A 548,652-nucleotide genomic window follows, 5' to 3' on the forward strand; every position below is an offset into this window, starting at 1 on the left:
CCCTGTTTTGCTAAATCTCTACACCAGAGATGGTATCCAGCAGGTTCTGACCAGTTCTGGAGAACCGGTAGCAGAAATTTTGAGTAGTTCGGAGAACCGGCAAATACCCCCTCTGAGTGGTCCCGCCCCCATCTCTTCTCTGTCTCCCAAGTCCCAGCTGATTGGCTGGGTCTCCTTTTGTTGCCCTGCACTGGAGAACGGAGCTGGAAAGCAGGTTACTGGGGTGGGGAAGGAATGGGGATTTTGCAGTGACCTTCCCCTGCCACGCCCACCAAGCCACAACCATAGAACAGATAGTAAAAATTTTTGAATCCCACCAATACAGATATACATTACTGTAGATATCTTTTATCTGAAACACCAAAAATTCAATGGTCAAAAATGAGATGAAAGGCAGGTAAAGGTAGAGAATGGGGGAGAGGTGAACCATAAGCAGGAATTATATCTATTTATCCATCCATCCTTCCATCCATCCATCCATCCATCTATCTTATCTATCTTATCTATCTATCTATCATCTATCTATCTATCTATCTATCTATCTATCTATCTGTCTGTCTGTCTATCTCTGTCTATCTATCTAATCTATCTATCATCTATCTATCTATCTATCTATCTATCTATCTATCTATCTATCTATCTATCTATCTATCTATCTATCTATCTATCTATCATCTATCTCCATCCATCCAAAGGACACAGAACTTTCTAGAGTCACAGAAAGCAACACTGTTGAGTACAGCCCTGGACCAGAAGTGGTATTCAGCAGGTTCTGACCAGTTCTGGAGAACCGGTAGTGGAAATTTTGAGTAGTTAGGGGAACCGACAAATACCACCCCTGACTGGAGATTTTACAGTATCCTTCCCCTGCCACGCCCACCAAGCCATGCCTACAGAACCGGTAGTAAAAAAAAATTTGAATCCTGCCACTGCTCTATTGCCTATCAGCAGCTGCATCCAGTGACAATGGTAATGATGTGAGAATCTAGTTGGATCCATTTCTCCAGAGCCAGGAGAAAGGGTGGGTGGGTGGGTGGGTGGAAGCGAGATTTAAATGGCTTCTAAGTCATCTTCAAAGAGAACCCCAATCTGCAATGTAATTGACACTTGAGTCATTACTTTCAACATTACCAAAAGGTTTGAGTCACTGCCTTCATACATTACCAAATCAGGAAAGGGCATAATGGATAGACCTTTTGAAGCTGGCCAAAGGCACCTTTGGATACCATTTCTATCCACCATCCCACAGGTTTTGCAAACCTCAGAATTCCCAGATTCATTTTTTTTTTAAAAAGACACTAATGAAGAGTCTTCCCACTTACAAGATTCTATATTAACCCCCAGATCATGTTTATAGACATCTCACTACAATTCTTGATTCCTGATCTTACCCAACTGCGTAGGATTTGACAGTTCCATATTAAACTGTGTTCTCATATAGGCTGCACACACCTGCACTTTAATAATTGTCTGTTTCCACAATCGCATCTGCAGGATGCTCCTGGCAGCCCCCATCTATGGCAGCCTCAAGAATTGTTGCGCTGTCTTCAAAGCCTTAAGAATTGGGGCAGATAGCAGCCTACATATTATCTCAACTCTATTACATTTCTTTCTTCCCCTCTGTCCTGTTGGAATTTCCCATCTCTCAACTACCCTGGATGACGGCTGTTTAAACTTCCCTCTCAGAGTCTTTATTTTTAATTTGACCCCAACGGGAGAGGAAAGTTAAGTCTCATCATAGGTTCTCCTTTCCCTAATTGCCAGTTCATTTATCTAGAACAAGAGCGACAAGTTTCCTGAGGGAGTTCCTCGAAGTCAAAGAGCCAGAAAAGCTGGAAAACTTGTTAGAGGAGTGCAGGGAGTGGGGAGGGGGGAGAAAGGAAGAGAGGGAGGGGGAGAGAGGGAGAGAAACTGGCTGGCTGGTGGGGAAGGAAAGGCAGAAAACCCGAGAAGGGACCAAGGCATGCAAGCAATAAAAATAAAGAGAGGGAGGGAGGAGAGGAGGGAGAGGTGAGAAAGAGAGAGAGAGAGACGGCATGCAAGCAATAAAAATGAGGGAGAGGGAGAGGGGGAGAGATGGAGAGGGAGGGGAGAGGGAGGGGAGAGAGAGACTGGAGAAGGGACCAAGATAAAAATAAAGAGGGAGAGAGAGAGAAAGAGAGAGAGAGGGAGGGGGCAGAGGGAGAGGAGAGAGAGTGGAGAAGGGACCAAGGTAAAAATAAAGAGAGAGGGAAAGAGAGGGAGGAGGGAGGGGGGAGAGAGGGGAGAGAGAGAGGGAGGGGAAGGGAAGAGAGGGAGGGGAGAGAGAGTGGAGAAGGGACCAAGGTAAAAATAAAGAGAGAGGGGAGAGAGAGGGAGAGTGCATGCAAGCAATAAAAATAGAGGGAGAGGGAGGGGGAGAGAGACTGGAGAAGGGACCAAGATAAAAATAAAGAGAGGAGAGAGAGAGAAAGAGAGAGAGAAGGGGAGAGGGAGGGGAGAGAGAGACTGGAGAAGGGACCAAGATAAAAATAAAGAGAGGGAGAGAGAGAGAAAGAGGAAGGGGGAGAGGGAGGGGAGAGAGAGACTGGAGAAGGGACCAAGATAAAAATAAAGAGAGAGGGAGAGAGAGAGGGAGAGTGCATGCAAGCAATAAAAATAGAGGGAGAGGGAGGGGGGGAGAGAGACTGGAAAAGGGACCAAGATAAAAATAAAGAGAGAGGGGAGAGAGAGAGGAGAGTGCATGCAAGCAATAAAAATAGAGGGAGAGGGAGGGGAGAGAGAGACTGGAGAAGGGACCAAGATAAAAATAAAGAGAGGAGAGAGAGAGAGAAAGAGAGAAAGAGGAAGGGGAGAGGGAGGGAGAGAGAGACTGGAGAAGGGACCAAGATAAAAATAAAGAGAGGGAGAGAGAGAAAGAGGAAGGGGGAGAGGGAGGGGAGAGAGAGACTGGAGAAGGGACCAAGATAAAAATAAAGAGAGAGGGGAGAGAGAGAGGGAGAGTGCATGCAAGCAATAAAAATAGAGGGAGAGGGAGGGGGAGAGAGACTGGAAAAGGGACCAAGATAAAAATAAAGAGGGAGAGAGAGAGAAGAGAGAAAGAGGAAGGGGAGAGGGAGGGAGAGAGAGACTGGAGAAGGGACCAAGATAAAAATAAAGAGAGAGGAGAGAGAGAGAAAGAGAGAGGGAGGAGGGGGCAGAGGAGGGAGAGAGAGACTGGAGAAGGGACCAAGATAAAAATAAAGAGAGGGAGAGAGAGAAGAGAGAGAGAGGAGGGCAGAGGGAGGAGAGAGAGACTGGAGAAGGGACCAAGATAAAAATAAAGAGAGAGAGGGAGAGAGGAGAGAGAGAGGGAGAGGGCATGCAAGCAATAAAAATAGAGGGAGAGAGAGACGGAGAGGAAGGGGAGAGAGAGACTGGAGAAGGGACCAAGGTAAAAAAAAAGAGAGGGGAGAGAGGAGATAAAACACCGAAAAGGGACCAAGGCATGCAAGCCATTAAAAAAAAAGACAGACGCTGAGATGCCAAACAGGACGCGCCCGCTCTCTTCTTGCGCGGGACTAAACGCCGCGAACAATGCAACGAAGGGACGGCGCAAGGGCCCGGGGGGCGGGGCGGGGGGCGGGCGGGGCGGTGGAGCTAGCTGCAGCTGGCGACTCCGGGCTCTCTCAGGCTGCTGGGCGAAAAGGCTCCGCGCCCGCAACGCCGAGAGCTGCTGCAGACAAGAGCTCGCCCGCGTTTCCTCGCGGCGCCTTCCAACTTGAGCGCCCGCAGCAGAGGCAGCGCCGCCCTGCAACGTCTCCTGGCGGCTTCTCCCCAAAGTTGCTCCAGCCCCGCGCCTTTGGGGAAAGCTGTGCTAACGCTGCCTGCGAGCGGGACCCGGTCGCGGGGGCGGCTGGATTGCCTTCCGCTACTCCGAGGGTAAGACGACCGGGTAGAAGCGGGTGGGTGGGTGGGTGGGGGACATCTTCTCTCTCCTCATACTTTGCCCCTCGCCGAAACCGCTTCTCGCCACCCGCCCTGGCGAACGCTGCCCTCAGCGCAGCGCTCCGACTACTTGCCCGGGAGCTGCTTCCAGCGGACGCGCCCTGGAGTTCTCACATGCCCCAGAGGTCGCTGGGTTTCGGATCAGTTTTTGCTCCCCCCGTCCCCGGAATGCGAATAAGATTAGCGTCACCCTTGAGGGAGCCGAGGCTTCTCCATGTCTTCTGAACAAGCCCATATTGATAGGGTTGAGCCCTATCAAGCAGTAAAACCTCCCAGGTGCTTTACGAGAGACCCGGCTCTTCGCTACTCAGCGGCTCCCTTCAAGGCGCCACGCAATCCTCACCCTGTCTCTAGACGAGGGGCTCCCTCCTCCCCTCCCCTCCGCCTCCCTTTACTAAGTTCCTTTCCCACTCCCCCATCAGGTCCACCCACGGTCTTTTCCACCCTCTCTATTTTTAACCTCGCGTCTTATGGTCGGACTTTAAGGGGGACTGCCCCAGATGTGAAGTTTGGTGTTGACTTTCCCACGACGCTCCCGTCGGCTCTCTTCTACCTTCTTCGTCCTGAAGTTTACAAATCTATCCCGAATTCCTTCTGATGATGTTCCTTTTGTAAAAGGAAAAGGTAAATGACAGCCTTCCGCCTTTCTTTCTGCCTGCGTCCTGTCGTTTTTTGTTTTTTTCAGAGTCAACTGAGGCTGGTTTAAGTAATGATAGGGTGTGATCCATCTTCCACCCTCAGAAGGTTGGGGGCATTTTGCAGTCCAGGAAATGGCAGCAAAGAGAAATGGGTTATTGCTTCGGTTTTGTGGTTTTGTTGTCTTGAAGGCTCCTCAAGTTAGTTAAGGGATGCAGGGCTTCTTCCATCCTTTCCCCCCTTTCATACTTGATGCACATGATTTGCTTTCAGTTGTGCTTAGATTTGATAATAGAACAGAAGTGCTTAGAGATTCTGGATTGTGAAAACCAAAATTAAATATTCCTTAAATACTATAGTTTTAGGGGATGTCCTCCCTTTCTGTTAGAGTTCGTTTTCATATTCAATTTCCTACCATTATTCAACAAAACCTGCCTTTTAGATTCAAAAGCTAATTTAGTAAGCTGTTGCTCTTATCTAACTATTATTTCTTACAAACGGTAATGGTGAAAATTTTTCTTCAAATAATTACTTTCCTCCCCCCTCCCCCCCAATATTCCTATTCTTATTTTATCTATTCTGTAGTATGGATCTCAACATTGCTAATAAGCAACACATTAACAGTTGCTAAAGTTCAAGAAATAACTCTAGCAATCATTCATAATATCTTCATATTTCCCTCTTGCCCTGCAAAGAGCTAGCAAGCAAGCGGAGTAGAAAATGTGGTGGATAACATTTGCCTATAACAATTCATTTGTGAGAAGTTGACAATTATATTGTTTGTGGTTCTCAATCTTTCTTCCTGCTTTTAACATATGTTTGTACAGTTCAAACTTCCTAAAACCTTGAGTTTTGGAGTAGCTTTTCCCAGCTTGCTGTCCTCCAAACATTATTGGAGTATAATTCCCAGCACTCTAGCCAATTGCTGTTGGAGGCACCAGAAGGGGAAAGGGTACACTTATCTTTGCATTTGTCAGAGTTAGTAGAATTGTAGTTCTGAACAATATTGTGATTGGTTATTTCTACAAATGAGTTTAGGAGAAAAGGCAAAGGTTACACATCTGGAAAATTCTTTATGAGATTAGCTGGACAGTGGAACAATTTATCCTTAAATTTCCACCTCTTCTCCTTGGGGCTGTATAGATATACCGTACTTAACACACTGTTTTTTAGGCATGAAGTATATAGGCTGGGCTGCACCATCCCTCAGGGGATTAATTTCTCTCTCGACCAGAATGTGTGCTCATAGAGAGAAGTTCCTTGAGGATGGGCTTCAGCAGGAGTTCAAAAGCTCGAAAGACTAAACCTCTGGTCCTGGTGACCGACCCAGATTGGATCCTGCAACATTATCCTGGGACACGTATATTTGCTTTCTTTTGGTGGAGATACTGTTTGGCAATGTGGTGGCTTCAGGGATGGGATGCTACCGGTTCTGCCCGGCTCTATAGAACCGGTAGGTCTGAAGAGCAGCAGACACCCAACCGGTTCTGTGTTTGCTGCTGTTTTGGCCCACTGCCCGCCTGGGCTCTTACCTGTCCTTTATTTCTTGCTTTTTCAACCTCAGCTACTTTGTGCAGCACAGCTGAGGTTGAAAAAGCAGGGAAAAAGAGGCTTTTCAAACGCTGTGCACCTGCGCCCTGCACTTTTCAGTTCTCCGGGTGGCACAGCTTAAGGTCTTTTTACACACATTTACAGCTTGCATCTGGCACACATGTACGCGAAGTATGCATGTGCGCGCAAAACGTCACTGAACTGGTTGTAACAGCGGTTGAATCCCACCCCTGGGTGGCTTCTTATGTATGAAGAATTGGAGGTGGCGTTTGTGTGGGCAAATATATATACTTGTCTAAAATAATTTAAACTTGATAGGGCAACGCTATCATGTTTCTTGTTATAGATGGTTTTTCTGGTCTGGGACCCCAGCAGATAGCAGCATGCAGATGACCTTTGCTGATACAGAAAGAACTAAGTAGGGTTAGATCTTAAGACATCAGGACATCCAGGACTTGTAGAATGGACTGGTAAGAATTTGGAAAAGATATATAGTAGTTGGGCATAAATGATTAGAAATAGATGGTTCTGTAAATAAGCAAGCCTTATGGTATGAAGGGCACTATAGATGATGACCAGCACTTTGACTTGCGCCTGGTCATTGACTAGTACAGCCAGTGCACTCATATAAGACATGGGCATAAGAAATGCTTGTTATTACTTGCTGTATTTTGGACCAGATATAATTTCCAAATAATTTTCAAGAGTAGTGCCATAGAGTAGAATACACAAGCACAACAATGGGGCAAAACTGAGCAATGGCAAACCACCCTGCCTTTCTGAGATGCAACATTATTTCAAACTGTCAAGTGAATGCTGTGGTTGAAGAACAAACCGTTGTTTGCTAAGGGATGTTTTTGTCGAATACCATAAACGCTAAAAACTTCATAAAACATGGTCATGTGACTGTGATGATGATGGCTGTAAATCCAGGTCGGTTGCTGACCACCTGACTTGTGGTCACATGACCCATTGGAGAGCAACCGTTGGAATTTTGGAACTAATAAGTTTGTGGAGGGTCCATCATAAGTTGAGGACTTCCTGTAAACATGAAAAAAAATTGAAAACACAGATTGTGGCTGAGGTGGAAGAATTATAAAGATTGATCATCTCTTTCAGGTACAGATGCAAAAGCAGCAAGCAACCTTTTGGTCCCTGAGAATCACATATGGCAATCAGTGGTGGGATTCAAATATTTTTACTACCGGTTCTGTGGGTGTGGCTTGGTGGGCATGGCAGGGGAAGGATGCTGTAAAATCTCCAGTCAGAGGTGGTATTTGCTGGTTCTCCGAACTACTCAAAATTTCCGCTACCGGTTCTCCAGAACTGGTCAGAACCTGCTGAATGCCACCTATGATGGCAATGGATGGTGAATTTATATCACAGAAATCTGCTAATTGATGAATGCTCTCATGAGCATACATAGCTGCCTCCTCTATCTGTACATATAGGTAGTTCTCCTTTAATGACTGCCTCTGGAAGCAATCGTTTGCAGTTGCAGTAGTGATGAAAAAGTAACTTGCAACCAGTGCCATTTATAACCTTTGTAGCATCTCCCTCAGTCACACAACCATTTCAGTTTCTGTGGATTGTTTTGTGCCTTACTCATTCCACCCTCTTCCCAAGAGTAGAGATTGCTTAAACAAGCTCTCTCTTCCTGAGTTGCTGTTCCTCAGTTGCAGAGCTCCCTAAAAATGCTAACTGCGAATTAAAAAGCTCTCTGTGACTTAAATCAGTGGATTAGAATCCTCTGCCTTCTTGCAGCTCTACCTGAAACTGACAAGACCCTAATCAGTTTCATATTAAAGGACTTCTTTTACCTTCTAGAATCTAAGCAACAGGCAGGGAGGGTGTTAGGCAAACAGCCAGTGCTAGCATATTCCTTTCAATATGTATTCCTGTTGTGTGTCTGTTTATTCTCTTGTAATCCCTTTCTCTACAATGAATGCAAATGCAAACATTAATTCTGTTCTTGCTAATTATCTCAGCATTGAGGTGAACATTCCAAAGATTTGGGAAGTAAGGAAAAATGCTATAAGATTTATCCAGTTTCTTTGTGAACTGAGTTCTGGAAGCTTGTGCTGCCATTTGAGCTCAACTGGCTGGGGTGATATCCTTCTGACACTAAAGCAAAGAAGAGTTGAAGTAAATTGTATGGACAGTCACATGATTTTTTTACTTAGTAATTGCTTCACTTAATGGCCAAGTTGTTGGTTCCAATTGTGGTTGTTAAATAAGTAGATAATTAAAATACCAATAATGTCACCCTCTACTGCTTTATGCCTGTTTTCTCCTACTGTATCTTAGGAATATGGAGAAGTCTACAGTTCATATAAAGCCTTGTGCAGCTTGGGATTTGGTTTTCTGAAGAAATTTCTTTTTTGCCTGGCCAGCAGTCAAGATTGAATGGAGATGGATTATCAGATGTTTGCTACGCAGAAAATTGAGATAGCTTTCTTGAGACAGATGCCCCAATAATGGATTTTTCTTTTTGTCTAGGGTTGGCATTGACTCTAGTTTTTTTGGCATTAATTATAAATATAATTGTTCATCCAGACTTTTTGATTGACTATCTTCTGTTCTGTGTGTGTCAGCCTTTCATATTATGATGCTAATCTATTTATTTATTTGGTAATTTATTTATTTTGGTAATGTTTGTATTCTGGTAGCTCACTCTGGAATTACTTTCTGTAGAACACTCTTTCCCTAGAGATCTGCCAGACCCCCCACTCTTCTGGAAGGCCTTGAAGAGCTGGCTGTTTCCACAAATGTTGGAGTGGGATGAGTCTGAAGCAAAGGTACAGTGTGGATTTGTGGGAGAGTTCTGCCCTGTGTGCCATGAGTTTTGAACAGATTTTTATTATATTTTTATTCTGATGGTTTGCGGGTTTCTGTTGTTTTTAGTGTTTGTATGCTGCGCAGGATTGTTGTTTCAATATAGGTAGGTATATAAGTCTTAATAAATCAAATTAACTAGCTAATTACTGATAGTTGATGTTTTGATCTAGAGCTGGGGTGTCAAACTCACGTCACAGCATCGTCACATGACGTATTGGGACTTTCCCCTCCCTTTGCTAAACCAGACATTGGTGTGGCCAACATGTGATGCATCCAGCCTGCGGGCCAGGAGTTTGAGAACCCTGATCTACAGTTATCTGAATGAATGCATGAATGCACAAATGGCTTGGCAATGGAAGGAAAGCCTGTAGTGGAAAGTTGAGTCAATTGGCATATATCTTCTCCCATCACCCATCTGCCAATCATTTTGTTTGGGACAAGTGTAGACAATTTCCACAAATCATCTTTGCCAATATATTGCAGTAAAAGCAGGAACATGAGAGAGGAGGTACTATTCTGGAGGGAGCAGAATAACAGGTGGGTGCTATTCCCAGTGTAGCAGATACATTGTGATTTTTAGGAGACTTTCAAGGATTGTGAGCATCTCCTGGTTACCTGTATGTAATTTATACAATTAGCATAAAGTCCACACTTCAAATAGATGAATTCACCATGTTGCTGAACATCAGATGAAGAATGCAGATCCAGTCTCAAAATGAAACTATTCTATGTTGCTGAGACCCTTTGGAACAAGAGCACTTCATGAAAATTAAATATTTCAGAAGAGCTTGCTTTTGGGCAGAAAAACCATTTCAGACAATGAAAATCTAATTAAATTAAATTTACAAGACTCCCATCCCTCACTTTTCAAATCCTGTTGTGTTTTAACAGTCAAATGTAACTTTGTTACTTCACAGAAATATTGGTTGTGAAAGTAGGGCGGGCCCATTTTCTCTATCTCTAGTACAGTACAACATCTTTATCCCAATATGATGTCATGTTTGGCTTATTGTTTAGTGTTACAGTTTTTGGTATGAAGTGAAGGAAAGAAAAAAATGAATGAAGTGTATGTTTATGAAACAGCTGACCAGTTCTAGCTTCCTGCCAAGTTCTATATGTGTGTATGTGTTTAGTCACTTCACTGCATTTTATCTTTAAATGGAAGTAGAAAAATGAGTGGTGCAAGTTAAAAATGAAAACAAAGACCATAATTTTAGTTCATTTGTTTTATTTTGGGTCACTTCAGTTAGACAGTCTGGTTCTTATTTTTGACACTGTATGCAAAATCTGCTTTGCCTTCCATGCTGAATTATAGCTTCATTCGATCCCTGCATTTATTTTCTTATTCAACTCTTATGAGGTCAGTAAATCACAAAGAAGGATTTAGTAGTGCCTTCTGGTATAGTATGGGCTTGAATAAATAGACGATGATAGTTGGTTTTGTATTTTGCTAGCTTACTTCTGTCACTGAGGCTTGCCAAATCGATGTTCTTCCAGCTTAAAAAAGAAGCTGGCATTCTGGTTTTGTGATGGCTATCCTTCCATGGGCTTCTGGGCTTTTTATCCTGCCAGTTAATATGATTCAAGTGGGCTCTCAAGGACAGTGTTTTTCAGAATGTGGACAGGAATTATACTAAGTGAAACCATACTGTACTTCGATGCACTTCAGCTGACAATAGCTGTAAATTACTCATTCCTTGCTGACTTCACTGTACTGTCAGTGATCAAATTAGTTGCAATTAGTTGCATGTACTGCCACTAAATACTGAACATTTGGATTTGCTGCACAGACCCTTTATGATAAGATTATGGAACTCAAAAATTCATACTTCATTGGATACAAATGTAGCAGCATGTGCAATCTTTGTGTTGGCACATTTGCATATTATTTCATTATACAGAATAAGAAGTTGCATATATTTATATACGTATGCTCAATTTCATGGAGCAAGAGAATGAACAATTGCAAAAAGGGAAGACTTTCGTGTGGTGTTTTGGTTTGTAGACATTTATCTTTCATCATTGCTACAGTATGATGAATGAGCTTCTTAGGATAAAATAGTATCAGTTATATTATGATAGTACTTAATTTGAAGCTATTATAAAATGAAACATCTTCTACCCTGTTCTAATTTTTTGCTCTTGGAGAGATTAATTTTGCTAGGAAGTATTAAACACACACACACACACACACACACACACACACACACACACAGAGTTTGAAGACTGTACGGATGAAGAATTTAAGCTGATAAATAATAGAAATGATCCAAATATAATTCTTTGTATGAAAAAAATCCATTTACTTCCAAATAAATTATCAGATTGTATGTTTAATTATGCCCGTCCTGCCACTTGTCAACTTGAAGGAAAGTGGGCAGAGCCACATTTTTGGACTGAACATACTTAAAAAAGGTTTACTGAGTCTCTTCTATAGCTAATAGTGCAGGGATCTACATATGGTTGATGAATGCAGTTTCTCAAAACAGAGGTGGAAGGAAGGCTGAGGGAACAGATTTGACATGAAACTCTGGGCCAGCAAGTAGGCTGTAGTTGGCTGCTATCTGAAGAAGAGTAATTATTTGAGAGCTAACTACTTCTTAAATACCTTCTCTTTTAAAAGATGTACATATTTTAAACTAGAATTCTAAACAAAGAGGTTTTCAGATTTAAATAAATATGTAAATAGACTCCTTTGGCTTGAAGTTGCACTACTGAGTACTTATTTATGTTATATATTTTGCAGAGAGAAACCAAAACCAAGACACCCATGGAATATTCATCTGCCTTGCATAAGCAATTAACTTGAGTAGAAATGCTCAGTCTCTTTTAGATGAACTGTTTTTCTGAGGCAGAAAGACTATGCAATCTTAATTATAAAACTTTGACTTCCAAATGTGTACTTTTAAAATAATTATTTAGCACAGATTGCCTGATCTGTTTTATTTATGACTAGCATTGTTATATTTTAGTTTATATATGGCCTAATTTGTGCATACTGCTAACCATAATGGATGTTTTCACAAACTGCACTAAAACTACTCTGCTATGATGATTATATGGTTGTTAATCAATTTCTACTTGAAATGCTTCCTAATTACATCTAAAAGTGTGTTTTCTACTTTGTGACCACATATTATTAACCATTCTTGAGCGAGTGATCCTGTTCCATTACTTACCATTTTCTGCAGCTACATTTGTTTGGGTTCCTTTTTCGTGACCTTACATTTCTTCCTATTAAAATTAATTTCCTTTTGATAACGCATTTCATTACGTTTTGCCATATATTTGCATAACTTTTCATTGCTTGCTTTCTAAAGTGTACCTTTCAGATTTGACCCATATTATTCTAGGTACCATGAGAGTACAGTTAGACATGAACCAGTTGCAAGGATGGTTGTGGATGATAGCAATTGCTTTAATGTTTTCTCCTAAAGATGATTTGTGAATTTGGAATATTTCCCCTGAATTACTTTTTTTCCTAACTAAATCTTATGGAATGATCTATTATGCATGTATCCTGTCTAGTTGCTGTTTTGATTCCTAAACTTTTAATATTAACCCTCCACATACCTTTGAAAAAAATGGATGGCGAATTCTATTTGTTGACATTGGAGGAAATCCGTTCTCCAGATCATCTGAAATATTTGTTGATGGATGGGGCAGTTATCTGAATTAGGCAATAACCAAGTCTCATGATAGCTTCAGTTGAGGAAACATCTCATAAGAGGAAGGAAGTTGCATTCCATTTTAGTTTTTTGTTCTGTAGCGGAGATTTGGATGTTTGATTTGGAAGGAATCAGTAGGATAGAGGCCAATGGCATTTTCTTTAATTATTATTATTACATTGCTGATACTAACAATGCCATCTTTATCATGCTTTTAATTTAGTGCTGATATTATCAATCGAAACAGTTGGACCCATTCGAGCCATTGATACCATCGGGTATGTCCTGCCAATTAGTAGTCATTGAAAATTCTAATTTAATTTACAACTTGATTAGGTGTTTGATATCTTATTTATTATTTATTAATTTTTAAATAAAAATTATTTGCCACCCATCTCCTATCCAATGATTGTGGGTGGCTTAAAACATCCCAGAGCTTACAACATCTTACAAGATCCTTGCTAGGGTATTATTGTTAATTGGGTCAACTGAAAAAAATGTTCTCTTTAAACAAATTAAAACTGACCAAGTTTAATGTGTTGTTTAAATGCAGGAAATGACTTGAGTCTTATATTTAACTAATTCTGCCCTCTCATCAAGCAGACAGAGGAAATGGGAAAATAAATTCTTGAAAAAAAGATAATTGATCTAAGTTATTTTATTTAGCCCTGTCCAAAGACGTGTCAAATCCTGTCAGCAGCTGAGTCTAAGTTAGATATCTTTTTTTCTGATTGGTTATCTGTTTCATTTCCCCACAACAATGGCTCCGCTTGCAAATCCATGTACAAAGCATGGGATTGGAGTGACTAGAAATTGGATTGGGTTGGTTAAATATCTATGGAGATTCTCAGTCATCCAGGTCATGGTTATTCCAAAGGTGCTTTTTCAAAAGGCAGCTGGACCTTTTTTTTTTTTTTTTTTAAAAGACATTTCACTTCTCATCCAAGAAGCTTCTTCAGAAAGTTCTTGGATGAGAAATGAAATGTCTTCAAAGAAAAAACGGAAAGTCCAGTTGCCTCTTGAAAAAGCACCTTTGGGATTGGGTTGGTTAGTGGCCCACGTTGCCTTTCTTGGAGAAGTGAATTTGTACTTACTGAGACAGTAAGTGTATGAACCTATCTTTGTTTTTAACCACACCATCTGCTGCTTTTGAAAAGAACAGGGAGGAAATAAGCTGTGTTAGATCCAGGCTAATGTAGATGACTTCCCAAGATTTGAATCCTTTTGGAGGAAATGAGCAGCTTTGGATCCAGTTTATCTTCAACCCGGATCTCATTATCCTTCTGTGCAAGGTCTTATTATTGATAAGCAGGATAATGTAGTAATGCATGCCTGAGCTCTTAGCAATTTGGCAAGGGATTCTGTGAAGAATTCACTTCATACTATGGATTCACTTAATGACGGCAATAATTCACTTAATGGCTGCTGCAAAAAGCCAAGTCTGGTCACATGGGTGCCTCAATTTATGGCAGAATGACTTGCCACTGCATATGCAGTTCCAATTGTCATTGTAAATCGAGGACTATATGTACAGATAATATTCAATTTACAACCACAATTGAGCCTAACATTTCTGTGGCTAAGTGAAACATTTGTTAAATGAGTTTTGCCTCATTTTACAACCTTTCTTGCTGCAGTTGTTAAATGCATCTGGCTTCCCCATTGACTTTGTCAGAAGGTCACAAAAGGTGATCACATGACACCAGGATATAGCAAATGTCATAACTATGAGTCAGCTGCCAAATGTTTGAATTTTGATCATGTGATGATGGGGATGTTGCAACTGTTGTAAGTGTGAAGTACAGTCATAAGATACTTTTTTTCAGTGCCGTTAACTTCAAATGGTCACTAAATGTACTGTTGTGAGTCAAGGACTATTTCTCAGTTTTTCTCTAACAGTGATTTGTGAATATATTTAATCTGATACCTCCATCAAATCTTGTATCTGTTTAAAAGTAATAAATTAGAGGAAAAGGAGTATTTCTAGGCAGTTTTGATTTTATAAAAAGATGTTTCTTTTGATACTACTTGCATCCTTGTGTCACCAACTCTGATGCCAAACTGTTCAGCTTGGTCTACTTGAATTCAGTTGGGGATATGAACACAAAGAAGAGCTAATCTAGATTAAGGTCCATTTTAGTCCAGCCCCTTGCTTCTCACAGTGGCCAGCCATATGCTTCTGGGTGTTCACCACCAGAAAATGGAAACATAGCCCTTTCCCCACTCTTGTTCCCCTGCAATTGACATATGGAAATATAGTGGTTTCATCTAGAAGACGCAAAGTTTCTACTTATTGGTAGTGATTATTAATACTATCCTGTGAAAATCTGTTCCGAAGACCTCAACTATTGGAAGTGTTTAGAAGTGAATATGCTTATATGTATCTAGGTAAAACAAGTATGTATGTATGTATGTATGTATGTATGTATGTATGTATGTAACAAACTATTCTAAAAATACAAGTTCCAGGTATACTTGTAAAAGAATGTATATGCATATACATATCACACATACATATATAGGCTAAGGAAGCAACAGCACACTTCATTTCTGTTCTCTGCTGCAGAGCAATATGTGTTAAAGTTTAAGCTGAGATGCCCTGGAGAGCCACATGTCAAGAATTGGCATGCTGCCATTCTGTGCATTCAGGGTATTTTCAACAAATAATATAATGTAGATACATTAACCAACAGAGTGTGAGCTGTAACACAACATTTGAACTTTTTTTGATACTAAACTGCCAACATCAACATGTTTTTTTAGAAATTTTTGTCCCACCCTTATTATTTTTATAACTTAATGGGGTGAACTTACAGAATTGAATAAAGAATGCTTAACATTCCTTTTTCCTCCATTTCCCCCCACAAACCCTTGTGAGGTGGGTTGGAGTGAAGGAAATGACTGGCCCAAAGTTGCCCAAATGGCTTTCAGGGTTAAGACAGGACTAGAACTCACAAACTTCTGCTTTCTAGGCCAGCACCATTAACCAAACAAATATAGAAACTATTTTTATAATTTTAAAGAGGCGTCACAGGATCAGAAAACATATATCCATAGGCATCAACATGTTATATCTAACAAAACTTAAAACGGAGTATTGTTCTGTCTTTGTAATCAAAATATCAAGATTACACATAAAAGCTTGCAGAAGTAATTTAGGGGAGTGGGGAGAACTCTAAAGAAAATGCCAAGGAAAATCACAATGAGGATTAAGAATGTCTTAGTAGCCATACTGACTTTGGAGATGACAACATAACTGGTGTAGATAAATTTGGCATAATATATATTTTTTTGCAATTTGTGTGGTCACCCAGATTTGTGGCTTTTGATGGCCAGTGTCAGGTTTAAAGTACAGAACTAAAATAACCAATAAACTTAAAATGTATATTAGAATACAACTGAGATTAAAGTCATTTCAATTTCCCCAAACCATTACTATAGACTGAGTCATTCAGTTCCCCAATCCATCACCTGGGGAGGAAACCATTATCATATGGAAATAATTTTATGGAAGATCCAAGAGTTACAGAACGCATGGACTGTGACAGGTTTGTGTAGATGTGTAGAGTGAATTCTGAACAAATGGCGTGCTTTGAAAGATTTCATGTGTATACTCTTTAGGCCATAAATAATGCACTGTTGAAATAGTTAAAGCCCTGATTTCATACTGTTCTGATTTCTTCTAGCCAGCAAATCATTATTACATCATGTCTTGTCATTTTTAGACAATATATATTGCAAAATGAATCTATTGTCTTCATATTGACTCAGAGAGTGTAGTACAAAACTTATAACAGAGTTGGTACCAGATGACTTGATGTATATCTGTCTCTTTTGCCTCTTTCCTTATAATTGACACAGCTTATTTAAAATTATCTGGAAAATTATTTTAAGTTATTCATTTGTTTAAAGAACATACCAAACTTGCAGTACAGGTAGTTTTTGAGTTATTTTGTTATATTCTCAAATTTCAAAATACTAAACCTTATTTGTGAGATAGACAACCATATAAACTGCTTAATTAAATAAGACTTCTTTTGATGGCCACGTATTGCAGGCCCAAATGAATCAAAATATTTGACTACTTAAAAATCTGATTTCAATTTGAGGGGACAGTTCAATTGATAATGTTTCTGATATATTTTACAAATACATGAATCTGTTGGGGAAAGGTTTTATCAGTAATCGTATTTCAATTGTGGAAAAGGTCTGCTTTTAAACACTTTGTATCATCTCTTAGGAACTGATAAAACATTTTCATTCAGCAGGAACTGGGGAATTTAGGCTCTTAAATTGCCTAAATGGTTGGTTGGTTTCTTTGTTATTTTATGTCTACATGGAGAAAACTGATGTATACATATTGTAATCAAAATTTCACACAATTACACTGTAACATATAATAACATATAATAACACAATAACTGTGATGCAAGGCAATGGTTTTGAGGGGTCTTTGAACACTGTGGAAAGTTTCCTTGAATTAAATGATTACCTTACGCATCTTTGAATTTAAGAATGTTCTTTTTCCCCTTAGAGCTTGTCAGCATAAGAAACATGCATTAACTTGTTAAATCAATTTCTAAACTAAGACAGCTGGGATGACTTTTTATTGAAAATGTCATTTTTCTATTTAAATCAAATTGATCTGTATTTAAGTAGATTCCTTATCTCAAATTGTATTAGATAGTTCCCATTACCAAACAAAATAGGCATCTGTTATGTTTTAAGCTGCAGGTGGATGATAGTTTTTATGAAAGTGGATACAGAGAATTAATTGTCCTTTTCTAAGGACATGCATATCACATGGAGTCTCTGGCTCAGGCCTTGGCATCTCCAAATAAGGCTGAGAAGGGCTCTTGTCTGAAACCCTGATGAATTACTGCTGCTCAGTGTGTATACAATATTGAGCTAGGGCCAAAGAGTTCCAGAAGCTACAGTTCTTTGCATTTCTTATCCTATTGACTCCTAGAAATCCTAAGGGTAGTGAAAGTGTACCATGGGCCTGGTCTACCCATTCTTTTTCACTGCTTTGCCTTGAAGGAAAGACTGCTTCTTATAGAAAAAAATGTTCACCCTTCTCTTTCTCCAAGCATGACTGTAGAAAGTTCAAACATACAAGAATTCTATCAAAGCATGTAACTTAATAATTATAACTTGTTGTTTGGATTTAAACATCTATCGCTTGGTACTCCTAATGATTAGTTCTGTGCTCTATATACATTCTGCCAAATGCATGTGAGGAAATTGATACTGTGTTTATCAAAAGTTTGAGCAACCAAAGTTTTGATCAAATAGCATATGCTTCATTCTGGGACATGTGGCCAAGAGGGAGAAGGCATAAAAAGAAACAACCTGAAATTTCCTGAGCTGATGTTTATCTCTACCACTCCTGGCTAGTTGAGCCCATTTTCAAACTTTCTTTTGCCAGATTGTTTTCCATTCTGTTCTGTTTTAGAGACTTAAGAGTCATTACATATTTTGCCCATGCTTCATAACTAAGATCCTTAGCTTTGCAGCACTTATTCCCCATAAAAGTATATTTTAAAATGGCTTGTTCTTAAAGTATTGTAGTGATTTGAGAAAAACTGATCCCAGAGTGCCTGTCTCAAATTAGGATAATTTGTTCACTTATGCTTCCCAAGGAAGATTTCTCCATTCTCTTTAATTTCCCCACACAGAATTGCAAGTTCCACCTTTTATGCATAATTCTGGTTTGAGTATCTGTTTATTTTACTAAGTCTCTAGTTTGACTATCCAATATATACTAGAGGCTTAGTGTACATTTAAAAGTAGGAAACAAATATGCTTAAACACATTCTCAAACTAGGATATATGTATGGTCCTCTATCCATACATCCTCCTCTATGCTGCATCGAGAACCCAGGATGGGTTGACTCCTTCCTATGATGTCATTTAGCTGAGTCTGTACTAAGATATAAAAGCCAGCCCCCGGGAGAGGCCCCAGCTTTTGACTCAGCTCCTTTCAGTCAGTAGCTGTGTCTCTGAAAGCGTTCTGTTAGATAGCACTCACCAGCGATCTTCAGTACTTTTTTTTTCCTCGCTTCAAGCAGCTCCCAGGGCAGCTGCTCTTCCGGGAGAGCAGGGCTCTCTCTCCTGCAATGTTGGGAACAGCGTTACAGAGCTCTGTGCAGGCAAGCTGGGCAGTGTCTATAGACCTCCCCCATGCCTGTGGTTTGGAGCGATCGTAAAAACAATCGGCAAACTGATAAGAGCACAAGCCAGCTGATTGTGTGGCTGGTTGCTGCATTTTTCCCTTGCTGACTTTGCTCAGGGCTCTGTATAGCTTAAGGAGCAATTCTTCGATCTTGGAGCCTGTTTCCTCTAGTCAGGGGCCATCTTGGATTGAAGCCTTCCACCATGAGGTGAGTGGCCATTTTGCAATCCCGGAGGCCATTTATACCCTAAGAGGCTTAATAGAAAAATGTCTAAACAGCTTCTTTCCAACGCAAGAGCCTTTATTCTACAAATGGAGCAAGATAAGGCTCAGGCAGAGCTCCCCCCCCCCAGTCTCTTAAGCCCAATAAGAGAATAAGACGTAGGCAACACACCCAATCAGTCCAGAGGGAGGTGGCTGCTAAAATCAAAGCTAAGGCTCTAGCTCCTAAGAAGGCAACTCAGGCTGAACTGAGGGCAGAGAAGAGCAGACATGCAGCTCTAGAGATGCAGTTCAACAGAACTATTCAACAGAAGGGAGTGCAACTACAGCATGTTTCAGGTGATACTCGTGGGCCCCAACAAAGCACTCCCAGGGGAGGAGAAGTTATCTATGAGCCTTGCCATCCTCCATCCTGGTCTCCTGAGGCTCTTGCAGTACAATCAGATCCTCAGGATCTAAGCAGATGTGGGCCTTATTTCCAACAGGCTTCTGTGCCCTATGCTCCTCCCCCTCCCTCTAGGCCTCAAACCTTTCCTCAATCTAGGCCTGAAGCCACCTTCACTCCCACAGCAGTGGCCCTTCGGCCTTCGGCCTTCAGCCTCTACCTTTGAGCATAGACCAGGGGATATCCAAGATGTTGTCTCATTAGCCATTAGGCAGGGATTGAGTGAAGGCTTCAAGCAAATTCTTCAACCTCTGGAAAGGGTTCAGGCCCTTGTCCCTTCTCAATCTATAAGTTCCTTGCCTCATCATCCTGATTTACACAGGCCTCAGGACCTCAGGGTCCTTTCTTCTCTATCAGAATGGGAGGAGGTTGATGAGGAAGGAAGGCCTTCACCATCTGAACACAGTTACTCTTCTCATTCAGAGTGTGAAGAGGGCAAGATTTTTGACCAAAATCTTTCAGAGGAAGAGGATTCTTGCCCAGAGCAGACATCCTCTGCATTGGTTTTCAAACCTATTCTCTTCAGGCCATTACTCAGCAAGGACTTGGTCACTGCCAGGCTGTCGCCAGAGGAAGTGGCTCGCGAGCCACAAGGAAATCCCTCTAGCCAAGGGGATTTGCTCTTCTCCAAGCCTGTAGTGCATGCAGAGATTTTACCTTCTCCCATTTTGTTCCTGGACATGGTCAAGGAACAGTGCGCTTCTCCTTCGGCAGGTCCTCACCCATATTCTCTGGATAAGCGTTTCTAAAATGTCAGCGCAGTTCTGGACAATGCCCTGGCAGTGCCTTCTGTTGACATTCCAGTTCTGGCCTCGTTCTCATCTTCTGGCACTCCCACAGAACCAGAAGATATCCTGAAACCGGATGATAAACGCTCCGAACAGACCCTCAAGTGCAATCACCAGGCTGCTGCTTCGGCTGTTCGGGCTTCAACAGCGGCATCCTTTTTCACGAGGGCATCCATATGGTGGCTGCACCAACTCCAGAATAGATTGCCTGCTTCTGACCTTCGGTCTCACCAAGACCTTAATAAGATTATTGCAGCAGCAGAATTCACTGCGGATGCAACTCTCAATTCCGCCAAATTTGCATCCAAGGCCATGGCATATTCTGTAGCAGCAAGAAGACTTTTATGGCTCTGAAATTGGCAGGCGAAGTCACGCCGAAAATGGAAGCTGGCTTCAGTTCCATTCGCAGGCGATAAGCTTTTTGACGATGCTCTGGAACCTTATCTCATCGAAACCAGAGATAAACGTAAAATTCTCTTTTCCTCTGGGAAGAAAGCTGACTATCACCCTGCTCCTTATCGCCCTCCTGCCTTCTGAGCGCAGACCTCATCTCGCTTCCCCCACTCTCACAGGCCGTACTCCCAACACCAAGACCAACGGGCGGAAGCATCTGGCAGGCAACAACCTTCTACTGGTAAACGGCCCTTTCACGGGGGAGGGGCCATTCCTTCCATCACTCTAATCCCTCGTTCTCCCCACCCATCGGAGGTTGCCTAGCCTTCTTTGCCTCCAAATGGGAGGAGTCAATGACAGACGCCTGGGTGCTCAGCACTATTAGGTCAGGGTTACAATTGGACTTCCTAACGCCACCCCCCAAATTTGTTTTGATCTGTCCTGTCTCTCAGGACATTTCCAGGAAAGCCCTCATGAATCAGGACATTCAGCACCTTCTTGAAATCAGGGCTATTCAACCTGTTCCCCCTTCTCAATGGGGACGTTGGCTTTACTCTCTCCTTTTCATCATTCCCAAAGCCTCAGGGGAGGTGGGGGGTGGCGAGCCATCTTTGATCTAAAATTTCTCAACCAATTTGTAAAATATAGGTGATTTAAAATGCAGACTCTGCATTCTATTTTAGAGAGCGTTCGGGAGGGCGACCTCCTCTCTTCCATTGATCTCACTGAGGCTTACCTCCACAACCCAATTTAGCCTCATCATCGCCAGTTTCTCCGTTTCTGTTATCAGAATACCCATTACCAGTATCGAGCACTTCCCTTCGGCCTCTCATCGGCTCCAAGGGTCTTCACAAAGGTTCTGGCAGCATTGATGGCATCTCTGCGTTCTATTCCAGTGAGGATCCAATGCTACTTGGATGACATTTTGATTCTATCCTCTTCCATCCATGCGGCCCATCGGGATCTGCAAATTACCCTGCATGTCTCCAGAGCCACGGATTTTCCATCAACACCAAAAAGAGCCAGCTCTCTCCCACAACCAAATTGCAGCACTTGGGAGCAGTCATCGATACCATGTCGTGCCAGGTTTTCCTGTCCCCAGCTCATGAAAAGAGCCTGGCAGAGATCATCAGCCAGATCCAGCACCATCAAATTGTCCCCCTGTTGCTGCTGTCCAAACTTCTGGGGAAGATGATCTCCTGTATTGGCATCGTCCCGTGGGCTTGGCTCCACTCCCGACCCCTCCAATGGTTCCTGCTTCCCTATCAACGAGCAGGAACCAACCATTCATCCATCAAGGTCCCACTCCCACCACAAATCCGGGGATCTCTCAAATGGTGGCATTCCCCATCAGTCTGGAGGGTACTCCTGTTTAGGGACAGGCTAGTGATCACCACCTATGCCAGCCTCTTGGGTTGGGGTTCCCATATGCAGGGCCAGATAGCTCAGGGCGTTTGGTCCAGATCAGAGCAGACCCTTCCCATAAATTGGCTAGAGCTCAGAGCCATTTTTCTGGCTCTCAAGTATTTCAGGCAATCAGTGACCGGCTCTCATGTTCTAGTCCTTACGGACAACATGGCCGCAAAGGCTCATGTCAACCGGCAAGGGGGGACAAGGTCCAAAGCCCTCATGAGAGAGGCTCTACGGTTGGGGTTATGGGCAGAGAAACACCTGTTGTTGATCTCAGCGGACCACATCTCTGGGGTCGACAACTCCCAGGCTGACTGGCTCAGCAGGAGCCTAGCTGACCAGGCAGAATGGTCCATTCCTCCGTCTCTATTCAGTGATCTTTCCCTCAGATTCCACTCCTTAAAACGCCCAGGTCACCAGATTCTTCACCAGGTTTCCTTGTCAGGGAGTGGAGGGGACCAATGCTCTTCAGTGCAGATGGCCCAAGGGTCTCCTCTACACCTTTCCCCCACTTCCCATCATTCCGGCAGTAATTCGGAAGATGTTGGAGGAACGTGCGGAGCTCCTCCTCCTGGCACCCTATTGGCCAAGGAGGTCCTGGTTTGTGGACCTGGTCAACCTATCGGTGGCTTCTCCTTGGAGGATCCCAGCCCATCTAATCTCCCTTCACCAGGGGGCCCTGCTCCACCCAGAGACCCAGTGGTTCAAGCTGACCGTGTGGCACTTGAGCGGCAGCGGCTAGAGGAGGCTGATCTTCCAGAAAGGGTTATCCTCACTATCCTGGCATCTCGCAAACCTTCTACAAGGCGCATCTATGATGCCACCTGGAAGGCTTTTTCCCGGTGGTGCCTCAGGGAGGGTTTTTCTCCTTCTTCAGCCCAGTTGGGAGAAGTTCTTAGCTTCCTTCAGCATGGGCTGGAGAAAGGTTTGGCACCCAACACCTTATGCAGGCAGGTTGCGGCCCTCTCCTCAGTCCTTTCATGGGGTTCACTTCCTTCCTTATCCCATCACACTTCAGTCAGGAGGTTTTTGAAAGGGGCTTCCAACCTGCACCCTCCGGTGGTTCACAGGTATCCTTCTTGGGACCTTCATATGGGCCTTAATGCCCTTACAAAGCCCCCCTTTGAACCCCTTAGAACAGTGTCTCTCCGTTTATTGACTCTGAAGGTAGTGTTCCTTGTTGCCATCACTTCTGCCAGGAGGGTTTCCGAGCTTGCTGCGCTTTCCATCAGACAGGACCTTTGTTCCTTTCATGATGATAGGGTTGTTCTTCATCTGGACCCTTCATTTATTCCAAAGGTTAACACCTGGTTTCACAGGTCCCAGGACATTGTTTTGCCTGACTTCTGTCCTCTCCCGCACCATGACTTAGAGCGGCAGTGGCACATGCTAGACGTAAGAAGGGCTCTTAGAATATACATTAAGTGCACTTCCTCCTTCAGGAAGTCAGAAGCCATGTTTGTTTCCTTTTTCTCTTCTCACTTGGGTCATAAGGCCTCTTCTCCTACTATTAGCAGGTGGGTCAGGTCTTGCATTGAGCAGGCCTACAAAGCTGCGGCCCTTCCGGTTCCCCGAGGTCTGACGGCGCACTCTACTAGAAGCGTGGCCACTTCTGCTGCCTGGGTGACCCAAGTATCCTTGGAGGAGATTTGTCGTGCGGTCACGTGGACATCCCTGTCTCCTTTCATCAGACACTACCATCTGGATGCTTTTGCCTTGGCAACTGCAGCCTTCGGCAGACGGGTGCTTCAACAAGTGGTTCCCTAGTTGGTGTGATGAGCCGGACGAGGACCTACCCGTGGACATGCAAGCTTTGGTATGTCCCATCATGGGCTCTCGATGCAGCATGGAGGAGAATGGGCGTTGGTAAAAGTTACCGTGAACGCCCTTTCTATCTATGCTGCGAGAGAGTCCAGCCCCTCCCTTGATTCGTCCGGAGAGGGTAAGACATATTTCTGTATTTAGTTTGGGCTTTCAGAGACACCTTTCAGTCTGTCAGGTATCTTCGCCAAAGCTGGGGCCTCTCCCGGGGGCTGGCTTTTATATTTTAGTACAGACTCAGCTAAATGACGTCATAGGAAGGAGTCAACCCATCCTGGGCTCTCTCGCAGCATAGATAGAAAGGGCATTCACGGTAAGTTCTACCAATGCTCATTTTGCATTCAGGATACAGAAGCCTCTTTTTTATTTATCACAAGTTATTAATATATGTCATCTACCTGTTTTAAGTGGTTTGAACAGGAAAGCTGTTATCACTCATTGGCAAGCCATGTTTCTCCACTAAATAAAAGTCAAATGCATAATAAATCTATAAAAGTGTTTTGAACATCTAGTTCACATGGACTTAGCTAAAAACTAAACAGAATAACGGAGTTGGAAGGGACCTTGGAGGTCTTCTAGTCCAACCCTCTGCTCAGGCAGGGAACTCTATACCATTTCAGACAAATGTTTGTCCAATCTCTTCTTAAAAACTTCCAGTGTTGGGGCATTTACAACTTCTGGAGGCAAGTTGTTCCACTGATTAATTGTTCAAACTGTTAGGAAATTTCTCCTTAATTCTATGTTGTTGATTAGTTTGAATTCTTGTTGATTAGTTTCCATCCATTGCTTCTTGTCCTGCCCTCTGGTGCTTTGGAGAATACCTTGACTCCCTCTTCTCTGTGGCAATCCCTGAAGTATTGGAACACTGCTATCATGTCACCCCCTAGTCCTTCTTTTAATTAAACTAGACCTATACTGAATTCCAGCAATCGTTCTTTATATATTTTAGCCTCCACTCCCCTAATTATCTTCACTGTTCTTCTCTGCATTCTTTCTTAGAATCTTAACATCTTTTTTACATCATGCTGAAGAGAGATAAAAAATTAGTCCTTATGTTACATTGAGCAGCGTTCCAAAATGTTAACCTGAGCCAACAACTCCTGTTTGATCTCAATTGTATGGTCTTCATATTAAAAATATACCGGTACAATGGAAATTGAATTATATGGATCTTCTGCATCACTGTCTCCCATCATAAATGTGCAGTGTTACTACAATTAAATATAAGCAGTTTGTGTTCAGAATCCATAAAGTGAATAAAGCACTGTAAACATACCGTATTTGCCGGCGTATAAGACGACTTTTTTGCCCTGAAAAACATGCCTCAAGTGGGGGGTCGTCTTATACGCCGGGAGGACTCCGACTCCCACTTCGAGCTTGAGTTGCAGCCGGGAGGGAGGCTGGGGGGCGGGGTGTGTGTGTGTGTGTGTGTGTGGCGGGTGTCACTGCGCCACGCGCTGCGCAACCTTTCCCCCTCTTCCTTCCTTAGCGGTGTGGGGAGGAGAGGATTCGAAGATCCTCACGTGCGGCGTACTTTTTCTTTTTTCTTTTTGCACACAGGTTTTGCATGCGGGCGGCTGTAGGTTAAGGATGGGGGAGCCCTCGGGTGGGTTATCAGGTTTTACGGTGCTTCCAACATGTGCGAACGGTGGGAGAGCGGAGAAGAGAGCGAGCGAGCGCCCGCTGTGTGAAATCCTGCCGTCAAAGCAACACTGGGGAGGCAGGGTATAAATTTACCAGGTTAATGTAGCAATGGTGATTAATGCCCAGAACATTGTTTGCGGGTATTGGGGTGTGTGTGTGTGTGTGGTGGTGGTGAGGAGAGGTTGTCCTTTGAATGCGGAAAAGTAGGTGTGACCTTGTGTAGGAAAATAAAGAGATCCTTTTTAGCGTGTTTGGCTTCTTTGCCTCCCCTCGTTCGTTTTGACGTGGAGATAATGGCCTTCGGGCGGGAGGGGAAGAAAACGGTAGCTGGATCATTTCAAATTTCACTTACTCTCCTGCCTCACTTCAATATGTCTGAGCGACTCCAGATACTGGAAGACTTTTTGAATGAAAGTGTTACCTCCATATTTTTTTTTAAAGAGGGCCACTTGGGGAAAAAAAAAGATTCTAAGGAATTCCTTGTTTCTTGATTAAAGAGAAGGCATTGAATATACTGTTCCTTGGCAGCCTTTTCAGTGTCCGGGTTTTTGGTGTGTGTGTGTGTGAGAGAGAGAGAGAGAGAGATCAGCTGTATTGAGAAGAGAATGTGTCCTGTGTTCTCATTTTATTTACAACATATTTTACGCTTAATGGTAAGCAATGAAAAATATTTTAAAACTCATTTCTAAACTCCATAGCTATTTGCATATTCTTGGTTCAAAATTGGATTAGCTCATTTCAAAATTGTCCAAAGCAGAAAAGTGCGTCAAAAAAAAAAAAAAAAAGTGCAAAAGTGGAAGGTGTGTGGAAGAGGGGTAGTCTTATACGGCGAGTATATAACAAACTCTATATTTTGAGTGGAAATGTTGGGGGTCGTCTTATACGCCCAGTCGTCTTATACGCCGGCAAATACGGTATTTTGCCTATTTCCTCTGTGCCTCATTGTTCTTTTTTATGTAGCCTACGTTTCAGAGAACACTGCTCTACTATTCTTGTGTACAGGTAAAAGAAAGCTCTCAGTTTTGTTAAATGCCTATTGATTTTTTACCAATATTCTCAACAGGGATCTCTAGTTTATTTCTGGTCTTAGATCTAAGGTTATGTTTGGCAGTTTGCCCCCCATGCTATTTTCGAAGACATGCAGCGTTGTCTAATAGAGGAAGATTGGAGGGAAAAGTTTTGGCTTTAGGTCATACCTATTGAGGCAGCTGCAGAAGAAATCCGGTGGGGATGAGAAGTAGGACGTATGTGGCAATCTTCATTCTCTGCAAGAAGAATAGAATAGAATATAATTCTTTATTGGCCAAGTGTGATTGGACACACAAGGAATTTGTCTTGGTGCAAATGCTCTCAGTATACATAAAAGAAAAGATACATTCCTCAAGAGTCAAGAATCATCAGGTACAACACTTAATAATAGTCATAGGGTACAATAAGCAATCAAATCATACTAGGAAACAATCAATATAAATCGTAAGGATACAAGCGAAGGTTCTGGCTATGGACTTCCCATTTACCCAGTATTGTCTCCTATATGAAGAAGTGGAGAGAGTGTTTTCAGTGTTCTGTTCCAGAATAATGGATGGAAACTTGCCAAACTAGGATAATTATCACCCAAGTTTGTAGCTTCCACATGGAAAGAGGTTTTGCCCTTCCCATTCCCCAGTGGCTGTTAGTATAGTCACTGTTGTAAGTAAAGTAATTGAACCCTTAATTGAAACTTTGATTTGCTTATCTATTTCAAGGATAATTAGAGATTGAAATGAGTTTGTCTTACTCTCCGATAAGCTGTTTCTCTGTGTGATGGAACTTTATCTAATCCCCTCCTGTGCTAGCTAATTTCTTTTAACTCTATAGACTAGATCTATAATTTCCAAAGGCAAGTTCTAGATTTGAAGATTTAAGAAGTCAGGATTGCCACGTTTAGTTTCTCTGCATAGCAACTGAATTTATAGAGATCCCTGGGTGGCTATAGTAACTGGCAACCTAGAAAAAGAACTCATTGCATATTAGATATCACGCATGAGAAACAAAACAGCAAGAGTACAGTCAGTTTATTCTCCCCCTCCAGCCTAACTCTTCTTGACTGGTCTGTAATGTAAAAATTAAATTGTTTTTAAATGGTTAATATGGATCAAATACAGATGTAGGAAAACAGGTCTTTTGAACAGTGACTATGAGACCAAATCCCTTCTGCCTAGCCTGAAAAGTGGCACCATTCCCAATTTAGATGTGCAAGCTTGAAATATATGCATTTAATATCTGAAATAATTCTGCTGGTAAATGTATCAGTTTCAGATGGGGTGAAGGGATATTATATTAAAAATACTTTTAATATATTAACTGTGACTTTCAGCAAAATGCTGGATAGTAGAATATTTTATTGGTCAAGTGTGATTGGACACACTAGGAATTTGTCTCCATGCATAAACTCTTAGTGTACATATAAACAACAAAGTAATATAATCATAATATTGATACCAATAAGAAAAGGTAGTAGAAAAAGATGAAAAGGATGATAGTAATATAGCATACTACATGGGTAAATATCTATAGACATAAGGCATTGCTTAAATATCCATAAACATAAGACAGTATTTAAGACTGATGAGCTTTAACAACCAAAGGACACATTCACATTCAAAGGACTCAGTTTTTAGGATTCCACTCAGTTAAATGCATTATGAAATGGTAATAAATAATGTTATTTCTCTCATTTTCTCAATACTCATCCAAATATTTTTTTCTACTACTTGTGACTGCTTCCTGTTGCAATATTTTGTACCACACATCCAGCTTGATAAACTCTCGTGAATGGCTATAGTGCTCTGTAGCTTAGTTAACTAGTGGCTACAGATCTGTGGGTTGTGGGCATCCCATGTTTCATTACCCTAATTGTTTCTCCCTCTTCAGCTGAATCTCAGAGAATGATGTCAGGAAGAAATTCTTGTTATATAGCATTTTTTTTTAAAATCTGGAAGAAGTGGTAGCCAGGAAACTGCAATGATAACATTTTGGCTATTTTATAACCCCCACCCCCAAATGAAGCTCAAAATTCATCCAAAGAAATGAGATAAAGCAACACATTTTTTTTTCAATTTTCAAAGGAAGAATACATGGGGAATTAGGGGGAAAAAATCAAACTAATTATATTACAATTGTTAGCCATGCTGTAGGCAAGTTTTCTACTTTTCCTCCCTATGCTTGATTTATTTCACTTGAGCTAATGCAGCCTCTTATTGCCAAGATTTTTTTTTTCAAGATCTGGAAAAGAATTATGTTGTATTATTGATGTCAGGCTGAATAAGACACTGTTGAAGAGTTCCTGTGAACAGCTCTGAGCTTCTGGAATGAAAACATGGGGTACAAATGTACTGAATGAATATATCTGTTTCTTGGCTTTTTAGAAGGACATGCTTCTTTTATATTGGTATCTGTATTCCTGGCTCCATGCTTTTTTTTAAAAACAATTGAGTTAAAATAATGAAAGTAGAATCTGTCTAGACTCTGCATTGCTTAACAGAAGGGAGGTGAAACAGACTCATCTATCATAAACATGATGATCAGTGATTTGATGGTTCTTCCAATAACTCTCTAAATGCATTTCAAATGGCATTCAATTTATTGGTGGCATTTGTCACTTGGTATTAACTCCAGGATATGAATTCAAAACATTTTTGATAATAATGAAATGACAGTTTGGTTAAGGAAACAAACAGAGTCAGAATTGAGCATGATCGTATCCTATTGTTAGTAGAGTAACTCATCATTGGAAGCAGTGTATCTGAAGACCAAACACAATTGACAGTGTCACTGCCATGCCTTAAAACATCAAGGATATCTCTTGATTTGGAAATGATCCAGCCTGATGTCCAATTTTATGCATTGCTGAAGATGCTTCAGAAATATTGATTGTAGTCACTCACTAAATGGGAAGCTTGGCCTGTGATGGAGCACTCTGATGACGACTTCATCACTTTCAGCTTTAGCTTGTGCCAAGGAAAAGAGTAATCATGCCTGGAAGATGATTGATGATCCAAAGAGGATCCAAAAAGTGATTGCATTGAGTAGCTCTCTATTAGATTTTTGGGTTGCCCCCAAATAACTTTATTAAATACTTTTATTAAAAGATTTTAAAAAGTAGTGAATTCCCTGTACTTGAATACCATGGATGGGCCTAGGCGCTGTTCCTGAAACACAGGGCAATTAAGTGCCTTATTAAAGTCTCTTTCCTGGATGCTGCATTGACTGGCTGTATGAGTCCAACTCTTGTATTAGCCTAGGTGAATGTCAGCCCCAAAGAAGTTGCAGCTGTTTTAATCCCACTGAAAAAAAAAGAGGATTAATGATAAAGGTTCACTTGGAAGTCAGCCAGGCTGAAGATCTTGGAACCTCCTTCCCACCTCCTTTTTTTTGAGGGAGGGGGGGGGGTGCATTGGGTAATACCACTGTCATCTGTAGTCAATGATCAATAAGAGAAGGTGGAGATTAAGTGGGTGGAAGAAGACATCTTAATTCTATATTTTCTTTCTAAAAAGGATTGCATTTTAGAAATGCAATGTTAAGAGTTTGGGGGAAGTAATTATTCACTGCTTTCTAATATTGGCTTTTGGTCATTATATGATAACTATATCTTATCAATAACATGTAGCAAATTCCTGAAAAATATCAGCACTAAAATAATTTCTACTCCTCAAATGGCAAAAATGTACTTAATCCAAGCTCAGCAATCACTACAAAAAAAGGGATAATATTACAATAAAGTTTCAAATTACAAAACAAGCTCCTCAAGGCTGTTTCAGCATAAGGAAGAGGGTGATAACAAAACCTAATTTGTTCTCTTAAGCTATAGCATATCTTGCCTAGCTCCCTTTTAGCTTATAAGATCAATCATTTCCCAACCTTATTGGCCTTAAAAATGTAAATATCTGGTTAACTATCCATCTTTATGTTACAGAACTTAATCTCAAAGTTAAATCACCCCTAAAAAGTTTTCCTAGGATGTCCAGTATTCCATTATGTTTTCCACAAAGACTTAGGAAAATCATCACATACACCAGTGGGGGATTCATTTTTTTTAAACTACCAGTTCTGTGGGTGTGGCTTGGTGGGCGAGGCAGGGGAAGGATACTGTAAAATCTCCAATCAGAGGTGGTATTTGCCAGTTCTCCAAACTACTCAAAATTTCCGCTACCGGTTCTCCAGAACTAGTCAGAACCTGCTGAACACCACCTCTGCCATACACCTAGCCATGTTCCAAACCAGGCATTCTGGTGATAAAATATTTTCTCCCTTTCAGGTCTGTCCAAAAGAATCCTCAAAGTAATCAAATTTATTAGGCATTGTCATTATTTTATGGTGCTGCTATGCTTTCTCACTCACTCTCATACAGACATAATGGTGTTTTAGTGGGTTTATTAATATTCCCCAGTAATTTCCTTCATCAAAAGCCCAGAACTGTCCCAATTAAGTCCAGCCAAAAACAAACCAATGCTGGTCTGCAAAACAATGGCCAATGAGTGCCTTGGAAAGTTTCCCAATCAAGATAAACCCACCAGAGAATGAATTAAATCCACAATACAAGAGGGTTCACAAGGCACAATCCAAATCAAGGCATGGTGTCATCTATCCAAAGCAAGGCAGGTATCACAGCAACCAGGAAACACACAGTAGGAAATGAACATGTTCCCAGCACATTGCCTCTGTATATCTGCTGTGCTAAATAGCCAGATTCTGGTGCAGCCCATCAAGAAGAGTGAGATTGTCTCCTTGTGAGTGATGAGGTTGCCTCCTTGTGAGTGATCAGGCTGATATTCACTGCTGCTGCCTTTTCTCTGCCCTACATATTTTTGGAACAGTGCAGTTGGCAGTTCCTCTTCCTCATTACTGATCAGCTGCAACTGCATACTTGTCCCACCTGAAGTCTTAGGGCTGTTCTGCTGCTGCTGTGTTTCAGCCAAATCTCTCTCAAGTGGCTGCTTGGAGCCATTGACCAACTGCCCTCCAGAGGTGCCGGAACTGGTTCATTCTCTGAGTTGACATCTGGAGAGGTATCTGGAGAGGCATCACAACTACAAGCAATAATGGTAGGATAGTGATTGGTAAGAGTGTAGGAAGTTATATGCCAGTTTTCTGCCAATTCAAAGATGAGTGGTTAGCATTTGGGAGGCCTTTAGTAAGGTCAAAAAGTTTGGGCAACTTTGCAGTTCAATGTTTTGGGAAATTGGTGATCCCTCCAAAGACCAGTGTGATAAATGATTAAAGGTAAACTTCAACTCTACAGTACTTGTGGAAATCTATGACCAAGTAAATTTTCTTCTCATAGGCACTTTTATACAAAGATATTGGGGCTGAATTGTGTACAGCATTGTTCTTTTTAGCCTTTCAAGGACCTGCAAGAACTATGATTGTGGATATTTTGGGATGTAAATCCAGATTCTTAGGTTCAACTTGTTGGATTTCCTTAGTCATCATCATTGTCCAGAAAGAAAACAAAGCATCAATCAGATTATGCTCCTTTCATGTGCCAGCTATGGAATTAATCGCTGCCATATATTTGGAGAAAGTGCGAGGGGGGACGATGTTTATTGAGTAGCTCTTAGTAGACAAAATATATTATTTTGATAGTTCAAGGTTACAGAGAATGGCGCAGAAAGAATTAGAACTTACTTTGGGATTGGTTCATGTGATGTGGTGATGAGGGAAAAGGGGGTGGTTTGTAGGTTGGGACTTTTTGAAGAAGCCAGGAAGATTCAGTTCCAGGTTTCTACAGTAAGTGCCAGATGCTATTCTAATAAAAGTACTTTGAGATGACGTGTGTCTTGGAGTCACGGACAGGAATGGATTTTCCCTGGAACGCTGACATCATGATTACAAAGCTGACAGTTTTCCTAGGATGTCCAGATAGTGTCAAGTCAATCACTTAAGGCTTCAGTTGTGCCTCCTTGGTTAATTCTTCCTTTGAGAAAAGGTAAGTACCTTCTAATTCAGGAGAGCCAGAGTTTTGCTAAGATTCCAGTCTGCTAGAGGATATTTTACTGATCCGTCACTGAAAGTTGCTATGCTGTAATTCTGAGAGTATGATGATTTGTCTATGGAGATTCTCAGTTATCCAGGTCATGGTTGTCCCAAAAGTACTTTTTCAAAAGATAACTGGACTTTGTTTTTCCTCTCATCCAAAAAGCGTCTTCGGTTCTGGGAAAAAAACAAAACAGATGATGATTCCTTCTTTCTCTCTCTTACTCCTAAATCTTAATGATTACTGTCATCAAAGGTGTCTAGTCTGAGCATATACTTAGTGCAGAAAAAATAGTCGAAAACAAAGTTATTTAGACTAAAGTGGCAGATTAAATATAGCAAGTACTTGAGAAGAATTCCATAAAACACTTGCAACTGACTTCAGATGGGATTCTAAGAGCCCAGGTTATAAAACTTTCCAGTTGGGTTTTGCTCTTAAACAGTGTTAGAAGTCACTTGGCTACCAGTCTAGTTCTGAATTCCTTAAGTATGCTTAATTCATTGTCAGTTTTGTCAACTGGCAATGAATTATGTATTTGTCAGTTTTTTCAACTTTCCTTTATTTTGTCCAATCTCATAAATTAGTGATTTGGTAGATTTGATTTTGGCCCTACTTTCCACTATTCATGAAGCAGATTTTATATGTCTGTGAAGAAATAGAATAGGTTCAATCTCAGATGGGTTCGAAAAAGGTACCTAACTAAACACAGGTATCAAATTCAAGGCCCGCAGGCTGGATCCGGCCTGGGGGTGCTTAAATCTGGCCCACAGGGCCAGCCTGGAAATAGCAAAGGACTGGCCTGCAGTACCTCTGACAGCCAAAATGAGGTGCAGGGAGCATGCGCTCCCCCCATGGGGCCTGTGTTTGGTCTGGCCGACCTTTTGCGGGATTTTGCCAGCCACATGCATCCCATTTTTGGCCTGAATGGTATCCTGCAACACTTTGCTGGTCAAAACGTGCCCCATTTTGGCCAGTCAAATGTTACAGGATGACATCCAGGCCAAAAATGGACTGCACCCCATTTGGCCAGCATAGTGCTGCTGGAGGCATCTGTCCCATCTGTCCATCTGCCCTTTGGCCGGCCCATGGAGGAGAACTACAGTGCTGATCCAGCCCTTGAAGATTTGTTTGTTTGTTTGTTTGTTTGTTTATTTAGCAAGCATATGGCACACCAAGGTGGCTGGCTGCTTCTGTGAAATGATTTTTTTCAGGGGGCATTTGGGGGAGGCTCCTTTCTTGTCCCTGCACAATTTATTCGCTCACAGGAATCAAACACCGAGCTGCTGACCTAAGCAGTGCAAAAAGCCAGTGTCTTACCACATGAGTTATTGCGGCCCTTGAAGAAATCCAGTTTGACACCCCTGATCTAAACAGTAAGTATCATAGTCAACCTCAGGGATTTTGATAGGCTTTGCTATATTTTTCACTGTTGCTATACTCACCCCTCACCCCAAAAAGAAGGAAAAATGAAGTGAATACATTTGCAGACGGGATGCTAAAAATCAATGTTGTCCATCAACTAGAGAAACTTCTTGGTATTAGTGTCAATCTATGCATTTCCTTCATTTTTCTCAGGCAGGCAACTTACTTCTATAATCTGGCCAGGTGTTGTCTCCAGATATGTTCATGATAGCAGCTCTCATTGGCTTTGTTGTGCTCTCCAATTTCTTCTACATGTTCCACTAGAAAACTGTTTTAAACATGGCTGCAATGTGCCTTTGCTTAGGACAGTGACAGGAATATACAACCTGAAAGGTATGTAGTTTAAAAGTGGCTTTTCTTATTGAAGTGACAGGACTCTACAGCATCCTTTATCAGCTGTTTTCCATCTACTCAACCAAGCAACAAAGAGCAAATCCATGGGAGGGAATATCTAAATTTTTCACCTCTAGGGCATCCTGTAAGGCATTTGGTTACATAGGAAATGGCATCCATCTTCAAGTTCTGGTAATAAAGGCAAGCCAATGTTAAGCTTATTTGATCTGAACATTCTCAAGAGGTATGAGTTGCCTAGGGACAAATCAAACATAGAAGACTGTTAAGGTGGAAGTCCTTCACAATTAAAATGTCAGAATTGAATGTGTGGTGTGTGTTTGTGTGTATATAATGTGTTAATATATTTTTTCTTTTTGTAGTGGCTTTAGTTGATAAAATTATTTTTATGTTTATTGAGACATTCTTGTCAGTTGATTGACCTTACAACTGAGTTCTCCAAGCTCTACTATTAAGAGAAAGCATTTATAGCCTGTGATGAGTTCAGTCCAATACTGCAGTGATACAGCAGCTAAAAGTTTACCTTCCATCTTTTCTCAAGCTGCTTCAGTTACCTTTTCACTTTTCTTAGTGAATTAGCTAGGCAGAGTAATGAATAATACTTCAATTTTATTTTCAAATCGGTTAGGGACAGGGTGGAAGGGGTTGGATTCTGCATTTCTGATTCACCCAGTTTCTCTTCAGAGCATTTGCAACATCAGCCTTTTAATTTTTTTAAATGTCAACTTGCTTGTGATGAGCATATACAGTATGTTCTATCTAGCAGAAGGTACTTTGAAGATAGACCCCACCTCAGCTTCGGTGGTGAACATACTGGACTTTCTCCAAGAGTGATTGGACAAGGGGCTCTCTCCAAATACTTTCTAAACTGGGGCTTGACTACTGAGTGAGTTGAAACTTCCTGTCTTTGCATCCATCCCTACAGGACAGTTTAAGAAGTTTTATAGAACTGTAAGCTAGCTTGAGAGCTGCCTCAAGCTGGGAAGGAAATGCTGTAAGAGAAAGATTAATCTTAAGGCAATGAATTTTAAAGACTTGCTTCTTTTATGTGTTCTGGAAACCTATCAAAATGCTAATGGTTTTGCTGCCTTAACCTTCAACATGTTCAGTGTTTTGTAAACATTTCATTTAATGGTATAGCATCTTAAAGATAATAAGGGAGTTGTAGAAGTCATGCAGTTGGTGATATTTGGCAGGCTGCGCTCACAATTTCCATGTGGTGCAAAAGTAATGCACAGGCTGGGTCCCTACCCTTGATTTTTAGGGAGCAAATTCACCAACCTGTCATATGGTTGCCATTCTGTCTGTTGTAGCACTATCTCTTGTGCATGTGATAAATCTCCATCACTGCCTCTGTCTGTCGAATGAATGATTGGAGAGGAAATTTTTCAAAAGCTTGGTCAAGCATTGTGCTTATTTATTTATGTGGTTTATCCCTGCCTCCCTAGAGAGATTCTAGGTGGTTTATAAATACAGTAGTAACAAATAGAATAAGATGACAATTATTTGATTACAATAATATAAGAGCCAATAATTCTTCCAAATATTTGGGATTTAAAAACTATGTTAAAGAAAAAAAAACATTCATTTCCATCTGGTCCTTAGACTTCTAGCAGAATAATGTTGTCAGAAGTGTTGTTTGTTTGACTGATATCCTACTTTTCCTGCAGGAACTCAGAGCAGCTGCTTATGTAAGCAGAATAGAAAGGACTGAGAGATGACGGATAGTTCAAAAGTCAACTCAGTCAGCTTTCATAATTGAGGCTGGTTTAATCCTGGGTCTCTCCAATCCCTATTGTAACTAGTATATCACACAGAAAGCTATATTTTCTATGATGGAACCAAGGCAGAACAATGTTTTATCTCAGATTACAAACATGAAAGAGTTATCTGAAGAATTGGTGGCAAGAATTGCACTATTATTTATGAGTGAATTGGGAATGTGATGGCTCAGCAATTAAGAAACTGAGCTTGTCAGCTGAAAAGCTAACAGCCCCGGTTCAATAGTCTGGTGCTGTGTGACCGGGCTCCTGTTCTTGCCTCAGCCCACCTAGCAGTTTGAAAGTATGAAAATGGGAGTAGATAAATAGGTATTACTTTAGTGAGAAGGTAAAAACATTCTGTGTTTTGCTGCATTTGTATGCTGTGGTGTGATGGCATGCTGGCCACATGAACATGGAAACATCTTCAGACAACGCTGACTCCCTTGGCTAAGAAACAGTGATCAGCACTACCTCTAGAATTGGACACAATTTGATAGGGAAAACCTTTACCTTTACCTTTTTATGAGTTAATAAGAGAATAAGGAGCATCCTAGAGCCAGTAGAGTGGACATATAATTTGGTTATTTCCTGATTAAACCTTCTGATTCACTATGATATTGGCATGATGTCTACATTTCTCACAGATTCATACCCTCTAATGATAATAAGAAATTGAAAATAAATAAGCAATAGAAGTATACCACTTACTCTTTAGTATTCCTGATATTGCCAGTAGAACATCATCATATTAATCCCTTTTTATAGAAACTAGGATGGTGAGATTTTGCTGCCAATATCTCTCTTCACTTTGCATAATTGTAGCAGCCATTGTCAGAATATCTGTCTCATGCATACCAAAGTTTCACAGTGTATTTATTGTTTGGATGACTGCATACAGCAGAATATGGATAAGGAAGAAATTCATATGTGCTTTTCCCTGAATAATGTAGATTTGATTTAGTTGGAATTAGTATTAAAATGGTGGATTTATTTCTTGTTGGTAATAACCTAATCTTCTTAAGGATGGTAGGCAGAAAATATTCCCTTAAATGCAGTTAGAAATTTTAAAGCCTATAAAGAATTAAAATTTGATATTCAGGAGCTTCAACTCAGTTACATTGAAAATGTAATATTTCAAGAAACCTCTTACATTTGTTTAATGTATGAGATATGCTTAATGCTTGGGTTTCTTTTTAGATTGGTTTGGTATAACGCCCATGCTGTTGTTGTTTTTCTTAAAAAGACACACATTATTACATCTTGCAAATCGATGAAACAAAACCTTCAGATCGACACAAATGCTTGTATCAGGGCAATGCTTGGTTCACAAAGACTTTTCTGTAATCTCAGTAATTTAGAGGTAAATAAAATAAATAGCAATAGCAATAACACTTCAACTTATATACCACTTCATAGTGCTAAGCAGTTTACAGAGTCAGCATATTGCCCCCAACAATGTGGCTCCTCATTTTACCCACCTCGGAAGAATGGGAGGCTGAGTCAACCTTGAGTCCTATCAGGATCGAGTGAGCAGTATGTTAGCCTGCAGTACTGCTTTCTAACCACTGCACCACCATGTCTCTTATCAGAAATGGGAATTGAATACAGCCTTTTCAGGTAGTTCATCAGTTTGGTGTTATTTCAACTGGCACTGGCTTTGGAATGGCAGGAAGTTTTCAGGATAAAAAAAAAAAAGAATATTCTCAGCTGAATTTGATATGATCCTCCCCATAAGTCTTAGAATGGTACTTTGCTTATTTTTCAAGGACATTAACATTCTGATTAGTTTGTGCGCAAATAAGAGAAATGCTGTTGCTGCTATTACTACTATTACTACTACTGCTGCTGGTGCCTTCTCATCCTGACTGTTATCAGTAATCCATGCTTTCAAAGAACAGTTGTGACAAATGCTTACTCCAAGAGCTAATAGAAAAAAACTAATGTAGCTTATTGTTTAGCACTCAGGATGCTGGCATGTTTTATTGAAGAGCATGCATTTGAAATGCAAGAGGTCCTTTTCCAATGTCTGTAGGTAGGGTTGAAGAACTCCTGAAAACCTGGATTGTTGTCCTGGATATTACTGGGTTATCTGGACCCAGTCAAACTGTATATAAGGAAGTTTCTTAAGTCCTTGTGTGGATTATGTTTTACAAACAATTGAAGTATGGCAGGAAATCAAAATGAGTTCAAAATGAGTAAATCATGGCTAACTAGATATGTGGGCCAGGTCTAAAAAGAGTTGCAATTAAAATAGACAAAGGAGGAATGGCAACAAAGGAGGACTAGTATGGGTGGGCAGGAAAAATTATGTAGTTATTCCAGCCTTTACACTAAGAATCATATACATTAAGTTTCTGTCTTGCTTGAAGTATTAAGAAAAGAAAGAAGCATAGTTTTGTTTTACTTTTATCTTGATGGAGGTAAAGCAATTTCAGAGGAATTTCAGAGTAAGATGGAAAAGATACAGGTAAAATAGAGAGGTACCTAACTTTTGAAATAGATATTTTCTTCAGTATCAGGACTTCATGTATTCAATTGATAAATTAAAAAAAAACATAGTCCTAAATATTACTGCAATGTGCTCTACATGGGGCTGCCCTTGAAGAACACTTGAAATTTCAACTGGTGCAGTATGTGACTGCATGGACAGTAAATGGTATTGGATACATGGCATTAGTAGCACCACTATTACATTAGCTGTGTTGGCCACCAGTGGGATTAGGTGCAATTATCACCTTTAAAGCCCTATATGGGTTGGTTACCTGGATGACTGCCTTTTTCCAAGAGTCTCGACTCATCCAATTTGGTCCAACAGACTGAGCATGTTGGAAATCCCACTAATCAATCAGAACAGAGCTGGAAGGGACTTTGGAAATCATCTAGTCCAATCCCCTGCTCAAGCAGGAGACCCTACACAATTTCAGACAAGTAGCTGTCCAGTCTCTTCTTTAAAACCCTCAGTGTTAAAGCACCCACAACTTCTGAAGGCAAGCTGTTCCACTGGTTAATTGTTCTCACTTATTTCTTGTCCTTCTTGCCTTCTGGTGCTTTGGAAAATAAGTTGACCCCCTCTTCTTTGTTTGGCATTAGTCAAACAGTGTCACAGCACTGATAAGCCTTTGCAGCTGTAGCCCCTGACCTATGGAATATTTTGCTCTTGGAGATTAGAATGGCCCCAATCCTGTTGGCCTTTCATAATGCTTTAAAAACTTGACTGTAGCCAGGCCTGGGGTCTCAAATGTATTAAGGGCTCCATTTCTTGGTTCTACTGTTAATTCATTAGTTATCACGGCTACTAAAACAATTTGGTGTGTGTATGTTTTTTTTTTTTCTTTATTGAATTGTTTTATTAAAGTATTTTATTGTTTTAGATCTGTAAGTGACCAAAGTCACTTGGTTCAGATGAATGACTATATAAATTAAATAAAGACTTTTATATTGAACAAAATTAAAATTCCAGTACAGCCTTATATATTTTGTTTTGGTTTTTTTGGAAAACAAAAAGTACAGATCAAAAGAGTGTACAAGAAGGTTGCAGTTTAGCCAAATATGATGCATTGTTAAAGTAATAGAATCTAAAAAAGTGGGTTGGTAGGAAGGACCATTGTTTATTATCTTTATAGTAAGTGAATGAAATTGTTAAGGTTTAAAAGGCAATAATGCCTATACAATGGAGTGTGTGGATTGTACCAGGTATATTCATTTACTGATAGTTTATGCCACTTTATTGACACAAGGTTTGAGTGGTACTTAAAAAAAAGCTTTGAAACAGTCTAAGTTCCAACTGTAAAAGAGAAGGGAAGCGGTTAATAGAACCATCCACCAGAGTCAGAGCAGATCTTCAAGTCCCCCAAATGTTCTGACAGAGTAATATTTTAACAACCCTGACAAAAACTTGCAGGGAGGGGGGGGTTCCAAAGCTGTTTTGCAGATGGGGAGTTTAGCAAAGTAACTGTCTACTGTAAGGCTTTCCAAAAGATATTGTGATTGAAGTTCACAGTGACAAGAAAATGTCCATTTGGAGCAGTTGAATAAAGCTTTGGAATTTATTTATTCACTTATCTTTCCTTTTTTTCTCCCTCTAGTGCACAAACAGAACAAGAATATAAGAAGGAGATAGAGAAGTTTGAAAATTTCTTCTCCCAAGTAAGAAGAAAGGAAAGAGTCGAGTTATCATCAAGAAACAGGAGGTTTGTTTGGCTAAATGAAAGAGGCATTCTTCTTTGTCTAAGCCTTTCTGAGTCCTCAGCAGAAATGATATAGTTTAATCTTTGTTATCAGACCACTTTGTAGCTACAGGATGCCTTTTACACAAGTCAGTCTCATCTGACTAGAATCATTTTTCAGTGGTGAATATTTTGAGAGATGTAACTTCGATTGCATGATAGCAAACTTTCAGAGATAGAGCATGACTCAGTATGTATGTTTTTGTAGGGGAATTGCAGAGCATTTACTCTTGCTTTTAGAAACTTAATAGTTTTAGGAGTGGTCACTGTTCAAAAGCTAATCAATGTTCTAATCAGGTTAGATTAGAACATGACGCAAGAGTACAAAAATGAGATAAACCAGGATTTATATTGCTGAATGAGTCAATTCTATTGAAGTATTAATATTAAACTAAAGTAATTAGGCCAGTACAAAGAAATAATCCATTCTCTGTTTACTGATATCGAAAGCAAATTGTCATGGATAATCTAACCTATTTATGTGGTTGCTAAGAGTTGACAATGACTTGGTGGCCCACAATCAATCAAAAAGCAAACTGAATTGTTTGGCCATGAGAAAAAAAAATCCCAAATCCTCATAATGTAATATGAACTATAAATATTACAAAATATCAAACAAGCTTTTAAGTTCTCCAGAACTCTTTCTTATTGTTGTTTGCTCAACCTAAAAAAATATAAGGGTTGGCTTTTCTGTTATGCAGGTAATCTTCGACTTACGACTGTGCCTCAAATTTTCATTGCTAATCTAAGCAGTTGCTAAGTGAGTCCTGTTCCATTTTATGATGTTTGTAGCCACAGTTGTTAAGGGAATCACTGCAATTGTTAAGTGAATCATATGGTTGTTAAGTGAATTTGGCTTCCTCTATTGAGTTTACTTGTCAGAAACTGGCTGGGAAGGTTGCAGATGGCAACCATGTGACTCTGAGACAAGACAACTATCATAAATTCATGCCTGTTGCCAAGTGCCTGAATTTTGATGACGTGACCATAGTCAATGCGGCAAAAGTTGCAAGTGTGAAAACCAGTCATAAGTAGCTTTTTTTCAGTTCCATTGTAACTTTGAACGGTCACTAAAAATTGGTTATAAGTCAAGGATGACCTGTACGACCATAAAATCTGTCATGAGTTAAGCCTTTAATGTAGAGGAGAGGTAATTTGTTAGACTGGGTTCTTTACAGGTTTTAGATAATGTCGCAGAATGCTGGAAGAAACCACCTATTCACAGGTTACTCATACCTGTTAATTGGAATTCAGTTCATGTATAGCTTATGTCCATTGTAGTTGGGCAAGTAATGAATTTAAATAATAGTAATTCACATTTCTTAGAAAATTTGTTGATGGGAGGGAACCAATTTAAGAGCATTTAGATGTACTTCATAATATTATGTTTGCAGTCCAAGAACTGCCCAGATTTTCATGGAGGCATTGCTATAATACATTAACAATAATATCTTCATCACAAGCATGTGGATTGTTGTTTTATCATGGTATTTTTAATTACACTTAAGAAAGCTAGATAGATTTCAGTAATAATTTTCTCTTCTTGTTTATTTTTTTCAAAATTGACTTTCAGAATATATGTATGTAATATATGTATGTATGTATGTATGTATGTATGTATGTATGTTGATGTGTATATGTGTGTCCATGTGTGCAGATATAAATACGATACAGCCCCTGAAATACAAAAAGAAAACATTTTATTAGGAAGATTAAAGCATGTATATTATAGTCAACATTAACAATAACGCTTAATTGGGTTTCCGGTTTGCTAGCCTTCAGCGGCGGCAGGGATTTGCAACCGCGCGATCCCTGCTGCGTTCGCCTCCAAGGTTCCCCCAATCCATTTGGATCTGGGGGATATAGCTGCCCCGTAGAGGCAGCTGAAGATAGGGGGATCCGGCAAGGGGTTTGGGGGTGCCGCAAACCCCCTCCCTAGCCGGCTAAACTCCCTTTTCCCGAGGCGGAGGAACGGCGGTCAGTAATGGCCGCCACGAAGAAAGCTGCAGCCGGGTAAGCAAGTGCAGGAGGGAGAAAGCTGGAGAAAGTGAAAGGTGCTTTTAACCAGGACAAGACGGGAGAAAGTGATTTGGAACCTTGAAAGCTGTTAAGGATATATTGTTCCTTGTGAGAGCCACAAGCTGCGAATACCCTAAAGGGGAAAGTTTTTTTTTTCTTTGTTCTACTCTCCTTCCTAAAGTGACAGCGGGGAAAAAAAATCTTTTTGGCTGTGAGTGGGAAGGGAGAGTGAAAAAAAAATCAGAGCAAAATTTGAAAATAAGGAGAAGATTGCCTAGAATTGCAAAGAGTTTAAAAACTTCCAAAAAATATATTTGAAAAGGATTTGTGATTACTTTAACCTCAGAAAGAAAAAGTGAAGAAGAAGAAGGTATTTAAAAGAAACAGTCTGTTTGGATTGTTTGGTGATTTTGGAACCTTTGGAAATTATTTCTGATTAAATCATCTGGGTGGTTGTTTGGAAAAACTTTTTCTCTACACAATGGCATCATCTGTGGATGGATTGGAACTTATATATCAAAAATATGAAAGAGAAAAACAAGGAAGGGAAGATGGACTTGGCACTATTTTTCAATACTTAGAAATGGCGGTTTATATTTATGCGAAGCAGAATGAGGATGATGGGGACAAAGAAGAAGAAGAAGCCATCTTTGATGAAAAAAGGACTTTGATTGGAGACGGGAAAAAGCAAGAGAAAAAGGAAAAGAGGTCTTTAAGATCTGAAAAAACAGCCCAAAAAGAGAAGAATAAGGTGAAAAAGGGACATTATGTTAAGAAACAACAGAAAGGGGGAAAGCAGAATAAAAGGGAGGTGGAGAGACAAGGGGTTAAAGAGGACAAGGAGGAGAAGAAGCAAGGGAGAAAGGAAGGGATGAGAAGCTCTAATGGTGGGGAGCAAGATATTAAGAAGCAAAAGTTTTTCAGAGATAATGGATAGATCTTATTGTTAATGGGATTCTAGAAAGGTACATAAGATTGCATTTTTATATCTGTATTTAGAAGTAATTATAGAAAATTAGAAATAATATGTAGCTTAAAATGTGATAAAATATCTAACATAAATAAGTGAAATTTTTGTTAAGAAAAAGAGAGTACTGTAATGAAATATGATTCAAGATTGTGATGTGGGGGGTAATAATCGTGGAAAGCATAAGTGTTCCCACAAAGGCATGATATTCAATTGAAATGGATAAAATGTTTAAGATATAAATGATTGTTAAAATTAATGATTAGAACATGGTATACTAGCAAAATCTTTTGTGAAATGAGATTTGAAGTAGAAGAAGGAGGAACATTTCAACGAAATATTGAGCTATAATATGTGATGTGGGGGGGGGATAATTATGGAAAATAGGGCTCTCATAAAAGCATGTGATTTAATTGAAAAGTAATGAGTTAAATGTTTAAGATATGAATGAATATCAATACTAATGAATAGATTTGTATTATTTTTTATAATATAGTATAATTTTAGAATGTACCAGACAGAATCCCAATGTATGTTATGTATTTTATATTAAGTACTATAAATATAAGGGAAAAAGATAAAGGCATCATACTCCATATAGTCTACAGGAGAAGTATTTCTTCTTTTTTTTAAAGAAGAAAAATAAATGATTGGCTGGAATAGAACAGACAAAGAATAATAAATATTAGGATATGAATTGAGAGGAGGAAAAAAAACTGAGAAAATTTAAAGGAGAGAAGTTATATAGAAAATTGAAAATGTTAATAAGATATGAAATGGTATGTAAAATGAATATGAAACTGAACTTGTGTCTGTACCAAGAGTTTTAACCCGGGACTAAGCAACTTTCAGAAAAGAGATTTTTTATGCTTTTATGTTTTGTGTTTATGTGTATTTATGTATTGTTTGTCTTGAAAATAAAACTTGTTTAAAAAAACAAAAAACAATAACGCTTAATTGAAATGGCTGATTTTAGATGAATTATTTTTTAGTTTTGAAGGGAAGTATTCAAATAAGATTGTTGCATGACAGCAAAATGGGTGGTTGATAAATTAAATAAAATGATTGACAGGTCTTGACTGGGCAATTTTTCAGAATCACATTAATGCCTCTGAAACTTTTCTTTAATTGTCTGGCAACTTCACGTGAGAGGAAGCGGTCCATAAAGTAAGCTTAGTGGAGGAAGCAAAATCTTTATAGCAATGTCTGGAGGTATTGATTAAAAAATGAGTCCTGTTTCATAATTCAGATAGAAGTAGGGGCTGGCCTCATCTTCTGAATTCAATCAACAGATAAATGTGAATGCCTCAACATTGGGAGTTGCTTTAGATTAGAAATAGAGAACTAAACCGGGGGCTATACAGCTGATCACCAATTGTAGCATCAAACATGGTTTATTTTTAAGCATGATTAATGCAACTTTTGTCAGTGTACTACATTATAGAAGCATAATCCAGAACAATTAGGTTTGGGAATTAAAAAATATAGCTCCCACATTATGTATCTTTAAGATATATTTTTTTGCTAATATTTTTGACAAACATGTATGTGATCTAAAAGACAGAGATTTACAAAACAAGGGCAAAAAAGACTCCTGTTTCAGAATTAGTTTCAGAAATACTTCTTTGCTAGTACAATTGTCTCTTTCAGTATAAACACACATTTTAATTGTAATCCTAATCTTGTTTGTCAGGAAACATTACTTTTAGCCACTATTAAGGAAACTTCATTGTTCACTTACTCAGAGAAAAGAACCAGAGGCAAAAGAGAGACAAAATTTAATTTTTTAAATTTTCTTTGTACAACAGATTTTTAGTGATGCAGTGTAAATGGGGAAAATTTCTAATAGTAGTAAATCAAATGTTGGAACAAGCTGAACAAACCAGGCAGCAAGGGTATCTTTGCAAATTTCTGGTACAAAATGTTAGCTTATGTGGGATAATTAAATATTTTTAAGCAGCAATACAATATTAGATCCCCTTTTCCTTACTTTTTTTTTAATTCTCAGCCTCTCAACCATAGAGTAGTGCTTTGTAATGCACTACTTGCTTTCAATTAATAAACATTTGCTCTCATGATTTTCCTTCTGTCCTAATCCCCAAATTCCTAGTCATATCCATTCTGACTGGGAATTAAGGGAGGTGTAGTCAAATATCTAAGGATCATGCTGTGTTGGAGAAGAATGCTGTTGAGAGATTATTAGAAGAAAAAGTAGGTTACTTGAGTTCTCTAATACAAGCATTAGATTGTGGAATTAACATTGAGAGAGTTGGAATAAGAAAAACTTGTGGGAAGAGTTTCATTCATCAAAATTCTTCCTTCTATTTTGATAGTGCAGGTTTCTTTTTTTTTTTAATCTGTTATCTGCTATCCCTGAAAATGTTAAAAATCATCTTTTAGCAGGAACAGATTGCTTTTATGACACTGTGTTGATGATGATAGAAAGGTAGAGATAAGAAAGGAAATCCTTTAATTCTAAACCAGGACAGTAGTTCCAATCCTGTTAACCATTTCTTCTTCTGTTGTCGCTTGGAATTTTGTGAGCTTAAATGTCACATAGAATGGCAAGGGAGAATTTAGACCAAAATCATATAAATAGGCAAGTTAAAAAGTTGTCAGTCTGAATGAATGAACGAATAACTGTTTTCTGGTAAAAATGCCTAGTTTTTCCTGTCTGTAATGCTATGTGAAGACTAAACAGACCCACATAATGGGGTTTGGACTGGGTTGAGATGAAACTGAACTAATGATGATTGATGCATACTGGTTTGGTGAGGTGGAACATAGTCAATGGTACATAAAGCCAAATGATTACTCTAGCAAAGTCCTAGGAAGATATCTTTTTTCCTAGTTCTTCTGTTGGCAGATCATTCCTTTACTAGATCTTCCAAATGCTCTTGTTGGTTGATGAGTTGACCCAACAGATATGACAAATACCTAAATTTCATAGCTCCTAGCTGACTTATTTTTTATGATTATCTCTCTAATTTTAAATTTTTATGGAACGGGCCGTGTTTTCGGAGAAATAATAATATGCTTATCAAACTCCCAATACCTCCATATGCAGACTGTAGATGAGTTTAAAAGTAACTCTGTATCTCTGTGATCCTACAATGTCAGTAGACTCTCATTTATTTTCACCTCAGGTATAATAATACACATAAAATGACAGTGGATGTAATATTTCCTTTTGCAATACTTGAAGTGCTGAACTTGTTTCTCCATTGGCAGGATCTATTACCTTGCCTTACTTCCTGAATGCAAGGCAAGTAATAAATACAATATTTTATATTAGTTAGCTGGCGGGAGCTCTGATTGATCCATGTTATTGTCTGCCACTTCTTAATACATGGAGGTAAGCAGGAACGAATATATGTATAGGCTAGTCTCATATTGGTTTTGAGGACTTGGACAATAGAAATTGACAGTAGAATAAGGTCATGTGAAAGGGCAACATTTTGTAATTATTTCAACTGAAATAATGTGGTACCGTTACAAGGATGTCCCAAAGTACAGCATCTTGGCAAGCTCTTTTTGTTTCCCCAAAATGTTTTGCTTCAACAAAATATGTATTCTGTACAGAAGATGGTAGAAAATTGATAAAGTGAATGCTTTAATGCAGTACAGTGAAAGTGATACAGTGCAACAAAGAATGCTCAGTTAAAGATGAAATTAAAGCGAAGTATTTTATTTATTTTAGAAAATTTATTCTTTCTAGATATCACTCAGTCCCAGTACTGAGAGTGCTAAAAATGGGAAGATCGTGAGTTCTATTCCTGCTTAGGCACAAAGCCAGGTGGGTGACCTTGGGTTAGTCACTTTCTCTCAGCCCTAGGAAGTAGGCAATGGCAAACCATTTCTGAAAAACCTTATGAAAAAAATTTGCAGGCACTTGTCAAAGTAGTCTCCAAGAATCAGATACCATTGAACAGAAGGAAAAAATATATATTAAAGGATCTTGATTGTTCAAACAGGACTACAGTTGATATTTTGTAGTTCAGATAACAACTGTGAGAAGGGACATAAGACTTTTAAAATATCTCTCTGACATGTGCTAATGGTAAGAAAAGCTCATCTTCATATGTGGATATTTCAGTGGTAAAAGCAGACTTTATTTGGCATTTTGCATTTGACTTATTTAAGCAATTTATGTCACCAGGATGTACCAAACTTTGTAGTGAATTAATCTCACAGTTTGAAAGCATTTGCTCCCCAGATTAACTATTAGCAAGAATAAGCTTCCAAATAAATAAGATTAGCACACTTACTCCAAGTCTGCTAAGCTCTTTAAGCTTTCATGTGTACCAATTTTTACTTTAGGCATCAGGTAGTCCATATAAAGCTTGATGATGATTTTGAATCGAAAATGCTGGAGATGTCCAAAGGATTCCAGAAAGACACTTATCTAAATAAACAAACCCCTACATATTAAAGTGTTAAATAAATGGCTGTTCTTTTTGTTTGGACAAATGAAGCTGAAGCCGGTGGCTGATTTGGCTGGTTATCATTTTGTTTTCATTTTAGTTCTTTAAATATATTTTTAATAAGAATATCTTTCATATACAAAATACAAATATAAAGCACATGATAAATATTTGCTATAGTCAGATTACTATAAGATATAAATCTCTATTTCAAGGTCCTGGATGTGTGAATTTTATATGTTACATTTGTTTGTAAAGTTTTGTACTTTATTATAAATTCATGTTGTTCTTACCTCTAAGTTTTGAGATTAATTTCTCAATGGTAAAGGATTAGGCTAACATTTCCTGGAACATTGATACTTTTCATTTAGAGGATTTGCTTTTATTAAGTCTGTCTCAGTGTCTGCAGACATTGTTTTTGAATTGCCTCTGAACTTCATGGTTGCAAGGATGCATCATATGAGTATCACTTATGTACATGTTGAATTAGAAACAGATGCTGCTTGTTTCATCATGGAAGACAGTCAAGTATGCTTGATGCAGTTTGCCAAATCTGGGTTTAGCTAGATGTAATAATGTGAAAAGAGAGGAGAGAACTACTGAGCTTTTTCTGTGGGATTGCCGTTATTCCCCAGTAGCCCCCTGCAACTTTCCGTTTAGACAAAGGAAAAAGCATTTGTGAAGAATATAGTGGGGGGCCAGGAATGTGAGGAATATGGTGGGGGATAGGAATGAAAGGCAGAAAATGACTCAATTCTACTTTAAAAAAAAATTACTTCATGCTAAAATTGCCATCCAACTAAATGAGATCTGCTTGGCTAGGTTTATTACAATTGTGCCCTCCAGAATACTGAAAGCAGCCTGATCCAGTTCAGGTTTTTGAAGTCAGTGATTCCAACATGTGAAGTGCTAGAAGAAGAGGCATAAGCTCAGGAATAGAGCTAATTGTGCAGTAATTCACCCTTGTCTAAAGATACTTCCTTCTCAAGGTTTGAAAATGTTTCGAAAGTGTTCTATCACCAGAACAAAGATAGACTCGAGACCGGAGTTGAGTTCAGCTCTTTATTAACTGTCAGTAATTTCAACTAAACTCGAGCCACGGCAGCCTCTTTTATAGCGGCTGCTCGCGGCTCGCAACCAATGGCATCATTTGAAACCTCCTGCCGTTTAGGCGGCCAATCATAACATGTTGTTAACCACCAATCGCTAGGCGGCAGTGGTCGTCCAATCGGAACGTAGTATTATGAGTATGCAAATGTCTATATACAACAGAAAGAATGTTTATTTGCAGATTTGGAGAGTGATGGAATTAAATTGTTCAGTAGCCAAGGGATGGTTGGAACTGAATATTGTGTTTAATTTCTGTGTAACAAATTCTGCTTCTTATTATCAAAGCAGATTCCTAGATGGCCTTGGTAGATCCCAAAACCCTTTGCAAAATTGGTTCTGAATGTCCTTAGAAGGGAAGATCGTTAGGATTTATCGGGACCACATGCTAGAATGGAAAGAAAACAATGACAAACTGCTACAGTATTGACAAAAACAAAACAAAGTGGCCATATCTGTGCAGTTATTAGATCTACTTCACTTACATCCAACCACAATCTGACTTAAATAGCACTTTCTAATTAGTTCTTTATCAAATATTGTGCCTTTTTATGTAGAGCAAAGGAATAATAGCATTTTCCCCCAAAGGTGTTTTTCAAGAGGTAACTGGACCTTCTGGTTTTTCTTTGAAGACATTTTGCTTCTCATCCAAGAAGCTTCTTCAGCTCTGGCCAGATGGTGAGGAAATGAAAGGATTTATACTCCTTGTAGACAGATGGTCATTTGCATTCTTTTTGCATTCTCCAGCCAGAGCTGAAGAAGCTTCTTGGATGAGAAGTGAAACATCTTCAAAGAAAAACCAGAAAGTCCAGCTGCTTCTTGAAAAAGCATCTTCAATTATGACCTGAATTAGTGAGAATCTCCATAGACAAATAGCATTTCTCATTTATTTACTGCCTAATTTGTGATTCAAGTTTTTATGCATTAAAAAATAAAACATCAGTTACAGGAGTTAATTTCAAAAGTAGCTCAGATCCACTATTGTCTCCTCCCCTCAAGAATTAAATTATTTCCATTGCTATATGGAATGCAAACAAGACAGGAATTGGAGAACCAATTTTTTTGCCTACCTGGATAAATGCATCTGTATGCATTGCAGGTCAATCTGGGGAAATCATGTGATTGATGTTTGATCAGTTCATTATTAAAGTCTCTCATCTTTTTTCATGATATTTGTTCAATGTATCTGAAAGCACAAGAAGTGAGAAAAAATACTTATAAATTATATAAGTAGCTGAAGATCAGTACTATCTCAGTGCTGATATTTTTCATATATTTTTCTTGCAACGATATGCTGCAATATTAATACTTTTTGATGTTGTATTGCGTAGCTTTCATTTATATTAGTAGTTTTATGACTTTGCCTTTATAAAAAGAAAGTTTGGCAGTGGTAGAAGCTATTAAATATTCTTCTTTATATTGTTCTATTATAAATTCATGTGTATTAAAATCACAACATTTCCAATTAAAAGTTTAGTAATATTCTTTCTGTGAACTAACATATATCAAGGTCTGTCTCTTCTTTCTCTTGATGACTTCATCTATTTTCTGTGGGTTCTGACAAGATATTAGATGTATATTAGTTGTTCCCAAAGTGGGCGGTACCACCCTGGGGGACGGTGGGATGCCTTAGGGCAGTGGTCCCCAACCTTTTTTGTACCAGGGACCAGTTTCACGCAAAAACACTTTTTCAAGGTCCGGGAGTCGAGTTTGGTGGTTTGCTTGCAGACGTTTCATTACTTGACTAGGTAACATCTGATGTTGTTACCTAGTCGGGTAATAAAACGTCTGCCAGCAAACCACCAAGTTCAGGGAGCGCCAATGCCTCCTCATTGCAACCCTGAGTGACAGATATTCTCTTCTATTGGGACATTTAAAACAGAGGGTTTCAGCTGTAGATTCAGCAACTGCGCCGGGCTGAGGAGCGCCTTCAAAACTGAGCACTGGGTGGTGGCGGCCCACGGCTGTCTCCGCAGTTCAGGACAAGTCCCTGCAGGACGGCTGAGAAGCCCGCCTCTCGGCCTGCCTCCCTCAGCCTCATCCCTCAGGTGTCTCCCTCACTCCCTCAGCCTCATCCCTCAGGTGTCTGCCTCGTTCCTCTCTCAGTCGCTCTCTCACTCCTCCACCAGCCCAGGAAGAAACTGCTTCAAAGAAGCCGGCAGGGTGGCTTTTCCTGTTGGCGCAGCTCCTCCGAAGCGCCCGTTCACCCCCACCCCGCCGCCCGCGGTTCAATCCAGTGCTCCGTTCTGCCTGCCTGCCTTTGTTTCTGGTGGTTTCGGAGCGCAGCTCCTCCAGCGCCCGCTCACCCCCACCCCGCCGCCCGCGTTCAATCCAGCGCTCCGTTCTGCCTGCCTGCCTTTGTTTCTGGTGGTTTGGAGCAGCTTCGGCTGAGAATAATAACTATTCGCCTCTTTTTCTCAGCGAAGCTGCTCCGAAACCACCAGAAACGAAGGCAGGCAGGCAGAACGGAGCACTGGATTGAACCACGCGGTGGCGTGGGGGTGAACGGGCGCTTCGGAGGAGCTGCGCCGACAGGAAAAGCCACCCTGCCGGCTTCTTTGAAGCAGTTTCTTCCTGGGCTGGTGGAGGAGCGAGAGAGCGACTGAGAGAGGAACGAAGCGGGAGGAAACCGAAGCCACTGAGCCAGAGAGTAGGACAGGCTTTGGTTGCTTCCTCCCTACCCTTCTTTCATTTGTGTCCTTGATCCCTGATCCCAGCAGCATTCACCGAAGGCGAAGAAAGCTGCCATTTCTTTTTATTATTATTTTTTTGCGGCCCAGTACAAAATGATCCACGGACCGGTACCGGTCCGCGGCCCGGTGGTTGGGGACCCCTGCCTTATAGGGGGGAGCTAAGAGGCAGCAGGGGGGCATTCGATGCACCGGCCCTGACTGTAGCTCCGCTCCAGAGCTGGTGCCTCCAATGCAGAAGAGGTGGCACATTACGTTTGACACGCTGCCCTCCTGCCGCCTCTTAGCGCCCTTTTGCCAGCCCCCTTGGGGATGCTAAGAGGCGGCAGGGGGCGTTCGAGGTGCCAGCTGGCTGTGCAGGTTCACCCATTGACTAGCACTGCTCCGGAGCCGGAGCCTCCAATGCGGAAGCGGTGGACTTTACGTGCTGCCGTGGCCGTGTTTGACATGCTGCCCCCCTGCTGCCTCTTAGCACCCCTCTGCTGTCTCCCTTGGGGATGCTAAGAGGCAGCAGGGGGGCGTTCGAGGTGCCGGCCCTGCAGGTTCACCCATTGACTATAGCATCGCTCTGGAGCCTCAATGGGTGAAACTGCAGGGCCGGCTGCTGCCTTGAACACTCCCCTGCCACCTCTTAGCGTCCCTCTGCCTGCCCCCTTGGGGATGCTAAGAGGTGGCAGGGGGGCGGTGCATCAAACGCGGCAGCACATAATTGCCACCGATTCTGCAATGGAGGCACCTGGCTCTGGAGCGTTACTACAGTCAGTTGGTGAACCTGCAGGGCCGGCACCTCGAACGCCCCCTGCTGCCTCTTAACATCCCCAAGGGGGCCAGCAGAGGGATGCTAAGAGGCAGCAGGGGGATGGCGCGTCAAATGTGGCTGTGGCGGTACATAACGTGCCACCACTTCCACATTGGAGGTGCTGGCTCTGGAGTGGTGCTAGTCAATGGGTGAAACTGCAGGGCCGGCCGGCACCTCGAACACCCCCCTGCCACCTTTTAGCACCCCTCTGCCAGTCCCCTTGGGGATGCTAAGAGGCAGCAGGGGGGCGTCTGAGGCACCAGCCCTGCAGGCTCACTCCATTGATTGTTGTCCACACAGGAACCAGCACCTCGAATGCAGAAGCACGTTGGGAAAAGCCGCCGCCACCCCTTTCCCAAAGTGCTGCCACTGTCGCATTCTGTCTGTCCGTCCATCCATCCATCCATCCATCCATCCATCCATCCATCCAAAAGTCTGTCTTTCTGTCTACCTACCTACCTATCTACCAATATAGATCTATCTATCTATCTATCTATCTATCTATCTATCTATCTATCTATCTATCTATCTATCTATCTATCTATCTATCTACCCATCCATCCATCCATCCATATATCTGTCTGTCTGCCTGCCTGCCTGCCTGCCTCTCTCTCTCTCTCCCTCCCTCCATCCATGTTTAGCGGGGTGTTACCCTGAAAAGCGCAAACCAAAACACAGTAGCTCTGGGAGGCCGTCAAAGAACGCTAAACAACGCCATAAGGGACCACTTGTTTGGTTTGCAGCCCGGCCCCCAACACCACAAAAACACAAATACACCCTGGGTGCCGGAAGCCCAGCCTATGGGACTGTACTTTCAATGGAACTTGATGATATTCCATTGTCACTGAGCAGTGTTAATAATCACTGACTTGCCATTTTTTAAAATGTTTTCTAGAAAATTCTCTGTTAAGTTTCATCTTACAGAATTCTCACTCTAACATGTATTTTGTGAAGCTACTAAAATAATTGTGATCCTTATCAGAAGCCCGAAGCATTTATTTACTGTCGTATCATTAATTCTGTTTTGGGAGAAAAAGAAACAAAACTCATAGCTGTAATGTGATTTTCTACAAAATTTTGTTGGCATAACCTTGGAGAACTTGTGTGTCACTAGTGTTATATTATGAACTGTTGCTTGTTCAACATATTGTGGTTAAAAGGGGGGGAAATGGCTCAATGGCATGTTTTGATTCATGATCTCAAGCTCTGAATTCCAGTTTCCAGGCTTTGCCTTGCAAATATTGAAGCCAAAGGGACTTTATACTAGAAGACTTGATTTAAATTTTTGATGTCATCCTTAACAAATAAAGCAATCCACAGAAACTTCTTTCATGCTGTTTTATAAACATACATACCCTGCATACCATACTCTCATCTTCTTACTGGGCTAAGCACTATTATGCAAAGGCCTGAAGCAAGTAAGAAATAGTAAACCAAATAAATTAAAGGCATGCTATATAAAAAGATCATATAGCTATATACATATCAATATCCATCACAGTTCTCTGTATCTTTATATCTTCTCTGACTTTCTGATCAATATTTAGCTATTCATGAAGATTCTGTTTATTGTGACACATACTTCATTTCCATCATACATTGCTCTTATTGCATTCAATAACTTTTAACTTCATATTTGAATAAGCCTTTCTGTAATTCAAAGCTATTCATGTACCATATTCAATCTTTTAACCAGTAAACAATACAATTTCTTTCTTCTACTACATTCATCTGCTTCACAAGAATCAGCCCTCCCCTACCATCAGAAAACCGAACTGCGCTTCTCAAATTTTTCTCACTGTCTCTTCTAGTAGTCTTTTAATGAGAATTCTATCCAACACTTTTCCAGCATACTGAACAAGTTAATCCCATTGTACTTGTAGCTTTCACTCTTGTATTTTGTTTTGTACATAGAACAATAATGACATTCTAATAATCAGGTGCAGATATGGGTTTCACACACGTTAAACAAATTGCACAGTGACTTCATGAGCAAATCAGTTTTTTTTTTACCATTTTTATAGTTATACCTTTTTCTCCTGCAGTTGTATCATGCTTTAACTTATTGCATTTATTACTTCCCATTATTGTTTTTCTTTTCTTCTGTGTCCATGTTTTTTTCTTTCCAAGAACCACTGTTGACACTACCTTCTGCCCCCCCACTCCCCAAAAGGCATTTTATTGAATATTATGACAGATGTAAAGCATTTTATTGGACGGCTCCAGCTCCAAAATTGCTAGATTTTTTTTCTGGTTTCAACAATAGGTATTGATCCATAATATTCCTGTTTAGGTTTTAGGGCATCACTACATCCTCATCTTCAGTGGAAAGGCTTCTGGTGGATTAACATCACCAACTGAGAAACAAATAACCTTCTTGATAGTGATGTCCTAGTTATAGAATGCTTTCTTTACGAAGTTTGCCTAGACTTCATTTTGCCTAGACAGTAAGTAGATCTTTTTGGGAAACTTCACTAAGCCTCAGCTTCAAACTTCTCTGATATAGCTGGTTGTTTGCAACAAAATGTTTAACCCTACAACTGCATATTACGTATACAAGTGTTGGTAATCACCTTTAAAGTCCTTTATGATATGGACCAAGGCTACTTGAGGGACCATCCCACTGGAACTGGCCCGCCACATCTGTGTCAGCAGAGGAAGTGGGCCCTGTCAGCCAACTATTCCAGCTGGTGAGAAGGGCCTTCTCTGTCATTGCATCTGTCTTGTGGAACATCTTCCCCTGGATGTGAGGTTGGCTCCAAGCCTTCTGACCTTCCAGAAGAGCCTAAAGATCTGGCTCTGCCAATTAGCTTAGGGCTCCAATGGGGGAGTATCACCGTAGAGATGGTTGATAGAACAGATCTCACCTCCCTCCTCTTCTCTGGTCCTGCCCTCTCCACCTTTTATTTGGCCCACAGTGTTTTGGATTTTGTATTAACTTACAGTACTTATTATTTTAATGTATATAATTTTATTTTTTATTATGATAAGCTGCCCAAAATTACCTTGAGATAACCTTGAGGTAAGATAGGCAGCCTATAAATGTTACAAATAGATAAATTTATTTTTTCTTCTGATGTATGAAAACTTGCAGTATGAAAATTAAGCAAAATTAGAACAACTGTAATGTAGTTGCTTCAAAAACTCTAGCTTGTTTGTAACGCCTTGTTTATCATCTGAAGTGTTTATTTCTCTAAATATCTACCCTGACTGATTTCTTGTAATAAAGAGATCAATTGAAGTTGTTTAGTTGTCATATTTGTCAATTTCAGGGGACAAATAATTCAAATTATTTTATTAAAGCGTATAGGATTTTCCTCCTGTTACTTAATATTTCAGGATGGTCTAGCATTGTAGCCCTAAGATAGCTATTAATACTATTAGGTCAAATCTGCAATTTACTGGGCAACACTTAGATTCTAGATTTGTATTTGTGCCTGTTGGACCTCAGGCTAGATTGCTGTTGTTGTTCTTAGACTACTTGTTCTACCTACCTTCCTATATTGATGCTCTTCACCATTGACTAGCTTCTGCTTAACAGACCCGTAGAATTGTTTTCAATACGTTGGTTTGAATGATCTCTTTAGTTATCTCTTCACATAGGACAGTTGTGACTTTTGCAGATTTGGTGTGCTGCTTCAAAAGTTTTGCCTGACTTTCTTCACATGGAAGGGCAACTTTCAGAATAACTGTATGAGTCTAAAATTGTTGAACAGCAGTATTTCATTTACACTTACAAATAAAACATTCAAAGCATTTCTTTTTGAATGTTTCACTAATAGCTCCCTCATTAGCCTCAGCATAAATTTGGGATTCCCAAATAACCTATTGGACATTTCCTTCATGCTAGCTCATCAGTGCGTGCTATTTTTTTTATGCTTTAAAGTTATCTACCCCTGAGATATTTTTATGCATAATGTATACTATTGGTTTCAATTTTGTAGTCACTTGCTGGTGAAATGGGCAGCTATATAAGTTAGATAAATAAACTTAACTAGATAAATAAATAAATATGGTCTGCCCCAGTGGTTTTTATATAGTGTAATGTATGTTTTGTCAGAGCATCTCCAATTCATTTTCAGTGAAATTTTATGTTGTGCTTTGGGGGCACAAATCTGTTTTTTTAAAAAATTGCAAAGTACATGTAGCAGATGTTTCAGTTATGGCTTCTGTAATGGGCTTGAATTATAGCCATTGTATTTCTGGGAGATGACCTAACATATAATTCAGAAGATTAGTTCTTTTATGTTCATACATGTTTGTGGTACGCTAGAGACTGACACACACACAAAAATCCAGTGCTATCTATTGTAGACAGAAATATCCCTTCCATCAAATATCTATGGAAGAATATAACTCTTAATAAAGGAAAATATTTGTAGCTCAGTGTTGACATGACGGGTCCTTAGTTCCCTCTGATCTTGCTTGGTTTCTTGCAGATGTTTCATAACTCAAACTAGTCCAGCACTGATGATGTTATGTAGTTTGGGTAATGAAATGCCTGCAAGAAAAGAAGCAAGCTCAGAGAACATCAAGGACTCCTCAGAATGTAACTCCACATGCATAGCTTGATATGAAGAAAAAGTATGAAGCTGCTTTGTAGTCTGTCAGATGGGTAGGCTTTCCCAAGTATATTTCTTGGCAAAGTGCATGCTTTCCAAGCAACAAGGACTTTATTATATGGCAGTAACTGATAATCATCTGTTAACATATGAGCTGAGACATGCCTTCAAATGTGTTCCTCTTCAAAATGTTGCCCAGCTGCAGTGATGTTTTGCCATAAATGTTTAAAGCTAATTGCCTTGTGCATTTAATTGATAACTAACACGTTCTGTCATTCCAGGAATCTAGAGAACTTCCATCTGGATCCATAAGTGATTAAAACCTGGAAGCCCAACTCCTAATTAAGAAGTAGACTTTTGGAAACCTATTTCTTTTCTGATTAATTATGGCTACATATTGGTTTCTCTTCCCTCTTTTCTTCATTCACACAAGGCTGAGAAATTTGAACTCTCTCAGCAGGATGGTATGAAATGAAATATCATATTATCGAGGCATAGAATATGCTTGTCAATTTCCTTCCTCTCACGAGAGCAACCGTAACTTCACTGTCTTGAGTGGAAAATACTGAGTAAGAAAAGCAGTATTTGCTTTCCTCAAAGAATATGGTGTCTGGATTTTTCTACACCCATCCTTTCCTTTCTATTCATCAGCTTCCACTTTATCCCACATGTCTTTTTGCAGGCTGAACCTTAGGCTGAGGCAGATCATCAAATCTCAGAAAAAAAGGAGCCTGTGTCTTTAAACCACACAATGCTGAAATGTTATGACAGAGCATCTTACTGGGGGATATGGTTTCTATGACAACCCCACACTAAGATAAGCTTGTTGTGTTATTTATTTATTTATTTATTTATTTATTTATTTATTTATTTATTGAAAGATCCTGAGCAAAGAAAAAAAGGAGGTGAACTTGTCAGCGGGAGAGACATGAAAAGAGAAAGCCATGCCAGCAAAGGCATTGGATGCAGCTCCTTTGTCTTTTTAATTAGAGGATGCTATTAAAGCTTACAGGGGGGGAAATGGTCTGCTTTGGTCTTCTTTTTCAGTTTTCTGTTAAAAGACCTGGAAAAAAACCCTGCTTTATAGAATAATTGAGCATGATTAGCAGCAAGATAAATACTGATTCTTGGCCCCAAACATATGTATCCCAGCTTGGGAACAGGGAAATGTTTCAGTAATGAAAGGCAATAACATAATAAATGCAATTCTACATAGACATTAATGTAAGTATTACTCTTAAGTGTTGGCTGTCTTCCCAATTCACATCTTCTGTTTGTGTTGGTCTAGAGTTCTCATCATGGATCATGATTATTATTAGGTAAAGAGATGGCATTAATAATCCTATGTAACACTCAGCCAACCTGTTGGAGAAGGCTGAGAAACTTTACAGGCTTCTGTAACATTCCTTGGTTGCATCTTAAAATGATTTTAGAAACCTATGCCATCCTGGCAATTGATAAGTTTTGTTTATATCGGTGAAATATACAGATAATTTCTCTGGTCATTAAAAAATAATCCAATATACCTTCCTGGGTGCGAGCCCCATTGAAACACTGGTCTGGGAACTAAATGACAGTTGAGAGTTCAGATTGTCATTTGCTGATGGTAAAGAAACTCTCTAATTAGAAAAATACATTATCTTCATGTTTATTCCTTTTGCAAAGGTAGCAGATGGTTGGATGTAAAGAAGTCTGGTAGATACAGGGAAGAGGATCCTGTGGTGAGTTATGGATTTAAAAAAGATTCCTTTTTTAATACATTTTTAAAAATGTATTAAACATGCAGAAAAATCTACCAGTAGCAGATAATATGTCAGTGTTGGAAATAAAACTGTTGCTAGTATCTTATAAATACTCCCACTGTGTGAGGGTTCCATTACACATAATGTTTTGACAAGATCTGCTTCTGTCAAGCATATTGCAAAGCACTATGAAGGAAAACAGTATATTGTTGCTAACAAGCCTTTTATTTATTTCTTGTACATTATAATAGCCTTGAGGAGCTCACCATGATTCTTGAGCGCAAAATGCGTAATCTATAGATTACCTATCTAAAGGAATTTGAATACAAGGTGTTAATGGATTGTTTTTCAGAAATATTATTTTGACTAATATGTTGTGCTAAGTGTTTCTACACATTAAACATATGGTATCAACACATATATTGTTATTTTAAAAATTAAATGTGGGGTAGAGAATGCATAAGCTATTATAACAGCATCAGAGGCAGTCATCTCTGTGCTGAGATTTTTGAAGCCTCCCACTCACCTGATGTATCCCCCATCTCATTTTCAAATTAAACTACATAAAGAGAGTATATCACATATGAGTCAGGCATTTTTCCCTATGTGATTTTTTTACATAATCCAAAGAAATGTAGCTTTGGATCAGTTTGCACACTGCTTATATGTTTAATTTCTATTAAATAAAATTACTAATTTTATGGTGGTAATTTCTGAGTCTCAGGTTAAGCACAATCTTCAAGGTGTATTGCCACAATGCAGTTTTGGAATGGGTGGTATAAAGATTACTGGAAAAACTGTGTGACTCAAATTTCACTTGGACTAGAGGTCTCCACGATTACAAATAAGGTTGATGTTAAATAAAGTTTTATTTAAGTAGCCAGCAGATACCTTTCAAATTAATCCTTTTTGATTGGCAATAGATATATTATTGTTACTATTTTTTCAACTTTGTCCCATCTTGCATTCATTTATTAGAGCTTCACATTCTTTCAAGGCATCATGAAAACACGATAATCTGGTTCTGACAGGATCTTTCTAAATGAAAATTTATGTCTCTGGTCAATGAAAAGAGTCTCTGTTAGGATTTCATTTGTACAAAGCATCAGTTGTTAGGGAGATGATTCTAGCAGACATTTGTCTGTCTTCTGGAATAGTAAATTGCATCTCAGTAATAGCAGATATTGAATTGTGATCTCTGACTTGTGTAATTTAAGATAATTTAGCAGAAGCTTTTGAGACATTTTAAAAAGTATTATGTAAATTTTTAAAAGTAGTTTGAATTTTAAAAAAACAAACTGAAGGAATAGTTTCTGATCTTAAGTATTGGCTTTGGAAGTTCCCACATTTAACACAGAGACAAACTTTTTCATCAGATGCAGAAGAAGCAGGTGGTTTTTGCATTTGGTCATTGTTTCTTTTAAGTGCTTTCTGTTCAGGGTAAAATAAACAAACACATTTTACTTCTATTTAGAAGATGGTAAGATGTTCTGGGCTCCTGGCAGAAGTACAGTGCCGCTAGAAAAATTAAACCCCAAGGCCTAACTAAATGTACCATTAGTTTAACTTACATAAGTATCTCTTCTTTTCCTGGGCAGCTTCACATTTTATTTTTCATTGGATGAAAATTATTCTTCCACTCAAAGAAAGCATTGTGGTTTGGAAGGGAAAATTAATGATAAGTCAGAGCAGTTTTTTCTTCTACTTCTCATGTACCCTCAGCTTCAGAGGAGACTTCCCAGTTTTCACTAGGATAACTCATATTTTATTCATGCCACATAGGTCAGCACTTCTTAAAACCCAAAACTATGATCAATCCTGATTTGCAAGTCTTTTTGTGGGAAATACATAAGCAATACTTTCTCATTCCAGATATGGAACATCCATTAGTTCAAAATTGGGTATCACCATAGCAGCAAGTTGCTATAAATTCACAGTTGGTGCTCACTGAAAACCACCATGCCCTGTAGGATTTTTTTTATATTATAAACTATTCATTGAAAAGGTGTAGCCATTGCAGGTTTTCTCATCTTAAAGCTAAAATGAACTTAACATAAATATGGATTCATTTTGTGTGTGCCCACTGAATTAGATGGGAAACATAAAATAGCATGAGATGGGCAGCCATATAAATTTGATTAATAAGTAAATAAATTCTAGTACTTTATGTGCCTCAGACAATAACTATAATATAATCTGGATAAACCTACAGGCTAAATTACATTAATTGCATTTGTGAGTAAAAAGGAAACAAACAAAATATCTTGCCTATTTCTAGTTAAATGGCACATTTAACTTGAAAAAGCAAATTTTTCTGTTATAAAAATATCTAAGAAAAGGAACCTTCAGCCTCTGCTGTACAGAAAACATGACACAATAGAATGAGTCAGTTATTAAACTGTCACTTTAAGTGCCTCGTACTTTCTTGCCTTTTGTTTTCTTTCTGTTACAGTTTGAACTGGTTGTTTAATCAGTTGATGAACGAACTAGAATATAAACTAAGGAAAAAAAGATTGATTATGAGCAGGCCCTTAATATTGATTCTAGTTAAACTGTTTACCCATCTTCCCCCTCCCCAATTCAATGGAAGGGAAAGGGAATTCTTAACTTTTGGTTGGGAATAAAGGTTGCTTAGAAAAGATGGTATAAAAATGCAGGTGATCCTTTTATGACACCCATATAAGTTTCTGTCTGTTTATTTCCTTGTTGTTACCTTTTTTTCTCTGCTTACATTTAATCCTTCACTTTTTTCCTTTCCATTCTATTTTTTTTTCTTTTCGTTTTTTGCTAGTTCTGCTAGACAGGAGGGAATTCATGCAGGTGTAGCATTTATTAAGGCAATAATTAGCATATATTGATTGGGACTCAGTTAATTTTAGATAGAGGCTACAAGCACATATGCACACACATATATGCATCTGTCATATTTAATTAATGCATGTTTGTTGAGAATCTCTGGGGTTAGCTTCTGCTGGGTTTCACAAGATAGGGAAACAATACTGAACAGATTTTTAAAAAAGTTTTTAATCTATTTTTTCCTATTTACTCTTCCTTTGGGGTGGATACTCTTAAATTCAGGGTCCTTTTAAATAAATGTGTTGGTTTAACACCTTAGACCCATGATGGTGAACCTATGGCATGCGTGCTGGAAGTGGCATGCAGAGTCATTTTTGCTGGCACGCGAGCCATCGCCCGGAACAGATCCACTGCGCATGCACACATGCCTCCCACCAGCCAGCTGATTGCCAGGTATCTGCCTACATGCGCAGGGGGCAGGGCGCATGCGTGCAGGGGGTCACGCACTCATGCAGAGGCGCGCGGTGCATACAGGGTGTCATGCACGCATGCGCAGGGGGCGGGGGGGTCAAGCACGCATTGTATTATGGGTGCAGGCACACATGTGCGCGTGTGTGCACCTTTGGCATGCAGCGATGAAAAGGTTAACCATCACTGCCTTAGATTATTCCTTTTGGGTAGTGTGTGCAAACATTAGCTGGAAAAAAATGGCACAGAACTTGTCTCTGCCAATTAGGATCTGGGGTGTTTAGAGCTTTTGTTCATAACATGTAATGGGGACATAGTGCTAGAAAGCATTATTGTGGAATCTTCTCTCATTATCACTCAAGCTGTTTCAAAATCCTATCCCTATTTTTGTATTGATCCTTGCTGGGAAATCATCGCCATAATCAACTGGGGTCTTTGTTTTCTGCTTTACTCCCTTCCTTCCTTTCTGCTGTAGGGGGGTAATGAATTATTTGTGAATTCTGACTGCTTCTCCCTAGGTAAGTCGTATTACCTGCATTTAGTTGTTATTGCTGCTATATCCCATATGTCTGTCATTCTGTTCCTTGTTTTCAGTATGACCTAATTTATTGTAAATAAAGATGGGAAACATTCTATCCCATGTTAAAAGAGACCAGAAAAAAAGTAGGCTGTTAGTTTTATATCTATCTCATATCATAAATTGATTTAAACAAAACCCTTCCAGAAAAGTCTGAATAAAACAGATAAATATACAGCATGTAGTCCTGTATGTCTCCTTTAGATTTCTCTACTAATTCTATTTTTTTTTCATCTGTTTGCCATAGACTGGAGTATATTCGGCAAAATAACCTCAATAAATTGTGCCTATCATAATACAATAATGATGGGTTTAGACTTGTAATCTCTTTTGAAGGAGTAGTTGTCTTCTGTTTACCAAATGCTTTTCAATAGAAATTTTTTATTGTAATGATTCATCAGCTGGATGCTCAGACTGGATTTGGTATTTTTATCTACCTATTGATTTCTTTCCAAGGACCTGGGATCAGGGGTGGGATTCAAATTTTTTAACAACCGGTTCTGTGGGCGTGGCTTAGTTGGTGGGCATGGCTTGGTGGTCATGTTATTGGCTGGGCATGGCCAACTCAATATCACTCACATCAAGGCACGCGTCTCCTCGCCTGGCCTCTCATGACTGTGGAGATGCTGCAACAGTTGTGTGAAAAATGGTCATAAGTCACTTTTTTCAGTGCCATTGTAACTTTGAATGGTCACTCCACACAAGCAAAGTACCAGCAAAGGAGGGGGGAAAAATTCCAGAGACATTCCTGAGACAGGAAGTCTAGTTCTGCCAAGAATGTAATAAGGGTTAACGGAGAGGCAGTTTCTGTAAGCAACACCAGAATGTTTCCTTCCTGCCTTCCTTGCAGGATTAGGCCAATAATTTCTTCTAACAACCAGTTCTCCGAACTGCTTAGAATGTTAAAAACCGGTTCTAGCGAATAGGTACGAACTGGTAGAATCCCACCCCTGCCTGGGATAGGCAGATGTGGATGTTTGATTAGTATTGTTTGGCATAGGAAAAGTATTGCTTTACATAGCAATGTATTGGAGACAAACAACAGATGGTGGATGAAGTAGCTGTTAATCCAGAAGCATACTGCTGCAGGTCAGCATAGTACCAAACCTGACTCTTGATGGGGTTATGTATTCCAAAAAAAAAAAAAAAAGCAAGCTTAACTTCTGGGGATTACCCTGGCTTGACAGCCTCTACTGAAAGTTGGAAGCCTTTGTCCACCTTTGCCTGGAATACCAGCTGTAGAGTTATTAAGAACAGGATAAGAAGAGTCACCCATGCTTTTACCATTTCTTAGTTAATTTATTGTAATTCATTAGGCATGGGGGCTGTTCTTGGAGTCCATTTGGAAAGTCAATGCAGAATGGAGTGATCTGTGTGTTTAACGGCCTGTCATGCATGTATTACTGCCCTGACACTATTTATGTAGGATATACAATGGCTACCATCATCTTTCCGAGTGAGTGTAACAAAAGATGTTGGTTGATACTTTTAGAGGCATGGGTCTGTATGGCATGGGAGTGGGGCTTTGTGAAATGGACTCTCTTAGATAGATTCTGCTAATCTATCAGAACCAGTTAAAGAGCACCTGCAAAGGATCCCTACACAGCATGAGGTGTATCCAGGTAGATGTTTTGGCAGGTGTTTTTGGTGGGTCTCTCTTGCTGTGGAACAGCCTGCCCAAGTGAAGCATGATAAGGCTGTCTCCCAATCACATGGCCTTCTACAAGTAGTTAAAAACCTGGCTCTACCGGGATCCTTTGGGCTATTGATTGTGAGGTTTTTGGTGCCAGTATTAATTTAGCCATTATGATTACTATATTATATTATCTGTTACCAGCTAGAGTCTGTTTGGATTGAAGCACTTAATAAATTCCATAAACATCTATCAGTGTGACAGAAAAGACATTATTTATTTGTATCATCAGTGCCATCTCTAGAAAATGAACAGTCATTAACCATTTCTAAATATTGCATAGTTAGCAAATATTTAAATTGTAAACCTAGTTGGTCATTTTGGTCCAGATATATTTTTGGAAATGTTTCTGTTTCCAGGTTGTAAATAGAGGCAATTAATTACATAAGCTATTATATTTGTATTTTTCCCAGATCTGAGTGCACAATTGGTAGTTAATGCATAATGTAGTAGTACCCTGTAGTACCCTGTTTTAGTGTCCTTGGCTTTTACTAGAGCTGGAAAATACACAACGTTAATCAAATGAATAATGCTTTTAAATTTAAAAGATGGTTTGATTAAATATCAGTATAGTAGATTTAGGAAATTGACTATTTGTTGTGAGGTGTATGAAAACCATTGAGGCATTGACTCAATCCAGACCACTGCATGATCCCAATTTTAGGCAGGGCCTTGGCTTGAAAAATTGAGTCATTGTGCCTTGACACCTCAAAGCAGCAAATGCGATCTTATCATAGCCCTCATAGCCCAAATCAAAGCAACAAGACAGTTTCATCTGCATCTTTGAAGGGGTATATCAGCATAACACCTCAATTCAACTGAATGTCTTTCAGACTGGACCCTTCCTCAACATTCTGCACAGCCCTAACCTTTGTATTCCCTTGCTATTCTGTACATTTAGATTTTAAATTAATTCAATTTTCAGTATACTGATTTTCAGTGTAGCCAGACTAAAACTGAAATGATTTAGACAGAATCTTTCATAGCAGTTTCTGTCTTAGGATTTAAGCCTCAATTTAAAAATTAAGTGTAGGTATTTATCCATAGATAATGCAAAACGTTAAATTCAATGAAAATAAACGGTAGACTTATTTTTAATCTATGCATTGCTTAGATGAAATGGAAAAAGTACATTAAATGGAAAAAGTTCAAGTATTAAATATTATTTTATAATAATATTTATTTTATAAATATTATAAATATTCTTTTATGTAATAGGGAAAATAATATCCAGGTAATTCTGTGTAAGACTCTGAGCATGTGTTAATATTTTGCTATTTCACACACTGTTACATAGAAGGCATTTCACCAATAAACGGAAATCATTAAATCCTTTATGTATGTTTGTATAACGTATTGTCAAATTACGGTCCTTGAACAAGAACTCATGTTTATCATAATTTCTCATATAACTTGCTTACAGATTGTGATCAAGTCTTGTTATATTTGAAAATGTTTTCATTTGGTCCATTTTAATTTGCTTGATGACATCATCCTTTATTTATTTTTGTAGTTATCATTTGCAAGCAGTAACAAAAGCAGCTTCAGAAAGATCCGGAATACAAAGGGAACTATATCTCTTCACAAGTTTTGTCCCTCTTTCTTTATCTCTCGGCCACCCAGAACGTTTGGTTTGGCTTAAATCTTGGGTCAGCAGGGACACACATACATAGATAACAGAAGCCTGTAGGTGCTGATTTTTTTGTATTCTGAACAGCTTTAGAATATTTCAAGGAACATAGAGTATATCAAAGGATCTTTTCTGGAGTTTTTTCAACAGTGAAATTATAAATGGGGAGACAGCAGTCCTGAAGGATCTTTGTTATGTAGCATATCCAATGCTTATTATTATTATTTCACTGAGAGAGATAAGCTTTTTTCCCCTTCCAGACATTTCTTGCATTGCACACCTTTTTGATGTCTAGTGCTTACTCTACATGGCAAAAATGAATTTTTTGGTGTGAGTTGTCTTTAGTATTTGTATATTTATATTTTTTTAATGTCTATTACTTTAAGGATTTTTGAAATCCATCCACAGAAATAGTCATCTGGGAATATACAAAAAGGGGTGTTCCAGACTTGTTTTTACTTCCAGAAGAAAATGGGATTTATCAAGAACCTTTCTCATTTTCACCCTGATCTTATTGTTTGCATCTCAATTTTCTTGCGCACAGTGTTAAAAGCAAACTTTTTTTGTGAGGAGGATCACTTGACTTCCTTCTGCCTTGGTGCTCTTTATCAGCTGGCAATTATGTTTTAATTTTGCTGAATGTGGAGAATGGGAGTCCTTTCAAAACTCACAGCCCAACCTTTCTAGAACAGCATGACTCCCTGTGCACACATTATCCGTTAATGGCTCTTTCTTGCCAATCCTTTGTCAGGATTGAGCTCAACTTCCCTCCAGAGATTTATATTTTTAGACATATATTCTGAAAGAATGTGTGTGTGCTCCGTTGTTAGATCACTGTGGGATTTTCCAGAATAAATTCGGGTTTTTTCTTGTTATGTATAACTGTTGAAAAGGAGTTCTGCCTTATGAAAGGGAGTAGGATAAAGAGATAAGGAATAATGAGTTTTATTATTAAAACCATATACAGCACATGTAAACCCTGCCAAAAGAGGAATATGGCCTGTTATAATTTATTTACATTTGATACTTTTACCATTGCATCTGGTATCAAGTAGAGCTTACAATATTTTTCCCAAGTCTCAAACTTTGGGAATGCTGATAAAAATATACACTTTTGTGAAAGTAGAGCCTCTGATACTATTGTAGGATGAAGAGAAGTGGTGAACAAGAAAACTTACTAAAAAGCATTGAAAACTAAAAATAGAAAAATATTTTTAAGTGACTATATATAAGTCTAACAAATAAATATGAGAATGAGAGATGAGCATAAGTGGGACTTTCAGCAAAATTATAGCTTCTCTTAACTGTAGGGATAAGGCCTGCAAGTTTGTGTGTGTGTGTGTGTGTGTGAGAGAGAGAGAGGGAGAGGGAGAGAGAGGGAGAGAGGGAGAGAAGTATCAAAAACTGGAAAACATTAAATTAAATGCCTACTGGTAATCGGAGAATGGCTGTTCTTCTGAGAGAGATGTTAATTAATGTGATGTTTGTATCTTTCTAGTATGAAATTATTACAACACAGTGGCATTAATGTCAGATTGTACTGAATCTTACCTCCATTGGGATTGTAGGAGGTTCAATAAGTTCTTTCCTTGTTTATTAATTCATTAAGTCTTCACATATCTTTTCCTTATATAGTTAATTGCTAATTGTGAATTATCTTCCTTGTGGCCAATATAATTGTTCTAGACGGGAAGCCAGCCTTGTTATCAAACATTCACACTACATCAATTCTGTTGTTGTTTTTTAATTAAAAATGTCAATATATGTTGCATAAAGGATAATATTTCCTGTCAAGGCTTGTATGAATCATGGTTAAAAATACCAGAAAGAGACAGTTCAATCAATTCATTTAATTTTGTCTTGCTTAGTGACAGAACTGTATTGTTTTTCAATTCCACAGGAAACAAAACTGCTATTAAAGGTTAGTAACCTGGGAAAGATTAAATAACTCCAGAACATATTAAATTTTCTATGCTAGGCTTCAAGCCATCTAGTGATTTATTTGAGACTCTTCTCTATTAACCAGTAAAACAGCTTGTGGCATTTTTTAATTATTTCATAAACAGTTGATAGAAGTAGAGTGAACTTGTATTAAGCCTATCAAACAAACTCTAAAGCCTTTCAAATGTTGTGCCTGCACCATTCTAGTGAAAACTAGGAATAGAAGACAAAGCACTTAATTTGCATAACAGCAAGGTTGTCACTGGTATCTTTGTGATTTTGTCCTACCTGACAAGCCTTGTATTCCTCAATTTTACTTTTTAAAAGATTGTATACATTGAAGATCTTAATTTGCTTGTGTGCACACTGAGAAATACTGACATGCTTCCTGCTGCCTCTCTTTCATCAGAATCTGCTGTTTATTTTATGTGACATCTATGGTGATCTTTATATTTTGCTACCTGAAAGTGGAAATATGAAAAAGAAAAACTATGATACCAGATCATCCTAGAGGAGAGGTCCCCAAACTTGGCAACTTTAAGACTTGTGGACTTCAACTCCCAGAATTCTCCAGCCAGCTGGCTGGAGAATTCTGGGAGTTGAAGTCCACAAGTCTTAAAGTTGCCAAGTTTGGGGACCTCTGTCCTAGAGTATTTATCTCCTGCCTACCTGTTGCAGATTCAGAGTTAAAATGAGACTATTTCCTGTTTCCCCGGTTTTGACTCTGCCTTACTCCATACAAACCTGTTGGCTTTACCTCTCTCAGCCTAGAAATCTCTTATTGGGTTAGGAATTCCTTATCAGTGAAGAAAACATGGACTAGAACTGAGAATGTTCCTATACAGTGAGTATGATAAAGTGAAGGAGAAAAAGGAAGAGGAAGGCCAGTTGTCTTTGAATGGGATTACTGGCCAATATTAAGGCTTTTATTCTCGGTGAGTTTTCATTTGTCTCTTGTTTTCCCTAAAATCTTGCAGAACATGAATGTAAACACAAACTATATGTAGTGTATTCAAATATAATACTACATTCCTATTGGTTAGTTAACTCAGCTAACGATTGGTTAAGAAGGGCAGTTTCCGATTGGCCGCATAAGCGGCGGGAAGTTTAAATGCATGCCATTGGTTACGAGCCACGAGCAGCCGCTATAAAAAGGGCTGCTGTGGCTCGACTTTAGTTGAAGTTACTGGCTGCTAATAAAGAGCTGTTTTCAACTCCGGTATCCAAGTCTGCTTTGTCCTGGCGACAGAACACTATATGTGAATTATTTTTTTAACAAATGAGATGTTCAAAAAGTCAACATGAATTAAAACACTTGTCTAATTTGTAGCTCATCTATAAATCACAGGCCAAATGGCTTTTATTCGGTTTTAAAGAGTACATTAGCTAGTCTTTTTAAAACTGCAGGTTTAAAAAATGGAGCAGAAATTGAGATGGATTTCGTTTTTTTATGAAAACTCATCTGGAGGAAGCGATAAAAAATATATATCTGAAGCTGGAAGGTGGGGTGTTGGTGCCTGACAAATCCTCCTGTCCTCTGTGCTGTGTTTAAGAGATAACCTCTGACCTGGACTTTTGAATGGTTAAAAGCTCTGCTCCTCTACTAGCATTTATCAGCAGAATATGTAGATACTTGTTTTTTTGTTGTTGTTGTGTGGAAAAAGCAGCAGTTCCTAGTGAAACAGAGAACAAACGGAGGAGCATTTAACACGTTGGAACACCCAAGGTTTATTCTTGGAACAAATGTGGGAATTTTTATATCCAAAGTGTACATTTTCCTGCTGTTTTCTTGTTGATAGCATTAACATGTTTACCACGTGAGATAACTTTAAGCCCTGCTTTTCACAGCGTATCCTGCTTTACAAACAAAAACAGAAATGCCAAAAAAAAAGAGACCCCACCCCAGCCCACATACCTCTCTGATATAATAGAACAATACAGTATGTGAAAATCTTTCTTTTTAAGAAGAAAGAACCTTTTTACTGCTGCACCAGAGAGAGCATAGCTTCAAAGGATCAGGATTTATTTTGGCCATTGCAGCTAGTTGCTGAAATGATGGGCAAACTCTGATATGATTGTAGCTGTGAATCAGGGCAAACCTGAGAGTGCTATAGCTTTCATTGGTATATTGCACTGAGAGATGGAATAGTAGTAAAGGAGTATATATTAGAGCAGGGATCCCCAACCACCGGGCCCCGGACCGGGACCGGTCCGTGGAACATTTTCTACCGGGCCGCCGGTTTGCTGGGCGCTGCCATCTTGTTTTGATGAGAAAGTGCTTCCGGTGAGCTTTTCCGGTTGGAAAGCGGCGTTTGGGTCCTGAAGGAATCCTCGCGCCTTAGTTTCATCAAAGGGGGGCGGCGGCTTCGAACAAAACTAAGGTGCGAGGATTCTTTCAGCACCCAAGGCAAGGCGAGCCGAGTGATCGTCCTGAAGCCGTCCCGAAGCCCATTGACAAAGGTACAAAGGAGGAGTTGAAGGTGGCGGGGAGAAGCAGGGGACGGTTGGCTGGCCGGTCGCTCGGCTCGCCTTGCCATGCGTGCTGATGCCAGTACCAGGCCTCGGATCATTTTGTGATGCCGGTACCAGGCCGTGGCACAAAAAAGGTTGGGGGCCACTGTATTAGAGAACTGAACCTAGGATAATGAACAAACAGTAGCAATGACCATGCTACTTCAGTAGTGGGATACACAGAAAATGGACTGGGAATGCAAATGCAGTTATAGTTTGGTCATTTCATTGGAGCATTTCTTAGAGAAAGTAACATCAGCTGCTCCTGCTTTTCATCCCCATTATAGCTTCTAGTTGACTTCTCCTTTGTCTAATTTAAAAAAAAAACACCTTGTGCTTATACCAGGAAACCACAAATGTTTGATTTAGCACAATTATTTCAAAAGGTGCTATTGAGGTATTTAAGAAGTGGTGTTTCTGTGCACAGGGCAGGTGGCAGGTGTTTTGTACTTACGCTGGGCCTACCATGCTCACATATGTTCATGATTAAAAACAGACTTGCAGAAGCTATTTGTATTCTTGTTATGCCAAAGGAGTCCAGGACTCCAGGCCTAGATCCTTTAGTCTATTTTCCCTTTCAACTATAAATTCGTTTTGCCCTGTAGGGGCTGTAAGTAGAAGGGTCTCAGCCAAACATAAATGTCCTTTGTAGAACATGTTCACCAATAAGGAGCAGAAAAAAGCACAGAACCCACTGGTGCTTTATTATTTCTACTTTTATCTTATTCATCTATTATCTCGACAGTACCCATTGTGATTTTGCTATTAAAACTGTAAATCTGGGAATCTGTTTTATATCAAGTAAGATTATTGGTTCATTTAGTTCCGAATATCTGCACCACACTGCCTATCAGGCATCCTCCGGGCTTCCCTAACCATAATGGAGGTACTGCAGATAAAAAGCAAATGCTCATTGCATCCAAAATATATGTTTTCCACTAAACTTAAGTGTTTTGCAGATTTCAATTTCTACACCTTCACAGCATTTACTTAACTGCAAGTTCCACCGAAGGTTAGTGATACTTTGTGTAAAAGGTTGCTCTTAGTGTTGAAATGAGCCTTTGTCCCAGCAATTGTAGGAAGGAAGTTCATTTTGATGAACAACAGAAGTCCAAATCATGATAATATTTCTGCATTTCGCCTAAAGCAGACTAGTTACAACCCCTTCATATGCATGGATACACAAATTTAAATTTCTCTGATAGAATTAGTAGCAGGGTATCTCCAAAACTATACCATTGTCATTTTGATTTTAACTGCTCCTTTCTCGTATACCTTTAAAAGAATACTTTTTTCAAATTTAAAAACATCCTCGATTTCTGAGGAGGTGATATATGTGACTCACTGCAAAGAGAGACTTGTTGCTTGAGCCACTTTGCATATCTTTCAAGATTAAATTGCTTGGAGGATGTGGTATACAACAACACAGATGGGTTTATTAATAAAAGGGGGATATATCAAATGCACGACAAAGACATGACCCAGAAGCTCTTTGCAAATGCCATATGTAGAATTAATCAATAAGGGTGATATTGATGAATGGCTGACATATGCATGAATAAACACATCCCAGCCTGTATGCAATACATGATGTCCATGGATATTTCAGTGATTTTAAGAGCAAGATTTAGAGGGAAGGACAGCTTGCAGGGAAGGGAGAAATAACTCCAACCTTTTGGGAAGTTGTGCTAATTTGGTTTAGGACTGCAGAAAAAACAATTACTACCAACCTGCCTTCAGTCGAGGACCTGTATACTGCATGAGTCAAAAAAGAGAGCTATGAAAATATTTACAGACCCCTCACACCCAGGACATAAACTGTTTCAACTCCTTCCCTCAAAAACGACGCTATAGGGCACTGCACACCAGAACAACTAGACACAAGAACAGTTTTCCCCCAAATGCCATCACTCTGATAAATAATTCCCTCAACACTATTTACAAAGTCTGCATTACTATTACTATTAACCATCTCATCACTCCTTTTCACCCATCCCCTCCCACTTGTGACCGTAGACTGTAACTTTGTCGCCTGTATCCTTATGGTTTATATGGACTGTTTCCTAGTATGATTTGATTGCTTATTGTACCCTATGACTATTATGAAGTGTTGTACCTTATGTTTCTTGACTCTTGATGAATATATCTTTTCTTTTATGTATACAGAGAGCATTTGCACCAAGACAAATTCCTTGTGTGTCCAATCACACTTGGCCAATAAAAAGAATTCTAATAATTCTAATTCATCATCCAATAGCAGTAGGAGATTGAATTAATCCAATAGAGAAAAACTCAAAGGAAAAATAATACTTGCATGAAGCTATTAACCTACCAGTAAAAAAACCCACTGGGAAAGTCAGTGCAGTGTGGAAGCAATTATCGTATTTGGAAAAGAACTGTATGATAGTGACCATGAGCTAATAAAACATTAGATGCCTCTTCATATCTGGGAAGAGGTGTGGATGATAAATCATTCTGTACCAGGGAGGGGCCAGGGGGCTCATTTTTTTATGTTTAGATGCTAGGGAGGAAGTGAGAGTGCAGAGTCACTAATGAAAGGAGCCTTTTTATTTGCATTATTTATTTTGTGTTCTTAGAGAGCTGATGAGCATTTGACTAACAGAAAGAAACTTCTTAGTATCTCCAAAGTTCCCATTATACAGAATAATTTTCAGAAATCCTTTTTAAATATGCTAATTTATCTACAACATCTTAAAAAATAATGCTGTTCTGTTTCTTAGTAGCCTAGAGATTATCCTCCCAGTATTCCAAATACAAGGAAAATTCCAGTCTCGGATTAGTGGCATCCTTGATGTCTCTGTGATGCTATGCAGGTTGTGGTCACCTTTAAAAGCTGAACTGATTAACTCAGCAAGTTAAACGCCTTGATTCCTGCTCCAAAGCAATGCTCCCACAATAGTTTTGCAAGTTTTTGGTCAAGTTAGGTGTAGTTTAGCTGTCCTAACTAGACAGCAGCTTAACTAATTGTTTTAGAGTATATCATGGCAATAATGCAAATGTAGTCATAGTGTATGCTGTTTTAGGATCTTTATCCAATAAGAGATATTAAACATAACATTCATTAGAATGCCCAAGATTTTAGAGAGTTCCTCTGTAATAATGGCAAAATAACTGGGCATGAGACAGACATAAAGATTAACATACATTGGTCCTGTTGCAGGGCCAGAAATGCTGATTTTTGTCTTCAGTTTTTTTATCTTTAGGAGAATGAAAATTGTTCAATATAAGCAAAGCTAAATTATGTTGGGAAATATTACCTTTAGGTAATGTCTAAAGATATTTACCTATAACCTGGTGTAAGTAGTCCTACTTCTTTCCAGAATGCTACAATTGACAGTGGGGCACCTGAAATAGTTTCCTTTGAAAAGTAGACAAGTGGTCTCTAATTCAGATGGGTTAATATCATCTAATCAACAGCTTTCTAAGAAGCTGTGCTAATACCTTGGCCTCAAATATTTTTTAATGCTGCTGGCATATGCTGTATCCTGCTCTTCTGACATACAAAAAAAAGAGAAAATTAGCCACTGCTGAAGGTCATTCAAATTGGATAAAGCAACAAAGGCACTTTATATTCCTGAGGATTTAAGTACAAAGCCCAGGTACTTAAAGCAGTTTGCTTGCTGTCTGGGTCAACTTTTGGAGGCCTTTCATGAAATGCACATCTCGGGGAAAAACATTTTTAACCACAATTGATTTGTAGTTAATGGATTTTTATAGTTTTATAGAGTTCAGTGCGTCATATCTCTCATTAGGCTTATTGAAATAAAACAAAGTTATTACATAGCTTGTATAAAGCAGGGATATTATTGATCTTTTGGGGGAGTGATATTTCTCCATATTGAAGCCTCATTATTATTTATTAATATGTCTATAATTTTCAATTTGATGCTATAACATTGAACCCTGGTTTAAAGTAGTACAACTTATTCTGAAATTTGCCTACAGGAGCTAAACAATCCTGTTCTTACAGAGGTTCTGCAAGTTTTCCATATAAGTGTCTGCTGTAGATTTTGCTGATTGTATTAAGAAGCTTACTAGGCAGTAATTGGCTGGATCTTCTTTCTAAAAATAGAAATAATTATAGCCATACCCAACACAATGAGAACATGAGTTGATCTATCAATAAAAGGAAAAAAGAAGCTAGAGTCCACCAATCAGAACAGATAATTCTCTTTAGCAATCAGAATTGGGATTAACTCAATTGTTAAACGAAGTGATCATTGAATAAAAATGTGACTGTCATTATTACTGGAATAGAATAGAATAGGAATTGGAATAGAATGGAAAACAGAATTGGAAGGGACCTTGGAGGTCTTCTAGTCCAACCCCCTGCTTAGGCAGAAAACCCTACACCATTTAGACTAATTATCTAATCTCTTCTTAAAAACATACAGTGTTGGGGCATTTACAACTTCTGGAGCAAGTTGTTCCACTGATTAATTGTTCTAACTGTCAGGAAATTTCTCCTTAGTTCTAAGTTGCTTCTCTCCTTGATTAGTTTCCACCTATTGCTTCTTGTTCTACCCTCAGGTGCTTTGGAGAATAGTTTGCCTCCCTCTTCTTTGCGGTAGGCCCTGAGATATTGGAATACTGCTATCATATCTCCCCTAGTCCTTCTTTTCTTTGCTTTAGACCTGTGATGGTTGTAAATGTGAAGATTGGTGATAAAGTTCCTTTTTCATTACTATTATAACTGAAAAAGGCAGCTTTCTGAAGCTGTTGCAAAACAAGGATTACCCGTAGTTACGTATACATTCAGGAAGGATTACGGTATAGTGGTGCTGTAAAAATGCCTCTTGAGAGAGAGGGGGGGGGGGGATAGATCAGCCCTGAATGTATCTAAGAACAGTGTAAGTGGGAAACAATTTTTGTTTCAGGGCAAGATTGAAATGTTTTTTCTGGCAGTCCTCTTAGGTGGCCTATGGGAAGCTTTGAATAGAAATTCTGTGGACATTTAGAGCTGAATGCAAATTCAGAGTCAAGGAAATGAATAAGAAAGGCTAAAGAATGAAACACATATATCAGGCTGTAATGGGAAAACAACTTAATGTCAGGTTTCAGTCCTAGCAAAAGCAGAATTATGTCTGCTTGAGTCTTTTAATCATGTCCCCAAAAGTTTAAGTAATCATCTAGACATCAATAAAAGATGACATCCCTTGTTTTGACCAACATATCTATTTAAGTACAACTTCAAAGGAGACAGCCTGTGACTGGGTCACCTTTGATTGGTGACCCTAACAGGAAGAGAGAGAAATATCCTAAATGTGCAACTATGCACGCTGTGTAAAATGATTATGCTTACATAGCATGGCCAAGTTAGAGCTTGGTTGGACTTTTCATTCACAGTATAGTATGTATTTTTCTATATGCAAGACCTCCTTGGACATTTCCAATAATTTTTCTCTTTCTCTTATCTAGTAATCCTGTTTGCACATTTATTTATTCTAGTGTTACAAAATCTAACTTTTCTCAATATAATTTTAGTTTTTGTGGTCACTACAGAGAAGCATGGGAAGGGGGATTATCAAGCAATTAGTAACCAACAGTATGTTTTCCTGTCAAATTACTTCCTAGAGAAAGTTTATAAACAAAGATCTGGTTAGGTCTGTGCAAAAAGTATAGATCCAGGAGTGCAGTGTTCTGGAAAACTCTTGAGATTTGCCCAATACTCCTCTGGTCAATGTTTAATTTAATGTATTCAATTTAGGCAGCATCCAACTCCATACTAGATGTACAATTTTATTTTTATGGTAAGTCAAAGTAAAAATAAAATACACTAATTATGAAAAATAAAAAATAAACAAGAACCAATGGTAGATCTGGCTGATCATGGCAAAGAGGGCATACTTTTGGGATTCTGCTAGATGACATTGTTTAATTAAAGGGACTGGGATTGTGTCAACTATGCCAGATTGAATAGGGCATGTGGATAGGAGAATTGGGTGGACTCACAATTGATCATGTTTATACCATGTAAGGCTCTACAGGTTATAACCATTGTTTTGAATCATATAAATAAGTGCATTCCTTGAAATTGAGGTGACATATGTGCGTACACATGGGCATATTAAGGTATGCCATCACTGCCTTCATCCCTCCATTATGGACCACTTGAAATTTCTTAGTGGTCTTCAAGGAAGCCCCATGTAAAATGCATTGCAATTGTTGAGCTGTGAAGTGAGTAGGGCATGAGTGATTGTCTAAAATGCCTCCCAGTCTGGGAAAGAAGTAACTGGCACACCAGATGAAACTGTGCAAAAGTCCTGGCATTAGCTGCCATCTGTTCATCAAAGTAAGGATTATGAGTTCAGGAAAACTCCCAGACTGTATACTTCCCTTAAATGAAGAAGTGTAGCCCTATCCCAAACAGAGTAAAAGAGTTGGAAGGGACTTTGGAGGTCTTCTAGTCCAACCACCTGCTGAAGCAGGAAACTGTATACCATTTCAGATAAATAGTTGTCCAAACTCTTCTTAAAACCTCCAGTGTTGGAGCATTCACAACTTCTGGAGGCAAGTTGTTCCATTGATTAATTGTTCTAACTGTCAGGAAATTTCTCCTTAGTTCTAAATTGCTTATCTCTTTGATTAGTTTCCACTTATTGCTTCTTCTCCTGCTCTCAGGTACTTTGGAGAATAGTTTGACTTTCTCTTCTTTGTGGCAGCCTCTGAGATATCGGAACACTGCTATCATGTCACCCATAGTCATCCTTTTCATTAAACTAGACATACTCAATTTCTGCAACCGTTCTTCATATGTTTTAGCCTTACTCCCCTTATCATTTTTGTTGCTTTTTTGTGCACTCTTTCTGGAGTCCCAACATCTTTTTATATAGTGGTGAGCAAAAGTGAATGCAATATTCCAAGAGTGGCCTTAGCAAGGCACTATAAGGTGGTGCTTACACTTCATGTGATCTTCATCCAAGGTTAAAAAAGGAACATTACCCAAAACTAATTGCCCCTAATGCTTGGTCTTGGTAATTTTTAGTCTGAGATAGATACATTAGAAGTCATCTAGTCCAACCTCTTGCTCAGTGAAAGTTTCACTACTACAGCATTTTTAACAGATCTAGCCTCTGTTTAAAGACTTCTAGGTCTTTACTGCACTAGTTTACACAGAAGCAAAGTCTGGTAGTGAACAGTACGAATGCAAATTTTCCCTTCTGAAAATCCATAGTACTCTTGACATGATCAGGATAAGAAATTGAATGTTCTATTGTTTTCCAGGAATATTTTATTCCTGGAATGTTAGGTTTTATACATACAATGAAAAGCATGTACAAACAGTAAGGTTACTACTTAATTTTGCTTTCATTAATTCATGACATTTTATATTCATGAGTTATAATGTCTGAGGTTCTTGTGTCTTAGTAAATTCTGTTATTGAGCATTTCTAGTACAAAAGATGGCATTATGTACAGACTGAATTGAAACAGAAAATGGGCAAGAAAGGACTTTTTCCAGCTGTTTGATTTTTGCTAATGAAGGTGTAGTAGTTATATCTTAAATGGAAGCAGCCTAGCATGTTTTCTTCCAGGATTTTTTTTCCTCATAAATTAAGTCAGTGTTGTTTACTTAGCAGATCTGAGTGTTTTTCACTCCCACCCCACCCCCTACTCACCAACAAAGCTGTAATTTCAGTCAAGTCAGGGAATATAAAGCTTTCAGAATAAAAATAAAGCTCAGGAATCGCTTGCAGGGCTAGGACTTTAAGAAAACAATAGAGTTCATGAACCAACAAAGGGAGGCCAGCGAGGTTACACTCTCCCTTGAAGTTTCTTCCATTTCTGTTTTGAGAAATCAAAAACAGTCTGTTGCAAGAAAAGTCAGGAGATTCATATTTGGAGAAGGGGGGGAGGTTAAGGATGTCTAGAGGCAGGATATTTCTAATGTAAGGAGAAGTAATTGTGTTTTGAAGGCATTTTCTAATGATGTGCTTACATGATTCTCATATTTAGGATCCAGTTCCTAAATTAAATGCTGTTAGTTCCATTAATAGCCATGTTTGACATGGATTATAGAAGATAAAGAATTGGAGAAGATCACAAAATATCAAGATCTGAAAATAGAAATTGAAAGACTATGACATAAATGGGCCTTAGTCCCAGTAGTTATTGGTGTGTTGGGTGCCACACTAAAACATCTTGGATGGCACTTGGAATTTTTTTTTTTTCAAATTTTGAAAATTTTCTATATCTCAATTACAAAAGGCTACACTGCTTGGATCTCCATCTATATTATGCTGATATACTATAGTATCCCAGGTTCTTAGGACGAACTGGATGTGTATGAAGGCCAACACCAGGGAAAGAACTGGCAGTTGTGATTTCACATTGTTATCAGTGGCGGGACTCAAATATTGTTGCCACCGGTTCGGTGGGCGTGGCTTGGTGGGCGCGCTTTGCGCACGTGCACACACTTTGCGTGCACGCGCATGCCAAATGCGCACTTTGTGCAGGCACAGAGACGTTCTAACTTGCCTCCTGCAAGCCTGCACGATCCTGGTCGCTTCAGCAGCTGCCGCTCAGCACTATTCTGTGCCGTGCAAAGCAGCTGCGCTTCAAATTCAGCAGATAAAAGTGAGTATGGGAGCCTGGGAGGACAGGTGGGCCCAACAGCAGAGTCGTGGAGAGAACCAGTACGGTCTCCGCTCCTCATCGTTGCTACCGGCTCGCCAGAACCGGGATGAACCAGTTGCATACCACCACTGATTGTTATGTATATAATAATACTATTTTACATTTATATATCACTGAATCTCAGAGATTCTTTGTGGTTGCTTAAGCTGTGTGCCTTATGCAATACAGCAGGTCACCATTATTTTTATAAGATAATTGGATTTTGTCTGCTTTTACTTAGTTGTTCAACTCAAAATCTAACACCTTTTTTTGTCACACACATATGACCTTTAATTTTATGTGTGGAGGAGCTTAATTTCAGTCATCTTCTGACTTATCCATTTTAAATGAATTAAATTATTCCTTGTTGCATATGTCATTGCCATTAAAAAAAGCTTTATGATTATTTTAGAGGAAGACATTCAAAAAATTCCTCTGTAGAATAGGCAATATTCCTGAGAGCAATGACTTTCAGATGTTTTTAAGCATATGCTGTAGCCAGATAAAGCAAAACAAAAGACTTGTGTTGATTTTTCATATTTTTTATTTATTTTCTTATCCAACATAACTTGAAAAGGAATTTCTTGAAAGACTCACACGGAACATCTTTCTATTATATAACTTCTAGAAATGGTTGATGCAATCAATGGGCCCAGAACCCATTTAATATAACTCTAATCCTTTTTTCCCCGCATGCTCACCTCAACTTCCCCAAGGCTTATGCTTGTAAAAGTATTTATTTAGTTTGCTTTTATGTCATTTCCATGTAATCATTCTAGATATAGTGCTTGGGATTTTCAGTTTGAAGCTTATAAACATCTATGTGCTTCATATCAGTTACATTCAGAGACATAAATATATAAAGGTCTTTGAGACATCACATTGCCTGCTAATGGCACAATCTGTTTGCCTGTGAAAAGAACACACATACATTCTAATATCCCTGATCACAGAATAGAGATGAAAGGAAAGCTAACCTAAATAATCTTACTTTTTACTATCAGTGATTGTCAATACAGTTTGGAAATTATCACAGTGAATAGTTAATGCATCAAAGCAATAATTTTATCTGTATGTATATAGTATAATGTAATTGTTTACTTACACTATCCCCTTCAGCATTGATAGATAACATTTCCAATTTTTGTTGAAGAATAAGTTGAATAATTTTGATCTCAGCATAGGTGTTATTTATATAAGTTGAATGTATTTTCAATTATATAATTGAATTTTCTGGTTTTAAGTGCCATTTTGGAATTAGTTTATTCATCCCTCATTGATTAGCAATGTCTAATTTTTGTAGTAAATTATGAAAAGGTATTTGAAAATATTGTGAAAAGATATCAGCTGTTTAGGATGTGTTAGCTATGACTCCTGTAATATGTTTGAGATTATTTCACTATGCTATTTTATTTGATTCCTCTGTCAGATTGTCTGCTTTAATAAATCATAGACTAGTAGATCCATTAACCTTTAAATCCAACTCCTCTTCTCAGTTCAAGATCCAAATTAAATCCCTGGCAGATTGCCTCTGCCTGAACACACGCAATGAAAAGTTTTTCACCACTTTTTGGATAATTGATTTCACTATCAATCTGCTGATATTGTTACAAAGTTTTTTTTTCTGGCATTCATACTGTATGAAATATTTCTTTTTGCTTAGAATTGTTATTCAAATTATAAATTTTTGTTACCTGTTAGTACTTCACCTTCTTCATTAAACAGTTGCTATAGAGATTGTGTTCCTTTCCTTTGGAACATATTTAAAGAAAGCCTTTATGTTATTCTTAACATCTTTCACTAACTTCAACTTATTGTATTATAAACTTTTGCTCTTCTGCAGTTTTATATTACCTATTCTTCTTTTGTGACCTGCTCCTCTTTTCATTTCGTACATATTATCTTTTTCATAAGAGAGCAATGGATAAAATAGCTCCATTGCAATTCCTGATGCATCAGTACAGACCTGTTACCACTGTACATCTTTTGAATTATGTTTGGATTTTTTTAACATTGGCCATTTGAGCTTATAATAGGAATGCAGCATCCAAATATGATATTTTTCAGCAATCAACATTTTACCATGTATAAAAGATAGTAAAGTTATACAGAATATAAATGTTGTTATACAGAAAATGAAGTTGTGGAGGAACTGTTCGGCCTATTTTAACCATGAGACAGATGCCCTAGAAATAGCTAAATTTGGTACAAGGATAGCCAGTTCATGGTTTGGGAAAACAAAGCTGTTGCTTACAAAATGTGCCTTCTAATATGAATTAATAAGTCCTGTACTCTTAAGTGCACATAAGATAATTTCCTTCATTCATAGGTACAGTACATATTCAAAAGAATAATTGCTAAAGTGTTCCCTTTATTAATGATAGTTTCTTCTGTGCTTTGATTTTGAAACAAGTAGCAGCCCAAAAGTGATATATCACAACATTTTGATTTTCATAGCCTGCATAAAAGTAGATAAGCATCATAATGTGTCAACTGAATTGCCATGTCCATGATTATTAAACAATAATATTTTATATTGAATCATCTGTTATACCAACATTTGATGTTGATTTATAATTCTAATTTTGGTAGGATCATCATGTTGCCAGAATCTTTGTAATTTCTTTGTAATCTTTGTAAATTCATATTTTCTGTTAATGCAATTTAATCTGTTTTTGTTCAGTGAGTTGTCATTACATTAGGACAGCTCTCCATTCCTATTACAATGCTCTGTAAAGATTTTCTTCTAGCATATAGTAAATTTTCCTATCCCATTTCCATGCATCAACTTGAGTTGATTCCCAAACAGCAGCAACTGCATGGGAAACCAGCTTTCAAAATAGTGGTTATGAACATGTCAATTAGCCTTCATTAAGATGCTTTCAAAAATCCAGATCACTTTTCTTAGCATAGAAATTGGGAATAGTATACAGCTGAAAAGTAAGGGGGAAACAATCAACAAAAGGCAGCTGCATAGATTGGTGGTTTCATTATTACTTTGGAGAAGGAATTTTTTTATTGAAGGAAAGAAGATAATAACAGAGATCCTAATACTCAATTACATAAGGCATAAAAGCTCAAAATGTATAAAAGATGGAAAATGCAGTGATATCAAGAAAGAAGGTTATATCTACATCTGATTTTTAAAAGAAACTGTAATTTGTGTGAACAGAGGATGCCAAGGTTCAAACCAGCATCTAATTAAGAAAACTGACTTCAATTATTTAATGTCCTAGTTGAAATATTAAAAAAATGCCAATGGGCAGTAAGACAGAATGCAGGTACAAACCCTATCAATAAATCAATATGTGTTGTGGTTAGCCGGCAGCAGGTGCAGATGGCTGAGGAGAGCGAGGACTCTGATGAAAGCCAGGACCATCAGGGAGTGGACTGCTGCCTTCAGAGATTGTGGGAGCTGGCAGCAGTGATGAGGAGGTTCCCGAGAAGCCTGTACCAGGTGCACATGCACGAAGGATTGCTCAGAAGAAAGAACAATTATAGCAGCACAGGCAACTCGGGAGTAAGGCTGCAAGGTAATGGCCCCTCCCTCAAGAGGATAAAAGCCAGGTTTGGAAAAGCATTCTTTGCAGACAGCAAAGAAGCTCTGAAACTCAACTGGTGGACATTTTCTTTCATGTTTGGAGAATTCTATAAATTAGTTCTTACCTCTGGGTTTTTGGCAGCCTTGACAAACAACTTGGCAAGGCTCTTTCTTGTCGGAGCTAATTGTTGGAAAGCAGCCTTTTATCTGTAAAGGAACAGAACTGTGATTAAACCTTGAAAGGTGGGAGCTGCTGCCTTTGTATGTGTTTGCTCTCTGGGAACCCAGTTGGGTCAGAACAATATGCTCATGTAGCTTTTCCATGGTCATTATCTATTGGCAGTGTGTATGGTTCAAGTTTGTTGACTGTGGTCCTGACCACAGATGTCCTTTGCTGGCTACTGTGGTTGGCATTTTCAGAGGGAAGATCGTCTGCTCTGCAGACCACAGGCAACAGAACAAGATCTACCTGGGTTCCTATCTTTGTAGAAAGCCAGCTCTTTAGCCTAAAAGAGTGATTTGTGGATTTGAGAGTTGCTAAATTTGTGGCAAGTTGGCTGCCAGTAATCCCAGCCTTATAGCAAATAGGCCTATTCTAGTCTAGTCACAATATGTTATTGTGAGTTCTGCTTCATCCATAGAGGAGGACTCTCAGGGGGAAGGTGCGATATATAGGCACTATCTGATTAAGGACTGAATGCTATTCAAGTACTATATTCATGTACATTAAAAATGTATACAGAAAAAAAGAACTCTGCATCACCAGCTGAGTATTTTATATACCCTGAACTACACTGATGGTGACTAGGGTTCATTAAGTATAAGCATTTATTTATTTATATTCCACCTTTATTATTGTTACAAATAACTCAAGGTAGCAAACATATCCAATACACGTTCCTCCTATTTTCCCATTTAGCTCACAATAACAGGCAAGCAAATAATTAGCAGCAGAATGTGAGTGGGTAAAGGGCTAAAAAAATATGACTGTTTAAACAACTAAGTTGCTGAGTTAATGAAATGGAAGGGGAACAAGAAAGAGAATGGAAATATTAGTAGCTGAAGTAAGAAGAATGGAAGAATGAGGATTGATAGGAAGGATAAGAAAAGACAAGTATGGAAGTCAAGCTCTTGCCTCACTCTGTAAAAAAACTCAACATTTGTGCTTACATGGCACAGAACAAACTGGCAATATAAATTAAAGTTTATTTGAACCACCCAAAGTCTGTGTTTAGCTAATAAAGTTTCCAAACACTTTACATATGAAACTGTGAAAGCAAAGTTGACTTTATCATTTTTATTTTGTCGAACATGGCCTGTCTGCACAAGTTTTCAAACTGAGTTTATTATCTCACAAGAAATGCTACAGCTTATTTTCACATCCTCAATTGCAATATTTTACTATTAAGGGAAATGGAAGCTTTGGTGTATTCACTATAAGAAATTAATACTACTAAAACCAAACAAAAATCCAGAGAAATGATTGCAAATAAAATGCAACTGATGGCAGTAAACATTGTTCTCATAAATGGCAGTATTGGCTTAACGAAGTCTTAGACTGAGTATATAATATTTTAAAATAATTTCTAGCTGCTTTGGGAAAGTTAGACTTAGACTCAAATTAGAAGCACAGATTTATTCCACCTGACTTAAAATGGCCTTACAAAAATTTATACCAGGCCATTGAACAATTAAAAACAAGTTTTTTTAGTGAAGTTTTCTTTATTAGCAATAAAAGTACATGCACAGATACAAAGGAGAAAATAAGGTCTTTTTCAGTTCAAGAAAAGATCTTCTGGTTTGGAAATGACTGAAAAGTCATAGGATAAGGGTTAAGACATTAAAAATTAAGAAGAATGATTGCATTGAGGTTTGCTAGTTGGAAAAACAGTGATTTATTTAATGCAATATTTTAGGAACTGATTTCCCTTTCCACTTGATATACTTATTTCATGTACTGACCACAAAATTCATTAGTCTGAATCTTTGGTGGTGGCAGGGAGCCAAGCCCTAGATATTTGGGAGTGGATGAAAATGCCAAGATATACAATATGCAATTGCTGTGTTTAGTGTGGTCATGAGAATGCAGATTGTGTCCATGGGGCTGGAGGGGAATTTCCCAACTCTGACTCTTCATTTCTGGAGGATAAAAAGAAAGCTTGTCTTTATCCCATTTTTATAACTGCTTGGGGATGTCTTTTCAGCTCACTTATGATTAGCTTTTCTTCAAATATCATTGCTAAATCCTTCAAATGTATGTGGGTTCCCTCTCCCCCATTTTAGAGGAAAATGCATTCTAGGGAAACTTTTTGTACCGTAGAGGCCAGAAACTTCTAGAGAAAGAGATTATCTGGGAAATAAAACTCCAACATATCAATTTTTTGAATACTATATTCCAAAAATGGTCAGGGAAAATGAATAGTTAAAAAGCCTGCCTCTTCATATACAGAATTAGTCCATTGTTTTTATCTCTGCTTTATCGGCAACTGAAACAGCAAAGTTCAAGTGGGAGATAATTCTGTTAATTCACTGAAACTTAGTTCAGCAAAAGGTGAGGATTTAAAGTTCCACCAAAATAAACTCTCCTTTTTTGTCATCTGGAAAATATCCAGATAACCACATAGCTAACTGTATAAATGTGAGCAATCTTAGAAGCTCCATTCCAAGTATAGCATCATGTGGTGTGGAAACTTTGGAGGGAGGCATGTAGGGCACTTACCTAATACTGTGGGCAATTCCTTAAAACTGTCTCAATCTTGGCAACAAAGTCACCTTGAACTGTGGGGTGGATGGCATGCCAAATAAATATGATAACAACTTAGGCACCTTAGGTGCAATCCAAAACAACTGAAGCATCACTTGAACACCATCTGCATTGATGAAATAATCAGTCAATTACAAAAGGCAGTTTTATTTGCAACAGCTTACATCCTGTACCTTTAACACCATCTGCCTTTCCTAGGTCTTTGGCAAAGACTCGATAGGTAGATAAAGATACCAAATCTAGTATGAACATTTGACTGACTGTGATGAACTTCAATTTGTGGACTTTAATTCCCAGAATGCTCTTGGCAGCATGCTGGTGAGAAGCACCGTCTTAAAACAACTATGACCTCTCCTTGGTTTGTGTGATACTTTCTGCAACTGCCCTGTAATCTTATGAAAAGACCCATTTACAAAGCAGCTGAAAGGTGTTGTGTGTTTGTGTATGTTCACTGTGAAGCACCATTACAATTCAAATCTAAAAGTCTGCACAACTCCAATAATAACACCAAGAAACTGAGCTTATTCCTGTTTTGTTTTTTTTTATATAAATTTTATTTGGGTTTTCACAAAAACATAATACAAATAAAACATCTTTTTTTGAGAATAGCATGATCCCGGGTTATCACTTCTTCCTACAGACACAAACTCATTTCATATTCATCTTTGTGTTCTATTCCATATCTTATTACTATTTTAACATGTTCTCCATAATTTTTCCTCTCCCTTGGTTTTCTCAACTTTATTTTTAATTATCTCATATCTAAATTCAATTATATATCTTTTTCTAAGTTTCAATGTCTTTTCAATTATTATATTTATACTTTTGTCTGTCCTGTTTCAATTTCATATTATCTTTTCTCATTAAACAAGTTTTCCCCTGTAGTTACTAATTGGAGTATGACACCTTTATAACTTTTAATGCTTTTTCCTGTGGTTTTAAGATGTCTTTTAAATGTGTGAATTTCTCTGTTCATGTTTGGATGTTCTAATTCTCCAAATAAACTCCAAACATCATGTCTGTTACTCAAGATGTAGGCTAAAAAGCACAAGGGCAAAGATAGAAATCATTGTTTACTAATTGTGGAATTTAGCTGTTGAATTATTGACAATGAATTATTAACAAATAAGCACAATTTCTATTTAGGAGCATAATTTTTGAGAGGAGTGGTATTCAGAGAAGAAAAGACAATTGAAGAGCTGCTTTGGGGGGAAAGAAATCCAGTTTTTTCTTTCTCATTCTAGGGATCACCACAAAAGAGCTTTAAAAGATTTGTACCAAGCCAAATGTTCAGGAAGTAGTTTTTACCAGAAAGTCCCTACTAATTGTGCAATGAGGCCAAAAGCAAAAGAGCATCAAGTGTAAAAGAAAAACCAAGGAAACTGGACAGTATTTTCAATGAGGGATTGCTGGTGTTACATGGAGAAAGTTGATACAGAATCTTTAGGAAGTTGCCATTAATAACAGAAAAACCAAATTCTTCTCTTGATAGAATTGTGCCATTCTTCTGAAAGTGTTGTCAGTTTCTTTTCCTTGGCCACTTTTGGGGCCAGGAAGGTGTTTGATTTAATGAGAGGGAGCAATTGAGCAAAATATCCCATTATTCCTACCCTTTGCCAAGCCTGGATAATTAGTAGAACCTTTTGCAAGAAATATCATTTGTTCCATGTAATTGCAAAATAATTAGCTCATAAAGGTAGACGTATTAACTGTGTTGATAGATACCATGCAGGTAATAGTTGAAACATCTGCTTCAGAAAGACATGTGCCACAACACAATTTTAATTGGCCAGGTCATTGTTAATGACCTGCAATTAAGTCTATCAAACACTGTATTGAATATGGTAACTGCCTGCATACCATGTCTTGCTGAAGTGAAATGAGAAAAAATGGATTCTCGGGGGAGATTTCTTCCTGAAAGATGGCAAGATGGCTTCTTTTAAATCTGCCCTTTTCAGAGAGGTTGAGATTGGACTTTTGAGCCTTTCTAATTAATTATATAGCTATGATGCATATTTAATACAAATTCTGAAGAAATTAGAGGGTGAAAGGAAGGAGGAGGAGAATAAGGGAACAGCTCTTTATTGAGGAATTTCTCAACATAGTCTCTGTTCTGTCTTATCTTTAAAGAATGAATTATTTGTTTTGGTGCAGTAGAAGACATTTTAGACATGCTAAAACATGTTTACTCTAAATCCTAGAGTAACACTGGATGTAAATACTATCTCATCCTTTTATCTTCCTTACAACATGAAATAATATGACCTTAGGTTAAAATATAAATTCATTTGTAACTACTGCAAAGAAGATTGGAAACTGTTTCTTTATATCTTTTTTCTTTCCTTTCTTTCCTATTTGCTTATCACTTTTACTTTATATTGTTTTTATGTTGTAAAAAAATCTCTAAATTGTTAAAAGTTAATTAAGACAGTTAATTCATTGTAACATTTATATCCTGCATCTTCAGCAAAGAGCTGAAAATTTCATACCTCCTCATTTCATTCTTGCAATAATCCTGTAATCAGGGTTAGGATAATATTTCACATTAGCACATTAAACCATGTTAACTCTGCCATTTTGGAATCCTCAGCTTGTGTAATTGTACTACAGCACTATTGTATATTCATAGAGGAATCTTGCATTGTAGAATTCCAACTGTATAATTAAAAAATGGGTCTGTGTTTCAGGAACATATGGATCTACTTAATTTCTAGGGTATGGAAGCATATTTCATCTGTTGTGCATTATTTTCATAAACGCCCTTAATACCATAAGAAAATGGTATTTTCTCAACCACAACATTGCCACTTGGAAAAGAACAAACACTAGGCTGTATTCTGAAAACCTCGCAACATCTATAAGAAATTAAATTTTCAGAAAAAAAAACCATGGGTCATGAAGAAATGTAGATTGGCTACTGCAGTTTCTTTTAATGAATTTTGTTAATTTCCTCCATGAAGTTGTTCGCAGTTATGTCAATTCTGATTGAGTGGGATCTTGAGACATTTAGGGTTGAGTCTAGATGACTTGACTCTATATATAAATCATGGTTTTTATGCTGCTGTTACGACAGCAGCAAGTTATGCAAAACTAGAATTCCAGTGAGGTTGCTAGAAGTAATGAAATGCCTGTGTTGGGCTTTTGTTTGTTTGTTTGTTTAGTATCTCTTGATGGGTGGGTAAAGTCTTGTTCTTGAAGTCTGTGGGCTTTCAGCTTCTTGTTTCTTTCTCTCAAAGGCTTCTCTTTTTTGGTAAAGGATTGTTGACTTCTGTTCAAGACATTTGAGTTTTCTTTATTTAGGATGTGGGGTCATGCTTGGAAATATCATTTTTTTGTTCAGACAAAGTGCAAGGTGAGACTATATGAGAATCTGGATGGTCATTTGTGGTTAAGGAGAAAAAAATATTGGCTCCTCTTAATGATGTCATTGGACCTCAACAAAAATTGGTTGGGAGTGAAGAGTTGGATACCACTTAATGATTGAACAACAAAGATTCAACAACAACAAATATGCCACTTGTGATTGAAGAACAAATATTGTCTGATAGCATAGTCTAGTCCACGGGTGTCAACTCCCTGTGTCACGTTCCCTTCATGGAGCTGGGACAGGCATGGCTTGTGTGTGACACATCCAGCCTGTGGGCCACCAGTTTGACACCTCTGGTCTTGTCTATAAGTGAAAAAAAATGCTTTCAGCTGAATCTTTCCAATCAGCCGTTGACATAATCGTCCTTCCTACTCAAAACAACAAAAATAAAATGTCCATATATTGAGGAGTATACATTTAGAACAGCCTGATTTTTTTCCTTAGTGAATGCCTGGCCGATGCCACTTAAGCACCCATCTTTTTCTTTGCCTACCTTTGTAAACACAATTTTCACATTCCATTCTAAAGGGATTTGAGAGACAGATGCACTGCATCTGAGCAGTACAATCCTAATTTTCTTTATTAATTCCCACCAGCTCAATGGGGCTTACTCCTAAGAAGTGCACAGGATGCCACCTTAATAATTAAGCAGGCCTCTTGAAAATACATACATACACACAGAGAGACACACGTATGGTTGCAATACAAAAGGGAAGAGGGAGAGTAAGGGAGTGCAATTAGTCTTTGCTGTTAATCAAGTTAGAAAATTCCAACAGATTTCTAGTGCTCTCTGCTTCCAGCTCTCTTTTAACTGTGTTTGAACTTTATTTGGAAAATTTTGCCTCTACATATAAGTAGAACATAAAAGTTAATACGGCTATGCAGAGATACATGGTAGATGTATTATGAATACATATGGTCCAGATCTGCCTTCCTTCTTTAAATGTAAATCACTAAACAGCTTTGAAAAAGACTTTTTACTGGGTTCCCATTTGCTCTTGTTAAATATGATCCAGGAAATTAAGGAGAAAATGCCACATGTAGTGATAGCAGAAATAGTATATACACACTCTTTTCACATTTTTGGCAGCTAAATCCTGACACAAATTCTTTGTTCAATAATATGAAATAAGGATATCTAGCTTATAAATTAACACAGTCACCTGGCACAACTAGCTCATGTTAATATTGTTACAATCTATAAACAAAGGATGGGATATATATCTAATAGTTTTCATGGGCCAGTAGAGATCCAGTGTACATTCTAAAAGTACTATACAGCGTACTGTACTGTACATCACAAATCCTGAAAGTTAAAATGATAGTTTTGTGATATTTTTTTTTTTGCCTCTGCCTTCAAAGTAAGATCATGTCTGGTGCTTCCTTTTAGCTGACATTTACCTCATGGTTGCTATAAAAATAAATGAATTCCTTGTTGATTTGCTTTTACAGTAATTTGATTGTTGTTTACAAGTTGCCCTTGCTTTGCCTCATCACGTTCACTTAGAACATTCTGATTCAGAATCAATCTCTTCCACTCTTTTATTCTTCTGTCCCATGTTGACTTGGTTCATATGATTGTCATACCATAAGAAATAAGAGCTACATGATAAGTGGGCATACTGCTCGGTAAGCATTCAACAATGAGAAATTATCCTTTGGAATCCTACATGCTGAGTTGAAGAATACATAACAAGAGCAGAGTAAGGAAAAATCCTTTAATCTTGTATGATTTAGTAAATTGCCTTCAAAATTGGGAGAGATGGTGCTTCCTTTTCCCATGAAATTGTCTATGGGCACAATTATTCTTTATGATGGTTGTTCATTTGCTAAACGATATAAGAAACAATTCATATTTGCAATAGCAAATATTGGGAGGGGACATCCGTGGCCCATTTCTATTTTTATTTATTTAAAGTGTTGGTTTCTGGTTTGTATTAAATGTACTGCGAGTACATATTCACACACTTGGTTTCTAGTTTCTGTTTTTTTCTTTTGGACGTGACTTGTAGCCATGGTTAGGTTAAGCTACTTTCTTTCATACAAAAGGTCGCAACATGTAAAATTTACATTGTAAATCAACAATGGATCCTTTTCCTTTCCTCCTACTCTCTTTGGGACTCAAGTTAGTATAGAAAATTCCCATCTAACAAAACCTGAAGGACAATTTCCTTCCTTTAGATCAAGGATGAGAATCCTCCAACTCTCAATTGCTGAGAAGCTATAGATCCTAGCAACATCAACTGTCTTGATGAAATCTGCAGTTCACTACTATTTGAAGGAAAAATCTGTTTGGGGCAATGATTTAAGGCACCATGCTAGAAACCAGAAAATCATGAATTATAGTTCCACTTTGGGTACAAAGCTAGCTGGGTGACCTTAAGCCAATTATTCTCTCTAGGAGGCAGGCAATGGCAAACCATTTGCAAAATTTTGCCAAAAAACCTGTAGGAAATTGGTCAGGCAGTCACCAGGGTTGGATAAGTGAGTGAGTAAGTAAGTAAATAACTAAGTAAGAAAGAAAGACAGGGTCATAGGATCTCTACTCCTGCCTTAGAAGTACCCAATGCCTTCCATGGGTCAAGGACAACTTGCCATGGCCAGCTTGCCACAGCCTACTCACCACTACCAATTCGCCACTACTAACTCATCTCTGCCAACCTATTGCTAAGTCGCTGCAGGATAACTCCACATGGCTAACTCACTGCTGGCACAACTGCAGAAGGAAGAAGAGCCCGGTAGATGAGTGAGCAGGTGGGCAGAGCGCAGAGGGTGATGGGAGGTAGCAGTGGCCAAGGCCTTAACAATTTAATGTCCCTATCACCACCACATACCAAGAAATATTTAGGTATTATCACTGTGAGTCATGATATTATGCCTCTAGTTCCATAAACATTTGTTATTATTGTTGGTCACACACTCAGCTAGATGTTTAGAGTAGATTTAGCATTGAATAGTTGAACAGTTCTCAAAGCCTGGAATAGGCAGATGTTGTATGTATCATCAGAATTTGTAATCTGTTCCAAGTAAAACGCCTGTTGCAATTGATTGATGATGATTTTGTCAATGCTGGAGGTGTTCAAGTGGTGTTCCAGTTGTTTTGTGGTTGCACCCAAGATGCCTGTTACTTGTTGGTACTATCTTTGATTTCTTTTGTCATTCTGTTTCTATTTGCATTTTGCTATTTTCTCCAGTTCTTCCTCTTCTATTCTATAGTCTCTATGTATTATTCTTATAGACAATTAAGTCTGTGCCTGGGGTGATATGTGACAGATGCTTCCCTGTTTGAATTCTAAAGTTAACGTCTTCATTTTCTGATGACTTGGTCTATTTTATGGTGCCACCCATTTTTGCTTGCAGGCAAGTGATATTGTGTGCAGATATTCCAGTGCCTCCTTGTTATTCCTTTGTCATTGCTTGTAATCAATCTGTGCAATCTTCTACGTAGATCCGTGATGACGAACCTATGGCACGCGTGCCGGAAGTGGCACAGAGAGCCATCTCTCTGGGCATGCCAGCTGTTGCCCATTGTTCTTCCAGGTTCCAGCATGCACATGCGTGCTGGCCAGCTGGTCTTTGCGTTCATGGAAGCACTGGCCAGTTGGTCTTCGCATGCGCATGCATGCCAGAAACTGGAAGCTCAGCTTCCCAGTGTGCGCATGCTCTCTGGGGAGTTGCTCTTCTGGTTTATGGTGCATATGTATGCGCGAAGACCAGATGGTATGCGCCCTGGAAGCTTAGTGTGCTCCCGTTTTGGTACTTGGTGCCGAAAAGGTTCGCCAACACTGACCTAGATGGTCCATTATTTCTTCAGTTTCTTTGAGGAGGTGCATTTGCTGTCTGTTGCTATTATTATTTTCAAGTTTGTTATTTAAAATAAAAGCCCAAGGTAAAGATGTTGGAAATGATATATTAGTCAGCTTTTATATTGTAAAAGCTACTTTTTTGAAATACAACTATTATGCTTGCTATTAATAAAAAGTACATGCCTTATTTTTTTTGCCCCCACCCCTACTTTGCTGCTCAGAAAGCTCCATTAGTGACCCTTACTACAAAGCAGCATGAATTAAAAGTCCAAGATGTATGGATAGTATTATGTAAAAATCTTTGTCCTTCTTCATGGAGAACAAAAAATATCTACAGTTAATAATGGCATGTGCAAACATAAGCTAAATCTGTGTCTCTCCATTTTTCCTGTTCTACCTGCTTCCAAATGGATAGAGTAGATTGTATGCTCTTGTGTCTTGAGCTGTGATGGGAACATGTGCTTTCACAAATACACTTTCCTCCCTAACTACTACAGAAGAACTATTCTGTGCATACTTTGCAAGTGTCTAGATTATATCTTTGTGTCCTAGTACTTCGTTTGTGTGGGAGGGAAAGGGTGATTTTATATTAAACATGGTTTAGTCAGATGTTTGCCTCATTTTTTTTTTTTTTTTTGCCAAGAATGCTTCTTGATCTCGACATGGAGGAGAATTTCCTTTATAGAAAGGAAAAATGGATCACATATCATGAGTACCAATGAAGATAAAGTATGGTCCATGTGGGCTGAGGAACTCCTAGAAGAACTCTGCAGGGCAGATGTTTTCAAAGGAGAGATTACACATGGGAACAATGTCAGATTGCATCCACGATTGCAAAGAAATCATGTACCATCCTGGAGTCTTATTTGATGTATGATATGTGTGTGAGATAGAATATATTAAATAGCTAATTTTATTGCAAGTTGTTATTCAGACATTTTCAGTAATGGAAATACTAGTAGTAAGAAAAATAAGAAAGGAAAATCAAACAATTTCTTTGATACCTGAGAGAAAAGAAGCAATCTTAGGAGAGTACTAAGATCAGTGGTACTATTGTCAAGAAGAATCAGCTCAATTGTACTTCTTTTTGTTTCCCACAGGAACGGACTGAAATAATAGGTGTCTTGCCTTTTTTAAAAGAAGAGTTATTTGTAACTGGTTAGTAGTTGACACAATCCCCTGGATTCTTGCAGAGATTTTTCAGGAATGTGTATAACACCACTTCCTTTAAAAATAGAAATGCCATTCTATAACTTAGTGCATATAAATTTTCTGGTCTGCCACTATTAATTGGACAATTGCAATGTTGTCTGTATGGTGCTGCCCTTGAAGATGTTTGGAAGCTATATAGTAGCTGGTCAAGAATGTGGCAGTGCAAGAAGCTATGGATGCACATTGGTATGTCCATTAACACCATTACTGTAGAAGCTGCACTATCATTAATCTTCTAGATACAGTTGGAGATGCTACTATAAAATACTATATGGTCCAGCTTCCAAGGATCTCTGTCTGTGCAGCAAGAGTAAAGTTGTCTAGTATGCTCCATGTCCCATCTATTAAATGATATAATTTTATGAAACCCAGGAAGGATGTATTTTTGCTGTGCCTTGTCTCTGAGCCATTTATATGTGATACGCGATCTATTGTCTCCAGCTATGTATGTATGTATGTATGTATGTATGTATGTATGTATGTATGTATGTATGTATGTATGTATGTATGCATGTATCTATCTATCTATCTATCTATCTATCTATCTATCTATCTATCTATCTATCTATCTATATCTATATCTATCTATATATGTAGGTCTAGGTGTGTTTGGGTCTTTTCCCGTGTAAGATTAAGAGTATCTTGGCGACGTTTCAGTGAGGTCCCACTCGCCATCCTCAGGCTGGTGCTTTCGGCTTCATGCCAGTGCAAGCAGTGTGTGATCGGAGCTGCCGTCTCTCTATAAATACTGGTGGTGGGGGCTGGTTGGCTGCCCTGCTGCCTCTTGATTGGTTGATGGAGTTGATATTGGTATAATGGGCTGTGTGATGGCCTTGTGAGTTTTGTTGTGGAGATATCCTGGATCTTGTGCTGTAATCTCCTGGGTCGTTTGTTTTGTAGTGATCTTTTTTCCATTAGCTTCTCGTGTTTTAACGGCTTGGGTAATGGGTTGTCTGATGGGCTTGCAAGTTCTTTTGTTGTGGTATCCTGGGTCCTGTGTTGTAATCTCCTGGGTCGTTTGTGTTTTGATCTCTTTTCCACTAGCCTCCTGTGTAGTAACGGCTTGGGTAATGGGTTGTGTGATGACCTTGTGAGACTTATTGCTGTGATATCCTTGGTCTTGTGCTCTGATATCCTGGGTCATTTGCTGTGTTGCAACTTCTTGAGTTCTTGTGGTGTAATTTCCTGAGTTTTCTGATGTGATATCCTGAGCAGGTGGCTGTGATGTAGCATTCTGGGTTTTAGTCTGGCTTCGAGTTTGGGGTCTGGGTCTGTGTTCTAGCTGACACACGCAAAGTATGTATGTATGTATGTATATATGTATGTATGTATATGTATATGTGTGTGTGTGTGTGTGTGTGTGTATGTATATATATATGTATATATATATATATATATACACACACATATACACACACACACACACACACACACACACACACACATATACATATACATATACACATACACACATACATACATACATACATACATACATACATACATATATATATATATATGTATAATATTTTTGTTAGCTGCCTAGAGTTGCTTGGCAAGTATATGGCAAGTCCATAGACATTGAATACATAAATTTTTCTCAGTAGTTCACTAATAGCTTTTTGGCAAGAGGCAGGGAAATGCAGCACAATAAATACAGAGAACAATGCTTTCATCATCCATCCATCAGCTAATGTCGGAGCATCCAAGCTGAACTCCACAGGAATTGCTCATCCTTAGTATAAATAATGCTGAAAACTTTTTGGGGCTTGTCTAAGATTAGTTCCAGGAATATGGATAAAATCATTTCATCTACTCGGTAGTAATTCCCTTTTTATTGTCAGGTAGAATATTATAAATGTTAATAGAGTTGACAAGTATGTTTGTCAAGCTGGCTTATTCTGTACTTTCCTGCTTGCACATTTTGAAGTGTCACACACTGGGAATAGAGGAGGGCTCACTTTGTTTATGTAGGAAAACAATTATTATAACTAGTTACTATGACATGGATGTAAAGTAATACATTCTGTCATCACATTAAACACAGGCCATCTTTCTCCAGTGCCAAGGATATTGTCTTTAGGGTGGTCAGTGTAATAAATGCTGCACAACACTGAGTAACAGCATAGTTATTGCTTCTCCTGATACTTAATGGCATAAATGAAATATTGGAATAATAGGCATTTAGAATAGTCTCCAACCAGTTTTGTTATTCCCTGCCAAAAAAGTATGGCATCAACATACTCAAGAGAAGCTGAGGGTTTGCAAAAAAAAACATTAAAAATAATCTGAGTAATGAATTGCATCTTCTCATATCCTGTGGGAATCAAGCTGCATTCTCTTTATATCTTTCATAGTTTTTTTCTGTGCTTCAGGAAATCATGTGCAGAAAGCAACATTAGCTATTTCAAGTAAATGAAAAGCATCTACAAGAAGTGGATTCAGTCCCTCTCTTATAGCATAGCAGTTCTACCTGTTACACATACTGGTTGGTTCAAAATGAAACAAAACTCAATATAATCAGTTACTGTACAACTTGATAATTATTTACAGCAGCCTTTCACAAACTGGTACCTTCAAATATTCTCCTTTAGTTCCTGTAATCCTTAGATATCATGGACAATGGCGATGGTGTTAATGGATCTTGGTGTTTAAAGACCAACATGTTCCATTTATCATTTGTTCTTATAGTTACATACCTGAACTGAATAGAACAAAGAATAGGAATACAGTGTGATTTTGGAAAATAACTGAGTCAGGATTTTTCAGAATAAAGGTAATTCATTAGAAGTAATATTTTGTATCTAGTAAGCCTCTGAAAGCATCTTCAAAATTGATTGGACATCTATTTTGTGTTTGTGCATGTTGATGTGTTGGTATTATAAGACATTTGAGCACTCTTTAACTCATATGATTTAGTCTAATCCAGTTATAAATCCATTTTAGTTTCAAATGAATTGCATTAGCCTACATTAATACAAAGTCGAAATAAATATAATAGTAAAGTATGGAAGTATGATATTAAATTACATTTCCCCAATATGGAATGCATTATGAAAAGCTTTTATTTACTTATTAATCATGTTTTGATAAAAACACTTAGTATAAACTGCCTTACATAAAACAAATATAAGTTAAAATATCCCCAATGAGAATAAAATAGCCATTGCAACCACACAGAAAGAAAAACTGTACAATTCTGTTTGGCGCTTGGAGCATCACAGGGGCGAACTAGCTTACCCCAGTTGAGTAGCAGTGCTTGGGTTGCTGGCTCTTCCAGGCTCCTCCATCAGTCTCATTCTACGTCATTTCAGGTTGCCTTTGCCTCACTTCTGGCCAGGTCTAGCACTGGCTTCTGCTCTCTGTGCATACACAAACGCAGCTAGCTTTTTCCACCAAAGGGTATCCATTTATCAACTTGGAGTATTGCTTGCTGAAAGTTAGGGAATGAGCAACAGGAGCCAGGCTCAAACTTCTGGAGTCTAGATCATTTCTGGCTGGCAGTTCCAGTGTCATTAAGCCAATCAATCAGAATAGAGCCGGAAACAACCTTGTAGTTTTCTAGTCCAGCTTCCTTCTCCAGCAGGAAACACTGGCCTATATCATTTCAGACAAATGACTGTCCAGTCTCTTCTTAAAAACCTCCAGTGATGAAGCACCCAAAATGTCTGAAGGCCAGCTGTTCCATTGGTTAATTGCCCTCAATGTTAGGAAGGTTCTTCTTAATTCCAGATTGCTTTTCTTCATGATTAGTTTCCATCCATTGTTTCTGTCCTGCCCTTCAGTGCTTTGGAAGATAAATTGAAATTGATCCCCAAACAGAATGAACTAGCAATTAAGGTTGTCAGAACTGCATTGTGTTGATCCTGTGTAGATTTCCCTGACATTGTATGCTAAATAAATAATAAACAAACAAATGTTTTTATTGAACCTGGGACTCAGAAAATAATTATGTACGTGGAAAGAAATTTGTGTTAAGGGGATACTGTCTCAGTAAACTTTTCTAAATGAAAGGATGAATCTAGAGTTAAATAGACTAAGGATTGAGTTAATCCCTTATTAAAAATGGATGTTATCCTATTCATTTGATTGAAACTTACAGGCTTGGCATGCTCCAGGTTCTTTCGATTAAACAATGCTACCTATCAGGAGCGCAGAAGCACCATTTTTTGGGGGTAACAGTGCTCTTCCTCCTGGAATGAGCTCCTTCTGAGATTGTGTATTGTTTATTGTTTTATGATTTTGTTATTACTCTACTTTATTTATTTTATACTTCTTATTGTGTTCTCATGTTTTAGTTGTTGTCAGTCTCTCAGAGTCTTTGAGAACTGGGCATTATGCAGATTAGTTACCTACAAAAGCACGCTCTTTTGAATTAATTCTTTTGCTGTCTATTTCCAATAACTGTAATGAATAGAACATAGACATACACATAGCATACCTTTTTTGTCACTTTAAATGCACTACATAAACGTGACAAAATCAATCAATCAATAAATAAATAAATACAAAATTATGTATATACCCACATATATTATATGACACAGAGAAACAACACAGTCTAGGTCAGATGAATACATGGCGAGAAAAACTAATTTTGTGAGTTTACTGGACAGATGGCACAGGGAACAAAGCTGTTGCAGAATCTGGCAGTCCTGCTAGAAATGCTCCGAAACCTCCTCCCAGAGGGGAGCAACAAACACAGACCATAAAGTAGGTGTGTGGAGTCTCTAACAATGCTTTGAGCTCTAAGCATTTAGCACTTATAAGCAGTGTCCTGAATAACAGGAAGTGAGCTTCCTATAATCTTCTCGGCTGCCCTTACCACTCTCCATATGGATCTTCTATCTGAGGCACTGCTGCTACCAAACCAAACAGTCATTATTATTACTACTGTATATTTTTATTGTGGATGCTGTTTATATTTCAATATATTAATTAAATCAGCTTATTGTTGTTTATGTTCCATTTTTAAAAAATAAATCATGATATAATAATAGGAAAAGCCAACTTTCAGCTTTCCCATGATATCTTTAGAGACAGATTTTTTTAAAAAATCTTTTTCTTTAGTTACATCTTCTTCCCTGTCTGTTTTTTTTTAAACTCACTTTCTTTTGAATCAATGCTTTTTAAACAGAAAAATCTGTTGGGAAAGTAGTTGGAAAAGAAAGGTGGTAATAAAATCTTTCAGTTTTTATACTGATACCAAGATTGGAAAGTTTATAGTATAATAGCCCATGAGATTGAAGGCACTAAAACAGTGGAATCCCAATTTTGTGGCAGTGCTTTGACATTTTTTTATCCAGCTTTATTACTTTTATATATAACTAAAGGTTGTGAACATACCTAATATTCCTTCATCTTCCTATTCTCCTCATAACAATAGGTGTTGGGTTTAGAGAGAATGACTGACTGAAAATCAGCCAAATAGCTTTTGCATGCCTAAGGCAGGATTAGAACTCACAGTCTCCTGGTTTCTATGTAGCACCTTAAACAATATATCTTCTTTTTTCTTCCCACTTATTCCCAACAGGGCGATGCACTATTGCTTATGCTTGCTGATGTAGAGCCTTCCTGTTCAATCCATGTTTTTATCAGTTGGATTTGAAGAAAAGAATAAATATTTAACTTGAAAGTCAAAATTATCTCCAAGATCATAAGGTAAGAGGTGGCAATCAACTTTTGCTCTTAAACTTTTAAAGATTGTCTTGTTTATGCTGATGTATCTTCATCACGTAGAATGCATCTGCTTGTAAACCTTTTAGGTCTATATCCAGCCAGACAAAAAGGGACAAGTACAGATATGTGTTTATGAAAATACATCAGTGTTTGTTTATGTAAACAGTAACTTTTCAATAAAAGGTAAACTAAAGGTTTCTCTATCCAGGCGTATTTGATTCTAGGGTGCAGTGCTCTGTTTCTTGGCTGAGGGAGCCACTGTTGGCTAAATACATTTTCCATGGTCATGTAGCCAACATGGCTATATGCCAAAGGTGCATGGAACACTGTTACCTTCCCATTGAAGTGGTACCTGTTTATCTACTCACATTTGCATGCTTTCAAACTGTTAGGTGGGCAGGAGCTGGGGCAGGAATGGGTGCTCACCTTGTTCTGCGGTGCTTGGGTTTCCACCTAACAAGCTTAGCAACTTTAATCACCAATTAAAAAGTGCTACATTTTGCTTACTTAACTTCAGACTGATCTGATGGGTTTTGTACAGGAATAATTTATTGAGAATTGTGTGATGTTTGAAAATAGAGGAAGCCATGGATAATCACAACCTTTTTTTTTTTTCCTTTTTGCCAGAAAGAGACAGACAGATCTTGGTAGATATCTGAACATACCTAACACATTTTAAATGTGACCAAAAATCACATGAAGTTAGATCTAGGGTCACATGTGGCTTAGCAGATACAAATAGTTCTCTGGAATACTTCTTATGAGAGTATCTTTAAACATACAGTCATTTTAACTCTGTGGAAAACTCAAGGGGAACCAATGAAATTCCATTCACCTGTGCTAGATTTCTTATTCTTTTGTTCCTTCGTTTCATTTTGTAATTATCTATTATGAAATCCATTGCTTAACCACAGCAAAAATGTTTTCTATATTATTTCCTCTTGGTTTTTCCTGGGATTCTCCCTTGGGAATTTTCTCTGTAGATAAACATGATATTTTCTGTCAGTGTAGAAGCATTAATGCTGTTTTCAACAAAGGGAAACAGTAGGAGTTTGCAATCTAATAGTTACACGTATAGATTTTTTAGCATTTTTAAGGTCAAAATTGTAGTACCGCTTAAGATGCTTAAAGGCTAGACATTAATCAAAACGGCATTTTCTAGTTTTCTCTCAACAGTGATTCAGTGACAGGTTACCTCTAGAAGCAGAGGAGGCAAACTTTGACTTTTATCAAACGCATATTTGGTACTGGTGTCTTCATATTTGTTTTCAGGTTGCTGAAAATGTATTCTGTTAATATATGTCTTGTCTTAAAAGAATATTGTGAACCACAAAAGGTATTTGGGGAAAAGAGGTAGTTGAATAAGAGATCAATTTTACCAATCTTATTGGGGTTCTCGACCATTCCCAACAGGGAAAGCATCCAGCACATTTTCTTTCTTTCAGCTGGTCCATGTGCAAATTGTGGGTTGTATGTGTCTGTATGTGTGTGTGTGGGGGGAAATCAGCCCCCCCAAAGCAGGAAAAATAGGACAGGTGAATGGTACAAATTGGCACTGAGAGGCTTAGAGGCAAAAAGCCGCTTCATTTCTAAAAGCTACAGATCAATTGATCATGTGGCTGTTTGTGATGCACTATTCCAACCTCACAGCAGGTTCCAAGAGAATGCTGTGGCCTTCTTCTCAGCAAGATGAATGGTTTTCTTTCTTTCTTTCTTTCTTTCTTTCTTTCTTTCTTTCTTTCTTTCTTTCTTTCTTTCTTTCTTTCTTTCCTTCCTTCTTCCTTCCTTCCTTCCTTCCTTCCTTCCTTCCTTCCTTCCTTCCTTCCTTCCTTCCTTCCTTCCTTCCTTCCTTCTTTCTTTCTTTCTTTCTTTCTTTCTTTCTTTCTTTCTTTCTTTCTTTCTTTCTTTCTTTCTTTCTTTGTTAGGGCTCTTAAAATAATCAGCAATTTCAGAGATATTTAAAAAGGATCCATGAATCCCTTTCCACTAAAGCAAGCCATGAAAATTTAAAGAATCTAAGTGAAGGCATGTTTTAAATAAGGATAAAGGCTAAAAGGAAAAGTAACATTTAAAAAATAATAATTGAAATGTATCATGCCCAAAAAAATTCTACTACCTGAGAATGAGCCTGGAATGACAGTAATTTGAATAATTTTAATATTATGAAAATGCATTTGTGATTGAGCAGTATAGAAATATCTCAGTAAATCAATTGATATTGTCAAAATATACTTTGTAAACTAAAATCAGTTCCAAATCAAACACTTTTGCTTTCGGTGGGTGTAAAGGGTAGCCATATAAAGCTCTCCCATTAAAGCAAATTAAATTTTATAATATTAACTTTTGAGTGGGCTCATGCTGATAGTTTGATGCAATTTGAAGCCAACTAATGCTAAAGCTATGAACTATAGGCAGGCTTTGTTAGGGAAGTTGAAATGGAGATGCATCACTTCAGTACTTGGCTTATCCAATCTAGATACAAATACTGGATATTCTAAAATACAGGTAGTCCTTGATTTACAGCCAACAATTGGGATCAGAACTTCCATTGCTAAGCAATACATTTGTTAAGCGAGTTATCATGTGAGTGTGCCCAATTTTACTGCCTTTTTTGGTGTGTTTGTCAGCAAATCACAAAGCTGTTAAGCAAATCACAAAATTGTTAAGGAAACCCAGCTTCCTCACTGATTTAGCTTGTTGGAAACCTGCTGGGAAGGTCACAAATGGTGACCACATAACCCAGGCATGCTTCAGCCATCATAAATACATGCCGATTGCCAAGCACCTGAATCATAATTGCATGACTGTGGGGATGCTGTGACTGTCATAAATGTGACGGCCAATCATTTTTTACAGTATTACCATAATTTCAAATGGTCGCTAAGCAAAATGATCATAACTTGAGAACTGTTGTAGGTTTCCCTAACTTTTTCTCCATAGAGATTGGAACTATAATTTGTAGAATTTGGACTTAATCAAAGCCTGTTGTTCACTTTCTGGAATTGCAAGGTTAGTGCACTTAGAAGCCACCAGTTTGGGGAAGGCCAATCAAAACCCATAGCTACTGCACTTCCTAAGTCAGTGAATGTTTCTGGAGTCTGTACTTAAACAGAGAAGCATATAGATCAGGGGTCGCCAACCTTTTGGACCTCAGGGACCACCAAACTCATAATTTTAGATCCCAGGGACCACTAACTGGTTCTGTGGGCACGGTCTAATTTGTGGGTGTGGCTTGGTGTCATGTGACTGGCTGGGCATGGCTTGTATGTAAATATTATAAATATTTATATAAATATTGATTTTTTTTATAAAAAAAGAGCAACTTTTACCCAAAATCAGGCAAAGCAGGCAGACAGATTGAGTTGCTCACAGAATCACAGATTCATTAAGAAATCTATCTATCTGCCATTGGCTAGCTCAGTCTGTCACATAAAATTTGCTTGCAAGCAAACTCATAAAATTTGCTAGCAAGCAAACTCACAAAATTAACTTACAACACACCATGTATGTAAATATTGAATTTTTTATAAAAAAGCAACTTTTATCCGAAATCAGGCAAAGCAGGCAGATTGAGTTGCTCACAGAATCATTCAGTGATTTATCTATCTGCCATCGGCTTGCTCAGTCTCTCAAATTTGCCTGCCGTGAGTCTGCACTGAATTTGCTTGCAGGCAAACCTTCAATCCTAAGGGAGGTTCGGCTGTGCTTAGTTAGAAAGCAAGAAATCCAACCATTTCCTGCTTCCTAGCTAATCTAAATCTCCTGGCACAGCAGAACAGCTGATGGTCGGAAAAAGGAAAAATAGCAATTTAGCAGGCAAGTTTGCTTGGTAAGGAGTGAGTGGGCGGGGAGGGTTCCCGCGGGCCATGTGGGCTGAGCAGCTTTGTGTTTCTGCACAGCCTGGATTAATTGTTTTGTGGGGATGCTCTGGGGTGAGATTTCTCTGTGGCCCACCAAAATTTTCTCACGGCCCACCCGTGGTTGGCGACCGCTGATCTAGATAAAATTATCTTGAGATAATATCCATTAAGTGCTATAATCCAATCATTCTATTCAATCTTGAACAATAATGATTTACCTCCTTTAACTTTACAGTGTATTATTAGTATTCAACATCAGGCTCATATATCTTGTAGAATCGAAAGTAGTTTGATGTTTGCTTCAATTCTGTGCCCTTGTATTCAATTTAAAAAGATCATTTCTAATAAAGCATGTATAGCAGCCTTATGATTATGGAGCTCCTGTAATACAGAAACATTCTTTTTGTTCTGGAACTTTCCATTTTCTTCGCTGGATCATGCTTATCCATCTGTTCTGGGAGTGGCTAGTGGTTTTTACAAAATAGATTCTTTGAATTAGAAATAGATCATGGCCTCGCCCTGAAATTATCTGATTTCATTCAGAACACCTTGTCTGGAAGACCACAAACGTTTCCTGATTTAGTGCCAAAGAATTGTCAGATCATCCTAAAGAGGGATGGGATGTACTTGCATGGTCCAGAGAAAAAAATAGGTATTCTAGATTACCCCAGAATATTCATTTCCCAGAATTATAGATTTGTACATATATTTGGTAGGTAGAGAAAAGATGGATCAAGGAAGGTATTATGATTTGCTTTAGGAAAATGAAGAGGCCACCTGATTTGCCTCAGTGAAAGAACTGGACTGGCTTCAAACAATTTTTATTATAAGATTATACTAATACAAGGGCGTCAAACTGGCGGCCCATGGGCTGGATGGGTCATGTGCAGGCCACATCCACCCCAGCTCTGCAAAAGCAAAAACCATCACGCCATGTTGCGATATGTCATGTGACCAGTGATGGGATTCAAAAATTTTAACTACCAGTTCTGTGAGCGTGGCTAGGTGGGCATGGCCAGATGGTCATGTGACTGGGTGGGTGTGGCTATGTGTGGCTGTGTGGGTGTGGCTATGTATTTTTCCCTGCAGCTCCACCACCCCCGCGTACCCCATTTTTTTTTTTTGCCTACTGAGTCTCAGGGAAGCTTCCTGGAAGCTGAAAAAAGAAGCATTTTGAAGCCTTCCGAGGTAAGTACAACAGCGAGAGGGTATCAGCTGTGCTGTGTGATTTAGATTAGCTAGAAAGCAAGAAATCCAATGATTTCATGCTTTCTAGCTAATCTAAATCGCTTGGCACAGTTGATCATTGCCTAGCTGATCGTCGGAATTTTTTTTTTTTTTACTACTGATTCAGATGAACCAGTAATATTTTTTACTACCGGTTCGTCTGAACCGGGCCGAATTGGTAGAATGCCACCACTGCACGTGATGTGATTGAGTTTGACACCTGTGTAGTAATAGAATCTTGAAAGTTTAAAAGCACATATATACACACAGAGATACTTGTACTTTCCAGAGAACACCCATCTCTTCTGAGTGCTTTCTCTACTTCCATTCTTTCTGTGGGCCAAGATAACTCTTCTCCGATCATTGTCCTGGTTGTGTTTCTTGCTCCTATTCCTAAAGTTATTCATACAGACTATTAAACTGTCCAACCTGAATAATTTTTGGTATGCAACAGAGAAATCCAGGCTGTGTGGCTTCAGTAATTGGTGCATGATTTTGCTGAGTTCCTCACAAGCAGGTTAATTTTGGTATGCATTCAGCCTGCAGTATGTGTCAAAGCCACCCTACAGAGCTTTCAGCTATTGCTATGGGAAAAGGTTCCTCTCAGTCTTTTTCAAGTGCACGATTGTACAAGAGAAGGTTGTAAGTGGCTATAAAGAAGACTGAGATAAAACAGCACTGCCTTGCTTTGCCCTAGGAAGTGAGAAAACCACATTTCTTCTGGAAACAACTTCAAGCAGCTGCTCTATTGACAGTACTCTATCTGCTTCATTTAACAGATTCATCCAAGTTTACTCTAAAATTTGCTTAGACATAGGGCAAGTTCCATCAAATGAAATGGAAAATTTCAAATGGATGTGTTTGTGATCAACCTACAGTTGGGAATGCTTAAAGAATTTTTCTTTTGTGCCATCTAAACACATACACTTACAAAGTGAGGTGGATTACAGAACAGATTAGCATATGTGCTGAGTTAAATTATCAGCTTTTAATAACAGTAATCTTCTGAGGACTTGTTGTTGTTGTTAGTTGCGAAGTCGTGTCCAACCCATTGCAACCTCATGGAGAAAATTCCCCCAGGCCTTCCTGTCCTCTACCATCTTCTGGAGTCCATTTAGGCTCACGCCTACTGCTTCAGTGACTCCATCCAGCCACCTCATTCTTTGTTGTCCCATTCTTCTATTGCCCTCAATCTTGCTTGGATAAGAAAGTAATATAAAGTGTTATGATATGACTGATTTGTATAGAGTAATGCTTTTATCTTCAAAGGATCAATCTCAACATTTATGTTTGTGTTCAGATTATCAAAAATTTAAGTATGAATGAGCAAAATAAACCAGTGTATTTTTTTAAAATACCCTTCCCATGTACACGGAATTGATCATCATTTTCTGCTGAAGTAGGTGTTGCCTATTACAACAGAGTCACCAATGTGCTGAGCAGAATGAAGAGGACTGAAACAGTGTGAAATCATTAGGGAATGATTTCTAGTAGGCTTTTCAGAAATCCCTTGCAATTTAAAATGGAATGATTGCTTCATAATAGCAAGATGAGTCAGGTGCCTGCTTCCAGCTATAGTAAATTATAAAATCTGAGCCATTCAGAATAGTTGATTTCTTTGTCTACTGCAGAAAACCTACAGTGACAGGGCAAGGAACTGGAACAAAATAAAGGTTAATCTATAGTTGCCTGTGCCTAATATGGAAGGGGTAGGTTATGGGCTAAAAATGTATAAATGTCTTATGATAGTATATTTTTTTTCCTGGATGTTGTGAGGTTGTATTAGTTGCAGGTCATGGTTCCACCTTCATAATTTTGCTGAAATACCACTCTCTCCATTGAGTATGAGAGGTATAGACCAGGAACATCTGGAAGCTGCCAGCCCATACTGTATGTTGTTCTGGATTATCATACTTTCAGATAATGGTAGTCTGCAGTAGAATTCCCATGGCTCATTAAAATAAATGAGAATATTATATAAAAAAATCTGAATATTATTCTTTATATCCCACTTTCTTTTTTTCATATTTTGCCATTTGGAAGTAGAACTCTTAAAATGGTGTGATTTGATGGCTGTCTAATTGTCTGAATGCTCTTGACTCTGAAGGATTTTGCTCTCGAAGTGTGAAATCAGCCCCTCCCATTTGAGTCTGCCACTTTTCGGCCCTTCAAAGGTAGGCTGCTACAGTGCTTGAACAGCTAGCTGAAGTCATTACATTCACTGACATTTTAACTGTGGTTACTTGTCTAGACTGAAGTACTGCAAGTGATTTGAAAGGATGAGAAGACCTAGGGGGTCAGAAAAAGAAACTGATAAATCAATTGAGGCTGAGGATTTGTACATTCCAAACTGTAGTAATTGAGGGATAGGAGACTGGGCTACTGTGAGCATAGGAGGTGCATTTCATACACAGGCATTCAGTTTACCCTCAAGAATTTATTTATGTGCTTAAAATGTATTTAGTATTTATGTAAAACTAAAATATATAACATAGAGATCAAGGCTGTTCATACAAAATGCCAAAATAGAATTTAGGCTACTAGAAATAGAAACACTTCATCATTTGTTTCTCATACAACATGAAAAATTTTGCTTTTTGTTTTCAAGTAAGCGTAGTTTTATGTTTTATGTTTATTCCCAAAATGCTAGCATAAGCACAGAATTGCATATTTGAAAAATCACCATTTTGTACATTCATTATTAGATATTACATGTTTCAGTTTTCTTGAATTTCCTCTTTTTGGCAACCAAGAATTTCTAAGCTAAAGCTAATTGTTTCATGGAAGTAGAGGGCTGTAAAGCAGTGTGAAGCAGTATATAAGTCTAAGTGCTATTGCTGTTGTAGTGGGGATAAAATAAAATGTGACTTTCATCTTGCTCCTGTTTTCAGTTTCCATAGCTGAATGGGAGACTCGGCACTAACGATGTCTCAAGATGATGTAGCAGCCCTTCCCTCCATTCCTTCTTTTACATCACTCCTTCCTTGTAGATTATTGGGGTCATAAGAGTCATAACGCAAGAGGAGAAAAGAGATAGCCTGGCCCCATACCTCAGAGTCCCAAGACACTTATATCTTCTTTTGGTACACCAGTAGCCACAAGTTGACAGTTTTACAGTGTGATTTTTGTTTGTCTTGTTGTTTTGTTATTATTTTCAAAGCAGAATTAAATCCCCATTGGTAGAGGCAATATTTATATTGTCTTTGCAGATGGAGAATCAATGTTGTAGCTATGAATGGAAACAATTAGTCCTGGCACATCCCCATAGATTTAGTATCTTGAACAAGTTATCATGTGTCTACTAGTATTTCCTTTTTTAAAAAAACCACTAATTTGCTGAGTAGTGAAATGGTAGTTTAAAGAATTGCAGCTGCACTCTGAAAATCTTCAATACCTCAGTGTTCATCAGAAGAAGATTGGTAATCTTAGACACAATGAGCTAAGATTGAAGTTGTATCCATATATAAATAATTTACTGATAATAATAAAGTCAGTGAAATATTTTTAGACAGTATATTCTGTCAAATATTTTTCTTTTTTTGTGTGTGTAAATTTTATTTGAGTTTTCACAAAAAGAAAAAAAATACAAATAAAACATCTTTTTTAAAAGTAGCGTAATCCTGGGTTACATTTCTTTGTACAGCCACAAATTCAAGTTCATGCTCATTTTTATATTCTATTCCATATCTTATTACTATTTTACATTTTCTGTATAGCTTCTCCCCTCTTTTAATTTTCTCAATTTTATTTTGATTATCTCATCTCAATTCAAATCATTGTATTTATATTTTTTGTCTGTCCTGTTTCAATTATCTATTATCTTTTCTCATTAAACAAAATTTCTCCTGTAGTTACTGATTGGAGTATGATGCCTTTATATCTTTTAAGTTTATCCATTTAACTCTTATTTAGGCTTCAATATATACCCTAAAGTTATAACATTCAATATAATACATAACTTCCATTCGGATTCTGCTTGGTACATTCTTAAAATACACACTATATTCTTTAAAAAAGGAAAAATTATAAATGTATGTAATTAAAACAGCACATTCCAATTCAATTCTATCATTAATATTAATATTCATTAAAGTCTTAACTTCTTTAACATTACTTTTCAATTAAATATCATACTTTTATGGGAACAATTATAAGCTTTCCATAATTAATTCCCCCCCTCTTCACTTATATTTTATAAAACATTAACTAATTAAAATGTTCCCGTTCCTTCCTAATTCATTTTTCTCATTTATTTTATTTCACTTATTTTATTAACAAACATTTCACTAAATTACACTAACTATTTTATCCCTCCTTTTAATCATACATTGTTTCCAATTTTCTAAAGTTATTTCTATTACTAATATAACAATACAATCTTATGTACCTTTACAGAATCGCTTTTTCAGTTAGATTTTCACCCATTATCTCTAAATAGGTCCTGTTTCTCTATATATTGCTCTGGTCCTTTGTAACTTCTTTTCCTTTCCTTCTTCCCTCTCATCTTCTCTCTCCCCTTTTTACCCCCTTGTCTCTGTATCTCTATTTCTCTCTTCTGTATTCCCCTTTTCTGTTGCTTTCCAGTATTATACTTATTTTTCGAATTATTTTTCTTTTCTTTGGTTGTTTTTTTAAATCTTAAATTCTCCATTCTCTTTCCCCCCTTTCCTTTTTCTTCCCCACATAAAATTACTTGTTCATTAAAGATGGCTTCTTCTTTGTCCCAGTCTTCTTGTTTTGCAGACGTTTCTTGTTATTTCTCATAGTTCCAAATCTCCATTTCTAAGAATTGAAAAATGAAGCCAAAAGAACCCTTCCCTTCTTGTGCATCTTCTTTGTACTTTTTAAGTTCCATTTTCAATTCATCCAGAAGTGGTGCCATTGTATAAATTTTTAAACAACCACCCGATTAATTTTAGTCATTCAAATGTAATAACCAAGAATCCAAAGATCACCAAATAATCCAAATACACGCAAGCTGTTTCTTTTTGCTCTTTTTTTCACTTTCTCTTCTTGGGGTTACTGTTTAGTTACAAAGTTTCAGTTGAAATGTATCTTTTAGAAGTCTTGTTTACTGTAGATTCTTTTTAATTCCAGGCAGTCTCCTCCCTCTTCCAGATCCTGCCCTAATTTTTTTCTCTCCCTCCCTGCTTATGAAAAAAAAAATTTAGTGTCCAGAAATCTTTATTATCCCTTTAGCATTTTTTTTTATTTTCAGCTTAATTGCCTATTGATGTCAAAGCAGATTTTTCCGGTTTCTTATTTAAGTCTTTTAGTTGTCAGTATAGGGAAGGAGAGAGAAGGGGGAAAAAAAGCCAAACCTTTCCCTTTTCACTTTCCTTCACTGCTTCCGACTCTTATTTGGGAGCGATGTTATTTTTTTGTAAGTTTAAATTCCAGGGTACCTTAGTTGTTGCTTTTACAGTTTAACCTGGTCAGCCAAAACTTTCACTTCTTATCTTCCTCCTCTTTTCCGGTTGAGTTCTTCTTTGTGGTGGCCATTTCTGACCAACGCTGCAACTGCCTTCAGGAAAGGGAGTAATGGCCAGCTGAGGAGGGGAGATGCGACTCTCCTCAACCCTGCTGGCGGTCTCCCCCCTCTTCACCACCTCTATGGGGTGGCTTAGCCCCGAAACCAGCCGGCTCAGGGCGCTCCAACGGTGAGCCCAGACGGAAACCACGCACGATCACGAATTTCTGTCGCCGAAGCAAAATATTTTTTCATGGGGTACATTTTATGGGGTAAGGAGATTTTAAAAGTAGACTAATGTTTAAAATGAAATAAAGTCATTTAATTCATACTGAAGTGATCAGTGATATATGATCAGCAAAAATTAAACCCCAAAGAATAATGGAAGATTGGCAGCTGTTCCATCTCTGAAGATTTTACTAAACTCCCAAGTGAATTAAGAGTTGTCATGAATTATTGGCATTATTATTGGTAGTACTGATAATGACTCCAAAATCAGATAGGTCACACTAAAATAACTTTATCATAACTATCTTTTTGCTTTGGAATATATTTTTTTCATGTTCTACATGAATTTTTTTTCGTGAGTTATGAAATTCAAATACTGATTGGTATAAGAGTCTTAACTTTTATAGAATGAATTAGGATTATGGCCTATTTTTAATGCCAAAGTAGAATAATGGTCTTGCTTATTTTTAAATTGTGGTCATTCTTCATAGAAAATATAAGGACAATCTGAAATAATTCTATAATTAGAATTCATTGGATTTAATATGTTTATGTCTGTCTGCAAATAAGATGATAATATGTATCTGCAACTACATTAGCTTGTTGACTTTAAAATGTCTAATATCTTTTAAATGAACTAAACACAAAGAGCAAAACTACTCATATTTTGAAATTACCAGTATTGTAAAATTGGCCTATGTGATCCTTGTATGTACCAAATATTTTATAACCTGGATCTAGTTAGGATAAGCAGCTTGAAATAAGGTAATGCTATTTGTGGATGAAAACACTTTAGATTAAGTGCAAATTAGTAAAGTCTATATACAGACTTTACTAACAAACTATTGAGTTGCAAACTTTTGCTAATATGAACAAAGCTATCCATATCTGGAAGTCTGAAGAAGGCAGGAAAGGTTGATTTCCAGCATGTTACATACATATGCAGCATGTTGGAAACCCTTTCCCGCTTTCTCCCAACTCCCCGGACATTATAGGTTGGAGTTGCTGACAGAAGCAGTTCAGTTTTTACCTTACTCATACAGTAGCAGCATGATAAAACCTGTTTAATGTAAAGTAAGGTCTGTACTGCATGTGTTTTTTATATTAGTTGATCTTGCAAACAAAATGGACTTACAAAGAGTGTCTTGGGACATAACTTGTTCACATAACTTGTGTGTAACTGAATGTCTTCCCAAACAAAAACAACTGGTAAGAAAACAACTCCAAACTGTTACTTCCCAGACTGTAGTACGTTAATAGTAGAGTGCTAGGCACAAGAAATTCTGAGAAATACAATTTCTTATCAGGGATCACTAGGTTGCATTAAAATGTTATCTCTGAAGATTCCTAGTTTACTTCTGTATGCTGTTAATCACAGTTTACTTTCCTAGCTAGACAAGAATTTATGAAATGCGAATTAGTGCATTGAGGTAGTAAGTGTTACAATCTAGACAAGTGTATTACAAATCAGGTTAATTTGAACTTTGGTATTGTTTATTTGATTTAGAAACAAGATATTATTAAACTGATAGGATTTATTTTAATAAGGAGGAAGCCAAATTTGCTAAACAACCATTATTCACTTAACAACAGTGCTGATTTGCTTAACAACTGCAGTAGAAATGGGTCATAAAATTGTGCATGACTCACTTAACCATGTCGCTTTGTGATGAAAGATCCTATTCCAATTGTGGTCATAAGTTGAGGGTCAATTAGTCCTCTTAAATGCATAGAGAACTTCAAACTGGGTAGAAAAAGGCTGTACAAATATCCTTTAGACATTACAAATATCCTTTAGACATTACTAGAACAACTCTCCCTGTGATTGATACTTCCACAACAAAGTTCCATCTCATGCAGATTGCTGTTCTTAGGTTGATGTAAAATATGATTTCACGTTTGCTGGATTGACCTGTGTTTGGAGTGGGGATTTTATATTTTTATATACCTTTATTTATTGAGTGAAACTATCATGACAACACCAACATATTTTTTTTCTCTCAAGTTAGCTTCTCCTACCAAAGTACAGTAGTTATACTTTCACTGGTTCTGCTCTAGTAAGGGAAAGGATCAGAAAAAATTTTCATCTTAGAAACCTTTTAAAAATTAATAATTTATTCCTTGGAAAGGGTTACAGCAGAGTTATAAAAGTTATGGTCTTTGCTTAGAGGGCAATTTATCAGACAGTTGTGAAGCAGAAGCTTCCAAGTGCCTTGAATCACACAACTAGAAACTGAATCTTTATTGAAATACAGGAATGATAGGACACCTGTCAGTCAGATATAAACAGTTTAATGCCAATACAGAGTGTATATCCCTGATTTACTGCTTGCTTTCCCTCTGTCCTTCGTCTAACATTGTTTATCCAAAAATAATAGAGTTATGGGTCTGTATAGAGGTAAGCAATCTGCTTCCTTGCTGTTAACTATCTTCCTCCTGTTGCTCTTAGTAATCAGAAACTCAATTCCCACTTTCAGTATTAAACCTTAAGGGCTTTAAAAGTTGTATTCATTTTATTATTTTCCCCTCTCCTTCACTTTAATGGTCTTGTTTTCCTGGGGAAAGGACTGCATGATTGTCTTTCCAGATCAGATAAAGTAACAGCCTGGAAGATTTTAGAAGGTCCTGTTTTTAAGGGTTCGCTTAATGATATAACTCATTAACTTACTACTGTTGTCTTTATCCTTAATCTAATGCATTTTCTCATAGACACAATCCATAATGAAGTCTTGGTGATGACACCACATGAGCAATGTTGGCTAGATACCAGGGGTGGGATTCTACCAGTTCGCACCTATTCGCTAGAACCAGTTGTTAACATTCTAAGCAGTTCGGAGAACCGGTTGTTAGAAGAAATTACTGCCCTAATCCAGTAAGGGAGGCAGGAAGGAAACATTCTGGTGTTGCTTACAGAAAATGTCTCTCCATTAACCTTTATTACATTCTTGGCAGGACTAGAATTCCTGTCTCAGGAACTTCTCTGGAGTTTTCCCCCCCTCTCTTTGCTGGTACTTTGCTTGTGTGGAGTGACCATTCAAAGTTACAATGGCACTGAAAAAAGTGACTTATGACCATTTTTCACACAACTGTTGCAGCATCCCCACAGTCATGAGAGGCCAGGCAATGAGATGCATGCTTCGATGTGAGTGATGTTGAGTTGGCCACACCCAGCCAATAACATGACCATCAAGCCATGTCCACCTAGTCACATGACCACCAAGCCATGCCCACCACCTAAGCCATGCCACAGAACTGGTTGTTAAAGATGTGAATCCCACCCCTACTAGATACTATTTATGCAGTGGTAGATATATTTGTTGAGATCTTTTTTACTACCATTTGAGCAAATTGTATTGTCATACCTTAAAGCAGGGGTCCCCAACCACCGGTCCGTGGACCGGTACCGATCCGTAGAACAAGTCCTACCGGGCCGCTGGTTTGCTGGGCCCCGCCATCTTTTTTTGATGAAAAAGTGCTTCCGCTGAGCTTTTCCTGGTAGAAAGCTCACCGGAAGCACTTTTTCATCAAAAAAAGATGGCGGGGCCAGCGCTTCCGGTGAGCTTTTCCGGGTAGAAAGCCATTTCTACCCGGAAAAGCTCACCGGAAGCGCTGGCGCTGCCATCTTTTTTTGATGAAAAAGTGCTTCCGGTGAGGTCACCGGAAGCACTTTTTCATCAAAAAAAGATGGCGGCGCCCAGCTGATGCCGGTACCAGGCCGCAGCATAAAAAAGGTTGGGGATAACTGCCTTAAAGGAAGATGAAGTAAGGAAACAAATTTTGCTTCAAGGAGTAGTTTGGAGAGTTCATTTAAAACTTGATTAAATCATAACACTTTTTAAAAACTTTTCAAGGATCTAGAATTCAAAATTCCTTTTGTTTTGATGAAAGAGTAACCAAGAAGCTTTCTTATAACAGGTGGAATTGTTTTTCTTAGCGATTTCTTCTAACCGGCTAAACCCATTTGCTTGTTCAAATCTAATTTATGAATTAGAAATCATCTTTCCTTTCTATTTTGCAGTTCCCTAAACTAAAAATTAAAGCCCTAAAGCAGGGCCGTCAAACTCTCGGCCCATGCGTCATCGGGCCACACCCATGCCCGATTTAGCAAAGAACAAAAAAGTCCCAATATATCATGTGATACAACCGTGACAACATGAGTTTGATACCCCTACCCTAAGGTATGTGTTTATGTGTATGTAAGAGGTAGGCAGACTAATTAGGAATATTAACATATTGATGAATAAATGAACTTAGATTGGTTTACATTAAAATGTACTTATATACCCATCCCTTGAAGCTTCTTTGTGGTCTGGTTCTTTTTTCCACTGTATCACTCAAAATTCTTTAATGAAGCCAGTTTGGTTAAGGTGCCTAGAAACCAGGAGACTGTGAAATGTAGTCCCTCCTTAGCCAGCTGGGTGACTTGGGATCACTTACTTTCTCTTTCTTTCCAGAGTGGCTGGGGGAAGCAGGAGAAAGAATGTATTGTGTATGTTCTCTGCCTCGAGTTACTTAAAAAATTTGGTGGGATAAAAAATCTAAAAAATGGTGCTTCAGTTCCAAAACTGACAAATGGATGTGAGCATATGTGGCTTACCCATTGAGCCTTCCTTAAAGAAGGCTGTATCTTTTTCTGGGCTTGGACAGTAATCATGGAATCCCAGAAATACATGCCTGAAACAAAGAGATGTCAACTGGATGCAGCAAAGTGCTTCAAGAAAAGGTGCATCTTCTTTGAGGAGGTACCAGCCTGTATTTGCATAAACGCTCTGAAGTAGCTTTTCAATTTCTGAAACAAAAAACAACCCAGCTGTCTTTTAATATTCATAAAAATTCTCTTCAGTACTGGATCCACTGCATGACAGTAATGAACATGAAACAACATTTAAAGAGGACATGATCAAACACATGAAATCTCAAGAGAAGTAAACGATCAGAAAAATGTCGTTAAAATTGGGACAGCTTATACTCATCCTTTGATGCAAATAAAACTTGTTGAAATAATGTTTAATCCATTTGTTTTATTTATTAGGAATTATTATGAAAATAATATTTATTCCCATAAATATTTACAACGGGGAAAGTCAGGCACATTCTGACTTAGGTCTGAAAGAACTTTGCATCATTAAAGGAGACAGAATCATGTGAAATAGTTTAGTTCTTTTATTTGTTATTGTACCAACACAGAAGTAATGTGTCTTTTAATTAGGAAATGAAAATTATTTCCTGAAATGTAATTTGTTTTCAAATGTGGGTTTGAACTCAACATTTTGGAGGGATGTAAGTTAGAAGGAAGAAAAGGAAATTATAGTTTTTCTAATAATTGGTTTATACCTTTTTAGGATTCTGCTTTTCAGATCATTTGGCACCTGGATCCCTTTTTTAAAATAAAAATTAATTTTTATTTCATTTTATAACCATGACCATTTTATTGTATTTTCTATAATCTGAGGATGAAGGAACTCTAATTTATTAGAAAAGGACTAGATGGCTGACTGCTTCTATGTACTATGTACTATACTTCTTGGATATGAGGGAATCCTTAGCATAACTGTTGCCCAAATATCTTAAGGCTACCCATCTCCATTCTCATTCCTGACATAATGTATTCAAGAACTGTTTTTGGCTGGTCTTAATGAAGGCTATCCTGGGCACAAATTACACCTAATGTTTTTTATAAGACATTCCTTTTATTAAACTGTTTTGAACTTCTACTTCTCTTCTGGGTCTCACACAAGCAAGCCTCCATGACACACTGTACTATATTTGAAAGATTCCCTTGAAATGAAACATATCCTTCTTCCCAGACATCAGTCTTATCTTTACATTAAGGGACTTCCCGCCTCCCACATATACTATTGTTTTTGAGGTCCCTGTTATAGACAGTAGGCAGCCTAATGGCTGAATCAAGTTTGCTTGTAGATGCGGCTTATCTAGCACCAAGATACACTCTGAGAATCACATTCAACCCAATGTGAAAATTTGTCAGAAAAATTGCAAGGAAGAAGATGTTAAATATATTGTGTGTGATATTGCATACTTAGGGAGAGAGTAAGAGTATGCAAATAGAGTTGGGAAAAATAACTTTCCACTCCACAGGACCACAATGACCGGGGTATAAAATACCTCAATTTTTTTAGGGGGGGGCATTGATTTCACTGATCCCGAAGGAGGATTCGGATCCCCGATATATACATAATTATAGGCCGATTTTACTGTTAAATACTGATTACAAAATATTCACTTCTATTATAGCAAGTAGACTAAAAAGAATGTTAAATGAGCATATATATGAAGATCAAAATGGATTTCTCCCGACCAGACAAATCAGGAACAACTTAAGAATAGTACTAGATGTCTTAGAATTTTATGAAGCCTACCCCAAAAAACAAATTGCACTTATGTTTTTAGATGCAGAGAAGGCCTTCGAAAATTTAAATTGGCAATTTTTAATCCAAAAAAATTATAATATGAATTTAGGCACCAAATTTGAAAATATTATAACAACCATTTATGATACACAACAGGCTAATATTATAATAAACGGGGAATATACCCGCCCAATAAAAATAGAAAAAGGAGTCAGACAGGGCTGCCCACTCTCACCCCTGCTCTTCATATTATCATTAGAAGCATTGCTAATGAGAATTAGACAGAACCCAGACATAAAAGTATTAAAGGTTAAGAAAGAAGAATATAAGTTTCAAGCATTTGCGGATGATATGATTTTTTTCATTGAGGAATCAATAGAAAGAGGACAAAAATTGATGAATGAATTAGAACAATTTGGAGCAGTAGCAGGACTTAAAATTAATAGGAAGAAAACAAAATTAATGACTAAAAATTTAACAGAAAAACAGAAAATAGAACTAGAAGAAGTTATGGGAATACAAGTGATAAAGAAAGTTAAATACTTAGGACAGCACATTGACAGCACATTGGTTGACAGCACATTGTAAGACACTTAAGGAAAATAATTATGATAAATTGATGCAACAGGTAAATAAGGATTTAGAAACATGGGGCAAGCTGCAACTTTCATTATTAGGCAGGATTGCTGCTATTAAAATGAATATTCTTCCAAAATTCCTATATATATATTTCAGATGATCCCAATCAAAGTACACATTTTTTTTTGAAGAACTTAATAAAATAACTCTAAAATTTATCTGGCAAGGGAAAAAACCTAGAATAAATTTAAAGGCAATGCAGGATATGAAGAGCAGGGGAGGGCTGGCACTTCCAAATTGGGAGTTGTATTATAGTGCAGCCTCTTTAGTATGGGTGGAGGAATGGGTGAATTTAATCAATAAGAGAATATTATTCTTAGAAGGCCATGACTTGCAGAGGGGGTGGCATGCTTTTTTATGGGATGTAGGCAAAACTAGAAATATTTTCACAGACACCTAATCAGAGACTCATTATTAACTAATTGAAAGAAAATATGGAAAAAACACTATTTAAAAATATCAATTTGGATTTCAACAATGGAGGCGATGATTCACCCAAATAATCTGGATATCACTAAAATGATTAAATATAAGGACCTATTGGATACACAAGGAAATTTGAAATCGTGGCAAGAACTTCAAGAGCGGGGACTAAAAATTGATCAGTGGGCATATCTTCAAATTCAAAGTAGATATAAACAGGACAAGAAAGAATTTGGAATTAACATTAAACTTCAGCAATTAGATAAAATTTTATTAGGATCAGGCAAAAAACAACAACAAAATTTTATAATTATTTATTAGAAGTAGAATTAGAAGAAGAAATTGTAAAAGGGAACATGATAGCCTGGAGTAGGAATATAGGACATAGCATTACCATAACAGAATGGGAAAATGTCTGGGGTAGAAATAATAAAATTACAAAATCGTTAGCATACAAAGAAAACGCCTATAAAATGTTTTATAGATGGCACTTCCTCCTTCGAGATTAGTGAAGATACATCCCAATATGAGTCCGAATTGCTGGAAATGCAAAAAAAAAAAAAAGAGGGAACTTTTTTCCATATGTGGTGGTCCTGTACAGAAGCTCAAAAATATTGGAAGAAAATTAGAAATTGGCTGGAAGAAATGACAAGAGAACAGATCGAATTCAAACCAGAGTCCTTTCTGTTAGGGATCTTTGATAAACAAATATCAAAAAAAGTGAAATATATAATAATATACATTTTGACAGCGGCCAGATTGGCTTTTGCACAATGTTGGAAGCAGCCTCATGTTCCATCAGAGGAGATGATCATTCAAAAAATTTCAAGTTGTGCAGAAATGGACAAATTAACTTTGGCATTAAAAAATAAAGACACTTCAATATACTACAACAGCTGGAACTGCTGGTACAAATGGATAGACCAAAGATAGACTTCACACTAAAAGGCAAAAGAGGATAGGATAAATCCATAGTAGTGATACACAGATATATGTAAGGATTAGGTGTGTGTATGTGGCATAAAATAAGGATAAAAAAGAGGTCTTTTTTAAAGAGGTCAACAAACTGTTGAAGATGAGAATGTTTTTAATTGTTTTCTATTTTTTTCTTTCTATTTTCTTCTCCCTTTCTTCTTTTTTCTCTTTCATTTATGTACGTATTGTTGGTTTGTTTTAATTGTAAAATCAATAAAATTTATTTTAAAAAAATACCTCAAATTTTTAAATGATAAACATTTGGCCCTGAATTCCTCAGTTGCTTTTAATATACTCATTAATCTAAACTCAGATTTAAATTAAAGAGGACCATGCTAGCAATGGCTATTAACACTGAATTGTGCAAGGATGACCTAATACTTAAAAAGGTAAAAGAGGAATTCAAACTATAGTCATTACAAGAAACCTCAATGAACAGAGATGAATAAATTGAAGGTGCTATATAATAAAAACAATAAAAAATATTGCTTTAAATTGAAGTCCATGTGAAGGAAATAATTCTTTTTAGCTGCTCTATATTCATCCCTTTGCCACATCTGGCACAATGGAAGCAATTGTCATTACAGAGGTATAGGAAGAATTAGTCAACTATTGTTTTAGCACACTGAATCATGTTGGGTCCCGTCCCCCCCGTCCCCCCCCCCAAAGTCAGAAAAGGCTTATGTCACAACATTCCTCTGAAATAAATGTTTCGGCGTCTTAAACCACCATATCTGTTGTGTCCTACAAGTAGGCACTCTGAGGACTGGTATCTCTCATGACCTGATCTAACACAATGTTTCTCAATGTTTCTGCATTTCCACCCACCCCCAACTTTTCTTGTTGTGAATTTAGAGATTTTACAGAAAGAACAGCAAAATATGCCCCAGTTATAAATGGAACTATTCCCAATTTCACTCTATATGAAATGTTTAGGTCAGCAGTGTCAAACTCGTGGCATCACGGTGGCGTCATGTGACATATCGGGACTTTTTTTTTCCTTCACTAAACTGGGAGGGAGAGGAGCCAGCACATGATACATCCAGCCCGTGGGCCACAAGTTTGATACCCCTGGTTTAGATGAACTTTGGCTTTAAGATGTACTAAATTAAGACACCTATGCTAGATGCCCTTAAATGTTCATTGCTCATTTTTTTTTCCACAAGCAGTAGCAATAAACTGGTTTCTATTTGAGAAATGATGGGAAGCCCCTTTTTATGGGTCTTATTGCTGGAATTTTGGCAGTGATCCAACTGGAGGAGCTTATCACAAGCAAAAAATGTGCCAAGAGTGACCCTGTCATTGGACAAAAGGAGATAGCTTTCTCATACTTCGTTTGTGAAAGAAAACCACACTGTTCTTAGATATTCTGATATTTTATTCTATAAAAAAATGAAAAGAAAGACATTGTCATGCCCCTGTCGGAATTTGATTTGGAGTGGGAGGCTGAGCACCTGACAGGGAGTGGGAGTGTGGCTCCATTGGCTGTGGAAGAAACTGGGGAAGGGCACAGTCCGGCTGGGCAGAGCAGGGGACAGGTAGAGCAAGGGAGTGGGAATTCAGAGGAAGATCCAGGCCAACCCCCTCTTCATCCTAGGGCATGCAGAGAGGAATGGAGAAGGGAGCAATGTGACTTGCCTCGCTTACGGGGGAGGAAAGGGCCCTGATTCCCTTCATTAGCTGCAGCTGGGAACACAGTGTTTAAAAAGGGAAGCTGTGCACAGCAGCTTGTTGGGAGCAAATTGTGAATTATCTGGTATCCTCGAGGCTTATTTGTGTTCCTGGCGTCTTTCCAACTGTGTTTGCTTTCAAGTCTGCAATTCCTTCTCCTGCCCTATCAAGTTAATTACCGCAGTGTGGTTTGTGTGGATTTTTAGTTACAGTTTGTATGTACTTTGTTTTTGGACTGAATTTCCTCCATTTAAAGACTGTTCCTGGGAGAGTTTTTCTCCACTGAAGGTAACCTGGACATTGGGGGCAAAGTTGGAGATAATAAAGGGACTCTTCTTGCTTATTTGACTATGTTGCCTTTGTGCCACGCCCCGGGTCATCACAGATATGTAGAAATTTCTGTGTCAGATATCAAAATAATGTGCTTCCCTGTGAATCCTGTGCACTGGGATTGAATGAATTGCTTGTGTGACTATATGTGTGTGAAGTACAAGAACTGAATATTCAGAGGGAATGCTGTTGTCTACATACTATGATGAATGCCTGTTGTCAGACAGTGCCACTGATTGACCAAGTGTTCTTCTGTTCTTGTCTGGGTTGTCTCTCTTCTGCTGTCATGTGCTTTCAGTCTAGGAATTATCTGCAAATACCATCTATGTCACTGGGCTGGATTTATGTTTGGGTTTATTTTTTCCTCTAGCAACTCTCTAGCAATGAATTGGGCAGAGGGACGAGTTGCTTAATTGAATAGCATTCATGCTGTGAAGGGTAATGGCTATGATAAAGTTAATTGGCTTCTTTGGATTGGTTGTTTTCCTCCATTTGGTGGGTCAATCCAGTTCTTTTGTGCAATAATTGTGGCACCCTGTTGGTGACAAAGTTCTGTGGGGTAAGCTTTATGATCTAAGCAGGCAAAAAAAAAAATCAACCACCTTTTTCAAGCAGTGAACCCATATGAAAGATCGGGAATAAAAGTAGACTTTTATTCTTCCAGTCAAGTTTCTTACCCAAATTTCAATTCTTAGAGCCTCTTCACAGACCTTCAAAAATCTGATCCAGAGCCTGGGGATACGCCTGAGAAAATACTTGCTTGGGAGAGAAGAAATGATCTCCTATTGCACTAATAAGCGATCGCTGATTCTAAATATATAATTTTTATAGGGATTTAGTCTGTAATTTAATACAATATCTTGTTACTGTTTTGTGATGCTTTCATAACTAGTTTTTCCCCTTTAAGGATGTGGATGTGTGTGTGTGTATGTGTGTGTATATATATATATTTCTTATGGCTTGTAAAGATATGAATTATCTTAAGACAGCTAGAAATTAACTCCAAAATCTTTTGCCTGTTTCTTCACAAAAAACAGTCTAATTAATCAGGAATGTGTTTGATCATGTTCTTTGCTGGAGTATAATTGTGTAGCTAGGATAAATGTTAATGCATCAGTGCTGAAGAATGATGAATCCATGTTTGTGGAAATGCTGTATGCGCTTTTAAGGAAAAAAAATCTAAGGTTTTCAGAAAAAAGATAGGAATAAATTACAAACAGAAAACCCCAACGAACAGAAAACAAAATCGGGAAAGATTTGTGATTAAATATGTGCTTCTACACTGTCATCTTAAAATAAAAATAATGTATATAAAGTTGAGAAAGATGGTAAAAATTCCATTGTTCCCAGCCTATCCCTTTTTAAATCAACAAACTGGAAAGTACTATGCATGAGCCATGAAAATAATTAGTTCTTCCATTTTAAAAACTTCCATTTTAAAGAAAAGTTTCTAGTGGGTTAAAAAAAAATGTTCTTCTTGGTTGTCTGTAACAAAATTATTTTATGATATCTTACAGCCAGTTGCAGTTTTTTAAAAACTTGATGTTTTTAGCTGGGGGAAAAGATTGTAATGATTCTGAGTTGAAACATTTTTTTTGTGTGTGTATTTAGTTTCATACCAAGTGAGCTCTGTTAATTTTACATTAAAAAATTATATTTAGCATATAGTGAAAAATACTGATTTGGCATTTAGCAACTTCAAAAGCAAATCCCTTTAAGCTTGAGGTGAATCTATTATTTTAGAATTGAGTGGTGTTTATGCTGAAAAGGGACTAGAATTAGAAAGAAATGTTTACTAAAGGTAGCCTAGAAGAAGGCACACTATAATAATTTTATTTGCAACCCCCATGTGAAGAAAACTGAGCGGTGTTTACAAGGTCTGTATTTACTGTATATATGTATTTTTGAACATATACTTCATCTTTCAGCAAAATACACTTCAATCTTACCCTCTCAATGCATAAGAATAGGTTTTTTAAAAATCTTGAGTTGAGTCTGAATTAAATATTTTGTGGCGTGTACATATTTAATTCAGTCTACCCTTTGAAACACCCATACTGCCATAATTTAGATGAAATTTGAAGTGGGGAAACAATGGTAATCTAATCACTTCCAGCCATACACGTTTAACTTTTAGGTAATGAGTAGCTTTTAGGTAATGAGTACCTTGGACTTTACTTACCACAGCAGTAGCATTCTTGTTTCTGATTATGTCTTGCAATCCAAGAACTGGTTATACAGAAATTAGGATTGTGCAGTACTTCAGTTTCAAAGGCAAAGGTGCTTTGGAGTATGTGGTGGTGCTCACAAAACACACTTTTCACCTACTTGAAACCTAGTTGTATCTTTTGCTGGAATTGTGTGGCTACCTTCTGCAGCTGCTACACAATCCCAGCAAAAGATGTCCCTGCTTTGAGTAATTGTCAGACAAGAACTATGGAAGCAAATCTGCTTGCTTTGAAACCGCTTTTTACTTTCTATTTAAAAGGCTGAATAGTCCTAATAATAATATTTGTTGGAAAATGTTACTTCTATGTGCATGTTTACATAATAAATTTGCTAGTAGGTTTGTTCTTGCTTGGGCTAGATGAATCTTATAGATCTAATCTCCAGCTAAATGCAGCCATTCCAGAACTTGGGTAAGTCCATTAGAGTTCTATTCTTCTATTCATTCCTACACATTCTTCTTAGTGGAGGACAGATGTTATAATGGGCTTGTATCATGTGAGTTTTCTTCCTATAATACTGCAGATGGCAAGATCAAGGGGACCAAGTTCACCTATATTGTTGGGTTTCATTAGCAGAGGAGATTAATAGTTCTGCAAAAGCTATGAAGGAGAATCCTATGCTGATCTGGCCCTATGGGCATTTTGTGTAATTGAGGGATATAATTAAATAATGCAAGGGGTGCAAATTGCTTTGATAGGCAAATCTAGTTTCAGGCTCTGTTTCCTTTGCTACTTACAATCTTCAGCAGTCAGAGAGACAGCAGAATCCTAAATAGTCTGCTCTGGATTATGTTTGACCAATATTTTTTTAAGCATCATAACATTTCCCGCAAATAATACCTATGTTTCATTTACAGTATGAGCCATTGCAAATAGTTTCTCAATTTTAACTATTTCATTAGCCCAAGAATTAAGCATTATATGGAAGATTCCAGTTTGTATTGGAATAAAAAAGCCTAGCAACAGTGAAGTGTGTGTGTGTGTAGAGAAACAATGATACAGGCTTTGTGCTAATGTGACCTCTGGCTAGAGATGGTCACTTAATCCTCTTAAATGATCAATTGCTGTAGAACTCAAGGCTGAAGTCAGGCGCCTAATAAAAAGTAACATAATTAGTATTGTTCAGAAAAATGAGATTATTTTGTGGCTCTAATTTAAAGATGTAATCATTTGTTAATATAAACTGAATTGGGAATTTAAGACTGCATCAGCCAAAGGGATTGTGTAATAGCATTAAAATTACTGCCTTAATGTTGTTCTTTTCCTAGTATATTAATAGAAAAATAACTTCCATTTTTTACTGTATGTTATGCCAATGTGTACAACAAATGATTGCACACGTGAACAGAAACATACACATATACATCCTTGGATAAATCAATTCAGCTGCGGAGATCTGGGTCAATGTGATAGATACACCTGTATGGTATGGTCTTTGCTAGCCTTAAATAATTTGTTTAAGGGTTGAACCACAGCAATTTTTATAATAAAGTACATTTTAGGTTAAAATTTAGAGTAAGAAGAAAAGCATTTTTAAATGCCAGACATTTCAATAAGATAATTACAAGTGCTGTAAAACCTATACAGAGATTTTTAAAACTCTGGCTATTTCACTTTGAGGTTGCAAACGTATCATTTTTAATTCCTTTGATATCCAGACATAATGGCCACTGACATTAATTACAGATAGTTTTGTTTGTAGCTCTTAACCCTAATTAGGAAAGATGCAGTAGATGTTAATAGAACAAAAGGCAGTCAAGTTTTCACTTTCAAGTTCAAATTCTTGATAGATTTCCTTAGCTCTGACACCCTATAATCACATCATCACCCGCTGTACATGCAGCTTGACTCCAGTCTTTTCTGATTTACATGTATGATGAGTTATTTGGGAAGAAAAATCAAGAAAGAACTGAAGTGTTCTCTTGCATTCTCAGTTTCCCTTCTTCATGGTGTCATTATGTCTCCTAGCTAGCTTACAGATGATACACTTACGCTGTGGAGTAAAGCATTGTACTACTTGTGGGCCACTAATCACTAGCAATCAAAAATCATACTTGAAATGGTATCTGATGAGGTCACCAAAATGCTACATATATTAAATGAACTCTACCCCTTACAAGAACACACAAAATCTTACAAGATCATTGGCAAGGGAGTCAGTGTTTCAAAAGAATTGCCAATTTGCTCAAGAGGAATCACATGGTACCAAATGCAAGTAAATGAGTAAATAAATGTATTTGCTAGAATCTTGAGCCTTTGTAGCTAGAATGTACTGTAGTAACTTAGCATTGTTATCTGAAATTTCCTTTGGCCTGTGGTTTCAGTGAAGTGTATTGGATGCTATGTGCCTCCCACTGCCCATCTTGTCTCTTTCAGAGTGTATAGAGTGTCAGTGCCATCATGTGGGAAATGTTAACATCTTCCACTTTGAAGAAGACTGTGATACATCTGTCAGTTTGAGATGCAAAGTCATCTGAATCTGTACATCATTCCCTCAAGTCAAATTTGTGATTCTGTATATATATTTTCTAAGTACATGGAAGCTGTGTCTATATGGATGGGACCCAAGAAGCTGAATCTGAATCTAAATGAGATGGATTTACTGTTGGACTACGGTGACTTTCAGTCTCTTGAGAAAGAAGGCTACTGTCTCTGAGAGAGCATGTCCATCTGAGCTCAAACCCATTGCTCAGTGGGGCAAGTGGAGGCTATAGCTAGAAGGTACTTTGCCCAATTCTGATTTGTATGCCTGTTGTGGCATGTGATCCCAATAGAGTAACACATACTGTCACCACTACCTGTCTAGGCTGCTACAGTGCACTCTACATGTAGTTACTAGATTCTGGGACACACATGCACAAACATACATATAATGGAAAGGATCACAGCAAAAATCGGAACTGAAGGTTAAAATTTTAACAATTTGAGATCAGCTTAAAAAAGAAGTGGAGTTAAATATAAATGAAAAAAGTAATACACCTAGCCTAGAGGTTGTTACCTTGAGGTCAATAATAGATAAAGATGAACAGTGTGCAGGAGAAGTAAAAATCAGTTTGATTTTAGTAGGAAGACAATGACAACCTATACATCACTAAAGGCAAGAATAGTTACACCAATGGTTTTTCAAGAAGTAATATATGGCTGGACCCTAAGAAAGTGTAGTAGAAAGAAATAGAAATCTTCAAATTATGGATTTTCATATGAGTTCAATAGAATAGAATAGAATAGAATAGAATAGAATAGAATAGAATAGAATAGAATAGAATAGAATAGAATACTTTATTGGCCAAGTGTGATTGGACACACAAGGAATTTGTCTTGGTATAAATACTCTCAGTATACATAAAGAAAAGATACATTCCTTAAGAATCAAGAATCATAACGTACAACACTTAATGATAGTCATAGGGTACAATCAACAATCAAATCATACTAGGAAATAGTCAATATAAATCGTAAGGATACAAGCAACAAAGTTACAGTCATACAATCACAAGTGGGAGGGGATGGGTGATAAGGAGTGGTGAGAAGATTAACAGTAATAGTAGTGCATACATTGTAAATAGTTGGACAGTCTTGAGGGAATTATTTGTTTAGCAGAGTGATGGCTTTCAGGAAAAAACTGTTCTTGTGTCTAGTTGTTCTGGTGTGCAATACTCTATAGTGTTGTTTTGATGGAAGGAGTTGAAACAGTTTATGTCTGGGATGTGAGGGGTCTGTAAATATTTTCACAGCCCTCTTTTTGACTTGTGCAGTATACAGGTCCTCGACTGAAGGCAGGTGGGTAGTAATTGTTTTTCTGCAGTCCTAATTATCATCTGAAGTCTGTGTCTGTCCTGTTGGGTTGCAGAACCAAACCAGACAGTTATAGAGGTGCAGATGACAGACTCAATAATTCCTCTGTAGAACTGTATTAGCAGTTCCTTGGGCAGTTTGAGCTTTCTGAGTTGGCACAGAAAGAACATTCTTTGTTGTGCTTTTTCGATGATGTTTTTGATGTTACGTGTCCATTTTAGGTCACGTGATATAGTAAACCTAGAAATTTAAAAATGGTAGTTTGGGAGGGTTTCTTCTAAAGTCTACCACCATTTCTATGGTTTTGAGTGTGTTCAGTTCCAGATTGTTCTGGTTACACCACGAGGCAAGTTGTATAACCTCCTGTCTGTATGCAGATTCATCGTTGTCTCGAATGAGACCAATCACTGTTGTGTCATCAGCAAACTCAAAAATCAAAGGGTTCTTTTGGCTACAAGAAGAATCAATCAATTCATTTTGTAATTTAAGGTGATAATAAGCAGAAACTCACGTATTTTTGATTTGCGTTATGAGTGGATGATAGAAAAAACTACTGTTGATATGATTGAAAAAAGTAGAAAGGAAAGACAACAGATAAATTAAATTCTGTGGATCATAGAGATTACTAGAAAATTGTTGGAAGAGCACAGTTTATTCCCAGAGACAGGTAGAGAAAGTGTGCATTTGTGCATGGTTACCAGGACTGGTTGAATGTCATAAAACCCACTGAAAAATTAGACACATAAATAATTGTACAACAGTATATAAATACATTCTTTTCATTATTCTTCTGTGATTCAGTCTGGCTGTGTTATGAGTCGGGCAGTTTGTATCAGACATAACAGCTTTCCCTTCAGACTTCAGCAACAGATGGTTAGGCTGATAGTTGCTATAGTTAAATATCTAGCAATATCTAGCTTCCCCTTTTTAATCTGACCTTTGCATACAATGTGAGGTTTATTTTACGTCAGCTTATTTCTATATGCTTTCATTTTATTACATAGCTTGTCTTGCTCTTTCAGTTCGTTTACTGAGAAAGTAATGGATTTTTGTGTTTTTAATATGAGTGATTTGCTCTTTCATAGTTAAAAACTGTTTAATAAAAATGAAAAGGCACATTGATTTAAAATTCTGTATTTGTTTACTGAGAACTGTGATGTCAGGTGTATTTTTTGTGGCTAAGGCATCAAATTAGAAACCGGGTGACTGAATCAGCAATAATTTAAATGTTTTTGAGAACCAAAGCTCTGAACTTGAAAGAAACACACACACCAAAGTCCTCACCCAGCTTCTGTAATCAAGAAAAGCTTCAGCCAAGAGTGTGTGTCCTTTGCTAGTTGTCTTGCTTCCTTTAGAAACAACATGCCCTTCATTCTTCAGTGCACACAGAGCTCATCAGCCTGACAGAGGGAAATTGACTTTGTCACCTACACATGTTCAACTGCAATGAGCAGAAGCTCATATCTGAAATAGATAAAATACAGCCTGCAGGTGACATGCAGCCCAGTTTTTCAATACATCCCAGGATTGCAGTCCCCAAATCTGATCAATTCTTAGTTGCGTTATTAGGCCCTGTGTGTGTGTGGGGGAGGGGGGGGAGATCGAATTCAGTAGCTGTGGCTCGTTAAAAGCATCTGTAACATGCAAGGTTTCATTTAGACCTAGATTTTCCTTCAGAAGCACTTGAATCTCGCATTGTCTATTACTCTCTAAGAAACAAGAAGGTAATTAATGTCTGCAAAAAGAAAACATCCTTTACTTGAGAAGCATAAAGATTAATTGACTTGTGGCATTTGCCTTTTGCCTCTGAAGATAAGCCTGCCTGGTTGCTTATTTCTTCATTCACAATTAAAATGAGCTTCTAATATTTGGTCCGCATGGATCATTCTTTGAATATTGCTTAATTTTTCTTGTTTGGATGCATCCAGCCATTGGCTTCTAAGAACAGAGGCAAGGGCAGTATGTAGTCATGCTAGTTAATTACTTCCATCTGTTAGGGTTCGTGTTGTTGTTGTTTGGTGGGATGTTTCTTCTCTATTGTGAGAAATGCTTCCAACCTGTATCTACATGTCCTTTAATCCCCACCCCCAAATATGGCTCTTATTTGAATGGCTAGTATTGATTCTTCATGATTCTGCTATAGGTTACTTGTTATGGAAAGTAATTATTAGTTTTATCTTGTACTTCTGATGCAGTTCATAATGAGCAGAGTAAAGTATCGCCTTGTCCATTTATAGTAGCCACATCCATAGTTTAATTCAGGAATAAGCAACTTTTTTTCAGATGTAGACTACTGCATCATCTTTTGTAATGTGTAGCAAAAAATAATTTCAAAAAATTAAATGTTAAAACATGAATAAGATTGAAAATCCTCTTAAAATTTTGGCAATTTATCTACAATCATATGAAATGGCTGGACAAGTACAGTACTACTTAATATAAACATTAAAATATATAGTCTGTTAAAGTCGGGTAGAAATTTCTAAAACAAAATCTGAAGTACTTTTTTTTTGTTTGTTTTCAGTGACTTTAATGCTAAATGTTCTAAGATGTTTTAGCTATTTCCAAAAAGCTCTGGGATAATAAAATAAGAATGAAGCCAGGGCCTTCCAAAATTAGAAGTATTGTTGCATTTAATATGATTGAGAATCTTTCTGTCTCAAAGCCAAAACTACCATCTCCCTCAAAGTGAAAAAGAAATATTAAACAACAGGCCATTACAAATATTTCTTTTTCTTTCAGCTGTAGCACACATCTTTTTTGCTAGCATCATATGATCATCAATGTGAAACAAAAGCTTGAAGACATTTTTTTTTAAATGCACAATTTGCAAAGTATTGCCATGCTGATGCAGGAACAATGTATTATCAAGATCAAATAAAACAGATGGTACTTTGAGTTCTGAGGCTTCGACTTTCTGGGGCAAAACAAAGGAAGCTCTTTGCTCACTGTGACATTTGCCATAGATGTATTGAGCTGTAGCATACAGTGTATCATTCCATTCACAAATGGGGTCAGAAATCTTGTAGGAATAGACTACAGTAATTGGTTTCCCTTTTGTTTTTTAATTCCTGAAATACAGATGTATATTGATGCTTGATGCTTAAAAAAAATCCTAATGATTTTATTTATTTTTTTGACACCAAAAGTATAGTGAAATGTGATATCATAAGGCCTTCAAACTCCATGTTCCCTATCAACTGAAATGAGATTCTGGCAACATCCTAATTGCAATTGTGCATCATCAAAATAAAAATCATATACTTTTCCACAAGGACAATAATCAACAGGAGCATCTCTTGATTTTAAATATGCACTGAGCAAGTTAATTTGTAAACTCATTATCACTTCCATGAGACAAATCATTAAATGGATATGGAATAGGAAATGAAGGCACATTTGAAAATATTACATTTTTTTTAAAAAAGTTTGTATTTTAGAAGCTTTTTTTAAAAAAAAAATCAGTGATACTTTATTGTATCACACTTTATATGGATAAAAATAGAAAAGAATCAAATGCAAAGTATGAAGAAAGTATTTCAGAATTAGGCAAGGCAGGAAGTACAGAAAATGGTATGTTCTAAAAAAAAGCTATAGCTGAAATTATTTTTGAACAGAGAGCCAGTTTGACATAGTGGTTAAAGCACTAGGCTAGAAACTGGAAGACATGACTTCTAGTCCCACATTAGGTATAAAACTAGCTGGATGGCTTAAACCAGACAATTTCTTCCAGCTCTTCTGAAATGGGTCTATAGGTCTATGACAATTCACTACAACCAACTCACCATGGGACAACTCACTGTGGAACAAGAGTTACACTAATATCAAAGAAATGGTGGACTAGAATCATTAAAGGAGGGATGGAATAAAATGTGAATGACAAAAATAAAAATTATTTTAAATAATTAAATTGAATTGTTAAATTCGAGTTGTCCCACAGCAAGTTGGCCATGGTGAGTTGGCTGTGGTGGGTTGTCCTATTCTGTTCTGAAATACCTTGCCAAGAAAACTGCAGGGATTTGTCTAGGTAGTCTCTGACAATCAGACACGATTGAACAGAAGGGAAAAAAAACAAAAACCCTGAACAAATGTCAACTGCTATTATTAGTGGGCATTTAAAGGCATGTTGGAAGTCGTGATTGCTATGTTACAATTTTTTCTTACAGACAAAAAGCTTGCATGTAGAATTAATGTTGAGATTCATCTCGTTGCCAAAATATGTTCCCCCATTGGCTAGAATTAAGAATATCTGCTACAAATGCCATCCTAATACACAATCTTTCCAAATTCACACCAAGAGACCGAAATCAATTTCCCACTTACTTTAGAGCTACATGCCTTGGAGAGAAGGTTAAGTATCTTACATTAACCTCTGATTGCTGAGATGAATTGTGCTTTGCATTTAATTGAGCTATGATTGATTATCTTCCATATTTTTTTTATTTTACACTTATGATTACGCTTATGCAGTTTCTGTGTAAAGCTGCCCTGTTTCTATATAACTTATAAATTTAATCCAAATAGGAAGTTGTTCACAATAAATTCATTTCTGTCTTTAGTTACTTTCAGTCTTAAATACCATATTTCTCTATGCATGAATTCTTTAGTTTTGGGGATTCAAGGCAATTAAATGCAGATTTGCAGCCTTGCAGCATAAACTTATTCTGAAATAAGCTATAGTGTTATTATCATAATTTCCAGTGTAATGTCTGGCATCACAGGAATGAAAGAATGCAATAATTGGAAAAGGAAACATGGATAGTTTTCACCAGTGATTGCCTTTGTACACCTATCTTTATCATTCAGCAGTTTAATGTATAAGCCTACCTTCCCATGACAGAGTATATCTATCGTTTGTGTGAAAATGTAACATTGTTAATAATGATTTGGATAGCTTCTAAATTGGAAGAAGAATCTTTCACCATGTTGCTCACCATGCTAGGTTCAGATCACAGTTTTTAATTCCAATGAATGATGGAGAACGGCAGTGATGTTAATGTTATAAGTGACAAACCTGACAGGGAAAGATAATGTAACAGCTGTCTAGCACTGAAGGTGTTATGAAACTGTTTCCAGAATAATAAAGAATTAACTATCATATTGAATTGTCAGTTTTAACTTCAAGTCTTTCCATTAATGGAAAAAATGTCATATACTAAAATATTTCAATAACAGTTTGAAGCTGGATGGTAAAATAAAATTTCTAGTCAACAGGGAGCATCTTCTGCTTCGATATATAGAAGATATTTGTTCTCTTGGTGACAACAAAAGCCAAGCCACTGATGTTGGTTATCCAGGCAAGAGCATACTTTTCATCTTTGCAATTAATTTGACTTTCAACACATGAACTGCTATCAATAATTATATGCAGGAAAAAATGAGCATCTTGCTATTAGAAGGAAATGCTCCGTAGCACATTTGAAAGGCAAAACTTCATAATTGTTAACTTTCAGACATTTTGTTTGCAGATCTTATGGATTTGCTTTTCATGATGCTGTTTTACAGCCTCATGAATGACTCCAAGGAATGTTTAGCATATTAAGGGCAGATCTCATCAGTTATGGGTTAGTGATGTGAGCAAATTCCCCATGGAGTGATGTTGTCAAGGCAGCAAAACATATGACGATAATTGTGCATTGATTGTTTTGGTAATATTAACATTTATGCCCTCTCATTTTAACTATAGAATCATAGTTATAGTTTTTTTCTCCCATTTTGAGAGAACAGAAAGTCCCTCAAGTTTTTATAGTATTTCTTCCGCATAGGGATTCTTTTTCTCATTTGGTTTCTACTTTATACCAATTTACATGAATATATGAAAATCAATCCAACTGTTGGATTCTAATGGCAATCCTATGCCTTAGCATACCACTAAACAGAAGGCTTCAGAGAAAATATTTAGGTCAATAAGTCAATACAGATGACCAACTGACCCTGGAGGAGCTGATCTCAAAACCACCAGACAGAGTGAGAAAGTCCAAGAGAACGAGTCCACAGTGCAACCCTAAATTACATATTTTCTCATTAAAAAAAAAGTTCTGGTAAATAATTGGATGAAGAAAAAAAACACTGTGAGGTCCTGGGCTGTACACTAATTTTAAACAATCAAGGCAGTGGCAAGCCACTTTCATAACATTGTCAATAAAACTATTTGGAGATCTCCATATAATTACCATGAATCAATATTGATTTGAATAAGTCTTTACTTATGTATGAAAAATGTAATAAGTGCTTAGAGGATCAAAACATGCTACAGCAGTCATTCAGCTGTAAACCTGGGGAGAGTGTTGCATGCTTTTAAAATCATTACTAGCAAATTAGGCGTGCATGTATGCATGAATTTAAATACTCAGTGGGTTGGAAGAAGAATCAGCTAATCCTGATGGAGAATGACTTTGTAAAAGAAAAAGAAATGGAAATCATTTATTTCTTCAAAACTAAACACGCTAAGTATATTATTAGAATTGTCAGCTATTAATAATTCAGGTCATGGAGCATCACGATCTGAAAATCAGAATTGAAAGATGATGGGGAAAAATGATTGTGGTGGTCTCAGTGGTAATTGGCCCACTTGGTCAAAAATCTTGGACAACACTTAGAAAATCTGCACATTGACAACATTTCCATTTGTCCATTACAAAAGACCGCACTGCTGAAATCCCATATACCATGCTCATACATTATGACAGCTTAGGTTCCTGAGAAGAACTCAGTGTGTCTGAACGCCAACATCAGCTAAAGAATCGGGAGCTGTGATTTCATATTTTTGTGTATATAATAATAATTAAAATGCAGGTAGTCCTTGACTTATGATCACAACTGAGCCCAAAATTTCTGTTCCTAAGTGAGACATTTGTTAAGTGAGTTTGGCCCCATTTTACGACCTTTCTTGTCATAGTTGTTTAAGTGAATAACGACAGTTGTTAATTTGGTAACACTGTTGTTACATGAATCTGGCTTCCCCAGTGACTTTGCTTGTCAGCAGTTGTCAGTAGTTGTGAAAAGTGATCTCCTCCCCCAGCACATTGCAATTATCATAACTGTGAGTCAGTTGCCAAGAGCCTGAATTTGGATCATGCAACCATGGGGATGTCACAACAATTATAAGTGTGAAAAATGGTCATCAGTCACATTTTTTCAGGACTGTTGTAACTTTGAACGGTCACTAAACTAACTGTTGTAAGTCAAGGACTACCTATAATGGAAATAAATAACTGCATAGCAACAAAGGAATGTTTTTCCCCCCTAATTTTTTATTTTTTAACAACAAACATAAACACAAAACATAAAACCATCTTTCCGTTATACATTGTGTTGGTTGGTACATATTTTTTGTGCACAATATCAACAGTCTTTCTCTTCTAGATGCATTGTTAAAAACCATATTATATAAATATGCATATTATATTATTATTAATTCCTTATTAGACTTTAGTTGTAAATTACATCATTCTTTTCGAGCACATCTCAATTTTTATCCCAGTTCATAATATTCATTTCATTGTAATCAGTTATAGCATATTACATTGTCTTATCTTTACTATATTATTATATTTATATTGTATTATATTTTATTTCCCTATTTTCTTATCCAGCCATTGATAAAATAAACCCCAGATTTTATAATACTCTTTGTCTTCTTGCTCTCTAATTGCGAATGTCAATTTACTCATTTCAGCAATAAAGGAATGTTTTTGTTTATGGCCTGGGGTCCGAGGTAATGAGGAAGGCAAGAAGCAGCAGTGATGGAAGGGAGATCAGAAGAAATAAATTTAGTTGGAAAAGGGTTACATTTCTAATGGCCCAGTCCATATTAAGATTTATCCTGGTTTCATAACCTCTGGCTCACTAAAGGTCCTCTCGGAACTATTTCTTTCACTTAGTCTATTCTTGCTCGGATTGCCTTTATGGCACTTTTTATTGCTTATTACTGAACATGAAGACTATTACTTCCATGTGCTATCAGGTTGTGTGTACTCCATTCTAGTAGTGTTATTTTTAATGGTAAATGTAGGTTTAAAACTACAGAACCAGTTACTCCTTTATCATCAAACAAAGATGAGGAAATCTAAAGTATAGTGAAAGAATAATCATACAATAGAATAGAATAGAATACCTTTATTGTCATTGCATTCTACAAATACAATGAAATTTGAAAGCTACTCCAGCACAGTGCCCCAAACACCTCATCACAATCACACTAGAGTATTTAAAAATAATAATAATAACAACAACAACAACAACAACAACAACAACAACTAGTCTAAAACCTATCTAAAACATATAGTAAGTTAGATAGTTTAAAAATGCCACTATAGGGCTAAATCACATATGCATTGTTTGATTCAAGACAATTATTGCCTTGGAAAAGAAACTGTTTCTCAGTCTATTAGTCCTCATTTTAAGACACCTATAGCGTCTCCAGGATGGTAACAGTTCGAAATATGAATGACCAGGATGAGAATGGTCTGGGAGATTTTTAGTGCTCTAGAGAGGAGTCTGGTCTTCACAATCTCTTCCAAAGAAGAAAGAGAGCAACAGATGATTTTTTTGTGCTGTTATATTATTATACTATTTATACTATTATACTAACTTAAGAAAATAAATATTATACTAACTGCATATACTTCATATATATCTCTGCTATGTGAGAGCTATAATGTTGTAATGGATTGGCATTGGGGAAAACTCAAATCTACTCTAGTTTACTGCTTGACTTTCTCTCAAACCAACCTCCTTCACAGATACTTTGCTTTGGAGAACAGAGCACGAAGCTGAGGAAGGAAAGAAAGAATATAAATACAAGCACTTTCCCTCTATATCCATCTAGAAAGGGATAAAACAAGAGTGTATTTTTATATACATGGCTTAAAGCAAGTCCAACCAAGATCAGAGTTTTATCCCTCTGTGTGGGCTGGCAAATCTGGTTTTTTTTTTTTTGGAATGCATGGAAATGATGCAACTCTATCTACATCTCAAATGTGCTGAGGCAATGTCTCAGGGTGCTTGATCTTTACTGCATAGAGAGTTACCTTGTCATCACTCATAATAAAACTGAAGTATTTGTATTCTCCAGAAGGCTTGTAGTAGTAGGCCGCCGTTCCTGGAAAATTGACAGGACAAGCATTAATCAAACTGAGTCATCAAAATATCTCAGAATCCCTTTAATTGCCTGAAAAATTTGAAAAACAGGCAATGATCAAATCTTGTCAAGCTCTGAGCTTCACAATCATTGTTTTGTGCTTTGCTCCATAATGGTAAAAAGCATGTTCTCATGGTTATTACACATTATGAAGCAAAGGCCATGAGATTTTTGCTCTATGCAACAGACATTTATAAATATCACAGCAGTGTGGCCCCTTTCGAAGCTACTCAGTCAACATTCTAAAAAGGACTTTGCTACATGCATACTTGTATTGCCACATGAATATTTGTGCATCCAATCACTTCCTAGAAATGGAATTTGTCCTGATCTCAGTGGTGGTTTGAATGCACCTTTGCTCCTTAAAATACTAGCTTACTTCATTCTGAGAACTAGCAGGGTCTAATTCAGGGGTGTCAAATTGGATTTCTTTGAGGGCTGGATCAACATCCCCCCCCGCGCAGCCTGTTTTTGGCCTGGAAGGCCTCTTGTAGCACTTTGCTGGCCAAAATGTTTTTTGTGCCCCCTGTGCCCTGTTTTGGCTGCCAGAAGCATCACAGGCCAGTCCTTTGTTATTTCCAAGCTGGCCCCCATAAGCCAGATTTAGGCACCTCGTGGGATGGATCTGGCCTGTGGGCCTTGAGTTTGACACCCCTGGTCTAGTGGTTAAGGCACCAAATTAGAAAGTAGGAAACCGTGAGTTCAAGTCCCAACTTAGCCATGAATGCCAGCTGGGTGACTTTGGACTAGTCACACACTTTCAGCCCAACTCAACCCACATGCTGGTGGTTGTGGGGAAAATAGGAGGAAGAATACATGTTGGATATGTTCACCATCAAGGTGATGAGCATATAATAATAAAAGTGGGAAACAAACAAACAAATCCCATGACCTTTTGGGATAATTTCATTCTCAAACAATAAATGGGTAAATTTACATATAAAGTCTTGTGACTTTGTTGTAAAGTGTATGCTGGTAAATTCAGTTGGCCTTGAGAATCTGATATTGTGGGTTTCCAATGGAAGGAAATATCTGTAGTTCAGGATTGAACTGTGCAATCTTCAGTGCTTCTGAATTTGATTGTTTGCTTGCAGATGTTTTGTTACTCGCTGTTGTTATCTAGTTTGGTAATAAAACATCTGAAAGCGAACAACAAAGCTCAGCAAGCACCCAAGCCTCCACTGTCTATGGCAGTGGTGGCTAACCTTTTTGGGCTCCTGTGCCAGAAATTGTGTGGGCATTATCGCGCGTGCACTCATGTGTCAGCACCCAGAATGCAATGCGCATCTCCCCATGCCCCCTGCGTGCAATCCCCCCCCTTATCTGCATTGCGCCTCGCAGCTTGTTTGAGGCCTTTTTCAGCCTCCCAGAGGATTGGAAAAAGCCTCTGCAAGGCTTTTCAGGTCCAATAATATGCCCGTTTCATCACTTCCGGTATTACAGGAAGTGATGAAATGGGCCTATTCGATCTGAAAAGCCTTGCAGAGGCTTTTTCCAAGCCTCTGGGAGGCTGAAAAAGGCCTGAAACCAGCAGAAAAATCAGCTGTGAGGCGCATGCATGCGCAGTGAGGTAAGTTTGCCTGCGGCTTGTGTGCCAGCACAAATGGCTGTGCGTGCCACTTGTGGCACGCGTGCCATAGGTTCGCCATCACGGGTCTATGGCATTCTCAGTCATCCAGGTCATGGTTGTCCCAAAGGTGCTGTTCAAAAGGCAACTAGGTTTTATGGACTTTTTTCTCCTTGAAGATGCTTCACTTCTCATCCAAGAAGCTTTTTCAGTTCTGAGAACTTCGTGAATTGAAGAAGCCTCTTGAATGAAAAGCGAAATGTTTTCAAGAGAAAAAAAAAAGAAAACCCAAGAAAGTCCAGTTGCCTTTTGAACAGCACCTTTGGGCCAAGCCTCCACTGTGTGTTTTCTACAAAGACTTTAGCAAAATCTATGCTCTAGTTTCAAATTAGCTAATTCAGGTTTATTGGGGAGATCTTTTTCACTAGCTTCCTACATCCATTACTCAGTAAATTGAGAACCTCCACTGTAGTTATATGTCATGGTGGCCTCATCGTTAATATAATGGAGATTTAATTGTATCTCATTGAAGAATGACTCTGCCCCCTCTGTTGGGGGAAAGGAAATTAACTTCATGTTTTCCCCTGTTGCTCTTTTGATTCAATCTATTACAAGAACTTTATTACGCTTCTTTGAATTAACAGTCATGAGCATTTAGAAGGGGACTTCATTTACCTAATTTAAGTCAATGACGGCCTCTAGGAAGGTCACGAACATTTGCTGAATTACCACGGCAATTCAACACAGAATTGTGTGGTTTTAATATATAAACCAATGTGGTCATTATTCCCTAAAACTGCAATTTTGTTATTTCAAGGTTCAGATTTTAAATGAAATACCTGTCAACCCCAAACTGTTCATACCTCTACTGCTTTGTTCTGTTTTGTTTTTGTAATAAAAGAATGTGGGGGAAAACGGGTTGAAATGGTAACCTAAAGGTAAAACTCAAAAAATTAGAATATTGTGCAAAAGTTCATTTATTTCAGTAATGCAACTTAAAAGGTGAACCTAACATATGAGATAGACTCATTACATGCAAAGCAAGATAGCTCAAGCTGTGATGTGTCATAATTGAGATGATTATGGCTTACAGATCATGAAAACCCCAAATCCACAATCTCAGAAAATTAGAATATTGTGAAAAAGTTCAATATTCTAGGCCCAAAGTGTCCCACTCTAATCAGCTAATTAAGCCATAACACCTGCAAAGGGTTCCTGAGCGGTTAAATGTTTTCTCAGTCTGGTTCAGTAGGAATCACAATCATGGGAAAGACTGATGACCTGACAGTTGTGCAGAAAACCATCATTGACACCCTCCATAAGGAGGGAAAGCCTCAAAAGGTAATTGCAAAAGAAGTTGGATGTTCCCAAAGTGCTGTATCAAAGCACATTAATAGAAAGTTATGTGGAAGGGAAAAGTGTGGAAGAAAAAGGTGCACAAGCAGCAGGGATGACCGCAGCCTGGAGAGGATTGTCAGGAAAAGGCCATTCAAAAGTGTTGGGGACTTTCACAAGGAGTGGACTGAGGCTGGAGTCAGTGCATCAAGAGCCACCACACACAGACGGATCCTGGACATGGGCTTCAAATGTCGTATTCCTCTTGTCAAGCCGCTCCTGAACAACAAACAACGTCAGAAGCGTCTTACCTGGGCTAAAGAAAAATAGACCTGGTCTGTTGCTCAGTGGTCCAAAGCCCTCTTTTCTGATGAGAGCAACTTTTGCATCTCATTTGGAAACCAGGGACCCAGAATCTGGAGGAAGAATGGAGAGGCACACCACTATAAGATGCTTGAAGTCCAGTGTGAAGTTTCCACAGTCTGTGTTGATTTGGGGAGCCATGTCATTTGCTGGTGTTGGTCCACTGTCCTTCATTAAGTCCAGGGTCAACACAGCCATCTCCCAGGAGATTTTGGAGCACTTCATGCTTCCTTCCGCAGACGAGCTTTATGGGGATGCTGACTTCATTTTCCAGCAGGACTTGGCACCTGCCCACACTGCCAAAAGCACCAAAACCTGGTTCAATGACCATGGGATTACTGTGCTTGATTGGCCAGCAAACTCGCCTGACCTGAACCCCATAGAGAATCTATGGCGCATTGCCAAGAAAAAGATGAGAGTCATGAGACCAAACAATGCAGAAGAGCTGAAGGCCGCTATTGAAGCATCCTGGTCTTCCATAACACCTCAGAAGTGCCACAGGCTGATAGCTTCCATGCCACACCGCATTGAGGCAGTAATTGCTGCAAAAGGGGCCCAGACCAAGAACTGAGTACATATGCATGCTTATACTTTTCAGAGGTCCGATATTGTTCTATGTACAATCCTTGTTTTATTGATTGCATGTAATATTCTAATTTTCTGAGATTGTAGATTGTGGATTTGGGGTTTTCATGATCTGTAAGCCATAATCATCTCAATTATGACAAATCATGGCTTGAACTATCTTGCTTTGCATGTAATGAGTCTATCTCATATATTAGTTTCACCTTTTAAGTTGCATTACTGAAATAAATGAACTTTTGCACGATATTCTAATTTTTCGAGTTTCACCTGTAGGCTTCTGGTCCTGTGGTTGTGATGGTACATTGTTGCTTGTGGCATATCCTTTTGCTCTGAATACACATGGTACAATTATGGTAACTTTTTCAAACTGTCTGCAACAATTACAACCAGCATGCATTTGATGGCATTATTGACCCAGTGGAAAATGTGTTATTTTTGTTCAGGAATGCCTACAGAGCAAAGCAGTGGCATAGCAATGCCTCAGTAACTAGAGGAAAAGCTTTATAATGTTTCTCCTTACCTATGCCAAATAAATAAATAGGAAATTAAGGGGGAAATGAGTACATTGTTATTAAAATTTGCACGGCAATTGTATTTAAATGGATGGCTTACATGAGAGAATATCTAAAACTATTTCTTTTGAAAGCAGATTTGATTGCTCTTTGGAGTTGTGTTTACATTCTGAATTAATCACAAGGAGATTAGAAATTCTCATCCTTCAAATCTGTTTAGTCTAAATTTTATAGAATTTGACATTCTATAGTAATAAATGCATAATAGTAAATGCAATCAGAACTCAACAATTGAGGTTTTAAACTAATAAGAGATAGTTTTGTGCTATGTGGTGGCTGATCGTACTCAAACCATTCACTTTTGAAACTAATTAAATTTAGATGCAGTAAAGTAGTCTTTCCATGGTGGTGACATCTTGATCTAAGCAGCATAAAAATTCATGCTTAATGGGCTGTTTTATAACCAAGCTTCAGTTAACACAAGTTATTTATTTAAAGTGTTAGCCACCTTAGAGGGCAAATTACGTAAAAATAGATGTTTAAGTCTATTATTTAAATGTTATATTTAGAGGCTAGCATTTAAATAATACTAATACAGGTTGTGGTTAAGGCACAAGGCTGGAAACCAGGAGACTGTGAGGCACGAAGCCAGCTGGGTGACTTTCAAGCAGTCACTCTTTCAATCCTAAGAAGCAGACAGTGGCAAGCCACTTCTGAATTCTTGCCAAGAAAACTGAGGGACTAGACCTGCCTCAGTCGTCAAGAATCAAAAACTGACACAAAAGCACATAATAAAATATATTAAAATGAAATGAAATATAAAATAAAGTAAAACATAAAAATATTGAGTTTATGATAAAATGAACTGAAGTTCCCAACAATGGAAACCAATATAAAATAGTATAAAACAAATAAATTTCTCTAATATAGTGAATACATTTGGAAATTAGAGAAAAAATTATTGGCACTAGGGCTAGCAAGGAGGCAGGAATTTTACTCATTGGCAAAGTGGGTATTTAGTGGTTCAGTGGATTGCATCCAATGTTTTGAGTGTAATGTGCAAGGGCTGCCCATTATTTCCAATTTTGCCTCTTTGAGTTCCCTACCTCCTTGCTTGCACTTCTAAATACTGTACAGCTCCCATTGCATGTTTATGATCCTAGAAGCCTAGTGACCAGTAAGCTGGATTTTCAGTAGCACAACTGTTAGGAAGAGGTTGAAGGAGAAGAATAATTTATAAACATTCTTTTCACTAAGATTGTTCGGGAAATATTGGCTCACTTAGGTTGCTGGGTTGATAATCAGCAAACCTGCATTCAAGAGCGAGTGCTGTTGCATGACTGAATAAGCTCCTGTCATTCGCTCCAGCTTCTGCCAACTTTTAGTTTGAAAGTGAGTAATCATGAGTAGATAGATAGGTACCATTTTGATGAACAAATTAACAGAGACATGAAAGGAGCTCCCAACCAGGCATGCCCCGGGCAATGGTGGTGTCACCAGCTAATCTTTTTCAACTTGGAAGCACCTCAGTATTTGCAACATGAAAGCGAGCAAACATGATTAAGATTGTGGGGATCAAAGAAATTAAAGTCTCTCTTTTTCCTCCATCAACATTCTGTAAGCCTGTTTTTTTTCTTTCTGCTAAGAACAGGCAAACAGTGATGTGCCATATATCTTAATTGTTGCTACATCTAGCAGAGCAACATTTCAGGAGAGAGAAACTGAACTTTGCCTGCTCTTGTTTCTTTCAGTGAATATTTCTGTATCAGGGTTAGTTACAGCATACAAAGTTAAATCTTCTTCCAGAACAAAACCTGTTTTTGTTCATATTTCTGTGCCGCTGCTCTGACTGCCAGCTTTGCCTACTTTGCCCACAGTTCTCAGAGCGTTATATGGGACCAACGCAATCACCAGTCCCTCTCCATAGTTTTTCACCTGTTAAAAGAACTCTTTCTCCCACTATTCTGACTTGGTTCAAAACAACCCGTCTTCCATATTCTCCTTCCACCAGAGTTCGATAATATAACATGCCACAGCTTAAGCGGAAATTATTGTTATCAATAAAATAGTGCCTCCTAATTCAACTTGGTATTCATACTATACTATTCAACTGGGAAAAATGATAAACTGACAAAATAGACTTGGGCCCACAACTTATTCAGCCACAAAGAAAATAATCATGCTTAGCATTTTATATTAAGGGCTGTTCCACGTTCAACTTCATCCTAGGCTGAAACAGTATGAAAATTAAGTTGATTTATGACATTTTACAGATGTTAATAATTCTTCAGCTTTGTAATGATACTAGCCAAAAATTCCATCCAGATAGTGGTTACCATACCCCACAATTGGTGGATTTCTCTGTTTCCTACCAATGCTGGGAAAGCATCCAGAATTTGCCTTTTTTTTTGCCCTTGGATTTTTAGTATTTGAAGACTTTGAAGGTCTCCATCAATAAATTCCCTGTTCTAATTGACATCCTTCTGCCAGGCATGTTGATTGGCAGGAGAAAAAGAGAGGACACTATAATTTTACATTATTATTTTTTTGCATCTTTTGTCCCTAAAGGAAAAATCATAGATAACTCTTCGTCAGTTTCATATCATTAAAAAAGGAAAAGCAAGAAGCTCCAGGTTTCACTGCTCTGTCTCAGAACAAAACAACAGTCCAAATTTTCTGTGGTCCACTACTGAACTTGTTGTTGTTGTTTTGTTTTTAAAAGATAAAACATTTCACTGGTCTCTGGTAGAAAAAGTTCCTTCAGCTTGATAGCCCAGAATAAAATGGATGTGGAAGGCAGCAAAACCAATAAACACCTTCACTGAGCACACAATAGCTATTTGGAGTGGAGGCATTTCTTCTTCTTTTTCTTATGCCATATCCATCATTGGACATTGGCGATCATGTTGGCAATCCTATTTTTATCAACAGCTGCATGAAAAAGTGCTGCTGAGTTTTCTCCAAACCAGTTATGGAGGCATTTGCCTACTAGAATTGAAAGGCAGCTGACAAACCCCAGACCGCTGTGGTGGCAGAGATCAGAAAACATTTCTTCTGACATGGAGCAACAGGTGGAGGTCATCTTCATGGTGGGCTGAAGTGGGTTGTAATCTGGTCAAGAACATGTAGCGAGTAATCTTCATGCTGGAGTAAGAACATGTGAATGAGTCTTTAATGTTATCTGGTTAAGTGTACTGTGTGAAGCTAGCATAAAAGTCATTTTGAAGAGATATACAGAAGGGATATTTTCTTCCTCCAAAAGATCTTGTCAACCTGTCTGGGTTGCATTTCATTCCTAAAATTCAGCAAGAATTGGTTGCTTCATAGGTTTGGATATTTTATGTTTGTTGTAACAGATATAAGAGGAGTTGGGAATAAGCATGGACTGATAATAATTTTTTTGGATGTGAAAAGTCTTTCATCATCCAGTTCTTGAGTTCTTTTCATCAAAACTTGACCTGCATCCAACTAATATTTTTTTCTCAACGATCAATTATGATGGTTTTGGTCATCTAGAAAGAATTCTAGATTTTCTGATGAATAAGATAAAATATGATTTAAAGCTGGATTAGAAACATGGACTGAAGGGGAATGTCATTGAAACTTCAGTATTAACCATTTATTATGTTGTCTAATCACTGCTGTGGGAATAAATAACAAATAAAGACAGGTTTTTGATTGCCTCAGCAATGTAAGGGAAGGCTTATAAATTGCTGAGGAACAAAATGTTTAGTGAGACATACTTCACAGTCTATGTCAATTCAAATTAAATTGGCAGTTCCATAACTGCCAAGACTAAGCATCACTTGGGAACACTTTTATTTATTTGTTTATTTTAAATGACTTCACCTCTGTTGACTATAATTCAAAGAACTAATAATAGTTTTGACAAAAATATCCACATTTTGATAGGGCAATCAAGAAAGGCTAACAGTTTTGATAATTTTTGAAAGGCATTCAGTAAATAGATTTTGGTAAGAAAATTACATCTGTTTTCAATCCTATAGTTTGCATCATCACAGAATTTGGTGGTACTTTAATGTAGGATTCAAGGAGAAGCTGAATAAACAAAAGCAGGTCAAATGATGTTTAAGAAGACAAGATGCTGATGAGATTAATTGTTTCAGAAGTCTGGCCCTGAGCTTAGATCTTGGATTTCTACTTGGAAAAATAAGTTGTAATTAAGCACAGTTGTTTGTTACTGGTAGTTTTAAAATTCTTTTGAATTGCTTAATACCAGTTGTTATAAAAATCGGCTGAAGGGACACTTACCTTCAACTTTAGGCACCAAAGCGTGACAATTCCAAAGTGTGGCAGCCATTTCAATGGACAAGCTGGAGCAGCCACTTCAGGCAGTCTTTGCATCCATTTAGCTGATTGTTCTTTTTAACTGATTGAATGATAAAGATGTAGGTTTGTCCTGCATCCTTCAAATGTGAAATGTGGAAGAGGCCTTGCCTCAGCCCTGGAGAAAGTTTTAGTTAACAGTACAGTGAATTTTGTAGAATGGGAGGAGTGCCACATTGCATTGTACAGGTAATCCTTAACCTATGACCACAATTGAGACCAACATTTATGTTGTTAAGTGAGAAGGTTGTAAAGTGAGTTTTGCCCCATTTTATAACTATTTAAGTGAATCTGAAGTTGTTAAATTAGTAACATGGATATTAAGTGAATCTGGCTCCCCCATTGTGTTTCTTTGTCTGAAAGTCGCAAAAGATGATCATCTGATCCCAGACACTGCAATTATCATAAATATGAACCAGCTGCCAAGCATCCAAATGTAAATCATATGTTCATGGGGATGTTGCAACAGTCATAACCATGAAAAATGGTCTTAAGTCACTATTTTTTTTTTTTTAATAAATTTTATTAAATTTACAATTAAAAACATATCGACATTACATACACAAAAGGAAAAAAACAAAAAAAGAACACTCGGTCTTACAAACTGGAAAGAAAAGAGAAGAGGAGATGTAAAAGAAAGAAAGAAACAAAGGAAGAGAAAGAGAAAAAAAAAAAAAAAGATGCGTTTAAAAAACAGACAATATCCTTTTTGACAGTCTGCAAGATCCAATTCTCCTACCTTAATTTGAATACACACATCTTATCGATATCTATGCTTAAATTGCCCATTGTCCATTAAGCAGTTTATCTCTGGACTAACCAATTATACCAAGAGTTCCAATTATCGTAAAATGTTGAAGCCTCTTTGTTTTTAAGTGCTATAGTTAATTTATCCATTTCTGCACAATCACATATTTTCTGGATGACCATTTGTTCTGTAGGTGCATAGGGTGATTTCCAACACTGGGCAAACGCTAATCTGGCTGCAGTTAGGATATGAATTGTTACATATTTCATCTTTTTGGGTAAATGTTTATCAGAGATCCCTAGTAGGAAGAACTCTGGTTTGTATTCGATTTGTTCTTTGGTTATCTCCTCCAACCATTTTCTGATTTTTTGCCAATATTTCTGGGTTTCTTTGCAAGACCACCACATATGAAAGTAGGTTCCTTCTATGCTTTTACATTTCCAGCATTTTGGACTCGTGTTTGGGTTCATTTTCGCCAACCTCGAGGGGGCAAGTGCCATCTATAAAACATTTTGTATGTATTTTCTTTATATGCTGCCGATTTTGTAATCTTAATATTTCTGTTCCAAATCTTTTCCCATTCTGATAATGTAATACTTCTTCCGACATTCCTGCTCCAGGCTATCATGTTCCCTTTGACTATCTCTTGTTCTAATTCTACTTCCAGTAAGTATTTATAGAATTTGGATATGTTCTTTTTGTTTGATCCTAGTAAAATTTTATCTAAATACTGCAGTTTGTTATAAATTCCAAAGTCTTTTATATCTTGTTTGTATCTGCTATGGATTTGTATATATAACCACTGATCAATTTTAAATCCCTGTTCCTGTAGTTCTTGTCGAGTTTTTAATTTCCCTTGCGGATCTAATAAATCTTTATATTTAATCATTTTTGTTATGTCCAAATTATTGGGATGTACCATTGCCTCCATTGTTGATAGCCAGATCGGAATTTTTAGATAGTGTTTTTTGCATATTTTTTCCAATTAATTAATAATGAGTCCCTAATGAGGTGTCTATGAAAGTAAGACTGCTTGGGTTTCCCCACTTCCCATAAGAAGGCATGCCACCCTCTCTGGAGGTCATGCCCTTCTAATGCTAAAATTCTTTTGTTAAGTAAGTTCACCCAGTCTTTTATCCATAATAAGATAGCTGCCGAATAATATAATTCCCAATTTGGAAGGGCTAGACCCCCTCTACTTTTCGCATCTTGTAAGGCCTTTACATTGATCCTGGGTTTTTTCCCCTGCCAAATAAATTTAAGTGTGATCTTATTTAATTCTTCAAAAAATTTTTTGACAACTTAATTGGGATTGTCTGGAATAAATAAAGAAATTTTGGTAATATATTCATTTTAATCGAGGCAATCCTGCCCAATAAGGAAAGCTGCAACTTATTCCAGGATTCTAAATCTTTCTTTGTTTGTTGAAGTAGTTTATCATAATTGTTCTCTTTGAGTGATTTACCTTGTGGTGTTAACCATATTCCTAAATATTTGACCCTTTTTGTTACCTGTATCCCCATCATTGTTTCTAATTCTTCCTTCTGGTTTTCTGTTAAATTTTTGGTCATTAATTTCGTCTTTTTTCTATTAATTTTTAATCCTGCCACTGTGCCAAATTGTTCTAATTCTTTTATTAGATTATAACCTTTTTCCATGGGTTCCTCCAAAAAGAAAACCATATCGTCAGCAAACGCTTGTAGTTTATATTCTTCTGATTTGACCCTCACTCCTCTAATTTCAGAGTTTTGTCTAACCCGTGTTAAGAGTGATTCTAGGGCAAAAATGAAAAGAAGAGGTGAGAGAGGGCAGCCCTGTCTGACGCCTTTTTCTATATTTATTGGATCTGTTTGTTCGCCATTGATTAGTATATTAGCCTGTTGTGTGTTGTAAATAGTTGTTATAATGTTTTCAAATTTGGTGCCAAGACTCATATTGTAAATTTTTGAATTAAAAAGTGCCAATTTAAGTTATCAAATGCTTTCTCAGCATCTAAAAACATGAGTGCGGATTGTTTCTCCGGGTGGGCTTCATAATATTCTAGGACATCGATAACGGTTCTTAAATTGTTCTTTATTTGTCGGGACGGAAGAAATCCATTTTGATCTTCGTGTATATGTGGATTTAAAGCTTGTTTTACTCTATTAGCTATGATAGAAGTAAACAATTTATAATCGGCATTTAAAAGTGAAATCGGTCTATAGTTGTTGATGTATCTATGATCTGCATCCTCCTTCGGGATTAGCGAAATCAGCGCCCCTCCACGAGTCCGGCATCTTGGCTGCCAGAAGTACCTCATTAAACACTTCCAGCATCAGTGGTCCTACTAGTTCCAATATTGCTTTATATAGTTCTGCCGAATCCCATCTGGTCCTGGAGATTTGTTATTACTTTGATTCTCCATTGCTGACTTCAATTCAGACCATGTAATATCTTTATTCAATAACTCTATCCATTCCTCTCCAATTACCTTGTCATTCGTCTCCTCTAAGTAAGTTCTTATTTTATCTTCATTAACTTCCTCCTTTTTATATAATCTTTGAAAATAGTTGTAAATGATATCTTTTTCTTCTCTATCTCATGTTGTAAGACATCTTTCTCATCCATTAGTTGGTGTATCAATCTCTTTTCTTTCACTTTTTTAAGTTTATGGGATAGCCATCTTCCTGGTTTATTTGCATGCTCAAAATAATTTTGTTTGGACCTTTTCAAGTTAATTTCTATTTTATCTTGTTCAAGTAAGTTCAATTTATGTTTAATTGTTATTAACTGATTTTGTGTTCTCTGGTTTTTAGGGATTTTTGAAGTTGTATTTCTAATTCTTTAATTTGTTGTTGGAATTTATTTTGTTGGGCATGTATTCTTTTATTTCTCATGGCATTATAGGAGATTGTTGTTCCTCTTATAATTGCCTTCATTGTATCCCAAATATTTTGTTTCGTGGTTGCTTCATTATTATTTTCTTTTAGAAAATAATTTAATTCCTCTTTCAGCTTCTTAATGTACTCTTCTTCGTTTATTAACTGAGTATTTAGTGTCCATCTTTTCTTTGTTTTTCTCCTATCTCTCCAAATTAGTTGTATTGGGTTGTGGTCGGCCCATTCATTTGGTAGGATTTTAATTTCTTTTATTTCATTGGCCAATTCCCCATCCATCCAGGCCATATCTATTCTGGTCCAGATTTTGTGTGGATTTGAATAATATGTGAACTGTTTCTCTTCTGGGTTTAGTTTTCTCCATAAGTCTATTAAGTTTAATTCTTTCATCATGTCCTTACAGGGCATAGAAAATTCTCTTTTCCCTTTCTTGTTCTTATTCCCATTTTGTAGAATGGGAGGAGTGCCACATTGCATTGTACAGGTAATCCTTAACCTATGACCACAATTGAGACCAACATTTATGTTGTTAAGTGAGAAGGTTGTAAAGTGAGTTTTGCCCCATTTTATAACTATTTAAGTGAATCTGAAGTTGTTAAATTAGTAACATGGATATTAAGTGAATCTGGCTCCCCCATTGTGTTTCTTTGTCTGAAAGTCGCAAAAGATGATCATCTGATCCCAGACACTGCAATTATCATAAATATGAACCAGCTGCCAAGCATCCAAATGTAAATCATATGTTCATGGGGATGTTGCAACAGTCATAACCATGAAAAATGGTCTTAAGTCACTATTTTCAGTGCCATTGTAACTTTGAATGGTCACTGAACTAACTGTTGTAAGTCAAGGATCACCTTTACTGTACCAATCCTACCCAGTGTCATCAAATGATCTTTACAATATAATTTTTTTCTAATTGTACACTACTTCCTACTTCTAGGTAACCTCTCAAAGTTTCTTCTCTCTCCAAAGCAGAGTGAATATTTCAAAATGTGGTGAATTGCAAAAAAAAGCAAACTTTCTTTTCCCTTTACATAAGCCTCTGAGAAGTAGTAGCAATATAATTACATGCACTTGCAGGCCATTGCACAGCAGGGGCAGAATGCTCTCAGATTTTATTTCCCTAATGATAGGTTTATGTAAAGGCCTTACATCTTTGCAGAAAAATGTAAACTTTAAAGTGGCAGCTACTTCTGTGCTTGCGGTGCAAGACATTTGCAGTAAGTGAAAGCAGATTAATAGCTCAAGTTTAGAAATAAACCATGTTGGGTTTTTCTGGTTAGAATACATTGGATTGCAGCCTAAATCAATTAAATGTAACATAGTGGCTGAAATTCTGTAAAAGAAAGGCAAGAGAAGTGCATCAGGCAGGTTAAAAAAAAAATGGAAGAAGATACAGGATGAGCAAAAAACAACAACACCCTACATACAAATCGCATATGTGCATATTTCCTTTAAAAGTCCTTTCACCTTCAACAAAGGTACAAGACTAAAGCCAAAGCATTTTTCACTCTTTCTCTCTCCTCTCTACATGCCATTTTATTTATAAAGAGTGTCTTCAGTGTTGTAACACACATAGCTTGTATGAACATCTAACTCTCATATAACCTAATTAAGAAACTTTTTGTTAGCTTCCATGTTAAACTTAGTGCATCACTAAATGATCCAAAATCCATTGTAGGGCAATATTTTCAATATGACAAGCTAACCATCATTACCTCTGTTGGCGCTTTTATTTTAAGAAGTAGGAATATTTGCAATGGTTACATCATGATCTATATCCTGACTGTTCTGTTTGCCACTTCTCCACTAGCAGATGTTTCCATTTTTTATTTTACTATATTATGGGTGTTTTTTTTAAAAAAAAAATCTGATCATGCAGCTGTGCAGTTGCCCCAGCTATTTCTTTCTTTCCATTAGTGGCATTTGTTTCCAGCTTTACATATGCACAAATTTACTACTTCAGTAAGCTTGCATCCTCACTACTTTTGGGTGTTTAAAAATAGTTTTAAAATAGAGCTTACTTGAAAGCAAAATAATTTAAGAATAAGCCAGTTTCAAAAGGGTCAGGACAATCTTTGTCCAGTGTTTTGTGGATAGCCCAAGTCCTTTGTGATATTCAAATGCAGTGAGATTCATTTCCAATTGTTGTTCTTCTACAGCTGGTATTTAGGGGCAGACTTCTCCCAGTCAGAGAGAACTTCACATACACATCCATATAATGTTCTCCCACACTTACTTTTTTACCAAATCAGTCAGAGGGAACAACTTGACACACATAAATATATAAATGTAAATGTTCTCCCTCACTTACTTTTTTACCAACCTACAGGCTCCCAAATGTAATAGCATTTTTTCATATGAAGGTGCTTGAACCCCATTGATTATAGTAGTTATTTTTTCAAACTTTATTATATCTTTCTAAGTGTGGCATCAGAACTATGTACAATATTCCAGATGCAGACACATTCTATATTTGTATTACAATTTTCTAAGATGCCCTACCATAAATTTTCCTTTTTGGAGCTATATGATGTCTTTATTGTGCTATCCACTAAGACCCTGACCATTTTTTCTGGTTAATTAGAGACATTTCATATCCAAACAGAATATATGTGAAGATGATAATGTTTGCCACAATGTGGATTCACTTCGAGCTTACTTATTTGGTTGATTGTTCACTCAGTTTTAAAAGATTCTTCTAGAGTTCTTCAGAGTCAATTTTGTTTAGTTCTGCTTTTAACCACTATGAATAGATTGAAATAATCCACAAATCCAGATATTCAGTGTTTAATTAAGTTGGGTGATTAATGAACATGTTAAAAGCAAAATTCCAAACTCCATTCCTGGAGGATTTCATTACTTACATCCTGTCATTGAGAAAATTGCTCAAGTATTTCAAGAAAGTTTAGAACCTTAAACTCAATAACATTTTCAGTCACTTAGGGAGAGAAGAATGTCAAAGCTTATATGTTCAAAAATCTTGAACATAAACACTTGGATGTTTACGCCATAGTGAGATAGGATTACAAACTGCCTTAATAGTTTGCTTATTGCCAGTTTTATAAATATATAATTATTGAATTCTAGTAACCATGGAAGCAGTATGGTAAATTAGGTAGGATAAAGGTGAAAATATAATAACAAAGCACATATAGTTACGTACTATGCAGCACGATCATTTCTGACTATGACATTTTATATTGTTTGCTATTTATGTTGAAGATGTTGAATATCTGATGATTCACATGATAGAATGTATTTGTATTATTCATTTAAATGAATGTATTTTCAAGGAGTTAAGTAATTCACATAACAGATTTTCTGAAAGATTTACCATTATTATGGTATTATGGCGGTATTATGAGACTTATGACCACAATTGAACCTGAAATTTACATTGCTAAGTGAGACATTTGTTAAGTGAATTTTCCTTTGTTATGACCTTTCTTGCCACTGTTGTTAAGTGAATCATTGCAGCTGGTAAGTTAGCAACATGGTTTTTATGAATCTGGCTTCCCCATTGACTGCTTGTCAGAAAGTCGCAAAAGGGGATCACATGGCCCTGGGACACTGTAATCATCATAAATGCGAGGCAGCATCCAAATTTTGATCACATGACCAAAGGGATGTTGCAATGGTTATAAGAGTAAAAAATGGTCATAAGTCACTTTTGTCAGTGCCATTGTAACTTTGAACGGTCTCTAAATGAACTGCTGTAAGTCAAGGGCTACCTTTATTGCAGACTAACTCTATCCACAGCCATGAGTTCAATGCTGACTGGCTCAAAGTTGACTCAGCCTTCCTACTCCTCCTAATGAAATATGATGACATTGTAAACTGCCCGGAGAGTTCTGTATAGCACTATTGAACGGTATATAAGTCTTAAATTCTATTGCTATTAGCTTCTCTCACAGCTATTCTGAAGGAAGTAGCTTACTTCAAATCTATACCAAAGGAATTGAGTTGAAAAACAGTAACTCACCCAAAGCTGCTGAAAGATTCTATAGTTGACTAGAATTGATGTCAACAGCTGACCCTTTATTTACTTTCCAGAAAACTATTTGAATTGATGAACTAACTTAACATTTAATCTTTGTTATCAGTTTAGGGTAGGGTAGGGTAGAGTAGGGTAGGGTTGAGTAGAAAAGAGTAGAGTAGAACAGAACAGAACAGAACAGAACAGAATAGAATTCTTTATTGGCCAAGTGTGATTTGCAAATGCTTGTGTACCAAGAGTCAAGAATCATCAGGTACAACACTTAATAACATAGGATACAATAAGAAATTCAGTCATTGGATGCAAATGCATAAGTCTGAGGAGATGGGTGAAAGGAAGGATACGATTAATAGTAATAGTAATAGTAATAGTAATACTTACTAATAGTAATAGTAATGCAGACTTAGTAAATAGTTTGACAGTATTGAGGGAATTATCAGAGTGATCTCAGGGAAAATGTCTTTATTTATTTATTTATTTATTTGATTTGCCAATTGTTTACAAGATAATAAGTATAAGTGTATACATAGTTGTGAATAGTCATGAAATAGGATACAATAAGCAATCAAATCATAAAAACAGAAACAACTAGGAAACAGTCAGTAAAGACCATTAGGATGCAAGCAACAAGGTTACAGTCATAAGTGTGAGGAGATGGGTGAAAGGAAGGATGGGAGGATTAATAGTAATAGTAATAGTAATAGTAATGCAGACTTAGTAAATAGTTTGACAGTATTGAGGGAATTATTTGTTTAGCAGAGTGATGTATGCGTTCAGGGAAAATGTTCTTGTCTCTGGTTGTTCTGGTGTGCAGTACACTATAGCGTCGTTTTGAGGGTAGGAGTTGAAACAGTTTATGGCCACGATCTGTAAATATTTTCACAGGCCTCTTTTCGATTCATGCAGTATACAGGTCCTCAATGGAAGGCAGGTTGGTAGTAATTGATTTTTCTGCAGTCCTAATTATCCTCTGAAGTCTGTGTCCAACCAAACCAGACAGTTATAGAGATGCAGATGGTAGATTCAGTAATTCCTCTGTGGAACTGCATCAGCAGTTCCTTGGGCAGTTTGAGCTTTTTGAGTTGGCACAGAAAGAACATTCTTTGTTGTGCTTTTTTGATGATGATTTTGATGTTAGGTGTCCATTTTAGGTCTTGTGGGATGATAGAACCTAGAAATTTAAAGGTCTCTACTGTTGATACTGTGTTGTCTAGTATTGTAAGAGGTGGTAGTATGAGAGGGTTTCTTCTAAAGTCTACCACCATTTCTACGGTTTTGAGTGTGTTCAGTTCCAGATTGTTCCAGTCACACCACGAGGCAAGTTGTACAACCTCCCATCTGTATGCGGATTCATCATTGCTATGAATGAAACTAATCACTGTTATATGATCTGCAAACTTCAGTATTTTAACAGATGGATCATTTGAGATGCAGTCATTGGTATATAGGGAGAAGAGAAGTGGAGAAAGCACACAGCCTTGAGGGCCCCTGTGCTAATTGTACAGGTATCAGAGGTGATTCTGCCTAGCTTCACCTGCTGCTTCCTGTCTGTTAGGAAGCTTATGATCCACTTACAAGTGTGTTCAGGTACCGCTAGCTGGTTTAATTTAATTAGAAGAATGTCTGGAATAATGGTATTGAATGTTGAACTAAAATCTACAAAGAGGACCCTTGTGTAGGTATTTGGAGATTCAAGGTGTTGTAGGATGTAGCACAGAGCCGTATTAACTACATCATCTGTTGATCTGTTTGCTCGGTATGCAAATTGCATGGGATCTAACAGTGGATCCGTGATGGTTTTATGATAAAGTTTGAGATACATGGTTTGTGAATCACTTCAAAGGTTGATGAGCCAGGTTATAAGGGATTGGATGTTTTGATGGGCGGTAAAAGCTTTTCATTACTGCTAATGTACATCAAATTATGCAATTAGACTGAGTATATTCATTTGGTTTATCTAATAAGGGTTATCTAATAAGATTGTGTTTTACTAACTTGTATCTTAATTGAACATTATCTTTTTCTTATAGGATAAGCGTGGCCAGTAAAAGGTACATGGGACATATATACTATTAGAGATTTATCATAGACATTCCAAGAGCTGCATAAGTGAGTGTTTAAAATTATTTTTTTCTCTGCATTTTAAAGAAAAACATTTTTTATTATTTTTGTTCCTGAAATTTGTAAGTAGGCAAATATTGACAAAATGTATGATCCTGTGGAAGCATGATGTTAAGGCTGTGCATATATGCAATATTTTAACAAGCATAGAATCTATAAGAAGTGTAAAAGCTGCCATTTAGGACATCAAGTCAAACCCATTGATCAGTGCAGGGATTCAACCCTGCAAAAGGCTACTCCGTCTGTCTAAAGACATTTGTTGAAATGGAAGTTCATTACCTCTCTTGATAATTGGTTCACTGTTATAATCTTTTTTTTTTACAAATATAAACTTTTAATAGCATTAAAAAGGAATTAATGGAATTAATAAATGGAATTTGCCTTCCTCTAGCTTAAGACCATTATCCTATAACTTTGAGTTTGGGACAACAGAGGGGCACTTTTGATATTCTGAGTGATACCCTCCAGAAAAGTGCTATCATATCTTCCTCTGTTCTTTATTCTCAATAATAATCATACCCTCATTGGCTTCTTATAACTTTGCAGTGTTCTGCCCATCCTCAGTGTCAGTTTTACCTATTCCAGTTTCTCATAATCTATGCTTAGCAATATGGTTCCTAGACTTAATGTTTGTGCTGCCTTCCAAACAACCTTGACTTTTTAATAAGGTAGAGACTATTTTTCCATAGATGCAACATGCAGCTTAAAATTGCAGCTTTTAGCAACTTTTTTAGCAGCTGCTAATAATACTCACTCAACTCACATTTATTTTTAATGAACTACAAGTCCAAGAAGCTTTTCTCACAAGTCATCCAAGTCAGGTGTTCCACAAGCTCTCCTTTGTATTTGATTCTTCATCTCTAAGTAAAGAATTTATCTCCATTAAATTTCACTCAGTTTCAGTCTAACTTTTCAATTCAGTTTTGAATTTGCTTTGTGTTTTTGAATGTATTAACTCTCTATAGCTCTTCATTTAAACATTAATGAAAATATTAAAGAGTACAAGCTCATTACCAAAGTCTGTAGCACCCTATCTGTTACATCACTCCAGTTTTATAAGGAACTACTATGAATATTATATATGGTTTCCAAGCCAGGAATGTCATAAGATACCTTATTAAATGTTTTGCTGAGCTCAGGTTATATTTTGTCCATAGTCTTTACAATATACTTTAATATATAAAAGGAAGCTATTGATTAAAAATACTGGCAAGATGTTTTATAAATCCATACTAACTTCTGATAATCACTATATTCTTTTTTAAAATGCTTATGGGTCAATCTTTGTGTGTATGCTTGATTATTATCAATAAAGAGACTGTATTGCTGAGTTGTGTCTTTAGAGAATATGATGGGTAGGCAAAAAAAAATAAAAATCCTGAAGTAAATTATGAAAAAAATCAATCCACAATTCTCACTTGAAATACAAAGAACCAGGCTCAAATCACCATATGCACCATATGCAGAGACACAGATCACTTGAGAAAACCATAATGCTGAGAAACATGGAAAGAACGAAGAAGAGAATTGTTTGATAATGGGCAGCATATAAATTTAATAAATAAATTGAGTGGCCAGCAACAAAGTGAATAAACTAGATTACGGAGATGGTATGTCATTGGATGACCTGAATATTGGGGACAAATTATGCTGAAGAAGCTTTAGCTATGTGATTGCTAAGAATTGACACCAACTTGAATACATGATCAGTCAATTAATGTGATTAAAAAAAATACAGTAAAGTATGGTGTAGATTAATGGAAAAAAATGCACTGTATCTCACAGACATAAATGAAAATATATTCTAATAAGCTCTATAGGAAGAATTTGTTTTGGGACCTAGGGAGAATGCCTTGCTGTGAAAAAAAATCAGTATAGCTCCCAGGCTGGTGGTCAAAATGGCATTGAAAACATGGCTGCTCCCTTGGTCCTTGGGAAGGGTGATGCTAAGCCCATATACAATTTTATTTGATTAAAGAAAACATTCCTGCAGGCACAAATGATCTTTATTTTATCGTTTGCTTGTTTTTAACACTTTAAACCAGAAACGCCTGTGGAGTTGAGTGTCCTCTAAATTGAATGAACAGAATGACTGAACAAGAAAAGCCTCCAATTAAAAATATTTTTATTTACTTACAATCAAATTTATATGGCTGCCCATCTCACTGAAGGTGACTCTGATAGCACACGAGAGCTAAAAGAGCCAATATAAAAACAAAAATTAAAATCTAAAACATCACACTAATAATTATTATAAAAATACTAACCATATGTGAAGGAAGGATTATAATGCTTCCCTCAATAATGAACCCACTGAGACAAGTTTCTGGGTTCTTTGTTAGTTCCAGGCCTGACAGCATAATCAGGTCTTGAGGGTCTTTTAAAATATCAAAAGGAATTTTTAATGAAAAAAAAAATGCAGCCAGCCCAGTTTCACAGCTGGCATTTCACCACATTTATAAAAGAAAATATTATCCGCTTAAAGAAAAGATTGAGGTTTTAACTGTAAATATGTTTTACACTCATTATTGTTAAAAATGCTCACTACTCCTTGAGAACTTATCACCTGAGAGCGCAAACCTCCCTTTTAAAACCTGTGAGTGTAAAAGAATTTAGTGACATCTGTCTCCATCCTATTCTTTTCTTCCTTTAACAATGATCGCATATATAAAGAAGAATTTTTTCTGGCACCCTCTGACTTCCATAAAAATGACCTTTTGAATATTTACCATGGTTTTTTTTTTCCCCTTCATTCCCACTTGGGGAAGATTTTCGTACAGCACCTCTGAATACAGTATGAAAATTCTCTGAGGCAGAGGAGAGATAATCAGCTCTGTTTCTTTGCTTTGTGCAGAGAGTAACCAAACATTGTAGAATCAGCTTGATTTGGACTCCCTGCTGTTTTCCTTCCCATTTTCTGGACATTCAATTGACCTGCTCACTGTCTTTTTCATACGGGCAGACAGTGTGATTGGTGGAACTGGGTCACGTATCTGCCTCTGGCTATCACCATCATACCTTTTCTTTCAGAGGGAGCATTTTGGCTTGCTTAGGGACTCACGAAAAGCTTAAGTACAGTAGATCAGTTTCCATGGTCACACCAGAAAGAGCTATGGTATTAGAATACAGCAATTCCAAATTCTTTTGAATAGGAAAAAACAATGATAGCAGTGGAGAAGGATTTATTTCCCGGTATCTGCAATCCCACAGATAATTTCTATGTTTATGGTTTAAAACATCCAAATGTCTTTTTAAAGCAGAATTCTGGCATTAGAAGGAAGGTGGTAAGCCACTCTTCAGTGCAGTGAGCATTTTTTAAAATCAAACACACAATATTTGGGATTATAGGTTATTGTATTTAACATGTGCTGGTTAACATCCCAGCTTTCTAATGCTTCCTGCCTCAATCATATTTTTTGTTCTTTCTCTGTTAGGGAATATCACAATGGAAATGTATATTTGTATGTCTGTACTTCTTTACGCAAGAATCTTCAATCATGATTCCTATAGCTTTGTATGATATAATTATAGGAATAGAGAGAGTCAGGTAGTTGTTGTATTTAAGGACCAGAATAAAACCAATTTAAGGATCAGGGGAGACTGTGAATTCTTGTTCTAGCTTAAATGCAGAGCCAGCTGGGTACATTCTCAGCCACAAGAAGAAGGCAATGGCGAACACTTCCAAAATTTTGCTAAGAAAACCAAAGAGACTTCTCCAGCTAGTCACCAGAAATCAGTACTGACTTGAATGCATCCACCATCCCAAAGAAAGCAAGGAGGGGTATAGTTGGGAAAATATCCTCAAAGTCCCACTTGTAGGCATCAAGAGTCTAGGCATCAATTGTTCTTTTGTCTTATGTCCAAGCTACCTTTTTTTCATCTTAAGTTTAGAAGAAGAGTTTAGAAGAAATGAACTTTTGGAAACCTGCCTTTTACACTTGGTCATTGCATCTGATTGGTTTTTTTTTTTAATCTATACCTAACTTTTGGACCATTAATTGTAGCTGTAACATTTCAATGAGGAGAATTTATAAAGACTACTGGCAGTGCCTTAGATTCACTTGCCTATCTTATTTGAACAATTCCAGGTCTTTTTCTAAAATTATATATACACTAGATGTGTTCCTTATACATACACTAGGGTGCTCATTTATTATGTATACATTAGAGTGTTGAGATCTGTAGAGTGAGGTCACAAGGCTAATTCACAAAAGAAGGCAACTTTGGTTGTTATGTTTTAAACAAGATGGTAAATTGCACTTTCTCATTAAGTTTTCCTTCCAATCCTGTTGCATCAGGGAGAATACAGGTTGGGAACTGTAGATGTTCATTATTACCTATTAACCTGCTATATTCTACCTCATTCAAATGTGAACCATTCTCTTTATATAATGAATTCCACAGGGCTTTAAGGAGTAGACGGGAACTGCATCTGTGAAATGAAAGAGTTATAAAGAGCTGTCCTTGTTTTTCAGAATCAATTGGATTGTGTAGCCTGAACAATCATGGAGGGGGATTGTTTGAGCTGTATGAAATATCTGATGTTTGTCTTCAATTTCTTCATATTTGTAAGTTTTCTTTGATTTGTCACGTGATCTTTTTCGTATGTCTCCTTAGGAGTTGGTTATACTTTGGTAGATGTACTACGGTGCCCCCTTAAATTTCATGGGTAGCAACATTTGAAACAAGCAATTTGCTTTTTATCAGAAGCAGCCAGAACATTTTACAACACTTTGAAGTTTGAGATTACTGATGAGGCAGAAGCTGCCCTTGAGTGGGTGGGTGGTTCATGAGGCCCATGGATGGACTGTAGCTCTGAGATACTGCAATTTTAGAACTGGTGTTAACTGCATCCAGTCACTTGGGTATCTTGGCAACTTACAATTTTATGAAGGCAGGGAACATGGTTGGATAATTTCTTAGTGTCTTTTTTGCTCAACTTCCATTACTGAGCCTCATAAAAAACATTAAAACTTGACATTTTAAGAGAGCTCTGGGAGTGAGACTGATATGAGTGGGAAGCCTCCATTTATAGATTGTATTCTGGGGTGTCAGGGTTCTCTGGATGCTAGAACATTTTCATTATTTTGTTTCTAATTGGTAATGCTTATCTTGCTATACCATTTTTTCTTTTGTCTTATAAACTTGAAAGTGGGAAACATAAGCCACTTTGGATTTTAAGCCTGGGTAGGTAGGTGGGTAGGTAGGTAGGCAAAGAGCCAGTTTAGTATGTTGATTAAGACAACTGGCTAGAAACCAGGAGACTAGGAGTTTTAGTCCTGCACCAGGGACAAAACCAGATGAGCTACCTTCAGCGAACAAGTTAATGTTTGCTGATTTCTTATATCTATATTTTATAATAAACTATGTAAACCAACTGTGACAGGCAGTACAAACCTAAATTGGCATGTTCATTAACATGTTGTTCAAGAACAACGGCCTTCACTTTTCACCAGAACTCTTGGCATGAAATACAGTAGCTCTTGAGTTCAGCTTCTTCTGGCAGTACCTTTGTTCCCGAAAAAGCCAGCTGAAGATAATATATATCACCTGTGTATGCAGATAATTCATTGTAGCTGAAGTATTTAGGAAAAATGATCCCACTGAAATCTGTGGAAGTTTAATATAAGCGGGATTCATACATCATTGCATCATCAATGCAACTTGTTTGATTCTCTTAGCTGCTCTAGTGAATCCAGCAATGACTGCTTGTAAGCATGACTTAATGTTTTCCATCCGTTTTGTGATTTATTGAACAAACCATAGTTAAATAAAATGATAGCTTATTTTAATGTTTAAACCTGGCCATAGAATAAGGAACAACTATACAATTAAGAGACATCTAGCAGTCCTACCAAGTTTTCTTTTTTAATTCTCCAATGAAAAGTTTTGCAAAGATGAGGAATGAACATATTAAGATTATGATACTAATTCCTTTCTTGAATGTTTGCATGTATTTCCTTTCCTTTGAAATGATAGTGTCAGATTAAAGAAACTATGAAATAAGATTTTGTAATAAATAAGTATAATGAATAACTGGAATTCTTAAAAGGGGGGCTGCTTTCAGTTGTAAATAATCACAATTTAAATCAATCAATTTAAAAATGAAATGTATTCTTGAAATTTTTGGAAAATGCCTTTTCAGATAAGTTTGGGTCTACCAAAAATGGATGGCCATTACATGTTAACAAATTAGATGTTAACCATTAGATGTTAATGAAGTAATCCAGAAAAAACCTTGCTATCTTTCAGTCATCCAGATTTTAGCAGCTGAGATGTGGGGAATTTATTATGTTCTATTCTGTGAACAAAATAAATTGTACCATAAGGATCTGGCCTGCATTGCAACAATTACAATTAAACTTTTAAGTTGAATTATGCTGTCTACAGAACTTGTCCAAGAAAATAGGTTTAATCTGAATCTTCCCTTTTTATGACAGCTGGGTGGTACCTGTCTCCTGGGAGTTGGAATCTGGGTCATAGTTGATCCCACAGGATTTCGAGAGATCGTGGCTACTAACCCTTTGCTCTTTACTGGAGCATATATCATGGTGGCTATGGGAGCTATGCTCTTCTTGCTGGGATTCCTTGGTTGCTGTGGAGCCATCCGTGAGAACAAATGTCTTCTTCTTTTCGTAAGTACAACTCAGTGGATTACTTTTCCCAGTGTACCTACTTGTATTATTTTAACCTAAGTCCAGAAAATAAAGTTATAAATCACTACAATTTATTTTATTTTAAATTTCACATTTTTTAACCACGCATCTCCCTCAGAGAAGGACTCTTTTTTTTGTTACTCCCATTACACCATTTAACTTTAAGGCTTTTTCACCCCAAAGGAAAATAATATAGATTACCTATGCAAAAAGGAATATAAACTGAAAAGTATATGTTGCCATGTGGAATATTTCTGAAACTTGGTTCAGAATAAATCAGGATTGTTAAGTCACAATTTAAACAGTTGTCTTCTCCTTGAGTGCCCATATAGTGAAAACTATGGTTTATATATAATTATTTTAATATCATGCATTTTAATTATTTAATACCATGCATTATATTTTAAATTCATGGAATAATCAAAATTCTTTGAATAATTTGTAGAGTTACTTAAAATATTTAAAACAGTTAAAAGAACAGTTAAACATGGAAAACAAGTAAGTGTATTTATTATCAGCTGCCTAAATGGAAGGGAAAGGAGTGGAAGATTATTCACAAAACACGAGTCGGTAGTTTCCTGTAACACCTGAACAAGAACTTTCACAAAAGCCCGGGACACAACATCTTATCTATATATAGCCTATTTCAGAGGTGTTAAACTGGTGGCCCAAGAGCCAGATGCATCACACACAGGCCACGGCAACCCCAGCTCCACAAATGGGGAAAACATGGCAAAATGTCACGTGATGGCAATGTGATGTGGCGACTTTGACACCCATGGCCTATTGTATTCTCATTTCCACCTTTATTCACTCATCCTAATTTGGAACCTGACATCAGTATTACTTTTCTTGGAATAAAACTTGTGTTTTATCATCAGCTCTGTAGCTAAAGAATAAAGAGAAGCTTTGCCAACTTAGAGTTTTGAGGAAGAAAAACTCCCAAAAGGCCATAATTATGCCCCAGACTTCCAGTGTGGCTTAACTCACAAAGGGTCTCTATAGATTCAATCTTTATGAGGGGTTGGACGCATCCACATGTCAACCAACTTGATCAAGAAGATCTGAGCTTCACAATCATAGTTAATAAGTAGAGCCTTGACATGTTTCAAGAAAATCCAAGAAGAAAAAAAGTGTCAAATTGTGCTACATCTATTCAAACATAAAGATGTATCGTTTTTTGTCTTTATTTTAATTTTGATTTGCTCACTTCCTGCAGAGACAAAACTGTTGGAGCATTAGATAGCATTCACAAAGAATGCCAGCATTTCACTAGTTTCCATATTTTGTTTTATTTTGGCTCAGACTGAAAGTGGTTCAGATTTGGCAACTGGTTCATATTTATGATGGTTTTGGGTCTCAAGGTCATGTGATCACCTTTTTGTGACCTGCTGACAAGCAAAGTCAATGGGGAAGGCCGATTCACTTAACAACGGATTACTAACTTATCACCTGCAATGATTCACTTAACAACTGTGGCAAGAAAGGTCATAAAATGGGACAAAACTCACTTAACAAGGTGGACCTACGACACATCATGGCAGGCCTGTTGAAACTAATTGTCTGGGCTAAGCATGTTAGCTCCATTGCTTGGTTTATGTAGTTAACTTGTCTCTCAGTGTCTCTGTATTTGTTGTGTCAACAAAATACAAACACAGAAGTAAATTCACACAAACACACACACACACACACACACCAACCAACAATTTGGCAAAAACAAGATACTGTGATATTTTATACTACATGCTCCACCACCCAAAAAGTTGAGTATTCCTGCAAAAACTGAATTTTTCATTCATTTGGCTATTCATGACTAATTTCATCTTAAATATGCAGGGTGGGAAAAGTGCTATATATCAGTGTTTGTCAAGAGCGTGCAAAATAGCATTTTCTTCTTGTGGGGTGGAATTGTATTGTAACAAAGAACTGATGTTGGGAAATGATTAAGGGTGGGGGCCATGAAAAAAAATTGACTTGGCAGAGAGTGTAGATTCAGTGGTTGTTATCTATATCTTAATTAGGGGAAAGGTATTATTTTCAAGGACTAATTAAAATCCATGTCCTCCTACAAAGTTTTCAAATATAGATGAATCAGAGGCTTCCCAGGAGAGATTTCTCAGTGATACATAATAAATGCCTGAAGCTTTCAAGTCAAGTATAAATTCAAGGAAAGTGTACAGCATAGCTAAGAGATGAGAGAAACATGCATCCCCAGGGAAGTTCTTAGATTTCTTTTTCTGTAGAGATTATTTCTCATGTTTTGTTTTTATAAAAAAAATGTTGCAAAATGTTCCGTTGAATGAAATATAACTTGTATTTCATAGCCCCTAAAGCTTACTAGCAGTTGGACTTGTTTAAAAATAAACAAATTGCAAGGATTCCTTAGAAAAAAATAGTTCGCTCATGGAATAACCTAATGATATTTTAAACCCTTTGATAATGCAATGCTGTATCTATGAATTTTGCAAATCTACAAAATAATTTTATCAGTAAGAAGATGCCAATCTAGTGTGCTCTTTAAAAACAAATCCAATTTATTCTATATGCAACAGTAAGAAATAAATAAAAAGCAACTAATGCTATTTGCTCCACCTCATATTTAAGGCAGTTTTACTTTTCATATACAAGTGTTAACATGCATCTAAAAAATTATATAAATAACTAGACAAAAAAATAGGTGTCAGAAAATATGCATATCAAAAGTTGGATGACAGAACATCCACAATTAACCATAAAAATGTGACAGCAATTTCTTGAACATGCAACGGATCAGAAGGTGACAGATACCCTGTCCACAATTCTTATCTTGGATTCCAGATCAGCAATTTGATTTATTGATTGATCGGTTAAATAAATAAATGCATGCATACATACATACATACATACATACATACATACATACCCACCCAATCAGAGGACTTTGAAGCCTGTTTAATTCCTCTGAGGGTTAATCCAAATATTCAGATTCTGATTGATGATCATGGCAAATTCCCAGTCTTAATTTTTGAACAAAGTTAAAGGCATGTTATTATATGAGGACCTTTAAAAATTAGTTAACTGGTTTTGGTATGTAAGGAAAGTTCCTGTAATCCTTTTTTTCTAACCTTCCATGGGGAATGAAGCCTGTTGTGTATTTCAGACAAATACATTCAGCAGAGGTCCCCAAACTCGGCAACTTTAAGACTTGTGAACTTCAACTCCCAGAATTCCTCAGCCAGCTGACTGAGGAATTCTGGGAATTGAAGTCCACAAATCTTAAAGTTGCCAAGTTTGGGGACCTCTGACGTATCTGCAAGAGCTGAAGCTTTCACCAAAACAACAAAAGAACTATTGTGCCATTGTACCTCACTTTTTATCCTTTTTGGATGTTTGTCTGTTTGCTTGTTCCATTTATGTAGCTGCCTGTCTCATACATGTGATTCTCAGTGGTTCACAGACTTAGAAACAAAAACAAAGAGTAGTTATAAATAAACAACCAAAATGGAAAAACTATTTTTTTAAAAAACAAAACCATTAAAATTTAAATCTGTGGGAGTGTACAATCCATAAAGTGACAATACAACCAGCTAACAAGCTCCGTACCATCATTACATCCTCAGACAAGGTCTTGTCTTCAGATCCTTCAGAAAGGCCAGTAAGGTCACAAGCATTTTAACCTTGGGGCGAATGATGTTCCAAAGGGAAGATGCTGTGGCAGAAAAGGCTTTTCTCCTGAATGCTATCAGATGACATTTCTTAGTAGAAGGCCTCATAACATGCTCTCCTGCCAGTCCTGATGATACAGGTAGATGAAACCAAGGAGAAGTGGTTCCCCGAAATAACCTGTCCCCATGCCATCTACAGCTTTATAGGAAATTACCAGCACTTGAACTTTGCAAAACCACCAAGCGTTATAAATTTATTTAATATGACTCCTCCAATTGACACCTCTGATTTCTATAACCCCCCCTCTCTCATCTGTCATGCAGAAATTAAACAAAGGTACCACCTAAAAAGATGCTTACCATTTCTTACCTAAGCCATTTTGAAGCCTTTTGTGAGGTGGGAGATGTTCCCCTTCCATGCCACGTACAAAATAGAGTGGCCTGGTATTTAATTTTAATTTTAGTTCTAGCAGCAACAAGAATGCCCATGAGTGGCACACAGCAACTTAAATTTTAGCATATCTTTTGTAGATTTTTTTTCACAGTGTTCTTGGAAAAGGAGCCCATTTCTGATAGACTTTGGACCATAGAAAAATTTGTACTTGGTACTTGGGATTCCCTTCTCAGTTTCTTTTACCATTTCAATGCCAGTTCTCTTTTTTATATTTATTTTTCCCAGGTTTCTTTCTGAGCCTGAAAAAAGTGATATTGCTGCTGTAATGAGTCGAACCATTAAAGCCTCATATCTTTAATATGACTCTTAAAGCAGTGGAGATACAGTACTTGACTCTGAAAGCTGTATTGGCTGCAGAATTTTGGGTGTTGCAATCCCAGCAAGCATTAGATACTTATAAAAGGCTGGCACATGTTTATCAAATACAGGTAGTCCTTGACTTATGACCACAATTGAGCCCAAATTTTATATTGTTAAGTGAGGCATTTGTTCAGTGAGTTTTGCCCCATATCACAACCTTTCTGGCCACTGTTGTTAAGTCAATCACTGCAGTGGATAAATTACTAATCCGGTTGTTAAGTGAACCTGGTTTCTCCACTGACTTTGCTTGTCAGAAGGTCGCAAAAGGTGGTTACATGACCTTGGGACATAGCAATGGTCAGTATGTACCAGTTGTCAAGCATCTGAAATTTGATCACATGATTGTGGAGATGCTGCAAAGGTAACTGTGAAAAATGGACATAAGTCATTTTTTTTCATTGTTGTAACTTTGAATGGTCACTAAATGAACTGTTGTAAGTTGAGGACTACCTGTAATGGTATGTGATGCAGAATAAGTGAAGAGTTGTCAGATGACCTAGAAGTATTGTTGTGTATGAACTTCATAAATCCAAGTGATTGGTCATAATGGTAGTGGAATAATCAGTTATTAACAATGAAATATACATGCCAAGTAAAAAATAGCATATATCCCAGATATTCAACAGCTTTAATAGTGCATCCAACAATCCCCTAATTTGGGGGATTTGACATTTTCCAGTTATTGTCTTAAGCTAAATATTTGGCAACTGTGTTCCACTCTAGCTGTCAATTTCTAAACATGCTTTAGTGAGTTAGTTTGACCTATTCTTACTATTACTTTATTAAATGTTGAGGCAGATGTTCACTCTAGATAAACGGTAATGTACATTTCTTTTTCTTTTTTTCCTCTTTCAGTTCTTCATGTTTATTTTGCTAATCTTCCTGGCAGAACTCTCGGCTGCAATCTTGGCATTTATCTTTAGAGAAAATGTGAGTATGACGATGATGGAATGTCCTTTAGGAATCTGCAGAATTATATTCAGTTGGACTTCTGCTTTATAAATTTGCCAAGTAGTCCTTTGTTCAAGATACTAAAGCATTTCCCCTTAATCTAAGCAATTTGAAACCACCCATTGAAAGTAAACAAGCACAGCTTGGGTCATGCCTAGATGCTTTATGGATAGAAGACAAAGCTTGCTTTTCAGGAAAAGGTCATCTTTAAAATTGAATTAGCTTTATTTTGAGAATTCAGGGATTAAACTAGTGGTTGGAGAGTTTAAGGGTGCAAATCTGTGATCTCTGGGAAAGCATTCCAAGGGGCATATGGTAAGTTGGACTTTCCCGATAAAGACAAAGAGATCCAATCTTGGAAGTAGAAATTAGGGTCCTTAGATGGTCTCTCTGTAGATCTAGGAGTACTGCTGAGATTGTGGCTTCTCTAGCAGGGATGTGAGATTGATAAGAGTCTAAATTTCCAGATACTTTCCAGACATTAGTTTAAAAAATGAACAGCACCTGACTCCTGAAGCTAGTGGGCACAGTCTCATTGAGAGAGATTTTATATCTGCCTAAGATATTAGTAATAATGAAAAAAGGCATCTATTTGAAAAATATAAATGAATGAATACAATGCAATCCTTTCCTCCTGTCATTACAAATCTAGCAGAGCTTTATATTTGATGATTCCACTGCCTGGGCTCATTTCATCATTGTATTTGCTCTAAGAAATAATTTGATACAGGAAAAAAAATTACATGTTTATCCTACCCACTCGAAAATTCTTTTGATAACGTATGACAGATCAAATACATTTAATCAACTTAATTTGCTCTGTAATGTTTATCTGTGTGCAAAATGTTGGAGAGAAAAAAAATTAAGATTACTAGGTTTTTCTTGTCAGAGAGGGATGGAGAGAGAGAAAGAGAGAGAGAGAGAGAGAGATGAAATAGTCTTTCTTTTCTTTATCATCATTGTTCAAAATACTATATACTCTTACGAAATACAAGGAAACAATTAATTCAGCCTGCTATTTCTGTGGTTTCCCCTTTTTCCATTTCTCACAGTTCCCCAGATTACTTTGTGGTGTTAAATAAACACAAAAAAGGTAACTTGCACAATAGAATATTTGATGGGATTTTAAAAAATGAGACGGTGAGTGTGAAAGAAAAGTGGAAAAGAAAACAACTAAGAGTTATTGGCCCCCCCCAAAATCTGTGGCTTTCTTCTCAAGAGTAAAACAATGGTGGATATTCATTTAAACTATATTCTCAAGTGATGCCTGGTTGGCTTTTAGCTACTTGTCCTGAAGGACCTAATGGGAAAAAGGTCCCAGCTGAATATTTGTTTTAGTTTTTTTCTGTGTTGCAAAACCACTTTATGAGACCTGTGTCTGACCTGATGCTTTTATTGTTTTTCTTCCTCTATTATGGCAGTAGAATTCACAGCAACATATTTATCCAAGTTTCTATTAAGTATTGTATTGATTTTGATTGTTCCTGGGACAAATATACTATAGAATTGTTTATTAGTTGGGTGATTGACTGTGTGTTTTTTAAAAAGTCCACTGCATTTAAATGACTAAACATTTGCAAATAGCAGGAAAAAATAAAGTAGGCAAGATTCTCATCCTCTATCTCTATGTCTTGCCTGCCCTGTACCCTGTTTTGCTATAGTTGATGTTTATTATGGTCACCAAAGTATTAATTGCTAACTGGATTGTCATACGTGCTGGTCAGATCTGGCTGCAGGAATTGACCGGAAATGTGCTGGATGCAAAAATAAAACTGGAAATTGCTCATATTCCTGCAGAAGAATTTCACATAGATTATATTGTCCCAATGAAACCCTATTTCCAAATTTTAATAGAGATCTTGAAGAAAGATGTGAGAAGTACAGAACTAATATCAAAACACCCATATCTTTCCAAAGATTAAAAACACAGAAGGCCTTTTGTTGGTCCCACAGTTGAAAAGAAGGAAAAGACCAATGCTTTTTAAACAATTTAAATGTTTTTTTTCCTTTCTGAACAATGGAGATGAGGAGAGACACAAGACTGCAGCGAGAGTGACTGTTCTATAAATAGCGATCACTTCCTGAGCAAATTTGTTATGGTCTGGTCAATACGGTCTCTATTTTCTGAATTAGTGACATTCCTTCAGGAGATGCAAATGGAAGACCTCACAGCAAGAGAAAGCCACACATGTAATCTAACAAATTATATCTTTGAGTATGACCAAACCAGATACATGCACAGATCGCCACACATGCGCACAAATCAGTGGAGAGAGGCAGAGTTAAGGGATTGCATTCCTGTGGTAACAGGAATTGGTAGCAGTCAAATTCAGAGAAAGCAGTTCTGAATTTGTTGCAATATATGGATAGGAGCACCAACCAGACGAATAAATAACAAAATCAAGATCACCTTTAATGGTAGCAAATAGATCTGTTCTTTATTACAGGATAAATATAGGAGGTTATATGCATGGATTGGGCACAGAATCTGGTTCAAGGATCCCAGCAGCCACATATTGCATTTCAAAGGAAGATCTAGTTGGTTTGAATACTTTAACAACACAACAACACATCAGTGGGTTAGCCAGGGAAATATTTTCAAATGCTTTGTAGACTTGACATTAAGAGACATTAAGAAAATACAAAGAACATAAGAGGATATTAAAACGATTGCAGAGTGAATCCTCTGGGGAATGATTCTTCAAAGCAGCAGAGCTGCTTGACAACTAAGATTATTTTCATTCCATTGATGGGAGAATTTGATGAAGGGGATTTGAAAATAGTTATATCACTTGGTAAGTTTGTATGGAAGCAGATCTTTCTCTACCACTTACAATCCACTTTGTACAGAGTTGAATAGGAATTTTAATTTATCAGATTATCATAATGGTGTGATACAGTTTTCCCAATCTGATACTATTTTATTTATTTATTTAGTTTAGTTTGTCAAGCATGTATGAGAAAAACAAGTATAAGTATGAACATAACATAAACATATAAGTATAAACAGATATAAATATATACCTAATAAATGAATATGAATAAATGGGAACAGTAGGACAGGGACGGTAGGCACGCTGGTGCACTTATTACTTCAAATGGGAAATTTTAAGAGTGATACGCCAACATAAAGTATTCTTCAGGATGAAAAAAAGTTGCTGTTATTGTAAGTTTATGCATTTATTGTAATTACATATAATTGAACAAATTAAATTGCTGTAACACTCCTCATTAATGTATCTTTAAAAGCAACCCACTTAAAAGCAATTGAGACTGACTGCTGGTGACTTTTCCAGGCAACCATATAAAAGTGGTTTGTCCTTGCCTTTTTCTGGCATGTCCGGATAAAGGTCAACTGGTGTCTTAAGCACATCCCAAAAATGGTGCCCCTCAGCGGAAATGAAAGTACTACTTCACTAGAAACAAACAAATGCGGTGTCTGATGATATCTTCAAACCAAATATTTAAAGTTTAGTGATTCACCATGCCAAGGGGGGAGAAAAACTTTTTTAACAATGCAGGTTAAAGTTGAACGTGGCAGATAAGGACAATTATTTAAAAAAAGGGGCGGGGGAACCCTCAAGCGTGACAGCAAAAGAGTTAAGGGCATGATAGCTTGGGAGAAAACCTCTGTGCTGTTCTTCTTCCCTTGGTGTTCTAAACAGATGCTTATTATACTTAACGGTTAATCCAGCTTTAGATTAACTGAATGTATGAAGGTATACCTGAAATTTTTAAACCCAGATCTGGAATTTAATAGATATGTGATTTTCTATCTAGCCCAAATACTAGATGAGATTACCTTTCATATTCATTTGGAATGGCTGACTTCAGTTTTTAACCAACCATTATGCTTAATTTCTTTTTAAATAAAAAGTTATTTCAAAATAACCAAAAATAAATAGCAGTCTAATGCATGTTTACAAACTCATTTATGGTAATTAGCAACTCTTTAGCTTTATACATAAAAGATGGGTAAATTAAAGCTGGAGCTTATATTCATGCAAAGAAGGAGGTTTCTGAGTCTTCACTGGCTTTTTCTAATCCTCGTGTCCCCTTTGCATTGTTTGTTCAGTTCAGAAAAATGCACAACAGTGAGTATGAATATATTGCAGACCTGTGTCAGAGCACTTACTCACCGAATCTGGAACAAGAAAGAATGGTAACTACAGTGATAATATTGTGCAGCACAATGCCTGATTAAATTGAATGGAGATGAGATGATTGGAGTGATCAGCTCCTAATTAGCACTTCAGTATCCTGTATCCCATAAGCCATTTCCTTGGATTATAGTCAAAAATAGCATCTTCTGTTATTGTAAAGGATGATAGGTATGATGTCTATACCACAGTTGGGTACCTCCCAATGTTCAGTTAGTTAGAATTGAATAATTAATAGCAGAGAGGAAAGAAGAGATTTAAGAACCCAAATGGAGATGGAAAGCGATGTGCTCTGCTGAGATTTCAAATGAGACAGTCAGCAGAGCAGGCAAGCAGAGACTCTGTTTCAAATAACTGAATTAGTGGAGTATAGGATCACAGTGGGAAAGCAAAACAAAATGGAAAATTCCAAATTGGAGCAAGGCTAAGAAGAATGGGATTCAACAACTGGAAAGAGAAGAGCTACATTGGAATTTCTTCCTTGTGCAGAACCCTGCCCTGGTGATCATTTTTCAAAATCCAATTGCTACTCTGTAGGCACAGGAGAAACAATGACAATATTATACTTAGAAAATGAGCACAAGCCAACTTGGATGCTTGAGTGCTATGGTACTATTGGTGATCTACTGGTTGTGACCACTGCAGTTTTATATTCCTCGGAGCTGCGTATATTCTTTTTCAACACAAAACAAAAGAAAACTAATTTTGCATTTTCAAACCTTCTCCGGTTGAAGCACCTTATTTTCATTCTTATATTGTATGCTTGCAGGGGGAAAATGAAACACTGTTGGTCCTTTGTCTCCTCTGCAGTCCTTTATGTCAGGCATCTTATCGGTGAACCAGATCTTAATCCCTTCTAGCCAACTTCACATTGCTTAATAGAAAAACCATCAGCAAAACTATCTCAGGCCAATCAAATTCTTAAAATGAAGCTAACAGGAAGATGACAAATTGAAATTTCATGCCAACAGGCTGTAGTGTATATTCTTTCAAGGATTTAACATTTAACTCTGCTTTCCTCAGCTTCTGATTTCCAAATAACTTACAACTCATAAACTTTTTGACCACTCTTCCTAAGATCAGGGTAGCTTGGCATTCTGTAAGTTTTCTCTGGATGACATCAAATTGGGGAAAGGTTTTGTTTTTAGTGTAAGAGGGCAATGTCACCACATCAAAAACTGGGATATGAAATAGATTCCCGGGCTCAAAGCCAGTTTTATTTATTTCTGCTAGGCTACATGTAGGATGTACCAAAAATCAGACCCCATAGGGAAGAAAATGGCAATCAGTTTAAACATTTAATGAAATTTAAAGAAGAGATTTACACAGCGATGCAGAAAAAGAATGATAGGAATTCCAATAAGGGGTGTCTAGCATATATCACCCTATCGTTAAGAAGAATAGCATATTAAAATAAATGGAATTTCTGATACAAAAATGTTGACTGATCCATTTCTACCAAGTCTAGATCACACTGGATACTCCTGGGGGGAGGTGAAGTATTTCCCAAAGTGACCAAGTCTTTGAGAGTTGCAAAATCCTTCTCCCTATTATACAAAAACTTGCAATAATTGCTTAGAAGAGAAAGGGTTGATTCTTCCAACTTAGTGCTGCCTTCATGGGGAAATAATATCTATCGGACTATACTTGAATATAAATTCTTTTTTTTCCTAGATCAACCAAGTAATTTAAAGCTGTAATCTCTGCTCTGAGCTTTTCCTGTAATATCTTCAGTTGGTCCTCTTTACTTTAGCTAAAGGCCAAGCAGATATTTCAATTCTCTTTTAAAAGAATCCTGTCACTGTCATTAAAAATTGTGTGGAAATAAAAAGCAGAACATTGGTGTGAACCGAATAATCTGGATCGCCTTTCAACGTTATGTTCGCCAATAATTTTTTTCTGCTACACAGTCCCCACCTGACTTGCCATGTTCCAGATTATTTAGAGATAGGGCTGAGCTTTGGCATTAGCAGATTTGGGCAGAGGAATCTTTCTCAAGTTATTTCCTCTGTTTTTCCTCTTTCCATAGTAGCACTACAAATAAAAAGGAGATGAAGAAAATAAAATGAGAAAATTTGTAAGGGTATCCAGGTATCCTTTTCTACTACTACAGCACTTGTTAAAGGCAACTGATTAATTGTGAGTGGTGTTCTTTAATCGGTGTTCTCCAACTCTAATGAAATGTATCATCAGATTTGTGTGGCAAATGGACACACATAAATATACAATAGAGGACATATTTATTTCCCTCTTGGGATCTTTGCTCTTGATGCCACAAGTTTGTGGCAACACTACAACAATTGTGTAAGTTTTTAAATCAAAGCTTGAATACAGTTGTCCCTTGAACACTATACATTTCTGAGCTCTAGCATAACTAATTAGAGGCACATATCACTAATTGACACAGGTTTCCCCATTAATGCAAATAGGTTATTTAAATTAGTAATCAGTTACCAAAACTTATTTTGTAGCTCTTTGATTCCAGATACATTTCCCAATGTGGAAAAAATAGGGAGAGAAGTAGCAAGGAAAAAGTAGAAAACAAACTAGCAAACTATAGAATGAAGAAGGTATACACTATATACATATATGTATGTTCTTACACACTTCTCCCACCATGCACACAGGGCTTCTCTTTGCCTGTATATCCTAAAACTGTCGGACTCTGTCCAGATGGATTTCATTAATCTTTTCATGGAATACTGTCACAATTTTAAAAGACAATTTTGGTAGGAATCTGGCTCTTGAACAGTTTTTGATCACAGAAGTTAAGGTCCTGATTCTTGGTACCTTTATCCATCAATTGCACTTCGATCTTCATCTGATCTTTGGCGCATCATTGTGTTACTTCACCCTAGGATCTTATTACACTTCCATGCAATTTTGTATTCATTGTCTGTAGTAGACTTGTGTAATTATGAAATAGTTTATTAACATCATTATTCATCATGGTCACTAGAAGATTACATTCTATTCAAACATGGATTCTTTATGGTTCAGCTGGCCCTTCACTTCTACATATCCTTATAGTCTTCCAAAATAGATAGAAGATAGAATAGATAGAATTCTTTATTGGCCAAGTGTGATTGGACACACAAGGAATTTGTCTTGATGCAAATACTCTCAGTATACATAAAAGAAAAGATACATTCATCAAGAGTCAAGAATCATAAGGTACAACACATAATGATAGTCATAGGGTACAGTAAGCAATCAAATCATACTAAAAAACAGTCAATATAAATCATAAGGATACAAGCGACAAGGTTTCAGTTATACAGTCACAACTGGGAAGGGATGGGTGATGAGAAGATTAACAGTAATAGTAGTGCAGACTTTGTAATAGTTGAACAGTGTTGGGATTATTTGTTTAGCAGAGTGATGGCTTTCGGAAAAAAACTTTTTTAAAAAAAATATTCAGAAATCCTTATTATCCCTTTAGCATTTAATTACCTATTAGTGCCAATATGGGTTTTTCCGATTTCTCATGCATTTCTGTTTGCTGTCAACGTTAGGAAGGAGAGTGAAAAAAAACAAAAACCCTTTCCCTTTTAACTTCCATTCGCCGCTTATAAATCTCTGGAAACGATGTATCTTTCGCAAACTTTAGGTTCCAGGGTACTTTCGTTGTTTCTTTGTCCCGGTCAGCAAAAATACTTTCACTTCTTCTCAACTCCTCCTGCACTTTCTTTTCTGGCTGACTGCTTCTATGTGGCGGCCATTTCTGACCGCCGCTCAACTGCCTTCGGAAAAGGGGGTTTAGCTGGCTAGAGAAGAGAGGTGCAATATCTCTTGACCCTGCCAGATCCCCCCTATCTTCACCACCTTCTGCGGAGGCAAGCGCAGGCAGAAACCGTGCACAGTCGCGGATTCCTGCCTGCCCCAAAGCGCTGCAGACCGGAACTCCTCTATTTCACATTTTTATATTTTATCAAGGTAGTGTGGTCTACTTGATCAAATGCCTTACTGAAATCCAAATATACTATATTCACAAAATTTTGCTGATCCACTAATTTAGTCACTTTATCAAAGAAGGCTTGTCTGGCATGATCTGTTTTTAACAAACCCATGCTGGCTTCTAGTAATCACCTTGTTCATTTCTAGGTATTCACAACTCCTCTGCTTGATTATCTTTCCTCAGGTATTGATATCAAGCTATTTCTTAACTTAAATGTTTCTTAAATGTATTGCATATTTTTAATAAAGAAGTTTACAGTAAAAAAAAACAAAGCAAACATAACACTAGCATACGTTAACATCATTATGTGATCCTTTTGTTAGAATAGGTCTTTTAGTAGCCTCCTAAAAGTAAGAAATGTTCTTAAATTTTGTACCTAATTTATCTGCATCAGGCAGAGTGGTCAAAATCAAACTGTAATGTGTAGTCTCATATGCTTGGTTATGCTAACTATTTTGCTCAAATTGCACCTGGATATAGATACAGTCAAGATGTCCCAATAGATTGCCAGCAAATCATTGATCTATGGCTTCAGTGGAAGAAATTTTTGCTGCTTAATAAATCTCTAGTGACAATTATATGGGTGCGGAAGTTTGTTCCCTGCATCAATACAATATAAAAATCAGATTTGCTTTTTGTTTCTTTTACCTCTGCTTGATTGGAATCATGCTATTTTCCCCCTATTGCTGCTCTAACTCTGTTATTTCATTATTCCGAACACCTTGGAGGAAGAGAATGTGTTCTGCTTTCTAGCCAGAAGTCACAGGAATCTACACCTCTAGGAAAAGATGATGCTGATAAATTATTCTGTACACTATCCAGCTAATTTTCTAATCACTTTCATTATTACCAAAAGCTTAATAAAATCACCCGTGAATCCAAATGCTTTGTGCATTGACAATACTATGAACAGAAACCTTCCTAGTCTAACTCTAGCTTCTAAAAAGAAGAAAAACAATTGTTAATCAGTATTACAGATTTTTACTTCTTTATTTTTATTGAGCCTTCTGAAATGGCTATTAACTCTATTACCCTTCTTTGTAAAATATGTGGAGCAAATCTAAATGTTCTACTAGTCAAAAAGAATGGAATATTTTTCTGGCATTAGAGTTCCAGCACTGGGCTTTGTTTTAGATCAAATCTCATAAAAATCATACATGCAATCCTCCAACTTTTCCATTGGGATCCTGCCTGTCGAAACAAAGGTTTCACTTTATATTCAGATAGCTCTTTTGTTTAGAATTGGTCAAAGGACGCCAACTGGGACTCTTACCAACTGTAATATTAATTTCAAAGTCTGCATTTAGGAAAGAGACAAACATCAATAAAATATCTGGGTGGCTGCCTCCACAGGATGGGAGACCAGGCTTTGTAAATTATGCAAAAGAAGGAAAGGAAAACACAATGCTTGAGTGTGTGTATGGCCACCTCCTAACCCCAAGGTGCCTGATAGAGCTGGCTTATTTCCCTAGAGAATATTCTTGTCTAATCTGACTAATAAGCACTTTCCTTTAGATTGATAGAATTGCTCTTGTTGAAGTTGTTTAAGATATTACTTTCATATGTTCTCAGCAAATCCTATGAGGTCTGCAGAAGGGGCCATTAGTTTTAGTAATAATGTGTTTGAGGCAAACAATATAAAAAATTAAAACTGACACCCAGTGTGATTCAAAAAACAACAACAACACAAGAGCAAATGTTACACTAGAGACAACTTGTTAACTCTGAACTATTAGTGTACATTCCCTTTATTGCTGTGTATATAGAAATACTTTGCCAGGTTGTTAAGATGTGTTATATTTTTGTTGGATTAAGAGAGGTCTTAGCACTTAGCTACCCTGGGTTGATCTGGAAAAAGCTAAATAAAGAAGAGAGTGATTAATACTTGCATGAGAAATCACAGGACTGTAGAATAGAAAGAAAAAAGAAAAAACAACCCTACATCTGAGAAGAAAGCCATGGCAAACCATCTCTATTATTTCTAAAATATCTACATGAACTTGTCCATGTAGTTACCACACCAGAATTCAATTCTCCACTCATGGGTGACATTCTTTATAGATCCTGAAGATGGAATTAATTAATCAAATGTTAGCACTGCAATTTCATATTTTACCTGGGTATTTACAATGGACTTCATAACTGTAGAGGGAATTATATGGCAATTAAAATAATCAATCGTTATTTGGGCAGATCAATCATAAATTCTTTACTTCCAGCTTTGTTTCTATAAGCAATATTGAAGAAAGTCCACTCCAATAGTAGAATTTCCTCTTCCTTTCCTCCTATTTGCAATGTTGTCCTCCACTTTGCTTGGCTGTGCTCCCAGTTCTTATGAAGATGTTACAAAGGCACATAACAGAGCCACAGAAGAAAAACATGGTCAGTTATGCTGAATAAAATGCCTGTGTCTCGCAAAAAGTATGATTTTGAAAAATTGTATGAAAATTGCAATTTACAAAATGTCTCTATTCTACAAAAAATAAAAAGGTCAACATGCTTTACTGATTATATTCTTAATTTTGTGTTATGGCTTATGTTCATAATCACAGCAAAAATAGAGATTAAGGCAAAAAAAAGGGGGAGAGATTGCCTCACACATTTAAAATAAACTATGTTTTGGATGCTGGTTAATGAAAATGCATCAAGTTTTTAAATAAAATTTTAAAAGGTCACATCCAATTAAGGTCACATCCAACAAGGAGTAGAAAATTTCATGGAATATGAGAAACAGCCTCAAGATTGGGCCATTGCATTCAGTACTGACTTACTACTGAATCTCCAAGGTAGGAATCTACCTGGAGGATGCCAGCACCTGAAGTTGTGAAATGGTGTTTTAATAAGTTCCTTCATTGGATGGATCACCTACCCATGTAGGCTTAATCCATCACATGCTCATAGCTGAGTTATAAATCTTGCTTTCAAGTCCTATTTCCATGAGTAGAAATTCAGGCCTGCTTTGAAGTTCTGGCATGGATTCATTCATTCCGTCTTTTGTGCATGGTTATTGTTGCAGCTGACCAGAGAGTTTTTTACCAAGGAACTGAAAAAGCATTATCAGGGGTACAATGAATCAGATGTCTTTTCTTCCACCTGGAACTCAGTCATGATTACAGTAAGTACTTGATTGTTTAATGCATCCTGATATGGATTTTTAAAAATCTTAATTACTGAGCAGAGTCAGGACTGGCTCATGCTTGCTTGGTACCAGGAAATCCAGGATTGTAGACTAGACTATATTGGGAAATCCTTCCCACCAATAATAATAATAATAATAAAGTGGCAAGCAACTTAGGAAATTTTGCCAAGAAAACCGTAGACATGAGAGTACTAGGAGCTGAACTTGATTCAAAGGTAAACAAAATTGACATTCATTATATAAAAAACCGTGGCTGACAGTTGCACAAAAGAATGAAAACATATTTTCATTCTTAATTTTGATAGAATAGGAAAGAAAAACAAATGAGAGGAAAATCACCATCCTAGCAGTGTAAATGCTTCTATTCAGGTTCAATAGGATTTTCACTCTGGGAATGTATTTAAGATTATAGAGCCGTGGTGATGCAGTGATTAGAATGCAGTGGTGCAGGCTAACTCTGCCGACGCCAGAAGTTTGATTCTCATTGGCACAAGGTTAACTCAGCCTTCCATTCTTCCGAGGTTGGTAAAATGAGGACCCAGATTGTTGGGGCTAATATGCTGACTCTGTAAACCACTTAGAGAGGGCTGTAAAGCACTGTGAAGCACTATATAAGTCTAAGTGTTATTGCTATTACAGCACCAGAACATAATTTTGCATCTCTTTATTCAGAAATAATTTCTATTAAGTGGTGAGACTTTCTTCCAAATAGGTATAGTAGCCCAAAGAGAAACCTAATATAGCCAAGTGCTCTAACCATAAGAGAATGGCAGAAAAGTTGATCTGGTGACAATTGCAAATTTCTACCCTTGACACCATTTATAGGATTGGCTTTCAAACAACCAGCTTGTTGTCTTTATGCATTGGCTGGTCTGCATTCCTCTAGGTTGGGAATCTGCAAGGTGTGAGTTTGAAGCACCTCTTGCTTCTTAACAATGGAAGCCTTTTTCAACAGAAGTAAAGCAAAAACTGTAAGCAAGTCTGCCAGATATTGAAGGAATGAAATAAATCTCTGTGGGATATGTGTGTGAAAGACTGGCAACAGCGGTTTTTCCCAAGTAGCTTTCCTAATGCCCATTTTGTTCTCTGTTGATTGCAAAACCAAACCAAACAAAATGAATTGTGCTAGGCTGTTTAAATTCTGATATTTAAGTTGTTCTATATGCTCCTGATTTAATTAATTTTCAGACAGATATCACCATTAAGGAACTAGTGCCTTATTTTATGGAAATGATCTCATTTGGCACTACCAGAGGATCAAAGGCAGCAATTTGAAAATGTTTTCATTAAGTTCTAATGAAGGTTGTTATTGCTGTTGCTTTAATTGTGTCACTCCTCTGGGAAATTGCTGGGTCTTAACATATGCAAGTCCATATGTAATGCTATGTTGGGATTTTTATATTACATTTTCTCGAACTAGCACAGAAACCTGATTCATGGATGGGTTTGTGTAATGACAAAAATAAACAAACCATATTATAACTAGTGCAAAAGAGATTATGATATTGAAAATATAATTTTTGATATTTTAGCATTAGGCAAGCTGAACACTTGTTTATTTTACACAATTTTCCATTTCATAAACACAGAAAATAGCAGACAATTCTATAGGAAGCTAATCTAAAATCCTAGGCTTTTCACACACTCTTGATTTGTTTATTTATAACTGAAGATTTCAACATACGTTGAAGCCGGGGTCATATCCATGTTGACTAGAAACATACTTGCTTTATTTTAATTTTTTTTAAAGAAAATTGTAACATTTAGGAAGGAATAAAAACCTACATCATGTATCAAATTACATCCTTAGTTTATACATTCAGAAATCCTATTTGGGTGGGCTGCTTATTATATGTCTTCAGATTTCCTAGAAAGCAGTCTAATTCTGCCACAAATATTAACCCTTTGATCACCTTTCACACGTGCTAGTTTGGGTGCTGTGGTGTCAATGGTCCAGAAGATTTTGAGGCAACCTCTCTTCCCATTCTTCCGGATTCCTATCCTGCTGTTCCTGAAGCTTGTTGTAAACGGGAGCTCCAATCTCGTGATGCAGCATTCATCAATAAAGAAGAATGTTTGAAAGGAAAGGTAGTCTATCAGAACCCACAGGTAAAGAGATGACCGAAATACTTATAAAAGTGCAAAAAGTTCTTGCCTTGATATGATTCTTTAGCTGAATGAATTGAAGACTGTATTCTTTCTTTGGGTAAACTTCTTTTATGTGTGTGTACAAGATAGAGTAAGACTAATATGAAGAGAAACCAGGACTGGCTCTTTTAACTTTTGCTCAGTTCAAGTACTTAGGGATCAGAATAGAGCTGGAAAGGACCTTGGAGGTCTTCTAGTCCAACCCCCTGCTCAAGCAGGAGATCCCATTTCAGACAAGTGACTGTCTAGTCTCTTTAAAACCTCCAATGATAAAGCATCGATGATGTCTGAAGGCAAACTGTTCTATTGGTTAATTGTCCTCACTGTTAGGAAGTTCCTCCTCAATTCCCAGTTGCTTCTCTTCTTAATTAGTTTCCATCCATTGTTTCTTGTCCTGCCCTCCGGTGCTTTGGAAAATAAGTTGACCCTCTCTTCTTTGTGGCAGACCCTCAAATACTGGAATACTGCTATCATGTCTCCCCTGGTCCTTCTTTTCTCTAGACTAAACCCAAATCCTGCAACCATTCTTCATATGGTTTAGTCTCCAGGCCTTTAATCATCTTAGTTGCTCTTCTTTGCCCTTTTTCCAAAGTCTCAACATCTTTTTTGTAATGTGGTGACCAAAACTGGAAGCTTTATAAAGCGGCACTAACATTTAATAATTGTATAAAGCTCCTTTGACATTTACATTTTCAAGAAACATCATCTAGTATGAACATATTTATTTATTCAATTTGTATAGCCCACTGTCTCAGTCAATGACTTTGAGCAGCTTACAATTCAAAAATAATATGTCTATTCTGCAAAATTGAGTTGGACAGGTAGAGACTGTTGGGAAAAGGTGATCTCTCAGGTAACGCATCCCAAGACATGTAGGGCTTTAAATATGTCTTTTTAATGTTATAAAATATGATTATGATGAATAAAATTGGACTTTATATTTTTATATTGGCTGTTTTTATTAATTGTGATACACTGCCCAGGCTCACATTTTGTTAAGATGGGCAGCTGCACATGTTCGATTAAAGAATGAAGAATAAATAAATCATTTGTAATGTTACCTGTTATTAATAATTATTCTGTTATTAAAATGTATTCTTTTGTCATAATTGCTTTTTATTTTAATCCTTTTTTACTGAAAGAAAAGAATAGAAGTTGATCAGTGTCCCCTTAATCTGGAGTGTTATATAATTTAGTAATTTATTAATTGGATGCACTCACTTTGCATAGACATTTATTTCAAGATAGATTTCTTTCTTTATTCCCAGGGTTGCTACACTGTGATCCTGAATTCCCTTGAAACCTATGTGTATCTTGCAGGAGCTCTTGCCATTGGTGTTTTAGCCATCGAGGTACAGTACAAATTGGGATCCTCCTGGCTACAGTAATGTCAATAGATTCCTCCCTTTCCTTTTGTTCCCACCACAACCCCCTTATCTGCATTTTTCCTTTCTAGTCAAAAAATTGCTCATAGTATTGTGTTAAAAAAGCAATTTAGCTCAGTATATCTCAAACTTGGTAATCGTAAGATGTGTAGTGTTCAACTCCCAGAATTCCCCTGGCTGGAGAATCATCAGACAATTGCCAAGTTTGAGAAAAACTAATTCAGCGGAAGTGCCTTGGGCTTTATGTGAACACAGCACTTCACTAGCATTTCTTAAAGTAGCTGGTGGTTGAGAAATCAACTGATTAACGTTAGGTATGACTCTCAAAACAGGTAAGCCACTCTTCTTATTGGTTTGGAAGCTGGTTTGGAAGTCTGAAGTTTGAATAGGCATTGAAAATCCTATACAATTCTAGTTGCTAACTTGAAGCATTTATACGTGCTGGGAAACAGTTATCCTGTACTGCCCTCTTGTGTTATGCCTAGCATACTCACTCATTCCAAATGCATATGTTTGAGATGAGGTCAATTTCACTTAATAAAAATGCATGGAAACAAAGCAATTATTTCCTTTTCTAATTTAGCATTCATTGGAAAATTATCCCTGTATTCACTTATGGGTCAGTTTAGTAGTTTTTTAGGTTTTTGTGCAGATTATCAAGATTCGATAGGGTCGCTTAACTCTCCAGGAATGAACCATCCTGGCTTGGGGTGGGGGGGTGGGGGGCTGAGCATCCTTCAGATGTTGGTGATTCTATAGTTAAATGTATGTCACAGCATGATTTCATGTCTCATTAGATTATCCTAACCAAAGAAAAGGAGATGGAAGAAACTATTGAAATTAGTCAACTAAAAAAGTCATCTTAAAGAGCAGAAACTTCAAATTGATCATTGCCTCACAGAGGCCATAGAAACAATTAGAGAAAGGAGTGATATTACCTCAGCAGGAATAAGTTGCTATTTGGTGATTTTTCAGCAGACAAATTTAGAAGCAAATTTGTTCAACTGGCCCCAAAATTCTTGGGGGCTAAGGAAGAACAGAATTCCCCACCTTTAAAAAAAAAAAAAAGCATACAAATTTGAATCAGAAGAAAAGTATTAATCATTTCTATACAGAATTCTTATTCTGAATAAAACTGATAGGTCTTTGAATCCTGGACCTATTCTTCCAATGGTTGTCCCTTTTTTTTCTTTAGCTAAGTATAGCTAAACATTTCTGTTATAATTAGATTCAGTGGGGACTTACTTTGCCATAATAGATGTAAATGTAGTCTCTGAGATAGCATATAGATGCATACTCCCTAATATCCTTCTAATGATTTAGATTTTCATAGAGATAGGCAAACAGACTTTATGTTCATATTTTATATGGCTCTAATACAGAACTCCTTTTAAATTTATAATTTTATATCTTTTATGCCTTCTATGACAACTTTATATGGCTCTTACATTCAAGTTTTTACCTATTACATTTTAAAGTTTTTTCACGATGACTATTTGTATCTCGCCCCCACTTTGAAGGTCTATGATTGTAATAAAATATATTTCGTTTGGTCTGTAATAACCAGGACCCTCCTTTTTGTTTTATATCTTTCACAGCTGTTTGCTATGATCTTTGCTATGTGCCTGTTTCGGGGGATCCAGTAGAAAGTGTTTCATGAGCCACAAATGATTTTTCAAGGACTTGCTTTGAAGAAGGAAAAGAAAAATAAACTTTATTTTTTGGTTAGCAAACTAAAAAAGGAGGGAAAGGACTGTAATATATTAATGATCAAAAGGATTGTACTTCAGGGGCTGGAACTTTGAGGTGCTGTCTAGTTCCTTGCCATCTCCAAGAGGAGTCATTCATCTAAAGCCACTCAAATGGATTGCACTAAAAGCCTGCAAGTCAGGATGGGAAATGAACTCTAATAATACCCAGGATGTTGTCTGGAACACACATCTCTCGTACAATAATGATTCATTAATTGAAGAAGATAAAGAAGACTACCTACTTTAAACGAGATCTTCATTTAAAATACTAAAACTGTCATCTAAAGCATTGAGATGTATACAAATTGCTTCAGTTTTAAGCTAAGAGGGGGAAATGCATTGGCACTTGACTTGCAAGCATTCTACCAAGACGAATAGTTTTCCATCTCGTGTGATCCAGAAGATTCAAACATTCAAGAATGCTTGGAATGGAGAATGCCTTCTCCAAGAATCTTGAGGATGGGGTTGTGTGTATCAGATCTAATGATGAAAAGTAGAGTAAGCTGAAATCAGTGCATACCATTTTAGTGCATACCATTTATCACAATGAATTTTCTGATCAGTGTTATGTGACAACAAAGACTAAAGCAGTTCAGCTGCTGGTTCCCTCACCTTAAAGGGAAAAAAAAGTATGTTCTTGTCTAGAATTGTTGGTGCTGCCTCCCCTAAGGAGATGTGTCTGTTTTGGGTTTTTTAGGCTTTTGAATGTCTTGTCACCATTATGCTCTGTGGAAAATACATTGCCAAGTTTGGCCTTCATATAGCAGTTGATTTAGCTTGGTGTCTTGTCCCCATGTGCCTTTCAACTGTGTTAAAAATCCCCAACAAGCACGGAAAGCAGTGAGGCACTTTTTCAGTTGCCTTTTGCAAAATTTAATTTGTAAGTTTTATGATGTTGCTTCTGACCTAGGCATTCTTCACTTTTTTAAAAAAACAACAACATACTCTTGATTTATTTTTCTTTTCATTCATAATTGTTGCCAAGTTCTAGCTTCAGTAGTCTTTTATCCGCTCGGCAAACACAGTCAATAAGCCCAAGAGGCAGTACTGAAGTTCCAACACAAACAAGTAGCGATGTGTAAAACATTTGAAGTACAAAGAATTTTGAACTTGAATTTTGAACTTTCCATTTCAAGTTTTAAACAGTTCCTTCAAGTTTGAAATGATTTTCCCTGACCATTCCAGAAGAGTCAAACTGCCCCAAAACACTTGCTTCAAACTGGGAATATTTTGTTCAGCCTTAAATCCAAGCTGTATTTGTTGTCTAGGATTCTGATGAATACGTAAATTAGAGTGAAATCGCATTATTTACTGAATGGTGGACAAAGGTGGAAATTGGCAAACTAATGTGATATGACACTTTTAAAAGAGACGGTAAACTACTATTACAAATATGAATAGGATTTAGTGACATTGGATACCAAAGACGAGATACTGAGAATCCCTGTTGAAAGCAACACTAACAGGGTGTTCATTTATAAGTAATATTTCCCAAAATTATAGGTTGGGGCGGGGGGGGAAACCCAGCAATTATTATTTGGTATGAGATGAAAACATGCTAGAACATCATAGTTATGATGACTGTTTGGTTAATTAACATATGATACGTTAAATCTCAATGTAGTCTTTGACAATCTCTCAAACATGGTTTCAGTGTTATTTTGTTAAGTTCTGTGCATTTAGAATTCACTATGGCTTCCAAACATGAGAAAGCCAGGTTTGCAGGATCTGAAGAAGAACTCTGTTAGTCCCATCTAGAGATAATGGCCTACATCTTTCACAATACACGAAAGGCATTTTTATTAGTGGGGAGGACAGAATTCTATTTGAACAAGAATGCTAGGCAGAGAGACATAACAAAGGGTGTGGGGAGGTGCTGACCTGTGTTTTGGTAGCCTATTACTGGCTGCTGCGATGGGACAGATCCAGTCAATGAGCTGCAGGTGATTGGTGGTTGTTTAATTCCAACTACACTTAGCCTAAGTCAACAGGAAGCACACTGAGTGTGCTATTAATTTTTATTCAGAAATCTCTGAAGGTCAATACCTATTTCAAGGAGTTGGGCCTGAGATATGTTCTCTGTCTTCCTCCACTTCCTCCAAAAGATACTCATATTCTGAAAAATGAAACTATATTAAGTGACAGATGGGGCAGGTGATAGTAGAACTAAGAGAAATCTAATATTCTCTCTCTGTTTCAAAATCTCAGTGCCTATGTGTTCTTTACTCTAGCTTACCTGGTGGCTTTCCAGTTTCTGACTCATTCTGCTATCTCCAGTTTGCTCTCCAAATTGAACATTTTTCAATTTGGTTTAATCTCCCCTTTCCTTTCATCACTTCAGCATAGGCACTTATGATAATCCCAAAGAAAACCCTAAAGAATGACACAAAGTATGGGTAATCAAGTCTATCCTACTGTTTAGTAACGTAAACTAGCTTCTGCTTAAGCAATCACGATGAAAAGGAGGCCACCACTTCCTTGGCAGAGAAAAGGGAGTCAATTGTTTTACAAAATAATGGGAATTAACTTGCTGGCTTCAAACCTGTCAAAGACATCTGACACTCACTGTAAAACCACACTAATGGAGAGAATGAAATGTCTGAGAGAAGAAAGAAATGTATTTATATAAGAGAATTATTGAAAGTAACACTGTCAGGTTTGACCAAGCATGCAGTCAGAAAACTTAATTAGGATTTTTGTGCTGTCAGATTTGCAAAATTCATTATAGAATAGTTAAGGATTGCAAGATTGATTTCCTGTTCTCTGTTTAGTTGGAGTTAGGCTGCAGCCTTTAGGTCCCAAATATCATTTGTTTGGTTTAGGTTTAGCAGATCAGATTAAAGTGAGTCATTTTGGTTCATAAACCTTGGTGTATTATGGGAATGCAAGGAAATACAGATTTGTGCTTCAACAATCCGTAACTTGGCATGATACATGAACCAACCCTTCCAGCAAATTCCAAATTGCATCATCTCTCTTTCTGATCTGGAAATAGATTAAAGGGCAATTTCTGTTCCAAATGAACTTGTGCCTGAGCTAATCATCCCTTTGTCACAATTTTTTTTAGGAAGAAGGGATGACCCATAACATGTTCTTCTACACAAGCTTAAGTGAAATGGATATATGTGGCTAAAGCCCTGCACAGATTGTATGCTTCAAATGGAGTTTGTCCAGAAGAACTTGGATCAGGGCTGTCTCCTTCTTATGTTTGTGTTTGTGACTCTAGATCCACTCAAGTATTTCTCACTCTCTGTGGTTGTCACTGTTGCAAGTGCCTGGGAAGCAGGTCACTTATAAAGTAAATGTTGAGATCTATTTTAAGTGTTCCTTTTATTAGAAGGTTAGAGCTAATTTAACTTGTATTCCTTATTGTAATGCTTTTTATATTGAAAGGGATTTTTTGTAACATAAAAATAGGATGCTATTCTGAAGCATTTGCACAGTTTCTGTGTGCATTTCTTAAAAAATGAAAAGACAAAAATAAAGACACTGTGACAACAAAGCTTTACTTTCCACAATTCATGGCTTCTGTGTTTTTCTTTTTGAAATTGAAGTGTAATAGCCCTTTTCCTGAGGGAAAAAAATAGGGTCAAAATCCAAATGGTAGAACTTATTATTTTGAGTTGAAAATAGGGAACAATTAGACCATGTCCTGTTCCAAATTATGAAAGCTGATATAATCACCAAGTTTTTGAGTTAAGATTGGGTTGGCACTTACTTTTCAGAGATCACACAAAATGTTTTAACTTTTTGAAAGCATTTGCACACTCACCTTTAAAAGCCTGCAGGAAGCCAGTATGTATAAGGTACATTGAAAACATTGTTGAATACACAATTGTTTTTAGGTTGTCAAGGTCATTTGAATAAAGTTGGCACAGAATGGAGTTTATCTTAAAGGCCCAAAGGGACATATTCTCCAAGCACAATTGACCTTTTTATATATTTATGCTTAAAGTGAGCACATTAAATAATGATCTCTTAGGATTATGTATGAAAGTATCAATAAACAAAGGTTATGTGCCTAAACCTATTTTATTAAAAAATGGCTTCATAATGCAATAATTTACTTAAACATACAGTAGAAACCAGTAAAGAAATGAATATAGGCATATTCAGCAGAACATTCTATTTCAGGGCAGCTAACAGTAGGTAAAGTACAGAAAAGGAGTAAGAAATGCTATGTTTCCCTGAAAATACAACCTATTCTGAAAGTAAGTCCTAGCTTGATTTTTACACATGCACCCAATATAAGCCCTACCCCCCCCCCCAAATAAGCCCTAATTAAGACCCTGCCCACTCCAAGGTGCACAGGTAAAAATTAAAATAAGGTGAGATGTGGGCTGGAGCTGCCTTAGTACTTACCTTTGGACAGTTGCAACCAGGCCTCACACACCCCGACACCTGCCTTGCTGGCCCATTTCTTCTGCAGCAGACAAGGCTTTCCTGAAGGCCCCTGCAGCCAATAACAGAGGTCCGGATCGATCTGCAGAGGATTTCAGGAAAACCTTGCGGGCTGAATATGTTGCTGAAGGCTTCTGACAGTAAAAAAGGAGGCCAGGGATGATGCACGCAAGGGAACATCCCCCCCACTGAAAATAAGATCTGGTGCCTTTTTTGTGGCAAAAAAATATAAGACAGGGTCTTATTTTTTGGAAAACACGAGTAGAAGTGAAAAGATGAAAGAAAAAAAGGAATATAGCCAGATTTATACCAACACTATTCAATATTCCTCTACATTTTTTGCTTTGCAAACCATATTTACTTTGTTTTGCATTTAGTTTATTTATATTTGCACTATACCAATTCACATTTTGTCTTTTGCTCCTCAAACTTATCACCTTTCTATTTGTCAGGAATTCAGTTTTCTCCAATAATGTATTTCTTGGTCTTCCCCTTCCTTCTGTTTGGGGTCTTGGCCAACTGTGCACAAAAGACTATGCACATTTATCTCCTAAATGAACACACAGATCTGATATCGCATTTATGCATAATACATTAAAGAAGGGACAGCATAGTCTTAGAACTTACTCTTCGATTAATGTTGAACCCTTCACTGGTGTTTCATTTAATTTATACTTGCTTTTCTTGCATCATAGAGAGCTCCTCTCACTTTCAGGAAGCAACCGTCAACTTTGTACTTTTTCCATAATTAAGCCTCTTCCCTGCATCAGGGAATTTGAGATATTGGGGATGCTTTCTGTAAATCATCAACTATGCAATAAATTCATTTTCGCACATTGATACTTTTCCCAATGAATAATAAAACAGGTCTGTTTATTTCCTGCATGGTATGTAGTTGTATTATGCTTCCCAAATTTTATTCAATGTCACCTCATTTCAGTCAGAATTCTGCCTCTTTTCTTGGCATACTTAATAAACAAATGCCCCTGGAGGTTTTTTTTTTTTTTATATTCCTCTTTGTTATCTGTCTTTTAGCATAGGAGAAAAATTCTTGCAATTGCCAAGAATAGATGCAGACTCTGCCCAAGGCCTAAGGCACAGCCTTGCACAGCTGTGTTCCACAAGAAAACCACATCCATATTTTAATAGTTTTCTAGTTGCAGATAGGGAGATTTTTCTCACTTTAGAATAGGCACACCTTAGAAAAGAATAGAATTTTTTTTCAACATTCTCATGTTTAGAACTTCCTTTTCACCAATATTTTCTTGAACACTAATACTGTATTTATAGCTCTTCATTGTGAATATATCTACATCGTCTGCATTAAGGTAATTTTGTTTATTTTAAGCATGATACTCCATTTTGGGGTTGATTGGCCAAAGCCATAGTAAGAAATTAATTTACATAGCACATTTTTCAATCCTATTCTTGAATCAGGACATGTTCCCATGCAAATCCCTGAAATCCTTTTTCAGTATTCCCTCATTCCTATTTCATTCCAAAACCCAATTCACTTTTGTTTTTAATTCTATTCACTCTACTCTTTGATTAGTTTTCCTCACCCACTTCCAAAACAACGTTTTATTTCTATCCAAATGTTTTTGCATTTTGTCTGCCTTTAATCACAACTGTTGTTTGCTATATTCTTTGCAATATATTTTCTGGGCATGCATGTCATGCAGTGGTTTTTTTTCCTCATCCTTATTTTTTGGCAACATTTTTGTACTTCCCATTAGTTTAACTTCTGAGTCACAAATTATTTTCAGTGTTCCAAGCAGTTTTCACATTTTTTTCCCTTACATTCTCTCTTCAATCATCATGATTGTAATTCAGTCTTGCTTTTTCATATACTTGTGCTTTATCTGCCTACAGTCATCTACTTTCCCTGTAGCTTCTTCATTCCTTTTCTGGACCTCTCATGTCACTAATATTACTATCATGCTGTAAATCACAACTTCTGGGAGTTAACAGCCATATTTGGTATCCTGGAAAAATACCTAGAGCATCTCGTCAAATGATTCTCAAAGTTTTTCCATGGAAAAAATAGCTGCCGCCATATATGTGGCAAGTAAGATACGCCCATTTTCTCAGAAGACAAATACATGGTACTTCAAAGAAAAGTAATTTGCTTCTACACCAAAGTACAAGACGGAAATCATGCTTAATTTGTAAAACACAATTAACTATCTTAAACTGACAACTTTTCAACAATTATTTCACAAAATGAAATAATTCCTAATAATTGACCAATGAGGGTCAAAAACAAGTAATTTGATCATTTAAAAATCTAATAAAGCCCTTAGATGAATAGGCAAATATTACACAAACATGAAACTGGAATGCACAGAGAAAGAAGTCTGCATTGGTGCACTCCATATTGAGAAGTCCAAATGTTAGTCTTGTTGGCTCCATGACTGCATTTTGTCTTTGAATGGTAGGTAAAAGATAACACTATTAAAAGTGGGAAGGACTCTAATATAGTGTCCATGACAAAGACACAAATATTTAAATATAATGGTACATGTGAAATAGGTGAAATGTAATTACTCTTCTGTGTAATTAGTAATTTTTCCTTTCTGTTTTAAAAATATGACAAATGTACCAACTTTTGGAGGAGTTCTGGGGATCAATCAAGCCATGTAATGCTATAGGAACTGCTGAAGTACTGTAGCTTAATATCCAGCCTGTATTAAGCAGCTCCTGAAAGCATTGTGTAACTTCAGTGGTTCATCAGCTCAAGGAAGGACAATTCTGTCCGCCATTTTTAACAGAGTTGGAAAGTTCCTTGGGGTTGGTCTTCTAGTCCAACCCCTGCTCAAGCAGGAAACCCTGTACCATTTCAGACATATGGTTGTCCAATCTCTTCTTAAAAACATCCAGTGCTGGAGCATCACAACTTCTGGAGGCAAGTTGTTGTACTGCCTAATTGCTCCTACTGTCAGGAAATTTCTCCTTAGTTCTAGGTTGGTTCTCTCCTTGATCAGTTTCCATCCATTGGTTTTGTCCTGCCTTCAGATGTGACGCGTGAGAAAATTGTTGGTTTTCTCAAGCATGAAGAGGTTGATCCTCCTCTTCTTTGTGGCAGCCCCTTAGATATTGGAACACTGCTTTTATGTCACCCCAATCCTTCTTTTTTTATCAAACCAGACATAGCCAATTCCTGTAACATTCCTTCATATGTTTTAACTTTGTCCTAAACATCTTTGTTATTCTTTTAGTAATAGGCAGTATGTTTGAAAGAATGAGTTCTAACTTATATGTAAATTTGAAAGAGAGAGTTAAGAACAGAACTCATTTTTAACCTGGGAAATGTCTGATTGATTTATTATTGGACACCCATTCAAATCTTGTGTTGATTTGAATAGATAAAAAACAGGCACAAAACTTCTTTGTGATAAAACATTCATTGCTGTGATTTCCTCTTTGAACACTTTGAGCTGAGCATGAAGCTATAAATCCTAGTTGTAATCAACATGAATCACAGCATACCCCAGGTGGTCCTTAGCCTGGAAATATTGATAGTATATAATTAAATTGTTTTAATAGTTAAAAGTTTAAGCCATATTTAAGATCCCGTCTAAGTATCACCAATTTCAATTGGTGAATTGTTACAGTGTAAAGCATTGAATATAATCTGAGATATTAAGCAGATACAAAGGTAAAACTTCATACAAAGTATATATTTTTTTCTCTTCCCCATATTTACCAAAGTTTGAAAAAATAGCATTCACAGAGGCAGGCAGCCACCTTGGTGATCCCTGGCTAACACATACCATATGCTAAAAAACAAACAAAACAAAAGTTCAATAAAATTAAGATTTTGTAATTGGAAAGGACCATTCTTTCTTATTTACAGTATATCATTAAGATAATCTTTATAAGTTAGTTGATAGACAATTGGTAAATTGTACTTAGATGGGAATGCTTTGTTAGTCAGATTGGATTAGTGTTTCTCAACCTTGGGAACTTTAAGAAGTGTGGACATCAACTTCCAGAATTCTCCAGCCAACATGGATTCAGAGACTACATTTAACTATAGCACTGTTTCTCAACCTTGGTAACTTATAACAGGGATCCCCAACCATTGACAAGCACTGGTCCATGGCATGCCAGCAACCGGACCCCACAAACAAGTGAAATCCCATCTGTGGGATGCGGGCAGCATACAAAGCCACACCCCCTAAAGTCCGCAGAAAAAAACTTTCTCCATGTAACTGGTCGCTGTTGCCCAAAGGTTGAGGGCCACTGACTTATAAGATGTGTGGACTTCAACTCCCCAGGAGGTTGGCTGGAAAATTCTGGAAGTTGAAATCACACATTTTATATAGTTGCTAAGACTGAGAAACACTGCTACATCAGATGAAGACCCAGTATATGCAGTCAGATGATATGCTAAGCTTGATATTTTTCTCCTAGAGTTTAGCATTTGTATGAAGCCAACCTACTTGGTGGGGGAACAATCAATATGAGAAAATAATTCTCCTCCCATAAATCTAGTTAATCCGGACTGGGTTGCTTTGTGTGAAGGATGCCTAATATCATCCTTCCAGATAATCACCCTTAATTCTTTTATGACCTTGGTACATCCATGATTCCAAAAAGATGAAGGACCATTTATTCCTCTTCCTGAAATTCCCTAAGTTCATAGGTGCTAGGGATATGGCAGTCCATTGTGGTTTCTCCTGTTCAAATATTTTTGAAACAGCACAAAAATTGTAACAGCAAACAATAACAGCAAAAATTTGTAGGGTGAAAGTGTTCAAGCTAAGGGATTTGCCAGCTGATGGGACTTGAGGGAGTAAATTGAGGGAACTGAGAGCAGGATGGAGCCCATTAAATGGCTTGTGTGATGTTTTGTTGCAGGGATGGGGAGAGAGGGAGGCTATTTTATTAATTTATTATTTGATTATTTTCTTCTATTCATTTTATTTTTTAAATATGATGTTTTTATATTCAGGTAAACCGCCTTGAGTCACCATGCACGAATAAATTCTCTAAAATAAATAAATAAAAATAAATACATTTCTATTGCTGTTCCTATTCTTTAGAATGTCCTACTTGCACTTCAAAGTGCTTCATACCTCTTGTTCTTTAGGAAACTTGCAAAAAATCTTCCTCTTCCAATTGTCACAAGCTGGGGGGACAACACATATTTATGTTGTGCCGGTGGCACATATTTTTTAGGGATCTTGACTTTGTTCTTTTTGCATTGTTCATGTTTAGCTGCCTATAGCCTCAGGGAATGGTTGTCCTATAAGTATAGTAAAATGAACAAGCAACCAAAACTGCTGAAACACATCATAAGACAAAAGGGGGAGGAAAGGAATGATGGAAGGAAGCTTGGCAGTTTACTATCCATCTTTTAGCCACAAATCCAGAGTATACACCTAATCCTATCGGTGTCTTTAGTTTTGCAGCAACAACATCCTTTCTACTTGCCGTTTTGCTGCCGTTTTGCTTCTATATCTGAAAAAATGTAAGATGCATTCCTTTTGGGGGCAGGGGATAAAACTTCTCCAAAATCTTGCTAGAAATTGTTCCTCCTTCATAACCATTTCTGGCTATTGAGCAATATGGCTAAAATTACTATTGTCCATTAGATTTTAGGATATTAAAGAAAGACCAATGGCTAATTAGTTCAGCAACAGATAAACTTGTAACTGAATGTGATCTTCAAATAACTTTTAACGCCTACCAAGTTTTCACCACTCCTTTACAATTTTTTTTTCAAAGATCTGCCTATTACTCTTGGTGTCGTGTTCCATGTTTTTAAAATGTCCAAGTACCCCCAGACAGTCTTTCTGTTTAAAGACTGCAGATGGTATTAGAAGGAGTGTGCTTTATGACAAGCTGTCTATAAGAGATTTTTCAATTGTTCATACTGTATTTTACCAATTCCAGATTTTGTTGGAGTTAGCAGGCATACGGAATTTTGTAAATAAAAAAATGAGGTTGCTGGTCTATTGCCTAATGATTACTTATGCAAAATAATGGAAAGGCTAATAAAGTCTGGGTGTTTGAGATTATTTATTAGCTTCCATTTAATAAGTGTATTTGATTTTCGCACACTTGGGAAGCCAATGAGTAAGTACTTTTATTCAGTAATCTATGATGAACTGCTTTCCTGCAGTATGTGAAGTGCTGGTGCTCTGCTTTTTTCTAGTTCAGTGGAACAGTTTATAGCTTTTAGTAACATTTTCATGGAATCCCTGAGCATATTTGATTTCAGAACAGGAGGCAAGTGTTTGATGTTTAAGGAAAAAACTCAGTCTGTGTTGAAGCCCCTGTTACTGTGACCCAGATGAAAACCTACACTTACTATATATTGGACTAATGGACTTCACTATCTAGGACAGGGGTCCCAACCCCGGGCCATGATCCATACCAGACCATGGCCTATTTGGAACCAGGCCATGGTAGAAGATGGCTGGTGTGCACTTGTGCGTGCATACTGAGACTTCTCAGAAAACAACAACTGAATGAAAAACTGCTGGTGACCTTCTACTGCTGTACCATAGAGAGTATCTTAACTTACTGCACCTCTTTATGGTTTGCCAATTGCACAATGGCAGATAGGAAAGCACTCCAGAGGGTTAACGTCATTGCCCAGATCATTGGTTGCCCTCTCCCCTCTTTGGAAGAGCTTTATAGCTCCCGCTGCCTTAAGAAAGTTCAAAACATTCTCAAAGATCCATCTCATCCTGGGCACCCTTTTTTTGAACTATTACTATCTGGTAGATGGTACAGGATAATAAAATCAAGGACAAATAGGCTGAAAAACAGCTTCTACCCCAGGGCAGTAACTCTACTGAATTCTTCTGTATAGTGCAATATTAATGCAATATCAGAGGTTTTCAATTCAATGTGTAGAATGTGAAGGATGTGTGTTTATTTTCAGTCATAATGTACACTGAAGATATTTAATTTCATTGTATGTTGTACGAGGTGCAATGACAATAAACTAAACTCATGTGAGCAGTGGCCCAGAACACATGCATGCCAGTCCTCTGCTTGCCCCTCCCCCCTCCCCCCTCCCCCCAAACCGGGCTTCCAAGCCGTAAAGGTTGGAGACCACTGATCTAGGATGTCACGAACTTAACTATTCCAGCCCTGAGAAACTATATGATGTTGAAAGCTACTCAAAATCACTTGATGGTGAGATCGGTGGCATGTAAATGTAATAAATAATAGTAATATACATGAAAAGGATATTGTTCTACCAATATGCTACAGTTGTTCAATCACATCTTGCCCAATCTTTATGCATCTCTCTTGGTTTCACAAATATCAGTGAAAAACCTAGAAAACCTTTCAGGATGATAGTAAAACACAGATACTTACAATATATGGCAGTGTTGTTTTTATTATGTATTACTAGTTTGAAATGCCTCAAAGTGAGCCTTGATAAAGAGACAATTATGAATTTTAATAGGATAATGAGTCACATTTACTATAGAAATGTGACAGGGCAACATCTTGAATCATAAATGCCTATAATTCCTTTCCTTGAACCAAAGTTCAGCTTAAAGATTTGGAAACCGGATGACAGCCCAGTTGAAAAATATTCTTTCCTCTAATTCAGTTTTCTACCTTGAAACAAAATCCTCAATACCAGATGGTAACTGTTTGGAATCATACTTATTTCATTAAGTGTACAAATCATCTTTTCTACAGAGCAAGAACTTAAAACAATTGAAAGTAGCATTAACAATTCATTCCAATAGAGAAATTTAATCTCTCCAGGCTTTCTCTCTTAATTCTAATTTCACCACTTGAATCACCACATTTACCATAAAGTCAAATACTTTAAGAATGTCTATTTGATTCATGGATTTTGTATGGACTTCAGCTACAGCATACATGGTAGTCCAAGTTCATGCACGTAAGTAGTTAATGCCAGAAGTTGATCAAGGTGGCAGTGTTGGAAATAGTTGGGGGGGAAAAGACCACAGTAGGCAAAATCAGCACATATAATTGGCCATCCACAAATTAGTCTTTAGATTTTCCAAATACCATTACTTGTTGAAAATGAAAAGATGCTACTTCCATGTTCAATGTTATCCAGTTTTATGGATACAGTCAGTCTTTCCACAATATAAATCATATACCCCTTTTCTAGAGTTACTGTGTTCAATCCAAAAAGTTTGGTCCATCTTAACAGTTATATGCTAATAAATTTTTTGCAACCAGTTTCAATTTACTTGACGTAAATTCAATATAAGGCAAAACACAAAAACCACTATAAGGTAAATGAGGGAAAAGTGGGGGATAGCATGATACTATTGAACGGATTGAAAAGTAAAAGGTAAACTGCTAGGTTTTATCTTGAAGTGATAGATAATGTTGTGGTTTGTATGGAAATATCAACCAATTCCTGATTTTATTTAAAATTATCTGCAGATTTGTCTCAATATTTTGATGGGAACAACAGGGCAGGAAAAAAAGCAAATTTGCTTTATTTACCCAACTGAACACAATGAATTGCAGTTTGGGTAGACCCGTGGGTATACCTGGAGTAATATTTCTCTTACTTTATTCTGTGGTTGCCCTTATTCATATCATTAAGAACTTTGGTTCCGAGTCTGAAGAAATCAACTTATATTTATCCCTTTTGGTTAAATAACAGAATGGATAAAGGGACATTTGTAATTGGCAAACATTACATAGACAATATAGAGAATCTTGATTGGGCCCATCCCTACCCCCAAATAAATTAATTTGTTCTAGGTTAGCAGCCTCTTGCAACTACAAGAGAGGACAATCCATCTCTTCGGGGCATCTTGCAGAGACACAGTTCATAGTAAACCAGTGGTGGGATTCAAATTTTTTACTACCAGTACTTTGGGCGTGGCTTGGTGGGCATGGCACGGGAAGGATACTGTAAAATCTCCAGTCAGAGGTGGCATTTGCTGGTTCTCTAAAATACTCAAAATTTCTGCTACCGGTTCTCCAGAACTGGTCAGAACCTGCTGAATACCACCTCTGTAGTAAACTGATTTAGTTCATGTAATAGGGTGTAATCCAGTTTTGGAGTTAACTGCCAAACATGAGAAATGACCAAATCATTTGTAAACCCCCACCCCCCCACCCCGCTGCTCCAAGACATACACGTGCACATAAATACCAATTTGACTGACCTTTCCATTTCAAGGAGGAAAAGACCACCAAAATCAGACATTTCTACATTCACAAATCATTCCAGCATATACAATACAAACTAACCTAGACATGTTCAGTATTTACTATGCCATTTTAGGTACTTGTTTATAACCAAGCTCTTGTGTGTTCTTCATTTGCACTAACACTTGACAATAATTTGTAAAAACTGGAAAATATTTCCCTATGTTTTTATTTTTGTCTTTTAAAAAGCCTGTGAAATCATGATTTCAATTTCCTCTTCTAATGTTCCTTTTTCTAGAATTATCTGAGAGTTTTTTAGTTAACAACTACTACTTTAAAAACCAAACACTGCTAACTAGAACAGTACTAAGTGGCCAACAGCAGAGAGGAAAGGGAGAAATGATGGCCAAAAATAAAAAGGCATATTTAGAAGCAGTAGCAGATTCAAAAGAGCTTGAATATCTTTTTAAATTAATATAGATTATGTCCAGGCTTCAGATGTACGGTCATGATATCATTTTCTAAGAGGCACATTAAAAGATGTCAATATTCTGTGTAATGTGCCTTTGGGATTCCCCCATAAGGCAAGATGTTGTTTCAATCCTGGCTGTAAAATTTTAGTAGACAGACTTGACAAGAGACCCAATCACAACTGACAAATGAAAAGGAAGAACATACCTAAGACGTCCACTGCAATTTCAGTGGAATTGCTGGATCTATCTATGTAAACCTTGGAAAGCTGCTCTAAATTCTTTCCCAAGTCTACGATAGTTGAACTTCAACTCCTATCATCCCCATCCTGCACTGGCTGTTGTGACAGATGTTCAATCCAGTTGCTCTGGAGGAGGGTAGAATGGGATATCCTGGGCCATCATATAGCTTTACAGAGTAAGTTGGCTAACAATTGGGAGTTACCCTTGCCCACATTCTGAGCAAGCCTTATTATCTCTGTCCTTTCCAAAAGACATTAGGCAGGAAGAAGCTCAGCTTTGATCTTTCTTTTTTCTTGTCTGCTGTGGCAGGGAGACCTGCACTGGACTGACACATTGATGCATGCTATAATGACTCCTGCTTTTAAAGACACTGCACTAACGTGAACAAAAAGGAATGTGGGAAAGAAAAAGAAAAAAAAAATAGAAAATCCCCCCAGTCCTTCCAAATCAGCCAAGGTCTCCCAACCCCCTAAAGTTCTGGCCATTAGACTTTCTTGGGTCTGCGTCCAACTTGATAGTAGTAATAAACGCTGATAAGTACAAAGAGGGCTCGGCTGATGAGAAGAAATGTGGCTCCCGTAGACACTTGGCCACTCTCAGCCAAGGTGATTGAAGTCACTGAAAGAGAAAGGAGACAGCTAAAGGCTAAAATAAAACATCCTCACATTTACACCAAGCAAACTACCAACACATTAGCTGTCTTCTAGAACAGGGTTTGCCAACCTTTTGGACCTCAGGGACCACCAAACTCATAATGTTAAATCCCAGGGACCACTAACTAGTTCTGTGGGTGTGGCCTAATTTGTGGGTGTGGCTTGGCGGTCATGTGACTGGCTGAGCATGGCTTGTATGTAAATATTATAAATATTTATACAAATAATGAATTTTTTATTTAAAAAAAGAGCAACTTTTACTCAAAATCAGGCAAAGCAGGCAGGCAGATTGAGTTGCTTAGAGAATCACAGAATCATTCAGTGATCTATCTTTCTGCCATCGGCTACCTGAGTCTGTCACATAAAAGTTGCTTGCTGTGAGGCTGCACTGACTAATAGAACCTTCAGTCCTAAGGGAGTTTTGGCTATGCTTAAAAGCAGAGCTGAAGTTCTAAAGACTAGCTAGAAAGCAAGAAATCTAACCATTTCCTGCTTCCTAGCTAATCTAAATCTCCCAGCCCAGCAAAATAGCTAATGGTCGGGAAAAGGAAAAATAGCAACTTAGCAGGTAAGTTTGCTGGGTAAGGAGTGAGTGGGCAGGGGGGTTTCCCATGGGCCATGTGGGCAGCGCAGCCTGGATTAATTGCTTTGGGGGGGGTACTCTGGGGGTGAGATTTCTCTGCAGCCCACCAAAATTTTATCGTGGCCCATGACCACTGGTGGTCTGTGAGAAAATTTTGGTGGTCCACAGAGAAATGTCCTCCCAAAGCACTCCCCCCCAAAAGCAATTAATCCAGGCTGTATGGGAACACAAGGCTGCGCCACCCACATGGCCCACCCACCCGCTGGCCCACACCCGGAGCTGTTCTGGGATGACCAAAGGGCCAGTCCTGTGACTACTGCAACTCTGGAATATGGGACTGACTTTCCCACCAACGTCAGCAAGCTACTGTCAGTCAAAATTCATATTAGTGGTCCACAGGATTAAAAATTATGAGTTTGGTGGTCCCTGAGGTCCAAAAGTTTGGCGACCCCTGTTCTAGAACTCATCTTGAGTTTTAAAAAACTCAGCTTACTGCATTCTTATTTAGCAGGCTGGCCATATTACTTTTGGTTTTGAACAAAGTTAAGCAGATCTATTTGACAATGATGAAAAGGAAGTTGTAGCTAAAATATGAAGAAGGCTGGCCTACAAATGTGCTTTTGCACATATTTGTTTCTTGGAAGAAGGATCCCTATAACTCAGATCACTTTTTAACTCTGTCAGATAAACATTGCTTCAGATTAAGCGATAAGTAGGGAACATTTTAAGGCCAAGGGGAATGATGCAAAAAACCAGGATTCATGGATATAGAATTCATTGATGGCTTAACAGTAATAACCAGAGCAACAAATGAAGGTGACTTTCACTGTTTAAATCTCCCCTTAGACCTGAACATTCAAACCAAAGCAGATTGTATATTTTGCTTGGGATTTTAGTAGGTGTGGAAGCTTTTTAAATTTCATTGTTTTCACCACTTTTTTTGTTAACATGAAAGGTTAGTTTTCCCACTGACTTATGATAAGAAACCAATTTCTAAAGCTCTCAGAAAGTGCAAGGTAGACAGGATTTCTGTCATTCGGAATTTTATCCTGGGACAATTGGTTATAAAAGGAGGAAAGCCACACTCATCAGTTGGTGAAGGAATACAGAATGACAAGAATTGGAAGGGACCTTGGAGGTCTTCTGCATATGCCTGCCTGCCCTGAAAGGAAAAAAATGTTTGAAAAATAGACGGAAGGCTTAGTTTTTTTTAAAAATGAAATTAATCAAGTTTGTGAATTGCTTTGTTTTCAGAGCTTAGATGCTTTGGTAAATTGGGATGAAATAACTAGGCTGCATCGTTTTCTTTTCAGCACTTCTTTGTGAGCAAATGTGAGTTCCAATAACACTGTTGCTTCAAATTCCATGTATTGAGAGTTTTACAGCAACAATTCAGCGCCAGAAAAATAAACACAGATGGCTGATGCCTCATTTAACATCTTTATAAACATAAGTAGATTTTACAAACCAGCTGTAGATTTCTCCAACATGGAGCAAACTCAAACAGAAACATGTTGCAAGTTCAGAGCAGAGCTCCAGTCTTCAGCAAGCAAACAAGTTAGTTTCATCTTCAATAGACAGACTCAGAGCTCAACACAGCTTCAGAGCTGCAGAGCTTAACATAGCTGCAAAGTTGCAGAGCTTAACATAGAACCATGCCTAGGCTACTTCTAGTTTCAGTTTCCAAAACAGTCCTCATTGGCTGACTTAGTTGCTATGCCTGTTCATTGGCTGATCTTGTTACCAAGCTCTATTCCAGTTCATGAATATACTCTGATACTCTGGTCTCTTAAAACAGTTAAGAAATATCTAGATCGTAATGGGACTGCAGAGAGAGAGGGGGGAGAGAGGGAGAGGGAGGGAATGAATGAATTCCTGTTTCCCAAAAAGCCCCTACTCAGTGGTGGGCTGCTGCCGGTTCTGGCTGGTTCTACCGAAGTAGAACCAGTAGTTTCAGCGATCAGCTGGCCCTCCCCACCTGCCCTATCCTGTCCTTTATTTCCATGTCAAACAAACAGATCAAACAGATAATCAGAGTTGGAAGGGACCTTGTAGGCGGGAGACCCTACACCATTTCTGACAAATGGCAGTCCAATCTCTTCTTGAAAGTCTCAAGTGATGGCGCTCCCACAACTTCCGAGGGCAAGCTGTTCCATTGGTTGATTGTTCTCACTGTCAGAAAGTTTCTCCTTGTTTCCAGGTTAAATCTCTCCTTGTTCAGTTTCCATCCATTATTCCTTGTCTGGCCTACAGGCACTTTAGAAAATAGCTTGACCCCTTCCTCCCTGTGGCAGCCCCTCAAATATTGGAAGACTGCTATCATGTCTCCCCTGGTCCTTCTCTTTACTAGACTAGCCAAGCCCAGTTCCTGAAACCATTTGTTGTATGTTTTAGCCTCCAGTCCCCTAATCATCCTGGTTGCTCTTCTCTGTACTTTTTCTAGAGTCTCAACATCTTTTTTATAATGTGGTGAACAAAACTAGATGCAGTACTCTAGGTGTGGTTTTACTATAGAGTGGTATTAGTACTTCCTTTGATCTTGATAGTATCCCTCTGTTAATACAATTTAGGATTGCATTAGCTTTTTTGGCTGCTGCTGCACACTGCTGGCTCATATTTAGCTGGTTGTCCACTAAGACTCCAAGATCCCTCTCACAGTTACTGCTATTGAGCCTGGTTTCACCCAGTCTATATGTGTACTTTTGGTTTTTCTTGCCTAAGTGTAGGACTTTACTTTTCTCTACATTGAATTTCATTTTGTTAGATATGGCCCAGTGTTCTAGTCTGGATCTTGAGCCTATCTTCTTGGGTGTTAGCTATTCCTGCCAGTTTAGTATCATCTGCAAATTTGGTAAATTCCCCTTCTATTCCCTCATCTAAGTTATTAATGAAGATATTGAAGAACCTTGTGGCACCCCACTGCTTACTTCCCTCCATGTAGACTTAGACTCATTAAGGACTACTCGTTGAGTATGGTTTGCCAGCCAGTTGTGAGTCCATCTAGTGGTGGTGCTATCTATTCCACATTTTTCTAGCTTACTAAGAAGTAGGTTGTGGTTTACTTTGTTGAATGCCTTGCTGAAATCTAAATATATTATGTCCACGGTATTTTGCTGGTGTACTAATTTAGTCACTGTGTTGAAGAATGAAATAAGATTGGTTTGGCATGATCTGTTTTTAACAAACCCGTGCTGACAGCTAGTTATTACTTTACTTGTTTCTAGATGTTGGCAGATCTGTTTTTTTATTATCTTTTCCAGTATCTTCCCAGGTATTGATGTGAGGCTGATTGGTCTATAGTTTCCTGGGTCTGTTTTTTTCCCCTTTTTTGAAGATGGGAACCACATTAGCTCTTTTCCAGCCCTCTGGTAGTTCCCCGGTGCTCCAAGATTTTTGAAAGATATGGTGCAGTGGTTCTGAGATGACCTCTGCCAGCTCCTTTAAAACTCTGGGATGTAATCCATCAGGCCCCAGTGATTTGTGTTCATTAAGATCAGACAGGTGTTCTCTTACTATTTTTTTTTGCTTATTTTTACTTTTATTTCTGGTCTGTCTTTTACGGTTATGTTTTTGGGTTGAGCTATAGTTTCTTTTTGCGTGAAGACGGATGCAAAGAATGAGTTAAGCAGTTCTGCTTTCTCTCTGTTGCCTGTTACTTCCTTGCCATCTTCTCTCTTTAGTGGACCAACTGTTTCCTTGATTTTTTTCTTGTTATTTATATGTTGGGAGAAACTTTTTTTATTATCTTTGACTTTTGTTGCAAGTCTTTGTTCGTTCTGAGCCTTTGCTATCCTGACTTCGTCTTTGCAGATTCTGGCTATCTGCTGATATTCTGCCTTAGTTGTATGTCCTTCTTTCCAATTTTTGTACTTGTCCCTTTTTTCTTTCAATTTGCCAGAGAGATCTTTGTGCAGCCATGCTGGTTTCTTCTTGGATTTCTTGTTTTTCTTTCTCAGTGGTATTGTGCTGGTCTGGGCTTTTATGATCATACTTTTTAGAGTTTCCCAAAATTCTTGAGTTGTTTTCCCCTTTAGGATTTTCATCCATGGAATCTTTCCCAAGTTATCTCTGAGTTTATTGAAATCAGCTCTTTTAAAATCCAAGACTCTGGTGTCATTATGTTCTGTTGCTTGTGTTTGTGTTATGTTGAATTCTAGTATGACATGGTCACTCTCACCCAAGGTTCCTGCAGTTTCAACTCCCTCTATCACTTCTTCTCTGTTTGTAAGAATTAAGTCCAGTATGGATGTCCCTCTAGTTTGACCCTCTACCTTTTGGACAACAAAGTTGTCAGCTAGGTTGGTTAGGAATTTATTTGATTTCTCACTTGGTGCAGAATTAGTTTTCCAATTGATATCAGGATAATTGAAGTCTCCCATTACTACTGTTGTGTGTTTCCTGCATATGTTTGTTAGTTGGCTGGCAAAAAGGACATCTATATTTTCTGCTTGATTGGGTGGCCGATAATGTACACCTATGGCCATGTCATTCTTTTTTATTTTTATATTGACCCATATGCATTCTAGGAGGTTTTCATCTTTGGTTTCATGTATTTCTGTAGCAATATAGTGGTCCTTTACATACAGTGCAACTCCACCTCCTCTTTTATGGGGTCTGGGTTTTTTTTGAATAGTTTGTATCCTTCTACCAGTATGTTCCAGTCATGGGTTTCATCCCACCAAGTTTCTGTTATTCCAACTATATCATATTTACCTTCATGTATTCGTAGTTCGAGTTCACCCTGTTTGTTCCCCAGACTTTATGCATTTGTATATAGGCACTTGAGATCTTTATGTCTGACACTGTGTTTACTGTCTACATAACCTGTGTTGTGCCTGCCTGCCCCTACTTTCTTGCCACCTGTTTGATTAGTGCACATGGTATGGCACTCACTTTTAAATGCTTGGTTTTGGTTGGCATCAAGGTTGGTAATCTTATCTGCACAAACATCTATTTTGCAATCACTGGTATCCTTATTAGTTTTAGGTTGCTGGGGACAGAAATGTTCTGAATCCATTAATTCTCTGTCCCTGCTGTTCAGTTTAAATATTTATCCAGGAAATGTGTGAATTTAATGCCAAGTAACTCAGTCCCTTTCTTTGATGGATGCAAACCATCTCTTTTGTACAGTTTTTCATTGGACCAGCTGCAGACATCATGGCTAATAAAACCAAAGCCTTCCCTTTTACACCACTCCTTTAGCCACACATTAAACTCCGCTACATGCTGCCCTTTCCCTTTTTGTTCCTTGTATACTGGTAGAACCTCTGAAAAGATAAGCCTACAGCCCATATTACTAAGTTCATACCCCAAGCTCTGGAAGTCTTTCTGAACAGAAAGTACATCCTTCTGAGATAGATCATTTGTACCAAGATGTATAATAGCATCAACATCACAGTCCTTGCTGGCATTCTTGACTATCTTAAGAATACGCTTCTTTCTCTGCTGGCAGTAGCACCTGGTAGACACTTGACCTCTTTCAAAACCTCAGTATCCTTTCCTAAATTTACATCCCTTACAACTGAGTCCCCAACCAGAAGGTGGCTTCTCTTTTTGGATGTCTTGCTCTACTTGTGTGACTGGTGCATAATACCTGATTCACACTTTCTCCTTTCCAAAGTAAGTTCTTGTAGGATCATGATCCCCGGCTTACTTGAGTTATCATTATCACAACTACCTTGACCTGTCACTTTAGTGTCCCTATTAAGGTCAGCAAGGGCACTATCTGTTATGCTGGGACACAGCAAAAGCTTTGTGTTTATGGTCCACAGCTCTCACCCTGCCAGATCCCATGGTTGTCCATACTGCCCTTTTCCTGTAGGCTCTTTGTGGTAGTGGGGGCTGGTAGCATGGCAGCTCAATAGATGGCTGGATTGGGCACCTAATTTCTGCTTGGAGAGCACAAATTAGAGATTCTAGATAGGTAATCTGTCCATGTGGACTGGTAATATTTTTACAAAGAGGACAATATCCAAGTTTGAAAAGAGTACTGTGAAAGACAGCTGTAAAACAAGTATTACACTGAACTAAGCCAGTCATTTTGAAATAAAATAAAATCACAATCTCAAGCGCACTTACCCTAAATGTCTTATTGGTATTCTTAGTTTATAGTTATATGATTCGCGGCCATTAGGTGTGCGGGCTGCTATCTTTCTCCTTTCTACTCACCTTCTGCTTCCTTCACAAGCAGCCAGCAGCTCCTCCCACAACCTCTGGGAATTTGAAATGCAATGGAAGCAATTCAAACTGCCTCTTTCTTTTCTACTAACCTTCTGCTTCCTTCACAAGCAGCCAGCAGCTCCTCCCACAACCTCTGGGAATTTGAAATGCAATGGAAGCAATTCAAACTGCCTCTTTCTTTTCTACTCACCCTCTGCTTCCTTCACAAGCAATTCAAACTGCCTCTTTCTTTTCTACTAACCTTCTGCTTCCTTCACAAGCAGCCAGCAGCTCCTCCCACAACCTCTGGGAATTTGAAATGCAATGGAAGCAATTCAAACTGCCTCTTTCTTTTCTACTCACCCTCTGCTTCCTTCACAAGCAACCAGCAGCTCCTCCCACAACCTCTGGGGATTTGAAATGCAATGGAAGCAATTCAAACTGCCTCTTTCTTTTCTACTCACCCTCTGCTTCCTTCACAAGCAGCCAGCAGCTCCTCCCACAACCTCTGGGAATTTGAAATGCAATGGAAGCAATTCAAACTGCCTCTTTCTTTTCTACTCACCCTCTGCTTCCTTCACAAGCAGCCAGCAGCTCCTCCCACAACCTCTGGGAATTTGAAATGCAATGTTTTTCAGCTCAGTTGATTCGCATGGCAGTGGAATGCCACACCTCAGCTATTTTACTTACAGGCACTGCTCTTGAAGGTAAGCTGTAGAGGTTAAAATTGGTGGTTTTTGAACGCTGCACGTGAAAGCACGCGCTCACAGAACCAGTTATTAAACCAGTTGCAGCCCACCACTGCCCCTACTTACCCAGGAATTGTACTCCAAAGTAGCAAGCTTCGGTCAGTAAGGTCCAACGGATTATGATCTTCTCAGATGTGTAGAGGGCATTCCACATGATGAGCGAAATGCCTATTGGAAGTACAGATTGGAAGCAAAAAAAGAGAAGGATCAGATTAACTGATTTAGGACAGGATAAGGAGAGCTGCAGGATATGTACAGACAAATGCTGCCATTCATGTTACTCATGAACCAAAGCTTTATGAAAGGACAAATTCCAAATGGTGAGCTATTGCAGATTCACAGGTACTGTGATTTAAGCCCTCTGCCCTTTCATTTTGCAAAATTTGGAACTTGCCACAGCCAAAACCCAAGTGTTCAATGTTAACTTGGCACATAATCTACAGTACTATCCTAACAAATTGTTTATCTCTTCGGTTTCTACACTCCCCCTACCCCCTTTTAATATGCTAAGCAAGTAATTTTAGTCCATGGTTTAACAGGGACATGCTTTATTTGAAAATGGACTTGTAACATAATATTCTAAGCATTTATGATGTATCAAAATATTTTAATTATATGCTAGTTTAGAACTGTTGGCTATCTGCCCAGAGATGGTATTCAGCAGGTTCTGACGAGTTCTGGAGAACCGGTAGCGGAAATTTTGAGTAGTTCGGAGAACCAGCAAATACCACCTCTGACTGGAGATTTTAGAGTATCTTTCCCCTGCCACGGCCACCAAGCCACGCCCACAGAACCGATAATAAAAAAAAATTGAATCCTACCACTGTATCTCTCCATATTTCATTTTGTACATTTTGTTCTTTGTTGACATTTCCTATTTGTATATTTTTTCCCATTTTTATTTGTTTTATCCATTTCCTTTCTTTAGCTATGTGCACAAATAAACCTTGCTTTAACAGTTATTTTGTGCTGTGGTTTTATTTTTTTTAAGTCAGTTCTGAAAATATTTTTTTCTAAGAAGCAAGTTTCAGGATCAATAAAACTAAAAAGTTCATTGTATTTTTATCCTCTATCACACATACACTTTTACAATACCTTTCCCTCTCCAAATCTACCAAAATCTCAACTTCTCCCTCTCACCCTGCCCTGTATCACTGATAGATGTTTCTCTCCTAGTAGCACAGACATCTTTGGACACATTATGAAGATCTAGGTCTCTGGAAAAAGAGCTCCCTCCCTCTCTTTCTCTCTCCCTTTCTCTCATCATTTTATTAGGATTTACAAATACAAAGGTTTTGTTTATTTAGCATATGCATCTACAGAGCAGAGGTCATGCAATCACTAATATACAAATTTAGGTTAAATAAATGACTATCTATGTATACACACACACCCAATCATTTTAGCCATTGTCTTTATACAAAGGGAGAACATCTTTCCATGGCTCTTTGTGACACACACGCATGCACACACATGCACACGCATGCACATGTGCGCGCGCGCGCGCGCACACACACACACAATGCAACACACTATAGAAGATAATACATTAAGATCAAACCACAATAAAATCACCATACTATGGAGCCATAGAATTGTAATGGGCTAAATGTTATAATTCAAAATCTAAGGAAGCTTAGTTAACCATCTTCAATATGATACGAACAAGCCAGGTGCCTTGAAAATTCCTGAGGCAACATTCTTGAACTCTATGTGTTACAGTTTGTCCTGGTGCACCACAGGTGCATTGCAGGGTCTCAGTCATTCCCCCTTTGCCTTAGTTCTGTCATGGCCTATCCTGAGTTTATTCAGGTGGCACCATATTTTTCAGGGCAACTGCATTCCTAGAAGTGGTTTTGTTGGATCCATATGATCTGTTTTGTTATGTTTATTAAAAGTCGCCCATCTTAATCGCCATTCTTCATTTAGATTGTAAGACTGTACTATGTTAAATACAAAGGTAAAAGACTAATATAAAGTAACAAAAATATAAAAAGTAAAATAAAAAATGAAAGATGAAAGAAAGAGAAAATAAAAAAGATATATAAAGGATGACTCCCTTCTTCCAGATAAGTATAAATAATTTCACAACTTAATATCTCCTCTAATATTTCAATTAAAAAAATCTTCTTCCCATGTACTATTTCTTATCAATAATTAATTTATTAAAAGTCATCATTAGATTCTAGTCAGTAAAAATCTATTAATACCAGAAATAATAATATATTATATTTTAACCTTAAACTAATAAATCCATAAATCCATTTTTATTCCAACTTGTTACTTTCTGTAAGAAATAAAGTAAAATAAACCCTTCCTTGTTTTATAAACAGATCTTTAAAGCCTCGTTGTTCATTCCTGGACAAAAGGAAATTCCATTAATAGGTATCACTTATATTAATCCTGATCAAATAAATCCACCTTGAATTCCTCTGTTAACTTTTCTTGATCTTTAATCCTGGGAAAGCTTTTTTTTTTTGTTTTTTGTTTAAAGAATCATTTTCTTTTCATCTATTCTTATAAAATTTTCTTGTGTCCACATATTCCAAAGTCATGTTCCAAGTCACTCATCTGATTTATTATTCATATGTCCCCTTTAATTATGAAGGAAACAACTGGTTTTATTTGTAAATCCATTGTGGCATCTTTTTCCCATATGACTCATATTCTGGTATTTTTAAATGCATTTTGAAATCCACATCATTTTTGTCCCTATCACTTTTGTAATCCAGCATTTTCTTTAAACTCCAAATCCATATTGAAGTCAGTCACATTCTCTGTTTGATCCAATAAAATATTTGGTTCTTCTGGATCTGCTGAATAAATTGTTCCCAAATAGTTTTAATTTAATCATTTTAAGAAGTTAATAGTTTTAAGAAGTTTCTTAATATATAGAAACTCAAGAATGAAGAAGCTTTGTAAAATAGTTAAGAGAGGAGATAGGCCAACCTAGTGACCAATTTGAAAGGCCAAATCACTACTTAGGTAAGATGATTCACCCGACTCAACAGCTCCAGGAACTCTCAAACCTGCTGAAGACAACCGTTTCACAATCTGTTCCCAGAGGAATTTCTGTTTGGAACAAACTTGTGGGTGTTCTTTGTCCTCTCTTTAATCCAGAAAAGAGGTATCAGGAAGTAATCCCTTTACTGGTTCTTATTTCTATTGTAGTTGCCTGCTATTGCTATCTACGGAAGTGTCTCTTGAGAAGACTCTGAGGCTGGGAAGGAGGAAGGAAAAAGAAGTCCATCTGGACTTGAAGGATGAGGTTGTGGATAGGCTGGCATGGAGAAAATCCATATCTATTCTTGCTATGAATCAACACTGACTTGATGGTACAAAGGGTACATAATCAGTTAACATAATCTATCACATTTCTCACTAGGTTTGTGTGTCTGACACAGAAAAAAATCTTTATGCCTTGTCTTTGGATTGTCTGTGTGCTTCAACAATCAATGAAAAGATAAATATAAGCAACAAATCCCTACAGAAGCTCTCGAGATGACAGTTCACATATTACTTATTTACTTTCGGCAATTGCAGCCTGTTCATATATTTCAAGAATAAAAAGCTAAAGCAAACCTAATGTTTTCCCATTAAACTGTTTGGGAACAATGTGGTATGTTGTCCCATAAGCTAAGCCAGTCCTTTTTGAAGTGGGAGAAAGGAAACACACAAAATTTGCTAAAAATGAGGATGTCAGTATAGCCAAGTTACACAGTATTTTTACTTGCGGCCAGCAGATGCTGCTGCAGACTTCAAAAAGGAAAAGTTCTCCCTCTGCACAAAGAATTGCCTGTGACACAGGGACCCAAATCTATTTTGACTTCCTGCAGCCATGTAAACATAGTGTAGGACTTCTAATAGCTGTGCCCATACAGTCCCAACTTTATTTATAATTTCTCCCAGAAAGGCAATAGGAATGTGAGCACAAAATAGCACTGGGTTGTGAATGCTGAAAAAAGACTCATAGCCCTGAAGCAGATCATTTTAGACATCACTCCAGCAGCTGTGGTTCAGCTTGGATAAATGCTTTCACATTAAAAAAAAAACAGTTCATACAAGTCATAGCTTATCTTTCTCCCTAACTAGATTAGTTTAATTTTATTCTACTTTATTGCACATGTCTGTAGGGTAGAGTTTGGGTCTCTTTATTTGCTCAATTTATGTGCCATTTTCTCTGGAGTTGCTCACAGTTCTGCACACACTATATATCTCATCTAATTATATTGCCGGAATGACAAGCTCGTAAGAAAGCTTGTGCAGAGATGCAAGGCCTATCCCAAAGATACTATTCGCTGGCCAAGATTTGAGACTTCCTTAACCAGGCCTTTTTAATCATTTCATTTACCCTGATAATTTTGGAGGGATTCCCGCCCCCCAAAGTTTAAATTACTATGTAAATCATCTGTTTTTTTCACACATAGTTTTAATAGGAGCCATGGTGGCACAGTGGTTAGAATGCAATATTGCATGCTAATTCACTGCTCACAGTCTAGAGTTCGATGCTGACTGGCTCAAGGTTAACTTAGCCTTCCATTCTTCTGACGTGGGTAAAATGAGGACCCAGATTGTTGGAGGCAATATGCTGACTCTGTAAACTGCTTAGAGAGGGCTCTGAAGCATTGTGAGGTAGCATATAAGTCTAAGTGCTATTGCTATTGCTAATACTAACAGAGTGGATGGGTGGAAGAAATCAAGCATGTGAGTGATTCTTAGGTGGGTAGAAGAGATGTTTTTTTAAAGAAGTATATTACAAGTGTGTATGTCTATGTGTACATTTGCACAGGCCTAAGTGTACATGCCTGGATGCATTTTTTTTATCACAGAAGGAAGGAAATAACTGGACTTTAATCAGCGCTCATGGCCATGACAAAAATAAAGTCTTGCCCCACAGAATTTCAAAATGATCTACTTTTACACCATTTTATAAAATTACAGTTTTGAAATGACCATTTAGTGCTACCACAAATGCATGTTTGGGCTCCAGAATTATATAGTCCGGGAACAATTTCATTACCACTGATAGCTCTGGTGTAACTAAAGCATCAGAATAACTTTGGAACTGATTAGGAGGTGATAAAATCATGATGACTAATCTCTATGCTACTGTAACCTGACATTTCATTATTTTAACATCCTATATGCCCAACAAATCCCAATTTTGCATTCCAACAGCTCAAGCTTATAACACTCCTTGTGAATGAGGTCTTAGTCAGTGGTGGGATTCAAATGATTTAACAACAGTCCTCTGCCCTAATGACCGGGTGGGTGGACGTGGCCATGGTGGCATGGCCAGAGGATCCCTGGGACAAAAATGGGCCCTGGGGGACGTGCTGCACCCCCTGTGCCATGTTTTGGGCCTCATGGACCTCCCTGCAGCCTCCTGGGAGCAAAAACAGGTGGCGGAGGATGTACTGCACCCCCACATCCTGCTTTGGACGTAGTAGGACTCCCTGCAGCCTCCTGGGAGCAAAAACAGGCTGCGGGGGCGCACTCCCCCGTGCCCCATTTTGGGCCTCCCTGCAGCCTCCTGGAAGCAAAAACAGGGTGCATGGGGATTCCTAGAAGGGGCGGGGTGGGGGGGTGGGGCCAGCTAGAGGTGGTATTTGCTGGTTCTCCGAATCAGTCAAATTTTTCACTACCGGTACCAGTCCGAACCAGCTGAATACTACCTCTGGTCTTAGTTCCATGGCTTTGTCTCAGAGTGACAAGCATACACACAGATACACAAACACAAAATCGCTAGCAATTTGAACCCAACAACAGAGAAGTAATACCACTGAAATTAATTGATTCATACATCAAATGTGGCATATAAGTAAATAACGAATCCTGCCTTTGAATTATGAAAAAGAAAAAAAAATTGATTCCAACAGAATTATTTTCTGTGTGTCTAAAAATGGCATTATGGGATCAAGTAATATTATTTCCAAAGTTTGTATAGAAAGAAAGAAAAAAATATGGTTGATTTCACTTATCAAATGAGCTAGGCTACCATATCTAGGCTATCATATCTATTTGTGCCTTGGCATTACAATGAAATAATTTAAAAATCCTTGGAGCATCTTGAATAATGAAGTTCAGCTGATATATTACAGTCTCAAAACAGCACATTTCCATGTGCTGGAAACTTTGAATCTTGGCAAGCAAATTATAACAGTGCAATTTCAGTATTATTATTTCCGATGACGGTTATGATGGAGATTTATTCTGCCTCTAGGGACTCAAGACAATTAACAACATTACAGATCCTGATTCTTATTTATAATAGCGTCTTTCTTGAGCCTGTTAAAATGACTTCAAAGTTCAACTTGATTGCACAGTATGCGTTCCTTCCTCTGGGCAAAATTCCATGGAAGAAACTTTATGAAGATCAACAGTAAACATTCAATTAATTTACCTTTTGCCAATGGCAAGTGATTACAAAAGCTATAATCCAAAATTAGCCTAGGTTCAATTCAGACAATTTCAATGCAAAGACACTGCACGCATACTTCTCCTTCCATCCCAGGAAATAAACCCCCACTCTTCCAGGCAGTTCTCGACTTATTACCATAATGGATGCTGCTTGTTGCCATTATGTTGACTGACTCAATGTTGCAACCTCTTTGGCAGCAGTTGTTAAGAGAACACCACAGTCATTAAGAGAACCAAGGATTTAACTGGGCATGGGTTTGCCAAAAGATGGAAGTAAAGGTTGCTTTTCAGCAAAAGCATTGTAAAATGCATTGTGGGACTGTGGGACTCTGCTTTGAAACTTCAAAAGGTTGCTAAGCAACCAGTTGCAAGTCAAGGACTACCTGTATAGTATTTACTCGGCTATTCCCAATAGACTAGACCACATCAACATCCGGATGCGCATGTATTACTTACTAAGTAAAGCTCCTCCATAGAGACGGATAGGCATTTTGCTGTTGACTACCTCTTCCTTGAAGACAGCATCATAGATTTGATCTGGAAAGGTGAGAGCCTGGAAGAGAAAAACAAATTTCAGTAAAAAAAAAAACCACCCTCTGTAACTGAAAGATTTAGTGTCCAAAGAAAAGGATAATAGTGTGGTGGCCTAGAAGTGGAGCTCTCGCCTCACAATAAGGGGGCTGTGAGTTCGATCCTAGGTAGAGGTAGATATTTCTCTCTCTGAGCAGAATGAGAATATATCTACCAAACAAAACTTCACATTGGTGACAGGAAGGGCATCTGGCCATTAAAAACTCTGCTAGCTCCATTCAGTAGCCCAGACTCCACCCTGCAAAGGATTATCAGCTTATTAAAAGATGATGATGTAACTTTGAACAATCACTAAATAAGTGGTGGTAAATCAAGGACTACCTGTATCTAAAAAGTGCTCTTGGACTACTGCTTTTAGAAGAAATTAAAGCACATACTACACCAGCCACTTCCTAGACTGATCCCTTTCTCATTTCCATTTTCATCGTATACATTTGTTTCAATTCTCCGAATCCCTCTTAAAAGTGGTGCCTAGGACTAGAATGCTAAAGTATGATTTGACCAAAGCAGAATAGAGTGGCGTGATTGCTTCCTCTGATTTGAAAATTATACGTATACCATATTAAGGATATTGATGCAGCCTTAAATTCTATTTGCCTTCTTTGCAGTCTCACCTCACCACTGGATCATATTCAGTATGGATCAATGAACACTAAAAAAAATTTCACAAAAGATTTATTACCAACGCTTGGTGTCCCGCTTCCTTTACACATGCATTTGAAGTTTGATTCCTGACTGAAGAACTTGCCTGCAGTAAGTTTCATTCTGGTTATTACAGACCATTTTTCTATCCTACCAATATTGTCTTAAATTTATCTTGCTCTTTTTTTCTTCTTCTAGGGGAGGGGTTCCCGACCTCTGGACTGCGGCTCACTACCAGGCAACAGCCCATTCGGAACCAGGCTGCACAAGTGGTGGCTAAGTGTACGCATATGTGCACAGCTTCACTTGCAAGAGTGGTGAGCAATTGTGCCTGCCACTCGCATATAACTATTCCCTCTCTCCCCACCCCACCCCTGGCCAGGTCACCAAGCCAGAAAAGTTGGGAACCATTGTTCTAGGGCAGGGGTGTCCAACCTTGGTAACGTTAAGCCTGGAGGAGTTCAACTCCCAGAATTCCCCAGCCAGCAAAGCTGGCTGGGGAATTCTGGGAGTTGAACTCCTCCAGGTTTAACGTTACCAAGGTTGGACACCCCTGTTCTAGGGTATTAAGTATTCAACTCAAGCTTATGACACCTATAAATCTGATACAACTTGAACTTAATCTTTTTATTAGTTCACATTAGTAATGAAAACTAATGAGTCAAGGACCACTTGCTATCTCTCCAACATGACGAGGAAACATTGATGAGCAATGCTCAAGGGACTGAATCTGAGGACATATTTTTTTAATAGATTTCCTTGAAGTTTTATAAATTGCTGAGAATAGAATGCTAAACATGTCTAGGGACAAATGTTTAAGTAATTTGATCAGATAGCCTTCATATGAAAATGTTTCCTCTACTTACCATGATGGCAACGCCAGAGAATATGATGGCTGAGACAAACTGCCAAACCCTGCAAGTTCAAATGAAAAAAAAAAAAAAAGATAACTATCACATCCTTTAAATATGGCATCTCCTCCAGTCAGCAATACATGAAAAATAGTTACTTCTACTTCTGCAAAAAGGGTCATCTGAGCAATTCCTGTTGACAAGAGAACCCAAAATAAAACAGGGTATAGAAGAGAACAAGATATGGCTTTTTATAAGCAATTTCAAAACACCAGGAATCACCAGGCAGTCCAGAAAGAGCATGAAAATGCTAATTGACTATCGTTAATATCATCTAAACATTGCTAATGAGGTTTCTTTGGAAAATAGGATGTTCCAGCTAGCAAGGAAAGTTTTAAAAAAATATTTACAGTGCCATGTTTAAGTTAATGAACTGTCTTCCGCTGGTTACACCATTTCAAGAAGAGTTGACTATAAGGATTTTATCATAAAAATTAACACCTCCTCTAAGGAATTTGTCTCTTAGTTGACTAGCAGAACCCTGCTATGTTTAAATAAACCCCAACAGTCCTCCAGGTCTATTGAACTGTACGTTCTATCGTTCTATGAACAATAATAAACAATGCGATAGAGATTTTAATACAACAGTCAATCCTTCATGACCACCCTGTTTAACAACTGTTCAAAGATGCATGCAAACATTTAGGTACTTCTGCTTAAATTATATTTGTTAAATGAAGAGAAGCTGATCTCCATGGTACAAAGTTAAATTTGACATCTTTTTGGTTATTTGAATGCATATTTACTATTTCTGTGCAGCTGTTTATAGATTTGGAACAGTGACTATAGCAGGTTTAGACTTTGAAAAACTTTTCAGCCACTACTTAATAACACCTTCTTTGGCAGAAATAACAGCTTCTAAATGTTTCCTCTTCAGTCAGTTATAACTGTTACCATCCTTGCTTTTGGATATTTTCCCACTCTTCCTTGAAGAATTCTTCTCACTCAATCTTTCTATATTTGTGGAGATTACAAAGGTTATTTTTAGCATATAATTTTTATTGTGGCACACACCTTTTCCAACAATGGACTGTTGCTCTGGGTAAACATCACCCTCCTAAGCCTTGTAAGTTGATGCCACATAAATATGTCTTTCATACTCAGTACTTAAAACAAACACAAATTTGAAAATAACTTTTGCCTCCTTCCAAAATTTCTTGCACCACATGGGATGAGGTGCTGCCTCATTGAGGTTGCTCTATTTCTGATTGCTCCTGAGCTCCAGGCCAAATTCTAGTGAAGAATGGTTGCAGGAACTGGGTATGTCTAGTCTAATGAAAAGGACTAGGGAAGACATGATAGTAATGTTCCAATATCTCAGGGGCTGCCACAAAGAAGAGGGAGTCAAGCTATTCTCCAAAGCACCTGAGGGTAGGACAAGAAGCAATAGGTGGAAACTAATCAAGGAGAGAAGCAACTTAGGACTAAGGAGAAATTTCCTGACAGTTAGAATAATTAATCAGTGGAACAACTTGCCTCCAGAAGTTGTGAATGATCCAACACTGGAAGTTTTTTAACAGATGTTGCATAACAATTTGTCTGAAGTGGTAGGGTTTCCTGCCTAAGCAGGGGTTGGACTAGAAGACCTCCAAGATCCTTTCCAACTGTTATTCTATTCTATCTTCAGCAGTGTTGCTTGTGAGCTCTTGGCTGAGGTCCCAAGCCAAGCTCCAGGCAGGAATCCCACCAGGATTTGCTGTTTACCACATAGCTTGTGGTCCTTGGCTTTCGGGAAGAAGCATGAGCTGTGATGAGCCTTGGGGAAGTGGGGGTGGAAAGTATTTATGCCTGGCTGCAGCTGTTTTTTTCAAGAGCAGACAGCACTTCGGGAAATTTTTTGGATCATCATCTTGCTGAAGTATCAGCTTCCGTTTCTTCACTGAGAATAGGACATTAGTTTTTAGGATGTATTGATTGCTAATTGAATCCATTCTTCTTTTTTTCGACCTATATAAGAAACTCCTGCAATGCTGATTGTTCCACACTTCCAAAGCACAATAGATCCAATACACTGTTTAATGGTTGGCAAGAACTTGTTTTTTCTTCAGATATTTCAGCCTTGTGACCAAACAGTTCAAAGGGCAACTACTGTATATACTCGAGTATAAGCCTAGTTTTTCAGCCCATTTTTTGTGCTGAAAAAATCCCCTCGGCTTATACTCGAGTCAGATTCCCTCTGAAAAAAAATGGTGTGGAGTCGCGGCCTCCGGCGGCAGCGACTCCCAACAGCCCAGCCAGGAAGGGAAAGGCAAAAAGCGCTTTGCCTTTCCCTTCCCGAGGCGGTGGGACTGGGGCCGCTCCGGCAGCGACTCCCAACAGCCCCAGCCGGGAAGGGAAAGGCAAAAAGCGTTTTGCCTTTCCCTTCCCGAGGCGGCGGACTGGGGCGCTCCGGCGGCAGCGACTCCCAACAGCCCCAGCCGGGAAGGGAAGGCAAAAGCGCTTTGCCTTTCCCTTCCCGAGGCGGCGGGACTGGGGCGCGCCTGCGGTAGTGACTCCTGACTCAGGGGGCCTCCGAGGGAGGGGAAGAGAGTGACTCCTGCCTCCCGCTGTCATCATCATCTTCTTCTTTTGGGTTAGTGAATCAATTAAACCTTTCATGATAGTGAGATCGTTTCCCAAATTAATTATTTTTATTTTTGAAATTTACCAGTAGCTGCTGCATTTCCCACCCTTGGCTTATACTCGAGTCAATAAGTTTTCCCAGTTTTTGTGTAAAATTAGGTGCCTCGGCTTATATTCGGTCGACTTATACTCAGTATATACGGTATATAACTACACATCTATACAAGAATCAGCTAAACTTTCCAGCCTATTGTTTATAGTGATCTGTGACTTCTGCTTTGCAGTTCTGATCAGTTTTCACACAGTTCTTTTTCTTTGTCTTTCATATTTTCCTTTGGCAGCAAAAATTCATTTACAATATTTTTCATTTCTTAGCAATATCTCTCACAATGGAAATTGCCAGCTGGAAGCATTTATAGTGGGGTTTTAACCTTCCTGCTTTTTTCCCCTTACTTTTACTATTTTTCAAATCTCAGAGGAGTCCATGATTGTTGGAAGTAAAAAAAGACAACAATCACAGCCTAAGAGGTTAGATGAGTCAAAATATTGTTAAATTGTCTTCACTTGGCTAATTGTAGTGTATCATCTTTTGAAGCCTATTCAAAAATTTACAATAATAATATAAAAAAATATGTGCATGTTTGTGTATGGCCAATCTTCTGCTTCTGCCATATTCACTGCTTCTTATTCTGAATCCATAGGTGACAGCACATAAAGACACTTGGATCTATAGAAAGATAGGTTTAACTTTGTGCCATGGAAGAGGTTGTATCAATTTCTCTTTACTTAGGGATTCAGTAAAACATACAACAAGCTGTGCTTTTATTTTTACACAACACTGTAAACACTTGCTTGAAAGCACTCCAAAACATTCTCAAGTTTCTTATTTGCAAGTTCTTCCTGATGAACTTAGGGAGAGGAGAAATAAACCCTGTTCTCTGTCTGATGCATCATCCTAATTATCTAAGTAGTAGAGTGGCTACAGGTATAATGGTCCCTACATTGTGGAATGAGTCACATTTTTCCTTATTTTGGAAGACTTCACTGAATTGCCTCCCATCAATAAAATTATGGTAAATATGGTTAAAAAAAACTATGGGATATTTTTATCTTTATTATCACCAACTTATATATATCATCTGAACTTTTCAATTGGTAGAGTGGATAAAGATATTGGAATTAGAAGTCAAGAGATCATGAATTTTAGTCCTGCCTTTGGCATAAAAGCCAATAGAAACAGAACTTAGACTTGTATACCACTTCACCGTGCTTTACAAACCTCTCTAAGCGGTTTACAGAGTCAGCCTATGGCCCCTAACAATCTGAGTCCTCATTTTACCGACCTCAGAAGGATGGAAGGCTGAGTCAACCTTGATTCTGGTGAGATTTGAACTGCCAAATTGCAGTCAGCCAGCAGTCAGTGGAAGTAGCCAGCAGTACTGCATTCTAATCACTGTGCCACCATAAAAGCCAACTCAGTGACTTTCGACCAGTTATCCCCTCTTAACTGCAGGAGAAAGACAATGGGAACCTACTTCTGAAATATTACCCAAAAAACCACTGGAACTTGGTCATTTAGCAGATAGATATCAAGACTATAGCACACAAAAGGCACATAGCCATACCAATGCACAACCTTGCCAAACTGGGGACTGATGCACACTTTCTGCAGATATATCTTAGTATTAATAAGTTATCATACATATTTTTCCTAATTATTCTGTCCGTCCAATGTTGAAAATGAGTTATGTAAGAACACTTTGAATATCTGCCAAACTGCAGGCTAGTTATTCAAACAGGAGAGCACCCCCTCCCCAAATGTGAAAGAAAAGAAAACAGTTTGAAAACAGTCTGAATGCAGTCAATGATGTGAAGGAAAACAATCCAGAAAAAAAAATCAATGTAAACTTATGGGAAAAGCAATTGGGCAGTGGCTCAGAAGGCTACTGACTGCTCCATTCTAAGCCCTCTTCCTTCTTGGTCATATGCACAGGGAGGAGTGCATTTAGCCTGCCCTGTACTTCCTAGTGCATACATACATGAGTAGGCATAACACAAGGACACACAAACACAAAACAAAGATACCACCTTGTTCTGCATGTTTTCATTGTCTTATTAAAGAATCATTTGGCCACTGCTGATTAGCCACTTCTATGAATGTGTGCAAGATTTTCAAACAATTGATATGCTTTGAGTGCTGATTGCTCCATAGATTAATTTCCATTCAGCTTTCAAGAAGACATATGAAGGAAGGGACAAGAAACAATACTACAATCCATTGACATCAGGGGTGGGATGCTACTGGTTCTGCCCAGCTCTATAGAATTGGTAGCTCTGAAGAGCAGCAGACACAGAACCGGTTCTGTGTTTGCTGCTGTTTGGCCCTCCCACCCGCCTGGGCTCTCACCTGTCCTTTATTTCCTTTTTTTTCAACCTCAGCTGCTTTGCGCGGCACAGCTGAGGTTGAAAAAGCAGTAAAAAAAGTGATTTTCCAAACACTGCGCACCCGCGTGCAGCGCTTATCAGCTGTCCAGGTGGCACAGCTTAAGGTGTTTTACACGCATGCATAGCGCGCATCTGGAGCGCCTGCGCATGAAGCGTGCATGCGTGCACAAAACATAATCATCGAACCGGTAGTAACATCGGTTGAATCCCACCCCTGACTGACATTAATATATCTGAAAGACATGCTCAGAAGACTTGTTGAGTATCTCCCTCTTTATGGGGAACAAACTGTTTATTCTTTTTATGGTTCCCAGTGTCATATTCTTTGACAGTGCTGATAATTGGCTATCAACATCAGTAGCTTTCACCTACACGGTGATCTCCAGCTATCTCAAAATATCAACTATTTGAATTCAGAGAGATACTACCTTATAGCATTTGGAAGAATATTAGATACAGACCCATCATCCTCTTCTTATGTTCTGAACTAGGGCACCAAAGTTTCAAGAAAAATATTTATCCAGAAACAACATGGCAGATTTTTCTATCCCAAACTCTACAAGCTGAACAAAAAAAATCATTTGTTTATGATTAAAAATCCTCCCCCCTTTTATTTTTTCATGAGAATTCACAGCAGGGAAATTTCTGGGAATTCTTTAATTTTAACATCTACATAATTCTATGAGATAGATTGGACTGAGAGAAAATGAGTGACACCCTCCCCACACGTCACCAGGTGAATACAGACATAAGCCTGAAATACCCTAGTCTAAGTTCAATGTCTTAACCACTGTACTCTTGAATTCTGTTCCTTTTTAGAGCCATTCAAACTCAAGGTTATCTTCTAGCTTTAAAATATCCCATGACAGCACTTTAAATCCAATTTCAAGAGCCGCTTAGCTCTTGGTGGATTTCTCTCATCCTTGACAGTAAATTGAAGGGAGAACTCTGATTAACATACAGTAGCCAATCACAAGAATATCCCACGGCCACATTGGGCAACTGTAATTAAGATTTCTAAAGCTTTCGCCTCACCCTGCCTCTGCATACATACGCCCAGATAGTATTATTTTATTTGAAAGCTATGGAACCAGGACATGCCTCTAGAGCAGGGGTGGGCAAACTTTTTGGCTCGGGGCCAGACTTTAAAATTTGAGCGGCGGGTCAGCACAAATTTTGCGCCCCACCCCCCCCCCCCCCCCCTTCCCCCCCGGGGCCCCGAGCGGGTTGAAACCGCGGCGGCTCAGTGGAACAAAAGGAAGACACGCCTGCAACGGCAGCAGCGGCACGGGCTCAGGCCACGCCCTGGGCTTCCTCCCAACACCACAGGCCGGCGCCCGGGCGACCCTTGCCGGCCGGCCCCAGCCCGCCCGCCGCCCTCCGCCGCCGGGCCAGCCCGAAAGAAAGTGCGGGCGGGGCGGCGCGGGGCCAGGGAGGGGCGGGCAGGCAGCGCCGTGGGGCCCCCCACCACCCCCTGGGCCCCCCTCGGGACGGGCCCCGGGGCAGGCTTTCCGCGTTTCCTCCCCCACGGGCCACGCGGCCCAAAGCAAGGTCTTCAAACCTAAGTTTAAGACGTGTGGACTTCAACTCCCAGAATTCCTGAGCTAACATGACTGGAGGAGGAATTTTGGGAGTTGAAGTCCACAAGTCTTAAAGCCGTCAAGTTTGAAGACCCCTACTCTAGAGGCATGGTTGCACTTGCCACTAATTTCACCACATATGCTTTTTTTTTTTTTTTTGGCTGCAGGATGATCGTGTACACATTTGCAGGAAAAGCAAGCATGCTTGGAGCCAAAATGAGCAAATTACTTAGCATCCCTGTTATGTATTTCTGGCTCATAGGTTCTGAATGGAACTTACCTGAGCCCCAAAGGTTCCCTCATTGCAAACTTGATTTCATTGCCCAAGACTTGACTGATCTGGAATTTAAAGGAACAGAAACTGATTCAGAGACACCCTGTAAAAAGAAACATTTGAGGGGAAAATGCATGCAAATTATATTTCTGGTCCACAAAAAAGAAAAAAAAAGAACAATTAATGATATTTGCTGAGAGTGAAACTGTGACTACTAAAATAGCTCACTGATGCTCTAAACGACCTTAAACCACCTTATACCAGTTTTATTTTATTGCCAACTGCACACTGTTTATGCATTTGTAATAACTTACAGGTGGAAGATTTGATCTATTACTCATTACATTGCAAATTTTCTCAGGAGCACAAAGCTAGATTCCTTGTGCCCTTGTTAATCCAACTGAATCAGTCTAGTTTAGAAGAAAATAAAGTCTACTTTTTGTTGTTTGACGAAAACATACATGCAATGAAACAAATTGAAGATAAGAAGACACATCCTGACAAACAGTGCCATTAATATTAGAGGGGGTGCATTGAATTGACATGGATTGCTGTGATTTTATTTGAATTTTGCTAAAACCTGTGGTGAAAATAAATGTACAAATAAACTGTATACCAGCTGCTACTCTCATACTGTGTGGTCTACAACATTCAAAACTATTCATATTGTCAACTAATTATGAATCCAACACACCAAAGACTGCCAGTTTGGAGAAGGATTGATCTAAACAGATGGCAAATAAGTTGCCTACGCCCGAATCAACAGTCACCTTTTGTATGGAATTAGCAGCATCAGCCTTCCCCTGATGCCAGAAAACACAGGAAGTTGAACTGATGGTTTGGATACTGGGTAAGTAGTGGTGTATTGCGATACTTCTCAGCATTTAAAACTGCCTGTTTATGGGAAAGAACATCAAGAGTCGTGTTGGTGCAGTGGTTAGAATGCAATACTGCAGGCTAATTCTGCTGACTATCGATTGCCAGTAGTTCGGCAGTTCAACCCTCTATAAACCGCTTAGAGAGGGCTGTAAAGCACTGTGAAGCGGTATATGAGTGCTCTTGCTATTACTATTTTATACAGGAAATTACTATATCAAGAAGTTCAGCAAGCGCCAGTGTAGTATTATCCCACCTCTCCCATGTCCCTGATAGCAATTCTCCAGGGATTCAAACATCTTGAGTGGCTTGCTAAAGATGTCTGAAACAGACTCCGGGTTTTTTTGCACAAAGAAAATATGATCTATCACTTGCTTATAATCCCTTTGCAAGCATCTTGGGCAAACAGCATGGTCTAGTTGTGCAAGTTCAAACAAGAAAGTGGGAGAATGGGAAATGAGAACAGAGAAACTCTATCTCAAAGCTGACTGCCTGAAAAAACAAACAGTCCCAGGTGACTAAAGAAAACTGGTGAAGCTGTAAAAGCTTTCAGATCATCCTTTCTTCAAAAGAAAAAGGATGGTTAATATTGGTGGGTTTTTTTAAAGAGACAATTACACAGGCTTTAATTTTTTTTAAAAAAAAACCTAAATATAAAAGGCAAAGAAAGATCTGTGACAAAAATTGTGGAATCCATAGAATGTGACTGCAAATTAGCAATGCTCATTATAGGTTACATCTAATGCAGCATTCCCAACATGGTTTAGTACTTACTAGGATGATTGTTCTCACTCCAGGGGAGAGAACTAGAAAATGTTTAATACTTTCCCAATGGGTTGCACTCAATATTTACAGCAGGCAAAAGAATGGATTTTATAGTTTTAAGATAAAAAACAGTGAGTTTAAAAGGAATTTTTTTTCACCCTGTTGCAGGGATTTATTTTTAATTTGTATTTAATTATTATCAAATTTATTTGCTACCCATCTCATGGCAGACAGAAGGAAATATCCTAATTACTGAACAATAAGTACACCAGCAAAAGTATGTCTGGGTAGTCAAGAAACTACAAATCACAGGAAAGAGAGAGGCCCAAGGAAGCAAGAACAAAGGGAATTTAAACAGTCTTCAGCTGCTTCCTGCCATCTCCAGCTTAGCACTATCAGCGAGGGAAGTATAGTTTGCATATGCATTGCATCATTATTTCCTGCTTTTAACAAATGACACAAAAGCAACTGAAAAGTTGGCAAGAGAAAAAAAAATAGAGATAGCCTTCTCTGAGGTCACTGGGTAGGCCAAAGCCCTGCTACTTTATTGGGCTATAGGGTGGCAGGTCAAGAAGCAACAGTGAACCACTGATTGGTTCAACACGGAACCACTGATTGGTTCAAAATTGGGAAAGGAGTTTGGCAAGGCTGTATACTGTCGCCCTGCCTATTTAACTTATATGCAGAGCACAACATGAGAAATGCGGAGCTAGATGAATCAAAAGTTGGAATTCAGATTGCCGGGAGAAATATCAACAACCTCAGATATGCAGATGATACCACTCTAAATGGCAGAAAGTGAAGGGGAACTAAAGAGCCTCTTGATGTGGGTAAAAAAGGAGAGTGCAAAAGTTGGCTTGAAACTCAACATTAAGAAAACCTCTCAATTCCTAGCAAATAGATGGAGGTAGTGGAAATGGAGATTTTATTTTCCTGGGATCCAAAATCACTGCAGATGAGGACTGCAGACAAGAAATGAAAGGACTCTTGCTCCTGGGGAGGAAAGCTATGGCAAATCTAGACAGCATACTAAAAAGCAGAGACATCACCTTGCCAACAAAAGTGTATAACTTCCCAGTTGCAATGTATGGCTGTGAAAGTTGGACCATAAGAAAGGCTGAGCACCGAAGAATTGAGGCCTTTGAACTATGGTGCTGGAGAAGACTCCTGAGAGTCCCTTGGACTGCAAGGAGATCAAACTGGTCAGTCCTAGAAGTGATCAACCCCGATGCTGTTCAGAAGGCCAGATCCTGAAGATGAAACTCAAATACTCTGGCCACCTAATGAGAAGGAAGGACTCACTAGAAAAGAACCAAATGCTGGCAAAGATTGAGGGCAAAAGAAGAAAGAGACAACAGAGAATGAGTTGGCTGGATGGAGTCACTGAAGCAGTCGGCATGAGCTTAAATGGACTCCAGAGGATGGTAGAGGACAGGAAGGCCTGGAGGAACATTGTCTATGGGGTCGCGATGGGTTGGACATGACTTTGCAACTAACAACAACAAGGGTGGCTTTAGAGAAGTATAATTAAACATGGATAGTCCCAAAGGTGCTTATTCAAGAGGCAACTGAACTTTCTGGTTTTTCTTTAAAGACTTTTCATTTCTCATCCAAGAAGCTTCTTTAGCTCTGGATGAGAAGGCTTCAAAGAAAAACAAGAAAGTCCAGTTGCCTCTTGAAAAAGCACCTTTGGGACAATCATGACCTGGATGACTGAGAATCTCCATAAACTTATATAGGTTTCCCTAATACAAAAAAACAACACCCCTCATCTTAAACACCCCTCTTCACAAAAGTGATATTCTTTGGGGTGGCATGGAATTGCAAAGGAAATCACCAAGCCATAGAGATGGGGCTACCAAACTTTGGGATTCTACAATCTATAGCCAGCGCATTACTATGTGAAAAATAAAATTGTTTTTCTCATATGATGTTTAAGTCTCCCATGTCAATTAGAGTGTAACCATGGATATTTTTAGGACATGAGTTATTCTTCCCCATAGGTCCTCTTACTATTCCAAGTTCTGGGAACTCTTACTACAAGTCTAATGTCTGTCTGAAAGTTTGCCATACTTTTGGTGAGAGAGAGAGGGGAGGGAGGGAGGGAGGGAGGGAGGGAGGGAGAGAGAGAGAGAGAGAGAGAGAGAGAGAGAGAGAGAGAGAGAGAGAGAGAGAGAGAGAGAGAGAGAGAGAGAGAGAGATTTGAAACTATCTATGATGGGGAAAATCTGGCAAAAAAAAATCATCCATAAAATAAAATGGAGCATTAAATTATTTCTTTACAGAAATTGTTTTCCCTTCTATATTATGGACTTTTTCCAATGACCTTTTACAATTACCAACATTTTAAGGTAATTCTAGTTTTCAAAAAAGGATTACTGTAATTCCACTTTCAGAACAGAAAAGGCTACATACATGAAAGGCACCTGTTAAAAAATCATCCAACAAGGATCATTCTAAGTTGCTAAGCAACTGCTGGGGTTCAATGACAAAAGGTCAGTCCATTAATTAAAAATACAACCATTTGTAAAAAGCAGAGTTCACACAGAGAAATGGATATTGCAATCACATGGAGCCAAGAACTTTCCCCCTACTTTAACACCACCATTTATTCACTCTGTGAGAGAGATAGGCGGTTTCTAAAATTTGATATATAAATGAATAAATAAAAACACAAGGACAATAAACTGCTCTTCTGGAAAGGGTGATAAAAATTTAGAGGAGCAAAAGGGAATGACACGCAAAGGAAGCTAGGTTAAAACAGGCCTGGAAAATCCCAGACACAAAGTTAGTATAGCTATCTAAATTCATCATGTGGCATTGCCCCAATCAGAAAAGACTGGATCCGTTGCATATCCTTGGCACATTCTAGTCTTCGATTTGCCAGAATAAAGAAGTAAAACATTATTCTTTCCTCTGACAACTTGGCTTTTGAATTTGGCCATCAAAGTCAAACTTTGCAACTTTGCAACACGGGCTGTTGAATTCATCCTCTTGGGTCCTATTAAAATACATTCAATTCGACAATGAATCAGCACCAGTGGAGTCTCAGCCATTAATGTTTCCTTGAATTTTTCTTCCGTTTCCTTTTCAGTTTTTGTCCAAAAGCCCTTCAGTCAGGGTAAAGCATTTCATTTTTGTTTTTAATTTTTGTTTTTGAATAAGAAGCAGCTCCCAAAAATTATACTTAGAAATAGGCATATAATAAGGAGGAAAGGGAAGGGGGAGAGTGGACAGAGAAGTATATAAATTCTTTCTTTCTGCCTATTGTCTATTCCAAGAGGAGCACTCAGAAGGCATTCATATCTCAGTTGAAGTGCTATCCACCAGTCTTAATGCTGGCGGCATATTATCAGCACAAAATGTGCAACTCACTTCCACTGACATTTCTATCCTGCACAGGAAAGCTACCAATAAATGGTAGTGCACTCTGAATCCCTTTTACCTTTTCTACAATCCATGGTCAACTGCTACTTCTGATTCCAGGCTCGTTGATAAGTGTGTGTGAAAGAACAGTTGAAAACATCTGGATAAGAAGGCATATCCCAAACTAGTACATCAGCATAAAATGGCCAACAGGTACTAGGTTGAATTCACATTTTATAGAGATACTTGACTAAATGGTCAGTGAGATTGTCAGTGAGGTTAGGAGGAAAAACTACTTTAATTGTGGAATCATTAAGAAGGACATTAAGCTATCTCAGGTGTGAGTTGTGGATGAATTGAAGGCAACAACATGAAGATGTGGCAGAAAAAAGACTTCGCTGGGGCAAGTTCAAAAGTCACAAATTTGTCTATTTGTAAATAAATAAAATTAATTATTAATAAATAATAAATAAAATTAATAAAAACCTAAATGTTTCATCAAAATTTGCACTAACGGATGTGTAGTAGATACTTATTCAAAAACTACCATGTGATAACTGTCCATGGCAGCTGGGTTGCAACCTAGATAGCCTTTGCTAATTTAAGAAAATCTAAACTATACAATGTGCAATGTGCTTAACACTTGGATGGGAAATTGTCGGGCACTGAATTTTAGACTAGTCTAGAAGTTGATGAAACATTCTGGAAAACAGCAACAGATTAGCTGTACATTTTTGGCCATTCCCTTTAAGGCTATTGATACTCTTGTAATGCATCATTGATCTAAAGCAAAATAACATTGTGAGGAAAAGGCATAAAGAGACAAGAGAAGAGATATGATAGCTATCCTGAAAAAAGAAGAACTTTTGTGAGTTACCTAGAAATCAAAGCTCTCTCTTCTTTCAGTTTAGAGAACCATAGGTTTTCTCTTACACCTACAAAGACATGTCTCTAATGAGGTGAGAACAGCAGCTTCAACCATCCACCCCCATTATCCAACCGCATAGGCCTCACAATTCCCACCCACTGCTGTGAATCTATCCTCAAGCTTTTGCAATTAATTCACATACACAACAGTTCTGTATGTATGTGTTAGTAGAAAGGGGAGGTTATGCAATTGATTAGAAAAACATTGGCTCCAATATAAGTTATGAAATTAAGGGGAAACCAAAGCAATAAGTACAAACTATGAATTTCCACTTTCTCCTGTCTCATCTGCCTTGCCTCTCAAGTGCAGTTTCATTCCTTCCACCAAGCCTTCAATCTAGCATTTCCTCTCTGCCAATTATGGCTTCTCCTTTTCCATCCCATCATTCAAGCCCTTTCTTTCCAAGTATCAACAAAAAGATTAATTTTTTTAGTCATTTGTTGAAATGCTACTTCGGACAAAGGAGAAATTATGGTTTCCATGAACTCAAGTACACAACCTCTCAATATTAACTTCTATTAAACATTTTGAGAAGTTTGTCCTACAAGCCTGATCACTATTCATAAATTGATCCTACTCCAAGACACCTTTGTGCAACTTGCACAGATTATTCCCAACCCGCTTCCTTCTTCTTATATATACCCTGCAATCACCCTTCCTTTCTGATAAAAAAAATATTGATTAGTTAAGTTAATAGTCCCCCAATCTACAATTCTGGATTTTTAAAAAAAAGGATATATATTTTTTCTTGTAGATATGACCAAACAAGATGCCTCAAGAAACAAAGATACAAGGGCTTGATGAAGACAGAATCTTTCTTTTCCTCACCAAGTGTCACAATCTTTCAAAAGTTAACATGTCAGGGAATAAAGTGGGTTCTTATTAGGTTTGAATCATTCTACATATACACAGCCTTTGACATGAGGATTGGGAAACATCTGTATTGTTTGCATACAGAACACAACATTCGTTACTCTGGCTGAAATTGACAGAAATTGGAGTCTAACGATACCCAGGGGTCATTGGTTTACATTTCATCAACTCCTCTCATCTTTTTTTAGAATCTTAGAGGAAATAAGAACCTTAAAGTAATATAATTAGTCCCCAAACACACTTACCCCCTCTCTCAGATAAAGCAGATTTATCCTCTATTGAAAGACAATTCGGATTTTGGATGTTTTTATAAACACAGCGTATTCATATAAGGTTGGTAATTTATAGCTTCTTCTGTTCAGCTGAGTTTCCCTCATTGAACCAGAAATATGACTTTAGAGCTAGATGGTATTCTAAAAAAAAATTTAGTCAAGAAATGGTCAGGCTGTAATCCTCCAAAGGTTGCTGGACTGCAACTCTCACCATCCTTCACAAAGGGCTATGCACTTAGGATTCACGGGTTTGGGGATTTTAAGAATTTCTGTAGGATAACATGTTCTCCATTCCTGCCTAACCTCATTTCTTGCAGTTTTTGAAATATGTGTTCGAAGTATATAAGTATATAATTTTTTTCAGCAAGAAGAATTATTGATTCTAAGGGTCCACAATTATAGATACTCTTGGCAGCCCATTACCTTTGACCTATGAACTTCGCCATCATCATCCTCCCCACCAACACCTAAGATCTTCCTTGTCTTCAGACGGCTCACAAGGTCTGTCTGGCTGTGCTTCTTCATCAGAGGGGGAGGCTGCTTGGTTGCCATGGTGACTTTCGGGTACTTGCTGGTTTGGGCAGAAACTGAAATGAGACAGACTAGAGGTTAGATATATTAGGAAAAAACAACCCATAAATCTTAGGGAGGTTCAAATCCAGATATATTTTTAAAAAGATTTTAATGAACATCCTTTTCATTTAATGTGAATGATTTAGCCAAACACAGCATGGCAACTATTTTATTATTTTATTACGAACTTCTAATTACCCCCAATAATTGCAGCAATAAAGTAGTTTTTGACTGTGGAATATTTACTTCTACTTGAATGATGAGAGAATACTAAGATCTCCCTCATGGTGCATCTACAATCAGGAAAACTTTAGACAGGAACAGGCAGGCATGGCAGTAAATTTTGCTTCTCAAGTCATATCTCAAAGGACTCTTAAACAGTTATAAGATCAGCCTTTTCATGCTTCTTAGTCTGAGAAGCAAAAGCAACAAAACACTGAGGCATAGGATTCAGCTCACAGAAAAAGGAGGGTGGTGGTGGGGAGGAATCACAGAGCTTTGCCTCAGTGAGATGCCTTGCCTGACAAAGGTATTCCACACCACCCTGGCACTGCAAAATATTGGTCCCTCACTCTACTCTGCCTCAGTGAAAAACCAAGATGGGACTCATCAGCATCAACTAGTCTGTCTACCTCAAAAACAGTAGCTGAACACAAGAAGCTTTGGCTGGGCAAAGCCAAGAGTCACTTTTCTTGAACCACTGTCAAAGTAAAACATTTCTTTCTGCATAACCCTTGCACTTTATAAGCACTAATACACATGGTTCCACTGTGCATGTGGCCCTCCCGAGCTCTGTTTTCGCTGGCAGAAGGTTGCAGGAGGCTATCACAGCCAAAAATGGAGCTCAGGAGCCCGTTTTCTCTGGCAGAGCACTCAGGCAACCACAGGTGCCCCTGACATGAGTGATGTTGAGCTGGTCATGCACCCCCAGCCATGCCCCCCTTGAGGTGAAACCCCCCTGTCAGGGCCACATCAGCCCCCCCCCCGGATGTGATCCTCAATGAAATTGAATTTGACACCCCTGTCCTAGCGGTTAGAGTAGGAACCAGGAACCAGCATTTACAACCAGTGGGCCTGGACCACAGGTGGTCTATGAGAAAATTTTGGTGGTCTTCAGAGAAATGTCACCCCCAAAGCACCCCCCAAAGCAATTAATCCAGGCTGTGCAGGAACATAAGGCTCCGCCACCCACATAGCCCACAGGAACACAAGGCTTGCATCGCATGCATTGCGAACAACACGAGGTAGTGAGGGGAGGGGGAAAGGGCAGAGGGGGGAACTTGCCCCACAAGCCCCACGCACCTGGCTTGGCCACTGGGCTGCTTCTTCCGCTTCTTTCATTTTCTGCTTTTGGCTGCACGCAAGGAAAGCAGCAAAAGTCTTTCTTTCTCTCCCCCAAATTCTACCAGAAATGAGTCTTTGGGACCCTGCAAGGCATCCTGCTCCAAAAGGCTGAGCCGGCAAAGTCTCATTTCTGGTGGAGTCGGGGGAGAGAAAGAAAGACTTCTGCTGCTTCTGCTGCTTTCCTTGCATGAAGCCAAAAGTCTCTCTCTCTCTCTCTCTCTCTCTCTCTCTCTCTCCCCCCCCCCCCCCCCCCGAGAACAGAGCTGGAGACGGTATCCTGCTATCCCAAATAAAGAACGATCGGTCGGTAGGAAAACAGGGTGGGGAATTTTCCTGCAGACTTTTTTTAATATTTTCCCAGAGTCTCTGGTCTGCGGGATTTAAAATTATGAGTTTGGTGGTCCCTGAGGTCCAAAAGGTTGGCGACCCCTGTACTAGACACATGGTACCACAAGTGATCGGTCCCTAACCACCATTGTAAGGCAGCTGCTGCAAGAATAGAAACCTTGCATCAAGCAGTTTTTTTTTCCTTGAAGATAAGCCGTTTCCACTTTGGAATCATCTAGGTAAGTTGTGGTCATCTCTGGCCATGCTGGCTGAGAATTCTGTGGGCTATATTCCTAACACACCTGGAGGGAGAGTTGTTGCAGATTAATATTTTTGGCATCTGCAGATTTCTCGGGTTCTGAAACAAGACAGGGCAGTTATTGAAACCCACTGAAGACAGCTGCTTTGTGTGCTTCATCTTATTAATTATAGTGGGTGTGGGAAGCTTTGTTATCAGCCAAGAGCCTGTCTTCCCAGCTCATAGAAAGTGGGGGAGGTTTATGATTCCAAAGGACTTATAGGGGGTTTGTTGTTTCCAGTTCTATTTTAAAGAGAAGAAAGCATAACATTTAGTTATGCCAGGGTGCCCCCGTGGCCAAGATGCAGAGAGAGATAACATAAATTAAAATCAGGCGATTATGATGGTAACATTATTCTATTTGCGAGAGACTGTGATACCACGAGAAAAAACAAAAGGGGGGGGGCACAGAAACAGTGCTGTACTCAGCTACATAGTCCAGAACCTAGAATGAAGAAATCACATGATTTCTTGTGATCATTTTTTACAGAAATATCTCCGTTCTTTTAGAATTATTTTTTAAGCAATTATGCTTAGGAAATTGGCTTCATTTTAGTTTCCATAGATTAATTATAATTCATATTAGAAAAATGCTTTCTTCCATTAGCCACATAGATCCAGCAATGGAGAACACTCAACATTTTCTTCCTTTCCTTTCCTTTCCTTTCCTTTCCTTTCCTTTCCTTTCTTTCTTTCTTTCTTTCTTTCTTTCTTTCTTTCTTTCTTTCTTTCTTTCTTTCTTTCTTTCTTTCTTTCTTTCTTTCTTTCTTTCTTTCTTTCTTTCTTTCTTTCTTTCTTTCTTTCTTTCTTTCTCTCTCTCTCTCTCTCTCTCTCTCTCTCTCACACACACACACACACACACACGTGGATGTTTCTTGTGAGAGATCCAGTTAGCAGCAGGATTCATTTCTCTAAAGCACCTTCCCAATTTGGCTCCCACCAGATGTGTGACTTTCATCTGCCAAAATTCTCAACAATAGCCTTATTGGCTGAGGAATGACAGGAGATGAAGTTCACATGTTTGAATAGCACCTCAAATGAGAAAGTTTTTTAAAACTACACCACAGCATCAAACAGAATGAAATACAGTATATATACATATTTTCCAATCTACATGCAACATGGACTTCCCAAGGTAGACGAGATTTACATAAGTTGAAATGCATACATCTTGAGAGCACCCCATTTGGTAAAGCTACTAAAAAAAACCTGAAATCCCATTAAAATACTATAGTTCAATAATTTATTCCCCTCCTAATTTTCTTTTAATTCCCTAACACTTTCCCCCCCCCTGCTGAGGACAAACCTGACTTCTTTAGGCATTTTAAAATTAAATGCAGTACAATAACTTCGACTACAAGGACTTTTAAAGCAATTAGAAAACAAAGGAAAATAGAACATAAAATCTACCCAATACATTTTTGTCTGCTTAAGTAATAGATATAATCTTAAAAACATATATTTCAAAGCAATTAACAGAAGTGCTGAAACAGTATGAGGAATGTTAATCATTTCACTGAAGTTAATTAAAAAGAGAGAAAGAGATCATTTATGTGCACTGAATTAGGCAATCTGAATAAAATATCAAAACAAAGAAAAATTGCCATATTGATGAGAAACCCTTCAGATTTTTGGGAACTTCAAGTCTCCAAATCCCTAACCAGTTTGCTAAGTGAGTGAGTGAGTGAGTAAGGTTCTTTTGCAGCTTTTCTTTAAGCCAAAGCAATAGTAAACACTGCACCCTGCTCACGATTTTGCATGTATGTGTGAGAGAGCTCTGTCAGATACTGTTTGTTTATCTATGACTGTTCTTCTCCCATCACACATGATATTCAAGTCCATTTTTACTAAAGCCTTACATTTTTTTCAGTGGGTATGTCCAGAAAACAAGGAAATTATCCCTTAGAGCCGCTGAGCTGCTGAAAGATTTTGGCAGCACCCTTTTGCTTACAGTGATTTGCAAAGGATTGAAAAAGATCCCACCAGGGGATCCCATGGGGAAATCGCTTCTCCATTTCAGGACCAGCTGTAATGTGAAAAGGACGGGCTACAGCTGTTTTGGAAATGTTACTTTGGTTGATGCAGCTTACAACTGCATTTCTTCTGAAGAATGATGATAAACCTATGTGCATTTGATGTTTGATGAACGACATTGCAATTTTTTTCCTGATTCTTCTACTTTTCAGCTCATTTCCCCATCTCTCCACTTCTTTATCCAAGTTATTAATGAAAATACGGAATGGTAAAGAATCCAGGACTAATCCTTCTGACCAGAGGTGGTATTCAGCAGGTTCTGACCAGTTCTGGAGAACAGGTAGCGGAAATTTTGAATAGTTCGGAGAACCGGCAAATACCACCTCTGACTGGAGATTGTACAGTATCCTTCCCCTGCCACATCCACCAAGCCACGCCCACAGAACCGGTAGTAAAAAAAAATTGAATCCCACCACTGCTTCTGACCCTCTATTTGATACCTCTGTTCAATATGATGAGCCTCCATTGGTGACAACTTTTTGAATATGATTGTCAAGCCAGTTAGATAACTACCTAATTGTCAGGAATCCTAGCAAGATGGGGGTTTGTTGAGATAGTTATTTCTCTCCTTCAGCAAGTTGTGAAAACAGCACTTTTGACTGTAGAGAAGAAAACTGATAATTAAAAAAAAAACCAAGTCTGGCTTTTTTTTGGAGGGGGGGGTCAATTTTTTAAATTTTGGACAGATAAAATGCCTTGTTAATACAAGGCGTAGTTTTTCTTCTTTTCTCTCACCTCCTCCCATGGAACAGATGGCTTCTCCTGGACAACAACTCTGCATCCAACCCCACCCCATCCAATCCAACATCACTCAAAATTAGGCACGCACACCCCCAACTACCTCAGTTCCAACCACAACTGGCCTTAAATGCAAACAACCTTGTAAATAAAATACCTGAATTTATCCTCTTACTAAATATGGCTAAATTCGACATTATATTTGTCTGTGAAACATGGCTCAATGCATCTCTCCCTGATTCCATTACCACAGTAAGAGACTATCATGTTTACCGATCAGATCATGAAATCCGTAGAGGAGGTGGTGTTGCTATCTTCTATAAAAAGTCCCTACATCTAAAAAACATCCAAGTTACCCAGGAGCTTGCTATTCCTGAGACCATCATCTTTGAGCTGTTCTTAAATATCACATTTCGGTTCTTACTATGTTACAGAGTCCCTGATTATGACATCAAACATGAAACAAACTAAATACACTACTAACATGGGCAGCATCCTACCCACACACTTTTATCTTTCTTGATGACTTCAATCTACCTCATATTAACTGGACCCTTAATGAATGTACAACTGAACCCACACATGCAACCTTCTACAATCCAGTAACAAATCTGGGACTAGAACAACTAGTAACCAACAACACTAGACTTAACAACTGCTTCAATCTCATCTTCTGCAATAGAATTCAATTTGAATTCAATTTACAGAATACAAATTAAAGAACCCTTTTCCAACAGTGATCACAACATGATTGACTTTTGTCTCAACATATGTCCACACAAAAATCATCACAATGACAGAATCCCCAATTATAACTTCAAAAAAGGCCTATGATCTTATAAACAACGATCTCTCATCCCTTGATTGGCAATTTCTATTCACTGGATGCAATACTGTAGAAGACCATTACAACATATTTTTACTTGAAGTCAAAAGAGTCATCAAACTATATGTACCATTAACAACTCCCAAAACCAGAAAAAACAATTTACCCATAACAATAAGGAAGCTTCAATCCAAAAAGAAATCACTTTGGTGGAAAAACAAATCTGGTCACATTGCCAACTTCAAAAGCTGATACAAAAATTTATGCCACCAGATAAAGACTGAATGCATCAATTATCACATTAAACAAGAGGAAAACCTTCTATGCACCAATTCTACCTGCACTTTCTACAATTTTGTAAACAACAAACTAAAAGACTCAAGGTCCATCCCACCCCTGAAAGGACCTAATGATAAAGACTGCAACGATGACACTATTAAAGCCAACCTCTTTAACACATTATTTGGCTCGGTATTTGTAAACAGCAATGGATCATGCCCAGTATTTCCTAGTCAATCCACAGACAACTACAATGATCTAATACATATCAATTTTACAGAAGACAATGTTGAAAAAGCACAACGCAATCTAAAACCATCTCTATCTATTGGACCGGATGGAATATGTGCCTACTTCTTTAAAAAGCTATCCACTGCCATAGCCGAACCTCTAAGCATAATCTTTGAAAAATCTTTCAGGACCAGCTCCTTGCCAAAACTATGGTCATAAGCCACGGTCATCCCCATCTTCAAAAAGGGAGACCCCAGCCTAGTTGAAAATTACAGACCAATCTCTTTATGCTGCGTCACCTGTAAAGTCATGGAATTAATTATTAACCAATCCATCACCCTCCACTTAGAAACAAACAACATACTCTCTAATAAACGATTTGGTTTCAAGAAAAAACTATCATGTAATCTGCAACTCTTACACTGCAAAATCATATGGACTACACAACTTGATCAGGGCAAAGCAATAGACGCAATCTACATAGACTTCTGTAAAGCCTTTCATTCAGTGGTACACGACAAACTACTCCTAAAACTAAAAATCTTACGGTATCTCTGGACACCTGCATAACTGGATAGAAGTATTCCTGTCAAACATACAACAAATGGTCAAAATTGGGAGCGTCCTATCAAATTCTATCCCTGTCAACAGTGGTGTCCCCCAAGGCAGTGTTCTAGGACCAACTCTTTTCATACTCCACATAAATGACCTCTGTGATCATATCAAGAGCAACTGCATTCTCTTCGCTGATGATGTAAAGCTATTCAACACCACAGACAATACTGCTACCCTTCAAAAAGACCTTGACTATGTATCAGAATGGTCAAGCAAATGGCAACTTCAAATCTCAACAAATAAATGCTCTGTCCTACATATTGGCAAAACAAATCACAAAATAAAATACAGGCTGAATAGTCAAGACCTTGTTGATGATCCAAACTCTGTCAAGGATCTTGGAGTACTCATCTCTAATGATCTAAGTGCTAGAGCCCACTGTAATTACGTAGCCAAAAAGGCATTAAGAGTTGTTAACCTAATCTTATGTAGGTTTTTCTCTGGTAATATTACACTATTAACTAGAGCATACAAAACATTTGCTAGACCAATACTTGAATACAGATCATCAGTCTGGAACCCACATTACGTATCTGATATTAACACAGTTGAGAAAGTCCAGAAATATTTCACAAGAAGAGTTCTCCACTCCTCTACTCATTGCAGAATACCAGACTCAAAATTCTAGACCTAGAAAACCTAGAACTATGCCGTCTTCAGTCCGATCTAACTATAGTATATAAAATCATACATTGCAATGTTCTATCTGTCAATGAATAAATACTTCAGCTTCAATCAACAATACAAGAGCAAACAATAGATACAAACTCAAGGTTAACTGCACCAAACTTGATTGCAGGAAATACGAATTCAGCAACAGAGTGGTCAATGTCTGGAATACTCTACCTGACTCTGTGGTTTCTTCCCCAAACCCCAAAAACTTTAACCTTAGACTTTCTACTATTGACTTCACCCCTTTCCTAAGAGGTCTGTAGGAGGCGTGCATAAGCACACCTACCATCCCTGTCCTATTGTTTCTTTTATTTTTCTTATATGTATCCATGTATTCATAACTATGTTTTTACTTATACCAATTATCTTGTAAGCAATTGACAAAAATAAATAAGTAAATAAGTAAGTAAATAAATAAATAAATAAATAAATAAATAAATAAATAAATAAATAAATAAATAAATAAATAAATAAATAATAAAAATGTTGAGTGGTCGGTGAAGTTACCAGAAATTAACTGATGAGCTCATAGAATTCATAGGTTCATAAGGCTGGGAGGGACCTTGGAGGTCTTCTAATCCAGCCCCCTGCTCAAGGCAGGAGTCTTATACCATCCCAGTAAAATGGTTCTCCAGTCTACATTTGAAAACATCCAGTGACAGAACACCCACAATTCCAGGATCCAAGCTATTCCATTGATTCATTGCTCTTCATTGCTCTTACTGTCGAAAATTTCTCCTTACTTCTCTCTTTGACAAACTTCCACGCATTACTTCTTGTCCTGGTTCCCTAGAGAAAAAGTCAAACTACTCTTTGACTAAATCAAACTACTTTGTGTCAGCTTCTCAAGTACTGGAATACAACTATCATGCTCCCCCCAGCAGTGTGCTTAAACTGCCAAAAAAGCCTATGAAGTGCTAACTTGCATTAGCAGAGGAACAGTGGGATGACTTTCAGAAGATACTGGTAAAGTAGATCTACCGGGAAAATGATTTTTTTTTAAAAAAAAGCAAAAATAGCCAGATGTTAGGCAATATTAAGAAAATGTCAACCATGTAGGTAAAAATCATGCTCTGAATTTTCCTTATAGAAAGATAAATAACCTCCTGCAAATACTATTGAGAAACGCATTCAGAGCATGTAAACCATGATGAATTGCTTGCTTCAGTTTTTCACATGCCTTCAGCGTACAACTGTCTTTGAAGTCCTAAACCTGTTGCTGTAGATCATGATTAATGTATTGCAAGCAGAGCCAGGAATGTAAAAGTTATTGAATATAAGGTAAAAAATATAATGCTATTTCCTGAAGGGTTAGGGTAGGGGTCCCCAAACTTGGTAACTTTAAGACTTGTAGACTTCAACTCCCAGAATTGTCCAGCCAGGTATGCTATGCTGGCTGGAGAATTCTGGGAGTTGAAGTCCACAAGTCTTAAAGTTGCCATGTTTATAGACCTCTGGAGTAGGAGAATATGGTAATCAAAGTTTCATTAAGGACATATTAAGGTTAGGTAACAAGTGGTACTGCTTTTGTCTTTGTATTGTACATTTCTGGCTGTCCTGAGATATTGGTCAAGGAAGATCTATGATCCTGAAATTAGTGTTGACTGTCTGTTGATATTCAGATTGTGACAGGAATGCTACCACAATCCATTGCGAAATTAGTTGTATGAATGAAGGGATAAATTTCATATATTATCACATATATATGGAATGACCCATCTTTATCCCTTTATCCCTTTTCTTTTTTAAGGGGTTGCAGCTTATCAAGGAAAGAAAATGAGCTTCTGCGGCCTAATCCTTAAATAATTAGTTTATTCCCATATTAATATTAGTTTAAATTATTTAATTATTTATTTTTGTGATTTATTCATTTGTGTTACACATGACTTTTTTTAAAAAAAATATGGCAGTCACAATTCTGGGTTTTTTCTTTGCCTATTTTTAGCATTTGTCATTTTGACTTTTTATATTTTATTTAGGGATAAATGGGCAAAAGTCCATTGGAATAGGACTTTGCTTCTGAAAAACAAGGAGAGTTAAAGCCATCTATACTTCTATAGGTGAGTCATTCTATATAATGACAGTAATACTGTAATTTCCTCCCAACTCCTTTTTGAACTTTTTCCTTTAACTGAGACTTGAAATCTAAACCTATTTCCATTCTAGAAAAGAATATAACTGATACTGTTAGATGTTTTGTCAAACAATATTTGCTTTACAGAATATTTAATATTTTAGTATTTATTTAATTTGTCAATCGCTTACAAGATACAGGTATAAGAATAAATATAGTGTTGAATACATGAGATAGATACTTACAAGAAAAATAAAAAACAATAGGACAGGGATGGTAGGCACGATTGGTGCGCTTATGCACACCCCCTACAGGCCTCTTAGGAAGGGGTTGAGGTCAATAGTAGACTGTCTAAGGTTAAAGTTTTTGGGGTTTGGGGAAGAAACCACAGAGTAGGTAGAGTATTCCAGACATTGACCACTCTGTTACTGAAGTCATACCTTCTGCAGTCAAGTCTGGTGCAGTTAACCTTGAGTTTGCATCTATTGTGTGCTCTTGTATTGTTATGATTAAAGCTGAAGTATTCATTTGCAGATAGGACATTGCAATGTATGATTTTATATACTATATTTAGATCGGGCCGGAGGCAGCGTAGTTCTAGGTTTCTAGGTCCAGAGTTTCAAGTCTGGTGGCATAAGGTATTCTGCAATGAGTAGAGGAATGGAGAACTCTTCTTGTGAAATATTTCTATTTCAACAACAGATACATGATATGGATTCCAGATTGATGAGCTGTATTCAAGTATGGGTGTAGCAAATGTTTTGTATGCTCTAGTTAGTAGTGTGATATTACCAGAGAAGAAGCTACATAGGATTAGATTAACAACTCTTAATGCCTTTTTGGCTATGTAGTTATAGTAGGCTCTAGCACTTAAATCATTTGAGATGAGTACTCCAAGGTCCTTGACAAAGTTTGGATTCTCAACAAGGTCTTGCCTATTTAGCTTGTATTTTATTTTCTGATTTTTTCTGCCAATATGTAAGACAGAGCATTTATTTGTTGAGATTTGAAGTTGCCATTTGATTGACCATTCTGATACATAGTCAAGGTCTTTTTGGAGGGTAGTAGTATTGTCTGTGGTGTTGAATAGCTTTACATCATCAGCGAAGAGAGCACAGTTGCTCTTAATATGATCACAGAGGTGTTGAGAGATATAATAAAACTAATATGATCACAGAGGTATTGAGAGATATAATAAAATGGAGGAGGATATTTCATAAATTGACAATAGTACTGCCTGAAGTTGTTTTCTCAAGAGACATTTGTATTCTCCCTGATGAAAAATATCTTTTGATTATAGACTGGGTTGATTGGATTCAAATAAGTAGAAAATCTGATAATTAGCAGACGGATAGAAAATCTAATTAAAAACTTCTAATTTTACAGCTGAGTGAGGGATTTGGGGCACGAAGGATTTATTATATAATTTTGCGATACATGTTTTTTATTGTAAACATTTAGAGTTTTAGCAAGGAAGTTTTTGATATACACAGCAAAATTAGATTCTGGAAGAATATCACACCTTTAGATTGTTTAAATTGGAGCTTGATCAATTATTATATATTTTCAGTATTAAATCGGTTCAACTGCCTTAAACAATGAACCGGGAATATGAAGAAATCCTCATAAAGTATTGCCTTATCCTTTGAAAGATCCCAAGAAGCTTTTCAAGAAAAATAATAGCCACACAAACTTGATTTATTGATTTTCATAAAGGGAGACTTTAAATTAAAAACAAGGGAGATATTGAAAAAGGAGGATTTCATATGTCAATGGTTTCTTTATGCGCAGTTATTAGGAAGATTTAAATTGAAGAATTTTGGTTTTATAAATGAGAAAACTGAATTTGAACTGGATTTGTATACTGATAATGAGCATGTCATTGTCAAGATGCAGATAGACTTTTATTAAAAGTGAATATTTTAAAGACTGTGTAATTAAGTGGGCAAATGATATAATAATAATGCTAGATCAGTGGGAACACATGAAATTCACTTTCAGCTATAATCTGAAAGAGAATTTCTACAAGATGATGCATTATTAGTATTTAACACCTGATAAATTGTCAAAGATGTGTTGGAAATTTAATCATTCTAAAGGCACCTTTTATCACCTTTGGTGGACTCTTTAAAATTACCTGGTGGAAATATATAGTTGAAGAAGACTGAGCATTGTTTTAGTTTATTAATGTCTGCTTTTTTGAAGTGTGAGATACATGTTTGATTTTATTTAGTGTTAGTTTTTCCTAAAATGAAGATCCCTGGCATCACGTTTTCTTCCAATGTTCTAAATTCTTCCTCCAGTATCCCGGTCTTTCCTATTAAGTAGTATCAAGTGAAGATTGTCAGCAATGAAGCTAACAAACCAGAAATCAGCAGTCCTCAAGAGAACCAACTGAATCCGCATGAATTCAACGGTCTTGAAGAAAATGACCAAATGCCAACTGACTAAAGAGGATGAAAATACCCTAATATTTCAATCCTGAAGCACAAATCAGTATGTGATTTTTGATTCTTCTGTATTTATGTTAAGTGGTTCTTCTGTGTGTATTTTGCATTATTCTAGTTTCAGTTGAAGAAACTGGTCTAGGCATGTTATATTAGTGAGCTTCTGCCAAGAATGTTCTCAAATACAAGTTAAAGTGTCTGCAGAGTCAAAATCTATGAATGTATCCAATAAGGAGCATGATGCTGATTTTCTTATGTCTTCTACCTTCTGAAAGAGATTGTTTTCAGAAAGACAAACCAGCATTTTTTCAGAAGGACCATGCTTGGTAGAGTTTGCCTCCCAACAGATGCTGGAAAAATTGAAGTCTATCATCCCTATGAAATGAAATATATTTTTATGTCAGATGCCTTTACTGACATGTTTTCTTGACATAAGTTTATAAAATGTTATCTTTATGGAACACATTTTTGTGTTTGTCCCTTTCTTGAGCTTTGTCTAATTAAGAATCAAATCAAGAATTTATAAAACTAATACCTAATGTTTTATAGTCCTTCCTGGCTTTGATATTCTGTTATCAGATATCAGAGAACTGGAATTGTTTCAGTGGTGGTACCAGTTCAAATGAACCGGTAGTAAAAAAAAAAAAAGCCGAAGATCAGCTGAGAAGAGGGGAAAAAAAATCCTCCAACAATCAGCTGAGAGGAAAAAGAACAGAAAAGTGCAGGATCGCGCTTCACACCCAATCCATGTGCTTTTCTCTTCTTTATCCTCTTAGCTGATTGGTGCTGCTGGTCTCAGCTGGCATGGGGAAAGCTGCATGCCGGGGTTAGGCAAAGCATGCCCATCAAGTCATGCCCACCAAGCCACACCCACTGAACTGATGGTAAAACAATTTGAATCCCACCACTGAATGGCTTGTATCAAAATAAAATGATTTCTACCAAATTAGCCATTCTTCTTTTCATAATTCTTTTCATCTCATTGGTCTGGCCTAAATAATTTTGGGGTGGGGTGGGGGGGGTTGAATTACTAATAAAGGTTTCCCTTCTCAAGTCTTATTTGATTCTAGGGGTAGTGCTCATCTCTGTTTCTTACCAAGAGATCCAGCATTGTCCAAAAGTGTTTCTGAGGTAATGTGGCTAGCATGAGTATATCCCAATGCACACAGAATACTGTTATCTCCCCACCAAAGTGGTACCTATTTATCTACCCACATTTGCATGTTTTTGAACTGCTAGGTGGGAAGGAGCTGGCACAAGTAAGGGGAACTTATCCACTAGTGCAGCGTTCCTGTCTTGAACTTGAACAATTGCTGAGCCATTGTGTCTCTCTGAATCAAAATTAAAATTTACGTGTGGTGCTTACTTTGCCTCAACTTTCATGGCTCCTAGAGTGTTTCCAATTCTTTCAGTTGCATGCAAAAGCAACATGCATATCTCTTCTCCCTGGGGAATAGCACAGCTCAGTGCAAATTTTAGACTGAAAGGCTATATGGTGGTTGCTGCTCTGAATAAACATGCTCATGATAAATACTTTCAGTCATTTTGGGATATTCTGGGAGAATACCACAAAACCAAATGCTTACAACCTTCCCATAAGAAAGAATCCTCTGTATTTTTCATTTAACCATTTTTTGTACAAAAGTGATAGGAGGCCAAAGCACAGTATAAAATATCTAGTCATTTCTAATATCCTGCACCATTCAGCACAGTGAACAATGTGCACGTCTGAACCAGATATAACAAGATGTATGAAATGGTGCAATCTAACCTTAAAGATAAGGAATGTTATTTCCTTCCAGAAATAATAGCAATCCTCACAGGAGAGCATATTTAGATGAATGGCCTATCATCATGTGCATGCAAAATTAGCTCCACATGGCAAAATGTCAACTGATGGTTGAATCATCTAATGTTTGAAACAAGTCTCATTATTCTAAACATGGTCCTAAAATAATAGAAGGTTGGCTTGTCTAAGAATCTCATTTGGTATTAGAGAGGAAATAGAAATAGATTGTTCTGTACTATGCAAATTGGAAAAATCCTCTTTGTATGAATGTGTGTCTATTCTATGGCTTAGAGACTCATAACGCAAACCCACACCTCCACAAGATAACACTAACAGACAAAAGCTCCAGCAAATTATCTGAAATATGCTTCATTTTATCATACCAGGTCAAGTCTGAATTTTTGATGGAAAAGCTTGAGTCAGATCTTGTAAACCAGGGCTGTCAAACTCACAGCCCATGGTCCAGATGAGTCATGCACTGGCCATATCCATGCCCAGTTTAGCAAATGGGGGGAAAGTCGCGATATGTCATGTGATGATGCGTGACAATGCAAGTTTGACACCCCTGTTGTAAACCACTTGTCACACATTAATAACTAAATTTTGGACATCTGTAAGAAAAATATCTTTTAAGACAAACTCTGTAAAAACCTGCTGAGGTTGCATTTGGGAAACATACCAGATCTACCTTTTGGCGACTAAATATTGGATTTTAATATTCTTCATGCTTAATGAATGCTAGACCTGTCATTTCTTGTCCTTGTCTTGCCCTTTTATCATGGAATGACTAAACAAAAGAAACAGAGTGCAGAAGTTATCAAATTTGTCTTGTGATGGTATTTTTTAGATGGTGGGTTGAACAAAGGATTGCGATATTTTGTTCCTACTGACATTCATCATTTGTAGAAATGAAAAGTTCACTTTTTCAAAAACTATTTGCTATAATGCTACTTTGAGATTGCTCTGGTGGACCCAAAAGAGATTATTAAAAAATGTAAAGGTGAGGAATACAAATTATCTAAAAGAAAAAGCTTTTTTATTTTACAGTCACAAAAAGCCAAAATTGCTTTCTGCTTTCAAAAGGCTTAGGGAGTTCAGCATCAGCAGTTATTCATTCAAGGTAGGATGGGCATACATTCATCTAAATCTGCACATATTGCACATTACTTTAACCTAATGTGCAGGTTAATAAACACTGTATTCTAGGCCATGCCAACATTTATCCCAGATAATCTATTACATTTTCTATCACTGAACCACTGCTTTTATCTTATTTTTGTATTCTAGCTCTGCTAGCTTGATGGTAGAGAGCATACATTGTTCTCAAACTTTGAAAGAGAGAAAGAAGACAACAGATGATATGAAAAAGTTCTTTCAGAAACTCTGGACATTCCTGTCAATAATGATAGATGAAGAAACACTCAGAACAACTCAAACTGGTTTTGTTACTAGTTTATCTGGCTAAACATGGACAGCTGTCTCCTTATATTAGTTAACTATTCAAGGCAGTTTCCCACTCTTACAAAGTATTTTCAAAGCGTTTTTTAAGATTAAGAATTGACTTTGTAAATATATGGATGAAGACAATGAAGAAATCTTTTCCTAGAATCTATCCTTCCAGGCAGTGAGAAGTTTTAGCCTTCTAGAAGGGGTAGCTTACCCATAATGTATTAAATTTAATAACTTACCATTCTAAAACTTTGTAGCAGTTTTGTCATGCTCAACTATCTGGCCCCATTTTAACTTCATTCATTCACTCCTTTAGATGAGCTCCAACATTCAGAAGTTAAGCACATAAAAGGAACGTGCTTTCAACAGGCCAAATATTAATTTCATCTTTTTTCTCTATTCTATAATGGTCAATCACAAGCTCCAGGAGCTCACAAGCATGACTTGAGGATGTTACACCTTTTATTCTTTTTACTGCTTTACAAATGCATTCATGGCAAGTTGATACTGATACTTATTTATATCTTTTAATATAATGCTAGAGACTAGTGAGTACTGTCATATTTAAAGCATAGATGGGGAAACAGTTCCTCCAAATATGCTGAATTGTGGCCATTCCTGGCCATGTTGGCGTAGGTTCCACTGAAAGCAGTAGTTCTGTCATGCCCCTGTTGGAGACTGACTCTGGGGAAGAGGAGGAACAGTTGATAGAGAGTGGAAGTGTGGCTCCGGAGGTTGTGGGGGAGGCTGGGGAAGGGCAGAGGCCAGCTGAGCAGTTAGAGGAGGACTCAGGCCCATCCCCTATCCATCCTAGGGCATGCAGGGAGGAGAGGATAAGGGAGAGATGTGGTCTACTCAGGAGGAGAGGGCCTTGATCTTCTTCATGGGCTGCAGCTTGACAACTGAATGGACCTGCATACTGGCAAACACTGGGAACAAAGCATGTAAATATCTCTAGTTTCTAGTTCCTCTCTGAGTTTGGAGGTCCTTCCCAGTGTGTGTTATCTGTGGACATCCTCCAGCCCTTATCTTGCCTGGTTTGTGTTACTTTTTTCCTTCTTCATGTAACTGTGTGGGAGCTTTTTGTCTTCCATCAAAGATATTCTGAGCTTGGAAGCAAAATGAAGGAATAAAAGGGGCTTCACCTGTTTTCTCTGACTGTGTTTGTTTTGTATCCCACCCTGGGTCATCACAAGTTCAATAAAAATTGTAGTTCACTCAGGTGGGAAGAGACATAGGTTTCCCACTTCTGATTTTAAAAATACATGCTTAAATGCTGGTGAGCCTGACTCATAGAATCAAAGGTCTGGGAGGGAATGTTTAGACAATCAAGTGCAGGAATCCAAATTAAAGCATCCTCAACAGATGGTTGTCTAGCCTCCACTGGAACACATCCAGCCAAAGGGAGCTCATCGCCCCTCTTAGTAATTGGTTCCAGGGCTTAATTGCTCATATTGTTAGGACATATTTTCCTTGATGTTTAATCAGAATCTGCTTTCTCAACATTTAAATCCATTTATTCTGCAACCTGTATTCTCAGTGATGAGAGAATTGATGTTGACCTTCAATCTGCTATATATCTTCTCAAGTACTTGTAGAGTATTATTACATCTCCTTCTATTAAATGTAGTCAACTCCCTTTGTATCACCTTACAAAATTTAATCTCTACTTTTCTGTTCAATCTCCCTGACTTGTTTTGAATTTCTGTTTTAGATCATCTGAATATAACTATGGGCTAGATCTAAATACAATGCTTGTGGTGAGGTCCTACCAACCTCATAACAGTTTCATGACCTTAGATAGGCGGTACATGGAATGAAACCAAATTGACCCCTAAAATAAGAGGTGGAAAAAACCCTCATCAATTATGTTGTTACCTACACAACCATCTCCTATGAAAATCAATTGGGACAGGCAGGGTATTGATTACTAATGTATTATATATACCTGCTTAAAGTGGGCATGTTTCACTGACTGTATTCTATCCTGAGATCTATTGATGTAAAGCAGATTGATTTTTTTCCCCAATCAATTTTAAAAACAATGCTTCAAATGTACAAAACAAGATTGTGTTATGGAGCTTGTGTGAGCAGAGAAAGTAGCGTGAAATGAAAGAGACAATTGACAGTGCTGCTAATGCTAAACTAAAATCCAATTTTCTTTTGTGTGCAAACTCCTAGCAATGACTTTCCTAAGATAATAACAAAGAATGGAAAAAGGTTATTGAGAAGACTGCCTGTAATGCCATGCAAATGTAGATTAGTCAGAATATTTTGTGCAAGCATTTTAGCACAAAGATTAGGTCAGAAAACTGAACCGTGTCTAAGCAGGCTTAGACTGAATAGGGAGATTTTGTTTTATATACTTAATGTTTTATGTCACCAAATTAAAACCCATGCAACATAATCTACATAAACGTAGTTAATGTAAACATGGCAATGTTCACAGCAGGTGCTTCAAGAGTTTCTGAAAGATCAGCAAAGGAGGAGCCAATCCTGTCTCCACAGATAGGCTGTCCTACAATATTGCCTTACCTCAATTCTTGAACCTTCTGAAAGTGTGGGATTTGCAGTAGTTTCTCTCTGGTAGCACTAATTGTTGAGTCTATTGATAGGAGTAGGTGATCATGAAGATTCACCTTAAAGGTACCAAGGTCCACCTTGAAGGTACCATTGGTAGGCTTTTATAGGGGGTTTACAGGTCAATAGCAGTACTTTAAATTCAACCCAGAAACCAACCAGTAACCAATTAAGGTGTCAGCCCTTCCAGATGATCCAAACAGGAATCCAACACTATAAGTACTAACACTATCCTTAACTGTAAAGTTACAATAACGGAACCTTGTAAGTCTGAAAGCACTTCTGTTCTCCCCTACATTTGTTTTCCAAGGAAAGGGAGGGTCCCTTCAGTGATGCTTTTCCTGCCCCCACTGTTGCTTTGGATCCAGGTTTCATTTATCTGACTGTTGTCTAGGCTTCAGCAATTCCTCCTGTCTCTCAAGGTTACTCTCAGAGTTCATTACAGCAGGAACTACAAAACTGATGTAATATGCTCCCAGTGCTGGGAGTCTGAACAGAGGTAGCCCAGTGCATTTTTAACAAATTGAAGTTTCTGAATTTAAGACCAGTCCCAAGTAGAGTGTACAACAGTAGTCTAAATGCACAGTGTTGTCATAGTTAAGTCCTCAACTAGAACACTAGTCAAACTTGGGAATTTCAGAATGGGTTCATTTATTAATTCAGACTCTAAACAAAGAAACAATATATTTTTGATAAATGTCTCAAATTAAGATTTCTGATTAAGGTACTAATTAATACACTAAAAGACATTTTGGCTCAATGGCTTAATGATTCAGGAGATGTTCTTTGCTCCAGCGGTTCAAGTCCTGCATGGTAGAGTGAGCTCCTATCATTTGCCTCAGCTTCTGTCCACCGAGCAGTTTGAAAGCACATTCTATGCGAGTAGATAAACAGGTACCATTTTGGTGGGGAGATGAGCCGGTATTTTGTGCGGATGGTCAGAATCCTGCCAGTTGTGACACCTATTTGTGAGGCACATTCAGTGGAGGGAGAAGACCAGATGCTGTAGTTCATCTTTCCATTCATCTTTCTGATGCAGAGCTAGCTCCCTCTCCTGTAATGCACCTTGGGAAGTGCGTAAGTGTGAACCAAACAGAGCTAACAAACAGGCACACAAACTACTACCGTGTTTCTCATATAATAAGGCCGGGTCTTATTTTTTTTTGAGCCCCGAAAAAATGGCTAGGTCGTTTTTTCAGGGGTGACTTAATCCCCCCTCCTGCATCTTCGGGTGGGTGGGCGGCAACAGCTTGGATGTTGACCTCGGCATTGATGGGGCACTTCATATTGGGGTCAACGCAGGCAGCATCATATCTGGGTGTGCAACAAAAGTACTTCCTAACGGCAAGCCCCCCACCCCCCCATTTCGCATGTTTTAATATAGGCCTTAATTTGGGGGGAGGGGCTTAATTTCATTTCATGCCTATAAAACATGCTGGGACTTCCTATTGGGGGAGGCCGTATTGTTGGAGAAACAGGGTACTCTGCATTAATATTGCAGTTTCCTGGCTAATGTAACATTATTATATGCTAAATAAATAAAAAATTAATATCTTATGCAGCGGTTTAACAGAAATTGTCTGCAATTACAGATACAGGTACAGATAATCAGAGTTGGAAGGGACCTTATAGGTCATCTAGTCCAACCCCCCATCCAAGCAGAAGCATTTCTGACAAATGGCAGTTCAATCTCTTCTTGAAAGTCTCAAGTGATGGCGCTTGCACAACTTCCAAGGACAAGCATTGGTTGATTGTTTTCACTGTCAGAAAGTTTCTCCTTATTTCCAGGTTAAATCTACAGGTGCTTTAGAAAATAGCTTGACCCCTTCCTCTCTGTGGCAGCCCCTCAAATATTGGAAGAAATTACTTTGCACACTACTTCCAGCATTATTTTAAAACATGCATAACTATAAAGCTTGCTCTCCACCTAGCATTTCTAATACCTTCCATTGATTGACCTACTGGAAATGCAGCTGTGGGTCACAATTCTCTGGAAAGACACTCTCTTATAAATAAGGGCACAAAAGTAATATTGTACAAGATCCTTGGCCAAAAGACTAGTGATTGATAGCCTTCCTCAATGTCTCTTTGTTTTGAAACTTTTCAACTCGAGTGAGATAAAAATTGGTTTCTTTCATCATAGAAAAATGAAACATCTCAATTATTCTATTAGGCTCCTCAAGTATGTACTATAATTAAACACAGGGCCCACTCAATTACTTGGCTGGTAATTGCTTTTCAAATTTCCAAATGTACAGAAGGTGTCTGTGTTCTCTCTTTAAAAGGAGGGGGGGAGAGGAGAAGAAAACTGAAGAGAAATAGCTATATTTATCAGATGGGTCATGTTTCCTATTCCATGCTAAATACATCAAGCTGCACAATCATAGCAGTCTGCCCAGTTTCACCAATGAAGAATCTTCTAGACTGAACATGAGTTCACACATTTATTAATACAACAATGGAGCCCAAGACAAATCAGATTCCATTTTGCTTGAACATAACCACAATGTATAAAAGTAGATAAAAAGTAGATACTGCCTATTTGCACAGCAAGTTTGATCCCGTAGAGTTGATGTAATTTGGGTTCCTTTGATTAAACAATGTCATGTATTGTTGACTAAACTGGGACAGCAGATTAATTATAATACTACTTTATTGTAGGGAATCTTGCAAGTCTAAACGTGGTTCCGCTCCCCTTTGTTTTCATGAGAATTATGGAAGGTCATATCTGGTACTTACTGAAATTACATTTTTGCCCTGGACTCAGGTTTCTTTTCTCTGACTGTTGTCTTGGTTATGGCTCTTCCCTTTATTCCTCAAGGTTATTCCTACATTCCATTACATCCATTAGGACCCCAGAAGCATGGTCTTCTATAGTGAGGTTCCCCTTTAAATCCAATGGTCCTCCTGTTTAAAAAAGTTTTGGTGAAAGAGAGTGAGACACCTTGTTAATAGTGCTTGCCATTTTTAAAATATTTTTCTTTCATGTTTTATTACTCCATTTTAATTTCTTTGATCGTTGTGAGTTGCCCAGATTTGTTGAAAATTGGGTGACCTGTGAGTTTAATACATTATAGTTGGTTGCAGCCAGATGTTTAGACTAGATTTGGCATTTTTATCCACTTATTGAGTCCTTTCCAAGGAGCTGAGATAGGCAAATGTTGTTTGATGATGTTAAAGGTACCGTCACAGGATATATGCTGTTCCAATGTTGCCTTTTGCAATTGACTGATAGTAATTTTGTCAATGCCGCTGATGTTCAAGTGCTCCAGTTTTCAGGGAGATTGCATCCAAAGTGCCTATTATTATTGTAATAGTACTATATTTGCTTTCTTTTGCCATAGTCATTCTACTTCTGTTTGCAGGTCTTTATATTTCATGATTTTCTCCAGTTCCTTCACTTTTTGTATTGCAACATCTTTATTGTTTTATATTTGATGAAAAGGAGAAAAAATATTAATGGTGAATGGTGAAGAACATAATCTGATGGCAAACAGCTAGACATGTTCAACTATTGAACTTAAATTTGTCTTGTTTGTTTTGAGCATACCAGTGTCTTTGCACTAATTCACAAGTAAATGTAAGAACATGTTTTCTTTTTATTGATGTAACTTGAGAACATCAGCTATGTTTAAATGTGCATACCTTATATTTGGTCTTTGTTTAAGCCCCACCTTAGTATTCTCCCTAATGTGCCAATATTTTAAAAAAAGATTATCTAGATGAGCAAAGAATTAAAGGCAGCTTTAAAGAAAACAATGCTAAACTAATCACCTTTTAGTTTCATATACAGGTAGTCCTTGATAACTGAACCCAAAATTTCTGTTGCTAAGCGAAACAGTTGTCAAGTGAATTTGGGCCCATTTTATGACCTTTTTTTGCCACAGGTATTAAGTGCATAATGCAATTATTCAGTTAGTAATAATGTTGTTAAGTGAATCTGGCTTCCTAAATAACTTTGCTTGTCAGGAGGTCTCAAAAGTTGATCACGTGATCCTGGGAGACTACAATTATCATAAATATGATCCAATTACCAAGCATCTGAATTTTGATCATGTGACCATGGGGATATTGCAATGGTCGTAAGTGTGAAAAACAGTCATAAGTCACTTTTTTCAGTGCTGTTGTAACTTCAAATGGTCACTAAATGAATGGTTATAAGTTGAGGGGTATCTGTAAAATGCCTTCTAAATATGAGAAAATGAAGGGCCCCAGATAGGCCAGTGACTGTCTGAGGACCATCTCACTGCCTTGATCAAATATCTTGCAAGAATAAATTCTGCCTAACCTGAAGCCTGAATGGATAACGTGGTCCAATCCTAAAATAATTATGCCTCAAGCCAGTGGCCCCCAACCTTTTTTGTGCCGCGGCCCGGTACCGGCATCACAAAATCATCTGCGGCCCGGTACCAGCATCACAAAATCATCCGCGGCCCGGTACCGGCATCACAAAATCATCCGCGGCCCGGTACCGGCATCAGCACGCATGGCAAGGCGAGCCGAGCAACCGGCCAGTCAGCCGTCCCCCACTTCTCCCCGCCACCTTCAACTCCTCCTTTGTACCTGTGTCGATGGGCTTCGCGACGGCTTTGGGACAGCTCGCCTTGCCATGCATGCTGAAAGAATCCTCGCGCCTTAGATTTGTTCAAAGCCGCCCCCCCTCGATGAAACTAAGGCGCGAGGATTCTTTCAGCACCCAAACGCCGCTTTCTACCCGGAAAAGCTCACCGGAAGCACTTTTTCATCAAAACAAGATGGCGGCGCCCAGCAAACCGGCGGCCTGGTAGAAATTGTTCCACGGACCGGTACCAGTCCGGGGACCAGTGGTTGGGGACCCCTGCCTCAAGCGATCAGCAGGTAGCAGGTAATCTTTCCAATTCCTTGTGATCTTGAACAATGCCCTGTCTTTTGATAGCTGGGGAATACCGTTTTAATATCATTCTTTGGTAGCCAGAAGTCAGGAATGAAATCATGCAAGTAGATAGATCCAATTTTTTATTTCTGATATAGGGACATTTCTTGAAAATTGTCTTATTAATTTTGATTGCTACTCACTGTACAATTCTTGGGAGCCACCAGTGATTTATTATGTTTGTTCTATAAACTTGTGGCTTTGTAGCTGAGCTTTTATAACCATATGCTGAACAATATGACTGCTCAATCCTTGATCCCAACTCTCAATTTAATAAATATCCCTTCATGTGCTCAACATTCAGCCACTTGTCACTGGGTTTTTTGTGAACTTTTTTTCTAACCACTGCCCTGTCTTTTGAGACCAAACCCATTTCATCTTGCTTCCTTCTTATGGTCTAAAAGAGCAATAACATAAAGCAACAATGACTATCATCATATCAAAATGCCTGTGCGTATTGAAGTTAGGCTGTTTGCATTGGATAACAGAGAGGAGTCTCGATATCATGCCTGGATGTGAATTCATAGACCTAGAGTATATAAGAGGTTTATAGTCTATTAAGCATTTCACATTGCACTAATGGAACTGCTAGAGATATAAAATTTACGATGTTGGTTTTCTTTCTGAATGAGAATATAGGACATAATGCTGAAATTTTCAAGGATATTATAGACAGACAGAGTTCAAAATACTTCTAGCTTCTCTGCCCTGGTCTCCAATGTGCTATTTTCCTGCATTTTAATATCTTCCTATTTTCTTCCAGAAGACATCAAAGACCCAGGAGAACCTTCTATTCTAAATTCTGTTTGTGACCTATATTCAGATAGGTGGGATGTATGGCTGGATTATGCTTAGGACTTCCTAAGAAATGCACTGCCTCCCTTCATTTTCCTATTATCATCTCAATGAGCCTTGAGATTGAAAATTATATGTGATCCTAGGCAATTATCACATTCAGATCAAAGACTGAAACTGTGGTTTTTGAGGCAAAGAGAAGTCAGGGGAGGTTTTAATTTCTCTTGGGAGTTTCCAAGTAGCCATATTCTACTTTTCTGTTTTTCTGAAGCAGGTAAATAAATAGATTGACTTTGTTTTTCCTCGTTTTTTTGAAAATACTGTAAATCTACTCTCCCTTATCCCCAATGAAGTTCAAGGTATTTCACAGTTATTTCACTTTTTAACCTATCATTGAATTCCTTATTTGGCAAGTGTCTCAATTCACATATATTAATGACATCTTTACGTAAGTTGGTTTTAGTTTTTATATCACTGTGAGAACTGTTATCCCTAATTGTGAGGTGAATCTAGCAGCTATGCTCTATCACATAAGGCAGATTTCCTATAGTTCTATCTGTCAGCCTCAAGTAAATTAATTTAGGAAATCAATTCCACAGGAAGGCTAAAACTGTTTTTGTTGAGATTGGCTATAATAACAGAACCTTGCAAATGTTATCTTCTCCATCCCCCATTCACCCATATTTGTACTTCTCTTAATTAGAGAGTTGTCTACCTGAGCATCTTCCAAATTTTTATCTCTTGTAGACTTAAGGCATGTTTTATGCCTTGTCACTTTGGTAAGAACAATTGTCTATGTTCCTCAATATCTTCTTCTTTATTTTCTACACCACTAGGACCTCACTATTTTTGATGATTCAGAAATACTAGAGATGACTTCAGTCTCAGATTAGATCCACAAACATAAAACAAAACTCCACTCAAATATCCTTTCTCTGGTAATATGGTAATATGATTTCCTCAGCTTTACACCAACTCTAGCAATCAATCACTGGAGAGACATTGCAGCAGACCTGATTCAAAAGTATAATCCAGAAAGCATTCTTAATAATTGAATGATGCAGAAACTCAGGAAGCACTTCAGAGGCATCAACATTCTGGAAAGGACTCCATACATGGAATGTGCAACATTTCCACAGTTTGATTGCTACTATTGTTTGTTGTTCTGTTGTATATTATAAAAGATGGGTCATAAAAGTGATCCTTCTAATGTTACCATTATTGTTAGAAAAATAATGAGTTCAGTTAGGTCTCCAAGGCTTTAGACACAAATTTCAACAGGGATAAAACATAATTAAAATATATCTGGCACATTCATATTTTTAAAAATATGATATTTAAAAAAAATCACATATGATATTTTGAAAAGGTTTTTTAAAAAAACAAATAATAGTATAGTAGTACTTTAGGGATGCACTGACATTAAATATATATTTTGACTTTTGAAAAATTAAGAGAAATCAAAGCTAAATTCAAATACCTATTGTATATACTACGGAGGCTAAAAATACAAACTGGTTTTGTGATGAGAATAAAATATACGAACAGCAATGTGGTGGTGTAGGTTAAAACGGTAAATCAGAACTGTAGAGAGTTCATTTTGGGCCCACTCTTGGCCTTGGAAAAAGATTGGGTGGCTTCAGGACATTTCATTCAAAGAGAGGGTGGGGTGACACTCACAGCACAAGTTGGTCACTAAGGGAGTATATCTGGGAATATTTTCACCAGAAAGTCTACATCCAAACCACAAAATATTAGAAAGACCAAAAGCAGCACCTTGAAGTAAACCCAGAAACTGGACACCTTGCAAAATCTCTGTAAGAACTAATGTTCACAGGACCTTTTGAGAGATGTGCCTAGGTAACAGAGATACACAATCATTGTCAAGGTTCCAATTAATGAACCTGAAAGTCTTAGCGCTCTGAGACGGATGATTCTAATGACTTCAGGACAGTGACCTGACCTCTCTGCTCTTTGTTTTAGCTTTCCTGTTTTCAAAGAAATGCAACTCTTCATTTGAAGGAAATCCGTTTGTCTATGTCTACAATTTTTATGTTGCTTAGTTCTAACAAGACTCTGAGTGCTTTAAAAATGAAACAAAAAGAAAATACAAAAAAAAAAAAAAGAAAAAAATAACGAATCCCCCAAACTGAATAACAGGATGTGGGTAAAGAAAAGACAATATATTTCCCCTTCAGCACCTTCACAAGAAAAAAGAGAGAAGTTTAGTCTCACTCAATTGGATACATCAATTGATGAAGCTGTTGTCACTACAGCTAAATGATCTGGAAAGAGAAGTAAATTGCCATTTTAACCAGGGGAGAGAACAGCAGAAAATCTAGATTTCAGAATAGCTTAGGCCGAGATGCATACATTGGGAGTCTTTGTCAACCTCAAAATTATAACAAATCATGTTATAATTCTTCTAAATAATTGGCACAACAGAATACATAAATACAGAATCAGAATAAATAAACAGGTTTTTTTAATAGGATATATTCTGTCATGGTTGACTGAACCATAATTCACACAATTTAATTTTCTCAGTCCATGCAACACACTGAAACATAAACTAAACTAAACATACTATGTTTGTTCAATAAGGTGAAAATTTCAGAGGGCTGTATCACCATTATCCACTGGAACAAATTCTGGGAAATGTGGCCCTGCCAGTTATCTAGGAAAGATGGGATTATCCAAACATTCCACAATAATACACGTACAACCTTTAACTATCCAAGTATTCCTTAAGAAATACACATAGTACTTTTGACTTAACCTTCTACTGCAATTTAGTCATTTATATTTTTGTTGTTGAACATATATACTGATGTAAATACTAGTCTCTTTTTAAAAAAAAACTGAGATGGGATATTGTCGGTGGGGGGAATTCTACTGATTCTCACCGGTTTGGTAGAACTGGTTGTTAAGATTCCTGGTACTTTGGAGAACCAGTAAAATGAGCCCCTGGCTGGCCCCACCCCTCTCCTCCCTCTCCTCCATTCCCTGACCAGTCCTTATCATGCATGTGTGACATCATGCGCATGCGTGACAATTGCTGATGGCATTCTCCCCCCACCCACCCCGCTCTGTCTTGCCCAGTCACTCCTTATAGCACATGTGTGCTACATCGCTTCCCACCTTTTCCTACCTGGCATCACTGGCTTGCAGCAACAGCAGCAGCACCAGCCATCCAGCCATCGCTGCCTGTCTTCCACCCAGGGGTGGGATTCACATTTTTAAACAACCAGTTCTGTAGGTGTGGCTTGGTGAGTGAGGAGGCAAGCAGCTAGCCCCACTGGTCACCTACCTACACCTGCTGCTGCTGCTGTTAGCCCCGCTCAAGTGCCAACTCCTGGGCCACCCAGCTGCCCTCACTACCTGCCTCACCCAGCTGACATCTTTGGCTGGCTGCCATCTTTGCTCGGCTACCATCTTCTCCCACCCATGGCCCACCGCAACACTGCTGCCTGGCCTTCCACCACAGATTGGTGAGTGAGGAGACAAGCAGTAAGGCCCACTGGTCACCTATTTCCTCCTGCCACCACCACTGCCGCTAGCCCTGATCAAGTGCTGACTCCCGGGTCACCCAGCCGTTCTCGCCACAGCGAGCTCCAAAGATTAGTCCCAAACGAGGACCCCAGCATAGCTGGCCAGCAAACTTCCCTGCCTAATTTTAGGTAAGTTGCTTTTTTTAATTTATGTATTTATTTATTTTTAGTATCTGTTTTGTTTTTATTAATCATAAAAACAGAACAAATACTAAAAACAAAAATAAATACATAAATGAATTTTTGTGGTTACACTATTGTTATTGTTACATGTTGACAGTTATGTTTTTCCTTTGCTTTTCCTAATAGGAAAGAATACAAACAGAAGTATCAACATCTAACAATAGTAAAATAATTTTTATTTATGTATTTATTTATTTATTTAGTATCTGTTTTGTTTTTATGATTAATAAAAGCTAGGGAGGAGATTAGTAATACCCTTCCTGTAAACTGCCAGACACTGAAAACATTGAGTCCATTATAACAATGAAATTGTTGTGGTTTTTTTTTTTTTGTCATTTGTTTTAAGAGGACTTTTCTAGTTTTGTGCAGCATGGAGAGAGAAAGGAACAGTCAATAAATTTGAATATAGTTTTGGTCCTATTTTTTTCTTCACTTGCCTCACCCATCATTGCAAGCAAATCTTGGAAGACTGTTCCTAATATATGTTTATCTGGAGCTGAAAAATGTCTCCACATTTCTGCAGATATATTGATTGAGTAATTATACCAGTTTCATCAAATCAGTTTCAATTCTTATCCACTATATAGAAAGACCTTCTCAAATTTGTTCCCACTCCATCCCTTCAGATATGTCCATTAGGTAGGCCAGACCAAGAAATAAATTGCAAAAGAAGGCTAAAAATACTGTTATTGACATTGGCCACAATAGCAGAATCTTGCAAATCTGATTGTTTTGTACCTCCCCCTCTCCTCCCCACTTTAGTTCAGTGAATTAGGGAGGTATCTGGTCATTGGGGACTAAAATATCTTTCACCCCATCACTGTGGCCACAGATCTTGCATATCTTTGTCACGGTCATCTTCCTTTCTCTCTATGGATCTCCAAAACTTCATCCACCACTGCAATTGAGAAATATTAGTATTTTTTCTAGTACTAGAAGAAAATAGAAAATATCTGCAAAATACATCTTTATTGTACAAAGTTTCAATATACTTCTTCCATCTTTGTTTGATATTCTTGAAATCATTTATCTGTCCATTGGGGTCTTCTACAATACCAGTTGGTATCTTCTGATTTTGGAGATCTTTTGGAAGATTTACATCATTGTTTCATCTTTAATGTCTTTACAGATGTTGTAATGCTGTTTTTTTGTCTCCTCTAACAGCGCTCTGAAATTCTTTGTTAAGCTTCTTTCTGAGTTTTTGTCATTCTTGGATTTGACTTCTCATTTCTGCTTGCCTATTTCCACTATCTGTCCTGACATTCAATTTGCTGTCCTCTTCTGTTTTTGGTCTCTGACAGCCTCTTTTTATATCCATCTTTAATAGCTGCTTAGATTACATTGCACAATTTTCCCAGTTCCCACAGAGGTTCAGAGTAGATAGGCAGATGCTCAATATTGTATCTTGGAAACCAATTTAACTTTGTTTATTTGTTTTAGATTGATTTGGAATTTCCACAGTTCATGAACTACTCCACAATGAGCCCCCTGCTATGTCCTTACTATTAAAACTGAGTCCCCCAACCTCCTTGTACCAATAACATGGTTAATATTATTTCTATGTGATTCATCCAGTGATGTCCACACATATAGACATATTTTTAAAGAACATTTAGTGATAAAGGAATTGATGGATTAGCAGTGAGTTGTTAATGGTGAGTTGTGCTCTGCCTTTATTTGTTTCCTAGGCATACAATCTGTCTGCTGTACATTTTAATTCTTACTATTTTCAGCTGTGGCATTCCAGTCTTCAACCACAAGCAGCACATCTCCCAAATTATACTCTGCTTAATTAGAGTACATGTCCTTTTCAGTAAATAATAGGGTTTTATCTGCAAGTCCACATACAATTGTCTGCATTTCACCAGTTTGAAGGAACATGTGGCACACTTATACATACTCGCAATAGTCATACGACATGACTGATTTATTTACAGATGTACACCACTCTTTGGCACAGATATCCCTATGATTTATGGCAAAGTAGGGGTTGGAAATACACAACTAAAGGACTACAGAGAACCCTCTCCATCCTGTTGAAGAGATGATATCCTCATCCTGGCAAGCAACCTGGGAGCCAGACAACTATGAAGAAGATTTCAAGGAGCCCAGGCTTCCTCAGTTATCACATTTCCCAGAAGTTTGCTAAACAGCAAAGGCTTTCAAAGAAAAACAAAGCACAGAAAACATATGCAACACTAGTATGCAGCTTACGCATGTAACATCGGGGGACGACAACACAGTGGTTGTTATCCATCTTTTCTTGACAGATTTTAGAATTAGAGCTGCACAGACCTTTCATGAAGAATGTAAACTTGGCTCAAAGCAGCTTCATTCTGAGATGGAAGAGTCTGTCAGCATGCCAAAATTTAATCAAGTTTCATCAGGCCCCAGCAAGACACGTTGGCTACATTAATGCCAAGCAATGTTCACAGCTCTGTTTCTGATCTCATTGTGAGATTCAGCTGCAGGAGTTTCGACACTCTGAATGCTCTCTTCCCTCCACTACTGCAGTGCCATCTCTCTCTGCCATCCACCAGCTCCATCAATAAAAATTAAGCTCAAGTCACATGACCAAACACTATGATAGAGAACAGCATGGCATATGAGAATACACTTGCCCTTTCATTATTAAATAGCTGCCCAAACAAAACATTGTTAGTGCTTACAGAATCTAAAGCAGAAAATATTAAGCAATTTTCTAACAGACCTTGTCTAAACAATGAGCTGATGTTCAAACATTCTTCATTTCTTTTGCTTCATACTGTAATACAGTATTCTGTCAAAATAAAAGGCAGATTGTAGATAAAATGGTGGATGTTTAGAATGCCCGTGTAAAGTTTCTGGAAATTAAAAGGGAAAGAGTTGTGATCTACTTTGGATGGACATGGATTCAATTAGTTTTTGGAATGATGGAATTCAGTGATTCTTTCGCTCAAAGACATTTGAATAGAAAATTATTAGAGATAGAATTTGTAGATCAAACAGGAAAAATTTTTTGCTATGGTTGGCAAGAAGCCCTAATGGACCTTCTATACCATAATAGAAAAAACTAAGGTATATATTAGAAATATTAATCTTAGCCCTTGCTCATAATCTTCAAAATATGAAGGCAGTATTAATCTTTGCTCACACTTTTAGAATGTAGAAGATGACTATTAAATTTAAGCTGGTGGAAATGGCACACATCTGTTAGTATAGATTACTGGGGTTGGCATGCCTCATTATTTTAGGACAGATTTTAGCACTGGTGGCTTTCTCTTAGCCTTCTTCCTTCCAGCTATCATATCCTGTGAGCTCATATCCCAGTTCTACTGCTGAGATACCATTTGTTTATCCTCTGCTTTGAGGAGTTAGACTGTTACTTGCTACATTCATCCAACATTTAAATGCAGAAGGGAATAACTTGATGTAGGCAACTTAGAGGACCTTTTTTGAAATAGGTAGGTAGGTAGGTAGGTAGGTAGGTAGGTAGATAGATAGATAGATAGATAGATAGATAGATAGATAGATTGATAGATAGATAGATAGATAGATTCTATCTGTATAAAAGCCTTTCATCCAGCAATAGAAATATTTGTATGAGATCATAATGCTACGTCAAATAGAATACGAACATTGATCAGAAGATTGTGTATCTACAGATTCACCATTATTTGCACAGAAGAATCTATGCACAATCTATACATACATAGAAGAGGACAAAATCCAGCTGGAAGACTAGCACTTAAAAGGGTCTAGGACAACTTGACACGACCAACTCGCCCGGGCCAATTTTGATGTGTATCCTTTGCTCAGCCAATCAAAAGCCAAATGCATATCTCACCTTGAAAAAAAGACATCAGACTTTAGACCACTCCTTATTTTGAGAACGTATATAATAACAGGGGTGGGCAGGTTGCCAATAGTTTTGTAGTTTGTCTTTTCAGTTAATGTTATCAACTGGTGGATCAGATTTTTGGTGGAGGCAAAGCAGGAATATGAAATTCATTTGTTTTAAAGCGATTTGAATCCACCTTGCAATTTCTCAGAAGTGTTTTCTTGTAACTTCTTGTTCTATTTGCCTTATTTTCACAGACATTTATCTTGAATTGATCTTGGTGGGGTTTCTAAACTTATTTTAGAGCTGAAAGTGATGAAAGCTCTTTCTTCTAGAATATTACGGTACTATTACATCTTTTTGGACCATCCCAAAACCTCTCTGGTTGTCAATATTTCCCAATCTGGTCAGAAAAGTGAAAGGATTACCTCTTAGAATGTCTTTCTTTGGGATTTAACTGAAATATAACAATGTAGTGAGGCTGTACATTGCTGGATAATTGATAATGAAAATACTGAATTATCCCAGCATAACTGAGTGCTCTATGCACATAATTTTTTCTAAAATCCTTTTCTTCCCTGAAATATTTTCTAAAGCAGATTTTCCTTCCTCAAATTGAATGTAAACTGTTAATGTTTTCTGCAGGGCCACTCTTTTTTTATCTGTAAATCTCCCAAAGAATTTTGGTATGCTTCCGTATAATATAAATGAATAAAAACAATTCCAAAGATGCTAGGAAGTTTTTTTTCCAGGTATATGAGAACTATTCATTAGTTTAGTTTCATCATTTAAAATCTTACTGCCTGCTGAAGAAATATTAGTTTTCTGCACAATTCTGATTGCACCCAGATATAGTAAAAGTTATTGCCTGGAGACATGACACTGTTCCTGGGAAAAGCGACTACTCGTATTAATCCTATTGATATAAGCTGATGAGAGTTAAGAAAGCAAGCTGTTTACAACTCCTTTACAACTTTTTCCATGTTGTAAATTCTTGTGTGTTTCATAATAATCTGAAAGCAATTCATGTAATCCACACCAGGACCTAAAACTAAAAGAGAAACAGTACCTCTCTGTGCAATGTCTCCATCTAACTCAGGGGTGGGCAAACTACGGCCCGCGGGCCACATCCGGCCCGTTGGTCTGTCCAATGCGGCCCGCCCCTGAAAAAAAATCGCTGCCATTGGTCTGTCCAACCGGCCCGCCCCTGAAAAAAAATCGCTGGGTATGTATTGCCTATGGTATTGCCCTGTGCCGCGTGGCCCCCAAAGCTGCAAAACAGTGCGGAGCGATCTAGGGGTAGGAAAGAAAAGAAATTTGCAAAGGCCTTGGCTGGGAGTTCGAAATCACCTTCGAGTGCGACCTCTCCGAAGGTGAGTCCCCGCCGATCACCCTTTTTTTTCCGGGGCTTCCAGGCTTAAACTTTGCAAAGGCAAAGCTTGCAGTCTGGAGCGTCTTCCCGCCGAGGAGCGGGAAGGGTTCCATCCGGCGGGCGGGCGGGCTGCTTGGAGCCACCTAAAGCTAGGCCGCTGCTGGTGGACCCTTGCCCTGCCTTGGTGCCCGTTCCCGGCTCGGTGGTCCTGCTCGGGCGGCACTTTAAAAGCCTGCTCCCAGCACCCGAGCAACTTCCCAGCAACTTTCCGCTTCGTTTTAACTCGCGGGCGCTCGCGCCTGGCCCCGAGCCGTGCGGCGGAGGGGAAGCCAGGCAGGCGGGCAGGCGGGCTGCTGGAGGAGGCAACCGGCGGCGCTCCGGGCTTCCGCTCCGCCGTGCGGCTCGGGCAGGCGCGAGCGCCTGCGAGTTAAAGCGGCGGAAAGTTGCTGGGAAGTTGCTCGGTTTTCCAGGGCTTCCAGGGCTTTGCAAAGGCAAAGTTTGCAGGCTGGAGCGTCTTCCCGCTGAGGAGCGGGAAGGGTTCCGCCCGGCGGGTGGGGCGGGCTGCTTGAGCGGGCTGCTGTGCGGCTTGGGCGGCGCGAGCGCCCGCGAGTTAAAACGAAGCCGAAAGTTGCTGGGAAGTTGCTCGGATTTCCGGGGCTTCCAGGCTTAAACTTTGCAAAGGCAAAGTTTGCAGGCTGGAGCGTCTTCCCACCGAGGAGCAGGAAGGATTCCGCCGGCGGGCGGGCGGGCTGCTTAAACTTTGCTCGGGCGGCACTTTAAAGCCTACTCCCAGCACCCGAGCAACTTCCCAGCAACTTTCGGCTTCTTTTTAACTCACGGGCGCTCGCGCCTGGCCCCGAGCCGCGCGGCAGAGGGAAGCCTGGCGGGTGGGCAGGCTGCTTGGAGGAGGCGACCCCGCGGCACTCGGCAGCAGCAACAGGCAGTTTCGCCCGGGCTCCGCTCAGGTGTCCGGCTGGGGCTGTCAGGAGTTGCTACCGCCGGCGGAGCTCCGTGCGGCTCCAGTCCGCGTTGCCTTGGGAAGGAAAAGGCAAAACTAGGAACCACTGAGCCTGAGCCTCCGGTGCCGCTGCTCCCGTTGCAAAGCACTGCCGCGGCTCTTCCTTTTGCCTTTCCTTTCCCGAGGCAACGCGGGACTGGAGCCGTGCCGGCGGTAGCAACTCCTGACTCAGGGGCCTCCGAGGGGAGGGGAAGGAGGAGAAGAGGGGGGAGGGGGCCATTCCCAAAAATCTTGTGCTGACCCGGCCCGTCTGTCAAATTTTAAAAGTCAATGCGGCCCCCGAGCCAAAAAGTTTGCCCACCCCTGATCTAACTGAAGCTTACAAACAAATTTCATTTTTCTTAAAGAATTTATTTAGGTTAGGAGCTGGACAGTCTATTATTTGTGGAGAATAATCCACAGTTCACATTTTTTTTTGTTTTTAAATCAGAGTTCTCACCCATAACAAGTATGCTGATTTGATTTCTTAAACCAGATACACCTCAAAGATTTAAACTAAATGCAAATATCAACCACTTTCTACTGAGAAGGGAAATGCCTGTGTTATATGTTCACCATCTGAATGGGATTAAAATGAAGCTATCAGACTAGTGTAAACATCAATCAGATCATTAACAGACTAGTTAAAGATAGTACTAATACTTCAAAAGATATGCCCTTCAGTGATACTTTCAATATGACAACTTGCAACTCATAATTCACTGCAAAATTCTCAGCATGTTTTTTTTATAGTTCTGAAAGATTACAGCTGTTTTACAGATCAAATGCAAGTTGGAAACTCAAAACACAAATTATACCCTGTGTCTTATGGAAATCAAAACACTAATTCAGCCTACTTTCTCTCCAGAGATCATGCAGTCCATTATGTAGCTGTTATGTGCCTCATTCCTAAATTGTGGAAGTGCCATTACATCTGTTTGAAACCATCTTGGTTTCTATGGAAACAAGCTTATTCCCATCACATTATTATTAGTTCTAGGTGTAGAATTCCCTTGCTTGGGTAAGCAAAATAAAAACAAAAGCAGAAGACTTCAGTGACAAAACCAGTTTTTGGAAGGACAAGAATACCTGGATTTCTGTGTGAAATCTAAACCCGGTGACAGTGAGAAGAGAAAGAGAAGGTGATGGAACAAAGAAGCAGATGAAATAGGATTTTTAATCATTCAAATAGTTTACAAAGTAGAAAATGGATTAGGCTGTTTCATTACTAATTGGGCTATAGCACAGAGAAAATGATTTCTCACTTTAAAAGCGGGGGAGGGGGAACCAACACACATGAACCATAAGTGATTTCAGCAATATTTGGATTTCTCCAAGTAGGCTTCATGAAGACCAAATTCTAATTGAAGACAGGTGTAAGAAAACACAGAGCCAGGGATCTCGTCAGAAAAAGAACTAATTGTTTTCTAGATGGCAAAGGGAATTCCACTGGATACCAAACCTAGAAGTGAGTAGGGGTCCCTAACCCCCCAATCTGTAAATCGGCACTGGACCATGGCATGCCAGAAACTGGGCCACGGAAATAAGCGAAGCCCCATCCTCTAGATACAGGCAGCACACGAAACCATGCCCCCTCTGGTCTGCAGAAAAGCCTCTCTTCACAAAACCAGTCCCTGGTGCCCAAAAGGTTGGGGGCCACTTCATTACAGTATGTCTACACAATCTAAATATTGCTATGGTAAATGTTGCTATCACATTAAAAAAATCAGAGAGGCCAGGGCAAGTTTAAATGGGTACATTTCCCCAGGCGTACAGAGATATAGTTTGCATTGAGTGCAAAATGATTGTTTTTGCTGTTTCAAACTTGATGTGCAATGGTTTTATACTTTAAAGACACACCAGTTTTATTACTTTACTGTTTAAAGTTTATTTTTATCCCTTATGATAATGGATAAAGAAGAATAAATAGTAAAAAATTTCAATAGTTATTTATTTTTATATTTATTTATTTATTTAGTTAGTTAGTTACTTATTTATTTATTTAATCTGAATGTCTCATCAAAAGTGATTCTGGCTGGCACACAACAATACATTAAAAATACCCCAAAAAAGGGGAATACAAATATAAAAACCATAATATTAACTATCCTAACCCCAAATACACTCCAAATAAAGAGAGAATAAAAAAATGCCCCCCTCAACAATGGCGTCATCTAACATCTATGATCATATCAAGAGCAACTGCGTTCTCTTTCCTGATGATGTAAACCTATTCAACACCACAGACAATACTGCTACCCTTCAAAAAGACCTTGACTATGTATCTGAATGGTCAAGCAAATGGCAACTTCAAATCTCAACAAATAAATGCTCTGTCCTACATATTGGCAAAAAAAAAATAATCAGAAAATAAAATACAGGCTGAATAGTCAAGACCTTGTTGATGATCCAAACTCTGTCAAGGATCTTGGAGTACTCATCTCTAATGATCTAAGTGCTAGAGCCCACTGTAACTACATAGCCAAAAAGGCATTAAGACTTGTTAACCTAATCTTATGTAGCTTTTTCTCTGGTAATATTACACTAATAACTAGAGCATACAAAACATTTGCTAGACCAATACTCGAATACAGCTCATCAGTCTGGAACCCACATTACATATCTGATATTAACACAGTTGAGAAAGTCCAGAAATATTTCACAAGAAGAGTTCTCCACTCCTCTACTTGTTGCAGAATACCTTATGCCACCAGACTTGAAATTCTAGACCTAGAAAACCTAGAACTACACCGCCTTCGGTCCGATCTAAGTATAGTATATAATACATTGCAATGTCCTATCAGTCAATGAATACTTCAGCTTCAACTATAAAAACACAAGAGCAAACAATAGGTACAAACTCAAAGTTAATCGCACCAAACTTGATTGCAGGAAATACGACTTCAGCCAGATGCCAGATGGATGACCCAAATTAATTTAGTCACAATGTACATAGGCAACCGTATGTTAACCTCAGTTCCTACATATATGATTTGAAATTGGTGGACATGAACTCTGCCATAGCCAAATCAGTTCCTGATTGCTTTGAAACTCATTGCTTTGGAGAGCCTTCTTAGGGTTGGAGGACAGGCATGGAACAGGATGGATTCCAAAGGACATTTGGGAATATCCCCAGTAATCTGTCAGGCAGTCCTGTTGAGAACCTGGTCAATCTCTGGAACATGCAAAGAGAGTTTCATGAGATCATCCACTAAGCAGCCTTACTCTCTATTCTGCTGTCGAGAAGCTCCTTGAATCATCGAGGAACTCTATGAGATAAAGCAATAGAAAGAACACTTGAAACACTGGCAAACGAAGACCATGAATGATTGGACTGAATACAAAATGCTTGTAAGAACGCTTGTTCAAATATACACTGTGACTGTACTTATTAGCAAAGCAAGCATCTTCTCACCCATACTGAATCCACAGAAAGCGCTTCTGTGGTTGTTTTAAGAAATATCCTTTCAAGCCATATCTTCCTGAGACCTGGCACCACTTAGGGCACCACTTTGCAGGAAAAAAAAATGGCCTTATTCATTTTCTATATGAGTAAAATTGGGTCAGATAATTAGCAAACTAGCATCTAGCAAGTTAATGGAATTTCATTTAGGCTTATAGATTCCAAGAAAGTAGTGGGGTAATCTGTAATATGAGGTCTGCCATGTGAAGGCTTGACCCATGCCGTACCTGGCTCTTTGGAGAGGTTCAAAGGGGATGGTTGTGCAGTCCATCCTGAAGAGACCTATCCTAGAGTTGGCCAATCTTGTTACTAACAGCCAGTATCCTATCTTTCCCTGTTGGTTAAGATGTAAAGAGTTACTTTTGGTGAGATGAGGGCTATATAAATTTAATATAAATTTGATAAATAAATAAACAAATGCTCCAACTAAAAACAAACTAGACAAAGAGAATGATCTAGAGTCTTTTCAATCAAAATTCAGATTAGGGCATAGATTGGAAATTACCTTAGTTACCCTGATGAATGGTCTGCATCCAGAACTGGATGGGGAAAGAGCATCCCACTGGTCCTATTAGTATTGTTACTGGTCATGGTAATCTTCTAGGTTGTCAGCAAGGGCTAATTTTTACATTGTTTTACATTGGTTTCTTTCTTATTGGCTTGGTGTTTAGGTTACTGCAGGACACATTGTTCAGAAAGACCATGACACATCCAGTCCATTCATTCCATTAGGAACCTGAGATGGCACCACCATAAGAGGTCAAAGGGAGGAGAAGAGGTGGTATTCAGCAGGTTCTGACTAGTTTTGGAGAACCGGTAGCAGAAATTTTGAGTAGTTCGGAGAACCAGCAAATACCACCTCTGACTGGCCCCGTCCCCATCTATTCTCTGCCTCCCGAGTCCCAGCTGATCGGTTGGGTCTTCTTTTGTTGCCCTGCACAGGAGAACGGAACTGGAAAGCAGGTTAGGGGATGGGGAGAGAATGGGATTTTGCAGTAACCTTCCCCCAAGAGTGGGGAGGGAATAGAGATTTTACAGTATCCTTCCCCTGCCATGCCTACCAAGCCACGCCCACCAAGCCACACCCACAGAACCAGTAGTAATTTTTTTTTAATTCCAACACTGGGGAGGAGGGTAGAACATGCTCTTTCTCATGTTAGATTATGCCAATCACTTTGCAATAGACTGGAAATCCTTGGAAAAATGATGGTGTCCTTCCCTAACAGATATTCAGAAAGCAATGAAACCATTTGCTACACAGGACTTTTAAGTGCTAATTGTTGAACAGCAGCAGACATTGATGTCTGAATGCCAGGTTCTTGGGATGAGGTATGCTGAGGATTGCTTTTATGGCTTTATATTGGCCTTCTGAAAATCACCTGGAGTTGTTGGGGAGGCGGTGCTATAAAGTTGCTGTAAGGAACAAATAGCACAATCTGTGTACAAATTAAACAAGAATGGAATATATGATCTTACAACAAAGAAGATGCAGCATCCAATTTAATGTGTGGGGTGTTTGTCTGTTAGGTTTTGGTGCCTTCAAATCAATCTTAACTCCTGCAGAATAATCTCTACAGGTTTGTTTGTTTGTTTGTTTTTGGCAACATTTTTGAAAGTGTACCAGTGTAGGATCTGAAAGTGGTTTGGCATTGCCTTCTGATTCCTAGGGTGGAGAGAGAATGACTGGTCCAAGGTCACTCAGCTGGCTTCATGTTGAAGACGAAATTAGAATTCATGGTCTCTTGCATTTTAGCCTGATGCCTTAATCACTACACCATAACTCCCAATTGCTTATTAATTATGAATGAAGTGTATGTAATTGCAGTGGGCATATATTTTTGTTCATGTATATAAAAGAGGCTGGAAGCAGTGAACACATAGGAAACAGATAGCAGACCAGCTACTTTTTCCTTTCTATATCTTCCTTCAGTCCATTTTTCCAGCCATCTTATTTTAGTTCCTAACAAACATTTGGTTTTGGATTAACTGAGAAGGAGAGAGACAGATTAGCAAAACTTTTCAGCATCTCTCTTTTACTATTAGAAACAAGATACTCTTCATTTTTATTTGTACATAAGACTTGCATATGGATGAGCCCAGCAGCTAATAAAATCTCATTTTTTTTACCTATTTGGAGACTCCCAGCAGAAGTAAATGTATCTGATGCACATGGATGTGTACTTATGGGGAGGAAAGGAAAAACAAATAATGTATTTTTCTGACCCATTCTAATCTCTATCAATTTAATATAGTGTCCAAACTTCAGACATTTCTACAAAGTCAATGAACTAAGAATTTCCCTGTATATGGTCTCTCCATAGGCCTTGCATGTACCTGTATACACAGGTCAACATGAATAGTCCCAGCTCCAATTGTTTTGTTAATTAAAAATGATAAAATACTTAACAAATACTAGCAGCTGTACAGGTATTAGAAGACAGAAGTATTGCTCTCCCCTTGTAACTTTGAACTACTGGTAAAAAGTATATAGAGTGTCAATTAGTAGAAAAAATTAAGATGAAATATGATATCTACAGAAAATTATATTGGGGAGACAGAATCTAGCTTTGTTGCTAAAAAAAAAAAATAGCTTTGTTCACAAAAGATATAAACTATACAGCAAAGTATAATATGATGAGAGCCATGATGGTGCAGTGGTTGGTATGCAGTACTGCAGGCTACTTCTGCTGACTGCCAGCTGCCTGCAGTTTGACAGTTTGATTCTCACCAGCTCGAGGTTGACTCAACCTTCCCTCCTTCCGAGGTCGGTAAAATGAGGACCCAGATTGTTGGGGGCAATATGCTGACTCTGTAAAAAAAAACTGCTTAGAGTTGGCTGTAAAGCACTATGAAGCGGTATATAAGTCTAGGTGCTATTGCTATTATGGGTAGTTCATGACATACAACCACAATTGAGACCAAAATTTCTGTTGTTAAGTAAGACAGTTGTTAAGTGGTTCATGTCCGATTTGACAACTTTTTTTGCTGAATTGCTGCAGTTGTTAAGTGAATCAAATGGTCATTAAATGAAACCAGCTTCCCCATTGTTTTTGCTTGTTAGACACTAGCTGGTGCAGGAACCTTACTATCTCTTCAGGTACGTGTTGCATATGGGTTTATCCTCTTTTACTGTACAGAGTATTTCATTAATACTGGTAAATATATATAAATTTATATTTTAAAGTTTTAATTGCTTACTCCCAATGAGCTGCAACTAATTACCCTACATTCCATAGAAATTTATGTAGTGCAAATTCAAATAATATGGTCATTTTGTGGGATTCATTAACTGCACTGATCAAGACCTACCTGTACATAAAAGTAGACGGCTCAAATCTAGTTTAAAGAAAAGGGGAAAAAATTGAACTAGATTCATAGTCTACAATCATTCTAGCAGAAGGGCTGTTTTTTCAGCTTTTCAGCCCAGAAAATGCAGCGGCGTTCCCAGCTGGTTCTCCACCCAAGTGTTATCAGGACTGATCTGGTTAATATTTAAGAACTGGCAAAGTCAGGTAGCATTCATAACCAAAATAAACTACAATGACACAAAATAATGAAACATGCCTTGTGATATTACAATACAAACCTTGGTCTTTTCTTCTCAATGTTCTCTTAACTGGATATAAACAGAAAGTCTCAAGGTTTGTACCATGATATGAGGCACGTTTCCTCATTTATAGAACTGTGCAATTAGGTGTCCTAAGATATTCGCCAATGTATCCAGAATATCTTTCCAAAAACAAAAGTCTTGAAGTCCTGAACTACTACCTTCATCTACATTCTTCACCCAGTTCACACAGAATAAAAATTTAGATAGTCTGTTTTGGCAGACCATTGGCTTTCATGCAATGGTCAGATTTGTATCAAATTCTTTTTCCATATATAGTATAGCCTTTGAGCTACTTGGCAAAGATGCAAAAAAAAAAAAAAAAAGAACATAAGGACATTGGATGCCCTTCTATTAGATACAGTGGTGGGATTCAAAAAAATGTACTACCGGTTCTGTGGGCGTGGCTTGGTGGGCATGGCATGGGAAGGATACTGCAAAATCTCCATTCCCACCCCACTCCAGGAGAAGGTTACTGTAAAATCCCATTCCCTCGCCAATCCACTAACCTGCTTTCCAGCTCCGTTCTCCTGTGCAGGGCAACAAAAGAAGACCCAACCAAACAGCTGGGACTCAGGAGGCAGAGAATAGATGGGGATGGGGCCAGTCAGAGGTGGTATTTGCCTCTTCTCCAAACTACTCAAAATTTCTGCTACCGGTTCTCCAGAACTGGTCATAACCTGCTGAATATCACCTGTGATTAGATATGTCCCATAGGATGTTTGGTGAAAAAGTTCTATATTCCCTTCCCCGGCTTTTCTTCTGAGGAGAGTCATAATTCTATGGCATTGCTACATACCAAAGATTCTAGGTTCAGTCCCTGTAATATTTAAGAATGACTAGGATAAAAATCCTTTCTGAAACTCTGAAGATCTTCTAGTAGTGTGGACAATACTAGGTCAGGTGGACCAATGTGCAATCCCTGGGTTCATTCATTACATTAAGCTAGAAATCTTTACTTAACATCCTATAATGCAGTGGTTCCCAACCTTTTTTTCGCCCCGCACCCCTAAAGAAATTTCACTCGAACCTTGCACCCCCTCAAATTTAGACTTTAGGAACTACTGAACGCGTTAAATATATGGTAGGATTGAATCTTTTCAGCTATGTATATGTGACGGCTAAATAACGATACTTAACTCTAACATGAAAACAAAGTTAATCCATTGCATAAAAAATAAAAATGCCAACATATAGCCAATATCCTATTATTTACCTAGACTTTTCTCGCACCCCTTGGAATATCGTCTCGCACCCCCAGGGGGTGCAAGCACCCCAGGTTGGAACCCCTGCTATAATGAATAGATTCATATACTGTATTAAGAGATAACCTCTGATGTCTTACTATGATAAGTGACTCATCCAGCATAAGCCAATTTATAGTTTTCCTATTGGGAAAAAAAAAAATACTAGGCAAATGTCTTAGAAGGTAGAGGGTGTTCAAAGGATGGCTAAGTTTGGAAACTTATTTTCAAACTTATTTCCACAGAAGAAAACAGATTTGTCTGTTTTTACTTCACTGTGTTGCACTAAGCCATCCAATTACTGTTATTCACAATAACTGCTTTTAACAAAGTTATGAGTAGTCATCCAATGATACTTTGTTTAGAATTCTGGCATAAAAGTCTTAATTCCCCCTTTTAAATATTATACAAAAATGCAGATATCCAAAAACTGTTCTAAGAAGACTTTATTCTGGGACCTTGTTTTCAACCACTGTTTATTATCTTTTTAAAAGAGTTCAGACCAAATATCCCACAACTAGATCTATTTTTGTATATACTATTTTTAACATATGTTGTTTATAAATTAAGATATATCATCCAGCCCTCAGTTGACTATTAAGAGCACAACAACAGTTTGCTGATTTTTGCTGGGTAGCCCTAAGAGGGGTTAAGTAGCTGTTACACCCTTCCTGCTTCAGCTGTTATAGCTGCATTTCTGAGATCTGTCTGATTTCCATAAGGCTGGATTCCTGCATATTTGTTTCTGAGCATGCCCTCGGGCTCTATATAGTAACAGTAAGACTTGATTGCCAAGGACATTTAAACTTTCATTGTCAACTTCAGTTTTCTTGCTGGGCTTGGATCCAGAGCTATTTTTTAAAAAATTAAAATAACATAGGATGAAAAGAATATAGCCTGGATATAAGGTTGGAAAATTTCATAGAGACTTACTTCCTAGTAAGTAATATATGTATTCCATTCTAATCTCTAAGTATTGTTACTTTTGAAAGAACCTCATTAGGCCCAACAGTGCTAATTGTAAGAAAGAAGTAAGCATTATTACCTTCTAAAAATGTGGAAAGATGAAAGTATGGGACGTTATCATTTCAGTAAAGGAGAATATTTGTGGCTCACGGTTGAAATAAGGGATCCTCTCTGAGCTTAGTTGTTTTCTTGCAGATGTCTCATTACCCAAACTAGGTAACATCATTAGCACTGATGATATTACTCAGTTTGGGTAATGAAACATCTGCAAAAAAACAGCCAAGCTCAGGGAGCACCAAGGAACCATGGGAAAACGTGTGTGTGTGTGTGTGTGTGTGTGTGTATGTGTATACACACACAGGCACACAGACACAGACAGACAGACAGACAGACATACATATACATATACATATACATATACATATACATATACATATACATACATACATACATACATACATACATACATACATACATACATACATATATATATATATATATATATATATATATATATATATATATATATATATATATGTTTTCTTAAGTTTTCGCGGGTACTTACATGTATGGTGTTCGGCTTGGTTCGGGTATTTTCCCACGTCATTGTAGTTCTTTTAAAGTTGTAGCAACGTTTCAGCAGAATCTCATCTGCCATCATCAGGCTTCTGTATTGTGTCCGTCTGTGGGTCAGACTTTTACAGTGGTTTCAGATTTAAATTTGGGGCAGCCTATTGCTGTGCCAGAATGGTTTTTTCTTCATCCTGATTGGTTGGGAGTCTTGGTCTGTGTTTATTGGTCTCGGAGTTTGCTGTGTTCTGCTTGATGGGTGTTTCTGATATCTTCTGTCTGTTTTTTGGCTCTTTTTGTATCTTGATTGGCTGGCAGCATTGTGTTATTTTAATTGAGGTCTTTAGTGCAGCTTGGCTTCGGGTAAATGGACGGCTATCATTAGTTAGGAAGCTGGGTTTATATACACACACACACACACACACACATATATGTGTGTTTCCTTAAGTTTTCGCGGGTACTTACATGTATGGTATTCAGCTTTGTTTGGGTATTTTCCCACGTCATTATAGTTGTGCTTTTAAAGTTGTAGCAACGTTTCGGCAGAATCTCATCTGCCATCATCAGGCTTCTGTATTGTGTCCGTCTACAGAAGCCTGATAATGGCAGATGAGATTTTGCCAAACGTCGCTCAACTTTAAAAGCACAACTATAATGACGTGGGAAAATACCCGAACAAAGCTGAATACCATACATGTAAGTACCGTGAAAACTTAAGGAATATGAAATATATATATATATATATATATATATATATATATATATATATATATATATATATATATATATATATATATATATATGAAGTGTCATACATTGTGTTAGAATGCCATTGTTTCCATATATTTTTATATGTTTTTTGCAACATGATTTTTTTTTTCTGTAATACCATGTGGCTCTTTCGCACCCGAATGTCTCAATGGAGCCAGAAAGTATTCTTCTCTCCCTTTAACCATCTTTCTGGAGCCTGATTCCTGCAATCCTAGAGAATACCAGAGAACTTTCAGAGCCGAAAGGAGGTTTCCCAGCTTTTGATACAGATGTCCAAATCCATCTATCCTTATCACAAAATTCCATGATAATGGGGGGAAAGAGTGGATGGCATAAGAAAAATATTTCATTTGAGGGCACCATGAGACAAAAAAAATAAAATGAAATGCCTCCATTGTTTTATACAGTCTCAGTCAGAAAGTACTTCAAGTGTGGCTCATGTACAATATGGCTATTTGGAGTCTTATGAATTTTCTTCAGTGTTACACATTTCTAACACTTGACAACTTCAGCATCTTTTTAAAAATAGAATGTTTCAAAATCAATTGTTCATGGAATACTGTGGATCAGGCAAATTAAAGGAACAGAAGAATTCAGTAGACTTTACAACAACAGGATGACTATCTATGGTTTCCTCCTGAAACATGTTCAGTATTCAAGGCAAATGCACTCTCAGTGGCTGAAGTCCTACAACTAACAGTGAGAATTATTTCAAGACATTAAGTCCTCTGAATTGGTGTAACTGGAAAGGACACACTAACTGTAGAAAGTAAGGCTTAAGTATGAAGGGTGAAGGAAGTAAGGAACAGCATTAAATTAAACTCTTACAACAGAAAATGACTACTTTATATGTACATCCACACAGTGATGGAAAGCAAAGGTCAGATCCAATCAATACTTATTTTCTAAAATGCACACATAATCAAATTCTGCTTAGAAATAAACTTTATTGTATGATCCTGTTTTTCAAACTCCTTTTTGTGACTGTTCTGTTGGGGAAAAAACCAAGTTCAGAATATTTGAAGAACTCTGTTAAGCACTGCAACATATTATATATAGAATTCTTTCCCCTCATTCCATTCACATCCCAACTCACTACACAAGAGTATTTCACAGTCTTCAACAAGCCGAAGAATCAAGGGTAAGACATTAGATGTCCTCAACTAGCAGGCTTCCTGTATGACTATGTTGTTGTTTTTTGAAACTTGGCAACTTTAAGAGTTGTGGGTTGGCTGGAAAATTCTGAAAGTTGAAGTCCACCCATACTAAAGAAAAACACTGCTACTGGATATGCCATCTCCATGAACTGTTGATGGTTATTTGATCTGAACCAAAAAAAAGGGGGAGTGGCTGACAGATAAGGGAGAGGTAATTTCCAAGAGATGAATAGAAAGTTAGGGTGAGTTCTACCATTATGGAGAGCAGGATGATTGTCTCAGGCAGTAAACGCTAGAAGCAGTACAGCAACCTCTCCATGAACTCTGGCTGTTTCAGGGATTGAGTTGTTTATGCTTCATACACATACTAGTCTGCTACCTTAAACGAATAGCCTCCAATATCAGGGTGAACATTATTCCATAGTCTATGTTAAAGTAAGATCCATTGCTATTTAGTCAACATTTCCCCTTAGGTTGGGGACATGACAATCTATGGTCTGTCTGCTGTGGCATTCAAACCCTGTAAATAATTCTACCTTGCATTTCTGCTAATCTTTTGTACGACTTGTAGGTAGATATTTTAAAAATGCTTCCTCCTCTTCTAAAGCAACATTTCCATGGTGTAGACAAGCCATTTCATTTGGCTTTAATCCCCAAGTACCAGCATTTAGTTTTGACGTGCTTATTCCAATATGGGATTATCAGTGCATAAGATGCCAGTTGATGTTCCCAGATTCAGGACCATTAGAAGCCATATTTCTGAGAAAATTTTTTTCCTGATAGTATAATGAAAGTCATAAAATTATTTAGCTCAAAGCTGAGCAAATGATTGGAGGTTTATTTGCATAATTCTCAATCTAAATCACCTCATCAGTCATTTTTATCAGTGCTTTTAGAGGAACACAGAATTTTTTAAAAGTGTGAACTAAGCAGAAATTTGAACTCAAGCTGAGAAGGACTAATTGATAGATTGCCTGAAAAATGCAGGAGTTTTTCCATATAATATATAAATGGCAACAGGCACATTATCTTCACTGAAAAAGTCAAGGGTTCCAAAAGTTAAGAGCAATTGAATAAGAATGTAAATCAAGACTATCTTCTCATCAGCATTCTAAAATTTCTCATTCTTAACACAATCTGTTTCTCACTGCTGTTAAATTTCAGGTTGACAAAGCATTGGCAACGACATTAGCATATAAATCTGTCCAAATGCAGCGAGAGGGGATCTGGAAAAAATATACGTCTTTCTGGAATCATCTACCTGCCAATGGTTTTATCATCCTTCTAAAGGTTGGTGCTGAAACAAGAGCAAAGCTAGACTAGCTTTGGAGCTAAAGTAAGAGTGGCCCAGTTCTTGCATGTTTGGGGTATGTTGATGTTTCATGGACTCTATGTCATTTTCAGATGTTTATTAAACCTAAATTTCTCCACTCATATGCTTCAGAAGCATTAAGTTCCCATTATCCTCAGCTACTGGCTCGGTTGGCTGATGATTTGGGAACTGTAATCAGAGGAGCAGGATTAAATAAGGGAACTTAAATAAAAGGAAAAGAAGTTTTTGTTTCAACAAATAAATACTAACAGAACTGTGTGGTAGCTAAACTGATTTTTCTTTGATGAAATCTAGTTCAGTATTTCATTGACACTTCATGTTTCGGCAACTGCCAGTCTCGTCTGTGAACTGTTGATGAAATGCAAATATTCTGTAAGTATGACAAACTTCATTGCAAGATGGTAGGCATTCTAAAGAAGAAAATGTAAAACGGCCATTTGCTAAACCCAATGTAAGAAGTAGCAAAATGCCTTTCTAAAAATACATCAAGCACAGCAGTATTTTCATCTCCTTTTTAATTTATATAGTTCACAAGTCATACAGAATTCTGACTTATCTCTCAATAATCCAGAGAGCTGATTATTTGGAAAGAGATGGGCTCTTGGTCCACAAGGAAGATCTATCAAACCTTTCCCTGCTCAATTCTGTGTGAATGTTCTGAAACTGGAATACTGAAGAGTTCTCAGAGAGCTAATTTTTTTTTAATACACTTTAGTTTTAGAGGTAAGACATAGTAATATCTATACCCTTCTGTAGCCAAACAACTTGGTGATTAAATCCTCTGCCTAAATCTATTCGAAGAGACCTGAAAAGAATCTTTCTAGAATCTGTTCCAACCAACTTCTCAAATAACTGTGTGTTACAGTGTTAATATTAAAGCTACTTTTGGAGTGGCAGCTTCATTTTAAGATCTTATCCTCAATCATTTCATAGTCTCTATTTTGTTATTGGCTTCTTTCCCGATGGCAAACGCTAAATGGAGAAAAAGCAATACAGCACAAGATTTATCCCTGGTTCTCTCTTCTTTCAATCTTGGTGAAAAATCACCGCAGGCAGGAGAACTTGCAGATTCACAGAGTCTTTCCTGCTAAATGGCACCTCTTATTGAGCCACTGAAATCTGGCAGCAAAATAAGAATTATCAGGATAACATTAAATTGTTTCAAGCGTCAAGTTACAATGTCAAATCTTGGATTGAAGACATTCAACTTCATTGTCCTTTATAAAAGCCTTTAAATGAGGAACCAAGGAAATCATAAACGAGCCAACTCATTGGGAGTGATAAGCTCTAACTTTTTATGTTGCACTGGCTACTCAAGTTACTCTTTCCAGAGCCAATGGTGTGCTTTCCACCAGGTCATTTTAGCCTCAAACTGCCCATTTTGAAGACATTCCCATAAATGTGAAGACAACTTGCCTTCCTAAATCTGAAAAAAATCTACAAGCTCTTCTGGTCTTCTGACTGAATGTACTGCTCCTTCTTAAAACCTCCTGCCAAATCAGTTTAAAGCAGAAGTTCCATGCATAGTTTATTCAGCATGAAGTGTGAACCTAGATCCCTATCTCATCTCTCCCAAACAAGTCAAAGATCAACTGCCAGAAACATAGCAAAGATTCCAGGTCTGCTTCATTGCTGCTTGTGGTTAGTTGTGAGGAACATTCCTAGGTCTCACATGGTTTCAAATTAAAAATGCATGGGAATTGATGGATAGCATTGGGCTTCAGGGTTTAATAACCATTAGTATAGACAACAGCTATACTGTTCTTTGACCAGCAATTATGGCTGACATCTTAAGAAGAAAGTGGTATGCTATGTAGACCACAGGCAACTGAGCACAGACTGACTGGGCCTCCTGTCTATAGCCAGATGTCCTGATGTCAGCCCACATTTGCTGGCAAATTGTCAGGAAATCTATTGTCTGGACTTCTGTTGTCTAAACCCCCATGTGCAACATCACCCAACAGATATGAAAATCTACACCATTATCATAGTAACTGATGTTTATTTTGATATGGAAAGCATTCTGAGAACCTTTTTTCAGCTTTAAAAGCCAGGAAGGAAGCAACAGTTCAATGCAATTTTTTTTAAAATGGTTATACATTACTTTGATATTACCAGGGTTGCTATGAAGTTGTCATATATTCCATATAGCAGAAGTTTTTCACAACAAGAGTTTGTCCTGAAAGTCAGAATCTATTCTTAGAACAAAAGTTGAATTCCCAAACAACGGGTAGTTTCCATGTGAACTGAATGGGAATTGTTGCACTTTTGAGCCTTGCAAAAAAACTAGTTTCTCCTAGCTCAGTTGTTCTGGACCTCAAACTTAATCTAGGCTTCTAGATTTTGAACTAATAGATATGCACAGATATGTGTAAGAGAATGATAGGGTGTCTTGGTTCAGTAAAAGTTGTACACCTGCATTTGTTTATAGTATCTGGATAAATAAGAATAAGTAGTCCTGGAGACACTTAACCATCATGGAGTAAATTATCTATGTGGTTGCTTAAGAGTTGACTATGACTTGATGGCACATAATCAATGTGATAGTAGACAGGGAATTTTATCAGTCACAAATGAAGACAAATATATGTGTCCCAGGTTGCACGATCCAATCTGGATCAGTCACCGAGGTTTAGTCTTCTGAGCTTTCAGACTCATGCTTGAGTCCATCTTCAGGGAAGTTCTCTCTACCAGAATGTGTGTTTTGGGCTATTTTATATGTTGAATTGATGTGGTGCCTTCCTATTGGTGGATTGGTGTGTTAATGGCCAGTGATTGGCTGTTCTTTCCTTGTGCTGCCAAGGCACCAACTCTTGTAAGTACCTTGTGCTACCAAGTCATTAGCTCTTGTAAGTATTTATTTATTTTTATTTATTTGGTTTGTCAATTGCTTACAAGATAATAGGTATAAGTAAAAACATTGTTACGAATACATGGATACATATAAGCAAAATAAAAAAATAAAAGAAACAATAGGACAGGGACGGTAGGCACGCTGGTGCGCTTATGCATGCCCCCTACAGACCTCTTAGGAAATGGGTGAGGTCAATAGTAGACAGTCTAAGGTTAAAGTTTTTGGGGTTTGGGGAAGAAACCACAGAGCTAAGCTAAGCTAAGCTGGTGGTAAACCAGCACTCCTGTTGATTGATAAGGGGCCTGTTTCCCAGGCTTCAATCATTTCTTTGGCATACAATACTATCTGTCATTATGAATTCACCTCACTTCTCAGAGCATCAGGAAAGGCCCTAGAGAAGACCTCTCTGTCGTCAGAAGTTCTACCATCTAGTAGACAGGAAAATGTCATCTCTTGCTCCCCCCAAGGGAGCATGCATTTGACCCCCCCCCCAATCTCCAAATATTTAGGAAGATGGCAAACTCTTATCCTCTGCCAAGCTTTTAAAATTTATTCCAATGTTAAATTTAATTCTATTTTATTGTACCGTTTTTCTTTCTTTTTTTAATCTTTAATCTACTTAAGCCCAATTGGCTATTGAAAAAACAGAAAGGTTGGATAGAAATTTGACAAAAGGAATACAAATATTCTCTAGATGCTTCTGACATCAACTCATTAGCCAAGCTACAAATGCCAGTAGCAAAGGATCATGGGAGTTGATCAGATGTTCAGAAGGGCACCAAGTTGTTTACCTCCAAGCTATATGACGGCTCAGGTACTACTTTTAATGTAATGCTTACAGCCTGCTACAAAATATTTTGATATCTGTCAGCAGGCCTAGTTTGTTCCAGCAGGTATTAAAAGTCAGCTCCTTTTTTTGCAGCACTTACAGTATACTGGATCTTATACTTGTTTCCTTAGTTTTTGTAAGTTGCTTCGTATATTTCTTTTAGAAAGTCAGCCAGGTTTTGAGGGCTGACGAGCTTGCATTATTTAATAATCTGCCTTATTTCCATCTATCACATAAACCAACAGTTTAGTGACAGAATTAATGTTTCAAAACGATTGAATACTTTTCAAACTTTTTACAGCAAGGTCGGATGAGGAATACAGTCTAAAAAAATGCTTGTATTCTACAGTATGATTTGATAGCGGCGGTAAGCCAAGAGGTTGGGTAAATAAAGTACAGGAAAATAGCAGGATGGGGGGGAAAAAAAGAAAGAAAATGTAGAATCCTAACTAAGCAATGAATGAGAGGAGTACTCTGCAAGTAACCAGCTTTTTTGGCAAAAACAACCCCCAACCCTCCAGCAGGCTGCAGGGAAGAAGAGGGTGAAATGCCAAGAAAAACAGAAAAGCATAAGATCAGACTTGCTTGCTCCACCAGGAATTAAGGTCAACTGTGGGGGGGGACATATTTATTTATTTCATCCACAATAAATTTTCCCGAAGGGGATGTGATTTTTTCATAGAAAAAAAAGAACAAGCCTCTACCTTTCAATAGATCACCTTACAATGGTATTCCCAAACCTAGCATCCTTTAGATTACTTGGCTGGGAATGATTGAAGCTGTAGTCCAAAGAGCTGAGGACGACTGATTCCATTTCCTTGCAAGATAGAATGATATTGCTACCACACACACACACACCTCGCGTGGTGGAAAAAGGCATCTGAATCTGTGAAGGAACAGTAGAGGTAAAACCAGAACAGTCTCCCAGCTCATACTCTTATGGAGGGAGAATGCTGCTCCAACCCCGCCCCCTCCGTTTTCTGTCATCCACTGCAAGGCTTTCTGCTTGTATGCTACAACTCCATTGCTCTCAAAGTGAACTGAGCATTCATGCCCTTCCCTTCCCACCAACAAAGAGAATTAGCCATGGAGGGGGGGGGGGAGAAAAAAAACTGGCACAAAGGAAGATTATTAGATCAGTCAGAGGAAGTGTGTGTCCACTGCTAGTCAAGCCAACCCCTTTTGCCAAGGACCACACCCTCTTCTCTTCTGGGCACAGATGCTTTTTATCTTTGAGCAAGGAGGTCTTCCTCACCTGGCTCCCCAGATGAAACTTTGCAGGAGAAAATTCAAAGCCATAAAGACAACGGAGCCACCAAGCATCTACAGACAAGGGAGTGGGGGAAGAAAAAAAAAGACAAAAAACAACAACAACCAGGAGCGCAGAGCAGAATCGCAAATCTCCAAAGGGGAGAAGCAGCCTCCCAAGATACAGAAATACAGGATTTGGTGGGTATCCCTTCCCCCCTTCCATCACCAGCACCACCTTTTTGGGGGGGACAGGGGAGAAGAGAAAGGGACGGGACCTGTCCAAGGACTTGGTGCTGCTCTCTTAGCAATGTTCCACCAACGGCACAAAGAGGAGAGGAAGCTGACAAAGGAATCTCCTCTCTTCCCTTTCTAGCACATTACAGACACTTGCGCGGTTAGGATGGTCCTTGGATGCTACATTTGGCACAGAGCAAAAGAAAGTGGGGGGTGGGGAAATAGCAGAGCCATAGAAGACGGCATGGATTCAGGGCATGTTTCTCTACATACAATATTCAAATTAACAAGGAAGGGAAGACCAGCTCGGTAATACCCTTAGCATGCAACTAGCCCCCTCCTCCCATCTTTATTTAAACAAAGGGAGCTGCTGTATGGAGAATATACTGGAGTTAAAGTTGCAGGCAATCAGGTGTGGGGCATCTCCTCTCCAAACCTCCCTCTTGACAATTCAATACCCCACACTGGCTTGTCAGTAGCTTTCCTTTCACAATCTTCCCCTATTATTATTATTATTGTTGTTGTTATTCCGTGAGGAATGATTCTGCCCACGGTATATTCAAAATACCGTATCCATACCGTATCTGCGCTCGAAACGAGACCCACATTCGCCTGCATTAATTTCAAAGCACGCCGTTCTAACCCTTTTTTTTTTTTTTTTTTGAGCCATTGGCCAAAGCCTAGCTGCAAATCCTTTTTAAAACAAAGGGCAGGTTTTTGAAACACCGCGATTAAAACAGCTGTCAGGTCTACCTCCCCCTTCCTCCCCCCCACCCCCTACCGCCCCCCCACTCGTCCTCCGCAGAGGTCTTTCTTTGTTTTGCTTTGCTTTCTTTTCACCTACAAACAGGAAGTTATTTCCCCTGTTGAATGAAGATGAATTTTCGCCTTGCCTTTCTAACTCCTGGAAAGTTAACGTCAGCGGCGGCTGGGCGCGGAGCTGCCAAGTTGGCTAAAGGAAACGAAGACGAGGCAATCCCGATTCTGTCACCTGTCTCCCCCTCCCCACCGTTTTGGGGAAACCCACCCACCCCCCGCCCGCCCGTTCGAAATAAATATGTTTTACGATTCAAGATGGACAGCTTTTCAAGCTGTCAATCTTGGGGGACGATAGGACCGGACGGGCGAAGATAATTGTAGTTGCACAACTCCGGAGGACGCGGCTTTGGAAGAGAGGGCGTCAATTCTTTTTTCAAACTCAAGCTCTATTTATCATACAGACTCCTGGCGACGCGGGAAGCCAACCCACCCACCCACCGCTTCCTCCCTCCCTCCCCCCCCCCTCAAAGTATTTCACTAATGGGATCCATCGGGGAGACTCAGGTAAGCAGACGGAAACCACACCAACTTTGGAAAGTCAGAAGGATCCACACCCAGCGAGTAAATAAAACGAAAAATCCACTTACAGCCTCAAAACATGTCCCGTCCGCGGAAAAAAAAAATGAAAAGGTTGCTGGTCCAGCCGGGAAGGCAAAACCCAGAGAAAGAGTCACAATCCGTGCAACCGCCAGTGAGACCAGCCAAGGCGGTGAATCACATTTTGTGGGTCCCCTGAAGCACCAGCTCCAGAAACGGACAAACCGAAGCCCAGCACTTCAGATCAGCCAGCGCGCTTCCCATAAGAGAAAGGAGGCTGGCCTTAACCCCGCCCCCATATTACCATATACTATCCTACTTGGGGCGGGGGGGGGAACCACCCCCAACCACCCCTAGTGGCTATATTGCCGCTCGCCCACACGCTGCGCCGATTCCTTGGAGAAGCGACCCCTGCTGGAAGCTGGTGGTTGTACAGGGCGCAGACCGGGCACCGGCGCCCCTTTAACGTGCCTGTGAATTATTCCTGCTGTCCAGGAGACGAGACAAGAACGTTGCAGCGATGTCCACCCAGGAGAAAAGAAGGAGTAGGGAGGACATGATAGCAAGTGTTTGAGGGGCTGCCACAAGGGGCTGCCACAAAGAGTAGGGGAGGGGTGGGGGGGTCGGTGTATTTTCCTTTTTTAAAAAAAAAAATATTTTATTAATTTTCCAAAGTTTAAAAACATAGAATAAAACTATATGCATTGTTATCAACATCAAGACATCTTTTACATTTCCTGATGTTTTTCAATATATGGCTACTTATTCCATTACCATTACATCTTACTCTTGTTACAAATCAATATATTTCATCTTACACTTCAGTCTTTTCTATAGCACATATACATATTTACATACTTCCTCATTCTTTTTCCTAACTGCCGTTTTATTTTCTTTTGATTTCTAAAGCACTCATCCCAGGCACCCCAGGCTCTATAATATATTGATTTTATATTGTATATATTGTATTTTCCAAAGCGCCCGAGGGCAGGATAAGAAACAATGGATAGAAACTAATCGAAGACAGAAGCAACCTGGAATTGAGGATCAACTTCCTAACAGTCAGGACAATTAACCAGCTTGCCTTCAGATGTTGTGGGTGCTTCATCACTGGAGGTTTTTAAGAAGAAACTGGACAGTCACTTGGCTGAAATGGTGTAGATTCTCCTGCTTGAGCGGGGGGTGGGGGTGGACTAGAAGACCTCCAAGATCCCTTCCAACTCTATTCTGATTCTGATTCAGCTGGGATGGAAAGATGAGGCTTCCTTGCAACTTTGTCGACCAGATCTTGGGAGTTTTCTGGTGATAGAAATAAAGCAGGATTTGTCATTGAGGGCGTCTTTGGGACTCCAGGATCTCACTTGGCTTTTTGAGATCTGCTAAGTTCGGCTGCCTACTGCTATTCCTCTTTCCCTCCTGCCCCCTCCCCCCAAAATCTGGAAGAACCCCAAATGAATAATGCATTTGTAGCATGTAGTATTGTTTGCTTCCTGTCACAACTCTGTACCCTGAACACAAAGAAATGTAGATCATATCACTAATTTTGCCTGATATACAGAATTTATTTTTAGCTATGTCTTCTGTTCTGTTTGGCAGGTTTTTTTTTTGTTTTGTTTTGTTTTTTTGTTTCAGCACTGTTTTTCTTGTGAACTGGTTTGTTAGCTGCCCACATTTATATATTCAAGCTGGGCAGTCATATACTTTTTGTGGGTAAATAAATACATAAATCACAAATTAGAATCGCATTTAGGCTTGCATGTTCTACAAATACATATCAAAATATGCTAATAAATTTAGTCCTGGGTTTTTTTTCTTTGACCTGAGGGCCCGTATGGTTGGTTTATTAATTCATCACAATCATTTATATCCTCCTTTTCAGAATTAACCCTTCCCAATGTGCAATAGAAGGAATATAGCTGAAAGCTTTTCCTTCCCATAGAACAGTTGGAAATAATGGGTGGGTGGCAATGGGAAGATCTTCACTTGACATGTTCCTCCTTCAGATATATTTTTCTGTAGGATGGATGATGGTGAAGCAGGGAACGAAGATATTCTGATAATAAAGTAGACCAGGGGTGTCAAACTCGATTTCATTGAGGGACGCATCAGGGGGACTGGGGTGGTGTAGCCATGGTGGGCATGGCCAACATGTTGTCACCATGTCAGGGGTCGCCTGTGGTGGCCCGAGCGCTCTGCCAGGGAAACCAGATTCCTGAACTCCGTTTTCAGCTGCAATAGCCTCCTGCAACCCTCTGCCAGTGAAAACGGAGCTCGGGAGGGCTACGCATGGCCCTCACAAGCTCAGTTTTTGCTGGCAGAGGCATTGTGGGCCAGTCCTTCGCTGTTTCTAGGGCAGCCCTGCGGGCCAGATCTAAGCACTCTGTGGGCCGGATCCAGCCCCGGGGCCTTCAGTTTGACACCCTGAAGTAGACCATCTGATGGCATTGGTGCTGTGTTCATGTGATGACCCGGAGTGTACCACAAATGTAACAAAAACCAAAAAGTAAATAAATGTTCTTTAATGCCTTCAACTTGGCTTCACTGTTCAATTGTTCATAGTTGGAGATTAAACTCTTTCCAAAATAACATTCTAAATGAAAGAAATACAGTCCAAACTCAAAGAGCAGATAACAAAGCAATACAAAAAACCAAAAACAAACCGCACTGAAGAAAGTTCCATGACAGACCAGGATAATTAATTACAAACTTCAAGAAGATAACCAGATATAGTCCGTTGGAATAACACCAACCAAGAAAACCCTCATCCAGGAATAAAACACTCTTTGTTTCCAGCGTTTGCTAGCATGCAGGTCCAAACTCTTACGTAGTTCTCACACCTGCATCCCATGAAGAGGATCAAGGTCCTCTCCTCCCAAGTAGACCACATCTTTCCCTTATCCTCTCCTCCCTGCGTGCCCTAGGATGGATAGGGGAGGGGCCTGGGTTCTCCTCTGCCTGCTCAGCTGGCCTCTGCCCTTCCCCAGCCTCCTCCACAACCTCTGGAGCCACCCTTCCATTCCCTGTTGGCTGTTCCTCCTCTCCCTCAGAGTCAGTCTCCACCAGGGGCATGACAGTTCATCTCTTCCTCTTCCTTTATTCCCTCTAGCAATAACCCACAAAATTAAAAGGTAATTGGCTACTTTGTGGCTCAGTGTGTCAAACCAAGCTGGCGTGATTAGTTTGTAGTTCAGTGTCTTGTGAAAACCCCAAGCCGTTGGATTAATTCAGTAGACCAGAGTTCAGTTAGTGCCTTAAAAAGTACAAGTGGCATCTTCAGAACACATGGGTGACTGTGTAACTCTTGGCAGATAAACTAAGGCTGAGTTGGTTTCTGAAACAAGGCATGCAGGTTGTCAGATCCATTATTAATACTTTGCTGTTTTAATTTAATGTAATATGTGCAGATCAAAGTGCTGTTTAATTTGTATTTTTACTTTAATTTTTTTTATAATTAACTCAAACATACTCCTTCCTTTTCCTCTTTTCCCCACAATGGCCTTGTGAGGTGTGTTGGTCTGTGAGGGAGTGACAAGCAGCTTTCATGTCTTGGGTGGGACTAGAACTCCTAGTCTCCCTGTTTCTAATCTGGTGCCACTAGATCAGACTGGCTGTGTATGCTATACCGTATACACTATATAGGCATCCTTACAGGCAGAGCTTGTTTCTGCTAAATGAAAGCTTTTGTGACTCATAAGGCATCAAAATTTAATGCTGTCTCAGTGATAAAAACCTTCCCATAGAGAATTGCAAGCTCTACCTGAAATTTTATTTTCACTTACCTGAGAAAAAGTCTATCTGAACTTTCTTCTGATCAGAGGATGAATGTGCTGCCAAGTAATCTGTCAAGTTCACAGTGGATAGGATACCATGTTTTAAAGTGAGAAATTCCTATTCCACATCTCCTGTTCCTGACTTTCCAGGAATATGAATGCCTGCAAGTGTGCTTCAAATAGCCCCATCTTAATGAAAGATGACTTTGTGCTTGATCATGAATTTTTAAGGGTAAAAATCAGTGGGTAAAAGACAAGGTGAACTGAGATGATGCATCCAGAGGTGGTATTCAGTAGCTTCTGACCAGTTCTGGAGAACTGGTAGTGGAAATTTTGAGTAGTTCAGAGAACCAGCAAATACCCCCTCTGACTGGAGATTTTACAGTATCCTTCCCCCGCCATGCCCACCAAGCCATGCCCGCAGAACCAGTAGTAAAAAAAAAAAATTGGAATCTCACCACTGTATGCATCCCATCAAAAGGCAGTCAGTCTCCAGAGAAGCAAGCAAACCTCCCCAAGATTGTTTTTCCCCAAGCCTTTAATTATCATAGAAATTATTTTTTTTCATATGATATCTCCAATCATGGGTTATTTACAATTCCAGATTATCAGGTTGTGAACAAAAGAAGTGTATGAGAAAGAAGAAAAATGTTCTTTGTGTTGGTGTATAAATAAAGGAATGTGCATAGGAAGCACAACCACTGTCTTTTTCAAAGAAGATTAATTTCAACTCCCAGAATTCCTCAGCCAGAGAAGAGTGGCTGGGAGTTCTGGGAGTTGAAGTCCACAAATCTTAAAGTTGCCAAGGTTGGAGGCCCCTGAATTAAAGGACAAACAGGCTTTTTATTGAATGAATTAGAGCAGGAATGTCAAACTTGCAGCCTGAGGTCCGGATGCATCCTACACTGACCACCCCCACTCCCGATTCAGCGAAGGGGGAAAAATTCACGATATGTCACATGACAACAATGTGATGCCATGTGTTTGACACCCCTGAACTAGAGTGATAATCAGAGATAGTATTCAGCAGTATTCTGACCAGTTCTGGAGAAATTTTGAGTAGTTCGGAGAACCGGCAAATACCACCTCTGACTAGCCCTGCCGCATCTATTCTCTACCTCCTGACTCCCAGCTGATGGTTGAGTCTTCTTTTGTTGCCCTGCACAGAAGAACGGAGCTAGAAAACAGGTTAGTGAGGTTGGGAGGGAATGAGATTTTTCAGTAACCTTCCCCCAGAAGAGGGATGGGAATGGAGATTTCGCAGTATTCTTCCTCTGCCATGCCCATCAAGCCACACCCACCAAGCCACACCCACAGAACTGGTAGTAAAAAAATTTGAATCCCACCACTGGTGATAATGACTGATAAATCATATTGTAGGCCAAATTCCTGTCAAAATCTCCAGTTATTGTGGTTCTGTTGCAGGTGGGTAGATAAAGGCCTGCCATATATGCAATGAAGGCCAGATGAGAATACCTGACTAATTTTGAATTGCTAAGGTACCCACCTCTTTTGAAGCCTTCAAGACTTGAAGGAATATTATCATTATATATTATGTATGAAAGATGTATAATCCATTTGTAGAAAAGTACATGACATTATTCACAGGCATATCTTAACAGTTATCAGACATAGAGCATACTGTAGTAGGTGCATTGTTTATATATTTCATGATGAGACACATTGACTTTAATAAAATATTTCCAGACAAAACCTTAATAAATGAGATGGGTCTAAAACATTGCAGGCTCATGAAATGTTTTATTAAGTGGCATTGTTATGTATGCTCTGACATGCATGTGAGAGAATCACTTATCAACCAAAACATTTTGACAGAAAAAGATTTGGGCTTCAGAAGAATGATTCCTCAATATTGGTTATGAAAAGTTAGGTAATCATGAGAAAGAGGCATGTCAGGCTGTTATAGCAAAACCAGCAGACCTTCAAAAAGAAAAGAAAAAAATTGCTTGTGGCATAAGTCAGAACTCCTTACTTCAGAAAAGTAAAGTGATCATCTAAATACTTCACGCAGAAAAGGAAGATTTCTTCTATATCAGTGGCTGAAAGTTTCAAGCTATGCGAAAAAATATTATGAGTATTTAACAACCCTATTCAATGTGCAGCAAAAATGAAAAGGCAAATCAATAAGATCCAAACAGCTTGAGAGTGGATTCCATCCAACCCATATTTGTTCGTGACAATAAATAACATAAAGTAGACTAGATCCTATCTATCTCAAATAATATTACAATAAATAATTAACTACACTTATATGCCACTTGACATTTGTTGACTCTGGCTGGGTCACAATGAAATAAATTTACAATAAAATCAATAAAAGATAAATGATGGCAAGTATGATTAAGCAAGGGATCTCAGTCTCTCTTGCCAAAGGCCTGAGCCAGCTCTTCTAAACAACAGCAGTACTTGGGGGAAAGCTCCTAATGGGGGGGGGGGTGTTTGTGTGTGTGTGTAATTGTCATACATATTTATTGAGCTATGAAGGCCAAAATAATATAGTGGTAGAGGTGCTGGATTTGGAACAAGGAAACCCCAAGGTCAGTTTCCTACTCAAGGTGAAAGGCCATTAGATGATCTTCTCAGATAGTTATTCTTCTTTCACCTAACTTGCCACACAAAGTTATTTTTCTAGGGAATAAAACTATGGAAGACCCCATACATATGCAACCATAAGATCTCAGACAAAAAGTGGGGTATCTGTGGCATAAATATACCGCATTTGCCGGCGTATAAGATGACTTTTTTGCCCTGAAAAACATGCCTCCAATTGGGGGGGTCGTCTTATATGCCGGGTCGTCTTATACGCCGGCAAATAGTAATTGGGAAGCACTGCGGCTCCCCGCGGCTGAGGCACTTTTGCGCACCGTGGAAATGAATCCCGTGAAGCCGAAAGGAGCAGCCAGCCTTCTCCCAGCTCCCAAGGAAACGCTCGCACTGCCCGAGCTCTGCTGAGGTATCCGGCTGGGGCTGTCAGGAGTTGTTACCGCTGGCACGGCTCCGTGCGGCTCCAGTCCCACGTTGCCTCGGGAAGGGAAAGGCAAAACCAGGAGCCGCTGCTGCCATTGCAAAGCGCCGCGCGGCTCTTCCTTTTGCCTTTCCTTCCTGAGGCAACATGGGACTGGAGCCGCGCGGAGCCGCGCCAGCGGTAACAACTCCTGACAGCCCCAGCCGGATACCTCAGCGGAGCCCGGGCGGTGCGAGCCTCGTTTCCTTGGGAGCTGGGAGAAGGTTGGCTGCTCCTTTCGGCTTCACGGGATTCGCTTTCCACGGTGCGCAAAGTGCCTCAAAAAAAAAAGTGCAAAAGTGGAAGGCGTGCGGAAGAGGGGGCAAGTATATAACAAACTATATTTTGAGTGGAAATGTTGGGGGGTCGTCTTATACGCCGGGTCGTCTTATACGCCGGCATATACGGTACATGGCTTTTGGGTGTGCAATTTCTGAGCCAGGAAACATTTTAGGACACAAAGCAAAGAAAGTTTGGTAAACTATGTGCCTTTCTAAAGATTCTGCTAGGGAGGTTAGGCCATTTCCTTTAAAAATAAATGCACAATGGGTTCGTTGACATCACTTTGAATAGTTGAAGCAAGATGAATATTATAAATCAGTATCTTAACAGGGAACACTTTTCATGGGGAAGTGGACGTTTGATCTATTGAGATCAAATTACATGATGCCATTATATCCAATTTGACAACTTCATTCATCTATATATTTCCCTATTTTGTTCTGGTTTTGTTTTACTTTGGGCTATGGTAATTTTAATGTTTATTTCAGAGTGCTCTGGTGCATCAAATGCTTCTTTGCTACTTTCTGCCTGCTAGCATTTTTATCCAATTAGTGTTCATTTGTCCATTGGATTAATTCTTTAAATTCCATCAGTGAAATAAAGGCACTCTCTAACAGAAGTATATTTCCCATTAAAAGCTGTACAAATGATTAAGTGAACATAATAAGCATGAGTGAAATATGACACAACAAATCAAGGAGGCCACAGAATGTCATCTACAATCAATGTCTCAGTAGCCTTTCCAATACTAGTCTGGAAAGGGAGTTTCCTTGTTTAGTTTTATTTTATTTTGATAAAATAAAGAGCAGTATTGTTCTAAGGAGGGCTGCATGCATACTAGGCAATATTCTCTTTCCTCCAGCCTTCTGCAGAGGCTGTACATAAATTAAAAGAAACTAGGAGCAATAGAGACACTACCAAGAGTAAAGTTTGACTTTGGGCCAGTGGTGGGATTCATTTTTTTTTTTTTTTTACTACCGGTTATGTGGGCATGGCTTGATGGACGTGGCAGGGGAAGGATACTGTAAAATCTCCAGTCAGAGGTGGTATTTGCTGGTTCTCTGAACTACTCAAAATTTCCGCTACCAGTTCTTCAGAACTGGTCAGAACCTGCTGAATACCACCTCTGATTTGGGCCATCCTCCATTTCCTAGGAAGCAAATGGGTCCATTTCAGACAAAGCCATGTGATTACATTCCTGTACTAACTTATCATGTCTTATCTCTATAACTTTGTGCCCGAGTTATGTAACTTGTGTAACTTGTGACACAGTAAATGCAGATAGTAATGGAATTAACATGTTTGTCTCAAAGGTACTTTTTTTCGTCAAAGGGCAACTAGGCTGTTTTTTCTTTCCCTTGAGGAAGAAGGTAAAAATATTTCACCTCATCCAAGAAGCTTCATCAGTTCTGATGGCAGGAGGAATGAAAAGATAGCTACTGATAGTTGAGACTCAAGGGTAAGGGGCTGGAGGGATAGGTTCTGAAAGGATGGTGGAGGGCATGTATTTCTTTACAGTCATCTGAAAGCTGTTGATGCTATTTGGGTGTTTATCTGTGACCTCAGGGTCACCTGAATCAGGGTGCAATTGGTTGTGGAATCTTCTTGGAATTGCTGAAAGGGCTGTGTTGTTGATTGGAAATAGGTGGCTTTTTGCAGAAAAATATACCTTTGAAACAACTATGACCTGTATGACTGAAAATCTCCACAGATATGAACATGTTTGTCCTTGTACCCAGTTTTAGATGCATATTGATGTCTTCCCTTTTTTTTCTGCATCATTTCAATATTCCTCTGTATTTCTCAATGAGATGCAAAGCTACAAATGCATATAAGCAGTTACCTCAGCATGTTCAGTACCTGAAATGAGTAAATGGATCCATCCTTTTAATTCTAGGATGCAAAATGCAGCAGGTGAAATATAATACCTAAAAAACATTCAATATATTGGGTTTCCCTACATACTCTCATTTAGAATATTGCTAATTTTAGTGGTCACAATCAATGGAGAAAATATTACATTGCTAAAGGAGGCAGTGAGAAATAAAGGAGCAGGCAGTGGCAGATGTGTGTGGGGGGGAGTAAGTTGGTAAACAAACAACCTTTACAAGATGACGTATGCACACATCAGTCATAAATTAATAAAACAAAACAGGCATTTGTAGGCATTTGTCAGGCATTTACCAGGATAAACATAAAACACATTACAAAACAGCAGGTATAGATGTATCACATAAAGTCCTCTTCATTCAATAGGATATTGAGAAACATTTGTATGCTATGCGGGGGAGGGGGGAAGAAGGAAGAAAATATTGATGCAGGAATCCCATGGTCTTTGCTGCTGTTAAAAACATTCAGGCTACCCTGAGTGGGTTTACTGAAGAATTGATGAAGAATGATCAGTTTAAACATGTGCACATAAACACATTCCACAACACAAATCTTTTTAGCAGTTCATTTAGCTCTTGACTTTAAACAGCAGCAGTCACAACAAAGTCCTAGATCACGAATATACCACTTATTGTTTAGCAGAAATGGAAATGCAATTGGAACAATAACTTGGGAATGCCATTTAGAATCATGTACTGTAGTCCTAACAGACACTATGCTGAAAGGCAGTTAGTTTGACTTATAGAAATAACAATGTAACATAAACTGCTTTCCACTAGAATTGTTTTTGACAAGTGCAGTTTTATGGAACAGTTGACCAATGTCTTGTTTTTTCTTGTATTTGCAGGAGAAATGTTGAAAATTTGGCCTTTCAGAGAGAGACAGGATATTTCTTGCCTTTACATCCTAATTTTATAATTCTTTTTTAAAATTAAAATAATTACTTTTTATTTCCTTAATATTCAAAAAGGGAGAGAGAGAAAGGGGGAAGAGAGAAATTAGGAGAAGCACACTGTCAAATAAAAAAGAAGGCAACAAAAATGAAATGTTACATACTGTATAAAAATAATTTTGTGTAATTTTTAAACAAACTGTAGCCTCACAGATTAACATACCAGTATTTCTAGACAATATTGGTAGAGAGCCAGCTCATAAATAGAAAGCAAGGAGTGATCCAAAATTATAAATCTGATATATTCTCCACATTGAAGAACATTTTGTTGTTCTTGCCTCCATGTTTAGTAAATCCATAATTCATCATATATAGATACATTCTCGTTTTTTGCACATAATGCAAAAGTGCATTCACTCCTTTAAACAGTATTGATAGTTATAACTAAGTTACAATAGCTTATTGTTTTTAAAATAATTACCCTAAAGTTAGAATCGATCCAAATTTATCCCAGACACTGGAAATAATTTTAGGAATTTTAGAAGTGTGAAATCAAGATATGTTTAATTTTTGAAATTAAAATTCAATTTTAATTTCAATTTCCTTCTATAATAATTTTAAGGGTTTAAAGTCTTCATCAGCGATAACTTGATGCACACTATTACTGTCTCTAATTATCACAAGTATCAAGTTTGTCATGTGAATATGGCTCAGTTTCCATTCCATGGTTTTTGTAAGTGCATCCTCCAGGAAATACAATAAAACTTTAACTTAAGATAAGCAAGTCTTGGAAACAAGATCTGGAAAGTTAAACAGATAATCAGTATCATAATTCAGGGTGAAGAATATAAAATGAAATTACACAGATGATATAGTATTAACCATTATGATACCACAAAGCCCGATACAACAATTGATGAAATTTAATGAAAGATTTTGATTGCTTTTCCAGATACAAGATCAATATTTAAAAAAACCACAACTTAAGACACAACTTCAATATTTAAGACACAACTTCTGATGAAGGAAGTTTTGTGAAACAAAATACTGGTTGTGACCTAACAAAAGATCCAGTGAAATGCTGTGGTGGATGTGTGTGGAAGCCAAAAGATACTGGACTAAAATTCATACATGGCTGGAAAAAATGACAACACAGCATATAGACTTGAAACCAGAGATATTTTTATTGGGTATCTTACCTGAAGGACACAATAGAGAATTGACACATTTGATTATTAATGTTTTAACTGCAGCTAGAATTGTATTTGCTCAAAATTGGAAAAATGAAAAAAATCCGATAGAGGAGGAAGTGATTAAGAAAATAATGGAATGTGCAGAGATAAATAGATTAACACTGGCAATTAGAGAGCAAGAAGAAAAAGAATATTATAAAATATGGGATTTATTTTATCAGTGGCTAGATAGAAAAATAGGAAAATGAAATATATTGTAACATAAATATAATACAATAGTAAATATAATACAATAGTAATGATATGTTATAATTGATTATTATGGAATGAATGATAATATGAATTAGAATTAGTAAAAACTGAGATTTTCTCTAAAAGGATAATGCGAACTTGCAACTAAAGTCTAATGATGATGTAATAATAACATAACATGACATGGAAAGTTGATTAATATAATTTGAATATATATTTAAATCTAGGAGGGAAAGACTATAGATACTATGCACAAGAAATATGTACCAACTGACACGCTGTGTAATTCTCAAAAAAATAAAAAAATAATAAAAAAAAAAGGTCCAGTGAAATGTTTAGAACTGTATTTGACAGGATGCAATAGGCACAATTCAAAACAATTACAACAAATCATGGAAAGAAAAAATACAAGACCTTGAAAGATGGCAAAACTTAAAACTTTTCTGACTGGGACTAATGGTGACAACAAAAATAAATTTATTACCTAGCATAAATTTCTTGTTTTAAATGGCACCAATTCAATCCCAGATTGCAGGATTATCAAAGAACAATTAATAGATTTATACAGAATGGGAAAAAAGAGTAAGATTCAACATTTTGCAACAGTATTTGCAAGCAGATATAAAAGAGAGAGGTGTTCTAGCTTTTTTCAGTCTCAGATGATATTATAGAGCAAAATGTCTTCATGAATAACAATGATTAAAATTTCCTAATGGCAGAATATCAACGGTACAAGAGGGGGCTAAACTAATATTGCAGATATTTGTTACATAAAAAAAAATGTAAGGAAAAATTGTTTAAAATTTGGATTTACTTTTAAATTTGGATTTAAAATTTAAAATTAAAAGCAAGGATAAGTCCAAAGATTTCACTACTAGCATCATGGTCAAATATACTATATATGCTATAGACATCACTCTTTACACTGCTCTGACTCATCTAGAACAGCGGGGGTGCTATGCTTTTTGTAGATTTTATTTCTGAATTTAACAAAATTCTTCCACATAGACTAGTGTCTAAACTTCTGGACCTTGGACTTTCTAATTCAATCTGCCTTTGGATTATGGATTTCCTGTCTGGCCACTCACAGAGGGTCAGATTAGGTAATCATACCACTTCAGCCCTTATTCTTAACACTGGTACACCATAGGGTTGCTCTAAGAGTGAGTCCCTTACTCTATACTCTTTATGTGCATGATTGCATTCCCACTCATGCTAGTAATACTATTACTAAAATTTCAGATGATACAACAGTAGTGGGACTCATCTCTGGGGGGATGAGTCTGCCTACCGAGATGAGGTGGACCGATTGTTTTTGTGGTGTGGAGACAATAACTTGGTCCTCAACACCAATAAGACCACTTCGATAGTGGACTATAGAAGGAACAGATCAGACATACAGCCCCTGCTTATCAATGGAGATTGAGTGGAGCAAGTGGTCAGTTTTAAGTTTCTGGGTGTTACCATAAACAAGGACCTGACCTGAGGTGCTCACATTGCAGCACTGGCCAAAAGGGCCCAGCAGAGATTATACTACCTGAGATGTCTCAGAAAACAACAACTGAATGAAAAACTGCTGGTGACCTTCTACCGCTGCACCATAAAGAGTATCTTAACTTACTGCACCTGTGTGTGGTTTGCCAATTGCACAGTGACAGATAGGACAGAACTACAGAAAGTTAACATCATTGCCCAGATGATCATTGGTTGCCCACTCCCTTCTTTATAGCTTCCACTGCCTTAAGAAAGTTCAAAACATTCTCAAAGATCCATCTCATCCTGGGCACCCTTTTTTTGAACTATTACCATCTGGCTGACAGTACAGGATAATAAAAACAAGGACAAATAGGCTGAAAAACAGCTTCTATCCCAGGGCAGTAGCTCCCTTGAATTCTACTGTATAATACACTGAAGATGGCATTTAATTTCGCTGTATGATGTGCAATGACAATAAAGTAAACTAAAATGTTCTTCATTTCAAAGGGAATTATAGTAAGATTATATATGCCAACATCATGTATCTGAACCCAATAAATACTAATAGTTATTCAGAATCAAGATAATTTATTAGAAAGCATTTGCAAATTATTATTTAAATATAACAAATTCAATGCAACATTGAAAAAGAAAAGCCTTGCCTTCTATTGAGGACCTGTATAGTGCTCGAGTCAAAAAGATGGCTGTGAAAATATTTATGGACCACTCACATCCTGGACATAAACTGTTTCAACTCCCTTAACACTGTCAAACTATTTACTAAGTCTGCATTACTATTACTATTCATCTTCTCATCCTTCCTTTCATCCATCTCTTCCCACTTATGACTGCATGAATGTAACTTTGTTGCTTGTATCCTTATGATTTTTTAAATTATTGACTGTTACTAGTATAATTTGATTGCTTATTATTATGTTTCCTAGTATGATTTGATTGCTTATTTGTACCCTTTGCCAAATATTAAGTGTTATACATATGTGCCCTTTGACTACTATTAAGTGTTATATCTATGATTCTATGATTATACTGATACACCAGCAAACAACCTGAATGTATTTTGTTCTTGTTATGAACACTGAGAGAATTTGCACCAAAACAAATTCCTTGTGTGTCCAATCACATTTGGCCAATAAAGAATTCTATTCTATTCTATTCTATTCTATTCTATTCTATTCTATTCTATTCTATTCTATTCTATTCTATATGGGATTGAGAGACTAAAATTAAACAATAAGTGACATTTGAAAAAATAACTTTATATCTACCACAGCAATAGTCACAACAACATATACCACTCACTGGCTATAATCCTTTCATAAATGAACTAATTTCTGATTTTGAGAAATACAGTTGCAGCTTCATCACATTTGAGCCACATTGTACATAATATATTAGACTTTATTAATTACTTCCACAGTTACATTTGAGATTTGACTCATACAATCAAGAGTAAAATTTATAAAATGTTGATATATTGAACTAGAGATATATGAATTTAACCCTGGAGTCGTAATATTAGATTGCTAGAATTATTTCAGTCAAAGAACTAATAATTTGCAATGTATTACTTACTCTCAATGTATTTTATTCAATTCAATGAATATTCTGTTTCAGGTACATAAAATAAATTAAGACCTACTAGCATTCATCAAAGTTTTATATAACACTGATGTACTCATCTTACATATATGCTCAAAAGTTCCTAAATGATCATATTTTCCCATTTAACTTTTTAGTTTTATGAAGTATATTTTCTTATAGCAATTGGTGATGTTACTATGGAACAATCAGATGAGGTGCCTATATTACATTTATTAATCCTTTCAATTAAGGACTGATACACCAGCACAACCTGAGAGCATAGAAGTGGAACAGTGGGAGAAAATGTGGTTGAAAGGACTGAACTTTACATTGTTATCATTTTAAAGAGAATGTTTATAAAATGATACATCATTGGTACATAACAACAGAAAAACTGTCTAGAATGGATAATGGTATTTCTTACTTATGCAGGAAATATGAACAACATTTTATCATGCTTGATGAACATGTAATATAGACAGAAAATATTGAACTCAAATTCATAATTAATTCAGAAGATTTTAAACATTCATGTACAATTGAAACCAGAGTTTTGCCTTTAAGGGTTATTGGATAAACAGTTGGAAAAAAGGTTAGGGAACTTTTTTGACATGTGATAACTTTAGCAAGATTTTATATATATATGAAACTTGATGAGATGGCCAATTGACTTCTTTGATCAGAGAAAAGATAATATCTATATTTATTGCTGATGGGAAATAGTCAGCACTTTTTTCATGAAACAGAAAAATAAAATTTAATAATTAAGGTTTTGATGATTAAAAAAGAAATAAATTACAGAAAAATTAGAGCTGTAATTATGAGTAAGAGATAAATTTATATTTTTATTTATAACTGTGATAAAGAAACCCGGAAGCTATTTCATAATGTTTTCTTTCTTTTTCCTGCATTTTTGGCATTGTCTTACTTTTCTTTCTTTCTTTTATTCTATATTTGTTCTTTTATTTATTTTTTATTTTTTTACTTTAACTTTAATATAGTTATGTTAACAAAAGGATTGATATAGCAGCAAACACCCTAAGAGCATTTTGATGTAAAATGTGAAAGGTGTATTCTTGTTGTATTTAAGTCATAATATGTCAATCAAATTTAATTTAATCTGATTCACAAGAATTAGAGTTAAATGGTTTAGCATTTTGAGCTTATTAATTATCCAAAGATTGATTAAAATTTGCAGCCATAATTATCTGATCGACAACCACAAGATTTTTGAAATGTTCTGTAATGTGTCTACAACATTCTTAGTAGGACCATTATCAATAATATATTATTTAAACATTCCCTAAATATTAAAAAAAAAAATCCTCTTAGGTCATGTATTTGTTGCTTTGAACAATTATAAGTCAAAATCGTACACCTCCAGCATATTCTGAATTTTTACAATGCTTACTTCAACATCCCAACTTTTTCAGAAAAAAGACCATACTTTTCTGAAAAAAATATGAACTTTTTTATTTTTTATATAAAAGTTGCCCAATTTGATAAGTACATGCTTTCCCTTGGAGAAAGATCTAAGATATTTAACATTCTTTGAAACTTGTACAAATGTCATAATAGACTTTTTAGAATTAAATTAAAATTAAACACCTACATGCAGACAGGGATGGGCAGCACAGTATTGTGTTGTGTTGTGTTGCACTGTTTCTCCTTCTTCCTTCAGGGTCTGTTCCAGTTGGTGTCAATAACAAACTATGTTGGATGTTGCAGAGACCATGGGCTAGAACTGTCCCCCCATCAACATCGACTAGAACCTCTTTGTCTACAGGAATCTACCAGGTGAGCATCTAATAGCACTGGGTGAGATGCTTTATAATCCCACCCCAGGATGACCAAGAAATGTCATGGAGGTTCTATCTCAGTATCAAGAAACTGTGGAAGTCTGGATGGTGAAGAATAGGCTTCAGCTTAACCCTAGAAAGAGTGAGTGGCTCTTATAAGGCTTCTAGTTTCTGGGGATTTTCTATCTTTAGTCCTGGAAATCAGCATTCTCCCAGAGATTAGATTAGCCTAATTTTGTTTACCTTTCATAAGGTCTTGGTTATGTTACTGAGTATGAGAGTTGGAACATATGACATACCATGTAAACTGGCTAGGTTGATGGCTGTTTGTGGCTTATCTCATCTGCTAAGTATATATTTATTGTTTATGTTGTGTTTTTTAAACTGTTATTAGCCATCCAGAAACAAGACAATGAACTGGGCAGCCACAAGAAATTGAACTAAATAAATGATACACATATACAGACAAGTATGCAGTAATAGATAAGTGATTCCCCTTTTCAATTTTAAGGGGAAAAACAACAAAATAGAAAGAAGCCAATTGTCTCTGCATGGGAATTATTTTCTTGTGTTTGTACAGTATAACAAGGCATTTAAATTATTTTTATAACCAGAGCATGCATAAGCTATGCGAACCTCATGTACTTGTTTCTTGCAAATTGCAAATCATTCTCCCCCAGTCCTGGCTGTTGTAAAATGTAATGACAACTTCATTTGTAGATAATCCAAGACTGTTAGATTCTAGGCTTTAAAACACCTGCTAGCCCTAATGCTAAAATTACTAATACTAATACTAAAATTACTAATTAATATTAAATTCAATCACTAGATATATTAATCAGAACTAAATATAAGTAACTATAATAGAAAAAGCTGACTACAGATCTTACCTTGTAGCCAAAGCTATTTTTGCCAGTTTACCCGAATCCTAGCATTGTTAGGAAAATCCCTGGAAAAGGGCATAGAAAGCATCCCCAAACTCAACTCTTTCATGTAGTTTCATATTGTTATTTGAACCCAAACGTTTATTATATGAAAATAATTTAATAAATACGACTTGAACTAATTGCCCTGAGAGTAATAATAGTAAGAACAATTAATGATAATTCAAGGCCACTTTCACTGATCAGCCAACCCTGATTATCCCTGGTCTCATCTTATTAGGACAGGCATGGAGCTCTACAAAGACATGAAAAGGTTAATTGATACCAATCAACTTTCCATAATTTATTGACCATCTCTTGACCTCCAGATATTTACTAATCTCCTTTGGATCCCCAGTCATTACTGACCTGCTTTTGACCCCCATATATTTATTGACCTCCTTTTGACCCTCATATATTTAGCAACCTCTTGGATAGCCCCATCATCTCTTGGGGATCCATTTTGAAGGATCTTGTTCTAATGGTTTTTTTCCTGCCTCTGGAACTACTATGAACTTCATATTATTTCTTTTTCAAAATTCTCATGAGAGTCACTGACAATATGAGATACTACTCTGAATCCATTTGCTTTTGGCACCCAGGAAAAGTTAATGTGCACCAACATGCTTTTTTTAAATCCAAAAGATTATTGAGCCCATCTGTCCATCCATCCATCAATCTATATATTCAGTTTCCCTTTTGGGCTAAGTAACATGATGTGAAATAAAGAAAAGGAATCAATCACAGTAAGTGAAGGCAACAGAAGGAGTAAAAAGAAGAAAAGGGAAAATGAGCTAAAACTATGTCCATCAGATAAAGAATACAATAATGAGTTTTAAAATAAATTTTGAGATCAGAAACTGTGAACTCTCCAAAATTCTTTCTGTTCTCCATCCAAATTGATATGATTGGGTAAAAAATGGTCTCAAGTCACTTGAATCTCTCTGATCTGAGAGTAGGCTTTTAAGTTATTTGATCCAATATTTATCTCATATGTATGTATGTATGTATGTATGTATGAATGTATGTAGGTGATGAACTATTCTAACTATTCTAAAAATACAAGTTCCAGGTATACTTGTATGCTGAACTTGATTGTTTGCTTGCAGACTTTTCATTACCTGAATAAGTAACATTATCTAACAGTGATGGTGCACTGATGATGTCTGCAATGTTGTAATGACGAGGCAGTCGAGGTGTTTGATCATGATCAAATGAATCATGATGAACTTTATTGGAGTCTAGTCTTGCATTTATACACATTTTTAGTAATCCTCCAACATTGGTTAACTTTGGTTATTGCTTAACTTTAGTTACTGTTTAGCATAGTAATTAACACAATTAATTATCTCTAGTTAAAGTCTAACACATGTTTACTTCCTCTCTCTAATCCTACTTTACATTAGTGACTTTGTTTGCCTGAGTTGTATTTACTTTGGAACCTTCTTAATCTGAGGTTTGCCATCCAAGATAAGAGCATTCCTGCAATTACAACTCTACACTGCAAGAAAACAACCAAGTTTCCACATTTTAAAATTATATGTTTCCCGCCTTTTAGGCGGACAATGTCTTATTTTTCATACAGTATGCAGAATTCCCAACATCCTTATTGGAGAAGACATTTTGTGAAACACTTTGACTTGGGGGTAGGATAAAAGAGAAATGTTCTCCCTTGGATAGATAAAAAAATACATTCCTTGTTTTGCTTGTTCTAGTCTGGATTCCTGTTGTGAAAAAAATATTGTACAACTTCAGTAAATATATGCTTTTTGACTCATTTACTCTGTATATTTCCAAAATAAACTTAGAATAAAAGTTACAGTATTTATAACTTGATATTATTTTTCAAATACAACTACACCTATTCCCAAAAGAAGGTTTTTCTGTTCCTCATTCAGTCCTTCTTTTCAAAAGGTTACCACTTATATCTACACTTCAGTTATTTTTCTTGTTCATTGCTCATCTATTAAATAGAGTACTCTGAGTACTAAGAGAAAATTTTGCTGTTGGTTAAGAATAATAGTGTAGTTGTCATCTTGAATTATTTAGGAACTGCCATTAACATTTCATTTGGGTATAACTAATTTTATTGCTGCTAGTAAATAAATAACCCATGTTTTGCCATTGTAATATTATTATATTCAGTACAAACAATTTCCAAACACATACACATTTGCTTACAATACATGATTTATGGAGTATTGAAGGCATGGCTAGTGGCACACCATTTCATATTGATATAAAAAAAATACTATGTCCATGTAATCACAAGAATCAACCTTACTTCGAAGGGGATGTTATATTTTGAATTTTTAAAAAAAGAAATACAGTACATGCATGCTGAAGTGAAGGAAAATGTCTTGCTGTTTACCAAGGTTTCCTGCAGAGACTTTCAAGAAGGAAACACAAAAAGTCGTATAGTATTTCACTCATTTCAACAATCCTGGATGATTTTTTTTTTCTTTTCTTCAGTGCTGTTAGTGATAATAGTTCCACCTTAGCTTCCATCCAGAAAGCAGCACTATTCTTTTTCTCTTTGCTAGCCTCACAGAAGAACCAGAACCAGCTCCCTGAAAGCTTTAATAATGAAACACCTTTTGATTTTTAAAAAAATCTCAAGTCTTTCTTCAGAGTAAGAAAATATACTTCTGTCTCTATTTCCTTCAAATGCTTCTTGATTAACTTGGGGGTACCTGGTGCATTTTAATGAAGATGATAAACTAATGTGCTTCTTTCAACTAGCAATTATTTGACATTTAATCAATTATTTTATTTGTCAGTCAAATAATTTAAGTGGACAATTTGCGAAACTTTCATCAGACTGTCCTGAAAAATGAGGACTAGGTTTTTAATGGAAAATATCAAACACTGATAAATGGAAGGCTGCATTCACTCCAGAAGGAAAATTGTTTCAAATATTCTCTTCCAGAGTGTGTTGGTCAAGGATGTACTGAACTCTGGGAGTCATTTCAGTATGATAATTAATTGGATAAAGCCTCCCATTAATTACTTGGATACTAATTAGGCATCTGTGAACAGAATAGCATTAAAAAAAAATCAAGGCCAGCTCATGGTCCCTTTTCTAGAAGCTTCTTTAAAAGGCATTGAAAGCATCCTTCCATGACTTTTTTTCCTGGACCAAGCTGCTCCAGGTAATATTTCTCAAGTAGTACAGCCTTTTCCCATCTATCCCCCCCACACATCTACATTCATTCCCCCAGTCTTTCCTTGGGGGAGTGTAAAGTTATTTTGAAGATACTTCAAGCAAAGCTTTAGAAGCAGTGAAATCTTTACTGCTAAATAGTGGAGCAAAATTGCCACATCAATTCTAGAGCCTCCTTCATCATATGCAATGAGCTCCTGGAGATACCAGCAGAACCTTGGAAAGGACTCAAAGTGCTTTAGCATATTACATGTCACTGCTACATCCAAAATATCATGACCTACCAATACAAAGCAGTTTGGCGTAGCTTTCTCACACAGGCCTATATTTTTTGAGCATCAAGAGAAAAAAAATAAAGCACACAAAATGCAGTTATGAACTGTACATACAGTCTGCTATGCTGTCCTATCCCCCAAATATAGAAACTCTGCTTAAAGATCATAATATTTGACCTGGGAAAATACCAGGGAATGAAATGGATACGGATTTTAACCATAATCACTCATGGAGAGAAGAGATGAAATTGAAATAGATGATGAAACTGACAAGAAGGAAGCTGCTGTTGGGATTGGAGAGATGAAGAAGATGGCTGACAAATTAAATGAGGTTTAAACAGTTTTGGTTGCTGAGAATCTACAAGTTCCTCAGTGAAGAGAGTCTCATGTCTTTCTGATACGGAAAGTGGGACAAGAGGATCTGAAACCCAATAGACTACCAGGTATGAGAGGCATTTGCTAAGTTTTATCTGAAGCGCTTGATTAACTCTTATAGGAACTTAGATATAGCTATGCAAGAAATAATAACTAAGATTCATTCACTTCAGAACATCACATGGAGGCAGATAAATTGTTAAACCCTAAATTAGAGACACAAAGTGATTAACTGCATTTATATGGTAGTAGTTACACTAGAAAGAAAGAAAGAATATAAAGCTTTATTTGTTTAACCTGCTTCAACTACATGTTGAAGTTCTTTAATCTTGAACTATGACACACACACACACACACACATACACATACACACACGATCATCTTTGTGTGCTGGTTTTTTGTCTATGAGGTGCTAAGAATCCCTTTCCACCAGAGGTGGTATTCAGCAGGTTCTGACCAGTTCTGGAGAACCGGTAGCAGAAATTTTGAGTAGTTCGGAGAACCGGCAAATACCACCTCTGGCTGGAGATTTTACAGTATCCTTCCCCTGCCACACCCATCAAGTCATGCCCACAGAACCGGTAGTAAAAAAAAAAATGAATCCCACCACTGCTTTCCACCCTCCCCAATATACCAGTAGTACTACACTTTCACACGCTACACTACAAATGAAAAGTATTTGTAAAATCTAACCGGAGATGAACTCGGTATATAACCTGAAAAGAAAACATATTTCAGTCTTGATGTTAGTCTTGTGAGATAATCCAGACAAGAAGCACACCCAAATGACCTAACTCTTAATTATGCAGTTACATTAACAGAATCTTGCAAGTCTGAAAGTACATTTCTCTTCTGCCATGCCAAAAAAAAACTATGAAGGGTCTCTCCTGAGGCATTTATCACATCCATATTCTTGCTGTGGACTAATCTGCTTCTTATCTGATTCTTTCTCTGCCTATAGCAATTCCTTTTGTCTCCAAAAGAAAATTCTAACAATACCATCACATCTGATCACCAGTCTCAGAAATGGCATGTTTGAGACTGGTCTATAATTGTATAGATTTCCCCAAATGAAGGGAGGTTTTCTTTAACACAAATCTTTTTATTGCCTCCTTTAGGCAGGAACTAACATTTTCCTTCGTTAATCTTGATCAAGTGCCAACCTATATGTGGTTTGTTGCATTTAGTAAGTTACATGCTAGTTAGGAAAAGTCCATGGTTGTGATGAAAGACATGAAATCTTAAGTACCACTCCTAAATAGGTAAATAGTATGGATATTGAATCCCCTCCCAACAAAAACATACAAACAGCTCAACAAACCATCCCAGTTATCTCAGGAAAACAGACTCTGGGACAGTGGAGCATTCCTGTACACTCCTGGTCAGCCAAGAACAGCAACATGCACTTTTTAACAAAAGCAATTCCAAAATTAATGCCACTAGCAGTTTTCTTTTTAATGTTCAACTTGTGCTTCACATTCATTTTCTTCTGACAATACAGATGCCACTTCAGAGATTTACTGCAGCTTTGATAGCTAGAGACACAGAAAACTGTGTAAGCTATTTTAGACAGCAAGCCAAACATCAAATTATAATTGTGAAACATTTCTGGCATGTATGGGCTACTTATATATGCATTTCAGTTATTTTCCATGCTTCTTGCTTCATCTAGTAAATAGAACCAAGAAAAGACTTTGCTACTGGTTAAGAATAATAATGTAGTTGTTTTGAATAATCCAGGAACCACCGATAACATCTCATTTGTGCTATAACTAATTTCATTGTTTTCAGTAAGTATACAATCCAGGTTTTTCATTATAGTATTATTATAGTCAGTGCCAACAATTTTCCCTTGGGGGGAAAATGTTTCCAACACATTTTCCTATGCCCAGACACACACACCTGCTTACAATACATGATTTCTGAGGTGTTCAAAGCAGCAAGTTGCCCACTAGCTGATATCTAATAAGCAATTTTAGACAGTAAGCCAAATACTAAACTATAATTGTGAAAAATCTGGAATAAATAAGCTACTGATTATCAGTTGTTTCTTTATTTTTTGCTTCATCTGCTAAACAAATGAAGACTTTGCTTAAGAATGATAATGTAGTTGTTATGCTGGATAATCCAGGGACCCCAAATTAATATTTTTGATGGCTATTGCATTATTTGAAGTGTTTGCTATTTAAATTGGGAATGCATAGCTTCTGTTTCATAGGGTCAACACATTTCCTTTCTTTTATTCCCTGCTTTATCTAAGGAGCTCATTTAGACTGCTTATATGAATTCTATTCTGCTGTGTAAACAGGGCTGGTTTGGTATAGCAGTTAAGCAAGGGTGGGATTCTACCTGGTCAGACCAGTTCTATAGAACTGGCTGTTATGATTCTGCCCAGTTTGGAGAACCAGCAAATTGCACCACTGGCTGGCTCCTCCCCTCCCCTCCCCACCCACTTGCTCCTTACCTGGCACGTGTGCCATCAAACTTGCCTGTGTTTGATAAGTTGCTATTTTTCCTTCCCCCCACCCCCCAACCATTGGCTGTTTTGCTGTGCCGACAGATTTAGATTAGCTAGAAAGCAGGAAATTGTTGAATTTATTGCTTTTTAGTTAATCTAAAAGCAGAGCTGAACCTTCCTTAGGACTGAAGCTTCTATTTTTCAGTGCAGACTCAGCTAGCAGATTGCAGATAGATAGATCTCTAATTGAATCTGTGATTCTGTGAGCAACTCAATCTGCCTGCCTGCTTTGCCTGATTTTGGGTAAAAGTTGCTCTTTTTTAATAAAAAATTCAATATTTACATACATGATGTGTTGTGGGTTAATTTAGAGAGTTTGCCTGCTAGTAAATTTTATGTGACAGACTCAGCTAGCAGATTGCAGAATGGTAGGTCTCTGAGTGAATCTGTGATTCTGTGAGCAACTCAATCTGCCTGCCTGCTTTGCCTGATTTTGGGTAAAAGTTGCTTTTTTATATTAAAAAATTCAATATTTATATAAATATTTATAATATTTACATACAAGCCACACCTACCCAGTCACATGACCACCAAGCCACACCCACAAATTAGGCCACACCCACAACACTTGTTGTTAAGAAATTTGAATCCCATCCTTGCAGTTAAGGCATCAGACTAGAATCCAGGAGGTCAACTGGGTGACTTTGGGCCAGTCACTCTCTCTCAGCTCTAGGAAGGAGGCAATGGCGAACCATTTTTGAAAATCTTGCTAAGAAAGCTGCAGGGACTGTCCAGGCGATCACTAGGAGTCAAAAACTGATTTAGAAGCAAACACATGTGAATAGCAGTTACAGCAGAGAAACAGTGACCCTGCAAGAACTGGAAGAAAGATTTATTTACCCTTTTCCTTTCCATATCCTTTCCAGTATCTCAGTAGAGAAAGCCTTATTATTCTGGCTGCTGAACTCTCTGTCTACTAATCAAGTAGTCAAGATAATTCTGTGTCTTAGATCCAGTGGCTTCCAATAAATTATTTCATGCTTGCTACCTCTCTTAGAAAGACCACTAGAATATTCCAAGCATACACTTGTCACATGGTAAAATCTTGAACACTTTGTATCCTTGATTTGTTTATATGGGGCCTCAATTTAAGATTGTTGCTTAGAAGAGCAGCAATATCTTCTCTCTGTGTTTAGAATTTTGAGGTGGAGTGGCTCAATGGCTTAAAAGATGCCAGCGAAGGTCTTTGTTCTGGGGGTTCGAGTCCTACTACTGTGTGATGGAGTGAGCTCCCATCACTTGCCTCAACTCCTGCCAATCTAGCTGTTTGAAAGCATGTACTGTACAGTAAATGCAAGTAGATAAATATGTACTACTTCAGTGGAAGGTAACAATGCTCCATGTTTCGCCATATGCTCTGTGCTGCAGTGTGATATCATGTTGGCCACATAACTCCAGAAAAGTTTTTGGACCCTGCTGGTTCAATGGCATAAAAATGGAGAAGAGCACTCCTAAAGTCAGCTATGACTAACAGAGAAATAGCACAGGTTCTCCTTTGCCTTTACCTATTTAGAATATTTTTTAATGTATGCATGCATTTGCTTTAGTCCTGCTGTTAGGCAGAATGAGGTGGTTGCTCACAAGAGATGTTGGGAGATGGCATGCAGGGATTCCAAAATCTCTTTGTTCTCCTTTGGTGTAGGCTAGTGCTGTGATGTGCCAGCCTATTGTGTATTTAACTCCAAAGGTGGTATAGTCTGTTCTGTAGTGGCATTAAAGTAAAGCTCAGTTGCCTGTGTCGTTTTTCTAAACCTGAGTGATTCAGCCCAAGTGCCAAACTATATAAAGGGGTGTGAAGTTTGTCCTCCTCACTATTTTCAGAGGAATCCTACAATTGTAATCTCATCTTCATATACAAATACATTATATAAAGTTGTTAAACTGGAACATCAATTTAAGATTAACTCTGATAAAGTGACTAAACCTCAGGCCTCTATGTTAGCTATCAAAGAATAAGAGTGGAGGAGTCAAGGTGTTGGGCTACAACTGGAAAAGCCAGGGTCTAGGGTGCTTTCAGCTGTGAAAATTCCCTGGATAACTTGGATCAACTATTCTCTTATGAGCCAACCAACTTCGTAGGTTTATTTTAAGAATAAATGAAGAAGGAATACTCCCATGCGAATCACCTTGTGTTCTGAAGAAAAGATGGGGTGTAAAAGTAATCAATAATTTTGGCTTTTATCCTGTTCCTTCCTTCCTTCCTTCCTTCCTTCCTTCCTTCCTTCCTTCCTTCCTTCCTTCCTTCCTTCCTTCCTTCCTTCTTTCCTTCTTTCCTTCCTTCCTTCCTTCTTTCCTTCCTTCCTTCTTTCCTTCCTTCCTTCCTTCCTTCCTTCCTTCCTTCCTTCCTTCCTTCCTTCCTTCCTTCCTTCCTTCCTTCCTTCCTTCCTTCCTTCTTTCCTTCCTTCTTTCTTTCCTTCCTTCCTTCCTTCCTTCCTTCCTTCCTTCCTTCTTTCCTTCCTTCCTTCCTTCTTTCCTTCCTTCCTCCCTTCTTTCCTTCCTTCCTTCCTTCCTTCCTTCCTTCCTTCCTTCTTTCCTTCCTTCCTTCCTTTTTTTAACATATGCTGTTCTTCTCTTAATTCTCAGCCCAATGAGTCACTCCATCAATAATCCATGAGCAGTGGTGTCAGAAGCTTCTGAGAACTAATTGTGAGAGAAATCTTACCATACTGAGTTTAATAATAACTTCAATTTTGGTTTCTTCGGGGAAAGCAACAAGGAAAAACATACCTCTGCATATCAACTCCTTTGAATGATATATAAATGCAAGCAGCATTGTGAGCAGAGGATTACTGCCAAACAAGTAAATAATTGCATTAGGCCAATTCTTTTTCCATTCTCGTATCACTTTAAAGGCAGGACAGCTTAGGTTTTGATATGCTATATACAGTATGCAATGACTTCATAGAAGAAAATTACTGGTGTCTTATCCCAGTAATTTTACTGAATAGTAACAGCACTGCAGGGATCCATGTGACAGCTCACACCTGCATAGTGTTGTTTTATTACATTTTCCCTGAAGCACAGCTGGAATACACACATTGTCTACAGTCTTTTACTCGCTCTCACACTCTCTCTCTCCTTCTCTCTCTCCCTCTCATTTAAGATTCGTGCCCCCCCTGCTTTCTGCCAAATTATCTCCTTTCACTGTGCTGCCTGTCTTGCTGTTGTGCATTGGCCAGGGATTGTGGAAACAAAAATCTAACATAACACATGGGGCGTTGATTGGGGAACCTTATTCAACCCTAGCTTTGAGTCCTTCTCATGAACCATATAGAATCTCTTCTTCTTCAAAACTTGATTTGCCAAAGGCAAAATGTACCTTTTAAAGAACTAAGGACATAAATACCCCACTATCAGAAATGTTTGCGTGCCTTAAGATACATCTGAACATCATCTTAATAAGTTACAGCTAAAGTGAAACTAAGGTAAAGATAAAGGTTCCCCTCTCACATACATGCTAGTCGTTTCCTCCAGCTCTAGGGGCAGTGCTCATTTCTGTTACAAAGCCGAAGAGCCAGCTCTCTCCGAAGACTTCTCCGTGGTCATGTGGCCAGCATGACTAAATGGCAAAGGCTCACGGAACGCTGTTACCTTCCCACCAAAGTGGTCCCTATTTTTCTACTTGCATTTTTACATGCTTTCGAACTGCTAGGTTGGCAGAAGTGGGGCAAGTAACAGGAGCTCACTCCATCAGCAGTGCGAGGGATTTGAACCGCTGAACTGCCGACCTTTCTGATTGACAAGCTCAGCATCTTAGTCACAATGGTCATCATGAAATCATGTATTAGCCTTTATTTGTGCGTGTGTGTGTGTGCGCGCGCGCGCCTCAGTTATTGATTCCTGGTGACTGCCTTTGGCAAATCCTTGCAGTCTTCTTAGCAAGGTTTTTCATTGCTTACTTCCTAAGGTGAGAGAAAATGATTCGCCTAAGGTTACCCAGCTGGCTTCATGCTTAAGTCAGACTAGAACTTCCTGTTTCTAGCCTGATGTCTTAACCATTAAACTAAGCTGGTTCTCAATAAGCTCATTAGTGCTTTTTTTAATTAGAATATCCTAACAGACAGGAAGCAGCAGGTGAAGCTAGGCAGAATCACATCTGATACCTGTACAATTAGCACAGCCCCCCCCCAAGGCTGTGTGCTTTCTCCACTTCTCTTCTCCCTATATACCAATGACTGCATCACAAACAATCCATCTGTTAAAATACTGAAGTTTGCTGATGACACAACACTGATTGGTTTCATTTGAGACAATGACGAATCTGCATACAGACAGAAGGTTGTACAACTTGCCTCGTGGTATAACCGGAACAATCTGAAACTGGACACACTCAAAACTGTAGAAATGGTGGTAGACTTTTGGAGAAACCCTCCCATTCTACCACCTCTTACAGTACTAGACAACACAGTATCAACAGTAGAGAACTTCAATTTTCTAGGTTCTACTATATCACGTGACCTAAAATGGACACCTGACATCAAAAACATCATCAAAAAAGCACAACAAATAATGTTCTTTCTGTGCCAACTCAGAAAGCTCAAACTGCCCAAGGAGCTGCTAATACAGTTCTATGGAGAAATTATTGAGTCTATCATCTGCATCTCTATAACTGTCTGGTTTGGTTCTGCAACCCAACAGGACACACACAGACTTCAGAGGGTAATTAGGACTGCAGAAAAAACAATTACTACCACCTGCCTTCAATCGAGGACCTGTATACCGCAGGAGTCAAAAAGAGTGCTGTGAAAATATTTACAGACCCCTCACATCCCGGACATAAACTGTTTCAACTCCTTCCCTCAAAACAACCCTATAGAGCACTGCACACCAGAACAACTAGACACAAAAACAGTTTTTCCCCCGAAAGCCATCATTCCACTAGGCAAATAATTCCCTCAACATTGTTCAACTATTTACAAAGTCTGCACTGCTATTACTGTTAATCTTCTCATCACTCCTTATCACCCATCCCCTCCCACTTGTGACTGTATGACTGTAACTTTGTTGCTTGTATCCTTACGATTTATATTGATTGTTTCCTAGTATGATTTGATTGCTTATTGTACCCTATGACTATCATTAAGTGTTGTACCTTATGATTCTCGACTCTTGACAAATGTATCTTTTATTTTATGTATACTGAGAATATTTGCACCAAGACAAATTCCTTGTGTGTCCAATCACACTTGGCCAATAAAGTATTCTATTCTATTCTATTCTATTCTATTCTATTCTATTCTATTATCTTGACATACCAGATAATAGGCTGAATATTCATTTTTTTCATGATTTGCAAAGATATCGTTGTAGCAAAATATCCAGTAAAAAAGTAGGATTACTTTGAAATATCTTACATAAAAGGAAATCATTTCTCAGAGAAAATGGACATATTGTCAAGAAATATAGGTGAAGCAGAAGTTGTCTAGAGATTTCTAATAAAAAGAACATTCCACAGCACAGTATTATATGGGTTTATTTAATTTGAAAGTACTGTGTTGTTGAATCCAAAGGTTGTTAAACCTTTTCTTAATGTCTGTCCTGACCTCTCCATTTCAATAGCCAAATCAAAGTAATTTTGGAATTACCATAAGTACCTAAATTCAAAAAAATAATGTTTTAAAATGCAAATATCTAATTTTAGAAAACAGATATGTCTTTTGGAAGTACAACCACCACCAAATACCAGAAAGTTTATCCTTAGAAAAGACAAGAAAATACTTTTGCTTGGAGCATACTGATCTCTTTACAGTTGACTTTTGCAGAAGAATTCTTCTGTATCTTCAGATGATCAGTTTATTAGCTAGAAAAGATAACCTTTTACAGCATATTGGTAGTGAGTTGACAACAAGCTTTTCAGTCTTGATCCCAGGGTTGTGAATTCTGAGAGCTATAATTCAAATTTATCTGGAAATAATCAGATGGGGGTCAGCTAGAATAGAACAAACAGCTTCAAAAATGAATGTGACGTGATGAATATCCAGACTCTAATCAATATAGTACACAAAATGAATAGGGTTGGGAAAACTCATGAGTTGCTAGATTATGGCACCCATCAGATCACAAGTGATGAATGATAATAAAGGCTGCAATCTAACATTTGCAAGGCCACAATTTGCTCTCTGAGTTAAATGAGTACAGGCTAACACCTCCGGCTGATGAGGTGTTGCGAGCAGATTTTAAAAAAGAATCACATTTTCAAGTCCTTTTAAAAGCTCTCTGGGATCACTATCACACATCCAGAATTAACCACTATTATCACCTTTTTTTTTTTTTTTTTTTACAACAGAACTGAACTGGTGGAAAAGTTAGATATTCAAAGTACAAAATTAGATGCTTGAATGCAAAGATCTCTTTATAGAGACTTTATGATAGAATCATAGAATTGGAAGGGGCCTTTTAGGGCACTAACTCCTGCTGAGTGCAGCAACTGACTTTGAATCATCCCCAGCAGATTTATCCAGTCTCCATTTGAGGCAAGACTTATCCATGTAGCAATTAAAGTTGTCTCCAACATTTAGTAAACAAATGAAACCTATCTCAAAAGTTATTACAGATAATTGAGAATGCCCACCAGAGAGCACTAGGTTTTCTACACGCAAATAACTTACCTAGATATTCTATTTGGATATTCTAGCAAATTGTTCCAATTCTTTGGGACAACTAAAAACACATAACTACCCTCTTCCATAAAAAAAACAACTATTTAGATCATGGGTATTAAAGTCGCAGCGTCATTGCTGCAATCACATGACATATTGTGACATTTTTCCTCTTTGCAGAGCTGGAGTGCATGTAACCTGCGTGTGATGCATCTGGCTTGTGGGCCACCAGTTTGACACCCCTGATTTAGATAATTAAACCTCAGCTGTGAGGTGATGCTTCAAGATCTGGGCTGCTATATACATTTAATAAATATATAAAAATGACCACCAGATGACAGAAAGAAGGGGGAATGTACTGTATCTCTGCCATCTAGTAAGTGTCTGGATTGTTACAGCCCATGTCTGATAGTGAGGCAGTTAAATATAGTGTAATTTTGTTCTACCATAATAACTCTCAAGGAGATGTACAATCAAAACATATAACTAAAACATATATAGAGGCAAAATCAAACAAGAATTAAAAACAGGTAGTTAAAACCATATAAATAGCCAGCTGATTAAAATATGACCTAGCAACTGAATTTTGAAACATTAAAAGAACTGGGAAAATAAAAACTGGTTGCCAGTGTGCTTTTGGATGCAATTGAAAGTGCTGATCATTACCTATAAAATCATAGGGCCTGGCTACTAGTTACTTGTCTCCATAATGTCTGCCTGGTCAATTCAATCCTGCAGGGTTCTTGCACTCCAGTTCCTTCAATTAAACAGTGCTGTCTATCAAAACTCTGGAAATATGCCTTCTCTGTGGCAGATGGGCCCCATTAAACTGCTGTTTGGAAGAGCTCTGAATACCTGGCTCTTCACCCAGATTTTTGGCAAGAAGGAGAAAGTTGTGTTAGGAATGTAAGTTATTTGGGTTGGAAATATATAAACTAGGATAGACATTTTAATACTATGTCTTTAAGAGAATGCTAAAACTGTAATTGGGTGTGGTTCCACAAATGGCTATAAGATGGAGCCCGAAACCTGGGTTGTTTAGTCTCACAAGAGAGTCCCAGTGAGTCTCTGTTACTGTTCTGGTGTTTTCTGGAGAGTGTTGCCGTTCCTGTATTGACTGTTATTCTTGGATTTGATGTAAGTCTGTTACTGAACTGTTTTTTGATACTGGACTTTGATATTTGGATTATCCCTGAACTGAAAACTAACTGCTTTACCTGTGAATGACTTGGACTGCTTATCTTGGACTGTGCTTAAATGTTTATTGGAAGTAAAAACCTACATTTACTGTACAATGTATCTGTGTGCTGTGTGTGTGCTATTCTTCACTTCTCTCACTACGTCTCCCTGTATGCGCTCATTCTCCTAACGGGGAATTACCTCAACAAGTTGTACTTGGCATCTTTTATCTTTGACCTTCTTTTCAATTGCTTTAACTGTAATTTCATTATATTGATTGTAGAAAGTCATTCTTTCTACAATAGTAGTTGGGAATTGAGTGGCATACAAGTTTGATAATTTATCAAATTGATTATTGAGCGATTAATGAATAAATATCTACCTACCTATCTACATACATGCATGCATAGATACATACATAGTACTGAATATATGTCTATGGAGATTTTAGTCCTCCAGGTCATGGTTGTCCCAAAGATGCTTCTTCAAAAGACAACTGTACTTGCTTTGTTTTTGCTTGAAGATGTTTCACTTCTCATCCAAGAAGTTTCTTCAGTTCTTGGATGAGAAGTGAAATATCTTCAAGCAAAAACAAAGAAAACCCAGTTGCCTTTTGAAAAAAGCACCTTTGGGGTGTATTGAATATAGTGTTGGAAAAATGAAGGATTAAGCACCAGTTGGGCCTCTCTGGAGAAATGTTTCTTTAGAAATATGTCTTGCCAAATAACCAACTACTGCACATCAGAATGTAAGGGCATTAGAAGCAAACCCTCCAATGATAGCTGGAGGGCATGGTTAGAAATTATGGACTCTTTTCCTACTCTAAATATAATACAAGTTATTTTTAATCTTTGAATACTGATGAGCTTTTTCTTTGAAATTCTGGATTTATGATTGACTGCTGCTTCTTGTTACATTTCCCTTTTAGTGACAGCTCTTTTTAGCAAATCTCCTTATGATGTTAGACACTGCATGCTTCAGATCTGGGAAGGTATGAGGGACCTGCTAAAATGACTTATCAGATTCTAATCCTCCTTCCAAGCAAAACATGTGCGCTTAAAAATATTAAAAATTGTACTCTTTCAGAGATATAAATCAGAAATTTATTTTAGAATAAAAGCTTGCAACTGATGTCTTATTTGCTGGATACTTTTTTATTACATTAAATGCATTTTATGTTCCAAATGGAACTATTTCTAATGAAGTCACTCTATCCTAATAGAGACTAAAAAAGAACAGTAATGGAGTCCCTAAATAACCAAACAGTGAAAGAAAATATGCCCTACAGTAGGCCACCCATTACTTGAAGGCAAAATAAAATATAAGACAGGAATAATTTCATTTTAATAGCTTTAAATGCATGCCTTATTCCCTGTAGAGATATTGTATTTGTTCTGGTTAATTTAAAAAATCTTCCACAAACATCCTACAAAAAAAATCTCTAAAGGATTTGAATCCTTTTATCCTTTGAAAAGAATAAGAAAACAATCCAAGAGAGGGAAAATTAGAATTTAGGCCATTCCACTTCAGAACTAAGAAGTTTAGCTTCTCCATCTGTCTCGTTCCCCTTCCCCCTTCCTCTGCCCCCTCCCCTTTTTTCAAGCCTTTGAGTCATTCTTGAGTCTTAGCACTCTATGGTAGTTTTCTTGGCAAGATTTTGGAAGTGGTTTGCCACTTCCTTCTTCCTAGGGCCAAGTGAGTCTGACTAGCTCAAGGTCACCTAGTTCATGCCTGAGGCAAAATTAGAACTCAAGATCTTCCAATTTCTAGACTGCTGACTTAAACCACTACACCAAACAAAGCAATATTTTCATTAGGATTTTAACATAAAAATGTTCTTTTTAAACATATCTTGGCTGCAAAATCCTAGTTAGCAGAATCTAGGGTACCTAAAGGCAGGGCTGGGATTCTACCAGTTCACACCTCTTCGCTAGAACCGGTTGTTAACATTCTAAGCAGTTCGGAGAACCAGTTGTTAGAAGAAAGTACTGGCCTAATCCTGTAAGGAAGGCAGGAAGGAAACATTCTGGTGTTGCTTACAGAAACTGCCTATCCGTTAACCCTTATTACATTCTTGGCAGGACTAGACTTCCTGTCTCAGGAACTTCTCTGGAGTTTTTTTCCCCTCCTTTGCTGGTACTTTGCTTGTGTGAAGTGACCATTCAAAGTTACAATGGCACTGAAAAAAGTGACTTATGATCATTTTTCACACTTATGACTGTTGCAGCATCCCCACAGTCATGAGAGGCCAGGCAAGAAGATGCGTGGCTTGATGTGAGTGATATTGAGTTGGCCACACCCAGTCAATAACATGACCACCAAGCCATGTCCACCCAGTCACATGACCACCTAAGTGACGCCCACCACCTAAGCCACGTCCACAGAACCGGTTGTTAAAAAATTTGAATCCCACCCCTGCCTAAAGGCAATATCTATCTCATACCTGGCTGATAATCTTAACGTAAGCTACACCAGACAATGTCTTCTTTTTCCATAATCATGCTTTACAGCTCTCGTATTTCATGTGGTGGCTGAAATATAGGCTGCTGAACATCCTAGAGGGAGTGAATCAGTGTTGCCCTCATTAGGTTAATGTAAACCTGCTCAAGAACAGATGGAGTGTCAAGTCCCATCAGGGCATGTTATTAGTTGTTTCTTTGAGTGGCATTAAAAAATGTTTCATTACTCAGAGGCCCTGGAAGAAGGGTAAGGCCAGGTAGTCAAGGAGACAACTGGCAAAAAATTAAAGGTGGGGGCGCTTGCAGGAGGATACATGGGACGCAAATGACAAATGAATCAGATTAATATTTAAGAACTCTAAAGAAAGAGTGAATTACTCACAGAAGATCTTTGCTGAACAGAGGTGATAAACCTTCTTGATGTTGTTGTTGTTCCGTTCAGGTTAACTTTAACTCTTTTTTTAGTATTTGGCCAATATATCAAATTGTCTAGAACTATTTATCAGCTAATGAGAATTAATATTCATTTCAGTTTCATTTATTTAGTTTTGGTGGTTGGATGATTGACCGGTCACCCAAATAGTATAAATGGATGCTTTAATTTTACTACTAAAACATATTTAAAAAATTCAATTTCAGAAATGATTTGCAGTGGGAATTCATTCTTGGAACAATATTATCTGATTAACACATAATTCATTCCTCAATCCATCTTTCTCATGCCATTTATCCTTTAATATGCTATGCCCCCCCCCCATCTCTTTTGTGACTTAAAAAAAGTAGATAATTCGTGGCTTTACTGGGCTATTGAACCATATGTGTTCCATTGGGGGCGGGTATTCTTATCAGATGTGATGTCTTAAAGCAGGAGTGTCAAACTCACATTGTCACGGTGGCATTATGTGATATATCAGGACTTTTTCCCCCTTTGCTAAACCGGGTGGGGGCATGACGCATCCGGCTTGCAGGCCAGGAGTTTGACAGCCCTGTCTTAAAGGATAGAGAACCATTTTTTCAACATTCCCCCCCCACCCCCAAACTTTCATCTTTGAATTGTAGAAGAAAATATTTGCACTCAGTAAGACAGCCTAATTTTCAAAGTGCTTCTACATCATGTTACTCAGAGCTGTGCATTTTTAAATTTTAAACCTACAACCTTCCCTGTTGTATAAGTACACACTGAAAATTGAAAACGAGCTTTTATAAAGTAAAAGAAAGGAACCAGTAATGACTTCCCAGATGGCTGCCTCTCCTGTGATGCAGCTTTTTTTTACAGCATTGGCGTAATCTCTTGATATAAACACAGAGTAAAAGGTAGTTTTCTATCTCTTCTTTCAGGTGCCTTGGCTGATCGTGTTAGAAACACAGTGTACTGAGATGCATTCATTAACATGATCACTGCTGATGCTAGCTACAGGGAGAAAAGGCTTGCCAGGATAGAATATTTTCCCCTAAATATTCAATCAATCAGTGTTGTAGTTTCATATTAAATAAATTTAAAGCATTTGAGAAAATCTCAAATGCAAGAGGGCAAACAGAATTAAACCCCATCATTTGATTTGCAGCAGATTTCAAACTTAAGAAATACAGCTGGAATGCCTTCCCAATTTTATTTCCATTGAGACAGTTTTGAGGGACTCCAAAGAGAACAGGCACCATCCACACATATCTCTGGGGAGATGCTATTCCAGAAGGCAGGGCCTGTGACAGAGAAGGCATGGTTTTCTCAGCTCTACAAGCTGACAACATTTAATGGAGAAAACCTGGAGCACATCCATTTTTGCTTGAATATACCGATTAGGTAGGAACAACGAGAGACAGGCAACCACACCTTATGCCATGAAGAGTTTGACAGGTGACAATCAGCACTGCGAATTGCACCCAGTAGCAGTGATGACACATAGGCATAATCAGAAGTGTCACTTGCCTCTCACGCTGCTGCATTTTGAGCTGCAGTTTCCAGATAATCTCCCCACCCCACCACCCAAAGAAAAAGGACCAAAGACTTTGCGAATATTTAGGTAGTTTAATCCAAAGTGAAACTGGGCAAACCAATCTAAAGATCCTGCACTGGTACAGGGGTGTACCTTACAAAGATGTCCTTGTTGCCAACCTTATCTAATCTTTCTGCCTTCTACTGTGTTTTCATTTAGACTGGTTTCAATTGGAAACGATAAAACATGACTCATCTTTGTTTACACTGGCTTAATTGAAAATAGCTTATAGTTGGCTGTGTGGGAGGAAGATTTAAAATGTAGAAGCCTTTAGTCCTCTATGGACCATAACCCTTGGGGAAGTTATGAGCAGGGAGTCACAACAAAGATTAAAAAGCAGGCAGGTAGGAAGGTACCTGCAGATCTTCGATTGCTAGGAAAGGCAGAGAAGAAGTCTGTGGTGCTACAGTGCCTCCTTAGAGCTGGAAAGAAAGTGTTGGACCAGGCACAGCACATTGGAAGCCAGGGCTCTTATGATCACTCCCTGCCCCTGTTGTTATAGGCAGCAAGTAGCAGCAAGTAGCTTGGAAGTCAATCTCACATCACATCTCCACTATTGTCTTGGTATCTTAGATTCCTCCTCTTCCTCCTCCTCCTCCATCCAGACTATGAAATCAACTCCACAGAAAGGCTAAAATTATTTTTTATTGAGGTTAGTTATGATAACAATTTTTTGCATATCTAATTATGCTTTACCTCCTCTTCCTCCTCCTCATTATAGTTCAGTGAATTAGGAAGGTGTTTGTCTAAGTCACTTCCAAAGGTTATCTGGCTGTTCTGGATGAAGGACAAGTATATTCAAAATGTGATGAGTAATTATATGCAACTGTAACGTTAGGCACTGTTGCTTTCTGTGCATGCTGAGGACAATTGTGTCTCTTGAGATTATGTCTCCTGAGAGGGGAGGAAGGTTCTCTGGGGTTGCTCCTCCCAAGAGACTGTTTCAAGCATCTGTTGATAAATTTACGGCTGGTACTAATACAATAGCAATATCTCCTATTAGATAACACGCAAACTGCATCTGAAACGGCTGTAATAACTTTTAAAAAGATAATTAGACATTATAGCTCTATATTTAAAAGTATAATCATACTGGAACAACATGCTTTTGGGGGGAGGGGATTGGAGAAGACATGGAAAAAGGGTGGCCTACTGCCAATTTCAGTTAACAGAAAAACTGATTGTCTGAATGTTTCCATGCTTTAATATACAAGAAAATATAATATGCAGATTCGTGGCACATATATTTTTGCAGGACAAATTTGGGAAGTTCAGAAAATTTGAATTACATTCATTTTTGTTGTGTAAAATATAGACATGCAAATTATATGCACATTACCTTATTCAGATGACTCAAGTAGCCCTTAATGGCATTGTCCTTTGTGTCATATTTTAAATAATACAATGATATATTAATGATTTGATATAGATTACAGTGTCTAATGTGTTTTTTTTAAAGAATGAGCTGAATATAACACAAATTGACAGATTTGTCATACTGTAGCCTTAGTAAAAAAAAAATGTTACCGAACATTGTCTGTGAAAAACGAGTAATTAGATTTTTGTCATTTAAGTCTGAGATATTTATGGTTATAGCAAAAGGATTGGAAATATGATGGATGTAGTAAAAGGAAAAACAGAACTTTTTCTCAGAATTTTTTCTTACATGAATCCTGCAAGTAAAATGCTACTTGACACTTGTGAAATGAGAATATATAAAAATAAAATGGAAAATAAAAATAGCCTATCAAAACTGGCTTTCCGTACATATTATTATTATTATTATTATTATTATTATTATTATTATTATTATTATTCAAAAAACAACAGTGTACACAGCAAACGAGATGACTATGCTGGGTTTTGTATCACAAATCACTAATCGAACACTTCCCAAGCATTTAGGACTGTGTAATGTATCGGTGGATTATGCGAGCAGATCCCAGTAAGGTGGCCTTCTGCAGCTGACCAATGGCGATTTTGTCAGCGCCAATTGTTTTTGCTTGCCTAGGTCTTTAGGCATAGCACCCAGTGTGCCGAGTACCACTGGAACCACCTGCACTGGTTTATGCCAGAGTCTCTGCTGTTCAATTCTCAAGTCCTGATATCTGGTGATTTTTTTCAAGTTGTTCCTCATCGATTCTGCTGTCACCAGGTATGGCAATGTCGACAATCCACATTTTTTTCTTCTCCACAATCGTGATATCCGGGGTATAGTGTTCCAAAACTTTATCAGTCTGTATCCGGAAGTCCCACAGTAGTTTTGCATGCTCATTTTCGACCACTTTTTTCAGGCTTATGATCCCACCAGTTCTTTGCTACAGGCAGATGGTAGTTGTGACACAAGTTCCAGTGGACCATCTGAGTGACTGTGTTGTGACGTTGTTTGTAGTCAGTCTGAGAGATTGTCTTACAACAGCTCATTATGTGATCGATGGTTTCATCCGCTTCTTTGCAGAGTCTGCATTTGGGGTCATCAGCAGATTTTTCTATTCTGGCTTTGATTGCATTCATTCTGATGGCTTGTTCTTGGGCTGAAAGAATCAGGCTTTCTGTCTCTTTCTTCAGTGTTCCGTTCGTCAGCCATAACCAGGTTTTTTCCTTATCTACTTTTCCTTGGATCTTTTCAAGGAACTGTCCATGCAGTGTTACGCCAGCTGTCAGCCTGAGTTTGCATTGCTGTTTTCCTATATTGATCCTTGGTTTACTGCACTTTGAGCAGCTTCCTATTGTTGACCTCCATCAAATCTGGTTCAACACTGTCTTTCACATAATCTGCCAGATTATTATTATTATTACTATTATTATTACTATTATTATTATCTTTATTGTCAGAGTACAACATGTGTACAATGAGATTGGGTGAGCCTCCCTTCATCCACTGCCCCCCAACACAACTCACAGTGAGGACAGAAGTCCCTAATCCAGTCCCAATCTTATTACACTTATTACACTTTCCATGCATATAAGCAAAAGGAAATAAACAGAATTGGCCAAGAGTTTATTTATGCCAGTGGCTTCTGACTAACTGAATTACTATTGGGAGTTTGCATCACTAAGCAGGAACACCGACTTCAGAGGTTCTAGGTTGTTTCTGACTTACTAGATCCAGGCTGAGTAGCTGGATGATTTTCACATCTAACCTCAATCTCTCATCTATAGTTTGCTGTCATTTGCCTGGAATGAAATGTGCTTTTAAACTTAGTGTTTCAGGAGTTCTCACTGATTTGATCAGCTTTTAATTGCTAGATTAACCTTTTTTTAAGAAGACTTCAGATAGATGCTTTCTATCCAAATGAGTCAGATACTAGCTGTTCCATCTTTAAGGATCCCTAGAGAAAGAGGTAGACCAGGTTCATTATACATACTTTTAATTGAGGTTCAGCTCCATCATTTCCTGCAAGATATTGTGTATATGTGTGTATTTATTAAGGAAACAGATGAATGGCAAGGGGAAAATATGAGAAGGTTATCTGAGGTTGCCTGTATCTGATTCCATGAACGAGGTTCCTAGTCTTGAATAACTCATCAGAGGAAGCTTCAAAGATCTGTGTGAACATGGAACTTACAATAAGTATCTGTATTCCACTTTCAAGAATGGCACAGAAAGTCCAGTTGCCTCTTGAAAAAGCACCTTTGGGACAACCATGACCTGGATGACTGAGAATCTTCATAGTTCCCTTTGTTTTTATGACAAGACTCTCCCTACAGCAGTGGGTCTGTAGGAAATCTCAGGAGCTGTGCTCTGACCAGAGAAGCTTCTTAGATGAGGTTCTTTTTCTCAGAGAAGCTTCTTCTCTGACTCTTCACCATCCAGTCAGAGCAGAAAGAAGCTTCTTGGATGAGAAGTGAAACCTCTTCAAAGAAAAACCAGAAAGTCCAGTTGCCTCTTGAAAAAGCACCTTTGGGACTTCATTCTGGAGGGAACTCTCCCTAGAGTGGTCAGATGGCCACATTCATTGGGAATCCAGAGATCAGGGCTTTCAATATTTCAACCTGAGGAGGAGAAATTGGGCACTTAGACAACAATGCCTGGTCTAACTCCCCTTCAAAATGAAGCAGCCAGGATAGGCCAGTGCTCTGAAAAATTAGGTGACTATATAATTTGCTTGCATCCCTCTTTATTTCCCTTTCATGAATTTGTTGCCACCATTGAACTAGAAGTCCAATTCATTACTGAGGCAAGGGCTTAACCATTGAGTCTACATTTAGAAATATTCTTCCCAGTTGATTCTGACTGTGCATTTAAAAATTGTTTGGCCTCCAGGAAGCTCAGCTAGATCTTCTTAGCTTTCACCAGCAGAGATGATAGGGAGCAAATAACTGTTGCTGAAGCTGTTTTCCTAAGTTTCCTTAATAGCTTATGCAAGCTCATGAGACAATTGTTCGGTTTCATTTTGGCTCAATACTCTCTACTGTTTTTTTTTAACGGAATAAAGAGAGAAATTAGCATGTAATTTTTGTTGCCTTTCTTGTTAAGGCAAAACAGTTCATTTGCTGCTCAGCTGTTTGTTTCTCATCGTTCAAAAAGTACAGAGACAATTGCTTAACGAAATAACAAACAATAGAGGTCATCCCACAGCTTTGGGTATGGCTCTGTGGGCCACCAGCATTCTGGCATATTAACAGATGTCAGCTACCCAATTCTCTGACAGCCAAACCCTTTTCAGAGCTTGGAGGAGGGACAGAACCTGTATTCTTCTCCCTTCAAATGTTTTTAATAAAAAGCTGAAATTATGCAGGAGGCTAAGAGGCAGGGGTGGGATTCAACTGGTGTTATTACTGGTTTGGTGACTACATTTTGCATGAGCATGGGTGGGCCAAATAGCACCAAACACAGAACCGGTTCGGTGTCCACTGCTCTTCAGAGCTACTGGTTCTACAGAGCCGGGCAGAACCAGTAGCATCCTATCCCTGTTAAGAGGGGAACTGTAAAACAAAAGAAATTTAATGTAATACATTAGGGAACTGAACACTTTATCTTTAAATGTCTTGAGAATAAGACCAAAAAGAAGGTATTCCAGGGCCACCTAGAACCAATCTAAAAGTTGGGGACATGGGCAACTTATCAATTTCAAGGCAGTAGAAGAGAGAACTATTTAATATAGAAGAAATAATTAGAGTCACTGTATTAAACCATTTTAATTTCAATTGCATTTCAGTGAAACTAAATTAAAATAAAAAATGTATCCTGGGCCCATCCATGTTTTAGAGCAGGGGTGGGGAATGATGGCCCATGCTGGCTCAGGAATTCTGGCTGTTGAAGTCCACAAGTCATAAAGTGGGCCATAGTTCCCCACCTCTGTTTTAAAGTATGGCTTGAGCCATAACACGCAAAGCCTGACTGCGAACTTTGGGGCTGCAAAAAGAGATACAGCTCTGCCTTAGATGTCTGGGTGACTCCATCATTTTTTAATGGCTTAGGAAAGCTGCTCTGTTAATGGAATGAGCCAAATGGAAACAATGGACTAATTCTGGCAATGTGAATTAGAAAAAGTGCTTTGCTATCATTATCACGATTAGGGTACTCTAACACATTTTTAGAAGCACAAAATTCATTTTCAGGTTAGAGAAGATCTCATGATTGATCAAACATAATCACAGCGCTGGAACTCATTGCACAAAGCACCCATAGATTAAGTGACTTCTATTTTGTTTGAAAAATAAGCATTAGTAGGCATTAGCCCCTGCAGGTAATTTTTTTCTACTGCACACTAAATTGTTTCAGGGCAGCGCAGTGTCACACAATTCTTGATATAGGTCATTCTCTGAGCAGCTGCAGTCAAAAGGCTTTGTGCTGCAGCAGTTGCCAAATCTTATTTTCACACATACTAGCTTTGGGGTTTTTATTTGATCAAAAAATATATTGGGCAAATCCCAGTACAATTCTATTTACTCTCTTTAAAAAAATTAAATTACCTTTTAAGTCACCTTTCTGAACTCTGTCCATTCAAGGCAGATAACTAGATAATCTTAGCATTCAAATTAGTGGCAACATATTCAGCAAAACACAGCTATTAAGTACCATTTTAAATTATAAGTTTTTAAACATCTTTTTGAAAACTGAAAATTATATGTCCTTTGTTTGAAGACTGTCTCATTGCTCACCAATCCATAGGGATTTTCTTCCTGGCAAATAAAAATATCAGGCAGCAGTACAGGGAAAAATCTGTAAAAAAATTAAGCTGGCATTACTTCATGAAACCTAGCACATGAGTAATATATTCAGAGGATGTGTCACATGGGTGAATATGCAGGAGATCAAAGTAGCTCACGTATGGTTTTTCAGTATCTGGCTACAAATCCTTACTTTATGAATCCTGGTGAGTTAGAGAATAGGTCTAGCCAGCTCACAATGATGAGTCAGAGTCTATTGGGAATTCTGCAACTAGGATCTAGCATTTTCCATTTATATTTCCCAATCATTGATATTCAGCCCATATCTGAGTACATAATCCCCTTGGAGATTAGAATGGTCCCCATTGGCCTTTTGCAAGGCTTTAAAAACTTCATTTTGTACCCAGACTTGAGACTTGGAATATGTGAAGTGTCCCATTTTGGGGGCTTACTGTTAATTGATTAATCATCTCAGCTGTTGTTTGCATTTATTTTGTAGACCTCTTTACTGTTTTTTTTTAATTGTTTTATAGATTTTTAGAATTGTAAGCCACCCAGAGTCACTTGATTAGCCACCTTGATGGGTGGCTATAGAAATTGAATGAATGAATAAATAAATCTACTGTTTATAAAATCTGCAGAAGCACTCTTATCCCCGTGTCTTATGGGGACATTCATAACAGTACTTTTGTAGATTTTCTAAGCAGTAGATTTATCCTGGTAAAAGATACGCATATAGCCTGTTACCACATTGCTGAGGGAAAGCCAAATGAAAAATCTAACTTTCAATACAAGTCTGTGTCACATGGGACCTTTTAATGAGTCTCCTGTGCATAAAACATGTGAGGTCTTAATTAATATTGTTAGCATACAGACTCCCTTCAGTAGCTGGATCAGTGTTGCAAAATGACTCTGCATGAGCTAAAGAATTAGCCAAGCATATAAAAAAAATTGAGCTTTTTAAAAACAAAAGCAAAATAATATACTTGGCTATACACATCTACTAGTTGCTGGGCTTATGTCATGTCTCCTAACAAATAACTAGAGGCTCTTAAAGTGATCATTACCTGCATGGAAGAGACGGAAAGACTGAGGCTAAAACAGGAGGCACTGCCAAAGCTAAAAACATAAATGCATGAGAATGTTGGTAACCAATCCTACAAAAATCTGATGTGTATGTATAAGATGTTTTATAACTCTAATGGTTTATGGTCATGATCTTTCTAGAGGATGTAAGTTTTCTCCTATTACTTTCATGAATGAGAAAATGAATTAGACATTTCAAGTGGTCAAACATATGCCAAAGAGAGTAACGCTGGGCTAGAAGCCAAGTGATATTAGTTCTAGTCCCACTTTAGACAAGAAGCCAGCTGAAGCCAGTCACTCTCTCTCAGCCCTATGAAGAAGGCAAGGATAAACCACTTCCAAAATCCTGTCAAGAAAACTGTAGGGACCAGTCTAGGCAGTCACCAGGAGTCAACATTGACTTGAAGGCATGTGTGTGTGTGTGTGTGCATGCAAACACACACACACAAAAGGCACCCTGATTAGTGATCTTGAAAGTACTGACCCATCATCAGTTTAGAATTCCATACATACTTTCAGTTATGCAGAAAAATCTACTACTTCAAATATATTCAGAAGCTCTTTCCCTTTTTTACAATGATATAAATCTGTAAATATGTATTCTATTTTTCTTTTCTCTTCTGAAAGAAATACTCAGAAAAGTTCCTTATTATTCCCTCACTTCATTTTCTCTCTCTACTTTTAGGAGAGAGAAAATAAAGATGACACCTAACAACCTTTGCTATTGCTTAGAATTAACTAGCAAGAAAACTTTGTATTCCTTGAAAATTGATCCAGGCTAGTTAATTGGTTCTATTTCTGTTCATTTGCCTACAAAGCACATGTCAGAAACACTGTCCTCTTCCTGTCTTCTGAATGAATGCGGCCAAAAAAAAAATCAACATGTTTGAATTTTGCAGCTGTGTTTTCATCAAAATCTAGTTTCTTCAAAGTGATAATAGAAATCTCTTTTTCTTTTGGATATCAAAGCTGTGTATCCAGTCCTTGCTTGTTAAGAAGGCATTTTATCAATGCTTAAAGAAAGTGCATTTTAGATTGTCCAATCTTACTCCTACTCATGGTAATATACTAGAAGTGGTGAAAAATGATGTCCAGCCAAAAAAGTAAAAAGCAGTCCAGCAAAGGTAGAAATAGTGCCAGAATGCCGTCAGATATTTAGTGTCAGATATTTAGCTAAATAATTAAAGAATTCCATAACAGAAGTATGGAACAACAGTTTATTTGTAGTACAACCTCGTCTAGTCCTGTGATCCACAGCTTTGTTACATGCAGAGGTACATGCAGAGTGGATAGGCAGTGAAGACTATATGCACATTCTACCCTTCATAGCCCAATATTCTTCTCTACATTTAATCTGCTCAAAATCAGCCACATGAATCTATTGCTTCTTTGTCTTACATTTCTTTGTCAGTACAGTTCAATAAAATTTGTTTTAAATTCCTTTAAGAATTGCAAGAGTCAAGCCATCTGGATAGTACAATACAAAAAAGAACAGGGACTACAAGAATGGCTGTGGTTGGGTGAAGAATTCAAAGGAAATATATTTGTTAATTTTGCACTTCTCTAAAGTGCATCCATCCATCAATCACTATGGTGCATCAAGATCAACTTAGGTAAGAGCGGCCAATTTACTGACAATTTGAACTGGATCTCTAAAACCTTAAATGAACATTATCTATATTGCCTTTTCTTTGTAGTTTTGGGCAATTACAAGTTTGCTATGAAGTAAGATCTTCTGTTACTTTAGGCAAATGCAAATTGGCATGGAATATTGTCTTCTATGCAATTTCCCCTCTATTCTTTTTCTTTTTAAATTAGAAAATTTTCTCTTTATATATTCTTACAAGGGATTGTTCTGTAAAAGTTCCTTTTTAAATGGTTCATATCTCCTGGTGGGCAACCATCACTGGACTTAACTATAGCTTTGCTGTAACTGCTAGCTATTTCAGTCTAGATTGCTAATTCTATTGCAATAAGCACACTTTTGGGGGGAGGATTTCTGCTGTTGTGTATTTTCCCCACATGAATCAGAATTAAACATTATCCCTTTTCATTTTTAATCCTGATCTTAAACTGTTCCTGACAGTAGAAATATACCGTATTGCCGAGGGAAAGCGACCCGGGATAAGACGCACCCCACCACCACCGAACGCCCCAGAACCCCCCCCCCCCCCCCCCCCACCCCCCCCCCCCCCCCCCCCCCCCCCCCCCCCCCGTGCCGCCGGAAGAGCAGGAAGGCGCACCCGGCGGGCAGGCGGGAGGCGAGCGCGGGGACCGAGCCAGGGCGCCGCGCCCAACAACACCAGCCGGGTGGAACAACGCACCCCACTTGGGCAGTGGCAAAAAGGTTACATTAAGCACAAATGAATGACTTTTAGAATCCAAAATATCACACAGACACTGAGTTGTAGCATTGGAATGAATTATATAAACAACTTAACAGAAAGGAAGCTTTGTTATATGTTTCAAATACTAAGTACAGCAGTCCCAAAGGTGCTTTTTCAGGAGGCAACTGGACTTTGTTTTTCTTTGAAGATGTTTTTCTTCGCATCCAAGAAACTTTTTCAACTTTAACTGGATGGTGAGGAATAGAAGGATTTATATTCCTTGCGGACAGCTGGTCATTTGCATTCTTTTAAAGAGTTGTTGAGGCCACTTGGAGGTTGATCTGTGTCCTCAGGGTCACCTGAGTAGTGCAAATGTGTGTGGAGCCTTCTTGGCTACAGGATGTTTTCTGCCCTGTGTTCCTTCACAGTTGAAGATAGGCACAGGGTATTGTGGATGAATTTGTTGTCTCCATCTCAAATGTGTCTTATTATTCAAAGCAAACTTTTTAATGTAGAAGAATTAAAGAATGAAGGAAATAGTCAGGCTACTTTAGTGTAATTGTTATGAATAGTAACAATCCCTACTTGGTTAATCCAACTGTGTTACTGCAACAATATGAACAGAAGTTCAAAGAGCTACCTGCCCCAAGAGATAATTTGCTGAGTTTCCATTTTTTTCTGGTAGAGCTTCAATCCCATGCTTGTGGCTGCCATCTTGACTGCTAGATGCTCCTGGCTGGTATCATTTCTCCTACACAGAACTAACTTCCTTCTCCCTTTTCCTTCAAGGTGGATGCACTTTTGGTTTTGTAAACATAAACAAAGAACATGGCACACTCTGGACTGCATTAATATCAGTAGAAGTTGAGATTTTATAATTAGCTTTGTCATATCTTTTCCTGTTTTTTCTTTTATTAGAAAATGCTGTGATGCAATATCTATATCATCATCTATATATCTAATCTATATTTCTACATTTTGTGTCCTTCTGACAAGCAAAGTCAACAGGGAAGCCTGATTCACTTAACAACTGTGGCAGGAAAGGTTGTTAAATGGGGCAAAACTCACTTAACAACTGTCTCATTTAACAACAGAATTTTTGGGCTCAATTGTGGTCGTAGGTCGAGGACTACCTGTACACACGCACACACACATATATACTGAAGTTTTCTCATATGGTGTTCAGTGAAGTATACACATGAACATGGCTTGAAAACTTCCAGAGTCTCACACTACTGTGTGTATGGAGGGAAGGACCTCTTGAAACCACTTCCTCTTGCTTTAACTCTATACTTATCCATGTATGGGATGCAATTTCTAACTTTGCATCTTTGTTTTTCCATCATAACATGTCCTGAACACTCTTAACTTTGTCCTTCAGCCACCAAAGATGTCAGTTTCCTTTGCTCATGGTTTGATGTAACTCTATTCCTTGTTCCCAGATTATGGCTTTCCAGGTGTTACACCAAGAAACACTAGAGTTCTAGTTACACTAGAAACCAGAAGACCATGAATTATACTCCCACCTTAAGGATAAAGCTGGCTGGATGATCTTAGATTCGTCACACTCTTTCAGTCTTAGGCAGGAGGCAATGGCAAACTGCTTCTGAAATCTTGTAGGGAAACTGCAGGGATTGGCCAGAAAGTCTTCAGGAATCAACATACAAAAATGCTCCTTAGAAAAGAGAAAAAAAGCTTCTAGAAGGGTAAATGAAAGTTCATGTCAGTGGAAGTATACATCATATTATCACCCCCTATTTTTATGTGCAGTACAGATCTGTTTTTCTCCTTTACTTAACATGATCTACCACTACAATGTTGAATTAGCACCCTTTTATATATGATACACTTGGTATCTGGCTGTTAAGCATCTACATTATTAATAGATAGTTTCACAGCATGAAATGTTTCCTTACAAAGCCTGGCAGAACACCAGAGGACTGTTTGTTTGTACTCTTGATTCTAACATACCATCTGCATCAAGAGATTGAATTCTTTTATACGTCTCCAGCAAGAATCACACTAAACTTACATGCATAAAATCCTGTTATGTTAACTCACACTCCAGTGTAAAAAAGAGAGAAAGTAAATAAAGAGAAACCTTAACCATGACCTTTTTTCTTGCTACTTGCAAAAATAAATTTCAACATGAAAACATGAATGAAATCTTGAGAGATATAGATTTTTTAAAATATCTGAAATTGTGAACCACACCTAATTTTATGCTAAGTATAGGCCCTGTTACCAAATTTAAACCAAACATTTTATAATTAACTGGCACATATTTTATAACTACAAAGTTAAAACCAATATTACAATACTGCTTTAGAACTTTGCTTAGTGAAGAATAAGTGGTTGCTTTGCTATAGTCAAACCACAAGATAAAGCATTTGCACAGGAAAACACTGTTTGAAACACTGATGGATGTTCAAAGATCACAATCATAGGATAATATAAGAAGAAAATCTAAGCAGCAATTGATGAAACAAGCATAACAAATAAGAGCTCAAACTATAAACTAAAATCTATAGATTTTGATTCATATTCTGGAGGTTGGTAGTTATCTTTTAAAAGGTTAATGAGGTACTGCTGAATTTATTTTAAGGTCAGTTCATTTATTTAATAATACTTTCCATGAAAATACCAGCACTGATCCATTATTATTCATTTATTAGATATTAGATTATTTTGTTTGATTAACAATACAAATTATATTCCTAATCTTTACCCCCTTTTTTCCAGCTATTGTTTCAATATGGTTTTCAAGATGGCTGTGCACATGGATGCTGCGGCTAACCATTCCTTCTTTCAATGTATGGTGTGTATGATTCTGTGTGTGTTTTGGATCCTTTCCTTGACTGAATCCTGTGGGGCAAGGGTCATTTATAGTCGGCAAGCCTTGTTACAAATTGGACTGAAATGTGAAAGGGCTATTATGGATGATTTAATACATTCTCATAACATACCGAAGTAGGCAGCTAGGCCCCTGGGCGAGCCATGGATCACTATCCCTGTAGGAAGCAGGAAGAGGTGGAGAAAGAACAGGAAGAGGAAGAGAGGATGCCATGTTGGGGTTTTCTTTAGGCTAAGTAACTTTCCACACAAGCCTTCAATTCCAAGTATATTTCTTACCAATGCAAGATCTCTGACTAACAAAATGGATGAATTAAGGCTACAGATTGCAAAGACTAAATTCATCAAGAACTGCTGTGTTTTGCTAATCACAGAAACTTGGCTTCATTCACTCATTCCAGATGCAGCTGTTGAGCTGGAAGGCTACATAGCTCACAGGCAGGACAGGAGAAGAGATTCTGGCAAGATCAAAGGGGGAGGTTTAAGCCTTTATGTGAACAAAAGCTTTGTATCAATACAAAGACTGTAGACAGCCACTGCTCCATGGATCTGGAGTATATGACTCTTAAATGTAAACCCATATATCTTCCGCGGGAATTCAGCGTGGTTTTGATTAGTGCAGTCTATGTCCCACCTGATGCCAATACTACCATAGCTTTGGGATTCTTATATAACATTGTTGGTAATCAGCAGAATAAGTATCCTGATACTGTGCATATCATAGTGGTGGACTTTAATCAAGCTGATTTAAAAGAAGTGCTCCCTAAATTCTATCAGCATGTTAAGTGTGCTACTAGAGGAGCAAACATATTGGACAAAGTATATACCAACATCAAACATGGCTATAAGGTTATACAATTACCACATTTGGGACAATCAGACCACATGTCACTGCTTTTAGCACCAGCGTACATCCCTCTTAGGAGATGGGCTCTGCCTATAATAAAGACAGTGAAATCTTGGCCAGAAGATGCTTCCCAACAACTTCAGGATTGTTTTGAGAACACAAATTGGGACGTCTTTTACCAACCTGACCTAGAGTAGCACACTGCAACGGTTCTGTGCTATATCAAACACTGCACAGATACTATCGCTGTGGATAAACGTATTAGGATCTATCCTAATCAGAAACCCTGGATGACCAAGGAAGTCCAGCGCCTCTTGCCTGATAGGACCAAGGCCTTTAGGTCCAGTGATGGGGCAAGATATAGTGTTGCCAGAGCTAATCTGAAGAAAGGTATTCAGAAGGCCAAGACTGAGTATAAGAGGAAGATTGAGGATAATTTTTATAGCAATAACATGAGGCAGGTGTGGCGAGGGATTCAACAAATTACAAACCATCAACTGACCAATGCCATCCCTGCTGAGGGGGATGCTTCATTGGCAGTGGAACTGAATCATTTTTTTGCTCACTTTGAAGTGGAGACATCAGAGACAGATAAAATACAACCACCAGCCAATTGTAGCCCCCACCTCATTGTGGAGGAACAGGAGGTGAGGAGCATTCTAGGGCTGTGGACCCTAGAAAGGCTGCCGGTCCTGACGGTATCTCTGGCCGAGTGCTTAAAGACTGTGCTGATCAGTTGGCTGGAGTCTTTACCAGGATCTTCAATCGGTCTTTATCCCAGGCCACTATTCCATCTTGTTTGAAGGCTTCCACCATTTTTCTGCTGCCAAAGAAGTTCCCTATCAATAATCTCAACTATTACAGACCAGTGACACTCACTCCTATCATCATGAAGTGCTTTGAGAAACTGGTCTGCCGGCACATCATTTCTGGTCTTCCGCATACATTTGATAAACACCAGTTTGCATACAGAAAAAAATAGATCTACAGAGGACCCTATAGCCATCACTCTTCACACCGCTCTGACTCATCTAGAACAGCGGGGAGGGGTTATCTGAAGATGCTTTTTGTGGATTTTAGTTCTGCATTTAACACAATTCTTTCACATAGACTAGTGTCTAAACTTCTGGATCTTGGGCTTTCTAATTCAATCTGCCTTTGGATTATGGATTTCCTGTCTGGCCGCTCACAGAGGGTCAGATTAGGTTATCATACCTCTTCAGCCCTTATTCTTAACACTGGTACACCACAGGATTGTGTGTTGAGTCCCTTACTCTATACTCTTTATGTGCATGACTGCATTCCCACTCACGCTAGTAATACTATTGCTAAATTTGCAAATGATATAACAGTGGTGGGACTTATCTCGGGGGGGATGAGTCTGCCTACCGAGATGAGGTGGACCAATTGTTTTTGTGGTGTGGAGACAATAACTTGGTCCTCAACACCAATAAGACCAAGGAGCTTATAGTGGATTATAGAAGGAACAGATCAGACACCCAGCCCTTGCTTATCAATGGAGACCGAGTGAAGCAAGTTGCCTGTTTTAAGTTTCTGCGTGTTACCCTAAAAGAGGACCTGACTTGGGGTGCTCACATTGCAGCCCTGGTCAAAAGGGCTGTGATGACCCATAATCTCTCAAAATAACCCAAAACCCCAAACATATATTAAAGTCCGGTAAAGCCTTCAACTTAACTTCACTGTTTTATTAGGCAGTTTAAAGTCACAAAAGTAAATAATGAGGCAAACAGAAAACCAAAACAAACCGCATTGATGAGAGTCAAGATAACTAATTATAAACTCCAGGAAAATAACTGAGAAAAGTCCATGGGAAGAATGCCAGCAAAGATAAGCCTCTTTCAAGGTAAACACTAATTGACTTCAGCAATTCTAACTGCGCAGTTGCAAACTTATATATATAGCTACCACCTGCAAGCCACGAGGAGGATCATGGTAATCTCCTCTTGAGTAGACCTCACTTTTCCCTGATCCTCTCCTCCCTGAGTGACCTAGGATGGATAGGGGATGCGTCTGGATCCTCCTCTGACTGCTCAGCCAGCCTCTGCCCTTCTCCAGCCTCCTCCACCACCTCTGGAGCCACGCTCCCACTTCCTGTTGGCTGTTCCTCCTCTTCCTCAGAGTCAGACTCCACCAGGGGCATGACAAGGGCCCATCAGAGATTATACTACCTGAGACTTCTCAGAAAACAATAACTGAATGAAAAACTGCTGGTGACCTTCTACCGCTGCACCATAGAGAGCATTTTAACATACTGCACCTCTGTATGGTTTGCCAATTGCACAGTGCCAAATAGGAAAGCTGGAGGGTTAATGTCATTGCCCACCCCAGAAGTTCATTGGTTGCCCTCTTCCCTCTTTATAGCTCCTGCTGCCTTAAGAAAGTTCAAAACATTCTCAAAGATCCATCTCATCCTGGGAACCCTTTTTTGAACTGTTACCATCTGGCAGATGGTATAATAAATAATAATAAAAACAAGGATAAATAGGCTGAAAAACAGCTTCTATCCCAGGGCAGTAGCTTTTTGGATTCTGCTGTATAGTGTAGTGTTGGTGTGGTGTTGGGGACTTTTGGTTCAATGTGTGAAGGGTGAAGGATGTGTTTTTGTGTTTATTTTCATGGTCATGGTCATGATGTGTACTGAAGATGGTATTTGATTTCATTGTACGAGGTGCAATGACAATAAAAAAGTAAACTAAACTATTGAAAAAATGAATTCCGTGTTTGAAAGTATTCTGTATCTTCTTTCAGTTTGATCTTCAATGTAAGTCTGTCCATTTCTTCACAGTCCAATATCTTCTTAATTATCTCTTCATCTACTGGTATTTCTTCATTTTTCCAGTGCCGAGCAAATACAATCCTCACTGCTGTTAATACATGCAATACTAAATATACATTTTGTTTATCATTTTTTTTCTGGTACTATACCTGGTACTATACCTGGTACTATGCCTGGTATTATACCTGGTACTATACCTAATTTAAAAAGTTCAGGTTTAAGATCTACATGTTTTCCTAACATCGATTTCTAACCACGTGTGTATTTTTGCCCAATTTTTTTTTTGCTTTAACACAAGTTTACCACAGATGATAATATGTGCCAGATTTGGTGATATCTTATCACATTCTCTTTATCTTCTTCCTAGAACAGGTTGAATACTTTCTCTTTGTCTTCTCTCAGAAACAGTTTCCTTGATTCACCCATTTCTTTTGTAAAGTAAGAAGGCTTTCAAAGACACTCTTCTGATTTATTATTTGTTATTTATAATTTTAAAGATAGAAACTGGTTTTATTTTGTAAATCCATTTGACATTGTTTTCCATCCTACTGTTATATCACTGCATTTTTAAAATCCATTTTCAGAGATCCACAACATCTTTGCCACTTTTATAATCTAGCATTTTAATATAATAATATAATTAATATAATATAATATAATAATATAATATAATAATATAATATAATATAATAATATAATATAATATAATATAATATAATATAATATAATATAATATAATATAATATAATATAATATAATATAATATAATATAATATAATAAATATAATATAATATAATAATATAATATAATATAATATAATATAATATAATATAATAAATAATATAATATAATATAATATAATATAATATAATATAATATAATATAATATAATATAATATAATATAATATAATATAATATAATATAATATAATATAATATAATATAATATAATATAATATAATATAATATTGGGTTTTTTCATCCCGCACCTAATGGGCCGCCATGGGGTAGGCCTTACAACGCCGAGAAGGAAAAATGACATGAGCCAGGTTCCTTGGAATGAATGAGCAAGTAGCGAGCCCAGAACAGTTTGGGGCCTGCTCTTTTATTAACAAGAAGTAATAAGAACAGTTACATTGTTTGCTAATCAGGGCCAATAATCTCCTTCCACATACTGGCCCATACGGAGGACCAATCATCTCCTTCCACATACTGGCATAACCTGGTGCATCATGGTTTTTTTTGATCACCCTATACTGAGCACGTGCTGAGTTGCTGGATTTCCTTGTTCCTGGTTCATGACCTACCTTCTGTGTCATGTGGCAGTTAGGCAGTCACTAATAAGGAAGCAGAATGGTTCCAGCATCTCCTCTGTTTTTATTTGTTTTTAGGAGCTATCCTGCTCACTGTCACTGAACAGTGGCGGAACCTTATCATGGAGCTCCAAACATGCCAGAGGGAAGGATGCTTTCTCAGGGGAAGGAGGTTTCTTACCATAGCTCTGGTCCGGGGGTGTATCAGACGCATCCTCAGTTTTGGACTGATAAGCCAATAGTGACAGTTGTTCGTCCTTATCACCAGAGCGCATGTTTACAAGCATATTGATATCAGTATCTATAGCAGCTAAGCGTTTTTTGACAAATTTTAGTAGGCGAGTGCCTCACACAGGGTCCAATGGTACAAAGTAATATGAGTAATATTATAGGTCCAATTAGGGCAGAGAGAAGCGTAGTAAGCCAAGGAGACCATGAGAATAGTCCCTGGTACCAAGCATATTGCAGGACCTTTCAAGCTCTCTTTCTTTTAACCTTTATAAAGCTCTTTCATAGAGTCTAAAACAATTCCAGAGCTATCCGCATAAAAACAACATTCTTCTTTAAGTGCTGCACATAATCCCCTTGTTTTAAATATAGGAGATCTAAGCCTCGTCTATTTTGTATTACTACCTCGGATAAGGATGTGAGAGAGTTCTGCAAGGCTACAATTGAGGTTTCTATGCGCCTGAGGTCTTCATCAATGGTGGCACTGAGTTGATGAAGTTGATTCTGGTTAACTGCTAGTGCTGCAATGCCGGTAGAGGCACCCATAGCACCAAGACCCAAGAGGACTGATAATGTTAGAGCAGTGACAATCTCTTTTCGCTTTTAAATGATATTGATGAGGCTCTAAGATAGAAATGAAATCATCAGAGGTATACACATCTATTTTTGGAAGCAATTGTACTTGAATGCAAAATGAATTACTTTTAACTAGCTCATCTCCATGAACACAGGCCGTGAGACCGGTAGAACAGGCCCAAAGGGAATTGTTACCAGGAATAAAATATTGACCTTTAAGGCGTAGAGTGATGTTAGCACCACTGACCGTGGAAAAGACCTGAGTGTAGCCTGCAGCGATCGGATTTCTGGATTGTGGGAGATATAAATCACAGAGATGTTTACCAGTAGTAGCATTGGCACAATATTGAGAATAGTTTTGAGGAATGTTACCAAGACAACATCCCTGACCAATGACTGACGTAATAGTGAGAGAGCTATTTCTCCATCGGCATGAGGAATCATTAGTAGCGTTGACAATGGGCTCAATTGAGCCAATCGCCTCATAAAATGGAGGGATAGAGGAAACACACAGCCAACATTGGGAAGAAGGGGTAGAGTTAGTAGAATTCAAAGCTTGGTAGGAGGAGGAGAGCAATCCTAGCAAAGGGTGCTGTTGATTGGTTAGTGGCTGAAGAAAAGAAGACTGAATCTGATCAGCATTTGGTCCTAAGGGAGGGGAGGGCAGGAGAGAAACATAACGCTGGATATAAAAACATTGCCATAATGATAACCGGGCCATGAAGCATGCATACCCCCCCATTTAACCCCAGTGTCCCATTTTTACTACTTTTCCCTGCATTTGTAAAGGTGATTGTGACGGGTTGCACCGATTCCATGGTTGGGCAGCATACTTGTGGCATGATGGATAATGGCCGGTAGTACGGCGGATTATGATCAAGTCATTTTTGTAGGGGGTGACCATGACATTTGTCCAGTAGAGACACAAGACCAACTCTTGCAAAACAGTCCGCCACCCCTCTGCACATATAGATGTGAGCAGGAATGGAGTCATGTCCAGGGCATACATAAAAGGGAGTATTCTGGGCCCATTGAGGATTTGGAGTAAGAGATCCAGTCTCTTCCCTGTATGCCGTTTGTCCCAGGATCATTTCAGCCAGGTCGAAGTGGAGGGAAGGAAAATAAGAGTCCAATCGAGTGTAGTTAGAAGTGGAGTTTAGAATCTGTCCATAAGTATCTTTAATAGTCCAGGTGATGTTGAAGGAGCGATGAGCAAGTTGAGGGTCCTTCGAGCGACGATGTCGAGCAGGTGCGGGTATTGACGGAAACTGAGGAACCATAGAGGCATGCAGGAAACAGCCACGGGCATACAGCGACGGTGTAGGAGCAGTTGTGCAGCAGTGTAACGTCAGCAGTGGGCAGGAGGAAAGTTGGAGCGAAACTGGTTGTTGCAGATGTGGCAGATCAAGGAGAGTCGATGAGACAGCCACTGACGGAAGTTGGCAGGTGGATCCCACAGGATGGAGTCATCACAATAGCCGTGCAGCGAGATGGAGATGGCAGGGATTTGTTGAGGTAGGGTGGACCAAAGAGAAAAGAAGGGGGAAATGGGAGGATAGTGGAAGGAGTAAGGGGTGTAGAGTTGAGCGGATATGGAAAATTGGATTTGAGTGCCGTTAGGCAAGGTGGAAAAGGCAAGGCAGGAATAGGATCCTGTTGTAGATGGGTGAGAAAGGATGTGAAGGTCAAGAAAACAATATCGGAAATTAGAATAGCGCTGTTCCCGTGTGTAGGGAGAAGGAAAGACGGGCTTTTGTTTAAAAAGGCAAGCGATGGGGCAGCCGTGAGGGGGACGCGGCAGTCTATAATGAAAAATTATCTCAGCTTTGAATGGGGCAAACATGACCGCGGAGAGACAGAAAGTGAAGTGAGCACAGGTTGAAAGAAGAAAAGGAATAATATGAAGGGTAAAATGCTATGAGGAGCCATGGTAGGGTCGTACTGCTCGGGCCGGAACCCACAGGGTCTTTTCTCCAGCAAGCTGGACAGCTGCGTAGCCGCGCCCCAAGTAATTAGTTCGGCTGGCCCCTTCCACTGGGGGTCGGGAAGTTGCCTGTAATAGACCAAAGGGCGTGAAGAAGAAGATAGATCAGGAGAAGAAAAATGCCGAGTGGCAGCTGAGGTAGGTGGCACCCCAGTGAGATTTAAGAAATTGAGTGTATAGAGACAAAGATTCAAGGTGTTTTGCAGCGCCGGGAGGTTGGGTGATAGTTTTCCCCATCTTTAATATAGCGTTCTAACGCAGTTTTTAGGGTCTGGTTGGTTCGCTCAATTAGGGCCTGTCCCTGGCTATTGTATGGGATCCCAAATTTATGCAGGACTCCCCACCGCTGGCAGAATTCGGCAAACGTCTGACTGCAGTAAGCCGGGCCATTGTCTGTTTTGATTTGATCTGGACGTCCCAACGCTGCAAATGTTCGAATGCAATGATTGATTACGTTTTTGGTAGCTTCCTCTCTTTGCGGGGTTGCCATAATGAGGCCAGAGTAGGTATCAATGGAAACATGTAAATATTTCCAAGGGGCAAATGGTGAAAATTGGGTGACATCCATTTGCCAAATTTGACAAGCTTTTAGTCCTTTAGGGTTAACCCCTATAGGTATGGCATGTGCCTGACGGCTACAAGTGGGACATTGTTGAATAATAGCCGTGGCCTCTGCCATGGTAAGAGAAAATTGTTTCCTTAAAGCCTTTTTATTCTGATGAAAATATGCATGACTCTGTGAGGGGGTGAGAGTGGCAGAGGAAGTGAGTGTCATGGCCTCTGAGGCTGATGCAGCTGCTGCATCAGCGCGGTTGTTCCCTTCCTGTAAGGCCCCTGAAATGGTTGGTGGCTCCTTATATGGACAATGTAGAAGGAGTGAGTGCGTGTGGATATGCAGTGCTGTAGAGCGATGAACAAGGAGAGTAAATGTGTTTCTACTGAGGGGGATAGATAGGCCTGATAGATGTTCTGCAAAATTTGACAAACATACAGAGAGTCTACAATGAGATTAAAAGGCTGTGTTGCAAACTGCTGAAAGGCTAACAATGAGGCACATAACTCAGCGCGTTACAGTTGATTTTTGAGGCGGAGTGATCCGTGTGTGCCATTTTCCCTCCGTTTCCCACGTGCAGGCCCCAAACCGCTTGCCACCATCAGCAAAGGCTGTGATGGCGGCAGGAAGGGGTGATGGGGACAGAGGGGAATTCCATATAAAAGGAACGGTTTTTATTAACTGGAGTCTAGGATCAGGTGGGGGTGACAGGAGATGACGCCAGGCCAATGAGCTAAGGCAAATTGCAGAGAGTCAGAGTTTTGAAAAAGATGTTCCCAAGTATGTAAGGAGCAGGGAACATATATATAGGATGGTTCAACCCGATTAAGGACTTAGTCCTATGCCTCCCCTTTACAATGAGAGAGGCAAAGGAAGCATCTTTACCAGTCAGTGTGGTTCTTGGAGTGTGAGGTAGGTGAATCCACTCGAGGATGTGGACCCTTTTTGCTTTTTGGAGGATTGCTGCAGTGGGTAAGTGGGGTGTGTTGAGTAGGATGAGTGAGGGTTGGACATCGGCCTCGGCCCTGTCCACCCATGTGGTCGCTAATACCTGGTTGATGTTAGCAAGAGTATGGAGGTGGTCATCGTTAAGGGAAATGCGATCCCCAGGATTCTTTCCCTGAGTTAAGGCAGTAAAGAGAGGAGAAATGTCATTAGTTGTAAGACCGAGATATGTCCGGGCCCAATTCAAGGAGCCCAAGAATTGTTGAAGTTGAACAAGCGTGGGGGTGGCCGACAGGCTCAACTGCGGGAGGAGGCGAGGCAGAAGCAGCAAGCATTTTGTGTCCCAAATATTGAAAGGGGGTGTTGAATCTTTTCAGGAGCTATAACCAAACCCCCTTAGCTAGGATCCCTGCAAGACGGTGATGGTAGAGTAAACGGTCCCTGCAGGGCCCCTAGCAGCCACCAAGATGTCATCCATGTAATGATAGACCAAAAATGCAGGATATTTGTTCCTGTATGGCTGCAAGATTTTGTCTACATAGTATTGGCACATGGTGGGACTGTTTAACATCCCTTGGGGAAGAACGGTCCATTGAAAACGTTCCGCTGGTCTGTGATTATTAAGACACGGAATTGTAAATACAAACAATTGTCTATCCTCAGGGTGTAATGGGATGGAAAAGAAGCAATCTTTTAGATCCACCACCATCATATCATATTCGACTGGAATCAAATTAGGGTTAGGCAGACCACATTGAAGCGGTCCCACGGGAGCTATTGCTGCGTTAACACTTCTCAAATCCTGCAGGAGACGCCACACGCCACTTTTCTTTTTTATGACAAATACAGGAGTGTTATAAGGACTAAGGGATGGCTCTAAATGTCCCTTTTGGACTTGTTCAGCGACAAGTGCTTGCAGAGCGGAAGTTTTTTCTAAGGTTAAAGGCCATTGATCCACCCAGACAGGTTGTGTATCAAGCAGCTGCAAGCGAAGCATAGCTTGTGGACTAGGAAATTATTTCAATGAAACAAGGAAGGAAATAATAAAGAAAGGAAGGTTAGCAGTGCTATAAGAGGAAGTTAATGAAGTGTAAGGTGAGCTTTCATCTGCGACATAATGTCCTTCCCCCACAGGTTAGTATGCAGCGGAAATATCACTGGTTTTATGTAGGTGGTATTTTGTGTGTCATCTGATTGTACCTTAATCCAATCACGGCTAACCCGTGCTGCCTGTGCGCCGCCCACGCCTCGAACAGCTGGGGCAACGTCCGTTACCCAGTTCGCTGGCCACTCCGCCGTCCAAATGACAGATATGTCTGCCCCGGTGGTTAAAAGGCCGGAAAAGGAGTGGCCATTTAGTGAAAATGAAGCCATGGGTTTTGGCGCTAGCACAGGCTGATCTATGGCATAACACTGTTGTTGATCAATGAGCACAATCATTCTAGCAACTACATCTCCCTGGTTAATAGTTATAGGTGTATTAACTATGATGGAAAGGGAAATGTCAGACAGAGAGTCCGAACTCCTCAGGAAAGGAGCAGCTATTACCCCCATTTCTGTGAGATCTAATGTAGGAAAGATTAACACCGGAATGTCAGGAGGAAGGTTAAAAGACTGTTTTGGACTAATGAAAAGAGTGTCTACTTGCCCTGGTGTATAATAGGTTACAGTCTCATCAGCCACCATGTCATAAGAGTATGAAGAGGTGTCAGCAGCCTTTGGGGCGGGGTTAGCTGCAAACCCCGCTCCTAGTTTCCCTGATGATAATTCTGAGAAGGGTTTTGCTCCGGTTGGGAGTGGCATTGATTTGCCCAATGAAAACCCTTTTACATTTTGGACAAACCGTTTTTGGCTTGGCAGCTTGGTTTCTGGAATTGTTATGAGAGCCCCCACCTGGAGCTCTGCATTGGGACTTAAAATGACCAGGCTTCCCATAATTAAAACAGTTGCCTACGGGTCGGTTAACGGGCAAGACATTAGCAGGAGGGGGTTCATCCCAGCCGTGATGGCTTCAGCTAAAGTATGCATAGAGTGAGAAGTTGTTCCTTACTACTGGAAGTTAAGGGTTGCAAAATTTTTTGACAGTCCGAATTTGCATTTTCATAAGCCAATTTCAAACACAACTCATTTCGAGCCTGATGATTGTCAATTTGTCTTTCTAAGGCTGTTTGCAGACGGCTAACGAATGAAGCAAATGACTTGTTAGGTTCCTGAATAATTTTTGAAAAGGTCTGCAAAGGTGTGCCCTGATCATCCACTTTACGGATAGCGGACAGTGCACATTGTTTGATTATGGGGAAGGCAGCCTGGGGTGAGGTCTGTTGCTGTTGCAGGGTCGTCATGGTGCCTCTCCCATAATCATATCACCAACTACCCCAGCAGGTAAGCCGTTGGCAATGGCAATAGCAGCCTGCTTACCATACTCTGAATTCCATATAACATACTGAGATGGAGTCAAAACCATGGACAAAAGGGATCTCCAGTCTGCTATCAGGAAATCCTCATTTGCCCCAGATATAGAATTCAACAAACCATGAAAGTAACGAGACTGTACCCCATAATTTTTGCTGCTTCCTTGACTTCCTTACTACTTTATAATTCATGTTGACATACTGTGGGACAGGAGCCCCACCTGAGCAGCTGGCGCTTGCCATTCAATTGGATACATATAAGCTCCTTCTTCCTCCCTGGTTCTAATTCTGCTTGCTGGTGAGCCATTTGGATGGCTTGTGTTAGACGACCCCCTTTTCTCCTAGTGGAGACACACGAAGCAGGAGGAGGTGGGTCGGCCTTTAGAGGCTCCTTGAAAGAAGGTGTGATGTTGGGGGCTGTTGGCCCTGTGTGTGTAAGGGTTAGTCCTCATAATTTGGAGGTGGCAAGGCATCCCCAGGACAATTTTGAGATGAGAATTTATGATGGACCATTAAACATTCCATAAGATGTCTCCAGGCTGTTAAAATGCCAATTGGAGCTCGGGGACTGGTATGGAGATATTCGCCAATTTTAGTCCAAGTGCTAATTTTAAGAGAACCCTTTTCGGGGTAGGTGGGACAATGGAGCCAAATATATTGTAGCAGATCAATTATCTGCCGTTTTTTAACAAGGGATGTGGGCTTCCCTGAGGCTTTTAATAATTTGGAAGAGGATTCGGTTAATTCTCTCAATTCCTTCAGATGCTCCGTCTGTTGTTGAGAGAATTTTCCGCCCATACTTACGGAGTCGTGGTCGTGTTTCAGGCCAGACGAATGCGCAGCTCCCTTCGGCGAGTAAGGATGAGCGGTCCGAGACGCACCCTGGAGTGGATCACGTCGGGGTCACCAGAATGCGGGTTTTTCATCCTGCACCTAATGGGCCGCTCATGGGGTAGGCCTTACAACGCCGAGAAGGAAAATGACATGAGCCAGGTTCCTTGGAATGAATGAGCAAGCGGCGAGCCCAGAACAGTTTGGGGCCTGCTCTTTTATTAACAAGAAGTAATAAGAACAGTTACATTGTTTGCTAATCAGGACCAATCATCTCCTTCCACATACTGGCATAACCTGGTGCATCATGGTTTTTTTGATCACCCTATACTGAGCACGTGCTGAGTTGCTGGATTTCCTTGTTCCTGGTTCATGACCTACCTTCTGTGTCATGTGGCAGTTAGGCAGTCACTAATAAGGAAGCAGAATGGTTCCAGCATAATATAATATAATATAATATAATATAATATAATATAATATAATATAATATAATATAATATAATATAATATAATATAATATAATATAATATAATATAATATAATATAATATAATATAATATAATATAATATAATATAATATAATATAATATAATATAATATAATATAATAATAATATTGCTCAATATAATTATGTGTAACCAGCTCTAAATGTTTTATTACAATAAAAGTCATCTAGTGCAGAGAAAATCCCTACAGTTATTAATGTTCATAATAGTTCTCAGAAAATGTGAACTTTAATGTCAGCTGTAATTAAAAAAGTAGAGGCATGTTTTAAATTATTACTTTGTTCTCACTGTCATGATACAAATAGAAGGGATTTTTTTTTGTTTTTGTCATATCTTAATTTGACATGGCTGTTTGCAAGAACATCTTAAAGTAATTGCAAGCTTGGGTAACAGATTGAACACCAAAACTTGGAAAACATCTTCACCAAGAGGGTTTCTGTTCCCTGGTATGTGACAAAGCTGTCTGAATCTGACCCACATTTGTCTTCATTGTGGCTGATTTTATGACTCAACCATTGCTCATCCTCTGGCTGATCAATAGGGAATATCATCTACTGAATGCCCTGCCTCGTTTGCTGTCACAGAAAATTGAGAATAAAAATCCCATATTCCTCACTTCACAAAATATAAAATGCTAAGTACCATCATCCATATAAATGGGTAGTTGATTTTTAAAAACCCTATATTTTATGCAAAATATGCATCTGCTTGCTGGTTTGCAGAAAAAAAAAAGAAAAGAAAGCAAAGTCCAAGAGTTTTCTATGTTGAGGAGCTATACAAAGGAAAGTTTCTGTAAAAGAAATGTAAACAGAGACATTCAAATCTCCCAAAATTCTTCCACATTATGTTGTTCCTATATTGAAGCACCCATTTGCATGCCTATTGAATTGATATTCATTGATATTCTTTTCAAATGACAACTGAGATTCTATGCTACTGAGAATAATAACACTCAGGAGCATCAGAAAAAAAGATATGAAAACAGATCCACGGTATTCTAAACAAAATAAAGATGTTTCTAATTATTTTGTTTTTTCACATGGGTATCACATTGACACATATTCCATTACTATGTCACCAGTAACTAATAAATTTTATTCATTTTACCACCCATGGTGTCAAATAATATGACTATAGCATGGAACTGCAGTATGGCAAATAAGCAACATTTCTAACCTGTAGATTGACTTCAAATGCTTCCAGGCTTGAAAATCCAGATATTGCTGATGATGAATGTTATCTTTTTATTATTTATTTTTATTGCTTTTAAAACAATCACAGAAAAAAGAAAAAGGGAACAAAACACAAAAATAATTATAATGCACATACATATGTTCTCAAAATAATCCAAGACATTAAAAATTCTTTAACAAAACAAAAAGAAAAAAAGAAAAAAAAAGAAAAACTTTTCACTATAACACTTAGTAATTATAAATCTGTATATACTTATCTAATGCAAACATGATTAAAGTATACACCATGTGCACAATTATTAGGCAAGTGAGTATTTTGACCATATCATCCTTTGTATGCATATTTTACACCTCCAAGTTGTATAAACTTAAATGAATAGTAAATATATGCAGATCAGGTGTGGCCTAAGGAGATCAACACCTTATATCAAGATGTGCATAATTATTAGGCAGCTTCTTTTCCTCAGGCAAAACGGGCTAAAAAAGAGATTTAATTGACTGAAAAGTCAAAAATTGTAAAAAGTTTTTCAGAGGGATGCAGCACTCTTGAAATTGCTAAGATATTGGGGCATGACCACAGATCCATCAAATGTTTTGTTGCAAATAGACAACAGATTCACAAGAAACGTGTTGCAAAAAAAAAAAAAGATGCACATTAACTGCCAAAGATTTGAGAAGAATCAAATGTGAAGCTACCAGGAATCCATTGTCCTCCAGTGCTGTCATATTCCAGAACTGCTACCTATCTGGAGTGCTCAGAAGTACAAGATTTTTGGTGCTCAGAAACATGGCCAAGGTAAGGAAGGCTGAAACCTGACCATCACTGAACAAGACACGAAAGTTGAAATGGCGAGACTGGGCCAAGAAATATCTGAAGACAGATTTTTCAAAGGTTTTATGGACTGATGAGATGAGACTGACTCTTGATGGACCAGATAGATGGGCTTGTGGCTAGATCAGTAATGGGCACAGAGCTCCAGTTCGAGTTAGACACCAGCAAAGTGAAGGAAGGGTACTGGTATGGGCTGGTATTATTAAAAATGAGCTAGTTGGACCTTTTTGGGTTGAAGATGGACTCAAAATCAACTCCCAAACCTACTGCCAGTTTTTAGAACACACTTTCTTCAAGCAGTGGTACAGGAAAAAGTCTGCATCTTTCAAGACCACTATGATCTTTATGCAGGACAATGCTCCATTGCATACATCAAAGTACTCCACTGTGTGGCTAGGCAGTAATGCATACCAACTTCCTTCCCTCCTTCCCTGTCTGCGTGGCAACTGAGGAACAGAAAGATGGCTGAGGCCAGATTTGGTTTGAAGTTGACAGTACAGCAGTTAGCAGAAGTAGCCTGCAGTACTGCATTCTTACCACTGGCCACCATGTCTCTTATTTATTGTATACAGTTCTCCCAAAATTTAGTAAGTATTTTTCCATTCAATCATGTCTGATTCTCAGAGACTGCCTGGATAAATATTTGGTATTCCCCCAGTGTGCCAATAATCACATTATTGGTTGAAACAGTAGTGGTTGGTTTATGCAATAATCTTTCAATTTTAATTTTCATATCTTACTATTTTGTGGTCTTCTCCAATTCTTTGTCTTCTATTCTGCTATCCCCTGATATTGTCACATCAATTATCCATACTACCTTCTTTTCAAGCAAAATTATATCTGATATGTTATGAGCCAAGACTTTATCCATTTGTATTTGGAAATCCCACAATATTTTAAATTGCCCATTTTTAAACTATTTTTTTCAATTCTACATTCCCATCAACTTTTCTTTACTGACACATGATAAATTTTATAGATGTTCCAATGAATCATTCTGATGGCTGTATTAATTTGTTATTCATAATCAATTTGCACAATCTTATTGCACAAGCTGAATATGTGATTAACTGTTTTTGCCTCTTTGCACAAACTGAATCATTTGACCATTTTTCAGTTCTGGTCTTGATTGCATTAGTTTAAATAGCTTGCTCTTAAACAGAAATCAAGTCTTCAGTTTCTTTCTTTCTTTCTTTTTAATGTTCCAGTTGCAAACCATTACCAGATCTTATCTACTTTTTCCTTTTGTAGAAACTGACTGTGCAATGCTTTTCCGTGCCAGCATTCTAGTCTTGCTTTTATTACTTTTTTTCAATATTCATATTTCAATATTCATTCATATTTTGTTTCTTGCACATTCAGTAAGTTTCATTTTTAGTTTGCATCAAGATTGGTACTTGCTTGTCTTTTGTGTAATCAACCAATGCAGGCTTATTTGGCTTTGATAATTTGCTTGTCTTGAAGTAAACCTCTACCTGTATTTCTGCTGGATAATTTTAATAAGGAAACCTAAAAACTATAACTCTGGTGAAACTCTTACAATTAAATGTATACTTAGAATTTAACAACAAGGCATCATACTGAGCTAAGGAAATGGCTTTTAGCAGCAAAGATAAAATGACCCATTAGTTCTGTAAGAAAAATAATTCCAAGACTTCCTAAGAAAAAACGATATTGTTAGTCAAAATTCTAGAAATGTAAAATTCTGAAATAAATATCTCACAAAGAAATCTACAATATCAATAGATCATGATGATGAGCTATCATCTAAGCACTCCTATCTTGTACATAGTACAGTATTACAAGATAATATTTCTTGCTCAGGGTTGAACTGTGGGGGTTATTGGTGCTTGGTTGTTTTCTTGCGAACATTTCATAACCATACAAGGTATCAGCATTAGTAGGGAGTGGGGTTTGTTCTCATATAGTGGTGGCTTGCCCTGTCAGCGTTCTTGGAGTGGTATTGGTCATTCCTTGACACCTCTATCAGTAATTGCCCAGATGAGTAGAGATTAACACCAAGATTAATATTAGACCAACTATCAAGAAACAAACAATATCCCAATCAAGAAACTACCAAACAAACAGTAAACAACAGTCCTCCCAAAGAACCATCAAGACCACTGCCATCAACACTGAAAAAGTAAGCCCCTGGTATATAAAATGAAAACAAAATCCACTCTCTGTTAGCACTGATGATGTTACCTGGTTTGGTAATGAAACATCTACAAGAAAACAACCAAGCTCAGAGAGCACTAAGGTCCTCACACTCCTATCTTGTTTTGCACATTTATTTCCTCAATAAATCCATCATGAAAATTTCTCTTCATTGTTACTTGCGTAGGTGAGAAATGAAAAAGTTGGATCTGCTCTGGAGTTTATTTTTACCTGGTTGTAATTCTTCACTTATTACTTGCAGAGGTGGTTATTATTTCAAAATACATTTGAATTAAAGTTTTTGTTTCATTAAACAAGAGCATGTTCACTGTGTGAATTATGCTACTCTAGGAATTATCGCACCCTAGCTCATTTCTATTTTCTTTTAATTAATCCATGATAAGTGCTTGCCCTGTCTCTGAACTTTCTGTAACTGAAATTGATTGAAAATTCCTGTTTAATGTCTCCATGGTATTTTTTAAAAAAGTTTTTACATGCTCATTTTTTAGGATGCAATTTCTACAAACAGTATCTGATAATGAAGAACTGCTATATAAACTCAGTTGCTTTTGTAACGGGGTTTGGCCCTCTCAGCTCCAAAGAAGCCACCAAAACAAACTGGTACTCTTACTTAGCATTGTTCTTGTCATATTGCTGGTCTACTAAGTGTGTTATTCCTAATTTTTCCATTTTCCATTTAACTCTGAATGTCCTGAGCATCAGTAGTATCCTGGAAGACCAACAGTTCTACAATCGTTTTGAAGAAAATTGGTTCCCATACTAGTATGGAACCATCTTAGGGCTGCTGAAAGATCTGAAAGTCAAGGTCATTCTTTTAAAGACAACATGGGTCACATTCTGGACAGAAAGGACCACTTCTTTTGAAGTAGGAGTCAAAGAAGTCATCTGTGTTAAAATTGAACAGCCCTCCCTCAACAGAGGAGAAGGGGTACAAATCTTGTTTATAACACAATCCTTTCAACAGTCCCAAGAAGGTTCCATATCCATTTGTGTTCTGATTGAAGTGATTCTGAGGATACAGTTAAACCCCCAAGGGGCCTCAACAACTCTCAGAGCATCAACAACTCACCCTCAGAATGCTAACAACCGATTAGGAACATGAATCCTTTCATTTTCCACTAGTTAGTTATAACTGAAGAAACGTCTTGGATGAGAAGCAAAACATTTTTCAATGGAAAAAAAAGAAAGAAAGAAAATGCAATTGCCTTTTGAAAAACAAAAACAAAGCACCTTTGGAAATGATTTGAATTTCCTAAAAATATTTTTAAAAGAATTCCCAACTATGGGATATTGAGAAGATATGAATGGATGTTTCATGAAAATTATTACATTTCTTGCCCTCTGCAGAACATGAAAAATGCATTTGATGTTTCTGCTACACAGTAGTAGTGCAGTAAGACTTTGACAATAAAGTACTGTGTAAATAAGTAAGGGTTTGAGTACTTTTAAACAGATTTTGATAATCAAGACTGTTCTAAATTAGAAAGGTTTTGGTCTGAAGCAATGAGCAGATTTTTAAAATAAAGGTGTTCTAAAAATAGACTCTTCACTCCTCTGCAACCATTATCCAAGGCTTAGACTGCACACTATACCATCTGCTGCCTTGTGGTCAACAATTTCATATATAATATGCTGGCTACTACTCACACCTGCTCCCCTCCCAGACTGTCTACTCCTTTCCTTATCTGTGCTATAATAAGATTGCACTGAAGAATGAAATTGTGACATTGAGAGATGTACTGAGTACCATCTCAAGCAGTGGTCATAAGGTATGCCACGTTTATGATGATGGTTGCAGCTTATGGTGGCAACTCTGCAGATCTTCCTTCCAAAATCAGGATTTATACAGCATGGATTTTTAAGCAGGATGACACTGTCCAAACTAATAACTGTCTTAACCAAACTAGAATAGCCAAGAGATGCAGATTGCATCACCAACTGTCTACACCTGTTGGGGCATTTAACTCCAAGTATCCTGAGCAGTAAGATTATCTGCACTTCCAAGAACAAGCAGTTGTTGGAAGCCATAGTTATTTATTTATTTTTATTTATTCTTTCATTCATTCATTTGTGTCTCGCCTTTATTATGTTTACAAATAACCCAAGAGAAACAACATATCCAACATATCTTCCTCCTCCTAAAAGTGCTTTTTCAAAAGGCAACTGGACTTTAATTAAGATGTTTCGCTTCTCATCTAAGAAGCCTTTTCTGGTCTAACTGAATGGTGGAGGATGAAAGGACTTTATTCTTGGTAGTCATCTGGTCGTTAGCACTCCAAGTGGTCTCTATGACTATCAGAAAGAGTGCTAATAACCGGTTGACTGCAAGGAATATAAATCCTTCCATTCTTCACCATTCAGTCAGAATTGAAAAAACTTCTTGGATGAGAAGTGAAAGGTCTTCAAGGAAAAAGTCCAGTTGCCTTTTGAAAAAGCACCTTTGGGACAACCATGACTTGGATGACTGAGAATATCCATAGACATCTGCCTCTTCCTATTTTCATAACAACATCAATCCTGTGAAGTGTGTTGGGCTGAAAGAGAGTGACTAGCTTAAAGTCATCCAGTTGGCTTTCATGATTAAATAGAGACTTTCTCATATTCTCCAGCTTTCTAGTCTGGTGCCTTAACCATTACACCAACTGGAACTACCAATGTCTAACTATTTGTATAATCTTTTTGAAGAAAATTGGGTCCTTACTCTATTTTGTTTGCAAGAGAGACACTCATTTCTCTAAAATGTTATTGGAAATACAAACCCAGGCTACTCAGTTAATTCCAAAAACTACTGATGTGCTGCTTTTGGGGGGATGGGGAACATTTTTTTTACCCCAATGATAGTTGCAGGAAATGTAGCATTTTGCATCATTATAGTCATAAAGTAGCTGAGGCTATTTCCAGCTATTTTAGATTTTGGCTTTCAAATGATGAAATGGTGCCAAAACTTTCTGCAGAATCTATTAACCCTTATCACTCCAAAATATATAAAAGAAGCGATAATCCAACTCTATGAGCTGCAAAAGAAACCCTTAGAGAATGCATGGCTCATGTACCATAAAGCCTGCTTTAGTTGCTCATGACATAGTGTGAGAACAAAGTCACTGTGGATGCATAATAGATTGCAAGCAGAGGCTGGGATTCTATTCTTATCTATTATAGACTTAATTCATACCATAATTATAAGAGGAAAGTGTTCCATTAAATAGTTCTAATCATTCTATTCAACACTAGGTTTTGGTTATTCCTAATAAAAGTATTACTTTATGACCGTACTTTTGAGTTCTAATTCACCAAATAGTATCTCAATTTATTGTTAGCTCAGGGTAAAATGTGAAGTTTGCACTTCAAGTTGAACCATGGCTACCATTCATTAATGGCAGTTTAACCATCAATTAATTCCCTGTATTAATTTGCTTGGATTGTAAGTCAAAGATAGATGGCCAAAGCTATAATGATCCACTTAGAAAACTAAAGATCAGATTTAAGGCTACATTTATGTGAAGATAATTTTGACCCTAGTGCTGCAGATGTGTATGAGTGCTTTTTCATTTTATCCTTTTCCTGGATTTTAATTGTGTTTGTTGCTGTTTTTAACACTGATAGTCATCAAGAATAATTTGAGAATCAGCCACCATATAAAATATATAAATAAATGATATATCCCATGCTGGCTTAACATTCAGGAATTTGGAAAATAAGTTATTGTCCCACAACCATAACAATGTTGTACTATTACTCAAGCTGAATTTGCTTATATCTTGCCCTGTGTATCTGAAGTTCTCAGTATTCCTCAGGATCTGATTTTTTCTGGAAGATTCCTTTTAAAAGAACTTGATTCCTCTAGGGCCAAAAATAGTGAACAGCAAGTTACAGAGATAGAAGGGAGGGCTCTGTCTGCTGTGGGAGAATACCCCCTGGGAACTACTTAGTCAGACTGTAGGAGATTCACATTCAATATTTAACCGGCTGCTGAGTCATCATCCAATGAAACTTCTTGTATCCAGCTATACAGATATAATGAATGGCCATCTCATCTGATCAACAGCTGTTCAACTACTCTTTGTCCTAAGTAGAATGCAAATCTAGATGAAAAACATGGAATGCCTAGAAGCAGCAAAGCTCACTTTGTTACTGGATCTGAATTGCCTTATGAAACTTCTCAGCTATGGGTTTGTACAACATGCTAAGTGATCGACTCTGTAGTCTCTTCCCCAAACCCCAAAAACTTTAACCTTAGACACAACTATGTATACGCTTATACTTATTATCTTGTAAACAATTGGCAAATCAAATAAATAAATAAAAATAAATAAATTGTGTCACTTCTTTGTGGGATTTATTCATTAAACCATGGATGAGCAAAACAGTACATGGTGTAATGCAGGGTTGCCAAAATGAGCAATATTATATTCCAAGGGTTAACAGAATAGAATACAAGTGGTTGATATTATTATTTATAACACTATCAAAGTAGTGTGTACAGGTAGTCCTCGATTTACCACCACAATTGAACCCAAAATCTATGTTGCTAAGTGAAACATTTGTTAAGTGAGCTTCATCTCATTATACAACCTTCCTTGCCACAGTTGTTAAATGAATCATTGCAACTGTCAAGTTAGTAACATAGTTGTTAAGTGAATCTGGCTTCCCCATTGACTTGCTTGTCAGAAGGTCATAAAAGGTGATCATATGATCCCAGGACACTGCAACTGTCATATATGTGAGTCAGTTGCAAAGCATCTGAACTTTGATCATATTACCATGGGGATGCTGCAATGGTTATAAGGGTGAAAAATGGTCATAAATCACCATTGTAATTTTGAATGGTCACTAAATGAACTGTTGTAAGGACTACCAGTATTAAATTATTTTCATTTAAATAAATGTTTGGAGTTTGATGAACAATCTGAAACTGTCATGCCCCCAACCCCTGTCAGAGCCTGAATCTGCAGGGGAAGATGACCTGGAATGGGAGGAGACGGAGATCAAGGGGGCAGCTCTGTTGGCTTTGGAGGAACTAGGGCCAGTCAGAGCCAATCAGGCCAAGGCATTTCAGGATTAAAATAGCTTGTAGACAGGGAGGAACAGGGGCAAGATGAATATGAGAGGCAGATCTCAGGCGATAAGCAAGAGCCACCTGCTCCTGATCCTAGAGTACAAAGAGAAGAGAGAAGATGAGAACAACGCAGACTGAGCCAGCTATGAGGGAGGAGAGTGCCTCGTCCCCCTTCACAAGGAACACCTGGGGGACTGAGATGTAAGGAGTTGCTGGTGGGAGCAGCATTTGTCAACAACAAGAGTTGAATCTGTGGATCCTTGTGTGCACTTGCCGAAGCCTGGAGATTACTATGCTGTGTCTTGTGGGGCTTGCCTGGTTTGCCTGCTTCATTGAACTTCTTGCTCTGGTTACTATTTTGCTAACCTTGCTTACTGGACTTCTGGCCTTGGTTACTGCTTTGCTCACCTTGCTTAGTGGACTACTCATAGCCAGAGGCTGTTGAAGGTGTGCGAGAGAGCTTTGCTCCAGGACTTGTAGTAAACATGGGGACAGTTGGGGGCAAAGTTGGAGCAATAAAGGGGAGTTAGACCTGTTCTCTGGCTGTGTTGCTTTCTTGCCATGCCCCGGGTCATCACAGAAACTTCATGAAGGGGTTGATGAGCTGAAGAGTTTGAGGATCCCTATATGTACTGTGTGTAGACAACCATCTCCAACTGACATTTTTGTTCATTTTAACAGACAATACTACTACCCTCAAAAAAGACCTTGACTATGTATCAGAATGGTCAATCAAATGGAAACTTCAAATCTCAACAAATAAATGCTCTGTCTTACATATTGGCAGAAAAAATCAGAAAATAAAATACAAGCTAAATAGGCAAGACCTTGTTGAGAATCCAAACTTTGTCAAGGATCTTGGAGTATTCATCCCAAATGATCTAAGTGCTAGAGCCCACTGTAACTACATAGCCAAAAAGGCATTAAGAGTTGTTAATCTAATCCTACGTAGCTTCTTCTCTGATACTATCACACTACTAACTAGAGCATACAAAACATTTGCTAGACCTATACTTGAATACAGCTCATCAGTCTGGAATCCATATCATGTATCTGATATTAACACAATATTTCACAAGAAGAGTTCTCCGCTTCTCTACTCATTGCAGAATACCTTATGCCACCAGACTTGAAACTCTAGACCTAGAAAACCTAGAACTACGCTGCCTCCAGTCTGATCTAAATATAGTACATAACATCATACAATGTTCTACCTGCAAATGAATACTTCAGCTTCAATCATAACAATACAAGAGCACACAATAGATACAAACTCAAGGTTAACTGCACCAAACTTGACTGAAGAAAATACAACTTCAGCAACAGAGTGGTCAATGTCTGGAATACTCTACACTACTTGGTTTCTTCCCCAAACCCCAAAAACTTGAACCTTAGACTGTCTACTATTGACCTCACTCCCTTCCTAAGAGGCCTGTAAGGGGCATGCATAAGTGCACCAATCATGCCTACCATCCCTGTCCTATTGTTTTTTATTTTTCTTATAAGTATCTATCTCATGTATTCAAAACTGTATTTATTCTTATACCTGTATCTTGTAAGCGATTGACCAATCAAATAAAATGTATGTATGTATGTATGTATGTATGTATATATATATATGAACCTATATGCATATGTGGAATTGTTTCTAATAAATTTCCTGCTAGATCAGGGGTGTCAAAGTCATGGCCTGTGGACAAGATGCGTCATGTGCTGGCCCCAACCCCGCCCGATTTGTTGAAGGGGAAAAAAGTACTGATACATTATGTGACAATGCGAGTTTGACACCCCTGTACTAGATGGTTTCTCTGTTTGTTGATACCCAAGAGTTAGACTTCATGGTGTTCTGTTTTTTCCATTAGTGCTGAGACCTTTAATAAATGGAACTCTGATCTGTTTATCACCTGCAGATTTTCAACCTTTAATATGGAGAACATTGCTTTGTTTAATAAATACAGATTTAATTAATGTAATCCTTCAACTGTCACTTTTAATTCCACACACTGGGAGAAAAAAAATCTATTGAATGTATTAAGGTTGCATTCTAATGGGTTTTTTTCCTGAGGTTTTTAGTTAACACTATTTAAATGAACATTTGCCTGGGCTTCTGTATACATTGACTACAGTCCTATAATCTTTACCAGATTGATAGTCTATGCACCTTTCATAGTGAAAAAAGGCTGATTTTATTTATCATTGCTACAATTTTTTATTTGTTCTTTCTTCAAACTAAATTATTTCACATTCTCCCTCTCTACCATTTGTTATTGTGTTCCTCTCCTTTCAATTATTGTATTAATTTATCTGGAAAATAGCTCTTCAGAGAAATGTTTAAAAATCACAATCAATTTCTAATAAAGTCCTGTAATTTCTAATCAACCTGTAGGACCAGCTGCACTTCCTTTCATTCATGGCCCATTTACAGGATTTCCCACAATGAATATAAACAATTTAGGAGGGATACAGTTATTGTCTAATTGTTTAGTTTCCCCATTATTTGATTTTTCCCATCTATAAATGGCAAAAAATATTATGTATTTATTTATCAAATGTATACGTGCAAGGCCAGTCACAAAAGACCTATTTATCCGAAGAAGAATTTGCTGCCTGGGCTGCTCTGTACTATACAAATGAGCTTTGATGGAACTTAAAGACATTCATTTGTTTTGATTAGTAGCATGCCAGATTCCCCCCCCCATTATTAATATAATGTTATTAACAGTTTTGAAAATAAAATAAAAAAACAAGAATAAATATAAAGAAAAGAAAAAAGAAAGAAAGAAAAAGATGAAAATAGCAAAAAGGAATATAAAGTAGGTTCAGCAAATATAATTATGAATACAAAATTATTTCTCACTCTAATGTTACAAAAAAGGCTCTTTTTCTATTGTCTATTTGTTCTGATCCTCAAATAGCACTTAAGACTTAAATACTGCTTCATAGTGCTTTACTGCCCTCACTAAGTGGTTTAGAGAGCCAGCATATTGTCCTCAACAGTCTGGGTCTTCATTTTATTGACCTTGAAAGGATGGAAAGATGGGTCAACTTTGAGTAGGTCAGGATCAAAGCCATATATCATAAGTTCATTTTTTCCCTGTTTCATGCAAAATGTCTCTAAGGAGTTTCCAGTCAGCAGTAAATTAGTGTCTTTTCTCTAATCAAGAAAGTCAGTTTGGCCATTAAGTTCCATCATCTTCACCAATTATTTGTCATTTGTGGGTAGTGTTGAGTCTTTCTACTTCTAAGCATATAATAATCTTGCTGCAGTTATCATGCATATCAAAAACAAAGTTCCATGACATTTTTCCAGCTGTTTGTCCATCAGTATCAAAAGGAAAACCTTTGATTTCAATTAAATATTACTCTTTAAGACTTTCTGAATTGGTGCATGTATTAGTATTCAAAACTTTCTGGCTTTTACTTATGTCCACCAAACATCATAAAATCCCCCTTCTTCACATTTCCAATATAAATTTGAAATGTTTTTGTACATTCCAGACAATTTCTCTAGTGATATATACTAACCGTGCATCATTATTATTATGCAGGTGGAAAACAAGTTTCTCTTGTTTCCTTGTGTTAAACTGAAAAGAACTATTTCCTGCGCTGATATCAAAAATAGAAAAGTAAACATACTGACATTTAATTCAGATAATGTAGAAGTATGATGTGTAGGAAATCTGTTAATCATTTAGATAGGATTGTACCAGTGGTGGGTTTCAATTTTTTTTTAACCACCGGTTCTGTGGGCGTGGCTTGGTGGGCTCATTTTGCGCACACGTGCGCACTTCGTGTGCGCACAGAGGGTTTCCTACTAACCTTCTCCCGCAATCCTGCACTCTCCCTGTGTCTTCAACAGCTGACGTGCGGCAATCGGCTGTGCCGCGCAAAGCGGCTGAGATTGAAAAGCAGGAAATAAAGGCCAGTATAGAGCCAGGGCAGGTGGTAGGGCCCAGCAGCTGATCTTTGCAGCGAACCAGTTCACTCACAGAAGATTGTCAGGGCTACCGGTTTGGCTGAAGTGGTATAATACCACCACTGGATTGTACTTTGTCTGAAGACCAAATTCACATTTTAGAAATTCTTTTGAATGCAGTATCATCAGAGGTGACAACAGTGATTAGAAAGGTCTTTTGTGGGCTTCTAAAGTAATTTTTGTGCGGTCATACAAAGTTTCAGTTTATATAATATATAAACGTTAGGGACTTATATTTTTATATTTATATGTAAAATATATAAATATAATATAAATATATTATATTTATATAATTTTCAGCTTATATAATATTAACTTTAGGGGATAAATATAATATAAATATATTATAGTTATATAATTTTCAGTTTATGTAATATTAACTTTAGGGGTAGTCATATATGAAATGTTAAAAGTGGAAATCCCTAAGGAGAGCCAAAGAAGCACCTGTAAATTAAATATCAATTCATCTGTATATGTTAAATTTATACCTAGGCACTTTTCCTATATATCTATGGCCATTAGGCAGTTTATTTATTTATTTATTTATTTATTTATTTATTTATTTATTTATTTATTTATTTGATTTGCCAATTGTTTACAAGATAATAATTATAAGTGTATACATAGTTGTGAATACATGAAATGGGTACATATAAGAAAAATAAAAGAAGAATAAGAGAAACAATAGGACAGGGACGGTAGGCACGTTGGTGCGCTTATGCATGCCCCCTACAGACCTCTTAGGAAAGGGGTGAGGTCAATAGTAGACAGTCTAAGGTTAAAGTTTTTGGGGTTTGGGGAAGAAACTACAGAGTCGGGTAGAGTATTCCAGACATTGACCACTCTATTGCTGAAGTCGTATTTCCTGCAATCAAGTTTGGTGCAGTTAACTTTGAGTTTGTATCTATTGTGTGCTCTTGTGTTGTTATGGTTGAAGCTGAAGTATTCATTGACAGGTAGGACATTGCAATGTATGATTTTATATACCATGCTTAAATCAGACCGAAGACGGCGTAATTCAAGGTTTTCTAGTTCTAGAATTTCAAGTCTGGTGGCATAAGGTATTCTACAACGAGTAGAGGAGTGGAGAACTCTTCTTGTGAAATATTTCTGGACTTTCTCAATTGTGCTAATATCAGATACGTAATGTGGGTTCCAGACTGATGAACTGTATTCGAGTATTGGTCTAGCAAATGTTTTGTATGCTCTGGTTAGTAGTGTGATATTACCAGAGAAAAAGCTATGTAGGATTAGGTTAATAACTCTTAATGCCTTTTTGGCTATGTAGTTGCAGTGGGCTCTAGCACTCAGATCATTAGAGGTGAGTATTCCAAGGTCCTTTACAGAGCTTGGGTCATCAACAAGATCTTGACTATTCAGCTTGTATTTTATTTTCTGATTTTTTTTTTGCCAATATGTAAGATTATGTAAGAATATGTTTAAGCTGAAACAATATCCCAGTGATAAGAACCATATCAATCAAAAGGATTGCAAGGATCTGTCATCCTGCTTCTATTCAGACTTTCACATTTCTCAGCCCTAAGCAAGCTGGGCCCCCTCTTCTGTTACTCTAGGCCTCGCCTCATATGTCAGTTGCAGTCATCTGTGTTATGGAACTGAAAACTCTAATATTATACACTGCTCTTGGATAACTCTTCCTTGTCTCCAGCCACCTGTGTCCCTGCAGGCTTTTTTTTTTTTTTTTTGGTTATCTGATCTTTACTTAGAGTTTGTTGATATACTTTGTCATTGTTAACTCCCTCCCTTGCCTCTTTCTTTACGCTGAAAGTGTTGAGGGTTGCTTCCTTCAGGCATGCCCAGGTTTCACACTTCCATTTCAAACTAATGTTAGAGCTTTAGCAGTTATTTATCTCTAGAGAAGTATTTGACAACCAGATCAGTATGGAAAATGTGTGCGTCTCTGTAAGCACAATAAAGGGAGGAATGAACAGAGCAACACCACCAAACACATAAATCTGATGGACTGTCATTTTTGCAAATGTGTTCTATGTATCATTCTTCTCAATAGGCACTGACTAAAGATTACTAGAGGTGCTGTTTATTTATTTCAGAGCACTCTATTTTGAAGATGAACATAATGATCATTAGTTTAAAAATTATTTTCAATACCCTAAATAGACAAACACTAAAGAGAAAAGCCCTTTTTCTTTGTAACTTTTACCTACCCATAAATAAATAAATAATAATAAACAAACAAACAAACAAACAAACAAACAAACAAACAAACCAAACAAAAGACATGGAAATATTCTATTTTTCCCTTTTTGTTTCAAACCACAAGTCTTTATTGAGACTTGAAAAAAGGCCACAGTAAAAAAAAAAAAAAGCCAACCCACAGTATTGTCTCAAAAAGGTTATTTTCCTCCTTCTATCATTTATTCCCATGGATAGAAACAATTCATTTTACAAGATATTGTTATGTTATCTAAGATTACTTGGGCATAATGCAGTTTGCAAAAGAAAACATATGTTCTTCTTTGTCTAAATTTTAAAATAGTTGAAACTGCCGATTAAACTAAGCACAGTATAAAACATTTCAAGCATATCAGAAGGCCAAGACAACTTTTTTAGACCAAAGATGATTTTCTACAATAATTATTCCAAACAGATGTAGCGTTTATTGTAGACCTGTGGTCTATTTACCACACATGATTTCTAGTCATTGATCATGGTTCTGACAAAGCTATTGTATTTTTTAAGTTTTCATAGGAATGTACCTCAAGGAAAATAAATGTATTAGCAAAAAGAGACAGGAGCTCATTTGTTCTAGATTGGTAGCCGGGTGTTTTAAAACTAAGGAAAATTGTATTGCCCATGTTATATGAAGCTTAATCACCTCATATAAGTCTCAAAGGTGCTTTTTCAAAAGGCAACTGGACTTTGTTTTTTCCTTGAAGGCATTTTAATTCTCATCTTCTCATCCAAGATACTTCTTTAATCAGAAGTTCGGCCAGAACTGAAGAAACTTCTTGGATGAGAAGCGAAAAGTCTTCAAGAAAAAAAAAAAGTCCAGTTGCCTTTTGAAAAAACAGTTTTGTGACAACTATGATCTGGATGACTGAGAATCTCCATAGATACCTCATATCAGTCTAAATAAGCTTTATCTAAAGTGATAAAGCACCTTCTGGTACCATGCTGCATTTGTAGGCCTAAAGGTACTTTCATTTACAGTGGAATTACTGTTATAATGTTCAACAACAGGTCTGTACTTTTATTTATTTTTGACTGCTTTTCTGTTCAATGTATTATTGAAGTTAAAGACCAATAAAGATTAGTAGTTCAGTCAAGCAGAACAAATACATGACTGCATGTCAAGAAAAGCCGCAAACCAAAACAAATATATCATGATCCAACAAAACTAGCTTAACATTATAGCAGAAGTGACAACATTGGTGCACCTTAGAGGGACCATTTTGGAAACAACCATTTTGAATCCCTCCCCACCTCCCAAAAATGATGACCTTGTCAAAATGGTTTATCTTTCATGTTTTCTCACAGATTGCAAGGCTAAATGACATGTGAGTTCCCCAGAGTGGAATAATGGGTGGAGAAAATAAAGCATGTTTATAACAGGAGCATTTACAGGTAAAAGACAAAATGGGAGCAAAGTGACAGAAATGAAATGGAAGCCATTACCTTGAGGAACTGAAAATCAATAAAAATAGTCCCAGTAGGACAACTCATACTCAGCCAGCACTGTAGTTTTTTGGATAGTACTTAGCCCATTGTAATCTCAGGACATAATATACCCTTGATGACACGTTTTAGAAATTATCCTCCTATTTTCTCTTCAGCGCAAACCATTATCCTTTTTTTCCCTTCTATGATTTTTTTTAAAAAATATATTGACTTGAGCTCAAGCCTACTCAGTCCTATTTCACTGTGTTTGTGAGAGGAGAGTAGCGGCTGTTTCTTTTTCTTCTCTGCCTCTCCCCAAAAGTTTAGCAGTATGCTTTCTGTTAAGTTGCAGGAATGAGACTCAGGACACCAGCATAATTCCAATTTGTTTTTACTTCCGTCTAGGACTGAGCAGCGAAGAAACCGCAGCAGCCCTTCTTATACTCGGGCTGCTTTTGGCTGTGGCCAGTGATGGCTCTTCGAATTTCCCGCCGCCACGGACCAACCAATTACAGGTAATTATGCTAATATATAACACCCCTCCCCACCTCGTCCGGTCCAACCAATCGGAACCTCGCCTAACGTACATAATCACGTAGGGAGGCGGGGCTTTTGTGGGTTCTACCGGACCTGCACAACTCAGTCTCCGTTTGGTTCTTGAGCTGTTCAGATGGATCTGCTGTTCCTCCCATCTGCCTTCTTGGAACGTCCTGACTGGTTGAGTTGGGACGGCCGTTCCCGCCAGGGACTGCTTCCCCGTTATCCTTCAGGGCCTATCCCTGTCTTCCAGACCTGCCTTCTTCCCTGGTCTTAGGTACGTGTTTGCGTTTCCTGCCTGGGGCTAGTGTTAGTATTGGTTGTTATGTAGTTGTCAGGGTTTGTTCCGTTATTTCTGTTGTTTGTGGAGGGTCTTCCCCTCCCTTCCTACTTGTGTTTTGTTTGTTCGAGGGGTCTTCCCCCTCTTCTCTGATTGTGTTTTGTTTGTTTGAGGGGTCTCCCCCCTCCCCTATGGTTATTTTTGAGGGGTTTCCCCCTCCTTCCTTGTATTTGTTTTGTTTGTTAGAGAGGTCTCCCCCCACTTCCGTGGTTCTGCTTGGGTCGCCCTTCGTGACTCTCGCTCTGAGCTGGTCAATATGCCTCCTCCAGCTTCTCCCGTCCCCGGTGTCTACCCTGTACAAACGGGGCCCCGTTATCTGGGTTACTTTTGCTGGTATCCACAGTGGTTCTCCTGTGAGATTTTTTGCATAAACTGGGTCCCCTGTTTGGAATGTGCAGCAATTACTGGAGGAGTCTGCTGGTTTTTCTGGGCTATATGTGGGGTGTAGTCTGTCTAGGTATGATCTTATTTTCCTCCCCATTAGTAATTCTGCTGGGCTTTTATTTGTTGTGGCACTGGGTGTCATGTGAATGGCTAGTAGCTTATCTATCTTTTCTTGTGTATCCCCAGGCCCCAGCTTTTGTAATGTTTCCTTCGTGTAACGTACCATGCATTCCGCCCGTCGATTTGTAGCGGGGTGTCCCATCGCTGTTAGTGCATGCCTTATCCCCTGTTGTGCTAGAAATCCCTCGAATGTTATTGCCGTGAATTGCAGTCCGTTGTCAGATACAATCAAATCCGGCAATCCATGTGTGGCAAAAAGTTTACTGAGCTGTCTAAAGACAGCTTCTGTTGTAGTGGAATGCATGATGCTTACCTCTAGCCATTTGGAGTAAGCGTCTACGACAATTAGAAATGTGTGTCCTTTGGTCGGGCCTGCAAAATCAATGTGTAATCTGGACCATGGTCCCCTTGGTGTTTCCCATTCATGTTTTGGTGCTATGGGGGGTGTTGGCCTCAATTCCTGGCAGTTTTTACACATTGACACCCAATCCCCTATTTCCTTATTCATCCCTGGCCACCATACATAACTCCTTGCCAGGGTTTTCATTTTTACAATACTCGGGTGTCCCTCATGTAATAATTCTAGTATGTGTTTCCTTAATCTGTCCAGTATGATCCCCCGATTCCCCCATAGTACTCACCCCTTAAGCACTGAAAGTTCTGTTTTTTGATTCCGGAACGGTCTGATGGTCTCGACGCTTTTTGTTTCTGACCATCCTTTTCCTACCCAATTTAAAATTCATACCAGGGTTTTGCCTCTAGCTGTTTCCCTAGCGATGTCTGCTGCTGTTACAGGTAGGTTTTCTAATGTCTCCATTTGAAGAGTTGATGTGGTTGGTGCTGGGTCATCTTCTATGTCAGGTAGAGGGCAACAGCTAAGCGTGTCAGCATGATTTATGTCTTTGCCGGGTTGGTAGATAAGTTTGTAGTCATATGCAGCCAGGAATTCCGACCACCTTGTCATTCGTGGTGACACTATATTAGGTGTAGCATTGTTTCCTGTGATTATGCCCAGGAGTGGCTTGTGGTCTGTGACTAGTGTGAAAGTTCTCCCATAGATATATTCATTGAAACATTTTATTCTGGTGACAGTGGCCAATGCCTCTTTGTCTAGTTGACTGTAGTTCCACTCTGGCTTTGACAATGTCTTTGAGTAGAAGGCTATAGGTGCTTCTTTCCCATCTGGTAATACATGGCTGAGTACTGCGCCAACAAGGTGATGCATCGCAGGTTAGTGTTATTGGAAGTGTCTCGCTGTATTGTATTAGTACATGGTCTGATGTGATCAAGATTTTTATTTCCTGGAATGCCATTTCTTCTCGTTGCCCCCAGGACCAGGTTGCTTTCTCGTAAAACAACCTGTGTAGCGGTTCCGCAATGGTTGCTTTCTGTGGTAGGAATATATTAGAAAAGTTAATGAGTCCGAAAAAGGCTTGTAAGTCAGTTTTATTTGTGGGTCTGGGGGCTTCCTTGATTGCTCTGACTTTATTTTCAGTGAGGTGTATTCCTTCGCTGTCTATAAGGTATCCTAGGAATTAAAATTTGCTGGTGAATAATTGGCATTTCTCCTTTTTTACTTTTAGTCCTGCCTCCTTGAATTTGCCTAGGACTTCCCTTAGGCAGTCACGTAGTTGTTCTTTGTTCCTGGCTGATACCAGAACATCATCAAAGTATGGTACCACCCCTTTTATCCCTTGCAATAGGTGTTCCACTAAGTTCTGGAACACCCCTGGGGTGACGCTGATGCCGAATTGTACTCTGTTGCATTTGAATGCCCCCCTGTGCATCATGATTGTCTGAGCTTCTGCTGTTTCAGGGTCAATGGGCAGCTGTTGGTACGCCTGTGCAAGTTTCGCGAAGATTTCCTCCCCCCAAGGGAATGTAATAGATGCTGTACCACTGGGACCGGGTATGCACTTTGTTGGAGTGCATGGTTAAGGGTCGCTTTGTAATCCCCACAGATGCGCACTGACCCATCAGGTTTAATTGGTGTAACAATTGGAGTTTCCCACCTCGCGTGGTCAATTGGTTCTAAAAGCCCTTGTGCGATGAGCTTATCCAATTGCTCATCGATTTTTGGTTTTAGCATGAAAGGAACCTGCCTCGCCTTTAGCCTTATGGGAGCTATATTTGGGTTTAGATTAAAAAAAATTGGGAATCCCCGGTACTTGCCCAGTTCTCTGTCGAATACGTCTTGGAATTCTTCCATTAGGTCATCTTCCCACTCTGTTTTGGTTATGCTGTTTATCCCTATGACTTCGATTCCTAATGGTGCAAACCATTCAAGTCCCAATAGGCTGGGTCGATTCCGGTCAAGTATGGTTAGTGGAAGGACTCTGGTGTATTTTTTTAGGTTACCTTGAACTGACCAGTACCTACTACGCGGATTTTGTTCCCCTGGTAGTCTTCTAGTGTTAGTGTTTGTTTTTCGAGTTCTTCCCGGCTCATGTCTAGTATCAGTCTTTTTATGGTGTCCCATGATACCATTGACAAATATGAGCCTGAGTCCACTTCCATCAGCATGGCTGACCTTCTGTGGTGACCTGGACATATACTTTCTTGACATTTGTAGTGTTGGAGTGTCCAATGGTCACCATCTGGTGTGTTTCTTCCCTTCTGTTGCTTGTTTCTTTTCCTCACCTGCTTCTGTTGTCTTGGTTCCAATGGCTCCCTGTTTGTCTCTCCTTCTCTCGGGGTGTGTGTGTGTGTTCCATCTTTGCCATTGTTCTTTCTTGTTTGGCATGTCCTAGCAATATGTCCCAACCATTCACAATGTTTGCAGATTACATCTAGGAAACGGCACTTGGAACGTGGATGGTTCCCCTCACAATCTGCGCAACGAAATTCTTTCCTTTTTCCATTCCAGTCCCTTCTGCCCTGTTCTGCCCAGAGTTCATTTACCCCTTTTTCTTCCTCGTCGTCTTCTGATGGGGACTCGATGTTCTCGTGGTGGGTTGTGGTGGTGTTTTTTGGAGTCGCTGGTGGCTCTTTGTTCATCGTCCACATGGCGGCCACTGATTTCTGCATTGCTTCTGCTGCAGTAGCTTCCTCTATTGCTTCTTGGAGTGTTATTTTGGGTTTTGTTAATAATCAGCCCTGGAGTGTAAGATCTCTCAGTCCTAAAACCACTCATTCCTCAATGGCTTCATCCATGTTTAGGAATTCGCATGCTCCGGCGATGTCTCACAGCATTGCAACGAAATCGCTGATGCTCTCGCCTTCTTTTTGGTCACACTGATAAAATTCATGTCTTCTGATTAGGCAGGAAACGGTTGGTGTGTAGTGAGCCCTCAGTAACTTTTCCAGGTCCGGCCAGGCCATCGTTTTCATGTCAGTGGGTGCCGCTAATGCTTTGGCCATCTTAAATACTGCGGGACCACAATGGATGAGGAAGACGGCTCTCTTCCTATTTTCAGATACATTATGGAAGTCGTTCCCTTCAAGGAACATGAGGAATTGGTCGATGTACGATTCCCAGTCTTTGGTTGCTGGATCAAATGGTGTGGGTGGCGTGTTGTTTCTGGCCATTTTGCCTTGATGCATTGCCGGTGTTCATCGGTCACCACATGCTTGCTGGTCTCAGAATCCCATCCTCGTCGCAGGAATGAGAATCAGGACACCAGCATAATTCCAATTTGTTTTTACTTCCGTCTAGGACTGAGCAGCAAAGAAATTGCGGCAGCCCTTCTTATACTCAGGCTGCTCGCGGCTGTGGCCAGTGACGGCTCTTCGAATTTTCCGCCACCATGGACCAACCAATTACAGGTAAGTATGCTAATACATAACACTTTCTTACAAGGATATTATTTTTGCTAGGCTAAACCAGAAATGCAGTTCACAAAATTTGGCTTCAGTAGATAGAACACAGCCAGCTTAGATGACAATATAGCACAAAAATGATACTTAGAATCTTGATTAGCTAACCTTCCTACTACTATGAAAATGATAATTCTGAGAAGCTGTTTGTACGGACCGAGCTTTTTAACAAATCTGCTTAGGTCACCCTGTGTGTGCCTGCCATCCTGTATCACTCTGTATCCAGGATTTAACATTGGAGTTATTTTATTTTAAATATTTACATTGACTGCTTCATCTAAAACCTCAAGATGGCTTAGAAACTTGAACAATAAACAATTAAGTAACCAACACATGCAGAACATAAAAGAGTAAATAAATGTTAAAGATAAAAATTATAAATGGCTGTCAGAAAATATCATCAGCAAAGGAACAATTTAAACCAGGTTCTTTAAATTCAAAGGCTTCCAGGGAATGGAATAAACAATTCTCTTTGAAGAAAATGAGTTCTGCAACAACAACAAAATCCCTCTTTATTTCTTTCCATCCACGGTAAGTTTGGAACTGATTTCCTTTAAAGCTCCCAAATCTGTGCTGCAAAAATCCTTAACCATTAAATGGCAGCATTAAATGGCAGTCTTTGTGTCTTCTGTGTTCTTACTACCCAAGGAAAACATGTTTCTAAATGAATTGTTTCAGAGTTTGTGTGTTGATTTTAAAGGTCATTATGAGCACCTGTTGTATTGCTAAATAATGGTGGTGTAGCACTCAAATAGGCTTTTGAAAGGCAGGTTTGACATCCCAAATTCTGTAGACTACTATTATAAAAGGTTCATTCAAGTTTCGTAATAGAAAGTCAGGGTGCTTCTGACCTTCAAATAAGAACAGAATCAGGTTGCTTTATGTATAATACATCTACTTCAATATAATAACAAGAAGTCTTTTCCCTCTAAGTAGGCAGATAACCTTTCCTACAGTTTTTAAATCTTTATTTAACACAATAATATTGGCACACAATGAGAAAGACTTTGGTTTATGTAATCCTTCCAAGGTGAATAGATCCCATATTTAACCAGGTTGTATACATGCATTTACAAGAATAAATGCATGTATGCTTGTGCAAAAGGGGTACTGTTCAGACAATATTTTGCTCAAGAGTTCTATAGTACTGAGGGCAACAAGAGACATACAGCTATTACCTAGCTATTTCACTTATACTTCTTTCCTTTCCCACTCCACATTGAACTCCAGGAATCTAATTTACAGGATTCATAGGATCACTTTTTGCTGTCCTTTATTGGGGGAGCAAGTAAATGTTATTTTTCTTAACAACAGTTGGGAGATTGATAATGGGATTGGGATAATGCAAGGGGATCAACGGGATCAAAATGGCAGACGATCAAGTCCCCAAATTTTTAAAATGCATGTGGAGCAACTCAGTATGTGTCAATAGGAACATCAGACTGCTGAAGCTCTGCAGAAAAGTCCTGTCTTGGGAGCTTTATGAAACAATCCCAGGACCACCCAAGCTTCAGGGAGAGCAACTCTTCCCTAATATGGGGGCTGCAATGGAAAAACACCATCTTCAGGCCCCCACAGTTCTCACTTTACAAATATTTCCTGTCATGGTGCACTCAGGGGATGGGTCACTTCTACCCAGAAGAATGATAACAGTACTCAGAAGACAAGCCATGTGGGATTTTTTATAAATATCGGAGTCAGTTTATAAAAGAGAAGCCAGATGAGAGCCAATGCAACATTTACATCACTGTGTTGCATCAACTGCAATTTTCAAAATATAAGGTGCAATGTAATGAGGGCATTACTATTGCCATTGCTTCTTGGTTTTTCTTTTGATGAAGACTACTCAGCAAAGTCAATATACTATAGAATGATGCTTCTCAGCATAGAAGATCTCTATTTTATTACAATAAGGGGACATATTCTGAAAAATGTTAGGTTTCAGTATAGAAGATGAAGGGTCTAGGACATGGGTGTCAAATCCACGGTGTCACATTGCCATCACATGACATTTCATGATGTTTTCCTCCTTTGTGGATCTGGGATGGGCGTGGCCTGTGCATGATGCATCCAGCCCGTAGGTCTAGTTTGACACCCCTGGTCTAGGATAACTTGCCATGGCCACTTTGCCATGGCCAACTCATCACAGCCATCTCACCATGCCCAACTTGCACATCCCCCTCACCATAGCCATCTTTCTGTAGCCAACTCACCATGGGACAACTTGCTGTGACCAACTTGCTGCAGGACAGCTCACTGTGGACAATTCCATGTGAGATAACTCAACACAATAAATGTTATCCGCCACTGTTTCTTTGACATTATTTCCATGTTTGTCAATGGAAATAATGTCAAAGAAACAAGGGCAGACACCATTTATCTCACTGAATTATCCTGTGTGGAATTGTCCACAGCGAGTTGTCCCATGGCAAGTTGGCCATGGCCACTTGTTCCATATGTTAAGTTGGCCACAGCAAGTTGAGCTGGCTGTGATGAGATGTTTGCAGCAAATTGTCTCATTTTCCTCAGAAAAGGAAAAGATAAGTGGAAACAGAACAGGTAAGGCTATTCTTCTGTATTCAAGGATTAGGATAAGGGGACAGATTCTGTGAATAGTTGTGAACAAAATTGGAAGCTCTGAACTGACTAATCTTCCTTACATCTCTTTCTAGTGCAATGAATTGCAGAGGCATTGTTTAAAATCTATTACTAGTCTATATTTGGAACTTTTTTCTGATTAAGTTTTGTCACAGAAGAACTCATTGTATTGTATCATCAGCATGTGCTGTACCCCAATTTTTTTTAAACAAAAGAAGTATAATAAGTGCTGTAATTATTTAAACTGCCACCAATCAAATCACATCAAACTATTAGAAAAAACAATTAGGGCTAAATTATAGAAGCTTGACAATTAATGACAGGTGCAAACACTTTGGAGCCTAGCCCAGTAGTCTTTCACTCATGGCTACCCATTCCTATTTTAAAATAGACTGTGTTCACATACACTGATAAGTGGTTTACTTAGTTTTCGTTTAGCATGTTGTGAGAATATAATAATGTGTGGTTTATCAATGAACTTTACTTAATCATGAAATATGAACTTCAACAATATGGATTTTCATACCTTCATCTGCTTTGGCTTTTCAGTATCATAGCAGTTCTGCACTTCTGTATGGTACAAAATACTTCAAGTCAATCTTGTATGGAGAATGAATGAAGATAAAAAGCAGTTGCTGAAAGCCAAAAGCTGATTTGCTACTTCCAGTTCAATTTGATTTAGAACCAATATTTCCTTTTTAATCTAGACTTATTTTTGCACAGAATATCGGGTTAACATCAGGCAATCATATGGTTTCTAATGGTGATCATAGCACCCACAGCAGGATTGCGGGTGCCCTCATAATATATCTAGGGAAAAAATAATTTTGGAAATATATGGATTTGCTTATGAAAACCAAAATCTGATTTGGATAAAATAAATAGTAAATTCTCAACATTCCATTATATGTTAGTTCTGTTACTTAGCAGTTACTAGGGAGCATAACTTAGTAGCTCAATCTGTTCCAAGGATGGATTGAATCATCTGTTCTATTATGATCCTCCTATATTTCACAATGTACAATTTAAGTTTTTTTTTTTCCCCTTCTGGCAAGTTTGTTGACATAGTGCCCAGACAGCATTAAATTGCACTATGTCAATTTAGACTGCAGCCATAATACAAGTCAGTTATGTTTGTTATATTAAGTTAAACATAAACTGAGAAGGAATTTAAACATTCTTCTAATACCTAAGAATGCAATACACAGTGAAGTATACCTGATAAAAATAAGCAACAATATATTATTTTGGGGGGAACATGTTTCTTTCAAAAGTAATTGTATATCAGACATAGATAAAAAAAAATAAGCAGAATTATATTGTTAGTTCTGAAGGATGCTAATATAGCTAATACGTACCTTAGCTGGGATTTGAATTATTCAGTACTGACAGGGACAAACTAAAGAAAATACACAGGAAATAGGAAATATATCTGGTGTTAATTTCTTAAATCGGTTTGCTCTGATTTCAATGTTTTAAATCAGGGGTCTTCAACCCCTGAGCCATGGCCTATTCAGAACCAGAACATGTAGGTGGCAGGCAGCACACTGGCATGTGTAGGTCCACTTGCACAAATGGCACATAAACAGATTAACAGAGTTGGAAGGGACCTTGTAGGTCATCTAGTCCAACCCCCTAGTCAAGCAGGAGACCCTACACCATTTCTGACAGATGGCAGTCCAATCTCTTCTTGAAAGTCTCAAGTGATGGCGCTCCCACAACTTCCGAAGGCAAGCTGTTCCATTGGTTGATTGTTCTCACTGTCAGAAAATTTCTCCTTATTTCCAGGTTGAATCTCTCCTTGTTCAGTTCCATCCATTATTCCTTGTTTGGCCTTCAGGTGCTTTGGAAAATAACTTGACCCCCTGCTCTCTGTGGCAGCCACTCAAATACTGGAAGACTGCTATCCTGTGTCCCCCATGCAAAGCTCCATTACACAAATGGAATTGTGTGTGCGAGTGCACTCCTCTCTTGCTTGCCCAGAATCATCCCCTCTACCCCTTTCTACTGCCACCAATGATAAAGCCGGAAGGGTTGAGGACTGCTGCTTTAAATGACTAATAAATAAAACAAATGTTAACATTGCTATCTAATTCATATCACCAGTGGAACAGAAAAGCAATATTTTCATTCATTCTCAAGCTAAAGATATAATTTAAAAAAACCTTGCACTTTCATTCTAGAGTTTCTTTTTAAAACTCTTTGGTAAGGTAGCTTCAATTTGCAGATGAACAATGAATATCAGGAATATCTTCTGATTTCTGAATACAGCGCTTTTGACAAATGTGTATCTATTATTTTTCACTAAAAATGATGTATCGCTCTGTGTGGTGAAATACTGTATATCAGGTAGGAAGGTGACTCAGTAATTGGAGTCTCATGTTGTAGATCAAGATGTAAAGTCCTGTAATGGAGATACCTGTTTAGATATGGAAAGAATTACCCTCTGGAGTTCTTTCAGGATATAAATTTTGCATTTCTCTTTAGGCTGTATATTTTTAAATCACAGATACTAGGTTTCTTACCCTTATCAAAAACACTGCAGAAATGTCATACCACACAAAAGAAATACTATAGATAACTTACATAATACACTAATCTTATGGTTTCAGTTTGTTCCCTGTGGTTCTATTAAAGTATTCTCCCATTTATGAGTCAGCAAAAGCTGATAAAGATTTTGCTGTTTCTAGTGCTAATGTCCATTGCCTCAGTTTTGGCATACAAAACCCCTTTTCCCATTCAAAGAAGACTCTCTCCCCATACTTTCTTGGTATCATCAACTTGAAAAATGATGCTCCAATCACAATACTGCAGTAATAGGAATGGTTGGACAGATGTCTCATCAATCAGAATTCCTTTCCTTTTCATTTCTCAGGTCTCCTGTCTGGAGATCAGCTGTCAAGGCTGGCAAAGGTAGGAGTAATAGCTCCAATGTATACCAGCTTTTTGCTGACTCATAAATAGGAGAACAACACTTTTAACAGAACCACAGGGAAGAAAATTAGCACTGGGATCACTTTTCCTTTATTTTCCATATCTTCTCTAGTTCCTTCTTTATGCTCAGATACTTTTCCAATGTCTCATACTCCTTTTTATTGATTTCGGTGTCACTTGTCACCCATGCATCTATTACCATCAGTGTCTTCTGCTTCTTATTTACTACTATAGTGTCTTTGAATGGCCAACACCTGCCTGTCCATCTGGATCTCAAAGTCCCACAGGATCTTAGTCCTCGTATTCTCCATGACCTTCTATGGAATCTCCCAACTGGACTTAGGAATCTCTAATCCATTCTCTGTACATATACTCCTGTACACATTTGTAAAAATAATAAAGGTAGGATACAAATAAATAAATACTTACTTATGCCATTCAATGTATGCTGTTCCTGCCTACATCTTACACCCCACTACTATGTGTGAGATTGTCTCTGAGATCTCTGCACAGTCTGCATCTTTGGTCCTGTCTAAGGATAGACCCCTGCTTCTATGGATCTGTTCTTTTGCTGTAATGATCAGTGCCTCAGTACTGTCCAGCCCTTTTCAGCCACTCATAGGATTCCCCAGTGTCAACTACCTCAACTATCTGCCAGTGGTACAACCCATGTACTTCTTCTGCTTGATCTCTCATGTCTACTGCTGCCTTAGGCATTCTCTCAACAACTAGTGCCATCTTATTAATGTACTCCTGGATGGTCATCCAGGACCATCACCAGACCCTGTTGACACTCACCAGACCCTGTTTTCCCACTTGCCCATTGGTGTATCATCTCTGCATGTTGGATGTGGGGTGGCAACCTCTCTGCATTGTGAGGAGTTTCTAGTCCATGGCCTCCTTTGGCTAGATCACTGTACCAACAGGGTATCTGGTGAATGGCAGGGCATACGTTTTAATGGTATGGATCTTGTTCTTCTCATTTAGCTCACCCTTCAGGACTACCATATGTTATTCTTTGGTGATACTTGATGTTGCTGTCTTCCTTGCCTCCTCCTCATGGTTCCCATCAATCTTAACTCTCTTCTCTCTCTTTACTGAAATCCAACCACACTTTTCCAATCCAATGTCCTCACTGTAGATCAGTCTCAGATAGATCAGCAAGTCAATGTCTCATTCACCCTTAGTATATATTTTGATGTCATCTATGTAGAGGAAGTGGCTGGTGGTACTTCTACTCTTGCTTTTGTAGTTGAATTCAGTTTTGTGATCTATGCAGGACAGCAGCAGGGATAGCACACCACCTGGTATATGCCACATTTTATGGATATTTGGCTGAGCTGTCAGGAATTAACTTTCAGTATTGTCTTTGGGGTCCCACTAAGATCTTGAAAAAGGTCCTTAGTGTTGTGTTGGCTTTCTATAATGCCAGGTAGTTACAGATCCATGTGTGGCATCGTGCTTTCCTGTAATAAGCCCAGTTATGCTTAGATTGCTCTGTCTACTGAATCTTGGGTATATGATGTTTGATAGCACATGTTGTGAAAAAGCAAGTTACTGGCTGGGTTCATACAGCATGTTCAAATATTAAGTGAATTGCAAATAAAAATAATATTACTTCCTCTTCTTGCTGTACACATCAGAATGGGTAGCTCATACAACTTGTTAAGCATAATAAAATGACTAATTACAAGTTGGAGGGCTGAAGTTCATTCAGGTTGGAATGAAAGATCTGGAATATTAGAAATAGATGGATTCTAAAGTGGTAAGAATTGTTTTATTTCCCATTTACATAGAATTTTCTCTCAGAATATGTAAATTACATTAGAGAGTTTCCTTCCTTCAAAAAGTTCATAACTGAATTGAAGACAGCAAAAAAGGTTTGCAATACAAAACAATGCAACATGGTGAAAGCATGAGACTTTATGTTATCAAACTGGGATAAAAAGTGTCACACTGGAGAGATGAGAACTAGAAAATAACTCCATGAAACAATGGAGTAGATAACCATGACCTTCATTTATTACTGTTGGAAAACTGTGAAATTCCTTGAGTCTGTGAGATCAGGGAATTTCTGGAAAATGTGACGAAACCTCTTGCAATATTAACAGTGCAGTGAATACTGTTCAAGAAATTACCCCTTGGTGTTTGTAAATTCAAGAGCATCTGAATTCTAATGCATGTTTGCTAGAATGAATATTTCAGCTTGTGGGCTGCATGAAGAGTGGGGCAGGGATGGGTTTCTACAGGTTCTGTCCACCTCTGTAGAACCGGTAGCTCTGAAGAGCAGCAGACATAGAACTGGTTCTATGTCTGCTGATGTTTTTGCCCACTCACCCACCCAGGCTCTTGCCTGATCTTTACTTCCTGATTTTTCAACTTCAGCTGCTGAATGAGGCACAGCTGCAGTTAAAAAAGCAGGAAAAGACAGCTGTTTCAAAGGCTGTGTCTCTGCACACAGCATGCTGATGATAATGTACAGGCGTGCGGATCACAGGGTGCAGGAAAGCTCATAAATCCTGAACTGGTAATTAACTCTGTCGTATCCCACCCCTGGAGTGGGGGTCTGTGATATCTACAAGAAACCTATGACTCTTTTAGTCCCTAACAGGATTCAACCTGCAGGAAATAAAATTGTTGAAAAGTAGGTTTTATTTTATTTTTCATTTTGGTGCAGTTGCCACAAGTTGCATGAAATACATGGCAGACTTTAGTGTATGAAGAGAGAGACAGGCACTTGGATTTGTAACTGGATGTTAAAAATGATGCCAAGTAATGACACTGCCTCCTAAAGGACCACACAGTAGAGATGAATAAGCTTTTTCCTCACTATGCATCCAAAGAGCAAAGAGGTGGCTCAAGTTAAAAATGCTTCTGGGAAGCTCACTCCTTGCTTGTTTCATTCTCCATGTTGGAGGTGGAGAGAGGTGAATGTTACTGGCTTCTGAAAACTCCCATTTTGAATAAGGGCCTTTTTACTGTCTTTTCTCAATTTGACTTTTCTCTCTAACATCTCATCTGTTTCTTCTTTTGTGTCTTACCATGCATTTCTATTTCTTATGTCCGTCTTTCGTGTGACAGGGCTAACTAGTCAGAAAACTGTAGTCTATGTTGTATTTTCAATTCTGCTAGAGCTTCCCTCATGGACCTGTAGCATAATAGCATAGGGCTATATATAATAGCATAATCTGTGATCATATCAAGAGCAACTGCGTCCTCTTCGCTGATGATGTAAAGCTATTCAACACGACAGACAATACTGCTACCCTTCAAAAAGACCTTGACTATGTATCAGAATGGTCAAACAAATGGCAACTTCAAATCTCAACAAATAAATGCTCTGTCTTACATATTGCCAAAAAAAATATATCAGAAAATAAAATACAGGCTGAATAGTCAAGACCTTGTTGATGATCCAAACTCTGTCAAGGATCTTGGAGTACTCATCTCTAATGATCTAAGTGCTAGAGCCCACTGTAACTACATAGCCAAAAAGGCATTAAGAGTTGTTAACTTAATCTTATGTAGATTTTTCTCTGGTAATATTACACTAATAACTAGAACATACAAAACATTTGCTAGACCAATACTCGAATACAGCTCATCAGTCTGGAACCCACATTACGTATCTGATATTAACACAATTGAGAAAGTCCAGAAATATTTCACAAGAAGAGTTCTCCACTCCTCTACTCGTTGCAGAATACCTTATACCACCAGACTCGAAATTCTAGACCTAGAAAACCTAGAACTACACCGCCTTCAGTCCGATCTTAGTATAGTATATAAAATCATACATTGCAATGTCCTACCAGTCAATGAATACTTCAACCATAACAATACAAGAGCAAACAACAGATACAAACTCAAGATAAACCGCACCAAACTTGATTGTAGGAAATACGACTTCAGCAACAGAGTGGTCAATGTCTGGAATACTCTACCTGACTCTGTGGTTTTTTCCCCAAACCCCAAAAACTTGAACCTTAGACTGTCTACTATTGACCTCACCCCTTTCCTAAGAGGTCTGTAGGGGGCATGCATAAGCGCACCAACGTGCTTACCATCCCAGTCCTATTGTTTCATATATATATATATATGTGTGTGTGTGTGTGTGTGTGTGTGTGTGTGTGTATGTATGTATGTATGTATCCATGTATCCATGTATCCATGTATTCATAGCTATGTTTTTACTTATACCTATTATCTTGTAAGCAATTGACAAATAAAAAAATAAATAAAAATAATGCTATTACACATTAATATTAATATGTATTATTAATGTGTTATTAATTAACTCTGTGTCATATCTTATTAATATGTGTTATTAATTAACTGTGTCTAGTTTTGGCTTGGAATATTGTCTGAGTTATTCAAGTCAATATTTTTTCTTTTTATTTGTATCATTAAATCAAAATGATTATACTAGATGCATCTCTTTCCTCTTTTCAGTAATACAACCATTGGCTTGCCTACAAAACATCCTCAGATTTGTTAATTTCTTTGGTGGAGCTCTGTAGCAAATGCTTCAGGTTTCTGCCAAAAAATGTGATTCAAATTCCACCTTCTGTTTGATCATTAATTCATGAAGTGGCTTTGAGCAGAGGCAATATTAAGATATAATTTTTTTAAAAAAAATCTCTTTCACATAGGTAGTACTTAGCTCCGCTGGTTAGAATTCATCTCCAAGGTATTTTTTATTAATGGTGTGGAAACAAGCTGCAGTGTGGAACATTACTTTTATGTTTTCTCTCTGTTTCTCACATATACACACCAATTTCATAGATGCTTATAACTTTTTAGGTGCATTATTTTAAGCACTTTGATAAAGGAAGCTATATTAAACCCAACCTTAATGTCCTTATTGCTACAGCTAGACTACCATAACTGGGAAATAAAGCATAGTGGAGATCATGTTGATTGGCTGGTGGGAATGGCAATCAGAAAGTAGTGAAGGAAATGTTAAGCCATTTTGTTTTTGTTTCCAGTTCTCATGATTGCTTCCCAAGTTCAGTTTTTTTTTCTGGTTATGGAATTCAGAAAGTCGTAGAAAGTTCAAGAAGTGAATACATAAAAACTGAATCTTAAGCAAAGAGGAAAAGTAATTATAATGGCAAACAGAAACTTAGCAAACTGACTTCTGATTTATTGATGTTCTGGGAAGGAGAACATCATGTTATAATGTCATATTTTAAATAGTTGTTGAAGAATTAAAGAGACAAAAGAAGCAAGATAGAAATGGTTGTTGAAAAACAATTTTTTTTCCAGGAAGAAAAGTAGCTGAATTTAATTTACTGCTAAATCTTAGCTTATGTAGGAAACAATTTAAAATAGGTTAGATAGATACATTTTCCCCTCTGGAAATTAACTATAACATTCCAAAAGAAAAGGTAGAAAACAAATTTTGTTTTATTGTCAAGAAAACTATATAGATGTGACCATTTAATTACCAGGATTCAAGTTTAAAGGGAATTTTACTTCTGTATAGTAAATTTCTAAAACGGGTGTCAAACTCACGGGCTGAGGCCGGATGCATCACGTGCTAGCCCCGTCTCCACCTGGTTTAGTGAAGGGGGTGAAATTCCAATACATCATGTGATGCCACTGTGATGATGTGAGTTTGACACCCCTGTTCTAAAACAATCTAAAAATCTATAGTTCTCTTTTAGGTAAAACATAGTTTTTTAAAAAATAAATAAATATGATTTCAACTAGGGAGGGAAGGATTTAGAGCATCACACACAGGCCAAGTCCACCTCAGCTCCACAATGTAAAAAAAAAAAAAGCGATATGTTGAAGGCGGAGCTGGCATTGCGACGATACGGCATGCGATCTTGGAGGTCTGAGATCGCTGCCGATAACTTTGCTCCTGGACGGTCCAATCGGATCTAAACCGTCCCGAAGAGATGGTGAAAATGAAGAGCGCATCCTGTCGATCCCAGGGATACCGCAAAGTCCCTGGTAGATCCAGGAGAAGCTCTTCTTGCCAGCGGCAAAGAGGCAGCCATTAAAGCTGCTGATGTTGGGACAGCATCAGAGAGAAGAGAGCAGAGAGAGTGTGCCGGTTTGGTGAGAACTTTTTTTTTATTTTAAGATCTGAAAGGACACCCTAAGGAAAAGAAAGAATCTATAAAAGTTTTGACAGAAGTAATTAAGCGGCGATTTTAAACAGGAATGTCAAAGTAATGTTTTGTTTTGTTTTCTCATTGTTGGATTTTCTATATATGATCTTGTATTTTGAAACTGGACTGTTTTTTTCGTTTATATCTATTTTTTTCTTCTCCTTTTTGATTTTGTAATATTTTAGGCTAGAGACTCCCTTTAGTTATTTCATTTTTTAAAAATATCTTTTCTTTTTTTATAAATTCTTATTATATCCTGCTCGAAAAAGGAGGGGGAAAGTGAAAGCAAAGAAACTTTTTAACACTGCCAACTAGAGGCTTGCAAATATTCTATTTCCCTGTGACCAGACAAAGCTGAGAAAGAAAGAACTGAGACTCTTTTTCAAGGACATTGCTATTTGATAAGATAGAGGAAAGAGCATGGGAGAGTATGATTGCAGGTGCTCTTCTGGGTTTCTATCAACAGCTGGAGTCTGGTGTTGAAACGTAGGGGGGGAAAGGTGATAGGTTTTTGGAGAAGAGAGTTATAATAAGAGCCTTGGATAATCAAAGTGCAGTGTGCCCTTTTTACTTTTCCTAAGTTGTGCTATCCCTCCTCACCAGCTTTATTGTATTTTTTAATCTTTTTTTTTTTTTTGTAATAACTATTTGAGTTTTTGGCTTTGTTGGAGCTTGTCTTTTTTTTTTTTTTTTTTTTTTTTTTTTTTTGGGGGGGAGTCCAATCTCTACGTTTGCTTTTTATTTTAAAGGGAAAGCCTTAAAAGCCTTTTTTCCCCTTTCCTGGTATTTTTGTTTTTTCATCTACCTTTCTGGTTTATTCTTATGCACTTTTTTCTATTTGAGACCTTTCAATTGGATTAAGGTGTTGAAGAACCTGAAGAATTTTTCCTTTTCCTTTTTTTTCCTTTTTTTTCTTAAGTCTTTTTCTTTATCTAACTATTGATTGGATTAAGGTATACAAGAACCTGAAGAAATTTTGTCCTCCCGTTTTTTTTTCTTTTTATTATTATTATTGGGCTTCTTTTTTCTACTATTTTTATTTTGAAGTATAATTGGTTACTTCACAATTGGATTAAGGTTTAGAAGAACCTGAAGATTTTGAATTGCTTAAAATGAGTAGGAAATTTATAGCTCCTGGTTCTTCAACTTCTACTTCTTCCTCTCCACCATCTGGAGGACAACATTCAATACAGACAACGTTAAAGCAAGAAAAAGAACAAGAAAAAGTGACTCTGTAGATGATTATGCAAGGAATTCAAAATATTCAAGCAAGATCAGAGAATATTGAAAAGAGAATAGAGAACATCAAACAAAGAACAGAGAACATTGAACAAAGAACAGAGAACATTGAACAAAGAACAGGAAAAACCAATGAAAAAGTGGAGAACATCCAACAAATGATGTTGAAGTATGATGAGAGATTCCAAAAAATTGAAGAAGATAAACAAAGAGACAAGAAGATTGGAGATATTGATAATAGATTAATGGTGGTTGAACAAGATAAAAGTGGTATGTTGAGATGGGAGATGGATAGATCAGAATTCTACCTTAGATTCCAAAACATAGAGGAAGAAAAAGGACAAAACCAGCTGAGATAATGATAGAAATACTGGCTGAAGCTTTGGAAATAACTCAAGAGAAGATGATGGATGGAATAGATGAGGTTTATTGAGTTTTCACAAGATATGCGATGAGAAATAGCTTACCAAGAGAAGTTCACATTAGATTTACAAAGAAAGCCATTAAAACGCAAATATTGCAAGTGGCAAAAGAGAAAACATTGAAATACAAAGACAAGGAGATTGTGGTCTTGAAACAAATACCCAGAAGCGTGAGAGAGATGAGAAGAGAATACTGATTCCTGATTAAAATGCTACTTAAAAAAGAGGTGAATTATAGATGACTGATTCCAGAAGGTTTAATGTTCACATGGCAAGAACAGAGACATAGAATTGACTCAATTGAGAAAGCGGAATTATTTTATACAGAATTTTTTGGAAGGAAAGAGGAAGAGGCAGAAAAAGAAATCTCACTAATTGAATTCCAAGAGGACTGCCAAATGGCGACTGAAGAAGGTGCAGTAGGTGGAAAGGTGGAAGCCAAAGAACAACGTGAACTAAGATCTACGAGAGCTGCTAAACCTAACTATAAAATATAACCATGGAAGAGAAAAAATTGATTACAATTAATATAAATGGACTTAACTCAGCCTTTAAAAGAAGGAAAACCTTTCATAAATTAGAGAAATTAAAATTTGATATAATTTGTCTACAAGAAGTATATATTAAAAAACAATATGAACAATTGTTGGTACAGCCAAAATTAGGGAAAATATTTACTTCCTTCACCCAATGTAAGAAAAGAGGAGTGGTTTTATATATTAAAGAGATCACCCCAGCAAAATTGATCTATACCGATGATGATGGAAGAATACTAATAGTGGAAATAATGGACAATAATATGAAAACACTCCTGATTGCAATTTATGCTCCGAATGACAAACAAGAAGAATTCTACAAAAAATTACATATGAAAATAATTGAACTGGACTATGCTAATATAGTTATGATGGGAGATTTTAATGGAATTGTAGACAATAAATTGGACTATACAGCACAGAAAACAATAAAGCAAAACAGAAAGACTCTCCCTAAAACTTTTTTTAAAATGGTAGATGAAATAAACTTAAAAGATACATGGAGAGAAAGAAATGCTAAAACTAAACAATACACCTTCTATTCAAATAGACACTTATCATGGTCCAGAATAGAAATGATATGGATGTCAACAGAATTAATATCTAACATTCAAGAAATAAATATTGAAACAAGTACTTGGGCAGATCACAATCCAATGACAATTAAATGGAAAGGACAAAAAAGAAGATCTAGATGGACGTTAAATAATACTATTTTAAAGGAAAAAGACTTCACACAGTGGATGGAGAAAGAATTGGCTTTTTTTCTTTAGAGAAAACAAAAAGAAGATACATCAATTCAGAATGTATGGGATACAATGAAGGCATATGTTAGAGGCTTGATAATAGACTATACAAGGAAAAGGAATACTATGAAAAGGCTAGCCTCTAAGCCCCTAGAGGATGAGCATAAAAGACTTGAAAAAGAGCTACAGAAAATGCCACAGAAAAAGGACATCAAGCTAAAAATGGATATAATTAAACACTAAATGGGTCAAATAGAAAAAGAAGAATTAGCACAGAAAATCAGAGGTGCTAAACAGAACTACTTTGAAGACGCAAACAAACCAGGTAGATGGTTAGCATACAAATTGAGAAAGGAGAAAGAATCAAGGAAAATATTGCAATTAATAGATGACCAAGGCTAAGTTTGTCATGGTAGCAAAGAGAAGAAGGAAATCATTCGAGACTTCTATGGGAAATTATATATGCAAGAGAATATTGATGAGGAAAGAGTTAAGCAGTACTTACAGAATGCTAATTTACCTCAGATACCTAAAGAGACTGAAAAAATGTTAGAAAGCAATATAACGATGATGGAGTTAACTGAAGCACTCAAGAAGCAAAATAATGGAAAGGCACCAGGTCCAGATGGACTTCCACCAGAATTTTACAAGAATCGCTGAATCTTCCATTGCTAGAAGTTATGAATGAAGTTATGTTAAATAAGAAGATACCTAAATCATGGTCAGAAGCCTATATTACACTTATTCCAAAAGAGGAGGCCAACCCATTACAAATGAAGAACTATAGACCCATTTCTCTACTAAATGCAGATTATAAAATCTTTGCTTCAATATTGGTAGAAAGATTTAAATATTTAAATAATTTTATCCATCCTGATCAAAATGGATTTCTGCCAAAGAGACAAATTAAAGACAATATGAGAGTAATCTTGGACACTTTGGAATACTACGAGGCACATCCTGAAAAACAAATGGCTCTGATATTTTTAGATGCACAGAAGGCATTTGATAATGTGAATTGGCGATTCATGTTATTACTGTTGGAACAGATGGGTTTTGCTAGAAAATTTATTCAAGCAATAGAAGTTATATACTATAAGCAAACGGCAAAGGTAATGATAGAGGGAGAACTGACAGTATTAATATAAGAAAAGGAACAAGACAAGGATGCCCACTATCACCTTTGTTGTTTGTGTTAACTGTGGAAGTGTTAAACAGAAATATTAGAGATGAAAAGAATATAAAAGGAATGAAAATCAAAAAGGAAGAATTTAAGCTGCAAGCATTTGCGGATGTTCTGGTTTTCATCTTAGAAGACCCTTTAGAAACAGCATCAAAACTGATAGAAAAGATAGAGACATATGGAAAGGTGGCTGGTTTGAAAATAAATAAAGATAAGACAAAGATTTTGACAAAGAATATGCTGTTAAGACAAAAGGAAGAACTGGCAGATCTATTGAAAATTCAGGTCATGAATAAGATCAAGTACTTGGGGATATATTTGACAGCAAGATGTAGTACATCAAAAGAGAATAATTATATTAAAATTAAACAGCAGATAGCGCTAGATTTGGTGAAATGGGAAAACTTACAACTGTCACTAATAGGGAGAATTTCAACAATCAAGATGAATATATTACCCAGAATTTTATATTTGTTTCAAACAATTCCAATTAGGCTTGGAAAAGACTACTTTAAATAAAGATTTAAATAAAAGATTTAAATAAAAGATTTAAATAAAAGATTTAAATAAAAGATTTAAATAAAAGATTTAAATAAAAGATTTAAATAAAATTGTAAGAAAGCGAGAATAAAGTTAAAACTTTTGCAAGATGTTAGAATTAGAGGAGGATTTGGTTTGCCTAATTGGGAGTTGTACTACCAAGCTACAAATTTGATGTGGGTTAAGGAATGGATAACACTAAGAAATACTAGATTGCTGACATTAGAAGGACATGATTTGTTGTTGGGGTGGCATGCTTTTTTATGGTACAAAGGAACTAAAACACAGAGGTATTTTAGAAGACATTATATACGGAAGTCTCTGTGATTAAACTGGGAGAAGATTAAAAGACAACGTTATTTGAAAATTCCAGTCTGGTTATTGACTATTGAAGCATTTTCGTATCCTATAATATATAAAAAGGAACAAACAGATATGGTGAAATATTGTATGAAAAGGGTGAACTTAAATCTATGCAAAAACTAGAGGAACAAGGTATAAAGATGAATTGTTTTCATATGTGCAAATACATTCAAGGTATGATAAAGATTCTAAAACAGAAGGTTTCTATGATAAACTGACTGACTTAGATAAGATTTTGACAGGTACTGATGAAAAGGTGATTAAAAAATTGTATGGATATTTATTAGAAATTAAACTAGAAGAAGAACAAGTTAAAGAAACTATGATTGCTTGGGGGAAGAATTTTGGATATGGGATTGATTTAGAGAAATGGCAAAAATTGTGGTCTCAAAATTATAAAATGACAATGTCAACAACATATAAAGAAAATTTGTATAAGATGTTTTACAGGTGGCATTTCCCCCCGACAAGAATAGCAAGAATGTTCAAGAATAAATCCGAAAAATGTTGGAAATGTCATCAGATACCTGGCTCATATTACCATATGTGGTGGACTTGTGCGAATGCTAAAAAATACTGGACTAAAATCTACATGTGGTTGGAAAAAATGACAAAAAAACATATAGACTTGAAACCAGAGATATTTTTATTGGGAATTTTACCTGAAATATATAGTAAAGACTTGAAATAGCTGATTGTAAATGTATTAACAGCGGCTAGGATTGTATTTGCTAAAAACTGGAAAAATGAGCAAATACCATCACAGGAGGAAATCATTAAGAAAATATTGGAATGTGCTGAAATGAGTAGGTTGACATTTGAAATTAGAGAACAAGAGGATAAACAATTTTACAAAATTTGGGATCTTTTCTATCAATGGTTAGACAATAAAGTACAGTAATGAAATATGTAGACTTTTAGAAAATAATAAATATATAAAGATGTACTTCTTTCTTATTATATCTATAAAATGATTTTAGGATAGATTTGGGATGATAATATGAACTGTTATAAAATAAACTAAGTAAATTATGGTTATCTTGTAAAACATGAATGAATAAAATTATAGTCAAATGATTGATTAATAATGATACTAAGGTATTTAATTTTTGATTGACAATATGAGATTGTATGTAATGTAATTGTAATTGAAATGGAAGCACAAAACAATTTGTAAACCAACCGGCACACTGTATGTACACCTATGGAAGATAGCTTGATGTTTTTATGTTTTGTTTGTTTATGTTTTTTTTAAAAAACCAATAAAAAAAAATTTAAAAAGCGATATGTTACACTATATCACCTGATTTGACACCCGTGTTTTAGAGCTACCTTCCTATGCACTGAAGTTCCTATGAAAACTTAGAGGTCTTATACATGTAACAAAATGAGGAGGGAGAAATGATGTGGATTTTTTATTTATGTACTTTTAGCTTGGATACTTCACTTGTATAAAACCTGTCAGCAGAGATTTGTCAGAAGATTCCCTACCAAACCAGTCACTTCAGCATATCAGTAACAAAACTATAGAAATCTATTATCGTCTGTAGGGACTTACATTCTTCTTCCATTTAACTCAAGCCAAATATTTCATATTCACTAGCTCAGAGTAGTCTTAAGAACCGTCCACATCTTAAAATCAAATAATCATATGATAATGTCACTTTGGTTTATGGCTGGATACTTCCATATGGAAGATCATAGTATACCTTGAACATGTTTATTAAGCATGGTCTGATATCATTTTACATAGCACATTTTTATCCTGAATATTCCCTTTCACAAACACCTGTTTTCCCATGATGACAAAAAAAAAATTTCCTTATATAATTTAATAAGTTTATAATTTATATGTGCTTTTTTTTCTCTTGCTACTAGAAAGGAGAGGCAGTTTGGTCTGGGGGTTAAGGCACCAGGCTAAAAAGCAAGAGACTATGAGTTCTAGTTCCAACTTAGCATGAAAGCCAGCTGTTGACTTTGGGCCAGTCACTCTCTCTCAGCTTAACTTACCTCACAGGGTTGTGTTATGGGGAAAATAGGAGGAAAATGTGTTGGATAGATTCAAACACCTTTGGCTGTTTCCTATTGGTCACCTCATTGAACATGAATTTGGTGTTGTCTCATTCATTCTTTGAATTGTTTTTATTGGTATCTTTCTCTTGGCAGAAACTAGGTTCCAAAAGAAAGAATAAAAAGTTATAGACCCACAATATAGGTAACTCTTAGGAGCCACTGCCAAACCACCTCTATACTTCCTAATATAGGAATTATATATCTAGACTTTGAAGATGTTTTTACAAAGGAATTGAAGCACAACTATTAAAAATACTTTCATGATGAGAAAAAAATAATACAAGCTGTCACAGTTAAGATTTTTGAAATGTGTTTATTACAGTCATTACTGCTCTTCAATAAAAAGAATGAAATCCTCTGGAAAGAGATCAGCCAGGCCAGCTTTAACTGCAATTATCTTTGCCTGATTATCTGGAAGAGGTGATGAACTGTTTAGCCTTTCATTTACCCCACTGATTTTTCAGAAACCCAGGAGAACTTAAATTCCCCATTGGTCAAAGAAAAATCAATATAAGTTGCTTCTAGCTGAGGGGAAACAAGTTGCTTCTAGCTGAGGGGAAAAATCAATATAAGTTCCCCCTAACTGAGGCGAAACAAAGACAAAAAACAGTCATAAAATGACTAAGTTTAATGAAAAAAAAATTCTGTACCAGTCTAAAACCAGAATGCTGTTTTCTGAGAGTGAGATACTCGGAAATAGTAAACTTGAAGGAGAAATTTATTGGGCCAGTAAAATCTCACTGTAAATATAAAAAACATGGAATTAAAAACATGGACTGAAAAGTCAAAAAGTTTTTTGACTTTCCATTCCACCTTCATCAACTTTGATTTCTAGCGGCCTCAATATGTACACTACTTTCAGTTGCAGCCTTTTATGGGAAAAGCATGAGACACTTTTTTGCTTTCCAAATGCAGCTGGTGATAATTAAAAAGACAGCTTTTATGTTTTCACCCATTTTGATGCAAGAATTAGACACATCATTCACAGAATAAATGTTAAACTTGCCCAGTCTGCATGTAAACCTGCTGTGACTTCTAGTTTTCAAACTAGAAGTCACAGCAGGTTTACATGCAGACTGATGCTCACTTGGTAAAGTCTAAGATATTTGGTCATTAATCACTTGAAATGTTTCCATCAAACTCAAAAAACTTGGAACCATTTTCTTTAATTTCACCTTTAAAACAACATTGCAAAAGCTCAATTAAAGACTGTCTTCTGTCTCCTACCTCCCGCTACTGTTTTCCTCTTACTCATTTAATACTCTCTTCTATTTGAGAACAGAGATTATGGCTGCTGTTGGACTCTCTTTGATCAGGAAAATTGTACACAAAAGCTGAACTCATATGCCATGCCAAGTCATAATATGGTTGGGTTGGTTTTGGCTTGTTGTTGTGTGAACCCAGCAGCGAAGTCTTGCATAGCAGGTTTTTGAATTAGTGTGATGTACGAACCCAAGAATAATGTTTCACTGCTGAAGATAATAGGTTCATTTACAAGCTTCTTTGAATTTGTGATTAATTATCCATGCTTCACAAAATTGTGGCTCTGTGCAATCTAAAACCCAATCAGTCACTAAGCTCTATGAGCACTATTTACAGCCGATAAGAGACTCAGTGAATTGTATCAACTTGTATTCTAGTCACAACTGTTCAAGAAGGGAGTTTGATTTGATGATTGATGGGAGGAGGAGTTGACACTGAACCAGGGGTGGGATTCTACCTGTTCGCACCCATTCACTAGAACCGGTTGTTAACATTCTAATAAGTTCGGAAAACTGGTTGTTAGAAGAAATTACTGCCTAATCCTGTAAGGAAGGTAGGAAGGAAACATTCTGGTGTTGCTTATAGAAACTGCCTCTCCGTTAATCCTTATTACATTCTTGGCACGACTAGACTTCCTGTCTCAGGAATTTCTCTGGAGTTTTTTTCCCCTCCTTTGCTGGTACTTTGCTTGTGTGGAGTGATCATTCAAAGTTACAATGGCATTGAAAAAAAGTGACTGATGACCATTTTTCACACGACTGTTGCAGCATCCCCACAGTCATGAGAGGACAGGGGAGGAGATGCGTGCCTCGATGTGAGCGATATTGAGTTGGCCACACCCAGCCAATAACATGACTACCAAGCCACGCCCACCAACTAAGCCACGCCCACAGAACCAGTTGTTAAAAATTTGAATCCCACCCCTGCACTGAACCCTCCGCATTAAATGAGCAAGGTGAAGCGTGTCCCCTGAAGGAGTTTAAAAGTCATTAAGAAGCTGAAACCATAGAATCAAAGCCCCATCTTTTGTAATGTGTATTGCACCTAAAAATGGTCAGAACTTTGTGTGGTCATAGCTGCCATCATGGCTTTTTCATTCTCTACCCTCTGTAGATGCCCCTGTGCCAGGTCATAGCATAGGAACCTCTCTACTCTAAGTGCCACTAGCCCAGGACTATCTGCCCAGATCTCTAATGTACAATCCAGAATAATCCCTAATTTATATGAATGATAGCAGCACTAAATTACATATTGGAATGCAAGGAGGAAAAACAAAGTGTTCCCCTACAACAGGGGTGGGCAACTATGGCCCTTTTATGAATGATGGACTTCAACTCCCAGAATTCCTGAGCAAGCCATGCTAGCTCAGGAATTCTGGGAGTTGAAGTCCACAAGTCATAAAGGGGCCATAGTTGCCCACCTCTGCCCTACAATATGGGTATCAAACTTGCAGTATCACATTGCTGTCATGTGACGTACTCTGACATTTTTCCCTTTTGCTGAGCTGGGGTGGATGTGGCCTGTGCATGACGCATCTGGCCGATGGACCACCAGCTTGATACCCCTGCCCTACAAGGAAGAATGCTTTAGAAATATATTGAAGATATTAAAATAAGTTCAAAAAGCATTGTTTGTGTTTCGGGCCAATTCCCAATAGACTTCATTGTCATATCTACTCTTTATTTCCTAGATCCTTGACTGCCACCTGAATTATATGACCCCAATTTAGGAATACACAGTCTGATCTGGAATAATATGAATGATTACCAAATGGCACCAGACAGGTAGTTTCCACTACCTGCAGCTGTGTGACAGATAGACAGCTTTGAACCCATGTTCAAGTGCTGTGTTAGTGCATTCATATTTGGACTACAAAAATCTGAATGACCACTAGATGGCAGCAATGTGCTCTGCATCTTTTTTCTGACATGCAGTTTCCTAGCACTTTCCACACCAGATTTGGTAGCCTTACTCAAGCTGGTTTTGCTTTGACTTCCACTCTGAGTTACTGACTGATATGTGTATGACTATAGTTCACCTGAGAACTTGCCTGCTTTTTATAATATAAATATTTGTATAATATGATTTTATCTATTTATTCACTGTTTTAGCTTTGTTGCACTCTGCTCAGTCACTTTTTGTGAGGTGGGTGGCTATAAACATTAGTTAAATAAGTTAGACCAAAAACAGGTCTTAAGCAAAACACATCAAGCTAATTCTTTTGTATGAATATTCCCCTATGCCTCTTCCTCCTCCCTATAATTTAACATATCTGATATTTAAGCTAAAATGCTGCCAGTATTCTGGAACAACCAGGGAGACTAAAGGCAGTCTCCCTCTGGTCAAGCCAGCAGGACTTGAGTTATAATGATCACATTGAAGGTCATTTGTGGCTTGTTTAAAGGCCATCCAGTTTGAAGTCCACACATATTAGAAGGACAATGAGCAATCCAGGAAAATCAACCATCATTGAAGTGGCACAAGCTCTGCGGCATTTGGACATACCAGGGAGAAACTCAGGGAGTGATGCTTTTCAACAGGATGTTCCAAACTAAACTGGACCCTTTGCAGAAGCAGGAAACAGGTGTGCTGTATCCCTGAAGAGCACCGGAAGAACAGTTTGTCACTTTGCACAGCTGCCTGTCCACAGTCACCAGGAAATAATTACTCTCGGTTGCTGTAAGGATTACAAATACCAAGTCTTGACAGTGTTTCCTGAAAATGCCGTAATTCTTATTGAATGGTCCCTGTGAATGATATGATAAAATGGTTGATTCCAGGTTTAGTACCTTTTTTTTAAGGATGGAAAGAGAGCTAAGATTATTTACTTGATCCAATTACAGTGTGTGCCAAAACCTGCACAGAATTACAGCAGTATTTTTATTTAGATTGTCCAGCACCTGATTTCAGCAAGCAACAGGTGCCAAAACCCACACAAAAGCTGTTTGTTCAATGCTAGCCAAGATTACATATATGTGTGTGTGTGCGTGTGTGTATACATACATACATATATATATATATATATATATATATATATATATATATATATATATGTGTGTGTGTGTGTGTGTGTGTGTGTGTGTGTGTGTGTGTGTGTATACACACACACACACACATACATATACATACATACACATATACATATGTGTGTGTGTGTGTGTAACTCTGTGTGTGTGTGTGTGTATATGCATACACATCTACAAAACACACCACATGCATTGAGGTGAGGTTTTTTAAAAATAGCTATTGTTTTAAAAAAATGTTCAGAATGTTCTTGCTTCAAAGTAAAAGGAATCTGCAGATCATATTACAAGATAAATGGAAAAGATAGGAATTAAAAACTCTTGTGAAAAATAGGAGGGAAATCGTTAGAAAAGTCTAGGAAGTATTGTGCTTAACAAAAGGAATACCATTAAAAGGATTACAGACATGGTCAGAAATTGAACATACATTTATTAGAAAGCAAATGGTCACATTTTATATAGTAGTGGGTTTCTGCTGATAAAGTTCTGTTTCCAAGCAAAACACAAGCATAGCCATCCACCATATTATTTTCTGAAAACAGCACAAGGCCTACATGGAGCACTGAGGCATTTTGAAATGAAGATGAAATTTTTATATAGTTTTTTGGTAGCAGTTATATCCCTGCTCTAAATCCTCTGCTTGACTGCTGACTTTAGTTCTGAGAACAAATGATAGGCAGGTAGCCTATATGTCAATGCTTTGCCTTATAAAAGCAGGTTTTGATCTCCTTAAGTATTTTCTCATGAGGAAAGGCTTGGTTCAAAGCTTTTGATGGTAGTTCTACTTTGTTTTGTATAGAGATACTGAAAGTCAAACATTGTTTGAGGAAAGAATATTCTGTTCATGTTCCTAAAAGACTATAGCAGCAAAATAGAAGGTTAAAAACAAATATTTACCAGGGGTCCTTGAAACTGTTCTCCAACTGTTTTAATTCTGCATGTGGCACAAACTTCTTATTAAAGAAAGAAGCATATCAGCTGCTTTTTAAAGAGACCCTTCAAATACTAGATAAGTTTTCTCTGAGACCTAAGAAAATAACATATTTCTATTAGGGTAAAGTTTTTTCTATTAGGTTGTAAGTGTTCAGAATTTGTGATCAAAGCAAAGATCAAATATTGATTTCACCCACCCTCTGGCTAGCTTTCTGGTGGACCATTGCTGGGATATAGAAGATTGCCAGGTTTAAGTGCATTCAGTTGAAATTTTAAATGTTATGCTTAAATTACTTCACCCTTAAGATAGGTGGCAGATGGAACAAACTGGCTGTGTTTGTACAACATGGTCAGCTGAACCAGTGTTTACTCAGTTAATATATTAGTTGAAATATAGTAGCTAAAAATAATGACTCATTTGTGATTTATTGTATCATGTGAACATAACCAGTGTTAAATGCAGAACTGTCTTCCTCACGATTTCACCAAGCAACCAGGTAGCGAAAGAAACTTGTTCTTTTCTGGATGACATGCATATGACTCACTGAATCACTAACTACCCAATCCTATTTGTAGCCTAGTATCCACATATGTGATGTGAACCCAGAAAATTGTATTCACTGAATAAATTAAGTTAACCACAGGTAAAGTTTCATGCAAATACAGCCTTTGATTCAGAAATGTAAAAAGTATTTCTAACAATAAATAAATATTAAAAATATTTATTGAAACCATGTATTTGGGATAGCAAAATCCCATGGATTTCTTCATTGCAATTTAGAGCTGCTGCTCAGAAAAGGAAATATGGGTTAAACTACCTATTGTAATAAATATTTTTTTAAAAGAAAAGTTTTACACTCTTACACTCTTTTTCTTTCTTCAATACAAAAGTGACCATGGAAGGAGAGATGTTTACAGCAGGATTAATGTCTAAATATACTTTCAATATAGAATTTATGAAATTTTCTTATTAAAAATTAAATTTTCCAAAATTAAATTTGTCTCTAGTTTAAAAAAAAATCTAGATGATCGCTAGGTAGCAGTAAAGAGGTAAATGCCACTTTTGCTATTTACCACCACTTAATGGTTATCAGATTTTTATCACCCAGGTCTAAATATGTACATCTTCCAGTAAACCCATCCATATCAAGAACTTATTCTGTATATACTATGTGTGATCTTCCACCTCCTGGAGGAAGGAGCAAGGATATAGCAGGGAGAAAGAAAGGATTTCCGAATATACTTTCCAGGATTCTAATTTTGATTGGTAATGGGCCTGGCAGTTATTTAAATTTACCTATGTAGCACAAATATGTCACCTCAAGAGAGCTCTAATGGCATCTTTTAAAATATATGCCATTAAAAAAAGAAAGTGGATGGCTACCTCTAATTATGACTCACTTCCAAAGGTTTTATATAACATGAGCAGCAACTTTAAGTGAATGCAAGCGCTATATTAATGGAGTGTTGTATAGCATACTGATTTTATGGTGTTATTTGTGCCATGCTACTATGACCTGAACTAAGAAGTTCTAGTGTTTCCAAGCAAAATTGAATTGAGAATGAATTTTGGAGATTCAGGCAAGGAAATTGCATATTTGCTTCTACATAATGCTTTATTGAATTATCCTTTATTTTTGCTTTGTTTTGTTTGTCCAACCATTAACTGATAAGATTTTGTAAAATGAAAGTAAATTATGGAGCGATTGTTTTTCATTGCAAATGCTTTGTGCCAGTAATCCCAATATTTATTCTTTTTGAACCTAGGCTCCAGACAGCTATTCAAATTTACTATTAGCAGAATACTTTAAGGTTACTGAAAACATGGTCCAGCTTCTTATGGATGTTGAAGTGGATGGATGTTAAAGTGTGGTTTTTAAATTTAAATGTATTAATTTCCTAAAGCCATAACAGATGTGTTAAGATTTGCTGAATGCAATACATCCAGGTCGTGTGGAAAAACGGAATATATACTCATAATAATTTTAATATCCAATACCATTGGTTTTGTATTGGCTATTGCAATTGTGTATCAACAAGCCATTGTGGTATATAGTACTCCAAAGTATAGCTGTTTATTATTGACTAAATTAATTGTGGCTTAGTCAACAAACAATGAAGGAACATGACCAATAAGGATTCTGCAGCAGTTTGAAAGTAGCTCCTGGTCTTAGCATCACCACTCATACAATCATGAATGTTTGCTAGCTGAGCCAATCGATTGATTAAAAGATCATGGCATAAGAAATCTCGAAACTTCTGTATTCAAGGGTGAGACACTAGAACAACACAGGTCTTTGTAGCAGTTTGTTTTTTCAGTTGCTGGAACTCATGCTGCATTCTGCCTCCAACAATTTCATTTTAAGAGTTTTGATAGATTACACAGGCAGCCTTATTAGTTAAGCAGATTATAATTCTTCCAGAATCATGTAATATCATAACTGGAATTTAAAAGTTAGAGTGACTATTTAGGTATTCAGTACCAGCCTTCTTTAATACAAAAATCTAAATTAAAGTATCCCAGAATGGGACAACTCACAATGACCAATTCACTGTGGCCAAATCACCATGGACAACTTGTTTCAGCCAATTTATCACAGCCAGTCACCACAGGACAACTTGCCATGGGACAATTCAACAATTCAATTATTTTAAATAATTTTTAAAAAATTAAATGTTGTAATTCACGTTTCACTTTATCCCTCATTTTGCATCTTTTATTTAATAATTCTATTCCAATAATTCTATTTCTTCTATATTACTATAACTCTTATCCTGTGGCAAGTTGTTCCATAGCAAGTTGGCTAAGGCTAGTTGTTCCTCAGTGACTTGACCCTGGCAAGTTGTCCCAGAGTGGTGGCTGTCCAACATTTGCTCGAATACATCCTGTGAATGAGAGCCATCCCTTCTCTAATAGATTCCATTGTTGAATTACTCTTATGACTAAGAAGTCCCACACCCACCAACATTCAATTGGATTGGCTTTCTTAAATCCTCCATTTCATATCCAATACTCTGGAACAACAGGGTACAGGTCTAGCCCTCCTTCTGTGGCATCTTTTCAGGCATTTGAAAAGTGAAACATCTTTACCCAGTCTTTTGAAAGCTACATTTACTCAACTACTTACAATTCCTCATACTTAGTCACTATTTTCCTTTTAATTCCTGGTGCTTTTTTTCAGAACTGACTGATAAAACTCTGCATCCTTCTCAAAGTATGGTGTACAGAACTGAATCTAATAGTCAAGGTGGGTTTTGACCAATGCAGAGTAAAGTGAAATGATGACTTCCTGTAATTTGGAATTACATTTCTATTCATGTAGCCTAAAACTGCATTTGTTCTTTTTGTCTCCAAATCTCATGCTAGCTTCTATTCAGTTTCCAATCAGCTACTATTCATCAAGCCAGGTATTCCCCAGTTTCTCTGAAGAAAGAACATTTCTGTAACTTTTTAAGGTTATTTTGAATTTTATTTCTGTCTTCTTACCCAATGTTGTGACATCGGTGTGGATGCCTTCTATCTTTTTATCTAAATCACTAGTGGGAATACTGATAAAGACAGAAGTCTGGGCCTTGTGACATCCCACTCAATATTTCATTCCAGTCTGATGAAGAATTATGAATTACCATTTTCTAAGTGTGCACCAACAACATGACTACAGCATTGCTTGCTGCTAAATTTCAACACGGCTTTTAGTATAAATGTATTTTGATGAGACAATTTCCATCGCTGAACAATCTCCTTGTTCCAGCTGCTTAGATTTTAGGGAAATGATGAAGCACATAGACACACGTTGGAAATATGTCAGTGGGAAGGGAAGGGAGAAGAGGAGCATCATTTCCCCTTTCGACATGAATAGACTAATGTAGTGTACTATCTACGAGCTGCAAGCTGCCATGGCTGATTGGGAAGGGCATGAATGGAATGAATTTTTCATACTTTCCTATTGTATGTCTAGAGGCAGCACAAGGTAGGAAACAGTGAAGACAAATGCACAGATAGATGCTTCGGAGAAACTGGGAAGTGAAAATGAGGCTGAGCTCAAGAAAGCAAAATATAGGTAGTCCTCGAATTACAACCACAATTGAGCCCAAAATTTCTGTCGTTAAGTGAGACATTTGTTAAGTGAGTTTTGTCCCATTTTATGACCTTTCCTGCTGTGGTTGTTAAGTGAGTCACCATGGTGGTTAAGTTAGTAACATGGTTGTTAAGTGAATCTGCCTTCCCCATTGACTTTGCTTGTCAGAAGGTAACAAAATCGGATCCTATGACCCTGGGACACAGCAACCATCATAAATATGAGTCAGTTGCCAAGTGTCTCACGTGACCATGGGGATGCTGCAATGGTCATAAGGGTGAAAAATGGTCATAGGTGTGTTTTTTTTCAGTGCCGTTGTATCTTTGAATGGTCACTAAATGATCTGTTGTAAGTCAAGGACTACTGGTGTAATTTAGCCTGATGTTTGAACCAGATTTTAGGGAAGGATCTCTGATAAACATCTGCGACCCCAATAAATGTTGGGGCTGGTGAGTAGCATGTTGTGAGATCTAACAGTACTTATTTCATCTTCCCCACCCACCCCATTAGATTTATGGGTTCCATAAATCTTGCCCTGGGTGACATTCGAGGGGCATTAGGTTAAGACAGAAGTGGTAATATTTGTTGCAAGCCAGGAATTTATATTTCAGAAGCTATTAATGTGTTGCCATCTTGGCTCCTCTCTTCCCCTACTCTCTTCTTTATTCAGTCTTTAACTGGATGAGGGCCTCCATAAGGGGTATTTTTATTCAAATCATGGCTTACTGAATTAATCTATTCCCTAGATCCCAAGAGTTCTCTTTTAGGAAGCAACTGGACTTTCTTGTTTTTCTTTGAAGATGTTTCGCCAAGAAACTTCTACAACTGAGAAGTTTCAGCTTCTCATCCTGTCATGCCCTTGTTGGAATCGGATTCAGAGGGAGAGGTGGAACAGCTGACAGGGAGTGGGAGTGTGGCTCTGGTGGCTGTGGAGGAAATTGGGGAAGGGCACAGGCTGGCTGGGCATTCAGAGGAAGACCCAGGCCCACCCCCTCTTCATCCTGCAGGGAGGAACAGATAAGGGAGCAACATGGGAGAAAAAGGCCCTGATTCCCTTCATTAGCTGCAGCTGGGAAAACAGGATAAAGAGGGTGTTTGTGCACAGCTCCTTGCTGGAAGCAAAGTGTGAATTATTTTGATTTGTCAAGTCTTATCTGAATTTGGCGTCCTCCCAACTGTGTGTGTTTCATTTTCTTTTGAAGTCTTCAATTCCTTATCCTGCCCTGTCTTGTTGCAGTGTGGTTTGTGTTGGTTTTTATTTATAATTTATATGTACTTTGGATTCTGACTGAATTTCTTCCCTTTAAAAACTGTTCTTAGGAGAGTTTTTTCTCCATCCAATGGTAACTGGACATTGGGGGCCAGGTTGGGGGTATTAAAGGGACTTTACCTATTTTTGTGACTTTGTTGCTTTTGTCATCACACATCTTCAGCTCTAACTGGATGGTGGGGAATGGAAGGATTTATACTCCGTGCAGGCAACTGGTAATTTGCATTCTTTTAGAGAGTCATTGAGGCCACTTGGAGGCTTATCTGTGTCCTCAGGGTCATCTGAGTAATGCAAATATGTGTGGAGTCTTCTTGCCTGCAGGCTTTTTTACTGAAGCACAAATGGTTCCTGTAGTCTGTAACTTTTCTGGAAATTTGTAAATACTCTTGCACCATTTGAAGGGTGTTCATCCCAAAGTGCATAGCTAAATGTCTATGGCTTAGATGCTAACAATAGATTGAACCATGAACCTAGCCATATTAGCTGAACTTGCATAACATATTGAATGATAAGTAGCTAGACATTTTTAGCTCAGAATGTATGAAGAGAATCTATAATCAAGCTTTCTCAATATATTTGTATGCAATATATGCTTGAGGAATTTCTGAAGTTCTGGTCTTGACATCACCTTATATGCCTATTCTTCAAGCATTTCATTTAACTTAAAAGAAAGAACACAATATTGACTTGTGCTCAGCCATGCTTGGCTTTATCATAACCTATTGCATAAACCCAGTGATGCTATTCTACCGGTTCAGCCCAGTTCTGGCATAACGGTAGCACCAAAGATCAGCTTAGACTAAACCGGTTCTCTCTGATGAGCTGCTGTTGGGCCCACCTGCTCACCCGGGCTCCCATACTGACCTTTATTTCCTGCTTTTAAAGCGCAGCTGCTTTGCGCAGCACAGCAGATTGCCACGCATCAGCTGTTGAAGCTACAGGAAGAATGCAGGAATGCAGAAGGTGAGTAAGAAAACCTCTGCACGTGCTCAAAGTGCGTGTTGGGCATGCATGCGCTCACAAAGTTCCCCCCCAAGCCATGCCCACTGAACTGGTGGTAGACCACTTTGAAGCCCACCACTGCATAAACCACAGTTTGGTCTACAGAACATGATAAGCTACATATTGTTGAGGTAATTCCCCGTTAGGAGAATGAACGCATACAGGAAGACGTAGTGAGAGTAATGTTGAATAACACACACACAGCACACAGATACACTGTACAGTAAATGTAGGTTTTTACTTCCAATAAACGTTTAAGCAAAGTTCAAACACAGTCCAAGTCATTCATGGTTAAATCAGTCAGTTTTCAGTCCAGGGATAATCCAATAACAAAGTCCAGTATCAAAAACAGTTCAGTATCAGACTTACATCAGATCCAAGAATAACAGTCAATTCGGAGGAACGGCAAAACTCTCCAACAGAAGGAAACAGAGACTCACTGAGACTTCTTCTGAAACTAAACAACCCAGGTTTCTGGCTCCATCTTATGGCCATTTGAGAAACCATACCCAATTACAGTTTTATGATTCTCTTAAAGATACAGTATTAAAATGTCTATCCTGGTTTATATATTTCCAACCCAAATAACTGTTAAGTGACTTACATTCCTAACACATATCATTCCTTATAAATCACAGTGGCCAGATTCATACAACATTATAAATCAAAATTAAACACATTTCAGTGTGACTTCTTATAATGAAAAATTCTGGTTAATAATATACACCAATGATATATATACCTGGTCATAGATTTAACCTATAGAGTACAGTACGTTTTGCTTCTGATTAGTACCTGTAAATTTTAAAATGCATGCTTCTATTTTTTCCTGTATCATTTTCTGCAGACCGCTGGGGAAAAAAGGTAAATAGCATAATCATCTAGCATAGGGTTCTGATCCCAGATGAGAGACGTACTGGAAAATGTTAATGCATTCTGCTGTAAATCTAGTCAATAACCCTTTCACAAAAAAACAGGCTAAATCATCCACCAAGTAGTCAAGTGTCTCTTTTCACACAGGATATCGACTGGCATTTGGCTATATCAACTGAGAAGATTAGTGTCTGAAAATATCAAAGTTTAAATACAGGGTACAATGAATGGTATATGAGTGGAACTGGATGAAGTGACACAAGCTGATGCACAGTTGAAAACTTATTTAGTTTTAGTGATGCCTTCTTGTGGTTATCGTACAATTTGTGATGTGAAGGGTTAATATATGAAAGAGGATCTGGAATTCTTGGATGAATTTTGGATGAAATTTGCTGGATGAATCTTGGAGAACTTAATGTTAAAATTTTCCAATTCCTCACTGCTAGAATAACATTAAAATATGTGGTGTGTTACTATCTTACTTTTCTTTTAATTTTGTAGGCTTATTCCTGGTTAATTATAGTTGCAACTCCAACTCAAGCAAGATATATTGTTCTAGAACCTAGGTTATTTTGACAGCATAGAACCCCAAGTGTTTGAATAAGAATTAGAAGACCTGGCTGAATGAGTCATAAGGCTAATTATAGCCCTGCTTCTTTGTACTACAAGGGGAAGTTTGCAAAGGAAGGGAAAAGATACTAATTTTCCTTTCTCATATCCAGGACATTTTCTTCCTGTCTGCTACCAGACTGTTTTCATATGAGACATGTGAATCCATTATTATGATAAATTTATGGAACTAACCCAATTTCCTGATTCACACAGAATGCAGATTTGTTGATTCACATGATATTTTAGGATAATTTGTGAGCCAGTGTTTATGTGAACAGAGGCAATGTTTTATAGAATGGATGCTAAAAATTGGTCTTCACCCTTGTGAATGGTTGAAGAGCCCATTTCACCTCTTAAAATTCCTGACTTATGATGAGCCTATATGGCCTAATAAAACATTGACAACCACTAAGAGCAAAGAAATGTCTGAAATTCAACTATATCTAGCATATGTCTACATTTTTATAGTGCATTGCCCTATGAAAACTCCCCCCCACACACACACACATTATCTATCACCCAATCTATTTTAGCATGTGGCTTGCAGCTTGCTATAGAAAACCTGTGAGCTGACAAAAAGTTGTGTACCTGTGTTATATATATCTACCTAATGTTGAGGAAAATTATACAATTCCCAAGCTTAAACTTGTAAAAGCTTGAAGATAAAGGCAGCAGATAATTATCTGGGTTTTCAAGTATTATTTTCCAGGGATAACAGGCCACGTAAGAAAATGTCAAGGTGAAGCAGCTAATTTGAGCTAAGTGGAGAGATTTCAAAGTAAAAAGAGATTCTGGAAAGAAATGAAAGTAGGACTGTCATGGAAGGGGACTCCATTCAAAAACTATAGTTCAATGAGGACAAAGCATGCTGTATATACAGTACTTGGGCTTCCATTTTCTACACTGGAGAAGGATAATGAGGTACCCAAGGCATTAAACTGTGGGTTACTTACAGTCTTTCAATAGGATCCATGTGCTAGAATGCTAGAATGATCATTTCATGCTGATAACAAACCCTGTCTTCAGAGGACGCAGGTACATTTCGGGGTGTTAATGATTCATTATCTATTTGTGGTGGTTTGAAAATCCTAGTGACATTTCCCATATCTAGGACAGCATTCCTTTGGCCTCCTCGCTTGTGGCGACTACATGACACAGGTATAGATTAATCAGCAGGTAATGAATATGCCACAGAGTACAGCAGCAGCTCAAGGTTTATATAATTATAGCAATCGCTTCTCAGCTTCTAGAACAGAAGCTATTTCCCCTGTTGGAACCAGAGGGAGAAATATTAGCCTCCAAAACCAGCTGTTGCCAGGAGTGGAGTAAAAAGGAGAGGGAGAAAGAAGGTAGTGTAGTTCTATGGCATTGGTATATCTTTTCTTCATGTTCATGTACTTCATCTTCATGTACTTTGTCTTCGTGTTCATTTTCTTCATCTTCATGTACCAATACCATCGCGTTCAGTACTTAGCACTTAGACCTATATATTCACAATGCCTTTTACAGCACTCTCTGAGAGGTTTACAGAGTCAGCATATTTCCCCCAACAACCTGGGTGCTCATTTAACTGGCCTTGGAAGGGTGAAAGGATGAGTCAATCTTAAGCTGGTCAGAATCAAACTCCCGGCAATGGAATGCAGAGTTAGCCTGCCATACTGCATTCTACCCACTGTACCACCACAGCTCTTTAGAAATACAGTATATCCTTTCTAGCCCATAGAGTAGCCAAGTGTTGGACTTGACTGAATGGATAATATTATGAGAGCCAAGGCAACTACAAACCCAGAAAGAATTCCAGCTTGCTAGAGATGGAAAAAAGTCAGTTCTTTTCCATCCAAATCCTTAGTCTCCAGGCATTGGCCCAGCATTTGAGACAGCAATTCTGTGTCCCTTCTATTTATTCTCCAGCACTTAGAACCCACTATATACTGATTGTTGGTTTTAATGGCCCATCCCAGAAATACAATATCAGGATTTTCTTCAGCATGGAATTTGATTTCAGTTTGCTAATTAATATTCTTAACTGGAAGTCTTTTTATTGTCCTGTTCTTGCCTTTGCATTCTATAGTTTTGCTAAAACTGGGCACATATGTACTGCAGGCAAATCTCCAACGTTGCAGTTCTGCTACCCAGCTGTTAAACAAAAGCAAAAAAGAAAAAGAAAATAAGTACCACCACGCTGGATTTATACAGAACTTGCTCTCAAATAGGCATTTGCATTGTATACTCAATGGAACTTTTCCTAATATTTGTATTTTGGGACAACATAATTTTCCCCCCAACATACATCTTTCTCTGCAATTTTTGAGCCAAGAAATATTTTGGAATGGATGCTAGCCAACCCTGAATTATAAGCCACTGTATGTGCCCCTAGCTTTCATTTTGTCATGTAACATTCCTTTCTCTGAAAAGAAATCTGTGATAAATTTGTCAGACAGCCTTATTTAAATCTATTATTCCTGAATAAAAGTTAAGTGAGAATGAAAAGGAAACTATTTCTCTTCAAACTGCTTTGTGCAGAGCCATCAAATCTCTCCAAGAATTTTCAGCAAATGTTCCTTTGGAAGGGGAAAATATTTAACTAAATGACTGGTAATAGTAGCATCCATAACAAACCACAATGTCAATGAAATAATATTATGCACATCATAATGCAAATTATATAGTTGCCCTCCTTGCCTCTCCAGTGGAGGTCAACCTGGAATAATCTTATAAACTATTTAATATTGGATTAAATGTATGTGAAATTGCATCAAGTTCATCAGCTCTGTGACTTACAGCAGCAAATAATCTGAAATATTACATTTCTGCCCATTATGCTATTCTGTTAGATACACAGGTAGTTGACTATTTCTTCACTTAATTAACTTAACTAATAAAGTTGCACACTCCCAAATAGAAATTCTGCTCTACTTTAGCCTTTCTCAACCAGGTGCCCTCTAGTTGTATTCTACTATGTAGTACTTACTGCAACACACAGGACTCCCAACCAATCGGGAGAAGCTCTTTTGGTTATTTATAGTGATGAACAAAAGTAATGAGTGAGCATAAAGGTTTGCTTTCTAATATTTAAGACAGAAAGACATGTACATGGTGAAAGTAAATGAGATTGTAAGTGTGTGGCATATGCTGTTCCTGCCTGTGCCCTGTATTTCTTTCATTTTGAAATCTGGTGTTTAGCTTTCCATCATTCTCCTGGGTAAATGTTTCCATTCAAATTGTTGGGAGTGTGCTTGAGTAACATGGATGTCTCACAATTTGGATCTGCATTTTACACATTTCCATCTCCTCGGTGGTCAAAACTATGCTTTTGCTTTATTTTTATCCTTTTACTCAACTAATAGCTTTCACGATAATATTTTTTATAGTAGCCATAATGTTTCATCATAAATGTCTATATTAAACCTTTCCCCCCCAACAATTAAGTTTCAGAGCTGTAGTTAAACATGGAATTTAATAATGATTTTAAAAACTGTAGTGAAAGGGCAAGCCCATTCATGCTAGAATCTCTCACACAAAGGCAGGGCAAGCAGGCAGGTGTTGTCTCCCCTCAAGCATTCTCCAAATATCCAATACACAAATCTCCCTTAGTTAGAAAGTCAATACTTTCACTTCCTGAGTGAAGCCTGATGGACATCCTATACGCCACAAGCCCCTCTTTTTGTTCCAGAGAACAAAACTTTAGTTGTTTTTGGAATTCTGGTCTCACAAAAGGAAGGGGAAAGAAGACAGCTTTGTCCAACAAAACACAGGTTTTTCCCAACTCTTGTGCTCCACTGCAAAATTGGCATTTTCTGCTCTGCTATCCCGCTTGCTCTGACAAAGAGGGCATACTCCAATTCCCTTCCTTGAAACAACATTATCAGACTCGGAGATGTGCCTTCTCTGTGGTGGCCCCTGCCCTTTGGAACAATCTTCTGCCCAGCCTATGTTTGGCCCTAGCTCTCCAGGACTTTAGGAAGTCTATTAAGACCTGGCTCGTTGCCCGAGCCTTGGGATGAGAATGAGTCGAGTCTCCCAAAAATGCTGAACTATAGAACATTTCACTTCCGTTTTATTGTTTTAATGTGTCTTAAGTATGGTAGAAGGGTTCCTGCTTGAGCAGTGGGTTGGACTAGAAGACCTCCAAGGTCTCTTTCAACTCTATTATTCTGTTAAAATGCTACTTTGTACAGGTTGAAAATGATTTACTTTTCTCCTTGTTTTCTTTACGTACACTGCCCTAATGCACATGGTCAGAGTTTGGTGACTATATAAATGCTTCCACACATAACTAAAGAAGTAAATGCAAAGTGATCTATGCAATGTTTGTGCCCCTGGTGCTGCATGTCTTCTGGTCAAAGGTTGAAGCTTTGAAGGTTCTTTTGGGATGTGAGGAAAATGGTTGTTGGGAAAAAATGGAGGGGGGGGGAGGAGAGATCAAGGAAATAGAACAGTTGCTCAGAAAAGGAGAGGGAAGTCTTTGAATGGAGTTTGAAAGAGCATTCAAAAGGTAGAATGAAAGGATATTTGGCAAGCTTCCATGGCATAGAAAGAGGAAAAAACTGTATCTATGGTAAAGAGTTTCAAGCTGGTTTCTCTGAAAAAGGTTGGTGAGAGAGTGATTACCAAATTTAGATTCTGAATCCTCTAGGACAGGGGTTCAAAATCAAGGCCCAGGGGCCAGATCTGGTCGGCAGAGTGCTTAGATCTGGCCCACAAAGGACTGACCCACAGTGCTTCTGCCAGAAAAAACAGGCTCCTGAGCTCCATTTTCCATTGCCATGATCTCCTGCAACCCTCTGCCAGTGAAAATGGAAAATGGCAGAGGGTTTCAGGAAGCCATGGAGGCCGAAAATGGAGCTCAGGGGCCCGTTTTTGCTGGCAGACCACTTGGGCTACCACTGGTGCACGACAGGAGTGACATCAAGCTGGCCATGGCCACTCTGACCACACCCATCCCGGCCCCCCAAGTTCAAACACAACCCTGATGCGGCCCTCAATGAAATCGAGTTTGACACCCCTCCTCTTACTATTCCTAATGCCGCAGATGAAATTGCAATCTATTCAAATTGGGAATTATTCAGAAAAAAAGCAAGCAGGAAATGTGCGCTGGGAAAAATTTTTGTCTCTAAGGTAGAGTTAAAAAATTTAACTAAGTACTTGCAAGCAAGGTTGTTGATTTGTTTAAAGGTGAAGGCTGAATGGCTTTATTGCCTCTGATATTTTGATTGGTTTTGGAAATTGATGCTAGGAGGTTTTGCAAATGAAATTTATTGTACTCAGCTCTTGTGTTTTTATTTTGAGATTTAGTTAAAGGATATTCTCAGAGTCTTGGAAAGAAACGAAAAATGGAAATTTGATAGATGTGGACCAGATGGACATTCCACCTTCTCTATTAAGTGAAATGTCAATCTATTGGTCAGGAGCCTGAGAGAAAGAGGCCTAGACAGCTCACAAAGTGCTCATGGTTAAATAAGGGATGGAGTAGACTGATCTACTTTCCAAAATATTACACCCTAATCCTCTTTCCTAGAATTAAATTTGAGAAGACTCTATGTGCTTCTAGCTTCTTTGGTCTTGCATTGCTGTTAAGTGCATGATATTCACATCTACTCATAGAACTGTGCTCAGATTATACTTAGCATTTATGGGAAATTCATTTATTCATCGGTGTTAAATGGCTTATTTTATCCGAGGCATTCCGGATATGAGAATTTACCACCTTTGGTGCTCAATGGGAGGCATTCCCACAAACAGATCCTGAACACAAACTAGTGTTGGAAGTTAAAACCCACCCCTCTCCTAGAAAGATGAAATAACGTAGGAAATAATAAAAAAGCAGGATATTTTCCTTAAAGTAGAAACTCACCTCAGAAGCAGAAGCTCACCCCCACCTTTGTTAATGGGTGGGCCATTAAGGCCTGGGCCAGAATATTTTACATAACAAAGATCTCCAGGTAGAATTGCCCAAAGCCCTTTCATTACATCGTCATCCATCAAGGCTCAACCAAGCCTAGGACTTAGGACAGCCTACAGAGTTGCCCCTGCATGGCTCCATGGGAGTCTGACAACCAATCAGAATACAAGCTGAAATTCAAATCCCAACAGAGGGTATAAAACCAGGCACTTTCAGCCCTCTTCCCTTCTTCTTGATCTCTTCCTTCACCTTGAAGCATATGATCATCCTTCCTTCTTTGGAGCTCCAAGCCATGTGGTCTTGTCCACCATTAAACCACCTTTCCAAACAGCCTCCATGCTTCCAGTGTCTTTTTCTCTACTTGGAACTGAACCCAGAAGGATAATTCTTCCAACACTAGGGACCTTTTGGACCTATGAATCCTGCTCAAGGATTCGTAGGTCATAACTAGGAGGTCCTTTATGTAATTTCATTTTGTGTGATAGTTGGACCTGTTACCTGACTGGGAGCTCTTCTCTCCTTCACTCAATCCCTGCTCATCTGTCAGGACCAAACAACCACGAACAACATGTGGAATTACTTCTGAGTAATTCTTTATAACAAAATCTTGTTAGACTAAAAGCAGCTATGTACAATAACTATAAAATATAAAATGTGACCTGTTTTTGGAGAGGATGGCATCAGGGTCTGCCTTCACCCTCTTCCTGCCTTCTAGACATTACAGGCTCTGCTAGCTCCATGCTCTTTGGGAAAAATCCCCTCTCTCCTCTGACTCCAGAATACATTCCAGTACATTATTCCTTGAATGGACAGTCTTGGACAATGGTAATGTGCTGTACAGAGAGCTAGTCTTGAAGAAAATACAGAACCTTCAACTACTGCAAAATACAGTGAGTCAATCAGTTATGTGTGGTTCTAGAACTGCACACGTTTCACTTATGCTCCATGAGCTGCATTGGATGCTAGTCTGCTTCTAGGTTCAATTCAATCAATCAAGATTGGCTAGATGCCATCATTAACCGGGCAAAGTGTACTCTAAGAATAGGAAAGCGCCTATTTTTTTCCTGTCCCTTGATATTTTTATTGAAAGCTTGGTTTGCAAAACAATAGTCTAAAATTTGGTTGGGTAGTATGGACTCTGTATATTGTGTGAATCTACCCAATAGTTATGTGAATTCATATAACTTGATTAACTTAGGAAATCATAACTCAGTAAATTATGTATTTTGTGTGTTCAACAAATTTAGTTTGGCCTGATGCAATTACACAAAGCCAGGAGAGTTATTCTGAATTCCCAATGGGTTCACTCTATAATTCTGATTGAATTATTATATTCTGGTATAATGACACAATGACAACCACATGATTGTCACAAAAAAAGCAAACAATATTTAGAAAATGAGGGTAATAAAGGCATTCTCATGTCTTCCATGGTTTTGTTTCAGCCCTTAGTATCGTTATCCATAACATTTATTTATTCATCAAATTTATATGGCTATCCATTTCACAAAAGAGTGACTCTGGGAGATGTGTAAACATTAGATGCCAGACTACATATTGCTTCTCTTAACTGTAAAACAATTCCAGTGAGGAAGAAGAAAGGAGGCAGCAAAAGAAGTGAATATGCTATTTTCTGCATAAATAAAAAATAAATGCAAACCCAAAGAAGGAAAGATGAAAGAAAGAAGAAAGATAATAAAGTGCCAAGGATGAACAAAAATAAAATAAAAAATAGAGGAGAAACTAAAATAAATGACTTCTGACCTTCTTTCTGGAAAATATTGACAAATCCATCATCTTCCCCAAAAAGTTAATGACTAGGATAGAGATCAGAAATGAAAAGCCAACCAGGTCACAACAGTTATATAAATACTGATCTGATCTATCCATCTTTCTGAGATGAACAGAAAAAAACCCAGCAAATTTCTAAATATTGGAAAATTCATATTTGAGGTAACACTGTTAAAAAGATATCATAGTTGCCCTCCCATATATATCGTAAAAGAGCCTCTGAAGACATTGTTGATGAAGATGGAACAATGTATAAGACATGACATACTTTAGTTAATCCTTATCAAATCCACATAACCAAACACTGATTGCAAAGGTATTAAATCTGTAAAGCATGTTAAAAAAATCATAGAGATGCACAGAACTAAGAATGAAAAACAGAATTCAGCATAATCTAAATAAGTGGGAATATAACCAGTGATTTGAAACATGTTGCTACAGGTCCAAATTGTAGATTGGATAGAGGGCAAGGACACAGTGATACATCATGTTTTTCTCTAAGGATACATCACAGCAAAATGTCTAAATTTGGAAACCGATCATTCACAAGATAATGTTGAGAATTTTGGACATAAGTGGTCAGAAAGCTGTAGGACCTCATCATCTCCTTTTTCGTTCATCTGCATTGGAATAATTCACCAGGACCTCCAAGTAAGAATAAGCAAGTCATGGTTATTAGCTGTTGTATATGTGTCTGTCTGCATACTTGCATGTACTTGATTTAATACAAGCAAAATTATGAGTGCATACCTCTGCCCTAAGGCAAAAACAAAGCTCAAAATATTAATTTTGTCCATGCCAAAGATGTAACCAACTTACTAACGAACCATCTATTATCATTAGGGAGTTTTTGTTTTAAAAAAGAAAATAATAAATGTATATACATCTTGCCATCAAACAGTTGGCTGCCCCATTAAAGAATTTCACAAAACTGCCCTTTTTTCGACTGATATTTAATTATAAGGAAAACCTGGCAATTCCTATTAAGGCAGGATTGATTGATTGGCTAATTGGTTTTTATACCGCCTTTTCTTTATATCCAACTCAAGATGTACGACCATCTTTCTCCAATTTTCCCCAGAACAACAACCCTATTAAGTGAGTAGGTCTGAGAGAGATGATTGCCCCCAAATCAGCTGCTTGTTGTGTGGACAACAGCAACCCAATCCCACACTTGCTGCTAGCCCCCTCATGCCTTTAGCGGTGCCAGCTTTATTGTTTGCACTGGGGGCAGACTGGAGAGACAACCTCTTATCCCACCTCTTGGCACACCGCTGCAGCACTGATCCCTTAAGAAAGGAAAAATATTGACAGATGAGCCACATTACATTCATCTTAGAGCAGGGGTGTCAAACTCAAGGCCCCAAACTCGAGGCCATGCCCCCCTCAGCCCCAATACAACCCTGATGTGGCCCTCAATGAAATTGAGTTTAACACCCCTGTCTTAGAAGAAAGAATTGCAGCAATAAAGCTAAATATATTATATCTCTATTTGTGCTTTTTATATACTGTATTGTTTAAAATCCTTCTGAGCCAATCAAGCTATTTCAGAGTAACAAGATCCTAAACTATTCCTAACATGGGTACATAGAAAAATGAGATAACATTTTTGCTAATCTAAGTAGATGCTTTCTGATAAAATATTTACAAGGTCACCTGAAAAGCACACATCTGGCTTGATCTGGGGGTTAAAGAAACTCTTTTCACATTTATTGCATGGAAGGTAGAAGGGGCAGGATCAGTTTCACCATTTAGATGAGGCACGAATAAGTAAGACAATTGCATTTTTTTATACTTTAAAATAAAAATGCATTAAAAACAAAGTTCCCAGCTTCTTAATACAGAAGCTCCAAAGTACCTGTGCTCTTGGGTATACAGACCATTGTGAACAATGAAGGCTACTGGCTTGAATTACTGTGATGCAGGAATAAGAACAATAACAACAGTAACCACTTATTAGGCTTGAATGTCGCCCAACTCTCATGATTTTGGGTGGATCACAACAATCAAACCAAGAAATTATATTAAAATAAATAATGTTTAAGAAATAAAGATATGAACAAATCAAATCAGATATGGTACAACCTATGCCATGGTAAGCATGGAGAACAGGAAGCAATGGATATCCTCTCTGACTTAATCCGGGTGAAAATAGCCAGGGACTTTGTGGCTGAAAAATAACTATGGTGGTCCTAATCAGCACTGTAGTATTATCATGTGAGTAGTTTATATTGTTACTCATGCGGGAAAAAATCAAATACATCTAGGCAAGTTTGATGCCTAATCAAACTGCATGATAGTTAAGATAATAAGCATTTCATTTAATGACATTTAATGAAATTTATCTAAGATAGGGATGGGCAACTATGGCCCCCTTACTATCTGTGGCTCAGGAGTTGAAGTCCACAGGTCATAAAGGGGCCATAGTTGGTTCTCCTCAACTAAGATTATTCCATTACTTATGGTTTAGGAGAGGAGGGTATGCACACACACACACATACACACACACACATATATATCCCATGATTTTTCAAGGTCTTTTTTAAATGCTGCTGATTATATAACTGAAATAGTCATATTTTTATAAACTTTGCAGGGTTTGAAAACCGCCGATTTTCAGCTCTAATACTTACCTTCTACTGCAGCCCCAGTGAGGTGTGGAAATCTGCTGTGCTGTGGAAATAAAGGACAGACTGGGGCAGAGACGGGTGTGAGGAGCCAAATGAATGCCAGAACTACCAGTCTGCCTGAACTGGGCCGAACCAGTAGACTCCCACCCCTGGACAGAGCGTGAGAGCACAGAATACCACTGAAAGTTGTTAAAGATTGTACACAAAAACTATACAAAAATGCAAAAGCACACATCTGGTGGTACTTCAAGTTGTAAGACACTTCTAAAATAAAATCTGTAAAAGCATTGATAAGCTAATTGAAAACATATTTCCATATAATTTGGGTGCTATTTTGTTAAATTAAATCCAAAAGAGAGATACAAATGGCAATTTATTAGTTGCCACTAAAATAGCTGCTGCCAATAATCATCAGAGAAATAAATACCGTATGTGAGGGAGCAGCCTAGGAAGAGTTAAAGCTGTTAGATTCAATTAGTGTTTCTTATGTTTCTGACCTTACGTTAATTCCATTTTCACATCAGTTTTCACATTTTATTTTCAAAATATTCAACATCGGTTTGTGTGTTCATGTGTTTTTCTTCTATAATACATCCTTGTGTGTTTGCATTTCCCTATATAGTAGAAGGGAGAGGGGTTGGGGAAATGCATCATAACTTTTAAGAAAATGTGTATCTTGAAGGACAATTGGACTTCAATTTACATTATGTTGTTGATATATACAGCAGGAAATATAAATGTGGAACTGTCTTATTAAAGTGACAGCTGAAATAATTTTCCAATATTTTTTTCAGGTTTCTAAGCATATTTGACAAAAACAAATATCTAGAGGAAACAACAAGATAGCAACAAGATCACTTTCTCTATCTGGATTCAAAGTCAGCCAGATTAGCTACTGAATTTTATTTCAGCACTCATGTTAGGATAGCTCCTTTCGTTAGAATCAATTGAAGGTATTAATCTTCAAATACTGGCAGTAAAATAATTGTACATTCTGTATGGATTCTGTATGGTAAGCATTTGAACCACAAATACATTTCTTCACAAATATATTTTTCCAGTTAAGAGCAAACTGTTACTGTCTATCAAATTGCTGTGCTCATGTGCTCACATTTTTAAAATCTATGTGTAGTAGCTGCTAATGAACTTACCAATAATAACTTACACGTACATCCATCCATCCATCCATCCATCTATCATCATCATCTATCCTCTATCTGTCCCTGGTGGTAGACAATTTTGAAACATATCTCTGTGTGGTGCCCTTTGGGATATGAATTCTAATGCCAAAAAAGCTAATGGATCTTCTAAGGCTAGTAAGCAGAAGCATTCTTCATCTGCCTGGTGAAAGGCTACTTCCATTTGAAAATCTCCCTGTGGGAAATGTAGATGGCACATGCCTGGCTCATAAACCAGATACTCACCCTTTTTAGAGTCCTGGAACTTTGACAGTTGCCCAAGGATGTGGGGTGGTGAAGGCAGACCTAAGATTAGATAAAATGGACTAATGTTTTAACCTGATCTGTATAAGGTAATCTTAAAATTTCTTCTCCCTTTCCTCCTTTTCAGGTAGCATTTAATGACCTACCTAACCATTAGCAGTGCATTACACAGCTAGAGTTCAAAGTGTGAGACATTAATGGGAAAATTTCTACAGAAGTGCTCAGCCTGTTAATGGAAAATGTTCATTCTGAGAATTGCTGCCTATATGATTTCCAAGTCAGATTTATTATTAAAACAAACTTCTACCTTACATAAATCGCAGACTGCTTAGATCAGCGGTCACCCATGAGAAAATTTTGGTGGGCCACAGAGAAATCTCACCCTCAGAGCACCCCCCCAAAGCAATTAATCCAGGCTGCGCAGAAACACAAGGCTGCGCCGCCCACATGGCCCACGGGAACCCTCCCCGCCCACTTACTCCTTACCCGGCAAACTTGCCTGCTAAATTGCTATTTTTCCTTTTTCCGACCATCAGCTGTTCTGCTGTGCCGGGAGATTTAGATTAGCTAGGAAGCAGAAAATGGTTGGATTTCTTGCTTTCTAGCTAGTCTTTAGATCTTAGGCTCTGCTTTTAAGCACAGCCGAACCTCCTTTAGGACTGAAGTTTCTATTATTCAGTGCAGACTCATGTGACAGACTAAGCTAGCCCTTGGCAGATAGAAAGATCACTGAATAATTCTGTGAGCAACTCAATCTGCCTGCCTGCTTTACCTGATTTTGGGGAAAAGTTGCTCTTTTTAAATAAAAAAAATCAATATTTACATACATGGTGTTTTGTGAGTTAATTTTGTGAGTTTGCTTGCTAGCAAATTTTATGTGACAGACTGACCTAGCAGATGGCAGATAGATAGATCTCTGAATGAATCTGTGATTTTGGATAAAATTTGCTCTTTTTTTATAAAAAATTCAATATTTATATAAATATTTATAATATTTACATACAAGCCATGCCCAGCCAGTCACATGTCCACAAAGCCACACCCCTTTGTAGATTTATTACTCAGTTTTTTTCTCAATTAGATTCTACGTTTATAGCAATAGTACTTTGGCTTATATACCACCCCATAGCACCTTATAGCACTCTGGGCAGTTTACAATATATAGTAGAAGCATTATTTGCATATTGTCCTCAACAATCTGGCTCCTCATTTTGACCTCAGAACGATGGAAGGCTGAGCCAGTCTTGAGCCCCATCAAGATCAAACTCAAGGCTATGGGCAGAGTTTGCCTGCAATATTGCATTTAACGACTGCATCACTAAGCTTCTTTATCCCTTTGAAGTTTTTTTTTCATGTCATATTATTTAAAAAAAAAATGTTTTTATTTTTAAGACAAACATGTACAAACAAAACATAAAAAACATAAAACCATCTTCCATTTTATATACATACAGTGTGTCAGTTGGTTACAAATCTTTTGTGCTATCCTTTCGTAGTCATCACTCATAATTTATATAAGTTCTAACATTGTCAATCTAACATATGCTTATAGATTTATCAATTATTAATCATCCATGACTAAACTATTTATTCCATAATTTATACGAGATATTCTAGATTTTATTATAAAATTTGTATTACACTTTCATCCAATGGTTATATATATTTGTATTATATTTTATTATCTATCTATTATCTTCTATTACAAGATTTCGTAGTCTATTATATTACCATGTCTTTTTATCCAACCATTGATAAAACAAATCCCATATCATGTAAAATTGTTTATCTTCTTGTTCTCTGATTTCAAATGTCAATTTACTCATTTCAGCACAATCCACAATTTTCTTAATAACTTCCTCCTGCATAGGTATTTTTTCATTTTTCGAATTCTTAGCAAATACAACCTTAGCCGCTGTCAAAACATTTACAATCAAATATTTCAATTCTTTACTGTACATTTCCAGTATAATTCCCAATAAAAATATATCCGGTTTAAAGTCTATATGTTGTTTTATCATTTTTTCCAACCATTTGTGGATTTTAGTCCAATATCTTTTTGCATCCATGCACGTCCACCACATATGATAATACAAACCAGGCATCTGATGACATTTCCAACATTTATCCGATTTATCCTTAAACATTGTTGCAATTCTCATCGGGGATAAGTGCCACCTGTAAAACATCTTATACAAATTTTCTTTGTAAGCAGTTGACATTGTCATTTTATAATTCTGAGACCATAATTTTTGCCATTTCTCTAGATCAATCCTATATCCAAAATTTTCCTCCGAGCAATCATCAGTTCTTTAACCTGTTTCTCCTCCAATTTAAATTCTAGTAAATGTCCATAAAGTTTTTTAATTACATTTTCATTAGTACCTATCAAGATTTTATCTAAATCAGTCAACTTATGATAAATACCTTCTAATTTAATATCTTTATCAAATCTAGACTGTATTTGCAAGTATGAAAACCAATTCATTTTTATACCTTGTTCTCCCAACGCTGTCATATTCAATGAAACCTCCAGGATTTTTGTTATTAATTTACCATCCCATTTCTTGAAATAAGTTTCTCTTTGTAGTTCTGTCAGGCTGCAAGTTCAATATTCCTTCTATCGGTTTCCTTTTATTTTGATGAAAGACAACTTGCATTTAGACATTCATTCAATTAGAAGAGGCTAAAACATTTTATGTTTTGTGCTTCTTCAATTGCAGAGTGACCAAGGGATATGTGCAAAGGTTCTGTCTTTCCTTATGTAACTATTTTTCCTGTGGTCCGTAGCCTCAATTAATGCCAAATACTTTCATGAGGAAATTCTCCCAGTTAGCTTGACCAACAATAATAAAACCAGCTCTGTTAAAGAGGTAACTTGCCCTTGAAAAAAATTGTTGAAGAAAAGCTCCTTCCCCTGGAGGAATTTGGCGGGGGGGGGGACGGGACATCATCCAATTATTGTTTACAATCTGGGTAGAAAATTTAGAGATGTTGTTTATACCCAACTCTATTTTGTAGCCTCAAGATATGCTTTTCCTTTTCAATCAATGTTTCTGCTGGAATGAGGAATGAGAAAATTTCTCTGAAATTTGAACTTTTTGAGTAAAAACCTCAAGTTTTTGCAAGAACCCTCTTAGAGTAAGTTATGGACACTATTCTTCCCACTCATTTTGTGAAGAGGGGAAATGTCTTTCAAAGTATTTAATCAACAGATAAAAGAGAGTTGATATCTGAGAAACAAAAGGGAGCCCATATTTTACAGAACCCATATGTGTGTGTGTGTGTGTGTGTGTGTATTCAATTGAAGACTTGTTTTTTAAAATGATTTTCCCTCTCCTCTGCTTTCATATGTATTGGGAGGAAAAATTGTGAATACCGATATATTCAGCCATTATTTTTATATCCATATATTGGAGGCGAGGGAATCAGTGGTATAGTAGCATATAATAATACATGCAACGTTATCCATGTTTTGATAGTTGGGGAGAGTAGAGCTGCACATGACAACTCAACAAAATAATGCAGAATTATTGCTCATTTTCCTGTACGCTGTTCTTTTCCAAGAAAATGCACAAGGCTGTCAAATCGATTTTAGCAATACTGCTATATTAAGTTCCCTGCATTCCACATGTGTGCATAACTATACCCTGTTCACTCAGTCTTGTTATCCAGGCATTCTTCTCAGTGGTGAGATTCAAATTCTTTTACTACTGGTTCTGTGGGTGTAGCTTAGTGGACGTGGCATTGCTTGGTGGGCGTGGCTTGGTGGGCATGGCAGGGGAAGGATACTGCAAAATCCCATTCCCTCCCCACTCCTGGGGGAAGGTTATTGCAAAATCTCATTCCCTGCCCACCCCGGTAACCTGATTTCCAGTTCTGTTCTCCTGTGCAGGGCAACAAAAGAAGACCCAGCCAATCAGCTGGGACTTGGGAGGCAGAGAACAGATGGGGGTGGGGCCAGTCAGAGGTGGTATTTGCCGGTTCTCTCTGAACTACTCAAAATTTCCACTATCGGTTCTCCAGAACTGGTCCGAACCTGCTGAATACCACCTCTGATCCTACTTCTTCTTACCTTGGGTAATTTATTTTATAGACCCCGTCTCTGTCTTCAAGCTATTTGGTTGGATTGCATCTCTTTTATGATCCTCAATACAGATGGGGTGAGGATCACACAGAGCTGGGGCCCAGCTTCTTCTGTACTGGCCTGGCATTCTTGCAGTGCACATCTTTAATTACTTCTATGCTTAGTTTTCTCTCAGTCAAGTTTTGGCTGAATGCTTATACTCTCCACCTGAAGGAGTTCTTTGCCTTTTTAATTTTGGGATAGCTGATACCACCTATTGGTTGGATCCCACACCTGTAGTTGGGTTAAATTGTTATTTTGGCTAACTCCTTAAATTGTAACAACCATGCTATGTTATTCCATACCATTTTGCCTTCTTCATCTTTGGATACTGCTAAAATTAGACACATGAAGCCAATAGCGTTGGACTGACATGCTCTTCTTGTTCATTATTGAGCACCTTCAATCCCCTCCCTTTATTTGCCCTGTCCAGTTGCTAAACCTGTAATTTGTAGAGGATGTTCATTAGAAATAAATAGAGCCCGGGAACACTGAGTGTGGCTAATTGTATATAATTATGTATCCCAATCCTCTTGTTAGTCTATGTCTCCTTCTGTTTACAGGCCAATTACCCCATAAATAGTATGCAATTAAAGCTATTTGCTTCAAAGGGCTATCCATGCACTTTCCATGTGTACTACTCTCTTGGTAGAAATGTCATCTTAATGTGAGTTTTCTCAGCAAGGACAGTGAACATTGAAAATATTTTAAAAAGATACTTAGAACTTTTCCAGGTATGATTTATTTAATCTTAAAATAATGCACATTGGTGTAGAGATAAATAGATAGATAGATAGATAGATAGATAGATAGATAGATAGATAGATAGATAGATAGATAGATAGATAGATAGATAGATAGATAGAAAGAATACTTTATTGGCCAAGTGTGATTGGACACACAAGGAATTTATCTTGGTGTAAATACTCTCAGTATATATAAAAGAAAAGATACATTCATCAAGAGTCAAGAATCATAAGGTACGACACTTAATGATAGTCATAGGGTACAATAAGCAATCAAACCATACTGGGAAACAGTCAATATAAATCGTAAGTGTACAAGCAACAAAGTTACAGTCATACAGTCACAAGTGGGAGGGGATGGGTGATAAGGAGTGATGAGAAGATTAACAGTAATAGTAGTGCAGACTTTTTAAAAGTTGACCAGGGTCAAGGGAATTATTTGTTTAGCAGAGTGATGGCTTTTGGGAAAAAACTGTTCTTGTGTCTAGTTGTTCTGATGTGCAATGCTCGATAGAGTTGTTTTGAAGGAAGGAGTTGAAACAGTTTATGTCCTGGATGTGAGGGGTCTGTAAATATTTTCACAGCCCTCTTTTTGACTCGTGCAGTATACAGGTCATAGATTGAAGGCAGGCTAGTAGTAATTGTTTTTTCTCAGTCCTAATTACTCTCTGACCAGACAGTTATAGAGGTGCAGATAATAGACTCAATGATTTGTGGTGGTCTCTCATGAATGAAGACACTGAGGCGGTGTCTTGAAGCCAGATCGGGATGAGAGCACAAAACATACTCTGACACCCCCTTTTATTAGAAGCAATCCTTGTAACAATTTTGTTAGTGTCTTTCACAAACGCATTACATCACACAAAATGCACTGCTCATTCACAAAGCTGTAAAGTTTAAGTTTGCTACAATTCTGGGTAAGAAATGGCAACATTCTGACCTTGTTCCTTGCTTCGTGTTACAGTCAACTACCAGAAGGCCCGTTGTCCTTGCACGTACACAAGGAACAAGGAGTATAATTCCCACATCTCCTCTGTTTTTCTTTTTTAAAAGACAGCGAGTGTTTATTCCCAATAACAGCCTTTGTCAGGCGCGTAGGCAAGAATGCTGTGCATGCTGATGTTATCCATAGCGTTCGTGACTTCTTCGACCATAACAAACATCTTGTCCTCGTCTGGATCGTCACAGGTTGGCTCTCCCATCTCATCTTCGGATGGCAGTGGTTCATATGTGTTAGTTATTTGTTGATTCCAGAGAGCCATTACCTGCGCAGTGGCTTTTTCTCAGCCAAGAGGGATAAACTGTTAGAAATAGTGCGTACAAAGATAGGTAATACACAAGGCAATATAATACATCCCGCAGCAATCATACCAATAAGCGCTACAATAGCTTGCAAACCAGATAATTTTGGGAACCAGGATCCAAACATGTCTCTAAAATCAAGACCATTCCATGTTTGTACAGGTAAATGCGCAATCTTGATCATTCTATCAGTAATTTGTTGAATAACTTTTCCACTATCATCTACCTCAATACAACAATTACTAAAGTTAAATTTTCCACACACTCCTCCTTCTTTGGCAAGGAGATAATCTAAAGCCAAACGATTTTGCATGATATATGTTCTAGACAATGCACTTTCTTTAGCTAGTGTTTTCAAAGCAAAAGCAGTTTCATTGGTTATAATTTCTAATACAGCTTGCAACCTTATAATTCTATTGAGCATATATATGGGGGTACGGTACCCCCAAGTCCCATCCTGGGCCCAAGTAGCCGGTCTTTAATAGTGGATGATGCACTCTGGTGGCCACTCATTGTCCTTCCAATCACCAATCTGAACAGATCGTTTGGAGAGATGACCGATGTCGTCAATGACGGGTACTCCAAGGTGTTGTTTTGTGCGTAAGGGCAAGAGAAAGAAAGAGGGAGAAATGGCGCCTAATACACAGGACCCATACCATCCAGCTGGTAATATATTATATGCATACCGCCCAGATATCCAATATAACCCATCCGGGGAGTGCCATTGAAGGGTGTTGTTTTCCGGGTCCTTCAGAAAAGTCATATTAGTCATTTGGGCTAACAAATTGTTAGGGGCAGGAGATGATGAATTTGACCACCAGGTGTTGTTATTCCATACCCCGAGGCACAACAAACTACCAACCGGTATGGAATGATTGGTGCTGTTTCTTTCAAAGCAGACATGGCCCACCAAATTAACTGACAAAAGCCATGTTTCATTAGAGGATTGCGTATAGGTGAAATTCTGTTGTTCCTGAAGAAGATCAGTGTAGTTAGCTTCTTGCACATTCCATGGCCATTGGTCACCCATATTCGTGCCCCCACACACAAAGCAATTTTTAACAGTCAATTCTTTGGCTATAGTCTCCGCCAGGTTAATAAACATGATGTGAGCTTTTGGAGGAATCGGGAGTTGGTTGAGCTTATCGATTTGCTCTTGGTATTCCCAGAAGACTTTAGATGGGGTTGACTTTATAGAAGTGGTGTGAATTTTTAAAACAAGATAGCCATAAGGGTCATGTCCTGGGCTTTCAATGCCTAAACCCAAAAAGCGGTATTGTACTCCTTTAGACTGGGGCAGGTTTGTATGTAGGCAGATCAGATTGCAGGTATCCAAAGAACATGAAGTGGAGCTTGATTTGAGAGTGATGTTCACATTTTGAGGGCCTCTGATTTGGGCTGAGTCGATTGGTGGGGTGTACCAATAGTTGTAAACAGTGGTGGCCCCCACATTAGTCCCGGACACCTTTTGGAAGAGATATTTCCTTTCCTGTAGATAAGATCTTTGCCAGCTGTGTGAGCCGCAGGTGACTCCTGCAGCGTCGTTAGGACCTTGGCCTTTGCTGATGGCAAAACAAGCATCAAAACACACAGAAGTGTTAGTACCCCCGAGTGACATTATGGGCTATGTACCCATTTTTTGCTTGACTGGTTGAGAACATTGAGGCAAGGTCAGAGCTGGATCCTCCTTTGTAGGCATAGACATACAGCGAGGCGGTGATGGGCCCCACAGCCTTTGGCTCATAGCATTGGATACCTTGTTTGGTGTAGCATCGTGCGTATTGAGTGTTGTTATGCAGACAAGGGGAGACTGTCGTGGAGTTGCATTCAGGCTTCAAAGTATGATAGATCAGGGTGGATTGGGTCTTCGTTCCGCTGCGAGTAGTTTTGATGCAGGCGTCGTAGGAGGATGGGGTGGTTGTCATATCGGCAGGAATGATGTGGAAACCCAGGAAGCAAATGATGAATGCTGCGGGCAGCTTCATGATGCTGATGTAGGCAAGGCTGGTTTGGGTAGAAAAGGCCTTACTTGTCGTCCGGGACCCAGATGGTGGTGTTGTTGTAGGAAACAGCAGCGCCCTCGTCCCCAGGTTATAAGTTCAGCAGGACCTTTCCACTGAGGATCTGGCATGATGCTGATGAAAATATACCGTTGGTCTGGGTTCAAGATGAGGCGAGGAAGTGAAATGACGTGATGCCGTTGTGCATGGGGGGATCTGGACTCATTGAGGAAGTTAAGAGTAAATAAACAAACATTTAATGCATTCTGAGTCCTGGCAACCCTGTGACAGTCTTAAATTTGAATTTAAACTGTCTGGCCAAGGCTTTTTGTTTTGATGAAAATAGCTATGACTGTCCCAGGGTGTTTGTTGTGACAGAATCATGCAAGAGATGGCGCTGTCTGTGGTTGCAGCTGCGGCGCCGCATCAGCCATATCGTTGCCCTCTTGCAAAGGGCCGGGAAATGGCTGATGACTGCGGATATGAGCAACATAGTAGAGATGAGAGCGATTAACAAGCAAGGTTTGTAAGGCAAGAAATTGCTGTAATAAGTCGGGTTGTAACAGTGGGGAGAGATAAGCATAGGCAATGTTCTTGATTAAGTAAACAACATACAAGCTATCTAAAATTAAGTTAAAAGGTTGGTGTTTGAATTCAGCGAACGCAATGATAGCAGCAGCCAATTCAGAGCGTTGCGCAGACTTTTGAGGAGAGGTTATTTTTGTTTTCCAATCGCTATCTATTTTCCAAACACATGCCCCATATTTTTTTCCTCCGTCGGCGTAGACAGTAATTGCCGAAGAGATAGGACCGGTGCTTCTTTTGTAGCCAATTCAAAGGGAACAGTTTTTAACAGAGTTAGCCTCCCATCAGGGGGGATGGCATGAGATTTTCACTGGCCAGTCCCCCAGCACTGACTGGAGAGATTCAGAGTTGATCAGCAGGGTATCCCAATCTGACAGGGACATGGGGACATATAGTACACTTGGCTCTATCCCAGCCAGGGATTTGCTGCGTTGGCGACTCTTACTAATTAGCACAGTGTATAAAGAAGCTTTTGTACTAAGAGATTTTTAGGGGTGTGAGGAAGATGTATCCATTCTAAGATAAGGAGGTTGCTAGTATGCTGAGACTTTTGGGTTAATACAGCAGTAGGTAAGGAGGGGGTATTAAGCAAAAGAAGGGAAAGAGGAGTTGAGGTCTCACATCTATCAACCCATCGACTTCTCATAATATCATTAACTTTATCTATGACACTCATTTGAGTGTCGGTCATGTGTACTATATCTGCCGGGATTTCCCTTTTCGCAAAGCCTCAAACAGGGGGCTAAGCAAATGAGTAGTGATGCCAAAATAGGGACGCACCCAATTGATGGCTCCTAAAAGCTGTTGTAAACGCACTAGGGTTGTAGTGCGAGAGAGGGTCAGTTTTGGCACCACCGGAGCAGATGAGGCTTGTAACAATTTGTGACCTAGATATTGATATGGAGCCTTCATCTGAATTTTTTCAGGCGCTATCAAAAGGCCTCCTGCAGTTAAGAGATCTTGTAGTTTTTGCAAGGAGGCAGCTACAGTGCCAGGAGCCCCTGGGGCTGCTACTAAGATGTCATCCATATAGTGATAAATAATGAAGTGAGGATGTGATATTCTAAAGGGATCAATAATATGATGTACATAAGCCTGGCACATGGTAGGGCTGTTTAACATTCCCTGTGGTAGCACCTTGCATTGATAACGTGCTGCTGGTGCTTCATTGTTAGGAGTGGGAATAGTAAAGGCAAACAAACATCTGTCTTCCTTATGCAAAGGTATAGAGAAAAAACAGTCCTTAAGGTCTATGACCACAAGATCATAGTCTTTGGGAATCATATTGGGATTGGGCATGCCACATTGCAGGGGTCCCATGGGTTGGATCACAGTGTTGACGGCTCGAAGATCATGTAAAAATCTAAATTTGCCTGATTTTTTCTTTATGACAAACACAGGGGTGTTATAGGGGCTATTAGAGGGCTCAATATGTCCCTGAGTAAGTTGTTCTTTTACCAGCTGTTGCAAGGCAGCCAGTTTTGGAGCCGTCAAGGGCCATTGATCCACCCAAACAGGGACTGGTGTGGTTAGTTGCAAGCGAAGAGGAAAAGAATGAGTCATTTTAACACAAGAGAAGCTTGAAACTGTGAGAGCAAGTCTCGCCCCCAGAGATTGGTATGCAGGGGAGCACAATAGGCGTGATCTGAGCAGTGCCTGTCACATTTTCCCCCGTGACTGAGAGCCAATTTGTGCTGACTCTGGCCGTTTGGGTTCCCCCCACTCCCCGAACTGACGGGGAGGGGGTTGTAGGCTACTCGTCAGGCCATTCTGCAGACCTAATCACAGAGACATCCGCACCAGAGTCCAGAAGTCCTCAAAAGCGACCCTGCACAGAAAGCAGAAGCATGGGCTTAGTCTCGGTGAGAGTCTCTGTGATAGTCAGAATGTCAGGGGACTTTTTCGGCAACATGATGAATTTCGCCAAAATGTCTCCTTTTTGAATTGTAGTGGGCAGGATAGCACAAACAGAGAGAATTATGGTAGGTCCTAACACGTCCTCCGAAAGCACCATCGGAGAGATGTGAAGACCTTTTAACTGTGCAATAGGATGTGGTTGGACGATAGCATCAGCAGGGAAAACAGAGAAAGGAAGTGTAGACGTGGCAGAAAGAGAAGCGGGGGTAGGGAGGTGCAGATCAAGATTTTGAGCAGCGAACAGTTCAAAAACATTCCGGACACATGGCGGTGAAGGTGCAGCCTTGAGTGTGGGGCTAGCTGCTAGCCCCTCTACCCGTTCCCTGATCCTCTTCCTGAGCAGCATTGTGATATTGTGAATTGTTCTGGCCGATACGGCACTGATTAGCCCAATGATAGCCCTTCTTGCATTTTGGACAGACTGTTTTTGGGTAAATATCACGCCGAGCGGCGGAGCGGGAGCGCCACCGCCTGGGGCTCTACATTGATTTTTAAAGTGGCCGGGCTTGCCGCAATTAAAGCAATTACCGGAGGGTTTATTGCCTTGAGTAATGGCAGCAGCCATCACTTGGGCAGTATATTGCTGCGTGCCAACGACCGCACAAGCCTGAAGATACTGTGCTAAAGTAGAGCCAGGGACATTGATTAATGGAGCAAGAAGGTTTTTACAATCAGCGTTAGCATTCTCATATGCTAGTTTCATGAATATTTCTTGGCGAGCGTCTTCATTAGAGATTTGTCGCCTGAGAGCTTGTTGGAGGCGCTCAATAAAATCATTATATGACTCAGTGGGTTTTTGAATGATTTTTGCGAAAAACTGAGGAGCGGAGCCAGGGTCCTGCACCTTGGACAGAGCATGAAGAGCAGCCTGAGCAGTCAAGTTAAGAGCAGGTAGAGGGGTGTTATACTGAGCTGTGGCTTGGAGAAAGGCACCTTCCCCAGCTAGCTCGTCAGCCTGGAGATTGGGGTTATGGGCTGCCAAAAGTTGGCAATGCCGAACAAATTCAGAAGACCACACTACGAACTGAGTGCCCGAGGTGACCATGTAAATCAAGTTCTTCCAATCAGCCGCAATCATAAGGTGGGAATTTGATAAAGCAGCAAAGAGTCCTTGTGTAAAAGGGGCATTAACCCCATACATCTGGACGGCCAATTTGATATCTTTTACAAATTTGACAGGGATCGGCTCCCAAAGGGGAACATTATTACCCTGAGCGTTGGGAGTGAACACTAGCGGGAAAAGGCCAGGAGAATCTTCAAGGTCGAAATCACCCTCCTGAAGTCCCTTAGCAATAGCAGCATGAACTGCGCCCATGGGAGGTGGCGCAGGACGAGAAAGAGGCAAAGACTGCGAAGAGGCAGGTGGAGGGGCTGAAGGAGAGGAAGAGGGGGGAGGAGAAGAGAAGAAGAAGGCTTCGGAGGTTCGTCGGGGGAAACAGGGGCTGCAGGGGTGACTAGTCGCACAGAAGCATTAGCGTAAGGAGGAGGACAGTGTAAGGAGGCAAGGAGAGGTTGCTCATGAGACCGCAAGGCTTCAAAAACCACCCGCGATGCCAAAAGAATTTTCGGGGGTGTGCTTGGGGAAGCGTGTAAGTGTTTCCCCAATCGTTGCCACATGGAGGCTTTAAGACTCCCTTTGTGCGGATAGGAGGGGCAATGAGACCAAATATAACTAAGTAAATCTTCTAAAGAGGCTTTACTGAGGGGCTTTTCAAGAGAGCCCCCTCTTTTAAAAAGGAAAAAATTTCGTTTGGTTAATTCTCTTAGTTCCTCAATGTGCAATTTCTGGTCCCGAGAGAATCCTCCACCCATACTCACGAGGGATCCACGGAGATCGCCTGCGATCGAATCAGGGATGAGGTGCACCAAGGCTATGCCAGCCGATGAGTATGGATGGTCCAAAGACGTACCACCTCGCAGATGATCACGTCGGGGTCACCAGTTGTGGTGGTCTCTCATTAATGAAGACACTGAGGCGGTGTCTTGAAGCCAGATCGGGATGAGAGCACAAAACATACTCTGACACCCCCTTTTATTAGAAGCAATCCTTGTAACAATTTTGTTAGTGTCTTTCACAAACGCATTACATCACACAAAATGCACTGCTCATTCACATAAGCATACAAAGCTGTAAAGTTTAAGTTTGCTACAATTCTGGGTAAGAAATGGCAACATTCTGACCTTGTTCCTTGCTTCGTGTTACAGTCAACTACCAGAAGGCCCGTTGTCCTTGCACGTACACAAGGAACAAGGAGTAATAATTCCCACAATGATTCCTCTGTAGAACTTTATCAGCAGCTCCTTGGGCAGTTTGAGCTTTCTGAGTTGGCACAGAAAGAACATTCTTTGTTGTGCTTTTTTGATGATGTTTTTGATGTCGGGTGTCCATTTTAGGTCACGTGATATAGTAGAACCTAGAAATTTGAAGTTCTCTACTGTTGATACTGTGTTGTCTAGTATTGTGAGAGGTGGTAGAATGGGAGGGTTTCTCCAAAAGTCTACCACCATTTCTACGGTTTTGAATGTGTTCAGTTCCAGATTATTCTGGTTACACCACGAGGCAAGTTGTATAACCCCCTTTCTGTATGCGGATTCGTCATTGTCTCGAATGAGACCAATCACTGTTCAGTATTTTAACAGATGGATTGTTTGAGATGCAGTCATTGGTGCATAGGGAGAAGAGAAGTGGAGAAAGCACACAGCCTTGGGGGGGCCCTGTGCTGATTGTACAGGTATTGGATGTGATTCTGCCTAGTTTCACCTGCTGCTTCCTGTCTGTTAGGAAGCTTATGATCCACTTTCAAGTGTGCTCAGGTACCGCTAGTTGGTTTAATTTACTTAGAAAAGTCTCTGGAATGATGGTATTGAATGCTGAACTGAAGTCTACAAAGAGGACCCTTGTGTAGGTATTTGGAGATTCAAGGTGTTGTAGGATGTAATGCAGAGCCATGTTAACAGCATCATCTGTCGATCTATTTGCTCGGTATACAAACTGCATGGGATCTAACAGTGGATCCATGATGGTTTTCAGGTGGGACAGCACAAGCCTTTCAAAGATTTTCATAACTACAGATGTTAGAGCAACTGGTCTGTAGTCATTCAGTTCCTTGATGGAAGGTTTCTTTGGCACTGGGATGATAGTAGAGCATTTGAAGCAGGAAGGAACATAGCACATCTCTAGTGATCTATTGAAGATTCGGGTGAAGATGATCGGGTGATTAAAGAACCAGGCTAGAAACTAAGAGACCATGACTTCTCGTCACTCTGGGTCATCTTGAACCAGCAACTCTCTAAGTCCAAGGAAAGAGATAATGATATGAAAAACCTTGCTGAGAAAATGGCAGGGACGAGTCCAGACAGTCACCAGGAGTTGAACAAACAAACAAGCAAACAAAAACAAGACAGCAGAAGGTTAAAAAAAGCAATTTGGGAAAGAATCACTTTAGTTATTCCTTTGATAGAAATCTCCGGTTTAATTCTGTTTATCTCTTTGCTGTCAGCTTGTAGAGGCACCACATTCTTATAATGGGATAAAATGCTGAGCCAGTGATTCTCAGCTCTATTGCTCCAAGGTAGCAGATAACACCCTTGAAAATCACAAGGGCTCAAATAATGAACTAGCAGTGAATGATCAACATGGTGAATCGAGAGAGAGAAGTCATGTGTCAGAGACTGAGATTCAGTCGCTTGAAGGAGTTGGTGGCTCACCAAGAAATCAGGCACATGGATTAGAAATGCTTCTTGATTTTCCTGGAGTTTCCACTGGAAGTTGTGATAAGCTCATTTGTGCAAATAAATTCACCAGCTGTGATGATTTCTCAGCCAGTTGGACCTCGTCAAAGTGCCCTTACCTACAGTAAATTACACGGATGATTGCAATTCACATTGTGAAACAGTCATTTCATATGGTACAAAATGTAGCAGGCAAATTGGTAAAGGATCCAATTTGTCAGGTGTTTCCTAGGCTCAGTTCAAGGTGTTGATTCTAAACATTAAAGCTTCAAGTGGAGGTATATAGGTTTTTTTAAAAAATATTCCTTTTAAGTATTTGCAAGGCACTCTTCAAATTGGAATGTTTTCCAGGGTGACTTACAAACGCTTTAAAAATCATATCTTTTTACAAGTAAACACATACTGCAACATATACATAATAAGAACTTGGAAGCATACAGATTGATCAACCAATCACAATGTTCCATTGTAATAAATAATGTTGACATTTTATTTCTTTTATTATGTTTACATCCTGTCTTTTATCTAGGAGCTTAAAACTGTCTCTTCATTTTATCCCCATAATAAAAATCCTGTGAGATAAGTTATGCTGAAAAATGAGATTGCCCCAAAGTCACCCACTGTATTTCTACAACACAGAATATGCCTGTAAACATTCCCTCAACACTGTTCAATTATTACAAAGTCTGTACTACTATTACTGTTAATCTTCTCATCACTCCTTATCACCCATCCCCTCCCATTTGTGACTGTATGACTGTAACTTTGATGCTTGTATCCTTATGATTTATATTGACTGTTTCCTAGTATGATTTGATTGCTTATTGTACCCTATGACTATCATTAAGTGTTGTACCTTATGATTCTTGATGAATGTATCTTTTCTTTTATGTATACTGAGTGTATTTGCACCAAGACAAATTGCTTGTGTGTCCAACCACACTTGGCCAATAAAGAATTCTATTATCTATCTATCTATCTATCTATCTATCTATCTATCTATCTATCTATCTATCTATCTATCTATCTATCATTTATCTATGCCGTATGTCTGAATGCCATTCCAGAATGGAAAGATGAGGTAATGTTTACTTTTGACAAAAATAAAAGCAGTGGAAATTTAATATCCAGGAGATGATCAATGGCAGAAAAGTTGTTTGGTTATCTGCAACTGGAGAATAGATTTCTTTGCCAGTCTGATTAAAGTATCATTTATGAATCTTCAAGATCAGATTGGATATCCCTTTGTCCAGGACTCAATAAGGCCTCCTGCCTTGGGCATGGGTCAGACTAAAAGACCTCCTAGGGCCTTTCCAGCTCTATGTCTATGGAGATTCTCAATCATCCAAGTTATGGTTATCCCAAAGGTGCTTTTTCAAAAAGGCAACTGGACTTGGTTCTTTCCTTGAAAATGTTTTTCTTTTCATCCAAGAAACTTATTTATTTCCTTTGAAACTATGATACTATGAAACATTACAATCTCACACATTTTTGAACTTGCTTTTACTGATTGTATTACTTTCTATTTATATTTTATGAGTCTCATTATACTGTACTCCATTTGAACCTTCACTGTCATATTTTTGCCTCATTATTCTTATGACAAATTATTAGCCAGTTTACAGAATTCTGCCACCTTTCTTAATTAAGCAACATTTTATAGCTTCTGTTTATGTGATTACATATGGTAATTAAACAGGATATAACTGTTTGCTGCTCTGAGATTTCGAACTGTATGAGTAATTCCTGGACTATTGTTTAACTTGTTAAGGCATTTGAAACAATATTCTCAAGGAAGGAAAAAAATGATGTGAGTCACATCATTTGTTACCAAAAGGGATATTGTTCGTTAGCTGAACAAGATGATGCTATTATGCTGGTACCAACTTACTATTCCAAAGTGAATTCATGACAAATAGGAGGTGCATTTTTTATTTTTGTATTACTTTCATATACAAAAAGAGAGAGGGAAAAAAAATCATAATCAAGACAGATTGGCATGGAGAGGAACAAAAAGTAACAATATTATGTTCCTAACAGGAAATAATTCAGCCTAATCTTTAAACATGCCTTTAAGCTATATAGAATAATATTGATCAGTCTTCCTGTTACATCAGTAAAGAGCTTGCTCATAAAGAGAAAGCAAACACATGTCGATGTTCCAAGATTTAAAAGTGAAATCAGACTGTCAGACATCTTGCAGCATAATCTTTTTTTCTGTGTGATTCCCTATGCTTGATGAAGTCTTCATGTAAAGGTTCCAAATTAGAGAATTCCAACACTTTGTATGGCAGTCAAATGTATGATTAGACTTTGTAACACTACAATAGCAAATGTATAAACCCAAATGTATAAACCCAAATGGAGCAAAAATGGAACAAGCTTATATTATATAAAGAAAAATCCCCTCATCCATCCTACATTTCCCTTATAATGACAACTAATCATTTTAAACATTCTCTGCGGTTTCCAGTAGGTTTAAAAAGGAATCTTCTGTTGAATTATTCCATCTTAAAATCATAACAAATATACACCATACTTTAATACAATTAGACATTGATTTCTTGCTACAGAAACTATTCTTGCAACTATTCATTCCACAATTCTTGTAAATAAATAAGGGTGTCAGCTGCCACTTATGCTTGCTTTTGCTTCGCTGCTATGTGATGACAGACTGCCATGAACTTTGGGGAGGGGGAATTAAGGGGGGAGAGGGAGAATGCTTGGGAAAATGAAAGTAAGTGCTGTATCTCCTTGAGATGCTGCCTCAAAGTCACCCAGCTGGGAGAAGGAGGGAGCTGCATGGACTCACCGTTATGAAAACATCTTGCCCAAACTTGATTGGTTACATGGGGTGGGTGATTACAGACAGCTAAGGGAGGGTAGAGTTGAACTTAGGGGTTTGGATGCACGATTTTCAGTTCTGGCTTTGCATTACTGCAATAAACTAATAAATAATAATAATATACTAATAACAATACACTAATAACAAATAATATTTTTAATAAAATTATACCTTTCTCAACCAATAGACCCAAGGATTATTTTGATTTAGAGGTTTAAGTTGTGGCAAGTCTGACAAAGGGTTACTTTAACAATATCATTTAATTATTTACTGTAGACTTAGATTCTAACATTCACTTAAGTACTGAAAGTAATTTTGAAGTTGAGACTGTGCTAATAGATCTGAATGACATAAAATGAAGTGGTTGAAGTAAAAGGAGATTGCTCATTAGAAGCACTAATGATGAAGGTAAAGGTTTCCCTCGCATATACGTTCTAGTTGTTTCCGGCTCTAGGGGGCAGTGCTCATCTCCGCTTTTGAACTGCTAGGCTGGCAGACAAGTAACAGGAGCTCACTCCATTTTGCGGTGCTAGGGATTTGAACTGCCGAACTACCAATCTTTCTGATCAACAAGCTTAGCATTTTAGCCACTGACCCACCGTGTCGCCTTCAATGATGAAGGTAAAGCCTTAATATTTAAGGCATACTGCTGAGGTAATTCCCCGTTAGGAGAATGAGCGCATACAGGGAGACGTATTTGAGAGAAGTGTTTGAATAATACACACACAGTACACAGATACACTGTACAGTAAATGTAGATTTTTACTTCCAGAAAGTTTAAGCAAAGTTCAAAATAGGCAGTCCAAAGTCATTCACAGGTAAATCAGTCAGTTTTTCAATCCAGGGATAATTCAGTAACAAAGTCCAGTGTCAAAAAAAAATCAGTATTAGACTTACATTAAATCCAGAAATATCAGTCAATTAGGAAAAATGGAGGAACACTAACAGAACACTAACACTTCCAACAGAAGGAAACAGAGATTGAGACACACTCTCTTCTGAGATTAAGACTAAAACAATCCAGGTTTCTGGCTCCATCTTATGGCCGTTTGAGTAACCACGTGCAGTTTTTAGCATGCTCTTAAAGAGATAGAATTAAAATATCTATCCTGGTTTATATATTTCTAACCCAAATACCTGTTAGGTGACTCATATTCCTAACACATACTATATGAAGAGAAGAGACATTGAAAAAGACTATGATCCTTGAAAAAAGTGAATACAATAGAAAAAGAAGAACCTGATGCAAGAAAAAGTGGCAAGTTAGCATCACTAATTACATAAGCATGAAGAAAAGGGTGGCAAGGAATTGCTGACAAGACATTCCTGACAAAATAAGGTAAACTTATTTTTTAATTGGGTTTAATTTCTGTCCTATCATCTTCTACATCTGTCTTACAGCCTTTAATGCAAGAATTATAGTAAAGCTATGGCTAAAAATCAAGTGAAGAATCTGTCATGTTGTCAAAGAAATCACATAATACTTTCTAATTGCACCCATATTGTGACTTGATGAGGAGTATTCAATTGAGAAATTTAAGTAAAAATATAATTTCACTAAAAATCAGGTAGGCAAGTCAAACAGATTCACTTCTCCCACGCATTTTAGATTTTTTTTAAAAAATCTATGGATTTGTCATTCCCATAAAGACAACATTTTAGATTTTTTTTTAAAAATCTATGGATTTGTCATTCTCATAAAGACAACTTTAATAATTTACCAATCTGCTTAAAAAAAAGTTAACCATATTAGAATAGCAATATGCTAAATAAGTAAATCAGTCTGAATAATCATTTTACATTTATTTTTCCTGTAAACAATGAGATTTTAAACCAGCTATTAAACAAATATTTTAAACTGAGGTTTCTAAAAAAGATATGTACATCTACACATGCGAAAATATTTCTTAGAATCTTAGAATGTTTATTCCCAGATATTTAAAAAGGATTTCAAGGAATATAGAAATATTAGAACTATAGGAAATATATAATATTATCTCTAGTTAATCAGGTAATGTGATAATTTAGCAAACTGTTGGGCAAAATCAATACATTTTGGTATAGAAAATACAAAATTATCAATAACCAAATGTTTAATTCAACTCCAGGCACTGTTGTACTCAAAATGTCCCCAATTTCACTAATAAAGCAAGCCAATCTTAAATAAACTACAGGAGATAAAGCACATCCATGACAATTTGATAGAGCAAGAGATAATTGTATGTAGCCAGTGGTGGGATTCAGCCAATTCGCACCAGTTCAGGAGAACCGGTTGTTGACTTTCTGAGCAGTTTGGTGAACTGGTTGTTGGAAGAAATCATTAGGGCGGAGAACCAGATGTTAAATTATTTGAATCCCACCACTGTATATAGTATTAACAATGGGAATAGAGTACTACAGGCTAATAAAAAGGCATATATAATTAAGCAAGATTTGCGTCAAAAAATTCAGTTGCATCATATCAAAATCCATTCAAACATCCAATGAAATCAGCAATGGATATTTTCTTTAAGCCGAGTAATGAAATATTACCAGTTACTTGATGACCTTTACAATGCCAGATTGTTCAGGATCTGCTGTCAATGTTTCTGTGTCAATGTTTTACATCTGGATAAGATCTTTTCAGGGATGGGATTCTACCAGTACACACCTATTTGGTAGAACCGGTTGTTAACATTCTAAGCAGTTCGGAGAACCAGTTGTTAGAAGAAATTACTGGCCTAATCCTGTAAGGAAGGCAGGAAGGAAACATTCTGGTGTTCCTTACAGAAACTGCCTCTCTGTTAACCCTTATTACATTCTTGGCAGGACTAGACTTCCTGTCTCAGGAACTTCTCTGGAATTTTTTTCCCCTCCTTTGCTGGTACTTTGCTTGTGTGGAGTGACCATTCAAAATTATAATGGTACCGAAAAAAGTGACTTATGACCATTTTTCACACTTATTACTGTTGCAGCATCCCCACAGTCATGAGAGGCCAGGCGAGGAGATGCGTGCCTTGATGTGAGTGATATTGAGCTGGCCACTCCCAGCCAATAATATGACCACAAAGCCATGTTCACTCAGTCACATGACCACCAAGCCATGCCCACCAACTAAGCCATGCCCACAGAACCAGTTGTTAAAAATTTTGAATCCCACCCCTGGATCTTTTCCAGCCTTCAAAACATGTATCCAGCAAGATTTGTTCTAGGTTCAAAACAAATTTACATAAGTATCCTTGAAAGAGAAACTTTTTAGAAAAGCACCATTTTAGGCCTCCCATATTATTGGGATAAAGATCTTGATAGATATCATTTATCACTCTGTGGGACAACCATTTAAACCAGAAGCTTTTCCTGCATTCAAACATTTAGTGAAATGTATTATTCCTTGGAAAGATAAAGGTTGGAACTAAATAAACAATGTGATCATGCTTAGTCTGAGTAACAGCTATATTAGAGCTATATAGAAATTTATTTCTATCTGAAGTTACATTTAACTCTGTATGATAGATTTGAGATGAAACATTTTGAAAGCTAAGTTACTGAACCAGAACTGTCTATCTAATTGAAAACTGCTTTCAACAGAGCAACTTATAGTTTACCCTTATAAAAAGGAGGAACAATGAAAAGGACCCTTTCTTTTATGAAGCAAACATACGTTTGAGTGAGGACTATTTTGCTTGGCTCTTTCTGCCAGCCTTTCTGCCTTTCTCTATTTATTTGGAATACGTGGCCTCATTTTAGGTTCTATTATATTTTTGCAATTAACATTTCAGTAGAATAGCCACTATTCAGGCTTCTTATCGGCATTACTGTCAGTAATACAATTTTAAATCTTTACTTAATGGTTTCCACCTCCCTTTGAATAGCTTTTAAGATTTCTGGGGAATGAACATCATTCTTTAATGTAAAAAGAATAAATGGCTAAACACAAAGCCCTTCTGTCTAATTTAATAAGAGAGTAGGATACTGTAGCAAGCACAACCAGAGCAGGCATGGGTATTGGGCTTTTGAGCTGCAGCCCTTCTCAACTCCTTGGTCTATGAATAATTAGCTGAGGTCTTTTCTGGACTTGGCTTTGAGGTCTGTGCCCATCGCAGTACTGCTGTGGAGTCTATGCCACCATTTGCCAACAGATAATCAGAGAATAATTATCCTATTTCTGAATGCTGAAAGATCATGGGGAAGTCTCTGCTATAGCATGGCTGGCAGTGAAATCCTTTGTGTTCCCTTCATTGTAGAATAAGAGAAGATAATAACCTTGGTCATCTTTCCTTTTCTTTTTCCTTAGGTGTCTCTGGAATGATCTTTTCTGCTTTGTCCATAGCCTATAGTGCAAAAATATACTGTATATTCTCATCTCCATTATTATCTCAATGGTGGTGGTTAGAAATTACACACTGGCTGATCTGAATGTTCTTCTGGCCAAGTACACGGAGTACATTTTGGAAGTCATCCCTTTCAAAAATAATAGTTGGGTCCAGAACAAAAATGAAGTGTTTTCATTTAATTTAAAATATGTATATATTCTCCCCAGGTATAATTTTCTCCCCAATGTCAATGTTTGGCCATTTACTTCCTCATCTTTCTCAATTTAAAATGAAACTGAGAACATTTTCAAAACTAAAAAAGAAACATTGAAAGGTACATTCTAGAATCAGTGTCACACAAAAAAAAAATAGGAATTACTGCATGGATTCAGACAGTGACTAATCTGAAGTCATCCATAGACCTAGACTGAAGACAATATTGGCTTATACAGAATTGCTCCCAACGTTATTAATGTTTTCCTTTATGAACACCACCAAAAGAAAAATGCTTCCATCAGTGTGTGGTTATCTGAAACATATTAAATAAATTATATTACAACCACAAGAAACTTTAAGGTTATCAACGCAATTGTTTTCCTATCTAAAAAAATGCACCAGCACACAGCTGCTTCATCTTATCCAGGTTGCTTTATGCAGTGTGCCCACCTCATATAGCTTGCCTGGGAAAAACTTGGTTCAATTCTCTTGTGTATCCCCTCCACAGTCCTTTTAGTTTACTGCAATACAATCTGAACAATCTAGCAAGTTTCAAATATTAAAAAGGTAGTGATGAAGGAATTGCTAGTATAAATCCCCATCCTTAGATTATGTCAGTCCTGTCCACAATTTTCTCAGAAGTGCTGTAGAAAAACTTTGAGAAGAAATGCATTTTTCATGTTGTTCTCAGCACATACAGTTGTGAAAATAGATCAAATCCCAAGAACCCTGACTACTGTGTACATTTTTAAAAAATCCATTTGGGGGGGGGATGAGAAAGCAAAAATAATAATTAGTCTTTTAAGATATATTTCTCTATTTCTCAAATTTGTATCACATCACAGATGAAAGAAGAATGGTAGGCTCAGCTGATTTCCATTGAACAAATGAAGCCAATAACAAAATTAAATGAAAAAAAAAAAACCTTTAAGTTGAGAATTATTCTGAAACATCAAATTACCTTTGGCCTCATGCTATTAATTATCTAATCTTCCTCAAGCTTTACCAAAAGAGTAAACAATCCATTACTAAGATAACCAATCACTAACAATTTCCAGCAGTGCTTGCTGCAGCTAGAGAATATGTTATCCTAAAAGTTTATAAGGAAATGCTAAACTAATCTTTAATTAAAAATATAAGTTAGAGAATTGTTCATCTGTATGGGTTGCTCACAGGTCCTAGGTTCATATATTGTGCTAAGCATTTAGTCTTGTCACTTTATGTTGTGAGAACCCAACTATTGTGATTTTTAAACTGTGACTGATGGTTTAGCATGACATTTGATTTTGCAACTGAATGACCTTGGAAGATGGAGGAAAGAGATGCAACCTAGAGAGTGATCAGATAAAAGGCAGAAGAGCCCCCAACTAACTAATGGACACAGGTGGAAACTTAGAAAGGATCCACCCTAACTAATCAGGAAGTAAAAAGAGACAGTGGAAGATAGGTCTTTTCAGATTTACAAGATTTGCTTAATATAGCCTTATGATAAAGTAGAATTAGCTCTTCTGGCTGTATCTCCTTGGGAGGCTGACAAAATCCAACCATTTGTAGCTTAGACAACAAATCATGGTTAGCAAAGGGTGGATTTTCATGATGTTCAAATATTTTTGCCAGAACAATTTCAGAAATATTAGTTTATTGCAGACAGAGAAGAACAGTCCATGGCTTGTACAGGTAAATTTAGAGATGAAATGCTGAATGTTGACAGATTGATTTAAATTAATTCTCCAGATTTGGGAGAGTCTTTAGGAAAAATATATAGAGGGATTTGTTTTGGGGTACCAAAAATAAGCTCAAAATGTTAGCCATATCCCTTTTAATGATCCCACACTATAACTTCATATTTAAGATGGTCAAAAGACTTATTAGTGGTTTGCAATTAGTGATTGTCTCATGTAGTAAAGCTGTGCACACTCTGACAGGATTATTCTATATGGTTCTTGGATTGGGCTTGACAGAAATGGTTCTGTTTAGAAAATGTTATACCAATTTCCATCTCATCCATCTTCTCTTCTCCTTACCAAATAATTGCTCTCTCTTACTATTGAGCATAGTTAGGTTTGGGATTCTTTCAGAAAGTATTTATGTGGGCTTCATTGTGGGCTGTTTTGGTGCTTGAAAAATATTTCTGTCTTTCTGATTATCTACCAGTTTAAAATGTGTCATCCCTTCTTCTTAGCCAGCACCGCTTTCTCTTTCAAGCAGCAACACGATTACTGCCAAGAAAAGCATCTGCAATTACAAACACCATACATGTTTTGTCAGTTTTAAGCCTATTCTGTCTTAACTGCTTTGATGTACACTTCTGTGCAGCATAGAAAATAGTTCCCATTGAGTCTAAATAAATGATATTTTGATTTGCTAAATACTTGCCGTTTCATCTTTTGTTGGTTTACACTCACATTTTAAAACCAGTTTCCATACAAAATTATTTCAGATGCACCACTCTCTTTCTCATAGAGAATTTTCATCAAATCAAGAAAAGGATAAAATTACAATGCATTAAAAATAACTAATTCTGTTTTAAGATAATCTTCAGTTTTTGTATTTGTTCTTCTAGGTAGATAGATATTCTCAGCTGGGTTGAATATTTGTTACATTAAGTGTTTACTTAATCTCTCCCCCCCAGCAGTTACGTGCAGTGTGAACCAGCTCATGGTTATTTATTTTAGATTATCCAAATGGGAAAGTATTTCATAAAATTTCTCATATAAATTCACTGATTATATATCATAAAACATTTGATGAGTAGTTATGAATTTCATTTTGAATGGCTCCTACAATTTTTTGCTCATTTACATTTCGATAATGGCTCTTGTCTTTTTTATTGTAAAGCATCCAGAGTCACTTACACAGTGAGATGGGCAGTGTATGTATTTGATAATAAACAAATAAAATAAATAAATAAATATGAAGAGTGTCTGATTTAGTCACCATAGGCAACCCAGAGGCAAGCAAGCATTTTAAGCAAATCTGCAGCCAGCACTTAAGCAGCATTCAGCAATTTGCAATATGTTCCCATAAATAAATGATAAAATATTCCCCAAACAACTGACATGTGCTGAAAAATCTGTTCATGGATAATTACCAAACAGAAATAGAGAGAGGGCAGAGCTAACTGGCATTCCACTATTTAAGATGTTATATGCAATGACTTCAACTGGATTCAAGATTTTTTTTTTCTGATAAAGGGTCAAATTGGAATGTTAGATATATCAGTCATCGGTGTTCTATATATTTTTTCAGGTTTTGAATATTCAGTGTAAAAGTCTGCTATTTGGAAATTATAGTACTTAGGAATATTTTAATTTGCAGTGAAAAATGACAATAAAAGGAGTGGTCTCTTACAAAAAAGCGACGTTGACATCAAAGCCACATTTCTTTCCTTTCTTATTTATCATTCTTGACTTTCTAATAATTACCAAGTATCTGTTCAATTTGCAAAGTAAGCAACAAGTATGCAAATTATCATAACTTGCATGGTTGAAAGCTGAGTTAACTAACTAGAATTGCCAATGGGAAGTCAAAATGTGACTTTACTCAAATAAATTTTTCATTGAGTCTTTTCTTTGTTCTTCAATATAATTTCTATATCTTTTTTGGAAACCATGCATGTTTTTCTTGGTGAAAAAGTTTAATATTGGACAACAGGAAACTGTTTTTGTCTTTTAGTTGGTGCTCTGTCTTTGAAGGATTCCAATAACATAGTGGCATGTTCCACCAATATTCCACCAAGTCTTTCACCTAATAAATGCTGAGTATACACTTGTACTCCAGACTGAAACTATGCAGAATACAAACAGAAAAAGTTATAGATCACGGGTGTCACACTCGATCATGTCACAGGCCAGATCATGATTTATTTATTTATTTTATTTATTTGATTTGCCAATTGTTTACAAGATAATAAGTATAAGTGTATACATAGTTGTGAATACATGAAATGGGTACATATAAGAAAAATAAAAGAAGAATAAGAGAAACAATAGGACAGGGACGGTAGGCACGTTGGTGCGCTTATGCATGCCCCCTACAGACCTCTTAGGAAAGGGGTGAGGTCAATAGTAGACAGTCTAAGGTTAAAGTTTTTGGGGTTTGGGGAAGAAACTACAGAGTCGGGTAGAGTATTCCAGACATTGACCACTCTATTGCTGAAGTCGTATTTCCTGCAATCAAGTTTGATGCGGTTAACTTTGAGTTTGTATCTATTGTGTGCTCTTGTGTTGTTATGGTTGAAGCTGAAGTATTCATTGACAGGTAGGACATTGCAATGTATGATTTTATATACCATGCTTAAATCAGACCGAAGACGGCGTAATTCAAGGTTTTCTAGTTCTAGAATTTATATATATTTATATATATATTTATATATATTTATATATATAATTTATATATATATATCGTGATATGTTTTGCCTTTGCGGAGCCTGGTTGGGCATGGCCTGTGTTTGATGTATCCGGCCCAACAAGCCTGTTATAGATTAATTCAGTAATTAAGTATGCTTTTATACAAATCAATTGTTTTCTTTTGATGATTTTTTCTAGTTATTCACCATGTTTTATATAAATAAATAGCCCTTAAAAACTATTCCCAAAAAAGCCCATTTCTGAAAAGTGAGCAGATAACATTCAGGCTAGATCCAGAACTAAGCAGCATTAATAAGAGCTAAAGAAGACAGGAGATAAATTTTTGTGCTGCTTTTTCTGTTGTATTTAATTAGTGTCAGACGCATATCAAGGATGTGCACTCCAGCCTTTTACAATTCTCTTTGCCTTCTTGACCTGATTCTCATCCAGTAATGGAAGGGACTATAACTAATAATTTTACCTATTTTTGCTTTGAAGGCTTTAAAAAGGAAAACCTAATGCATTCCAACTTGCTTTGGGATTTATGACTAATAAATATTTAAAATGTTTAAGCCCTAGCACTCTAGTGCTTATTCTTTTAAACATTATGTTGTCCAGATGCTCCATGCCATAGGTTGATAGTGGTACTTCTTTTTATGTGCTTTGTACTGTAACAGTCCAGATTTTTTAGGAAAGGTGAGGTGGAATCCAGCTAATTTTCAATCTCTTCCTAACCACTTTATAAAGGAAAAAAATTATTTTGTTTGAAAACAAATCAAATGCAGGGCAAAGGATATAGAATCGTTTTTGTATATACTGGGATAAGCAAAAATAATTTGTCTATTACACTTTGCAAAAAGAATCCTTTTCCCCCAAATTAATCAAAGGTAATTTTTCTAGCATACCCCACCATTTCCCACTTTAATACATTCAATTTTCCATATCAGAGATCTAATTATGAAGCTCTGTGTCTTTATAATAGAACATATAGATGAACTTGGAGAATGAGGGGAAGAGATGCTGCCTAGGAAACAAGTAGACAAGAGAGGAGCCTCCAGTGGCTTAATGGTCAAAGAAATTTAGGAAGAACCTGCTCTAATGGATCAAGCAGTTAAAAGTAGGGACAAGAACTTTGAACTTTCAGACTTGCAAGATTGTTAATATAGCTTTACAATAAAATCGATTTAGTTCATCTAGTCCTTTTTCCTGTTGGGTCTATCTGGGAGGATTCACAATTTTTCTAGTATTCTACTATAACTAACCTGGCAGCAACAACCATATTTTCAGTTCTATGAATTATCTCATTAAATAATGACAGTAAACATATCTTGGGAACATAACTAAATTTTCTGATGTCCATGTTATCCATGCTCTACAGATAATCCTTGATTTATGACAGGAATTAAGCCTCGAATTATGACTGTAAATCATTGCCATCATAAATTAAGGCAATAATGGGATTGGAAGTAATATTCTGGCCTTTTTTTTGCAGCAGTCATTAAATGATCATGGAGATCATTAAATAAACTCATTTGTTTGAATGGGTGGTGTGTTTTTTTTGCCAGTTTCCAGCAAAAAATTGCCAGAATTCCTCTGATAAATAAAGACACATAGATTTTTTTAATGTATTTATTAGCTATGAGATTGAAAAAAACAACAACTAATAAAATATATTACTTTAGACCAATATACCTTTGTGAAAAGAAAACAAGTCTCATTAGAAAAATATTAAATTGTATTATATATTACAAACACAGATCACGTTTGGTTTCCCTTTTGATGTATACAATGCCTTTGATCACTTAGAATGCACACTTTAAGGAAAAAATCTTGAATAAATATAACTTGAATCAAAACTTTTGCTCAAATATTATTAAATTGTATAATGTTGCAAAGCTAGTGCAAGGATTAATAATTTAGAATCAGAAATGTCCCAGATATATAAAGGGGCAGGACAGGTCTGCCTTATTATGTATAATATTATGGAGAATCCAAAACAATCAGAATTGCATGTTTCTATGAATTTTTATGTAATGCATATGTTAATAATATTGCATGTTCTTATCTAATCCAGTTAAAGATCTACCAATTATCGGAAACTAGCAGGACTGAAAATTAACAAAAACAGAAATACTTTTTAAGAAAGATCTTATCGGAAACTAGCAGGACTGAAAATTAACAAAAACAGAAATACTTTTTATAAATATAGGCTCCAGATCTAGAAAGAAACATAGATCCCCAAAGAAATTAGTAAAAAGTGTAGCATTAATATCTGTCAAAAATCAGTAAGTATTTTAAAAAAAAATCAGCTCTATTATAAAGCACTGTTGCAGGGAGTAAAAGTTTTTTAGAAAATGTTTTTTTTTTCTTAATCTATGTATTTTGGGAAAAATTTGTGGATTTTACTTAAATCTACTTTAGGCAAAATAATTGCCATAAATTTATCAGTTTTTCCAAAATTGTTTTATTATTTCCAAGTTATACAGTATATTTGAATTCTAAGGTTTTGAAATTTTGACAACAAATGTTGATAAAATTTCTATTTAATAGAAAAACACCAAAAATAACACCCCCACCCCCACACATTATTTCTAAAAGTTTTTTTTTTAAACAAATTTTATTAGTTTTACGAAACAATACACAAACAATCAAGGCATAATAACATAAAAGATCTTTTCTAAAAAAAACACCAATAGAACATACAAAATAGTTCCAAATTGTAATATATATATTTACGTTATCTGTTCAACTTCGTATCTTATTCCAACTTCTCCTTTTCATTCTATTATCCAAATTATATTTTTTGCTCATTAGAATTTTATTGCCTTTCAAAAACAATACACTAACATACAAAACATAAAACATAAAAAACACAAAACATCTTTTCTGAAAGCTGCTTGATCCCGGGTTAAAACTCTTCGCACAGACACAAATTCAAAAATCATATTTACTTTATATATCATTCCATATCTTATTACTATTTTCAATTTTCTATATAGCTTCTTCCCTCTTTTATCTTTCTTATTTTTATTTTATTTATCTTATCTCAATTCAATTCATAATACTTATCATTCTTTGTCTGTTCTATTTCCAGCTATCCATTCATCTTTTCTCTTTAAATATACTTCTCCTGTACACTGATTGGAGTGACACCTTTGACTCTTTCCCCTAACTTAATAATACTTAATATAACACTTAGTTTATATTGGGATTCTGTTTAGTACATTCTAAAATTACACAATAAATTTTATGAGAAAAACAAAAAACAAAATAAAAGCATATAAAACCACTATCAATACCATTAAAAAGCTAATCATATATATTGATACTCATTTATATCTTAAACATTTTACTCTAAATACACATATAAAAACACAATCTTATGTACCTTCCAGAATCCCTTTTTCAATTAGATTTACCCATTGTCTCTAAATAAGTTTTGTTTCTTTAAATCTTGCTTCCCAGCATTAAGGCTTCTCATCCCCTCCTTTCTCTCTTGCTTATTTTTCTCCTTGCCCTTTTTACCCCTTTGTCTCTCCTCCTCCCTTTTCTTTTTCTGCTTACCCCCTTTCTGTTGTTTTCTAACCTTGTATCCACCTTTCATCTCATTTTTCTCTTTTTTGATTGTTTTTTCAAACCTTAAAATCCCCTTTTTCTTTTCCTCTTTCTCCTCCTCCCCAAAAGGAACCCATTGTTCATCAAAAATGGCTTCTTCTTCTTCTTTGTCCCAGTCATCCTGCTGCGTAGTCAATTTTTCATAAGTGCATACCGCCATTTCTAGAAATTGAAAAAGAGTGCCCAAAGTATCTTTTCCATCTTGTTCTTCTTTTTTATATTTTTGATATTCAATTTTAAGTTCATCCACAAGCAATGCCATCGTGAAGAGAAAAACTTTTTCCAAAACAACCACCCAAGTATTTTTAATCCAGAATAATTCCAAAAAGTTCCAAAGTCACCAAAGAATCCAAATAAACTATTTCTTTTAATACTTTTTTCTTTCTTTCTTGTATTTCTCTTTCTGGGGTTACTGTTTAATCAAAAAGTTCCAATGAAGATATATCTTTCTTTAAAGTTCTAGGCAATCTCCTCCCTTTTCAAATTCTGCTCCAATTTTTTTTTTCCTCTCCCTACCCACTTACAACAATTTTCCTTTAATTGTTCAGAAATCCATACCTCCAATACAGGTTTTCCGATTTCTTAAGTTGTTAAATCCAATGTCCAGGAATCCTTTATCCCTTGGCTTTATATGGGGTGGGAGAGTGAAGAAAAAAAAACTTTCCCTTGACAGCTTTCTCCGCTTCCAATCTTCTTAGGGATACAATGTATCTTTCAGGCAATTCAGTTTCCAGGGTATTTAAAAGTTGTTATTCTCCCGGCTCAGCCAGCACTTTCACTTCTCCTGTTTCTTCTTTCTCCTTCTTTCTCCAGCACAATCTTATCCAGCTGCCGGCTTCTTTGTGGCGGCCATTGCAAAATTTGTGGATTTTACTTAAATCTACTTTAGGCAAAATAATTGCCATAAATTTATCAGTTTTTCCAAAATTGTTTTTATTATTTCCAAGTTATACAGTATATTTGAATTCTAAGGTTTTGAAATTTTGACAACAAATGTTGATAAAATTTCTATTTAATAGAAAAACACCAAAAATAACACCCCCACCCCCACACATTATTTCTAAAAGTTTTAAAAGGAGGATTAGGTCTTCTTCCTAAGCATTCTCAATATGAAATATTATATAGGTTTCCTTTTAAGGAAGACAACTTGATTATAAATGAATATTTGATAGAACTTGTTTTAATTTTTCTGGATTTTAACAATTTTCTAATTCTGTGTGCATTTTTGTATTATAGGAAGTTAGCACCCACCCCTCTCCTAGAAAAATGAAATATCCTAGGAAATATTAAAACCTCTGACCCAGGTGTTTGCAAAGGAAGGGAAAATATTTGGGGAGCAATTCTCCAGGAAAAGCAGTACCAATAAATTCAAATTTCTCTCCCTCTGCACTTTCAATTTATCAGGTTGCAAACTGGGGACTAGTCCTGTTGGGATGTTCATAGATTATAATACTCTAAGAGAGTTGCTCATAAAAGTATAATCTGATATAGATTAAAATTTTATGTGGTTTCCAGTAGTTATATGCAACGATAAGCAAATACATTCCATAAATAGGTCACCATTCTACTTTACACTAGGTTTTTCCCAGACTTTGACAAGAAAGGCTCTGACTATAGCCAGATATTAAAGTTTGTGAGTCATTGAAGACATATTTGTTCTATGGATTTGTTTAATTATTTTTATGGCTAGTTTTGCTAAGGTAATTCCTTCCTTTCCTTGTATTAATATTCTTTCCAAATTTGTAACGACGTATGCAATGATTCAAGTAACTAAATGCAGCAGAAAACAGCCAAAAATAAAATCTACTGTATATTTGGTTAGATTTTTATAGCCAATGTAATATAATAATATCCTTACATGTCTTGTAGACCAATTGATAATAATACAGATGTCTATGTTGTTCCTTAAGATAAGAATAGGGTATGCATGAAAAAGGGGGTGAGAAATTTGAGATGGTGGGTTTGATCACATGGTTGTTACCATCTCACCTTTTTTTAACCATCATCACCCTCTGCCTCTGCCCCTACATGAGAACCATTAATTAGTTTCAGAATCGTGAAAAATGCTTTCCCTCACCGTAGGCATCCTATCTACTTTGCGCATCAACACTAACATGAAAGTCAGTGCTCTGTCCAGAACACATAACTAAGTTTCTTGTTGTGAAAAAACAAGAATTAGCTTTAAAAGCTGATAGATCAGCCTTTAAACTTGTGTGTGAGAGAAAGCTCTGTCTGTGCTATTAGGCAGAGTGAAAACACAGCAGTAATAGAAAGATTAAAAATTCATTGGCACTTAGCGTGACTAAAAAAATAAGGTCCAGTGCGACATTGATTTGGATGCTTTTCAAGCCACAGAGCAACTCTAATCTAAAAGTAAACTGGCAATATAGAGCCCAGCAAGAAAAGGTTGGTAGCTACATATGCTGAATAATTTTCAAGCTTAGCAATTTTAAGACATGTGGACTTCAATTCCCAGAATTTCCCAGGCAGTATGAGACCTGATCATTTGATTACTCCCAAGTCAGTAACATGAAAGAATTACCAACTTTACAGATACAGATAATCAGAGTTGGAAGGGACGTTGTAGGTCATCTAGTCCAACCCCCCGCCCAAGCGGGAGACCCTACACCATTTCTGACAAATGGCAGTCCAATTTCTTCTTGAAGGTCTCAAGTGATGATGCTCCCACAACTTCCGAGGGCAAGCTGTTCCAGAATTGTTCTCACTGTCAGAAAGTTTCTCCTTGTTTCCAGGTTAAATCTCTCCTTGTTCAGTTTCCATCCATTATTCCTTGTCTGGCCTACAGGTGCTTTAGAAAATAGCTTGACCCCTTCCTCCCTGTGGCAGCCCCTCAAATATTGGAAGACTGCTATCATGTCTCCCCTGGTCCTTCTCTTTACTAGACTAGCCAAGCCCAGTTCCTGCAACCATTCATTGTATGTTTTAGCCTCCAGTCCCCTAATCATCCTGGTTGCTCTTCTCTGCACTTTTTCTAGAGTCTCAACATCATTTTTATAATGTGGTGACCAAAACTGGATGCAATACTCAAGGTGTGATCTTACTAAGGCTTTATAGAGTGGCATTAGTACTTTCCTTGATCTTGACTGTATCCCTCTGTTAATACAATTTAGGATTGCATTAGCTTTTTTGGCAGCTGCTGCACACTACAACTTTAAAGATACTGAGCATTGTATCTCTGTATGAACTGATTTAGTAAGATCCCATACTTACCACGCTCCTGTCTCTGCTTGGACAGAACCATCAAGGCACTTCTACTGGATTGCCCCTTGTACCAAGGCTCTGATTTAATATTGCCTTCTCCTCCTCCCCACTAAATGCATGGATTGACCTCAAATGGATGTTACCTATTTTCTACTGGTGGATTAAACTATAAAATGTAATATAAACTGCCCCTTCATCACAAGGACACAGCTTTAAAGATATTAAAGTCCACCCCCCCAAGGGATTCTTGCTCCAGGCTACTTCAAAATGCTTCAAATCCCGGTTCAGCTCCAACAACGCTTCCTGGAACTTCTCCTTGTAGCACTGAGCTCCTTGGCTTTTATTTTGAAATCCAGCACTCTTGGGCTTCAGCGCTGGATTTCAAAAGGCAAGCAGCTACTCAGTGCTACAAGAAATGCCGGGAAGCCAATGAATTAGTCAATGAAATAAACTACTTTCTCTCCAAGCAATCTGGGCTGAAGCAGAATTAAACAATATCTGCTCCTTTGTTTTCTGAATGGATTTTATAGGAAGGAGGCTTAAATTCACACACACACACACACACACACACACACACACACCAGCCACTTCCCACTTGATCTACCATAAGATAAAATCTTATGGTATCTCTGGACACCTGCATAACTGGATAGAAGCATTCCTGTCAAACAGACAACAAATGGTCAAAATTGGGAGTGTCCTATCAAATTCTGTACCTGTCAACAGTGGTGTCCCCCAAGGCAGTGTTTTAGGACCAACTCTTTTCATACTCTACATAAATGACCTCTGTGATCATATTAAGAGCAACTGAGTTCTCTTCGCTGATGATGTAAAGCTATTCAACACCAGACAATACTGCTACCCTTCAAAAAGACCTCAACTATGTATCAGAATGGTCAAACAAATGGCAACTTGAAATCTCAACAAATAAATGCTCTGTCTTACATATTGGCAGAAAAAATCAGAAAATAAAATACAGGCTGAATAGTCAAGACCTTGTTGATGATCCAAATTCTGTCAAGGACCTTGGAGTACTCATCTCTAATGATCTAAGTGCTAGAGCCCACTGTAACTACATAGCCAAAAAGGCATTAAGAGTTGTTAATCTAATCCTATGTAGCCAAAAAGGCATTAAGAGTTGTTAATCTAATCCTAATAGCTTCTTTTCTGGTAATATCACACTACTAACTAGAGCATACACAACATTTGCTAGACCTATACTTGAATACAGCTCATCAGTCTGGAACCCATATCATGTATTTGATATTAACACAATTGAAAAAGTCCAGAAATATTTCACAAGAAGAGTTCTCCGCTCCTTTACTCATTGCAGAATACCTTATGCCACCAGACTTGAAACTCTAGACCTAGAAAAACTAGAACTACGCCGCCTCCGGTCTGATCTAAATATAGCATATAAAATCATACATTGCAATGTCCTACCTGCAAATGAATACTTCAGCTTCAATCATAACAACACAAGAGCACACAATAGATACAAACTCAAGGTTAACCGCACTAAACTTGACTGCAGAAAATACGACTATAGCAACAGAGTGGTCAATGTTTGGAATACTCTACCTGACTCTGTGGTTTCTTCCCCAAACCCCAAAAACTTTAACCTTAGACTTTCTACTATTGACCTCACCCCTTTCCTAAGAGGCCTGTAGGGGGTGTGCATAAGCTCACCAATCGTGCCTACCATCCCTGTCCTATTGTTTTTTATTTTTCTTATAAGTATCTATCTCATGTATTCAAAACTACATTTATTCTTATACCTGTATCTTGTATGTGATTGACAAATCAAATAAATACTAAAAAATACCTCATTTACCTCATCATGGAGGACGTCGTCAGCAACAGCAAAACTCAATATCTTCCAAATGGGATGGGGTGGGGGGAGGAGAGAAAAGGATTCTTGCTCCAGGCTTAAAGCCCAGCAGCTCCAGCAACATATCTTCAGTTTTATCAGAGGCAAGTGGCCGGGAGGGGAAGGGGCGGGGCCAGCCAGGGGCATGATTTGCTGGTTCTCCAAACTGAGCAGAATCATAACATATAGAACCGGAGGGAACCAGTAGAATCCCACTCCTGATCTTAAGATGTTGAAATGAGATCTTTTTTGAACTATGGTACTTCATTTTGCCTAAAAGGAAAGAGTAGTTTATAAAATATACATTCAGCTGAGTTAGTGCTAGTTTATCAAATGCAAAAGATTATGGGTTGAGCAAAACTCAAACTTATTTTATGTGTTCATGACTATTGATTATTTGTATTTCATAATAAGACAGATGATTTTTCCAAGGTGATTGAAAATGATGGTGCTGAGCATATGTGTGGAAAATATGGCTATTTTTGATTTCATCTGAACAGCTCACTTTCAGCAACAATAATCAATTCAGTAAGATAAATCCCTAATTTGCCTCTTCTCATTTCCCGTCCAACTTTTATCATGGGAAGGCACTGTATATTCAAGCATGATAGGAATTAAACCATGTGCAAATACATCCCAGCTGCTTTTTTCCTTAATGACATGCTTTACACAACAGAAGTGTCACTATTTAATTCAATTTGCTCAGTAATAATGGAATTTGGATGTAGTATTTGGGCCCTTCAATGGCTTCCTCTAGCACTTCCAGAAGGATGAAATGCTACTCCTGGAAATGTCACGAGTAGTTCAAAGAGCAGCACAGAGGCTGCAGGAAGAGAGACATGTTGCTTTATGAAGGAGCTTTGTGGGGGGGGGGGTGAATGGGGGCTTATAGTGTAGTCCAAATGGTGCCTTCTTCAAAGGCCTGCACTGCTTTTCTATATCTAAAGAGACATTTATGTTCCATTCATGGAATATTAAACATGTAGATGAAAGGCAGAGTATCTGGGGACAGGGATCTACAATCCCTGTAGCTACAGTATATAACAATTGAAAAGATCTACTTCAGGGACATTTTAATCTCTGAATGAAAAGATCCCCTGTTCATTCAGAATACCAAAAGGGTAGCAGATATTTCAGGAAATTTGTTTTCATGGACTGCAAAACTGCAAAATGTCAGGGACACACTTTCTCTGTAAAGCTAACAGACTGCGTTCCCCTGGGTGGCCGATTCTTTGGTTATTGAACTGTTGAATAAGTTTTTGAAAGAGCTTATCTTTTATTATTCAGCGTTCTGAAACATTTGCCTGTTCTGCATTATTTCCTTGCAGTGTTTTGAATCTGCCACCATCCCTAAGCAATAATTTCATTAACTAAATTTCCTGACTTTAATGATCATAATTCTGTATGAAATGAGTATATTATATTTTCACAGGAGACTGCATGCTGTTCCCTCATCTCAACGGGTAATTCAGTTAACAAGTCTATCCGGAAGCTGTAAAAGCTAAATTACTTTGTGGGATCATGGAAAAATGTGGTAAGAAATGCGGGATCCTTATATCAACCATCCTCGCTGGATGTCAGAGGAAGGTAAAAGCCCCTTTCCTCCTCCCCATGATTTAGTTTCCAAATAAAGCTAAGACAAGCATTTTAGACAAGTCTCTTGTTCTTAAATCAGTGATTCTCAACATTGGCTATGTGATCTGTAATTTAGGGCAATTCCACAACAGACTAGTGAACTGCTTACTTAAATTTGTCCTCTTTCTCATGGCCTACTTTCTCTTTCCCTTGTTCCCCACCAGACATGTTATAACTTGAATGTAAGATGCTACAGTACAGAGCATATGGGGCTGGGAACATCATCTCTATCATCTAGTTATGAATCTGCTGATTGTTCTCTATCAGCATTATTATGGCTTCCTGCACATGGCATCTTTCTTTTTCTTTTTGCATAGCATTGCCTTTCTCTGCTGTGCATTAATGTGGCCATAGAGAGGGTTTCCATTTACCTTTTTCATACTTCTCTTTTCCACTATATAGGAAACCATGAGGCTATTTAGTTTTGCACCCCACCTTATAGCCCACATCAGCTACTTATTCATCTTCGAGTCATATAAATGAAATGAGGCACCTCTTCAGAATTCAAAATAAACAAAAGACAACGTTTCTGCCATGTTTTGAATTGTAATTATTTAATTTTGTAAGTATACAAACGATAAACATTTTAATGAACAAATTAAACAAAGGAAGTCCCTTTAACTTTCTTACAAAGTAAGTTTTTGAAAACAAATGTATATGTATAGAAATACGTTATAAATAAGATGTTGAGCCTCTAGAAAGAGTACAGAGTAGAGCAACAAAGATTATTAGGGGACTGGAGGCTAAAACATATGAAGAACAGTTGCAGGAATTAGGTATGTCTAGTGTAATGAAAAGAAGGACAAGGGGGTGACAGGACAGGAGTTTCCCAATATCTAAGGGGCTGCCACAAAGAAAAGGGAGCCAAACTATTCTCCAAGCACCTGAGGGCAGGACAAGAAGCAAAGAATGGAACCTAATCAATAAGAGAAGCAACCTAGAACTAAGGTGGAATTTCTTTTTTTTTTTTAAACAAGTTTTATTAATTTTTAAAACACACAAATTATCATTATTCATTACATGTTTAAACCTTTTTCCATTGTAAATTTAACAAGTCAGATAAATTATGATTCTGTTTTAAACCATTTCCATATAATATACCAAAACCTCTTATTCAATTTTCTCTTTACTTCTCTTTACTCTTATTCAATATCATTATTATTATTTCATCTGATTCTTTCTGACTTAGTTACCATTATTCTCATTCTATATTTCTACAAGTTTTTACCAATTCTCCCCCAATAAAGACATATACACACAACACACAAAACATAAAAAAAAATCTTTTTGGAAAGTAACTTGGACCCAGGTGTCTCTCTCTTCATGGACTTCAATTATATTCATGCTCATCTTACATATCATTACTTATTTTATTTACCATTCTAAGCCTTCTATATTAACTTCTCCACATATTTCACACTTCTTAATTCTACCTTAATTAATCATCTTAGTTTAAATCATTATATTTGTATCTTTTGTCCATTTTTATCATCCCTTTGATTGTAGCTTTTCTCCACCTTTTCCCTTTCTTTCTTCTCCCAACAAACCTTTCTACCCCCCTTCTTCTAGCCTCTGCCTTACCGGCTTCCCTTCTCTGTCGTATTTCTTTTCCCCTTTGTTTACAATCATCATATTGGTTTTGCACTTTATTTTTCCCTTTCTTAAATGTTTTTTAGATCTTAAGTCCTTAAGTCCTTTAGTTTTCTTCTTTTCTCTTCTCTTCTTTTCTTTTCTCTTCCTTTTTTCTGGATCAAATTCTGAGATTCATTAAAGATGGCTCCTTCCTTTCTTTCTTGTTCCTCTGCTGTCTTCATCTGTTGTAATTTTTGTTGATAATTAGTAAGCGCCATTTCTAAGAAAAGGAAAGCTTCTTCCACACCATCTTTACCATTTTTTTTTTGCTTGTTCATATTCTTTTCTTAGTTCCTCAACAGAAAGAGCCATTATAAATCTTTTCTTTTCTTTTCTCCTTCTTTCTTCTTACAACAACCAGAATATTCAAAAGAAAATAAAAAAGATAAAACAGTCCCAAAGTTATCAATCAGTCCAAACCAAGGCAGAGTTCTCACTTTCTCCTTCTGGGGTAATATCAATCAAAGAGAAAGAAAGTCCAAATCTGTTTAAAATCTTATTACAATATATTCTAGTCTTCAAATCCTTAAGGCATCTGCTCCAACAAAATCTTAGCATACAAATATTTTCTTTTTAATCCTCTCTCTTCCCACTCATCGCTTAAAACCAATTTCCACCTAAAAATAGGTTTCTTAATATCCAGTTATTTATTCCGTAGGAAAAGAGGGAAAGCTATCCTTTCAGCACCTTCAAGCAGCCGCTTTTTCCTCTTCTGGCAGGTATTATTCAGAAAGTCATACTTTTCAGGAATTTTATTAAATATGTCTTAGAGTCCTAGGAGCCAAGAAAAACTTAATTTCCTGATGATGAAAACAATGAGAACAAAGCAGAATGGCTTGCTTTCAAAAGTCGTAGTGCTCCATCACTGGAGGTTTTTAAGAAGAGTTATTTTTCTGAAATGGCACAGGGTCTTGTGCTTGAGCAGGGGGTTGGACTAGAAGACCACCCAGGTCGCTTCCAACTTTGTTATTTTGTATGTGTCTATGTATTCATAAATGTACATATATGAATACATATATGTAGCTAGAACAGTCTTAAGTGACTGGGAAAATCTTAGATACAGTAGCCTTAAGGTATGGATTTAAAACAAATAAACAGAAAACATGGTAATGGTTAAAACTAAAACTTTAAATTCAGTTAATAAATGTGTTGATTCAGTTATTAATTCAGTTCATAAATGTGTTGGGAAAAGATCTAGAGTATTGAGAGTTGTGCCACATTTTTAGCAGGAAGTAGGAGCAAAGCAGAATTGGAACCAATCACACAGAGAAGAATGGAGGAAGTCAAGGCTTGTTAAGGTCATGGGAGCCCAGGAACAACATTCTATAACAGTAGGGCAGAGTATGAAGACTTCATACCACCTTCAAATCCCATTTTTCCAACCCTATTGTTGACCATATTATTTAATTTTGATTTCCCATCTTTTTCCTGGCTCTGGGAACCTCAATAGGCTTTGACTTTTGACATCCTTCTCTGTAAGAATTTTTTTTTATTCATTAACAACTTTTGAGGTACAAGTGTGATTATGGTCTTGATAAGCTCAGGAGAAGTATGTATTTGGTTTTCAAATTGTTTAGAAAAAAAGAAAGTAGCTTTTATTAGGTTTTGAGGTGACATATGATATAATGAATTTTCCCAGGTCAATGCTTATTATGGAGATTTGATCTCCATTTGGGGAAGGCATTATTTGATAATATTACAATCTTTGCAATTCTTTATATTTTTGTACTAATATATATGAAAAAGTGCAGATACAAAGCTTTATAGGATTTGCCCACTTTGTTTTCTACCCTATTTCTTTCTTTTCCTTTCCTCTCGCTTGGAAACTTGATGAATTCCTCTGAAAGTTCACAGTTTCCCCCTTTAAGTGATACGACCCCCTATAAGGATATATTTCATCAAACTGCAGGATGTCTTTCATTGCCTTTGTTTACTGCTGATGTACAAATCTTCAGGGCTTCTGGTTGAATCCATATTAAAAATGCTATCCAAGGTAGCAGCATACCGGAAAACAAAATAACATTGCTGGGACTTGAACTGTATCTTATTTCTTGTGCGGTGATGAAACCTCTTACGAAAGCTGAAGCATTTACAATGGAGAGAAAAGAGTTGTTATCCATTTTTGAGTCCATGTCTGAACTCCCTGCTCAACAGCTTTTGCTGTGTTCTTAGATGTTCCATTGATTTAAAGCTCCATTGTGGTATCAGTCAATATACTGTTCCTGAATGCTGTATGATGTCTCTCACAACCCAACCCAAAATGCTATGAGTACTATCTAGGCACACAGGCTGTTTGGTTTTCAAAGTACTCAGAGAGAACTGTTCTCCCTTTAGGACACACAAGGCAATATTGCTTCACATTTCCAACATCAAGTTGCTTCTCAGAGCTGCTGAGAGAATAAATCCTGATTGATGGGTTGCTAAATAGGCAGAAAGGGATGGCCGATTCATTCAAGGAGCAAACAGAAAATAAAATATAGGTTATGAGACTGCATCTGGAAATGAATTAAGGCTCATCTGCACATTATGTGAAATATATGTGCATAGATGGATCGTGATGGCTAACCTTTTCAGCACTGAGTGCCAAAATGGGAGCGTGCACACACACACATGTGCTGGAAACCAGAAGAGCAGCTCCCCAATGTGTGTGTGCACCGGAAATCAGAAGCTTAGCTTCTCGGCATGCACAGGTGCACCGTCCACCTAGTTTTCTGGTTTCTAACATGCATGCACGCATGAAGGCCAGCTGGCTGGTGTGTGCATGTGCTTTGGGGAGCTGCTCTTCTGATTTCTGGAGTTCCCATGTGTGTGAAGACCAGCTGGCTGGCACGCATGTGTGCACAAAGATCAGGGAACCGGCGCATACATGCGTGCCAGGGGAGCTACCCTTCCAATTTTCGGTACTTCCATATGCATGAAGACCAGCTGACCAGTGCATATGTTTGTGCCGGAACCCAGAAGAGCAATAGGTGACAGCTGGCATGGCCAGAGAGATGGCTCTGCGTGCCACTTCTAGCACACGTGGCATAGGTTCACCATCATGGGTGTACGGCAATGGTCTTCATCCTTTCTGACTTGGTGGCCTGGCTGGGGGGAGGGACAGGGAAATTAGGCTGTGTGAGTGGCGGGCCAGCATGCACACATGCGATTACCCACTGGCCCACTGCTTGTGTAAATTGAGCCGCATGCATCTGTGTGTGTATGCAGTATGGCCAGCCACTTGCACAGCCCAATTCCAAATAGGCCAAAGCCCAGTATTGGGCCACGGCCCAGAGGTTGGGGACCCCTGGTGTAGAGAACATTTTCTTGCCTTATGAATGATGCACAGCTAACAATCTATGAAGATATTCCTTCCCTTCCCCTTCATGCATGAATAGCTGGTATTTGTAAAATCTTTCTCTTTCCCTTCATGCATGAATAGCTGGTATTTGTAAAATCTATCTTTTTTGCCAGATTTTTGAATGACATGTTGTTGATGAGGTTGACTGAAACATTGGTGGGGCTCTTCTTAGTGATGGTGCATTATAATTACATCATTGAACTTTTTAAAGTTGCTTTTAATCTAATGCAGACTATGTTATGCTACGCCAAAGGAGACAGAATCCTACCTGAATAATTATGAATGAAGTAATTATAATGCATAGCCAAAAACCATGTTACAGCTGTTTTGTCATGGTGGCACAGTGGTTAGAATGCAGTATTGCAGGCCAACTCACTGCTCACTGCCAGGAGTTCAATTCTGACTGTCTCAAGTTTAACTCAGCCTTTCATCCTTCCGAGGTCGGTAAAATGAGGACACAGATTATTGGGGGAAATATGCTGACTCTGTAAACCTAGAGTGGTGCAGTGGCCTAGAGGGGGCACTCTTGCCTCACAATCAGGAGGCTGTGAGTTTGATTCTAGGTAGAGGCACATATTTCTCTGGGCACGATAAGAATATATCTACTGAATATATCTACTGCATTGGTGACAGGAAAGACATCCAGCCAGTAACCACTCAGTTCCATTCAGTTGCCCAGACTCCACCCCACAAGGGATTATCAAAAGATGATGATGACTCTGTAAACCACTTAGAGAGCTGTAAAGCCCAGTGAAGCGGTATATTTCTGTATTATAATTTGTCAAACAAAAACAAGAACAAGACTAAAAGAATAAAAATACAATGACAGGGATGATAGGCACATTAGTGCACCTATGCATGCCCCCTCTACTAACCACTTAAGTATGATATAAGGTCCAAGGAAGTCAATTTGTGACTGAAACTGTGAAAATTTGTAGCTGAAACAACTGAATCAGGTAGAGCATTCCAGAAAGAAAGTCATATACATGTAGTGAATGTTGTGAACTGTCAGCTATAGAAGAAAGCAGTTGATCATGAAATATATTTTTGGAAATGCCCTATATTTGAGCATTTGGTTCTATTTATTCTATTGGCTGATCTGGAAGAACTTTATTCTGATATTCACATCATTTTTTTACCTTGTTCCCTAGATGGAGATGTCCAAGGTTTTGTGCATTCAATGCAATATGAATTAATTTTGATTTTAATGTGACAGGTAAGATCAGGTCTTGTGGTTATAAGCCGTGGTTTCTAGCTTAGCAGTCTGTTTTAAAAAGGTTTAAACTTTGGCTCACTATTAAAATTGCCTTGGTTTGTACATTGTTTTAAATCAAACAAGCAATTTTGAATTTATATTTTTAAAATATTATTTACATTTATTTATTCAATAAACATGAATTATTGAATAAACTACAACTGGCAAGCTTTGCACAACCTATTAAGTTTTAAATTGCTTCATGCACAGAAGATTCTAAGTTAAAATAAATCATAAATCATATTATGGCTTAATATTTTCTGTGGAACCCAATGACACCTTTGTAGTCATTCCTAAAGAAACTGCAATATGAAACAATTGAACTATAGTCATCAGAAGATTCAAATAAATCTCCCACAAAGAAGATATTATACTATAATATCTGGATATTATACTTTTTATAAGGATAAAAATACAGTGGAAAAGTTTATGGGCCAAGGAGAAGACGAAGACTAAGAAAATCATGATTGGTTGATGAGATCCACAAAAAGATGGAGGTAAGACATTTTAAAAAAAACAAAAGAAAGTGTATGAATCAATGTGATAAAAGAAAAGGTTTGGTTTGCAAAGAGAAAAGGATATAGAGCAGTGTAATGAATATGCCATTTATATAAATTAAATTTAGTTCTATTTCTTAACCTATGTCTTAATTTATTTGGCTTACTATTTCTTTCTTTCTGTGACCCAGAAAGACATTACTGTAGTATGATGCTAAATACAAGTTAACTTAGGTTAACTCAATTGTTTTGTACTTCTCACAAAGAAAAAAACAGTGATCATAGCTAAACTAGAGGGGGATATTTCTCCTCCCAGTAAGAGTTATTTTGACTGATATCTCTTGCTAGAGGAACACTTTTAATTTTCACTCAGCCTAATTGTGCTGAAAATATTGCAAAAGTGGGCCACAGTGGACAGATATCTTCCCATGTAAAATTATCTTTGGAGCATCAGATGAGATTGAAATCTGTCTGCTGATGAATACAGAGTGAATAGGGAACAATGAAAAAGTCATGAAATGAAAATGGTGGTTATCAATTCACACAAAGATGGGTATGTGATCAACGGTCTTACAAGGATCAATTTACCTCTAGTGGTCTAGAGTTGGGGATTCCCCCTTTCTCTTGCAAACTCTTTTTTTTAGCTTGAAATGCTACAGCAACAACTGCCAATTTCCTAACACACTAAACAGCACGCACCCCAAAATCAAATTCATCATGGAAATGGAAACAAACAAACAACTACCATTCCTAGATGTACTAATCTACAAAAAAACAGATGGCACACTAGGACACACAATATACCAGAAGAAAACACACACCAACCACTACCTCAACGCCCAATCCCACCACCACCCAGCACAGATAAACTCTGTGGCCAAAACACTAATTGCCAGAACCAAATGCCTGGCAGACAAGACACACATAAAGACTGAACTATGCACCATGACTAAAGTACTGACAGCCAACTGCTTCCACAAAAGCAAAATCACTGGCTTGATCCACAAAAACACACTGAGACATAATGGAGACCTAGAAGATGAACAGACCTATGGAACAGCTGTCCTGCCCTACATAAGAGGTACTACAGTCAAAATCAGTAAGATACTACACAGGCATCACATCAAGACTGCCTTCAAAACAGACAGAAAAATAGCAGCCATCCTAAGAAACCCCAAAGATAAAATTGACCTGGAAAACCAAGGCATATATGAAGTCCCTTGTGCATCATGCCCTGCCACATACATTGGACAGACCAATAGAAGAATAAGTACCCGCATAGATGAACACAAAAATGCAGTAAAAAAGCTGGAACACACTTCCTCACTAGTCCAACACATGAAAGCCACAGGTCATAGCATCAACTTCAATGGCACCAAAACCCGAGCCACTATAGAAAATCCCAGCTACAGAATTATCAGAGAAGCCATAGAGATTGAAAAAAGACCTGAAAGCATGAATAGAAGAGATGACTCCACCAGACTGTCAATTATCTGGAAGCCTGCACTCTCAAACAAAAAAATCAAAAAAACCACACCACAAGCCAGCCAAACACCTGGGCACAGACTCCCCCTGATACCACCAGCTCAAACACACCCCAACCAGGCACCCAGATGAAACCTAGCTTCCTAATAAATGATAGCCGTCCATTTACTCGGAGCCAAGCCGCACTAAAAGCCTTCAATACAGGAAACACAACGTTGCCAGCCAATCAAGACAAAAAAAGCTACAAAACAGACAGAAGATATTAGAAACACCAATCAAGCAGAACACAGCAAACTCCAAGACCAATAAACACAGACCAAGACTCCCAACCAATCAGGATGAAGAAAAAACCATTCTGGCACAGCGTAGGCTAGCACCAAATTTAAAACAGAAACGCCTGTGAAAGTCTGACTCACAGACGAACACTATACAGAAGCTTGATGATGGCAGATGAGATTCTGCCGAAACGTTGCTACAACTTTAAAAGCGAAACTATAATGACGTGGGAAAATACCCGAACAAAGCTGAATACCATACATACTATATATTTGTATATATGTGTGTATTCTACAGTATACATAACGGCATTCTGTTAACTAATCCTTTTTTGTCTCTACTAATAGTTTTGTGCATATTTCATTACTTACCAGATCAAAGAATCATGCCTCCCACTTTTAATCTTTCTATTCATAAAATACTAGGAAAACATAATTAGCTGCCAGGTCCCAATAATCCTGTTATAATAATTTCATTCATATCATGCCTTTTCATTCTATTAGTAGAATACTAATAAAGTATAGAGAAATAAATATACTACATTCAAATCCCAGTGTTTTCTTAGATATATTCATTTAGTTTTCTTGATAGCATTACTACAGTAATAGCTTGCCATTGCACTCTCCTGGGACTTTTTAAACTTCCCAGCCTAGTCTGGACTTCTTGGAGACCTCCCGTCTTAGTAGAGTACAGTCCTATTACTCTCTAGATTAGGGGTATCAATTCATGGCCCGCGGGCCAGATGCATCTCGTGCTGATCCTTGCTCCTGCCGTTTAGTGAAGGGAGAAAAAGTCCAGATATGTCATGTGATGACGCCATGAGTTTGACAATCCTGTTCTAGATGTTTCCAATCCAATTGCTTAGGCCCAACTCCACTTAGCTTCAGAAAAGAGATGCTGTAATCTGCTCAGAATATTTTTCCTCTGTTCTTCTAAATCTTACCCTGGAATTAGGGAGCTAGTCAGATGGAATTATCTTAAGACAACATAGGAAGATTAGACAATTTCCAACATTCCAGATCATGTCTTCAGAGTGTGGATATTTTTCCCTTAGCAGGCAAAATTATGGACTGTAACATAGAATTCTGATTGCTGGAACTGGAGCCTTTGATTGAATATGGATAAGAGATCTGGCACCTTCTTCCGACAACCCCTCTATTATTCATCAGCTTTTACTAGTCAGCCAGAGTTATACTGAGCTAATGGAGACAGATAATATGCTCATATGATCATGAAGGTAACAAAAGGAAGGGGGAAAATGTTTTCAATTGATGTAATTTTTAATCAGATTCCATTTCACTTGAATGCAAAGAATAACTCCCTGATGACTATAAATGGATGATAGAACACAAATTATATTTCTAGAATCCACCTCCTATCTTTAGGAACCCAATGTTCTGAAACGGCTCTTGGAAAATTGCTGATGTCTTCCTGTCAAGAGTGGTTTCATACAAGATCTCAGCCTTTACAACTCTCCAAATGCAAAAGTTATTAATAAGAACAGTTTAGAAGAGAGGCTCTCTCTTCAGTTAAAGGTCTATTGTGCCCTCTGCTGGAAAACCATTTAAAAAACTGTCCAGTGTTACTGTAAATTTCAAGATAAAAAGCTATGTGAGTTAATAAAAATTCATATCTGAATAATTCACAAAAGTACAGTGTATGTGATTACTATTGCAAGGCTAGAATGCCTTGTCAGCAACTCATATCCTTTCAATCTCTTTAGCAAGGCAGAATTGGTGATCTAACCCATTTGACCAATCTAAGTATCTGTACATGTGATCTTTGCTGATAAGTCAGAGTAAAGAAACAATCCCGAACTCTGTAAGAGAATCCATGTTCAAGAAAACCAAATCAATAACTTCTTAAAGTGAAATATTCTGCAAACATCTATAATAAAAATCACCCCAGGAAGACAGGCCCACCTCAGCCATGCTGGCAGAGAAGGCATGCTGCAGATCCTGTGGGTTAAGGAATTCCAACTGGTGGGGTTCAAGATAAGAGCTTTCTCTGCCACTGTACTGACCTTTTGGAACATCTTGCTCCTTGAGTGAGATTGGCTCCCACCCTCCTGATCTCCTATAAGAGCCCTGGGTTGGCCTGGGGGCCCACTAGGTGAGTATCTGACTGGAAGTGGTTAATGGACTGATAATAGATTCCACATCCCTTGCATGTTCTCCTCCCTTCCTTCCCATGTTTTAATCATTTGTATTTTTCTTGTTATTATATATTTTTCTATATAAAATGGTTTTACCACTTTTAACATTGTAAGCCACCCAGTCACCTCATAATGGATAGGCGACAAATTATTTTCATAAATAAATAAAATAATCCCAATGTTTACTCTTCTGTTGTCCCTGGAAACAGTGAGACCACTGCTGAATTACAGGGTCTAAAAATGAACAGAAGGGCAACAATATCATTAAAAAGTTTATGGTTCCTCCCCTACTTCCTTCTTCTCTCAAGACAATTCTAATACAATAGGAATTGAAAAATAAAAACACTTATTATGGTCAATTTAAGAGTTTACTTAGGAAAAAATGAATACATTTTCATTTTTTTGAGTGAACCACAAAGACAGTATGTCATAAAGAAATCCATGTGAATATATCAATGCTGATTTTCAGGGATATATATAGTTGATAGTTACGTAGTATCTACAGTTTGGAATTGGGATGTGTCTGTGTGTATGTATGTGCTTATGTATAAATTATGTATATGACTAGGAAATTCCAGTTAAGGTTTTAGAGTTTAAACACTCAAGAGAAAGTTCCACTGAACAAAAATTGATTTCAAATTGATATACAAAGGCTTATATTCATGAATGGCTACTATGTACTATTTTGCTGCATCCCTTGGTCTTTCTTGCTTTAAATAGTGGAATGCAAGATTGTTACGAGTCTCAGAATAGCTACTGGTAGGAGTAAAACCCAGATGACTGAGTGAATTAGAAACTAATTTATATACAATTTCATGACCTATATATCTTTTAATTACATCATGTTGAATTGTCAAGTTACTTGTATGCTAATACTACTTCAATGATAGCTCAGAAGTCAGTCCATAAACCTGACAGAAAAGTTGCTTCAACTTTCAAGTGTCCACATCTTCAGATAGAATAGGATGAGCAGATAGAATAATAATAATAAAATTCCCAGAGTGAAAAGACATTTTTCTGAAAGATTGGAAACCTTACATGGATTTTTGCTGCAAGAAAAAAACAACGATTTATAGATTTGAGGACAAAAAAAAGATATGGATTAAGCGAGGGGCCGAAGTGATTTGTACAACATCTAAGAGAGAAGGATGATTTTAAGATTGTAATTATCTGTTAAAGAGAAAGTTGGAAGTCATTGTATTTTATAACTTTAGTTTCGTTTCTTTTCTTGAACCTTATTTTTTCTTGTTTTTAATGTATGTAAAAGCCTTAATTAAATATAAATAAATAGATAAACTGGGGTGAGTGACTAGGAATCTGTGGCCAAGATGTGAACCTTCAGTTCTGCATCTATCATAAAAGAAACTTTACATTTAAAAAAAAATTCATTTTAAAATGATGTTTAGTGGCATCACCCGAGACCCTCCAGCTGGTAGAAAGCAAAAAGTTGCCCCTGTTCCTGGAGACAGACTGTAGTTTTCATCCACATTAGGTATGATTGTCAAAATAGAATTATAGACCAGTTAATTGACTATGCATCAGATACAGAATATTCTAGAAAATAATGAAACAAATGCACTGGGAAAAACCTATGACATTATTGTCGTCTTCTTTAAAACACAAGAAGATAATATTAGTAATAAGAAATATGATAAACTCATAGTGATTGTAATAAAATCAATTTTCTCTTTGTAGATATTCTGCAAATATTGATATACCCAGTAAATATAAGCATGCTTTTTGCAAATGAAATAAATCTTCCAGAAAGTTTAATTATGCAGTGGAAGGATATAGCTGCATTCCTAAATTGGAAAGAGAAAATCTATGTTTGTAAGTCACACAGAGTTGCCTCTAGATGAAATGAGGGACACACACATCTAATGACTATCTGAATAACACTATTGATATGATGGAAGGGTTCCTGGGCCAGATGGAGTTAGCGTAGAGTGGTACAAAAACACCCAAGGAAAGACAAGTTGTTATATTATGGAAATCGTCTCTGGGCATTTAATGGGAAACCTTAACACCAGGGGAATTATTTTACACAGAAAGCTCATTGAATGTGATAGTTTATGTTTTCCAATAAATACATATGTTGTACTCCAGAACTACTCTTCCCTGCGATCTTTTATTCTATGGCTAACAAAAGTCTACAACTTTTATGTAAGATAAGCAATACAAAAAGATTGGCATTTGTCAATAAATAAACAGGATGGAAAAATTTGCAATGTACACTAGTACAGATGTGCTTCTATACAAGTACTTTCATGACCTAAGTTTAGTCACCTTTGCTATGCTCTTAAGATTTCAGAATATTCTGAAAATCTTTCATCTTCTGCTAGCATATTTTATTAAGAAAAACTGAAAGAAAAAAAATTAAGAAAAAAATCTGAGACTCTCTTCGATTTAATCCTTTCATTTGGATGACATTGTGCAGATTAATGCAAAGAGATGCAGTTTAAATAACTGTGGTTTAGGGTTAACATAAAGTATTATATATTAATGTTACACCATAACTCATATATTAGTAACACATATGTAGCTACAACAGCTCACCAGATGTTCTATTTTATTAGCTAGTTTGTAAATGGATGAATAAACACCAAATAAAGCATTAGTGGCATAAACAATGACTATGTATGCATTTTACATTTTTTTTCCTTACCAAATCTGTCCTGAATTGCTAATTAACTTTTTTTAAATTTAAATGTGTTCTAGCAGTGGCATACAAGAAATAAAAATTAACTTCTAATAGTTTAGTTTAGGCTGCAGCAGAATTGATAATGGATCAGAATGAGTCATACAAAGGATATTGTTTGATTAAACTTAATCCAGTGTGTCAATTAATTTTCTTGGCTATTTAAATTGCCAACAGTTTAAGGCCAATTATTAAGCTTTTACATTGCTTGCTGAGATTATTAAAGTAGATGATCAGAGACCAGATTATTTCTTTTAAATAATGAGAGCATAAAGACCTAATATATACTGAGAGTTTAAAATAGATTGCATGTTAACTGCCAACTTTTAATGGTTATTAAAGCCTTTTCTATGTTCTCACTCATTACTATGAGATTTACATAAGAGGGTCCCAATGGAAAGTAAGTTAAAACTGAAATTCAGTCCAAGACAATTTATCAAGATTACAGTATGCAGGATTGCAGTCTTTAGATGCTTCCACTATTGCATTCCAAATCATATAGACGATCACAATTTAGACAGTTAATAGGTTCTTCCAAATTCACTTGATCAAGATAGCCCACACACATACTGAAAATGGTATTATTTCATCCCACAGAAAAACAAATGAAAATTGTATTCAGATTCACCTTTGAATTACTACGATAGAATAAATGGCTCAATTTATATTTCACGGTAAAATCATGGCATATCATGTTTTTTTTTTCTAGATGGTCACATCATGTCATTATCTAAGCCTATGGTCTTAGGGCTTAATGTACATCCAAACAGGTACTATATTGTATGCATTTTTACTATTCTGATTAATATTATAGTAATATGTTGCATTAACTTACCTAGAAAGCATTTCATGACCTTCCAATGAATTAATTGTATATTAAAAAGATAACGGTTCCCCTCGCACATATGTGCTAGTCATTTCTGGCTCATCTCCGTTACACAGCCGAACAGCCAGTGTTGTCCGAAGACGTCTCTGTGGTCATGTGGTCGGCATGACTAAATGCTGAAGGTGCACAGAATGCTGTTACCTCTACACCAAAATGGTTCTATTTGTATTTTTACATGCTTTTGAACTGCTAAGTTGGCAGAAGCTGGGACAGGTAATGGGAGCTCACTCCGTTACGCAGTGCTAGGGATTCAAACTGCCGAACTGCCGATTTTTCTGATCGACAAGCTCAGCGTCTTAACCAGAGTTACTGACCAATAAATGATCCTTTTTCTGTAAGATTGAGTTAGTGGGCTAACTAAATAGAATAAAAGCTGAACAAAAAGTTTAATTTCCCCATCCCGTTTAATTATCTGCCCCTTGGAAACAGATTATTGATGGAATGCCTGAATGCATTGATTATAAATAAAAGTCTTCAGAATCCTTGGGTGTGATATGAATGCAAAGATTTTAATCACAAGCCCAAGAATCCAATAGAGAATGTTAAAGTGGAACACTTAATAGAACTGGGAAGTGGGAAAGGGAGACATACACAATGATTAGTAAATTGAATGTAACTCCATGGAATTTGAAAATGGATTAACAAGTTGAAGAGGTTGGAAGAAAAAAAGAGAGGCAGAGGCAAATTTTGCATAAGTATTCTTTTCCAGGTATGAATATGCATTACAAAATGTTTTGACAAAGGCAAATACACAAACACACACACATACATACTTTTGGCATAGTAAAGAAGCGGAGCAGAGGACAAAATCATTTAACTACATATTGAATTATATTTGTATTACCCGAATGACTGGTAAGATGGTTACTATTTTAATCCTAAAGTAAACTTAACATTTATAAACAATCATTGTTGAATTCAAAATTCCAGAGCTAAAACTACCGTGTTTCTCATATAATAAGGCCGGGTCTTATCTTTTTTTGAGCCCCGAAAAAATGGCTAGGCCATCTTTTCGGTGGTGGCTTAATTCCCCCCCCCCTTGCATCTTCGGGCGGGCGGGCAGCGATGGCTTGGATGTTGACCTCGGCATTGGTGGGGCACTTCATATCGGGGTCAACGCAGGCAGCACCATATCTGGGTGTGCAACAAAAGTTCTTCCTAACAGCAAGCCCCCCCCACCATTTCGCATGATTTCATTTCATGCCTATAAAACATGCTGGGACTTCCTATTGGGGGAGGCCATATTGTTGGAGAAACAGGGTAGTGAATCTATATTAATTTAATACTTTTATAAAAAGGATTGGAGAACAACAATTTGTTAATTATTACACAGAGAGACAGTTATAGTGGGAACAGGAGTCTGTTAGTCCTTCTCTCAGCTTTGGAAGCCATATTATCACCAGAAGCTTCCACACTGCCACATTCTTGAGCCTGGAAAAATGGGAGGGGGGAATTTCGTGGAGCATATGTGGTTAGACATAATAGCATTCTTCTTTAAAGTCAAGGTCATGTTCTTTCTGCATCTGGCTGAAGAATGGTGGAGGGGATGTTTTAAGTTGGGATGGATGGTGATTGGGGCATGTGATGCAATGAGGGGTGCAGGGGGTGGATTTGTAATTTTTTACTTATTGGAGGGAAACCTGGAACTTTCAGATTCAGGATTTCCCAGATGTGCCAGTTTACTACTCTAATAAAAGGAAACTTTGAGAACGTGTGTGTCTCGGAGTTATTGATTGGAGTTGAGGTTTTCTGGAACGTTAACATCTGCCTTAAGTGCAAAACCCTCTGTCCCTTCCTCTCGCCTGGAAGGCATCAAGAAGGAAACACCCTCCCCACCCATTATACTAATCTAAAATAAAAAGTAGAAAATATTTAACAAGCTCTAGATATACAAAGGTATTAAAATGATTACATTGTTAGGTGGCTCAAATCTTCAAAATTTGCACACATCCATAAATAAAAATATTATTTGAACCACATTAGGAGCGTGTTTCATTTGGCTTACATGTTAATAAAATGACAGATGGCTTAGTTTACATATATAGCAGAATAAGGAATAAATTCTACCACCTCAAAAATCTCAGGTCTCTGCTACCAAAATATCATACTTTGAAAACAAAATACAGTAATGGAAATCAAATCTTTTTTTAATCGCCTAACCTAATAACTTCAGTGTGAACAGTGGATGGGAAGAATGAAACATCAAGGGATTAAAAAACTGCTTTAGAAAAAAAACTATACTGTACTTAAATTCAGTTACCAAACTGTTATAAAGAGCAGATTATAGAAAATTGTAACAAGATCAATAGGCCAGTGTTATACAACATATTTGTTATTCCAACATCCTATACAAGTTTAAAAAATTGAGAATTTGATCTAGACTTCAGCCTCAAACAACATACAGTCATTAGTGGTTTTATTGAATTTATTACTGTGGTGGATTTGATTCTGCATCAATGACTTGTGCTGTTTTGCTTATGGATAGTGTATGTTGATTTGGAAATCAAATAATGTTCAACATAAGTGTGAATTATGAAATGTGCAAAGGTGAATAAAGGTTTTTTCCTCTCCTTATATCCAATAGAGCAGGGATCCCCAACCTTTTCGACGCCGCGGCCCGGTTCCGGCGTCAGCTGGGCGCCGCCATCTTTTTTTGACGAAAAATCACTTCCGGTGACGTCACGGAAGTGATTTTTCGTCAAAAATGGCGGCGCTAGCTTGGTGAGCTTTTCGGGTAGAAATGGCTTTCTACCCGGAAAAGCTCACCAGCGCTGGCGCCGCCATCTTTTTGACGAAAAATTGCTTTTTTACCAAAAAGATGGCGGCGCCCAGCAACCAGCGGCCCGGTAAGGCTTGTTCCGCGGCCCGGTACCGGTCCGCGGACCGGCGGTTGGGGACCCCTGCAATAGAGCATCATGGCACAAACTCACAACAGTATCTACTTATAATATAGTACTGCAATTTAAAATCTGTTCCACCAGATACGCAGAATAGTATATTATGAGGTAACAGATTCTGGGATGTATTTTAGACTGAATGCCTTGTCAATATGGAGAATTTTCTCGTAAATTAATTTATAATACAAATAGGATTATAACCCTGTCCTCAATATACTTTTACATTCAAAAATAAGACATTCCTAAACTTGACAGTTTAGGTATCCAATCTAATGTGTAGCTTAGGATACTTCTGTCTTAACTCAGGTGTCTTAAGAAGAAATGCAATCTTTAAGAAGTTGATCATGATGCAAATATATATTCATTGCCACACAGCATGTTAACTACTAAGAGGCTAATTTATGCATATTCATGTTTATGCCTAATGAATTATGAGGGGTTGTCACAAAGGAGTCAAACTATTCTCCAAAGCACTTGAGGGCAGGACAAGAAGCAGTGGATTGAAACTAATCAAGGAGAGAAACGATCTAGATCAAGGAGAAATTTCCTGACAGAACAATAAGTGGGTAACTTGCCTCCGTAAGTTGTGAATCCTCCAACACTGGAGGTTTTTAAGAAGAGATTGGACAAACATTTGTCTGAAATGGTATAGGGTTCCTCCCTGAGCAGGGGGTTGGACAAGAACACCTCCAAGATCTCTCCCAACTCTGCTGAATGAACTTAGCAGAACAATCCATTGGCCCATTAACTCAGTACTGTAGTGAGTTAATATTGAGTATATGAGTTTTCTGGCAATTCTGGTAGATGCTTTATCAGTGTAGGGACTTTTCACATCAGGAAATACTAGGACAAAATTTGCTTTATTCGGTATGCCAAATCCTGACTACTACTTATTCCTCTCTGCTGGCTGTTGCATAGCCTGACCCCAGCATTTTATCAAACCTCGCGTATATTTATATTTATATAGAGCCTTATTAGCACTCCCACGCAAACATGAGTAACTGCAACTTTCCTTGAGAATTACAGCCAACTAGATGCAGGAAAATTACTTCTAGGAGTATCTTTTGTTCTGAAATGCCAGTAGTTTGATCCTTCGGACCGTGCACTCCAGCGCAAGTTCCAAATCAAAACGGGAGGGAGAAAATAAATCAGAACTCCCGATTCCCAAAGTCGGCAGGTAAAGGCCGAAAACACACCGGGATCGCCTTCCTGAAAAGCGAGCGCCCTTAAGATTTGCTTCCAAGCAAAGGCGCACGGGAGTGAAGTGCACCTCTCGCCAAGAAAGCCTAGACGTGCCCAGCGGTCACCAATGCATAAGTTTGTGGAAGAGAGGCAGAAAAACCAGAATATTGGATTTCTTTTAAAAAAAAAAAAATTCTGGGGACAGGTTGCCGGTGCGTTTGCATTTTGACGCGGACGCTGCGCTATTTCTGGGTCGGATGCTTTCTCTGCCGCCGCGGGAGGAACCCGAGAATGGCGGGGAGAAAAGCGGGGGCGTGGGGCTTCCTGGTGAATGAGCCAGTGGAAAAACGGAGACGGCCGAGTCGCAGCATTTGGGGAGCGGGGGGAATAGACTCCCTCGCCGCCGAGGCTGGGCCTGGAAGCCGCCCGCCCGCAAGCCCCGCTGCTTCCCCTCCTCCTCCGGGTTCGGGGGGTCCCCGGGCTCAGCCCCCGAACGCCCCTCTCTTCCGTTCGCCATGTCATTTCCTGTGCTAATAAGATGGTGGTCACGGCCGGGAGGGAGGGAGCCGCCGCCGCAGCTGCCGCCTCCTCCTCTGCCACCGCGCCCGGCCCGGACCCGGGACCCGTCCTCGCCTGGGACTAGCGAGCCAGGCTGGACTGGCCGGGCTGGCGCCGCAGGAGGAGGAGGAGGAGGCAGAAGACGACGGGGGTGGCAGAGCGGGTGGCCGCCAGAAGAGCTGGGTTGCCCCCGGACGACGAGCCAGGGCCCCGCAGCGCCGAGGTGAGTCAGCCCTTCGGTAGCCAAGGTGGCGACGAAAATGGCTGCGGAGTTCAGGCGGGGCGGTGGGAGAGAGGGAAGGCAGCTGGGCGAGCGCTGGTTCGGGGTCTGGGGGCCGTTGCGGGCGGGCGGGACCGTTTGCCACGGTAGAGGGGCTTGCTCTGCAGTCCTCGCCCAGCAGCAGCGGCGGCGAAGGGCGCGGCCAGGCAGGTAAGTAGCCGCCTCGATTTTTCTCTTTTTCCCTTCTGGGACGAGCGCTGAGCTCGGCCCGGCCCAGTCCGTCCCCTTCCTCCCCTCCTGCCGCTGCTGCCACCGTCTCCTCTGCGCCTCTCTCCTGCCTCTCCTCTTCCCCCACCTTTCCCTGTTATTACGTCCGCGGAGTGACGTGGTCGCGCTCCAATGGGCGGCCGAGTAAGCCAGCGAGCGCTCCCAGAGGGAATGTGTGGGCGGGGTCCCGAAGCAACTGGGTGACTTTGGAAGCGCCGCGGGAGGAGGAGGCGGAGGCGTCCGAGGGCGGGGCTCGTTTGCTCTACTTCCCGACGAGCGATGTCCCGCACAAGAGAAAGTGAAGTTGTCTACTCCGTGCAAAAAAGTGTTTTTTGGATTCCGTGCAAAAAAAAAAGAAGAAGAAGAAAGGGTCAAGGACTGTGCAGTGGTCGCTTCTGTAGGCCGTTCCGCTTGGCGATGAAGCAGAAGTGGTTTGGACTAAAAGATACGATTGCAGTGGGTAGAAATCTCTGCTTACAGTTCAGGAATGTCCACGAGACAGGCAAATGCAATGTTGGCCAATTTCGAGAAGGGAAAAGTAAAACTGCCTATATCAGAAATATCGCGCATCGTTCAGGTCACTACGGTGCAGAACTGGAAAAAAAAAATCGAAGTCACAAAAATGACTGAAAGACAGAAACGACACCATACACGCCAAAAAACAAAACCCATAAGTCGAGGCTTGGTTTAGTTTGAGGAGTGATACAAAGCTATCCGTTATGTAGAAGCGTATGTTCTTCACTTAGACTAAAACCTTGGGTCATCCAGACAAGTTAAATGGTCGGAAAGTAATCAGTGACAAAAGAAAAAGAGCTTGTGGTTAAATTTTGTCATTCGTCAGTGAGATCTGCAAACTTAAATGGGTTTTAAAAAGGAGGAGTCTACGGAAGATAAAGCGATCAATGCTTCCTTGTTATGGTGGCTTAATTTCTAACATAACAGGTAGCATGCCTTTTAAGTCTTTTTTTTTTTGAGAAACATGAACTATAGGGTAATATTTTTTATTTATTTTTGCTTGCAAGACATAGTCATCACTTTGGGAATGAATATGAACCAAATAGATCTCTCTTATCTGATCCAGTATGGATCTGTTTATGTTATTCTTTCTTGCTTTTTTAAAAGCCAATCCAGCCATTCCTATTGCCTAAACATTATCATTATTGAGCTCCTTATTAGTAAATAAAATCACCCTATTATTTAGATGTTCCTTTTCATTCATTATAAATACATTATAAATACTTGAAGAAGTAGACTAGGCTGATGATGCCACAGTATTTGCATCTTTAATTCAGGGCTTCAGTCTTTCAGTCCTGTATATTGAATGTTATGAATTGTGTATTAAACATAAAATGAAGTATGGGTGGCATGTTAGCTATAAGCCATATTAAGATCAAGTCTGCATAGTCTTGAAACAAAGGCAGATAGTTTCTCATCAAGAAAAGAGCCATCCTATGTAGGTACAAAGAGTCTGTCTTGCAGTTTTAGTAATTGCATTATTGAGATCCAGGATATTTTCCCCGTGATTTTTTTTCTTTGTTAAAATATTCCCTCCTATTGCAATCAGTGAGAGGAAATTCCAGTACCAGCATGAAACTAACATAGTTGCTCTTGTTTCCAGAACATTAAATTTTGGAATTTACTGTTGATGGGAACATTTTGAAGCATTTCAAGCTAGTGGAACTAGGTGTTAGCAGTACCTTTAATAGTTCTTAAGCAGAAATACATGTGTGTGTGTATGTGTATGTATGTATATATGTATATGTATGTATACAAAGCTGAATACCTTACATGTAAGTACCCGCGAAAACTTAAGAATGAATATGTATGTATGTATGTGTATATATGTATGTATGTATGTATGTATGGTATTCAGCTTTGTTTGGGTATTTTCCCACGTCATTATAGTTGTGCTTTTAAAGTTGTAGCGACGTTTCGGCAGAATCTCATCTGCCATCATCAGGCTTCTGTATAGTGTTCGTCTGTGAGTCAGATTTTTACATCTTGATGTGATGCCTGTGTAGTATATAGACAAAATCAGTAAGATACTACACAGGCATCACATCAAGACTGCCTTCAAAACAGACAGAAAAATAGCAGCCATCCTTAGAAACCCCAAAGGTTAAATTGACCTGGAAAATCAAGGCATATATGAAGTCCCCTGCACATCAGGCCCGGCCACATACATTGGACAGACCAATAGAAGAATAACTACCCGCCTAGATGAACACAAAAATGCAGTAAAAAAGCTGGAACACACTTCCTCACTAGTCCAACACATGAAAGCCACAGGTCATAACATCAACTTCAATGCACCAAAACCCTAGCCACTATAGAAAACCCCAGCTACAGAATTATCAGAGAAGCCATAGAGATTGAAAAAAGACCTGAAAGCATGAATAGAAGAGATGATTCCACCAGACTGTCAATTATTTGGAAGCCTGCACTCACAAACAAAAAAATCTCCACACCACAAGCCAGGCAAACACCTGGGCACAAACAGATCTCCCCTGGTACCTCCAGCTCAAACACACCCCAGCCAGGCACCCAGATGAAACCTAGCTTCCTAACAAATGATAGCTGTCCATTTACTCGGAGCCAAGCTGCACTAAAAGCCTCCAATACAGGAACACAATGTTGCCAGCCAATCAAGACAAAAAAGCCACAAAACAGACAGAAGATATTAGAAACACCAATCAAGAAGAACACAGCAAACTCCAAGACCAATAAACAGACCAAGACTCCCAACCAATCAGGATGAAGAAAAAACCATTCTGGCACAACAGTAGGCTAGCCCCAAATTTAAAACTGAAACAGCTGTGAAAGTCTGACACACAGACAAACACAATACAGAAGCCTGATGATGGCAGATGAGATTCTGCCGAAACGTTGCTATAACTTTAAAAGCACAACTACAATGACGTGGGAAAATACCCGAACAAAGCTGAATACCATACATACTATATATCTGTATATATGTGTGTATTCTACAGTATACATGACGACATTCTGTTAACTAATCCTTTTTTGTCTCTACTAATAGCTTTGTGCATATTTCATTACTTACCAGATCAAAGAATCATGCCTCCCAGAAAATATATATATTTTCTGAGGTTATATATATGAACCCCTATTACCAACGGTGCTTTTTAAAAAGGTAACTGGACTTTGTTTTTCCTTGAAGATGTTTCACTTCTCATCTGAGAAGCTTCTTCAGTTCCTCATCAGAAAAAAAAGCACCTTTGGGACAGCCATGAACTAAATGACTGAGAATCTCCATAGACATTGAACCACTATTACTTTATTTCTATTATTAGTCATTAAGGGAAGAGTCATGCCTAGATTCTGCAACTTCTATAATTTTATGAATTCAGGAAAATGAAGGCTAACATACCAAAAGATTCCCAGAGAAAAGCCATGTACTGAGTGAATTTATTATTCCATAAGCTCCACAGCATCCTATGTCTCCTAAAAGCTGTTGAATACATAATGCTCATTTCCCAACAATTTAGAACAGGGAGGTCCTCTAAAATTAAGATGGCTTTTCAAAGGCCGGGACTGCTAGAATATGTAACTGAAAGGCACTTCATTTAAATATCCTATGTGCATTGTTGTATTTGTAGTCCAAATCTCTATAAAACTAACTTTTCTCTCCAGTCTGAATATTTTTTCTTCTTCCATATCTTTTGATACCATATTTCTGTACAATATCTTGGGTTTCTTTTTCAGAATGTTTAAGGTACATCTTAGAATTCAGACGACAGCTAGTTCTAATATGAAATATTTGAATATTTTGGGGTATTCTGGTAGAGGGGTGAACATAACATCTAACCAGATTTCATACTGTAGCCTCTGCTCCATCACTAACTTATTGCAAGGGTGGAGGGCAGATAAGAAAGTCATATTGATGAATAAATTATCTTTAGGCAAGCATTACAGTTATTTTAATTTTCACCAACCTGGTTTATAACCTGGTTTATAAACTAAATGTAGCATTAAGACTGCCTCTCAAAGCTGTCAAGGTTTTCAGATTAGGGATTTAATAAAAACAGTTGCACCAACTGTATTTTGTTTAGCCTTTCTGTTCCTTGGATACTTGATCATGGGGCATTAACAAAGGCAGGACTTAGTTGTTTTATAGAATGGTAAACTTTTTTGATATATGGCCTTTCGCAACCTGGATATCTCTAGCTGTATTGGACTTCATTTTCCATATTTCAGAAAATGATACTTCAAGTTGTAATTGGAGACAATAACTATTTTCATGCAACCCTCATAACTTGTTAGTGAGTTAACTTTTTAATTTGCACAGTAAAAGGAGAAATATATCTTTCACAACACTATAGCCAAACAAAGAATAACCCTAGTCAATGTTGAGATTATTTCACTGACTGGTAATGTGTGCTAAATGAATGTATTCAGCTAGAGAACATCGGGTTGGCACAGACTCACATAAAATGATGTGAAATAGGCTTAATGTAGCAGTTTGGATTCAAAGGCAAAAAGGTGTTTTGGAATGCATGGACTATTCCCTTCACTGCAGCTCCCTAAAGCAGCACAATCCTAGAAGATGAATTTTAGATTTAAGACATTATTACATAATGCACTACTAGCAGGCGCTATTTTAATATTGATAAGAAAAATAAAATAAAACTATACCCTGTTTTTGCTTTTGTTTTCCAATGTAATGAAAAAATGTCATTTTTCTAATATTAGAAGTAATTAGAATTCCAAAACTAACTCGAAATTACATTTTCTGTTCTATTTCCCCAGACCTTATCAGTGATATCTTTAATATATAAAGACATTTTGTGGATGATTATACAGACTGCATAATCTATGGTTCACAAAAGCTTCCTTTCAATGATCAAGTAATTGTCAAATTGTAATTGTTGTGTCAACAAAACACAGATTTAATTTTAAGTAATCTTGATGTTTTGATATTATAGATTCCTGCATAAGACTTGATGCAGACCTTGATAGAATTCCATATTTCTCTTGTATAAAACATATGGCAAAATTTGCAGAAGTAAAAACTAGAGAAGACTCTTGTCTGTTAATAGTTCTTCAAAAGAATGTTTAAGAGTCCCCAAAGAGGTCTACATAGTAAGAATATTGAAGGGAGGGATGCAGCACTTTGTGTAGAAGTAGCAGGACTGGAAATTCCCAGCAATTTTAAGAGACACTGTCTTCTAATTCCATGGACAATAAATACAAATGGGAAGTAGAATGTTTCCAAAGCAACTGGCAAGTGTAGTTGGGTAATTTGAATCCTTGTCTTTCTTCTTACCTTATTCCAGGCTTGGTTTAACCGTGATTAACACTAGGAAAGTATACTCACAAGTGGCTGTTTTGCTAATATTCTCTGTGATATGATGACGCTTCTATAAATATGATCACAAAACATGAGAAAGGATCTTGGCACTGTACATACTGCTTATTTGCAGTCAAAATTGCTTTTTATTCCTGTTATGCTCTGGGATACCAATCATTTGCATACCTTAGGAGATAGTATCAGTCACCATCCCCATGGAAATGTAATCCAAGGATTGGATACTATCTTCACTAGATAAATTACAGCATACCTTTTGATACACTGATTTTTTTTTCCTTTAAAGAGTATGGAGAGTGCTGGGCATTTGCCCACGAGATATTTACACTTTTTAAATATATAAATAGATGGGAAACTAAAAAATAATACTAAACGTGCATATGCATACTCTGTATTAAATATTGTGGCAAGGCTGGAAAAAATATTCTAAAGTTTTGTAGCAAGTAAGCATAAACACAAATGAAGATATGACCAAAGTCAATGCAATATTTTAATAGCTTTTTTATCCTATTATCTTTAATACTTATTAAAAAAAAACAGTTTGCAATTCTCGGATGCACCAAACCTGAATGAGGTAGGATTTTTGAAAGTGTAAAAGCAACACCTATTAACATCTTGAAATAATTCCTTACAAGATTCTTTGTGAACTTCAAAGACAAGATTGCCTAGGTAAGTAAGCAAGAAGCTTGGAGGAGAACTTGCCCCTACATTAAAACTATCTGTCATGCATAGATGCATAAGTGCTGTTATCTAAAATTAGAGAACATTAAACTCTCAAGATGGATGATTGTATGTGTCTTGACTATTTATCCACAACTATCTATATATATAAAAAAGAAAAAGCATGCATCATCACAAAATCTCCAGAACTATAAAGCCCACAAACTTGAAATTTTGCACGTATGCTCCTCTTGGCTTCTAGGTGTTCACTAAGAAAGGATTTTTTGAAATGACCATCAGAGCAGTAGTATTTCCTATATTATTAAAACACTCTGATGCTAAGGAGTTTTTTTGTTTATTTTATTTTTTATTTGTCAATTGCTTACAAGATAATAGGTATAATTAAAAACATAGTTATGAATACATGGATACATATAAGAAAAATAAAAAATATATAAAAGAAACAATAGGACAGGGACGGTAGGCACGATTGGTGCGCTTATGCACGCCCCCTACAGACCTCTTAGGAAAGGGGTGAAGTCAAGAGTAGACAGTCTAAGCTTAAAGTTTTTGGTGTTTGGGGAAAAAACCACAGAGTCAGGTAGAGTATTCCAGATATTGACCACTCTGTTGCTGAAGTCGTATTTCCTGCAATCAAGTTTGATGCGATTAACCTTGAGTTTGTATCTGTTGTTTGCTCTTGTGTTGTTATGGTTGAAGCTGAAGTATTCATTGACAGGTAGGACATTGCAATGTATGATTTTATATACTATACTTAGATCGGACCGGAGGCGGTGTAGTTCTAGGTTTTCTAGGTCTAGAATTTCAAGTCTGGTGGCATAAGGTATTCTGCAACGAGTAGAGGAGTGGAGAACTCTTCTTGTGAAATACTTCTGGACTTTCTCAACTGTGTTAATATCAGATACGTAATGTGGGTTCCAGACTGATGAGCTGTATTTGAGTATTGGTCTAGCAAATGTTTTGTATGCTCTAGTTATTAGTGTAATATTACCAGAGAAAAACCTATGAAAGATTAGGTTAACAACTCTTAATGCCTTTTTGGCTATGTAGTTACAGTGGGCTCTAGCACTTAGGTCATTTAAGATGAGTACTCCAAGATCCTTGACAGAGTTTGGATCATCAACAAGGTCTTGACTATTCAGCCTGTATTTTATTTTCTGTTTTTTTTTTTTTTTTGCCAATATGTAGGACAGAGCATTTATTTGTTGAGATTTGAAGTTGCCATTTGTTTGACCATTCTGATACATAGTCAAGGTCTTTTTGAAGGGTAGCAGTATTGAATAGCTTTACATCATCAGCGAAGACAATGCAGTTGCTCTTGATATGATCACAGAGGTCATTTATGTAGAGTATGAAAAGAGTTGGTCCTAGAACACTGCCTTGGGGGACACCACTGCTGACAGGCATAGAATTTGATAGGACACTCCCAATTTTGACCATTTGTTGTCTGTTTGACAGGAATGCTTCTATCCAGTTATGCAGGTGTCCAGAGATACTGTAAGATTTTAGTTTTAGGAGTAGTTTGTCATGTACCACTGAATCAAAGACTTTACAGAAGTCTATGTAGATTGCGTCTATTGCTTTGCCCTGGTCGAGTTGTGTCCATATGTTTTTTCAGTGTAAGAGTTGCAGATTACATAATAGCTTTTTCCTAAAACCAAATTGTTTATTAGAGAGTAGGTGTTTGTTTCTAAGTGGAGGATGATGGATTGGTTAATAATTGATTCCATGACTTTACAGGTGACACAGCATAAAGAGATTGGTCTGTAATTTTCAACTAGGCTGGGGTCTCCCTTTTTGAAGATGGGGATGACCGTGGCTTGTGACCATAGTTTTGGCAAGGAGCTGGTCCTGAAAGATTTTTCAAAGATTATGCTTAGAGGTTCAGCTATGGCAGTGGGTAGCTTTTTTAAGAAGTAGTCACATATTCAGTCCGGTCCAATAGATAGAGATGGTTTTAGATTGCGTAGTGCTTTTTCAACATTGTCTTCTGTAAAATCGATGTGTATTAGATCATTGTAGTTGTCTGTGATTCGACTAGGAAATACTGGGCATGATCCATTGCTGTTTACAAATACCGAGCCAAATAATGTGTTAAAGAGGTTGGCTTTAATGGTGTCGTCGTTGCAGTCTTTACCATTAGGTCCTTTCAGGGGTGGGCTGGACTTTGAGTCTTTTAGTTTATTGTTTACAAAATTGTAGAAAGCACAGGTGAAATTGGTGTGTAGAAGGTTTTCTTCTTGTTTAATGCGATAATTGGTGCATTCAGTTTTTATCGGGTGGCATAAATTTTTGTATCGGCTTTTGAAGTTGGCAACGTGACTAGATTTGTTTTTCTGCCAAAATGATTTCTTTTTGGATTGAAGCTTCCTTATTGTTATGGGTAATTTGTTTTTTCTGGTTTTGGGAGTTGTTAATGGTACATATAGTTTGATGACTCTTTTGTCTTCAAGTAAAAATACGTTGAAATAGTCTTCTACAGTATTGCATCCAGAGAATAGAAATTGCCAATCAAGGGATGAGAGATCATTGTTTATAAGATCATAGTTGCCTTTTTTGAAGTTATAATTGGAGATGCCATCGTTGTGATGATTTTTGTGTGAATGTATGTTGAGACAAAAGTCAATCATGTTGTAGTCACTGTTGGAAAAGGGTTCTTTAATTTGTATTCCGTAAATTGAATTCAAACTATTGCAGAAGATGAGATCAAGGCAGTTGTTAAGTCTAGTGTTGTTGGTTACTAGTTGTTCTAGTCCCAGATTTGTTACTGCATTGTAGAAGGTTGCATATGTGGGTTCAGTTGTAAATTGTTAAGGGTCCCAGTTAATATGAGGTAGATTGAAATCACCAAGAAAGATAAAAGCGTGTGGGCAGGATGCTGCCCATGTTAGTAGTGCATTTAGCTTGTTTACATGTTCGATGTCATAATCAGGGGCTCTGTAACATAATAAGAACCGAAATGTGATATTTAAGGACAGTTCACAGACGATTTCAGGAATAGCAAGCTCCTGGGAAACTTGGATGTTTTTTAGATGTAGGGACTTTTTATAGAAGATAGCAACACTACCTCCTCTACTGATTTCACGATCTGATCGGTAAACATGATAGTCTCTTACTGTGGTAATGGAGTCAGGGAGAGATGTGTTGAACCATTTTTCACAGACAAATATAATGTCGAATTTAGCCGTATTTAGTAAGAGGAGAAATTCAGGTATTTTATTTACAAGGCTTCTTGCATTGAGTAGCTTGCATTTAAGACCAATTGTGGTTGGAATAGAGGTAGTTAGGGACATGCATGCCTAGTTTTGAATGATGTTCTACTCCCCCTCCCCACCTGAAAAGAAATCTCTTCCACTGCAGTTCAACTAAGCCACACTGAGGTTCCTTGCTGTCTCCTCCTTGCTCACACAGCAAATACTGTTTCAGTTTCCAAACAGCCCTGACCTCTCTCACACACTGACAGGATGGTAGCCAGATGAATACCAATGGATGCTAGTAGGCAGAGGCACATTTTTCCACATTTTCCTCCCCAAAAACTTTCCTGATCACAGAGTTTTATAGCGAAGCACAGGTACCTTGCTGGTCTTTAATTGCAGAGATATTCCACTCTACTTGAGGAGAGCTGAAAAAGATCCCTTAAGATCCCAACAGATCGGATAATTATTCTTGTCCGTAATCTGCTTTTTCCTGGGTAAAATCATAAAGTCTGTATCATAATGTCTGAGTAAAAGATTATCTGGATTTACTTTAGTCAGGATTCAAACCTTGGTTCAGTACCAAAAATGGCCATGGCCACTTTATTTAATAGATGTGTACAAAGATTTAGATATTAGATGTGAATGCATCCATTTTATTAGTTTTATTGGAACTTTCAATATGATTGATCAGATAGGTCAGGAGGAGCATCATTTTAAGAGGTTCGAATACTTATCTGCTAGCAGAAAAGCATCAGTGTCATTTGGTGTAACTAATCCTATCCTGTTTAATATTTGCATAAAGAATTTGAAGATGTTATGAAGTGTCATCAGTATGCAGCTGATACCCAGCTGTAAATCTCATTCCAGCTACAGCTGGTTTGTCTATAGATGTCTTGTCTGATTTGAATGAGGTTTAATAAGCCAAAATGAAATATGATTGCGAAAGAACTACTCTTAAAAAAGTAGTAAGGCTGATCCAGATCTCACTCTATATTTAGATTTAAGAATGGTTCTCAGCATGGCTTTGCTATTTGATGCACAGATGTGAGCTTTGGCACCAGAGACATACTTTCAACTTTGATTGTAACCATTTCTGTATAGCCTAATGATGTTCCCAGAGTGACCCATCTTCTTGTTATTATAGATTATGACAAAGCAATATATGTGGAACTGCTTTATAGATACTTCTGATGTTACAGTTCGGTCTATAATATTGCACTTATGGTTTTGACTGACTTTAAAGGATAGCATATTTTTTTAGTTGCACTGGTTATTAGTTGGTTTCCAGAAACTAATTTTGTATTTTCAAGGAGCTAGTTTTGTATATTAAATGCCTAAAATGGCTTGGGACCAAAGTACACGAAAAACTCTAATTTATGTGAATACTATATGCCCAACTTGTAAGAGCAGCTAGAAAGGTTTTCTTTCAAGTTCTGTTCCATACCACTAATGGGTCCAAAAACACTTTAATTAATAAATTACTCTACCAAGATAAAATACTTTTTCTCAAATCGTCATAATACTTCTTTCTTTCTAATCTTTTTCTCTCTCAGTTGCTGATAATTACCAAAGTTTTATATTTATTATATGTAATACTGTAAGAGCTCAAGAGAAAACCTATTAATTTTTTTTTCATTTAGAACTTTAGGAGGGCCATGAGTGAGTAAACAAGAGAAGGAGCTTATAGTAGAAATATTCCAGTCATCTTCCTTTGTTTTTACCAGCTTTTTTCTATATTTAAATGTGCATAATATATCTAACTTTGTGTACTCTTTGGGGAAATTTAGAATGATGAAGGTTGACATTTAGCATGCCTGGTGGAATTAGCAAAAGATTAGTGAACAGACCAGGAATTACAAAGACTGATTTCAATGCAAAGCCGTAGTGTTAGAATTCATGAAGATAATATAATTTTCAGAGATTGAGGAAAGACTATAATTTTTATCTAACTGTATATGTTAACTAGACAGGAGGAAAATGTCTATATCAAACACAACTGCTGTTTTGTTTATAGGTAATCAACATTGTCTTTTATTTCTTTTTAAACTATTTCTTCCCTTCTCCCTCCCCATAACTCTCTCTCTCTCTCTCATTCCGTCTCTCTCTCTCTCTCTCTCTCTCTCTCTCATTCCGTCTCTCTCTCTCTCCCTCTCTCCCTCCCTCTCTATGTGTCTGATGATGCAAACTGTGAATTAATAGCTTGTACAAAAATCTATTTTATTTATTCACATTATTAACACCCTTAACACCAATAGTCTCTGTTTATTTTAATTATCAAAGGGCTCTTCTTTATTATTAATAGATGTATCTATTAATAGATATTATTAATGCTCTCAATAGACATTCAAACAATTTTATTGAATGATATTTATTTTTACTATTAAAGCATAAACTAATACATGCAACAATGACAATCAAAACAAAATTGGACCAAAGTAAAAATAATGAATAGTTCACATAATATTTTTATTGTGATGGAATGTAGTTCAGAGTAGAGGGAGGACCTACTTTCCCAGGGGATAAAAAGTCAGTGGATCTTGGAAAGTTTGGTCAGCAGAAATACGATTAAAAGAGCTCCACCCTAGCAGTTCACAGAGTATATGCAGATAATTGCCTTAGCCTCTCCTCCATGCTGCAGCGAGAGCCCCCGATGGATAGACTCCTTATGATGTCATTAAGCTGAGTCTGTACTTGTATATAAAAAGCCAACACCTGGGAGTATCCCCAACTTGTTATGAGAGAAACTTCTGTTATGGATTTTTGTATGTTGTTGTTCTTTGGGTGTATTTTCTTGTTGTATGGAATACAATATCAATATTTTTAATGAATTTAAGCTGGCCAGAGTTCTGCTTTGATTGGAATGACACATAAGTTTCAGTATATAATTATAATTGATCTAACCTTGAATGGCTATTGCTAACAATATAAGGCATTTCAGCAATGAATATACATAAATCAAAATAACGTAGCTATAATGGATTGTGAGACTAACCTTGAGAGAGAGGAGTAAGAGCCACAGCCTAGCCCTAGACAATAGTCTGATAAATGAAATCTTTGTCCAAAACGAATGGGGATACAGAAGGCGCCTATGTTGTCTGAAATAAGGGAAGGGGAAAGAGCTTTCACACTTGAAAAATTCTATTAGTGTAACTCCACAGTAAAAGTAGTGCTAATACTTAATGGTTTTGCCTTCCTGTCTGGGCTACTTTGAATGGCTGGCAATAGGTCAGTTATACTTACACACCCTGTTGGTCACATTATTAAGGGACCTAGTAATGACACCATCAACATTATTTGTATTGCACATGTATTTGTGCATTTGTATGTCTGTACCATGTTTCTCATAAAATAAGGCTGGGTCTTATATTTTTTTGACCCCCGAAAAAACGGCTAGGCCGTCTTTTTGGGGGTGACTTAATTCCCCCCCTTTCATCCTCATCTAAAGCGCCCCACGGGCAGCCTCGCCACCAGCCGCTCTTAACGGGTGATCATGGCGAAGCACAGAGAGCTCCCTACTCCCACTAAACACCTTTGCTGCAGACCCAAGACCTTTGGCACCTGCCGCTGTTGCTTTCCCTTCTGTCCATTCCGCCGCCACATTTGGAGCTGCCGTTTCCGTGTTTGGAGCTGCCGCCGTGTTTGGAGCTGCCGCTTCTGTGTTTGGAGCTGCTGCCGTGTTTGGAGTGCCACCACCATTTGGAGCACCGCCGCCATGTTTGGAGCTGCCGCTTCCATTTGGAGCACTGTCACTGTTTGAAGCACCACCGCCATTTGGAGCGCCGCCGCCACTCCAAATACGGCGGCAGCTCCAAACACAGAAGTGGCAGCTCCAAACGTGGCGGCGGTGCTCCAAATGGCGGCGGCACTCCAAACATGGCAGCAGCTCCAAACGTGGCGGTGCTCCAAATGGCGGTGGCACTCCAAACACGGCGGCAGCTCCAAACACGGAAGCGGCAGCTCCAAACATGGCGGCGGTGCTCCAAATGGCGGCAGCACTCCAAATGGTAGCGGCACTCCAAACACGGAAGCGGCAGTTCCAAACATGGCGGTGGAATGGGCAGAAGGGAAAGCAACAGCGGCAGGTGCCAAAGGTCTTGGGTCTGTAGGAAAGGTGTTTGGTGGGAGTAGGGAGCTCTCTGCGCTTCGCCATGATCACCCGTTAGGAGTGGCTGGTGGCGAGGAATTGCTGCCCGCGGGGCGCTCCTAACGGCAAGTCCCCCCACCCTTCCCCTCATTTTGCATGTTTTAATATAGGCCTAAATTTGGGGGGAGGGGCTTAATTTGATTTTATGCCTAGAAAACATGCTGGGTCTTCCTATTGGTGGTGGCCATATTGTTGGAGAAACACGGTAATATTTTTATTTCCTTGTGTTGTTGCCATCTTGTATCCGAAGAACAGATTTTTCTGGCTGCTATTGGAAATCCAGTCTGAAAACAATATCATAAATTAAGAGCTTCAAGGCTAAGTGGGTTGTTATATTCTAAGAACCTCTGTAAACATCTTTGACTTAAAGTAGTTACTAAAACACTTGTTTGGGGTACTTTTTATGTGTGCAATAAATATAGTGACCTAAAAGAAAGATTAAGTCTTTAAGAAGCTTGATGTTCCTTCACAAAAAAGTCAGTAATGGAAACAACCATCCCCTCCTCCCAAATATAAGATGAATTATTGTAATTCATGGAATCTTCCTTTCTGGTATAGTGCAGTTTTAAAAATTGTATTGCATTCGGTGTTATGTTCTTAAGGAATTCAAACCTAATCTTCTTTTACTGTATGTGGACGAGAAGAAGCCGTAGGAATCAAGGCATTCAGGAATCCAATGCATAACTCTGGTTTTATTTTTTATTTTTCATTTTTTACAGATTGAATACTATGGAAATATTTAGACTAGAGAAGATGAGCTAAAAGTGTTTCAACCATGTAGACAGATTTGCAAGCCCTGAAAAATGTCAGTTGTATAATGAAAGTGTTAAAAGCTTGCAAGAAATCAGACATCAGGAGCTGTAGTGGCTCCAATGCTGCTAAAGGTAATATAAAAAGTTACCAAAAATTGATATGAAACCTGCATAAAATAGCAAAACTGGGCAAGGAATTTGCGTTTTTATGCTTGATTCTTTTTGATACAGATACCATTACTGTGAGAGAAATGTTTTTAAAAGACAAAATAGTATCTGCGTGCACATTTTTAGGCACCGTTGAGGCCTTATTTCTCACCCACTTTTTAAATAAACTGTTTACATTAATTACTTTTCAATGTAATGCAATTAATTTAATGTTGTATTACAATAGTTATTGTTTGTGTATGCTTTTCAGAAACTGACATGGGAAGCAATATGAAAATATAATAAAATAAAATATTTTAAAATGTAATCCAAAAAGGCAAATTTAGGCTTTCAATATCAATTCTTTAACTTTTGAGAAGTGTTTCTATAGGGCTTAAGAAGCAAGGTAATATCAAGAATTAGAATACATTTTTATTCTATGTTTCAACACGAAGCTTTCTAGACAGGTAACAAGATTTATTATGAAAGGAAGATTACAATAAATACCATCCATCAAAAGCAAAACCTGAGTTAAAATATATTTTCAGTTATACACATAAGCTAATGTCTGTATAATTTTAACTTTATCTTAATATGTCTATGGAGATTCTCATTTTATATTATTGTGATGAAAAATAGAGTAGGCTTTTGAGGATGTTTTAAAAAATAAATAAATTTACAGCCAGGGAGGGCTGTAACATGTAGAAACAGTAGCTTCAGGTAAGTAGTTTTTATTAGTCCTGGTGAAATATAAACCTAATATAGAGTGCCTGATAGAACACTAACTGCAGTTGTTTTAATATGGGTTTTGCCTTATGGCCTAAGAAATAGAGGATCTGATGTACTATTTTTCTTGTAAAGTTATGTTCAAGTAGCAATATGGCTCAAAAGTCTGTATTCTAATAGAATAGTATTATCAAGGGCTAGGGAAATCAGGATATCCAGGTAGTTCAAATGAGTATAAAGATTTATTGCAAGTTTGCTTCTCTACAAGTTTCTGAATTACAAAAGGTCTAAGCAATTTGAGGGTAGATAAATAATTCAAAGTGCAATGGACTTAGATCTCTTGTGGGCATGAAGGGACTCATAATTGATGACGTGTTTTGACCCCTCCCTCAAGCTCAGCCTGGTCATCTCCTATAACCTAAGAAAACTTGAAATACAGTGTAGAAAATACTGACCCTGCATCCTGCAGTGTATTTTAATTTAATTTTTTCAACTTGCAACGCTGCATTTCCTAGAATCAATAAATGTTTTCATTATTAGCAACCTGATTAGCACGAAGAACAAAATAATCAGTATGTACTGTATTTTGCAGCAGATTTCAAGTATGTAAGAACAGAAGAGAATCTGCATGGTTTTCTGATGAGCTTGTCTAAAGTTATATGTGAAAAATCTTAGCCTGACTTAGCATATTTTGGACTAGTTCCTAATTCTCCAGATATAGTACATCAAATGTATCGTCTTTTAGGAAGTAGGAGTTATTGTTCAAAAATTCTGAAACATCAGCTTTGGGGAAACTGTTTTAGGGTAATGTTAATAAACTGGCTTGTAGCTGATATCCAGCCAATATCTGGTGAATTAGGAGACCCCCCCACTCAATTGGGGTAATTTATTTGACATTTTTAATATTACCTGTTGCTGGAAAAATTTGTTATGAAAAGTGTGGTGAGATGGATGCTTGGTATTTAATTTTGACTGGATGAAATATTAATATTGCATTTTGGCATTTAAAATGTTAATTAAATAGCAGATTTTATGAATGCTGATATCTAATGTCGTATCAGCTGGAGAATCAATGTCTTTCAAGATCTGTTTAGGAAAAAAAACCATTGTTTAAATGAAAATTTACATTGTTCCCTTTATCTTTTTTTATAGAACATGACTGAAAAAGTAAAAGATTGCTTAGGAGAAATGGTAACAATCAAGACAGAACCATGTTCTCCATGCCAGGAAGAAGAATATGGACAATTTGGGTAAGAGCCTTTGAATTTCTAACTTGCGTTATCAATATAGGAATCCTGTGCAAATTGCAAAGACAAATAAGGGGGATATGTGCATTGTGAGGTCACAGTGTAAATCTTGACCTTTCATATTTGTGTCCCAGCTTCAGTCACAAGTAGTTCTCAACATTGGGACATTTATTTGTTGGATTTTTACATACCACCTTTATTTTTTGTTCATTCAAGGCAAAATAGGCATAATGCTTCTGCCTTCTGTTTTCCACCAAAATAGCAATTCTATCCCTGTAAAAGCATTTTGGAAACTATGTTCAAGCTGTTTAAGATATTAACATTTATTATAAGATTGATTTGAAAACATCTTTTTTTCTATATCCCCCATGGCATGGTTAGCATCTGGTCCTAAAGCTATTTATTTCTTCCCAACCTGGTATAGCAACTTGGGTTAAGGGGAATAATATATCTTCTTGTACAGAGAAAGAATAGAACACCTGTTCATAGCAGACTGAGTGAAAAATGTGACTTGGACAAATACCTCTTTATATTTCTGAAAGAGAGGGATTCACCATGGGCAGAGTTGAGAAGAAGGCCTGATGTTGAATGCTGATGGCTTGGTTCATAGTTCACCACTAAATCATGGTGTTTGGTGAAGGCTTTCTATTGTTAAATGATTATTATAAGTATGGCAACAAAGCCTTCTCCTGAGAGTCTTCTTCTCTTTTCTTTCCTTTATTTATATATTCACTCACTGAGAAATTGCCCACCCATGCTGTAAGGAATTAAAATAGCAAGTCAAAATAATACGTGTAAGGACAACAGGCAAACATGTTTCCTTGTTTTGATGTATTTTTGTTGCTTAAGGAGCAAAAGGGAAGTGGAGGACATATTTGAAAATAGTTGAATGTACTGGAGTTTTGGCACCAAGTCTACAAATTTCCTTCAGAAATGAACTCACAGAAATTTGTAGACCTAGTGCCAGGACTCCAGTACATTTAATTGATTTGATTCAAAAGAAGTTCCAAGAAGTGAGAATTCAAAAATATTTTGAAATAGGTAGTAGCTAAATTGACATAAGAACTTGAAGCCAAGCCAAGAAGTAGGAAATTAATTTTAGTATGAGTTAAAGCAACACTTTTTCTTTTAATGACTCTGTAATTCCTTGCATCAGGCTGTAGTCAGGGTCACTGAATGGAGCTGAACGTTTACTGGCTGGATGTCCTTCCTGATGCCTACATAGAGCTTACAGCAGATATTTTCTCTTTGCGCCCAGAGAAGTATCTGCCACTAGAATAGAATAGAATTCTTTATTGGCCAAGTGTGATTGGACACACAAGGAATTTGTCTTGGCGCATATGCTCGCACTGTACATAAAATAAAGATACATTCATCAAGAGTCAAGAAGCATAAGGTTCAACACTTAATAATAGTCATAGGGTACAATAAGCAATCAAATCATACTAAGAAACAGTCAATAAAAATCGTTAGGATACAAGCAGCAAGGTTATAGTCATACAGTCATAAGTGGGAGGACTGAATGCATAGCTTCCAGATTGTGAGGCAAGAGCTTCACCTCTAGGCCACCAGCCTAGATAACGGCTTATACTTGTTCTAATAACGGTTCTAACTTGTTCTTATAACAAGTATAACGGCTTATACTTGTTCTAATTTCTGTTTCTTCATTTTCTATAGTAGAATATCACATATGTTCTCTTGTTTTGTCAGCTCTCAAAAGTTTGACTCTCACTCTGTGGATGTGGAGCCTAAAAAGCTAAAAGGAAAGCAGGAGTTGGTCATGTCCAAAAGTTTTCAGCAGGTGGATTTCTGGTGTAAGTATTGTATTGGTGATTTAACCATTCTAATATTAAACCTTTAAAATAGAAAATACAGCAAATTGAAAGCTCACAGTTACTATCTTAACAACAATTGTAAAGCTAAGGTAGGGTTATGCAGCATTTGGTCCATATTGCTCCTCTTAGGATTCCACAATTGGTTTTTTCCACAATTAAATTTTGAAATGCTATTTTTTTCCAGATTTTCCAAACTTCATAAGATGTTGACTATCTCACTATTCATAATCATGATCTTTAATAACCTTGAAGGATTTGAGCTATTTTAAAATTAATTTTCAAAATATTTATTTGTTGCCACAATATTGTGATACATGATGGCATCAGCATCTGAAAAGGTTTCCAACCCTACAGCTAAAAATTTTCATATATTTTTCTATTCAATAATATAGCTTATATCCAAGAGGCAATTTTAAGTATATTCAGCAGCATAACTTAAATCCATGAAATCAGCTAAGATTTAAGAAAATTTGAAGGACAGAATTTTCAAAAGAGCGTCTCAGCAAGTTACAGTCTTTGTCTGTCATATATGTTACCAGAGGAAACATGGCAAACTTTCTCTGACAGATTTGACCTTAATTCTCAAATTGAAATTATCCACTGGAAAAGTAGTTTCTGTTACCTATAATGCTAGCTGACATTATTTTTTATGATTAATCTGTAAAATCCTTCGTGCTCTCTATGCTTGGTTGCTTGTGGCAAATGTTTCTTTCCAGAGTAGAAGATGCAGTCATAAAGGAGCTAATTTTATTTTATTTATCAAAAGGGACATACCAGTAATCAAGCAATGTGGCTTGTTTTTACTTAAATTTACATCCTAGCTCCTCATATTATATTTTTTTTAAAAAAATCACAAGAGTCCCATGGCAAAGATGTAACAAAATATTCAATTTACTAAAAAAAAAAACCTTTTGTCAAAAAGAAGTTGTTTCAATTTTATAGATTTGAGTATAGGAGACAAGCTGTATATAGAGAAAGCAAAAGTCAGCCAGAAAAAAAAAATCTTTAATAACCCTAGGGTTGCTTATCAGTCTGACCCTATACAAGTAGTCCTCAACTTAGACCATAAAGGACACCAAAATTAATGTTGCTAAGTGAAACATTTGTTAAGTGACATTCATTAAGCTCCATTTTATGATCTTTCTTGCCATGGTTAAGTGAATCATTGCAGTTGGTAAATTTGTAATACGGTTGTTAAGTGAAACTGGTTTCCACATTGAATTTGCTTGTCAGAAGGTCACAAAACATCTTGGACTCTGCAACCATCATAAATATGAGTCAGTTGCTAAGCATATGAATTTTGATCCTATGACCATGGGGATGCTGCAATGGTTGTAACTGAAAAATGGTTATAAGTCATTTTTTTCCAGTGATGTAACTTTGAACGGTCACTAAATGAACTGTTATAAGTCGAGGACTGCCTGTACAAGAAGTCCGATAGAGTTTTGCAAAATATTTGTTACAGTTTTTTTAGGCTTGTCCATGCCTAAAATGAATATATATATATTTGGGGTATTTGCCTCCATGTATAGAACTGGGAAATAGCCAAGGGTCCAAAAAATGGTGGTAAGCAACTCGTTTCCTGAAAGATTAGCATCAGCTGAGGGAAGAAGAGAAGGTGCTAGAAACTTGTGGAATGTTCTGTGCTGGGAATACTGAGGGAAGGAAGGAGCAGAGAGGATGATAAATACATCAGAATTTTCTTCCTGGTTCCCCAGATTTTATCTGCTCTACAGCCTGGAACGAACACATTATAGGTTTTCTTCTGCCTGGCTCGAAATGATTTAGCAGAATCTACAGAATGCAGTGGTTTTGTCCAGCATTTGAAACAAAACATTTCCCCCATTTTGTGCTACAGAATTATGCTGTAAACCTAAAGCATAGAGTAAACCATTTTTTTCATGAAAGAAAAACATTTCCATTTTGTTTTATGATCTCCAAGTTGTCTGACTTTCTATTTCTGGTTTTGGTAATATCTATAAAATTCCCATATGGGAAACTGTAGATGTATGCTAACTGCTTACTTTCTTTTCTTTGAGTTCTGAGCAGGATCATATTAACACTTTTGGTAATTATTTTGTAATGAGAATTGGCATACTAAGCATTTAAGCAAACGTTCATGTGATTCTTCTACTGAAACAAAGAAATACGGAATCTTTATCTCACATGGATGAGAATTGAGATTCCAATTCAGAAAGCATTAAATATATCTCTTCAAGTTTATGCCACAATTTACATTTAAACAAAACTTGGCATTGTTCTGAGACAATATGCAATGAAAATTACATTGATTCCTTTATAGTATTGCTTTGAACTCTTGTTTTGGTTCAAAAAGTTATAATCAATGTCACTGTTCTTATATGATTCCCACAGTGCTGATCTTGCCAGAATTGCTACCCCTTCATTTACATATATGTGTTATCTCCAATTTTATATTGGCAACCTTATGAGGTTGCAATAGAATAATAGATAATGAGTAGTGAAGAGCCACCAGTAAATTTATCCAGTTGTAGTCTGGTCAAGTTGCATTTTCATAAAAGATTTTTAAAAATCAAGCCTTGGAACTATTAAAGAAACTCAGGAAATTATGAAAGGAATACAGTACTAATGTATTAATTGCATACCTTGGCCTGGTACTTAATTATGAACAAGAGCTACTTCATAAGCAAGAACATTCATTTACATGTTATGATATGAATGTGAACTATTAGGACTAATTCAAATGTGTTTCCATCTTTTAAAAAAAAAACCGTTGGGCTAGGAATAATCTCTAGTTCAAAGAGCCTCAACAGCAACTGTAGTATACATTTTCGTACCTTAATTCATATTGTACTGTTTTCTTAGTATTGGCTGTGTGGAGTAAGGATGATGTATACAGGGGAACACAAACATAATAGATGTGGTAAACTACTGTACATTTGTTTGCTTCTGCTTCTAGGAGTGGTTGGGTTAAATAATATTTGATTCTTATAGGCAAGAATTTCTGAATTATACCTTCATTCAGGAAGCAAACATTTGCTTTCCTATTGCAAATGTTTGCAATATTGAATGGGCTGAAATCCTTGCTGAATGCATAAACTATGACTGAAAGAGATGTAGCCTTATGGCTGGGAATTGCTTTTTAAGGAAAAAAGTCTCTTCGTTATTTTTGGTAATTTGTTTACAATGTTGGTGGAAGTTGTAACTCATCGGCAGGTTTTATTTGAAAATTAAAATTAAATTCAAAAAACTTACTGGCCTCCTTAGCAAAATTAGGAGGGCTGGACTTATTCTTGTTATTTCTTCTTTCTATAGTTTGTGAGTCGTGCCAGGAGTACTTCGTAGATGAATGTCCAAATCATGGCCCACCAATGTTTGTGTCTGATGCTCCAGTGCCCATTGGCATCCCTGAACGAGCTGTGCTCACTGTCCCTCCTGGCATGGAAGTGATCAAAGAGCCAAATGGGGAACGGGATGTGCGCTGCGTAAATGATGTTATCCCCAAAGGCCGCATCTTTGGACCATATGAAGGGAAGCTGTCTAGTCAGGACAAGTCAGCAGGATTTTTCTCTTGGCTGGTGAGTATTCTCAGCTGGGTGATTCTTTAAGGAATCAGTGAGATTAACATCTGTACATATTTGCATGTAATTCAGCCATAAGAAGAACATGTGTAATTAAGAAGCTCTTCGTACAACTAATCTTCAGGGAAGGATTAAAGTGTAAAGAACAAAGTAAAACTTGGAAGTCAGGAATCAGGTTTTCATACAAGAAAAAATAGTTCCGCAGACTGCAAAACCCAGCTGTTTTCCAGATGCATTTTTTTTTGTCAGCTTCAATAAATAAATTGGAAATATTGTTCTAAGAATGAAAAATTAAACGATTGCATTTATTCATTTAATTACCTTATACTGCATGAACCTAACTTTGTTATTATACATTTGGTTTTTTTCCCCAGATCGTTGATAAGAACAACCACTATAAATCCATAGATGGAACAGATGAGACTACATCAAACTGGATGAGGTTAGTCTGTTTAGTATACGTAATTTCCCTGTGTGTTTTTATTTGCATCTGTAAAAAGAAAGAATACACTTCCCTGTTTTCAGTTTTTGAAAATGAATTATGCATGACTTGATTTTTAATTTCATTGATAAATTTTCTTTCAAATATTCTGTTTATCTTTTGAACAAAAAAGCAGAGTTTTATAGGGGACAAGAGAGAGCTTGGTCATTACAGTGATTTAGCTGTGATTCCTGTAGCTTGTTTATGATTGCTTTTTATGTGTATTAAAATAACTTCAAAAAGATTTGCTAGTAGATCAGAACAGAAATGGAAAAAACTCTGTTGTAGGAAACTTGCTTGATCCTTTTTGTTAGGGTTATTGGCTGTTTTATCTTTGTTTTAATGGCACAGTGGGACAAGTAGACTAGATGTATCATATCTGCATCCACAAATTTCAGTTTGATAACTCCCCTGTTATTTCTCATTGATTTTCACAAAAACTTCTAACTATTTGTACTTTACATAAAGTATTTCACAACTTTGCTCATGAAGAATAGGACAAATTGGTCAGTAATGTGCTGCTGCTGTTTTATTCCCTAAATCAGTCTCGATCTATGTCTAATTGTTATGGTGGATCTGTGTGTAAATTTATGCTATAGATTATGTCAAATGGTAGATGGTTCATGACAAAATACTTTGAAGATATTGTACTAAAAATAATAATTTTTTAAAATAATTTAACAATGATATGGGTAAAAAATATGGTATCTGTATTGCAAGAGTTGGGGAAATTTGATTGATAACTTCCAGCTATCCCTTATCCCTTTAAAACTTCCAATATCCCTGGAAGGCATATTATATATCAGAAATGTATCAATTCATTCCTTGAAGATGTATTATAACAGATGAAGTGGCACACTAGTACCAAATATCAGATTAACACTGGTTATTTTTAAACCAGTCAAAACATTTCCTTCTGTATAGAAATTTGCAATATTATTTTGATTTACTTCAAAAGAAATCATATTGAACTTAATATGATTTGTGAGTAAACATGCCTGCATATAAGTGGAGTGCAAATATAACAGTAACAGTATAACAGTAAAGGTGGAATACAGAAGAAACTAGTCAATCAAAAGTATTCATCAAATTAAAAAATAACAAATTAAGGCAAATATCTATATATATTGATACTAGAGTTTGCTTGTGAGATTTGTGTTATTGTATATTCCAACCATTTGGACTTATAGTAAACTGTAGTCTAGCGTTGTTCATGTCAGTTTTCTCTTCTCCCTCTTTTATTTTTCTTTTCACATAAAATCAGTGTTCTGTGGCTACTAATAATAATTAGTCTTCATTGACTTAGTGGCCATTTTTAAATATCTTTCCACAATGTTAAAAGAATATCTAATTGAATAGCCTGGCTCCAACAGAACATTGTGGAAATAGTGAGGCCACTTATAGGTTATCCTCTCAAGTCTGGAAAAGTTTGTTGAGTTCTGTAATACTTGTTGGTATTAACAACTTGTTAGTATAGTTGATTGAAATTTGCAGTTGAATAGGAAACAGTTTTATTCTATCTTTTTAGTTTGCTGCCTTTCTATTTTCTTCAAAATATCCTCAAATTGTAGTAAGCTGGCACAGCATTGTTTTGTATTTTCTAAAAATGCTTGTGTCACATTATTAAAAATAGATTAACATGAGAGGGAAAGGAAAATACTGTATTTTCAAACTGCCACATTAGCTAGGGAAATATGCTACTAGTAAAGAAAAATGTGGGCTACCTTTTCTCATTAGAATACGATAACCAATTTTTGGTTACTGATGATGTTGACAGGAATATAAACCTAGAACAGTACCAGTTCTTTTAAAATATTGCCTGGGTTTGAAATGGTAATGCTACAACAGCTTCTTTTATGGCTTATGCTGACTCAAAATGGTCAAAGTATTCAAAAGCATAAATTTCTTTCCTTTCTTACATTTTATTTTGCTAAATTAAAATTGGAAAAATTAGGATGTACATTTGAGCTTCATGGTCTCTTTGGATGTTCAGTACTCCAGATAATGAAGTAAAATTGATAAGTCCTACTTCTTGGCACTTGCAATTATGGTCAAATTACATCTGCCCAAGCCTTCTAAAATAAGTTCCTGAAGAATTCATTACTGAAATGTAATTTATTTCTGAGTACATTGAACTTAGGTTTGCATGAAGATCTGGTATAATGGGAAAAATTGTTATACTTGATGTAAAATTCAGCAGAATACAGAAAATGCAGTATTTTAACAAAATACAATATGGTACATTCTGAATTATTCTGGGGCTCCTAGAGCATCTGTTGATATAATTTATCATGGGTTAAGTGTATTATGTGCTAGTTCATCTTATTTGTGGGGAATGGTTAGGGAATAGCAATAGCAATAGCACTTAGACTTATATACCATTTTATAGTGCTTTACAGCCCTCTCAAAGTGGTTTACAGAGTCAGCATATTGCCCCCAACAATTTGGGTTCTCATTTTACCCACCTCGGAAGGATGGAAGGCTGAGTCAACCTGGAGCCTGGTGGGATTCGATCTGCCAAACGGCAGTAGAAATAGCTTGCAGTACTGCACTCTAACCACTGCGCCACCAAGGCTCCTATGGTTATATGTTATTAAAATACTCTTATCTGTCACATTTTTGAACTATGCAATGTTGCATTTTTCATAAATATAGAAAGAGTTTTTTTCTGGTTAAGTATTTGTTATAGACATGTGATAAACATTATGGTTGGATCAGGAAGACTTTTTAGCAAACTATTGTATTTGTTATTTATAGGATATTTGCTAAATATGTCTAGTATGAAATGAAATGTCAGTCAAAGCCCATAAAAGATAGAAAATTTGGATGAAATTTGTATCAGATTACAAAACACTATGGAAAATAGCTGTGTGAATCTTTCTTGCAGATAATATCACCAGTTCTCAGATTTTCCCCGTTTCCCAAACAGTGTTGTAAATTTTGAAAGTAGCCATGGATCTTTTTAGCAGTTCTCTTTTGTCTATTAGAACCTGCTTGCAACATCAGGTGAACTTTAATTAACCTATTTAACAGAAAGATTGTTCATTGTTTCCTATGAAAGAAGCAAACATCATTTTATCAAGGAGGAGAAACAGTTGGTAATCTTGTAAAATTATCAGTGTGGAAAATCCAGAATACCCTTGCTAATTTTATTTATTTATACGTTTAATCTATTAGGTCTCTTGAGTCATTGCCCAGTGGTAACTATCTTCAGGGTCCATTTTTATGTGAATCAATAAACATAGTTTTTAACCCCTAGAATTGTTTTTTGTATCAGAATCAGAATATTTGGTAGTTGTTTTGTTTCTTGCCAAAGATAATTAAATTTCTCCAAGAATGAACAAAATTCTACAAATACCTGTTCATTTACATGAAAAGATTACACAAAATATGGTACAAGTTGCACGTGAATCTTTGTTCCCCACCAACCTAAGAGGACTGCTCTTATACACACCAAATATCTTCTTACTTTCTGTGCTTGTGGTAAGAGTGGAAGGCATTTTCTTGAGAAAAAGCTCATCAACCTGGAAATTAATATACAGTGGGACATGTTTCTTATTTTTAGTAGTGTGAGTATATCACATTGATTTCCTTTTACCATTTATCCTTTGTGGGATATTTAACCCAAGGAACATGACTGAACGAAAGAGGAAGCCCAAGTTCTCCAGGGAAGAACTGGACATTCTGGTCACTGAAATGACTCAGAACGAAGCCAGGCTGTTTGGAAGGGAGACAATATGTCTATCTCTTGCAGACAGGGACAAGATCTGGGAAGTTATAGCCAGAAAAATCACATCAGTGAGCCATGTTCCCAGGTCTGTAAAAGATATTAAGCACAGATGGGACGACATGAAAAGAAGGACCAAAGACAAACTGGCATTCATGCGGAGGTCCATCTCCAGTCCCAGCAGCCCGGGAAGGCCCTCGGCCATTGTCCTGACCGCCCACGAGAGAGCCATCAAGTCGACGCTGCATTCGTCACGCCAGATACACGGCTTCTGGAGAGCGGATCTGGACGTGGTTGACAGCCCATCAACCAGTTGTAAGTATTATCTCTTGTCTGTTCCCTGCTGTACAGCTTGGTTCTGACAAAGAAATGTATTATACAAAAGTTAATGTTTCCCTTTTAGGTGAAGAACACCTTCTAGTTCAGATTTCCTGAAATATTTAATATTTCCTGCTCTGGGTACTTTCTTCATTTCTTGAATAAACTGATATAGGCTGTGAACCTTATTATTCAGGTTAGCATAAAGGATAGAAAATATGATACTGCCTCATCTATAGAATGACATGTGTGATATATGACACATATATGCAACAAGGGAGAGAAGGAATCACAAATGTGAATCTTATTGTCATCATTAATACATCCTATATAAATACCAGATATTTTTATTATTTATAGATTGCATATTTGCTTACTCAAAAATTTTATTTGTAACTGATAGTGGCGTATATTCACAGTCATGCAGAGTTAAAATTGGGTGGTTAACATTTAACCCAATGTGCGTGTTCCTTGCCATGGTTTCAGCATTTGCTAATTCAGCATTTGTGGCAGTTGTAACTACTGCAGATAACAAAAATTGCTTCTGTATTTTCTCCATAGATGTAGAAATAGTCTAAAAGAGGCTGGTGATGTAGTTGACTATTGGTACATAATCCATATTGGTGTTATCCTTACTTCCATGGTCTTTTCTGATATTGAGCCAATACTGTACAGGTTAATGTACTCAACCTGCATATACCTAGTATTCCTGTATTACTATTCTCCCGTCCCATCAAGAATTTCAGCATTTATTCATATATGGATACGTCCTGCTTTATATATATACATTGTCCATATTCAAAATGGGATTTTGCTACTCAGTATATCTTAACCGGCATTTGTGATTCAAGCAGTCTCTAAGTTAAGAACAAGTTCCATTCCGCAACTCTGTCTTTAATCCAAATTCATATTTAAATTGGAACATCTAGTTACAAATGGGCTGCCTATTAGTAAAAATAGCAGACAACATTGTTCTTCTGTGAGCCAGTAAAACTCTGAAGGAACACAATACTTTCAGAAACCACTAAAAACCACTAAAAATATGTTGTAAAATAAAAACATACCGTTTCAATAGTTCCTGAAAGAATTGCACAGTTTCAGTGTTTTGTCAGATCAGAGAAAGGCAATATTTTCTTATAGGCAGGCTGTTTGTATCTAGCATCTGGGAACTACCTGTATTCAGGATAAGTATCGTAAATATATACTTATTTTCATTGCTTTTGTGGATACAGATGATGGAGTGGACCAAACGTAATGAAAATTCCAGAAACAATAGTTGTATTATCAGTAGTTCTTGCTGATTTAGAGAATAAACTGAGATCTGTCATCTGAAAACTAATACAAGAAGGATAGCATTGCAACAAAATAAAGGAAAGAAAAAATTATGTCCCACCTGTGTGTACTTGGATCTCAGCTACAATTTAAGATACAATTCTATGGGTAAAATTTTATATATTAGGCAATAATTTATGAAAGTTATACAACCCAACAAAGTTTATTAAGTTCCCATTTGAAGGCTTTAAAAAAAACTGTGTTAGTTTTGAATTTGCTCTTATTTGAAGAAAACAGAAGATTATAAAATATTTCATTCATTTTATAGTGATAGAGCCTCTTTATTACAAGAAGGAATAGGAGTATGCAGTGCATGTAGATGGTATAGCCATACTTGAGTTACTTTTTCTTCCATGCCTTCAGTGACTTATGGCACACTAAGGAATTGCCTTATTATTGATTCATATATAGGTTCAGACTGCAGCAGTTAGTTATTCCCTAAGATCTCAGTCTGTGGTCCCTTTTTGCTTTACTACTGCAATATCTGGAACTTCCTAGCTGGAAGGTATTAGCTCTACTGCTGAGCTATAGCTTGATTTGGGAACACTTAAAATTACTGTCAAGATTGATCACTGATGCAAATCTCTCTATTATAAAAGACATAAAGACAAGAAATGATTCCATAAAATTAGTGCTGCTTTTACTGAACTCAGAGATTCTGGTATATAATTATCAGTATTTCATTAGAACAGTAAATTAATACTGCTTCATTTCTATGTATACTATGAAGACTGTAGAAGGACACTATAGGTCATGTTTCATTCATCAGTGTTTTGTGTGTGTATGTATGTATGAGTCTTGACTCCTGGCAACTTCCTGGACAGATCTCTGCAGTTTTCTTGGCAAGATTTAAGAAGTGATTTGCCATTACTTGCTTCATAGAATTGAGAAAGAATGATTGCCCCAAGGTCATCCAATTGGCTTCATGGCCAAGTCAGGAATAGGACTTACAGTCTCCTGGGTTCTCGAGTGTGATGCCTTAACCATTACATCAAACCAGCTTTCTATTTAATTTAGTGATTACAAAATACTTTCGTGCAGTCATTTCAGTCTAATATAGTGATCTGAAAGTGGACACATTATTATGCTATATCAGGAGGGCAGAGTATAACAGAGCAATTCTTGTTTTTAGCTTTTGTAATCTGGCTCAGTGAAATCAGATGTTCTGCTATAATATGTCATCTGTTCAATCAGATTGGGGTTTTTTTATGTGTTCTTCATGGTTTTTTTTAAAGCAGATACTGTTTTACAAAATAAATTATTTAAATACTTTTCTAAATAGTATAGAAACACAGATTTCACTGAATCCCAAATTTAAGTTTTGGCTTTTTTTTTGAAGTAGAGTTTGTCAACGCAAAGCCTTCGTGCAAATAATCTGGTGTCTTCTCTCTTTTTTTCCCTGTTTCTGTTTCAAGCTGATGAAGGAGAAGAAATGGCAGGCCCCTCACAGCAGCACCACTTTTCATCACAAAGGTGTTCTGAAGAAACCGATGATCTCTCCATGCCATCTTTCCTTCATTCATTGTGTTTGTCAGATCATTCAAATAGTCTAAGCCAAAGGGAAGAAAAAATTCATCTAAATTCATGTTCTGAGTTTTCCACTAGGCCCCCTCAACCTCTTGTCCAAAACCCACCTATTTCTGGCTTTGATCATCAGCTCTTTGATTCTCACATTCAACAGACGGAACTATTCAGACAATTCTGTCAAGAGTTGGTGACAATCCATAGAGATGTGCCAAGCAACATGCACGCAATGAGCCAGAAGATATCTGACCTGAGTGGAGAAATCACCCAAATGTGCTAAACTTTAATTAAAATCAAAGATGAGCTTCAAACTTCGAACAAGAATCATATTTCTAATGCTAGCCAAGAAATAAACCTGCAGAGAATTGAGTCAAAGAGCCCCATTGAAACCAAAACAAATATTAGCCAACATCAGCCCAAGGCGACTCCTGTTATTCGGATTATTGGATCACGGAAGAAAAAACACTATTTTTAGTTTTCCACAATATTATATTAAAAAGTGCAGTTGATGTTGGTTTAATTAGTACTTCTTAGCATAAACATTGGGGAAGTTAATGAAAATGTTCTCTTAAGAATATTATAAATTATATCAACTTTTGCAATAAGCTTTGGAACTTCCTAGCTAGAAGTAAGCTTTGCTTGATGTACTTGGAAACAGTATTTGTGTTGTAAAACAATGCAGTAGAAGGTATGTTGTCCTCTTTAATAAAAACAGATGGTATAAGTCATAAAGAACTGCATGATCTACAAATCCAAGGTTCTTATAGATTTGATTTTGACTACATTTTAAGCTCAGGAAACATTCTGGCAATGTTACTAGATATTTAGGTTTAAGTAAATACAGTATATTACTATGATCAATGGTAATGTCTAGTTTTCTTCTTGGTCTTTATTCTACTATTGCATGTGGCACTATGTAGACATCAATAAGAATCTAGGTTTGGAAAGGGAAACTTGTTTGTAGCCTTCACAGTTGGGTCTGAAATTTTTTGATCTTTTCTGTGTTGGAACATTTGAAAGAAGGAAGTTTTAAGGGGTTTACAAATTAGGAGTTTTAAATCTTGAATATGTTTAAGGCATCCTCTACCCCTTAATCCTGTTCCCACCCCCCAAATAATTTTCTGTTTGGGGTGGGTGAAATAAATATTTTATTGGTGCAAGGTTCAAAGCACTAATTTTAAGCTTGACTATTTTTCCACCTTCTTTTTCCCTGAAAGAACTGAAAGAGTTGGCCTTGCCCATTCTAGTGATTTGTGTGATAAACTTTGACCTCAAGGCGGGATAAAAAGTCATGGGGCAGTTCCCAGACTGAAAAAGTTGTAGAACTGAATGCACTGTTAATTTTTTTCAACACTGTGAAGAAACAGATTGTGAGATTAGATAACACTTTGGTCTCATGTAACAGTCCCATACCTAATTTTTTTGGCTTAGTTATTAACTACTGACATTTGGGAATGGGATGTTAAATCAGAATAGATACCAACAAAAGAAGGAACTTGAAGCAATACAGTCAGTATTTCTTTACTTCCAATCCTGTAAATAATTACACAATATATTGTTTTTTATTATTAATTTCATGGCAAAAAGCAATTTTAACTAATAATGATTAAATTGTATAAGATTGTAAGCATATTACAATACTGCACAATATAAAGAAGAAATAGATAAGTATAAAGACGTTGACTGAAATGAAATGATTAACATGTAAGAAACAAATAGCTAGTGTTGGCCTGTCTGCTGATTTTTGTGGTTAGTTCTTCAGTACTTTCAGTGCAATACATCTTATGGCTATTCCAGTCTGTACCATAATATGTTAAAAACTTGCCTGTGTTAGATGAGGAATGACATTTAAAGCAAATAACTGAAGCATGCTCAAATATTAATTTTGTCACATTGGTGTAATTATTCTGACTTCAATGGATCTATTGTTTTCATAACGTAGAATAGGTAGAGTTGGTAGGTTACCAACTCATAGCAAAGACAATGCACTATTGTAACTATGCTTGTTTTAGCATAGATTTTCTACTTTGTATTTCCTCATGTCAGATTGTGACTTAACATGAAGAAAGGCAAATTGAGGCATAAAGTATTACATGTCACTCCAAAGATGCAAGTTAACTCTTTAGTAGAAAGATAATGTAGCTGAGCCAAGTCTGATAAATTTCCGGTTGGTTTTGGAAGCAAATGTTCTAATCCAGCAATAAATCAGTTTATTCTATGTATGCTAAAAATGAGACATAAAGTATCACATATTACCCAAAATATACAAGCTAACTCTTTGGTAGGAAGAAAATGTAGTTGAGCCAACTCTGATAAGTTTAAGGTTGGGTTTGGAAGCAGATGCTTTAATCCAGAAATAAATCGACTTATTCTATGTATGCTAAAAAAGCATGTGTGCTATATCTTGTGTATATTTGCTTCTCATCCCCTGTTTATATGGAGTCTTCCTTATCGCAATTGTCAAATACAAGGAGTATTCCTCTTAAGACATAGCTGCAGTGAATTATTCTTCACGTTGCCTTTTTTTTCCCCTGAAAGAAATTTTCTTTCTATACTGATGACGCAAACTATAGGGAAGAAAAATCAGTAAGTGCCAAACAGAATCAAGTGTTTGAAATGTTTGAAAAGCTATAGAACCAGATAATTACAATGTGAAGGAAATAACAAAGAGAATGTGGAAGTTTAATGCTCAAATAATTCTGTTGCTAACCATTGTTTCTTGGAAATTCATTATATTATTAATTTCTTGTAGCAGGGTCCCTTATATTTTTCTTATATTAATTATATAGAGTGTCATGTATATTAATTGTACAATGTAAACTAAGTAAGTGAATTAAATCATGTTTAGTCCATCTGAATGGTTTTAATTTGTTTTGCTGTCTCTCTCTCTTTTAAAATAAATGATTCTGATGCAACTGAGGAATTAGTTTTCAGAAATGCCTGTCTTGGAGAAGTGCTCCTGAGAACAACCTAAAGACAGATCAGTTAGCATTACCAATTAGAATGATTTTCCTTATAGTTCTACGGTAATCTTTCCCAACTGATATCCTCTGGACTATAGCATTCAGAATTTCTAGGTAGCATACCCACAACGAGTTAAGGTTAGTTTAGGTGAATACATGCAGTCCCTGGTGTTTAGTAGGATAAGAAGCCAAAAACCAGATATAAGAAATGTGACTCTTCTGTTTTGATATACTAATTTATCTGTGTTAATGATACAGCTTATGGTATACTATTTTGTTGAGGCATTAGGAAAAAGGAGGCATTCTATGCTCTGTGAAATGCTTTCTTTTATCATCCCATGAGGGGTGCTTTCTTATATGTGACTGTTGAAACCTGGCATGTTTTAAGTGCCTCTGACAATATTGCTCTGCTTACCCTAATATTTCTGATGGAATTTATGATTATTTTTGTTAACAATAAAGATATAATATTTAAAACTCAGAATAAGATGCTCTTTTATGTGTTTCTGAAGTTGTGCTCAAGACAACTTTAAATTCTTTGATGTTTTATTCCATATAAGATGCATAATAGTTCCAGTTTTCATATATCCTTTACCTGCAACACGTACAACTTATGCATGCCTGGCAACATATCTCTTTTGCTATAATTTTTGACAAGATCTAGAAATGTTTGCCTATCAACAATCAGCGGTGAGTTTGGCTTGAAATATGAAAGTTTCTGCATATAACTAAAGTCTATTTCATGTGCAAAAACATGACATGCTTATTTCATTGTTACTTTTAAATAAGGTTTAAAATAGCCACTTTCTAAATTGCATACTTACAAACCATCTTGTGATATCAGTGCAACTAGTTCTGTAAAATCAACCTGGCATCTTTTAGTGGTGTAAATTATAGTGCCCAACATTGTAGGATGGCCTATGACTTGGAATTCATGGAGTTACAATATAGCAAATAGATGCTAGACTAGGGAAGATTGGCTAATAGGAATACTAAGTAAGTATATTCTATAATGAATTTATCTTTGAAATAATCATGCAAATGCAAAGTTCTTGTTTTAAATCATGGGTTCTTGGGTTTCTCTCCAATTTTTGAAATGGTTTGCAGAGCAATATGAATGTTCATTTGTGCACACGAACACACACATACATGATCCAAAATGAATAGCTTCAAATAAATTACTATAATCTCTTCAGAGCCAACAGAATATTGTCCACTATTGCCTTACTCATTTTAAGATATGTGTAATTGCTCAGTTTAATATTTGTGGAATACTGTAAATTGGAGAGCTTCTTGTTTGTTTAATGTTTTCAAAATAATTTGAAAATGAAACTTTTCTTTTAGAAAGCCCTTTTGGATTAAGCCAATTATTTTGTTTTCAGGGAAACGTTCTGATTCTTTCTATAACAATAGGACATTAATAGTAGTCCAAATAAAATTTCAAAATGGATGATTTTGCATCTTCGTATATATGTTCTAACCCAGTGATTCTGAATCTGGGTCCAACAGACCCCTGGCAAAGGCTTAAAGAAATGTTATGATTTAAAATTTGAGTTTTTTGGGGGTCCATGGCCACAAAAGTTATTTAAAAGGGGTTTATGGTGAACAGATTGAGAGCCACTGTTCTAACCCATTTCAGATTGAGAACCATTGTTCTAACCCATTTCAATGGCTGACCAAGAAAGAAACTAAGGAGTGTAGATCTTGTTTTTGACCTGGCTGCAGTGGCTTGGCTCTGCTTTCTGAAGAAAAGAATTTGACTCTTACCTGCTCCATTCTAGAGGGAGGGAGGGAAGGAAGGAAGGAAGGATTTTTATACTAAATATCAGAAGACCCCAGGAATTTCAACTGTAGCATTTCTCCACTGCAAGAAGCTTTCATTGCCATCTGCCACATGTACCTTGTGGCCATCCAGACAAGATTCAGGATGCAGAAAACAAGAAGAAAATTAGTAATGCTTTTCCAGTCACAATATGAGCAGACATAATTTTTCACTGTCTGTCAAGCCTGAAAGAAGGAATTTGGCCTCGAACTTTTTTTTCTTCCTGCATGAAATTGCAACAGCAATGATGAATTACCCCAAAGATGGGAAAACAATGCATATGAGTCAGAAGACCCAAATGTGTTCAAGGCAAGAAGGATTCACAAACCACCATAGGCCCTCTTTCATGAATCATGGTCATATGTAAGGGGATTTGCTACATCTTCTAAGCCAAATCCTGGCCAATAAATTAGGAAGCAGGATTATTTCTAGCACGCGTTCCCTACAAAAAAATGGCTGACTGCTTACCATCATGGGCAAAAGAATTTCTCCACCTTTAGAAATAAAGCATAATTCTCCTCATTATTCTCTTCATCATAACTCCACAGTGATAGGAGAAAGATGGTGGACTATCACCTCCGGGATGTCATGTAGAAAAACTAGAAGGGAGAACAGAACCTCCAGCGGCAACTGCGCTGGGCATGTAATAGATAAAAGGGAACAATGCTGCAGGTGCAGCATCACCAATGCATTGAACCTGGAGTGGGTTCCAAATTGGAGATACCCAGTCATTGAATGGAAAAAAAGAATGCAAATTATCTGGATAAAAGATGGCTCCATTCACACCATGACATTGCAATTTCATTAAGTTAGTATTTTACCCGGCTCTAGAAAATAGACAAATCTTAATCCAAGAGGCCTCAGAAGTTCACCAGATAAACAATGCTTTTCCTAATTTTTTCTCTAATTTGGGCAATGAAAAGTTTGTAGAGCTAATCAGATGCAGAATTTCCCATTTCTTGATTGAAACAAAAAAATAAAACACTGTCATTGATTACTAAAAGCTGTACTTGCTCTTTTCTTATCCATATGATCCCAGCCTAATACCTAAGTCAATATTGTACAGAAACAAGGAAAGTATCTGAAACGGATCCACACTAGCAGAAAATTAGGGAGCAAATATATGTACAGAAGGTAATTGCACTAGCGCTCCAGTGTACAGCAAAATTCAATTACGATCAGAATCTCAGTTTGGACCTGCTGCTTTCTCCCTAATATCTCAGTTGACACAAGACAAATGAAAGAACTTGCCAGGGGTTCATGAGTTCCAATTCTTTGTTGGAATGCCTTCAATTCTGTACTAGGGTTGTAGCATTTGTACACATCAATCTGCCAAGAACTTTGGCTCACAGGATGTTTGGTTCAAACACTTGAAGGAGTTTGTTAATCCAAAACCAGTTTATTATCCAAGCCTTTCCTGGAAGAATGATGAATATCTCTTGTATCCATCCTGATTAATAGCAAGGGAAAAAAATAAGTCTGGGCCCATGGCTTCTAAATGCACGCGATCAGAACAGGACATAAGTCTGTGCATCCAACTTATAGTTAAGATTGGACTTCTTTTTGCTTTCAGGAGAAGTCTAATTCATATCACAGTGACTCTTTTCCCACCAATCTATGAGGCATATCTTCTCAGGTTAAATGATCTTTAGTAAAACTAAATGGCAAAAAAAATGGGTACAGTTGGGAATTCAGCTCCACTAGGCAGGTGAGCGTTAGAGAAAATTCATTTGGGATGTAATTTGGAATTTCCTGAAACATAAAGTCAAGAGGCAACTACCCATCCTCATAACTTAAGAACAAGGTAAAGTATTTCAGGGTGCTTCAAGCGAATAAATATCTTTTAGAGACCATTGCCACACAGGGTGTGCCCTCAGAAAAGTGTGCCTTAAGGGTCTTCTCCATCTACATAATTCCTGAGAAGAGTTAAGACTGGAAAATGAACCTTACATATCTATCCTTAAAGGTTGTTTTTTTTTTAGTCTGGTAGAATTGAACACCGAGTGCCCATGGTGTCCTATCCTAGTGACCACTTTTACACTAGATCTTGACTAGCTTCGGCTCTACATAAGGAAATTGAGTGGGAACAGCTCCAGAGTAGTGGTCTGTTTATTCTAGCTTTTTATTCTTTAGGTATGCAGTTTCCACAAAAAGAAAATAAAAAAGAAACCTAGACGAACCAGCAGGGCTTCTAGGTGTATGCAAAGGCATGGAGTAAAGGCAGGTTTAAGTTTTCCTTTAATCTAAGTTAAACAAGGGACTGCTAGTTAATATTATGAAGACAGGCAATCACACTGTTTCTTTTTCAGCCCCTTAGCGATAGTACTTCACTTTTTAAAGAGTAGAATGTTCCAGAAGGTCCATTCTTTCTATGTGACACTTTCCATTTAAAATGGATTCTTCAGGCACTAATGTGTACCACATGAATCTTAATAGACAGGGTCCAGTTACATGGAGAATTATTTATTAATGCTTCTATATTAAGTGTCATTAAGGAAACACTTGTGTATTTTCCACTAAGGCAGAATGTCTTACAAATAGATTTCTGCTTTATCTGTAAGACAAATTACACTTTTTCAGAGATCACTACAAAACATTTGACCATACTTTTACCCATACTAATCACATGCAGGGAGTATACTAGGCACAGCTGGACATATTCGGCACACTTAGATTTTACTTAAACTGAATTAGAATTTTGTCAGAGAACCCATTTATATCCTGTAAAGTGGGGAATGAAGGAAAGAGGGTTTCTGTTAGGAATGATAGTCACTTAACAGTTGGGTTGGCAATATATAAACCATGATAGTTATTTAATACTGTTGTATCTTTAAGAGAGTGCTGTAATTGTGATTGGCTGAAGTTCCTCCGATGGCCATAAGATGGAGCCAGAAACCTGGTTTGCTCTCTTCTTGCATTTTTCCTATTGCCTTTTGCCTGATCGTCGCTCTGCTTGGATTGCTGTGAGTCTTGCAAACTGTTAGCAAATTCCGTTTACTGAACTTTGTTTATGATACTGGACTTCGTTTTTGGATTATCCCTGGTCTGATTGTATTGAATACTATTTGCTTTAACCGTGTATGATTTGGACTGTTTGTTGGACTTTGTTTACCCGTTTACTGGAAGTAAAACCTACATTTTACTACTCAGTGTATCTGTATGCTGGTTGTGTGTTATTCCTCACCACTCTCACTACATTTCCCTGAGTGCGCCCATTCTCCTAATGGAGAACACCTCAACAGTTGCCTTCTTCACTCTTAACCATTCAACTAGGAAATACAACTTTAATATATTCAACAGAAAGCAAATAGATTTTCCAAAGGATCATGGTCTGTTCAATTTTGAAAGGAAGCAGTACTAATTGCCTTGGAAGCAGAATTGTCTCTGACATAGTAATGCAGTTATTTGGACCAACTTTTCCACTTTAATCTGGAATTACAACATAGATGTCCCTGTCTTTGATTATACAACTCTGCAGAAAGTTTACCAAGCCAACACTGTAGGGCATACATTTTTGTATGAGTCGCATCATTCCAATGGCCAAGATGCTTGAATGTCCCACATGATAACTTCCTGGTCAACCAGATGATAGAATTGGAGAAGAAGTTAGTATCTTATTTACCAGATATATTTAGGCTATTTAGCTATGCATCTCTTTATGTAAATTTTTGTTGTTTCTATTCTACTATCAGTAGTTTCAGTTTGTTGATTGCAAGTACAAATAGGAATAGCCAAAATGAGGCATTTCAGCAATGGAACATAGTGCTTTTCTCCTGAATCAAATGCCCTGATCTGCACATTCTGGGGCTGATTAGTGCAACTCCAGAAGCATATTGGCCAGAAAAGAAAGTGGGGTTTTTTTTGTCCAAGAGTATTTAACTGATTTAACAAATAGAGTTGGAAGGGATGTTGTAGGTCATCTCGTCCAACTCCCCGCCCAAGCGGGAGACCTTACACCATTTCTGACAAATGGCAGTCCAATCTCTTCTTGAAAGTCTCAACTGATGGCGCTCCCACAACTTCTGAGGGCAAGCTGTTCCATTGGTTAATTGTTCTCACTGTCAGAAAGTTTCTCCTTATTTCCAGGTTAAATCTCTCCTTGTTCAGTTTCCATCCATTATTCCTTGTCTGGCCTACAGGTGCTTTAGAAAATAGCTTGACCCCTTCCTTCCTGTGGCAGCCCCTCAAATATTGGAAGACCGCTATCATGTCTCCCCTGGTCCTTCTCTTTACTAGACTAGCCAAGCCCAGATCCTGCAACTGTTTGTTGAATGTTTTAGCCTCCAGTCCCCTAATCAACCTGGTTGCTTTTCTCTGTACTTTTTCTAGAGTCTCAACATCTTTTTTATAATGTGGTGACCAAAACCGGATGCAGTACTCTAAGTGTGGTCTTACTAAGGCTTTATAGAGTGGTAATAGTACTTCCTTTGATCTTGATAGTATCCCTCTGTTAATACAATTTAGGATTGCATTAGCTTTTTTGGCTGCTGCTGCACACTGCTGGCTCATATTTAGCTGGTTGTCCACTAAGACTCCAAGATCCCTCTCACAGTTACTGCTATTGAGCCTGGTTTCACCCAGTCTATATTTGTACTTTTGGCTTTTCTTGCCTAAGTGTAGGACTTTACTTTTCTCTACATTGAATTTCATTTTATTAGATATAGCCCAATGTTCTAGTCTGTCAAGATCCATCTGAATCTTGAGCCTATCTTCTTAGGTGTTAGCTATTCCTGCCAGCTTAGTATCATCTGCAAATTTGGTAAGTTCCCCTTCTATTCCCTCATCTAAGTCGTTAATGAAGATATTGAAGAGTACTGGGCCTAAGATGGAACCTTGTGGCACCCCACTGCTTACTTCTCTCCATGTAGACTTAGACCCATTAAGGACTACTCGTTGAGTATGGTTTGCCAGCCAGTTGCGAGTCCATCTAGTGGTGGTGCTGTCTATTCCACATTTTTCTAGCTTACTAAGAAGTAGGTTGTGGTCTACTTTGTTGAATGCCTTGCTGAAATCTAAATATATTATGTCCACAGTATTTTGCTGGTCTACTAATTTAGTCACTGTTTTGAAGAATGAAATAAGATTGGTTTGGCATGATCTGTTTTTAACAAACCCATGCTGACTGCTAGTTATTACTTTACTTGTTTCTAGATGTTGGCAGATCTGTTTTTTTATTATCTTTTCCAGTATCTTCCTGGATATTGATGTTAGGCTGATTGGTCTATAGTTTTCTGGGTCTGTTTTTTTCTTCCTTTTTTGAAGATGGGAACCACATTAGCTCTTTTCCAGTCTTCTGGTAGTTCCCCGGTGCTATATTTTTGAAAGATATGGTGCAGTGGTTCTGAGATGACCTCTGCCAGCTCCTTTAAAACTCTGGGATGTAATCCATAAGGCCCGGTGATTTGTTTTCATCAAGATCAGACAGGTGTTCTCTTACTATTTTTTTTTGCTTATTTTAACTTTTATTTCTGGTCTGTCTTTTACAGTTATGTTTTGGTGGGTTGAGCTATAATTTCTTTTTGTGTGAAGATGGATGCAAAGAATGAGTTAAGCAGTTCTGCTTTCTCTCTGTTGCCTGTTACTTCCTTGCCATCTTCTCTCTTTAGTGGACCAACTGTTTCCTTGATTTTTTTCTTGTTATTTATATGTTGGGAGAAACTTTTTTTATTATCTTTGACTTTTGTTGCAAGTCTTTGTTCGTTCTGAGCCTTTGCTATCCTGACTTCGTCTTTGCAGATTCTGGCTATCTGCTGATATTCTGCCTTAGTTGTATGTCCTTCTTTCCATTTTTTGTACTTGTCCCTTTTTTCTTTCAATTTGCCAGAGAGATCTTTGTGCAGCCATGCTGGTTTCTTCTTGGATTTCTTGTTTTTCTTTCTCAGTGGTATTGTGCTGGTCTGGGCTTCTATGATCATACTTTTTAGAGTTTCCCAAGATTCTTGAGTTGTTTTCCGCTTTAGGATTTTGATCCAGGGAATCTTTCCCAAGTTCTCTTTGAGTTTATTGAAATCAGCTCTTTTAAAATGCAAGACCCTGGTGTCATTATGTTCTATTGCTTGTGTTTGTGTTATGTTGAATTCTAGTATGATGTGGTCACTCTCACCCAAGGTTCCTGCAGTTTCAACTCCCTCTATCACTTCTTCTCTGTTTGTAAGAATTAAGTCCAGTATGGTTGTCCCTGGTAATATAGTAAGTAAAGTCAGTTCCTCTGCTTGAAGGGATTGTTCCAAAATAGAGGAAGATGTGGAGATGTAAAGTCATTATTATATTGGGTCCATTATTGGTGACTGGAAGGATACCTCATGGTAAGTCCAATACAGTACCATTCTTGGGTAAAGGAAGGATTGATGAAGCTTTAAAAAAAGAACTATTACAAAATCATTAATTCAAACTATGAACTATAATGTACCGTGATTTTATTTCTTAAAAGTTTTGGAACATTTTCAATCAGCTGGTAGTGAAGTAAAAGGAAGCACAAAGTATTTGGGTGAAAGAATAGTTTGATTTCTTGAAGACATTCCTGAGTATCCGCCAATCTGCATAAGAATTTTATTTTTAATAGTAAAAAGCCACAAAAACTTGGACCATCTGAAAATAGACTTTATACTAGCTGGAGTGAAAGCCATCTTCCTGGCATCTGTTTTTGCTGTCACCTAGCAATCTATGATGATTAGGAGTGAGTCTATTATTAGGAGTGAATCTAAATTAGGAGTGAGTCTATTATTTGCTTATTTTGTAGTACAATATCTCTAAATTTGTAAAGACCCATCTGTGGAACTTAGTAATTAGTATTTCAATGGTCACTAGGTGTCAATATCAATAAAAATATAGTGGAAATATACTGAAATGTGTGAGCTGTACATATGTTATATAATAAATCATATAATGTACTGAAGAAGTAAACAATAGATTTGTATTAGGTGATTTCGTACAGATAGTTGTGCAAATATTTCTATAGTATGTCTGGTCTTAAATGGGAATCAGTATCATCTAATTACGCATTTTCAATACTGCATTGGATTACAAAATAAATTCTCTAATATTATGGGTTTGATGAACATATTAAAATATTTGTCATTATGTAACTAATATATTGGATGTAAAAGGTCATGTTGCTGATATGGATTAATTATTTTTTTGCTATTAAAATGGGCTATTCTTATTCTCATTGAATATTATACAGCTGCAGTTCTTCTAATTCTAACTTGCTGGTTCTACAACACAGATGTAAAATCAAGTCTGCAACAACCGTAACTAATTTTAGTTAAATCGGAACCGGGATTGTCTTACAAATCCTGAAACATACTCTTATTTTAACAATCTTTAATTGGTAATAATAATAGACAGAGAAATTTGGAAAGTAGTAATGTTTAGCAATTCGATATTTTCCTGAACAGGAAACATAGGGCCTATATTAATCTCAGGAAGTTATTTAATATTCCTTAAGGTGCCTATTATTTTCTTACAGTTCTGTTTCTTCACATCTCATTATTCATGCCATCCAATGCTTCTGTTTCTGTGGCTGTCTTTGAAGGTCACTCCCGCTACAATTGTGCTTTAATGTTCTACTCAGCCTGTTTATAAGTCAAAACCTGCCTCATCCTTGTCCCTAGGTATGTGGCCATATCTCGAGAGGAGAGAGAGCAAAACCTAATGGCATTTCAGCACAGCGAGAGGATTTTTTTCCGGACTTGTCGGGACATCCGGCCAGGGGAGAGGCTGAGGGTCTGGTATAGTGAAGATTACATGAAGCGGCTGCACAGTATGTCTCAGGAGACCATCAACCGAAACCTCACAAGAGGTGAGATTTCCCCCCCCCCCCCACTTTCTTTCCTTACACTATTTGTTTGTGTCTTTATTTTTCACCCAGTTATCAGGCAGTTCTTGCAAAATCATATATGAAAAGAAGTCCACAAATAAAAAATCATCAGTGTAAAATAATAGGTTGAAATAAACAGATAATACAGTTGAAATGGATCCATCAAATAAAGTATATAAGGGATATGGGGGGATTTCATCTAATATATAGTGAAAAGTAAGCAGCATTGTTTTGAAAGAGATATTTTTGGTTTGGGGGGTATTTTCGGCTAGGGCAGATACAGTGGCTGTGATAATGTCCTTTTCAATTTGCAAAATACTTGTATCTTCCTGGCAAACACAATGGCAGTCATGATGCTTAAATCTGACAATGATCTGCAGCCATTAATATTCACCAAATATATCTGACCAGCTTTATATACCAAATACTGATGAGTGCTGGAGAATGAATGATTTCTCCACTGACAGAGATCAAAACATCCAGAATTAATCAGGAACTTTCCAAATATATCCAGACATTAGGACAAAGATACCGTGATCTCTCAGGATAGTGTGCATGCACCATTATGGGTTTTGCTTCCTTCTTAGTGTAAAGGTCCACTTACAAAAGTACTTTAAAAGGGAACTTCACATAATTGATTAAAGTTGATGGTTGAAGAAAGGAAGGAGAAGATCCAAATGAAATTATTTTCCCTGTTATTTTTTTCAACACTATTGTGGGCAATTTATTTATGTAATGTATTTTGCATGGAGCTATATGTTGTCCTAAAACTTAAAGCAAAAATGGAAGAGGTAGATCCTGGATGAAAAAAAATACTGTTTTTCATGTAGTATCCAACAATTTTCTTTCTGCTAATTGGACTGGCCTATATGCTTTAAGACTAATTCTTGGCAAGTGCTGAGAGAGATGCTGATAATTGGGTGGTGCTCAATGTGTGCAAGTAGGTTTGTATAAATACATGCTTTCTTAATTACAGAACTGTAGAAATGGTCATAATTATGAAAAGATTATTGCTTTTATTTTTATTTTTGAGTAGCCGCATTCTTGGTTAAAGTTAAAAGTAATTCTCTTACATTTCTAAGCATTTTGATTTTAAAATCTGATATCAAATTGGAGTGAAAAATGACAAGAGGTAAAAAAAAAAATGACAAGTTTAAAGATTAGCATACCACACACTCCAGGTGCTCAGTATTCAAAGTGGTAGCTATCCAAACTGTGTTTCCTTATTTCCTGACCTGTGGGTATGTGTGTGTGTGTATTTCTGGAGCAATACATGAATACAATTCAGAAGATCATTGGGAACAACAAAAGCTCAAAATATCTTTTGCTCATAGATAGATCAGTCACTCAAGATTCAAGGTCTAGACAGACCAATCTGACAGCCTGGATTGACTGCAGGAAAACCTACGACTCAGTGCCACTCACATAGATCTCTGAATACCTGCACTATACAAAGTGATCAGGATACTAAGGACCTTCCTCAAGAACTCAATGGGACATTGGAAGATAGCACTGGAAGTCAACTCAAGGCAGCTCACACAAGTGGCCATCAAGTGGTGCACTGTTCCCTCTGCTGTTCTGCAAAGACTTTAACTTCCTCAGCCAGATATTCACAAGAACTGGATATGGGTACAAGTTCAAGAGTTGAACTACCACCAGCTATCTCCTCTAAATGGATAAAATCGACTTTTATGCTAAGAACGAACTTGCTGATCTACTTGACACAAATCTACAGTGAAGACATTAGGATGTCATTCAGACTGCAGAAATTTGGTGAAGATCATAGACAAAGGTGAGAAAGTAGTTAAGACTGATGAGGTAGAACTACCAGTGGGCTACATATCAATACAGATCCCACAGTCACATGGGAACCACAGTGGGGAGGCAAGGAAGACAGCAACATCAAGTACCACCAAAGATAAGTCAGCTCAGCGGGAAGAACAAAATCCATGCCATTAACATGTATTTCCTGCCAGTCTTAACATATCCTGCTGGTCAAAGCAGGACAGGGAAGCTGCTGATGTGAAGACCCAGAAGTTCTTCACAATGTATGGAGGTTTCCACCCCAAATTCCCAGAGATTGTACACCAGTCAAAAAGAGGTCCGGTGGTGTCTGGTGATTGTCAAAACCACTGCCCTTGATGAAACCCAGAACATCCAGGAGTATATCAGTAAGATGGCACTCAAAGATGTGGTGCTGAGAGAATGTCTAAAGAAGCAGCGGACATGGGACGAAGATCAAACAGTGCCATAGGAAGACATGGGATGTAACAGTGACAGATAACTGAGGTGACAGACATTGGGAAATCCTACCAGTGCCTGGAAATCAGTTGGATTAAAAGATATCATTGAGGCACTGTTCATAGCAACACGAATAGGCACTAAGCACCAAATCCAAAGAAGCAGGTGTCTACCATACTATAGTAGGCTGGACCCAAGTATGAAGCTTCAGTATGAATCTACTATGGTCATATTTTCTCTCCTCTAATTACTAGTTAGTGCCTTCTACAGCCATTTTGGATTAGATTAGTGGAAAGATCAGACACTTGATTTCTGGAGAAATTCTGCCTGTTTAATGCTTTATCCATATTTTACAAACATAGTTCACACATTACTTTGAGGTAATGCTAGTGTCAGGGTTCCAAGTAATAACCTCAAAGTAATCAAAACTCTGAGGCCTAGAATTTTCTCAAATAATAATTTTATTTGGGATATCATATTGGCAGAGCTGGTGAAAATCCGACTCTGAGGGATCCAGGGTTTTTCTCACCCAAATCAAAGTTCAAAGTCCCTGCCCTCCAGTTCATATGTCCATCAAATGATCCAATCAAGTCATAGTTCCAACTCCAGCTGGCTTTGGTCCATGCCCTTCCAACACCTGGTAGAACGTCCTTGCTTCCACAAGAAATAATGTTATTTGGCTACGCATTCCCCCAGCTATCTCCACCCCACCTTACAATCCCACAGCTCCACCTGGCCTTGCTGTAGCAGCCCTGAAGATACTCCCAAAATGGCTTCAGCTAGTAATAAATAATATATTTGAACTATCTTTTCAAAAGTGTTTTATTATCACAGTGTTTATTATTGCATATGAATATCTAATGGTCTGTGGAACTTCTTTGGATGAATTTATTATTTTGCAATGGAAGAGCTTTACTTTCAATCTGTAACCTAGTGTTATATCAAGAGTCGGAACTTCTAATGAATTCCAAGTGCACCTCTTTAAATAAAAGAGCAGCCATTAAACACATACCATGGCCAGTCCTGCAGATAAACTGATTTTTAAAAATATGTGAATATTTGAATCATCTATTCAAAGTTGTAATGTTTATATTTGCAGCAAAACTACAGTTGATCATGACTTAAGAAATACAGTCTATTTCACTTTTCTAATAACAAGAATATCTAGTATTTTTGTTGTATGCTTTGACTTGGTAAAAGAAATTATATTTTCAAAGGGATATTTACTCTCTGTTTTATTCACATATGTGGGTGTGGGTGGGTGTGCATGCATGCATGCATGCATGTATATATTATAAGCAAATCCTTAAACAGAAAAAAGCCAGATGCAGAAAATTTGCTGGAAGGAAAGTTCCTTCTTCTGCTTCTCTCCAGTTCAGGATTAAGATTGTAAAACAATTAAAAGTCATGGCTAGCTGTTCTTGAATTTGTTTATGAAAACATAACCAGGTCAGTGGAAGCAAATTCTGTATAATATAGTGTAATAATTAGACAATTGAAGATGTTGTTTAAAAAGACATCTCTTATTGTTAGGATAGTTGTAGTAATGGTCTGAGAAATGCAGCTGACCTCTTCAGATCTATTGTGTATTCCCCATATGGAATTACCAAGGATCATACTGCTGAGATTTGGCACAAATTGTTGATGTTCAACTTTGTAATTTTTCCTTTTAAAACATGCACTACACATAAACACCCATATACCCATACACAGCCTTCTAGACTCCCCTAGAGCCTAAATAAATCATAATAAATATGCTGGAAAAAAAATAGTACTCTCCCTGCCTTAAGAATGATGCAGCTAGCTCTGTCCCAGTGGTGGAATTCAGCTAGCTTGCACCAGTTCTGGAGAACCGGTTGTTAGCTTTCTGAGCAGTTTGGTAAACTGGTTGTTGGAAGAATTCATTAGAGCAGAGAACCAGTTGTTAAATTATTTTAATCCCACCATTGCTCTGTCCTACCATCTCCTGAAATCTCAGGGAAGAAACCACCCTTGCAGACTCTCATTCTGGCAGTATTGGATAACATATTTATTCAAGCAGGACTTTATGAATATTGTTCACCTGGAATTGGAAGTTTGAGATGGGAATGTGGCTAATAATGCTTAAAATAGTTTGTGTATCTTAAATGTGGAAGTGGATTTTGAATCTTCTCTTTTGCCTAATCCTGGAATCAGTGTCAGAGAAAACCCAGAAACTGAAAATTTAGAGATGAACTTGATCAATGAGATCTAAACACTTATACATACCCAGTAATCTATCATACATACTCTTTGTACATCATTACAAAAATACTTTTGTGTGATAAATATTGTTGATATTGTAACTGGATGAAGACTTCTATCAAATTAAAATTCTGTCGCCTTGCTAGGAAAGGAAAATTCTGAGTAGACACATTTGATAATTGGCACTTGGCTATAAGAAGTTAGTTGTTGAAGTTAGTTGGTGATATATATTTATGTAAAGAGAAAATTTCCCTAGATTCAGAGTTTAATATTTTGCTGTGAGAAAGAGATGAAAGGAATTACTCTAGGACAGGTTCTATTAGGTAGAAATGTTAAGTTATATTTTGTGGTTAAACATGATTTGCTCTCCTGGTTTTATATGAGTTACAACGTTAAAGCTCTTTTCTTTCCCCCTTGTATGCTGAATTGAATTGTACACAGGGAAACATTCCCTGAGCATCATATACAGTAAGATCTTGTATGTAAATCATATAAATTAAACCTGATATTAAACCGTAAAAAAAAGAGAAAGTCTCTGTTTTACTGCAGGGAAATAGATTAAACCAGTTGATGGCAGTCTATTCATGATAGGGAAAATTCCTGTACAGGAAAACACATTGAATATTTATACTGTAGTTGGCAACTAAATACATTTATTGTTTTTGCTTTTTTCTTTTGAATAAAAACGATCCAACGTCACTGTGAGTTGGCTAGCAGCTAAATTTAAATAAACAAATAAACAAACCAGGTGTTCAAGAGAAGATTTGGATGGAACCTATAGAGAAAGGTTCCTATACCACTTGAGATATAGTAGGATAGAACCCACATTATGCAAACTCCATATCTTATTGTAGGAACCCCAATTCTGGGTTGCAAAACCAGGATTACCACCAAATTGTAGTAAAAAGTTTTGTTGCCATCCTCGTCCTCCAGATTTTTGCCGTCCAGGTCTGGTAATCCTGCCTTCTTATATATATTGTCCCTAATTCTGAATTAATCATTCACTTAACTTCATTCTCAGTGATAAATCCCCATCTTTGTCAAAATCCTTGAAAAAGATTTCATATGAGATTTCTCAAATATGTTCCTTTTACAACAAAAGTATGTGTTATACCTATTAATTTAAAATATTTTAAAGGAAAGCCTTTTAAAAAAAATATTGTTAACTAAAACAGCTACAAAAAGTACTTAACAGTGATAGTGGGCTTTAGTAGCATACAATAACATCTGGTCTTTACAGAAATTTGAGAATGATCAAGAAAAGTGTCAACCACATATCACATGGTAAGCCAGAAAGACATGTTATTTTTAATCTAAATCTAAAAGAAAAATTCTTGAAGATGTTTTACTTCTCATCCAAGAAGCTTATTCGGTTCAGAACTGAAGTTTCTTGGATGAGAAATTAGTCTTTAAGGAAAACCCTTTTGAAAAAGTACCTTTGGGACTATAGAAAAGGCATGATTTTTTTTCTCTACTGATTATAAGTAACAAGCAAGATAATAATGACTACAAAGCAAAGACAGAAAATCTTGAAGGCTGACATTCGGCCCTCCTGCAAAGGAGGAGTTAGTCCCATAAAAGATAAAAATAGGAAGTAACAGAAAATATACATGTAACATCATAATACTATTTTCTAGGGTTTATCAGGATATTTAGTACGAAATGCATTGATAAGCTTAGGAGCTCTAACGTCCTTCTCATTCACCCATTCAGACTGGGAAGGAGGAAAATGTTTCCAAACAATCAAATATTGGAGTCGACCCCTTTGTTTTCAAGAATCCAAAATTTCTTTAACTTCAAAATGTTGTTCACCTTCAATTAGCAATGGCATGGGGTGATCGACCTGAGTTGGTCTCAAGTCAGAGGTATGTTCAGGTTTTAATAAACTAACATGGAAAACAGGGTGGATCTGTTGGAGGGTTTTAGGTAATTTCAGTTGGACTGCCACAAGGTTCACAATTCGTTCAATTGAGAAAGGTCCAACATACTTAAGTCCAAGCTTTTTTGACTTTTGTGTGGTCTGCAAATATCTGGTGGATAAAAAGACCTTGTCACCAACTTGATATGGTTTTTGTGGATTTCTCTTTTTATCTGCAATTTTTTTATGGACTTGATGAGCGTCATCTAATGCTTTACGGGTAACCAGCCAGGTAAGCTGGAGCTGTGTTATCCATTCATCTAATGACTGAATGTTAGGTTTCTCCTGTGGAAGCTCAGGTATGGGTACAAAGTCTTGTCCCAAAGCCACTTTAAATGGAGTAAACCCAGTACTACTATGTACTGAATTGTTATATGCCACCTCAGCGAATGGCAATAGGTCAGCCCAATCATCTTGCTGATAATTTATAAAACATCGAAGATACTGTTCCAATACCGAGTTAGTCCTCTCACAAGCCCCATTGTTTTGTGGGTGGTGGGCGGAGCTTAAGCCCTGGGTGGAGCCCAATAACTTCAGGAACTCCTTCCAAAAGTTTGAGGTAAACTGGACACCCCTGTCTGAGATTATGTGTTCAGGAACCCCATGTGACCTGTAGGTTTTCGCAGATGGGATTTTCGGACAAGGTATGAAATGTACCTGTTTGGAAAACAAATCGGTTACTACCCAAATAATTGTATTCCCCCCACTTTCAGGTAATTCCACTATAAAATCCATAGAGATTTCCTTCCATGGAGCAGTTGGTCTAGCCACATTTTGTAGTAAGCCTGCTGGTTTACCAGGAGGCCATTTGGCTGAGGCGCAGATAGGATAGCTAGCCACATAAGCCTAAATGTCCTTTTTCAAGGTAGGCCACCAACATTGCCTTTTAACCAAGTGTAAGGTCTTCACAAATCCAAAATGTCCAGCAGCTTTAGAGTCATGAGCTTGCTGTAATATTTGGTTTCTCAGCTTTGCTGGCACATATAATTTGGCCCCCACCCATGCCAATCCATCTTTAACCGTACAGTTATTTGAGTGAGCAAAGAACCAATCATCAAGTTTTAAAGCTTATTTTAATTGTGCAGTTAAATCATTTGATAAATCAACTTCCTTCTTTTTCTGGGTTCTGGTAGCCACTGAAGCTGCCAACTGTTTGGTTGGGACAATAGGCCGTACCACTTCTTGGTGAGCACTATTATATTGAGGTAATCTAGATAAAGCATCCACCATGAAGTTCTTTCCCCCTGGAATGTACTTCAATGAAAAATTAAAGTGCTTAAAGTACTGCGCCCAACGAATTTGCTTTGGAGACAGCTTCTGAGGTGTTTTCAAAGCCTCCAAATTTTTATGATCCGTCCACACCTCAAATGGGTGTTTTGCCACTTCTAAGAAATGCGTCCAGGTTAACAGAGCCCAGCGAACTGCAAAAGCTTCTTTTTCCCAGATGGCCCATCTTCTTTCGGTTTCAGTTAGTTTACGGGAAGTATATGCACACAGTTGCAGAGTCCCCATCTTGTTTGCTTGTAGTAACACCGCCCCGACTGCTACGTCACTCGCATCGGCTTGGATTACAAAAGGAGCGTCCATGGCCGGGTGCTTGAGTACTGGTTCAGCAGCAAACAGTCGTTTCAGCTTCTCAAAAGCGCTTGACATTCCATGGACCACTCCGGTGGTTTACTAGGCTTCGGTTTCACCTCCCCTTTGGTTTTTAGGAGATTTGTGATAGTCATTGCAATCTTCACAAAAGCAGGGATAAATTGACGGTAAAAATTAGCAAATCCCAAGAAACTTTGAAGTTGTTTCCTGGTACGAGGAGGGGCCCATTCCAAAATGGCATGAACTTTCCCTGGATCCATTTCTATGCCATCATGTGATATGCGATAAATAGTCAATTTTTTTCCTGGTGAAATTCACACTTGGACAACTTTGTGTACAGCTCAGCAGCTCGAAGTTTTTCCAGAACTGACCGCACTAGTTTCACATGTTCATCACAAGTCTCCGTGTAGATAAGAATATCATCAAGATAAACCAACACCCCTTTGTATAAATGTTCATGCAACACCTGATTGATCATTTGCATGAATACCGCAGGGGCCTCCTGTAGGCCAAATGGAAGAACATTGAATTGGAAACAGCCCATTGGGCAGTTAAAAGCAATTTTCCATTCATCCCCTTCCTTAATTCGAACTTGGTAGTATGCTTCTCTCAGGTCGAGTTTCATAAAAAAAATTTCCCTTTGGCCAAGTGGGCCAACATATCCTTCATCAAGGGGAGGGGGTACACGTTCTCCACCAAAATAGCGTTGAGGTTTCTATAGTCCACACATAAATGACTAGAGCCATCTTTCTTCTCACGGAACTATACTGGGGCTGCTACTTGGGGTCTAGCAGGTTGGATGAAACTACGTTCCAAATTTTTATCAATAAATGACCGCAGCTCTTCTAGCTCCCGCGGTGTCATTGAGTACAGTTTCGGTTTTGGGAGTTTCACTCCTGGCAAAATTTCAATGCTGCAATCTGTTGAGCGATGGGAGGGGGGGCTCATCTGAGGCCTTTTCACTGAATACCTCCTTTAAGTCCCAATATTCCTCTGGAATTTTCTCCTCCCCCCTCAGATTCTCAGTGCCAGTGGAGGCCAGCTCAATGAGATTCTTGGGTTTCAGTTGAGATTCCCTCCTCCCCTTCTGGGGGTTGGTCAGTACGTATGGGCAATGATCCCCTCCTCCAATCGACGTGGGGGTTCCATTTCCGGAGCCAGGGCAAACCCAGTATTAGGGGGCACTCCATCCCAGGAGCCACAATAAAACACAAAGTGTCTCTATGCTTCCCCATCATCATTTCTACTGGTTCTGTTATGAAATGTGCAGGGCCGTCCCCAGCTACCGATCCATCCAGTTGGCAAAAGGCTATGGGCGTTTTTAAAGTGTTTAGCCGGAAGCCCATTTTCTCTACTACCTCCAAGCTGATTATGCACCTTGTGCACCCAGAGTTTAACAAGGCCAACATTTCCCCTTTGGCTCCCAATGTGGGCACCCTTAATCTCACTGGAATGGTCATAGGGCCCTTGTTTGGACTTACCAGTGAGTCGTCTTCCGATTCGGATTCACTCTCTTCAGAAGAGGTTGGAGTTCCCAGCTCCTCTCCTTTCGGAGGGGCGATCTCTACAACCTCTTCTGCTTTAAGCACTGTTTTGTGAGGCTTTGCTGGGGTTTTTTCAGGTTTTCTTCCTCCTCCTGGTGCCCCCTTTGTCTCTAACTTGGCACAGCAGTCTGCAGCCCAGTGACATTCCTTCCCACATTGGAAGCATGCAGTGGTCTTGGGTTTTGCTGCCATTCCTCCCTTTTGAGGTTTTAAGGCTTCTCGAGGGCTGGTGGAGGAGGACTTGCTCCAACCAAGGCCCCCCCAGCGTCTGTTTCAGGTCAGATCAATTTCTAACTTCGCTGCCAGCCCGTACTACAGCTGCAGCTCACTGGGGTATCTTCTGGCAATGCAGCTTTGATATACATCTTCATTCAACCCATCTTTAAAAGCTTCTATCAGCGCTCCCTGGGACCAGTCTTGAATATGACACACCAGCTTTCTAAATTCCTGGGTCTAGTCGGCCACTGATCTCTGCCCCTGATTTATGGTCTTCATCCTAATTCTGGCCTTACGTTCAGCAAGTGAGTCTTCAAACCTGGCCCACAGCACAGTCATGAACGGGTCATAATTCATCAGCTGGGGGGCATTATCATTATGCAAAGTCACCATCTACTTTGCAGCTGTTCCCTCCAGAGCCCTTGTACAAATCTAACTTTGGCTGCTTCTGAGGAAAAATCCTCTCCATATTCCTCCATATGGCTCCAGACTTGTGCCAGGAAGAATCCTAACTCCTTGGGATCCCCCCCATATTTTACTTCCAACAGAGGCACCTTTGGAGTTCTACGCCTTCTGGCAATTACTCCCCCTGCCGGGGGGCCCTGGGCTGCTACTGCCTGTTGCACCAGCCCAGGTTGATTTATGGCCGTGGCTGCTCTGATTCTTCTGGCTGGGGCTGCCTCCCCCTCCTCTCCCTCATACCTTTGATCAGTTTGAGGTTCTCCGATAGCTTCATTTAGAAGATGCATGGCTTGAGTTAGTAAAAAATTCTTTCTTTCCTTCCCTTGCCATGACTCTTCTCTTCCATGCCGATGGGTAGTGGTCACTCCTGGAGGAGGCTTTTCCTCAGGATCCTTCCAGCCGACTCCCTGGGACCATTTGGGTTTTACAGCTGGTTTTTCACCAAGACTTAATTCTGCTAACAAGTCGGCTTCCCCTGCCACTTCTAACAGCAGGGAATCTTGTCCTCCAGTCGTTCCCAGGTCTTCTTGGTCGCTGGCAGGGTTTGACATTGTGTTCAGACCCCCTCGGAAGAAAATTTATTAATTGTCTGGCGGGGCTGGTAATGTGCAGATTCAGAATAATGTCAGCTGGTGCTCCATTCAAAATCCAAGAAAGAAATACGTAGACTCCATTAATTAGAGAAAAGATATCTTTTACTGGAAATCAAGTGGTAGCAACACAAGAATTCTGAATCTGAGAAAATGGGCACGTAAATCACATGTACAAAGTGATGGCAACGTTCCCACCCCCAATAGTTCAATTGGCTTATGCAATTAAAAGTTGTGTATATCATCATGTGGGCATCTCCAGGTGGTGATGAAGCCTCTGTCCGTTGACCTTGACATATTTTGATAAAGAGTTGCAGCTGCGTATAGCATAGGATAGAAGTCTAAGCAAGAATCTCCCCCCAGCTTATACAGTTCTGTTTTGTAACACCTCCAGCTCACTTCCCACAACCATATCCCCCCTCCTCCCCCCCGTTACTTATGACAGCCGAAAGATGCAAAGCAAAGGGAGAAAATCTTGAAGGTTGACAATGTGGTTGCATCATCTAACACAGCCCTATGAACAGACAGACCAAATTGTAAAAATAAATGAAACAAATAATTGGATCAAATTCCATCACTTCGACCAAGCATCAGGAATAGCTGAACTATTAGCAGAATTAGAATTCCAATTAGCTAGAACAGGAGTCCCCAACCACCGGTCTTTGGACCGACACCGGTCCACAGCATGCCAGAAACCAGACCACACAAACAAGCAAAGCCCCATCTGCAGAATGCAGGCAGTACATGAAACCAAGTTCCCTCCAGTCCATGGAAAAACCTTGCCATGGCAGTGGTCCTTGTTGCCCAAAAGGTTGGGGGCCACTGAGTTTTCAGCCAACAGAAGTTTCTAATTTGTCTTCAATGGAATCTCCACAGAGAGTATTTTGCAGTAGTTCAAGTGAATGATGATGAAGGCATGAATCACTATAGTAAGGTACTGTTGCCCGAGATCTCCCAAATGAAGCTGATAAAGGACCTCTTGGCTACAGCTTCCTCCTATTGTTCTAGCAGGAGCACAAATCCAAGAGGACCTCCAAACCAGTGGTGGGATCCAATTTTTTTTTTACTATCAGTTCTGTAGGCGTAGCTTGGTGGGCGTGGTGTGGCTTGGTGGGTGTGGTGCTGTGGGCATGGCAGGGGAAGGATCTCCATTCCCTCACTACTCCAAGGGAAGGTTACTGCAAAATCCCATTCCCTCCCTACCCCACTAATTTGCTTTTCAGATCCATTCTCCTGTGCAGGGCAATAAAAGAAGACCCAGATGATCAGTTGGGACTCAGGAGGCAGATAATAGATGGGGATGGGGCCAGGTGGTAATTTGCCGGTTCTCTGAACTACTCAAAATTTCCACTACCGGTTCTCCAAAACTGGTCAGAACCTGCTGAATACCACCTCTGCTCCAAACTATGGATATACTTCTTCAGGAATAGTGCTTTCTAACTCAGAAATACTGCTGGAGCCACCAGAGAATCCCAATGGACAAATAGTAATTTTCCTTTAAGGTGACTAGAAATGTCCTTATCTGCAATGAGACTTCAACAACTTCTCTGAGATCCAAGTAATTATTCTGCCTGTGGCAGTCCAAGGATCCAGGAGAAGCAAGGATCTAGCTCACATGGCAGCAGAGGATTTCTTAGAGAGCATCCAATGTACTTCCTCAGAAGTCACAAGCTAAAAGAAACTCCCAAAACATGGCAACATTATGTTTTAGTCAATACTCTAGGCTCTGCTCAGTATAGAGTAACTCTGATAAACTTTATTGACAAAATATTGTGCTAATTTGTCACATTTCTGGGGGCTCTAAGAAAGCCAAGAGGTCATCTGCAATTGGTTGACAGAAACAGGTTGCTCAGGATGATTCGTGATTTTTTTCAAGGGCATGTTGCCAACAGCAAATCAGGCCTTTGACAGATTTACCTATCAAATTGTCAAGAACATTCCAAGCATCCATTAGAAAACCAGATCCATGTGGTACTTGGGGTAGATCATCTGCATGGGCTCAGCCCTGTGGTGATCACACAGCCATCAGTCTCATCTGGACCAGGAAGTGATCTAACCATGCCAAAAAGCTGGTGGTAATTTTTAACAAAATTTTATAACAAAATCACATTATAGAGATTCTGAAGTAAATACAGGGACTAATTCATGTCAGTTCCATGATTTCCTGAGGAAAACTCATGATTACCATGGAAATCATGAACTCCCAGCCTCCACCATATGAGGTATACATCATTCATTGTTAGAGGGGGGAAGGATTCAACTACCATCCTGACAGATCCAGACAAAATATTGAAAGGCTCCTGATGGGTATCACTGATGCTTTTTGACTTCAATCCAAATCTGCTTACTCCTGATGCTTTTTGACTTCAATCCAAATCTGCTTACTCCTTTCATCTGCCAGGTCTCCTAACCACCCACAAACCAAACAGCTACTTCTGGAAGCTTGGTGAATCTTTCTGTATCAGGGCCCTTAAAAGTATGCCAATCTTCCAGACTGATCCTTCCCTCATACATACCAAAACTATATCCAAATCTCCAAATATATTCATATTTCCATTTCTCCTCCAAATATATTCATATTTCCATTTCTCCACACTCCATCCTGCGCTCTACCTGACATCATCTTGAAAACAGTAACCCATTAATAAGCTTTGCTACTTTGAAGAAACTCACAGGTGATTCTGGCAAACTGAGCTTATTAACATAATTTCATCAACTTCCTTAAATTAATTAGTTTTTGTAGCCTCAGGCTACATGCCATCATCCCCGCCATCATGGCTGCTAGAAATCTTAACATGTTCCCTAAGCCTAAAAGCAGGGCTTTCAAGCCTACTTTTACATCTACCGTGTTGGAAACATGCTATTTTTAAAAACTCTATGTTTGCCTGGTGGATATCTACAAGTGGAACAAAATGACAGTGTATGTGAGATGATTTCATCATGTAAATGCTGCAACTTACATACTTGCACCAAGTGTAATATTAAGGTCACTGGTTTGTTACGGACACAACAGTTTTTAATTCCAAATATTATTATCCATGGTTAAGATGGAATAGAATTTTTTTAATGTGAATTACTCTGTCAAACCTCAAAGAAATATTCAGATAGAAAGGTGTCACTTAAAACATTTGTCACATCCTAACCAACCCACCAGTCAGTGTCACACTCTGAAAACTAGGTAGGATATGGAATTGACTGAAATCTTGCATATTATATGTATGATTTTTTAATTTCTGAATCAAAATAAGTCCTGTGCAAATTGATATATGCTTACAACAGTTTGGTCAGAAGTTCCAATGCAGCATCACAAAACCTGGAATTGCAATAATTGCAAAGCAGTTTTCCTCTAGTGTCACAAGTAGATAAAACTATTGCAGTTGCTGAGGACTATGGTGCTAGGATTTGATGAACCACATCTATACTGTAAATATACTATAAGCACAAGTGTGTTTCTTAAATGTAATACAACAACATTAAGCAGTGCCTTGTTTGGAAAACAACCAAGTATTGATGCTTGGAATTATTTACAAGACAGAAGAAAGATAGAATCAAATCCATCATCTTCTGAATTTCCAGGTAAGGATATTTGGCTATTTTTTCTAAATAACTGCTAATCTGCTAAAATCTCTGCTTTTGGCCTAAGTCCACACATTTAATAATGTATTACAAGCTATAGATCTCAGTCTTGGATATGACTGGCCTGGTTCTGTGATAGCGATATGGGAAATGAGATTGTAATTCCTGTGTATTCTCATGTCTCGTGTCATTCTAATATACAATAGAAAGGTCTATCAAGTTTACTGGTTTAACATGGAAACTTCATAGTATTGACATGATGCCTTTTACCAAGTCAAAGTTATCACTACATTTTCAGCAAGCTGAAAACGTCTATATTTTATTTTAATTTCAATTACAGGTTAGCTACCTGTTACTTTAGATTAACTACCTATTATTTGAAGTGTATTGAAGCAAACATCTGAATATTACCTAGATATTGTTTGATTTTCAATATTACCCTCCTTAGGGTGCCTAAGCATTTATTCCAGTAAATGTATTTATTGGTTATGCAACATGTGAAAAGTTTGTCCTACCTTTTTACTTTATTTTTTGTGTCAGGAATGTTGTAGTGTTCCCATGAATAATCATCTCCTGATTTCTTTTTTAGGGGACAGAAAATTTCTAAGAGAAAAGACTGAAAGAATTATAGAAAGTCAAGAAGATGTGATCTACCCTCTTGAGCTCACTACATCAAAACCAGGGAAGAGTTCCTACAAACGTAGCTTTGAAGAAGGGATATCTCAATCCCAAACCAAGAAAAAGAAAATAGACCTCATCTTCAAAGATGTCCTAGAGGCTTCTCTGGAATCAACTAAGGTAGAAGATCATAAGTTCACAAAGAATTCTACCCCTTCCACTCGAAAATCCTTGAGATTCCAAATTCAAGATGTCTCAGAAACGTGTGGGACTAGTGTTCAAGACAGTTCTAATCACAGTAGACACAGAAATGAGGGTGAGTGGAAGGTCCCTCACGGTTCTAACTTTACCACATCCAAAGAAATTGGCTTGCTGGAAGAAGAATGTGAAGAACCTTTATCATTTAAAATGAACAGCCCCACTGATCTGTCTCTGGTGTCAAATCAAGATGATGCTCTCGAACTCCCAACAACTTCCTTGTGTCCCAACTGCATACGGCTGAAAAAAAAGATTCGAGAATTGCAGGCTGAGCTAAATCTGCTAAGATCTGGCAAGTTAGCTGAGCCATCTCTACTACCTCCTCAGGTACCTGAGTATCAAGCATTTTCATATCCCACTGGTAAGTTACCCAAAGTAAAAGTGCTCCTTAAACATTATACTAGGAGATGTTACATTTCTGAGGTCTCATGGTTGGATCTTATGAAGCACAGACTTAATTCTCTGAGCAATTTGGGGTATTATTATTTGTAATTATAAATCATCTTTCTTTTTTATTGTAATATGTTCATTTTCAATAAAAACATTGCAGCGAATTGGTTTGCTATATTCTTTATACATTACAGGAGAAAGAATCATGGCTGTCATTTTGAATGCAATTTAGGAAGTATGTTTGGTTCCCTATGTGCTGTGTGAAATATACTGGTTCATATGTATGTGAAACATATAAAACAAAGCTTACATTTTATGTAGGAACTTACTCTTAACTTTGTTGACTTGTGTATGTTTTTGTTTGTTCTTTCATTTCCTTCCATGATACCTCAATAGTTCTTGTTATAATATGGTAGCTAGAGTACTGCTGAGGTTACTTTTTACAATTGCTTAGTCTTAAGGAAATTAGGACTTTAAAAAAAAAGTACTGGTTTCAAAACATTTATAAATCAACCTTACCCCAAATAACATGTTCATTTTTGTTGAAAACAAGGGACATCTGTAGATATGGATGACGTGTTGTCCAATTACCTTACTATTTTATGTTGTTTTTTAGAACTTTGTCTTAAATAGTCTGTAATACTTCTTTTGTTTGTTTGTTTGGCAGCTTCAGAAAGCATCATGTCCGTTCCTACCATAATGGAAGATGATGATCAGGAAGTAGATTCAGCAGATGAATCTGTTTCAAATGACATAATAACAGCCACAGATGAGCCTTCCAAGATGTCTGCTGTCACCAGAAGGATCCGGCGCTTCAAGCAAGAGTGGCTAAAGAAGTTCTGGTTTCTGCGGTACTCTCCTACATTGAATGAAATGTGGTGTCATGTCTGTCGGCAGTATACAGTACAGTCTTCTCGAACTTCAGCCTTCATCATTGGCTCAAAGCAATTCAAGATCCACACTATAAAACTTCATAGCCAGAGTAATCTTCACAAGAAGTGCCTGCAGCTCTACCGGCTCAGGATGCATCCAGAGAAGACAGAAGAGATGTGTCGAAATATGACTTTATTGTTCAATACAGCCTATCATTTAGCTATAGAAGGCCGGCCATATTGTGACTTTAGACCTCTTGCAGAACTACTGAGAAAGTGCGAACTCAAAGTGGTGGATCAATACATGAATGAGGGAGACTGTCAAATCTTAATTCATCATATTGCTAGAGCTCTTAGAGAAGATCTCATTGAACGGGTGAGGCAGTCTCCTTTCCTCAGCATCATTTTAGATGGGCAGAGTGATGATTTACTTGCTGACACCGTTGCAGTTTATGTGCAGTATGTCAGCAGTGACGGACCTCCTGCCACTGAATTCCTTTCTCTCCAAGAACTGGGATTTTCTACAACAGATAGTTATGTTCAAGCATTAGATCGGGCTTTTTCATCTCTGGGAATGAGGCTGCAAGATGAAAAGCCAAGTGTTGGTTTGGGGATAGATGGTGCTAACATTACTGCCAGTCTAAGAGCAAATATATACATGACAATCAGGAAAACTCTGCCTTGGTTGCTCTGCTTACCTCTAATGGTACACAAGCCACACTTGGAAATATTGGATGCAATTAGTGGGAAAGAACTACCCTGCCTTGAGGAACTAGAGAACAACCTGAAGCAGTTACTCAGTTTTTACCGTTACTCTCCCAGGCTGATGTGTGAGCTAAGGGTCACTGCTGCTACTCTCTGTGAAGAGACTGAGTTCTTGGGAGATATTCGAGCAATCAAATGGATCATTGGGGAACAAAATGTCCTCAATGCTCTCATCAAGGACTACCTGGAAGTAGTGGCCCATCTGAAAGATGTCAGTGGCCAAACACAAAGAGCAGATGCTTCTGCTATTGCCTTGGCTCTCTTGCAATTCCTTATGGACTATCAGTCCATTAAGTTGATATATTTTTTGCTTGATGTCATTGCAGTCCTTTCACGACTTGCCTTCATTTTTCAAGGTGAATACCTCCTTATATCCCAAGTAGATGATAAAATAGAGGAGGCCATCCAGGAAATTAGCAGACTGGCAGACTCTCCTGGAGAATATCTACAGGAATTTGAGGAGAACTTCCGTGAAAGCTTTAATGGTGTTGCTGTGAAAAACCTACGGGTGGCTGAAGCCAAATTCCAGTCAATTCGAGAAAAAATATGCCAGAAGACCCAAGTGATTCTGGCTCAAAGGTTTGAACCTCGCAGTCGGGCATTTGTGAAAGCGTGCCAGGTTTTTGATCTTGCAGCTTGGCCCAGAAGTGCAGAAGAGCTTATGAGCTATGGCAGGGAAGACATGATGCAAATATTTGAACATCTGGAGGTGGTGCCATCTTTTTGCACGGAAATCAGCAGAGAAGGCATAGACACCAGAGGGAGTTTGCTCATGGAATGGCGAGAACTCAAGGTGGATTATTATACCAAAAATGGCTTTAAAGATTTAATCAGTCATATTTGTAAATACAGACAGAGATTTCCTCTTTTAAATAAAATAATCCAGATCCTCAAAGTCCTTCCCACTTCCACAGCATGCTGCGAAAAGGGAAGAAATGCTCTTCAGAGAGTGCGCAAAAACAATCGTTCCCGACTTACTCTGGAACAACTCAGCGATCTTTTGACAATTGCTGTAAATGGACCACCTATTGCCAACTTTGAAGCCAAACGGGCACTAGACAGTTGGTTTGAGGAGAAATCTAGCAATAGTTATGCACTGTCTGCAGAAATGTTAAGCAGGATGTCCACCTTGGATCAGAAACCTGTGCTGCAAAGCATGGACCATGGATCAGAATTTTATCCTGATATTTAGCAAGGAATGCCTCTTGTTTAGAGAACTGGTTATTTTTTTTAATCAATACTCTAGGCTTTGGTATATTACACATCACTCACTCACACACATACATACATACACACACACACACATACACAGATGCACATGTATGATGTAAACTCTCACTGAAAATGTAAGCTGATATGATGGAAGCTAAGAGGAACACAGCAACATTTACTATGTACTGACATCTTCAACTGTGGCAGCTGCAATGTAGGTGGCAACCTTTCATTTTTCAGAAACATGTACTGGGGCCATAGTCTGCATTATCACCCTGACTCAATTTATAAGCTAGACATGGCAGGCCAATGTCACCCTACGTCTCTATGCTTTATGTGTATGTCTGTTTTTTTTACCTCTCTAGTATTTTCCTTTTGTTAGTCAGCTATTGAGCCATTTTAGCCCTTTGCTTATCATCATTGGGATTTCTGAGCCCTGTGCACACACATCTTGGAATTTGTTTCTAACTTCTCAAGGTCATCTAGGTTAGATTGGATCCCTCTGGTAATCTGGTTAATTTTCATGCTATTGTCAACTAGCCAGAATACTTTTTCTTAGCATGACACATCAGTGGACAGTTCCGGTGTTAGACAAATGTCCTGTGAAAACTCTACTAACAAGTTCATATATCTTCTTACAATATTGATAGCATGTTCCTGTGAAAATAGCATAATTCAGATTAGCGAAATGGGGGGGGGGTGTTTTTGCATTTATATTTTTATATAGTGGGGATAAGAAAATTGATTAAAACTCTTTACTGAAAACCCAGGCTGCTGTGGAAGCTAGATAGCCAATGAGTCAAATCCTTTTAGAGGATTTAGACTCCAGGGCTTAAAAATACACATATGCTAATTTTATGTTATTTATACTTGGTCTTTATAATCATAAACGGACTGTGTTTTCTGTTTGTTTGTTTGTTTGTTTTTAATAAGTGAAAGAAATACCTGCTGTCTTTGTGTGGCAGGATATATCAATGCAAAATTCATCTTTATTGCTTAACAATTCTCAAGGTTCTTTTCCTGGTTCACATATCCTTCTTTTACTAACATTTAACGTTCCATTGTGTGGCTAAAACAAAAACAGAGTATTGTGCATATACCTGTGAAGTGTGAACTTCCTTCAAAGAGTGCATAGTCTAATAGATAATGTGGATTATGAGATTTGAAGCTAAAATAATACATGCATTCTGAATAACTTTTTTTAGCTTAATAATTCAGGATTGTTTATGATAAACAAGCCTCCACACCTGTTCGTGCCATACCCTATACATAAAGCAGTGTTGCAAAGTTATAGCTGTATTAGATGATCACAAAAGTAAAAATATAATTTTGGCTGCAGGATCTACTAGGGTAGCATGTTTCCAGAGGGACTAAACTCATGCCAGTTTGCTTTTTTTTTCTTTTTAAATACAGTAAAATGATGTCAGTTACACTGAACCTATCCATTTTCCTTCACTCCATTCCCATTTTCTCCATCTTCTTCCGGTTAGTTTTGGTGCTAAATTTCTCTGGAACCGTTGCTGCTAGTAGATAGTTATTCATTTATATAACGATATATTGCGTTATTTTTAAACAATATGTTTTCAGTCATAATGTAGCATGTGGTTAAAACAGTCTCTCTCAGGACATATCAACACCGGCATCTTTTCCAGTATCATTTTTGTTTGTTTGATTTTAATTTGTCTTTTGATATTCATTGTTCCAGTAATCACCCTGCCTTAGTTTTTATAAGTATGTTATCGTTATTTGCAAGATTTTAAGCTTTTTTTTAAAAAAATATGTTGACATAGAGCAGGGGTGTCCAACCTTGGCAACTTTAAGACTTGTGGATTTCAACTCCCAGAGTTCCTCAGCCAGCAAAGCTGGCTGAGGAACTCTGGGAGTTGAAATCCACAAGTCTTAAAGTTGCCAAGGTTGGACACCCCTGACATAGAGTATAAAAGAAGAGGGCATCATGCCTCCCTCCATGCCATCTCCTAGGATTTGCAAATCAGCTGCTGTTTTCAGGAAAACTTGTCCAGTCAGAAAGGGAAAAATAGCTGAGGTCTTTATAATAATGCGCAAGATTTGCATGAGAAAACTTTTAATAAATAAATAAATAAATAAGGAGATAAAGGAAGAGCGGGGATGGGAAGTAGACATTGGGGTTTGGAATGGAACAATCCTTTGTCCAATCTAATTGCAAAAAAAAAAAAAAATGCCCCTTTGCTAAGGTGGTTACCAACTTCAGTCTGGGAAGAAGAAACAGGAAGTGAACAACTAATTGCATCCATCACAGAGAGGAAAAGGCGTGGAGTTGAACAGATGGATTTCTGCCTTTAGTCACTTCCACTGCCGAAGGCTCATGCGCTGCCTTCTCATTCTAAGCACTCTTTTCTTTCTGCATAACAGTGAAGCGCATACATTTGCCCTTGTTCATTAGTAACTTTGCAGATGACATGATATTGGACTTAAGCGGTTCCCTTTCTCCAATGTCATGTATTGGGTGATAACAAATACTGAAATTGATAAAACTGATAAAATGATGAAATATCAAATGTGAAATGTTTTGACCATTTGATTATGTATAAATTGTTTTAAGCATTGGGGCAACTCTCGTGGTTCAGAAAGCATTACTATGACCGAAAGCGCCTCTTATGTGTAAGCAGTAAGAGAAAAGCCTTGTAGACCATGGTTCATACCATTAAGGAAACAATTCGCCCTGGTTGCCCATAAGGTGTTTTCCAAAAGGCAACTTGACTTTACTTTTCTCCTTGAAAACATTTCACTTCTCATCCAAGAAGTGAACCATTTCTAAGGAAAAACTAAGGAAGTCCAATTTGCCTCAACCATGATCTGGATGAGTGAAACGCAAAATTCAATTATCTCTAGGCTATGTAGAGAAGATTTTGTGTCTAAATGGACAGTAAAATGAAGGTTTGCAATGCTGTATCAGAGTGCTAAGAATAGAAAAACATTTATGTATCCTTTTTTAAAAATCTTCCTTGCTAAAAACGATAGAAATTTAAATTTAAATTTTAGGCTGTGCTGTAACTAAATCAGAATATGATGCAAATAGCATTTTAAAATGATCTCTTCTTGCCTCCAATAAAAAAAAATAATCATACACAATTCAGTCTTTTTAAATAAATGATGCTTAACTTTAGCTGCATCTTTCAGATGTTTTCTGACATTGCAATATTTTAAAGTTACTTCCTGCTCATATATAATTAGTTAATATAATGTGCGGTCAAAAATTGGGTCATCTTATATTTTTCTTTTCAGTCATACTTTTTATGCTACAAAAAGGGTTTCCATAGCTGGGCTCAGGAATTGTCCATTTTTCTTACATTCAAAGTCCAGGTTCTTAGCATTTGGAGAAATTGTATGCAGTGTTGTTTTACTTCCAAAATGTAATCATAAGTATGACAGCATCATTAAATTCCTATACACCTGTTGATATCAGGTGAATGATTGTCAATTATTATGGCTAATTAAGTGGATAAAAGAGTTTCCTAAAATAAAATAATGGTTTGGTTGCAATCAATTCTATTTCACTGCTGTCATATGTAAGATTTAGTAGCATAAAGATAGATGTATTCCTTTTTTGTCATATTAAAATTGAAAGTATAATTATTTGGCAAATCTTCCGGTGGAGAAGGTAATAAAAGGGATTATTGATTTGTGTGGTGGAACGTGATATGGTGAAGTAATCATCTATCTTTAACCCTAGATCATATGAAAAAAATCCTATTTAGAATTATTGAGGAGGTGGGAGCAAGGGGTTTTTCAGTATTATCTTTTCCTTAAAATATTGTCCATGCTCATTTATTATACAAATGTGCATGGTCATATTCTTAACCATAATAAAGGCTGTAATAAATTGAAGTGAGAAAAAAGAACACTAGAGGGCATCCACCATTAATATATTGGTGCTTATCTATTGCAACTGAAGAGCACAATAATGCTTTACCTACTGATTATAAAAATTATAGTTAATGTTATTAAAAGTACTTTTTTAGTTTGTAATGAGATAAAGGGCTCAAGCTCAAAAGGATCTTGTTCTGAAATCTAAATAGATCTGATACCCTCTTTCATTTAGGCAAGGGACTACTTTTGTGAGGCTGTGATCTCTTACATGGCGAAAAAGATCAGTATGTAATGAATTATTTCTACTCTACTCAGTGCCTGTGACTATCTTGACAAATAAGGTCTGGTTGCAGATTTTGCAATTATCAGCCTACTGAGGCTTTTACAGGTGTGATTCCATTGGGCACAAGCATATTAAACTGAATCTTTATTTGAGACTGAATCCAATCCGCTGGCAGTGTATAAAATCTCTATGATCATCAAGCCTGACACAGCAGTAATTACGAAAATGAATTCAGGCAACAAACTTTCTTCCAATTTTAGCAAAAGCACAATGAAGATATGCATGGGTGATGTGAGCTTGTACTCTAAAGAGAGATGATTCTGCCACCCTGATTTTTGTACTGAAGTGCCTGTTCCTTGCACTTTTTGCTCGTACTGGTTCACAAAGAACGTTTATATATTGAGACCACAGCACATATGTGCCCATAACAAAGTATTTCAGGCTATACAGTATTTCTATTACTACTACTGTTTCTGCTAGTAAGTTACTGTCAAACTTGCATAGCAGAGTGAAAAGGCTCAGTTAGAATCCTTCCTCAGTTTAATACAATTCCTCTTAAGCACTAGCAATCTGTTCCATAGCCATTGTATCTCACTCCACTAAAATCTATGCAATTCTTATCACCCCTTGCAGGCAACTAAAATATATATGCATGAAACTTGGTATATTTCTACACTACCAATTTGTGTGAGGTGTAATCTAAATATATTGGTGGGACATGAGCCTTGAAAATGCTCTTTTTTGAGTGGGAATTCAGCACACTCCTTTCCCTCCTAGATTGCACTCATTGGCCACGCCCCAGATAGTCAAGCACTTTAACATTATATTGATCTCAGTGGAAAATTTAAGAATAAGTCTTATAATTATTCAGTTCCACCACTGAAATCAATTAAATAAAGGACTTCAAACTTTAATTAGATTATGAAGATACTCTATAAGGCTTACCCATTGTAACAATCAGTGTAAGAAACAAACCCTCATGCCTATATATCACTATATAAATATTCTTTCTCATTCATACGCACACATATGCATATGAATGAGAATAGTTTGTGTGTGTTGTGAAATATATAAGAACAAACTTTAGAGAAGCAACTGCTCTTATCATAAAGTGAGGTCCTGAGTTTATGTGAGGAATACAGCACTGATTATCACTGTTCTCGGTCTTAGCATATCTATATTTGTTTATAGTCTTATTTTGGGGGGCTGTTTCTCTTGGGATAACGATTGATTGAAAGCATTGCTATGGTCGGGAAAGGGAATTTTTTGCTAGCATAGTTGATAATATGCTAAAGTTCATATAACAGTATCGGGACCATCTTATAATGAATGAAAATGAACCTTACCTCTCCTTGTTACATAGAGTGTACATACATATATTCTCGCTTTGGCAAATATATATTTGATTGATTTGTGCACTTTCCCCTCTGCTTACCTTGACATAATGAGTGCAAACTTCAGGTTATTGCTCCCTGGTTGATAAAGCATGATTGTTCATTCAATTTGAAATATAATCCTTGGATTTATCATGCCAAGCCAAATTCCACTGACTTCAGTGGTACAAGCTCAGACAACTCAGGACAAGAACACAGCATATATTTTTTCCCCCGAAGGTTAAGATAAGGGTAAGAACTGTATGGAGAAGGGATATAGCATGAAAGCTTAAGTAGAAGGGCAGGGAATAAATAGATAAATAAAGCTCTTGAATGGAAGGATGAATGGGAGCGTGTGTGAGATGGGCACCCATTATCTTGATGAGGCACTGTGTTGAGGAAGAGCCACTTAGCTTCAGAAAGACTAATTTCTGCACATAAGGTATACCAGCACAGAAAGTGTTTCGCATTGAACCAAGTGGCATGGTAGCACTTAGAAGTGGAGGAGCATTTCTCTTTGTAAGAGTGTTTCATTTAAATTTTGAAGCTAAGTACCTCTTTGGGGTTTTGCGTGGCTCTATAAAATAGGCAAATATATTTAGCTGAGGAGTCACGCTGAAAGCTTTCTCAGTACTGGCCATTGCATTACTGTTCCTTAGCTACCTACTTGCATTCTTTTGGTTAATTTTTCAAAGTGCAGCTAATTTCTCATTGTTTATTGAACAAACTCAGTTGACCATTTAAGTGGTTTTCAGGATGGTCAGTAGGTATGTCATCACACAGAGAATACTGTTATCCTGAACACTGTATTAATTTAGTAATGTTGGCTTAAGGCATTATGATTGAACCACTCCAGTAACATAATGTTAATATGACTATTCTTTTTGGTATGAATGGGGAATATGGGCGGGGGGATATTGGCAACGGTGTGCCACAGTTTTCTTCATTGATGTTTGTGACATATGCCCAGAGCTTTATGAGCTACATATTCTCTTTTCTTTGCTCAAACCTGAATAAAGCCATTTGGATTTTTGCAGCTGAAAATCCATTTCTGTTTATAAAGCAGGTATCCTAAGCATTAGTAATGTTCATAGGCTCAGTTGCCACATTGAAAGAATGGGGAAATTTAAGATTTGGACTTCCAATCATACTGGCACTATATATTATCTTATGCAAGTTTTATTAGTAGCATTATTAGTATTATTATTAGGGGCTGGAAGGGAGAATGTGGGAACCATTTTTTCTCTACCATGTGACTGCTTGAACTGGCGTTACGCAGCTTTGATGTTGAGCAAGCTTGTGCTGAACACATCTGCTGATAAAGTTTTGTTACTTTCTTGTACTATGCCACACAACTCTGGAAACTCACCTCAGTTACAAACCTGGCTGACCTGAAACTCCAGAAGTTTCAGAACTGTAAGCCCCTACAGGAATGGCTACCTAAAATCTTTTCCTCAGGACTGAATCTCATGGATAGTTATATTTTCATGGCTACTCGACTTTCTTCCAGCCCATGTGCTGCCAACAATGCACCCTCAGTCTACACCAAAATCTTTCAATATTGCACCTCTTCCCAGCTGACTCAAGAGGTGCATCACTCAAACGATTGATCCATTATGAAAGTGCAACAAGGAGGTCTGCCAAACATTCCCACACAAACTCATTTTGCAGATACAAGGGGGTGCCTCAGGCCTCCTCCTGTTTGCCTTTGTCCCTCTACCCCTCACTGACTCAATTCCAAACTGTTTGGTCATGCACATGTATAAATGAGAGGGGGAGAAACAATCTAGAAATCTATTACTACGTATGTATTAAAAATGTTAATATCACATCTTTTCTGACAATGTTTTTAAAAAATGTTATTACTTTGCAGACTATGCTTTATAGTACCTGTGTGAGAGGGGCTAGGACACTGGATACGAATAGAGCTATGTTGATATATAATAGTATGTACACGAGAACCTTCATTTTGTCATACATTATACTTGTAATGTAATATGATTAATTAAAAACACTTCAGTTTATTAAAGTGAGTCAGTGTACCTTTATCTGAAGACATGGGCTGAAGCTTATTGCATATTAATTTTTGTTAGTCTTTAAAGCTAACAAAATAGTGTTATTCTTGCTATTGCAAGCTAATTGGAATAGTCCTTATTGTTTTATAACATGTTCATTAAACTCTCCATTAAAATGGAAACATCATGCATTGGAAAGAGACAGCTTCAATGGGGATTATCTGTTGTTTTCCCATGTAAAATCACTGCTTCTCAGTTGTGGTTCCAGTACGGCACCTCACTTCTACTCATCTGCTTTCCAAACTATCCATTTTAGTCACATTTTTGTCAGTTGATAGCCATGGCAAATGTCAAACATGTTCTTTTCAAGCTGTTGTGCTTTGTGATTTTTGTTTCATGCTTTCAATGTTCTTTATTTGGGGGGAATTGAACATAAACATCATTTAAGATTTTGAAGACAGATCAAACTTTCCATACTGGACTGATGATGGAGAGGGAGGAAGAGAGCTGTTCTGTTTGGGTGTCTGGCCTGCCAATAGTGAAGAATAGTGCCAGAGTGTTAGAGTCCATCCACTCACTAAGAATGTCACAAGTGATTCTCCTCAAGAATCAGCTGAAGTGTTTTAACATCACCACATTTTAATAATCTTATCCCAAAACATTGACAGAAATACTAAACTTGCATGAATTTTCAGTGTCATTGCATTGATCATGCATAAGAATGATATTTGGCATTAATAATATGTTGTCACCCCATTCATATTAGATTGACTGCAAATGTTACAGTAATTAAGGCTAAACAGCCAAGCAATTCACAAATATAAAATCAAAATATAGTCAAATAACACCAGTCTCTAGTTAACAGCATCCATAATGTCATGCTGGCCAGATGACCACGGAAATGTCTTTGGAGACCGCTGGCTCAATGGCCTTGAAATGGCGATGAGCACCCTCTGCTATAGTCAGCAATGATTAGTGGAGTAAAATCCACAAGGACTCCTTTACCTTTTTTTACCTAATGAAAAACCTCCTACTGGTAGCATCAGCTATGTTACCATGGCTGTTTTTGTTGCAAAAGTTAGACATATCAGACATACCAGTATTGAACTAGATGTTCTTCAAATATTTTTTCTTCCAGAAAAAAAGGAATAAATGCTTATGTTCTTGTGAAAAATTCTTGTCCTTGTGTTTTTATCTGTACATACCTATATGTGTGTGCAAATATGTGTGGTTTACTTAGCAATTTGATATTGTTTTAATTAATTATGATTTTAAAATACACTGCTACATGTGTATTTCCAGCAGACATATTTCTTAAAAGAAAATAAAAAGAAAAGTCTCCTTTGAGTCAAGCTGAACTTCATATGATGTCAGGAACATGTTTTGGGGGGATTTTTTTCTCAGAGCATAAAAATGATTTTTCACCAGTGGTGGTATTCATCCAGTTCGCACCAGATCGGGCGAACTGGTAGCAAGGATTTGGCGTGGGTCGCCAAACCAATAGTAAGTTCTGGCTGGCCATGCCGCTGACCCAGTCGCCTGGTCACCGCTAGCTCACTTGCCCTGCCCGCCCAATGCTCGCCCACCCCGCCCACCTGATGCTTGCCCCTTAGGTATTTCTTGCTGAGGCCCAGGAAGGCAAAAAAATGGAGGGAGGAGCTTAGTCGTCCCTCCTCCGTTTTTTGCCTTCCTGAGGCCCAGAGGAGCCTTCTGGGAGCAAAAACGCCCCCCAGAGGCTCTTCTGAGGCCAGGAAGGCCCCAAAACGGAGCATGGAGGGGTGCTGCATGCCCCTCCCATGCTCTGTTTTTTTTTTCTTTCTGAGCCCCAGAGAAGCCTTCTGGGAGCAAAAACGCCCGTAGAGGCTCCCCAAAGCAAAAAAAAAAAGCCACACCCACCCAGTCACATGGCCATGCCCAGCAAGCCATGCCCACAGAATCGGTAGTAACAAATTTTGAATCCCACCACTGTTTTCCAATGCTGCATTCTGGAGTCTTATTTTGATCTCTCTCAGGGCAGACCACATCCTTGGATTTTTCCCAACCAAGTGCTAACCAGGTTTCTCTCTGTTTAGTGATATAAAAAAATGTTGAGACTCTCGAAAGAGTGCAGAGGAGAACAACAAAGATGACTAGGGATCTGGTGGATAAAACCTATGAAGAACGGTTGCAGGAATTGAGTATATCTAGTTCAGTGTAAAGAAGGATTAGGGGTAACATGATAGCAATCTTCCAATATCTCAGGGGGTCAACGTATACTCCAAAGTACCTGAAGGCAGAACAAGAAGCAATGGATGGAAACTAATCAAGGAGACAATCAACCTAGAACTAAGCAGAAGTTTCCTGACAGATCAGAAGTTGTAGATGCTCCATCATTGGAGGTTTTTAAGAAGAGATTGGATAACCATTTGTCAGAAAGGTTATAGGGTTTCCTGCTTCAGCAGGGGGTTGGACTAAAAGACCTCCAAGGTTCCTCCAACTCTGTTATTCTGTTATTTTGTTTGGCATATTGCAAATATTTGTGTTCTTGATCATACAAACCAACTGTCTGTTCAGTAAGAAGCAGAACTTTAAGGAATATGTGACTTCTTGCCAGCCAAAGACTTCTTTTCTATTCAACAATTCATCTATCTCAGGGCTGTCAAACTCCTGGTCCACGGGCCAGATGCATCACGCACTGACCATGCCCATGCCCGGTTTAGTAAAGGAGGGGGAAAGCCCCAATACATCATGTGACACCCAAGTGATGACATGAGTTTGACAACCCTTATCTATCTGATCCTCCCTTTGCTTCTCTGCTTAGATGCTGGTGACCCCATCAAAGATAAAATACAGCAGAATCTCATTTATTTGCCCTCCTCCTGTTCCAGTCCTTTATTCCATCAAAGCATTTTGCCGCCTTCTCATGAAAGTGACAGAAACTGTCTGTTACATAGAAACAGCTTTTGGATTGCATGCTGCTAGATCTTCCTGCTCACTCTAATTATGAGCAAATTGCCTTATGCTGAAGCTGCCTTGAAAGGAATAAAGAATCCTTTCCCCCTGTTTCAAAGTTCCATTGTGTCTTCCTGGTGTGAAAACCACAATGAAAAAGAAGCTGGCATTGGGCTTTAATCAAGTGAGGCTAGCAGCTTTTCTGGTTTTGTTTTGTTTTTTTTCCCCTTCAGCAGTACCATCTCTCCAGTAATGGAAAAGAGGATTTGCATATAAAAAAACAAAAATATTTCTGCTCTGTAAGAAATGGATTTTCCTCAGCAATTTTTACAGTATTCACATATACTGGTCTTTGAAACCATATAGACGTATTCATAATATCCCATGAGAAGGCATGATTTCTGCTGACATTTTCAAGGGAGCTGAGGAAAAATGATTCAAAAGTATGAATTTTCTGATATTGCTGACTGGTTTCCATGGAGATATTTGCCATCTTATCCATTTCTATTTCCCTACCTCCAGTACTTTTTCTGAAATCTCAGAAAGATGAGTGAGACATAAAGTGAGGTAAAGCAGATGCTTTCATATTTTTATGTTAAATGTTAAATATTTGTAAATAAAGCAAACATCTCCTTCGATAGGCTGTCATTTTAGGAATATCAGTCAACTGTCACTGATCATTTACCTATTGTTTAAAAAAAAATACAAAACATAGACAAATAAACAGGATAACCTTTATACTTAAAAAAGATAAAGGAAGGAAAGAATGAATTAAAATCTACTTCATACATGTTTACATATCAATATCCACTGATTTAGCAATAGAGTACAATATTATAATCAAATACAAAATATTATTTTAAAATATAAAAGCTAGAATTAAAATTAGGCTATAATTTTAGACATAAATGTGGATGTTGCACAATTTCTTATATTAAATTATAACCCAAGTATGGTTTTCAATTAGAATTAAATTTTGCATCAGATTTGCTTTTTAAATGAAGGTTATTCTGGACATTGAGACATGATCCCACCATTTAGTTAGCTATTTCTCAAAAAAGGAAGTTCTGAGGTAATGGAGGAGGCTACTACAGGCATGTCCCTGGCCCCTGTCCAGTGCTGCTTTGTGTCAGGATTATTTACCTATTGGAAACAGGAAAATTTGGGGCCTTCCCTTGCCGAAAAGCCACACTTCCCAACTTTTGCTAATCTACATGGAGCAGGAAAAACAGAAAGATGAGGGAAAGCAGAAGAATTTGGGGATACCAGCTCTGTCAAAGCCAAAAGACCCACTTTTTCTCCCAGAAGGAAGAAGAGTTAGAGAAGCCCACCAAAGAGCTATTGAAAGTCCTCTGCTGAAGAGCTGTTGCTGCCAAAATTAGTTTAGGTTACCTAGGGCCAAAACCTGTGAGGAGAAGACACTTGAAACCAGAAGCAGGGATTCTTCTGCCTGCCCTCCTCGAGAAAGATGAAAAAAAAAAAATCTGGTCATCTTTCCTCTTGTTTCCCACATGGTGATTGCCAGGAAAATTGGAGATGGGTGAAGAATAACTCTTTTGCTATCTACCTATAGCCAACATCAAAGGAGGGCTCCTTCATCTCCTGGACACTCATTGAAGACATTCTGATTTATTGCCTCTTTGAAAATTTTGAAATTCCCTTTTTAAAAATATTATCAACATTTTCTTGCCTAAGAAGCAAGTAAGATGATGTATTTATCTGACTTCTCAGAACATAACATTTCCTCTTTTTTTAATCTGTCCTATTGAACTCTACTACCAAACTCTATTTGGTCCTTGTTTGGTTACTTGGTGAGTAACTTTCAACTGGAATCTGGAGTGAATTGGTCTCCTTAGCCCATGAGCTGATATGTATTTTTAATTAGCCTGAGAAAGACTGTTATTCAGTCTGTCTGCTCTGTTGAAATTACTACCAGTTCAAAGCTAAAAGCAATTTCGGAATGGAGTCCTAGAATATTCTTCCTCTTTGGAATGAATCACAGGCTTAAATCCCCATCAAGATGGAACCCTCTTACCTTTTTTTCTTTTCCAAAATCACACCATTCTGCAAGATTTCTGTTTTCTTCCTTTAACTGAGAAAGTGGTCAGCCTCCAGCCATTGTTTTGCAGGTACAGTCCTTTTGATCTCCTTTTGATCGAACTTTCAGTTGGCCAGAATTTTCATAAAGTAATCTTTTACACACATTGAAATCCACAAGCCACTTCCAATTCAAGACTTTATAGGATCTGTTCCAGCTCTCTAAAGCTGGAAAACAGGCTGGTTATTTGCCTAAAGTGTGTATGGGATGGGGAGTGGAATATATCTTTCAAAGCTCTCTATCATGATATCCTCCTAGCTTCTCTTTCTCTAGTCCTGTTGTGTCTCAAAATAGATTTCTATTTTTACTAATTTGAGAATCAATGGAATTGTGTTTTTGGTGTTTTTATGTTGGAACACTTCTGCAGCATGTGCAAAGCTCTCAGTAATCTCTGGAAATGTAATTTGACTGCTCCCGTCTATGTATTAAAAGATAGATATTGCTTTTAGAATGGTTTGCTGACCAGGACAGTATCTAGAGTGAAACTAGCATTTTAACAAGTCTAGAAGTACATCCCAACAAATTCTGTAAGTATTGCATGTAGCAAATCCTATGAGAATAATATAACAACAAAATTGCATTACATGTCTTTTATCTCAAGCTAGGCTAAATGAATAGTTAGGCTGAATTGTCTATTTTCAGCCATGAGATAGTGAAAATAGAAGGCAATTTCTCCAAAGGGATAACAGATGCCTCCAACAAGAAGAATTTTGGGGGATGTGGGTTTAGTCTATAACTGCAAAAGGAAACAAATGATAACATATATTTTAAAGTTAGTGAGGAATCAAGAGTTTGGGAATTTGCATCAAGTCAATGGTGATAGGTAGACAATCCATGGGGGTTCAACTTATGATGCAGGGAAAACTAGCATTTGAAAATTCTCATTGAATGAATATGGAATGCACAGTGAGAAAATTATGCTACATATATGAGATGTTGGCTAGGGACATTTTGTGCAAAGAGAAAGGATATGATAAAAAATAACAATATACTTTCTTGACTGTAGCAAAGCTTTGCCAACAATTTTAAATATTTATTTATGAATATATAAATCACTTCAATCAGCTGATTCTAAATGGTGTAAAAGAGCAACAACCAACAATAAATTAATATACTGTGCAATACAATTTAATACAACATACAGTAACAATTCCATTGCTGGTGTCAGAATACCCCAAACATCATATCTCCCATGTAACCCAGAGTTCTGATGATATCTCACCCCAACTGATGAATTATCTCTCCAGCTACTAAGTAGGATGGAGGAACAAAATGAAACTTTTCCCTTGTGAGAACCAAGCCCATTCAGGAAGAACAGAACCAGAGACTGTGCCTAATCTTTCATGCACTCCATAAATATTTCAAAATTGACAATATCAAAGTTATCAAGAAGTCTAGCAAGATAAGGTTTGACAACACTTTATCCAAATTGTGCCACAATCATTCATGATAGTCTTAGTCCCGTGCCCAGACATGGATTTTGCCACATATCCAGAACCCATCTTCCAGGCTTCTCTGTAACACTTGTCTCTCAAAAAAGAGGTGCTGGATTTAGAATGATACATAGATCTCACATAGAAACAGATTCAAGGCAGGCTTGGATGAGGGGGTGAACCAATGCTTCTTTCAAGGAATTATTTTCTCCAAATGACTGTTTCCTGGATCTACTCCCTAACTCTTGCTTGGATGCTTTAGCTAACTAGGAAATGAAGGATGAAGATGGCAGAGTTAAGGTTATGTAGAGCCCCATCTATTATTTTGGGGTTTAAAGGCTCTAAAACTCCTAAGGAAGTGGCAAGATATTTCTACTCCCATCTCATTGGATCTTGGATCTTCACAGAACTGTGAATAAATTGAGAGAACGACAGACAGATAGCTTCAGAAAAAGAAGATCACAAATCAACTTGCTTTCTAAACGACATGAAGTTGAGGAGGAAGATCCCTCTTTCTGAAGTGTTGAGAGCAAGACGGAAGAAACCCTGTTTACAGACTTGGGAAAAATCAGGTAGGTAAGTAAAGAGAGGAAAGGGATGAACCGAGATCAGGGTTGACAGGTTGACAAAAACAGGCTGCTCTGTTCCTGAGAAAGAGTGGGGCAATACATTTTTATCTGTGAAGATAGCTACCAGGTGTCATGAAACTGAAATATGTGACCGTCTTGCAGAGGCCTGGCTGACTGCAAGAACAGATGGGGAGTAGGATAGTGCTAATGAAAAGCTGAGGACGGTGTGGCAGAAAATGTGAGATATTGGATATTTGGTGCCAATCTCTACTTCAGCAATAGCACCCGTTCCTCATCTCACTTTATGAACCAGGTTGTTGATTATAAGGCATCTCAGCTCAGACTGTTGCTTTTAAACACTGGGTTCTATGTGTAACAAAACTAACCTTTACATGGTTTACCATTTTTTAATCACCTGAAGTAAATGCATTTTGTTATCTGTTTCCTGATAACTTATTTGGTCTATTTTAGAGCTGGAGGTGAAACCCTATTACCTCAAGGACTGGAAAAAGAGTAATATCCTTGAATGGACCTTTTAAAAAAAGGCTCAGGAATAATGCTAGACAGCGAGAAAAAATTAAAAAGTATTTTAAAGGACTTATGATGGCTTTCAAACCAACAACTTACTCAATGCTAACTGAAGATCTTGAAACACTATGCTATTTTAGCTTAACCAGTAAAATGAGCTTTATTACAATGAAAGTTGAAAAGAAAGGGAAGGGAGATGCTGCTTGTTATGCCTTGTAAAAGCATCTTGATGTTTTAACATTGCAGAAATAAATGTACTGGTGAATAAATGTACTCGTCAAGAGAACAGCCAAGCAGAGAGCATCAACATTTATATCAATAAATGTAATTTATGTGTTTATGTATAATGTAAATTTAAATGTAACTCAATTTTGAGTACATACAATGTGCATATACTTTTACATATACATTATACAATGTTTAAGAAGTAAATACTGAGCTATATTATTGACAATCATTTTACTGAAAGAAAAACATGGAGAGCATAGCAATATGAAATTGTACAATGGGGCAATATGATAACCTGCACTCCATACTTAATATGATGAAGGATATTGCCGGAGTTTTTCAATCTGGACACTTAAAAAATCAAGCTGACACAAGCAAGAACAGAACAACTTAAATGGTAAGCACAGATATGCCCTCGGTGGTAGAATTGAAGGTCCAATCCAATGATTGAAAGTTGCTCTAGTGACATTTATCTGAGACATTTCAGTGAATTACATTTTATAATCTTTAGCCATAAAATGAAATAATCAAACTTATTAAAATGTAGTTTTCCAATTTAAAACAAATGTGATATAATAAACAATACAATTCAATCTGTATTTTATTGATTAATATTAGTTTTATTTTCGTATGTAGGAATGGCATAGTAGATGCCAAATCTTATATTTTATTTTGTGCTTTAAACAGTAATCACAACAACAGATACTTCATTTGTACAATAACAACACCATTTTAAAATATGTCGAAATGAAATATTGCTTCTGAGCCACTCTACTACATGTTTCTTTGCTATTTTCTTAGCTTGAGGCCTTGAGATATGTATCAAGGGTTATGTACCTTTTAAAATAATTATTCTTCAAGCTTCTTTAATAGTTTTTTTTTAAGCAGATGATATATGTTTTCTCAGAATTCTGAAGTCAGATATCTTCAGACATCTCCCAGTCAAAAATGTATATGTAGCAATGTCATCTGGTGGCCTTAATTAAAGTAACCTGGACTGATAAATATGATCAAATTGGACTTTTCTCTCTTCTATAGAGTCCAACTGTTCTCTACATCTTGCTACAGCAGCATATTCTGCATCATACCCTTGTTGTCATGGATGGATATAAACTTATTATACAACACAGGAAGAGAATAAGTACCTAAATTGCAAACCACAAACACAAGAGACTTCACTACTGCAGATGACTGACTCAATTAGTCTTATAGAAGCCATATCATAAAGTTGGCTGTAAATCTAAACACCATCAATAACCAGAGCAAGCAGTTTACAAGGGAAGGAAGTTCTTAGCTGGAACAGGATAGGACAAAGTGTTAAATAAGGAGCATAAACTCAGAATCTCTCAGCAGTAAACTATATATTTGCCATGAAAGGAATGCAAAAAAAAAAAAAATTTAAATCAAAGAGCTCATAGCTAGCATTCAAGGTGCTAAGGTCATTTAAAGGACTTGGAAGGAAGGGGGATGGAAATACTATACAGCCGTGTTTCAGATATTCCTTACAATTAGCCCTTTGCTAACTTTTCAGCAGTGGATTTCCCTTTCATTTCCTAATGATAATATTCCACTTTTGAAAATGTCATTGAATTTCTTTTAAGAATATTATAGAACTCACCATGGAAAATAACATTACAGATAATGATGCTAGATTTAGATCTTTATCTAAAAATGCAAGATTTATGTAAGCCATAGCAATAGCCCTTGGCCATTTGCTATTAAATGAATTTAATACCATTTTACTTAGTTGTACCAGCACTGCAGTTATGAAAACTGCAAAAGGCTATGCAATAGAAATTAAGGAAATTGAGAAAGAATTTTAACTGTGATTAGATAACCCATGATTCACTGAGTCATTGTTTCAGAAATATTTCCTTACCTAAGCAGACAAATAGATGACTCCGGGTAGACAAATACTGTAATCAGAATGACTTTTTGTTGGTTTCCTCATTGAGTTTCCTCATGGGAAGCTGGCAGTGAACATCAGAAATCTTTCCCTTCTCCCTCCTCCCTGTTCCTCCCTTCCTTCTTTCCTCCTTTCTTTCCTCCCTCCTTCCCTCCCTTCCCTCTGTCTTTCCCTCCCTCCTTTTTCCTTCTTTCCTTCCTTCTCTTTCTTCCTTCCCTCCCTGTTCCCTTCCCACAGACAGGTTAGTGGCAAGGCAGCATACAAGTGGTCAGGGTAGTGCAAGTGCAGAGGGATTGGTGAACATTACATCCTTTTTTCTATTGACTTTCTTCCTGCAAACTTCCCACAAGCATAGACTTTGCTAGTTGGAAGGTGGCCAGGAACATTGGTAAACATATCAGTTCCTTCTGGGTTACCCATTGACTTGTGGAAGCTGTCAGGGAATGATGAAAATGAGAATCATGTGGCCACATCTGACTATGGCAATGTGGCGGTGGCACTGAACATCAGCAGCCCTACAGCACTGAAAATAGAAAAAAAAATCCTCAAATGTCATTCTTTCAGTATAATGGGTATAGGCATTCTGCAACTTAATCCATTTGAGATACATTTGTTGACAAAGTTTTACCCTATAATGCAGCATTTCACCCAATTGAAGATTAGTGTCAACAGACACAAGAGTTTTATATTGTGTAGTACGGGTCTAAATGCTTTCCTAAACTTCCCTTAATAATTGTCTGTTGGACAATTTTTCAATGACATTTCCTACCTGAATGAAGCAGATGAGTAGAATTTAGATTCTTTCATTTCTTTTCTTAACTCCCTATCCCCTACTAGATTGTCTTTTCACTTTCAATTCCAGACACGGCCCCTTCTTTTGTGGTAAGGATGTCTAGACTTTATCTTATTTCTTCAACTCAGAATCTTTTACAGCATACTGAATTACATAATTGATCTGCTTTTTAAAGAAATTAAAAGGCAAACAATTAATCAATCTGTCTGGGCTTAATTCCATATTCATATTTTTTTAGAGAATGTTTTATATATTTCTTCTTGAAATCAGATTGAGGCCAATTAATCTCTTGTTTTAATGTTCCTAGCTAAAACAACAAAGCAATGGTACAGTATTATTATACAGCATTATTGAGTGAAGAATTTACTGTATGCAGCATCAAGCTCCCAGAGGAGCAGCTCAGTCAGGCAAAGATATACCGTGTTTCTCACAAAATAAGGCCGGGCCTTATTATTTTTGACCCCCGAAAAAACAGCTAGGCCGTCTTTTCGGGGGTGACTTAATTCCCCCCCCTTGCATCCTCAGGCGGGTGGGCGGCAACAGCTTGGATGTTCAGGAGACCTTCTGCCACCGTTGCTTTCCCTTCTCCCTTGCTGCTGCGGTGTTAGAGCAACGCCGCGGCGTTTGGCGCAGCCACGTGCGGCCAGTCAGGGCTCCTCCCTGCAACCGGAGCCCTGCGGAGACACTTGGCTTCAGGTGCTCCTGTCGCCGTCTTCCCTTTGCCTTTGAAGGTAAAGCAAATTCTTTTAAAAATGACACCCTACTACAACAAAGCCTCCCCTGCCTGAGAGGGCAGCCCAACCCCATGTGGGGAGGCGAATCTCCCAGGGCCGCAGCACAGGATCGGCCCACCTCGGGAGAAGTGCCCAGCCGCCATCCCTGCCTGGTTCCGGGCAGAGCACGAAGAGCTTCACCTGGGGCGCCCAGCGCAGCTGACAGGTGGGCCCTCCTGCCCGGCAGCAGAGCTCTCACCAAGGCAGCGAGTGCCTCCCCGCCGGACCCTCTGCTCATCCCGCCAGGGCCGCGCCAGAGCCGTGCGGGCTGGGCAGAGCCAGGAAAGCGAACTGTGGGTGCGCGCCCGCCTGCCAAGCAAAAGAGCTGGGCCGACCTGAGCTTGGCTTCCTTCCCAAGTCCTTCCAGTGTGAACCCGAAGGTGCCATTGGGAGAGGCTGCCTGAGGCAGTGATAGCGCCCACCCGTCCATGGTGAGAGAGAGCCCGAAGTCCCCCATCCTTTCCACCCCTCGCCCAGCCCGTCCCCATCCCCACGCATCTCCAAATGTGCCAGCAGCTCCAAACGCTGCAGCGGAATGGGCATCAGGCAGAGGCGCTGACTCGGCGGGGCTCAGCTCAGAGGAGGACACGGCACAGGCCGTCGCCTTGTCTCCCTGTCCACGGATGGGTGGGCGCTATCACTGCCTCGGGCGGCCTCTCCCGGTGGCCCCTTCGGGTTCGGGCTGAAGGGACTTGGGAAGGAAGCCAAGCTTGGGTCAGCCCAGCTCTTTCGCTTGGCAGGCGGGCGCGCACCCGCGGCTCGCTTTCCCAGCTCTGCCCAGCCCACACAGCTCCGGCACGGCCCTGGTGGGATGAGCGGAAGGCCCATCGGGGAGGCACTCACTGCCTTGGTGAGAGCTCTGCTGCCAGGCAGGAGGGCCCGCCTGTCAGCTGTGCTGGGCACCCCAGGCGAAGCTCTTCACGCTCTGCCCGGCACCAGGCAGGGATGGTGGCTGGGAGCTTCTCCCGAGGTGGGCCAACCCTGCACTGCGGCCCTGGGAGATTCGTCTCCCCATGTGGGGTTGGGCTGCCCTCTCGGGCAGGGGAGGCTTTGTTGTAGTAGGGTGTCGTTTTTAAAAGAATTCGCTTTACCTTCAAAGGCAAAGGGAAGGCGGCGACAGGAGCACCTGAAGCCAAGTGTCACTGCAGGGCTCCAGTTGCTGGCCACACGTGGCTGCGCCAAACGCCGCGGCCTTGCTCTAACGCCGTGGCATCAAGGGAGAAGGGAAAGCAACGGTGGCAGAAGGTCTCCCGATATGAAGTGCCCCACCAACGCAGGCAGCACCATATCCGGGCATGCAACAAAAGTACTTCCTAACGGCAAGCCCCCCTCCATCCCCCCCCATTTTGCATGTTTAATATGGGCCTTAATTTGGGGGGAGGGGCTTAATTTGATTTTATGCCAATAAAACATGGTGGGGCTTCCTATTGGTGAAGGCCGTATTGTTGGAGAAACACGGTATAAATAAGTACACTAAGCTTTATTAAGTCTTTCCAAATTATATGAGTTATCTAAATTTTTCTTGTTTTCTTTTCCTTATTGAAAGGATCAAAGCTCCAGTGAAAGTTGCAGTAACAATTTGTCAATTTGCTACAGTCAGGAACAGCTTGTGTCTTCAAATTAGTTCCCACCTGCTCCTGTTTCTTAGAATTCTGTAATAAATGAGCAATTTTTTAATCCATAGCTCTAGAGGAATGCAAATTAAAGCATAATTCTATTGGAATTGGTGACTGCAATTATCTAGTGTTATTTTTTAATATAAACATGTAGAAGAAAGAAAAGGCATGAGGCGTTTCCTCCATCCACATAGGCAAGGGGTAAAAAGATGATTAACTGTAGAAGCAAATAATACAATATATGGATGTAGGCTTTCATTACTGGTCTCTATGAAGCAGTGATGAGCTTTTGGGATGGTTGGTCATAGATTAGGGTTTTTTTATGTTTCTCCAGCAGCTGTGGCTGGCATCTGCAGAGGCAGAGTGTGCTGCTTTGTTGTGTACCTCACAAGCAACTAAACAGGGACTGACTACTCAGTCATTAGTCATTAGTCATTGAGCGTGCAGCGCAGGGGTGCAAGCCAGCGTGCCTGTCTGTCTCTCCTGTCCATTCATTCACACTTGTATCATTGTACCACATTATGTCATATCCTGGCGCTCATAACTGATTCCTCTCTCATAGGTCACGTAATGGTGGTATAAATGACATCATTAACCTACTATTAATGATAGTATATTATTTATACTTAATATTATAAATATGCACATGCACACACTACAAATACATTTGTATATGTCCTGAAAAAAAATTAAAAGAAGTATAGCAAAATTATAGCAATAGCACTTACTTATATACTGCTTCATACAGCCCTCTCTAGGTGGTTTACAGAGTCAGCATATTGCCTCCAACAATCTGGCTCCTCATTTTATTGACCTCGGAAGGATGGAAAGCTGAATCAACCTTGAGTAGGTGAGAATCAAACTGCTGGATGAGCAGTGAGTTAACCTGCAATACTGCATTCTAACCGCTGCGCTACCATGGCTCTTAGTTATATGTGTATCTTCAACCAATGCAGAGAAATATTTCTCTGATATGACTAATATGAACAGCCTATATGTTATACTTTCCCTCTTTGACACATTTTTTTTCACTCATCAAGTCCTGGATTCCAGTTCTGTTCATAGGAAATGAATTATTCAGCTATCCCTTCAGAGTAATTTGATGCACTTTGTGCACATCCATGTACAATACAGCTGACTGGCTTACCTTTACAATTCTCCTGAAGAAGAGACCATACCAGCTGGTATGAGGAAGTCTAGGAGGTCATCATTTCCTGTACTGTTCCCCTACTCCTCCTTTATTTCCAAAAGCACTGGGAAAAAAAATCCCTAGCACACAATAAAGGACTGCAGATTTAAGAGAACCTTGGCCACCTAGTCTGTATCTGCCCTATCTTCTGGGGCATTGGGGGAGAATTGAACAATGAAAGATGCAATGTTTCCATAGCAACCCCATTTCCATAGGGTCTCTCTAGTACATTATTTAAATCTTGGGAGAAAGAAGGTAACTGAAAATTCTAAGCAGCAGTTCAGATGATATGGTTGGCCAGGGAGATTTAATTTAACAACAGCAACAGCAACAAATTCCTGAATGTCCTTTTGGTGTAATTTAAAATCAGGGATTAAAATGACTCATTCATCTGGCAAATTTTAGATATTCAACCATCACTCCCTCCCATAAATATCATATAGTAGCTTCTATTTATTTAATAATTAATATAAACTAAGGTTCTCTGATCATTCCTGCATGGCTTTAATTCTCCCTAGTATCATTATCTGGTAGGCTTTTTTTGTGTGGCATTTTGTGTTGGAGTTTTGGAAGAGTGATTATTTTTTTAGCTCTATTACACTATTATTCATTCATTGGGTTCTTAGTATTCTCTGAGCTTGTATGTTTTCCTGAAAACATTTTATTGCCAGGCCAAGTAATATCAACATAAGGGTTTGTTGATGGTTTATATATAGCAGCTTGCCCTGCATAATCTTGGTTTCTTCCCTGATTAGAGTATTGTTTGTTCCCTGATTCAGCATTTCCTCAATACTGTGGACATTGTATACTTGGAGTTCAGTAAAGCATTTGACAAAATAGACCACAGTTACTTTTTGGTGAAGTAGAAAAATGTGGGATAGACAGCATCACCACTAGATGGATTTGTAACTGACTGATCAACTGTATTAGACATGTCGTCTTCAGTGGAGCAGAGATGGGGGAAGCATGCAGTCAGGCTCTCCAATGTTATTTCTTAGGCCCAGTACTCTTCAATGTTTTCATAAACAATTTAGCTATGGGGAGAGAAAGGATACTTATCAAACTTGCAGACAACATCAAGTTGGGGGGAATAGCCAACACTTTGAAAAATAGGCTCAAGATCCAGAATACTGGGCTGAATCCAATAAAACACAATTCAGTCTTGAGAAGAGTAAGGTTTTACACTGAGGCAGAAAAAAACCTCAGATGCACAGGTATAGAATAGTAGTACCTGGCTCAACAGCAGTAGCTGTGAAGGATCTAGGAGTTTTAGTGAACAACTACTGAAGTGTGAACTAGCAGTGTGCTATAGCTGCCAAAAAAAGATGATGCAGTTCTAGACTGCATCAACAGAGGGATAGTAGTACTACTTTAAATTGCACTAATAAGACCACACTTGAAATAGTGCATTCAGTGTTGGTCACCAGGATACATAAAAACATTGTTGAAACTTCTAGAAAGAGTGCAGAGAACAGCTCAAAGATGATTAGAGAATTGGAGGATAAAACACATGATGAACAGTTGCAGGAACTGGGTATATCTAGTCTAAATAAGAGAAGGATTAGGGATGACTTGATAGCAGTTCTCCAATATTTGAGGGGCTGTCACAGAGAGGAGGGTGTCAACATATTCTCCAAAGAACCTGAGGACAGGACAAGAAGTGATATTTGGAAACAAATAGAGTAAATAGACATCTAACCCAGAACTTCCTGACAGTGAGAACAATTAATCAGTGGAATGGCTTACTTTCAGAAGTTGTGGATGCACCATCACTAGAAGAAGCTTCTTGGATGAAAAGCAAAACCAGAAAGTCCATTGCCTCTTGAAAGAAACCATCACTGAAAGTTTTTATGAAGAGATTAAACAGCCATCTGTCCAGAATGATATGGGGTCTCCTTCTTGAGAAGGTGGTTGGACTAGAAGATTTCCAAGGTCTCTTTCAGCTGTTATACTGTTAGTATTATTTATTTGGTATTGTTACTGATTATCTGGACAATAGCTACAAGTGAGGGTGTGCTCAAGGTAGCTTACTTTTTACCTTGACTTTTGATTGTATCTTAAATTGGTATATAGACAAGGCATCTATATAGACATCTATGTCTCTATAAATGACTGATTTGTCAAAATATCTAGCTTTCAGGATTTCCTAGGATTTTTCTATTTGGTTTGGTTGACATTACAGCCCTTTAAGGGTCAGAACCATGATTTTCCTAGTAGAAACACATGGCTGTAAGTACCGGGCTATCAGCAAGGCTGAACAAAGAATTGATGCCATTGAATTATGGTGGTGAACAAAATTATTGAGAATATTTTGACCCCAAGAAGAAAAAAATTATTTTCCCCCACCCCCCCCCCCCCCCCCCCCCCCAGCTGGCCCACCCCCCTCTGTTTATATCAATAAACTTTCTTCAGCCTCCTCCGTAAGAATACAACAAAATTATTCACTGGTTGAGGAAGTAAAAAGCAGTCTGCTCAATGAAATCACCAGCAGTGAAGCTAAAGTTTAAACTTTTTGAACACATAATATGAAGGTTAAAAACCATTTTAAAAGACAGCAGTATTTGAAAATTAAACAAAAATAGTCTAACAGAAGACAAGGAGGCTAGATATTATCACTGATGAAAGAAGCAAACTTATAAGAACTTAGAGGAACAATTGATGACAGATATCATGGTGAAATAATGTCCATCAGGTCAGAAACAAATCAATGACTGAATAACAAAAAACACAAGACTGTTACACTAGCTACTCTTTGTCTCCTTTCCAACTTTGGACAGCTTACATATAACAGTTTGAGACCACATTTCAGCCTTGCTTTCCTTGCTGTAATGAATGATATTAATGAAGATGTAGATGTAGGCTTTAATTCTGAATTATAACCTTCACTAATGTTTAAATTCCATCCATGTGAAAGGAGAAAAGGCAACAAAATGGTAAAAATATGATGATGAGTAACAGCATAAAAAGTGTATCTGTATTTATATTTTAAAATTAGATGTATTTGAGAGGTCAAGTCTTCTCTTCATTTTAATTATTCTGCTGTGAAAACAATGTGTATTGCAGAGATTTTTGTCTGACCTAATGTATTTGGTGACATTCAAAATGCCATCAAATAACAAAAAATAATAATTACTTTCAAGTGTTTTTCCAGGTATTCCAATACTTATATGTTAATAAGCATGAACAATTCTTAATTAATGACTGTCACATTATAATTTTCTTTTAGTAAATCTCCATTCCTGGAAGGTTCAAGAAAAAGCTGAACAATTAATACCAACTTTAACTGGATGAAAGTTTTAGCATCATAGATAAAAGAATGTTCCTATCCACTTCTGGATACTGCACATACTTATTCAGATTTTTAATATCATACAAAAAAA

The 548,652-nt window shown here is 37.9% G+C and overlaps 4 protein-coding genes, 1 long non-coding RNA gene and 1 pseudogene across 18 annotated transcripts; 4 read left to right on the plus strand and 2 right to left on the minus strand.

Moving 5' to 3' along the window:
* Nucleotides 1-3,590: 3,590 nt before the first annotated feature.
* TSPAN18 (tetraspanin 18) lies at nt 3,591-186,208 on the plus strand. Of its 8 annotated transcripts, none has more exons than XM_026664659.2 (11): nt 3,591-3,900; nt 40,197-40,301; nt 99,123-99,250; nt 153,994-154,072; nt 158,560-158,652; nt 160,525-160,719; nt 166,054-166,128; nt 177,284-177,382; nt 179,336-179,515; nt 180,823-180,906; nt 182,538-186,208. In XM_026664659.2, the coding sequence occupies exons 5-11, from the start codon at nt 158,590-158,592 to the stop codon at nt 182,583-182,585; spliced, it is 744 nt and encodes a 247-aa protein (XP_026520444.1). In that variant the 5' UTR covers nt 3,591-3,900; nt 40,197-40,301; nt 99,123-99,250; nt 153,994-154,072; nt 158,560-158,589; the 3' UTR covers nt 182,586-186,208. The 8 variants fall into 8 exon arrangements, with proteins under 8 accessions (XP_026520444.1, XP_026520445.1, XP_026520446.1 ...); XM_087951273.1 differs by having other exon boundaries at nt 3,640-3,900; nt 99,123-99,257; XM_087951274.1 differs by lacking the exon at nt 3,591-3,900 and adding an exon at nt 4,465-4,590.
* An 8,220-nt stretch (nt 186,209-194,428) lies between these two features.
* On the minus strand, nt 194,429-281,517 carry TP53I11 (tumor protein p53 inducible protein 11). 3 transcript variants are annotated; one of them, XM_087951278.1, is made up of 8 exons: nt 281,165-281,304; nt 248,589-248,756; nt 227,997-228,160; nt 220,500-220,558; nt 213,588-213,636; nt 211,945-212,041; nt 205,135-205,236; nt 194,429-197,542 (listed from the first exon to the last, which is right to left on the minus strand). In XM_087951278.1, exons 3-8 carry the CDS (start codon nt 228,123-228,125, stop codon nt 197,409-197,411), a joined length of 570 nt encoding a protein of 189 aa, XP_087807404.1. In that variant the 5' UTR covers nt 228,126-228,160; nt 248,589-248,756; nt 281,165-281,304; the 3' UTR covers nt 194,429-197,408. The 3 variants fall into 3 exon arrangements, with proteins under 3 accessions (XP_087807404.1, XP_026520443.1, XP_087807405.1); XM_026664658.2 differs by lacking the exon at nt 248,589-248,756 and having other exon boundaries at nt 281,165-281,517; XM_087951279.1 differs by lacking the exons at nt 248,589-248,756; nt 281,165-281,304 and adding an exon at nt 278,978-279,075 and having other exon boundaries at nt 194,497-197,542.
* Nucleotides 279,489-282,538, plus strand: LOC148133361 (uncharacterized). The gene is made up of 2 exons (XR_015746695.1): nt 279,489-279,722; nt 282,093-282,538. It is a non-coding gene; the product is annotated as an uncharacterized LOC148133361 (long non-coding RNA).
* A 136,236-nt stretch (nt 282,539-418,774) lies between these two features.
* Nucleotides 418,775-419,793, minus strand: LOC148133362 (endogenous retrovirus group K member 24 Gag polyprotein-like). Its single transcript, XM_087961243.1, is given in 2 exon segments — nt 418,775-418,941; nt 418,944-419,793. Coding segments are annotated over 2 exon segments (1,017 nt in total).
* A 43,280-nt stretch (nt 419,794-463,073) lies between these two features.
* On the plus strand, nt 463,074-524,596 carry PRDM11 (PR/SET domain 11). Of its 4 annotated transcripts, XM_026671275.2 has the most exons (9): nt 463,076-463,339; nt 477,674-477,838; nt 479,732-479,829; nt 481,537-481,640; nt 484,956-485,218; nt 485,596-485,663; nt 505,002-505,189; nt 520,163-520,810; nt 521,507-524,596. In XM_026671275.2, the coding sequence occupies exons 2-9, from the start codon at nt 477,827-477,829 to the stop codon at nt 523,666-523,668; spliced, it is 3,543 nt and encodes a 1,180-aa protein (XP_026527060.1). In that variant the 5' UTR covers nt 463,076-463,339; nt 477,674-477,826; the 3' UTR covers nt 523,669-524,596. The 4 variants fall into 4 exon arrangements, with proteins under 4 accessions (XP_026527062.1, XP_026527061.1, XP_087807407.1 ...); XM_026671277.2 differs by lacking the exon at nt 520,163-520,810 and having other exon boundaries at nt 463,074-463,339; XM_026671276.2 differs by lacking the exon at nt 477,674-477,838 and having other exon boundaries at nt 463,074-463,339.
* Nucleotides 488,918-493,217, plus strand: LOC148133363 (uncharacterized; annotated as a pseudogene). The gene is made up of 2 exons (XR_015746696.1): nt 488,918-489,744; nt 492,495-493,217. The product of XR_015746696.1 is annotated as an uncharacterized LOC148133363 (transcript).
* Nucleotides 524,597-548,652: the final 24,056 nt, after the last annotated feature.

The sequence above is a fragment of the Notechis scutatus genome, chromosome 1, assembly GCF_049901735.1.
Source record: "Notechis scutatus isolate UNSWTSFEM ecotype Mainland chromosome 1, rNotScu1.2, whole genome shotgun sequence".
Lineage (NCBI taxonomy): Eukaryota > Metazoa > Chordata > Lepidosauria > Squamata > Elapidae > Notechis > Notechis scutatus.

Excerpts from the sequence above, each read along its gene's own strand:
- TSPAN18 (XM_026664659.2), top strand. The coding sequence starts at position 158,590 with ATGGAGGGGGATTGTTTGAGCTGTATGAAATATCTGATGTTTGTCTTC. Across the intron at positions 177,383-179,335 it reads GGAACTCAGTCATGATTACA|TTTGGGTGCTGTGGTGTCAA; the intron begins GTAAGTACTTGA and ends CACACGTGCTAG. Across the intron at positions 179,516-180,822 it reads TAGTCTATCAGAACCCACAG|GGTTGCTACACTGTGATCCT; the intron begins GTAAAGAGATGA and ends CTTTATTCCCAG.
- TP53I11 (XM_026664658.2), bottom strand. The coding sequence starts at position 228,125 with ATGGCAACCAAGCAGCCTCCCCCTCTGATGAAGAAGCACAGCCAGACA. Across the intron at positions 213,637-220,499 it reads AGGGAACCTTTGGGGCTCAG|GGTTTGGCAGTTTGTCTCAG; the intron begins GTAAGTTCCATT and ends TTGAACTTGCAG. Across the intron at positions 212,042-213,587 it reads TCTCTGGCGTTGCCATCATG|GCTCTCACCTTTCCAGATCA; the intron begins GTAAGTAGAGGA and ends TTTCTCTTCCAG.
- PRDM11 (XM_026671275.2), top strand. Across the intron at positions 481,641-484,955 it reads TCAGCAGGTGGATTTCTGGT|TTTGTGAGTCGTGCCAGGAG; the intron begins GTAAGTATTGTA and ends TTCTTTCTATAG. Across the intron at positions 485,664-505,001 it reads ACTACATCAAACTGGATGAG|GTATGTGGCCATATCTCGAG; the intron begins GTTAGTCTGTTT and ends CCTTGTCCCTAG.